Raw genomic sequence first — 554,947 nt, forward strand, 5'->3', positions numbered from 1 at the left:
AAGAGACGTAAGTAGTAGGTAGGAGCAAATTGCCCAAAGACTTGATCTTGTCCCAGTGAGAATGAAACATAGTAAAAGACCTCAGATTAATTAGAATTGATAAGATCGATTCGAATTTAACCGAAGCACAGATTTTACTTCAAAGAAAGTTGTAAAATCAACTAATAAAAAAATTCAGAGAAATTAGCGTTTAGTCAGTCTTCAACAATCGTGGTCAGCAGTGAGGAGTTGAATAAGTGATAAGTAAGAAGAAGAGAGGATGTGAGCGAAGCGGCCCATATATATATTGTTGTGTGAAAGATTATGCAGTAGTAGGAAAGATTATGCTTGAAATAGGGTTGGGTAATAAATGCAGGGACAGGAGGCAGACGCGTGCATTATGGCCCCAGGCACGTGATAACCGATCAAGGAATGGTTATGGAGGGTGTCCAAGCTGAGGAGATAGATCAATTTTTATCACTCTGGCCAGAGGATTTGACTGTATAAATTCAAATATATCGTTGGCTCGATCGCTTTACGAGGATTAGAGTTTAAGATCAGCGATGAGGGCCGATCCTGACAGCGATATCGAACATGCATGCTGCAGCGATAAAGCATATGACGACTATCAATCGGGATTCTTCGGGCGACTAAGACTCCACCACAGACCTGGCAACTTCTCTCACTCATCTCGCAGAAGTTTCGTGAGCGGTTCGAGGCATATCCTGCGAATCAGGGAGCAAGCGCTGTCTAGAGCGTTGACCAGCTGGCTGCGGGAGCCTCGGTTTGATCTGAAACTAGTATCTATCCGTTCATCCAACATGACTTGTCTGAACTAGAATCTTCAGCTAATTGATTTAAAGTGGTATGGGTCCTGGCTCATGGACACAACAGGGAGAACATATATTGAAGCTCAATTCTATGGTTTGACATGTAGAACTCTTGATCCAGGCTTTGAATAATATAGTGATATAGTGTCATTTGAAATATCTGGTTGTTGGAAGCTTATAACTTCATGAAGCGGCAACTCTTATTAGGAAGTTAGTTTTTACGTAGATATGGTTACATATGGGTTTAGGTTCTTGTCCTTGCCTTATCGCAATGCATCCTGCAGCACCCCCGCATGAACGGTACAGCTTATCAATCAGTCTAGAGACTACGATGCTCTTAAATACCGAGAGCAATGTTGCCAGGTGTGTGCGAACTTTATTCGGCAGAGGGGGGAAGTATTATGTTGTCAAGAGTCATCTATTTGGACGAGACTACCCTTCAAAATTCATTCATGTTATCAGATTGCCACTCAGATTGCCACTCAGATTGCCACTCTGTTCAGTGAGCCGGGTAACACAAATATTATTGGATCAGAAATCTTTGCTGAAATACTGAAAATAACTCTTTTATGGGAAAGCACTTATAATTAATTAGATAAGCCTATTAATAAAAGAAAAATTTAAAACAAATTAAAGCAAAAAGCGCGAGGGTGAAATTCACAATACTTTAGTTTTTTAAACTCCGGGTAACATATGAAGGGTCCCTGCTTCTGGGGATAATTTTAGCATTTCTAGACTATATCACTGGCTGGATCATCAAATAAACACTCCAGAATGAACATCCAGATCAAAATATTATTTAATTCCCGTCGTCAGTAGTCTGGTTTGTGTGATCACAGTAATGTGCCTTCACCGATTATTATCTCAGTAAAATTTATCGTTTTCTGTTATTAGCATTTCTGATATCCAATTTCTCTTTTCTAGGCATTCATTGATTCCCAGAAAATGGTCATGGGTCACACATACACATATATATCAAATTCATTACAATATCATTGGTGGAGCGTGTTTAAACTCGTCAGTTCCTAGTAATGCTTGCAGCCCGACATGCAATGTCTATATATTTTGCAATGCATTGCAATAGCGATGTTAAAAAACATAAAATTCGAGGCCGGGTAATACAAACGTGTATTTCCGTTCGGTTAAAAAATGGCTTTGAAAATATGAGTAGAACTTTTCAATGAGTTTTCCCTAGTAATATGGTATTTAAAGATGGCCGGGTTAGACACGGACAAAGTTCTCGCTCGATTCCCTTATTTACAGATTCAAAAAACATTATGGTTACCATGTTTGTAGGGCCGGGTAACTGTAGTATTTTTTGTTCCCTCTCGTGTACATTCTCTTGCTCGAATTTCCAAGTTTCAATTTAATTTTTCAGTAGAATAGTATCCTTGAAGGCCTTTCAGATTTCTTAACATCTCTAAATTCTTCTTAGAGAAAGAAAATATGTAAAATATTGAAGAAAGAACGCTCCCCGATAGTGAGAGTTAAAGGTTAAAAATAACCACTCACTCAGTCCATGCCTTTTTGAACATGGCTATAGGTCAAATTCATGTCTTCCTAACTTATTTTTAGTCCATATTATATCCCATGATATTATGACACCCAAGACGGGTTTTGAGTCATAAAATGAGCATTGCTACATGCGAACAACTGGAATGGGATGCCCATGAAATTCACTGGTCTGCTGATTTGATAGTTCTACTATCTACTATAATTGCACTAAACGATGAAATTACAGACTCTGCTTCTCAGGTTGATGCAGGTCATCTCAGCTTTCTAGTGCTTTGATATATCCTTTCATCCAACTTCTCTTCGCATGGATTCTGTAATTTCGACACTCTCTTTTCCACTCCCTTCTACATAACACTTTCCCGATTATAATTGACTGAGCTGGCAGTTTCTAACTATCTCATAATAATCTAACAATCTTGTCCTCCGCAATCACATTCTTATAATCCACTTTAAAGGGCATTGAACTACCTCCTCTCCATATATTTAATATTTGCACTGCTACCGACTCGTGAAATGAATACTCGTTCAGAATGCAGCCCTCGAAGTACTGAATCAAACTATGAAACTGCTACCACAGAGCCGCATTGGAGAAAACTCTTCAAAAAAATACTAAACGAAAGAGCTAAAGCAGTAAATTATGCAGCACAGCAAATATAAATCTGTTAGGTTACTATTCTACACAAGAAACAGCTTCCGAGTAGAGAAAGACGCCACCGCCTCTCTCACAGCCTCTTTTAGACTCGGAAATCAATTCACTAGTGACCATTAGGCTACTGTCTCGTGAATAGTCACGAGAATCAAGCTCGTGACCACCACTCACTAAAAACCGGGGATGGGGGTCTGCCTCCGGCGGCTGGGGCTCCGCCCCAGACCCTGGTTGCACCTCTCGCTGCGCTCGAGGAGTTGCGTCCACGTCCACATCGGCAGAAAACCGGTCCCGCCACGGTCCTAGCCAACTCCTGCGAAGCAGGAGCAACGGGGTCTGGGGCAACGCCCCAGCCGCCGGAGGCAAATGTTCCAATCCCATGACGCTCACACGTCATGCTCGAGAACTTTATTGCACCTTGCAGGATGGATCGTCAGGGAATTGCCCCCACACGGGGAGCCGCGGCATATGGTGCCGCGAGCCGTATATGCATACAAAATCTGCCACGGTGGCAGAAAAAGAAGTCCCAAGTAATATTCACCGAACGTTGTAGAATTCTGACATAAGAAGCCGTGCTACGCGAGGTAGCGTTTGGTGGCCAAATTTGGGGCGACAGTTAATTGTAGTTTACGTGTCTTTCAAGGTAAGGAAAGTTTATACGCATATTTACTAGGACCGACTGTGCATATCACCACTGTGTATATATAGGCAAGTATAGTCCCACTTGGTAATTCTTTTCGCTACGTCCATCGTCTTGAATTTTTTATTTGCAATTTCTGTTCGTTGTCAATACTCGGAGATTCTTTTGTCACTGATTGTAGGAAAGAATTTTTTTTTTCAGCAACAGGTAATCTTGATTATATTGGTAAATCACTAGCTCGAGGTTGAAACAGTAGTTAGACAGATTTGAATAGTTTGGTCGAGGTTCACATATCCATTAATTTTCGGATTGTGCCACAATATTAATTTTCCAAAAGAATTAATAAAAAAAATAAGAATTAGAGGTTCCAGTCCATTCTGGTACTGTTATTTAAGTGGCTATTTAATTTAGTCATATTTGGATCATAAGATCTTAACCTTTTTTTTGTTATCAGATTTTTTCAGACCCAGATCACTAAATTAATTGATTTGGTCGTTTTAATTTGTCAAGTTAACATCAAAATTCACAATGGTTAGACCCAGTGGACGATCATTAGTAGCTCCCTTGGCGGTGCTAGTATACGCTTTGGGTGTGTTTTTACTTCCTTTTACTTTAACATCGTCTGTATTTGCAGAAAACTCCAGTGATGTCGACAACTATGGTACCGTAATCGGTATTGATCTTGGTACTACTTATTCATGTGTTGGTGTTATGAAAAATGGAAAGGTTGAGATTTTGGCCAATGATCAAGGTCTTCGTATCACCCCCTCATATGTTGCATTTACTGATGAAGAGCGTTTGGTAGGAGATGCTGCTAAGAACCAGGCTTCTGCTAACACTGCTAATACTATTTTCGATATCAAGCGTTTGATTGGTCTTAAGTACTCAGATCAAACTGTTCAAAGAGATATTAAGCATTTCCCTTATAAGGTTATCAACAAGGATGGTAAGCCTGCTGTTAAAGTCACTTATGGTGGTGAGGAGAAGACCTTTTCTCCCGAAGAAGTTTCCGCCATGGTTTTGGGCAAGATGAAGGAGATTGCCGAGGATTATTTGGGTAAGAAGGTTACTCATGCTGTTGTTACTGTGCCTGCTTATTTCAATGATGCTCAACGTCAAGCTACCAAGGATGCCGGTACTATTGCTGGTTTGACTATTTTGCGTATTGTTAACGAGCCCACTGCTGCTGCCATTGCCTACGGTTTGGACCGTACTGATGGCGAGCGTCAAATCATTGTTTACGATTTGGGTGGTGGTACTTTTGATGTTTCTTTGTTGTCGATTGAGTCTGGTGTTTTCGAGGTCTTGGCCACTGCTGGTGATACCCACTTGGGTGGTGAGGATTTCGACCAAAAAGTCATTCAACACTTTACCAAGGTGTTTAACAAGAAGCATGACGTTGATATGAGCAAGAACCCCAAGGCTGTTAGTAAGCTCAAGCGTGAGGTCGAGAAGGCCAAGCGTTTGTTGTCTTCTCAAATGTCTGCTCGTATTGAGATCGAGGCTCTTCACGACGGTATTGATTTCAGCGAGACTTTGACTAGAGCCAAGTTTGAGGAACTTAACATTGACTTGTTCAGGAAGACTCTTAAGCCTGTTGAGCAGGTTCTCAAGGATGCCGGTGTTAAGAAGAGTGAGATTGACGATATTGTTCTTGTTGGTGGATCTACTCGTATCCCCAAGATTCAATCGATGCTTGAGGACTTCTTCAATGGTAAGAAGCCTTCTAAGGGTATTAATGCTGACGAGGCTGTTGCCTATGGTGCTGCTGTTCAAGCCGGTGTTTTGTCTGGTGAGGAGGGTGTTGATGACATTGTCCTGCTCGATGTTAACCCCTTGACTCTTGGTATTGAGACATCAGGTGGTGTCATGACCAAGCTCATTAACCGTAACACTCCTATCCCCACTCGTAAGTCGCAAATCTTTTCGACTGCCGTTGACAACCAACCCACTGTTCTTATTCAAGTGTTTGAGGGTGAACGTACTCTTTCTAAGGACAATAACCGTCTTGGTAAGTTCGAGCTCACTGGTATTCCTCCTGCTCCCCGTGGTGTTCCTCAAATTGAGGTCACCTTTGAGCTCGATGCCAATGGAATCCTCAAGGTTGGTGCCACCGATAAGGGTACCGGTAAGAGTGAGTCGATTGTCATCACCAATGACAAGGGTCGTCTCTCTCAAGAGGAAATCGACCGTATGGTTGAAGAGGCTGAGAAGTACGCTGAACAAGATGCTCTTCTCAGAGATAGAATCGAGGCCCGTAACGGTTTGGAAATGTACGCCCACTCTCTTAAGTCCCAAGTTCACGAGGAAGGTGAGGGCAAATTTGGTTCTTTGATCAGCGAGGACGATAAGGAGACTCTGCTTGACGCCATCAAGGACACAGTCGAGTGGCTCGAGGAGAACGGCTCGTCTGCTACTAAGGACGAGATCGACGAGCAAAAGGAGAAGCTCGAGGCTGTTGCCCACCCCATCAGCAGAAAGATCTACGAATCTGCTGGTCAATCTGGCGGCGACGACGGCTACGACTTTGACGACGATTACATCGACCACGACGACTTGTAAAAAATAGATTAAATAATAATTAAAATGTAATTGATTTGATTTTTTTGTTGTGACCATTTTGCCTCGGCGGCTGGGCTCCGCCCAGACCCGTTGTGCTCGCTTCGCGAGCGACTGGGGGTAGGGGGCAGCTTCGACCGGGCTTGTTACACCGGCTGGGTGTACTTTTCCTATGAAAGATATACGGCATCGTACTTTCATAGTTCATTGATCTTATTCGCTAGAGTACATTTAGTAATACTATACTTCAGAATTTCATTGAGCGGTGATATCGAATAATTTTTTTAATCTAAAGAATAGTTATTTACTAGCACAATCTCATTAATCTGTAGAGAAGTGATATTATACTTTCACAATCTCATTATTCTGTAAAATATATCAGTGATATTCTACTTTCACCTTTCTATTAAGCTGTAGAGAACTTTCTTTGCTGTTAAACTTCACAATCTCGTTAGAATGTATAATATAACAAGTAATATCTGTACTTCACAATTTCATTATTCTGTATAATATAATATATCAGGTGCCGTAATACTTTCACAATTTCATTTCATTACTCTTTAATTATACCCAGCAATGTTAGAGTAGAATCGAGCTATCGACTCTTGGGATTCGCAGACATAAAACGTATGACATTACGGGCAAATTCCTGAGCCGGTTGAACATTTTGTATTTACAACCTTAACTTTCTGGCTTTTTCAAAATCATCAAGCGTCACCTAAACTGTATGCAACGAGGGTATCAATTTTGTGTTTATCGGTAGAGAAACTCCGTAGCTGGACTTGTTCAGCATTCTTTATGGTCTTGGCATCACTGTCCACCCACTCCACAGGAGCTTGCACGTCCCCATCTGCGTATACCAGGACATTAAATGTACATCGACCTTCCAAAACTGGTAGAAACGTAACAGACGCAGTTATCTGACGAATAATCGCCTGGACCTCTTTCTGGATCTCTTCCTGTGGTTTCGAGTGGTCTGGTTCTTTAGCCGACTCGCTGGATCCAGACTCAGCAGCTGATACAGTCCCGCTAAGAACCTGCACATCGAACTGCCATCGCTCGACCACCTCGCCTGTATCTTTTGAAGTAATTGCAACAATCAGTTTAGAAATCTTTCCGCTCACCAGCCATTTGTGCAGTTGGCCCATGATTTTCTTGATATACGCCTTAACCTCGCTGTCAATTGTGACCAGCATATTCATGTCATATTTCCGCACCGTCTGAAAGTCCTCACTCGGATAAATGCCTCGCTGATATAAAATGCTGTTGATACTGTATTCTGGGGCTCTGTTAGACACTGGGCTTGTTGTGGCTGCCTCCGGCGGCTGGGGCTCCGCCCCAGACCCTGGTTTCTCCTGCTTCGCAGGAGATTGCTGGGAACGTGGACGTAACGACTCGAGCGAAGCGAGAGGAGCAGCGGGGTCTGGGGCGGAGCCCCAGCCGCCGGAGGCATGGGTTGCACTTACCAAAGAACTCGGACACTAGTCTTGCCGAGCCTTTCAGGGGCAGGTTGGAGCGTGTGGGAGCACCGTCGCCTCGCTTTCTCGCTGGAGCAACAGACATTGGCGTTTCGTGGCTGTTGAGAATAAATAATGGGGGTCCAGAGGGTGTTGTTTGGTGTCCAGTTCGTGAAGTTGGGCATTTGTTTACTTTTGAATCACGCACGGCTGTGCCGAAATTCAGGGGTGCCGATCCCTGATTTTTCAGCCAAGGGGGAGTCAGTCGAACTCGAGATTGTCTGATTTGCCAAGAAATTAAACTAATAAATTAATTATAATTGTTTTCGTTGTGTGACCCTAAATCTGAATGATAGTTCTGTGCAAACAGTGAGATCAAAAGTTTTTTTGGATCACTATAGTATGTGAGTTGCAACAATACTCAATTATCAGATTGGTAGACTCTGGGAGATTTTATTTTCAGTTTGAAGTGAAAATTTCAAATTCTATATCAATTGTCCTGTTCCTCGATGAAAACTGGAAACCGAATAAAACGAGCTCAAAATCTGGTAATTGTTTTCATACTAAATAGTCAGTCAATAGTCAATAGTCAATAGTCAATAGCCCATTCTGCACTCGGAGCTTTGGCTGTAGATAATAGATACTTGCATGAGATCGCCCTTGATCCATCTTCGATCTGTTTCATTCGTTCACCAATGATGTCGACCAACTTCCAAGAACTAAGTCAAGAAGTTGTGCAAGATTTGGTCAAATCTATCCAGGAAAAGGTTGTTTTAGATTCGTCAAGACTAGCAGATACATATGTTCCACGAGAATTGAAATGGGATGTGGCAGCGAATATTCTGACAACTCTGTCAGATCAGGGCATGAAGATGGTTCGTTACTACACACAAAACAAGAGCATTGAGGCTGTTTCAGTAGAAGAACTTAGTGAGATAGCCAATGAAGAGTCGGATGTCAATTACGATATATGGTACCTAATAAAAGATGAGCTGTCATGTCACAGCATTGTTCAGCTGAGTTCATGGCTGGGTGGTCTGTTGGTCCTTGAAACAGGAGAAAATAATGACTATGACGGGACGAGCCAGTGGAAACTCATTGGTCTATTTTCGATTCTACCAGGATTCTCGTTAGAAGGAGAATTCTTTAAAAGTATAAGTGAAGCGAAGACGAGGTGGCAGCATGACCAAGAGCAGCACCAGCATGACGATGAGTCTGACGACGATTACTGGGGAAAATACGACGAAGTTGACGACGACGATAAAATGCACGAAAACGAAAAACAAACTAAAGAAGACGAACCAGACCGAGACGACGAAGACGCTTATTATGCCATGTACGATAAAACCTCGGACGACGACACAGCAGACCCCGAACAACCACACAACTCCGAACAAACCATCGAACCGGTACCCGACTCGGTCCACGAAACAATCAAAACCACCCTCCACCAACTGTGGTCCTACACCCAAGCCAACCACAACATCACCAAACAGCAGTTCTCATCCACAGTCGCAAAAATCCTCCACGAACTGCCGTGAACACGCGGTCCGGGGCCCGTGCCTCCGGCGGCTGGGGCTCCGCCCCAGACCCCGCTGCTCCTCTCGCTACGCTCGAGTCGGTTCGTCTCCGGTCCCAGTCATCTCCTGCGAAGCAGGAGCAACCAGGGTCTGGGGCGGAGCCCCAGCCGCCGGAGGCACAGGGGGAACACGAAAGAGTGTAATACGTAACCATTATTAATTAAGTAGAAAACTAGTCGGACTCTTCCTCGCTCTCGGAGTCGGCCTCTTCGAGCCACTCGAGGAAGGGCTTGGCAGCCTTACGGACCTTTTTAGACACCTCTTTGTCGACGTACTTTTTGCTGGCTCGAGAACCCCATTTGGTGACGACTTCCTCGCAGACCAGGTCGTGGTCGTACAGCTTGAAGAGCACGTTGGGCACGTCCTTGATCTTGTCCGGGTACTGGAGTCCGATCAGACGCTCGATACCTCCTAAGAGAGCCTTTTCATGGTTTTTCGAGGTAATGAGCTTGCCAAGCAGACCAGCGTGCTCAGGGATCTCCTTCACAATCTCCTCAGTGAACAGAGTTTGGGCGAGAACTTGCACGGTACGGTGTTTCGTCGAGATGCCGAGATCACAGGCCTTCTTGTAAATATCGACATCGGTGGCGTCCTCAGTACACTCGATCCACTCGCCAAAGTCGGTGTATCGGACATCGTCAGCACCCTCCTCATCGTCGTCATCGATATTCAGAACGGCGAGACTCTTCTCAACCTCCTTTTGACGAGCACGAATGGCCTCTTCAGACATATCGGCAGCCCAGTTATCGTCGTCGTCAGCAGCATCGTCGAGTTCGGGCAAGGTCGAAGCCTCGGCGTTGATACGACGGGTCAACTCGTCATCAGAGTTATCACCATCTTCACCATCAGCCCCATTGGTAGCTCCAGAAACATCAGCTCCATTGGCAGCACCGTCTTCACCAGAACCTTCAGTACCAGTTCCATTGATGGTCAAAGGAGAAACACCACCACCGACATGGGCAGAAGCAGTGGCGGCCTTCTTCTTACCCTTGGCAGAAGAAGGAGGGTTCTTGAGAATGAACGAAGAAAGCTTGTGACGAGGGTCAATCAGAGTACGTTGACCACAAGCTTTACAATCTCTAGTCAAGTTGCCGTCTTTCAAGACAATGATATCAGTCTCGGGGTTCTTACAAGCAGAACACAAGACAAACTTGGCAATAAATACATCCAGGAGATCCTGGAGCTTAGGAGCATCGTGGGCTCCATTGACAATGTATCTGTCCGAGGCTTCAGAAATCGATGTTTGGGCACCCAATTCAAAACCAAAGAACTTGATCACGTATGAAGGAGGTCGCGACAATGCTCTAGCCACATCCGAAGTGTTGACCACGGCTGTACGAATACCGTTACCTCTGCCCTCGATCTTGGAAATCAGCAGAGGCATCTTGTACCGGTAAAAGGGATCCTTATTATCCCTACGAATATTAACCAAAGACATTTTTAAAAAACGGTTTTTGGTTGTTTCAAACTCTTTTTTAAAAAACTAATAGGAATCAATTTTTTCTGTTAATTTTTGTTGTCGCAAAAAAAAACCACTCTTGGAAAAAGGTGATGAGGTCCGCTGAAACAAAATAATAATGAAAAACTGATCTCACGCGATCGGAACTTTACGATATATCGATTCCGGTATCAAAACTACTTTTCAAATGACAAAGCAGTTTCGTGCAATTATTTACAAACACAAAAGGCGAATGGGAAGATTTGATCAAAGGGGACCAATGCATAAGAGTGGTCGGACGCTGTCTAACAATCTGGTTCTAGGGGTTACAATAACTAACGATTAATATGATATTAATCTGGCAAATCACAATGTAACGGCTGGCTGAAAATACCCTGGCACTATCTGATATCCTGATATTTCGCTTGCAAGCTGGTCTTCTGTTTATGCGTTTTGTGGCAATACACGTGGTGAAAAAAAATGTATATGTCGTTAGGTGAGGTTCCCTACTGTATCTTAATAATTATTTCACCAACCTTACTCTGCCTCTCTACAAATTTTTCAAAACTTATTATGTGTAGCCGCTTGTCACGTGATTGGATTTAGGGGTCCACTTGGCGGGAGGTAGGGTGGGTTTGCCTCCGGCGGCTGGGGCTCCGCCCCAGACCCCGTGGCTCCTCTCGCTGCGCTCGAGTCGGGCGAGGGGGAGGGGTGGAATGTTGGGGCGGTGTGATTTGGGGGTTTTGGAGGTTTTGGAGGTTTTGGAGGTGGTTGGTTCTGGTGGGGGTTTGGTGGTTGGTTGGTGGGTAGAAGCAGGTGGAAGGAATGGTTCTGCTGTGGTGATCGGAGATAGCTCTGTCGATGAATTAATTTGTTAGGCAGGCAGTTGCCATTGAAATAAATAGGAGATTGTCAAACGCAATTTACATTTGGAATTGGATTAAACTGAGAAATTCTCGAATGATTTGCTCATTTTATTATCTCCGACGAAAGCGGAATGGTAGCTTCTTGGATGCAGGCCCTCTCACATGGATATCCCTGGAAACCAGTCTAAATGAGCCATCTGCATGTGATCGTCGCTGGTGCATGCAACCTTAAAATCTACCCCTGAGTTGACCAAAAACACACCAGTCCGACTGCCTCACAAACCGCTTCTTCAAAAATCGTTCCCGCTAACTTTTCTGCACATTGGTCGTTCTGGCTACATTCTCTGGCTATACTCAAATTGCATATGCCCTAATTCAATACTCCGGCTAAATCTAGATCCCTTGGCGGGGTCTCATAGCCTCGACCACTGCCAACCAATACCCATCTCATCTGGTAGCAAATTCAACAAGTAAATACTACCTTATTTACTGCTAATGGCTCTTTTGTGCTGGCGGAAAACTGTATTTAGTCTCTCTACCGGGTTTTGGTAGCTTCATGAGCATGAGGCTCGATCTCTGGCGCTGACAGACTGCCTCCGGCGGCTGGGGCTCCGCCCCAGACCCCGCTGCTCCTCTCGCTACGCTCGAGTCGTTACTTCGAGCCGTCCAGAAGCCTTCTGAAAAGAGGCTGCAAGGGCGTTGGGGCCGTAATTCGTGTGCAAAACATCGTAGTTGGGTGTGAGAACTATCGCTCTGTTGGTCAAAGCTCGCTATCAGCTCTTCTTCGCAAACTCTTTCTTTTGTTGCCCTTTTTATTATTTTACTCGAATCACTTAGCTATTTCGTCTAGAAGAGTCCAAACGATACAAAAAATGAAATAAACTTTGTTTTGACAATTGCACGAGCGGAGGTATAAGAATGCTATATAGCTAGCATACACGGATCATTCCTTGGATCAAGGTCACGCAAACTGCGGTCCCACAGTTCACAAAATAGAGAAAATAAGACCATCCAGTGCTTCTGACGGATTGCTACCACCAATCTCTGCTGATACCCGACACTTTATTCTTGTTTACTTTATATCAACCCACCTCGAATGACCACAGCGGCCTGCAGTCGGCAGGAACCCGGATAACTGCTTCCGGACCCCGACAGCCCGTCAAACCCCTATCAGCCAGCGACCCCAACGCCCGACTCGAGCGAAGCGAGAGGAGCCACGGGGTCTGGGGCGGAGCCACGGGGTCTGGGGCGGAGCCCCAGCCGCCGGAGGCAGCGTGAACCCCCCTCTCAGCAACGACTTCGAAAACACAGCATCTGGCTCCAGTGAAAAGGCTGATTAAAGTGGATAAAAGTAAGCAGGAGCCAAGTGTGATGAAGAAGTCGAGTATTGGCCGAAGCAGAGGCGATAGAGGGGATTTTTTGAGTTAGGTTGGTATGTTAGAGGGCCAAACGCATCTGGTCGGGATACAGGGTATAAACGGACTCGCAGATTTCATCCTGTACGGGACCGCATATCATATCGCATCTTCAAACAACTTTATCCCAGCCAGCTGACATAATTGCCAAATTTGCACACATTCCACCTACCAACCAGGTCATTTGCACTTCGACGTCCATTGGGGACTTTTGCTAGGTTGGCTGGTTATCAGGAAACCCACTTTTATCAGTATTGCGACAGCGGCAAGTGTCACCACCAATGGATGAAGCGGCAGGAGGAGGTACCTCTCGCTCGAGACGCAAAAATGTGTCTCGAGTCAACTACGCCGAAGACAAATATGACGAATCAGGCTCATTTCTAGCGGCCGACTCCATATCCTCGACAGCATCAACGGCCAACGGCCGCTCAGCTGAGTCTACAGGCTCTTCAGCATCCAAACCAAGCAAATCTGCCAACAACAGCCCGTCCAAAAAAACCGCTCGAAACTCATTATCGAGCTCCACGCCAGCAACCACCTCACCAGGACTCGATCAGGCTGCCTACGACCGATTCCCCATGAACTGGCAGAGCCCCAATCTCGGCAAATCGTCATCTCAGCTGCTGGATCTCGCCGGGGCCCGGGTGCTCAACGGCATTTTGACCCTCAAAAACGGTACTACTCTCGGTCCGGAAGGTGGGTATTTTCGGGAAGGGGTGTGCCTCCGGCGGCTGGGGCTCCGCCCCAGACCCTGGTTGCTCCTGCTTCGCAGGAGTTTCGCAGGGATTCTCGACGCAACGACTCGAGCAAAGCGAGAGGAGCAACCAGGGTCTGGGGCGGAGCCCCAGCCGCCGGAGGCAGCACACGGTCAACCGAGTACTAACACAGGCCAGATCATATTTATATCCTGTCAGAACCGCCTGGCGAACCGTATTATATTGGCCGGATTATGGAGTTTGTGTATAAGAAGGCTGCCGAGGCCAGGAAAGATAGCATGTCGGAGCAAGAACGGACCGCTGCCGAGAACTTTATGTTGAGGATAAACTGGCTGTATAGGCCCAAGGATATATCGAAACATGCTTCTGATACTCGGTTGTTATATGCTACGATGCACAGCGATGTTTTGCCGCTACAGAGTGTTCGCGGAAAGTGTACTGTTAAATTAAGGGACCATATCGATAATATGGAGGAGTATAGGGCCACTCCAGATTGTTTCTGGTTTGATAAGCTGTATGACCGGTATATTTTAAGGTTTTACGAGGTTGTGGCTACAGAACGGATCACTAATATCCCGAAAAAAATGTACGATATTCTCACCAGCAGATTTAAGTACGCTATTGTCGAGATTGGTAGAGGGAAGGAACTGTGTGAGAGTCCCAAGAACTGCGAGAAGTGTTCTCAATGGTGCTCGCCTGATGATTCGGTTCAGTGTGCTCATTGTAAAGACTATTATCATATGCTGTGTGTAGACCCGCCATTGAGCAGAAAGCCCACTCGTGGTTTCGGCTGGTCGTGTGCTAAATGCAGTGGCGCTCTTGAACGAAAACTCGAAGAAAATAAAGGCATTGTCAGTAACCGGATCTCTTTTGATGCAGTTTTAAGTCCTGCCAGTGGGTCAGGTTCTGGTTCGGGTTCTGGTTCAGGCTCACCGGCTACGAACTCGATTCAAACTAATTCAGTTGGTGCTGTGACGACTTCAGCAGTGAATGGGGATTCTGGAGCTGGAGGTGTTAGTGCTAGAACAGAGTCAAATACTGCATCTCCAACGTCGGCTGCCTTTTCTCGGTCGCCGTCTAGCCAGCCGGTATCACGGTATGAAGAGCTTGAAGCGGCTCTGTCGTCTGATCATGTCAAGAAGAAGCTTACAAAGGAACAAGAACATCAGCTGAAACTATGGCCATTCCGGTATTTGGGAGTTCATTCGAAAATGGAGGATATTTTAGATACAGATGACCGCATTTACCCTCGAGCTGCTTCAAGACTAGGCAGTAAACATCAGGCCAATGTGGCTGACTGGCCAGGACGGCCTGTAATCTACTACGAGCCAGAAAAGATCGAGAAAAAGTCGAAAAAGGGCAAGTCAAAAACGAAAGTCGAGGCAATAGCTGTAACGGCGCCCGTCACACCGATCGAGGAAACGCCGCCTGGTGCGGTGACCCCTGTATTTATTCCCAAAAAAGACCGAGAACCATGGATGCAAGAGAAGCCTTCAGGCTATATTGAGCGTGGTGGAGATACTACTTCTACTCTTATGTGGAAAATGGACACTTCTCCAGGTGGTGAGGAAAAGCTTCAAGCCTTTTTGCAGCAGACAGTGCCGTTTGCCCAGTCTCTGTCATTAGCTCCAGATTCGCCTAACTTTATCGATGCCTGTCTCCAAGCATATTTAGACAGTAGCTATGATGGTAGCGAGGCTTTGAAAGAGGTTGCTAAATTGACAAGGAAGTCACTCAAAGAACCCACGTTCACAGCCCAAGAGAAAAAGAGGTTCGAAGATGGTGTCCGCAAATACGGTAGTGAGCTTCACCCTGTATATAAAGAAGTCAGAACCAAGTCAAGCGCTGATGTTGTTCGATACTATTATATGTGGAAAAAGACACCTTCGGGCCATGAAATCTGGGATAATTACGAAGGTAGGAAGGGCAAGAAGAAACACAGTGTACATACTACAGATGATGGTTTGACTGACGAAGTGGCCGATAGTAAAGATGATGCTGCTTATGATAACGAAAAAATCAGACGGTTTAACAGAACACTGGTGTGCAAATTTTGTGAGACTAACACGTCTCCTGCTTGGAGGAGGGCACCTGGCCATCCGGTGGCTGGTAAAGAGGATCCTATTATTGCATTGTGCATCCGATGTGCTTTACTCTGGAAGAAGTATGCGGTAGAGTGGGAGCCGCCAGAAGATGTTATGAAGAAAATCGTTCAACGGAGTGGCAATGGTGTCAAGCGCAAGGTTGAAGAGGAGCTGATTCATGATGCACAAATGATTCTTGCTGAGAGAGATAGAGAAGCTGATCGAAGCAGAAAGAGGATCAAGGTTGAGAAGGTGGACAAACTAGACAAACCTGAGAAGCAGGTCAAAGCTGAGAAGGTTGAAAAGTCTGCAAAAGAACCGGTCAAGAGTAAAGACGCCACAAAACCAAAGGACGCTGTAAAATCAAAAGACCAAGCAAAACCCAAGGAAAATGGGAAACAACGGGAGAAGAGTCTATCTCAGACTCCTACACCTACACCAACACCTGCTCCTACTGTGAAAACACCTTCTGCTGGTACTTCAACTCAGACGGCTAATACCAAAGAGAGAAAGAAATCTGCCACCGAAACTACTAGTGCTAAAGTGAGTGTCAAACTGCCAAAACCTTCCGGTGATGGTTTGGTTAGGAACAACTCAAAAGCCTCTGTGCTTGAAGAATCTGTTAACAACTCGTCTGATTACGATAGTTCTCTTGTCGAATCCAAACCCGCTGATCGTGTTTCTGAGAAGGAATTCAAATTTCTCAAGATCAAACCATCCAATGAAGCCAAGTCGGAAGTTAAATCATCGAAGTCCAAAAAGAATAAGATCTCACGACCCTGTGCAGTGTGTGGCGGAGTTGATCCATTGACGGAGCAGTTATTTTGTCAATCTTGTGCGTTAAATGTCCACGCTCGATGCTATGGAACAACCGATCGTGTTGGTTGGTTGTGTGACCCGTGCAGTAACGACCAGAAGCCATTTATCTCTACTACTTATAGCTGTCTTCTGTGCCCAGTTCGAGATGTCACCTTCTACAATAATGACAATCCTTCTGCGAAGACAACTTCTGCTCCAGACACAGTCAAGCGAACCACGGACAACAACTGGGCTCATATCAGATGTTCAGTGTTCCAACCGGAAATCAAGTTCGGCAATACCCAGACCTTACAACCAGTGGATGATATTTATAAGATCCCAGAAGAACGATTTAAACAGGTTTGTGCAATCTGTGGATCGGTATCAGGTGCTTGTGTAAGTTGTTCGCTGTGTCCGACCTCGTTCCACGTTGGCTGTGCCTATAGAAACCACTTTACATTTGGGTTTGACTTTCAGTCTGCCAAGGGTAAACGAGGGGGTCAGAAAACCGTCAAGTATGGTGATAAATCAGGTGTGATGAGTGCTGTGATTTTGTGTCCTAATCATTCCCCCAAAAAGCTTATTGGCTTGGATGATATTGATCCCAGTACTGGCAAGTCAGCTCTGCAGATTTACTGCGAAGGATACAAATCAGCAGATAATGAACTGACTGGCGCAATGAAGCGAGCTTCATTATACCCAACCACCACCAAGGTTTCTCGGTCAACAGCCCCAGCACCACCAACAGCTACTACCATGCATACAGCTCTTGCTCTGGTGCTGTCATCATTTAGGGATCTTCATGACTCTGAATATGGCCGGTTTGAACAAACATGTCACCAGTGTGGATACTCTAAAGCAGCTTTTTGGATTGAATCTCAAGAGCATAAGCTTCAATGTCCACCATGTTATTGGAAGGACAAGGATAGAGAAGCTTTTACAGAGGCATTTTCCGACGAAAGGATTGTTCTTGCTGACAACTCTACCCGCTACAAAGAAATATCGATTGAGGAATTTGGCAAAAGGGAAATTCCTAAGGCGGTGAAGATCGAGCCTGATAGCATGGAAGTTGACGAGCCAGTCGAGATTGAGCAAACAAAGGGGGAATCAGAAAGTATGGATGTAGATAGTGGCAGCAGTTTTACTACTAGTTCAGACAAGCAGGATGAAGTCAAAGAGAATCTCACTATCCGACAGCCTGTTCAACAGCCTCTTGAACAGTCACAGCAGCAAGTTCAGGCTCCTGACAGAGCTTCTAATCAATCAACTGAGCTGCCGTTGCCAATCCAGGAATCTGATCAGCCATCCGAGCTACCTTTGCCAATCCAAGTAGCTGACCAGCCACAGAATTCTGACCAGATTCCAGACGCAGTCCCTGAAGAATCGAAACTGGTCATTCAGACCACAACTGACGCCCAAGATCTAACAGAGTCAGAAGCTCCAGAACAAGTCAAAGACACTAATGGTCCTGTCGAGGTTAATGGAACTGACAAATCTCAACCGGCTGGTGTCACTCAAACAGCAACAACCGATCTTCCTTCACAGCACACTCAGGCTCCAGTTGAATCTGATATCTAGCTCACCAAGAGACGTTTATTTGTCTATGCATATAACATTATATATAATAAATCATGAAAATTAAGAACTGTACAAGTTTCGCATTAGTATTACAATAAGAGACACCTTCCTCTCATAGCACACCTGTCCGTAGTGCCTTTTCGATTCTATCAATTTCAGCCAAACTCGTTGCATTTTTGAGACTCTCTCTGAGTTTTGCCTTGTCTTCGTCTGTCAATTTCACTATAGACGCGGATGCACCACGTCCAAGATCCACTTTTGAAGTTGCTGTCTTGGTTTTCATGATCTGAGAGGCCAGTTCAGTAGGAGCAGAAACCGTGCCAAACAGTTGTGCAGCGAACTTTCTCTCTGAATCTTTAATCTTTTCGAAATCAAGCACTCGCAAACTGGGAATTCTCCAAATAATATAAGAACGATAATGGTCTCTGGCAGTAACTGGGTTATCAACCAGAGACAGATGCTCAAGTTTGGAGAACCCCGCCAGCGGATCAAGGTCAGCCAGCTGCGACAGCGAATTAGCCGTCAGTATCAGTGATTCCAGATTTGGTAGCAGTTCTGAAATATTCGCCTGGATATTTGATATCCTATTCTGAGACAATAAAAGACCCTTCAGTCTCGTCATCTTGGGGAAATTGCCGATAATCCTGATATCATTATCAGACAGATCTATCACATCATTAAGATCCTTTGTGATTCCAAGATTTTCTATCAGAGGAATACGATGGCTCCTCAACAACAACTCGCGATCCTTAATGGCATTAACATACGTCGGCGCCTGGAACAACAGGTCAGCCGTCAGCCTCATATTTATATATCTACCGACGAAATCGATGGACATGAGACTTCGTGAAGTAGCTCACCTCAGCCGTGCCCCTCAGGGGGTCTGCCTCAGGCGGCTGGGGCTCCGCCCCAGACCCTGGTTGTGCTCCGCTTCGCGGAGCGGCTTGGGCCTTTAGAACCGACTCGAGCGAAGCGAGAGGAGCAGCGGGGTCTGGGGCGGAGCCCCAGCCGCCGGAGGCATGACCTCCGGTCGCGGAACTGGACCCTGATGCGGCGCTAGGATCGTCGGTCGAGATTATATGAGGAAGTGATGACTGAGGAAGTTGTAAAGTGGTGAAGGTGGAGTAGAGAGATGTCAATTGATAAAAAAGTTGTTGATTATTCGGTGTATCTTGTGACGGACTCGTCGCTTGTGCCGGAGTCGTCGAGTTTGGTTCGCCAGGTCGAGGAGGCTATCAGAGGTGGAGCTACTATTGTCCAGTTGAGAGAGAAGGAAGCCGAGACTAGGGATTTCATAGAAATTGGTAAAAAAATTCATGAATTGACTAGAAAAGCTGGTATTCCTTTAATTATTAATGACAGATTGGATGTGGTTTTAGCTTTAGATGCTGAGGGAATTCATGTTGGTCAGGACGATATGGACATTCCGACTATTAGAAAGCATCTTGGTCCAGAAAAGATTATTGGAGTCAGTGTTAGTAATATTGAAGAAGCTCGTCAGGCTCGTGTGGATGATGTGGATTATGTTGGCATTGGCGCTGTATTCGGTACTCAAACAAAGAACTTGAAGAAAAGTCCTATGGGTACCGGCGGAGTCAGTGAAATATTGATGGTCTTGAACGATGACGAAGAAGAAGAACAAAGTGCCAGTGGTGAAACAAATGGTAATAAATTAGCACGCAGAATCCAGTCTGTTGCAATTGGCGGTATCAACCAATCTAATGCTGAGTCGGTAATCAAGGAGAGCTTTTCAGCACATGATCATCTGGACGGTGTTGCTGTAGTATCATGTATCATTGGTGCTGAAGATGCTTTTAAAGCTACTAAACAATTGAAAGAAACAGTTGTTGAAGCACTTGATATCATGAAATCCAGAACTATTAGAGAACTACTTGCTGCTACTACTTATATGGTGGCAGCAGTAGCAGAGACATCGCCATTTGTTCATCATATGACCAATACTGTTGTAACCAACTTTTCTGCCAACATGACAATCACAGTTGGTGCGTCTCCAGCTATGTCTGAATGTGTAGAGGAGTTTGACGACTTTGCCAAGATTCCTAACAGCTCGCTTCTTATCAACATGGGAACTGCTACTTTCGAAGGTCTAGCCCGGTTCCAGGCGGGAATGAAAGCCTATTATAAACAAAACCGACGAGTTGTTCTTGATCCTGTTGGTGCCGGTGCTTCTCAGCATCGTAAAAATGTGCTTCAGCAGTTGTTGGAGCTCGGCGGATTTGCAGTTATCAAAGGAAACGAGGGAGAAATCACTGCTGCTGCTGGCGTTGAAGGAGCCAAAGTCCGAGGTGTTGACAGTGTTGGCAGTGAATCTATTGAGAAACGGTTTGAAATCGTTGAGAAGCTTGCTTCGACGACTGGGTCTGTCGTGCTCATGACTGGCGAAGAAGACGTCTTAGTTCACCACGACAAAAAGAACACAAGAAAGCTTCTCTTCCGCAACGGCCACGAATATCTCAGCAAAATCACTGGTTCTGGCTGTGTACTAGGCTCACTTGTCACCGCATTCAGTGCCTGTTTCGAAGACGCCTTTCTCGCTACAGGAGCAGCCCTCCTTCTATACACAATCGCATCTGAGCGTGCTGTCGAGACCGGCAGGGTCCACGGCCCTGGCTCGTTCGTGCCTGCTCTGATCGACCAGATCTACCAGATCTCGCAAGAGTCTCAAAACCGGGACAGCAGCTGGATCTCACGGGCCAAGGTCTACCCGTACTAGATATTAATCGTGATGTGTTAGACATGCCTCCGGCGGCTGGGGCTTCGCCCCAGACCCCGCTGCTCCTCTCGCTGCGCTCGAGTCGTTAGGTCCACGATCCCAGCCATCTCCTGCGAAGCAGGAGCTACGGGGTCTGGGGCGTAGCCCCAGCCGCCGGAGGCGTCTGCAGGTGTATGCAGGGGCTTCCCTGCATATGAAATGACCCTGCAGTGTGTCGATAGGATGAGCTGCGCGCGTTCGTTTGTGTTTACCGTAGTGGATGAGTTCGATTAGTGTGAATCAGGGGATATTTACGGGAAAGTGGGGGGTCGCTGGCTTTTGAAAGAGGATATAGTCCATTACCCTCTATCCTCTTGTTCACACGGCTGAGGTTGGTGATCGGCAGACTTGATTTGAAATTTCACTTCGAGATATCGAGGGGTGAGATATTGTTTACCAAGGATATTCGGATTCGGTTGCGAATATTCTGTTTTTTGGTTTTTGGTTTTGTTTTGTTTGTCATTCAAAAGTTTTGGAGGGAAAAAAAAAGTTTTCACGGGCCTGATTGTTACGTAGTGTTCACTCTGTGCCCTTAGCTTCTCTATAAAAACACGGCAATATTCTGTCTTTACTCAGAAAATCGCTGTTACCGCCAAAAGGTTTACAGTGTGGCGGTTGTTTTAGATCGTCTTCTCTGTTGAAATTGTCTGTGGTATCTCCAGTGTGCCAGCCTCAGTTTTCAACTCTCATTATGGCTAGTCCCCCACTCCGCAGGAAGTCTTCGCGATTGTCCAATATACCCATTAAACGGAGAACCTCTGGAATAGCTGACAGCTCTCCGGAATCTTCTTCTTCTTCTGTCAATAGTGTGTCCAAAAGATTGCGGACTGATCCCGAGTCAAATGCTACTATCCAAACTATTAATGGACTCGAATCGTCTTCAGATGTTATCGTGGACGGTAACTCGTCAGCATTAGCAAATGATCCGGTTGTCAGCACGTCGTTTGACGTTTCTATGGACGATGTAAATAACGAACAATTTTCCAATAATGAAGAGTCTGAACTGGATTCTGAAGATGAAAGCAATAATGTTGTCATTCTCGACGATAAAAAATTAGTGAAAACAGAGGTTCTGCCTCCTTCTTCGACAACTGCCGCTGTGACTTCCTCGTCTACCACTACTGCTATGGAGTCTGTGGAATGGCAGAAAACTACTGAACGAGTTGTTAAAAGTGTTGTTTCTGTACAGTTTGCAAGTGTGTGCTCGTTTGATACTGAAGGTGCTTTTGTCAGCGAGGCTACTGGTTTTGTAGTGGATGCTGAGCAGGGTATTATTATGACCAACCGTCATGTGGTTGGATCCGGCCCTTTTGTGGGCTACGCTGTTTTTGATAACCATGAGGAGTGTGATGTTAAGCCTATTTATAGAGATCCAGTTCATGATTTTGGATTTCTCAAGTTCGACCCAAAAAGAATCAAGCATATGAAAGTTCAAGCCTTGGAGCTGCGTCCTGACCTTGCCAGGGTCGGTTGTGAAATTAGAGTTGTTGGTAATGATGCTGGTGAAAAGTTGAGTATTCTTGCTGGTTTTATTAGTAGACTGGATAGAAATGCTCCGGATTACGGAGACTTGACATACAATGATTTCAACACCGAGTATATCCAGGCTGCTGCATCCACTTCAGGTGGATCCAGTGGTTCACCAGTTGTAAATATCGATGGAAATGTGGTAGCTTTACAAGCTGGTGGTAGTACCAGTGCCTCGACTGATTTCTTTTTGCCATTGTATAGAGGTAAGAGGGCTCTTGAGTGCATTCGTGCTGGCCAACCTGTGACTAGAGGTACCATTCAAGCTCAGTTTCTGCTGAAACCTTTCGATGAGTGTCGAAGATTGGGGCTCACTGAAGAGGCTGAAAATCTCGCTCGTAAGAGTTTCCCAGATGCTATTGGTTTGCTGGTTGCTGAGACTATTCTGCCTGAGGGTCCTTCAGATGGTTTGATTCGCGAAGGTGATTGTCTTATTTCAATCAATGGAGAACAGATTAGTAGGTTTTCTCGAGTTGATGCTATTCTCGATGAATCCATTGGCAAAGAAATCTCAGTTACTGTTCAAAGAGGTGGTAAAAATATCACCTCGTCTATTTTAGTTGGTGATCTTCATGCTATTACTCCTGACAGGTTTGTCACAGTCAATGGATCTATTTTCCACAATATCTCATATCAAATTGCTAGATTATACTCTATTCCTGTTCGTGGAGTTTATGTTGCAGATGCTGGTGGTTCATTCGGCCCTGAACGTGGTGATGCTACAGGCTGGATTCTTGACGAACTGGACGACCAGCCAACACCCGATCTCGATGCTTTCATTGAAGTGATGAAATCTATTGCTGATGGTAAGAGAGTGTCAGCTAGATTCCGTCATGTCACCGATCTCCACACCATTCGGTACTCAATTGTATATATAGACCGACACTGGCACAAGTCCATGTCCCTTGCTGTTCGTAACGATGTCACTGGATTATGGGATTACGAAGAGCTTGGAAAGCCACTTCCCGCAGAGCCAGTTCTTCCTCAGAAGGCCAAGTTTGTGGATCTTTATTTAGAAAACGACCAAGTATCAAAATTAGTGCGAAGTTTTGTCAAGGTCGCAGCCCGTGTCGGTTCTAAGATTGAAGGTTATTACAGCAGTTCTATGACCGAGTATGGCCTCGTTATTGATGCTGAAAAGGGTTATGTTCTTGTTACGAGATACACTGTTCCTCATGATCTCCTCGATATTTACGTGACAGTTGCTGAATCTGTTATTGTCCCTGGTAAGGTGGTTTTCATGCATCCTCTTCAAAATTACGCTATTGTTCAATATGATCCTTCACTTGTTGATGCTCCTATTGAGTCAGCTAAACTCAGCAGTACCCCTCTGAAACAGGGTACTCCAGTTGTGTTTGTCGGACACAACCACAACCTTCGAGTTGTTTCCACGAAAACTCGTGTCACCGATATCAGTACGGTCGTGATTCCTCTTTCCCCAGAAGTATCTCCCAGATACCGAGGAACCAATTTAGACTCAGTGGCTGTTGACACTCCTCTCAGTGGAGACTGTGGATCAGGCGTGCTTGCTGATGAGGATGGTACTATTCGAGCTCTGTGGATGTCTTTCCTTGGCGACAGCACTGGAAACGGCCGGGACCGTCAATACCGTCTTGCCCTGGATATAACTCTTATGAGAAGTGTTATCGACCAACTTCGTGCTGGTGAACGCCCCAACCCTCGAGTTCTTGATGTCGAAGTCAATGCTATTCAAGTAGTGAATTCGCGTATTCGAGGTGTCGGTGAGGAGTGGATTCGAAAGGTTGAAGAAAGCAACAACGAGCGTCACCAACTGTTCAATGTTATCCGAGTGGCACAATCAGCTGCTGGTTCCCTTCGAGAAGGTGATATTCTTCTTGCTATCAACGGAAAGCTCGTGACCCGAGTTCTCGATCTCAATGCTGCACAGGATGCCGATGAGGTAGAAGTCACCCTCGTAAGAAACCGAAAAGAGATGACCGTCACTGTTCCCACAATCGCTACTGACGACCTCGCGACCGACCGAGTGCTTTCTTGGTGCGGTATTAATCTTCACAAACCCCATCACGCTGTTGTCCAGCAGTTGAAGAAGTCTCCATCTGACGTGTACGTTGTATACTCCGAGCCCGGATCTCCTGCCAACCAATACGGCATCTCATCAACCTACTTCATCACCGACGTCAACGGCGAGCCGACCCCGAACCTCGACAGGTTCCTGGAAGTGGTGTCTAAAATCCCCGACAACACCTACGTCAAGCTGCGCATCGTGACCTTCGACAACCTACCATGCGCCTGCTCCATTAAAACCAACTACCACTACTTCCCCACATCCGAACGTGTCCGCAACGCTGCCGGCAAATGGGAATCGTTCTCTTTCGAGGACGGTGTACGTAAATTAATTTAAGCATGTTTTTTTTCTCTACTCCGTGGGGTGGAGGGTCTGCCTCCGGCGGCTGGGGCTGCGCCCCAGACCCCGTGGCTCCTGCTTCGCAGGAGATTGCTGGGACCGTGGAGGTGACGACTCGAGCGGAGCGAGAGGAGCAGCGGGGTCTGGAGCGCAGCCCCAGCCGCCGGAGGCAGCCCCGCGAAAAGACGGTCATCAATCTATTTACATGCTATTTACAGTTGTATTTCGGCGGTTTAGTACGGTAGCAGGCTTCGCAGTTTCTTGTGGCTGCTGTTGTTTTTGGCACCGACGCTCGAGTTGAGAGGGCCCAGGACCTTGCTTCGCGACCATCCTACGTTGCCGTGGCGGCGGCCGGCTTGGCGCTGAAGCTTGTTAGTCACTGCACTTGGGAACTCTATATATAGAGAGTGAAAACAGAATCTAATTTGTTTCAAAACTTACTCTTTTGAAGGCACCGGTGCCGAGCTTCTTCCATCTTTTGATAGCTCCCTTGTGGGTCTTGAGGGACAGGTTTCTGATGATGTTCAGACTGGAGCCTACTGGCGAGGGCCTGATAAATGCAGAGGCCATAGAGCCGAGGGGTCGCATGCCAGATCTGAAAAGAGACAGATTGAACATGATAGAAATGAGTGATGAGAAGCTTCAGGATCTATCAACATGAACATTGCATAGATCAAATGTCGTGAAGTGAAATTTCAGGTGGGTTAGGGTCCTGTTGAGATTAAGCCGGAGAGTCGGTCTCGGTAAGAATTCTGTCAATTGACTTAATATTATAAATAATAATTAACTGTTTATTTGTCTTGTAGCGTTGCTTAAGCCAGCTGGTTAATATATAAGCCATTGTTTTGGGGTTTTAGTATGGTTTTAATATTCAAAGTATCAGTGCTGGATCTGTGAGATGTGTAAAAGTGATAAATGTAAGGGTTTTTCGGTGATTTTGAAGTTGTTCACTCCCAATTACCCAAATGACCCGTATCATGGCCCTTGGAATCGATTCAAGGATCCTGGCAAGTAAAAGAAAGAATAATAATAATATTTACAGGTAGTTTAGTACAGATGTCACTCAATAAATATGAAGCCCTAACGCCGTCAATCGGCTCGAAGACAACCTCTCGCTACTTCTTCGAGCTGTCGTCCGACTGGTTCAGAACTCCACCAGTCTCAAAAGGAGCATCCTTACGAGCGTCGTCCAGCATGGGCTTGATACCCTTCTTCTGCAGCGCAACCTACCACAAAGTTAGCTAATATTTTCCGGACACTGCCTCCGGCGGCTGGGGCTCCGCCCCAGACCCTGGCTGCTCCTGCTTCGCAGGAGATTGCTGGGACCGTAGACGTAACGACTCGAGCGAAGCGAGAGGAGCAGCGGGGTCTGGGGCGGAGCCCCAGCCGCCGGAGGCACATCCACACTTACGTTAATACAGTTCTGGTACTGTTCCCAGGTCTCTTCGCACTCGTTGGAGACGGATTTGCCCTTTAAAAATTCTAAGCAGAGGTTAATAAGAGTTCTGGAGATGGCCAGGACCGGTGGACCGCAAGACAGGGCCGGTGGGTGCGAAATACGTACTTTCGCTGTACCATTCGTTGAAACAGTTGTCGTAGGCTCTTTTGGCCTCAGTGCATTCGGGAGCAAAACTCGCAGACATGACGTTACCCATTACAATTTAAAACACCACAAACACTGGTCTCTTGGTGGAAATAATATATGTCGAATGTGACGATCGTTCTGTTGCAACATGAATTTTGGCAGACGATCCGACTTGCTTGCAGACGATCTGACTTTGCTTGCAGCCGTACGGACATGAGAGGGAGTCCAGTCTTGAAGAGTTTATAGCTGAAAAATATAGCTGATGGTTAAATATAAGATTCTAGTCGAACCAGTGGTGGTCTGGACAGTTAATTTGAGGGGTTATATCGGCCGGAGATAGGAGTTTGGACATTTTTCACTGCATGAGTCAACATGTCATTGCAAGTTGACATTCAACTGCCTGAGATCCAATGTCTACTCCCCTTGACTAAACCAAGTCGTAATCTATAGCGGAGGGTCAAATGTATAATTCTAATGTGAGGAGTTTTAGACTGGTCTTTAAACATGGTATAATTCGAGATTAAACAATGATTAATCGATCTCACATTTGGCGAGGACACAGTTTTGATCCTAGACAGCCAATACTTCAAATAGGTGAAACTTTCACTTCAAACAAGCAGAATAGTTATATTTTTACAAAGCGGTAATTAAACAGTGATCAGGTGACGGATAGGGATGTGGACAAGCTTGACAAAGTAGCCAATAGCACCCATAACGAGGAAACCAGCGCCAACAGCTCTGACAACCTTCATGAATTCTGCCATGGGTTAGTATTATTTTAGAGGAGTTGAACTAAAGTGGATGGTGTGATCATTCTATCGTCATGAGATTATTTGACCAGTGAATCAAGAGCTAGACCCCGTCAACTTCTATGGTGTAAACAGAAACAGATCGACTAGAATCATGCATTTTATAGTCTTTATCAGTATCAGTGCGTTGCTATCTGAAGGCGAAGGCAAACAAAACTAACCAAAAGAATAGTTTACACTAGTAACTCCATACAGCATCGATACACACGATAAACATGAACCTAACAGCAACTCTGGTCCACTGGCCTTGGACATCTCGTTCTCGATGACTCTGAACATCAGTAACAACCAATCACACCCAGCAAACGTGACAACCCCAAAGCACGACTCGAGCGAAGCGAGAGGAGCCACGGGGTCTGGGGCAGAGCCCCAGCCGCCGGAGGCATCACCGACCCCCCAGCTCCACCCCTCCACACCAATCGAAGGTTCAGTCAGTCATAATTACTCACCCTTTTGATCAGGTTTGGTGCACTTGTTGATGAAAGTGGTGCCATCCTTGACAAATTCCACAGGGATTTCGGTGATCTTCTCAAGTCCGTCTGAAGCCATTTTGTGTTATTACAATGTGTGTGAATGTTTCAACGTGTCAGGGCCGCCGATGTTGTCTATGCTGGTGATCTGACAAGTGAGATTCTCACTCACTTCTAAATGACACGAAGTTTGGCACGGCGCGAGGCTGGCACTTTCTGTAACCTTTGCACGCCGCGCCGATCCCTGCAGGGACTGGGCCCTGCAACTGTGGAAACTGCTGCTGTTCTGGGCACCGTAGCCCTTTTATTTCTGTGTGAGACGGTGCCTCCGGCGGCTGGGGCTCCGCCCCAGACCCCGCTGCTCCTCTCGCTTCGCTCGAGTCGGTGCGTCGACGGTCCCTGCAGCCCTTGAACCTCCTGCGAAACAAGAACATCCCAAATACTTCTCCCCCTCTCGACCCTTCAACTACCTCTATTACCTCCACCTGCCCTTTAATCTCCTGAACCTCCTGCGAAGCAGGAGCAACCAGGGTCTGGGGCGGAGCCCCAGCCGCCGGAGGCACACCCCACCCCCCGCGATATCACGTGATGAAGAGACGCAAGGTTAAATTAGAGGCCGCGTCGCGTTTTTGTTTTGTATCGCGAGATTACTGGTTAGTCAGGGTCCCGAGAAACAATGCCGTCTGCTATTTTGAAATACAGGCCGGAGCCTGCTGGCCGGGTGCACATTCCGGAAGTTTTGAGAACACCGTCGGGTCTGGCTCTGGTGGAGATCCAGGGAACGGTGCACATTGGATCGAATGCTCTGACTGATTCGGGGCTCAATTTGAATACTAAAGAGTCGTCTCTTTCTTTTGATGGTGATGGTGATCTGGATATGAACCAGCTGCCACGAGAGTCGGGCAATTCGTTTCGAACAGATCTTAATTTGCTGGGGAAATTCACTTTTTCCGAGGACTCGAAAGACGTGGTGCTTATCATGGGCAACTACCAGCGACTGCGAGGTAAAATCGTCGCCTTAAAGAAACCAGTGGCAGTGCTTAAAATGCTCAATCGAGAAACCTCGGCCACTCCGAGCTCGTCCAACTCAATTGATATCCCTGTAGTCGAGATCATCCGTCACAAAGTCCTGTTCGACTCTCGACCCGAGCCTGTTGTGTTCTAACTGCCGGGGCGCTGCCTCCGGCGGCTGGGGCTCTGCCCCAGACCCCGTGGCTCCTCTCGCTGCGCTCGAGTCGGTGCTTGGGGGAGCCTGACATCGTTGGGTATTGGCCAGTCAGATGAATTGCAGCTAAAGACTTGGCTCAATTGATAATTCAGCTGTTGCCACATTGTATCAGTGGCCCGTTGAAGAACTCTCTGGTCCCATAAAACGCTAATGCTGTGAACTCGCATCCTCGCTGCCCATATCAGCTCTTCAGCTGGTAGATATTCTAATCTCCTGTGATATATCTCAGACTGTAACTTAACTTGTAAATAAATAGACTTCCCTCCCTTAACAGACGGTCCTGTCTATTTCAACTGTCATAGTCGCGATGACAAAAAATGCCTCACCAGCAACTGCGATCTGAAAATACGAACCCCAAACACTAAACGTATACCGTTCCCTGACCAATCTCGAGGTTGACTCTGCCTCCGGCGGCTGGGGCTCCGCCCCAGACCCTGGTTGCTCCTGCTTCGCAGGAGATTGCGGGACCGTAGACGGACCGACTCGAGCGGAGCGAGAGGAGCAGCGGGGTCTGGGGCGGAGCCCCAGCCGCCGGAGGCAGAACCCCACCAGAAGTGAAAAGACGGCTGATGAGGCCGGGAAGCTCTGACAGGTGGAGTTGATACGCGAGATTCTCAGGGGGTGCTGAGTTACCGTAAACGGACAGATGCTTCTAACGGGGTTTACGCAGTTTTGACCTGGCACAGCCAGCGAGAGGGGTGTGTTACGGTCTTGAAAGTAGAATTAAAGCGTTCAGGGAGAGACAGAGACTTGATTTGTGTGGGTTTCACGGTTGTAGATGGACTGGAAGGCACTTTTCACTTGGGTAAATGAAATGATCTGCATTTCTATATCCGGGATGTCATGCTGATTGACAGGATCACCGGTGCAGTTACGGTTTGCAGAGCGAATTTGTATATAAAATTTTTCAGGGGCACAAACGTTTTTTTGGTATTTTTGGAGTTGAGATCGCTTAATATTGTGCACCCGAATATGAGGGTATTAAATAGGGCAGCTGGAGGGGGCGCACGTAGTGGAACGCTGATTGGCTACTGGTAATAGTTCGTAGAGTGCAGAGGAACTGAGGTGCAGAGCGTAGGGAGTTTTACAACCGTTTCGACGTCATTTCATGTTTCATATAGTGTTTTAAAGATACATACACAGCACGGACTGGGCCAGCGACAGTGACGACATCAGACTTCAGACTGGAGTGCAGTACTTCTAGCGATTTTATGTTGAAACGACACCGCAGATGGCAGTCTGCAGAGGGATCCACACACACGATACAGGCCAGGTGCGACGGTGGTAGATCTTGTAGACACGGGTGAACATCTGTAAGGGGTAATAATAAGAGCAGGTTTTCTGCCAGAGAGCTCCAGCTGGGATTATTGGACGCTAGCGGGAGAATTCAGAAAGAACAAAGAAAGTCTGTTTTTGACAGGTAATATAGCTTGGCGTCGCGATATGGTGGATATAGTTATTTAGATTAAGGTGTGTTGCATTCTATTGTTTACTTGATTTGTTGTGTTTGTTTTGAGGCTTGCTTGGCCAGTTGAACGCGGATAGGCCACTGGGTCCAAGCAGTTTCCTAATTAGGCCAGGTGTCTCCTCGATACTTTGGCGATTACTATCTAATTCGGTAATTGTTTAATTTTTTAACATGATGCATAAAAACGCATGGCTGGTCTGCAACGTCAGCACGAACCAAAGCAACTTTACTGAGTATTCTGAAGGAGATGCGTGGGCTGAATAGGAGTATCAAAACTAGCAATTGGTTAGCATGACCAGGATGGTATCCCAAGGAGGAAAAGGCAGACAAAGGGGCCAAAGACTAGAGAAAGAGATTGAGGATATTGGACAGACGAAAGGGACGAAAGAGGCCAAATAGGAGTAATATATCAGAGTAAGAGACCAAATTAACCGAGACTAGTTTGTTGGCAAGACGCTATTTCGGTTAGGTGAGCAACAGGGGTCTTATCTTTAATAAAACTACCATGAATACGGCTAGGTTAGTTTAGATTTTGGTGAGGATACTGTATAAATGTCAAAATGTCGAGCAATTACCGGTTCTAGCTAGAGGGAAAGGGTGACAGGGATGCCAGGGTCAACGTGGAAAAGCGATTTAGGCAAGTGACACACCAAATTGGGAAGTGTATGCATAGCTCTACATTCCGGTGAGGGTAGATCAGCACCAGTCGTGCATAAAATAAACATGGCTAGTTCGACGAGATACCGCGAACGATACAAGCCTCGGAGGATCACCAAACGGCTCAACAAACGGTTCAAATCCATCAGATAAAATAAGCCAACTGATCATTAGTCAAGTCTTTAGCACTTCCCTAATCAGTAAGCCGATCCCAACCACCCCATCCCGACTCGAGCGAAGCGAGAGGAGCCACGGGGTCTGGGGCGGAGCCCCAGTCGCCGAAGGCTGGTCCACCATCCCCCGAAATCCATTCGCGTCGGCGAGTTCTCCAGAAGCCGACCGATTAGGTTGCGGGGCTGCAGAGCCACCTGGGACATTGGCGAGCGAGGGGGTGAGCAAGCAGAAGATAGAGTTGGCTGATTGACTTTGGAATAGAGTTTGTCTTTTGATTGCCTAATAAATTATTTACTGAAGAATGGCAGTCTGGAGGCATCAGCAGGCATGCCGGCAATAAAAGCGTAAATTAACGAGTGTGTCTGTCCATATGACGAGAATATTAAATATTAATTAATTATTAGAAGGAGATGAACCAGTACGAGATAGAGCGGACGGAGATAACTTATGAATGGACTTCGACCGGAACAGGCAACCGTAGGAGCACGGAAACAGAACGAGGCAGAAAATAATTTCAGTGGCTTGCAATGAAAAAAGATTTTCTTCCGTGTGACGTTGGATCCGGTGATATTCAGTAATGTTTCTGTCGCTCACAGGTGGTCAAGAGTTTCACTCGTTGAAGTCCTTCGTCAGTCGCCGGTCCATCAGTCGTGCTGAGAGTAGAAGAGGGAGATGAGCAGATCGAACGTGTTCAGGAGGCCATGGCTCGCTGCAACCGGTTGAGCCAGCCTAACGAGCAGGCCAAACTCTCTTGTACGCCCGGAGTAAACTTAATGGCTGGACCCAGCCGATGTTTTGAGCCAGTCGGAAGATGAAAAAGTACTCCTATTTACTATTAACATTGCTTTTGGCTATGCATATGATATAAATATGCACGAAGATCCATACGCGCATCGTAGTTATGCATGCCAGAGATCTCGAAACCCCTTACTTAAATACGCATACATTCCTTTGAAACACAGACCACCAAGTGTTATTTTTTACAGCCACAGACCACTGTATTTTGACTTTTGGCCCCGTTGCTATCCATTCCTTTCCAACTCTTTGTCTCTCCTTTTACAAAACTCTTCGTTATTCCTCATTTTTCGTGGAATACTGTCACTCTTTATCGTTTATCTACAATCGTTGCTGGCACGGATTGTTTTTATTCATTTGTTGTCACAAGAATAAACAGGTATTATTTTTTTTATTGACCCCTGTTTTTCTATTATTATCAACATCGTTTTGCTGCAACTCGCCAACGTTCAGTTTAAATCTCGATTGATATTGAACCCCTGTCGCGTGTTTATAGGTCGACATTATAATAGAAACCCGTCAAACGTGTATCGTCTCGCTCTATACACGCAGTTTCTGTTTCAATTCCGACCCCTGACTTCGCCGCTCGTTCAATAATTTATATTCAATACCCGTTCAGGTTTCTTCTTGAACTCTGACTATAAGTTTTTTTTTTTGCTTGGTCGACTCGTCATACTATATTGCCCGTGTCTTTCATTGCTGGTCATTGAAATTCCTGGTGCAATTATAATCTAAAAAAGAACCAGTCGCCTCTAAAAAGCACTTTCGTTTCACAATGAAATTTACAACTTCTTCTGTGGCCGGTCTACTGGCAACTGCCGTGACTGCGCAAAACTGTCAAAATATCGCCGGTACCTCATACTGTAACCAGGTCCAAGAACTTGTTTACAAGGGCGTTGGATACCAAGGTTCTTACAACAAAGTCACTTCGTTCAATAATGACGGTACTTGTAGTTCTACTCCTTACTCATTCTCTGGAAGCTTGAGTCCTTTGGATGAGGAACTTACTGTTCACTTCAGAGGTCCTATCAGTATCAAACAATTCGGTGTTTACTACCCTGGTGGAAACAACAACCAAAAGAGAGACGAGGTTCAAATTCAAAAGAGAGCTGGTCACCACGTTCACAACCTTCACAAGCGTGAGCCTGCTTTTGTCACGGAATACGTTCATGTTACTAAAACCGTTTTCGGCGATGGTTATGAGGCTATTGAACAAGCTACTTCGTCTGTCGCTCAAGCTCCTTCATCAGCTGCTCCTCCTCCCCCTCCTCCTCCACCACCATCCTCGTCTGCTCCACCACCACCTCCTCCACAACCAACAACCACATCTTCATCAGTGGCCCCACCACCACCACCTCCATCTTCATCTTCATCATCTACTCCACCACCACCCCCTTCATCGACTTTTGTCACTTCTTCTTCCGCTTCTCCATCGTCATCTAGCAGCGCTGCTTCTCCTTCTGGAGGCTCTTCGGCAGGTTCTTGGACCCAAGTTGCTTACTATGACTCCTCGTCTCAAACCGCTAATGGCGTCACTTTCATGAACCACCAAGGTGGTTCCGGATCTGGTGTTTGGGATATGAACTTCGGTAACTCGATTTCTTATGCCGGTTCTGACGGTACTAGCTGTGCCAGCAGTCCTCAAGTCCTTCAAGACAAGACTCTTAACTCCAACGAGGAGGTCGTCATCTTCTCCAGCAACCAATGTAGCGGAGACGACTGTGGATACTACCGTCCCGGTATTCCAGCTTACCACGGATTCGGAGGTGCTGACAAGGTCTTCGTCTTCGAGTTCTCCATGCCCAGTGCTTCTGGTGCCTCTGGTCCTAATGGTGATATGCCTGCTGTGTGGTTCCTCAACGCCCAAATCCCCCGTACCCTCCAATACGGTGCTGCTTCCTGTTCTTGTTGGAGCACTGGATGCGGTGAGTTCGATGCCTTCGAAATTGTCAGCCCCGGTAACCAATTCCTTACCAACCATCTTCACTCCGGTCAAGGTGGTGGCGGTGCTCAAGGCGGTGGTGGCTCTGCTGACTACTTTGCCAGACCCACTTCTGGCACCCTAAAAGCCGCTATTGTCTTCAGCGGTGACGACCAATCGGTTACCATGATCCAACTTGACAGCTCTACTGAATTCCCTTCGTCGCTCTCTGATACCACTGTCAATGGATGGATTGCTCAAGGCTCAAGCTCAAATAACTTCGCCAACTTGCTTTAAATAATTAGATTTGTTTTTCGTTAATGCACTGTATATTATATCATCTCGTCTGCCTCCGGCGGCTGGGGCTCTGCCCCAGACCCCGTGGCTCCTCTCGCTTCGCTCGAGTCGTTACGTGGGCGGTCCCCACAAATTTCAACTTCGGACTTCCAAATTGCTTGTTGAATTTATATTATTCCCTTTGCAGTGTTGTTGTTCTAGAGCTTCACCCCTGATTCTACCTCTTTGGGTAACATGCCGGGAACCCTACATTTTATCAACTACATTCGGTACTTGGAGTGATACTCTCTTGACCATTTTAAGAGACTTGTCTGTTGGTAATATCCACAATAACATGTTCAAGGCCTTCAACAAAAGAGACTTCACTGCCCTCGGAAAGTACTTTAAAGCGTCGGATCACTATTTCAAGAAGGCATGCAATAACTGGATGTGAACTGACGGAATGGTTACCACTTCACCCTTAATAAATATTATCTCAAACTCTAGTACATCCAGACACTGGTGCCTCCGGCGGCCGGGCTCCGCCCGGACCCGTTGCTCCTCTCGCTTCGCTCGAGTCGACCGTCGAGGAATGCCCGACATTCGGATGTCGCAACAGAATAAGAAGCACGGGGACTAGACAGGGGTCCATCGACTACTTCTTTCTTTTGTATTATTAATTCATTCAGACACAGGTGCCTCCGGCGGCCGGGCTCTGCCCGGACCCGTTGCTCCTCTCGCTTCGCTCGAGTCGGGCGTCGAGAAGGGCCGCAATTCTGGTGCCGCTACAGAATACGAGGTTCGTGAAAACAGGAACAGCACCATGGACCGGAAACCAACCCCATTCCAGACGGTCCAGATGCTCGCGAAGCGAGCACCACGGGGTCTGGGGCGGAGCCCCAGCCGCCGGAGGCATGACCGGGCCAGCCAGGGGAAACCAGTCCGATTCCCGAGGATCCAGACGCTCGCGAAGCGAGCACCACGGGGTCTGGGGCGGAGCCCCAGCCGCCGGAGGCATGACGGGCCCCATCTGGGGTAATGTCGAGCCGAAACGGTCTTCTTATCAGTGGTATCAGGCATGCCACGAAAAGAAGCCGGAACGATAGGGGGTGTGTCGAGAGCAGCCGGACTCGGCCCCGAGGAGTGCGAGGGTAGGGCAGCTAGCGATGCTCGTTTGGTACAAGTGCCAGCTTATGAGAAACCCCCCACTATTTTAGTAAGGTTAAAGGGGGCGGGCTCGATTGGTGCGAGAATCGGCAACTGCACAGAACGAATCTCAGGCAGCGGCAGCGGCATCAGGCCTTTCTGGGATGTGGGGTGCTGCCGAGCCAGGTTTAACCGCCTAAACCAGATACACGGTGGAGCACGTTATTTAACGGGAACGATGCAGAGATTACATTCTGTTAGTGGGAGGTTGAAACGAGGGAAATATCAACCGGGATGTTCCGAGACCGCGACGGATCGCCGTCTGGCAGAGTGTATTATTCTTTTTGTACGTATTCTACCCTGTTTGTTGAGAATATACTTTATTTGTTGCTGATTCATTTCTTACATTGTGTAATTTGTGAACGACAGGGCAATGTTGCCTGTTTTGGAAGTATGCATACATGTTTAAAAAAAATATCAGCCTCGTCATTTGACTCGGTTTAATGTCCCGAAGTGGAGATGTTTAATTAGTTATTGTGTTAGAAATAGCAAGGAATGGGAATCGTGCTGGGATTGATCGTAGGCTAGAACGGTTTGAGAATGGTAGCGAGGGTGGTAGAGGGAATGGTGGAGATAATGGAAGGGTAGCGAAGCAATGGATTGCTGGGGTGCTAAGCAGTGGATAGGAATAGTCGCATTAGACTGGTAGGATTAGCAAGGTTCGGTTGATGGAATCAGGCAGGGCAGGGCATGGAAATTGTAGCAGGAGTAGAAATAGCAGTAAAGACGTTGGCGGGAGCAGCAGGAACAGGAGCAGAATCCGTAGGAGCAGGATCAGAAGCAGGATCAGAAGCAGGATCAGAAGCAGGATCAGAAGCAAGATCAAAGCAACAACAATGCGGTAATTAATCGCTGCTGTTGAGCCTGCTGTAGCCTACCGATTGCTCTGCCGCTTACTTTACCGGCGTTCTTGGTGGTTCTCTCGCGGTGCTGGCAGTGCTGGCGGTGCTGGTAGCTCTTTGGGTGGTTCTTCCGGCGCCTCGAATGACAATACTGATACAGCAGAGGATGTGGATCTAACCGCTGGCCTCTGTCGGCGGAAGTATCTACCTCGGGACATTTTCCCGCTCGTGATAGTCATAGTATGCAGGCCCTGCAGCAGCAGTGGTCCGCGCTCGCGCCAGTGTAATTTATTACAATATGATCAGTGAGACATAGTTTATAGTTTTGATCAGGTTTGTTAGTTTGACCGGAGCCTGCCAGTTATCCGCCGGTACTGTAGTTACAGAGGTGGCTGTGGAGGGCTTCGGAGACGGAGACGACGGCGGAATTAGATATCATGTCAGTTCTAGCCCGACGTTCACATTCTTAATAGCTCTTAATACTATTCATAGTGTGTGTGTGCGGTAATTTTGTAGCTTTTGGTGTCTAAGTTTGTTTTTCTCGTTCCGATCTATTTTCGCGGTAAGCGCCGCACCTTCATGGTTCTACACTTGTTTTGGTAGGACAAAAGAAACTTGAGGTATTGGTGAACCGAATCTCAGTGTTGAAAAGAAACTTGGAAAAGAAACTTGCAAAAGAAACTTGTCCGCAAATAACTCACCGCAACCGACTGGATGCCCCCCCAACCGACACCACCAAATGGTCATGTAGACGAAACAAAAAAGAACAAATTAGAAGAAACGAAAAAAAAGTTCATTTCCAAGCATTTCATTTGGGGCTCGACAGAAAAAAGAGTTCGGTCCGTTTCGGCTATATCCCCTTATCATTCAACCCGTTCCTCACTCACTTCCCGTTATCGCTTATCTCCCCTCTCAGTTACCCCATCTTTTTTCTTTCTTGGAACCAGCCTCATCTCTCTCTCTCTCTGACAGCCTTTCCTAAAAAATACCCACACCTGGATTTGGCGGGCACGCCCTTACCCTGCGAATACATTTGTAGTTACCAGGTGCTCATCCCCGTCTTGCTCCGAAGTAAAACCCATCGATCGACGCTGCCGTAACTATTTTCAGAAACCCTTCCGAAAAACCGGGGCACGCGATAACGCGATAACGACCAAGACCTTTTATGTCTAGTGAGGGGTGAAGGAGGGGGGGGGGGGTCCTTTCAGAGCCTTTTTATTGTAATAGGCCGGTAATGGATAAAAGTTAAACCTTGGCTGGTTCTGAATATAAATATGATTGACATCCCCTCGTTTGGTTCGACTTTTTTTTATTTGTTTTCTCTTTGACTAGACATTTGACATCAATCCATCCATTGATCTTTATTGATTCAAGAATTTTCAAGTTTAAACTTTTTTTAGCTTGTTATCTTTTACTATCCATTATTTATAGGATTGATTCCTGATTGATATTTTAATTATATCAGCATTTTTTTATTTATCGAACAGATCAATTAAATCTTAATTGTATCACATATTTCGACAGTCGAATAGCATTCATTCACATTTAATTCACAATGACACCTGCTGTTAACATCACTAAACTCCATCCCAAGGGTGTTGAGCCAAATCCAGATCACACTGAATTTGAAGAGGAGATCTACGAAACTGCCAATATCGACTATACTCGAGTCCATATTCAACACAATCCTTCAGTTGCTTCTCTTTATGAAGATGCTCTTGTTTATGAATCTGGTTCTGCCATCAACTCGACTGGTGCTCTTGTCGCTTCTTCTGGTAAGAAGACTGGTCGTTCTCCTAAGGACAAACGTATTGTCGACGAACCTTCATCTGTCGACAAGATCTGGTGGGGTCCTGTTAACAAGAAGTTGAGCGAGAACTCTTGGTTGATTAACCGTGAGCGTGCTATTGACTATTTGAACACCCGTTCTAGAATCTATGTTGTTGATGCTTATGCTGGTTGGGATCCTAAGTACCGTATCAAGGTCCGTGTTGTCTGTGCTCGTGCTTACCACGCTTTGTTCATGAGAAACATGCTGATTCGTCCTACTGAAAAGGAGCTTGCCAACTTTGGAAAGCCCGATTTCACTATCTACAATGCTGGTGCCTTCCCTGCTAACCGTTATACTTCTGGTATGACCAGTAATACGTCTGTTGACATCAACTTCAAGGAGATGGAGATGCTTATTCTCGGTACCGAGTATGCTGGTGAGATGAAAAAGGGTATTTTCACCGTCATGTTCTACCTCATGCCTGTTATGCATAACGTTCTCACGTTACATTCGTCTGCTAACGAGGGTCCTGAAAAGGGTGATGTCACTGTTTTCTTCGGTCTTTCTGGTACTGGTAAGACTACTTTGTCGGCTGATCCTCACCGTTTGTTGATTGGTGATGACGAACACTGTTGGTCAGATGATGGTGTGTTCAACATCGAGGGTGGTTGTTATGCCAAGTGTGTTGGTTTGTCGGCCGAGAAGGAGCCTGATATTTTCAACTCTATCAAGTTCGGTTCGGTTTTGGAGAACGTTGTTTTCAACCCCGATACTCGTGTTGTTGATTATAACGACACTACCTTGACAGAGAACACCAGATGTTCATACCCCATTGAGTACATTCCCAATGCCAAGATTCCTTGTTTGACCAATAACCACCCAACCAACATCATTCTGTTGACCTGTGATGCCCGTGGTGTGATTCCTCCTATTTCCAAGCTCACTAACGAGCAAGTCATGTACCACTTCATCTCTGGTTACACTTCGAAGATGGCCGGTACTGAAGAGGGTGTCACTGAGCCCGAAGCCACCTTCTCTGCTTGTTTCGGTCAACCTTTCTTGGTGTTACACCCCATGCAATACGCTCAAATGCTTTCTGACAAGATCACCAAGCACAAGGCTAATGCCTGGTTGCTCAATACTGGATGGATTGGTGCTTCTGTCACTTCTGGCGGTAAGAGATGTCCTCTTAAGTACACTCGTGCTATTCTTGATGCCATTCACTCTGGCGAGCTTGCCAAGGCCAACTACGAGACTTTTGATGTGTTCGGATTCCAAATCCCCACCTCTGTTCCCAATGTCCCTGCCAACATCCTCAACCCCGCCAGATCGTGGACTCTTGGTGCCGACGACTTCAAGGTCGAGGTCAACAAACTCGGTTCGCTCTTCCAAAACAACTTCGAGACCTACAAGTCCAGAGCTACTCCCGAAGTCATTGCCGCCGGTCCTAGACTCTAAATCCACAAACACCTCCACCACCGCCACCATCACCACAACCACTTCCGTATTCACATATCTCCATCCGGGCATCCTACAAACGGTATCAAAATCTTATTTAACACTGGGTTCTTATATTAATTTCTATATCTATACACAAACACGCTGCATGTTCTAACTTCTACTCCGTACTAACGTCTTATACTTTCTACACTCGGCTACACTAATCTTCAGGTTCGGGAGAAGGGACCGTGGAGGGGCCCTGTCTGCCTCCGGCGGCTGGGGCTCCGCCCCAGACCCTGGTTGTGCTCGCTTCGCGAGCCGCGTGGGGGAGACGGGCTTTCTGACCAGAGTGGGGGGTTTCAGTCAGCTAATTTGAGGTGAAATAACGGATATGCAACGGCAATTGGCTAGCCAGACCCTGCTAATCAAACGAAATTGGCTGTTCATCGGCCGACGGGCCATTGTTGTCGGACTAGCGCGATAGTAGGGCGGGTTCCACCGTTGGATGCATTTTAAGCTTGCATGCTTCCTCAGCGAAGATGCTGCCCGTCAACTTTAAATCGCTAGCTTGCTGCGAGCGAAGGTTCCGCAGAACATCCGACTAATTTGTTACCATTATCAGCCAAATTAGCAATCGCAACCAAAACTTACAACTACAGATACGACACATACAGAGTTCCAGCTATTGCACGTGCAACTACTGCTACTATTACAAGACTTGGATGAACACTGGAAACTCACTCATAGCTCCAAGAACGGGAGAAGAAATATGTTCTTTATAATATATTATATTTATTATTTTATATTTATTATTATTTATTATTTTATATTTTATAGTTGATATTTTATATTTATTATTTGTTATTTATATTTCAGAGCGGGCTCGAGAGAGACGAGAGAAAAGTAGCAGTCCTGGCTCGAGCAATTGAGAGCAAACTCACAGTCTCGCGGTCTAACTTGTTTGCCCTCTCGAGAGGCAACCAGCAACCGAGATCATACGATCTCTCCAGCCCACAGACGAGTCAGTCACCATCAGCGGGCTGACCAGAAAACGAGCAGCCGGGTCTAGCGGACCTGCACACGCCGGTACCACCGGCAGCTCCGCTGTGGTCAGCAGCCCCAAACACAGCCAAACCCGACGCAACCGACTCGAGCGAAGCGAGAGGAGCCACGGGGTCTGGGGCAGAGCCCCAGCCGCCGGAGGCAGACCCCATCCCCTCCCAATTAAAACCCCCCTGAATCGCAACCCCTGAAACAGTTTCAGGGGGTTACCCCTGGCATCGTTGGGAGAATGCATCCGGCAGGAGGGGCCCCGTCTTGGCTGGTATGTCGCTGTACAGCGATTTGGGAGCGGACAGGCCAGTGATCGTGCAGGGAAAACCTCAATAGAGCGCTCCGAGCACTGGCTCTGGCAGCAGGAGCAGCAGGAGCGGGAGAACCAGGGCTTAAGCTTAAGCGACAGAGAGTCAGCTGCAGCAGGAGTCGGAGTGGGCAGAGGCGTTTGTTTTTTTTTCCTGGTAGCAGCGACCGGCAGCAGCAGGAGCCGGAGGAGCGTCAAAATTCAACATCAGACCTCAGCCAAGCATCAGCCAAGCACCAGCACCAGCACCAGCAACAGCAGCGGCGAATATTTTCAGTTCATTTTACAAACTTTTTAGAATTGCACGGTCAAATCTTGTGAAAAGTGAGTTCTTTCTTCCCCATCCACCAGCCACCAACCACCAACCACCAGCAAACCAGGAAGCAACCGCTGGAGCAGTAGAAACTAACGATCCGATCCAGGTCTTCGAACTGGTCCACATCCGCTCGACTCGCCAATAACCACACTTTTCTCACCCGCTACCACAGCCAACCCACCCCAGCAATGTTGAAGTGGGTCCAAGGAGGGTATGTGGATCAAAATTCGGGGAGAGGGGGGCACTTGCCTCCGGCGGCTGGGGCTTCGCCCCAGACCCCGTGGCTCCTGCTTCGCAGGAGTTTTCGCGGAGCAATGACCGTCTGCTGGATCCGTCTACGGTCCTAGCAATCTCTTGCGAAGCAAGAGCCACGGGGTCTGGGGCAGAGCCCCAGCCGCCGGAGGCATACCCCCACCCCCCTGACAGAAAACACTAACAGCAATGAAGCGTTTCGGCCCTCACAGGTTCGGCCGAGCCCATTTATGGAGCAGAGGCGTTTAGATCAGTTGATAAGACCGTTGAGAACAAGAATCCGTACGGGAAGTTGACAAAGGATGATTTGTCTTGGAAGGCGCCGTACTCGTCCAATGTTGAGACGCAGACTTTTTATTTCCATTCGCAATCGGGTTATTACGGTTTTGTCCAGGTGATCCATTCGAATCCAGTCGGTATACATTTCACTGCTCAATTTACTTGTTTAGTGGTGAATGATAGCAAGCCCGATTTTAAGGTGTGGACTTCCACTCATTTGGAGAACTTTGTTGCTAAGGGCACTGAGTTCACGGCTGATGGGCTCAGTATCAGTTTGAACGAGTCCGAGGATGAGTATACAATCACGTCTGTTGTCAATGAAGAATCGTTAGTCGAACTTAAGATTAAACGGGAGAGTGATGGGTTTAAAATCGGGGCTGATGGTACTAGTGTTTATGGCGAGGATCTGAACAATCCATGGGGATCGATGAGACATGTATTCTGGCCCCGATGCTTGGCTTCTGGTAAGATTGTTGTCAATAGTAAGGGCAATAATGGCACTGATAATGTCGATGGATCGGCTGCTAGCTCGACTGACGCTCCTGCTGCTGATAGAGACCAGCTGGAAATCGCGTTCAACAACGAGTCGGCTATGTATGTCATGGCTTTACAGGGCATGAAACCTCATCATGCTGCTGCTAAGTGGAACTTTTTGAATTTCCAGGGTCCTACTATCTCGGCAGTGGTGATGCAGTTTACTACCCCTCCTTCTTATGGAGATCAGACCTCGTCTGTTGGCGGAATTGTTAAAGATGGTAAACTGATTGCTACTGCTGTGGACTGTCAAGTCGAGCATCAGGAGACTAAAGTGGACGAGGTCGGATGGCCCGCTCCTCATAAAATCGAGTTTAAACTGGCCGGGCCTAAAATCGAGACTCCTGACGCTGAGATTGGTAGTGAGCCTGCTGTGACTGCTCAAGTGTACGGAGCCCTTGACAAGTTGGTCGACCGGGTTGATGTCATGGCCGAGATCCCCTCGTTCGTCAAGCGCGTGGTGTCGGGTGTGTCAGGCGCCAAGCCATATATTTATCAGTACAAGAACAAACTCACCATCAAACTGTCCGTCGACGGCAAAGACTACGAAGAAGACGGATACGCCTTCAGCGAGGCTACCTTTATCTCATAATCATAATCTCTCTCTTTCTCTGTCTGTCTGGGTCTCTCCATGCAAAATCATAAACTAATTTAACTACAACCGCTAATACACTAATACACTACTTTTCTGTGCATTCTGCCTCCCTCGGGCTCCGCGCGGACCCGTTGTCGCTGGAAATTCGGGTGGAGGGTCTGCCTCCGGCGGCCGGGCTCCGCCCGGACCTGGTTGTGCTCGCTTCGCGAGCGATGGGATCGTGGGGAGAACACTCGCTTGTTCATAGGGGAAACGAATTGCGTTTGATGGATTCTCAGGAGTAAGTCAGCCGAGTGGTGAATTTGTGATCTCGGCTCATGATCGAGCTCAACCAGGTCTGGAAGCAGCAGATCCAATCGTTGACAGAGAGAAGGAATAGCAGATGTCGGATCATAAGCGTAATTCAGCGGATGGAGTGAATTCGCTCTTTGATAGAGAGGTGAGATCATAAATGGCAAATAACCAAACTCAACTCAGCCGATTGCGCGATCCGGCAGTGAGAGCAGGATCACTCGTCGACAAAACGTAAAAACAGATGAATGAAGAATTCTCAATAGAACTAAGCTAATGGTGAATTTGTTACTTCAATTCACGAGTCAAGTATAACCGGGTTTGGATGGAAGGAAGGAACTCGCACATAGAGAGCACTATGACAAATTCTGAGAAGTAACTCAATTAATGGAGTAGCTGTCATCTCCCTCATGAAGCAACAATAACCAGGTGTGAATGGAGCAGGCTAGCCCATCAATAGAGAGAACCGACAAGAAATTACGAAGTTCACTACTTGTGATTCCAGCTAGCAAGCTCACTCCTTGGCAAAGGGAAAGAATGACGAATAACAAATTCTCATTTGTAACTCACTCGACGTTTTATAAACTGTTTCACCGCTTCAAAGATGACTAGTTCTACCCATCTAACCATCATCTTGAGATAATTTCAAATAGTCGAAGAACGTGAAAGCTCAGTTGAACTAAATGATATAAATGTGGAGATTCTTTCAAAAATAGATTGATATCTACTGGATCCCGAAAGATGTTTTCACATCAGCTGAGCAGCTGACTCTGTGACCTACTGCCATGATCCATTCTGGTCAAGTGATATATATCGTCAAGAATTAGGAGCCTATTTTTGAGAAATTTCACATATAAAGCTTGAAAGCTTGTGGTTCTGCAGGACTACATAAACAGTGTAGTACACATTTCTTGGTGTCTCAAGTGTTAGGGTCTTTCCTCGCTCTTGAGCCGGTTTCATCTTGGCCTACTTTCTCCTACCTGACCCCAGAAAGAGCCGAATTCAGTGTAAACTGCAGTCTATAATGATTTCTCACATATATGATCTGTTTGTTTGGGTATTTCACAGATTCATAAATGGGTTCTTAGACGTTTTGGATATCTAGACAGGCAATCACAATCACAACCACACGCTCCACTGAACAGAACATGTCGGCTTTAATTCCCATATGGTTAGGTAAATGAGGGGAATTGCCATCCTTCTGCTTTGGAATATTAATAACAGTCATGATATAGCTTTGAATAATAAGTATATGACTAGTGAAAGTAATCTATGCTTTCTTGTCGTCTCTCTAATAAACTCCTCACGTACCCCTGTTAACAGAGCCGAGGATCCAAAGTATTCAGAGCGCTCGCGAGGCGAGCACAACAGGTCCGGGCAGAGCCTGGCCGCCGGAGGCAGACCCAGCTCTCTGAACCCCGAAAGCTCGCGAAGCGAGCACAACCAGGTCCGGGCGGAGCCCGGCCGCCGGAGGCAGCGAGGACAGAAGCGAACAAAAATAAATAGGCATTACAATAAATAAGAAGACCGGTCCAAGACAGGGATTAGAGGGTTGTAGACATCATAGAATAGGAGGATATGATCATGTAAACGACCTGGATCAGAGCCCAGATGACGGGCATCCATGTGGTCATACCGAACATGCCAGCTCGATAAATAGCGGCCAGCATGAGTCCGGCAATACTTCCCGAGATAAACGCCTGAACTCCACTCCATACCAGGTACGTGGCTATTATCCACACACCACCAACGACTTTCCGGTGTGAAACGGCCGCAATCACAGCCGAACACAGATGCACCCCCATACTCAGAATCAGGGTCCAGAATAGCGTGAACCGCCAGATATCGTACGTAAAATACAGAAACGACAGCTGGTACTTCTCGCTCGTAAACGGGAAGTACAGTGACGGGAACGACGGTACCGTATACCCCACGGGGATATTGCTCCCCACCACTTCCAGAATACCGCCCATAACGACTGCTCTCTTCCGGTTCCACTTCACGAACATGTGATTTTGGGGTTCACTGGTCACGTGATGAGTGGAGATGCCTCCGGCGGCTGGGGCTCTGCCCCAGACCCCGTGGCTCCTCTCGCTTCGCTCGAGTCGGTTCGTGGGGGGTCCCGGGATTCTCCTGCGAAGCAGGAGCTACGGGGTCTGGGGCAGAGCCCCAGCCGCCGGAGGCAGAACCCGTAAAAAACGAGAGATTCTCCTGCGAAGCAAGAGCCACGGGGTCTGGGGCAGAGCCCCAGCCGCCGGAGGCAGAGTCCGGGTAGCAGGATTGAGTCTATTTCGGTTTCTAGTTCGAGTCCTTGGAGTCGGCGGCGTGGTCCTTTTCTTGTTCTTTGGCACGCTCTTTTTCTTTTTCCAGCCTTTCTTTACGGGCAGGGTCTTTTTGCTCTTCGAGGTTTTTCTCGGTTCGACGCAGGAACCAGCCTTCGTAGAAATCGTGGTCGCTGCCGTCCGGGTGTTCTTCGGTTTTGGATTCGAAGAGGGCGTCGCACTTTTTGGTCTTGCGGATTTCGCGAATACGCTTGATGTTGAATCCAGAGGTGATTCGGTGCTGCTTTTCGCCGTTCTTTTCCTTCTCCCACTCGAGAATAGGCTTGCCGAGCTGGATACTGTCTCCGAGTCCGCAATCATGGGTATCGTGGTTGAATCGGTAGTCAAGACACCAGTTAGTGGCTTCGCATGCCTTTTTACACTCTTCAAAACTCTCATAAGGCAGGATCTCGCCGTCAAACGGCTTCTCTCTATCGGTGTTCTCCTTTTTCCAGCTTTGGCTCGATGCAAGATTGTCCCACATCTCGATCTTCTCGTCCACATATGGAAGGTAGAAGTCTCTGTACATGTCGTAGTAGGTCAGGTGGTCTCTGTTGGGACCGCGCAGTTTCTCGTACTCGTACAGAACCTCGATCTCATGTGCTGTCAGATGGTGGAAAGTGGTAATAGTCTCGCACCAGTTGTCAGCCTTGGCATAGAAATCGTAGAACGAATTGCCTTGGAATCGATAATGAACGTGTGGGTAATCAGGTCCACTGGAAATATACTTGTTAACCTTGTCTTTTAACATCTCGGCAACTAAAACGTCTCCACAACAGTTGTCAAACGCCTTTTTCTCGTACTCGGCAAGATACTCGGGATGGGTACCAATTGTCTCTTCAAGAGCTTTTCTGGAAAGCACAACTACACTTCCTCCATGTGCAAATGGCAGGTCGAGATACATGGCAATAGATCCCATATACAGAATCTCGTTAGGATCCAAAGTCTTTAACCACTTGGTCATAACGTCCATCATAATATACGAGTCGGCATCCATAAAGATGAACCAGTCGGATTCTGGCGATGCATTATATGCGTGATAAAGCATAGGAATGTTCTTGAACTTGTCAAGATCCCAGCCACCGTCGATTTTGACCTGAGATGCATCGTATACTCCATGCTGGTTGTGCAAATATCGCATTTTTCTGTACTTTTCGAATTGACGAGACTCATAAGTCTCCTGAGTCACATTAGCAAGAATGTCAATGACTTCATAACCGCCAATAGAACCTGGTTTATCTGCATACAGAGCGAAAAATGGCACTCTGGTCAGGGTTGTTACGAGGTGGATGGGAAGACGGTTCCACAGCACATCACCACCGGTTTTGATCATCAGGAAGATCTTTTCAGCACCATCTGCATAATCCGCTACCAAAGGCTGTTTAAGAAACTCGCCTTTGGAAGCATATTTCGACCAGTGAGGCACCTTAGGTCTTTCATAAGTACTAGGAGGAGGATATGTGGGTGCAAAAGTATCGGGACTTCTCCAGGTCTCGGCAGTCTCGTAACGATTGATACTATCAAAGTCTTTCATGTACGAGTGATGCGTCTTTGGTGCTATTTTATGAGGATCAAAGTCATCTGTAGTGAGTGCGCCAGTAAGAACAACCTCTTCGCCAGCAGACTCGGTTTCTACTTCATTTGGTAAACTGCCAGTAGAACCTGTTATTGGGTCGGGACCCTGGAAATGCGAAGACAGTTTCTCAATACTGTCGCCAAGAGAAGATCCTTCACCACCGTCTATTCCGGATAAATGCGAGAATGATAGAAGTGAGAAGGTGGCTATGAACAACAGGCCAATGGCCAGGACGTAAGTTTTTCTTCGTGGCTGGTACATTGTGACGTGAATGTGATGTGAATGTGAAGTTATGAACTGATCCAAGAGTGAATCCAGATCAAGATGAATCGAGATAGGATGAGCCAGTCAATAAATGACAAAGCGATGACAAGGGATTAATAACGGTATTAAAGAGAAAGTGAGCAACAGCAATAGCAATGGCAACACCAAACAGGAACTAATAAATAATCAGACCAGTAATAAATAACCAACACAAACAAACGAACTTGATCGATTTCAATTAACTATTAGTCGCGACGTCGAAAGTGCTGGAATTAGCGATAATAAAGTACAGTTGAAAGCCAGCAGTGAATAGGCAAGTCAACGAGTCAATGAATCAACGAATCAATGAATGAATGAACGAATACAGCCACAGTCGGTCAGCAGTCAATAGTCAGTAGTCAGTCAGTCACTACTCAAAAGTCAATCGACAGATCCCCAATTGCAACTGACACAATTCCAAGTATCGTTAAACACAGATGAAAACCCTGTGAAATACTTTAATTCCCGCTGAAATACCACGGAAATACCACTAAAATAAAAAAGTGTCTCAGTCGCTTATCCCACTACTTTCAAATCCAAACACCACCAAACCAAGATCTCGTGTCAGAGTGAAACCAAGAAAAAAAGTCGTGTCTTTCAACAGCCGAGAGATCAAATCTGAAAGATAAGACAGAAGCAACAAAGCTGGTGGTGATACCTGCTGTTGTTCGTATTCTTAATATTATCAAAAGACAAGCTTTCCCGAGTTCCGTCAAGTGATTTTCACGCAAAATCTCCAAGCTATAAAGACAAAAATAAAAATAAAAACTAAACCCACAATTAAGTTGGTTATATTAATATACTCTCGTGCGACCTCACCAGCGCATCATCTTTTCTGCCCAGCAACCTGCAGGATATATTTAACTACATATCATTTTATGCACCAGGGATTAGCAAGATCGTCTGCACGTTTTCAAGCCAATCTGTAGTGATAAACCGAGTGCATGCCCTACTGAGATGGGTGCTTTGGCCAGCATACCCAATCCGGTTATAGCTATGTTTGTTTCAACAAGGATTGAATGAACTAACGCTTCTGGAGGGGGGGGTCTGCCTCCGGCGGCTGGGGCGCTGCCCCAGACCCCGTAGCTCGCTTCGCTCGAGAGCGGGGGGTGGGGATGCTTGGCGGATGAGGGGGTGCTAGCGGGCACGGAGGGGATGGTGGGAGCTGGCGGGAGTTGGTGGGAAGGGAGGAGGGGAGACGAGGCGAGAGGTGGGGAGGAAGGAGAGGGATGGGAGGAGGAGGAGGGGCACGGGAGAGACCGGAACAAGGGGGTGGGAGCGATGGCAGGGGCTGACTGGGAGCGAGGAGCGATAGGACGGGCTGGGTGGCTATGGAATGGTGGTTGATGAGAGGAGTCGGGCTTGGCCTAATTCGCAGTGAATAATAGCCCATAGCTGCCTGGCGGTGCAGCAGCCACGTTAAAAAAGTAACGGTATCTGCCTGCTGGTCAGCCCTGGGCTTGGACTTTGAGGCTTGGGGCCTCAGGCTTCAGCCTTGATTTAGACGCACAAGCACTTCGATAAGCCAGTCACTCAGCCTGTCAGACAGCCTGTCAATCAGACAGTCAGCAGCCGGTCAGTCAGATCGTGAGCAAATTAACAACTAATTTGATACCTGGCTGATTGGCTGGCTGACTGGCTGACTGGCTGACTAATTAAATCGACTGGAAGACATGACAGATGACTGAGACGTCTGACAAAGCTGAATCAAGCCCGAGAAAACAAACTGAACTATAATCCGAGTCTGACTGTGAAATCAGGTTGAGCTCAGAATCCAGGCTTATCGGTCAATCAGTCACTCGACCAGCCAGCCCGCCGACAATACACACGCCGACTTCTCTCCTAGCCAAGCAGCAGCCCATACCTGACCCTGGCCCCACGATCCCAGCCAACTCCTGCGAAGCAGGAGCAACCAGGGTCTGGGGCGGAGCCCCAGCCGCCGGAGGCACTCTCTCCCTCCCCGCTAGCCAGCCCGCAGCCCACCATCGTCCTGGCGGCCCGGGCTGCAGCCCGTTCGAGGCTCGAGCATATGCTGCCGCTGCTGCCCACCATTGGTCCCCTTCTGCTGGTAAATGACATGCGCCGATGCAGGCTGGCAGCTGGCAGCCAGGCCGATCGCTGGTTCGAGCGGTCGCGATACGTGCTAGCGTCTGCTAGCGGCCAACTAAATACCCCCCAGCGGCCGCTGTCCCAATCGAATCCCAAAATCCCGATCTGACTCTCTCTATATCTCAGGCTGGCTTGGCATTCCGATAAACTCATGAGTCCGGGTCCAGGAGACACGGCGGCGGGACAGACATGCCTCCGGCGGCCGGGCTCCGCCCGGACCTGGTTGTGCTCGCTTCGCGAGCGTGTCGGGGGTTGGGTCCGGTCTGGTCTGCTAGTCTGTGCTGTGGTGGGGTGGAGGGGTGGTGGTGGAGGAGGAGGAGGAGGAGGAGGAGGAGGAGGAGGAGGAGGAGGAGGAGGAGGAGGAGGAGGAGGGGGTGACCGTTTTCATTGTTGCACAGAACGTGTCAAGTTGGTCACAGAAGAGGAAAGAGGCCACGAGAGAGGGGTCTGACAGCCAGCCCGAGATTACTTTTTTCAGCATGCGACAACGTCTCGACACTCCTGGATCGCCGTGCCAGCTGCAGCGCTAGCGCGACGGCCATTTTCACGTTAAAAATAATAATAACAAGCATTCCAACCCCCAGAGCACTGCCCACTCCCCCAAACACAGACCTACCTCCACGCCCGACTCGAGCGCAGCGAGAGGAGCCACCCGGTCTGGGGCGGAGCCCCAGCCGCCGGAGGCAACCCCCTCCTCCCAACTTCACCAACCGGGCTTCTTGACGTGACATTGTTGGCTGAACGTTTAACGTTTGCCAAGGCCTGTTTCAAACGGGTGCATGCACCACAATCGGGCCGATCGCAGCTAAGGCTGCATGCATGCCGCAGCTCGAGGCACTCCAGCGCTAGCGCGGTCTGTACCAGGCTGATCACGGGTTAGCTCCTCCCTCTCCCTTCCGTGGGGCCCTTGTCCCCCAGACTCTCCCCCTCCTTTTCTTGTGGCTCTTGGGTTTCTCTTCTGTGGGTTCTGTTCTGTAGCGAGGCTGATTCCCGACCCGGACCCGCCCGCAGCTCGGCCACCCGCGCCTCCGAACTTTAATCCGAGACGGATGCGGCCGTTTCAGATGTGCTCCGGGGGTTCTGCCTCCGGCGGCTGGGGCTCCGCCCCAGACCCCGCTGCTCCTCTCGCTGCGCTCGAGTCGGTGAGTGGGGTGGCCAGGCAGCAAGGGGGTTAGTGGTGGGTGGTGGTGGGGCGCCCCACTCGCCGACTCGAGCGTAGCGAGAGGAGCAGCGGGGTCTGGGGCAAAGCCCCAGCTGCCGGAGGCTGAACCCCACCCCCCGGTGGAGGAGGCACCCCACGTACCGACTCGAGCGCAGCGAGAGGAGCAGCGGGGTCTGGGGCGGAGCCCCAGCCGCCGGAGGCAGGTGCGCGACCCCGTGTGAGCGGGGGACATAGCCCCCCTGGGGTGGTGAGGGATTGCTTGCGGCGGTGGGGCTGCTGCAATCTGAGCCTCGTAATCTGCCATCTCGATTATGTACAGATATGCAAGGTTACTTTAATTTATTATCGGCTGTTAGATAACGTTAGCAAGCATTTCCAATGGTCAAAGTTGAACTCGTCGAGGATATATATTTATTTTCTGCTGCCTGTTTCTAGTTTTTTTTTGACGGGCTCGTTCGCTAATTTTTTTTTGCTCTTGATCTGGAACTTTTCAGAGTCCTCTGGCCATTGCGTGATTAGAATGGGCCGGCAGGTTTCCTCGAGACTGTTATTTCCGGTTCTGAGGTGGGTGATTATAGTGGCGTTACTGGCTGATTCAGTCGAGTCTGGTATTATAGAAAGCGGGTTTGTTGGTGGCAGTGAGTTGGGAAATGTGGCTGTTGAGCTGATAAATGTGAATGCAGTTGATTCAGTGGGATTTGGACCGGCTGGTGCTGGTGCCGGTGCTGGTCTTAGGACTCAGGCCCCTGATGATTCAGGTACCAATTTTTTTGAAGAGGATCAGGCTGGACTGAATGATGCTGGCGTCGAGATTTTGGCCGAGGAAAAGTGTGAAGACGTTCGGTTAGCGGAGAACAAGTGCCAGTTTGTCCAGGATCACTGTCGTCTCGAGAATTTCGGGCTTGTGGACTATCTTTCGCTGTACTATTGTGGCAGTAGTGGGTTGACTGATGGCGGTAGGGGTGACGAAGGTGATCTTGATCCTCCTCCTGTTAAAGATTCGTCGGTGGTGTCGAGATTGGTTTCGTTAGGTGTAATTATATTATGGCTTTGTATCCTGTTTATGACGATTGGCATTGCTGCTTATGACTTTCTGTGCCCGAACCTGTCGACAATGGCTAATTTGCTAGGACTGGCCGAGTCTGTTGTGGGAGTCACTTTTCTGGCTTTTGGTAATGGTGCTCCTGATATGTTTAGCACGTATGCTGCGGTGAGAATCGGGTCTGGTTCTTTGGCAGTAGGTGAACTGATTGGTGCTGCTACGTTTATTATTGCCGTGGTAGCTGGATCAATGGCGGTAGTCAATCCGTTTCGAGTGTCTCGCAAACCGTTTCTTCGAGACATGACTTTTTTCACTGTGTCTGTGTCGTTTTCTCTTTATTTCATGTATGATGGACTGCTACAGCCCTGGGAGTGTGCAGTTATGTTGTTGCTGTATGTTGGTTACGGTGTTACAGTAGTTTACTGGCAGATGAGACACAATGAGAAGAAACAGGAACGATTGTTGAAGGTGAAGGGCGTGCCAGAATCTGCTTCCAGTGGTCGTACTTTGGATATTGGGGTTGCTGAACAGGGAAATGTACTGGGTAGAGGAGTTAGAGAAGTTCTCAGTGAGGGTGGTGGTGGTGGTAGTGTTGCGAAAAGACAGTCTTCGTCTGATACATTTCATGACGAAATTTTGGAGGTTGAAGAAGAAGATATGGTTGATGATGCCAGTGAAATAAGCAGATTGTTGCGTGTCAACAGACGTCCTCATCATAATACTAATTATCAGGCGATATCTGAAGAGTCGGATTTACAGTCGGATTTGCAGTCGGATTTTGTAGACAGGTCGTACAGACGAGCACTGGCTTCCGAGACAGACATAGCAAAGTCATTAAGAGGAGCTGGAGCAGCTGGAGCAGCTGGAGCAGCTGGAATTCATGGAACACCTGGCACACCTGGAGATGGCTCTCATAATACATCACCTACGAGCCAGCATCTCTCTGTTCATTCGAGAACACGATCCTCGTCACGATCTCGGTCCAGTTCAAGATCCAGATCCAGATCCAGATCTCCTGGTCACATTCATTTGTACCAAACACACAATTCTCACGAGCGACCACATCTCCATTCTAAACAACACTCTTCTCACGAACTCCAATCTCATGTTGTCAGATCAAGCTCTCCTTCTCAATCGTTATCACCTTCCATGTCAGATTCACATTCACAATCACGATCTCGTTCCCGGTCACCTTCTCCTCTCCCACCCGTACGCTCTTCAGTAGTAAGTGCAGTTGATTTCCACAACATCGCATCTAGAATACCCACTCATAGACATTTAGCCTTCGATAGACCGTACAGCCCACGAACATCCAGTTTTGAACGACTCAACAGTGCCACTGGAAGACCACCCACTCGCACTCTATCCACATCCTACCTACCATTATTATCGCATCGCAAGGAGAATCCAGTCCCCCAACTATTAATAACCGAAGACAGTGGTACCTCTAACAAATCACCGACAACCACTTCATTTCCTCCATCACATCACAAAAACAGTCCGGTCAACCCTGTCATAACTAAACTATCATCAGGCAGTGCGCCTGCCAGTCCACTTAGTGCACCTCCAATCAGCAGAACTGGCGGAACCGACATAGATTTCTTCCATTCAGTCCACTCTCCAAACTCGAAACCTATATCTAGTCCGCTGAACGACCACCATGAACACAACATCGACGACGCCTTACGAGGACGGCAACGGCCTACTCTCACCATCGATACAAGCACACAGCTGTCTGAACCCACAAGTGCCGACGTAATAGAAGAACTCGAGCACCTGTACCAATACAAAGACGATCTCGACTCAGAACGACCTGAAGTTCTGCGCATTCTATTTCCATCTTTGTCAGCATTATCAGCCAAGAGCTGGTACAACGTACTCTCCAGTCTGCTGGCAGTGCCATCAATACTCATTCTCACTTGTACCGTGCCAGTCTTCGAAAGCACTCCATCAAACGAAAACGAAGAAATCATCAGTCCTGATACCGAACAAGTCAGTGCCATACCACCTGACGCTCTTCTGGCAGCAGCAGAACAATCAGAACGCGAACAATCGCCATTATGGCTTCTTGCCGTCAATTCTTTGATGTCGCCAATAGCAGTAGCATTCTGTGTAACTGGCGGATTGGGCTGGCACGAGCTATCCATCTGTCTTCTCTGTAGCGCTGGCCTGCTGTGTATGTTATATCTCATCGACCAACATCCCCATGCACTTCCAACTGTGTCATTTCTTGGGTTTGCCGTCGTCATTGCCTGGATAGCCACCATCGCATCTGAAGTAGTAGCTATTCTGAAAGCACTTGGAATTATCTTCCACCTCTCCGAAGCCATTCTTGGTCTTACTGTCTTTGCTATTGGCAACTCTCTCGGAGACCTGATCACTGATATCACCCTAGCACGACTCGGATTCCCCACTATGGCCCTTTCCGCCTGTTTTGGCAGTCCCCTTCTCAACATCCTCGTCGGCATCGGCCTTTCATGTCTAGCAGTGATGCTTGGACCCGCGTCCATGCGTCCCGACGTCGGTCGAGGCGGGTCCTACAGCATCGAAGTGTCACCAACACTCGTCATCTCGGGCGCTACGCTCCTCCTGACCTCGTTCTTCCTCCTCATATTCGTGCCCCTCAATAACTGGCGTATGTCCCGGACAATCGGACTCTGTACAATCACCTTCTGGCTGGCCTCCATCGCCATCACCCTGGCCTTGGAGTTCCTCTCTTAATCCACGCATCTTCCTCCTCCCCTCCTCTGCCTCCGGCGGCTGGGGCTCTGCCCCAGACCCCGTGGCTCCTCTCGCTTCGCTCGAGTCGGGCTTGTGGGTTCCCTGACTGCCTCCGGCGGCTGGGGCGCTGCCCCAGACCCCGTAGCTCGCTTCGCTCGTTTTTCTCGTGGAAATCCCATGAACCGTGGGACCCCCCACGCCCGACTCGAGCGAAGCGAGAGGAGCCACGGGGTCTGGGGCAGAGCCCCAGCCGCCGGAGGCAGACACGGCACTACGAAAAGGTCATCAGCTAGTGTTTGTATATACTACGGTCGAGCGACATGTACTCGGCGACGGCACTGGGTTTGGTGCTGGTCGTTAGGAGGTGGGTCATGTACATTTGCATGAGGGTTTTGGTGTCGGGTTTGCTGAGCCCGCTCGTTTGGATGTTGAGGAGCAGGGCAGACGCTGGGTCGGGCCCGGCCGTTTGAACGGTGGGTGCTTGTGTCAGTTCGAAAGTCATGTAATATCGCCAGAAGGTGGGTGAGAGTGAGTATGTGGATGAGTACATTTCAAACAACGACCTGGCTTCATCGATACGGTCGGAGTTGGTGTACAGGTCAGAGATCAGTTTGATGATTCCGACAGGATACAGCGTGTCGTCGTCTTCTGGATTGCTGGCGTTACCACTGCTGTCGAGTGATTCCAGCGTGCTCTTGAGATAGTCTATAGCTTGGTCGAGGCCGTTGGTCTTGATGATGATGCTGGTTAATAAATTAATGGCTTTAATTGATGGGAATGCTTGTAACACGGAATGTACGAGGGCCTGTGCTTCGGCATACAGATCTTGTGAGAGTAGCACGGTAGCGAAGTAGTATCGTATATCGGGTCGGCCAATTGGTAGAATCAGACATGCTCGATGGAGTGTATTGATCGCCTCGTCAGTCTTGCCAGTTCCTATTAGCCATCGCACGTATCGAAACCATAGTGATTCGTCGAGACCCAGCGGGATTAATGCTCGTTCATATAATAACATGATTCTGTCTTCATGGCCCTCGATTTCCTCGAAATCAAGGTACCGGTTCCAGTTCACACGCTGAGATTCGTCTACAAACGCGACGTGGAAATAATGTCTTGTGATTTGAGACTCGTAAGTGAATCTTTTACTCACCTCGAGCTGTGTTTCTTTATACAGTCGAAGGTGGTATTCAGACACCCTCATTCGTAGGTCTTCTTTCGGGTTTCTAAGTGGTGAACCGCCATTCACAGAAGCATTGGGTTGTGAATGGTATGTTTTGGTAGTAGGGGTATTTCCACGCTGGTTGGCTGGTCCAGTAGGAACTGACAGTCCTGGCAGCCCAGGAAGTGCAGCTAACCCGGGTAGATTGGTGGTAGTTTCGGCCTTTGGTTGATCTGAAACACCTGATTTTCTCGATCTACTAGACTTGCTCGAGTCCTTTTTGTCTTCTTCAGCGTTATCATCGCCATACAAGTTCTCATCATCGTCCATATCGTCCGTTACACCAGCACCAGCAACAGCACCACCAGAGTCACCAGAGCCACCAGAATTAGCAGTCTTTGAACCGCTATTTGTACTAGCAACAGGGTGCTCTTTTTTACTCGCTGGACCACTAGAAACTCTTGATTTATCTGCCTCACGAGCCAGTTTCTCCTCCTCGAGCTCTAACTCATACTCAGCACGAAACTGTTCAATGACATGCTCTGGGGCCGTCAGCTCGACTGAAATATTCGGCGTCAACAGTCTGTATCTCGCAAAATACCGCGAGTACTGGTGAATAGGAAGCGTCACAATGTGTGCCAGGATCTTATAAATAACTTCTTTAGGAGATTCCATGATATTCTCCTCGTAATTGAGGTACAGGTCCCACAGACTGTGGCTCAAGAAATGGCTTCCAACAAGCTCAATTGCTCGTTCAAAAACCAGTCTGACTCTACTCTCATCTCGTACAAACGTATCAATACAGAATTGACAGTATCGAACCCATAAATCAACGCTATAAGGACAAGCAGCCACTGCTCGTTCATACACCAGACCCGACCTTTCTGTATTACCAAGCTGAAATTCCTGCTCGGCGTATCTGATCCAGTATCCAAACAAAAGCGGGTACTTCTCTAGCAGCCCGTCAAAGCTAAAACGAAAAAGTTTAAAAACATCCTCATCTGACCCTCGCGAGATACCAAACTCGTCCGACTCCACATGTTCAACCAGATCCTCCCAGTACTCAAGCTCATCAGGCGTCTCCTCGATCTTACTATACAGCTTATGCCAATGGCTCGAGAATCCATTCGACATTCTTCGCCTCCCAAAAACTCCCTTCTCTTCTACTTCTTAATCCTCTAAAATACTATTTTTTTTCTCTCTTCAGACCGGTTCGATCTTCTCGCTCTACCTCTTCTTCACCAACCTGCACCTGCGTCACTTCATTCAACCCTACATCCGCCGCGCCGCGTGCGGCTCATCTCAGCGGGTTCACAGCGGGGGGGGAGGGGACTGCCTCCGGCGGCTGGGGCTCCGCCCCAGACCCCGCTGCTCCTCTCGCTCCGCTCGAGTCGGGCGTCGACGGGGCCCAGTATCTCCTGCGAAGCAGGAGCAACCAGGGTCTGGGGCGGAGCCCCAGCCGCCGGAGGCAGACCCCCGTCCACCGCCACCCGCGCCAGCGGCCCATGTCGGGAGCCCCGCCACGGCTCATGGTCCCAACTGCGGATGATTCCGTGAGAGGGATGTGGCTTGTGACAGAGGGGTTTACAATTGGGACCGGTGTTATTGGCCGCCGGTCGAGGCAGATAAATTTCATTCGATGCAGAAGCGACTAACCGAGCTTGAAGAGTTGATTTCTGTTTGATCGCTTGGTCGCTGCAACCTGGATTACTTTTGATTCGTCTGTGTTCGTTTTTGTTTTTGGGGTTTGTTGTTTATTTGCGATTTTTTGAATCTGTTTAAATACGGAGAAGCTGCTGTTTACAGGAAAAGAACGTGTATTGATTGAGTCTGGACCGTTCAGTTGCCGACATTGCATTTTTCAGGTTCATAAGCGTCGTCGTCAATCCACGCAAATCTTTGTGAACCACCCACCAACTGATAAGCAATTTCCTGGTTTTTAAATCGCGGACTTTGGTAACTGTCTTTTTGATTGAGTGGTGAAACAGAGATTGATATCGTCAGAACCTGTTCATTTGTGTGTCGAGAGTCACAACTATTGAAGAGATTACAAAAGTATTAATAACGAAGATTAACGAAAGATAACGAAGCGACGACTTCGTAAGAACTTCAAAAGGTTGAAAAGTAACTACCGAGACCGAAATAAGACCGAAAATTTGCATTAGATTTACCACTGGCCATGTCGTCTACTACAACCGTTGTCGAGGTGAAATCCCCTCAACCTCAGAGAGCTTCTTTGGCTGGCACTGCTGCCACTGCCAATGTGACTGCTGCCACTGAGACTACCAGCATTACCAACACATCGGAGGCACCGATTCCTCCTCTCACTCCAGAAATCCACGCCCCTCCACCATATGCTCCGACTCCTGCTCCAACAGAAGAGGACCTGAGAGTTGATAGATACGACACTAATGAAGGTGAACCCGGTGGACGGATTTATGTTGGAGGCAGAAAGTCGAAATTGGCGGTTGTCCAGTCTCGTTATGTTGCTAGCTGTCTCAAAAACGTCCATCCAGGTCTGAATTTCCCCGTTATTGCTCTGACGACTTTGGGTGATCGGGTCAAGGACAGACCTTTATATGCCTTTGGAGGAAAGTCTCTATGGACAAAAGAATTAGAAATCATTCTGTTAAACAAATTAGAAGGTATTGAGCAGATCGATATGATTGTTCACTCTTTGAAGGACATGCCTACTTCACTACCCGACCACTGTATTTTGGGCGCCATCACCCAGCGTGAAGACCCTCGTGATGCCCTTGTCATGCCCCTTAACTCTCCCTATAAGCATCTGAAAGATCTTCCTGATGGAAGTATAGTGGGCACCTCGTCGATTCGTCGCTCGGCCCAGCTTAAAAGAAGATACCCCAAACTCAAGTTCGAAAGTGTGCGTGGAGCTGTGCCCACTCGTCTTTCTAAACTTGACGATCCTGAAGGCATTTACAGCTGTATCATTCTGGCTGCTGCTGGTATGATTCGTCTGGGTCTTGAGAAGAGAATCACCAGTTTCTTAGAGGCTCCTGATATGTACTATGCTGTTGGCCAGGGTGCGCTTGGAGTCGAGATCAGAGCTGGTGATGACAAGATCAAGCGTCTTGTGTCACGAATTAACCATCGTCCTACTTCCATGTGTTGTCTGGCTGAAAGAAGTCTCATGAAGACACTTGAAGGTGGATGTTCGGTACCAATTGGTGTTGAGAGTAACTTCGAGTCTAAGACTTCGCTGCTGGAAATCACCGGTATCGTTGTTAGTGTTGACGGTACGGAATGTGTACAAGGAACTGTCAGTGCTATTGCCAACACTGATGAGGAGGCCGAGCAAGTGGGCCGCGACCTGGCTGCCGACCTGCTGGCCAAGGGTGCTAAAAAGATCCTCGACGCCATCCAACTCGACCACATCGAGTGATTTATTTCTCTTCTTCATGTGTATGTATATAGCTAATGACATTCTTTACTCCGGATTCGCGAGGTGCTGGGTCGGCCTCCGGCGGCTGGGGCTGCGCCCCAGACCCCCCGGCTCCTCTCGCTTCGCTCGAGTCGGGCGTCGGGGGTGCGGTCTCCTATCAATTTGGTGAGGATGAAAAAAAAAAAATTGAGCGAACTACAACACCTTCTGTTCACGCCTGGTCTCCCACGGCATTACTGATCAAGGCTCTCCGAGGCTTAAATAGGATTGATCGGACGGGAAATCTTGTTGTACTCGAGATGTGGTCGTAGCTGACAAGCGCTCTTGTGCACCCTACTTCAACCACTAACTTCGAGCTCCTCCTGTAACCTACCACTGTCAAAAATTATTCAAAAGAGAAAAAGAGATTGAGTTACAACACCTTCTGTTCACGCCTGGTCTCCCACGGCACTACTGATCAAGGCTCTCCGAGGCTTAAATATGATTGATCGGACGGGAAATCTTGTTCTACTCGAGATGTGGTCGTAACTGTCTGCCTCCGTCGTCCGTCCACTTTAATTCGACTAGACTAGTGTGTCATGAATTGAACATTCTTTAATATAAACTATAGAAATAATTTCAACAAGACCTTTCCAGACTCATTTGAGCATCTGAACTGTTCGGTGAACTGAGTTGAATGCTTAATGAACTTCTCTTCTCATTACGAAGCCAACGAAAGTAAGATCAAACTTACGCTCATGTCTGACATTCATCAAGTCTGTTCAAAATTTGCATAGGAAGGGCAAATCTTTTCATAGTGAGGTAACCTATCATCCTGCGAACCCAAAAAAATGTGAAGCTACAACACCCTCTGTTCACGCCTGGTCTCCCACGGCACTACTGGTTAAGGCTCTCCGAGGCTTAAGTATGATTGATCGGACGGGAAATCTTGCTGTACTCGAGATATGGTCGTAGCTGGAAGAATCGTCCCCCACGTGCCTCTACTGGTACACCGGGCTGACAATGATATGTATATCTGCTAAATAAGTGAAGGAGCTTATAGTATACCTAGAGGAAGCAGCTTTTCTCTATAAATTACTTCCTTGAGTTTTGGGTCTCTATCAGGAACTCTACAACTTCGCCAGAGGTTCAACAAATCGCTCGGTTCAAGAAGTTGACCCGATCCCATCGCGTGCCGACCGCTGCGTTCGCTCGCGAAGCGAGCACAACGGGGTCTGGGGCAGCGCCCCAGCCGCCGGAGGCAGACCGTCAGATAGAATTATGATTCACTACAGAAAAAAGAGCACTAATTGACCGAGAGTGGATCGATTTTCTCGAAGAATACGGGGATGTCGAGGATGCTTTTTTGGATCCAGTGGCCGTCGCCGAGTTGTGAGTATCCGAGCATGTGGTCGGTAATATCGTCGAGCATGGGATTAGTTTTGATGACAGTTAGGTCGGGACATGCGTGGGCAAGTGTGGGTATGTCGCCGAGAGAAACTCGAGAGCAGAGGAGTTCGAGTTGCTTCAGATTAGGTGCCTGGTCGCAGAGGTATTTTAATTCGAGTGTTGTCCATATTCTGTCAGAAACTAGGATGAGCTCCTCGATGGTCGTCCAGCAGAAATAAAAGTCTAGTAGAGATGATAAGCTGGAACCGTAGTTGTAGTTATTGCAGACCACGTCTAGTTTACGGAGTGCGAGTTTTGGCTGGGCGTGGACGGATGGAAGCTCGAGGTTCCACGCACGTATTGCGAGGTCCTCGAGAAGTGGACAGTGGAGCGAGGGAATGGCCACATGGTCGTGCTGGGAAAACCTCAGCGACAACCGTTTCAGAGAGACTATTCTGGATATAATATCGACAATGCTTGATTCGTGAAGACACAGTTCAAGCGATTGAATGTTGTCGAGCCTTTGTAGTAGTTCAGGAAGGAACTGGTCGCCTTCACCAGCCCATTGCTCATTTCCTAGAAGAGTGAGATTCAGTAAATTGGGAGGTGTGAATTGTGAAGGAAGTTGGCGGAATGGACCTACAAATTTGAAGTCGATGAGCCTGACGGTGGTGAGCTGGGGATAGTTCACCAGAAGATCGATAAATGCAGAGTGGTCTATTTTAGGAGTATGAACAGTGACTGAAGAAAGCGATTTGCTTGCGAATTTAGGGGGTATGTACGTCTGAATGATGTTGGTAGTCAGAATAGAAGGCTGGTTGACGAACACCCTGTTATTGACTAGATTAGTGCCTCTACAAGGCAAGATGTAATTGATGACATGATTTGAAAAGTTGAGGTCGGCCTTAAAAATGTGAAATATTTCTAGTGGACAATGAGTAGCGAGAGTTAGATATTTCATGAGAAGATCCTGGGGAGGAGTGTGGGGAAAATCACGGACATCGACTTTATCCCTCCAAATACTGTACTGGTTGGTTAACACATGACACCACAGTCTTGATACAGAACAGCATTTCAGCGTGTCTTCAAAAGAAACAAACTGTTCAAATATCAGTTTCACGACCTCGACTGGCAAAATATATACAGGATCAGTGGAGTTCAAGCCCACTGATGATATTTCTGGCATAGCAGCAGTTTGCACCTGCTGCAGCGGATTAAGATGGTACTGACATGGGACCATATTTCCTTCTATCTTCAGGATTGAGACTAAACCAGATGAATTTGATGCCTTTTATGGCCAGTAAAGTGGACAGAAGTATGCAAATCTCGATAGCGTTCCAAACGACCCACACAGCAGTCGCAGAATCCGACTCGGCCATATCCCGTCAGACCTACAAGCAGAGTACCAATATAACCAACCCAACAACTACCAATAAACTACCAAGAATAACCAGGAAGAGGATGAACTCAAATACCATAAAACTGGTCGACAAGACCGACCTACCGTGTTTATCGATAGGACTTGGATTTCCCAGTCCCGTGCGTCAATTTAAAGACGATTCTCAATCTCGTCGAGACTGACAACTACCACAAACAAGATCACTGCCGACGATATAATCAGAAATCCTACGCCAATGAGTATCAGACTCAGCTCAAAATACATTAACAGACGACACCCGACCCGTTTCACAAAGTGGCAACAACCGAACCAGCAACCAACCACTGAACTGGATAACTGTACGATCAGGAAGTATCTTTCACACAGTCCACTCCACTCAAGAGTTGAAACAAACACACACTCTTTCTTCACCAGCACTCAAAAAAACCACGACTTCAGAACAAAACAAACCGTCCACAAACAAGTCTTGCGACCAAACTAGTGCCCTACTACCGGATCCCCAGAAACAGCAACCCACATCACATGCATCCCATTCCCCCCTGACATGCACGATAACTCAACAAAACGGCTTATCTGCATGCACATCACTCACCCCTCCACCACCCCCTGACCACTCCACCCTCACACTTTCCCTGGCCCACCACTCGTTTCCGTGGCCAGACCGGGGTCCAGTGGTGGGGGAAGGGAAGGGGGTGTGCCTCCGGCGGCTGGGGCTCCGCCCCAGACCCTGGTTGCTCCTGCTTCGCAGGAGATTGCGAGGACCGTGGACGAAACGACTCGAGCGAAGCGAGAGGAGCAACCAGGGTCTGGGGCGGAGCCCCAGCCGCCGGAGGCACACCCCCCTCCCGGTAAAAAACCTGTTCGAGGGCTTTGGACGCAGGGACCGGTGATATGCGGGTCGTGGATCGCCGGTGCAGGCGATATAGCCGCCTGGAGAGATGCGGATATGAAACGTGAAAGCACCGAACTCTATTTAGACAACGACAGCTAGCTGGAGTTGTATTTTGTCGAGAGTGGTTTTGAATTTTGTGTGAAAGTTCAGTGAAGAAAGAGTGAGAAATGTCGGTAAAGTCTTTGAACGAGTTGGTTGGACAGGGTCCAGATTCGGCTTCGGTGAAGGAGAGTGTTTTGGTGATTATCGATGCTCAGAACGAGTATGCTGACGGGCTGTTGAAGACGGCCAATGTCGAGTCGACCAGAAAACAGATTGCTTCGTTGCTTGAGAAGTATCGTGCTGGAAAGAGTGATATTGTCCATGTCATTCACAAGGTTCCTGAGGGAGCTCCGATTTTCACTCCAGGAACCCCTTTGGAAGAAGAGTTCTCGGAATTGAAACCGGTTGGTAATGAGAAGGTGGTGTATAAAGAACATCCTGGTTCATTTACTGGTACTGATTTGGGCGAATTCCTTGAATCTACTGGAAAGAAGAAACTCGTGCTTACTGGTTATATGGCTCATGTGTGTGTCAGTACTACTACTAGACAGGCTGCTGAGAGAGAGTATTCAGTCCTGCTTCCAAAAGATGCAATTGGCGACCGAGATATCCCTGGCGTGTCAGCTCAGCAGCTCGTCGATGTGGCTCTAGCCGAGCTCGCTGATGCTTTCGGTACAGTTACTACCAGTGCAGATATTAACTAAGACTGACAACCCAGTCAGGTTCCTACGAAACTACAGTACAACTTTAGGTTAGCAGAGCTACTTACTACCAGGAGATATCATCAGTCATTCTAAGGAAGGCTCTCAGTTCAACTTCTGATCTTTCAAATAACATATGCTTTTTGATTCCATGGAATATTTATATATGTACATATATCATATCATAAACTTGTACGTATATAATATCATAAACTCATTACAAGGTCATTCTGCTGACTGTGTCATCGTCTGTCACTATTGATAGATAATCAATCTTTTAACAACCAACAGCCAACTGTCTATTCACTGTCTACTGACTGTCTATTGACTGACAATTGACTGATCATCGACTGTGATAATTGACTATCTTCAGTCGCTCTCGACTGTCATCTTCGTAAGTCAATGTATACCGACTGATGTCTACTGTCGACACAATTGTGCCATTGTCAGCAATAACTATCTCATCAGCACTTGCTAGACCATGTCCTGTCCTCATCAATTCACAGGAGATTAAACCCATTAGCTGGCCATAGTAGTTCTTAATCGTGATAATTGATTCTGATGGCCTGCAGTTGCACATCTTCCAAGCTGGATGCTATAAGCCGAAACCAGAGAACCAATCATTGCTCACTGTGTTCTATGCTACTGCTGATAGAAACAACAAATCACGCAACACCCATAAGATAACTTTCTAAATGGCGGTCAAACTGCTCGCATCTAACAGGCATGTCCAACTGGTAGAACGGGTTCTTCATGACATAGTCAGCAAACAGCTGGTACACGCGAGCAATAACTGCGTCCGGACTGAACTGTCTCAAATCCGTAATCACCAAAAACTTGATCCCAGAAAGCGTTTGAAAACAATGAATAGCGTTTCTGGCCGTCTCAATCACAGTTACGCCCGACGACCCACTGACTGGCGAGATCCGGGCACTCAGAGCATGAACTCCATGGAACGTGCCGGCCATCATCAGATACTCATTGGTCGACAGTTTCTTAAGCCCCGGCTTAAAATCCTTCTGATAAATCAGACCCCCTGCCTTGTTCAAAATATAAACCGACTGCACTGCCATCTCTGCTCTTCTCTCTCTCTCTCTCTGACACTCTCTGATCAGTGAACACCTGCTTCGCTGGCTGGTGAACTTCCATAGCACGGCTGCAGTTGGGCACTCAGGGGTGGGGACTGCCTCCGGCGGCTGGGGCTCCGCCCCAGACCCTGGTTGCTCCTCTCGCTGCGCTCGAGTCGGGCGTGGGGCGGTGAGTCACGAGCAATTGAGTGGTGGAATTGGGTTTTGGCTCAGGTTCTTGTCGGTTGGCTGACCCGAGAGAGACATCTCAGCTCGGCTCGAGCAGCCGCTACTGACCTCGACACCCGACTCGAGCGAAGCGAGAGGAGCAACCAGGGTCTGGGGCGGAGCCCCAGCCGCCGGAGGCATGCTCCTCCTCGAAACTCAGGGGTAACAAGTGGGGTGGCGGGGTCGTAGCGGGCCAAGTTCGGACGGCGGGGGGCCCCTCATGACCCCACCAGATTACGGCAGCCGAGAGAGAGAGAGGGCAGCGGTTTTGGGGAGCAGGGCTGTTTTCAGCGGCCGCTAGCCAATGGCATCAAAGGTCGTTTCGAGCCCCTGACGGCTCTGGCTGCCAAAGAGGACGGAGTCGGGCTGCTTGGTTCGGTTGCCAGATCCGTCGTCGTTGGGTCGCGTCCGATCAGCCCTTCAAACCTAGCCCCAACCGTGTATCGAGCGGCCTTTCCGAAGTCTAATCGGAGTGGTGTGCCTCCGGCGGCTGGGGCTCCGCCCCAGACCCTGGTTGCTCCTGCTTCGCAGGAGTTGGCGGGGGGGGATTCCCCACGTACCCGACTCGAGCGAAGCGAGAGGAGCCGTGGGGTCTGGGGCGAAGCCCCAGCCGCCGGAGGCATGCCCCTCCCCCTCGTCGAGCGCCGGCACTAATGACATTTCCTGAACGGGTATCGAGCGTGCCTCTTTCATACTCCGGGGCTAGGGCACAGACCGGTTCTGGTAAACGCATTTATCCATGCATTGGACGAGTCGCGCCGCGTGATCGGTGGTGTTGGCGGCCGAGTCTGGTGGGGTCCGACGAGGCAGCCAGGCTGCCGGCTGAACAGGCTAGCGGTGAAAGCCAATCGGCGGCCGGTTCAGGCTCTGGCTGGGGCCTGGTTGGGCGGGGCGGGGCACACTCGCCCGGCCGGATTGACTGGAATACTGGCCATGGGCTGGCAGAGAGGGGCACCTCTCGGGACGAGGGAGGGGTGGTTGACTGGTCGAGCCAGGCCGGCTCATCTCTCGACAACGCTCGACGCGAGCTGCATGGGCTGAAGCGACCAGCAATCGGGCTCGACCCGTGCGACACTCGTTGCCGCTTTAGCCCTCAGGCTCGGATTATTTTACACTTTTTTGTACGACTGCCAGTGAGCAGAATACCCTTTGGGGCTGGCTGTAATCACCTCATGTTCGGGGGTGGAGTGTGCCTCCGGCGGCTGGGGCTTCGCCCCAGACCCCGTGGCTCCTCTCGCTCCGCTCGAGTCGGTACCTGGGGAGCCCCCGTCAACTCCTGCGAAGCAGGAGCAACCAGGGTCTGGGGCGGAGCCCCAGCCGCCGGAGGCACACCCCACCCCCGAGCCAGCAGGGTAAGAGTCAAGAGGACTCACGGTAGTGGGGTGTTGTTTTCATTTCGTGCAGCAGCTGCACCGCTAACAGCAGCAGCCTGCCCTGGCCCTAGGCAGTGTGTTTAGTTCGATGCAGGCTGCGACGGGCGCAAAGGGGAGGGGAGGCTGGAGTAGGGGGCACAGAGGGGAGCGGCGAGGGGCGAGGTCGAGGGGATGGAGGGGACGGGCGATGGGCGAGGGGCAATGGAGGGGAGGGGAGGTGCGAGGGGCGAGGGGCGATGGAGGGAGGTGCGACGGAGGGGAGGTAAAAGCTGCAGAGCGAGGGGTGGAGGGGATTGGCTGAGCGGGAGATGGAGTGGTAGCTAGTGAGTGAGCCAGTAAGCGAGTGAGCGAGAGAGGGGGGGACGAGGGGGGACATGCATATACCGCTTAAAAGAAAAAAGTCCACTCGTGGCGCGCATGGCCCTTGCGCCTTTTCTTACATATATCCACCAGAGAGACAGTGTATCGTTCTCTTCCTCCCAATCTACAACATTCCATCCCTCAAATCGAACAGAACAGCTAACAGACATCACTGCAAGCTGCCCTTTTGATAACAACGTAAAGAAAGAAACTGATTTTGTTTTTAAAATAAAATTTTTTCATCAATTTCACAATCGACGTTTAGGAGTGATTAAAAATGGCTTCAGAGGTGAGTAGACATTCAATTTGAACTAGGGAGGGGTCAAGAGGGGTGTCGGATGAAGTGGGAAATGACACCAGCGAGGGGTTAGGAGGGGTCCAGTCGGGCCACGAGGGGTTCAATTGTAATTTATTGGTAATAAAGAAGAAGGAATACGCGGTTTACAATGGATTATTAGGATGTATTTTGTGATGAGATACGGTAATTCTTGTGATGTTATCGATATCAGCGGGTTTGTAAGGACAATGAGCGGATATTTTGATCACTCGAATCGAATTGGCTCATATCAAGCGAAAAGATCGGACAGCTGATAGGACTGATAGCACGCACTGCAACAGGCTATGGCTTTTGGATTTTGGATTTTGGGACATGGACGTGGATATGAATTTGGGATTCTGGATTTGGTCTCCTGGATTTGGATATCTGGAGAGCCCAGAGGAATTCCGGATACCAAACACACCAAACCTTGAGAATGCAAACAACAGAAAAAGACAGAATACAAGGATTGTGGTTCATTCAATACACAGTAAAGAACACGACAAAAACAAGACAATGGAATTGGAGCTATAATTGGTGATGAGGATGATACAGAACAAATCAGAGAGTATTCATCAGATTTGGCGGTGAAAATGATTCACAGCCGATGAAGTACGCGATTGATCGGACTGGCTGTGTGCAGTGCTACTGATATGACATGAAATACAGCAGTTTTTTTTGTTCTGTTCAGACCCAGTGAGCAATATATCGATATCGATAAGTCACTTTTCGCGATAGGATCTGATCTTTTGGATGAAATATTATCACACGAGCTGCTTCTTTTGGCTGTGATGTTTGATGAAAATTTCGAAGTGGGACTGATGCAGTCCCGATATAACCGTGAGCTCTTGAGAGAAGCGAACAGATTTTTTGGTAGAGTACGACATTAGTCACCGTGTTTTTGGCCTGTGAGCTTGGTATTTGATTGATAAGTTGTTAATCAACTATAAATTGACATTTTCGAGCAGTGTTTGTTTTTCACGGTTTTAGTCGTCGTAACTCAGTCCATTGGTTCAAGTGCCGAGTACACTTTGTTCGAGAAAGCCGAAAAATAACAATTGTCATTTCACGAGTCACAATTCTTGATTTACTGTCTCCAGTCCATGCTTGAAATTCCAGAATCCAGAATCCACAGTCCAATTCCAACCAGTTTGAGCCAATGAGTCCAAATATCTAGTTCACCAGCCCTTGCAATTTTCCAACGTTCCAAACTCCAACTCGCAGTTGTTTAACTGTGGATTGAATTCCCACTACCCCAATCCCGGAACTCCAGAAACCACTGGACTCGCCGACGCAACGACTCGAGCGAAGCTCGAGGAGCAACCAGGGTCTGGGGCGGAGCCCCAGTCGCCGGAGGCAGACCCCCACCCCCTTCAACTCCCCCCTGAAAAAGTCACAGGAGAAGCGTACTAACAGTGAGCAGAGAGAAACAAACACCTTTTTGGCCCGCCTTTGCGAGCAGGCCGAGCGATACGACGAGATGGTGACGTACATGAAAGCCGTTGCCAAGGCCGGACAGGAACTCACTGTGGACGAGCGTAACCTGCTGTCGGTTGCCTACAAGAACGTGATTGGAACGCGTCGTGCCAGCTGGAGATTGATTTTATCTATAGAACAAAAGGAAGAGGCCAAGAACGCTACCCACCATGTGGAACAGATCAAGGCATACAAGGCCAAGATCGAGAACGAGCTCGAGGATATTTGCAAGGATGTTTTGGACGTTCTTGTTGAGAACTTGTTGCCCAAGGCCGAGACCGGCGAGTCGAAGGTGTTCTACTATAAGATGAAGGGAGATTACCACCGTTACTTAGCAGAGATTGCTTCTGGTGATAAGAAGAAGGCTGCTGCTACCGATGCCCACGAGTCGTATAGAAAGGCCACTGATGTCGCTCAAACCGAGTTGTCGCCTACTCATCCTATTCGTCTTGGATTGGCCCTTAATTTCTCGGTATTCTACTACGAGATCCTCAACTCGCCTGCCCGTGCCTGTCACCTTGCTAAACAAGCGTTTGACGACGCCATTGCCGAGCTCGACTCGTTGTCCGAGGAAAGCTACCGCGACTCGACTCTGATCATGCAATTGCTCAGAGACAACTTGACTTTCTGGCAAAACGATCTCGAGAACTTACAACAGGAGGGCGCTGATGGAGAGACCGAGCCTGAACCTGCTGCCGCTGCCGCTGCTGCTCCTGCTGCTGCTTCTGAAACCACGGAAGAGGCTGCTGCTCCTGCTGCCGCTCCTGCTGCTGAAGAACCCTCGGCCTAAATATAAACACGTCCACTTCTATATAACCCCCCCTTTTCTCCAATGTTCTTTTACCGCGTGTCGTTTTCTACTCCTGTATCCTCTACTACCCATACTGCTTACTAGTATATGCCCATAGTTGTGTACACATGGTCGCCGGTCCGGGTGGGTGCTGCCTCCGGCGGCTGGGGCTCCGCCCCAGACCCCGCTGCTCCTCTCGCTGCGCTCGAGTCGTTACGTCCGCGATCCCCGGTATCTCCTGCGAAGCAGGAGCAACCAGGGTCTGGGGCGGAGCCCCAGCCGCCGGAGGCAGCACCCACCCCATAGCACCCATGAACCCGCCGGGAAACTCCTGCGGAGCAGGTGCCACGGGGTCTGGGGCAGACCCCCAGCCGTCGGAGGCGCGACCCCCACCCGGGGTTTTTCAGGGGGAGGGGGCTTCCCCTGAAATCGCCGTGCGTGGACGAGGTTCACCAGTTTTATGCATGTGGGTATGTTTATAAATACCGGATGGGGCCCTGTTCTGAGAGTGATTGATTGATTGATTCATTTGAAATTTTTTAGATTTTTGTTGGTGTGGGGATTATGTCGTATTTGAACCAGGATATCACGAAAGTCGGGTCGGATGAGTGGGACAGGGTCGGCGGTCAAGTGGCAGCTGGAGCGAGAGCGCGGTTCGCGAGAATGGGCCCCAGTGAGACAATTCAGGGCCCGATCCTGGTGCAAATTATGGCTATAGATAACATCAGCGCGTCGAAATACAGTCAGATCCAGGCGCTTACGGAAACAGCGGAGTCGGCGTCGGACCGAGTTCGCGGAGCTCGACGAAGGAGAATGGTCACTCGAGTTCAGGACGACTCGTCTTCACCGGCCGACGATGGATCCAATGGATCAATTTTCTCTGGTGGAACCGGAGAATCCACCAATTCTGGTGGTAATGGATTAACAGGACTGTTTGAAAGCCCGTCAGCGGTTCATAAACTGACACTTCAAGATACAGCTGGAACGGCCGTCTATGCCATTGAACTGGACCGAATCGACACCAAATCCATCACCGCCATCAGCCCCCTTGGAGCCAAACTGCTCCTCCTGGGATCTATCGAAACAGTCCGGAACGTGCTCATGCTTAAGAAATCCAACGTCCAAGTCCTCGGCGGAACAATCCCCGGAGCAAACTCCACACCTCCCCTGGCCAAACTCCAGGCTTCACTGCCGTCCTGAGGGGGGTGGGGACATGCCTCCGGCGGCTGGGGCTTCGCCCCAGACCCCGTGGCTCCTGCTTCGCAGGAGTTGCTTGGGGATCCCCTCGTAACCGACTCGAGCGGAGCGAGAGGAGCCACGGGGTCTGGGGCAGAGCCCCAGCCGCCGGAGGCAGCACCCGTCTCCGAAACTCCAGCCCGACTCGAGCGGAGCGAGAGGAGCAGCGGGGTCTGGGGCGGAGCCCCAGCCGCCGGAGGCAGGTCACGGATAACGGAAACGGATTTATTTGGCGAAACTGGCGGCGATGTTGGCGGCCTCTTCGACGGCCCGGGAGATGGACGAGCGGACGTGGTTGTCTTCCATGACCAGGAGCCCGCCAATGGTGGTTCCACCGGGTGTACAGACCTGGGATTTGAGGACTGCCGGGTGCTCGTTCGATTCAAGGACCATTTGGCCAGATCCGGCCACGACTTGGGCAGCGCATTCTTGGGCTATGGCGTAAGGCAGTCCCATTCGCACACCTCCTTCAATCAGAGCTTCAGTCACCACATATAAAAAGGCAGGACCACTTCCACAGAGCGCGGTAGCAGCGTCCTGGTGTTTTTCGTCGAGGAAAAGACATCGACCTGTTTGTTTAAAGATCCAGCCGACCGAAGTTTGAACGGACGAAGATGCAGGTTCAGCTGGGTCGACTGAGACAACTGTCATTCCAGCCCCGATTTTACTGGGTGTATTTGTCATTGCACGAGCTACTAATGCTTTAGAATAAGTCAATTGTTTGAGAAACGAAATAGTTTTGCCTGCTAATAAACTGACCACGATCTTCTTTTTCGTGTACGCCGACTCGGGAATCGCCGACAAGATCTTTTCTGCCATAAACGGTTTACATCCGAGCAAAATCACATCTGATTTCTCCACCAGCTCCTCATTCGATCTCAGTAACTCCACTTTCGACCCGAACTGTTTTCCCAATCGGTCATACGATTTCTCCGAATGAACGGTCGCATAAAACTTGCCAGGCAGCACCAACCCCTCCTCCTCTCCACCACCCTCACTCTCCCCAATTTCACCCACTCCACGAAGAATCGCACTCAACACCGCCGTGCCCATCGTACCACACGCCAACGCGCCAATCGTATACCCCCTCTCCAAACTCAATTCCTGACTCGCTTGCATCTTTAACCTCTTCTCCTCTATCTCCACACTTCACCGGTTTATATCACCACGCCGCACGCAGTAGGGCGCTGCCTCCGGCGGCTGGGGCTCCTCCCCAGACCCTGGTTGCTCCTGCTTCGCAGGAGATACCGGGGAACGCGGACGTAACGACTCGAGCGAAGCGAGAGGAGCCACGGGGTCTGGGGCAGAGCCCCAGCCGCCGGAGGCACGTGAGGGCCCGGTGCTGCCTCCGGCGGCCGGGGCTCCGCCCCAGACCCGGGTTGCTCCTGCTTCGCAGGAGATACCGGGGAACGCGGACGTAACGACTCGAGCGAAGCGAGAGGAGCCACGGGGTCTGGGGCAGAGCCCCAGCCGCCGGAGGCACGTGAGGGCCCGGTGCTGCCTCCGGCGGCCGGGGCTCCGCCCCAGACCCGGGTTGCTCCTGCTTCGCAGGAGATACCGGGGAACGCGGACGTAACGACTCGAGCGAAGCGAGAGGAGCCACGGGGTCTGGGGCAGAGCCCCAGCCGCCGGAGGCACGTGAGGGCCCGGTGCTGCCTCCGGCGGCCGGGGCTCCGCCCCAGACCCGGGTTGCTCCTGCTTCGTAGGAGACTGGGACCATCGCGGAACCGACTCGAGCGGAGCGAGAGGAGCAGCGGGGTCTGGGGCGGAGCCCCAGCCGCCGGAGGCAGTGCCCGCGCACCGTTGGTACCTGCAGGGGAGGTTTTTCCGGCGGGGTAGTGGAATGAGTGGTTATGCTATGGAGGGGTAGTGTGGGGGCGGGGTTAGAAGTCGAACTCGGAGCGGAACTCGTTGACGTCCATGCCGTTTTCGACTTTTTCGACGAGGTCGCGGCGTTCCATGGCGAGGAAGACGCGGCGGAGCGTTTCGTAGAGGTTGGTGCTTTGGTTGGCCAGGACGTCGTCGTCGGCGCTGTCGGTTTTGTGGAGGGACAGCGCTGATAGCAGGTGCTGGGCTGCTTCTTTGTAACAGCCAATGTTGATACATGAAACTCCCAGGTTGTATCGAGCACGGACAAATGATGGTCGTAGTTCGAGGGCTCGGTAGTATGCGTCAATGGCCTCTTCGGATCGGTTCGAGTTGGCTAATGTGGCTCCCAGTCGGTTCCACAGAAGTGGGTCGTTGGGTCGCACTGACAGGGCAGTGTTGAAACAGTCAATAGCTTTTTCATACTCTTCGTTGCCGTAGAAAAGAACTCCAAGTCCGACCTGTACATCGGCATCGATACTAGCTCCGTCAGGCGACATTTGAGCAGCCCGGATAAACAGTTCGGTGACTCGACTGTGAAGCTGGAACCTGTCTTCATTCTCGAGTTTGGGTTCTTGTTGACGGGCCTTTTGTGCGATATCGGGATATTTAGTGGCTAACCATCGTTCAAGAGTGGCATAGGCAGCATTTTCATAACCTTCATTGGTATACGACACAGATAGGTTCAAAAGAGCGTTCAAATTCGACGGATCGAGTTTGATGGCTCGTTCTAAAGCACGAATAGCAGGGTCTTCTTTTTCATTCTGGGCTTGACATGCACCTAATCTGGCCCATGCTTCAACATGGTCAGGATTCTTTTTAACAGCAGCTTCAAAACATAGAGCAGCAACTGATAATTTAGCACCATTATCCATGAGTTCTACACCCATGGCAAATGGATCGTCTTGTGCAACATAGGGGTTTCCCTCTTCAAATTCATAATCACCGAAATCAGGACGTGATGTGGTATACTCGTCGAAATCCCTGTCCCAAGCAGGTCCATCTTCAGCACTCTTCGACCAATCCTCGACATTATCAAGAACTTGAGACTTGATTCTGTCCCAGATGTTTTCAAAATGGTCGTCATTCAATTCCGATAATAAAGGATCCTCCTGTTCGGGTTCCATAGTAGACTCTTCATTCTGTTGTTGCTGTTCTTTAGTGAGCTTCTCCTTACCTTTGTCTTTTGAGTTGAGTTCGATCTGATTAAACTGTTCTTCCCATTTATCATGATCCAGCTCGACAATTTGAGCACTTTGTGTTTGATTGACCATGGCCTGATTAGCCATTTGTGGGCCCATACTGGAAAACATGGGAGTATATGGCATAGACGAGAATCTTGCACCACCACCCATAGCCATATGAGAGGCATTAGCATTACCGGCAACAGCAGCAGCAGGACCAGCAGGCGACTGACGGAACTCACCAGCCCAACGATTACCCTGAGGAGCAGCACCTGCTGTAGCAGGAGATTCTCTATGTTGTTGTTGTTGAGGAATGGGAGAAGCAGAAGTGGATCTGAAATCGTCGACCCACCCTGGAGCACCTGGTTTCTGAGGATTCTGAATGCCATTAATTTCTTGTCTCATTTGATCATAAGCAAAAGGACCAGCTGGACCAGGACCAGGACCCATCCGACCCTGCTGCGAAAACCGGTCCATCATCTGCTTATCTTCCTGAGACATGACTCTAGCATCGGATCTCATTGACATAGGACCGGCAGCACCAGGCCGCTGGTTCATCCGGTCATACTGTAACGACCTGTCTTCACCAGCATGTTTGGTGAACTGAGCCAGCGGATTTCTAGCAGTAGAGCACTCGGCTCCTGAATTCATAAACGACATTAAAAAACAACCGTGACTAACCGGAGAAACAAACTAACACTGACAGACTGTGACGTTGACAGTGGCACTAGTATCAACTGTAAACAACCACTAAAAACAAAAAAAACCGAGTTCGAGCTGCGAGTTTATAACAGCCACGAACGAAATCAGAAAACGGGAAACGAAAATTCGGATGAAAAGACCCGAAATCAACTGACGAAGTGCGATAAAACCTGTCGGAGAGATTTGTCAGATCACCGAAATCAGGATAAATTGTGGGGTTAATACCACCCACCCAACGCTGCCGCCGTTGTCGGCTCGGCTGGTCATTCCTCCCCCAGCACTTTCCCTTGCCCCTCATGCGCTTATCAGATGCAACCCACCTCCCTGCACGCCGAGGTTAACCGCTCGGAACCAAATACCCCGCCGGAAAAACCCCTGCAGGCAGGGGCGCCGACTCGAGCGGAGCGAGAGGAGCAACCAGGGTCTGGGGCGGAGCCCCAGCCGCCGGAGGCAGCGAGGGAGACCCGGGTGGTGTGCCTCCGGCGGCTGGGGCTCTGCCCCAGACCCCGTGGCTCCTGCTTCGCAGGAGATTGCGTGGGGAAGAGGATGCATTTTGGGGGGTGAAAGTGTTACATGCGGCGAACTTTGAGGATCCAGTTGATCCAGTTCTCGAGGTCGCTGAGTTCGTAGAGGCCTGTTTTGGAGACTGATCCGTCGGGCGAGACCGCCTGGACCTCGTAGAGCGGGTTATGCGACTGGAGCGGCGAGCTGGCCACGATATCGACCACGGTTCCGGAATCGAGTTCCAGTTTGTATTTCGACACCGGTGGATACAACAGCAAACCGAGGTATGAACTGGCCGACGCTTTTTCTCCCGTGTCCTGGTACGACTGGAAACTCATCTTGGCCCCTTTATAGTCCTCGAGAATCATGTCCAGCAGCCGGGTCGTCCGCCGGACTATCTTCCGGTGCTGCATGTGTGCGACCAGCGGCCGCAAAATAAATAACGGTTGCTGAACCGGCGGGCTGGGAGTTCGTTAGTAGGCGGTCTGTGAGGGGGGTGCTGCCTCCGGCGGCTGGGGCTCCGCCCCAGACCCTGGTTGCTCCTGCTTCGCAGGAGTTTTCGCTGGGACCGTCGACGCAACGACTCGAGCGAAGCGAGAGGAGCAACCAGGGTCTGGGGCGGAGCCCCAGCCGCCGGAGGCACGGCCCCAGGAGGAGGAGGAGCACACTTACGTTTTGGTGAGGGGGGCCGGCACAGCACGGCGTTTTTCGAGTCGCCGTTTGTGGGAGTAGGAGAGGAGGATATGGAGAGCGTTGCAGATGAGGTCGGCTTTGAGTTGGGGGAGACCTTCGGCCGGATGGGTGTGGGAGAGGTCGGCGTACTCGATTTCGAGGAGTTCGTCGAACAGGTTGACCGAGATGACATTGTCGGAAACAGTGATTTTGTACGACGATAGCAGTCGTGCTTCTTGCACCATCTCGAAAAACAGTTCTTCTTCAAACAGGATCATTCGTGCATTCTTAATCTCGTTCTCGACTCGGTCTTCTACTAACAGACTGGCGGGTGTGGACGTGCCAATAGGCACTTTCTCGCCAGATGTAATGTCATATAACACCACACGAACCGCTTTTCTCTGTTTTGTGCGGTCAAATCGAAACGATAGTTCACCGTCTGGTTTACGACGAACCATCGCAAGCCCTTTATCTCTGTATTCCGACCCCGAGTCGCCAAACCCGTATTTCAATCCCAATCCTCGAGCATCTCCACGACGGATTTTGAACATCACTTCACCGTCATTGACGACTGTCTTCATTACAGCGTCCCAGTATTTCTTTTCTTTAACAACTTCTCCTCGCAATCGTGAAGCGGCGTTCTTGAGTTGTTTGGATGCTTCTCCTAGAGACTGGACTTTCCAGCCTGCTCCTACTATGGGATCTTCTTCCTGAGGCTGGATCCATAGAGCATCTGCTCCTAGCGACCCTACAGCCACATGCTGTTTCAAATGAGGAGACATGGACGTGGTACCAGCTGCTGGTCGTAAACACGATAACAACAGAGACACGAAATCCAGCGATAGCGCCGACTCGTTCTGAGCCGTCCGGATCAGCTGAACCAGCTCGATCCGCGCCTGTTCAAAATCTTTACTCGACATCGGGCCTACTGCTGCTGTTTCAACAGCATCAGCATCTCCTGTTCCTTCTTCTTCTTTTGTTTCTGTTTCTGTTGATTCTTTTGCAATTGCAGTTGGATCCGCGTCCTTTGACGCATTCTGGTCCTTGGATTCTTCGTTCGGCGACTCTTGCTCCTCTTCGTCGACGTCCATTTCCATTTTCACGGCACCGACATCGTCGCGACCCGCGTCCTCGTCCAAACCCGCGATCTCAGCCTCGAGCGACTCTTTCGTGATCCCGGCAAACGACCCGCGCTCGGCGATGATCCGCGGGATTATCTGGCCCAAACTGAGTTTCCTGCTCCTGTTAGTCCGGTTTCTAGGGGCGGGGGTGTGCCTCCGGCGGCTGGGGCTCCGCCCCAGACCCTGGTTGCTCCTGCTTCGCAGGAGATTGCGGGTATCGTCGACGAAACGACTCGAGCGGAGCGAGAGGAGCAACCAGGGTCTGGGGCGGAGCCCCAGCCGCCGGAGGCATGTCAGAACCCGGTACTCACGCATTGCCACCGCCGCCGCTGGATCCCTCGGGTTCCAGGGAGAGATAGATCGGTTCGGCCGCCATAATTGCTCGGTCGGTTGGGTGTCGTATTGGATGGTTCGCCAACATCGATTGATTCGCGACGGTATCAGAGGTTCACCAGCCAATATGTGCCGGTTATTCAGCCGTGCGATGTTGATAGGAGTGAAATATCATGCTCATGTGATGGAGATGTGTAAGTTCATTCATCTGCTGATTTTGACAGTTTTTTTGGTAGAATGCCGGATCAGGACAACGATTCCGGTGTTGTGGCGGTGCCCTCTGGTGAGGGTGAGGCTGCTGTGAAAAGCACGGCTCTGGTTACCGAGAAAAATGCGAAGAAGAAGCGACGGCCAGCGAGGGTCCAGGTGGATCCCGCTACAGTCAGCGAAGAAGACAGGCCGCCTCAGACGGGAAGTATTTTCAATATCTGGTACCTGAAATGGTGAGTATTACACAGGATCTTCTTGGAATTTAGAGTTTGAGTTTTCGAAGGATCGGGCTCGAAGATCTCAAGTTCACGGGGCACGCCACGCCCGACTCGAGCGAAGCGAGAGGAGCAGCGGGGTCTGGGGCGCAGCCCCAGCCGCCGGAGGCAGCTGGTCAACGAGAGATAAGAGCTGTTACTAACAAGAAACAGGAGTGGAGGTGATAAAGACAGTTTTGGCAGCCAGCGCAAGGCAGATGGCCGGTGTAATATCAAGAGAGATTCGGGGTATACCAAAGCAGATAAAGTGCGAGGAAGCTACTTTTGTGTTTATTTTGCTAAAGGGTTGTGTGTGAAAGGCAAGAGTTGCGAGTATTTACATCGATTGCCGGCGATTACAGATATTTTTCCTCCGAATATGGACTGTTTTGGACGAGACAAGTTTTCCGACTACCGTGATGATATGGGCGGTGTGGGCTCGTTTCTACGTCAGAACAGGACTTTATATGTGGGCAGGATGCATGTTTCGAGTGAAGAGAATAAAATGGAGGAGACTGTTTCAAGACATTTCGCTGAATGGGGCGATATCGAACGTATTAGAGTGCTGAATGATCGCGGTGTAGCGTTTGTGACGTATGTCAATGAAGCCAATGCTCAATTTGCAAAAGAGGCTATGGCACATCAGTCGTTAGACCACGACGAGGTTCTTAATGTGCGCTGGGCAACTGAAGATCCTAATCCGCATGCTCAAAGAAGAGAAAAACGTCGTCTCGAAGAACAGACCGCCGAGGCTATTAAGAGACTGTTGCCAGCCAGTTACGTAGCAGAGATCGAAGGCAGGCATAAAGACGCTAAAAGATTAAAAGAACAGGAAGACAAACAGGCAAACGAAGCCAGGATGTTAGAACAATCTGCATATTCAGAACAAGCTGAAGCTGACGCTGAAGCTGAAAATGACGTGGACGATATACCCGCAATCGAAGACGCTAAACCGTCCGGGATCATTTCCGAGGATGCTCTACGGGACCTCCAGCAGACCCTGGCGCTGCCAGCCCCGGAACCGATTGCTCCTAAGAAAATATCTCTCCTGGCCAGTGCCTACGACTCCGACGACGATGATGACTAGCTATGTATATTATATTATTTATTCGCTGTACTTTGGTTGGGGTCTTGCCTCCGGCGGCTGGGGCTGCGCCCCAGACCCCACTGCTCCTCTCGCTTCGCTCGAGTCGGGCTTGGCGGTCTCAGCACTGCTGATTGTTGGACTCGGTAAGGGACCATTGGCAGATATGGCAAAATGATTCTGCAAAAAAATGATGAATTACAACACCTTCTGTTCACGCCTGGTCTCCCACGGCATTACTGATCAAGGCTCTTAGAGGCTTGAATATGATTGATCGGACGGGAAATCTTATTTTACTCTAGATGTGGTCGTAACTGCTTTTCTTTTTGCTGTTTTAGTATCTCGACTGAGAGTATGAGGGAAGACCGGTAAAGATAAATGGCGATATTTCACTCCACATCTTGAAATTTTATTCAAATTGAGATTAAAAACATCCATTATTGCAGGAATTAGGAACGCCAATGTTCAAATAGCTTGAAAGCTTGGCAACCGAACTGTTTCAGCCCAACTCTTGTATCCAGCAGCATGATCGAAATGCTCTGCTCAATGGTCACCTACCAGGTCTGCTCTACATGCCATTCTATCTAGATGGCTAAGCCATATGGTCTTCTTTCATATGGTATCCACAGACTCGGTAACCAGCTACGTTATATTATATATTTGCAATCTTTATTACTCAACTCGCAAATTAAGGTGGTTCAGAGACTTGCAGGTGTTACCAGAAGCTCTACCAAACCAGTAGAGAGAGTGGAAAATCGACAAGAAATAATCTACAATATTTCTTAAAGGCAAATTCGGCAGGTATTATCAGCTCTGGAAGCCAACAGCGAAGTTGGCTTTGTAAAATGAAGCAATTAGAAGTGTGATGACAAATAAGAACAAACAATTACGACCACATCTAGAGTAAAATAAGATTTCCCGTCCGATCAATCATATTCAAGCCTCTAAGAGCCTTGATCAGTAATGCCGTGGGAGACCAGGCGTGAACAGAAGGTGTTGTAATTCATTATTTTTTTGCCCTATCTCTTTTTGTTTTGCTACAGACAATTACTTAATCTAGCAACACCCAGTTGACTTGCTTCTGGGGAAGAAGCTGCTGGTATCACACGATTCCAAATGCTTATACAGGATGCAGAAGCATTTGGACTCGTTTTTCGATTTTGTAAAACAGATGAAAAACGTATGGAACGGATAGCAGTTATTGACAATGGTTACCACATAGTTGTTGAGATTTAATAGTCTGTTAAACGGATTTAAGGAAATGGCCATTTTGACTCGCAGAATTCTGTGATCAGGTAAAATTGAATTAGGTACAATGAAGTGTGAAGTTTCAGCTCTAGGCCCTAACCGTGGTAATTAAGCATATTTATAATATCCAGCGCATTCTTATAGAATTCAACGGTTCGGGTGCTCATATTGTACTCAACCCTGTTTTAATTGTTCTGTATACATAATTAATTCAAGTAAATAATTTCAAATCCCATTTTTCATATAACCAGCAAGGATACCCTTTAATTACATAATATCTGGTATTATTTTTAATCTTTTTTTGCTATTTCAGAGCTGTCACTGATTATATTAGAAATTAAAAACCTGTCTATTGATATAAATCCTAGTGACATGCTGACCAGTTGCTGATCCCTGCATATTTATGCGGGTACTATTGACCCCTGAATTATCCTGCGTCTCAGTAGAAGCAAATAATCTTTCGTCTGTTGTTAGGTTGATTGGTTATACGTGCTGGATTGATTAATTGAAGACGTGGTTTAAAATTCGAGTAATCTTTCTAGCAAAATGGCGAATACGACTGTGAAGTGACTATCAATAGTATCTGGCATGACAATGACAATTACGGGCAGGTTCTCAATTAGCAAAATGTTCAGAAAAACTGAAACCAACTAAAAATAAAACCAGAAATCAAGCGAGGATAAATGAGGACCCAAGAGAAAAGACCAGGTTTGCGCCCGTTTCGACTCGAGCGGAGCGAGAGGAGCTACGGGGTCTGGGGCGGAGCCCCAGCCGCCGGAGGCAAACCCCCTTCCCAGAACAGATAAAGGCCAAAGAAGTGAGCGAGCCTGTGGAGGCAAGGGCGGTCGGAGTTTTGAAGCTGAAAGAGGCAGGAACCAGAGGTTGAGTAGGTTTCTGCCGAATGCCGGCGCACGGAGGCCGATGGTTGCCAATGTAAGGTAGGATTGACATGCCTTGCTGCACACAGATAAGGTCAGCCGCTTGGGTGGTTTAACCTTAGAGAGTTAGAGGAGTACAGGGGTACCCCTCATTTTTATAATGGGACCTAATTAACCTAGGATTAATGATGAGACAACCGATCTGTGCTTTTGTTTACTATTTACACATGAACCGACGCGATAAATAAATTGGGTTGTTGCACAACAATCAGGGTGGATTGTCTCGTTATTTTTGGACATTTATTTTTGGACAGTGATTTGATTCCGCCCCGGTATTAGTGACCTGCAACGTGCGCCTGACCCTGTTTGCGATTGCTGCTTGGTGTGCAGTGCACGGGTCCCCTTTAGTAAAAATCAACCGGCAAGTACTTCCAGGACCTGAATGGGAAATCAGTATTTTTCTACTCCTTTTTTTTATCAGGTAAGGCATCAACAGGGTTGTCGTTGATTCAGAAAAAAAAACATCATTAGAAATTAAATTCGTTTTTCAGTTGAGAGGACATAAGTTCTGTATTTTTTGGGAGTTTGATCTCCGTTTTTTTTTTGTCATAATTGTCAAGTCAAAGCTTAATCACAATCTGATCTTGGATCTGACAGTTGATCCAAGCGCCTTGTGTTTATCAGAAGTGCATATTTATTTTGGTATCAAGTTAACTCAGCTGATACCATAGGGTGCTGGCTGTGGTAATTTGTTAGTGAACTGATAATCAGGAGAAGACGTAGCAGGATCTGGAGCTTGTACAACCTGTTACAACCTGTTATAGGGTCAAACTCAGCTATAAGGGTTAGTCTGAAGAGTTGAAACGTTTTTTTGGCCAGTTCTGGTAATTGGGGTTATATTTTTGTCATATTAGCTACTGTATTATTCATTTTGTTTTGGTAGACGTTGAGACGGTTTTTTTGACTTTCGCTGGTGTGGACAGGAAAGAATCAAACTCAAAATGACTGAGAAACATTTTACATTACGCAATCCATTTGCGGGGCCAAAGCAGAACTTGTATAATCTGCTTCATATTCCAAATGGATCAGAGTCCTCGTCTAATGGATCAAGTGCAACGCCGTCTAGAGCTGCTTTAAATTCAGGGTCTGATATGAGTCTGAGTCCTGGGCCGTCATCTGGTCCGGTATCAGCAGGACGACGTGGTTCAAATAGTGCTGGTTCAGCTCTTATGGCCGTGGATACCAACTCCAGAACTGATATGCCTGGTGACGTTGGTGGACAAGAAACTGATACACTTGGTCCATTACCATCTGAACAAGAGGTAAATGCTTCTATTTTGAACTCACAGCCTCCTTTAAGACCTACTACCACTGCTGATAGTTATTTATCAACCCTGTCACGCGTGGAATCAAATGGATTTGGTCCTACTAATACAAATAACCTGTACTCATACTGTTTGGGCAAACCCAGGAACCTCATTAGTTCTCATTCAGGAACAGTCACCCTGGCACTTTCAGTTCAGGAGCCAGCAGTGTTTTTGTCATGCTGTCCTCCAGGGGCTCTGTCGTATCGAGATTTGGGTATCGACACTGCTGGTAATACTGTAGATAGACATCCCAGTCCAGATATCAGTATCCCATCGCCAAGTGAACCAACCTCTGCAGCTGCCAAAGCTCGTTCAAGAGTTGGTCTTGGACCACGGAATTCGAACCAGCCTGGACAAAACGAGAGCTCAAATTCGGGCTCCACGTTCCCAAGAATTTCTACTACAACCACGTCTACAAACCCTTTAGCACCTTCATCATCAAATAATAATGGCTCTTCGTCATCTGCATCTACCAACACATCTGCCAACCATACTCACGGTCAATCGCCTCCTCCAGAACGACTGTCCGACCAATCACCATCTACACTGCGAGGATCTATTCTATTAAAACTCACAAAACCAACCAAACTCAAGCAGATCTCACTGTCATTTTATGGCATTTCTAAAACCGTATGGTCACAGACCAATAAAATGACTCCTTTAGAAGAAATGCATAATCAACCAGGAGCTGAAGTACAAGACCTGGTATTTGTCAATAGTCACGATTGGGAATTCCTCCCTGAAGGGTCCTCTACACAAGGGTCTGGTGATTCAGATCAATCACTGACCACTATTACAACCGATCTTTACGGAGCAGATGCTGTACTACTCAAATCCAACACTGGCGGTGAAGATACTGTTCGTGTTAAAGACTGCTCTAGAAGCACTATCAGTCACAATAGTGCTACTCGAACGGTAGCAGACTCTAACAACGAAATTCCATTATTTGCACCTCGACTAACACCAAAACGCAAACATCGACATCCAGCTACTGCTTCTCACAAAGAAGCAGTTTTATTCCCTGCTGGCGAATATGTATACAATTTTACACTTGCAATTGATGCCAGTACCCCCGAAACTGTGCATGTCCCACACGGATCTATTCAATATTTCCTCGTCCCCAAAGTTGTACGATCAGGGGCATTCACCCTCAATCTTCAAGAAAAACAAGAAGTCGAGCTCATCCGCAGTCCTCCCAATAATTATGACACTTCATTCAATAATCCCATTGTCATTTCCCGTATTTGGGATAGTAGACTTCACTACGAGATTGTCATTCCACAAAAATACGTGACTCTTGGCACGTCAATTCCAGTGGCTATAAAACTCACACCCCTTGAAAAAGTTATGGTTCACAGAGTACGAATCCAAGTATATGAGACAACTCAATACAAGTATTCACCTGAGCCCCATATAGAATGCACGGAAATCTCTCTCAAAGTAGCATTATATGAGAGAAAGGCTACTACTAACGGAGTTGTCGAGCTTACGGATTCTGGTACTATTCAAGTGGGCCAGAAAACACCTGATGATGGTATGCGAAAAGCCATTCCGGCACATATGATCGAAGATGACTTCTATCCTTCTAGCAGTAGATCCGCATCAGCAGCATCTAGATCGAGTGCCCCTACAGGCTCCAACTCTAATGCTGCTTCAAATGGCAATTCTCGCACTGCCAGTGCTGGATTGAGTTCTAGTTCTGAAGAAAATATAGTAGCCGGATCTCATTTGGACGACAACAATTCCCATAGAAAGCTCTCTGGAAACCTCCTCAACACGGGACGAGGATACGACACTGACTGTGAGGAGTCGACATCGACCTATTTCAATTGTACAATCCCTCTTGTTTCAAATAAAGAGACATGGCCTGCCGAAAAGCTTCCTGCACAATATGCCAATGTCCCTGGCACACCCATTCCGAACAGTAGTGTCCAGTATCTTCGACCGGATTCCATCTCCAGTCCATACATCCGGGTTCGTCACCGGCTCGTTGTCTCATTCCGGATCTCAAAACAAGACATTGACGACGAGAAACGACGACACTTCGAGGTCAAAGTCGACACACCCATCAACCTCCTATCGGCCAAATGTATTGGCGGAAACGTCGAACTCCCACGTTATGACAACTTCTCCGTTGACCAATACATCTCGCCCGACGGACCACTTGGCAATCTACCATCCTTCGACGACGCTCTCGCAGCCATCACCGATGACGAGCTCTACGTCCGGCCACCCATCACCCAAGCCCCTGCCGTCCCATCGCCACCACCCGAGTACTCGTCACTGGACTTTGAATGATCTCTTCTATTTATATGACATTTGCATACATCCCCGTGAAACCGGCCCTGCCTCCGGCGGCTGGGGCGCTGCCCCAGACCCCGTTGTGCTCGCTTCGCGAGCGACTGACTCTCTGTCCTCCATATCCTTGGATGGGTTCTGCCTCCGGCGTCTGGGGCGCTGCCCCAGACCCTGCTATGCTCGCTTCGCGAGCGATGGGTGGCATCCCTCCTCTCCTTTAAATTAAGTTCTGCGATCAGGATTAATAACACTGGGAGTTTCAACCGAGTTGTGGATGACTCAAGGAACCATCCAAAGAGGTGCAAAAGCGTTTTATTGGGCTGTGAAGACACTCGAGATTGTAAATTACATGAAAAACCCAGCCTGTTCCCTAAACATATACGGAACCCGACGCTCGAGCCCCGCCGAAGCCCGACTCGAGCGCAGCGAGAGGAGCCACGGGGTCTGGGGCAGAGCCCCAGCCGCCGGAGGCACCACCACTCGGAAAAGTACATGCTCAATAAATAAATAGTGTAGTACTGGAGTTAAAGCGAGTAGCCCTGTTTCCACATCCAGAATGCAATGACCACGAGACAGGTGGCGGCCCATTCCCAGTCCATTTCGAGGAAGAGCCAGACCCACAGGGTGCCGAGAGGAGGAGCTCGTTTCATGACAGCGTAGTAACCCTCTTCGTGGGTTGTGTAGAGAATGTAGCCGCCAATTGCAACCGCAGTGAAGAAGCTGACGATTCGGAATACTCGTGTGGATTTGTATGGGTGGAATACAGCGTGGACAATGGTCATGACGGGGATAGTGGTCAGACTCTCGGCCACAATCTCTTTAGAATCAACTTCTTGGCCGTACTGGGCTCGTACAAGCACATTTAGAACTATATTGATTGCCAGAAGAGGAATCAGGTACATTGTATAGTCCAGTGCTGTGAACATGAATTTTGCGACCCCTGACAGGTCTTCCAGGTCATCCTCAGTAATAGCTGTAGATGCTTCGTCTGGGGATCTGGTGGCTCGACTTTTGGCAGATGGTACAGTCGTTCTTTTTATATTAGGAGGTAAATCGTTTGACCGAGACCCTGTTTTCTTAGTCTTAGCGTCATATTGTCCTTGGACTCGCTGGATATGATCCACGAGGGTCTCCGCAGGAATCTCGGCCTGACCAACATAGTCCGAGAAGTCCTGTAACGAGTCGAGCTCGGTTATCTTGGCCGACGTAGGGAATTGTTTGTTCTGTTTTTGTTTTCTTGTTCGAGGAGGCATCTTAGAATCCGAAAATCCAATCTAATCAAGAAAAAAGCCAAATTTAAATGCAAATTTGGTCGGTTTATATCTGCTCGTAGGTGGCTAAGTTTCCAGCATGAACGCTTCGAGGATCATGAAAAATGCAGCCGTGCACATATAAAAAGCCGGATCAGGTTCACGAGATCTTGAAATTATATTTCACAGATCAGAAATTGATTTATTGATTCATTTAATTCAATATTGAGTTTTCAGTCACAGACTCAATTGAATTGTGACCGGCGATGAAAGGCGATATCAACCCAGCGCAGGCGCTGAGGAAAAAAGAAAAAGCCAATCAGATCAAGAAAGCCAAGGCCGAGCGAGCGTCGCAGCGAACCGAGCGACTCGGCCAGCGAAGTACTTTCTCTCTTGAAAGAAAAATCAAAGAACTGGAAGAGAAGAAAGCGGCACAGGGAAGTCTACCGTCTTTTGAAGAAAGAAAACTGGAATCATTACGAAATGACTTGGCAGACGTTGAACGAGCAAAGAAGAAGCTTGGCTCAGAAGACTCAGATCAAACGTCTTACCGAGACAATAATCGAGACCACACCAATCACAATCGAGAACGAGGGTCCCAGACCAACTATCCTGGAAGCAAAAGCATATTCTGGGACCCCCTTCTCAATCCCTCAGGCCAACCACCCAAAGGCTACAAGTACCAGCCACGACCATGGTTCAACCCCTCAGAAGACGACGATTCTCAGCAAGAACCCATCGACTCCGACCTACTGAAGATCCCCTTCCCACCAGGACCCCTCCCTCCAATTGGCGTCCGACCGAAGTCACAAACTCTCCACTCCACCACCTCAACTGCCACTCCATCAGCAGCCCCAGCTGTCCAAACAACCTACGAATCCGCACCTGTTCTCCGCGATCTCGTCAAAGAAAGCACTCTCCTAGTCCCCTCAGCGGTCCAGAAAAAACGCAAACTCGACCCCACCCCTTCTACCGCTTATAAAGTGACCCTCGAGGACGTGGAAGACGAGTGAGGGGGGCCGGGCCATGCCTCCGGCGGCTGGGGCGCTGCCCCAGACCCCGTTGCTCCTGCTTCGCAGGAGACTGCTGGGACCGTAGACGGACCGACTCGAGCGCAGCGAGAGGAGCCGGGGGGTCTGGGGCACAGCCCCAGCCGCCGGAGGCAGTCCGATATTTATTAATTTATTGCATTTGAGTTACATGTCCTCGTCGCTGTCGCTGTCGGCGTCGATGATGATGGGGATCTCGACGTCGTCGTCTGAGTCCGAGTCTGGGGCGTACGTGGGTGCGACAGTGGGTGCTGGTAGGGGTACCACGTCGTCCACCAGCTGTTGAACGGGCTGGTTTGGTGCCGGTTGCGATGCTGGGGTGGGGGGTGCGACAATGGGTTCAGACGGTCGGTTTGTGACGAGAGGAGGTGGCAGTTCTTTGCGAGCGATGGAAGCAGGAGTCGGTTCTACAGGTGCAGGGAGTTCGTCGATTTCCATGGTTTGAGAGGGGTGCGATGACAGCTGTGCTTGATATTCAGTTGTGGTGGTGGTGATGGAAGTATGTGAATGGTAGAGGTCGTCTTCGTGGGTGTTTTCTGGTTGAGATGCGATGCCATTGGTAGCTGAAGGGTCGATAGAGGCAGTTTTCGTGAGGTTTTGGGTGGATACAGCGAGGGGTGGCAGTCGTGGGTGGATTAGCGACGATGCTAGACCCAGTCCGCTGTCGAGTCTGGCGGCCATGGGTGCGACGCTGTAGCGAGCGAGGTTTCCTGGGTACAGAGCACTGGTATTCAGACCGGACTGGTTGCTCGAGAATATGAAGTAACGGTCGATTTCCGCTCTGATGTTTAATGGTAGGTCAGGCATTGTTTTGAGAACAGCAGTGAAGAACTCGCTGACGACGTTGTTGACGTATGAAGGAACAGGGTTCTGGAATGCTTTGCTGTTGGAGATAAAGTCAGACAGCTGCTGGAATCGAGGGTCAGAAGTGGTTCGGTCTGTAACTAGACTGGTTGAGATAGGATGTATTAGTCGTGAAACGGTCTGGGTGTACGACTTGGGGACCACTGAAACTTGTACAAGCAGTTTCGATACAAACTGGAGAAGAACCAACTGGACTGTCTGGTCAGCTCCATCACACAGAGCTGAAATGTGATGAAGTAGCATGTCAAAATGTTCAAGCACGCTGTTGCCAACAACAGGCAGCAGTGTTATGTTGAGAGCAGTCACTAACACATGCACTTTGTCCATTACTGACAGAAAAATGGAGTAGAGAGTTTTGTCGAGAACAGGTTGTTTTGTTGTGTAGCGGGAAATAGAATAAAGACGGTCTGTCAGGTCTTCAATGGCTCCTAAAGGCATCTTGACCGATATTTTAGTAGGTGTAGTGAAGAAAGAGGTTAATAGACAGAAGAGCACTTCAAAGTGTTTGACATATGCCAGAGGAGATACTGATTCTGGCGAGGCACTGGCACTGGTATTAAATCCAGCTGGTTGTAAATTAAGTACTGGATGACGATTATAGTTGTTATTACTGCTGGAATTGGCATTATCTTCACGAACATATTTGATAGCCAGCTGGTCCGCAGTGATATGAATCTCGTTAATAACGGCAATACAAGCGGACCGCCATTCTTCAGCTTCAGTTCCTTTGGTAGCCGACATATGAAGACACACATACGCAGTACAAATATCCTGTAACAATTCATCCGGAATACTGGCTGGACTACTGATAGACTGGTTGAGCAGGTCTACCAGACATGTATGAAATCCACCTGAGAATGGACGGAACGACGTCGACTGTTGACGAAGAACGCGAGTCAATGCCTTTACTAGTGTTGGAATTAGGACAGTAGTCTGATTAGCAGATGCATTTGACGAGCCAGAAGTGAATCCTTTGACAATGTCCTTGAGTTTATTCAGCAGCAGTTTCAAGTATGCAGGCAGTCTAGGAGTAGTAATCTCACGAGTCAGTTCTGATTTGCCCACTGTATTCGCAAAAATAGACGACAGAGCCTGTACCGCGATCTGGGTAGTGACTGGAGGCTCTGGAAGTTCCAGAATATGAATGAGAATATTGGCCCATGTAGCACCGTGTGACTTGAGAATCAGAGGTGAAGCGTCCACCGACATCTTAGCCAGATACGCACCAAACCATCTACAAACAGGTGATTTGCTTTTCAACAGACCCGAAATCTTAACATTGAACTTATGAACGAGCGTATCATCGGCCTCGAGGAAAATCTGAGGCGATTTCGACGCTATAGTCTCCAAAATAGGCAGACCCGTCTGCTGGATCACAGCATGCTCCTCGACTCCCGGCGGGAACGACGACAGCAGAATACTCAGCGACATCTCCAAAACTACCAACAGTCAAAAACCTATGTTCAAACGAAAAATGAAAACAAGAATCACAAATCACCAAACAACTCTTTATTTCACAATCACAGTCGTCAACCTCTCTGAATGCATCTCACATAAATTTCACGATCGGCACATTTTTTTTCACCCTTCACATGCACCCTCTCTGCCCTGCATATCAACCCCGTCTGACCGGGGATCAAACGGGGTTCTGGGGGGATGGGGGTCTGCCTCCGGCGGCTGGGGCTCCGCCCCAGACCCTGGTTGTGCTCGCTTCGCGAGCTTTTGCGGGGTCCCAGTCGAAATTGGGGTTGGATGGGTCTGACCCGGGTCAGTTCGAGCCCCGAAACCAGCTTCTCCCGGCTCTAAACCACCCTCTTTCGCCCCAAAAACCCCTCCAAACCAATTCAGACCGCCACCGCCACGGTCCCAGCCGCTCGCGAAGCGAGCACAACCAGGGTCTGGGGCGGAGCCCCAGCCGCCGGAGGCAGACCCACCCCCTGAGCCCGGACCCTGCACCCGGGCCTGGCATGGCACGGCGCTACAGAAACGTGACCCGGATGTAAGAGAGAGGAAGGTCCGGCACCATTCAAGACTCTGTACTGTCACGCCTCCTGATAAGAGTATTCTGGAACCAAGCTGCCAGCGCGTTTACAGATTGAGTTTGAATTTTGTGCCAGGACCCCAGCCTAATACGACCAGGAGCTGTGCTTTGTTTGCCCGCGACAAAAAAAACTTTAAAAAACAGCGGATCAACTCGGGTCTTCAAACAAGGGTTAACCGAGGTTTCCGACTGGCTTACTCACTCACGACAAAGTGAAAATTCCAGTATTGTACTTGTGTGTGCATCGAATTGGGCTATTGACTCAAACTGGAAGTTTGGCAAGAACCACGCTTTGACGTTTATTCACTGTTAGTGTGTTGTAGTACTGTACGGATTGTATTTGTATTAGTCACGTTTAGTTTTATCTCGAGGAAATTCTCGGGGCATTGCATCTGGTGGTTCGCCGTGTATCAGATCTCACATTTCAAATCATAATTCATCCGTTCGTGACCTCGATATCTATCGATATACTACAATTTCGATCTTTTAATTTCGTTTTTGTATTTTCGGTTTTGAGATTCGTGTCTATCGATTTCTGAATTTTTTTTTTATTTGGTTTTTGGTTTAGACTGGGTACAAGTCTGTCTACGGTGATATCTATTGTAATATCTACTGTGATATATTCTGTCTATTTCTAATTTAGACTAAGATTCACAGTTATTCACCCGATTTCAGATTGTCATTCAGACTGTGATCACTAGTTCATTCATCTGTGATTGATTCAGATTGTGTTGGGACATTATTCATCCTGTTCATCAGATCCTGACTCTAGACAGTACTGGTATACAAGACACTAAGTTCGTATCATTTCGAATTTTTCGTTTTCATTTCAGAACTTTCTTGATCAATTATTAGCACCATCATCATGGCACAAACACGATCCAAATCTAAATCATCGGGTGCCGACACCACTGAAGCTGTCGCTACCACTGCATCCAACGGTAGCGTTAGCGGAAGTCGTAAATCGGCAAGTGCTGGTAAGAGTGAACATGCCATTACCACGAGAACCATCTTTTTATACATTCCAAATCTGATTGGATACTCGCGAGTGATTTTCGCATTGGCCTCGCTGATATACATGCAATGGCATCCCAAATACTGTACTGTGTTGTACTGTTTGTCGTGTATTCTCGACGCTCTTGACGGAGCTGCTGCTCGAAAGTATAATCAAACGTCGCAATTTGGTGCGGTTCTCGACATGGTCACCGACAGATGTACCACTTCGTCACTCATCTGCTACCTGTGTGTAGCATACCCTCACTACGCGTTTCTGTTCCAGATCCTCGTGAGTCTGGACCTGGCCTCGCACTACATGCACATGTACGCGATGCTGACGACGGGTTCGGCTAGTCATAAGAAGGTGGGCAGTCAGAGCAAGATCCTGCAATTGTACTACACCAACAACAAAGTGCTGTTCCTGTTCTGTGCATTTAACGAGCTGTTCTTCGTGGGTTTGTACCTGTCGAGCTTCCCACTCAAAACACCCCCCAACCTCGGCTACATCTACGGAATCCCCCTATCCTACCCAACCATCATCTGCGCCATCACCTTCCCCCTCTGGCTCGGCAAGCAAATCATAAACGGCGTTCAAATGTACAGAGCCGCCATCATGCTGGCAGAACGCGACGTCGAGCTCAAGCAAAAGTCCAGTTAATAAACCTTTTACACTTCCGTATGCGTGCCAGGGTGTGCCTCCGGCGGCCGGGCTCTGCCCGGACCCGTGGCTCCTCTCGCTTCGCTCGAGTCGGGCGTCGGCGGTCTCCAGAGTTCGGGGTTTCCCGACGTCGCTCGCGAAGCGAGCACAACCAGGTCTGGGCGGAGCCCAGCCGCCGGAGGCACACCTCGCCCCATACGTATCACACACAGTTTTATTAGCTACAGACTACAGATCCCTCCAGTGAATACAAGTCAGAAGGTACTCTCGCGTTCATTGGTTAACAAGGTAATGATGCACGTTGAACGCTGTCTTCATATCTCACCCAGCCCGGTCAAGAGCGTTCTGGACAAGTCCAGGGGTGTGTACTGATACTACGCGTAGTTTTCATCATATACGTATAAAACGTGGAAGGATATCATTAGAGAAGAAAATTTCACTTGACGCTGCGTCCGCTCTTTTATATTGACTGGGGTTGGGGTACGGTGGTAGGTTACCGGGAGCCCTGCATGGTGGAAGAGGTCAGTCGTCTGAGGTTCCAGGGATCCAAGCTATTTTTTATCTTGCGTGGTTGTTTTATAATGTTACGGCAGATTTGTGATTCTGTTGGAGAAAGTGAGACGAGACCGGGGACTTTGAAGTTGGAATTTTAAATGAGTTCGAAGCACATTGGCTGATGATGTATCAGTACCTGTACAATCAGAAGCATGTGAAGTAAGGTCAGCTGGCTCAGTAGGCTTGAAATTTGATTTCGTCAAATCTACTGGGAATATACTGACTAGTATCGATGAGAATCACAGTTCGGACATCTTCAACATGCCAGCAAGGCTGCCTTACTGTTTAGGACTAATAACAGGGATGAAGGTATGTCTCACGGTATTAAGTGGTCGGGTCAAGTCAAGGCAGCGTGACATCATCACTATAACTCACTCTTCTTCTATTCAAATAGCTAACTATTGATCGTGGCTGGCGAACTAAGGATTCCTTGGTTTTATTATATTCTCTGATGGTTTACAGAAACTCATCTGAATTAGCCAAGAAAGGGCCTTCAAACCTGCTGGCTGTGCTGAAGTGATATGCAAATACTGATATATGCTAATATCTACATCTGTCCTTTAACAATCTCTTTCATGTCGCAGAGGAAACATTTGAGGGTCATCAGTATTCTGTGTCCTCTTATTCTAGTCGAATATCGTTTTCTCCGGTATGATTACTGAGCAGCTACCCAACATGCCAAGTCAGACGCCGCAAGTACGAGTTCCCACCGACAACCTAAATTGATATCAAACATATCAAACTCATTGAGAATCATCTTTGCAGTGAACTGGGCAACAAGGCTTTATCACTTTTCCTATACAATATTATTTGTTCACACTAAAGGGGTATATTTAATCTTTGAATAGCCTTCGAGTCGACCCACACTCAAGATCTAGCGTCATGACTTTTTCAAAGCTGTGCCACTGGTATCGCCAAACTCACTGCTCCACTCGTCAAATTTAATAACCTCACTGGATGTAGCAAGCCTGTCTGTCATCCTCACCATTTTCCCTCTCTCTCTACATAAATAAATCTACTAAAATAACAGGTCGACTATTTCAGCTATTTCAGGGGTAATGCGCATGGGTCACGTGCGCACCGAACCAAATTTTTCACTTCCTCCGAGCCGCACTCTCTCGCTCCAGTAGGGTCCCCTGTCTGCCTCCGGCGGCTGGGGCTCCGCCCCAGACCCTGGTTGCTCCTCTCGCTCCGCTCGAGTCGTTTCGTCCAAGCTCGCCGCAGTTCTCCTGCTTCGCAGGAGCAACCAGGGTCTGGGGCGGAGCCCCAGCCGCCGGAGGCAGACCCGGAGAAAGAGCTGCAGGCCCACCGCAGGCATGGCCGCGGCTTAAAAGTGGGTGAGAGCCTATCACCGCGATAGCAGATAAGCCGGATCGACGCTGCTGATCCACTGGAGGTATATGTTAAATACTTGGGGATCGCACTTGGTTTCATACGTACCACTTTTTCGAGGTTTTTAGATTGTTTTTAAGAAAGCCTTTGGGTTTCCGGTTGCTGGTTTGAAAGCTCATAAGAAAGTGGATTTGATTGAAGGTTGGATCAATGTCGCGAGTGATTACGTCGAAGCAGGTTCTTCTGGATGATAAGCTCGTCCCAGCACGCATTGTCATCTCGGAGAATGGCAAAATTCAGGCCGTTGAGGTGATTTCTGGGGACAAAGCTGGGAGTAATGAGTTTAGTGACCTTCCGGTTACCGATTATGGCAATTTGGCGATTTTACCAGGTCTGGTGGATACACATGTTCATTTGAATGAGCCGGGGAGAACTGACTGGGAGGGGTTTGAAACAGGCACCAAGGCAGCAGCTTCGGGAGGTGTGACCACTGTTATTGATATGCCATTGAATGCAATTCCTCCCACTACAACGGTTGCTAATTTGACGACCAAGATTAATGCGTCCAAGGGCCAGACTTGGGTCGATGTCGGGTTCTGGGGAGGAGTGATTCCTGGTAATGAAGACGACCTGGTGCCGTTGATCGAAGCTGGTGTTAAAGGATTCAAATGCTTTTTAATGGAATCCGGGGTTGACGAGTTCCCAGCAGTTGATATGGACGATGTGAAGAAAGCCATGACTAAACTCAATGGTAAGAAGACGATTCTCATGTTCCATGCTGAGATGGATAAGGACCCTCACACTGGTCATAGTCATAGCCATGACGAGCCTGATCCCACTCATTACGACACATTTCTCAAATCGCGACCAGATTCGTTTGAAACCACTGCTATTTCCGAAGTCATTAAAGCGTCGTCGACCGCGCCAGATCTCAATCTCCATATTGTCCATCTTGCATCTGCCCAAGCAGTTCCTCTTGTAGCAGAAGCACAAAAGAAAGGAATCAAATTATCAGCCGAGACATGTTTCCATTACCTGACACTTGCTGCCGAGGCAGTTCCTGATAAAGCCACTCAGTATAAATGCTGTCCTCCGATTCGAGATGGAGCTACCCAAGACGCTCTTTGGGCGGGAATCCAAGCCAATACCATTAAAACGATTGTATCCGACCATTCTCCCTGTACACCCAACCTGAAACTGCTTGAATCTGGTGATTTCATGGCAGCTTGGGGCGGTATTTCGAGTGTAGGACTGGGTCTTGTAGTTCTCTGGACCGAAGTGCAGAACCATCGTTCGTCGTCCAACATCACGCTTGCGGACATTTCACGCTGGACTTCGCTCAACACCGCTAAACAAGTCCATCTCGACGACACCAAAGGCTCTATCACCCCTGGCAAAGACGCCGATTTCTGCATTTTCGACCCCTCGGCCCAATGGACGCTCGACCAAACCAAACTTCAATTCAAAAACAAACTCACCCCCTACAACGGCCGCCAACTCACCGGCCGCGTTGTCGAAACCGTCCTCGCTGGCACCACCATCTACCGCCACGACACAGGCTTCACCTCGTCAACACCCACCGGCAAACTCCTTCTGTAGCGGACAAAACAAGACTGGGTCGAAGAATAACCGGGAATCGGGCATGCCTCCGGCGGCCGGGCTCCGCCCGGACGGGGTTGTGCTCGCTTCGCGAGCTGTTTGGGGGTTCCCTGCCTGCCTCCGGCGGCTGAGACTCTGCCCCAGACCCCTTTGCTCCTGCTTCGCAGGAGATTTAGGCTTGTGTCACCCCCGACGCCCGACTCGAGCGAAGCGAGAGGGGCCACGGGGTCTGGGGCAGAGCCCCAGCCGCCGGAGGCAGCCAGGGCACCGAGCGTGTTCAATAATATATTAACATAGTCAGATATCTATGCACAAAATGCCTACGTTAAGAGGATGGGGGGTGATGGGAGTGTTTTTAGGCCTTCTTGGCGAACAGTTGCTCGATGTCGGCAACGGCTTGGTTGAGCACCGATTGTTGGAACTTCTTGGTAGAAACCTCCTTCTCGATCTTGGCAATGACGGCCTCAGCAAGCTCCTTTTGCTCGCGTTGACGCACTTGACCCTCGTATCTGACCCAGGAGTCCAAAACGCTCTTGGCCTCGTGGGCAAACTCGACCTTTTGCTTGGCCTCAAAAGCCTTGGCCTCGAGCTCGACTGTCTCCTTGGAAAGAGCGAAAAGGTCCTTGGTAGTGGCAACAACGTCCTTGAGTTGGTTGACTGACTCGATTCTCTCCTTAACAGCAACAACGTGGCCTTCACGAGCCTTGTCAAGAGCTCCACGAATGGTGCTGATGTGTCCCTCGGCCCAGTCCTTGTAAGCAGGAGCAGCAGTCTTGGACATGACGTACAAGAAAGCTCCGAAAACAACCAACAAACAGGTCTCGGCGTTGACAACGTATAAACTGTTGGAAACAGCATAGATAGCAGCGGCTGAAGAAGTGGCAAGGATTCCGGTCTTGGAAATCAGGTTGCTGCCGGGAAGAGCATCAATAATAGCCTGAGCCTTGGTCTTGGGGTCGACTTGAGAAGCGTATCCACGCAGAGCAAGTCCCATAACAGGACGGGCGGCCAATGGGCGCATGGCTGGGGCGCGTTAGTATTGGTTTGGGGGTCGGCCTCCGGCGGCTGGGGCGCTGCCCCAGACCCCGTTGTGCTCGCTTCGCGAGCTTTCGTGGGGTAGGAGGGGGATTTGGGAGTTGGCTGTTCGTGTTAAATGAGCTGGGAGTGTGTCAAGTGAGTGGAGGAGAGATGAGAGACGGATTGGAAAGGTGTTTTGAGCAGGGGGGTCAGTACAAGTAGGTACTGCTATTCGGGAGAAGAATTGATTCAAAATTCAGCAAAAATAGACATATTCGTGTCGAAATCACCGATTGAGCTTTTAAAACCGATATCGAAATGTCACAGTACTGACATTATTGGCTTCTCTTCTCGACAATTGCCATTTATCCCAGATATTCATCAATTTTTCATGACCATAGTGTTACTTGAGTGCATGATATCAATATCTGAAAAATCGGAATGCTGGCTCTATATCGAAATCTATTGTACCATATGAATCCATTTCTGCTAGCAGCTTATTTCTATACTGTTGAATAGCATAACACTATAAAACAAAATCAGAAAGTCACAGCTCGGTTGCATTCATGTCGTTTCTGAACTAAGTTGCCAATTCGATATTTTCAGTTCCGTTCACTGTTGTTTTTGTGCTTCGTAAATGCTCTAACTTCGAGCAGACTGAATAAACTGACCAGTTGTCTTCTTCATTTTCGGATCTATAATTTTAAATGATACTTCACTCGAACCTGCTCACTATACCTTTACGCTGGACTCCAATTACCTGCCAGGTTGCCAATTCTCTCAATTTTCGATATTCTCGTACTAAACTACTTCTCTTGTAACTGCCATTCAGCCGAATTTCAAAATTCCGAGAAAACCATTCTATTTTTCACTTGTTTTCGTTTTGTCGCGACATTTCTACTCTCACCGGAATCTCCCTTTCTCGAGGCACAACTCACAACAACTCAGCTCATTTCACAAAAACCCCTGCTCTGATATTTCACTTACCCAAAGAACGAGTAGCAAGACGGAGACTCATCTTAGTTTTTGTATCTGAATTTTCGACGTCAATCTACGAAATGTCAGTTTCAGCGTCAAACTCTCCAACACTGCACTCACTCAGAACTTTCTACTGCTGGTGCATCCCTTCTCACCCAATAGCGTTCGAGAACGGGCAAAAAACTGCCAGCCCAACCCCAGCCCACACGACGCGGCGGTTGCGGCGGGCGCCGATCAGGGTCCAGGGGGACGGTGCCTCCGGCGGCTGGGGCTCCGCCCCAGACCCCGCTGCTCCTCTCGCTTCGCTCGAGTCGTTTTCTAGGGGGGTGGGTATCATTTCTGGGAAGACAGGGTCCAGGGATCGCCTGGGATCATGCTACCTACATGGTCAAGACCCTACTGACGCCCCCGAGCCCGACTCGAGCGGAGCGAGAGGAGCAGCGGGGTCTGGGGCGGAGCCCCAGCCGCCGGAGGCAAAACCCCCTCCCCGTAAAAGAATGTTTTTTTCAGGTTCGTGAGAAGTGAAAGATCGGCACGTTTATTACTGTATAAGGTATAAAGATGCAGATTAGGCTTGAGCGACGAGTTTCTCGCTGAGGGTCCAGAGACGCTCGGCAGAGTCCATGTCTTTGGCAAAGGGAAGACAGAGGTCTTCGTTGATGACACAGTCGCTCATGTAGCTTCCAGAGGACTTGACAATGGCGGGATCAAAGGCTGCAACCAGGGTGGTAGAGGCTCCTTGAGAGATGGTTTTGTACACGATCTTTTCTAGATATTCGCGTTGGAAACAGGGGTTTCCTTGGTAGTCAACCTCGTTGCTACTGAGCAAGTTTTCGAAATCGATGTGTCTGCTTAGGTTGGTCGAGATCACTCCGGGGTGCAAACTGAAAGTGACGAGGCCTTTGGAAGCGTATCTTCTGTTAAGTTCACGGGTAAAGAGAATATTGGCAGTCTTGGACTGGCCGTAGGCTTGGAAGGAGCCGTATTTTTCTCCGTTGCTGAAATTAACGTCGTCGAAACGAATGGGAGAGAATCTGTGGCCTTGACTTGAGACGTTGACGATGCGAGGATATTTCGAGGCCAGGATCTTGTTGATAATCAAGGTCGTGAACAGGAAATGGCCCAGATGGTTACTACCAAATTGATTCTCGAAACCATCCTCGGTTTTGGAGAATGGACAGGCCATTACAGCAGCATTGTTAATCAATACATCAATGTGCTTGATATCGTGATCAGAATTGATCTTATCAGCAGCAGCACGAACAGTTTTCAAGCTAGCCAAATCAAACACTAATGGAGTAACATTGGCTGAAGGCACTTCTTCCTTAATCTTGGCAATGGTTTCCTCAAGAGAACTGGCTTTTCTTCCAGCAATAATCACTCTCTCAGCACCGTGTCTGGCAATGGTCAATGCGGTATGAGCACCCAATCCACCCCAGGTAGCTCCAGTCACAATCACAGTCTTGCCCTTGATATTATCAGCAAATTCAGCACCCACTTGCTCAGAGGTAGTTTGATTGTCAAAAGTCATTTTTACTATCAATTGAGATTCCAATTCTTCTTGCAACTCAATATCAATCCAATATCAGTTCAACTCTGAAACCTCGGGCCTTTTATGTACTTTCACAACTCTGTCGGAGTTAATATCTCGAACATTGGTAATTCAGTCTCGAAGATAATCTGAAACTACCTATTTCTGGAAGTGATCTCCGCCGATCCCTTTCGAGACGGATATATATTTCACTAAAGCCGACAGCCGAGATCCTGGACTTATATCCGTTGTAACTTGCTTTTGATGGGGGAGTCGCCTCCGGCGGCCGGGCGGAGCCCGGCCGCCGGTTGTGCTCGCTTCGCGAGCGCTTGGAACCAACGATTGTGCATGTTTTAGGGGTGTTGGCGGTTGTCTGAGTGAGATGTCAGGTGTACGTAGTTCCACTCTGAAGTCCTCTACCATGCGGCTAATATTTTTGTCTTTCGGAGATAGATAAGGACGTGTGAAATAGCAATATAATGAGATTACTATATAGTTAATTGTGAGATTTTTACCCCGGCAAAGGCACGTGGTATTCGTAGTTTATATCGTGGTGTAAATATCATCTCTTAGAAGAAGCATTGAAGAAAGTAGAGTATAACTAGACTTCAAAGCTGGGTCTGCCAAACGCCAGTAGTAACTGTCTTTCATGTTTTTAGGCTGTCGGTCTTAAAACTGAGCCTCAAGAGGTACTAATTTCCTTAATTCCCAGTATAAATTCGAATTATAGCCTCGGTATCATAGCATCAGAAAGTCCACTAAATTTGCTCACGTGATTAATATATGCGATTCAGGATCCGCACGGCAGAGCTTAATTGTTCCCCCTGAGATCTCCATTTGTGGCGGTCGATGGTCAACAGGTTCGTGATTCACATAAATAAAACGAGTCCAAATGGTTCACCATGTTTCTAGCCTTTTCAACTATCGTTTTAAGTCCGATGACATTGCTATACCGGTTCCGTGTTATGGGAAACTGGAGGTTGGTCATTTGATTTTCGACCCATAATTTTGGTGGTGGTTGCACATATAATGACTGGGAACTCCCAGTTCCTTCTCTTCTTCTTCTTTTTTTCTTCTCGTCTGTTAGAACAACTCTGCCTGCTAAGTTTGCACACCAGTATTGTTTCAAGATCTTTTTTAACCAGCGTTTTTCAACAATTGTTTTTATTTCCACCTGTTTTATTGAAAAGATGGGTTCTTTGGGTCAACTTGACTCTGATTTTTGCTTCCCTCCTGAGCAGGGTGAGCTTGACCGTTATGAATCTTCTTTGAGCTCTTCTGAGTCTGGTGACAGTGACGAAGAGGAATTGGATTTGAACCTCTACTTTGAACGTTCTCCTGCCGTTATCCGTGCTTTGGAAAAGTTTGATCAGTTCATGGCTGAGAACCCCAATCACAAGTTCTCCCACCGCCCCGCCAGACTCTCTGCCTTTGATTATCACCAGGATTTTATTCCTTCTCATTGCCCCGTTGATTCTGACGTTACTGTTGAATCAATTGAGACTTTGGATATTTCTGAGGATTGCGATGATTTTAATTTGGAGAATAAACCCATTGACATTGAGGAAGATGGTGATGATACCGCCTCAATCTACTCGGATGACTTTGAGTCCGACGAAGATGAGTGTCCTCACTGGCCAGTTTACAGTGTTTCGGACTACATTGATTTGATTAATCCAGATGGAGGAAACCCATACGAGATTTCAACCGAGTTATTGGATACTTCTGAGGCAGTCATTGAGTCTTCAGATGTCGAGCCAACCACTTCTGGCGATGACACTTTGGTGGATTCCACCGACGATGAACTTCCTGCTCCTTCTTTTGAGACTACTTCATCCGGCATCTCTGTTCTTGAGAAGCTTGCCAAATTTGAGCGATCTTATCGCGATATTGTTGCGAGAATCCCTTATCCCGCAAACCAAGCCTTTGCCAGAACAGATTCTGCTGTTGACAATCTTGTTTCCAAAGTCACTTCCATTGAGAAGACCTGTCAGGCACTTGATGCTGAGGAACCCCATGCTGAGTCTCTGGTCGAGGCAGGAAAACCATTGTCATGGCCTGAGGACGACACCTCTTATTTTGTTCCTGACATCATTGAAAATTTGGACATCCCTATTATCGACGTAACTGATGACAAGGGGTCATTTTTGAAACAGAAGCTGAAATCCAAAGTCAGCTCTCTTAAAAGAAAGTTTGCAATTCATAAGCGGGCTCCTATTTCCAAGTCTGCTCTTATGTTCAAGGGAATCCAAACAGCAATTTATGCTAATCCTCGATTGATTGATCCCGAGGTCACCCTCCCCTATGTGATGATGGGACTTAAGAAATACCGCCTTGGCGACGGATCTATTATTGACGTTCATTCACCATTGGTTTACGACAACATTCGTACACTTTGTGGAATCTCACATCGAGAGCTTTTGAATTCCTTTATGGATTCTGATCTGGTCAACTCCCATTCGTATGGAGGCAGATTGGTCACTCCTGATGCCAAGTACATCATTAAGACCATTCAATGCAAAGAGCATAAACTCATGGGTAGTTACGAGTTCTTGGACGAGTATTATTATCGTGTCAAGGAGAATCCCACCACTCAGCTCCCATTCTACCTTGGTCATTACACCATTCACATTGATGGCAAGGAGACTCATTTTGTTATCATGAAGAATATGGATCATTTGAATCCCAATGGTTCTATCTCTGTGGAGAGAGACGAGCGAGATAAGTTCATGACTCAGCTCAGAAAAGATGTCGACCTGTTGAAGAAGCATGGCATTACCAATTATTCATTGATGGTTGGACTTGAGTGTGACCCTCATACTGGCGAACAACGACCTGTTACAGGTATGATTGATACCCTTTGCCCGTTTAGTCGGCGCAAGAGAGTGGAGAGTAATATCAGACGACTATTATCTGATAACTCCACTATGGAAGTTGTTCCCCCTCACCAGTATGGAATGGAGTTCCTTAATTTCATTCAATCTGCCTTGGTCTCTGGACTTGGCGGGTCAGTGGTCACACGTTGTTAAGTTCATTCCTTCATGCTGTGCGGGTCGCTGGTCGGTCAGCATTGTAGAGGCTATTATTGCCTTGTCTGTCAGTTCCCTGTTTCTTCGAGGGACCAATATTGGCAAAGACTATTAGTTCAGGGTGAGACTATCTTTTTCTTTGATAGTCGACCAACCGAATTTTCAAGGCGGTCTTCAGACACACTTGTCATGGTTTCACCTTTGGTTCTATTGGATTGGATCTCGTTTAGATTTCCCTTCGATTGGCGAGATTCAGTCGGCGGCATCCCGAGTCCTGACTGATATATACCGTCATTTCATTGGTTTCTGGTCTCAAGTCTCGCTACTCAGTCATTGTCCCTTGTTGTTCACTACATCCGTCGCCTCGCACACCGCGAGCAGCTGACCCTTTAGATCGTTCGACTACGGTAGAGCTGGCTCCTTGCCAGCCTACTCCTGGACATTCTCGACTCCGTCCAATTACGGCGCTTCCTTAGCGACATTTTGGAACTGGATTTCGAAGCTCACAATTTTCATGGACGGACAACGACTACAAGCAGACTTGAGACCTTAGGTGATCACATTTTTATTCCTAACCTGACCAATGGACCCTTAATAGTACCACCCTACTATGACTTGGACACTGATCTCCAATTTTAGGATTCAGAGGCTCGACAAATCAATCTAATGGACTAGTTGATTTTGTTCTAATGGGATTTCTTGTATTGATTGAGAGATCCTTCACTTGTTAAGGAACTGGCGGACAAGTATAGAAGAACAGAAGCTAGGCCGGCTAGTGGTACCCGCACACTTGATTGATTTGAGCTTAATAGCCTATTATTATTTCTTACCTGTTGTTGTTGTTGTTAACTTTATTGTACTCGCACAAGTTGAACTCTGTCTTTATTAATATTATTAATTTTTTTGTAATTTTCGAAAACTTTCTAATCACCGAATCCTTCGGTTCTAGTAATTGACTACAATCAAACTAATTAATTATGACACATATATATTAACAAGTCAAAATGCTTATGTAGCTTATACCATAATTCAAATGCCAATACCCACCAGGTGTTCATAACTTTAGGTGTTAATAACTTTTTTACATAGCAAATGGTGTTTGACAAAAGTTTATGGCTGTGATTAGTAGCAATAGATTTATTAGAAGAGCGGGATATATGTACTGGTAGTAGTATTTTTATTCGCTACATGCTTGATGTCTAGTACTGAATATCAACTTTTTAGAGAGGATCACGGGAGTTGATAATTGTGTAGCCATGGTCTAACTGAGATCTGTCTCGCAGAGTTCCCATAAATACACTTGGCCTGGTTAGTGGAGTATTATAGATTTTTGGCAAGGCGAATCTATTGGCATCCTCTGGAATTAAATAAAAAAAAATATATCGAGATTTATGTTGGTTATTTATTATTTTCACATCTGGTTACTGAAGTACGAGCAAGGTCCACATGCCTCAGTACCCAACATCTAAAAAATCGAATCAAAAAAAGTTGAAAAAAATCTCATCTGAGCTTAGCAGAATTGTCTCATTTATATACAGAATCCACTTTCGTCTTTAGAGCAAACGATTCTATTAAATAACGAGCCAGCCAGCATCACCCTTTACCCCTGAGGACCCAGTCAGAGTCGAACCCGCCAGCGCGCTCGCGAAGCGAGCACAACCAGGTCCGGGCGGAGCCCGGCCGCCGGAGGCATGGCCCGGGTCTCGAGAGGTGCAGCAGCACGCGGTTAAGCGCATGAGCGAGCCCGAGTGCTCCACATTTCGGATGCGTCGTAAGTGCGGGACAAAACGCGGACAGACTCATATATGAAAAACGCCAGAATCGTCAGGCTTTTTTTAAAGTTTTTACAGCAGTTTTGACAGCACTGAAGACACAAACTGGTTTTGGGTTGAAATAAAAAGTGAATTGGCGTGCTACTAAGCGGAAACGACACGGATTTCGGATTGAAACTAGAAGAACTGGTAGAAGGAGAACCGGTTGTCGCAGTTGAGTCGAGAGCCGTGGCTCGATCTGCTATTTACGTTGGAGAAAACTGGGGTTTATTATCCAGTTTTTGATTCACGCCGTTCAAATTCGAAAAGTTATTATCGAGTTGATAGTTACGAGGTATGTATGAAGTGGCAAGGATTATTTTTTTATGGAGATAATTGGTTGATTGGCGTTGGCTGATGCTGTTATGAGAGATGGGGTTTGTAGATGAGGTACTCAGAAGTTGATAGATCAGATCACTGGTTGTGGATGATTAATGGAACTTATATTAACATAAATAGATAGATTTAAAAAGCTGTTTGCTTATTATAGTTTGTTTTTTGTATCGATCCAGTAGCATCCGGCGCATGTTCAGGTCGTTATTGATTTTGACAGTTGGTGTACCGCAGCAGATTCAGTCTTGTAATAATCAACATAGATCCAGATCTCAGTGTGGTTCCGGCTAATACAAATTAGGATTTTTCGGGATTCGGGATCTGGGTTCTGCTGATTTGGTTCTGCTATTGAGTTTTGGTTTGTTTTTCCGGTGTTGATTCCACACTATAGCAAACTCTATTTCAACGTTGATCAACAACTTTCAGATTAAAATTTCAGTTTCGAAATCTTGATTTCAGTTTTGCCTAACGCCTTCCAAATTTCAGTATTATCGCTATTACTATTGTATATTGTTGGCGAAAAGTGTGAACTGTGTATAGTGGGTTCGTCAATTGTGTAGTAGGATCGTGTCATGTCTCATTATCATCCTCAGTATCCACCTCAGCCACAGGCTCAGGCTCAAGCCCTACAGTCACATGGTGGTGCTCGTCAAGGTTCTGCTAGACCGCCTAATATAAATACTGGTTATTATCCACCTCAGCCTGGATATGGCGGTCAACAGCATCCACATCCTTCTCAACCGCACCAGCATCAGCATCACCAGCCTCAACAACAGCCACAACCTGGCTACTCTGGTTCTGGAAATGGAGCATATCCTCCAATAAAAGGCAGTGGTGCGACTGGGGCTGTTGGAATGGGCGGTGGAGGTGCATATCCCACTAATCCTCCACTCAAGAGCCCGACTGAAGTCCCATTAAAAAGTCCAATTGGTGGATTTCCAGGGAGACCCAGCGGGTCTCCTCATAGCCAGGGTCATGCCAGTCAGGGCTATAGGCAACCAGCACCTGCTAATAGTCACGGCCAGACATCTAACTCACACTGGAGACCACCACAGCCTGGCTATGGGGCTTCACCTCAAGGATATCCACAGAATGGGCAATATGGTCAACAGGGTTATCCAACCTCGCAGGGGTCGAGAAATCAAATACCTCATGCTTCCAGTAGCCAGCAGCTGGAGTTTCCGCCTCCTCGAAGACCACAAATACAAAAGTCACATTCTTCGCACGGTCTTGGCACTCATGCCTCGTCTTCTCAACCACAAGGTTATCCTCAAGCTCAACAGGGTTATCAGTACCAACAAGCGCCAAAATCACAGGCTCCGACCAGTCAGCCATACCCGGGTCAACAACCTCGACAAGGGCATCAATCGCCTCAAAGACAGGGACAACCACAGGGACATTCGCAAGGTCATCCACAGAGTCATCCACAGTATGACCAACAACCTGCACCACAACAGGACTATCAGAATGGTCAATACCAGCAGACTCAGTATGAGAAGGGCTACTCTCAGCCACCACAGGGTCAATATAGTCAGTACCCACAAGGTCAATCACAACCAGCTCCAGCCCAATATAATCAGCAACCTCATGCTGCTCCTCCTCCACAAACCCAGCAGCAACGTCCTAATAGCGGATCAAGACAACCAACTTCAGCGTCTAATGGGTACCGTGGAGAGCCAAATATGATCCCTGGATCAATGGGACCGGGACCTGGTCCATATGGCCGGTCTCAGACATCCAATCCCAGTGGTGGAAGATACTCGGCATCACAACCGGAGTTATCAGATCGTCGTATGAATCCACCAGTTGCAGCCAATCCTCACTACTCACCAGACACTAGCCACAGTAGTTTGGTTTCGCCTCAAAGATCAGCTTCCCCAGCTGGTGGTTATGCCAGACCCGGTCCACAACCTAGACATAGATCAGCTGGTGGTCCTAGTGGACATCCCAATGGACCTGGAGTTGGTAGTTCAGGTGTGCATGATGGACCAGGAGGAAGGTCATACTCCACTCCAGCTGTACACAGCCCATATAACCAGGGTTATAATGACTACCCATCGGAAAGCTACCAGAACGAGGCTTATCCAGTTGAAGCTACAAACATCCAACGAAATCAGGTTGAATACTCTCAACCACCAGTGGATGAAAGATCTCTGAAAAGCCCTACCAGCCCTACTTTCTACCAGGCTCCTGGTAATAAAGCTGCTAACATCTCAACCAACAAGATCCCTCCTGCCTCAACAATAGGAATCTCACCTATCTCACCTTTGGCAGCTGAATATCGAAAAGAACTGCCAGAGTCGCCTATCCAACTCTATGATGATGGTGACATGTATTCATCTATCCACACACCACCACCTCCTAGTGATAACGACCCATCCAGTCCATTCGCTGCTAGAGCTATAGCTGATACTGATACCAGTTCACCAGCGGAAACTGCTGATGTTCTTAATATGTATCTTGAGGACGAAAATAGCTATCTGCCGGGAAATTCTCAGGATCCTGCTAGGTCTCAGGCACGAGGATACCAAGGATCGGATCAAAGTGTTCCTCCAATGGTACCTCCTCACCAAACACCAGTCACCAGGCAACCTAAACAACCACAAGGACAGTCTCAAAGAAACATGAACGGAGTAAACAGTAATGTACGACCACCACCTGTAACAGTAGCCTCCCAGCACTCTACACAACGAGCAGTAACAGATGCTGGAGCTCATCAACACCAGTACAGCAGCTCATCCCATCATTCCTCTGGTTCTTCAACTGGTCAAGCCGAGTCGTCCAAACCACCACCAGTAAGACAATATGGCACTCAGCCAGCAGTGGACCCACTGAATGAAGTTCCTCCAAACGCCAAACCCAAGGTCCTGACTGTAGAAGAGTTTGAAAGGATCCGGAAACTGGCCAAACTGCATAATAACGATCCAGCTCTTCAACTCGAATTTGCCAAGAAATTGGTAGAAGCCAGTCAAAAGCTGACTCGTGAGTATTCCGACTCCAACACTGTTGCCAAACCAAATACCCGAGTCGACTCCAAGACCGAGAGACGTAATCGTGAAAACTGGATGAACCAAGCTTACAAAATAGTCAAAAAACTCAGTGGTAATCCATATGCTGATGCTGTTTTCTACCTAGCTTCTAATTACAGTTCAGGAGGACTTGGTCTGGAAACAGATCATGAAAAGGCATATGAACTGTATATGAAAGCAGCCAAACTAGAACAAGCTGAAGCAGCCTACCGAGTGGCCGTTTGTAACGAAATCGGAGCAGGAACCAAGCGTGATCCCGTCAAGGCTGTTATGTGGTATAAGAAAGCAGCTCAAATGGGCGATGTGTCTGCTATGTATAAACTAGGAATGATCAGTCTGAATGGGCTTCTTGGTCAGTCTAAAAGTCTTATGGAAGCAGTCACCTGGCTTCAGCGAGCAGCAGATAAAGCCGATGCCGAAAACCCACATGCGGTTCATGAGCTAGGATTATTATATGAACGAGCCGATTCATACATCAACGATTCGATGAACGATCTCGGTACTTCTACAATGCTACTCAAAGATGACCACAAAGCCTTTGAGCTGTTTGTGAAAGCTGCTAAACTAGGGTACCCACCGTCACAATTCCGACTGGGCTGTTGTTACGAATACGGAACGCTAGGATGTCCTATCGATCCCAAACGAAGTATTGCCTGGTACAGTCGAGCTGCTGAGAAGGGTGAACCTGAAAGCGAGCTGGCTCTTTCCGGCTGGTACCTGACAGGATCCGAGGGCATTCTCCAACAATCGGACACCGAAGCGTACCTCTGGGCACGAAAAGCCGCAGAAAAGGGTCTTGCCAAAGCCGAGTACGCACTCGGATACTTCTCGGAAGTGGGAATCGGAGTCAAAGTCGACCGCGACGAGGCCAAGAAATGGTACTACAAAGCAGCCGCTCAAAAACACCCAAAAGCGCTCAGCAAAATCCAGGAACTTCGTTAATGAATCATACATTTTTTTGACCGGGTACATGCCTCCGGCGGCTGGGGCTCCGCCCCAGACCCCGCTGCTCCTCTCGCTTCGCTCGAGTCGTAGCGTCGGGGGCCAGGCCGACAGTAGAAGAGGGACAATTGCTCCTGGCAGGGGTCATTTCCCGTCGAAACTCAGCCCTAGAAACCGTAGGGGACTCCCCAAAACCGACTCGAGCGAAGCGAGAGGAGCAACCAGGGTCTGGGGCGGAGCCCCAGCCGCCGGAGGCTGACCCCTCAGTCACCAGAACCGAACCCCCGCTTCACCAGTCCCGTGTCGGGCGGGGGTAGTCCCTGCAGAGGAGGCGGCTCCGAATATTGCCGTTTTGGGCGGCAATTACCCGGAGCGAACGGTGCGTGTTAGGTTTTGACACGCGTGAAATTTCAGATTCGGGGTGCGGCTGAGATGTGATCGGGGATTTTAGTGAGGATCTGCTGGAGTTTGTTCATGTCTTCCTTCACGTTCTATTAGTACAGGTAAGAGCTCGATTTACAACTCGTGCTTTGGAAAACAGGAATCCCCTTGTATTTGGTATGTAAAAAAATCAGATGGGAAGAGCGCCAAAAAGTGTTTGAAGCTGTTTTTGAACCGATTGTCCTGTCCCTGCTTGGGTTTCATCGATGTTTGTCATGTCCAGCATCGGGACTTAGTCCAGTAGTTACTGTAAGGTAACTGGTTTTGTCATGACAGTGGCAATGAATTCAGCACATGAATGAGAGAATTTTGTAGTTGCTCGTTAGTTGCTACCGTTTTTTGTCATAGATTGGCAGTTAATTTTACTGTTGAACGACTTTCAACAGTCGTGAAGTGGTGTAGTTCGAGTGGCTGGGCAATTCGAACCTGCGATAATGGTTTCAATAACTCGTAGAGTCATTTGATAAAATGCAAGATCGAGAAAAATGTGACCGATTTATTTACTATGAGCCTGGTGACAAGAATGTATACAAAGTATACTGGGAATCGCAGTTCATCAACTAGACTACACTTAAGTGCTACAACACCATGTCTTCGAATCATAATCTAACCAACCAAATTTCAGTTTAGCGTATAAAAAATGTCTCACGAAGGTGAAGAAGAACTCCTCGACTATTCCGACACTGAAGAAGTCGTCAACGTCCCAGCTCCCGAGGTTGCTTCTACCGAAGCAGCTGCTGCTGGCGTCAACGTCAAGCAGGAGGACGGTGACAAGAAGGGTTCCTATGTTGGTATCCACTCTACTGGTTTCCGTGATTTCTTGCTGAAGCCTGAGTTGCTCAGAGCTATTGTCGATTCTGGTTTCGAGCATCCTTCTGAAGGTAATTACAAAATTTAAACAAGCACTGCATAGCGGATTATAGCTAGCAGCAATGGGTGGGTGTTAAAGCAATTGTAACATGAGACGTGTCTAAATGCCAACGTGTCAACTGATTGTGTTGTATCTCATGTTTGTGTTGCACAAGTTTTCTTGAAAGTATATTGTAGTCGTAATTAAGCTATTTATGAAGCTTAATCCGTGCTCAAATATCAGCGTGTCAAGGTCTTGTATCTGTGCCTTGTGAAAGCATTCTCATTATCATCATTCATAATTGTTCATGGAAAGAACCAAACGTATCAAACATTTCCAATACCAAGAATTCGAGAAAGCAGGACTATTCCCTGTTTAGTTCAACATATATACCAACTTGCCAGCAATCTCATATTTATCGCTGATATGAAATCTTCAACATGCCAACATGCTATAAAGCAAAGTATGAAAACAACGTTTTTATACGAGGTCATTTTGTGGAGGATAGGTTATTCAGTTGAAGGGAGTTGACATTAATAGTGGATAAGAACGTCATAATTGGTGGTGAATAGGGTCAATGTCAACATTTATTACACGAAACATAATAAAATGGGACAATGTGGATGAATTGCGATGCGAGATGATACGATGATATGATGATATGAGTAAGAGGAATGACATTTAGCTTAACAAAGATACGCGACACGCAAAACATGAGATACAAAGACATGAATGATACATGTTACAATTGTTTCTACAAACAACCGTTGCAGCTAGCTTGAACATTGCAAGATATAAAGCAGACGGTTTGGAACCACTGTAAAAACCATACGAACAAACAACTAACAAACTCAGTTCAACAAGTGTGTATTCCTCAATCTATTCTTGGTACTGATGTCTTGTGTCAAGCCAAGTCTGGTTTGGGTAAGACTGCCGTTTTTGTCTTGTCGACTCTTCAACAAATCGACCCTGTTGACGGCGAGGTTTCCGTTTTGGTCTTGTGTCACACTAGAGAGTTGGCTTACCAAATCAAGAACGAGTATGCTCGTTTCTCCAAGTATCTTCCTGATGTTCGTACTGCCGTTGTTTACGGAGGTACTCCCATCCAAAAGGACATTGATCTTCTCAAGAAGAAGGAAGAGGCTCCTCACATCATTGTTGCCACTCCCGGTAGAATGAATGCTCTTGTCAGAGACAAGCACATTCGTTTAGGTAATGTCAGAACTTTTGTTATTGATGAGTGTGACAAGGTTTTGGAAGCTGTTGATATGAGACGTGATGTCCAAGAAATCTTCCGTTCCACTCCCCACCAAAAGCAGGTTATGATGTTCTCGGCCACTCTTTCCCAAGAGATTCGTCCTATCTGTAAGAGATTCATGCAAAATCCTTTGGAGATTTACGTCGATGATGAGACCAAGTTGACTCTTCACGGTTTGCAACAGTACTATGTCAAGCTTGAAGAGAAGGAGAAGAACCGTAAGCTCAACGATTTGCTCGATAACCTCGAGTTCAACCAGGTTATTATCTTTGTCAAGTCGACCCACCGTGCCAACGAGCTCAACAAGTTGCTTAATGAGTGTAGTTTCCCTAGTATTGCTGTCCACAGTGGTATTCCTCAAGAAGAGCGTATCCTCCGTTATAAGTCATTCAAGGAGTTCAACAAGCGTATCTGTGTCTCTACCGATGTTTTCGGTCGTGGTATCGATATTGAGCGTATTAACTTGGCTATCAACTACGACCTTCCTCCTGAGGCTGATCAGTACCTCCACCGTGTTGGTCGTGCTGGTCGTTTCGGTACCAAGGGTCTCGCTGTTTCATTTGTTTCTTCTGAAGAGGATACTAAGGTCCTTGAGAAGATTCAAGAGCGTTTCGAGGTTAACATTGCTCCTTTCCCTGAGGAGGGTGTTGATCCTTCCACCTACATGAACACCTAAGCGACATGTAAAATTGGACAGGCTTCTACAAAAGCAAGCAATTCTGCTAAATTATATATATATTATTATTGGTTCTTAACCGTATCTCTGTATTTCTATAAAAATGAATCGATACGATGGTAATTGTACGGGTTGGATGAGTTGACCGGTGAAAGTGAACGGGTCTTGGGCTCTGCCCAAAGTCGTTATTCAATATTCGAGTTTACTGGGTGGTAGTAAAAATATCATTAATTTACAGAGTTCATGCCGTTTTTGATGCGTCTGGGCTATCAGTAGAACTAATAGTATCGACTGGTTTTGTTTCACGACGGATTTTTTCACTCAGAGCTGCACTGAGTTTGAACTCGGGATTGTTGCTCTTTGAAAGTTTCCTGAGTTGGTTCCAGTCTGATACCCGTTGCTTTTTCAATGAAGCAGATGCTTCGGCTTGTCCACATGGAACAAAGTCTACACTTTCAATCATAAAACTGACGCCATCATGAGATGCCAACCATGTTCTTGAATTGAATCCGTACCGGTATGAGCCTTGGTAGCGTTCCAGTCTGGGGAGAATTCTAATGGAAGCAATGCAATCAGTTAATGGCGAGATTGATTCATCAACCACCGTCGTGACTAATGGGTCTGGTAGCTTGAGGTGACCATTGTGATACAGAGCTGCTACAATATCCGAGTCATCTGTATAGATATCAGTTCCCCACAGCCTGCGCTCTGGAATAGCAAGATTCGTCTGGTGATTAAGGAAGCGACGAGGAATTCGAATTTGAATCACACTGTTGATTTTGTCGTCGTATCGCGGTAATAATACATGCGAACTGTTCTTGGATTGTGGCTCATATATCACCGCTCCAAGAATGTGCCGTGGGAACTTGGTAATAGCCTCTAAAACATCTGAATTGTCAACAATTATCTGACTGCGAACTGTCAGGGGAGGATATTCATCACCTGTCTCGGCTGGACGTTTCAATGAAACAGACAAACCATTGCCATCAACGAGTGGCTGTAGATGAAAGCCGTTGTTAGCAGTTGGAGTTACCGAGCTAGCATTGCCAGGAAATACAAATGGTTCTGGAGCTCCAGGACTGGCTTCATGACTGTCACCATCTTCATGGTGGTGATGGTGGTGATGATGTCTGTGATGATGGTGGTGGTGATGGTGAAGATGGTTAGCAACTGGAACACCATTATCTGGATGCTGATGGTTATGCAGTGTTGATTGTGGTGGCAACTGTGAAGGTGGTGGTGGTGGTGGAAGTTGCGATTGATGCTCACCTTCTACTGTCGTAGGAGGTATAGCATTTTGCGATGAGAACTGTCCTTGTTGTAGAGCATGTTGCTGTTGTTCTAGCTGTTCCTGTTGAGAAAGCGCTTGCTCTTGTTCAAATCCAGGTTTCTTTAATTTTGCTACTGCATCTTCCGCTCTTACTGGAGCCGATTCAGGCCCCGTAAGATTCTGTTTTCTTCTGTCTAAAGCCGGATCAAACTGGACAGGCGGTAGTTGGAAAGTAGGACTTCCACCTTTGAATTGTGTGAGGAATGAAGACGGCCTGGGTCTTTCTGGTTCACTTGTTGACAGCTGTGAACTAGGAAGATGTGATGAATAAAGAGGTTCAGATTGTGAAATTGGAGGATTGGACTCAGTACCAGCTGAACTGGGGTTTGAAATAGCACCAACTGTAGCTGTAGATGTCGAACTTGAGCCAGTTAGAACCTGGACCGACTCTTGTTGTGATACAGGAGCATTAGGTCCTGACGCCGACTCAGAAGCTGGTTCCATTGCCGGTGTAGAAAATCCAGTAGTAGTAGCAGAGCTAGTGGCTGCTGGATCAGTTTCGGGTCTAGAAATGATATCTGGAACAGTACCCGCAGCTGAAGATGCTGGTTGTGATGGAACCGAGTTATCAATCTCACTGGCTGAAGGAGCAGTAAATGGCGATGGAGCCGGAATAGAAGTTGAAGCTGATGGGAATGAATTGTTTTGACCTTCAGTACTCAATGGAGCTGAGCTCGAAGATGGACTGACTATGTTTTTAATACTACTAGAAGCATCATCTGGTTTATTCGAATCGGCAGATTGCGATTGAGAACCTGCACCACCAAGCATGGCTGAAATAGACATCGACGAACTATTCGACGGGTTGAGAGGTGGACGAGAAGATTGATTGGATTCACTTTCACCCGCTGCAGAACTATGCTGAGTAGAAGATTCTAATGAGCTGTCAGTCTTGGCGTTTTGAATTGGCACTGAGCTTTCCTCGCTTTTGACTTGTGGTTGAGACTCTGAATGAATGACTTCCTCTTCTACAGGCAACTTCTTAATGTTCTCATCAGCCGTATTCTCATGAGGCTGCTGTTCAGTCAAGCCAGATCCCGAGTCTGCTGAAGTTGTTTCAGTCTTCACGTCATCAGCAGCTCCACCATGAACTGGTACTGGTTCCATGGTTGAAACATTGGTCGAAGGGATGTCTTCCGTTGTGTTTATACTGGACGACATAGTTGCCAGGGTACCAACAGAATGCAATTGTCTATCGGCAATTATTACTTTATCAATTGGCGCGTGATACTGGCAGTTCAAAAAGCCGTGATATGTGCAGGGATGCTAATAATGTCCGATGCGAGTGGTTACCAGTGAGATGAGAGACATAGCATCGCAGACGGACGGCTGTCGACTAACTACTCTACTACTTCACGATGTTCCAAACGCTGCTACAGTTATGCCAGAATACCATTCCCTGACAATAATCAGCCGTACTGTTCCCCTGAGCTACTCAGTGGACTCCATGGTTAGTTAGAGATAAAGACAGGAATAAAATGTCAAGATCATCTACGATAGAACTGTGTTTGCTAGCCATCCTTTCTATTTTGGGGCTGCTTTCCCTCAGAGTGGCTTGGGTCCTCAAATCTGTTGGCTCAAAGGCGGTTCCACGAACTAAGAAGCAAGCTCATCTCATGGTCCTGCTGGGTTCAGGCAAGTATTTCGTGGTCAATTATCTATTAAAAGACAGTTAAGAGGATATACTAACATCAGATTTAGGCGGGCATACTGGTGAGATACTGCGATTATTGAAAGATATAGATCTAACCAAGTATCCTCTACGGACATGGGTATACAACCCGGAAGACACGATATCCATAACCAAAGCATTGAAGTTCGATGAAACCATAAGTAATGGCAAGGGCCAATGTCGCACCTTCCAGATCCCTCGAGCAAGAGCTGTCGGACAAAGCTGGTCGTCAACGTGTATCACCAGCCTGATCAGTCTACGAGCCTGTTTTGGTCTCCTTCTCACTAAACCCAATGTCGTAAGTTAGACACCTATTATCTAGGCTCATAAGTACCCACCTCTTCAATCATTGAAACTAATCATTACTAGATCGTAACTAATGGACCCGGAACCAGTGTCATGCTCTGTGGAGCTGCGTTTCTCTTAAAAGTATGTAAATTATTACAGTCAAAAGAATTGGTTTGCTCTCATACTAACATCCAAATAGATCATTGGTCTCTGCTCAACGCGAATTGTATTTATAGAGTCACTGGCCCGTGTCAACAGCCTGTCCCTGTCTGGCAAGATTCTATTTCTCCTAGCGGACCGTTTCATAGTCCAATGGCCTCAACTGGCCCAAAAATACCCGGGAGCTGAGTACTATGGTATCCTGGTTTAATCTCTGCTCTTTATTTATTCCAGGTGCCAGACCTGCCTCCGGCGGCTGGGGCTCCGCCCCAGACCCCGTGGCTCCTGCGAAGCAGGAGATTTACTCCTCGTTGCCCTGTTCAATTGAGTCTGTGCTCGCTGGTTGCTAGGATCATATCAACGGCACCTTCCCAACACACAACTTTTGTCAAATGTCGTCGCTTCGTTCAATTTTGGTTCTAATACGCCACATGCTCCGCCAGAGCTCAAAAAACTCGGTCTTTATCACGAAACCAGTATCTAACTCTTAACTCACTTGAACAGCCTTAGAAGCGAGTACTACAGAGTACTCTAAACCTGTCAAAATGTCCAGAACGAGCCCAATATCACTTCTAATAGAGAATTATTTTTCGCGGAACCGGTCCATATCACGTGAGATTGGACCCTGAAATGCGATAATGCAGCCTGTTATCTAGGGAAGTGCTGATAACGCATACGGATATATCGTCCGCCGCCTTGTCTTTTCCCCCAACAAAGGAATTATTTGACAAGTATTAAGGAATCTATAATGCCTTATTCACTTGTAGTAGACGAGCTTGGCAACTTTAGAGATGGCAAGAATAGAGTGGTCGTATTAAGAGGTATCAACCTAGATGGAAGCTCGAAATTGCCAGCCAAGCCACCATTGACGACCTATACTCCTGTTGATGAGACTAACCCGAATGACCCGTTCTGGGATGGTGACAATGTATCATTTATCGGACGTCCTTTAGACTTGGAAGAAGCTCCTGAACATTTGGAACGTATTCGGTCCTGGGGATATAATACTATACGATATCTGTATTCTTGGGAAGCTATTGAACATAGTGGTCCTGGCATCTATGACGACGATTTTATTGACTATTCTATCAAAGTGTTGAAATTGCTGAAATCATATGGCTTTTATATCATTCTTGACCCTCATCAAGACGTTTGGGGTCGTTATTCTGGCGGTTCAGGTGCTCCATTATGGACCTATTATCTGGTTGGCATGGATCCCAAGACATTTACTGTCACTAATGCCGCATTTGTTCAGAATTTGTTTCCAAAGGAAGAAGGAGGTCCTGAGAACTTTCCCAAAATGTTCTGGGCTACTAACTATTACCGTTTTGTATGTCAGGTAATGTTTACATTGTTTTTCGCAGGTCGCCACTTTGCACCAAATGCCATTGTAAACGGCAAGAACATCCAGGATTATTTACAGGATAGTTTGTTGGATGCAATGATATATTTCTACAAACAAATTGAAGAGAAAGCAGGTGAACTCTATGAGATCGATGAAGTAAATGGTGGAGGAGGAATTTTAGGCTCGGAAACACTTAATGAGCCCAACCCAGGTTTGGCTGGGTTTAAAGACATAGGAGTTGTGCCTAAAACGCAAAATTTGAAATTGGGGACTACTCCTACTGCTTTTCAATCGATGTTACTAGCTTCAGGACATGCTGTGACTGTTGAGAACTATGAATTTGGAAGTTTAGGACCCAAACGTGTGGGTACCAAATCTGTGGATCCCAAGGGTGTCAGTGTATGGTGCACAGATAACAAGTATGATTTGAAGTATGGATGGGAAAGATCCAGTACTTGGAAACTTGGTGAATGTATATGGGCACAACATGGAGTGTGGGATCCTCAATCTTTGAAGCTTCTAAAGCCAGAATACTTTGCATTTGACCATCAAGGTAAAGAAATCGATGATGACCAGTTTGTCAATATTTATTTCGTTGAGTACTGGACAAGCTTCTACAGAGCTCATAGACAGCACCTACCACCGCAGCTGTACTTGATGTGTCAACCACCAGTTCTAGCACTTCCACCCAACTTAAAGGGAACAGATCTTATTGACAACCGAGTAGTGTATGCACCACACTTTTACGACGGCATTACGTTGATGCTTAAACGATGGAGCAGAGTATGGAATGTAGATACTTTGGGATATATTCGTGGTAAGTATTCAAGTCCTATATTTGCAATCAAGCTTGGAGAATCCAACATCCGGAAGTGTCTACAGGAGCAGTTCTCAGAGATTAAAGCAGAAGGACGTGAATATATGGGTAGTATAGCCAGTTTCATGACCGAAACAGGGATTCCATTTGACATGGATAATCGCAAGGCTTATTCCGACGGTGACTACAGTTCGCAGATTGCTGCTCTTGATACCACTAGCTCAGCAGTTGAAGCGTCCAACTTCAACGTGGCATTTTGGGGATATACGACACTGAACAAACATGAACGAGGTGATTTCTGGAATGGAGAAGATTTCAGTTTCTGGAGTAGTGACTCGAATGGACCGAAACCAGAGTCTAAGAAAGTGGCCTTGAATGATGAGCATGATTCTGACAGTTCTGTTTTGACGCGAGTACGTACTGAAGTTTCCAACCAAGCCAGTGTTGAAACCCTTGGACCACGTAAGAAACGTAGCACCAGTGGTGTTCGAGCCGTCGCGGCCATTCTTCGACCGTTCCCCTTGTCGATTGTAGGAACCATACACTCGTACTCGTTTGACCTCCAGAAATCTACCTTCAGACTGACAATCAATGCGGAGCGGGCTCCACAGAAAGAAACTCCCACCGAAATATACGTACCAGAATACCACTTTTCGGCAGAAGACATGGCAGTTGAAGTAACAAGTGGCCGTTGGGTCTACGACTTGGACACACAGGTCCTCTCGTGGTGGCATGCCGAGACAGACAAACAAACAATCCAGATCCAATCTAGCGAAGACATTGCCTCGTCCAGTGGATGTTCCTGCTGTATCATGTAATCCACCGTCTCTAACCTCCTTTCGCAACAATGAGGGTCTGCATCCAGCTTCACTAGCTCTAATACAATCCATTCTGACCATCCACCTAACGGGTCTGCCTCCGGCGGCTGGGGCTCTGCCCCAGACCCCGTGGCTCCTCTCACTTCGCTCGAGTCGGTTCGTCGGGGGTCCCCTAGCAATCTCCTGCGAAGCAGGAGCTACGGGGTCTGGGGCAGAGCCCCAGCCGCCGGAGGCAGAGTCACCAACACCTGATCTAGTAACATTAAATAAGTTAAGAATCTACACAAACTAGCGGTAGAAGTCCGGGGTTCGGATATTAACACCATATTCAGACAGAGCATTGCCCAAATCTTCCATGGTGAGAACCAGTTTGCCCTGGTTTCCTGGTGGGCCCGGTGCTGTTGAGCCTGTGGACGCACCGCCAGCTTGAGCTCCCGCGGCCCCAGACATGCCTGCCATGAGAGCTCTAGCACGAGCTTGGGGATTGGACGAGTTGGATACTGAAGTTGCTGACCGGATACGCGAGTACTGGTATGCGTCCGAGGCAATATCCGACACGAACTTTTGAGTTGCAAGTGCCAGTAGTCGTTTAATCCGTCTGTCTGAAGTCTCAAAACCGGCTTTCGCGAGATAAAAGTCTGTCACCGCGTCAGGGATAATTGGCGCATACTCGTCCATGGAGTTCAGCAGCTCCTTCAGACTCTTGTCTTTTCTTTGTAATGGAATTGGATGGATGATTGGTCTCGTGGGCTCTTCTCTCTCGTTTTTCGTTTCTTCAGCTCCTTCAGCTCCTTCTTCTTCTGCTTCTTCATCTTCGTCTTCATCTGGTTTAATAATATCTTCTTCATCAATATCGACATCCTCGCCGTTACCGTTACCGTTCTCACCTGCATCTGCTGCATCCTGGCCCTGTTTATCGGTCTGTGATTCAGTTTTCTCATCGGCCCCTTCCTCGTCACCACCTGCGGACGTAGCAGAGGTCTCCTGAGGTGCTGTACTCTCACTAGCTTCTGTTGTTGCTGTGTTCTCAGCAGGCTCGCTGCTTCCGGTCTCTTGATTCTCTGCATCTGCGTTCACAGCAGGTCCACTTTCAGTTCCAATGGCTGGACCAGCTTCTCCAGCAGTTTCTGTGTCCTCCACTGCCTGCTCTTCGACCTCAACCGGGTCTTTCATTTCCACATCGTCCCCACTCATATCTATAGTAACCTTTCGTCTTCGCTAATGTTGGCGATGCTCGACGGATCATCTTTCAACTTCACGAGTTCTGCCGTCACGTGACCGCTCCACTCTTTCCGCGGAATTTCCATTTTGGGGAGCCAGGGTCCTCTTCCCGGTCTACTTGTAACGGGCTCTGCCTCCGGCGGCTGGGGCTACGCCCCAGACCCCGTGGCTCCTCTCGCTTCGCTCGAGTCGGTTCGTCGGGGGTCCCCTAGCAATCTCCTGCGAAGCAGGAGCTACGGGGTCTGGGGCGGAGCCCCAGCCGCCGGAGGCACCAGCGCCCGACCCCGTTGCTCCCGGCCGACCTGTCTTTCAGTAGCAAAATGTTTTGAGTATCGGCGGCGGATGATAGAGGCATTATCCTAATTCTGAGAGAGAACAATCTCGATACTTGCTAGATCTCTCTCTGTTGAAATAGATATATTAGTTTGGCATCAGATGGCGTCCCTGATGGCAGTTTACATCGCTATTATGGTCAGCTGTAGAATAATAATAAAATAATATATTAATACAAAGAGTTCAATACAATAATACCGATACCAAAAACAATCAAACAATCTCATCCATGGTAATCATAAGTCTAGTTGAAGTGTGGGTTGTCAAGTTCAATCAATCAAGTGTGCAGTAAACATCAGCCAGTTTAGCCACTGTTCATTGTACCTTTCTGTCAACTTCATGAGGGATGAAGGACTGTTGAACAACTCAATTAATCCCAGTAGACCAGGTCGAAATTTCATCAAATGATTCGTTGACTCAAAAACTTGAATACCTGAATTAGATGTCATGGGCAGGGTGGAACTATTAAGGTTCATTGATCAGGTATCTTGATAAAGGAAAATATACCTAGGTCCCAAGTTTGCTTGTAGTCTCGTCGTCCGTCCATGAGAATTGTGACTCTTGAATTCCAATCCAAAATGTCGCTAAGGAAGCGCCGTAAATGGATGGATTCAAGAATTTCCAGGAGTAGACTGGCAAGGAGCCAGTGCTACCGTAGTCGAACTGTCTAAATCGTCAGCTACCCGCGGTGTGCGAAGCGACAGATGAAGTGAACAACAAGGGACGATGAACCAATTGCAAACTTAGGGCCGGTAAACCAATGAATAATGGACGAATTAAGGACTCGGGATGACCTCAACTGAATCGCCCATCCGAAAGGAAATCGAGATGACTACCAATCTAATAGTGCCAGATGTGGATCCATGACAACAAGGAATCAGGAATTAAAAGCCCAGTGGAAATAAACTCTCAAACAATGAGATAGACAAACCATGGACTACCAGTCTCAACTAGTATTGGCCTTCAAGTAGAAGGAGTTGACAGACAAGGTAATAAATAACCTCGAAATCCGCCAAACTGGCCAACGACCCGCACAGCATGAAGGAATGAACTTAACAACGTGTGACCACTGACCCGCCAGGTCCAGAGACCATGGCAGATTGAATGAAATTAAGGAACTTCATTCCATACTGGTGAGGGGGAACAACTTCCATAGTGGAGTTATCAGATAATAGTCGTCTGATATTACTCTCCACTCTCTTGCGCCGACTAAACGGGCAAAGGGTATCAATCATACCCGTAACAGGTCGTTGTTCACCAGTATGAGGGTCACACTCAAGTCCAACCATCAATGAATAATTGGTAATGCCATGCTTCTTCAACAGGTCGACATCTTTTCTAAGCTGACTCATGAACTCATCTTGCTCGTCTCTCTCCACAGAGATAGAACCATTGGGATTCATATGAGCCATATTCTTCATGATAACAAAATGAGTCTCCTTGCCATCAATGTGAATGGTGTAATGACCAAGGTAGAATGGGAGCTGAGTGGTGGGATTCTCCTTGACACGATAATAATACTCGTCCAAGAACTCGTAACTACCCATGAGTTTATGCTCCTTGCATTGAATGGTCTTAATAATGTACTTGGCATCAGGAGTGACCAAGTTGCCTCCATCCGAATGGGAGTTGACCAGATCAGAATCCATAAAGGAACTCAAAAGATCTCGATGTGAGATTCCACAAAGTGTACGAATGTTGTCGTAAACCAATGGTGAATGAACTTCAATAATAGATCCGTCGCCAAGGCGGTATTTCTTAAGTCCCATCATCACATAGGGGAGGGTGACCTCGGGATCAATCAATCGAGGATTAGCATAAATTGCTGTTTGGATTCCCTTGAACATAAGAGCAGACTTGGAAATAGGAGCCCGCTTATGAATCGCAAACTTTCTTTTAAAAGAGCTGACTTTGGATTTCAGCTTCTGTTTCAAAAATGACCCCTTGTCATCAGTTACGTCGATAATAGGGATGTCCAAATTTTCAATGATGTCAGGAACAAAATAAGAGGTGTCGTCCTCAGGCCATGACAATGGTTTTCCTGCCTCGACCAGAGACTCAGCATGGGGTTCCTCAGCATCAAGTGCCTGACAGGTCTTCTCAATGGAAGTGACTTTGGAAACAAGATTGTCAACAGCAGAATCTGTTCTGGCAAAGGCTTGGTTTGCGGGATAAGGGATTCTCGCAACAATATCGCGATAAGATCGCTCAAATTTGGCAAGCTTCTCAAGAACAGAGATGCCGGATGAAGTAGTCTCAAAAGAAGGAGCAGCAAGTTCATCGTCGGTGGAATCCACCAAAGTGTCATCGCCAGAAGTGGTTGGCTCGACGACTGAAGACTCAATGACAGCCTCAGGAGTATCCAATAACTCGGTTGAGATCTCGTATGGGTTTTCTCCATCTGGATTAATCAAATCAATGTAGTCCGAAGCACTGTAAACTGGCCAGTGGGGACAATCAGCTTCGTCGGACTCGGAGTCACCGTCAGGATTAATCAAATGAATGTAATCCGAAGCACTGTAAACCGGCCAGTGAGGACACTCATCTTCGTCGGACTCAAAGTCATCCGAGTAGATTGAGGCGGTATCATCACCATCTTCCTCAAAGTCAATGGGTTTATTCTCCAAATTAAAATCATCGCAATCCTCAGAAACATCCAAAGTCTCAATTGATTCAACAGTAACGTCAGAATCAACGGGGCAATGAGAAGGAATAAAATCTTGGTGATAATCAAAGGCAGAGAGTCTGGCGGGGCGGTGGGAGAACTTGTGATTGGGGTTCTCAGCCATGAACTGATCGTACTTCTCCAAAGCACGAATAACGGCAGGAGAACGTTTAAAGTAGAGGTTCAAATCCAATTCCTCTTCGTCACTGTCACCAAACTCAGAAGAGCTCAAAGACGATTCATAACGGTCAAGCTCACCCTGCTCAGGAGGGAAGCAAAAATCAGAGTCAAGTTGACCCAAAGAACCCATCTTTTCAATAAAACAGGTGGAAATAAAAACAATTGTTGAAAAACGCTGGTTAAAAAAGATCTTGAAACAATACTGGTGTGCAAACTTAGCAGTCAGAGTTGTTCTAACAGACGAAGAAGAAAAAAGAAGAAGAACAGACGGAACTGGGAGTTCCCAGTCATTATATGTGCAACCACCACCAAAATTATGGGTCGAAAATCAAATGACCAACTCGGGTCCCCCATAACAAAACTACACTAGCACCGAGCCACCGGCCCCGAGTAACGTCCACTATTCAGATCCACAAAACCCCATCGCAATTCGCCCCATATTTTCCCTACCAGTGAACATTGCAACCCCGGATTCCTGTGCCCCACAAACAGGCTATCTCAGGGGAACACTCTAATTTCCTTATCGCGTCACGTGATAGACACACTAGTTCCCCCTGAATAATCTTAGCGGGGGTCGAGACCTTGTATCTCTAAGCAATTTGGGACTAGTTTTTTCTTTCTTTTTCTCGTAAATTCAGCCCATTTTAATTTGCTCACCGGGGTATCAACCCACTCACCCTTCCCCTATGGCAGAAACAGCCCGCAGTTTCTACTCAGTCACCTGTCAGGTCCGCGGAGTCACTTCTTCTTCGCCAAACCTGCAACCATCGTGACGGTTCAGGGGGAGGGCAATTGCCTCCGGCGGCTGGGGCTCCGCCCCAGACCCCGTAGCTCCTGCTTCGCAGGAGTTCTCTGGGGTACCCCCGACGGACCGACTCGAGCGAAGCGAGAGGAGCCACGGGGTCTGGGGCAGAGCCCCAGCCGCCGGAGGCAGGACCCACCCTCCATCCCCAAACCCGGTGCCAAGAACCATTTTTAGCGGTTTCGCAAACAAAGAGAAGCTTGCATGGAGTCAAGGGTCTAACCCCTGATCAGCACACATGCATCGGCATCGACGGTCGCTGCAATGCCCCTCATTTGTCCCTGCGTCAGTGGATCCGTGAAGTTTGCTCATAAGCCACTCACTGAGCACGGTCACCGGCGGTTGCGGTGCCTAAGGATCGCAGGAGCAATGATAAAACCTTATTTGGAACACCACCGCCCTGAGGATCATGGGGATGGGTTCTGCCTCCGGCGGCTGGGGCTCTGCCCCAGACCCCGTGGCTCCTCTCGCTTCGCTCGAGTCGGTTCCTTAGGGGTTCCCTAGCAATCTCCTGCGAAGCAGGAGCTACGGGGTCTGGGGCAGAGCCCCAGCCGCCGGAGGCACACCCCAGGACCCCCACTGGCGGCGGACCCTGCAGCAGCCGCGGCCGCACACGTGACCGATTTGTAATAGATGGGTAAAATTGTACGGAGAAACAGATGCCGAATGGGGATACGGCCGACGCAGAGTACGATAATAAAGTGAAAAACAGAGAGGGCCCTGGACTTTGTCTGTGTGCAGAATACATATATATATTAGATATATCCCGTTGTGATCTGGTCAGATTGGTTGTTCACGCTAACGTTTAACAGTTTTGCTTCTCTTTACAAAGTCAATTGTAAAGAATTAAGTGAAATAAATACGATAAAAGGCGTTTTTTTTTGGTGAACAGTTGTTATTTGGTCGGCTCGTTTATAACTGGATAGAATCTTTGTTTGGCTTGTTCTCCGCTTGTCAAAATATCTCCATTGAATTTTCTTACTAGGGCTAATACATTAGCCCGATTCAGTTCTGTTTATCGTCAATTGTCTACAATGGCTCCTTCAGTATCGAATGCTGAACACTTCAATTACTTGGTAATTGGCGGTGGTAGTGGTGGTGTTGCCTCTGCTCGTCGTGCTGCTAAGTATGGCGCCAAGGTCATGTTGATTGAAGGCAATCGTCTTGGTGGTACTTGTGTCAATGTTGGCTGTGTTCCTAAGAAAGTTATGTGGGCCGCTTCAGATCTGGCTAATAAGATTACTCATGCCAAGGGTTACGGATTCACTGCTGTTGACAAGGAATTCTCTAAGCAATTCGATTGGCATGGATTCAAGGCTAAGAGAGACGCCTATGTTGCTAGACTTAATGATATCTATGCCAACAATTTGACTAAAGAAGGTGTTAAATATGTGTTTGGATGGGCCAAATTCGCTGATGCTAAGACTGTCGAGGTCAGTCTTCGTGAAGGTGGTACTGCTTATTACACGGCGGACCATATTTTGGTTGCTGCTGGTGGTCATCCTAAGGTTCCTGATGGAATCAAGAATGCCGATTTGGGTATTACTTCTGATGGATTCTTTGAATTAGAACAGCAACCTAAAGACGTGGCTATTGTGGGTGCTGGATATATTGGAGTTGAATTGGCTGGTGTTTTCAACGGTCTTGGTACCAATACTCATTTGTTGATTAGAGGTGAGACTGTTCTTCGAGCTTTTGATCCCATGATCCAAAACGCTGTTACTGATAACTATGTCAAGCATGGCGTTCATGTTCATAAGTTGTTCAAGTTCGATCCTGACACCGCTATTGAGAAGACTGCTAATGGAAGAATCAAGTTCACTTTCACCGATAAGGACTCTCCTAATGGACAGACCATTGAAGTCGACCAGATTATCTGGACCATTGGCCGTGCTCCTCTTAGTGACACTTTGAATGTCGAGGTTCCCGGACTCAAGCTCGATAATAAGGGTAAACTCGAGTGTGACGAGTACCAGAACACCAATGTGCCCAATATCTACTCTCTTGGTGATATTGCTTCACATGCTGTTGAGTTGACTCCTGTAGCCATTGCTGCTGGCCGTCGTCTTTCGAACCGTCTTTTCGGTCCCGAGAAGTTTGCTAAGGACAAACTCGACTACACCAATATTCCCTCTGTTGTGTTTGCACACCCTGAGGCCGGTGCTATTGGACTCACCGAACCCCAGGCTCGCGAGACCTATGGTGACGAGAATGTTAAGGTCTACCAATCCAAGTTCGTGTCCATGTACTACGCACCTCTCGAAGCCGAACAAAAGGACTCCACAATCTACAAGATCGTTGTCGCCGGTCCCGAAGAAAAGGTCGTTGGTCTCCACATCATCGGCGACTCCTCGGCCGAGGTCCTCCAAGGCTTCGGTGTCGCTGTCAAGATGGGCGCTACTAAAGCCGACTTCGACAACTGTGTCGCCATCCACCCTACCTCTGCTGAGGAGCTCGTCACCATGACTTAGACTTTATACTCTTGAATATAACTACACACGTATCCTTGGGACCAGCCTCCGGCGGCTGGGGCTGCGCCCCAGACCCCCCGGCTCCTCTCGCTGCGCTCGAGTCGTTGCGTCGGGCCACTTGCAGCGTCTGGACCCGGTTGGTTTTGCGCTCCCGACTTCGAGTATCGAGCGAAGCGAGCAACGGGGTCTGGGGCAACGCCCCAGCCGCCGGAGGCAGGCCGGGGACCGGAAAAAGAGCGGTTGGACCCTAGTTCACCAGGAAAAAGAGGGAATTTGTGCACCAAAATTAAAAAGCCAGGGGTATGTCACGTGATGCGCGGCTGCAAGCATAGTATGGTGGGTATTTGATGTCGAAGATTGGCGGTGAAATTTGGAGAGGAGCAAGCTGATATCGACAGGTTGACGAGCGTGTTGAGGAGATATTTGAGGAGGAAATGGTATGTTTGGGTTGGGAAAGTAGTGGGCAGCGCGGAAGATCGGGTGCTGGCTGAGTGGGATTGTTACTAACTGTTTTGTAGGCCGACGTGTCGAAGTTACCACCAGATTTGAAGAGGTTGTTCGAGCCTCCCCCACCGGTGAAGTACCTGGAACCCCAGGATATTCCGCCAGAAAAGAGGTCTACTGTGAAGATTTCGGGGATAGCAGGATATTTGAGTCGCATGACGACAGATCACGAAAAAGATTACGTTCCAACTGATAATTGGCTGCAGATTGTCAAGAATAACCGACGGAAAAAGGCTGCTGAGAACGCAGTCAAGTTAAAAGAGGCGATTGCCAAATGGAATCCAGATGACGACCCTCAAGTTCGAGGAGATCCTTATAAAACACTGTTTCTTTCAAGATTGCATTACGACATTGTTGAAAAGGATCTGGAAGAAGTGTTCTCGCGGTACGGCATTTTAGAACGGATCCGTCTAGTACGAGATCAAGAAGGAAAATCCAGAGGGTATGCTTTCATTGTTTTTGAACGAGAAAGAGATATGAGGATAGCTCATAAAGAAAATTTAGGATTGACGTTGAAAGGACGACGTGTGGTGGTAGATGTCGAGAGAGGAAGGACTACTAAAGGATGGAAACCCAGGAAATTGGGTGGTGGAAGAGGTGGCAGAGGATACACTAAAGAAGAGCTTTTAAGGAGAAGAAGTGCACTCAGCCGGCCACTTGGAGATGCTCCTAGTAACGGCAGAGACAGGAATCGTGATTCCAGAGGAGGTCGACCTGACAGAGGGCCCGACAGAGGCCATGACCGAGGTTCGTATCATGATCGAGACGGGCCGCCACCACGAAACGGGTCCGCTTCCTGGGACAAGAGAGCTGCCGAACGAGAATACCGCGATCGCGAACGTGCTGCTGCCAGAAACGATTTCAGAGGAAACGACCGTTACCGCGACCGAGACAGGCCACGAGACCGCGACCCGGCCAGATACTACGACCGCCGCGAACCACCACCACCGCCACCGCATCGCGACCACAGACCGTACCGCGAACGGAGCCCTCCTCGCCATTATTAGTGTTTTCTCTCCTGTAGCATATGTGTATATTTAATAATCCAGTGACGTGTTTCTGGGGTGTGGTCTGCCTCCGGCGGCTGGGGCTCTGCCCCAGACCCCGTGGCTCCTCTCGCTGCGCTCGAGTCGGTAGCGTATCGGTGAGGCAGCGAGGTGGAAGGGGGGATTAGATTAGCTTTTTAAAGGATGGGAGGGGTTGTTATCGTGCAGATGATAAGATTATGCGATGCATTGCCGATCGACCTTGGACCCTGGAAGCCCGACTCGAGCGAAGCGAGAGGAGCAGCGGGGTCTGGGGTGGAGTCTCAGCCGCCGGAAGCTGTGACCCTTCTGCGGCTCCTAGTCATCTGGTGATAGTTTTCAGAACAACACCGTCCGACTTAATAGAACCCGAGCCTCGAGAACCGATGTTCAGTGCATTGTTTTAATGGATATTCTGATTAATGTGAATTTTTTTCAGGACCGAGTGTATTATAGAGCCGGGGACGACGACGCAACGACTCGAGCGCAGCGAGAGGAGCAACGGGGTCTGGGGCAGAGCCCCAGCCGCCGGAGGCAGCAGACTCGGTCGGGCGTTTTGTTACTAAAATGAAAAGTTATGAAGAAGAAAAATTCTCAATAAAGAACGAAGACTAAAGGCCATCGAGAGACTGCATTCTGAGACAGGTGTGGTACAGGCATCTGAAACAGGAACAACGGGCGGATGATACAACGAGCATGTCGGAGTCGGAACCGTTGTATTTGCCGGTTCCTCAACAGAAAGAAATGCAAATGCATACAGCGAGTGGACCGCATACCGCATGGTTTGACAACCTCGACTCGCAGCTGTCGCTAATCGCCGTTAAAGTCCGCCATGAACTGGGCTCAGGATTTCCCTGCAGACCATATGTATTGGTTCTCTTTCGTCGGTTAAATCATTTTCCACAGGACCAGCATTGCATGGCATCACCAGCCACGTTCTTTTGCTGTTGAATCGTGGGTTTTATGTAGTGAGTCTGACGAATAATGTCTTAGGTTCGCAATTGGCTATGACTATCGGTCGTGGAAGGTCTGTGGCTTGTCTGTGGCTTGATCGTGGCACGCCTGTGACATGCTTATGTCTCGTTTATGGCGCTTGATTTTGTCATCGTCCAAGTACATCAGTTTTTGTAACCTTCAGGGTACCTCTATCAAGTTCACCACAGCCGGATAAAACCCAGAAAGGAAAATAACGAGGTGTGACCCCCGCAGAAAATCAGTGAATTGGCAGCCACGTGCGTTAATTCTCGAATGGCCATTAACTATCGTCTTGCACTTGACCCCACGGCTCAATTACAGTATAGGATTAACATTCGGTTTAACAACAAAATTTTTTTCCTCATTGCTTTTTAAACGTGCCAAAACCAGGCCCTTTTAGGCAGGTATGTAGGTTCGCTGCATATGAAGAAGCTTGTGAACTGCACGACGTTCGACTATCATTTCAACGTCACCCAGTTGCTTTTTATGCACCTATATTTGATGCGGACCCGTATCCGACGTAATGGATACCCCAACCGTTTGAAGATCTTTTGGCTGGACATGATGAAGATCCACGAGTTTATTCATGAGAGATACTTTTTTTTATGATAGATTATTATCTTAATCTCCGTCCCACGTGTGATGCGATTGATACTTCATTTGATATAGCCATATGACTCCGCATCTAGACAAGATACCATATTCTGATCTCCGTGAATCAGATAAATAGATAAATATCAGCCAGAATGTCGTCAGGTTGGTTTTTTCTTTTCGGTGACAAGACTGCAAATACAGACAGACCGTTGAAAAAATAAAATGTTAGTTTCAGCTTTGGTTAGTGGCCTTGTTGGCGCTTCGGTCGTCAACGCCCAATTGGGAAGCACTTCTGCTCAAAAGCCATTTTCTCAAGAGATCCAAGATGGATACAATCCTTTAAAACACTTTGGTGGTTTGGGTCCTTACACCAACAGACAATCTTATGGTATTGAAAGAGAGACTCCTGAACAATGTGAGGTTGATCAAGTGTTCCTTCTTATGAGACACGGTGAGAGATACCCTGACAGTTTCACTGCTGCTCCTATGCTCAGCTCTCTTCAAAAGATCCAAAACTCTGTCAAGACTCCTAAGGGATCTCTTGCTTTCCTCAATGACTGGGACAACTTCCTTTCTGATCCCAATCTTTTCTCTCAAGAGAGTTTCTCCGGACCTTACGCTGGCCATCTCAATGCTTACAACAGAGGTGTTGATTACAGAGCTCGTTACGACCATCTTTGGACTGGTGAACAAGTCCCTATTTTCACTTCTGGTTATGAGCGTGTTATTGACACCGCCAGAAAGTTCGGTGAGGGTTTCTTTGGATATAATTACTCTACTGCTGCAGCCATTAACATTATTCCTGAGACCCCCGACCAAGGTGCTAACAGTTTGACTCCTACCTGTTTCACCCCCACCAACAATGTTCCCAGCTGGATCAGTGTCACTGCTGAGAACTTGGCTCCTTTCAAGATCTTTGCTGCTGAAGCTGACCGTCTTAACGAGGAGAACCCCGGCCTCAACTTGACCAACGTTGATGTCTACAACCTCCTTCAATTCGCTCCTTTCGAGTTCAATGTTAGAAAGACCTCGCCATGGCTCGACGTTTTCACCAGAGACGCCTGGGAGACCTTTGGCTACGCCAACAACTTGTTGTACTACTACTACGCCGGTCCTGGTGTTAACACCACTGCTCCTATTGGCTCAGTCTATGCCAATGCCACTCTTGCCAAGATGAATGAGGGCCCTTCCACTGGTGGAAAGCTCTTCTTCAACTTTGTCCACGACACCAACATCACCCCTGTTTTGGCTGCTCTTGGTCTTATTATCCCCGACAAGGACCTTCCTACCACCTATGTCCAACACGACACCATCTACCAATGTTCCGAGTTCGTTCCTATGGGCGGTCACCTCCTTCTCGAGAGAATGACCTGTAACGCTACCAAGCAATACGACGCCGGAGTCTACGTCCGTACCATTGTCAACGAGGCTGTTCTTCCTCATGAAGACTGTCAAGACGGACCTGGTTTCTCCTGTTCTTTGCAGAACTACACTGCCAAGTTGCAAAGCACCCTCCCCGAGTACGCCACTGCCTGTGACGTTCCCGCCGAGTACCCCCAGACCCTCTCTTTCTTCTGGGACTACAACACCACCACCACCTTCAACTACCTCAAGGGTGACATCCCCTCTCAACTCGCTGGTACCACCTGGGACGAGAAGCCCGTTGGCACCAATTAGGTCCGTAAATTATTAGATAAAAAAATATATGCAGAGTTAGACGAATCGGTTCATGCATGCAACTTAAAATCCGCCACGCTAACCCCTCCGGGACGGGCGCCTAGACTTTCTTCGAAACCCAAACAGGAAATCCACATCACCGATAATCTGGAGCTGATTAGACTTTGTGTTCTGGGGGTCTGCCTCCGGCGGCTGGGGCGCTGCCCCAGACCCCGTTGTGCTCGCTTCGCGAGCGTGCGGGGACCGTCGACGCCCGACTCGAGCGAAGCGAGAGGAGCCACGGGGTCTGGGGCAGCGCCCCAGCCGCCGGAGGCCGTCCTCCGTCAGTCAACGTGCCCCGGTCCTAGCACGCTAGCCTTCTGGGGCCAGAACACATGGGTCCTGTGCAAGAAAAAAAATTTTGAGACTGCTGCGATATCGGCCTGAGTCCCCGATAATTACCGCAAGCAGATCTAATTAGACCCGGGTTCCTGTATATGGTGGCTGACAGCTATCCGCCCCCCACCAGTTGTGGGTAAGCGGGCTGCGTTGATCGGCCGAATACGTTGACCCCCAAACGGGTTCGCTTTGTTAGATGCTGCATGGTGCAACGTTACTTTTTTGTTCCATGTTGGAGTCCGAATTGGTTCACGTAAATCAGGAACGTGTTTTTGTCTCAGAATGAGTGCAAGAACGATGGACATGCGATGCCGCACAGCAGCCGTTGACGTCGTCGTTTCTCTAGAACTTGGCTAATCGGGTTCCGCATCCGCCATCGCTGCTTCGGATTTGGCTGTCCATCTTCACACGCGGTTGCAATGCTATTGCTATTATCGGTCGTGCATCAAAGATGTTCTGGACCCGTCGGTCTCTGCAGCATGTGGTGATATTCAGTGGATTTTCATGGCTTCTACAGCTCATGGAAATAGTTTTCTATGCCACGTGGTGGAATGAGTCGCTGATAGCATCTTTGGTCGTGTGAAGTATAACCAATTTGACCTTCAATTGATGTTCAATTGAATAGGTCCTCGGGTATAATTACTGTTTCTATAGCTGGAAATGGCTCTGTACTTACAATGGCTAAAAAGTGTGCCGAGATCTCGAGCATCAATGGTCCAGTGGTCCAGTGTTATGATACGGTGAAATTTAATATAAATAGTCGGTTAAATCCAATAGTTTGTAGTTGAAAATCCAGTCTAGAATACCAAGATCAATTCTAACTGGAAAAAAAAAAGTTCATATATAGTTGCAATGGTCAAGTCTACAATTGTCGCTGCTGGTCTTTTGGCCGGTGCCTCTGTTGCCAATGCTCAACTTGGTCCCCCAAGCGCTCAAAAGCAGTTCTCTCAAGAGTTCCAAGATGGTAACAGTGTTTTGAAACACTTTGGTGGTTGGGGTCCTTACTCTGACAGAACCTCTTACGGTATTGACCGTAACACTCCTTCCAACTGTGAGGTCGATCAAGTGTTCATGCTCATGAGACATGGTGAGAGATACCCTGATGCTTACATGGGTGGCCCAATGGTCGAGACTTACCAAAAGATCAAGTCTAATGTTAAGAACTTTGTTGGTTCTTTGTCATTCTTGAACACTTGGCAGACTACTTTGGATGATCCCAACATGTGGTCTCAAGAGACCTACTCTGGTCCTTACTCTGGTCTTGCCACTGGTTACAGAGTCGGTGTTGAATACCGTGATCGTTATGGTCACCTGTGGCACGGAAACCAAGTCCCTATTTTCACTTCTGGTTATGAGCGTGTCATTAACACTGCTAGAAGATTTGGTGAGGGTTTCTTCGGTTATAACTACACCGACGCCGCTTTCCTTAATATCATTCCCGAAGATGCTACTGAGGGTGCCAACTCTTTGACCCCTACTTGTTTCGCACCTGTTAACAGTGTTCCTAACTATGAGATTGTTTCCGAGGCCGAATTGGCCCCATTCCCTGCTTTCCAGGCTGCTGCAGACCGTCTGAATGCTGAGAACCCCGGTCTTAACGTCAACCTCACTGATGTTTACAACCTCATGTTGCACGCTCCTTTCGAGTTGAACGCTCGTTCTTCCAGCCCTTGGGTTGATGTTTTCACTCTTGACGAGTGGCAAAGTTTCAAGTACATGCAATCCTTGATGTACTACTACTTGGCAGGTCCTGGTTTGAACTCCACTGTTCCCGCCGGTGCTGTTTTCGCCAACGCTACTCTTACTGCTATGAATCAAGGTCCTGATCAGGCTGGTACCATGTTCTGGAACTTTGCTCACGACGGTAACATTACTCCTGTTCTTGCTGCTTTGGGTTTGTTGGTTCCTCCTTCCGACCTTCCTACTGATAGAATTGTTCACGACACTGTCTACTCTATGTCTGACATTGTCCCCATGGGTGCTCACTTGGTCCTTGAGAGAATGACCTGTACTGCTCCTACCGGTGCTAGCAACAGCACCAACAGCACCGGCTCTTTCAACAGCACTGATTCATCTTCTGACAACGAAGATGTTTTTGTCCGTGTTCTGCTTAACGAAGCTGTTCTTCCTTTCGAGGACTGTCAAAACGGACCTGGTTACTCTTGTCCTCTTACCAACTACACTGCCAAGCTTCAATCTACTCTTGTTGATTATGCTAAGGTCTGTCAAGTCCCCAAGGAGTACCCTCAATACCTTTCTTTCTTCTGGGACTACAACCAAACCAACTCTCTCAACTATCTCCAAGGCGAGATTGCTTCCCAATTAACTGATACCACCTGGGATGACAAGCCTGCTGCTTAAAAAAATGTTATATAGATAGCTACCACCTCGGTCTTAGCTCTTAGTACTTTGCTCCTCGTTCTTCTTTTTATTATTTTGTATAGTTTTTGGTTTTAATATACGGGTTTCTCTTAACTTTTTCTACCATGGCTACCGCTTCAAAAGGAGCACGATTCATCCTTTACGACATGCATATCACCTGCATATATATATTCTTCTCTTCTCTTATCTTATCTTAACGCAGACCTAATAAAACAGAAAAACTCAAAATTCGATTTAAGCTGGATTTCGGAACCTAATTTACGAAAAGTCGGTCCATCTGTCCAACCATGAGCTGTATTTTTGATTACAGACTCAATTTTTACAACAGTACAAACTGGTTTTTTTTAGTTCAATAGTCTCGGCCAAAATGGTGATGCGGCTTTCTTAATTACGTCTCGGAGGATCTGTAAGTGAACTCCGCCACCAACAAATACTTATTATATTATTCTTCAAAATATAGCATACTCAACTATGTTTACATATTTCCAGTCAGCAGCTGGAGCATTACTGCTTCATGCTGCTACTTCGACGTTTTTATATGGAAATGGCCGGGTCATGGGATGCTCGTCTATTCTATATAACAGTGCAGCAAACCCCAGTGTGTTTAATGTTCCAGTGATAGCTGGTATAGCATTGGCTACCTATGCTGTAAAGGCGTTTGCACCTCAGTATGTTCCTGATTATAGTGTCGTTAATGAATTGGCACCTTTTGGCCAGTATACAACGCTCATTGCAGGACTTTTCACTGGTATCGGTACTAAATGGGGTTCTGGATGTACATCAGGCCATATGCTATGTGGACTATCCAGATTATCAATCAGATCTCTAGTGGCCACTGCTACCTTTTCTTCAGTGGCTGCTTTAACTTCTTGGTATTTGCAGACAGCCCCAGCTGGATGTGGACAAGCTGGAACTATTGCTTGTCATACATTGTCTCATCCTTCAACTCAAGAAGTTTACACAGTAATCCCTCTTGTTTTATTCGAGATCTTGTTATCTTGGGGTATTCGTAATCATCTCGAGGTTAATAAATACTCGCAAACTTTAGTTTCAGTATTCTCGGGAACCTTATTTGGACTTGGGTTATTAATCTCGGGATTGGCTTCACCATCTAAAACCTTGGGCTTTTTAGCTCTCGTACCACCCAAGTTCGATCCGTCCCTTACCATGGTGATATTTTTCGGAATCGTGCCAAATTTGGTGGAGAATTTGATTAGAAAATACAAACTACCCGCAGGAGCCGCTGTCTCGAAAATGAATCTGCCTACTGCCACTGCTATACCTCCTAAATTCGTGCTAGGAGCAGCCTTGTTCGGCATTGGCTGGGGTCTATCGGGTATCTGTCCTGGTCCTGGAATTATTGCGTCATTTTTAAATGGTAGCCAAGGTTTGCTTTGGCTTGCAGGCTTTTTCGTTGCCTATAGCCTTGCACCATGAAGGTGATACAAGATGCGGGAAACACTAATCAAATCAAGGTTCTATCAACCGGTTTAGATTTGATTAGTTAGTGTGCACTCAATTTCGATAAGATTGTTTAATAGTGTAAGGCCGTTTAAAAGATGTATATATTACTCTTCAGCTCAAGAGAATGCTAAGGAACCCATTGTATTTTGTAAAAATACCTCAATCTCAATCTGAATCGTTAAGAGTCTTCTAAAAAATAATGGAGAAGAGCCATGAATTTCGGGGACTTAAGAGCTTGTTTGACGAGGTGGAGAATGAGCTCTCACAAGCAGATATCGATGCAACGATAAGATCGTTTGACAGTATAGATCTGTTTGAAGAAAAAAGTACTGATAGCAACAAGTTTTCATATACCAAGGCAGAAGAAAGAAAAGTGGTCAGCAAGTACGATAGACATTTACTACCATTCATATGCTTTATCTATTTCATAGCATGTTTGCAAAAGAATAATATTGGTAATGCCAACGCTGCTGGAATGAGCCAAGACCTTGATTTGTCGGACTCTCACTACGCCGATTTGCTGACGGCCTATTATGTGGCATATATTGTCATGCAATGGTCCATCTTCCTGTGGAAGGTATTGAATCCTCGGGTGTATATACCATGTGCCATCTTGTGCTGGAGTGTTATAGCCACTTCAATGACAGCAAGTCGTACATTTTCCCAGCTGTTTGCCCAGAGGTTCCTTCTAGGAGTGTTCCAAGCTTTTTTCAATCCTGGAATCTACTACTACCTCAGCTTCTTTTATTTCCGTCAAGAACAGGCTCGCAGAAATGCTATATTCATGTCATTCTTACCGCTGGCTGCTGCTGTGTCAGGATTAATTGCGTTTCTTGTCACACAATTTCCTCCCAAGAACTTTGTGCCATGGAGATTTATCTTTCTAATCGATGGGCTTCCTGGTACTCTAGGAGGACTCATAGCATTTTATGCGATAGCAGAGAGTGCGAACCGGGCTCATTTCCTGACACCACGGGAAAAGCTGATAGCTACTGCCCGAACTATTAAACAAGTTGGTAATGCCGACAGAGGAGGCAAGCGGATCAACTTTGGCGAGATATCTCAATCGTTTATTGATCTCAAAATATGGCTACCAACGTTGATAGCGTTCTGTCACAACGTAGCATCGAGTTCTCTGCCGCTCTTTATGCCATTAATCATCCAAGGATTCGGTTACAGCGAGCAGCTGGCTCAAGCCTTCACAGTCCCTCCATACATCATTTCCATCATAAGCATGTTAACGGTGTGCTGTATATCAGACAAGATTCGCAAACGAGGTGTGTTTGTCATTGGGTTCACATATCTCGCTGCTGTTGGATACATTCTTCTCGCCACGGTCAGGACGAGCCCAGTAGTCCGATATCTTGCCGTCTTCCTCGCATCTATTGGCATTTACACCTCCAACAGTGTGAACATGACATGGACCGGCGACAACCAAGGCTCAGACTCCAAAAAGGGCTTCAGCTACATCTTCCTTCATGTCATTGGCGAAATAGGAGTCATAATTGGCACGCGAATCTTCCCCCACTCGCAGGGCCCCTACTACACCCTCGGGTCCTGGATCTGTGCCGCCCTTCTCATCGTCTCGGGCACCCTGGCACTGGTATACCACCTCTACCTCGCGCGACTCAACTACAAACTCGACTGCCAGCACGGGCCCCTCGACACCGACGACGACAGCATCCACATCGCCAGCGACACCCACCACAAGTTCCGGTACCTGTTATAGGGGTCGGATGTGCCTCCGGCGGCTGGGGCTCTGCCCCAGACCCCGTGGCTCCTCTCGCTGCGCTCGAGTCGGGCTTCGGGGGTCCCTGCTGCACTCGTAAAGCGTACGTATTTTTTGCAATTGATAAACTATCATAATAGCACTTCACGATTCCCCAGCACTCGCGAAGCGAGCAACCAGGGTCTGGGGCGGAGCCCCAGCCGCCGGAGGCAGACGGCCAGTTAGAACTTCGATATTCCCAGTACTCGCGAAGCGAGCAACCCGGGTCTGGGGCGGAGCCCCAGCCGCCGGAGGCAGGTGGACAGGTAGCAACATGTTTTGTTATTATTAATAAACTACTCAACTATCATAAACATTTTATAACTTGGGTTGGCCATTGGAAAGCAGTTCGATGGCGGCAGCAGAGATGGCAGTCGTGCCACGCTCAACGACTCTAGTCTCGAAGATGACCTTGTTGCCCTCCTTCCAGCCGACGACCTTGAGGGTCTCGCCAGGGAAGACGTGACCGGTGAATCGGACCTTGATGTTCTTGAACACACCGAACTTCTCGACAAGGAGACGCGACGAGATACCCATAGTGGCCAAACCGTGCAGGATAGGTTGGGGGAAGTTGCCGACAGCAGCAAAGTCGGGGTCGATGTGAAGTGGGTTGAAGTCGCCAGACAGTCTGTAAATAGCAGCTTGGTCGACACTCGTCTTGTACGAGGCCTCGAAGTCGGGAGCTCTGGATGGTGGTTTGTTGGCAGCAGTGATTGGACCACGGTCCTCAGCCTTGGTCTTACCACCGAAACCACCGGATCCACGAATGAACACAGACGAGACATTGTAGAAAATAGCATCGCCGGTCTCCTTATCGCGGGAAACAGTCTCGGTGGTCACAATAGCAGCCTTGCCCTTGTCAATGACGTCGAGAACGTTCAACTCGGTCAACAAGGTGGTGGCAGGAGGAATGGGCCACTTCTTGATCTCGAGGAATTGTTCACCGTGGAGCAGCATCATAGGGTTGAAGTTAGGCACCAGGTCGTTAAGAGGAGCATGGACAGTGAACGAGGGAATAACACCAAACGATGGAACGGGTCCGAAATCGTCGTCTCCTTCATAAGTGTACTTGAGATCCTTGGCACCAGCTCCAACACCCAAATTGTAAAGAATAATCTTCTTGTCGTCGTACTCGTAGACACCAATATCCTTAGGAGCAGGAGAAGGTTCGGGGTCAAGAGACTCAGCTTCAGCAGCAAGTTCAAATAAACCAGCATTACTCTCAGAGGCATTCTCTGGGTAGGTAGCACGGCCGTCGTCAAAGTTAGTGATCTTTTCCCACTTAGCAGCAACAGACTCAATGGGCAAGCCATTTGAAACGTTGAAAGCATGACCACCAGTTCTCTGCCATCTGGTACGGGCAATCCAGCCAGCACCGGTCTCAAACAAATGACCAGTAACAGGGGCCTTATCAGAAGCCAACAAACCGACCAAAGGAGCAATATATTGAGGCTTGAATTGCTCCAGCATCTCCTCAGTGAAAACACTGGACGTCATATTCGTACCGGCAGTAGGAGCAATAGTGTTGACAAGAATATTGTACTTTTGACCCTCCAAAGCCAAAGCTCTCGAGAAACCGAGAATACCCAACTTAGCAGCAGCATAGTTGGATTGACCAAAGTTACCGTAGATACCAGAGGTACTGGCAGTGTTGATAACACGACCGTACTTTTGCTTCAACAGATATGGCCAAGCAGCCTTGGTGACGCTGTAAGTACCGAAAAGATGGACGTCTTGAATAATGTTCCATTCTTGATCGCTAATGTTGGCAAACGACTTGTCTCTAATGATACCAGCATTGTTGATAACAACATGAACAGCGCCAAAGGCATCAATAGCAGTCTTGACCACGGCAGGACCATCGGTAACAGAGTGTTTATCAGCAACGGCAATACCACCAGCAGCCTTGATCTCGTCAACAACAGCTTGAGGGTTACCCAAATCATTAACAACAACCTTAGCACCAAGTTTGGCCAAAAGAAGTGAGTAGGCTCTACCAATACCAGCACCACCACCAGTGACAATAACAACCTTGTCTTTAAATTCGACAGGCTCACCTTGAGCATTGGGAGGAAGCTTAGGAGACGACTCGGCAATAGCTAACAAATCCTTGGATCCATTAGGGAATTCAGAACCAGCTGAAAAGTCGTTAATCTCGTCCCATTTCTTAAGAACAGCCGAAGGGGTAAAGCTGTCGTCGCCCTTGAAAAGAGCACCCTTGGCACGTTGCCATCTGAGTTTGGTCACGGCACCAGCACCAACCTCGTAGATACCCCAGGTATCTTTAGTGTTTTCGTGAACCAAGTATCCAACAACAGGAACAACATATTCAGGCTTGAGCTTGTCCAAGACATCTGGAGGCAAAATGGTCTCAGTCATACGACTGGCTGCTATTGGGACAATGGCATTAGCAGTAATATTGTATTTAGCACCTTCTTTGGCCAAAGTCTCGGTAAAACCGACCAAAGCCAATTTAGCAGCTGAGTAATTGGTTTGTCCAAAATTACCATATAAACCAGCAGCAGAGGCAGTATTAATGATTCTACCGAACTTTTGCTTTCTCATATGGGGCCAAGCAGCTTTGGCCACCTTGTAAGAACCGTAAACATGCACCAATTGAACTAATTTGAAATCTTGATCTTTCATGTTCTTGAAAGAAACATCCCTTAGAATACCAGCATTGTTAATAACAATATGAACAGTGCCAAAAGCCTTAATAGCAGTCTCGACAATTTTATCACCAAACTCGACAGAATCGTAATTAGCAACTGCTTTACCACCGAGTTTAATAATCTCGTCGACTACACCATCAGCAACACGCTTTCCAGTGGCATCTCCATCAGTTTCTCCTTTCAAAGAACCACCCAAATCGTTAACAACTACTGAAGCACCTCTAGCTCCAAAGAAAAGAGCATAGGCCTTACCAAGACCACCACCGGCTCCAGTGATGACTACCACTTTATCGTCGAATCGCAATTCTTTGCCCATTGTGAAGATTATGTAAATGACAAAGACTGTACAACAACAATGACAGCAAAATAAAACTATAGAAAGAAATAAATGAAAATCAAAAAAAAAAACACTAAATCAAATGGTGGGGTAATGTCTCTTTATATGCCGACCGGTACATGCTTATGCTCGCTTGATTGATCCGATCGCAATAGCACCATCTCCTCGGCCCCTGGAATAATCCTGCCGATTCTCGGCCCTAGCCCTGTCCCACAACGGGCCCTGCTGCCGGCGTCAGTGTGGAGAAACGATGTGGGGCACCGGGGCACTGGCCGGTATATGCAGCCGCCAGCTTGCCTGACAGGCACACCTGACAGCCGGAACTGTGGCCCGAGACTGTCATCAACTCCATTGACGCTCGGGTAAATATTTACGTTCGCCAGACCATTCAACGGGCTGTCCATCCACAAAATCTCAACTCTGTATGCTGAATCAACACCTCCACCACCTTCCGATATAAACCTCACTTCACACCAACCGAGCCCGACTTCGCTCCCATCATTAATTTTCGGCCTCCACAGCCGGCTCGATATCGCCAGTCAAATCCTATTTCACATGCCGACAGCCTCGACAACGCAACTCCCGGCCCTCCACTTCCATTTCGCCCCAGCACGTACTCCAAGGCGAATATTCCTCGTCGCTCCGACACCACTCCTGCTGTCCCTGCCCATCCATGCCCACTCTACCCTCGTGCCGAGGTCCACGCCCTCCCTACAGGCCGCCCGATCACCCGACTCCGAACATGCTTCGTCAGCGCGCGCGGCTACACTTTCGCCCGACCCACACCTCTGGCAAAGACAACTGCCGCCGCTACTCACGTGATCCCCACACCCGGACTCGAGTGCACAGGGACATGCCTCCGGCGGCTGGGGCTGCGCCCCAGACCCCGCGGCTCCTCTCGCTGCGCTCGAGTCGGGCGTGGGGAGAGGGCCGATGTTCGGAGGGTGGGCAGGGGCTGGGGGGTGGCCGAGAAGGTTCCGATGCACGGTGCAGGTCACGATATAAAAGAAAAGCCGGGGTACTGAGGAAGCGGGGAGAGTGTGAAAGTGAAGTTATTTATTCGTCGGTTCCTAGGTTCAATTAAACTCGCGGTTATAGTGTGTCATTTTTTGGTTGCACGACTGCTGAATCACGGAATTTCGAAGTGTTTTTGTGCTATTTTTCAGCTCGTTAGTCTGCTCTGGCGGGGGTTTTCTGTTTAGATTTGATAGAGAATCTACCGTTTGTCACTGTTTAAAGTGGTTTGTAATTATCAGCTGGATCCATAGGATTTGAAACTAGGTTCTATCGCTGTCTGGTTAGACTGTTCTCTCGGTTTCCATATCATTTGAACCTCCCTTCTATCGGTGTTTGAAGTGTTTGGTAATTGTCATCTGACTAGACTGGTATTCTATTGGTTCTATTATTCTGAATCTATTAACTACTGTTCATCTCAGTCTTGGTAGTATCTGCTGCTGTTGATACAGGATCGTTTATTTGAGTTGCGTTTCATACTCGCAACCTGCCCACTGTCTCCATAATGAGATCGTATATTGGCAGAAACTCATCGCTGACAAACCGGTCAATTGCTGGCCTTAAGTCCACTCGTGTGTCGCAAATGAGCCGCCCTTTATCCACCCTGTCCAAGTTCCCATATCCCACTCCGCAGGAAGAGACTGAGTATCTCAACTCACAGATCGAGGAGATCGAGAAATGGTGGGCTACCCCCAGATATAAGGACATCTGTCGTCCTTACGACGCTCGTAAAGTCGCTATTCACCGAGGAACTCTTCCTATTCAGTACCCTTCGTCGGTTCAGGCCGAAAAACTGTTTAATTTGTTCACGGAAAGAGCTAGAGAAGGAAAGCCTGTACATACAATTGGATCAGTAGATCCTGTTCAAATGACCCAGTCGGCTGCTAATCAGGAAGTTTTATATGTTTCGGGCTGGGCCTGTTCATCATTATTGACTACTACTCACGAGGTGTCGCCAGATTTTGGTGATTATCCTTATGACACGGTTCCTAACCAGGTGGAACGACTGTTCCGAGCTCAGCAATTACATGATAAGAAGGCCTGGCACGAGTGGATTGGTCTCAGTGCTGAACAGAAAGAGGCCCGTATTGCCGCTGGTAAGGGCCGTATAGATTACTTACGTCCTATCATTGCTGATGGTGATACAGGCCACGGTGGAACTGGGTCGGTCATGAAACTGGCTAAACTTTTTGCTGAGAGAGGAGCTGCTGCTGTTCATCTGGAGGATCAAATGCACGGTGGTAAAAAGTGTGGTCATTTGGCTGGTAAGATTATTGTACCCACCTCGACACATATTTCCAGACTGATTGCCACTAGAATGCAATGGGATATCATGGGTACTTCGAACTTGGTAATTGCTCGTACCGACTCGGAGTCGTCTACTTTATTGAGCAGTGCAGTTGATCCATCCGACCATGAATTCATTCTCGGAGTCACTGAACCTATTATTCCTCTGGCTGAAGCTATTCGTGATGCTGAACAGTCTGGAAAGACTGGTTCTGAAGTGGATGCTGTTGAGATTTCCTGGACCAAGAGCGTCAAATTAGTGACTTTTGACGAGGCAGTGACCGCCGAGCTGACTAAAGTGGGTAAATCTGATAAGATTGAGAGTTATCTCGAGCAAGCCAAGGGTAAATCCAACTTCAAAGCCCGACAAATTGCTCGTGACATTGTTGGCCACGAAGTGTTTTTCGACTGGGACGCTCCTAAGACCCGTGAAGGTTACTACGCAGTGAAGTCTGGTATGGACCCCGCTATCAAGCGATCCCTTGCATTTGCACCATACGCCGACCTTCTCTGGTTGGAGACCAAGACACCCAATCTCGAGCAAGCCAAGTCTTTTGCCGCCAAAATCCACGAAAAGTTCCCTGGAAAGTGGCTTGTGTACAACCTATCGCCCAGTTTCAACTGGAGCGCACAGGGATTCACCGACAAGGACTTGAAAGAGTTTGTATTCGAACTTGGCAAAGCCGGATTTGTTCTTCAACTGATTTCACTCGCTGGTCTGCACACCAACGCCCTAGCCACCTGGCAACTCTCACAAGCATTCAAAACCGACGGCATGAAAGCATACGTGGACCTCGTACAATCCAAAGAAAAAGAGTCTGGCTGCGACGTCCTGACCCACCAGAAATGGTCCGGCGCCGACTACGCCGAAAGCATCCAAACCTCTGTCGTCAGCGGCTCCTCCAGCACCTCCAGCACTGGCGAGGGCTCCACCGAAAGCCAGTTCTCTTAAAATATAACCGTTTTTTTCACTTCCAGGGGGGTCAATGCCTCCGGCGGCTGGGGCTCCGCCCCAGACCCCGTAGCTCCTGCTTCGCAGGAGATTCCTGGGACCGTCGACAGGCCGACTCGAGCGCAGCGAGAGGAGCCGGGGGGTCTGGGGCGCAGCCCCAGCCGCCGGAGGCAGGTTCCCATCCCCGGAACTGGACGCAGGGCCAGCGGTCCCTGCAGCGGGCATCGCACCCGGTATAGCGATCGGTCGCGATCGGCGAGCATGATCCCTGTTGCAGAGGGACCCGCCTTGAGTAGTAAGATATAAATAAACCTTGTTTCGCAATTTCCAGCTGGCTAGTTCATGTTAGGGGCGCAGCTGGTAGTTGTGTCTGCTGTTTTGTAGTAGAAGAAGAAGTTGCTTGTGGATTGATTTGGGTGTAGATATGTTTCGACGCCATCATAATAACGACAAGCCTGTTGCGAGTATGGGAGTTCATGAGGTTCCTGGACACCCTCCTGGACCACCACCTCCGATTAATAATAGCACCAGACCTCAGTCGAATCAGGATCAGAAGGTGTTTTCGGGAGGATCTGGAGATGCCGGATTGAGACCGCGATTTCTGAATATTTCAAGTGGCGAGACGGTTCATCAGCGTCTGTTTTTGACCCATGGTGGGGCAGGGCCTGCTAATACTCAGTTCGACGGTTCAATTCTTATTTATCACCATTTGAACAGCTTTCCAAGCCAAAGATTTCCAGTGTCGGATGGCATTTTTAAAGCCATTATCCATCTCGAACCTGGCTGGAATAGAGTCAGATTTGTTTATGAGGGTCCTGGGGCTACTGGCGGACAGGAAGTGTCGTCAGTTCTGGAACTGAATTATGTCCCTCTGTTACAGGACCCGCCAGTTCATTTCTGTATTGTTCTTGGTAAAGATAGTAAAGGAGAATTCGATTCTCCAAAGTACAAACGAGACAAAGAGGGTAATGGTTTAGACCTTCTGGTGAAAAAAGTCCGGTTGGCTGGGTATATGATGTCGTGTTTCACACATGAACAAATGAACCGTAATGGGTTTGGCCACAGATCGTTTAGACTTTATGAAGAGTTTTTGCCTGATACTTTATCAGTACGAGGTAAAGACTGTCGAACTACAGCCAAGATTCATATTGTCAGGTCAGAAAAGACTGTAGCTGAGATCCGTGACCCGAACCGAGCCCAGCAGAATCCCCATGGTAATGACACTGGTTCGCTGTTTGGAATTGCTCTTGATGCTTTAAAAGCACATGGAGGACCATTTGATTCGGGTCATCCTGTACACGCAGCGGTTATTTTTGCCGATACTCATTGGGATCCTCAACAGAAACTGGTGCTGGGTCATGCTGCACTGGGTGGTGGATCGGGTGACATTCGACTGGCAATTTTCGGCAGTCACGCATGTCATTCATGGCCTAGCAGTATTGAAGAGATTGTTCCTGCGTTTATGGACGATACTCGAACCGATACTACTCAAGTTGCCAACGATTCCAACCAGTCTGGTACTTCGTGGGAAGCGTGTAATATTGGCCAGGGTGCGTTTATGCACGAGATAGGCCATCTTTTAGGGTGTCCTCACCAGCCATATGGAGTCATGTTACGAGATTATATCACCTGGAATCGGTCATTTATGACGCGAGAGGCATTTTGTGCCCGAACCAACAGTCCTGGACTGCATTTGGCACTGCCTAAAGATGAATGTGGATGGCATCGATTGGATGCTCTACGATTTAGATTTCATCCTGGATTTAGAAACCCTGATGAGGAACCAGTTCGCCAGGCGTCTAAACCCAATGTGTATCCCGTTGAAATGGGTTCGTTTGCCAGATCCGACAGTGGTATTTACCTTGTCGAGATCCATGTAGACGGACAATGTCGCGGACACCTCGAGTTTCCCGACCGGCCTCAAACCGAAGTATATCTTCTAGAAAGCGAGTTGCGAAGCCATATTCCTGAAAAGTATCGATCCAGCGATAAGAAAATTAAGCTGGAGATTCTCAGTGTCGGCGAACAGCAAGTTACTATTGAAGAGTTTGGCCAAACCAGTCGTACAGTAGTGATTCCCGGACTGCAATCACCAGGATTGCTGTCGAATAAGCTCGGTGGAGGCAGTGGTGACGAAACCGTCACGCTCTTCCCACCCGGAGGACAAGCTCAAATCCGAGCCATTCGCGTGTTTGCCGGCCGAGCACTCGACGGAATCGAGCTATTCTTTTTCGACGGGTCTTCAACCCTCTTTGGCAAACAAGGCGGTAAACCGAACGACTTCCCTCTCGAAGCAGGCGAAACCCTCGTCGGACTCATGGTCCGAACCGGAGCATGGGTCGACGGAGCACAAATCATCACCTCCCATCGCCGCAGCCCTGTCTACGGCAACTCCACAGGCGGCGGAGTCCACGAGCTCATCGCACCCACTGGCTACCAACTGGCTGGCCTCTACGGTAACATCGGTGTAAGTACGGAAGGGGCACGATGCCTCCGGCGGCTGGGGCGCTGCCCCAGACCCCGTTGTGCTCGCTTCGCGAGCGGCTTGGACCGTGTTGGTCCGCCAAAAACCCGCTCTTCTGGCTCCCCGACGCCCGACTCGAGCGAAGCGAGAGGAGCAGCGGGGTCTGGGGCGGAGCCCCAGCCGCCGGAGGCACACTCCCCCCGGCAGAAACTAACAGCACCAGGCATGGACCATTTCCATCGGGATTGTGTACAATCGTATAAATTAGACTATTTACAGAAAATATACAGGCTATCGATCGAGACTGCGAGCGTGGGCCAGTTTCGAGCTGGTGCTGAATTTGGGCGCCTGGCGCTGTTTGAACAGGATGAAGAGCATGGCCGTGGTGAGTGCCGACAGCCCGTACCAGGTGACGATGTACTGGAAATGGGTGTTGCGGAACTCCACTTTAGGAGGCTTGCCAATAGGAATTCCTCGACGAACGAGAATCTCGGGGTACACTTCGCGACCGTCGTATGTCAGGTTCTCAAGTGCTTGGATATATACAGGTTGACTTCCGGTACTGGCAGCCATGTCGTCAATACTCATGAAGTAATAGTTGCCCTTCTCTGGCTCATCAGGTGGTGTGAAAAAATTCTTGGCAGGTTTTTGTCTCAACATACACTCAATAGTCTGCTCGCCCTGAACAAGTGATTCTGGTCGCGATGATTGTTCTTTAAATCTCTTGGCAATCCAGCCTCGGAATATCAGCAGTTTCGACCCATTCTTCCGTTCTAACGGAGTCAGAACATAGTATCCGTCTTCACCTTCATATAATCTAGGTGCCACGAGCATTTCCTGGTCGTGTCGGAACGTTCCAGTAACAGTGACTCTTCGGAAATCAAACTCTTTATCCGCAATACTCGGGTTCACCACTGGCGGCAGCGGCAGTGTTGGCAGAGCCAGACTGTTCTCGGCTCGTGCAATCAGATCCTGTTTCCATTTCAATCTCTTGACCTGCCATGTACCCAGACCAAACGAGATCACCGGCATCAAACACAATAACCCGAGAAAAACGTTATTTCGAGTCCCCCTGGTCTCCTGTTTCGTCTTCGACTTGATCGGCTTCCAATCCACAATTGACGTCTTCGCCCCGCGAACTGCACTCAAATGAACTCCCCTCCTACCAACAGCCAATCCAAACCTTGGCCCGGCCCCAACAACCTGCCCTCTAAAACAAAACATCCGTGCCAAACTCATTCTCTCCTCTACCTCCAACATCAGATCATCCTCGCATCTTCACCATCAAACTCTTCCGCCGCGGGCCGTGCGGCGCTGGTCTGCCTCCGGCGGCTGGGGCGCTGCCCCAGACCCCGGAGCTCCTGCTTCGCAGGAGACTCTTGGGGGTGTCCCGGGTAGCTACTCGAGTTAAGCGAGCGGAGTCGGGAGCGAGGTGGTGGATGCAGGGTCGGCCCTGCGTATGCACGGACGATCGGTGTGCCTCCGGCGGCTGGGGCTCCGCCCCAGACCCTGGTGGCTCCTGCTGCGCAGGAGTTTTTCAGGGGAGCCCCACATAACGACTTGAGAGCAGCGAAAGGAGCCACGGGGTCTGGGGCAGCGCCCCAGCTGCGGGAGGCAGCGCCCACCCTGCGTATGCACTGGAGATCGCGGTGAATCTCCTGCGAAGCAGGAGCAACCAGGGTCTGGGGCGGAGCCCCAGCCGCCGGAGGCAGGCGGGGGAGGGGGTGGATGTGGGATAATAAATATTAAATAGAATTAGGTTGTGGGATGTGTAGAGACTATCTTCTAGGGGCCGGGCCGGTGGCGGAGACTGTGGTGTTTTTGAATTTGTCGCGGAGCTGCTCGAGCTTTTTCTGGTCGTTTTCCGAGGCCGTGGCCACGACGCTGAAGGCGCGGTTTTTGAGGTGCATGGACGCGGGGATGTCGTTCTGGTCTCTGAGGTTGCCCTTGGGCATGCGGTAGAACCAGTCGGTTTCCTCGTTGTATTCGTAGAGGGCCCAGTCGACGCCGTATGGTTTCGGTTCGAGAACGTACAGAGTGTGAAGAGGCACGTCGAGGTCGCCAATGGCCTCACGGCCGAGATTCATGAAATACGCCAGCAGAACTCGCGCTACTACTCGGTGACAGATGATCACACAGTTGTCGGTCATTCGCTCCATTTCAACAATCACAGGTCGTAGACGGTTGATGACGTCAAGATACGACTCGCCTCCAATACCAGGGTACCTGTATCTGATCTTGTCGCTGACTCGTGCTCCGTATTCTTGTGGGAACTTCTCTTTGATTTCAGAGTATGTCATGCCATCACAGATACCAGCACCGAGCTCGTTGAGCATTCGGAACTCCTTGACATCGAAATGCTCTTCGTCAAAGTAGTCTGCTGTTTCTACACTTCGTCGTAGCATACTGGTCCATGTACAGAAATGAGGCTCTTCAGGCTCGTTAAGCGGCGTGGTTGGTTGAGACCCTTCTTTTTCAAGGATTCTTACGCTCTCAGCAAATCTTGCTAATTGACGACGTCGAAATTCTGTTTTCTGGAAATCCATAAATCGACTGAGTGCTTTGGCAAACTTTCTACCACGCTCAGTCAAAGGAGCATCACCGCCGATTCTGCCAAGTGCATTATCTTCAGACTCTCCATGACGAGTGATCCAGATCTGTCGTTCGGCAAGGTTGAAATTGAGTAAGAAGAACACGGCTTGGCCAGCTAAAAAGCCCTGGATATTGGCACAAACAACCTTTTGTCCGACATTAATCATCTTTACATATTGAAACTGTTCATTAGCCTCTTCTGCGGCAGAAATAGTCTCATATGCTTTTTCGTAGTTGTGCATTCGCTGGACAAAATCTTTAATAGCCACCTGTGGATCCATGTCTTTATAATCGGGACCAGACAGCTTCAAACGAATATTGGCTTCAATAATATCTGACCGGGTACAGATACTCTCGAGATATAGTACTTTGAGAAGACCACCACTGCGTTCTTTAACACGGTCAAACACCTTACGACGACGAGCTACTGTCGTGTTAGTAGCATCTAAAATGCCTACACTGCCGTTTCCTTCGAGAATGAAATCTAGCAGCTCTTCAAGTGTATCCATGGCCCACTGTTCACGAAGCTGAAACGTCTTGTCGTTATCAGGAGAAAAGAAATCAGCTGATTGGGTTTCAGGAGCACCAGCTTCTTCAGCAGCAGATGCTGCTTGGACTTCAGCTTCAGAAGCATCGTGATGTTTATAATGGTTTGGGTCGACATCGCACTTGACATCTGGTAATGGTCTGTTGGCAGGACCGACATGTTGATTGGCCTTTCGTCGGGTGTTGCCGACGTTGAAAATTTTTGTTTCATGCTGTTGCCAATTGAGATATCGGCATAATTTCTTGGTGACGTAGGATTTACCTCTGGCAGGAAGACCCACCATGACAATTACAAGCTTCGACTCGATATCTCTAGCAGCGATTTTACCATCAGGAGACACCTTGGATCTGGTCAGACCGGGCACATCAAGAGTGGTAGCCCGTCTTTGCGGTAGAGATAGGTTAGGAATCGAGGTTGTAGATACGTTCCTTGGCGAATTCTTGCCAGAATTGTCGGCAGAATGGGTTCCTCCAAGAGGTGGTTCTTTAGGAGAGTTTGTATAGGATACCACCGGGGTATCGGAAGGAGGCCGACTATTGAAAGTGGGATTTGTAGTAGAAAGCGACTGTTTCCTTCCTAAAGTCGGGATTCCAGGAGATGGATTTGACGATGGAGACGTCGAAGTTGGAGATTGAGATTGTGAAGAAGTGGATCCGGCACCTGAAATAGGAACCTCATCAATGCCACCAACTCCGGGAGCCACTACGCCAGACGATGGAACACTGGAAATGACCGACTCATCTACTGTAATGGCAGTTGCAGTTGCATTGGCAGTTGGAGTCAGAGACTCAGAAGGAGGTGGTGGTCTCTCAGGGACATCTGTAGCAGGGTTTATAACAGGAGAAGTGGGTGAGACAGACCCAGATCTGTCAGTAGCGGGAAGAGAAGAGGCCATTCCTGGAGTTGCTTTGAACATATCTCGAAGTTCTAAACAGCCAATAACAGCTTAGTGATATAACAGCTCCCTAATAGCTCAGTAACAACTCACTGATAGTTCAGTAACAGCTCACTAATAGTTCAGTAATACTACTATTAGTAGTCAAAGCCGCTATACTATCACCAATAGTAAAGCGTCAAATTACAGACAAAAACCCAACCAAATGGACAATTTAAACTAACCGGCAAGTTCTGGAAGACAGCCAGTTAGTTATCTTGCACCGGTTCTACCAAACACCGATAAGCGTTAAACTTTAATCAAGCGAAGGGAGGCAGCAGCAGCGGCCACTTACTTAATCCAAGCGAGGTGATGTACCAGAGTATCGCAGAGAATATGTTGTATCAGCTGACCAGCAACTAACTTCCAAAGAACTCAGTCAGTTGGTGGATTCACAAACTGGATGGATGTCGAATAACTAAGACGAAGCGACGTTCAAACAGTAGTTGATGTGGATGACGTAAAGCTTACAACTGGGTATATCCAGAAACAGAAGCACGAACCTCAGGTTCTAAAAAAATCTATAATCACAGTAGAAAACAAAATCGAAACGAGATAATCAGGACCAAAATATTAATAATAATCCAGGCTGAATAATGTCGATTGATGCTCGTAGATAATGATTGTTAATCAGTGATTCTGGGATTGCTCGATAGATGTCGTCGATATCGCCGGGACGATATATATTATTTTATTTATTATTCAGTCACTGACAAGCGTTGCCCGGTTAGGTCAGTCGGTAAGTCAGATCAGGCACAGTTGGCTGCTAATCAGTCACTTAACGGTCAGTCACTTGACACACCGCGCCAACAAAACAATGTCAATCAGCAATCGCACCAGCCAGCCTGCTGCTGCTGCTGCTAGTATAGTACTAAAGAGGTTGAAACGAAAAATAAACAAACCGGAACTAGTCTGAGATCCGGGTCCAATAACAACAGCAACCACAGTTCAGCAAATAGTTCAACAAACAGTTCAGCCAATCCAGTCAATAATTCAGCCAATAATTCAGCCAATAACTCAGCCAATGGAGATGTCGAGCGTGAGTGAGAATGTGTAATAGAATAAGGCCACACAACCAACCACAAGAGCGGGAAAGAAAAAAAAAATTCAGTAGGTGCACCGGGTTTGGGTAGGTTGATAAAGGAAGGTAAGTAAAATCAGGCCCGGTCGGTGCTCCTGCGACTTAAATCCGTCCGTCAGCCAATTTTTTTTAAGCCAGTCTGGTGATCGATATTAGATGCATGTGGGTTTCAACACCGCTTCCCAGAACGGCACCCGCCAACGAGCGGCTGCACGGGGGGAGGGGGGTGCTGCCTCCGGCCGCTGGGGCTCCGCCCCAGACCCTGGTTGCTCCTCTCGCTTCGCTCGAGTCGTTTCTTGGGGGGTCCCCGGCGAAATCTCCTGCGAAGCAGGAGCCACGGGGTCTGGGGCAGCGCCCCAGCCGCCGGAGGCAGCATCCGACCCCTCGGAGAACGACCCGGCCAGCCGTTAGAGCGTAGGCAGGTAAATGCATGGATGATGAGCGGGACCAGTTAGAATGACGTCGCGGACGCACGAGTATGCCGAATCCGGATAATTTAATACCTAAAGCACGTGGGAGATAAGGGTTGCGATAGGATAATAGGCCGATTGGCCTCGTTTTGAGCCCTGGAATGCGCAGCGGCCACTATCGCTGCCAAATCTGGATTATATTGCCGTTTTTGGCGTGGATTACCCCTGTATCGTCGCCAGATCACCCAGTCCTGTCACCATCAATTGAGTAGTGATAGTGCTATTGATAGAAGTAGAAGTAGTAATATCGATACTTATAATGATAAGATAAGTGATAAGAGACTTCTAGAGCTAGTGCTAGTGCTAGTGCTAGTGAGAGTGCTAGTGCTACAGTGAAAGTGCTAGTGCTATATTGAGAGTGATGGATTAACGTAACAGGTCGGTTTCTTATCAGCCAGCAGGTGTAACTGAGTCTTTGGATCAGTGACTGACCAGTGACTGGACCAGTCGTAGTCCAATTGATACTCACAATTGTTATAAGTGCGTATAGTTCATGATCTGTCTCAATTACAGCTGTGTTATTACTTCTAATTGTTGACTGTTATTACCAGTCAATATATTTTCATTTGATATGAGTTAGGATGTTGTTTCATGTTAGGCAGGCTGTCTCAAGGCTGTTCTGTAGATAGACTGCAAACTGTAAACTGTCTGTATACTGATTTTTTAGACTGGGTACAGAGACTGAATTGGCAGGCTACTAGTGACAAATGCAGTCTCGGCTCGAGCCTCGCTGGTGGGCCACTTAACTACCCCTCAGTTCCAATCTCAACCTCAGCCTCAACACTCAACAAAGTTTGGTCCAGGAGAGACACAACACCACCCAACTCGTGTTGTTGCGCCTGCTGGGACCGCACCAGTCTGTAATAAATAAATAAATTGTGCCACGCCAGCTGCCAATATTGCCCAAACAGGCCTAATGCAGAAACAACCTCCCTAAACAGCCCCTTTAACCACCCCTGTTTCAAACCCTGCTGCTGTTGCTGGTGCTGCTGCTTCTTCTCCTGCTACCTTAGCGACTGCTTGACCTGATACCCCCGCTGCTGCTGCTGCTGCTGCTGTATGCTCGTTCGTTATCTTAGCGTCCTCGTGGGTCTGCTGTACGTGCTAGATAGCCACTGTTGAGCTGCTACCGGCTGTCAATCCCCCTTATCAGGCTGCTCAACCTCCCACTTAACCTCTAATTTTAGCTCTCAGCCCCGCAGCATACCCCCCTCGGCCCCCCTTACTATCTCCCCGACTGCATCCAGCTCCACTGTCCGGATAAACCACCATGCACGACCCGGAAAAACCCCGCGACCCTTGCCCTCTAGTAAACAGACCTGCCTCCGGCGGCTGGGGCTCTGCCCCAGACCCCGTGGCTCCTCTCGCTGCGCTCGAGTCGGTTTCGTCGACGTCCCGGCCAACTCCTGCGAAGCAGGAGCAACCAGGGTCTGGGGCGGAGCCCCAGCCGCCGGAGGCAGACGACCCCCCTGACGGTCCCATAAGGTCGTTGTGTAAAATAATATATATATCACAGAAAACTAATGGGTAGCAGTAATAAACGAGAAAATTAGAGCAGTGCTGAAATAAGACCGACGACCATGGCAAGGCCGAATGGCACCTCGAGACCGTGGGCACCACTGGCAGAGCTGGTGGTGGCAGCGGCACTGGTCGAGGCAGCAGCTGTCGAGGATCCACTCATGGTTTTAGTCACTGTAGACCCGGTAGCGGTCTCGCTGGCCGAACCAGTCTTTGAAACCGAGCCAGTCTCACTGGCCGAACCGCTGGCAGCAGCAGATTTGGTCACAGTCGACTCGGTAGTGTTCGAGACCACTTTAGTGACTGTCGACCCCGAACTGGCGTCACTGGCGGCAACTGTATCCCTGTTAGAACCTGTCAACCGGGTGTGCCTCCGGCGGCTGGGGCTCCGCCCCAGACCCTGGCTGCTCCTGCTTCGCAGGAGATTTCCCGGACCGGCGACGCAACGACTCGAGCGCAGCGAGAGGAGCAACCAGGGTCTGGGGCGGAGCCCCAGCCGCCGGAGGCACACCCCCGTTCCCCTGTGTGTGTTTACTTACCACTTTTTGTGACGGTCGAAGCGGCAGCACTGCTGTCGGCAGCGGTAGCGAGAGCGACGAGGGTGGCAGCGACGAGTGTGTTTGTAAATTTCATTGTTGGTAGGACCAGATGGGATTGGAAAGTGCGAGAGAGGGGTGATGGTGTGCTTTTATAATAAGCCAGTAGGGGTGTAGACGGTGGATAGCAATAATGAGCTAGTTCCCTTATTTGATGCGACTAGGTTTGGTTTTCATAGCCTGGTCAATAAAGCTTAAAAACATGAAAGTTTCACAATCCAATTACGAGGCAGGCAGCAAGGCTGTCCGAGACACCAGGTCCCGCGACCGGCACCACTGTTTCACAGTGGTTAAGCACATTCTTTTCATTCGCTCCGCCAAATAGAATTTCATCAATTTAGCTTTGTCTCTGTCTCCTTGTCAACCACCGCAACCACACCCGTCGTCCGGCCATATAATAAAGTTTGTCCATGCCACGACAGTGGCCACAAAGTCAAACTTTAGCCTGGGAATGAGCGAAATTACGAACCACCTCACCCACTGGGCTCCGGCTAAACAAAGACTGGAATGCTGTCGCTGGGATCCGCTGCCATGGATTTACCACATACAAAAACGTGAAATCGTAAAAGATGCGTCCGCCAGCGGTACCTGCTGGGGGGGCCTGCCTCCGGCGGCTGGGGCTCCGCCCCAGACCCTGGTTGCTCCTCTCGCTTCGCTCGAGTCGTTGCGTCGACGGTCCATTTCTCCTGCGAAGCAGGAGCTACGGGGTCTGGGGCGCAGCCCCAGCCGCCGGAGGCAGTGGCCGCCCTGGAAATAGGCCCGGAGACGGGTAGGTGGTTAATTGGCCCCAGAAAGCCTGGGTAGGAGTTGGCTGGATCAGGGGCTGTGTCAGCGGTGGTGAAGTGTGGATTGACCCGGTGAAGAACCAGGGGTTCGGTCATAGAATTTGGCACTTCTTTCATAGTTTTTGTCGTGACAATTGCTCTTGTTTTTTTGCTGGAGTGCCATTTTCTCCAAAACCTGTTGAATTGTAAGAGGTGAGACTGGTTGTTTGATACAACTGTTGATTGGTTAGTGTATAGAGTCAGGATTCAGCGGGGAAAGTACAACCCGTATATCTTGCAAGTCAATTGAGCGGTATTCAAGACTGTCTAGAGACATTGATTAGTAAATATCACGATAAAGACTCTACTTACCGTAGATAGATCAGAAGTTCAAATCTGACAGACATGAGCGGGACACGGATTCTCCCCCTGAAACATCACGTGACGCGATAGACTGATAACCATAAAGTGCATGCATCCGATGAGCAGCCGTAGCAATAAAGCGGGTGAAACTGCACCCCTGAACCCTGATCGGGTGACGCCAACCCTAGCCTCCAAACAAAAGATACGACCTGTTTCCAGCCTGAAATATGATCCTCATTCCTCTCCGGTGATAGAAACTGATATTAGCCATGATTCCTATTTTTTTCACGTTTGGTGGTAAGTAACGGCATTGGGTCGAAGGTCAGATGTTCCTCGGGTTCTGGTTTCATCCGCGTGCTCCAGATGTTGTTCCCTGGCACATGAGTGGGCTGTGCAACTTGCAATTGTGAGCTCCAGGGGCTTTGACAGTGGTGAACTGGCTATGGCTTCTGATTCCACATTTGATATTTCAAAGAATAAAGTTCATTAGAAAGACTCAGTTCGATTGAACTGTGTTCCGGTTTTTCAACTGACCAGATTCTCCCTGGATTCGTGGAGATATGCCCGTTCTCTTTGGCTCTCATTCAGCTCACTAACAGCATGAACCAGCAAACGACTTTGGCGGTCCCATCAACAAATACATCCAGAACCGGTTCTACTGTCCCCACTGCCACAATGTGGCAGTGATGGCGTACAAAGAAAGAAAGTTCTTCACCATCTGTTTCGTCCCCCTGATTCCCATAGCCTGGGGATACAAGCTGCGGTGCACGATATGCCAGTGGTCACAGTCCACGAACGAGGCGGCCATAGAGAACATGAAAAACCAGCATCCTGGCGGTGGCCACTAGCATTACCACTTAATAAATGTATTGACTGTTCGGGTGACGGGACGAGCTGCCTCCGGCGGCTGGGGCTGCGCCCCAGACCCCGCTGCTCCTCTCGCTGCGCTCGAGTCGTTGCGTCGACGGTCCCGGCCATCTCCTGCGAAGTAGGAGCTCTGCCCCAGCGGCCGGAGGCAGACAGCGGTCCGTGACGGTCCCAGCCAACTCCTGCGAAGCAGGAGCCACGGGGTCTGGGGCAGAGCCGCAGCCGCCGGAGGCAGTCCGTGAAGAGGTAGAAGTACAGATTAGTTTATTAAAGAGGTGATACAAAGAGTAGTACAGTCTTAAAAGTGGGTCAGTTCACCCCAGTACCCAGTTCCTCAATCGTGTCAAGTGTGGTGAGTCTATGTTCGGAGTTTCCCAGTGGTCAAGTGTGGTTGGTTGGTGGTACCGTTTCTAGTCGAGACGCATGGCTCAGGATGCCAATGCGATGGTAAGACTTCTATTATCGGCTGGTTGAGGAGTCTGTCAGAATCAGACCTCAGCGAAGCAAGATCGCGAGATACGTCTGTCAGAGAGAAACCTGCAAGCAGCCGATAGTCGAAGTCTTTCCTATTGAGTGTCTGCCAAGGAGGTGCCAGCACAATAGGAGTACCATAAAGTGAAACGGTAGAGTCGAAGTGGTGGAGTGGCAGCCGCTGGGCGCCTGGTCCAGATGATTCGAATGAAGATGACCAACCAACCATAATTGAGTGAAGTGGGGGAACATAATTGGGAGAATCCGGATAATAGTACCCTGGTTTAGGAGTGATGACGTGAGGAAGATTCAGGAACAAGGGGTTAAAGGAGTGACCGTTGATTGAAGAAGAAATCGAAGTTCATCATTGTAGGTAAAGTATTGTCTTCTGGAGTTATTGCCAAGCATTCTTCTTCTCTCTCTCTTTCCAGTTGGGGTGGTGTCGTATCTCAACCAGTCGTAAACTTTGATAGTAAGTTCACCGTCGTATTCAGCAACACCAATTCGATAGTTGACCGATTGGATTTCAGAAAGAAACTTCAGATCTTCAGTGACTCGGTGATAGAGTCTGTTTTGAGTGGATTTGTTGTCAGTAGTGGGGATGTGCTCCATAAGTTGGGATCCAAGGCGGTTAAAGCCTGCAATCCATCTCACCATGTTGTCAATCTGAACGTGACACTTGTTCAAAAATTCAGTCTCATCCTTCTTCGTGTACTCAATGGCAAAGAACTCGCCGCCAACTCGGTAGAGTCCGACATATGCGGCCAGGTGGGTGGTGGGATAGGATTTGGTTCTCAGGTGCTTGACAAGCTTCTTTGCATAATTGTTCAGTGCGAATGCCCTGTCGGCAGTGAGAGGGTGGAGTAAGAATTGGTGATCACGAGAGATGAAGAGTCCAGTAGTGTCCATTCCGTCAGTTCGAATCCAGTTATTACATGCCTTCTTGAAATAGTGGTCCGATACGTTGAATAACTTTCTGAGGGCAGTGAAGTCTGGTTTGTTGAAGGCCTCGAAGCTGTTATTGTTGATGTTATCAATAGACAGTCTCTTGAAATGGTCAAGAGAGTATTTATTCGAAGTACCGAATGTGGACTTGAGTTTGGAACAAAAAGTCTTTTCCTTTTCAATGAGGGCACAGACGCCTTGAGTGAGGAATTTCAATTTGGCGATAAAGGAGTCGCTGAATTCTGCCTGGGATTTGTTCTTAGGAGCCAGTTCTCTAGCAATACGAGTGGGGATGTAGTTACCAGGCACCTTGGACGAGGAAGGCGAAGTAGAAGTAGTAGTGGTAGAAGTGGTCGAAGTACTAGCAGAAGAGGCACTAGACTTTTTAAAACAGTTGAAAAAACGTTTGATGCCCCTGAAGAGAGAGCCAAAAGTACTCTTGGAAGGTCCCCTGACTCCATTGTCCCCCATCGGGGAGAAAAAAGGATTGTGTTCATCAGAGAACATCAACACTTCTCCCTTTGGTTTAAGAGACTTTGGGTCATCATTAATGACCCCTTCAAGATTAGCTCTTCTACAATGGTCGAGCATTGGTTCTGATTAAGACGATGAAATGATGGATCAAGCCAAGTAATTGTTCCAAACCAATATTAATTAATGATGGTGGAGTTAGACAACACGATGCAAGCTGTGTACTAGTCTAACAGTCTGAAAAAATCTTATTAGTGACAATGGATCAGATAACACAATAGAAGTTGTGTTGGTGAGTTTAACCAAAAGATATGACCGTGAAAAAGGTCAAATAAAGCTGTCAATGAAAATAGAGCACAACGAAAGTACTCTGCTACCACGAATTAAAACAGTGGAAAAATAGAGCTAGTCAAAGAGCCAGTAAGATCCTAGAAGAGATAAAAAGAATCTAATGGCACTAGCAATCGGAAAAAAGACACTTCCAGCACAAAATCAAGCTTTCAAAACTAAAGCCAACTGAACAATAAACAGTCAATCAGCCAGAACCTCGAAATAGTAGTCAGAGCTTATAAAAAAATCCAACCGGTCAAAAAAATAGTAATACTCGCGGATCTGATGTCAACTGCAAAAAAATCTGGTGTAGGAAAGATAAAGAGGAAGAAACGATCTTTTCGAGAGGACGCACCGCCTATATATACAACCCACCCACCGGCCCATAACAGACCCCATCCCCATAACCCACCGTCTACCACGACGCCGCTTGACCCCATAACTTCACGGCATCTTGCAGCGGCAGCCGTGCGCCGGACGCTTCGGGCCCTGCTTATCTCGCATATGCAGGGGGCATGCAGGGACGATTGGCGATGAGATACCACTCCGGGCGGGGGACATGCCTCCGGCGGCTGGGGCTCCGCCCCAGACCCCGTGGCTCCTGCTTCGCAGGAGATACGCGGGATCCCAATGATATTCAGAAGAAACCGGGTTTAATATCGCTGACCCATAGGACTACTTCTAAAGCATGCCGTTTATCGGGTTTTAGTATTTAATACAAATTATCACTAATATAATTAATATTTCAAGGAGATTAATACAGAGATTGAGGCGAAAATACGAGTGGCTCGTTAGCAAGAGCTGACACTGAAAAAACAACTGATAAACAGCATCGAATCGGGCAGATTCCAGTAGAATCAGGGACCCGACGTCTCTCCTGCGAAGCAGGAGCCACGGGGCCTGAGGCGGAGCCCCAGCCGCCGGAGGCAGGTGGGGATGCGAGTTTGAGGAGAGATTAATAAATTATGCAAAGAAATATGAGATAAATAGCGAACCGTCTAAGTGATTTTGATGCCGTAGACAGGACGGTGGGTCGGTTTCGGTTGAGAGGCGGCCATGGCGGCCACAGCAGACCGCGAGGCGGCAGCAGCAGCCTCCCATTGACCGTCAGAGACCCAGCCAGCTTTGATGACTTTGAGAGCGTCAGCGAGATTAAGAGGTTGCCGCAGAGGACGTGCTTGTTGCACCAGACACTGGTATATTTTAGGGTACATCGACTGAGGCACGTTGACAAGCGCACTTTCTCGGTGAACAATCTGGTCCGATCCTTTCGTCCACTCGCGGCGAATCCGTTTCCATTCTTTATATCCGGGGTTAATGCGTTCTTCTTCTTCTTCAGCTTCGTCGTCGGTCCGGAACTCGCCATCACTGTCAGCAGCAGTCTCTATTGCTGCTGGTGCGGTTTGCGACGTCGTAAGTGGTGGTCGCGAGGAGGTTGTAACGGGGCCTCGTTTAACATCTGAGATGACAGTTCCATTGGCGGCAACTCCTGGAGCTCCACTGTTTCCGTCGACTGCTGGCCCTGTAGAGCCAGCAGCAGCAGTTTGGTTATTAGCGACAGCATTGTTGTTTGTATCGGCAGCAGAAACAGCAGTAGCAGGATTCACAGGAGGTTTAGAGGTGGACTCGGTGGTTTCCTGATCACGAGCAGCTTCTTTAGAACTGGGCATGTTTGACTCGTCTTCGTCGTCTTCTAACTCTTCCCGTACTTTGGTCTCTTTTCCTTTATGGTCATGAATTTGTTTGTCTATGGTTGATGCTGTCAGGTCTTTTGCATTAGCATTAGCATTAACATCAGCATTCTCATCAGCATCAGCAGTGGCCGTAGCAGTTGATTCGACTCCAGTGGCAGCAGTAGTGCCAGTATCAGCAGTGACAGTGGCAGCAGCAGTAGTAGTAGCAGTAGCGGATGCAGTAGTAGAAACAGCTGATGGATCGGTACCAGCAGCGGCACTGGGAACTACAGATCCATTTACAGATGCAGCATTTCCAGTAGCATTATCAGACTTGACTGGGGCAGATGGCGATACTAAAGGAGTGCCGACATTCGAGTTAGTAGCCATTTGTTGATGGTAGTCGTTCACAAAATAACCCTCACTTTCTCTTCTTTCCCCACCGCCATAAGAACTTCGAGTTCCACTTGGCGTTATAGGTGGTGAATAAATATTTTTCGAATTATTCGTCCCAGTTGGGAATAAGTAGCTGGGTTTGGACATTGAGCCGCTCGCCGCACCTGCACCCCCGCCGCCAGCCCCCGTCGACTGAACAGGGGTGATATAACGAGGCAAGAACAGCTGGTCGACAATAGAAGGAGCGTATGAATAGGCTGAGTTGGTCGATTGATAAGACACTGCAGTATCAGTTCGACGGAGTGCAGTGCCAGACATACTATTTCGTCGTTTTAGTTTCTGATTCTTCTTTGACGACGATGACCCAAACGCACTCTTGACCATCTTCTTGATAGCTTTAAACGGATTGAAACTCGATTTTTGCTGTTCCTCAACCACTGGCTCTTCAGAAGCAACCGAGTACTGAGAGTATCTCCGAGATTTTGTTGGCGCAGTAGTTGTCGCCGTCGAGAACGACGGCCTTAGATAGTCGGTCATAGTGCACGATGAGGCTGTTCAACAAGATAAGGTATAGACGACGGTATGGTTGTATGTTCTGTCTCAATTGTAGATAATATAATACAATAGAGCTTTGCCGAAAGGACTGTGACAACTTTTCGAAAACTTCTGTGTTTTTTTTAGTAGAAAATTCTCTGGCCGATTTTCGATGCTAGATTGACGCTTATGCTCGACGAGACTGGTTGACTATATCCAGCAGCGAAACGAAAGTTTCGGTGAAAAATCCTGATCTCTGTTACCCCAGAGACACACGCACAACCAGCTAATTTCCACACAAGGTCCAAGAGAGATTCTGTAATCGTAACAGCTGAATTATATCTCCCGATCAGTTCACTGGTGGTACCTCTGATCCAAACGACAGGCCTACCAAAATCACTCTTTTCTCACTACTTCCTCACAAAAATCCGGTCGTATCACCAAACTCAACAAACACCCAGCACAGACCCGTGTTACTTGTATATCTCCAACCTCTTTAACCGGCTTTTCAGCAGATAATCAGATAAATGGGAAGTAATATCGAACGCCAAGCTGCCCTCCTGCTGGATCTACCGCCATGTCCTGCCGCGCCACGATAGGCACGATAACTGCTTCTTTGTTGTTATGTCTAATATGCTCGTATACGCTCGTCAGCCCTGCAGACCCGGGCTGCTGCAGCTGCCTGGTGGGCATACTTCCGGGCTCCGCCCGGACCTTGTGTGTTCTTCCTTTGACGGGCCAACCTGCCTCCGGCGGCTGGGGCTCCGCCCCAGACCCCGTTGCTCGAGCTTCGCTCGAGTCACGTCTTGGACTCTCCCATTTTCGGCGGTCAGACGAAGTTGATGGCCTTGTCAGTGGTCTCGTGACCGGACCATTTCTGGATCAATGGTCGGTCCTGGTAAACAGACCATTGGGTCTGGTTGCCGGGACACGGCTGGTGAACAAGGCCACTGGCCAGCAAAGCCCGGAATGGTGGATTCAGGGGTAACTCCCCGGCGAATGGTGCGGAATTACCGGCGGTAAGGGCCCCACTTTTAGTGCCACATGAGCGCTGGCCCTGAAGGTGCAGGTGCATGGAAGCCTGTCTTGCATGAGCCCGCCGCCGGCGGGGGATGGGGTGTGCCTCCGGCGGCTGGGGCTCCGCCCCAGACCCTGGTTGCTCCTCTCGCTGCGCTCGAGTCGTTACGTGGGGGCGGGGTACTAACACACCCAGGAGAATCTCCTGCGAAGCAGGAGCAACCAGGGTCTGGGGCAGAGCCCCAGCCGCCGGAGGCACGTCCCCTCCCCCAAGCAAGGTGGGGTATGAGGGGTGCGGGGTCGTAGCGGGGAAAGTCAATGCAAGGGTCAGGGGAGCGGGCATATGAAATGTGTCCGGGGGGATAGTTGGACTCGGTTTAGTAAGGGGTGAATCGCCGGATCGAAGGACAGCTGAGCGTTGACCGGCTGATTGCGGTGTGGGTAGTAGGGGTCGGTGATGGACGACGTCAGCAGATTTCCCACTAAAACTGATCAGCCGGTTTTATGCAAATACCGGTAAACTCTAAATGCAGGTCGAATCTGCTACTGGAGACCCACTGATCTGACCACTGATAGACATTAGGTCTGTGGTGACGCACTGGTCCTGGTCTCGTTATGTATCCTTCTTCCTGTCTTTTTTTACAAGTGTGAGACTTCTCAAGAACAAGCTTTTTATTGGTTTAAAAGCATTAAAGCTAGAATAGTAGAATCAAATATAACATCCAGAATTTTGGTAGTGGTATCGGTAGGAGCAAGCTAATCTGGCTCGGGGCTAATCTACTACTATTAGAGCGATACCGGAGATAACAGCTATTTGGAGTTTCTGCAGTGTTATTTGTTGACAGGGCAGCAAATAAGTACTTTGGTGGTTCTTTTAATCTCGTTTATAGTTCAATTTAAATGAGAGAGGTGTGGAAGAGAGAGTGTAGAAAAGAGAGTTGAGGAGTCTGTCATAGCCAGATTAGATTGGTGGTAATAAGACGCAGTGCCGTGGTTTGGTGTGTTCTAACGGTGAGAAAGCTGATAAAGTTTGATATCTCGCCTGATTCTTAGTTTGTGGGGTCGACTTGGTTTAGAGTTCAATACCGTATCTTTCATTGGAGCTGTGAGGGCGGTTGGTATATTGTTAGCAGTTGGTTGATCTGATTTCGTTTTCCGATTTGTCTGTTCTGATTTCGTCTGCACAGGTTTTGTGTGGTTTGTCTTGCCTCTGGTAGGTTCTGTTTGATCGCCTCTGCTCAGGTTTTGTCTGGTTTGTTTTTTTTCTCTGGTCGGTCTTGTACTGGCTTGGGTGCAAAACTGTTGTATACCTGGTCTGGTCTGTTGTATCTGAACTAGTTTTTTTTATCTTATCCACTTCTATCAACCTATTCATTTGTCAATGGCGGTTGCATCTCCACACCCCTCGTACTCCTCGTCACCGTGTGAGCCAGTTAGAATTATGGAGCAGTCTTTGGAGGAGGTAATCTACACTGACGGCTGTGTTCTGGATGATGGAAAAGCAGGATATGGAGCGTATTTTGGTCCTAATGATGCGAGAAATGCTAGCTATTTCTTCACTGATGGGCCCAGAGATCTACACCGAGCTGAAGCAAAGGCTATTTCTCTTGCACTTAACAGAGTGAGAAATGTACCCGAGGTAAGAGTCTTGTCTAATTCAGATGTTATTGTTGACGCTATTTACAGCAACGAGACAGGTGATCCTGAATGGTCAAGTGAAATAGGCGATATTAGAGTGCGGATTAATGTCCTAACCAAGAATAATATTCATGCTGAAGTTTACAAAATCGACAGCGATGAGATACCTGGATTTGTGCATGCTAGAAATCTAGCTTTCCAGGCAGCCAAGGCTTCGAAAGTTAAGGAGGTGACTGAAGACTTCTAACCAATGTATTATATTTTCCCGGGATTTTCGACCTTATTGGGTCATTCGCTATGAACATGGCACTTTCTGTTTGATTGATATAAGGATCAGTCGTACCAACTGGTCATCACACTACTCATTCCTTGGCTGGTCTGAGGACTTCGACATGGTCTGCCAGTTCTTTACAACTCTCCTTGTACTAGTGACACCAACTGTAACAGAACCATTCATCTCACTATCGCCATAGAATCATTCAAGATATCGACACAACGGCATCTTATGTAGAACGTATACGCTATATACGCTGCTGGGTAGTATTATATTGCATCAGCAATTACCGAGATCAATCCAAGGTTTCTCATTTACCTGCGAGATAATCGGCCTGTAGTTACGAATTGAATAAAAACTGCGAGCTACAACCGCAATTATTAAGAACTTTGTTTCAAATGTTGAAAACTACTCGGATTTGAGCTGTGGCTGATGCAGTGATCGCCAGGTTTACTTTGGCACCTTTACGTCAGAATCTGTCCCACAAACGTAATATTCCATAATAAAAAACAATCAGTTGTAGTGTTTAGAGCTTATAGTAGGTACTTCAACAAAAATTTCACAAATTTTCAGTCGAATATCAGACTTTTTTCCACAATAGCTCTCAGCTCGCATTTTACCTAATCGCTCTGTGAAACCCGATAACTGCTTGGATAAGAAGTGCAGTTGTCGATCGCTGCGAACTACCGTCTCAGCCCCTGCTCGAATCTACATCAGCATTTCAACTCAGCTCCAAAATTACGAGCTTTATTTTACACGACCTTTCTTCAAAAAAGACAGACAGTAGATATTCTATTATCTTATTCACATCGTTCATTCCTGCTTCAACGGGAACAGAACTGACTACTAAACAATGGCAGTAACAAAATATTCACAAAGACCCGTCACTACGTGTGAGCCCTGCAGACGTCTTAAGCGCAAATGTGACTTCAGAACTATTGAAAATGGCGGACCCTGTTCGAATTGTGTGATGCGAAAGATCGAAGACCAATGCCAGCTACCCAATATAGCGACTTTGGCAAGTAGCGCCAGCCAATCGCCTGTGGAAAAAATGGTTGGCATGTCGGTATTTTCAGATTCATCAGCAGGTGGTTTATCGACTGGTTCCAGTATTCCGGCTTCTTCTCCTAATCCACATCTCAATTTTCCTACTCAATTTCTAATAGCTTGTCTTACAAGGTATATCCAAACTCCGGAACTATCGTTTTTTGTGGACGAAGAAGCTGCCATGTTCGCGCTGATAGAACTGTCTGCCGGCAGGTCCGATCTAATAGCTCTATCTTCTCTGTATGCCATGTGTGCACAAATAATACTCCGTAGAGGTGCAACTGTATCAGCAGAGTTTGGATTCGAAGGCAATCGTATCCAGTTATGTGAGACACTGTTCAATCTACATCTGCTTGTTTATGACAAAGCAGAGTACTCTATAAAGAATGGTCTTCAGTTTATCGAGGCTCTCATCCTTCGTACAAACTATTATGCTGATACCGAACGATATCAAGATGCCATGGAAACATATCAACGTGCACTGGCAATGTATACCGAGAATGCCAGTTATCTGGATACCCTACATTTATCTGTCAATCCGATGAACCAGGCTAGAATCAAACGTCAGCTAACCCTAGATAAAATGTATCTTGGCTTGTGTACTGTGGAGTCTGTGATTGCCAATGAAAAAGGTGGGATCCCTTCTCTGGCTGAGTATAGAGAGGGTACATTGAAATTTGCCGATTTCACTCTAGAAAGGCGGTGGAAAGTGCTATGTCTATCCAGAAAGGCTTCAATGCTACTCAGTAAAGCAGGTCCTAATCAAGCAGATACTGTGGCTTGCTCGGAGTTTGCTGAGTTTGAGAAAGAAGCCCTATCCAGCATTAATTATATCGATACAGTGGAAGGACAACTTCACCCTTATGGCCAGTTAGAGCTGTACACATTGCTCATAAAAATAATCACCAGACGGGTACTGTCAAAACATACCGACGAATCAGAACCTCTTCAGACTGTTCTAAACAAGGCAGCACATTTTGGAGTGGAATTTGCTATTAGAATGGAAACTTTCCTTTCTCTCGGTCGTCAAACTCCTTATGGTGTATCTTGTATGGGTTCAGCGCCGTACCTAGCGTATTCGGTGTTCCAAGGTTTGACTTGTATCTGGATGCTATCAAAGTTTTGCAAACGTTTATTTATTTTGGAGCCCAATTTTGAGAGCATCAACGAGCGACTATGGACTGCCATTGAATCAGTTCGAAACGATTCTAAAATTTGTAAATTTACAATCACTTTGTTCCACGGTCTAGATCTACTCAGCAGGAACAATAAAAATGATGGATATGGTACGAAAATTCCCAGTGAGTTGCAGTCAGGAATTCTTCCAATTGCTCTCCAGTGGAATGAAGCTACCGATGATAACTGGTTAGATTTCCAACCTACGTATAACGACCGTGCGTTATGGACACAGCTGTTCTCACAAGACTTTGATTTCGACCTCAAGTTGCCCGACTCCGAATTCGAGTATGATCCAAACGATTTAATCTTTTTGAACTAATATGCAACTAAATTTTTATTGTTTGTATATACATGCCCTATTTATATTGACCATCGCTCTGAATTAGCTTCTGTACAATGTCCATTATCTCATGCTTCGAAATGTCTAATCGCGGATCAGCAAATTTAGAGTCTAGCAACGAATTGAACAATTTTCTGAGTAGTCGAACAAGAATACCAACTCTTGGCCAGCATTTCAAACCAAGCCATCCATCCACAATAATACCCTCACCAAGTGGGTCAACGGTTATGGAATTTGAAAAGAACAACATGCCATATGTACTCACAGGAGTCAGTCCATTAATAAATAACTTTGTCGTAGACATTTTTGTAGCATAGCTAATGTACTTGCTATCGTACAGGAACTTATTGACACCAAACAAGCTGCTACTTGGGTGGATAAACACTCGTTCCATTTGATCATTGAAAAACTTGATCCCTTTCGCCTCTGCGTCCTGTTCTACTGTTCCTGAACTGACAGCTTTGAAAGTCTTTTCAGGGAATACAATCTCAGCCAGATTAGGACTCATTGCTGCACCTATTATGGCTCTTATCAAAGCTTCATTACCTTCCTGTCCATAATAGTATGCTGGAATTGACCGTTCATTGCTGGAAGAGATAAATCCTATTTCCTGCAGATTAGACAGAAACTGTTTTCTGGCAGATGAGATATCGTGTAACGTTTGAATCGATAAATAGTTGTCTTTTGCCCAGTTTCGTATACCCGAGGAACTGAGAGTATTTCGCTTTTCCAACCATTGCTCATAAGCAGTCACAGCACACAGCAAATCTCCATGGCCAGGTCCCTCAAAGCCTAGCATCGCTTTCTTAGCTTCTTCACGTTTCTCACGCGGTGATACAAACGGGCTACGCAAAGAGAGAATTGACACCAGAGTAAGACCAGTAGACAAACAGCCAAACATTGCTGATAGAATGAGAAGTTTGGCTGTACGGACGTCTGCCGGGATTGTCGAGATGTGTCTACCAAGAGATGTGAGATTATCAGAAACACTCTCTAACGCACCGGCCTTGATCAGGGAGTTTCTAGCGACGTCCAAAGCAGCTGTCTCAGGCGGGTCTAAAGCTTCAGATAGAAATTTTCTCACATCACCAACTCCCATGGACTTGACACTGAGATACAGCTGTTCTAGGGGAGCGCGGGCCATTTCTGGTGCTGGTCTCGGAAGCATCTCGTTCTGCTGGATATTCTCCGTATACAGCTTATAACAAGTACCTTTCTGAACACGACCAGCTCTACCTCTTCTCTGTGTAACAGCAGCTTGTGAAGCCCAGTTATCAACCAACTTCACAACATTGGACTGGGGATCATACACCGTCTCTTTGACTCGACCAGAGTCAATGACTGCTACAATATCAGGGATCGTGATAGATGTCTCGGCAACGTTTGTCGACACAACAATCTTTCGCTTTCCAGCTGGTGCAGCTGGAAATACTCTTCTTTGCTCAGCGGGAGTCAAAGAAGCATGAAGAGGAAGTGCGTAGTAACTGTATCCATTCGACGAGTTGTTAATAGTCGATATACATTTGTCAATCTCAGCAGCACCTGACATGAACACAAGAATACTTCCTTTATCACTGCCAAGATTGGAATGAATCTGGTTAATCAATTTAACAATCAAGTCATACTCGACCCCGCCTTTGAGAGCGACAATAATTCTACCAATGTCATTGGGCGAAATATCTTCATCGTCCTCGAGAGATCGTGGAATGTATTGAGTCTGTCTGATAACGTCGTCCAGGAAATGGTCTTCTACAGGAAAAGTTCTTCCTTCGATATGGGTATATCCGACTTTGTTGTCGAAATAGTTAATAAATAGTTTCGGGTCGACTGTTGCACTCATCAGTATAACCTTTAAATTTTTGTTTGCTTTGCAAATACGTTTGAGCAGAATAAGTAGATAATCACTGTCCAAAGATCTTTCGTGGACCTCGTCGACAACAACGTGACTTACTCCTTGAAGAGCACCTTCTGGGTCAGTCTGGATCATTCGCAGAAGTACACCAGAAGTGACAAAACGAAGTTTAGTATTATTTGACACCTTTGACTCTCCTCTAATCACATAACCCACCTGCTCGCCAATTGGTGTATCTCGTTCATCTGCTACTCTCTGTGCAACACCCATGGCAGAAATACGACGTGGTTGTGTACAGATGATATTACAAGCTGAACCTGTATTCTTGCTGATCATGTCGTCCAAAACGAATTGAACAACTTGAGTAGATTTACCAGAACCGGTCTCACCTGTGATAAGAGTGATTTGGTTCTTAGTCACTAGATCCACAATTTGCTGTTGTTTTTTCCAGGCAGGCAAGTCCTTTCGCGACTCAATCATTGATCTTAGTTGTGATGACTTGGCTAGCTTTTCGTCATACTCTTGTTTTAGCGCTTCAGAGCTGGGTCCGAACGCTGATTTGTTCGAAGTACGGTGTCTTGTGGACTTTCCTTTTGAACCAGCAGTCTTGTCCTTGAGCGACTTTTCAAAGTCTCCAGAGACAGCTCCAGAAATCTCCGACAGCTTGGACGGGCTTTTATATATCTCCATAAACATGTCATTGATCCATTCACATATAGACATGATCATGAAATCGGATCTGAAATTTTCAACAGCATATGTTCCAGCTTGTTTAATCACATCAAGCAAGATATAATTGGGAATACGCTTGGCGGACTCAATAACTTCTAAAGCTAATCCAGGAATAGAATTAGGATAATCTGAAGAGCGCCAGAACGAGATAGAAATCTTGGGCGACTTGGAGTTTGCCGATTGCAGGTTCGCCAACACTGTACATTTATCAGTCTCCTTGTCAATTTTAAACTCATTTTCAGGGTAGATTGATTGCAAACTTTCAACTTCATCGGACCACGCAGAAACAGACGCTTCTTCATTCGTGCTATCACTGGTCTCGACAGAGTTCTTATCGTCCGATCCAGAAACCAAGCGATGAGTGAGAGAAACCATGGCCAACCGTTTATCACCACGAGATCTAGCCAGAGCATCACGAATAACCTCTTCAGCAAATCCATACTTGCGAATCTCGCGTACCGCATACTCCAGTTTCAAGTCTCCTCCTTGTACATTTGCTTGCGAACCGAGATGTTTGTTTCGCGTGAACAACTCAGGAAGGTCGTCTTCTGGGACGTGAATCAACAACCACTCTAATGAACCACTCAAACTACTATTGTTCTCAAGCGCTTCTTTAGCTTGTGAGTCCTCAAACCCGAGCTTTTTCAGAGTCGTCATCAGCTGGGCATGATTCGTGCCAGCCTTGGAACCAACCTCCGAACTCTGAAGTTGAAATCCATGATATTTACGGATTGTACTCTCAGTAAGACTCCGACTGGTTTTCGACATACCTAGAACATTATTAAAACGAACTCGTCTTTCACGAGTAGGAGGGGTTGTTGGAGTTTCACCTCCAGCTGGCTGAGGAGAGCTGGACCTGCTGTGCTCTTCACTCTTTAACGTAACCTTGACACTATTTACAATGCTCTGTTTCTCTCTCTGCTCCTGTTTCAGTTTATGCTCATCAGCAGCCTGTGCTTTCTGAACCTTTTTATCCCTCTCAGCCTGGAACGGATCAGCATTATACAGAAATGGCACCTGGTTCGGCGGCGTTGCCTTTTTGACATCGTCTAACTTTGCCCATAGATCTTTATGAGGTCCTGGCAAAAGCATCCGAAGGTTCTTATGAGACGATATTCTGTGTAAAGCATAAGTGGCCGCAAAGTGTCTAGCCTCTAACGCCGTTTCCTGAGGGCTTACGAGGTCTGAAGGTGGAGTAAACACCACCTGTTCGATCTGGTTCGTCTTGGGATTCTTCTGACTCAATTTCACAGTAACCACAAATCCATTTTTGCTATTTTTCTAGCAATTGCGTTAGTTTCACTTCTTAAAAAACCACAAAAAGCATACATCTACGATCCACTTACAGCATCGAAGTTGACTTTTTCCCATTTCAGCTTCTGACAATGTTCATAAAGCAGAGTGGCTGGCAGTTTGCCCGTCCATGACGAGGACGAGGCGACAATTGCTCGGCCAGCAGCTGCTTTGGCCCGATTCGCGGCTTTGATCTCGGCTGGACTCAGCTCGGCCGGAGGCTCTGGAGTCGACGACTTGCCCTTTTTGGAGCCACTACCGCCGTTGGACGCAGAACTAGGACCAGCGGATTTCTTTTTCTTGTCTTTCATTCTATTTTATTTCCGATTCGTAGCAACTTAATCCCGATAATGCCATAGGTGGCTCACGTCTCCTGAATCAGTCTCCACTCTAATTATCACTACACTGTCCAATTGCCCGAAATTTTCATAATATGCAACTGTGGCACGGCTCAACGACAGCAGCAGATCATCTAATCTATTATCTTATCAAGATCGGCAGGGTCCGATATATGGGTGGGGGTCGTTGTGCCTCCGGCGGCTGGGGCGCTGCCCCAGACCCCGTTGTGCTCCGCTTCGCGGAGCGGCTTGGAACGTGTGGTGTGTTGGAGGTGTTGAGAGTTGGAAATTGGAGCAGGAGAGGACTTTGGAGGTGGGAGTTGGTTCGGTTGTAAGTTGGTGGACAGGTAACCAGCTCTGAAGAGTGGTGAAACGGCTCGACACTGCCCAGCAAAAATTCCATTGTTCGCTGTCATTTCAGGATTGCCCCAATGCTGCTGTGCTCTTCATTGTCTCAGTGCATCGGATGCCCATGAGTTGACTAATCGAGTTCGTGGGAGATTAGTAATAACTTTAGTAACACAGGGAGGGCAGGTGCAAAGTCCGTCGGACGAATCGGCCGGAGCCCATTGTGTTACTCTACGTATCGGCTCGGTATTAACGGTATTAGGAAGAAGTGTAAACGCTTATTTCGGCAAGATTTAAAACCGTTGAGGCGGAGGAGTCAAGATGGCCACGCCAAGACGTCAGTTTTAGAGTTGGCTACATACATCATGTACGAGACCACCCAAAAGCAAGTCAAAGCATGAAGAGCCAAAAAAATATCACACGAGCGGTGATATGAAATCAAGGACAGGTGTACGATGACACGTCATGGTTCGACCCAAGTCCAAAAGCTTAAATAAAGTAAATACTACATAGCAAGCAGTTGAAAAATCGCGCAAATTATAATCACGAGCCAGAGAGGAGTGGAAATGTGCGAGGCCGGAACAAACGCAGATTTACTTCCGGCATCAATCAAGTATCGGAACTGCGATTGCTAAGCTTCTTCGAGACAAAAGCAACCACTTATGAACATTATAGCGATTATCAGAACTATTAAAATATCGGATATACCAAGTAACAATGACCTCTACCCGAAACACACTCGACAAAAAACATCATCAACCCTCCAACAGCAAACTACCCAACCCCCCTCCTCTCGACTCGAGCGAAGCGAGAGGAGCCACGGGGTCTGGGGCAGAGCCCCAGCCGCCGGAGGCAGCAATTCCGAGTGCGAAGTCGCATAAACGTCGACGGTGCTCCGCAGCGATATGCGAAGACGGCTGACAAGAGTCTCGTGTCACTAAGAAACTTTAAAAACATCAACTGCAAAGAAGAAAAGAATATATGCGAACGGTTGAACGATTATCCTAGAGGTGTAGGTGTCGTCATCGGAAGAGTTGCTTGTCAGAAGAGCGCCCTACATGTCACGGTCGAGAGGCAGTGTTTGTTATCACGCCCATGAAAATTGCCTAATTCGAAACTATCAAGTTGTTCTTTGATGAGCCAATCTTGAATGTCAGTCAATCTGGTCAAAGGAGGACTATCATGGACAATCACGGGCAATCAAATGGACGATCGATTCCAGCGGCCAGTTACCAGGGTTTGTCGACTAACCTTAACAGGAATAGGTTGCTGCAGGTGACAACGGCCATGCGCTTGGGGAGTTTAGGGCACGAAGTTATACACTGATCGGGGAGCCGACGTGGATATGCAGGGTATTTGTGAACAAAAGAAATGGAGGCGATCCAAAAAGAAGTAAAAAAAAGAAACCCAGTTAGAAAGGAAACAGAAAATCAGGACAACGAAAAAAAGTTGGCAATGTGAAAGAAATATAAGCTTTCACAAAAGCAGATAGTTTATCAATTTGACTTTCCAATAGGGGGCAGTGGGCCAAGACTCGGATCGAGGCTAGAGGAGATCGGGTATGGGGTCCAGACCCTGATGAAAGAGCGGGCCGTGTCGATAGTGTGCTATAACAGTCTTAGCTGTCCGATATACGGAGTTGAACTAGAGTACAAAGCAGTAATGCCGTATCCGTTATGTTCGGATTTTTTTTACGATTGTGAGACATTTAGAGGGGGTAAGATTGGCTGGCGGAGAAAGGTGGCAGTGTGTGCATTTTGCATGATTCCTGGAGACTGCTGACGGTGTGTACAGATTTCTACAGCACAAGCCTGCCTGTGGCCGACAGATTGTGCTGAAGGAGGCAGCAGAACCTGCCATGCTGGCAGCCTTCTTCGGCTCTATGACATTGACTTGCAGATGCCAGCGTGAGGCCTGGCAGAGGGCAGTTTGTTATCTGCGTTTCAAGATTCGTTGTTAGCAAGCTGCGTTAAAAAAAGTGCAAGAGAACAAAAAAATAAATGACAAAACAAATGAATAAAAATAAACTCCAAAAAAAATAAAATATAAACTATAAAAAACAATTTTACAGAGAACAAACCAATAGCATAGACCCCAGAAAAATAACAAGGCTTCAAATAAGTCAAAAACCAACAACCAGCAGCGCCAACATCGGTCAACCGACCAAATCGACCGACGACGAACCAGGAACCAGCCGTATACCGCCAGTGAAATTGTAATAAATCGAAAAATTAATATAATAAATTGGAAATTGGATCACCCCTGAAGGGTACAAACTACCACCTACCCCGACGCAAACTCCTGCGAAGCAGGGGCCACGGGGTCTGGGGCGAAGCGCCAGCCGCCGGAGGCATTACCCCACGCCTAACAGGTGAACTTGACAGGCCAGGATGTAAAAAATGAAACTACGTAAAAGAACCATATGTAACAGAAGAGATGCAGTATGTAAAATATGGGGTGACGAGATCCGAGAAGATCACGAGCAGATTAAAGTTGGTGGGTAAGATGAGGGGCAGACATGGGGGAGCAATAGCATTATCGATTAATTGAGGAGAAAAAAGAAGAACCAGTTGGTTGGTCGGCATGACCATTTCTTCCCCCTGATCTACCCACGGATCGGTAGTTAGCCACGGACCGAGCTGTATGCCGGCTGTACCGACTTTGTCTCACTATGTCATAACCTGCATGTGGCCAGTGCCGCCGATCGCCATGCAGGTGAGTTACAGCGGGATTCGAAGCAGTCGACCGGCATTCGATCCAGCCGTTGATTGACTATGACGGGATGCGTAACCACCCTGACTATCAGCAGCACCTGCTGCTTCTGCTGCTGCAGTAGAAACAGGAAGCCGCCGGGTCGGATGCCGGCTATTCGCTAAGCACGGTACCCGAAGCCGGAACCACATCCGTCCAGGGAGAACGGAGAGCAAACCTGGAAGTCCGAGCTGACGGAGCGATTGAACGAGCAACGGCCAGTCGACAGTCAGTCAACCGACAGCCTTGGCGGATAATGAACTAACATCGTTCGTATATAGCGAAGAGAAGGAGAAAAAAAGTCAGTTAGTAAATGGACCGCCTTGAATGACTAAAATACAAATCCCGCGGGATGCCATACGAACAACAGAAGCACCATCAACAAACAAGTAAGAAAACACCAACAACCAACCACCAACAACCTATTACAATTTATAGCCATAGAAAAAACAAAACAACGAGAAAACAGGCCAAGGTGCACCGACCAGGGACCCAATGCAGACGGCCAGGACCGTTTGACCACTTGACACAACAAGCACCTCGACCCACGGAAAGATTGCTGGCAAGCGGGCGAAATTAAGTGCAAAGTAAACTTCATTTCCAAACGGCCAACCGTGCTCCTTTCCGAGTAAACCTCGAATCATCTGCAACATGCCTATGCCATTTTTAGCCTACTACTCTATACGCACTAACCGCTCGTCTAATCACTAATCAACATGTAATTAGCAACGCTATTACTCACCACTTACATATTGGCAGACTGGGCGCATCGGCAGTCCATCTCAGCGGCTTGCAGCACTCAGTCCAGACCATGCCATGCGATGCCATGCCATGTCATGCCATGCCATTTCTTGGGGGCCCCTCTCTGGGGGGGTGGAGCCTGCCTCCGGCGGCTGGGGCTTCGCCCCAAACCCTGGTTATGCTCCGCTTCGCGGAGCGGAACGGGGTCCCCCCTAGTAAACGACTCGAGCGAAGCGAGAGGAGCAGCGGGTCTGGGGCGGAGCCCCAGCCGCCGGAGGCACACCCCACCCCCGCCACAGTCAAGGTCTCCGAGTGGACGGCCGATGGTTTGGCTACGGATATCAGCCCGAAAAAGCTAATCTGGTAGGGTAGGACAGAGACCGGCGATGACAGTGGACTAAGCCCGGATTTCGTATGTTTGCTTTTTGCGAGCGGACCGGCTTTTACTTGTGTCCTTGAGCCGCTGCCGCATACTAAACTATGTTAAAATAAAAGCAATTCTACATGTACGTCAAGGGAACAAGAACAAAAGAACTTATAGCGCGTGTACTGTGCATCGAAACTCGTTGCTTTTTCCAAAAGTTGTCTATTAAAATGTACACTGGTAAAGCACTACTCCGATAATTATCAATCTAGCTATCTTTCAAATATATATCTACCGACCTGTTGACTTCCGGGGCATGTTTCCTGTTTGTGGTACATCTTGGTTTGTTTATTTATATGGCCATTGTTTGATCTGATCTTGCAACTATTTTTATTTCTCGTGTCCATATAATTATCTGTACAGCCATCACATATTTCATCTGTCTACTTACTAAGCGCCACCCCGTCTATCTCCATTGCCTGTGTGTGTGAGTGCTTAACTCCGAGATTTCTGTGTGAGTGTCGACTGAGAGGTAAATTTTCAACCTGTTTTGATCGTCTCGGCTGTTCCATTATTTCGCTTATCAATCTGAATCACTGGATCATATTTCAATCTTGTCTGCGGTGTTATTTCAAACGACTTTTCTTGGTAGACGCTGGTTCGATTATTGGTGATATTACTAGTTATTTCTAGTGTTTAGGACTGATCCTGTTTGATCTATGTTTTGTCGGTTTAGCTATCGGTTCCTCTATTAACTCCGACTCCGCATCTATCTCCGCTTTCAACTGCGAATCGTCAACTCCTTTTGATTTCGAAATTTCACATCATCTGATTACAGCGGTTTCAACAACCTCTTAGTTCTATTCGACATTGATCTCTTCGAATAATCCTGTGTGTTAGTAGTTCAACATAGTTCAACGTAGTTCGACTGTGAGTGTATCAAGTGCGGATCAGCGAATCAACTGAATAACCGACATCGCTATATTGACTGAAATATCGAATTCCAGCAAATCAACAATCGAATCAACACCCGATCTATTCAGTTCTGCTCTTATTACAGTATCCAAGATATCCTGGTTGTCTTGATAACCTAACTGCATACAGAAACACTCTGTCTACATAATAGGTTAGTAATAAGTGGAGGTGCTAGAGGAACAGTAACAATAGCAGTCAGTCCAAGCGTGCTATCGTGAACTCTATCTAACTGGTTATTAGGGATTTGGTTGCCACCATAAGTATCGTATCTTCGATTGACACAATTACTCCGCTGAGAAGCTGTAGAGAGCATCAATTGTGGTTACAATGTTTGATTTACACGAGGATGGTCGCAAGAAGCGAGTAGTCAAGGCATGCGACAGCTGTCGGTAAGTGTGGTGTATATATAGTCTAGTATGGTGTTGTTCTGGTGTTTTCATGGTATTCTGGTGGTTGTGGCAGTGCAGAATGTATAATTATGCTCAGGTTACTCCTGTAACGGCAGTTGATTGTCGTAATTAGCTACTGTGGTTAACTAATGTGGGATAAGTGGCTATGTCAGGGTACTCACTCAGGGTGTTCACTTGTAAACGTGTGTACTAACTATTGTAGAATGAAGAAAACCAAGTGCGACGGCAAAAAGCCATGCGGTAGATGTTCGCAAGACGACAAGATCTGTACATACTCCGAGAAGAAGAAGCACCAGGAGAAGCTATATTCCAGTGGCTATGTCGAGCTGCTAGAAACAAGAATCGATATTTTACAAGAATGTTTACAGCGTATTGTATTTAACCTAGCGAACCATGAAGATGTGTCGCATTTCATTCCAAAAACAAGAGACTTTTCCATTAATCATCTAGTAGAGCTGTTTGCCAAAGATCCCAACTCAAGGTTCTCTGGAAGCCAGTTCAACCCTACAGATGTGTCAGACGATGAAAGTACATCACCAGTCAAGTCGGTAGTCGATGTGGAGGTGGAAGAAAAGCCCAAAAAGAAGAGAGGCAGAAGACGAAAGGTCGATATTGAGCGAGAACGGGAAGAGAAACTGAAAAAAGAGAGAGAACTCGAACGAGAAGAGCTTAATGAAGAAGACGAGGATGACGAGGACCCTCTAAAGCGAGGATTAGTAGCTGATCCATTGGAAGACGAGATCGAGTCGAACGACCGCGAGTCACAACCATCTGTTCAATATACCGAAAACGACTCTGACGATGAACGGGACTTAGATGACCGCGACGACCAGCATTCTCCCACCTCTTTACATAACATGAACTTGGAACCACAAGTATCGGCACTGCCCATTCTATCACAAACTATGCCAGCATTGGACAACGATAGCCCGTTCTCTAACTCAGATCTAATCTCCACCCCATCTGGTGTTGAGCCTGGGTTCGATTACAGATTCGACTTAGGTCAGTACAGATCGGGAGGTGCTATTATGGCGGCTGCTATTACTGGAGAATTCAACCCATCTGGCTCGGATGGATCCATTTCATCTGTAGCATCCAGCCCTACAGTCGAGTCCGAGCTACTACCATGGGACACAGTATCACCAGCACAACTCAACGACACAACTCCATCGTTCGGAGGATATCAGACGTTCTCAAGATCCACCGACGACTTACTAGCCTCATCACCGTCTGCGTCTATCATGAGCAGTAGGTCTGGAAGACAGGGCAGTACAAGTTCACATCACACCAGCAATAAAGTACACAAATCAGGAGCTCATCATTACCATCATCATCACCATGCCGGAACATCGACACCACCGGGAGTATTCTACACAGGCCAGTCGAAACTACGAGAGAGATCTCGATCAAAGACTGATACAAAAGCACGCAGTAGTGGCAGCGTGGACGAAGATGTCGACCGTCGTGGTACCTTGTTCAGCGGACACGCCAGAAGCCTTACTTCTGCTGCCACCTTTCCTATTGCAAGCAGTTCTATCTACTCGCAACAAATCCCACAGATCCCTCATTTACCAATACAACCACCAGTCCTGCAACAGACTCCGATAACCCAAGACATGGACTCCGGCCTTCTCCTAGCGGACCAACAAATGGGCACCATCGACGACCTGAACCTCGGTGAGCTTCTCATCAGCAATGAAGGAGTCTTCTACGCCGACGACCAGAACGGCCTGGTCAAATAACCTGCTGCCACCGCCCTGGCACCACCCTCTCTGGGGTTGTTATTTAATAATATAGTAATGATACACGAACATAACATATAGACGCATCTATAGATAGACATATTTATTTCAAATGACTCGTAATTCGTATCCGCACTCAACATTCCCCTCGTGCCTCCGGCGGCTGGGGCGCTGCCCCAGACCCCGTGGCTCCTCTCGCTGCGCTCGAGTCGTGCTTCGGGGGGTGTGGTGGCTCGCGAAGCGAGCACAGCGGGGTCTGGGGCAGCACCCCAGCCGCCGGAGGCTGTGCCGCGGTAACGTAACCCATCATTTTCGGAAGCCATTCGGTCAACAAAAAAAGATCCGGAGCTACAACACCTTGTGTTCACGACTGGTCTCCCACGTCACTACTGATCAAGGCTCTCCGAGGTTTAAATATGATTGATCGGACGGGAAATCTTGCTGTCCTCGAGATGTGGTCGTAGCTGGAATATGCACTGCTTACTAACATCACCAGTCGATTTTTTGCAGAACCTGGAAGTTGAATTGCCGAGGTATTCTCAGAGTTTCGAATCTCTTGCAGTCTTTTATGCTCGTTTCTGGGTGGCAGTACAGTGCTTATTGGTTGGTTCAATTCTCTCCTCAGACCATACAACTAATATCACACGGTTAATGTTGGTAGTATCGAGCCTTTCATGGACTGGGTTCAAAGACTAACCAGTATGTTGTTCTACAGAAATCTCATGATGAAATACATACTCTAACAATGCCCATTTGTGGTTTGTTTATTTTTTCTGAATAGAAGCGGTGCCAAGAATTCACTCGGGCCCACCAAGCATATGGCCAGCAAATCAAATACAAGTACCGCCTCAGACCACTGGGTCCAACCATTGGTAAAACTTAGTAGCGATATCCGAGCACTGGATAGTAAATAATCTCCTAATGTCAAACAGCAGGTTATTCCCTCTCATTCACGGTACAGAACACCCTCGAATTCGTGACTTCACGACACCTTGGCACTTCGTATGATGTACGGCGAGGATATCAACGCAAGTTCCCGACTTTTGATTACAAGCCTTTGTTTTATGGATCGTTGTTGTCATAGGAGAAGTCTTGCTAATCGCCACAACAGAGTTGTCCCTAGTGCTCGACTCAGGCTATTGAATGATACTTAAGAACGAGAGACGCGATGAAACGCATTCTGTGATATAACAAGTCTTATGAATCTTCACAAGAAATGAGCTCCTAACGTTCAGCCTAGGGTATTTATTGATACCTAAGAATGGCCTGGGACACATTCTGCCACATGACCATTCTTGTGATTTTTCAGAATATTGAGGAGATACCTAAGAATGAGTGACACGATTACCTGTGATGCATTTCCGGATATAACCAGTATTAGAATTTTCACAAGAAAAGCGGCTCCTGGCTTTTAATCCACGATATTGATCGATACCTAAAAATGAGTGACACGATTACCTGTGATGCATTTCCGGATATAACCAGTATTAGAATTTTCACAAGAAAAGCGGCTCCTGGCTTTTAATCCACGATATTGATCGATACCTAAAAATGAGTGACACGATTATATGTGATGCATCTCAGATATAACCAATCTTGTGAATTTCACAACAAAAGCTGTTCTTGGCTCTTTACCCAAGATATGGATTGATACCAAAGAATGGGTGACACGTTTACCTGGGACTCAAATCTCTGATATGACCAGTCTTGTGAATCTTCACGAGCAAAACAGCTCCTAACGCTCAACCCAGTATATTGAGTGATGCGTAAGAATGAAGGTATTTTCATCGCTCAACCCAAGATATTGAATGATACCAAAGAAATAGTGTGATGATATCAGGGTCAAAGTCTTCGCCTTCTTTTATAATCGTTCATAGCGAATGGGAAACTTTATGTTGAATAAAGTTTCGAAAAGTGCTAAACCTGTGTCCATGCTTCATTAAACTTCCTGGCATCAAGGATGGTTTCAGATGGGAGTGAGTTTGTTATGTCACAGGTCAATTCATAAACAGAGCATTGGCCTTGGCTTTCTAAATGACAACCTACGTATCATGAGCACTCTAAATGGCTTCAGTTGGCTGCTTCTGTCTCACTTGTGTTATTCTCACTTTGGTGAATGAAATCAACAGCACGGGTCATCTCGAATTTATTAAAAGAATGTAACAGTAATTGCTGTTCCACATTATGTCTCGAAACAAATAGACCCAATCGCCATTGGCCCATTAGGGTCAAGAAGTACCGGGCTAATGGGGAGTCAGAGTGGGATCCTACAGACTATCTTTTGATATTTCTCAGGGAAAAGTTTTCGCTTTCTGATTCATTGCTCAAAGAATCAGAAAAAGCTTAAAACGGGAATATACTAATGGAGCATCACAAAGGATCGAGGTTCCTGACTAGAGTAGCTCGATGGTCATACCAAAGACTTCTGAACCCGAGGTTTTTTATGATTGTTTTTCATCTGGTCTCCTTGGGTGTTAGCCAATTCATTGATGGTTATATATATACGTAATTCATTGGTACATGAACCTGGCCACAAGCTACAAAAAACACCAATAGGTTTCTCGTCTAAGTACGTACAGCTAACAGAAAATAGTGAACCAATTGATCATGGCGATTTCCACCAAGCATAAGGACCATTACTAGGAGGATTCAGCAGCTCGCTAAGCGAGCACAACGGGGTCTGGGGCAGCGCCCCAGCCGCCGGAGGCAGTTGGACCCCCTGAAGGCCCCCACGTGAACCGGAGAAGTTGTCAGCGATCTCGGAAAAACTTAATGCCAAGCCCATTCGTTGTGGACCGTTGGTTGACAGCGATACCGGGATTCTAGACCCATCGGCCCATTAGTGCGATGTCGGTCGCTCATCTAGGTCCTACATCGCCAACGCTAGCGATGTCGATGCGATACCGGAGTGAGACATTGTGTGATGTGCTGCACTGTGACTGATTCACCAAGCAGTTATTCCGGTAACGCACACGGGGTGCCGAGATCGGTCGGTATGCCGCGTGTCCCTAGCCGCCATGAAAATCGAGGGAAATGAAGTCCCAGTCTCGGTTATAGATGGAGGTTTGTTAATTAGTTTATGGGTATAAAACCCCTCATTTTGTTTGACAGGGCCGTTGGCTAGTTTACAAATAAGGCTAGAGTTGTAGGGACTGATACAAAGAGGGACAAGACAAGTGAACAGGAAAGAGGGGACAAGTGCGGGGGAACTGTTTGCTGCAAGCCACCTTAACCCCGTGCATGCTTAAGTGCATGCTCAACAGACTGGAAAAATAGGGCATAGAGTGCATTAAACTACCCAGTTCAATGCATCAGGAATATACTAAATGCTACTTTAAAACCCGATAGCGGCAAAAAATGCGAGGGGCTGCTAGCGGCCGATACCAAATCAGGCACGAGACTGAATGAAGAAAAAGCAGGAAGTAAGAGCGAAAATAAACTGAAAACTGAACAATGAAAAACGATTGGTGAGATAACGAATAACGAAGCTGGTGTAGAGAGGTAAACCGCGGGCTATGCTTGCTCTTTGAATCTGCTGTCCGAACTCGCTGTTACAATCAGATATCCAACCCTACTGTGCAAAGCCCATTATTCAAGACTTTCTGCCCCGCACCGACATCGTTCCCTATTCCATTAATTTCCAATATTCTCGTTATCCCGCTGTTTTTCCCACTATGTTCCAATATTACCCACTATTTCCCACTGTTTTCCACTATTTCTAACTATTTCCCACATATAGCGCCGATACCCACTTTTGACTGTAATTACTAGGACGGTCATTACTCTTCTCATTTTTTTTACCTGTACATACTATACTGTGTTGGGTGGGCGAGCGAGCATCGACTGAGTTAAGCATAACATAGAACTTTAAGCTTACGGAGTGACAATTATTAATTGAATTTAGCAGGGGTTCTATTCTACAAGGACTCACGCTCTCACCGTGGCCAATCAGTTCCGCACAAAGCGAGCGAATATGGGGCAAAAAGGATCTTGGATCTTGGCGAATGCAATGTATAGATCAACTCCCTGTTTCAGCTAAAAAAAACAACGAGAATGAAAAAAAACCGGCGCTAAAGCCCAGTCAAGATCCTAGCAGTTATTTTCACTATTTTCCAACCCCTCATTAATTATTAGTTACTTAGTTAAAAGCAGTTTTTTGATTGCCTGACCGGTGCAGAGCCCAAGAACAGTTAGGACAATCTACCCCACTTCAAGCTCCGTTGCACCGTGATCCTATTACTTAGTTAGTTAGTTGAGCAGGTGGCTAGCAGCTGCCGGTTTGTGGGGTGTTTCCGGCAGCAAAAGCATGCATGTTAAAATCCTGAGGGGGCAGGGGCCAGCGGAGTAAGCTGATGACCGAGAGATTCTTCATGAGAACACCAGCAGCAGCAACAGCAACCAGACAGAAATTAAAAAACAAAAATATCCCATATGACTCAACATGCAGGGGGTCCTAACAGACCAGTATCCCGACGCAACGACTCGAGCGAAGCGAGAGGAGCCACGGCGTCTGGGGCGAAGCCCCAGCCGCCGGAGGCAATCTCCGCTCCTCCCTCGTTACCCCTCCGGACAAAATACGCCAAATAATAAGAGTTTAAAACGGTTCAGCATCGGCAGCCCCAAACGAGCTAGGCCAAACAGCTTCGACCCCCACTATTTGATTTTTCAGTTTGAGGCGGGGGCGCGCACCAGTCCCAGGACGGATGCGTTTCAAAAATCTGGGGAAACTCGCTACAGGGTCCGCGGCTAATCCAATATCCGGGCGAGCGAGCAGCGAGCGATGTCGGTTTGACTGGGAACTATGTAGAATTTCGCGGTTTGTTCAACATAAAATAAAATGTGGATTTTAGGTTCATTTTATTCTTGAGAATGGGCCGGAAATAGTGGCGAGAGCCGAAAAGTCCGGCTGGAGAAAGCTTGTTCAGAGAAAGCTGACACAACACAAATCCGGTGCTGGAAAATCAGCGTCTGTAGTGCATAAATCAGTCATGCAAGAGTCTGTTATCATGGTGGACCAGCACGGTTTCAATGCCAATCGGCCATGAAGATCCGTCAGGATCTGACTGTCGGTCACCCCTCACTAGCGATGACTGTCCCATTAAACTTTCTTTTCTTTTTAGGAACCCCCCGTGTATATATAGAGAAGGTTTCGGCACTCATCGAACTGTAATTTAATTTTCCATCATCATCACAAAACACATCATGAACGTCAGCCCGACCAAAGGTAGGTCGACTTGAAGTGGGGGTAGTGCCTCCGGCGGCTGGGGCTCCGCCCCAGACCCCGTGGCTCCTGCTTCGCAGGAGTTTGCTGGGACCGTCGACGTGACGACTCGAGCGTAGCGAGAGGAGCAGCGGGGTCTGGGGCGGAGCCCCAGCCGCCGGAGGCAGCGTGGGAAGTGTGAGTGCTAACAGTGGGTTTAGACGGGTCCTCCTTCACGGAGAAGCAAGAGGAGTATTATCGCATTGAGAGCGATTTTCACACCCAGCAGGAGAAGATCGAGCAGCTGGCCGACCAGTATGGCATTAATCACTCGAAGCTGATGCGAAAGCTCGATCTGAGGATCGTGCCTGCCATCTGTATTCTGTATTTATTAGCGTTTTTGGAGCGAACCAATATCAGTAATGCCAATGTGTACGGCATGGGCAAAGACCTGAAACTCAAGGGTAACCAGTATAATACTGCTCTCACGGTGTTTTTCGTGCCATATATTCTTTTCGAGGTGCCGTCGAATATCTTGCTGAAAAAGTTCACTCCTCATGTATGGCTCAGTTTCTGTATGTTTATTTTTGGAATTATTTGTATTGCTCAGGGATTTGTCAAGAGTTTTGGCGGTCTTGTAGCCACTCGATTTATTATGGGTGCTGCTGAAAGTGGTGCATTCCCCGGCTGTTTCTACTTGTTAGCCATGTTCTACCGTCGTGAAGAGGCTCAAAAGAGATATTCTTTCTTCTTCTCGTCGACCTGTTTGGCAGGTGCTTTCGGTGGTCTGATTGCTGCCGGAGTTTCTCATATTGACGGCAAGCTGGGTATTGCTGCCTGGAGTTGGCTGTTTATTATTGAGGGTGCTGTATGTGCTTTTGTGGCTATTATCATGTTCTTTTTTATTGCAGATTTCCCTGAAGACGCCAAGTTCTTGACTGATAACGAGAGAGCTTTCTTACAAGCCAAGCTTGCTTTGGACTCTGGTGACTCGTATCATGAGAGAAAGTACACGATTCGCGACGTTTTGGGCTGTTTCAAGGACTGGAAGATCTGGTTTGGCGGGTTCATGTATTTCGGACTCATTGTTCCTGCCTATGGATACGCCTACTTCGCCAATGCTATTCTTGTGTCTTTGAAATACACTCCTCTTCAAGTGCAATACCACTCTATTCCACCCTGGGTGGTGGCTTTTGCACTGGCCATGATCACTGCTACTATCTCCGACAGGATTCGTCACCGGTACCTGCTGACTCTGGCATGCTCACTGCTCAGTTCAGTTGGATTTATCATTCTGTTATCTGTTCACGGAAGTGTTCATGCCCGATATGGCGCCTGTTTCCTGGTAGCTGCCGGAACTTACAGTGCCATGCCTCTGATTGTATGCTGGACAGCCATGAACTTTGCTGGTCACTTACGAAGAGGTGTTGGAACCGGCTGGCAGGTTGGTTTTGGAAATATTGGTGGTATTATTGCCACGTTTACTTTCCTGTCGACTGACGCTCCATACTACACTAAAGGTATTGCCATTGGTCTTGGTTTCACGGTGTTCAGCATGGCCAGTTGTCTGACCTACTTCCTCGGCATCCACTACGAGAACAAACAAAAAAGATCCGGCGCCAGAGACGCTGCCTGGAACGCTCTCACCCCCGACGAGCAGGCGAAGGCCGGCGACTTCAACCCCGAGGTCATCTATCAGTACTAGTTTTGGTTATTTTTAATGTATAATTAATGATTATGAGTTGGTTTTCTTATCTCTCTCGTTTCTGCCTCCAGCGGCTGGGGCTACGCCCCAGACCCCTCTGCTCTTCTCGCTTCGCTCGAGTCGTTATGCAGGGTCCTGCAGGGCGGGATTCTGCCTCCGGCGGCTGGGGCTGCGCCCCAGACCCCCCGGCTCCTCTCGCTGCGCTCGAGTCGTTCCGTCGAGGGTCCTTGCAATCTCTTGCGAAGCAAGAGCCAGGGGGTCTGGGGCGCAGCCCCAGCCGCCGGAGGCAGTCGGGGCCCGCAGACGCAGGGTCCTGCACGTATATGCGGCGGTGAAGTTTTTCAGGGACTGCAGTGATCGGCGTTTGGTGGAGATGTGAGAGTGTGAGTTGGGGTGTTTTCGTCTGAATAAGTTCTCGGGAGAATTGGTAAAGAGATGCAAGCGGAGAAGAGAGCGGGTCCGCCGTCGCCTGAGAGCGAGTCTCAAGAGAGTAAAAAGATTAAGGTCGAGGAAGAAAAGAAGGTGCTGGGAGTCACTGAAGACCAGGTCGGAATCACCGAGTTCATCAGTTCGGATATTGCTGGTTTTAGGGGGATTTTGAAACAGAGATATACCGATTTCCTTGTCAATGAGATCGATCTTTCTGGAAATGTGGTTCATTTGACCGATGTCGGTTTGGTAGATAAAAAGGAGGCCAGACGCCAGAGGAGAGCTGACACCGCTGGTGACAATGCTGATGGTGCTGCTGCTGTTGGAACCGATTCTACTGGTTCGGATGAGAAGAAGACTGGCGAGACTGCTATTGCAACAACTGGTGGTGAGATCAAAACTGAAGTTGTTGCTGATGCTGCTACTCCTGCCTCTGCTGGATTAAATGAAAAGGCCAAAAAATTGCCCGAGATAACTGATGAACAGAGAGAGAGACTTGTTTCGCTTTTGGGTCAAGAATTCGTTGACAAAATCTTCACTCTTTTCAATACAGGGTTAAAGATTATCAGTGAAAAGACAATTGATGATAAGGAGGAGAGAACCTCGGTTCATCAGTTACTCCGTGAAGCATTCAATTCCAGACTCGAATCTCGAACAACTCCAGAAAACCAATTCATTATTACTCTTGCAAATAATAATACCCGAACTCCTAGGTCCAAGCTGGACAAATCGTCCATGGGATCACACAGTGCGTACCTTCATTTTGTGATATACAAGGAGAATAAAGAGACAATGGAGGTAGCCAATCTGATATCCAAATTCCTGCGAATCCCTCCTAAGAGCATCACATATGCTGGTACCAAAGATAGACGAGGAGTTACCGTACAGAGAGCATGTGTATCCAAGATCAGTGTTGAGCGTGTTAACGGTCTTAACAAGGCTCTGAGGGGCATCAAGCTCGGTTCTTTTAAGTATGAATCTGGACACTTGAGACTGGGTGATTTGAAAGGTAATGAGTTTTATATCACCCTCCGTGAGGTTGAAGCTCTTGGTACTGAGAGTATTGAAGATATCGTCACAAAGTCGCTGACGTCGTTACGGGATAATGGATTTATCAACTATTTTGGAATGCAAAGGTTTGGAACTTTTTCCATTTCTACCCACACTGTTGGTAAATATGTTCTCAATGCTGATTGGAAGAAAGTAGTTGACCTGATATTGTCTCCACAGGATCTGGTGTTACCCGAAAGTGTAGAAGCCAGAAAGGTATGGCAAGAAACTGGAGATGCCAAGAAGGCATTGCCCTTGATGCCTAAAAGATGTGTAGCTGAGCATGCTGTATTGCGATCGCTAGCCAAGGATCCCAAATCCTATATCAACGCAGTCTCTCAAATCCCCCGCAACCTTCGTGTTATGTACGCTCATGCTTACCAGAGTTACATATGGAACCTCGTCGCCAGTGAGCGACTGAAAAGATATGGCCTGAAAATTGTGCCTGGCGATTTAGTTGTCGACGACTCAAACAATAACGGCAACGACAAGAAAGATTCTAGCCAGGATGTTGATGAAGTATCAGAGACTGAAGAATACGTTCGTGCTCGTGTTGTCACCGAAGAAGAAATCGCTTCTGGAACCAAAACTATTTACGATGTGGTGCTTCCCACTCCTGGTTTCGACGTCGAGTACCCAGGCAACGATCTGAGAGATGTATACCGAACTGTCATGGAAAGCGATGGAATCGATTTCCTCAACATGCGACGGAACATCAAAGAGTTCTCGCTCGCCGGCAATTATAGACAGGTGGTAATCCGACCCGGTAACGTCGAATGGTGGTGTAAAAAGTACGAGGCCAGCACCGATCAGTTTGTCAAAACTGATTTGGAGCTCCTCAACGAAAGTCTCGGAGAAGATGCTCGTGTCAGCAGCGAGCCCGGAACCGGATCAAAGACAGCACTCGTCATCAAACTCCAACTCGGCCCGTCGCAATACGCTACAATGGCTCTCAGAGAAGTCATGAAAATCGACACCAGTCGTCGTGGAGACGGACTGGACGTCAAAAACGAGACGAATCCCACCGCCAACAAATAAAACTTGTAAATATGCATTTTTTTTTCCTGTGAATAAATAAATAATGATTAAATCTATCTAACTTTTAGGGTCCCTACCTGCCTCCGGCGGCTGGGGCTGTGCCCCAGCCCCCCTAGCTCCTGCTTCGCAGGAGTTTACTGGGGACCCCCTCGCACGACTCGAGCGGAGCGAGAGGAGCAGCGGGGTCTGGGGCGGAGCCCCAGCCGCCGGAGGCAACAGCCAGGTCTACTTGGTTTTGACCTTCTTCTCGGAGTACTTGAGCCACGCTTCAAAGCCGATACCAGCAAACACCAGGAACACGCCAGCCCACTGGCCGAGTTGGAGTTTGTGGTTGAACCAGATGACGCTGAGAAGCATCGAGAACATTTTACGGGTGACAGTGACCGTCACGAGGATGATGGATCCGTACTTCTCGAGCGTGTGGAAAATGAACACCTGGCCCAAGGCACCGCAGATTCCGAAGAGTAAGATGTCGTAGAGAATGCGTGGGTGGAGAGATATGAAGTCTATAGCCTCAGAAAGCTGGTTGGTGAAGGGAGATATTAGTACCAGGGCCGTGAGTGCTCCAGAGATGGCATTAAGTCCACACATCATATGAGGACCGGTGATGGATTTGTTAGTGTGAAACATGTGATCCTGTGTGGTATTGTAGAATCCGTCCAGGAACAGGTTAATACCGAGGAGCAGGAAACCGAAGAGTGATGAGGATGACGATGCAGAAGATGCTGCTGACGATGCCGATTTGGCTTTCGTCGACGAATGGAAAACTGAAAACATGCAAACACCTGCTGTGATGGCTAATACAATCATGTACTTATAAAGTGGATATCTTCTTCGATAGATGGTCAAGTGGAGTGTCATGACAGGAAGCAGCTTACAGCTCTTGGCCAACAGAAGAGTGAGATAGTCAACGTAGCTGAGACTGGCATATGCAAACGGGCTGGCCAGACTTTGACAAACTGCTACTAATAGATACTGCTGAACAGTCTTGCTATTGGGAAATATCGAAGCATTATATTTTGCATCATCACCCTTTTTCTTGAACTCTAAGTAAATGAATCCTACCACAGCAGCCAAAACAGACTGAACTGTGTTGATTACCAGCGAAGCTTTGAAAACCCGGCCATCTGCACCATAAGGAGTTGTTGAGATTCGTTCCTGGAGTACTGCCCATGTGAGAAACGAAGCGTAAATTCCCAGAACACAGATAATCATTGAAACTATGGAGTTTCCCGATGTCGCAGAATGCGCCTCAGCGCCGTTTTCACGGTCTGAAATCGGGTTTGATTTCAGATCTAACCTGTCTGATTGCTGCTCTTTTGCATTCATAGACACATTTTGAAATTTGAGCGTTCCTTCTCTTGTCACTGTCTGAGTCATGAAATTCGACAATATTTTTGTGAAAATTATTAAGGAAAGAACGTAATTAATAAATTAATTACATTAATTATAGACTCGATCGTGCATACGTGTACCTCGGGGAGGTTCATCATATTATCGGGGGTATTTCGCCGCAACTGGCTAGGTTCTATGACTATGCAGGGTGCTACCGTTGCTATTGGCACTGGCGGTTTGATCCGAGCTCCAGGTTTTCATTTTTTTTCTTTGTGGTTACCAATTTAGATTGAACTAGTTCAAGACATTCTATAGTAGTTTTATGGAATCAAGACCTCTAGGTTTAATTCTGAAAAAATTCGTGATCCAAGAAATCTACACGCTCGATATAGTATTCTTGAAGTGTGTCCCTTAATTAGGCATCACAGCTTCTACTCCAATAAAATGATTAGATGAAACTTTTATTATGAACACATGAGTCTCTTTTTAACTACTTACCCGAGTAGAAATATCTAGTGAGATATTTCGCTAGAATTTCGGTGATAAGAAGGTTATTAGTGACTATATCACGTGACTTATTACCCGGTCGACCTCACGGCGCATCTGCGACATCCAGGTTCAGCAGCTTATGAACCAGACTATCGCCACTATCAAAAAGGAACATCAAGCGAATCCTCTAAACAAACATTTCTCAGTCCCTGCTTTATTTATTATTCATTCTGACAGCTTCCACTGCCAAATATACAGTCAATTGAGCTTGCAGCTGAAATTACATCATGGATATTTTGATTGGAATCACCACCAAGGACTCGGTGCTTATTGCGACATCGAAGTCAGTTGCCAGAGGTGTCTCGGTGATCAAGACCAATGATGACAAGACCAGAGAGCTAACAGACCACTCGCTACTTGCATTTTCTGGTGAGTCCGGTGATACGACAAACTTTGCTGAATACATTCAGGCCAATATTCGACTATACGGAACGCGAAACGGGTTTGAAATGTCCAACAAGGCTATTGCCTCATTCACTAGAAACGAATTGGCCAGTGCTTTGCGATCCAGAAAACCTTATCAAGTTAACATTCTTATTGGTGGATACGATGTTAAGAAGAAGAAAGCCACTCTCAATTGGATTGACTATCTGGCAGCCAATGTTGAGCTACCATACGCTGCTCATGGCTACGCTCAATACTATGTCCTGTCACTATTAGATCGTCATCACGATCCCAACATGACTCAAGAACAGGGTCTTGAGCTATTAAAAGACTGTATAAAAGAGTTGCGTCTGAGAATGCCAATTGACTTCAAGGGTGTTCAAGTAAAGGTAGTCGACGAGGCTGGTGTGCGCAAGCTGCCGGAAGACTTCTAGACTGTTGAAACTAGCAAATAGATCCATTTCTAATGTATGATTGTATGGAGTATTCCAGGTTTACTACTTCAGTGGTGAGAATGGCCAGGGGCCGTTTTCATTTCCTGGTAGATCAGTATTGAATCCTGAGTTCAATTTTGGCGATTCATTGCCATTTCTTGAGGGTGGGTCGCAGGCTCGGCCTGGTGTTTTGCCGGTGAGTATCCTCATGCTCTGTCAGAGTGTCCCATGATACCCCCCAGCGAGTGGAGTCTACAAGGATTGTTATTGGTGAAAAATAAAGTATAGTACATTTATTTACAATTTTTTAGAGGTTTGTAACTGAACTTGCTGAAACAAGTTGCTAATACAAATTTTCTATAATACAAGAAACCAAATAATGAAGTTCGTGATTGTCAAATGCCCATCTCTTAGTATAGGGCTGGCAGTGCTGACTCAAATGATCGATTTCTGCCAGATGCCAAATGCAAGTCAGTGTCTTTTGCTGACTAGTTCATAGGTTGTGGTGCCAGCAAAAAAGTTTATGAAAATAAGACTCAATTCCTTGCTTGAATAGATTGTAGTCCTCGGTTGCTCTATTCGGGGTCTGAGACCTAGCCACTGAAGAATGGGCTAAGAAGTCTGCAAATTTAACATATAACTTTTGACTGCCCTGTTAGCACCACGTTGTAAATGTTGCTAGTGGTGCCTTGATTACTTACTTGTATTCTCCAATTACTAGCTTATATTAAAATGGGTCGAATTTTCTCAAAAACAGAAGATCTGCCAATAAAAATCTCATTTGTAGTACTCGCAGATGGGCATTTAACTTCCGGAATAGACTTCATCAGGATTGAATGATTAATTGCCCTGATCTCGCGATATTCAAGCCTATGATTCAAACGGCGGATATGGATCATGTTACCAAGGAGATTTTCATTGGATCTCAAGTACTCAATGGCATAAAAGCCGCCTCCAATTCTGTCAACATATCGTGCAATCTTGGTGTTTGGATGTCGTACTAGGTGGCGATAAAATCGATTTACGAAATTATTCAGTTCGAAAGCTTTAGCATATGTGATAGGGTGTAGGGTGATCCTATGATTCTCAGAATACAATGGGGTATAGGTGCTTTTCGTGTCATGCTCTGCCTTCTGCCAGGAATCGAAAATTTTCAAGTAGTCTGATTGGGAAATACCGAGGATGTTACGGATAGATGCGAATGTTTTATCGTGGAATGCCTGGAATGAATTGTTTGCCGAATTTTTCAGTGATAGCTGCTCGAAATGATGGTATGTGTAATTGAATTCTTGTGGAATGTGCGAGAGTAAATGCGCCATAGTATTTTTCTTCGAATACAGTTTAGTAATGCCAGCGTTCAAGTATTGGAGTCTCGAATAGTAGACGTCACACTCGATGACTTTCGAGGTATAATGTTTTTCAGTACGGGGAGGACCCTGGAACGTAATCAAATGGGCAGCAGGGTTTTCAGAAGGGACCGACGAACTGGATAGTTTGGGACTAGTACCCTCAACCAAAGGGCTATCTTCAATGATAGCCTTGTCAATAGCATGAATAATAGTTGTACCGGTTTCGGAGTTAATAGTAGTGTGTTTGTTGATCTTAAGCGGTGCGGTATTGCACAAACTAGGGCTGGTTTCCATGGAGCATAAATCATTGATAATTCCAGGTTGGTGGGAATTAAGACCAGAAGTGAAGACGTCTATCATGTTGAGCATGTCTGTGGTTTTCTGTTCAGCTCTTGTTATAAATTTAAGTCCAGGCTGATGTTGTAGTAATTTCAGAAGGTAAATGCGAAACGTTTTTCTTCTCGAAAACTGGGTGGACCAATACAGTAATACTAGGGGTTCAGAGTCGGAGAAATATAGGCTCTCAGAATTAGTGTCACCAGTATACTAGGGTGTATTTGAAAGAGTTCAAAGTACGAATGGAGCCGTTCGGCATAACATCAATATCAGTTGCTTGTTGAGATGAAGCTGGATAAGAGGTCTTGATAGAAAAAAATTGGAAGTCCAGATAAGCTTGCACACGCAGGTGTTGTAATCTCAAAAGTAATTTTAAGAGCCAGAATTACCATGCTCAAAGTAAGTTTTGACGAAAGCGTCGTCCATGCGAACAATTTTACTATCCGCGATTGAAGCAGAAAAAGAAGAAGAGCCCTCTAGATCAGAGGGGGTTTGAATGGGAGCCTCAGTTGAAGTTGAGGATTGGATTAGGACATGGGAGTCATAATTGTTTCTGACTGAAGTGGACTGGATTGCAATTTAGGAACTAGTGTTTGAAGTTCAGTGATCTTGGCTTGCAATTTGGAAATTCGGGGTTCGTATCCTGTGGAATCATCCATATTAGAAATGCTGGAAAGTAAAGCACTAGAGTCTTTTCTTTTAGAGAGACTGAAGCATGAGAACAAATCAGAGAAGCATCTCTGGCAATATTGGTGAGTTTGGTTTGCAGTTTGGGGGTCAAATCGCGAATCTTGTTAACACTAGCTTTCAATTTTGCAAGCTGTGCTTTGGCAGAAATAATCTTAAATTTATCTTCTTCTGCTCTGGAATCGTACAACCTCGTAGCGGATCTCTCTTGGGCTGATTACCACAGTCAACACAAGTATTATCGGAGCAAACACTAATGTTGTCATTAGAATCAAAGGAGGAAGGCTTTTTGCCGTGGTGATTGCCAGCCAGGGGTGCTGTATAGTAGTCGGATGGTCCAATTGAGAGATTGTGTCTACCGTTCATAAAAGTCATTGTGATAAACCAATTTAGAAGGGAGAAGCTGAATATAATTGAGACAGATAATCAAATGGAACAAGAGCTGTTAAAATAAAAGTTCAAATCAGTCACAAACAGTATGCGCAACGTATTCCTCAGAATTGTGATGTAAGCACAGAACGTAGAGGTGGTATACTATAGGTAAACAACAGATACACGAGACAACCACGATATTTACAAACACCAACTGCAAGATAACGCCGTAAATATGCAGGATTAACTGCATATCATGTAAGGATTGGCGCACATATGGTCGATCAATCATGGCTATAGTAAGTTTTACAGGAAGTGGGTTTAAACTCATATATACCACAAGCAAAACAACATAGAGACAGAGATCAAAGTTTTGTATTTGTTAGTTAGCATATATAAATCTGAGTTTAGGAACTTTCTCAATGAGGTGGGATTCCTTGGTCTCTTTCTGGAGTGCATATAGTGTAGGATACCCAGGATCTGAAGCCAAAAGCTTAACCTTATCACCATTACTATATCCTGCTATAGCATATAAAGCTGAACGCGATGCAATAATAAGACCAAACCCAATGCAGGGTATGACTGAGTACCTTTCAGTTACTGATAAGGTTCCTAGAACCAGATGTTCATTAAACTTTTAGCGGCTGTCTTGGTTACTGATAAGGTTCCTAGAACCAGATGTTCATTAAACTTTTAGCGGCTGTCTTCGTCATAGAGGACTACTTAGAGCTCTGCGTTGAGTTTAAGATGGTTCAAAAAGATAATATTAGCTTCTTTATACTACTCAATATAGTTCAAATCACAAGCCAACCACATTCTTAGCGGATTTCAAATCACGTTGTGGTACGGCAACACCAGTATCGTAAGAGCTCTCTCTGTATATATGTGTACCGCCTGTGATGAGCTCTATTAGTCCACGCCTATAACTTGTCCAACGAGATCCACCCAATCTTCTTTAACAATTTAGCAACAAACTATAGCTTGAGCCAGGCATGCGAAGAACTCTCCCTCGATCCTGTCTTGCAGTTTGTTTCGAAGATAAGCTAAAACTGATCAGCTATCGCGATGAGGCAAGTCACAATTTTATGCACATGACTACCTGCATATTTCGTGCAGCCCCTGACCTGAATGTTAGTACTGTGATATTTTAGGCATGTTTTACTTTTTCTCAAGTACCGCAAGATGCCTTGCTATATAGACCCCTTTATCGCTCAAAAACTTTGCAAAACCCGAACAGCAGAGGGCTAATAGTAGAAGTTTTCTTCAGAAGGGTAGTGAATCTTTCGCGAAATGTTCGATTGGCTTGTATAGATTGCTGACAAGCGTGTGACTTGTGACCCGTTAGACATCAGTTGTAGTCTTCGGCTTTGTTCGTTCAGTCACCTAAAACAGCCTACAATATAACTATTAAATCAGCATATTGGCAGATCAGTATTTGAAGTTAACTTTCTATATGATATAGCACTTGCGTGGTACGTATAGCTACAACTTAGAACCTAACGGCCTGAAACAGGAGGATTTGACTCACGCTTCGGCAGATAGCTCTTATTTGGACAGAATCAAAGGTCCCGGAGCATTAAAGTCCTCACTCAACTTTTGACGTACACGCTGCTTAACGAACGTTTCTCAATTGCCACAGGGCCTGAATTGTAATATAGGATGTCGGAATCTATATGGATCGTAATGATAAAATATCAGGATCCGTGCGGCATGTTCAAGCTCTCTTTGAAACTACCATGTATGCGCCCACGCCGTCGATAGACCGTCAGTCAGTTTTGCTTTTGGGGGCTGACTACCCAATAATTGGTAAATGATATCCATATTTGAAATAACATTTTGAGCTCGGGCTGCGTGACAGGCATAGTCGGAGTCCCCAGTGCGTTCTGCACCCAACGGCCGTAACTGTAGAGTCCGGCCGAGTTGTAGCCAGCCCCGGCGTAACGAGCGAAGCGAGCCACGGGGTCTGGGGCAGAGCCCCAGCCGCCGGAGGCAGCCCTGGCCACCCCCGTTCTCCCAACCATACATGCATACCCCGGTGCCGCCAGCCCGTTATCTTGCATATGGGCCCGATCGGCTTGGCGGCGATGAGATATACCCCTGGCATTTCCGTACGTAGTAAAGTTCGATCGGAAAAAAGCTTAATTGTGCTGGTGTATTTAGATACATTTCAAGATTTGTACCTCGAAAATGGCCATTGAAAGTTAATATCTCGGTTATTCCAGTGTTCAGGTGCTTGTACTGGACACGCTACTCTCAGGTGCCTGGCCGTTGTCCCAACGGGCGGCGGGCGGAGGTACCCCAGGCTGCAGGCTACAGGCTGCAGTCTGCAGGCTACAGCCTGACCGAGTCCGTGAACCAAGATTATGTGGTCGGTGCAGACATCAACATAATCTTTAGAGCCCCGTGTATATATATGAAAGGAAATCCGCAGCAATGGTCTTTTTCTCTTCTCTTCTTTTTTTTTCTCTTCAGAATAAATCTACAGCTGTTTTTACACTCAAGTTTTGTTCTGTGAATTTTTAACCAGCGCTTTCAACACTATTTTTCTACTACTGTTTTACTGTTGCCCATTTTAATTGATAAAATGGGTGCCATTTTCTTTACCAACGGTGATTATCGTCCTTCTAATGGAACCCACAAGGTCCCTCGTCGTCCTGTTTTGAGTGACGTCCATTGCGGTGTTTCTGTGCCCAAGTATGGTGCTTGTGTACAACAAGAGAACCGTCGCCCTGCCAGACGTTCTGCTTTTGCTTATCACAAGGTTTTGATCCTTGAATGTTCTCCCGATGACTCTGGCGTCTCGGTTGGATCTGATGAGACCCTCAATGAACCCACCGTTTGGAAACCCGTTGATATTGTTGCCGAACAAGCTTATTGTGACGAGTCGAGTAACACCTGCTCTGCTACCATTGATAATGATGATGACAACTCCTCTGAGTGGTCTTTTGAGGCTGGAGACGAGGCTGCCTTTGCCACCCGCCAAATTCAAGCTGCCTGGTCCGATGAGAACACTGAAGCTACCTGGTCGGCCCCTGCTGCCTCTTGGGCTCTAGCTGATTGCCCTATTGAAATTGATGAGAATGACTCTACTCCTGAGTCCAATGGCGATGTTTCATTGGTTGAGTCGTCTTTGGAAACCACTCACAGTGACTTGGCTGAATCTGAGGAAATCACTCCTGCGGAGGTGGATGATCAAAACTCTTGCGCTATGGCCGACGCACCTGCCCCTACCATCGAGGGCAATTGTTCTATTGACAGCCTTGTTGCTGAGATTATTGCCGTTGCAAACTTATTCAAGGGTTTGCCACAATTGATTGTTTCTGGCGGCCTTCAAGCCGAACCTGACTTTGAGCTTTCCACTACAGCTCCACTGGCTCCATCTAAGTCCATTGCTCAAACTCCCTCTGACGATTTGGTCATTCAGGTTGAGGAAGTCGACAAGTCCAAGACACCACTGTTGTTGACTAGAGCCAAGGCAAAGCTGACTACCCTTACTGGTCACGCTGCCCCTATCACGAAATCCACTCTTATGTTTAATGGAGTTCAATCTGCCGTCTATGCTACTCCCCTTAGTAGCCAAGAAGCCCTCACTATGGAGAACAAGAAATACAGACTTGATGGAGGTGCCGTTATTAAGGCTTATTCGCCTATTGTTTATCAAAACATCCGCACCCTTTGTGGAATTGACTATCATGAGTTTTTGAACACGTTTGTTTTGGAGTCTGACTTGACCAAGACTAAATCCCCCGGTAAATCTGGATCCGACTTTTTGTTTACACCTAATGGCAAGTACATTATTAAGACCATCAAACGCAAGGAGCATAACGTCATTGCTAATGCGGACTTTTTGGCCGACTATTACAATCATGTCAAGGCCCACCCCGGTACTCAGCTCCCTTTCTATCTTGGAAACTTCACCCTTGTTGCCAATGGAAAAAAGACTTACTTTGTGATTATGAAGAATTTGCTTCAGAAGGAGACTGATTTGATTTACGATCTTAAGGGATCGAGCCATGACCGACGTGCTGGACCTAGAAAAGACAATCGTGGTCGTGTAGTGTTCAAGGACCTTGACTGGACTGACAAACATGAGGCTATCTCCATGAGTCAAGAGGACCGAGACAAGTTAATGGTTCAAGTTTCAAAGGATGTCGATTTCTTGAAGCGACACAACATTATGGATTATTCATTATTGGTAGGACTTCAGAGTGGCACTCGTACTTGTGAAGAACAACCTGTCATTGGTATGATTGATACCCTTTGCCCCTTTAGTTGGCGCAAGAGAGCGGAGACCACTGTCAAAGGACTGATATTTGGCAGATCTGCTATCGACGTTGTTCACCCTTCGAAGTATGGAGCGAGATTTCTCAATTTCGTTCAATCTGCTGTGGTTCCTGAACCTGGCAGATCAGTGTCTACTCGTTGTTAAGTTCTTCTTTCATGATGTGCGGTTATCTGGTCGGTCTAGCATGATTCGAGGCTTTTATTTCCTTGCCTGTTGCTCCCTTTCTCTCGAGGGACCAATACTAGCTACGACTATTAGTTCATAGTCAGACTATCTTGTTGTTTGATAGTTGGCGAACAGAATTACAAAGTGATCATCAGATGCTCACTTGTCATGGTTTCAATTTGGTTCACCCTTCTGATTAGCGATTTTCAGTCGGCGGCATCCCGAGTCCCGACTGATATCTGCTATCATTCAATGGCTCACAGGTCCCAAGTCTGACAATTTGCTCATCTTCCCTTGTTGTTCACTACTTCTGTCGCCTCGCACACCGCGAGCAGACGACGATTTAGGCCGCTCGACTATGGTAGGGCTGGCTCCTCGCCAGTCTACTCCTGGACATTCTTGATCCTTCCAATGAGGCGCTTCCTTAGCGACATTTTGGAATTGGATTTCAAGGCTCACAATCTCTATGGACGGACGATGAGCATTCAAAGACTTGGCGCCTTACGTGGTTCTTCTCTAGTTACCCACCTGGCCATTCGACTTTTTGTGGTACCTCCAGTTTACTATGACATGGACTCTGCGATCCAGTTCTACGATTTAGAGCTCGACAACTCAATTCAATTGGCTAGTTGATTCTGTTCTAACGGGGTTCCTCGTATTGATGAAAAGATCCCTCGCTTCTCACGGAGTTGACAGACAGACACTATTCACGAACAGAAGCTGGCCGCCTAGTGTAACCGCACACTTGATTGATTTGAACTTAACACCTATTACTTTACTGGTTATTGTTTTTTTGTCTCTTGTACTTAATATTAATATTATTATAATAAGTTTTAAGATTTTAGCTCTCCGTAGCTTTATGGTTCATTTACACTTAAAAATATGGATAGCAAAGAGTTATAAATTTGAACATAGGCACAATATCGCCAGTCACATCTCTTCGTAGTACCACCTGTTGACAACGGGTACCTGGCTGAGACTACAGGCAAAAAGGCACAGGGTTCACAACTGCAGGTCCCAGATCGTGAGGTCAGTGATAAAAATCTAACAAAATAATAAAACAGAGAATCCATACTCTTCAAACCCACAGTAGAAACTCGGACATGAGAAGCCACGGAAATCGGTGGCCGATTCATACTCGTTGACTACTACTGATCTGGCAAACTTGGGGGGGGGGGGGGGGGGAAGGCAGCATTGCCTCCGGCGGCTGGGGCTTTGCTCCAGAACCCATTGCTCCTCTCGCTTCGCTCGAGTCGATTCTAACTACTAATCATGTTTTGATAGAATTTCGCTCGCTGTATAGGGACTGTATATGCTACGGTATGATCTGCATGATCCGAAGATATTAAATTTCAGACAGGACTCCCAGAAACACAAAAAAACAATAAGTAAACAGATAATGGAGCACGAACTAGAATATCATAATCTAAAACCTTGAATCGCAAGTCTAAATAGAGAGAAAAGGGTCAAAACATGGGCCAGCATCACCACGCTATGTTACACGGCTAAAAGTTCAGAGCATGCATGGCTACGCATGAAGATGGTGAAGCTCGAAAATATATGACTTGAACCACTGCTGATATTGGAGACTAAGTACTCAGCTTTCCTGACAAATGGATGAAATAGAAAAGCTTGAGATCCTATCACTGGTATCGAGACTGACAACCGAACTGAGTAATTATGTTGGTGTAGCAGATAAGAGCCTGGCGGAGTTCATTCTCCACCTCCATAGCGAGAGCCATAAAGAAACGCAAGCCGGACTTAAAGATTCAGAAATAGGTGAAGACGATGTTGTGAATGTGCGAATAGCGAACTTCAAGGCCAAACTGGATGAAAATGGAGCCAGCTTTCCTGATACTTTTATAGAGCATATGGATCATTTGATTGCTAGCATGCATCCCGAGTTCAGAAAGGCAGCCAAGTCAAACTCACGTAATGGAGATGCTAATGGAACTTCCAGTGGCAATAGCAGCACTAAGAATGATTACGATGGACAATCCCACAGATCAGCACAAGAAAAAGAGAAAATATTCCGAGGTCTGGCTATTCCTGACAGACCTTTAGGACCCAGTGGCGGCCAACGAGAGAGAAGTAGAAGTCGAAGCAGGAGCAGAAGCAGAAGCAGAAGTCCGAATAATACATACAATTACACCAGAGAAAGCACGTACGACCATCATCAACAACGCCACAATCGCTTCGACGACCGCTATGACCGTCGTCGGAACGACCACGACGACTATGACAGGGACTACGGCCGAGACCGCGATCGTGGACGTAAACGGTACCGATCACGATCTCGCTCGCCGTCTCGATCCCGCTCACTGCTTCGAGACCCTGTCGTAGGAGACATCTACGATGCCCGCATCGCCAACATCACCAACTACGGCGCATTTGCGACCCTCCAAGGATTCGAAACCAAACGAGACGGTAAGTCTGAACCTCGGGGGTGTGGACATGCCTCCGGCGGCTGGGGCTGCGCCCCAGACCCCGCTGCTCCTCTCGCTTCGCTCGAGTCGTTGCGTACACGGTCCCAGCCATCTCCTGCGAAGCAGGAGCTACGGGGTCTGGGGCGGAGCCCCAGCCGCCGGAGGCAGAATGCACGTGAGATTGGAACTAACAGAGCAGGTCTGATTCATATTTCGGCGATGAGAAGTGGCCCGAGAATTGAGCACCCGTCGGATGTAGTGAGACGGGGACAGCTGGTGAAGGTGAAGTTGATGAAGATCGAGAATGGAAAGCTGGATCTGTCGATGAAAGCGGTGGATCAGGAGACTGGGTTGGAGATCCTGGATGCCAGGGCGACTGGTGCTAATGGCACGGGTCTTGGTAGGGACGCTGGAGATGGTGAGGTGGCGGCGAATGTCGGTAAAAGGAGGAGGAAACGACTGACTTCGCCAGAGAGATGGGAGATACGGCAGCTGATTGCGAGTGGTGCGGTGTCAGCAGCTGATTATCCCGACCTTCAGGAGGATATTGACGATTTCACGAACACGACAGAGGATTTGGAACCGGAGATTGATGTGGATATCGAGGTGCGAGAGGAGGAACCGCCGTTTTTGGCGGGTCAGACGAGACAGAGTCTGGAACTGAGTCCTATCAGGGTAGTCAAAGCGCCAGATGGGTCGCTGAATAGAGCAGCTATGACGGGTGCTGAACTCGCAAAGGAGAGGAGAGAGGCGAGACAGCTGGAACAGCGACAGGCCGAGCTGCGACTCAAGGAGGCGAAGAAACAAAGCCATGGCGAGTCGAGCGACCCATTCGCCGCAAGAGCTGCTATGTCTGCTGCTGCTGCTGGTGATGCTGCTGCTGCTACAAATAATGAGCTGGCGTCACTGATAGCGGCACAAGAGTGGAAGAAGGCCAACAAAAATGCGACTTATGGCAAACGGGTTACCATGAGCATTGCCGAACAGCGAAGGTCTCTTCCTGTGTATGGACTTCGTCAACAGTTGGTTCAGGCGGTGGCTGACAATCAGATTCTAATTATTGTTGGTGATACAGGTTCAGGAAAAACCACCCAAATCACTCAGTACTTGTATGAGGAAGGGTTTGCCGACCATGGAAAGATCGGTTGTACACAGCCAAGACGTGTGGCTGCATTGTCAGTTGCGAAGAGAGTAGCTGAGGAAGTTGGATGTAAAGTTGGTGATGAAGTTGGTTATAACATTCGATTTGAGGATTGCACCAGCAGTAGGACGAAAATCAAATATATGACAGATGGTATGCTACAAAGAGAAGCTCTACTAGATCCAGATATGTCGCAGTACTCAGTGATTATGCTTGATGAGGCCCACGAAAGAACTATAGCTACAGATGTGTTGTTTGCCCTGCTGAAAAAGGCTGCTCGTCGCCGACCCGATTTAAAACTGATTATCACATCAGCAACTTTGGACGCAGAAAAGTTTTCCGAGTACTTTTTTGAATGTCCTATTTTATTTATTCCTGGAAGAACATTTCCAGTTGATATCATGTATACTAAAGAGCCCGAGTTCGACTATCTCGAGGCGTCGCTTATGACGGTGTTACAAATCCATTTATCAGAACCGGCGGGAGATATCCTGGTGTTTTTAACTGGTCAAGATGAAATCGACACTGCTTGTGAAACTCTTTATGAAAGAATGAAAAGTCTGGGTGATGGTATTCCCGAGCTGATTATTCTCCCAGTATATTCAGCTCTACCAAGTGAAATGCAGAGTCGTATTTTCGAGCCTGCCCCCAAAGGAGCTAGAAAAGTAGTCATTGCTACTAATATTGCCGAAACATCTATTACTATCGACGGTATTTACTATGTAGTGGATCCTGGGTTTGTCAAAGTCAATGCTTATGATCCTAAACTCGGTATGGACTCGCTGGTGATATCTCCCATCAGTCAGGCTCAAGCCAATCAACGGTCAGGTCGTGCTGGTCGTACTGGACCTGGTAAATGCTACCGTCTGTATACGGAATCAGCCTTTCAAAATGAGATGCTACCGAACACAATTCCAGAGATTCAACGACAGAACTTGTCCAATACAATTCTCATGCTCAAAGCTATGGGTATAAACGACCTGTTACATTTCGATTTTATGGACCCACCACCGTCTAATACAATGTTGACGGCCTTGGAAGAGTTGTATCAATTATCAGCACTTGATAGCGAAGGATTATTAACAAGACTAGGAAGGAAAATGGCCGACTTCCCTATGGAACCAGCCATGGCCAAGGTCCTAATTGCGTCTGTAGAAGGAGGATGTGCTGAAGAAGTGCTTACAATTGTAGCCATGTTATCAATGCAGACAATTTTCTATCGACCACGAGAGAAAAAAGAACAAGCTGACCAGAAACGAATGAAGTTTAACGATCCTACTGGCGACCACCTGACTCTTTTGAATGTATACAATTCGTGGAAACGCAACGGGCAGTCAAAAGCGTGGTGTATTGAAAATTTCATTCAAGAACGAACGATGCGACGAGCTCAAGACGTCCGTACACAGTTGTTATCGATTATGAAGAAGTACCGTCACCGGATCGAGAGTTGTGGTGACAATGTCGATAAAGTGCGACGAGTTCTCTGTAGCGGATATTTCCGCAACGCAGCACGAAAAGATCCGCAAGAAGGATACAAAACACTTGTGGAACAAACACCCGTGTCACTTCATCCGTCCTCAGCACTGTTTGGAAAACACGCCGAGTACGTTATCTACCACACACTTCTTCTCACCACCAAAGAGTACATGCAATGTGTGACAACTATCGACCCCAAATGGCTCGTCGAAGCAGCACCCACCTTCTTCAAAGTGGCCGACCCACACAATCTCAGCAAACGCAAACGCAACGAGAAAATCGAGCCCCTCTTCGACCGGTTCGCGGCAGACAAAAACGACTGGCGCATCAGCGCTCAAAAAAAGGCATATAACTAATCCCCACCCCCATTTTGCATTCTTCTCCGGGATCCACACCTGCCTCCGGCGGCTGGGGCTCCGCCCCAGACCCCGCTGCTCCTCTCGCTTCGCTCGAGTCGGGTTCATGGGGGGTTTCGTAAGTGCCTCCGGCGGCTGGGGCGCTGTCCCAGACCCCGTGGCTTCTCTCGCTGTGCTCGAGTCGGTTCCGTTGAGTTCCTGTCAGCTGCGAGAGACCCCCCAAGCTTCGACTCGAGCGAAGCAAGAGGAGCCACGGGGTCTGGGGCGGAGCCCCAGCCGCCGGAGGCAGTGTCCCATGAAAAAGTAAGAGAGTATATTTCAGAGTATATTAGGCCTTGTTGGAGTTGACGATGTCGGCGAACTCGGGCTTGAGACAGGCACCGCCAACGAGGAATCCGTCGATGTCGGCCTTGCCGGAGAGAGAGCCGGCGTTCTTGCCGTTGACAGAGCCGCCGTAGATGATACGGGTGGCATTGGCGATATCAGAACCGACCTTCTCGGCGAGGTATTTACGGATCTCCTCGTGGACAGCTTGGGCATCCTCGGGAGTGGCAGCCAAACCGGTACCAATAGCCCAAACAGGCTCGTAGGCAATGACGACCTTAGACCAGTCCTCCTTAGAGAGCTTGGCAATAACAGCGTCGAGCTGCTTTTGAACAACAGAGATGGTCTTACCAGCATTCTTCTCGTCAAAAGTCTCTCCAATACAGAGAATGACAGGAAGTCCGTTGTCAATGGCATACTTGGTCTTGGTAGCAATGAGCTCGTCGGTCTCCTTGATAATAGTACGTCTCTCGGAGTGGCCCAAAATGACCCAAGAAGCACCAACATCCTTCAATTGGGCAATAGAAACCTCTCCGGTGAAAGCACCGTTGTCTCTATCAGCAGCATTTTGGCCGGAAATAGACACATTCGAAGCCTTGAGGTGTTCCTTGACCCACAGAAGGTAGGGGAAAGGAGGAGCCACAACGACCTCGACGTTCTTATCGAGATCTGCGGCATTCAGGTTGTCAACAATCGATTTAATCGATTCCTGAGTACCGTTCATCTTGAAATTACCACCAACAAAGAATTGACGAGTCTGTTTTCTCCTGTTAGCGTTCGTTGGGTACTGGGGCCAATGCCTCCGGCGGCTGGGGCTCCGCCCCAGACCCCGTTGCTCCTGCTTCGCAGGAGATTGCTGGGACCGTCTACGGAACGACTCGAGCGAAGCGAGAGGAGCCACGGGGTCTGGGGCAGAGCCCCAGCCGCCGGAGGCAACTCTCGTCCCCCAATTGCTCTTATTTCCCCAGAATCCACCAGCCAATGAAAAGTTTATCCGTCCCCTGTGGACCCGGAACAGAGCCAGGGGGGTTCAATTGGCGGTAGAAGTTGGTTTAGAGGCCAAATACCGGTAATTGGACGGTGATACTCACCATTTTGGCTGTTTGATTGTGTGTAGGATTGTATGTTCACTGGACTGGTTGAAATTGCACTGCAAATGTCAGATGTAAGACGATAAAATCCCGGTGCGTCATCCGCCGATTTTTTCGGTCTCTCGCTACTCTTTGTGAGGTCAGAGACCTCACCTGTTCACGTCATGCCCGCGCCCGCGGCTCCTGCACGGGTATGGCACCCTGATCCGACATTGGCTGACGGGGTCAACTGGGGGTTTCCCGGGTGTAAATGGGGCCGGGAGTGTGCCTCCGGCAGCTGGGGCGCTGCCCCAGACCCCGTTGTGCTCGCTTCGCGAGCGTTCGAGGGCGGGAATTGATTTCTGGTCGGGGCTTGGTCGGGGAGGATTTTCGTGGTCACGTGATTCGCGGTCCGTTTACAAACTGCCTAATCCAGACGCGTTTCGAGATCCAACGTTTAATTAACTATATACAGGGTCAGTGGAGAGTTTTATTTTGTGTTAGAGATCTAGATACCAGGATCCAGATACCAGTGAGATAGAGAGTTAGGACTGGAGAAAACTTACAACTGAAAATATTAGAGTCAAGAAAATTAGAAGATAGTGAGATTATCTCATATTTATATTTAAACTAAATTGTGAGGTCTGGTAGTGACTGGATCAGGATCTCGGTGAATATTTCAGGGCATTCAGATCATGGATCAGGTCTCGACACCAGGCAAATTCGAGCTGGGAACCGCTTTTGTGCCATCGACTCCCCACAGGAGATCGAACTCAGCCTCTTCTTTCACATCTCACGGCCATTTTCCGCTAGAATCAAATGCATCTGGCCTGGATAAGGTGCTCCTCCAGCCAACTCATGCTGGTGGTGCCAGGAGAATAGAGGAGCTGGCTGACGGGCTGGCTACTCTGGATATCAATTTACAAAGATTAAACAAGGTTCATAACAGTCTGACTGAGTTTAATGAAAGCTTTTCTGCTTTTCTCCACTGTATAAAGATGAACGCTTGGTGTGTAGAGTTCAGCGAGGCACCCAATACTGAAGCATTTACCCAAGAACGAGATGATGACCCAGAAGAAAACCAAAATAACGAGGATCTAGAAGACGAAGCTGAACAAGATCAGGCTGACGAGTCCAATTTTGACTATAGTGATATGACGCTGATGACAGTGATCGATGACAGCGGGGAGAACCGTCATTTTGGCGGATCCAGGCCCGGTGCTGGTGGTCCTGCTGGCGTCAGAAACTATGCTGGAGGCTTCTATACTAGTAATACTGGTGGAATCCGACAAGAAACTGGTTCAACAGCTAGACCCACTGCCAGAACCACTGCTGTTGGTGGCAGACCAGGAGCCCGATTCCGACCCGAACAAACGAGCACCTCAGTCCCCAGAAACCCAAGAACTACAACCACCACTCCAGCAGCGTCGCGAGGAGGCCGAGTATCACCAGCCAGTTCAGGCAGCGGAAAATCCAGGATACCACAGCCAGCGACCCGACCGCGACCTGCAACAACCACAACCAGAACCACAGCCAAACCCACATGGAGATAACCCCTAAATCGCCAACTTTACGACACGCACTCTCCGCGAAGCGGAGAGCTACCAGGTCTGGGCGGAGCCCAGCCGCCGGAGGCACGACACCCACCACGAATCAACAATCATTACAAGTTTATAAAGAGACTTTTAGTACAGCACGGCCGACACCAGCCGAGTCCTCGAACACCACATTGTGGGTGATTTGGCGAGATTCTAAAGCAGTGACAAAGTCGGGAATGCCACCACCGACGCCAAAATAGATTTTTTTGGCGGCCACTAGAGCATGGCCCTGGTCGCTGCTGGGCAGACTGTTGAGAAGGGTGTCTGTGAACACTGGCAGCGTATCGAGTGAATAAATGGTTTCTGAAGCGAGAATGAGCTGGAATTTCTGGTCCAGCAGTTTAACAAACTGAGGGGACCATGCTCCTGATACATATTGGATCTGGATATTACGACGAGCCATATCCTGATGGAACTCGTCGATCAGCTCTGGAGTGATATCCACTTCATTGACATCTGGTACGACCTTTGACTCGTTCATTTTAAAGACAACCCATGTCAGAAACATATTAGGAGCAGTGACTAGTCGTAAAACACTGTCGTTATAATCGGCCAGAACCAGTTTGATACCAGTAGCACCACTGGTCAGAATGCGATAAAAGAGATAACTACTGGGAATAGCAGCACCACAGCCCAATTCCAAAAATGTGCGAACATCAAAACCAGAACCCAGCTCAGTTTTAAGAACCTGAACCAAATCAAAAGTACACTCCCACACTTTCAACCCCCCTTCATATGTCGTAGCTCGGACATCTTCGTTCGTGGTTCCTAGCAGGATCTCTTCTGTGGCCGATAACGAGTCCTGTTTCATCAGCTGATATTTGACATCGTACAAATCACGCCGAGGAACCGCCAAAACCTCATCCCTACCTTCGTTATTATCAGCCAGACGCACCAGCGAATAACTCATGCGAATAGGGCTCTGCGGTAGCAGCAGCTCCTCTGTAGTATACAATTTAGGCACGTAATCCAGCTCAATCGCGGGCTCTGTCTCCATAAACGCCCTATAATCCACAACCCCGCTACCGCCACTCACATCCTGTACCACCTCATCTTCCTCAATATCATCACCCGAAAACCCAAACTGAAACGACATCGCTGACCTCGTCTCACCATAAAAAGTTTCACTCTCATATCGGCCGATCATTAATCTGGGGTCACGTGACTGCCTCCGGCGGCTGGGGCTCCGCCCCAGACCCTGGTTGCTCCTGCTTCGCAGGAGTTTGCGATGGGGAGCCCCAAGTAACGACTCGAGCGAAGCGAGAGGAGCCACGGGGTCTGGGGCAGAGCCCCAGCCGCCGGAGGCATGTCTCCTCCAGACCCTGCGTGCGGCGCAGATGCAGAGGTGTAAAGCCACGAAGTTGCAGGGCGATCTTGGGTTGAGAGAGAGGTAAACAGATGTCGAAGGAGGAGAGTGGGTACGAGGTATTTTTGGACCCGGGGTTTTCGCCGGTGGCATATGCGAACTCGCTGGTGCTGGCCACGAACACGCCTACCGACCCGGATGTGGATTTGTCGGCCGCGAGCCGGCGGCTGGGTTATGAGATGGACGAGGTCGACCAGTTGATGTCGGCGATATCGACGGAGAACTACGAAGACCTGCTGGATCAGGCCAGAAACGTCAAGAAAGCCGAGGGCGCGTTAAAGTCGCTGAAAACGTCGTTGGATCATGTGAATTTTTCGTATTCAAAGCTCGAAAGAGACGTGGTTAAACCGTATGAACAGGCCCAGCAAATGCATACTGCTTTGAAACGATTACACCTGACATCGAGTATGTTACGGTCTTTGACTTGGTATTTATATCTGGCACGTCAATTGACTTCGCTTATGAGTGATAGTAGTGCGGAATCAAATTATAAAGCGGTATTGAATATCCAGGAACTAAGACGACAGCTCGAGTCGAATCCCAGTTTGAAAAGCCTTCAGATCATCCGGGCTCATGAAAACTCGCTCAATTGGATCCAGGACAATTTAAAAACCCAATGTCTACACCGAATCCGTACTTTTACGCTGTTACAAGACAAATCAGACCTCGGAGCCTCGTTTAAAGCTGTGTATCTGCTGGACCCCTCTTCATTGATTACCGCCATCAGCACATATCTCCGAGGCCAGGTGACATCCACCGTTTCCAATTTCTCAAAATCACTTTCACGGTCTGTAGCCGGCATGGAAGGAGCTTCTAGCGATGCTCGAAACCGTGCCAGAAGTCTCGTCGCCATTTCTTCAGTGCTTGAATCTGCTACCGTCACAGAACCGTCTACTGCATCATCTTCTCCTTCCAAAGATACGATACTTCTTCCGTACGTCAAAAAGCACCTGGATATCACGACACTGGTATCCAGCTACTGGCGAGACGTCGCCTCAGGTCTCGATGCCAAAGTCCGTGACTTCACGACACGCAACCCCGCCACGGCCCAAGCATGGGCCCCTCACTCATCACGTCTCCAGGACATCATTCGCTCGTCCGTCATCAATGGCGGTGGCATAGACCGGAACGGGCTCGAAGTAAAAGTCATGCTCAACGCCGTGGCCCCTCTGGGCCGTTAATAGACCCTCGTTCTACCCGTGTCCTGCTGCCTCCGGCGGCTGGGGCTGCGCCCCAGACCCCGCGGCTCCTCTCGCTTCGCTCGAGTCGTTGCTGGGGGCTCCCCTCGTAGACTCCTGCGAAGCAGGAGCAACCAGGGTCTGGGGCGGAGCCCCAGCCGCCGGAGGCATGCTGCCCCTGCAGGGTCCAGTGGACCCTGCATTCAGGGGTGTCGATCCCGGGCAGTATGAGGGGTCGATAAATAAATGAAATTACAGGAAATGAAGCTGAAAGTCTGCCACGGCGGTTCAATACCCGAGATTGGGGGTCGAGGGGGCTGGGGAGCGGGCTGGAGAGAGGGCCTGGTCGAGGGAGATTGATGCGGCTGAAATTTTTCACGAAGTGAAGAGAGGAGTGGATCAGCCGGAGGAGAGAGTAGAGACGGTGGGCCATGAAGAAACAAGCGAACCGTTTGGATGTGCCGTCGGACTCGGTTCGGGTCAGTCGCAAGGATCTGTACAGACAGAATGAAGAGGACGAGTCTATGTCGGACGGAAATGGTGAAGATGGAGCGTCGTTTGTGCCTGATCTCGAGTTCACGGCTGTAGATGTGGACCTGGAGGCCGGTTCTAATGACGAACTGGGTCAAGAAGACCAAGAAGAAGATGGCTACTTTTTTCCGTTGTTTGGAGGCGGTGTGAGCTCTGCTGCTGGTAGTAAAAAGGCAGATGCTGAAACAGCAGCCGCTGATGGAGATTCAGGTGATAAAGTGCTAGAGAAACCTGCTGAGTCGGTTACTCGAGTAATTATCAAAGAAGACGAGGATGAGGAGGCTGTTTCGAGGGAAAGACCAGACTCTTATTACATTTACAAACCCGATGAGCTGAAACGGGCTGAGTTCGAGTCCATGGCGGTATCTGGAGAGTTTGTTCTCCAGAACTCTTCAGTTCCACTGCCGGGAATGAGACTGCCAGGGAGGGTCATTGATTATACGGCTCTGGCAGAACAGGTGAAACTTGACAACCGAAAACGTCGTGCTCGTCCCGGCAAGAAAACTCGCGAGGAACGTAAACTGCATCCCCGAAAACGGCCTCCCCCTTCCGGTTCGGCTGTCTATGGTCATACCAGGACGTATGGGTCTTCCAATCTCCCTTATCACACGGAGGCCAAGAAACCGCCACGGAATTTCACTAAATCTTCCCGAGGTGGATCCGCTGGTCGTGGTCGTGGAGCGGCAAGAGGTTCTTTCAGAGGTGGTCGCGGTCGCGGTCGTGGTCGTGGAAACTGATTCTGCTGGAGGGGGGTCTGCCTCCGGCGGCTGGGGCGTTGCCCCAGACCCCGTTGTGCTCCGCTTCGCGGAGCGGGTTGGCGGTCTCACGGTGTTTGGGAGGGTGGGAACTGTCACCAGCATTTATTTATTGACTTTGTATCACGAAAACTATCGTAGAATGAGAATAGCTCGGCAAAGAAATTTGTTAATTTTTATGAATACATTCTAAATCACTAATTAAATAAATATAAATGTCACTGATGAACTCGTGTGAGCGTGTACTCAGTGCTTTAGTAGATAGCGGTGAGTTTCCAGCCTCCCCCGATAATTCGCGCAAGGACGAAGAAACAGGTTCCGCATAAATAAGTTAGAGATGCAAACAAAATCAGTCCCTGGTAACTGCCGTTCTGGGCGTTTTGAATGGCTCCGGCAATAGGAAGTCCTGTGAGAACTGCGAAACTCGCAAAGAAATAGCACGTGCCATACCTCTTGCCGTAGTCCTCGGTTTTACACACTTGTGATACACACACGGGTGTCAGACAAATGCCAGTTCCACTCCAGAATCCAAACATAACTGCAAATGCTATCATAACCGTCACACTGCTTCCTGCTGGAAGCCATAATGCTAGACACATGACTGCACAAACAACTGTCGTAATAATCATGACGTTGAATCTTCCGAATATATCTGCCAGGTAGCCAGGAAGTCCTCTTCCTAAGATAGATCCAGCATTAAGAATAGCGAGTAGCTGGTATGAAAATGTTTGGTTCACTCCCTTTGCCAGAGCGTAACTAGTCAAGTAGGTAATAGGAATGAAAATGGCCCATTCAATCATGAAAATGCCAATTGTAGTACATGCAAATCTCGGGTCTTTCAGTGATTTAATATCAATAATGGTACCTGAACTTTTAGCCAGTGGTACTCGGGTCTCGAGGGTAGCAACTGCTACCACTAAGAGGAACAAAGCAATAAATCCGACAATTCGAATTGTCCAGCCAAACCCAATCTTGGGCATCAATTTGATCATGAGCAATGGGAACATGATACCTCCACAGGCGCCTCCTGTACATGCTATACCCGTAGCACCAGCCCGTCTTCTGTAGAACCAATGTCCAACAATAGCTATCGACGGAGTGAACACCAGGGTTGCTGATGCTCCTCCTAAAATACTGAATCCTAGAATAAACTGGTAGTACTCCTTGCACACACTTAGAATAAACAATGATGCAACACTACCAATACATCCAGGAATAAATATCGGCCTCAGGCCATAATTATCGAATATGGGTCCTACAAGCACTCCGCCAAGAAAGAACAGAAACAGATATATACTAAAGATCCACGATATCTGTGACTGGGACATATGCTGAAGTTGATGCTCACTGAGCCATGCTTGAAGATAGCCGGATGTGTTGACAATACCAAAAGTACTGGTCATGGCAGCCCATGAACCAAATACTACCAACCATGCTCTAACTCCTCCTTCTGGGAAGTCCATATCTTCTTCCGGGAGATTGGGGTTCACAGTCGAGTTGTGGTCTCCGGAATGGCTATTACGACTACCTCGTCGACTGAGTTTCTCATTCTCACTTTCTTTGACTTCACAATTTGACCCTGTCTGGGCACATGTCACATCAGCGGTTTTCTCGAAAGGTCCACTAGCAATAGCTTCCAGTGACCTCTCCGCTGTGAGCTCTTGACGACTATTTTCAATATCCGCCATTTTGCTACTGTTTATATACGGTGAATCCAATACCGATACGCAATGTACTTTTTTTTCAAGATGAGATAATATCACGATATTCTCTGTTTCGAAATTGCCGCCCAGCAGGCCGTCAGTTAGTCTGTTGATGTTGGCTCTTGGCTATATACCCCGGAGATCTACTTCCGACAAGACCCTCTCACACTTCCAGAGCCGACTGTTTATAAACACCGAACACTTGACGAAGTGAAATGGATATAAAAAATTGTACTGTCCTAAAAAATTCCTTGTGACAGCTGAGACATTGGCCGTTATATGTACCCAAAACTTTATTGAGACCCTTGCCAAACGCAACTTACTCAGAGCTTTCGTTATCCGTTTAAGGTTTGGTCTACCGTTACTCGCATGCCGATCCCTTCTGCATATAAAAATTTTTGTCACATCGGACCTGCCGACGGTACGTCCCCCCGCTTACCCAAACTGGCTCCAGGGGGCACTAATACCCGCGACGGGGAAATGCCTCCGGCGGCTGGGGCTCCGCCCCAGACCCCGTGGCTCCTGCTTCGCAGGAGATGGCTGGGACCGTGAAGTCCGACTCGAGCGCAGCGAGAGGAGCAGCGGGGTCTGGGGCGGAGCCCCAGCCGCCGGAGGCATTGCTCCCGGGTAAAGAACCGAGAACCAGATCAGGATCTGGTCGGGAGACGGGTCTAGTGTGCTGGTTTAAGCACGTAAATTATCCATTTGTTGGTTCTTGAGGCAGTATTTTAGGCGCAATTCTCGATCGTGGTCGACTGGTAAAACAGATTTTAAGCTCGGTTCCATAAATTCTGATCAATTGAGTCGTGAGAGAAGTGTTTAGTGGGGATATGACTCTCACTCTCTGGTTAGTGCGATATGTAAAAATGCCGTTCGGCATGCTTCATGCAGAGATGTCATCGCTGATCTCAGTAATGCACAGCTGTGCACGATCCCGGGCCCGTGTAAACTATTCTTTGCATGTCTTTAGCTGCACGTTTCGTTTCATTTCGGAGATTGTTATTTCCTTTTCCACACCAAATTCCCTTTGGAGTTTTCGTTCACAACTTCTGTAATGTTTTGCTGAATGCTTTCAATGACATTACTAGAGTGGTGAATGTTGGTGACCAGAACTGGAAATGCTGATTTGGGTCTTTAGTGCTTTGAGTTCAAAGACCACCTCAGAAACCTCTTAGTACATAGATATTCTACAGAATGATTCGTTGTTTTGTTATCTTTAGACTCTAGACTGTTTAATGGCCTACTCGGAACTTGAAACTTAAATTTCTGTGCTTAACTTTAGCGGTCAGCCCAAGAGAGTATTATGTTTTGGTATCACTTCAAGTTGTATACAACAAAAATGATTGTTCTTCTATCGTCAATTTTTTTGATTGATCTTTGTTCAAAATAGCCGCTCGTGAGATATCTATTTACACTCGTTCCGTCTGGTAGTGAGACTAGATAAGTGCAGTTCAGGGGTCTGGTTCATCCTGGGAACGGTCAACAGAGGCAAGCATTGGACTAAACTGTTTTTCTTTTAAAATAAGGGAGCAATGTTATCGAGCGGATCTATACAGCGTATTAACATATTCCAGAGAGATATCACTTTCTATATAGTCTATTATATTGAACAATGTAGTAGAGCTTCGGCCCGGATCTGAATCCGCTCAAACTGCATGTCGGAACTAGTACTGTACTGAGGTCAGTCCTGTAGGGCATGATCGCCATCTACGTCCCATGTCATACTCTCTTATGTTTACAATCAGTCAATCTGGTGTCAAAAAATTATCGAGTGCGGTAGTCGTTGCATGCTTTTGTTCGTGGGGACCACAATTGTTGATGTAACTTTGATTGGAGAACACAAAAATCGAGATCATTAGGCATTGCACTTGAACTTGCCGCAGGACCGGTGCTGTCTGAGCTTGAAGGGGCATAATGTCAGCGCCAATTTTGAACATCCCTATAGAGATACTGGACCAGATTATCGATTTTCTACCTGGGAAAGATCTGGCGAGTTTATCAAGTACCTGTAAACAGATTAGGTATCTGATAAATGACGAAAAAGTATGGCAACTTCACTGCAAATGGGAACTAGGGGTATATGATTATAACCCTTATAGCAGCTATGAAGAGTGCTTCAAAAAGCTATATAGACACAGATGGGTATACCCGTCAATATGGTTTGGTGATAGGAATCCATTTGGTACATTGGCAGTCTCGACATATAATGAATTAACTGGATCATTTGATATTGGAGAAGTGCGTGCTTCAATAGCCCATCCTGATACTGGCATGGGAATGGGAGTTATTGAGGGTCGTGCAAGTCGTGAGGTACGTGAACGTCGTGAAAGACGAGAGAGTCTTGAAAGTCGTGAAAGTTTAGAAAGTCGAGAGAGTCGGGAAAGACGAGGGAGCCGGGAAAGCCGTGGTTCGTTCTATGGGTTTAACACCACTAGCACTTCGGCTAACGACACTAATGCTAGTGGCATAACCGGCATACCTTTTCGCCAGCGTCATAATAGTGGTAGTAGTATAGCCAGTATACCTATTGGTACACCCATTGGAACACCGTTTGGCATGAATACTATCACTCCTACGACTACTCATGATACAGACTCGTCTGCTCAATCTGTATCACATTCACATTCACATTCATATTCACAGTCGCAACAATCAACTGCACCAGTGACCCCAACTACACCCCAGTCACAAACTCATATCTCACGAGAATCTACACCGAAACTAAAAACGACAATGGCATATGCTATTTCATACGAGGAGCCATTGATCAGAATCAACCAAAAAACTGATTATAATGACCCAGCATCTTTAGTGAACTTTTCCCAAATACGAGGACTCTATCGATGTCTGATGCGAGCCAATGCTCTACTCCCGGAACGAATCCATCCCTCAATGAGCATCTGGCCACCATCTAAAATCCCCTGTCAAGACAGAACACGGAATGTCAGCTCGACTGAGTTTCGAGGACATTTATCGAAAACCAGTGCTGCTAGTACTGATCTTCTAAGAGTACGTACATGGCTCAACTACTCGTCTGGATCTATTGGTGTTACTATGGGCGAGACAGTAGAAACGTTCAGCAGACTGCCAATAGACCTTCTAACACCCACTCCCACAATGCCCTGGAAAGGACTCTGGATATATCGAGGCGATCCAATACCCGAATTCCTCTTCTTCCACCAACCCACCCCGCAACGTTTGGAAGCAATTAAACTAACTGGCAACAACAAAGTCCCACGAGGCGAAATATTATTTGTTGTCGAAGACCTGAACCACCCATTACCAGACGGATTAAAATTTGTGCCCGAATTCATCATCAGAGGCCGTCGACCTGTTCTCGACGCCCGATACCAGACCTCGGAACTCAACTTCACCAACCCCACTTTCCACAACGGCCAAGTCGTCCTCTACGAATCCGACGCCATCATCCTCTACGACGAGACCGGTTCGTACATGGGCGACTGCTGCCGCGTTGACCACCCTCAACTCATCTCGGGCAAACTCACCCACGTCGCATATCCCTAGACCCTGTATTTATTTCTGCTATTTACCTCTTCCGAGGGCTCTGCCTCCGGCGGCTGGGGCTCCGCCCCAGACCCCGTTGCTCCTGCTTCGCAGGAGATTTCGATGGGGGAGGGTTCTGCCTCCGGCGGCTGGGGCTCTGCCCCAGACCCCGTGGCTCCTGCTTCGCAGGAGATTTCGCTGGGATCCCCATCAGCAGACAGGGACTCCCGACGAAACGACTCGAGCGAAGCGAGAGGAGCAGCGGGGTCTGGGGCGGAGCCCCAGCCGCCGGAGGCACGCCCTCCCTCAGCGAGATCTTTCGGAAACGGCCCCCGCAATCGTGAGAGGAGCTCCGCTTGGTATTAGTCAGATTTGACGGGATCAACGACGGGGATCGTCAGGATCGGCGGGACTCAAGGTACCGTCTGCAGGGGGATATAGGTTATTGGAGTCCGAAGATACGGTCTGGATTGGTTTTAATTATAGCTTTTGGGGTCAGTGGTCGGTCAGTTGTCGGCTGTGAACAGATTTGGCGAGTGGGTCGAGAGAATGACAGTTTGGAGCTCGTTTAGCTGGCTTTGGGCCGGTATTAAACATCAGTGCAGGACCGCTTATCGGCTGCTTTTAGCGTCTCCGCTCTGCATATGTACTGTGTATCTAGTGACAATCGGTGAAATTTTGCCCTGTCGTTTCATATGTTTTTCAGCTCCGTTGGTGCCTTGACAAACTTGTCTTGTATTTATATAGAGCTGGTTCCTGGTTGATTATCAGATTTGTAAATGAATCGTCGATAATTTGGCTTTGTCGTGAATAGTTAGAATGATTGTTGTCGAAGATGACAGTATTAGTGAAGAGGTGGTTTCTATGAATTTAGCGCCTGTTAAAAGGCTGGATGAGAAAGATGATAGTTGTGAATTGGATGATAATGGACTGGCTGAGTCGACTGGAATTGCTCATAGAGTGTTTTCAGCAACTCATCGTGGTCAGTCGTTTTCAATGGGTGGTGGTAAACCATTACCACCTTTGCCAGCTCTGTCTAAGGAAGCATACAGAGTAGACTATGAAGGACCAGATGATCCATATCATCCTTATAACTGGCCGTCGAGAAGAAAACTCGTTACGTACATTTGTCTTGTTTATACGTCTTTATGTGTGACTATGGGCTCTGCGGTATACTCACCAGCATCAGAAGTCATTGCGAAGAAGTATAATGTAGGCTCGGTGGTGACGATTCTCGGCACGTCTGTTTATATTCTGGGATTTGCGTCGGGGCCTGTAGTATGGGGTCCTATTTCGGAAAATAAGTTCGGTCGTAAGAGTCCGAGTATTGTGTCGATATTTCTATTCACAATATTCAGTTTTGGGGCTGCTGTGTCAAAAGATTTACAAACACTTATTATCTGCCGGTTTTTTGCTGGTCTCACAGGGTCAGCGCCCTGGGCAGTTGTAGTGGCATCGTTTTCCGATTTGTATGATAATTCACATCGAGGAAAACCTATTATTGTGTTTATGTTTGTGACGTTTATGGGACCGCTGGTGGGGCCAATTGTAGGGGCATTTCTGACCAACTCCAATCTTGGATGGAGATGGACCCAGTATATTTCAGGAATTATGGGAGCAGTAGCACTTATCGTGGATATTCTGTTTGTGGAAGAGACATATCATCCATTGTTACTGGCATATAAGGCCAAAGCACTGCGAAAAGCCACTGGCAACTGGGCTATCTACGCAGCTCATGAAGAGAAAGAAATCAATCTCAACGACATTGTAACCAAGACCGTTGCTAGACCTATAGTCATGCTTTTCACCGAGCCCATCCTTCTGCTCATCAGCGTGTACACTGCATTTATCTATGGCATTTTATATCTGTTCCTTGAAGCATATCCTATTGTATTTGCAGGATACGGACTGACTGGCGGAGTAGAACAGCTGCCATACTTTGCATTAGTCATTGGACTGGGAATAGCCAGTCTGTCGATAGCATATATTCTGGACCCTCAATACCGGAAAAAACTACTTGCCAATGGCGGTAAACCGGTTCCTGAAGCGAGACTTCCTGCCATGATCTATGGCGGCATTGCGTTTCCTATTGGCATTTTCTGGTTCACCTGGACTGGAAACTATCCCCAACACATCCACTGGATCGTGCCCACTCTATCTGGCATGTTTACTGGATACAGTCTTCTAGCAATATTCCAGCCAGCCATCAGCTACCTCGTCGAAGCATACCCTACCTATGCCGCCAGTGCTCTCGCAGCCGCTACATTTGTGCGCTCCTCTTTCGGAGCCACCTTCCCACTCTTCGCCGGAGCCATGTTCCACAACCTGGGAATCAACTGGGCCGGCACCGTCATCGGCTGTCTCGGGCTAATCATGGTCCCGGTCCCGATCCTCTTCCTGCGATACGGCCAGCAAATCCGCGCCCGCTCGAAGTTCGGTGTCTGACCCCTCTTAGACTCTTTTTTATTTATTTTCTCACCAGTTTACACTCCAAAGGGTCTGCCTCCGGCGGCTGGGGCTCCGCCCCAGACCCTGGTTGCTCCTCTCGCTCCGCTCGAGTCGACGCTGGGGGGGGGTCTGCCTCCGGCGGCTGGGGCTCCGCCCCAGACCCTGGCTGCTCCTCTCGCTGCGCTCGAGTCGTTTCGCCGGCGGACCCCGCAGAAAGTCTCCTGCGAAGCAGGAGCAACCAGGGTCTGGGGCGGAGCCCCAGCCGCCGGAGGCACACCCCCGGACCCCGGCTCACCAGGACGTGGGTTAGGGCGATGTCGTGAAGCATGACAGCAGATGGCTGAGCCCGACACGATCACCAACGACACTGAACAAGAGACCCGGTTAGACTGACCTCGGAGCTGGTTTGGAAAGTTGTTTTTTTAGAAAAAAAGCCGTTTTTTTGTGTTTAGGGTCTGTGTGTGACTCAATTGAGGTTTGGTTTTGCGCAATTGGCTGGTGATTGCGGGTTATTGTCGTTGACGAGCCGGAGATACAGGAGAGAGATAATATTAGAGTCGGGTTGTGACGGTAAGAGATGCTGTTGCTGGAATATCACAATCTGCTGCTCAAGTCGATTTTGACTGAGCGTCTGATGGACGACTCGCTGCTTGGCGAGTCGCCTGAAGCAAGGGTCAAATTGCTGTCGTCTATCGACCAGGTGGTCAGTGACTTCGACAACGTCAAATTCCACATTTCAACCCCCGAGTCCAAGACAAAGCTGGTTGTTTCTTTGTATATTAAATGTTACAAGGACTTGCAGAAATACGGAGTCGAGCAGCTGCTAGACAGAGAATATGGCCAGTTCAAACTGTCGACACCTGAAGACAACTATAACTACTCGCTGTTATTGGACCTTGAACAGCTGTGGGAGTTGGATCATGATAAACGTCAAGAGATTGTAGATAACATTGCGTTGCTGAAACGGAATGCTCTTGCTGCTCCTTTTGAATTGGCATTCAGCAAATTCGACGAGCTGGCTGCTGATGCTGCTCAGCGGTCGCTGGATTTGTATGTTCCAGAAGACAGCAATACAGAGGTCATGACCATCAATTACAGAGACGAGGAGTCCATTTATATCAAACCGTCGCACGACAGAGTCACTGTGATCTTCTCAACGATTTTCAGAGACGAAACTGATCAAGTTTTCGGTAAAGTATTTTTGCAGGAGTTTGTAGACGCCCGTCGACGGGCCATTCAAAACGCTCCACAGGTTCTGTATTCTCATCGTGAACCTCCTCTGGAAATCCGAGGTGTTCCTGGAGTACGTGCTGGGTCTGAACAAGTGGGATACGTGACGTTTGTGCTGTTCCCACGCCATCTGGCCCCTGGTCGCAGAGAAAACTGTATCAGTCACATCCAAACCTTCAGAGACTACTTCCACTACCACATCAAATGCTCCAAAGCATACATGCACTCGCGAATGCGATACCGTGTCTCGGAATTCCTCAAAGTGCTCAACCGAGCCAAGCCCGAAATCGCCGACAAAGAACGCAAAACCGCTACCGGCCGCCGTTTCAAAGTCGGTGTCTAACCAAATACAATCCCATTCTATCCACTTCTTCCCGGTGCTGCCTCCGTCGGCTGGGGCTCTGCCCCAGACCCCGTGGCTCCTCTCGCTTCGCTCGAGTCGGGTTTGGGGGTTTTGGGGGTGCTGCCTCCGGCGGCTGGGGCTCCGCCCCAGACCCCGTGGCTCCTCTCGCTCCGCTCGAGTCGGTTTCGTCGACGGTCCTAGCAAACTCCTGCGAAGCAGGAGCTACGGGGTCTGGGGCGGAGCCCCAGCCGCCGGAGGCAGCACCCCATTTTCCAGGGAAAAGTTCGATGTATTTACAGGTGGAAAGGGGACTATTTAGGAGGATGCTGGAGCAGCAGGCTTTTTGGTGCCGTATTTACTGCGAGCGTTGCGGCGGTTAGGCACTCCGCTGAGATCGTAGGCTCCTCGGATGCATTTGTATTTGACTCCGGGCAAATCTTGGGTTCGGCCACCGCGAACTGCCACTACACTGTGTTCTTGGGCGTTGTGGCCCTCGCCAGGAATGAACGCGGTGATCACTTTGCCGGTGGTTAATCGGACTCTACAGATTTTTCGGTTGGATGAATTGGGTTTCTTGGGTTTCATGGTCGTCACTCGGATCACCACTCCTCGTCGTTGTGGAGCTCCTTCAAGATCTGGTGACTCGGAAAATTTGGCCTTTTGACGCTTTTTCAGCGTTTTAAAGTTACCTCGACGGCGAATCTGGTTCAATGTGGCATGTCTTTTCTGGCTTTGACTCGCGTGTGATATCAACTGGGTTCGAAGACCATGGCTTGACAGGAGTAACGATGAACTGGTCGTTAATGAACTGGTTTTTAATGATCTGGTTGCGATCTTGGTTGAAAATGATGCTACTGAACTGGGTTTTAGGGTCATTTGGCTACGAACAGCCATGTTACGAACAGATCCAGTGGTGCTGCTCGACGATGCTAAGGATGCTAGCGATCTGGTACCATGCGAACAATTGGCAGCCAGCCTGCTTCGGCTCGCAAATGTGTTTCTAAATATACTCTGCATTCTCACAAACAGCCTCTCCACACCGAGCTCTAATAAATATATCCCACTCTCGCTCTCTCTCGAAGTGCAAATACTCTCGCTGCTGCTGCTGTTGACTCCAACTTACCTCCTCTCATCTGAATTTTTCAACCAGATCTCTCTCATGCGGCTGTGCATCTCTCTTAACGCACGGCTGCTGGGCTCCTACAGGGTCTGTGAGGTTAGAGGTCTGGGAAATGGGTTGTTGGGTGGGAGGGGTCTGCCTCCGGCGGCTGGGGCTCCGCCCCAGACCCCGTAGCTCCTCTCGCTTCGCTCGAGTCGTTTATGTCGGGGAAGGGCATATTTTGTGAGTGACTGAGGTGGTTCATATTTGAGGTGCTCTGAGATAGGTAGCCGCGCTGGCGTTTAGACTTCATGCTGATGCCCACTGATAAGGTATGTCGTGAACCAGTTAGTAAACATCCTACTCTTCACTCCAAAAAACACTAATTGACATAAATATAAAGCAGCTGACAAGCTGTTGTTTTCTTCAAGTCTTGTCATCTGACTTGTGAGACTGGACTAGGGCATTTGTGTGTGTTATAGATCCAAGAAGGTCCTCCTACTGTCAGCAGCTGTTGCTCCTACACGTTAATTGAGGTGTCTCCACTCCAGACATAAGCCATATTTATTTGTGACATTGACATATTGGAAACTTTATCATTGTTTTATAGAAGTGACAGAACCTCTCGTCTACTACAGGATCTCCATATATTCAGATTTGATTCTGAACTGACAATCAATATTGACTGGCTTGCCTGATTTGATTATTAGCTATCTTCTGCCTTTGCTGACGTTTGCTCCTGGTTTGAAGGTGGTACAATACAAGACATACATACATTAGACTCAGCCATGCCGGGGCTGGTGAGCTCGCTTGACCTCGATGAGTGCATCGAGCGTCTATACAAGCGAGAGCTGCTACCAGAAGTAACTATAGAGGCACTGTGTTCCAAGATCAAGGAGTTATTAATTAAAGAGAGCAATGTGGTTCATATATCTGCACCAGTGACAGTAGTCGGCGATATTCATGGCCAGTTTTATGATTTACTGGAAATCTTTCGCATTGGTGGCTACTGTCCAGATACAAATTACCTATTCCTAGGAGATTACGTAGACCGTGGTCTGTTCAGTGTCGAGACTATAACACTCCTAGTGTGTTTAAAACTGCGGTATCCCACCAGAATATACTTGATTCGTGGAAACCACGAGTGTCGAGGTATCACTCAGTCATATGGCTTCTACACGGAATGTGTGCGGAAATACGGGTCTGCCAATGTCTGGTCATATTTCACTGACATGTTTGACTTCTTGACCCTGTCAGTAGTCATTGATAACTCTATCTTCTGTGTACATGGAGGTCTATCACCAACTATCCACTCAATAGACCAGATCAAAATCATCGATAGATTCAGGGAAATCCCTCATGAAGGGCCCATGGCCGATCTTGTCTGGTCTGACCCTGAAGAGTCTAAACCCGACTTCTCACTTTCACCACGAGGAGCTGGATATACCTTCGGACTTTCCATTGTGAAAAAGTTCATGGACCGTAACGACATCAACCACATTCTACGAGCACACCAACTATGTCAAGAGGGCTACGAAGTACTTTTCGACGACCGACTATCAACCGTATGGTCAGCACCCAACTACTGCTACCGGTGCGGCAACCTAGCATCCGTGCTCGAAGTAGGCATCAACGGCGAACGGTTTTTCAACGTATTCGACGCAGCTCCCGAAAACGAAGAACACTCACAAATGCTGGTCGAGGACCCCAACGTGGCCACCCTCGGTCTCCCACAACCCCAACCTGTTGAATACTTCCTGTGACGACCCTAATATTTATTTCTACTTTCACTACTCTGGGGGAGGGGGGTGTGCCTCCGGCGGCTGGGGCTGCGCCCCAGACCCCACGGCTCCTCTCGCTTCGCTCGAGTCGAGCGTCGACGAACCCAGCCAACTCCTGCGAAGCAGGAGCCACGGGGTCTGGGGCAGCGCCCCAGCCGCCGGAGGCCGACCCCCATCGCCGACTCCAGTAGAGCGAGAGAAGCCGCGGGGTCTGGGGCGCAGCCGCAGCCGCCGGAGGGAAGCACCGCCCTGTACGGCTGGTGGCTGGCCCGATGGGGGTTTTCAGCCGTGCAGAACCCGCCGCCGACATCGCGCCTTGTTTATTTTAGGACGATTTTCGTATGTAGCTACTTAGGTTCATAACATACTAGTTATACGAAGCTTGAGTGACGAGTAGAGATTGGCGAGACCGGTCTGAGTTATAGCGAGTTTTGAACATTTTAACACAACACAGTCCCATTCAGAATGAGTGCTAAAGATTATTACGGTGGCGGTGGTGTAAGTGGAAGAGGAGGTGGTGATGGGATACTGAGGTGCCTGAGGTTGCCGTATGATGATGGAACCATGCGATGAAGTGCGTTTGCGATGCATGCTTGCTGAAACCGCTGTGATTCGACTTCGGTCTTTTTCTAACAACAAAAGCAAGCTGGTGCCGGCCAAGAAGGTGGCGACCGTGGCTATTATGGCGGCCAACAAGGATACGGACAACAACAGGGTTACGGCCAACAGGGAGGATATGGCCAGCAAGGATACGGTCAACAAGGTGGCTATGGAGGTGGTTATCAACAACAACAACCTCACTATGGAGGCGGTTATCCCCAACAACAGCCTGTCTACGTTCAACAACAGCCTCAACAAAGCGGCGGATCGGGCTGTTGCGGTGCTTTGTAAGTTGGAAATGTGCCTCCGGCGGCTGGGGCTCTGCCCCAGACCCCGTGGCTCCTCTCGCTACGCTCGAGTCGTTACGTCGACGGCCTAGCAAACTCCTGCGAAGCAGGAGCTATGGGGTCTGGGGCAAAGCCCCAGCCGCCGGAGGCATCTGCCACTATCCCCCGTTACTAACTGGTGCCAGCTTGGGTGGTCTGTGTATGTGCTGTGCCCTCGAGGAGTGTCTCGCTTGTTGTTTGAACTAAACTGACACTGCCGCGTGACGGTTATTCTGGTTGCTTTTGTCGCTTAATTAGTGTAATTTCACAGTATTCATGCTTTCTTTGGGGTGGGGGGTGTGCCTCCGGCGGCCGGGCTCTGCCCGGACCCGTGGCTCGAGCTTCGCTCGAGAGTTCAGGGGGTTCGGGGGTTTTCTGATGACGGACGGAAATGGGTTCTTCGCATGTTTGCTGGTGTTCGATGCCGAAGGGTGCAGTGGTTCGATGCCGTTTTATGCGTCGAAGTTGGCTAGCTATCGCGTTTGTGAGTTGGGCTGTTGGTCGTTTGGCTTCTGGTCAACTGTATTGAAATTGTACGACACAAACAACGAATTTTATTGTCTCAGAGGTGGTACCACTGGTTATTGCTTCGACTTCATGGCAAAAACCGTATCAGCAACCCTTGCCGCTATCTGGCCCCTCTTGGCACGTCAACGGTGCATGATAGTATCTGCCAAGCACCTGTAACCTAGATAAGCTTTCTGCACCTCCACGACCCTAGGAACCGGCCTGGAATCTCGAATCTTCCCACAAACCGTCTCAACACAGACAACGGGTGGATCGGGAAACGGTTCTGTGGGGGCCAGACGCCTCCGGCGGCTGGGGCTCTGCCCCAGACCCCGTGGCTCCTCTCGCTACCGCTCGAGTCGAACCTCTTTCCGGGGCCCGTCCGGGTGGGGAGCATGCCTCCGGCGGCTGGGGCGGAGCCCCAGACCCCATTGCTCCTCTCGCTCCGCTCGAGTCGTTGCATCGGGTTGCCCCGCTAACCCCGCTATCTCCGGTATCTCCTGCGAAGCAGGAGCAACCAGGGTCTGGGGCGGAGCCCCAGCCGCCGGAGGCAGTGGACTAGCGAGTGTGTTTTGGCCCTAGTTGGCAGGCTTGGCGGTGCAGATAAGCACCGGCTTGGTTGGGCAATTGTGGTGCTGGTCTGCGGGGTACCGTTGCTGGCTGCAGTGGACGCGAAGCGGTTAGCGGGTTTTAATGGACGATAATATAATTCAAAATCAGTTAAGATTAGGGTGGGAGCTGATATTTAAGCTTAGCTTTTAGATCCCTTATTTCCGGTTCGGAGAGACGAGGTGTGATCTTTTGGGTGGTGGTGTTGGAGTTGTCCCTGTCAGCATGAATAATGGGTTTGAGTGGTGGTGGAATTGGTAGCGAGGGAAGAGGTGAGGGAGCAGGTGGGAAGGTATCGTGTGGTGGGAAAGAGAATAAACCCTATGACCTATAAATATATCATTGACCCCGCTGATAAGAGATGCAGTCAGGCGTGAAAGCTATTACTGGTTTTGTCTTCGTCCCGTAGCTTAGTCGGTTTTATATCACATGCCTGTGATTGCATGTACATACAGAGAGCAGCACCCATCTTTATGCAGACGCATGCAGCCCAAGCTACTTTAATTCTCAATAGCCTGTGCTGCATTTGGACTTAATTCCGTCCGATCGAAGGGAAGTCAGGTCATAACAGGACTGGAATTGAAATCCGCCTCCTGGTGTCCAAATATCGATACAAACAATGGGGCTTGGCTTTTTGTGCTATTGCCTGGGATGTATTAAAATTACTATTTCTTTTGAAATATTTTCTAGTGTATGTGGGTTCTAATTGTGCTTCACAAGCATTTATTTTGTTAAATATTGAAAGGTTAATTTTTTTTTTTCAGATTCTGAAGAAATCGATAAATAACAGTAGGGAGGAATTTTGGAGAACACGGGTGGATGCATGTGATAAGCAGAAAATCGAGTCAATCTGCCCATCTGGCCTGGTCATTCAAGCGTTTTCTGACTCAGAAAAGTATATCCAAATATAGCATACTTGTCTACAGTTGAGCACCCGTCAAGTGAGGAGTCAAGTAGAGACAAGCAGTTAAACAATCTCGGCTGAGTTTTTCTAAAGATGGTTTATTTCTCTTGCATCTTGTGCAGAATCAGTCAAGAAAACCATGGTAAAACTATGCAAGAAGACAAGCATGGTAAGATCAAAACCAGTACAGCCCAAGTCACACATGTAAGATATGCTTGACTTTAGAGCTAAGCGATCATTAAAGCTAGAACGTAGCAGATCGTTTCTGTTATTTGAAGGATTGAAATATCAAGCATGTATCCCGTTTGAGATCTAGCTGCTGCTGGCTTAGCTGGCAGTTACAGCAGTTCCAATTCCTGTCGTCCCCCCCTTGTTGAAAACTCCAAGGTAATTATTATATAAGAGCTTGAACCATCGCCAGCATTTTCTCTTTATGATATCACAATTGTTGCGATAAAGAAAAGTTCACCTCAAATATAATATAAAGAAAACAACCAGCAATGTCATATTACCAGGAAACAGTAAGTCTCCTGAGACTAGAAGCATACAGCAGGAAAGCTAACAAACCAGGAGACTCAGTATAACCAGGACCACAGCTATTACAGCGGGCCACCTGGCTATAACCAGAATCCAAGTTATAATAGTCACGGGTACCAACCACAGCCAGGTTACGGCCAGTCGTACGCCTTGCAACCACAACCTCAGCATGACTACTACGCACCCGCACCCCAAAACAACTACAATCCCTACAACCAAAATCTACAACCTCAAAGATACCCCAGCACTCCATCGGACGAGTACATCTCGCAACCTGTACAGGTGCACTCCAAAGACAGCAAAGCCGCCAACATGAACAACAACAGCACCGCCAACAACGCCAATAACAACAACAACGTGCAAAACACCATTGTCATCCAACAGCAATCAGCTCAACAACAGCAAGTACGGCAAGACGAGTAAGTAACAAACCAATCACCCACATCTGCCAATGACACACTCACTAACCCCCTCCCTCAGCTGCTCCGGTCTAGCAGCGCTCTGCGTCCTCTGTTTCATTTGCATCGAGAGCTAGTCCCCCCAAACCGCATCCCGCTCCTCAGCCCGACCACACTACTCTCGCTTCTTTAGACATAGCCCGACTCGTATTTCCACCCCCCACTCTAAATAATTAATATGACCGACGGTTGAACAGGACCCTGCGTACATGCATCCTGCACATTAAGCATAAACAATTCATCCTGAGGGTCGAGACCGTGCCTCCGGCGGCTGGGGCTCCGCCCCAGACCCCGCTGCTCCTCTCGCTCCGCTCGAGTCGTTCCGTCTACGGTCCCCGCAAACTCCTGCGAAGCAGGAGCCACGGGGTCTGGGGCGGAGCCCCAGCCGCTGGAGGCACGGTCTCGACCCCACGGTCTTCCCCGACCCCCGACTCGAGCGCAGCGAGAGGAGCAACGGGGTCTGGGGCAGAGCCCCAGCCGCCGGAGGCAGCGCCCCCTGGCAGGGCTCAGCCCGCCGATCTCATGCGCGATAAGCCTTGCACGATGCAGCGCCGTTGGATAGGCAAGAGAGCCGCGTCCGAGATTATTCATCGATGACAGGCAGACCCGCGGGTGATGCTGGGATCGGCGGATGCTAGAGCAATTGTACTTTGTTAGATCAGGAAGCCAAGGCCTGCTAGCGAGCTATTTAAGCTTGGTAGTTCGCTGAACGAGATTTCTTTGTTCTACCAGCCTGAAATCACATCCATCAGTTTAACGAACAACATAGCCATTATCACTTCATTCGAAGTATTATTCGTTTATATACACTAAGCATCCATTTCAGCAGACAGTCAATTGAGTTTACAATGGGTTACGTTCAGCCAGTAGGAGGATACACCAAGATCATTACCCCGACTATCGGGGTTCATGGAGCACCATTTTTTTTGTTCAATTTCCTTCCTTTTGCATCCACAAGTGCCGCCATCAAACTCCAATCACCAGGAAACCCTATTGTCGTAACCAACCCGACTCCCTGGGGAGACGAGACCAACAGTCTTTTACGAGAACTTAGTGGTATCACTGATCCACATATTAAACCCAATGTCAAGTACTTGATTGCTCTAGATAACAAGCATTTCTTGGCTATTAAGGGATGGACCCAGCAGTTCCCTGATGCCACTGTTATTGGTATGGACGGTCTTTTGAAGAAGACAGAGAAACCAGACGGAGGTCACACCATCAAATTCGACATTTTATTCGGATCCAAGAATCTACATCCTGATTTGCCCACTGAACTTGCCAGCGAGTTCGATACGATTTTCTTCCCCAACAGTGAGACCCAGGAATTGGCGCTTTTCCACAAACCCACGAATACTCTGTTCACGGCCGACCTATTCCCCAACTTGCCAGCCCATCGAGCTTTTGAAAAGCTGTTGAACCAGAGCGGCAATGGCTTCTTCTGGAAATTCTTCCAGAAACACATTCTGACCACCTCACTCTTCAGTGTCGACGGCCGTCTTGCGAAGAATCTTATTACCAAACTGGCTGGAAACGACAAACAGTCTGCCCAAGAACTTCTCGACCTCAACGTGGACCGAATCATTATGTGTCACGGCGACTACATCGAACAAGGAGCTTCCGAAGTCATCCACAACCTCCTCACTCCCCTTGTCAAGAAGGGCAACTAACCCACCGCTACCCCCTTACTTTCTATATATCTCAATCTAATTTAATTTTTCACTCCCAGACTTTTGGACCCTGCGTCTGCCTCCGGCGGCTGGGGCTGCGCCCCAGACCCCGCTGCTCCTCTCGCTTCGCTCGAGTCGTTTCTTCGACGGTCCCAGCAACTCCTGCGGAGCAGGAGCCACGGGGTCTGGGGCAGAGCCCCAGCCGCCGGAGGCACATGGACCCGTTCAGGGTCCAGACCCTGCGCCCAGACCCTTGGCACTAAGCTCGAGTCGTTTCCGTCGACTGTCCCAGAAACTCCTGCGAAGCAGGAGCCACGGGGTCTGGGGCGGAGACCCAGCCGCCGGAGGCAGAATCCCCTCGAGAAATGAGGCAAGGGTCCGAGTGTGGTTAGCAGGCTCGAGGCGAGTATTAATAGAACACACGCCAAGAGCAGGTGATGCTCAGGGGGTGACGCGGGCCGGTGGAATGAGGGTCGCGTCTGGTTTACTTGGTGAGGGTGATATATTTTTTTGGTGGTGGTTTGGTGGTTGGCTGGTTCGTTCGATCATTGAAGGGTCAGATGACCGGGACGAGAACGTTTTTGACTGGTGTTTCAGTGGAAGAGGTTCGAGGCTTGAATTAGCTACGGACGCTGCTTCCGAAAGACCTTCCGTTCCGACAGGCAGGCAGGCAGGCAGACAGGCCGTTTTCGAGCTTGTGGGTTATGCAGGGGGTGGAGCGAGCATGAGAGGCTAACGACAGCGACAACGGCCAGACGTGGGGCTGGCGGCAGGAAATGACGGTGGGCTGCCGCCGTTCCACGACCCTAGCGACAGGTCACTGCCCCCCAGACCAGCAGCAGCGGCAGCAGCTGTCACTTTTGGGCAGGCCCGACGCATGGCCAATCCACTCAGGCTGGCGTTTCCAGCACGACAACACGCGCGTCGACCCGTGCTGCAGCAGCCAGCAGCCACCCATCCCCTTCACTGCGGGTGACGGGTGACAGTGGATGCAGTTGGGACTTATCGGTCCAGCTAAATCCGATCCGAGCGACGACGCTGGGCCGGAAAGTGTGTGCTTCCGGCGGCCGGGCTCTGCCCGCACCAGTGGCTCCTCTCGCTTCGCTCGAGTCTGTTTCCAGGGGAATTCCGGGCAAATCCGACGGGGCCCAAAACTAATTTCCAACATTTAACCCCAACGTAAACGACTCGAGCGAAGCGAGAGGAGCCACGGGTCCGGGCAGAGCCCGGCCGCCGGAGGCAGACACCCCCCCCTCCCGGAATTTAACCCTAACTAGAACAGTCGCGTTTAGGCCGTCCGCGATAATATTAAGTAAGCCGTAGAGGCCCGCAGGTGCAGAGGGCAGTGGGACGGGACGGGGTTAAGCGTGAGCAGCGGCAGCTGCGGCAGGTTCGGGCTGCAGAGGATGAGGGTTTAGGCGTGAATTTGGGCCCGGCGGCGGTGTTCCCAGAAGGGCCAAGTCGACCACGCTGATTAGCTTAATTGATCTTGAACTGGTTAATAGCGTCAACGTCGACAATAAAGTTTGAGGACACATAATATAACTTTCTACCTCGGGGTTTTACAATTGACTTGGCAGGCCTATTATTGGCGGTCCAGCTGTGGTTTATATTGGGGTTAATTTAGATTTGATTTTATTGTCAAATTCTTTTTTTCATTTATTATTATTATTATTTTTGGTTCAATTTTTTTTTTTTTCGCTTGTTTCTTTTTCAAAAGAGGCTACACCTGTATTGGCAGTTTTTAATTTCTGATTCTTTGAAAAAAAAAAGAGATTACACAGAGCACAATATCTACCGTGTCGGCAACCTTAATTTTTTTATATCGCTCTCTTAACTAGAAAGGCCCTGATACATGGAAACACGTTGGTTTAGGCATTTATAGAGCCAGTAAAAAATTATTGTCACCGCTGCTGCTGCACATATCATAGTGGGGTATCTAGTTTGTCATCGGTGTATGGTTATCACGAATTTTTTTGTCTTATGGCAATAGAAACGAAATGTAAGTAGACACGAGGTTTAGTGAGTGGTTGTTGGGGTCAGATGAGTAGGCGGTGAAACTGGAGACGTTCGGTTGGATGGGGTGGGTATTTCATGGACATCGGTGGTCGATATTCTGGGGTGAAATTTGCCGTGGCACGTTTTGAGGTTATTTCGACGATGTCAGTTGGAATTTCAGTAACAGTGCAACAAAGTAGTAATCAGTGTGGTGTATGTGTTGGACGTGATAGGATGTGATTGAATATGGTTGAAGATTGAAGACTGGAGAAAGCTGGGGCAATTGATAAGGGTGGAGTGGTGGAGTGGTAATAGTAGTGCTGAGTATGGAGTGTAGTAGTGGTTGTTAGTAATATTGCTTTCGCCAGCTACGTGATGATGGTATGGAATTGGACAGACAGACCAGTTGTGTTAAGAAGATTCGAAGTTGAGAGTGTTTTTGGTATTGGTGTTGTTGGTGGTATTAATTCTGATACTATTGATGGATATACAATCGTGATATGAATACTGGTGATTAAAGGTATGGATAGCATGGATCCTGTTGATAGTGTTGATACATCATAATACCAGCAAGCTTCAGTCGAGCTATCGCTTGATTCAACAGTACAAGCTGTATAGATAATACCCTTGCTCTCTTTCTTCTCTGATAACTCCTTGCGCTATCCGACATACATATACCTGATTGTTTGTTAAATCTGAACCGGCCATATGATTTGTTCATCTGGGCTTCTGATTATCTTTGGTATTCATTTACGTGGTCATTCAAGCTAATTGGCACGGTACAGTCATTTGTATACTCATTTTTGTCTGAAGTACCTTTGAAACTTGCGTTACAAAGTATATCAACAACGAGCCCATGCCATAACATTGATATACTATTTTTACCACTTTCAACTACCCAAAGTTACTAGCTGGCGTCACTATTCGACAGCTCATTCAGCTTGCCCAAATTGATTCGCATTATTCGCGATACCAGTAATAATACCCTCGACTCAATCTTACACCAATCAAAAACTCTACAAGTTGAGACTAAGTTTATTGTCGACTTCTTCCCATATATTTATTTATTTATTTCTTCACATCTGGAGTATATTTGACCGCTTTCGCATGTACCGGTTTTGCCGCTCGTCTCACCTCTACCTCAACCGCTTTGAAACATCTGCTATGGGAAACCCGCCCAATATTAACCTTATTATTTATAGCCTTGTCTTGATTATTCCGGTTCCCAAACTGGTCTCCACATTCATTCATAATAATATCAAAATCAAGATTAAAAGCTAGCTGGCTAGTTAATCTTAGTGGTGGCTTTATTTTTGTTGCACTAACAAAAGTGAAAAAAGAACCCAAAAAAAAACATTTTCCTGCATTTGAAATTATTTTATATTAACCGTCAACTTTGTTATCAGTTCCGTTGCTTATGTTGGTTATTGTCACTTAAGTTTCGTTGATTTATTCTATTCCATTCTGTCTTTGTGATACTGTAAGTGTTATCAACACCGGGAGTAGCGGTTGTTCTTATTTGGGTTCCTTTGATCTTAACTGTGAGTTGCCTGATTAGTTTCAGCACTTTGGCGGTGGAAGGCTGTTGTCAAACTGGCTCGTACCGATTATTCCTATGCTCTTATCAGTATTAACAGTTGAAACTAACTATTATTTTAGATACAGCTATTTACAGTTAACTTCCTTTGAACACCTCAGGCTTGCTGGCTTGACTTCATTCACTAGTCACTGGCCTTTAGGGTTTATTGTATTGTCAACTTCAGTACGCTAATATTCTTATCCTAAATTCTTTCCTTCTGTTTTTTTTACAGTAGACATTTAGCAGACTGATTTTAGAAGCCATTAGATTGGCAGGTTTAAACATGTCACCTAGAACTCCGACACCTCCTCACGACACGTCAGAGACGTCATTTCGCTCGAACAATCCGTTTCTTTCGGATGAAGAGGGAGTTGAAATGCAGAGGGCCAGTCCATCTGCTATCCCTTCTGCTGCAGCAGTAGCCACCTCTCCAAATAACAGCATGTCAACGGTCGAGCAGGGCCGACCTTTATCGTATATAACGAGTCCCCGTTTACCTAGTACCGGCTCCCCTCAGAGACCCGGTAGAGCCATCTTACATTCATCATCTTCAGCATCAGATCGTATAAAATCACAACCACAACGACATATTTCCTTTGGTAAAAGTCCCATTGGCACCCCAAGAAGCAATAGATCATGGGACGAAAAAGATGAAGCAGAAGATGAGTTTGTAGATGTGTTACATTCTAACTTGACAAATGGTAACACAAGCACAGTAGCATTAGCATCGGCAGCGGCTATGACTGCCGGACACGCAGGAGTGTCATTTTCAACAAGAACACCACGAGGTGAACTGGCAGGAAATGACGGCGAGTTCACTGCTAAAGATGGAACTCAGTTCAACGAAATGGCAAGACAGCCTACTATGATGAAGAGAACACGATGGGGTACACAACGACATAAAAAAGGGCGACCACTAAATGCTCCAAAACGATCCAAGTCAATATTCAGTCGTAATCCATCTAGCAGCACCGCCAACGACCATTCTAATAGCCACAGTCGAAGCCATAGCCGGAGTAATAGTCACGGCCACCATGGTACCATGCATGATAACGAGTCATCAGAGTCGCTAGTCGACGAGACGCCTGAAAGCAGGAAAATATACTTCAACATGCCTCTTCCTCAAGAGTTGCTAAATGAAGAGACTGGCCTCCCATTAGTAGACTATCCTCGAAACAAGATCCGCACAACGAAATACACGCCGCTGTCGTTTGTGCCGAAGAACCTGTTTTTTCAGTTTCAAAACGTGGCTAACGTCTATTTCTTATTTATTGTCATTCTTGGTGTAAGTATTTCACAGTCTAGCATCCCGACGTCCGACTCGAGCGAAGCGAGAGGAGCCACGGGGTCTGAGGCGGAGCCCTAGCCGCCGGAGGCATGTGCCTACTATGAAAAAAAAAAAAAAACAGAAGACTAACTGAAGCAGGCATTTCCGATTTTTGGAGTAGCGTCAGCAGGAATGGCTGCTGTGCCGATTATTGTGATTGTGTGTATCACGGCGGTGAAAGACGCTATTGAGGATTACAGGCGGACGATTTTGGATTTGGATCTGAACAATACTGCTACAGAGATTCTTGCATATAACCACAACTACAATGTGACAGACGAGAGTGTGTCGGCATGGAGAAAGTTTAAGAAAGCCAATACGCGGTTGATGTTGCGGATTATTCGAGCCGTCAACCGACAAAGAGAGAAAAAGAAGCTCAAGAAAATGGGTAAACCCTATGACAGTTCTGCTAGCGGTGACCAGATTGGCCATGAGCTCACTAGAGCCACTACTATTTATTCCATGCGCAACTCTTACTCCATGTCGGATATGGGAGATAGTACAACAAAAGACTTAGGAAACGGTATGAGAAACAGCTATGACGATAGCCGGAACCCTTTTGCAGATTCTACTGCGCATGTCAAAGACACACCAGTTGCACCAATTGTTGACAACACTCATCCATCAGCTGGAAAGGCTCGATTTAGAAAAGATTTCTGGAAAAACGTGCGAGTGGGCGATTTTGTTCGGATACGAAACAACGACGAGATTCCCGCTGACATTGTAGTCCTTTCGACATCGGACGGTGATGGAGCTTGCTATATCGAGACTAAGAATTTGGATGGAGAGTCTAATTTAAAGGTTCGTCAGGCTTTGAAGTGTGGTGAGGGCATCAAACATTCCGATGACTGCGAGAAGAGCAAGTTTTGGATCGAGTCTGAGGGTCCATTACCAAATTTGTATGCATACAATGGTGTGGCCAAGTGGCTCGATAACAGTGAGAACGGTATGGGTGAGGGTATTGGAGGTAGTTATGACTACCAACATGATCCCGAGCAAGCCACTAGATCAGAACCAATATCTATTAACAACGTGCTGTTAAGAGGCTGTTCGCTTAGAAACACCGAATGGGTTATCGGCGTGGTAATTTTTACTGGTGTCGAGACCAAGATCATGCTCAATGCTGGTCAAACTCCTACAAAGAGGAGTAGAATCTCTAGAGAGTTGAATATTTCGGTAATGTTCAACTTTATTTTGCTATTTATTCTTTGTTTTGTATCTGGTGTGCTAAACGGTATAGAGTTTGGCAAGAGTAACACGTCTATCGACTTTTTCGAATATGGATCAATTGGTGGTAGTCCTCCTGTGGATGGTCTTGTTACGTTCTGGGCAGCAGTCATTCTGTATCAGTCGTTGGTTCCTATTTCACTGTACATTTCCATTGAGATTGTAAAGACAATCCAGGCGTTTTTCATTTACAGCGATTACCATATGTACTACGAGCCCATTGACTATCCTTGTACGCCAAAGTCGTGGAATATTTCCGATGATTTGGGTCAAATTGAGTACATTTTCTCTGATAAGACAGGTACTCTGACGCAGAACATCATGGAGTTCAAAAAGTGCACCATTAACGGCATGGCCTATGGTAAAGCATACACGGAGGCTATGGCTGGAATGAGAAAAAGAGAAGGCATCGATGTTGTTGAAGAAGCCCAACGCATGAAAATTGAGATTGCTGCTGACAAGAAAGAGATGATTAGGTCATTGCAACAGATTAGCGATAACAATCAGTTGATTGATGATGAGGTTACTTTTATTTCTTCTCGGTTTGTGAAAGACCTTGCTAGTGGAGAAGATCGAGAGCAACAGAGGGCCAATGGCCACTTTATGCTAGCTCTTGCTTTATGCCATTCGGTCTTGACTGAGAAGAGCAAGAAGTATCCTGGTCGCTTGGACTTTAAAGCTCAGTCACCAGACGAAGCTGCGTTGGTGGCTACTGCTCGTGATGTTGGATTCAGCTTTTTGGAGAGAACGCAAAAAGGTGTCATCTTGAACGTTCAAGGAGTAGAACAGGAGTATCAAATTTTAAACACTCTGGAGTTTAACTCTACTAGAAAGAGAATGAGCGCTATTGTCAAGTTCAAATCTGGCCAGGATGGCTGTGAGAAAGAAAAGATTCTTCTTATTTGTAAGGGTGCTGATAGTGTTATTTATTCACGTCTGAAACCTGGTGAGCAAGAAGTTCTCCGTAAAGAGACTGCGCTACATTTGGAACAGTTTGCTAACGAGGGTCTGCGTACGTTATGTATTGCCGAGCGTGAACTTACTTCTGAGGAATACCATGATTTCAACCGTCGTCATGAACTTGCTGCTGCTGCAATTGTTAACCGTGAAGAGAAGATTGAAGAAGTTGCAGATGCCTTTGAACGTAACTTGACGCTCATTGGAGGTACTGCCATTGAAGATAGATTACAAGATGGTGTTCCTGAATCCATTGCTCTTCTCAGTGATGCTGGTATCAAGCTTTGGGTTCTAACTGGTGATAAGGTCGAGACTGCTATCAACATCGGCTTTTCGTGTAATCTTCTCGATAACTCGATGGAGTTGCTTGTCATTCGTGTCGACGATAACTCAATTAGCAGTGCTACAAGAGTCATTTCTGATTATCTTTACAACTACTTTGGTATGAGAGGTGATTTGGATGACTTGGCGGAAGCTATGGAGAATCACGACCCACCATCACCTAAGTTTGCTGTTATTATCGATGGTGACAGTCTTAAACTTGCTCTTAGTGATGAATTGAAGACCAAATTCTTGCTTCTGTGTAAACAATGCAAGTCGGTTCTATGTTGCCGTGTGAGTCCCGCCCAAAAGGCTGCTGTTGTACGCTTGGTAAAGAACACCCTTGGTGTCATGACTCTCTCAGTTGGTGATGGAGCTAATGATGTTGCTATGATCCAGGAAGCTGATGTTGGTGTGGGTATTGCTGGTGAGGAGGGTCGTCAAGCAGTCATGTCGTCCGACTATGCTATTGGGCAATTCCGTTTCCTAACAAGATTGCTACTGGTTCATGGCCGATGGTCGTATAAGAGACTGGCGGAAATGATCCCCAACTTCTTTTATAAGAACGTTGTGTTTACATTTGCTCTGTTTTGGTATGGTATTGAGTCAAGTTTTGATGGCGCTTATCTGTTTGAGTATACATATGTGATGTTTTTCAATTTGGCGTTCACTTCTTTGCCAGTTATCTTCATGGGTGTTTTGGATCAAGATGTTAGTGACGTTATTTCTTTACATGTTCCTCAATTATATCGTAGAGGTATCTTACGGTTGGAATGGACTCAAGGCAAGTTTTGGCGATATATGGTGGATGGTTTTTACCAATCATTCATTTCGTACTTTTTCCCCTATTTCATTTACTGGACCGGTATGTTTGAGTCTTCCAATGGAAGACCCTTGAATCATAGATTCTGGATGGGTTTGGCTGTTTGCTCGATTGCCGTGCTTTCCTGTAATCTTTACATTTTGACCAACCAGTTCAGATGGGATTGGCTTTCGCTTTTGATCAACGTTATCAGTTCATTGCTAGTCTATTTCTGGAGTGGAGTTTACTCAAGTTCGACCTTTTCCGGTGAGTTTTATAGCGCTGCCGCCGAGATGTTGGGCTCGCTTATTTACTGGGCCGTACTTTTGGTTGGTGTTATAGCTGCTTTGGTACCTCACTTTTCGCTCAAGGCATATCAACAAATTTTCCACCCTAGAGACATTGATCTCATCAGAGAAAGATGGTATCTTGGAGATTATGATGGCTTGGAAGAAGAAGCGGAGAACGCTAACTCATTCCCCACTAATAAGGGCCCTGACATTGCTCCATATAAGGGCTCATTTATGGGCTCCTCTATGAGCGATGGATCTGGTGCTACGGCCACATCTGCTACTCCCAACTCATTAAACAAGAGATTATCCAATAGCATGCCTTGGAAGCGCAAGTCGCAGTCTCCACAAGCAACCGACTACAGTTTCGGAAGTGACCAGCCAAGAGAAATGACGTCTCCAGAATACATTCGATTTGGAAATGACCAGATAAAGTCAGAGGAGTATGATTTTGACGCTATCCACAATGATAACTCTCAGGTACCATACCGAGCAAATTCCTCTGCTAGAAGGCAAAGCTATAGAAGACAGTCGGGAATTGATTCCCAAACCAGACAATCTTTAGATGTGCTGAGACATAGCCTGCGTATGGAACAACCAATGCCACGGTCTTCAATGGACAATGGTATCAGAACTTCAATGGACACCTCTGACCTCACCACAGCTGAAGGACTAATGCATGTTATGAGTAGAGATTAACCAATAATTTATATTTATCGTATGACAATATATTTCCTGTACAATATACAAATTCTCAAGGTGTTAGAAGTAGCTCGGCAGTAGGGCGCGACCTGGGCTCCAGGCTCTTACTCTACTCGACTTACTCAGGGTCCCGAAGAACCACAGATTCAAGATAAAAAATATGCATTCATATATAAGACAAAATATCAAAAAAACAAAAACAAACCCCCGTTAAAGTATCGTCGTCATCACTATTTTTATCATCATCAATTTTTCTCGTAAGTCTTCTTCCAGGCATAGTACTCGTTAAGTCGCAGCGTGGCATAGTTTTTGTAGTCAAAATCAATGTCGCTGATACTAGACTGAATAGCAGACCAGATACCCCAGTAAAATCCGGGCATACCCCACCAGGAGACCAGCTCTTGGATGAGACTATCGATATCGGCATCGGTGACATGTGCAGATGCTGAGCTTCCTGAAAAGTGGCTCAAGGCAGAAAGGTAATGGAAAGCCCAATAGCGTAGCACTGGATTCGATTTAGATGGTTCTGGAATAAGCTCAGTCTTACATTCAAACCCTTGCCATTCCATGAAATGGTTTGCAAGATCGAATCCTCTGGGTGCAGGCATAGCATATTCGTAGTCGATAAAGGTTACAAGCTGTGAAGGACTGTATGGTGCTTTAGATGAAACTAACTCTGACACATCTGCGCTGGAAATAGTCTGATAGTCTGACTTTTCCCATTGTTCGGGGACGAGAATGTTACCGCTCAAAAGATCGCAATGAGACACAACTTCAGGGCTCACGTTACCAATAGTCTCTTTGATCCAGACCAGTTCTCGCTTGAGATCAGCTTTATCAACATTTACAACACCAGTGGGCATGGTCTCAATCCATTGGGATAAAACGTCCCAGATATCTGTCGCAAACTTTGGAGTGCGGCCTGGCTGAGAAGAGAATTTCCGCTTGGTGTCTATAATTTGGGTTTGAATGATATCTCTATCCAGTTTGACATGCCATTCTGCCAGTTTGTTGGATACACCACGAATAATTTCCGGATCAGACAGATCAGTATAATGACAGGATTTGGCAGGGATGAAACCATAAATAAGTCCATTGGCAAATCGACTGTACAAGGGAGGGGCCAAGCCTAGAGAATACAAACTCAGATGAGTCGCAAATTCTCTGTCCCTATCAATAATAGCACTGGTACCATTACCATAGGCGCGAACTAGAAACTGTCTCTCAATAGGTGATGTAACACCAGCGGTCCTATAAACACCATGAAGAAGCACATTTGTGATACCGCCCTTCAGTTCAGATATATCCAAGGTGTACTTATGCTGTGGAGGAGATGTGGTATTGCGAGAGAATACCTTCAACACTAATTCTTTTACGGTAGAATATGGATCAGATGCAGCGGCAGCTTCTGCCTGGTTGAGAGTCAAAGTGTATTCCATGGCGTAAAGAGGGTCGTAGGAGGTATCTACTGAATAGGATTGTAATGGTTGATCATGAGAAAGAGTTGATAAAGTCGGAGAGGTATCATTTTGTGAATCTTTAGCAGATGAAGTTTCATCATTGGATGTTGAAGATCCTTTTGATCTTCGAGATTCGAGGATCACTGGTTCTAATTTGTTCATGTTTATGATTGTCGATAGATCACTAAAATAACTTAGGAGAGTATTTGTTCAACTTGAACGCTTAGAAAACCCTTCGAGAAGTTTATGTTGAGTGATTTACTCTAAGACGAATCGCAGTCAAGTTGTACGGACAGATCCGAACCGAGATAAAAACAAGAAAAAAGGACCGAACTAGTTGCTAATCTCCAATACTAAACCGTGTATTCCGTATACTTCTGAACACTGTTCTGTCAATGACTCTTTTACCTGATAACTCCAAACCTGACCAATATAAGCCAAAAGTTCCAGCGTTACAGATCGTGTTGCAGCTGTCGGCACTCCGTGTTCGGGGTAATAGTAAAACTTGAGCCACGAAGAAAGTCAAGTAACGATCTTATGAAGTTTAAAACTTATATCCAAAAGCCAAAAAGCAAACTATCCGATCTTTTTCAAGGACTGGTGCAGGATTTTGACGTTCGCTCTAGCTTTTCTTCTACAGCGCGTAATCACCGAGGAAGTGCAAAGTTCCGAGTCCCCCTAATTTTACCACTACGAGTATGTACGAGACGCTAATACACGCAAGAAAAGTGCAAAGTCGTGTCTGAACCAAAAACTACAATCAAAAAAGATATCCTTAAGATTTAATATGGAAAAAAAATCAAAAAAACGTAACAACAAGTGTTGTCAGGGAAATATTAAAATTCAACAGGAAACTTGTAATCGTAGAAGTCTAATGGGCAGATATGCCCATCTTTATATAGCTATATACCGAAACGGTAAGGAAAAGCTCCTAAACGGGTTATAACCATGCTGAGCCTTGTTGGCCATGCGGCCTGCAATTTCTCCAGAGTGGTATCACTATACCGAGCAATAGAAATTAAGTTGAAGCAACTGTAATTAATATCTAGATTCTTTGAGACGGGCTGCTAGCTTTTAAAAGTCAGCAACCAATTATAAATATAGCGGGTATGGCCCAAAGATATATACTCGTGAGACGACATAATTCGGAATCCTGAGTTACTAGCACACAGCGCATCAGAACGTAAGTTTATGCCGAATGCAGGGATCTAACAAATCAAATTATATCTTTGCTACGAATTGACTGATCAGTAGTTCGTGGTTCTTATCGCAGTTGATTCTTGTCGCGTTCAGATGATAGTCGCCGAGCAACTATTGAAGAACGGAACTAATTGGTGGACTTTTTCAATTTTGGTTGAATTTCTTGTTGGATACTAAATATTTTCGTGACAGGGTAACACTAAGTTCCACTGATTCTATCTCCAGTCAGCTGGTACTTCTAACTCACACACAGCCGCTGTTCTATAGTTCAGGGGTACTGTTGGTTGTCATTCTTGTATGCATGTAACCCTCTGATAACTAGAGATTCATGTGAAAGCCACTGGATTCGGCGATTCGCATCACTCTATATAAGAGTGCGAGATCTATGAAAGTGCCCTGATTATGAAGTGCATCCCGCATTTAGGAATTTCTTGCTGCACACGTGATATCATGCCGCGAATGGCATGTAGTCGTGTGTACGGCATCATGCGGAGTGCGATTTGGAGCATGTGAAAATGCCTGTATTTTTTTACAGGAATGAGTGGAAACCACTTCAACTATCACTTTCACTACTCAAATAATTCAGTTAGATCATTAACACTGGTGTGATAAGCTTTTATTTGTCAACTGGGACTCGGTCCCCAAACAACATTCTCCTTTTGTTATATCGAGTCTGCTAGCTCCAGTTTGGTGAACCCCGAAGTGCCTCCGGCAGCTGGGGCTCCGCCCCAGACCCCGTGGTGCTCCGCTTAGCGGAGCGTCGTTGGGTGCTTGACTGATGAGTATTTTGTCTGAGAGAAGTGGGGCATCCGGTACCAGCTTTTATTTCCTATGCCAATTCTGCGAAGCTCAGATGGTTAATATCTGAGACATACCGATCGTATGTATTCAAGCAGATGAGTTACTTCATTGAAGTACAATAACAAGAAACATTTAGACTGCTGGAGGTGTGGTCAATCCTTTGCTCGCTCGTTGGCAATAATCTAGACTCTTAATGCCAATAGGTTCATCATGCTCCAATCTTCTATCCTGCATATGAATCGAGGCATGCAACTATCGTTCACTCGACAGTTCTCTAGAGCCAGAAGATGTTGCCCGCTCAAATTGCCGTCAGTTTGTATACACATGACAAAACAAGCGCAATGTAACGAATACTACTAATTCAATAAATATAGTTATATGCATTATACAAGGAAATAGATTATATCACCTAGGGGCCGATGCATGACCGCTCAATTTAACATGTTCAAAGAGCTTATTTCGACTGGGGAATACTGTTTGACAGACCGAGCACTTGTTTGCAAACTCGCTTTCAATCTGGTTCTTCTTCTGTCTCCTTTGTTTTGCTTTTCCTTTGGCAGGCTTTCCTGACGTTGGCTTTGGTGTAGACGATCTTGAGCTGCCTCTACTGTCCTCCAATTGTGCAAGTAGGTCTTCGAGTGTGGGGTCACCTTGAGTTCCCTCGTTTATACGGTCGTCTTTACCTTCGTCTTTACCTTCGTCGTTTCGACTTTTTTCAGGAGTTGGCTCTACGTCCTGGTCGCCATCATCATTGTCAGAAAGGTCCAGCGCAGCAAATCTAGATTGTACATTTGGTTTCGAGTTTCCCCCATTTCTCACCTCAGGTGGTGTTGGTGAATCTGATTCGACAGAAGTGGTATTTTCAACGATTTTTTCTTCTAAATCATTCTCAGACTCGTTCAAACTATCATTATCTTCGTCGAATCCCAACTCAACACCCTCTCTTCTCATCTCTCTTTGTAAATCTTTCAAGTTCTTAATGTGTTTTTTGCTGAGTTCATGTGCAGAGAGCTGTTTTTTGTTTTTAAATATTTTGTCACATACAACACATTCGAACACATCCACCACGTCGTCTTCTGAATCATCATTAATGTTGGCTAAAATATCATCAGGGCCGACTTTTTCCCACTCTTGCTCCTCGTACTCCTCTTGTTTCTTAGCAGTATGCCTCTTACGATCTCTTTTTGCCTGCTCCTTAGAATTCGCATCGTCAGCTTTGTTGCGATTCTTTTTATTATGAGCTTTGACTCGAGGATCTTTTTGTTTTATTAGCTTGACAAGATTTCGAACTGTGACATTAAACTCGTTTCTGGCTGCATCTTGTATTTTCTTATTCCTGATCTCCATGGCTCTACGAGATCTTCTATCAGGAGCGTCCCATGATCTATAAATGTTTTCCCATACAAATGACTTGATGGAAGAGAATGATGACCAACTATCATAAAATGGTTTAACCTCAACAGACCAGTTCGATTTAGCATTACCAAAAGCTGGGAAATGGGGCAAATTGAGATCATTGGTATTCTCGCTGCCACCTGCAGCGTCCAATGCTGCTTCATGCTCTTCTTGCGCCAGTTGTTGAAACAAGGTATCTATTAAAGAGTAGAAATCATCTGGCTGAGATGCAACATTCACATATAATGCTGGATCCAGATACCTCTCTAATTCTTCCTGCTTTGTAATTTTACCACCATATTCAGGTTCGTTAGAGCCTGGTCGACCCTCTGAACCATGCGAATCATACCAGGCACGTTCCTGTGGATCTGATAAAATATCATAAGCAGCTTGAACTTTGGCAAATTTGGTAGTAGCCTCTTCAACGCGGTCGAAATTTCTATCAGGATGGAGCAAAAGAGCCTGCTTTTTGTAGGCTTTTTTCAGCTCTGCATCAGTAGCATCAGGCTCAACCCCCAAGATTTCATATAAAGATTTCTCCATTTCTTGTTCACTTTGATCTATATTCTGTTGTGAGCTCTGTGATGTACCCATACTCTATATTTAAATGAATGTGTGGAGTCCGACCGTGTGACACAACGTCTGTCAGCTAAGCCTCTCTGGCGTTGTAGCTTAATAAACAAATGCTGATCTGCTGAAATTTATTTTCTAATCTGTAACGGTGATGCGAAATCTGTCAACGTGCGGCGCAACCGTAATAGCCCTCAACTGAGCTGAAATTATTAAATTTTAGAGATTTCCCACGTGAAAGTATAAGTGAGACTGCTGAGGTTATCGATTGAAATACCTGAAGTGAAAATGTTATATATCATTGAGTGTTGAATGATAATGGATGTTTTCCTAATAGGTCGCATGCTCCGATATAAGTTTACATAATCACTACCACTAAAATATGTTGATTGTAGTTGATTATAGTATGGAGCAAGACTTAATAGAAGGAAAAAATAATTTTTGAGCCTCTTCGTAAGTAAACTATAAAATATAAATCCCATATTTTATTGAGAGCTATAGAAGATACTTGAATCCTGGAGATATGCTCTTAGATAAGATAAGGGCAGGGAAATTTTATCTGTGAAATAAAGTGTAGATCATGATCCAGTCTGTTTCTCTCCAGGCAATTTTTAAAATGAACCCCGTAGCTAAGACGCTGATATCTGTAGTCGGCACGACTGGGGTAGGAAAGTCCCAACTCAGTATAGAAATAGCCAAAGCTCTCAATGGTGAAATAATCAATGGTGACTCGATGCAAGTCTACAAAGGCTTAGATAACATCACAAACAAGCATCCCATCATTGAACGTGATAATATACCACATCATCTTCTCGGTCACATCGCATGGAAAGAGGAATACAGTGTAAAACAGTTTGAAGAAGAAGCTATATCGATTGTAAGTACTTGAGCCGATATGTTAAATTGTGAAGTGAGATCTAGTTCTAACTGACAAGGCTGATGAAATACACTCAAGAGGTAAGCTGCCCATCTTAGTAGGCGGCACTCACTATTATATACAATCGTTGTTGTTTAAAAACAGTACAATAGCGTCATCGAAAGACATTCCTCAGCGGGAATTGACTGAAGAACAACAAAAGGTATTGGACTCATCAGATTCCATTATTTTGGGTCACCTCCGTGACGCAGATCCTCTTATTGCTGAAAAGTTCCATCCAAATGATACAAGAAGAATCAGACGTGCTCTGGAAGTATTTTATACTACTGGACGAAAACCCTCTGATATTTATGCGGATCAGAAAAAAACGGCTGATGATTTGAGTGAAGAAAGTGTTGGTTCAGGAAGCCTTAGCATGAGATATAGATCTTTGATTCTATGGGTGTGGTGCGATAAGAAGGTTCTTGATCCTAGGCTTGACACAAGAGTCGATCATATGCTTGAAAATGGACTGTACGATGAAGTTAAAGAAATGTATGAGGAATTTAAAAAGATTGAACAGAGAGATGGGCCAGGGTCTGTGGATTTAGAAAGAGGTGTTTGGCAAGTAATTGGGTTTAAGCAATTTCTGCCCTGGCTGAAAGGAGAAGTAGACTCACCGGCAGGTGGGATTGATTCAATGAAACAGGCAACTAGAAAGTATGCTACAAGGCAAACTAAATGGATCCACAAGAAACTATTACCCATGTGTCAGGCGGATTATGCCGTAGGCGATAGAGAAGCTGCACTCTTAGATGCAACCGATCTGTCTAAATGGAATCAGAATGTATTTAGTCGAGGTGTTCAGATCTGTCAGGATTTTATGAATGCCACTCCTGGTACGATTCCTAACTACTCTGTTCCGTTAGCTCCAGCAGGATTGGAAGAGTTGCTAAAAGCTCGCAGTGCTGAAAAGGCTTTCAACTCTGACAAATGGAAACATCATGTTTGTGAAATCTGTACTAGACTTGACAGCGAACCTTGTATTTCAATTGGCGAAGAAGCTTGGAAAACGCATCTTAATAGCAAGCGTCACAGGCTTGCTGGTCGTAAACTTCAGAAACAAGAAGCCTTTGAACACTGGAAAAGGAAACAATCGGAGAACCCACAGTCAAATTCCGACCTGTCTCCAAACACTCCTAAGGAGGCCAACGTGGCTGCTGACGAACAGTCAGAAAAAAAACAAAAGATCTGATATATTCAGAATCATGTTCTGTACATATCCCTTATTTATTATCATGTAAATTAGATGGTTACTTAAAATTAATGCCTCTAGAAGGATCCCATGTATTAGGCTGGTGTGGTTTGGGGGCTGGGAGAGGGCTCTGGTGAGCAGCCATGTCATTAATAGCCACTTCAGGTGTATTTGAATTAAAAACTCGTTCAAGGTCGCCTCCTTGCTGACGGCGTTCGTAGACAAATTTAAGCGATTCATTCAAAAGGTCTTTAATTTGTCCCGAGATCACGTTGTAAAATGTTAGTGCTTGTTCACAACCACTGCGCACCTCGTTAAATCGACTGTATGCCTGTTCTAAGCTTTGAACTGCGTTTTGTCGTTCTGTGTAGGTATTGTCTGTTTGCATAGTGTCCAAGAATGTTTGGTTTCTTCGCTCAATCACTTGAATCAAATAGTTCTGTTTATCAGTTTGATCCTGGATCCATACCAGGTTTTGATCAAAACGACCCAAGCTTTGCGTATACACTGACTCAAATACAGATGCTTCAATCTTCTGGTCAGGATTTTGCTGCTTGATTTCGTCATACTTTTGGATTATTTCAGGCACTGTTGGTTAGTTATTGGTTATCATGAAGCTCAAATTATCAGTGTTTTCTGATATAACTTACGAAGATCAACTTTGTTTACTTCCGCTTGAAGCACTTTGAGATACTGTGAGCGATCGAGTTCAGTTCCACGGCATTTGGAAATGGCAGCACGTAAATCCCCCATGGCCTGTTCAAGTATTGGACTGAGCTTTACAACTGTCGCATGTGGTAAGAATTGCTCTAGAGCCGGTTGGCCACGAGAAAGAACAGTCAGTAAAGATCCAACGGCGGTCAGCTTCGACGTAGATTCTTCATCGATCTTGGCGGCAATGTCGAGGTTTTCCTTGAATGCATCAAGCTGCTTCCAAATGTGAGGTGCCGCTTCTTTAGATGTTGGTCGTGACCAGCGTTTAGTACCAAATTCAGCTCTCAGAGTATTGTCTTCTGATTCCTCTACCGTCAGTGTATCAGTAGCTTCTTTAATCAGTCTTTGACATTCTCCAGATATCCTCGCTATATCCTGGAATGCTTCCTCCAATCTAGGTAAACCTCCATTGGATCTAATTTCTTCAGCATAGCTAATAAGTGTCTGTGGCACACCAAGGGGCTTTTCTACAGCATCCAATGCCCCGGGGAGATTTAGTCTCTGGAATTCAGCATGCAATTTACTATTGAGTGACTCCACTTCTGTAACAATGTGTCGTTGAACATAAGCTTCGATTTTTTCTTGGAATGCCCTAGCTGTTTGGTATAAAATATGTGGCAATAGCGATGCAAAAGGGACAGGGTCGGGCAAGTCTGCTAGTCCAGGTGGTAAAATGGGTTTTGACACAGACGAACGTCCAATAGAAGGCAAGTCCCTATCATTTACCACGTCCTGTAAATATATGAGATCATTATCCTTTTCAGCTCTCACAAGGTCTGACTTGGCCTTTGTGTGGAGTCCTTGTAAATCCGCCAACACACTAGGGGAAATGTATCTCTTTCTTTTCAGTGCAGATGCGCTGCTATTTACAGCGACCCTCAACCTGGCTACTTCTTCTCCATATTTTCCTCGATCTAAACAGTCCATTGAGGCACGATACTGTGCTGCGGCATTGAAATGATCCTTTTTAAATGCAATATGTTCTACCCATTCAGTTCGTAATATAGAACTGCGATTCGAATAAGATAGGGATGCAGCATACAGTTCAGAGACCTCACTTGCTAGTTTAGCTATAATTATATTCTTGAGCCCGTCGTTGACAGCTTTCAGCCAAAAGCATTCTTGTGCTTGTGCCAAGTTCAAATACAGTAGCGATTCAAGAGTGTTATTGTCAAGGGCTAGTGGTGGAGCATTTTCAAATTGAGGAAGGACATCGTTTATGAGATATTTAAAAGCACCCGCAGCAAATTGAAAGTACTGGTAAGCATGTTTAAGTCCATCTTGGTGCGATGTCTTGGGCACCTTACATCCCAGACGGGAGTACACAGCACCAATATTATACAGAACATTGATTCGCTCAAATTGAAGAGACCTATACGAATTGGCTGCATTTGTAGCATAGCCTAGGGTACTATACCACACGAAATCCAACCTGATGTCACTTGGAAACTTGGTCATTATTCCACTCAATAGTGTAAAGTATCTTCATTTGTTAGTAACTTGAGGTAAAGCAACAGATGTTGTCCAAATTTAAGCAGACTAAATTTGCTTAATTATAAAAACCACGTACCTTACCAAATCATCTAACGAAGACTCATCCAGCTTCTGGGAAATAGCAGTTCGAGACCGTTCCACCAGATCAAGCTCTTTTGCATATTTATCGGGATGCTGGTTGTATTCTTTCTCAATACATGCCCTCAAAGCCGAGCTTATTGATATTGGCTCCGTCCCTCGGACAGGGATCTCTAGCATATTCTCGTCACTCATGATATCCACAAGCTAAGTGCAATCCTAGAAACCGAATCGTAAACCTTTCGTAAACCTTTCGTAAACCTCTTTCTATTTGTTTGTTTAGTTGATATCTCACGCATTGCATATCACATCTCACACGGCTGCATCTCCAGAAATCAGGGGAAGCTCCACATCTCAGAAGGCTCACCAGTGAGACTAGTTTTACACACAACGGTATTATTAATGATATCTAAATATATAAAGATAGTCCTAAAGTAGAGCAGGAGGGAATTTGTTAAAGTCGACTTGTTCCTTTACCTCACCACCATTAACGGAGTAGGCGATACGGAGACGAAGTCTGACATTGGTGTTAGGTGCACCTGACACCTTCATGAGTTGTCTGGCAGTTTGACCAGGTGTCACGGTCGAAGATGACAGTGCTTGAAGTTGTAACTTCTGACTTTTAGGAACAGCGACTTGAAGAACAAGGTCACTGATAGGTGATGAACCTGTGTTCTGGAATGTGGCAGTAATGGTTACTGATCCAGGTGTTTCTTTGCGAGGTTGGAAGCTGAGACGGAGACTGTTATTGTTATATGCCTCATATGCATCAGCTGGGACGTGGTTCATTAGATCTGAGGCTGTAGTTGCTGTAGCAGGTGGAGTACCTGGTGATGGCGATGGGCCAGAACCAAAGAGATCAAGAATATTTTGATTTGCCGATTTCGCCGCTGGTGGAGTAGCACTAGTAGGACCTGAGCTACCACCAAGACCTGACAGAAGGTCTGCAGCAGAGCCTGTGTTAGCCGAACCAGTGTTTGCAGCGGCTGATGCGTTACCAGAGCTACCAAAAATGTCAGATAACAAATCAGTGGTAGCAGCGGAATTGGTAGCAGTTGTGCCATTGGAAGGACTGTCACCAGTAAGATCCAGTAATAGGTCGACATCTGAAGGAGCACTTGCAGTTGTGGATCCATGGCTGGCAGGGATTCGAGCAGTCTTTTTATGAGCCTTGGCTTTCTCGGCTTGTTTACTAAGATCCTCACGAATTTCGGGTGGAGGCATTTTTTCCAGCACACCACGACGAACAGAATCATAACCGAATAGCACATTGTATTCAGCGACTCTTTGTTGAACTTCAACGTTCAATGAGGATGCATTTGCTTGAAGGATAAGTCTGATACGCTCGATTTGAGCTGCGGACGAGAATCGCACTGTAAGCTTCATTAAAGCATTGACGACATATTCTCTGACTACCTCAGTAGCATAGAGAGAATTGATAATATTTTCAAACAGCTGGACAATATCCTCTTCGGTAACTTGTTGTACAAGCTCTTCTTCTTCATAACTACCTCCCTTTAAAAGGTTATTGGCATATTCTCCAATAAGCCACACACCCACAAGAGTTAGACCCTCTTGCGAAATATCCTTCTTTAGAGCAGAGTAAAGCTTCTGCACAGTATAAAGCTGCAGTTCCTCGCCTGAGCTGATAACAAGAGTAATGAATGATGAAAGAACATTTTCCTTGGCGTAAGCACCGGCAAGTTTAAGAGCACGGAGAATGGTATCAATGTGCCATCTGCTATTAGGGGCATATTTCTCGGCCGCAAGTGCAATTTGGGAGATGATGTTTGTCTTGAACTCGCTATCAGCTGTCTCAAGAAATGCTAGTAATTCACGAATAAGCACACGCGTGTTCTGGTCATTGATAAGAGCAAACGAAAGTTCAAGAGCTCTTCGACGAATAGAAATATCGACATCCTGTAGACATTCAATGATAGTAGCTCTGTGACGCTGAACAGCAGTTGGTTCGATATCAATAACTTTCAACAGGGTATTCAATGCAACATATCGCGTATTATTGTCTCGCGTCGACAAGAATTTACCGAGAATATTGACACCCAAGACTCTCAAACCAGAATCAGCCTCGATGCCAAAGATAGTCAGAACAGTTTCATACAATACAGCATTGCCAACATTTTTAGATGAGTCTGTGTTAGAGGCGATTTGTGCCAAAATATCACTCATTTGCTCAGAAGCCTGTGCATCACCCGCACCTAGAAGACCCAATAATCGTATAATTTTCACTTGTAAGAATGGATCACTAACACCAGCTACATCGTGCTCCGGAGCATAGCCTGATGTGGACAGAACCTTGAGGTTTTTGATAAGTTTAGGTACTAGAGGACGGAACTGAGGAACCATTGTTTCTGGGTTATTATCACACAAATCATGAATCAGTGAGATACCACACAACAAAACACCGTGGTTCTTGTCATTGACTAATAACTTGGCCTTGTCAACAAATACCTCCTCTAATTCTGGTACTCGTCGAGTGATTCTCATAGCACATAGAGCGGCCTTTTTCTTGAGATACGGGTTTGAACTTGATAGGATCTTTTCAATATCAGCAAACAAATCACGACCCATTTCAGTGGATGCAATATTTGCCAGAGTACACAATGCAAGAGCCACAACGTATTGATTAGGATGAGACAAATCATTTGACAGGGAATTTGTCACCAATGTCAATACCTCCTGATTCTCGTCTAATAATAGCATTGTACCCAGATAACCCAGTCGCTTATCGGAAAATTTAGATGTCGCTAACAATTTCAAACATTCAACTTGGCCAAAGTGAGTTCGCTCACCAAGCGTAAACAAATATAGCAGTTTGGCGACATTCTGACGACGGACTTTATTGTCAGAGTAATCCTCGCGAAACGACGTTCGGATAGCAGCCGATTCTTTTTGGATCACGGCTCTCTCATCAGCAATGGTCTTAGCTGCGCGTATCGCTTTGATAAACGATTTCAACGAAGTCATTATCCCGAGTTGGCTGCTCTATTTGTAACCGTTGCTTCGTGTAATCAACGTGCCGTTTCCCGTACTCGCAGTTTGTTATGAATCCCGTCTCTGCCCTGCTGGCTATAATCGTCATCTCGTGCCAGCCGTATCTCCACTCTGGCATGGTGAGGCTGGACAGGTCCCTGTAGATCTATGAGTCGGATCTGTATGCTGGAATGGTGCCTCGAAAACTAAGGGACTGTGAATGGGTATTTGTAATAAATGGGAAAAAAGATAGCGAAATAAAGTGCTGAGTCGAATGTTTCAAACAGTCAAAGTCAGCTGTGTGTAAAACTCATCACTGTCGACTGCGGGACTTCAGTCGCTTTCGGAGTTCATTCACCTTGGCTGGGAGAGTTAATAACTTTAGTGATGGAAAACCACCACAAATAGCTATTAATTAAATCCCGCCCCCCAATTACGAATTGCAGCTGTTCAACTTCAGACTATAACTGTAGATTCGGTTCAGTATTCAGAATGATACTTGATTCACAGACACTCTTTATGCGGATGTCAAAACACACAGGATAAGAAAATAAAATATGTATGTATATATATATGAAGCTTTTAGGAGTTGATTTTATCACGCAATCCTGAAAGGAATTGGAAATAACTTGGGCTTTGGTCGCTACGGTCTTCTATGAGGAAGGTGGTAGCCCATAGACGCAATGAAGGATCACCGTCCTCCTTCATGATGAATAGTGATGGCCATGTAATAGAATCATTCTTCTCACGGGTCTTTGCAATGATGCTTCTGATTTTAGCATTGAGAAGTGAGCCCTCAACCTCAGGAAGCTCACGCTTACCAGGCTTAACTTGAGCTGACGAATCAACACCGAAAGCATCAAGAAGCAATTGTGGAACAGCATCACGTCCTACCCACAAGAATTGTACTTGACCATCGTCAATAAGATACAGTCCATGAGAAACAATGCGCTCTCCTGTGAGGTTCAATTTAGGTGGGAAAACAAGTTCACCAGTCTCTTCATTTGGCACACCGGCCTCATCAGGCATGTCATGCAGACTGTAGAAATCAGCATGGATATACTTGATGAGGTATTTCAGTGGCAAGGTGCTTAACAATGCCAAGGCAGCAGACCTCAGATCAGAAGGAATTTGAGCAGATTTACGAAGACCAACGTGTTTGAGCAAGCCGTTAAACAGTAGAGGAAGCATTCGCAAGTTAGCACAGAACTGCAATGGTGCTGATGCTCCGACATTAGTCGTCATAAGATCCTTCTTATAAGTCTGGAGCATTTCCGTGAGCTTATTAGTTAACAAATCTTGAGCATCTTGAATGCCTGATGTAAGAGCCTTTTCAACAGCCTTGTGTGTGTAGTAAGCGGTAATAGCCAATTGGTCAGCAGATGCATAAATGTCTTGTAACAGGTTACTAGTAGGAATGGCCACGTTCAAAACACGGATACGACGTTCTCCATGACAGGTAGTGTGGAGTACAGCTGCCTGGAAACAGACGTATGGCTTGTTAATAGTCTCATCAATGGCAACCTCGATGACATAGGACTGATCTCTAGGGAAGGTAGGGAACGAGCACAAATCAGAAGAACGGTTGAAAAAGTTACCATAGAAAGCATTCATACGTAGACCAGTGGAAGCACGAACACGCAGAACAGCTTCCATAGCAAACTCTTGAGACAGATGTTCGCCAAATTCATGGGCAAACTTGACAGCATCCTCGGCACGGTTAGCAGACCAACCTGGGTAGAAATAAGTCTGACCACCAGTGTATCTTGGCAAGTTGCTCAAAGAAGCGACATCCTGGTATTGAGAAGAAAACAAAAACATGTCAACAGTGACTTGACTACGGTTACACTCAACAGCAAACGATTTGTAAAAGGCATTTGCAGTTTGCAATAGAGCACCTTCCTTGGCAGTACCAAGAACTTTGCGGTCTTCACGGATTTCAAGCTTGGCAATACCAACATTGGGTATACTAGCAGTAAGACAGATAATCTTACCACCAACATTTCCAATAAGCTGATTAGCGGCCTTAAGAGCCGAGCCAAGAGCATTGCTGGAACTGACATTACCAGCAAAAGTTTCACCCAAAGTACCAAGCAATTGCTCGATAGCAGGTCTGCACTCGTTCAAATTAACCAACAATCCGCTAGGCAGTGGCAAGAATGGGTTTTCAAGATCACTAACCACCATAATCGAAGGCTCCTTTTGTTGAGAACTTGGCAAGGGAATCGAAAAGTAGTGTAGAGCAGCATCAACTGCAATAAAAGCAACTCTAGTTCTACCGTCACTATTAGGTAGACGATCAAGACTCTCCAAAATGGTTCTGGCAGCTGTAGCCAACAGTCCATTGGCAATCGCATTAACACTGACATCTAATACAAACACATAGATAGGAGGTTGAGGAGGACGAACCAAATACTCTGGAGGAGCCACAAACTCAACAACACCATAGTTGATTTCATTACGAGCATATCTATCTTGGCGCTCATTTTTAATAGGATCCCAATCAAACTGAGTAGGAACCTCATTGGTCAATCCACACATGTTACACTTCCAACGATGGGATTGATCCATAAAAGTCACAAACGGGTTAATATAACAACGACATCTACGACATCTGCAGATAACTGTATCTGATACAATGGGCACCGGTGCAGAGGCATCCAATAATGAGGTATAGGGGCGAACCACAAGTGCAAATGGCAATTTACTCTTCTTTAATAACGATGAGTTTGTAGGAATGACATTTAAAGTGGATCGAATGAAATCTGGCGATGCATTAGCTTCGGGGTTATTGTTGACTGCCGCGCCTGCTGGCAAAATCAATGGTGGAGGAGGAAGTGCCAAATCGGTAATAGGTGGAGGTAACGATTGAATCAAATCGATATTGTAAAGTTGGTTTAAAGGAAGTCTTTGTTGTTGACCATTTGCTCCTGGTTGTTGTCCACCTTGAGGTTGTCCCACTACTGGTTGAGGTCCGCGGGCACCACTTGCTCCACCCAATCCCAATTGTCCGAATTGATTGGCTAATCCATCAGCCACAGCACCAATGCCATAACCAGATCCAGCAGCTCCAGCTCCAGTGCCATCAGTACCGGCACCGTAAGCACCAGCACCATAACCACCAACTCCAGCACCAGGACTAGTAACACCCACGCCAGGGGTAAAAACAGCTCCTGGTCCACCTGGAGCTCCTACACCAGCACCAGCGACTCCTGGGGCACCTGGAATACCTGGAGCTCCTGCTCCAGGACCAACTCCATATCCTTGAGCACCTCCATAGATATCACCATTACTAGAACCACCTATCTCAGAACCATATGGAGATGGAGCAGCTCCAGCATTGAAATCATACTGTTGCTTAGCATAAACTCTCCTCTTTGTATGACCTCCAGGAGGAGGTGCTGATTGAGGAGGACCACCTGCGACACCTTCATTGCCACTGGCCTGGTATCCTTCACCACCAGCTGGGTGTCCGTATTGCGACATGATATCTAACAATGGTTAGTGCCCTGTGCTCAGATTCGTTATGAAAAATGCACCTCCTGGACGGTGAAAAAACCGATTTCAAGAGATATTTAATAATCGATTTGGTTTGGATCGAAATCTGTAAATAAATACACACCTTTATCAATCAATTGTTATCTCAATTGATCGTGCCAATCGACGTGTTCTACTATGTCTTGATACCTAAAACGCGAAACTGATAGCACTAAGTTCGATAGTCTGAAAAGTACTCCCGCTTGTTGCTGATGTGTACACATTAAACATTCGGCCAGGTCACATATATGCGCTTATCGGACCAGTAGTTTGAACTGGACCTCGGATCATTCCTTAATTGGTTGGCTAGACGCGGTAGCCGCCAGATCAGAGCCGCCGCCTCCCTCCTCTATCCTCCACAACGATAGAAGGCTTCATAAATACTCTGTATTTTTTTATTACCCCATTAACATACTAGGCCCATTATCAGAATCTACAAAATAAATATCTCCCAGGATCTATTTTTTGACCGTTAATGTCTCTTTGGTGTCTCGAAGGTTTGCAATTAGATGGACCAGTTTGACAAGTTAAAGGTATTGATCATTTAGTCTAGTATAGGCATCTACCAGTGGCAATATTACCATTTGTGTATCATTTTCCTTGGTAATTTCGTTTGTTTGCTCTTGATTTAAACTAGTTGTCTCGATAACTCACATTGTTAGGATCTGAGTGATAAACTAATTGTGAAGGCTATATAGCTTATTAATATATGTGTCGTTTAAACAACCTCAGTAATTAACAGCTAAACTCTCATTAACTACAGTATAACGTTAATAATCGGATTAGCGACATAATTGAATCATTTATAAACGCAGAATTCTGTATTTATAAAGGGCATTAATGCAGCGTTTGCCCATGGACAGGGTTTCTATTCATCCCTGCATATGCAGGGTCTGCTCCTGGGGTAAATTCAAAATCAGGGGTGACGCCGCACGGCTGTTACATGGAGAGGCTGTGAAGTTATGGAGCTTCCGCGTGATGGGAAACAGTATGTTATGGGGGGAAGGGAAAGTTATGGGCCTGTGGGTGGGAGGTCTATATAAGGGGTGCATCCCGCTCCAAAAGATCTTTTCTTCCTCTTTATCTTTACTACACCAGATTTTTTGCCAGTTGAGATTGAATTGCGAATTTTGACCGTTTTGAATTTTTGTTTATAACCTCTGACTACTATTTCGAGGTTCTAGTTGATTGACTGTTGTTTTGTTCAATTGGCTTTTATTTTAAAGCTTGATTTTGTGCTTGAAGTGTCTCTTTTTATCAACATCACTTGTATTGTGTTGTTTAACTCCACCATCATCAATTAATACTGGTTTATCATTGTAATCAGAAACAATGTTCTTCCACTTTACCTTTATCAGAACAAAGGTAATTGAATTGGTTATTGGCATTCAAATGTCTTTTGAGTCAGAGAAAGAAATTATTATCCCTGATGACTCTCAGGAGGTCAACCATGGTTCTCGCTCTCATTTTAAGGGCTTGAGAAGTTTTTTCAATTGTTTTAAGAAGTCTAGTACTTCTTCCACTTCTTCTACTTCTTCCAGCGCTACTACAACCACTACTACTTCCTCGTCCAATGTGCCTGAGAACATCTCCACTCGTAACGCCTTGGAATTGGCTCCCAAGAACGAACCCCAGTTAGAATTTAGCGACGCCTGGATCTCCAAATTGAAATCCCTTTCAGAAGGTGTTAGAGCCACTATTGAACAACAAAAGACTTTTTATTCCAAACTCAAGTACAAGCTCCGATGGAACTCTCATCATAAATCTTTCGGTACTTCGATGACTCACTCTCTTGACTTCTTTAAGAAATTGTCTATCGATAACATCAACAACAACACTTTCGAGGCCTTCAACAAAACAGACTTCACTTTCCTTAGAAAGATGTTTGGAGTGTCAGACCAAGACTTCATGGACGCATGTAACAACTGGGTGCGAACTGACGGACTTGACACCACTGGACTCCTCATCTCTCATGATCACCAATTCCTTCTCCATCCTCTTACTGTCGACAGGGCTTTCGCACTAAACCATTATGCGAGAAAGTTTGGCAAGCATCTGAGAGACAAGTGGTGCTACCGAACCACCCACCTTGCCGCATATGTCGGACTCTACCGAGTTGGCGGCGAGTTTTTTGCCATTGAGTACACGAAGAAGGACGAGACTCAACATGAATACAAGTGTAACGTTCACATCGGCAACAACATGGTCAGATGGCTTGAAGGCTTCAACCGCCTTGGAAACCAACTTTGCGACACTTTCCCCACTACTGATGACAAAGACTTTGAAAACAGACTCTATCATGAAGTCATTGAAGATCTGAAGTTTCTGTCTGCAATCAAATCGGTTAACTATCGTATTGGTGCTGCCCTGTATCACGATAAACTTACTATCAAAGTTTATGATTGGTTGAGATACGACACCACCCCAACTAGAAAGAGAGAGAGAAGAAGAGCTCTTGGCAATAACGCCAGAAGACAATATCACACCTACAATGACGAACTTCGATTTCTTCTTTAATCAACGGTCATTCCTATCACACCTCGTTCCTGGACTCCCTCATGTCATCACTCCTACATCATGGTACTATTATCCGGATTCCTAATTATGATCCCCCCATTCTACTCAATTATGGTTGGTCACCTTCACTCGAAACCACTTGGACCTGGCGCCCGGCGGCTGCCACTCCTCCACTTCGACTCTATCGTTTCACTTTATGGTATTCCTATTGTGCTGGCACCTCCTTGGAAGACACACAGTAGGAATGGCTTCTTCGATCATTGGCTTTCTTGCGGGTTTCTTTTTGACAGACAATCTCGCGATCTTGCTTCGCTGAGTGTCTGATTCTGAAAGATTCCCGGAACTAGCCGATGCTAGAAGCCTGACCAGTGCATTGGCACCCCGAGCCATGCACACTCAACTCGAAACGGGACCACCAACAAACCACACCTGAAAACTGGAAACTATGGAAAAGGACTCACCACATGGAGAACTAGGAACAAGAACGCGTTTGACTCTACAACCTTGAAAATGAATTGTTTTGTATCTGACTCTAGTATTAATAAATATTTTTCTATACAAAATCCTAACATAAGCGAAGCCTCCAACTTTAGTAAACCCATGGGATTACTTTGTCAAGACTGAAGTCTGGAGCACGAATGATGCACTATCGAGGGATTTTATTCTTGACTGATCTGAATGATAGGCATGGCTGCATTTCATAATCAGCGAAGCAAAGTCCCCCAGTATCTGGTTCCCTGTTTGCAGGATCAAAGCAAAAGGCAAGTCAGAATATGAGAAAACTCTCCATCGGATTTTATGTCGTCTAGAAGTTGCGGTCTTGATGATATTACATACTGACGTGTTCTTGGGTCATGTATATCCTCAACACTCCGCTCCTTTGATCCAGATTCTTAATCAGGATGTCTATTAATTGCTCATTGATAACAACCTTAGTAACAGTGATCAGATCAGATAAGTTCAAAAACAATTCCAATTACTCAAAAACTGGTGCCTGGTAATTTTCTTAACAATTCATGCTGCTTCTTCATTGTGATCTTAGTTGATTATCTTCATAAAGACTAGCTGGAAGATATTTTGCAAATTGAAGTTCATTCAACAACTTCTAACATTATGAGACTTAATCCAATTAGTTCAGGTTCAGCATTCGTGATAGAATTGCTGATGATTGTCTAACATTGGCTTATCCAGCTCGATCATTCGGTAGTTTTTCCCAATCTTGTTTATCAGACTGAAAGGTTTCTACATCCCCCAACTTTGCCAAAATGTCAATCGCCCTTTATAAACAAATGGAAATAGTCTTTGACCGTATTAGTTCCAAACTTATTCTATGTCTCACAGTTGACTTGGCAAATGGCTGCTTTGTAACTGAACACTTATACTGGGGCGACCTTCCATCTCCATAATTGAATAAGACAGGTATCTAAATGAAGGTAGTCATAGTTATATGGGATTTGAGTATTATAGGACCGGCTGGTCAATTTTGTACTAAGTTATAGAATGAAATTAGGACCGAGGAGACAGACGGTCAAGGTCACAGAATAGTACAATATGGCCTAGTAGAAATAACTAGAAAGAGTACCTATGAAGTAAATATGAACAGACTGGCTAGAAGACGGGCTGGAGAAAAGGAGAAAAGGAGAAAATAATGAGAAAGAACAAAAGAAGGGTTCAGGAGAAAGTTCATACAACATACAGCCAGCCTTGCATGTATCTATGTCCTTATCTTATCAAAAATTCTAGATAAGGTCGCATGCGTGAAGATCTAAAATCGTCCCCAGACAGCCACACATCTTCAATCCTAAAACCAACTTAATAACAACAGCAGATGAATGGCCAGCAAAGAGCTTCACGAATCACTTCTCTAAATCATATTTTTTCAGTGACGAGTCAGCATCCTTCATTGTACCACTATCTATCGGTATTGACATTTTCCTGACACGGCTGAGGGTCGGTATGAGAAAAATTAGTTCTACGCATCATCTGTAAAAATTACCCCTGGATTTCATACATTCGGTTGAACTCGAGCTTCAAGCATGAGGCAACTGCTGAACAGACAGAGCTTCTTTAAGCTCTCTTTGCGAGCTACAATAAACAAACCCTGTAGTAGGGTGCATGGCTTGGGCACCTCGGCACAGCCCTTCTATCGATCTCTTACGACGGGAACTAGTAGTCATCATGAAGCGCCTTTATCTTCATTACCCATTCACAAAGCGACTACTATAGACTCTGGAATAGTGATAGAACCACTAGAGAGAGACTCACAATATATTTATCCCAATCCATCTCCAGGGGACGATATTTTTGTCGCCATGTCATCAGGGGTTGATTCATCGACCACGGCAGCCCTTCTTGCCAAGAAATACCCTGGTCAAGTACATGGAATATACATGTGCAACTGGACGGCAACAGCACGGTGTACGGAAGACGAATGGAACGATGTCAAGGAAGTTAGCAAGGTGATTGGTATCCCCTGCCACAGAGTTAATCTTGAGAAGGAGTATTGGACTAAAGTGTTTGAGCCCATGATAGATATGTATAAAAATGGACTTACACCCAATCCAGATGTCGGATGCAATCGTCACATAAAATTCGGAGCTCTGCTTCAATGGGCAAGTGACCATCAGAAAAGGCTTACTGGTAGTCCTGAGGGAACTAAGTGGTGGCTCGCTACGGGGCACTATGCTAGAGTAGGAATTCCTGCTGCGCGTGATGGTACAAACTTGGAAGCTAAGAGTAACATTCACCACTTGCTAAGACCCAAAGATCTGAGTAAAGATCAAAGTTACTACTTATCCACCGTACTTCCAGAATCCCTGAACAGGGTTTTATTTCCGCTAGCAGCATATACAAAGCCTCAGATAAGACAAATAGCGGTAGATCTCGACCTTCCAACGGCCTCTAAGCCCGATTCTCAGGGCCTGTGTTTTGTATCACAAGATCATGGACATTTCAAGGACTTTTTAGAGGAATATGTAGTTCCAACTCCTGGAGACATAGTTACTGAAGACGGTAAAGTAGTCGGTAAACATCAAGGTCTATGGCAAGCTACTATTGGACAACGGAGCGGAGTCTCGATGCCCCAAGGTGACCCTGAATGTAGGGGTGTTTGGTACGTGAGTGACAAGCGAACTGCGGAGAACCAAATTGTAATAGTACGAGGACGAGATCATCCCTCGATTTTCCGGACTACTGCCCAGTGTTCAAAGTTCCGATGGCTTGGCAGTGATATCTCTCTGGATGACCTCTCCTCTATCCGCGTACAGTTCCGTTCCTTACAGGACCAGGGATTATCTGTCTCAGATATCACTGTGAAAAACGGTATTCCTGGCTCCAGTGCTGTAACAGATATATCTGTTCAGTTTTCTGAGCCGGCGAGGGCTGTAGCACCCGGCCAATACCTGGTTCTCTACCAGCGAGACCGCGTGTTAGGCAGTGGCATGATTGATTTTACTCGTTGAGTAGGATATTTATTTATTATTGGGTAGCTCTCACGGTGAGAGTATGCCTCCGGCGGCTGGGGCTCTGCCCCAGACCCCGTTGTGCTCGCTTCGCGAGCATCGTGGGGCCAGCCAGCCATCTATGTACATACTAGAAAATAATACATTTCGGAAATACCACAAAGTATTTGAAAAATACGCTCGCTACGTCTCTTTGTCAACGGTGGCAGGAGCCACTGTACACCGCTCAATGATGCCCATTGTCTTCACGATTAGCCTATTCGAACTGCCCAGATCACAGGGCCATACATCACGCTGCTCGCGAAGCGAGCACCACGGGGTCTGGGGCAGAGCCCCAGCCGCCGGAGGCAGTCTCCGGTCAAGAATTCAGTGTATATATATACATGGCAATAAATATAGGTTCACCTGTAACGGGTGAGTGGTATAGATTCGGACGGATCAGGGATTTCGGGCTCATGATACTCGCTGGTACGAATGTCGCTTTCTATGGAACGCTGTAGTTGTTGTTTCCTGATCTCACGTCGCTGCTCGAGGTAGTCCGACTGTCGGCGGTAGTATTCGTTTGCTTCGTGGAATTGCGACTGCTCGTCAAGGGCCTCCCGTTGAGCCTTGTCCCAGAGCTCCTGGTTAATTTCAAACGAAATGCCTTCGGTTTTGTTGGCAGGTACAATTGGTAGAAGCCACTCGATGACCCTGTCGCCCATTACAGAACACCAGTTTCTATACAGTCCGAGATCAAAAATGTTTCCCAAAGATTCTGATGACGGTGCATCTCTATATCTGAATTGTGAAGATGCAAGCGCTGTTTTATATCGAACAGGCTCCATGGATTCTAACGTGGTTTTGTTGATCATGACCAAGTATACAGTGAAACAGGTGAAGAAGCCCACCGCTATGCCCATAACAGTAGACAACACAGCCAGGAAAACACCGTTCAATGCCAGGTATGCTGTGGCAATTTTAGTTTCATTATTCACGAACCGGTATATGGCGGTTACTGAGCTGATACCACATACCAGACAGAGCAAGCATACGTATAATAAAAACTGAACAAAAAATTTATGATTGTTGTGCCCAATACAAGTTGCGAACCAGGGACCTTGTACCTTGTTAGAACTACTAACAGAAGGGACTTTAATACGCGTCCTTCTTCAAATACTTACAGTGGTGATCCATCCGGAGTACACATTTCTTGCACGAACGGCAGTGATGAGTGCGATCTGGTTTCCAGCATGAACATTTATTGCAATATCGCATGTCCCCATTTTCTTTTGCTGTGACATTATTAGTGACTTCTGGAGGCGCTGGAGCCAAACCTGCCTGCTCTAGGTCACCTAAGTTTGCCCTGAACCGGGGAATCTACTGTAGTTAGTACGTGTTTACTTTCAGCGAAATCGTTTTTTGGTAGTGGACCATCGTCAACCTGGTAATAACCATTCCCTTACTTGATCTCACTGGCACGACCGAGCTCATATCTGGAGCGTTACAAGCGATGCACACGTTACCAAACACAGAAATCAACCAGATCACGAAAGAGATATACATACGTCCAAAGGTGAACCTCCACCAACAGATACTGTACGGTAGTATGCAATAGCGCTATTTATGTAAAGAATAACACCGAGATAGCTCAAAATTTGGCGACCCAGAAAGCTGTCGAACTCGACTAAACATATCACACAAACATGGACATAAGTGGCCCACGCAAGTAGAAAGTTGACACCTAGTCGAGGGATTGCGCTGGCCACAGCGCAACAGAAACGCTCGGCCAGAAAACAAAACCGGTATTTGGCAACCTTTAGGGCCATTTTACGGGCTATTGTTGCTGGTGTTTTGAATGTAATGTCGTTTCTGATGTCGGAACTCCATAGATCTGCTATGATGAGGCTGAGTTTCAGGGGTACTGCAGGTGGGCTGCCAAGTACTAATTATAGATAATATTCTTAATTATTACGGGACTTTTAAATCCTTAAAATTCCGTTTTTCTTGGATTCAAATTTGGCAGGCGCTATTAGGAATATTTATTGAGAAATCTAGTTAAAAAACTGTCAGAAAGGCCCACAGGTACAAGGTACTATAAGTACCCCACAAGCACAAGACATAGTTCAACATCACCATCGGCAACAAGACCAAATAAGACGGAAACATTTGGAGAGCTTCTGATTCAAGCCATGAGCTTATACAAACGGCAAGAACCCAAAAAAGTGAGAATTTTCCGCCGACAAGCTCATCTAGAGTGGTTGATTCAGAATCCACAGCGAAATAATTTTGTCAATAAGCGCGTTAATGGTTTAGTGGTAAAATTCATCGTTGCCATCGATGAGCCCCCGGTTCGATTCCGGGTTAACGCATATTTTTTGTTTTTCATCGGGTAATAATTATATTTTTTGTCAATCGCAGGAACGGTTAATGACCCTGCAGGTTCCCGCTATCCAAGTGAAGCGAAGGGAGCCTGGCACAGCTTTAGCCGCCGGATGTAAATGGCTAGTGTCATCGAGAAAGCGAACGTAGCGACTTCTACTGAGGAATAAGAAGCGCAATAAACTGTTGTTGCTGACATAATAATAAAAACTTTAATTTGGAGGCTCCCAGAGACGTCGGTCAAAGGCTAAATTAAGTCCGAACTGATGTCAGGGTTATTCCACAGGGCATCTGTGAAGCACACTCCCGACGTACGCGGCCATGTCGGAACGGAACTGGATGATGGTGAAATCGCCGCGCGAGGCAACAGCACGGACCGATGCACAAGCGGTGTTTCCGAAATGTGGGCAGCCTGCTTAGCTCTAAAGCTAAATGTATATATAATGACACCTATAGATAGCTAACATATCTAGAGCCATATAAATTCATCAGTTTCCCTGTAAAGACTTTGTTGTGTGGACTTCCTGTGATTAGAGCTCTTCACTGTTATAGCACGATTTTGCCTGTTGATAATCAGTCTCTATAATTATAGCCAGTGGATAAAACAGATTCATTTATCCTCAATTACATTTCCAGCGACTGTACGGAGAAAACAATCGTGCCTGCACAGCTATCAGCTTGATAACTGGCTCTTATTGGTCTACGGAAAAATTCACCACCTCTGATCTCTGGAGGGGTACATATACATTTCCTAATCAGGACCAGTTGAGAGGGGTAAATTGCCGATCAGGAATTTTTCTCTTGCCTATCCTCGCTTCATCTTTGTAAAGACCGCCCGGATAAAAATCTTTAGCCAGCTTTTAACTTACAGCGAGCGGCCGATACCGCCCAATACTGCATTGACGAGCCTGCCCACTACCGCTTTGCATTGATCTTTCAAGCCGCTCGTTCAGCTCAATCAGTCATTCTCTCTGTTGTCTACTGCGGTTAAATTAGCAACTCCAGCGGCAGTCCCTATAACCTGCCGGCCGGATTTCTATACTTACATTGGGCAGCACGCCCGACAAGCAGGACGCACCGCACACCGAGCACGTCAAAGTGACATAAAAACTTGGTACAGGTACTGATAACTGTACAGTGGAAAAAAAAAAAATTATACCCGCTTCTTCACTATCGTGAGAAAAAAACTAAGCGAGAAATTGAAGAGTAGTAACATTCTGAAATTTGCTTAATTCAGGTGGTCTTCAATTAGCCGTTAAGTTTTTTTTTGGAACTCGATTTCTACAACTTCTTAAACTTATATTTTCTTGAGAAGATATAGGATTCTTTATCTTTGAGAGTTGCATTTGCATTTTTCACTTGATAAAACATCGAAGTTTTACTATTAAACTATCAATTGGTTTTCCAATTTGTGGGTTTTAGATTTTTGGTGAATCTCTTATCCAACATTTGAACAAAGAGCCCGTAAAGTTCGTTTGCTCGGTTAGTTTGCTAGATAGGTCCACTCTACCCGGCAGCTTAACTCGGTTTTTAGGATTTGGTGCAAGTTAAACTTAGATTTCTTTTCAAGCGGTCAAACTTTTGAATTGATTTGATTTTTTTTATCAACACGTTTCCAATTCTAATTCCAATTCTAATTGTGGTTATATTCAACAATGTTGGCCAGTCGGTTAGTCGCTCCTACTAGGAGAATTGCACTTACTCCTGCTATTGCTCAAAGATCCTTTTACAATTCTGCTTTGAGATTACAAGAGAAGAAACCTGTCTCTGGTCCTTCGGCTACTCCAGTTACTCCTCCTTCTCCTGTTCTTAAGACTGAAGCTGTAACTAAAACTGCTACTACTCCTGTTGCTACTGGCTCTGCTGGTACTCCTCCTCCCCCTCCTCCCCCAAGCCCAAAGAAGAAGTGGGGTTTCTGGAAGACTACCTGGAGAATCACCTATGGATCTGTATTTGCTACTTTGATCTATGCTGGATGGTCAATCTACGAGACCAGACACCCTAGAGAGAACCAATCTCCTCCTGATCCTACTAAGAAGACCTTGGTTATCCTTGGTAGTGGCTGGGGTTCCGTTTCACTTCTTAAGACTATCAACACTTCCAACTATAATGTTGTTGTTGTTTCTCCCAGAAACTTCTTCTTGTTCACTCCTTTACTCCCTTCCTGCACCACTGGTACTATTGAACACCGTTCTATCATGGAGCCCATCCGTGGTATTATTCGTAACAAGGAATCTGATGTCACTTACTATGAGGCCGAGGCCACCAAGATTGACTATGAAAACCGTGTTGTAACCATTCGTGACCACTCTACTGAAGATAGCAAGGACGAGAGACAACTCAAGTTTGACTACCTCGTTGTTGGTGTCGGTGCCATGAACTCGACATTCGGTATCCCCGGTGTCCAAGATCACGCTTGTTTCTTGAAGGAAATCCCTGATGCTCAAAAGATTCGTAAGAAGATCATGGACTGCATTGAGTCTGCTTCTTTCAAGAACCTTGATGATGCTGACCGTAAGCGTTTACTTCACACTGTTGTTGTCGGTGGTGGTCCCACTGGTGTCGAATTTGCTGCTGAGTTGCAAGATTTCTTTGAAGAAGATCTCAAGAAGTGGATTCCCGGTATTGCCAAAGACTTCAAGGTCACTCTTGTTGAAGCTCTTCCCAATGTCCTCCCTTCGTTTTCTAAGCAATTGATTGATTATACTGAAAGACAATTCAAGGCTGAAAAGATTAGTGTTTTAACCAAGACTATGGTTAAGAAGGTTACCGAAGATACTATTATTGCTGAAGCTACCCGTCCCGATGGTTCCAAGGAGACCCTTGAGATGCCTTATGGTCTTCTCGTTTGGGCTACTGGTAACACCGTTCGTCCCGTCATCCGTGATTTGATGGCTAACCTTGAGGCTCAAAAGAACTCTCGTCGTGGTCTTCTTGTCAATGAATACCTTGTAGTTGAAGGTACTGAGGGTGTGTGGGCTCTTGGCGACTGTACTGCCACTAAGTATGCCCCCACTGCTCAAGTTGCTGCCCAACAAGGATCCTACCTTGGTGGTCTCTTCAACCAGCTTGCTAGAGCTGAGGACCTTGAGCAAGAAGTTCGCGCTTTGGAGGCTAAGGCTAGCCAAACAGCTGAAGGCTCTGCTGAGCGTAAGTCTATCTTATCGGAAATCGAGTCTCGCTCTAGACGTTTAAGACGTTCCAAGTCTCTTCTTCCCTTTGAGTATTCTCACCAAGGTTCCTTGGCCTACGTCGGTTCCGATAAGGCAGTTGCCGACCTCACTCTTTGGGCTGAAGGTAACTTTGCCTCTGGTGGTCGTCTCACTTATATGTTCTGGAGATCTGCATACCTTAGTATGTGCTTTTCCATGCGTAACAAGATCCTTGTCCTCACCGACTGGGTTAAGGTCAAGGTTTTCGGTCGTGATGTCTCTAGAGAATAGACAGCTAATGTACAAAATAATTAATGCCATTGAATTTGAAAAGATTTTGCAACTTGTAGCTTCCTTTAATATATAATTTGAGGAACTGTCCTCTCTTCATCAACATCCTATAATAGTCCACATGTTTAACTGATTAGTGAAGATAAACAGAACAAGAGCTGCCCTCTGGGTGGACAGCGTGGTTATATTTTTAGTATACGGGACGAATAAAAACAATGCTATAAATCGAACTTATAAGAATAATGATTTCAAGATTATCCAGTTAGAGTTTAAAATGAGGGTAGTGCGATTTATTCAGAAGACTACTTGTAGACTAGAGCTTCAGCTAAAGGATTCCCCCGCTAACGACATCTCTCGTTCCACTGCGGTCGTCACGACGCAGTCATGGCCTACTAGTTGGGAATAATAGCCAAGGTGGTTTAATTACTGAATGTGTACTGCATTTTGGTTAGAATTCAGTTTTCTCGTCGTTCGTTCGAAAGTAAATGCTCGAAAAGCACGTCCACAATCGGTTCAGTAGCTCAGATTATATATCTAAGAAGCTTCGAGACCTTTTTACCTCGGAAGTTCAAGAAGTTCTATTGCTTCCAAAAACTGATTTCAAGGGCAGCTTCAGATTGCCCTCGTATACTTAAACTTGTTTACATGACTTTGATATAACCTTCGCCACATGATCATACTACGATGCCTGACTTCGATCCTGTACTGTCGTTGTCAATCCCCCAGCTTGCAATTCTCCCAACTGTAAGTGGGGAACCCGGCGCAACGAGCGAAGCGAGCTACGGGGTCTGGGGCAGAGCCCCAGCCGCCGGAGGCAGCCCAGGTCACCCCCGTTCTGCATGCATACCCCGGTTCTACCAGCCCGTTATCTTGCATATGGACCCGATCGGCTTGGCGGCGATGAGATATACCCCTGGCATTTCCGTACGGAGTAAAGTTCGATCGAGAATGAAACTTAATTATGCTGGTGTATTTAAATACAAACCAAGCTATTGACCTCGAAAATGGCCACTGACGGTTAGCATCTCGGTTGTTCCAGTGTTCAGGTGCTTGTACTGGACTCGCTAATCTCAGGTGCCCAGCCGTTGTCCCAACGGGCGGCGGGCGGAGGTACCCCAGAGCTGCAGGCTGCAGGCTGCAGTCTGCAGGCTACAGCCTGACCGAGTCCGTGAACCAAGATTATGTGGTCGGTGCAGACATCAACATAATCTTTAGAGCCCCATGTATATATATGAAAGGAAATCCGCAACAATGGTCTTTTTCTCTTCTCTTCTTTTTTTTCTCTTCAGAATAAATCTACAGCTGTTTTTACACTCAAGTTTTGTTCTGTGAATTTTTAACCAGCGCTTTCAACACTATTTTTCTACTACTGTTTTACTGTTGCCTATTTTATTGATAAAATGGGTGCCGTTTTCTGTACCAACGGTGATTATCGTCCTTCTAATGGAACCCACAAGGTCCCTCGTCGTCCTGTTTTGAGTGACGTCCATTGCGGTGTTTCTGTGCCCAAGTATGGTGCTTGTGTACAACAAGAGAACCGTCGCCCTGCCAGACGTTCTGCTTTTGCTTATCACAAGGTTTTGATCCTTGAATGTTCCCCCGATGACTCTGATGTCTCGGTTGGATCTGATGAGACCCTCAATGAACCCACCGTCTGGAAACCCATTGATATTGTTTCTGAACAAGCTTATTGTGACGAGTCGAGTAACACCTGCTCTGCTACCATTGATAATGATGATGACAACTGCTCTGAGTGGTCTTTTGAGGCTGGAGATGAGGCTGCTTTTACTGCCCGTCAAATTCAAACTGCCTGGTCCGAAGAAGACACCGAGGCTACCTGGACTACCCCTGCTGCCTCTTGGGCTCTAGCTGATTGCCCTATTGAAATTGATGAGAATGACTCTACTCCTGAGTCCCATGGCGATGTTACATTGGTTGAGTCGCCTTTGGAAACCACTCACAGTGACTTGGCTGAATCTGAGGAAATCACTCCTGTCGCGGTGGATGATCAAACCCCTTGCGCTATGGCCGACGCCCCTGCCCCTACCATCGAGGGCACTTGTTCTATTGACAGCCTTGTTGTTGAGATTATTGCCGTTGCAAACTTATACAAGGGTTTACCACAATTGATTGTTTCTGGTGGCCTTCAAGCTGACCCAGAACCCGAGCTTCCCCAAACAGCTCCTTTGGCTCCATCGAAGCCTATTGCTCAAACTCCCTCTGACGATTTGGTCATTCAGGTTGAGGAAGTCGACAAGTCCAAGACACCATTGTTGTTGACAAGAGCCAAGGCAAAGCTGACTACCCTTACTGGTCACGCTGCCCCTATCACGAAATCCACTCTTATGTTTAATGGAGTTCAATCTACCGTCTATGCTACTCCCCTTAGTAGCCAAGAACCCCTCACTATGGAGAACAAGAAATACAGACTTGATGGAGGTGCCATTATTAAGACTTATTCGCCTATTGTTTATCAGGACATCCGCACCCTTTGTGGAATTGACTATCATGAGTATTTGAACTCGTTTGTTTTGCAGTCTGACCTGACTAAGACTAAATCTCCTGGTAAATCTGGATCCGATTTCTTGTTTACACCTAATGGCAAGTACATTATTAAGACCATCAAACGCAAAGAGCACAACGTCATTGCTAATGCGGACTTTTTGGCCGACTATTACAATCATATCAAGGCCCACCCCGGTACTCAGCTCCCTTTCTATCTTGGAAACTTCACCCTTATTGCCAATGGAAAGAAGACTCACTTTATCATTATGAAGAATTTGCTTCAGAAGGAGACTGATTTGATTTACGATATCAAGGGATCGAGCCATGACCGACGTGCCGGACCCAGAAAAGATAATCGTGGTCGTGTAGTGTTCAAGGACCTTGACTGGACTGACAAACACGAGGCTATCTCAATGAGTCAAGAGGACCGAGACAAGTTAATGGTTCAAGTCTCAAAGGATGTCGATTTCTTGAAGCGACACAATATCATGGATTATTCATTATTGGTAGGACTTCAGAGTGACACTCGTACTTGTGAACAACAACCTGTTATTGGTATGATTGATACCCTCTGCCCCTTTAGTTGGCGCAAGAGAGCGGAGACCACTGTCAAAGGACTGATTTTTGGCAGATCCGCTGTGGATGTTGTTCACCCTGCAAAGTATGGAGCGAGATTCCTCAATTTTGTTCAATCTGCCGTGGTCCCTGGACCCAGCAGATCAGTGTCTACTCGTTGCTAAGTTCTTCTTTCATGATGTGCGGTTATCTGGTCGGTCTAGCCCTGTCTGTTGCTCCCTTACCTCGAGGGACCAGTACTAGCTATGACTATTAGTTCATGGTCACTCTATCTTTTTATTTGATCTTCAGAGGCTCCCTTGTCATGGCTTCACATTTGGTACTATTGGACTGGTTATCAAGACGATTTCCTTTCGGATTAGCGATCTTCAGCCGGCGGCATCCCGAGCCCCGGCTGATATCTGCTATCATTCATTGGCTCACAGGTCTCAAGTCTAACAATTTGCTCATCGTCCCTTGTTGCTCACTACTTCTGTCGCCTCGCACACCGCGAGCAGACGACGATTTAGACCGTTCGACTACGGTAGAACTGGCTCCTTGCCAGTCTACTCCTGGACATTCTTGAATCCTTCCAATGAGGCGCTTCCTTAGCGACATTTTGGAATTGGATCTCAAGGCTCACAATATTCATGGACGGACGATGAGCATTCAAAGACTTGGCGCCTTAGGTGGTCATTCCCTACTTACCACCTGGCCATTGGACTTTTAATAGTACCTCCCTTACCATGACACGGACTCTGGGATCTAGTTCTACATTCAAGAACAGAAGCTCGACTGGCTAGCGGTAACTGCACATTTGATTGACTGAGTTTGACAACCTACTACTTGATGGAATGAAAGGTTTTAATTATTGCTGTTGTTTCTTTTATTGTCTCTTGTACTTAATATTAATATTATTATACTACTTCTCGATATGGGATTCCTTCCTCATCAGATTTAAGATTCATTTATGTATTTAGATAAAGCGGTTGAATTGTGAACATAGGTATTATTATTCTGTTTTTTTACTAACTTCAGACGAAGTATCTTGAAGAAGGATACTTGAAAACGACTATATTCAAATGTCACAAGTGACGAGTTTAGGGCTAGCCCTACTGAGGTTTTTTTTTTTTTTTTCAGGGAAGTTTATCAATCCATAGGTGGAAAGAAAGCTACTCGCTGCTTGCTAACATGGGCCACATTTGTGTGCTCGTGAGAACACGACACAAACAAAATGAAGCACCTCCCAAAATATAGTATCACAAGCTGTTGAAAGTTGTGTGCGTATCCTAAATACTGTTATCAGAACCTGTAATTATAAGTATGAGATTCCAAGATACAACACATTAGCCGTAAGCATAGCATGAACTCTTCTATGTCTCCATGGTCCATGGATTTGGTTTGAGTCCTCTTAGTTTAAGCTTTTGTTATCAGGTGTATCTCATCCTATAAGTTCTTCTAGTTAGTTGTATGAATATCAACTGCTTGATTGAATGCCTCTCATTTTCTAACTCCCAGAGAGTCTTGGCCAAGTCTGCATTCCCTGTTGATTGTTTTAAGCCATTCTGGGATCCTAACGATACTTCCAGTGAACATCACAATCAGCAAAAGAAGATTAAATATAGGCAACACTTAAGTTGTTTTGTCTCAACCCGAAACAAAATGTGGTAGAAACGATGTCTGTGTCTGCAAGTATCTACATGAGGTTGAGGCATCTTTTGCTGCCAGTGCCTGTGAACACATTGTACACTTACACCCTCCTTATGCCACTGTTAGAAGAGTGAAGTAATAATAAACGGATTGTCTCCTTCCCTTAATCTTAGTCCGAAGCTGGAAAAAAACATATTAGTATAGCCCTGGTAATTCCTATCAAACGGAATATCTCCATACAAACTCCTCTAGATTTCGAGCAGAAATTAATTCACCCAAGCTGAGAATCGAACAGAGGCTACTGTAGCAGGGCATGTTTGGCTAGGTGACGGGAAATTATATGGGAATAATTTTTATCCCAATTCAGTGTCAATTTTCAAGTGTAAAGAAGAAGTCACTCTCACCAGAGAATCTATATAATATAAGCTTGTCTTTCGTATTTATGGTCTGACAAAAACCCAACCACACCGCATTGCTAGCATTATTTCGCCAGGAACGGAGACAGGCTTCAGGAACTCAGAGTAAATTAGCATACATTTGCTCACTGAGAGGATGATAAACGAGTGGGGTCCGCTTTCGGTAATCCCATATCGGATAGGCTTTTGCCCCTGCTAGGCAGATTAGACATAGATAAGTTGTAGGCTAGTGAGAACTAGCTACGATCCAGCTTATTATCGACCTGGTTATTTCGCATGCAGATTTGTATAAACAGATCAGCCATCGGCCATCGTCGATCAGGTACACTGAGAGAAATTAAAAACACTGAGCCCTTCTGTAATTTTTGCTTAATTTTCAGCAATAGAAGGGAGCTGAGTCTTATTCTCGGTGTACACCACGGTCACAGGATAGGGTGTCCTTGGCGAATTGTTACCATGAGTCTACCACAAGCTAACGGGATGACTGCTGCCGACCTGCATGCTACATAGTATTGATAGTTTACGCCGGTGGAGGGGTAGCAAGCATATGCGGGCTTAATGGGATAATGCGCATGGAAGGTTATATAGGGGTGGAGGTGGTGCATATATGTAGCAAAAGTGCAGGTAAGATGCGGCAAATAACCCTTGTCTGTGGACATGGATGGGTAAATATGCAGGCTTGGTCGGCAGTTGGTCAAGGGTTAGTGGCCTGTGGGGGCAGGGAAGTTTATGGAGGTGGAGATGGTGGGGCCAACATGCGGTATTATGCAGGGAAGTTGCGATAGGGAGTTTATGGAGGTGAGGTGGTGGGGCATATATGCAGGGATTTGCAGGGAATATGTCGATAAATTGTTTATGCAGGTGGGGTAGTGGGGTGCATATGCAGGCAGTATGCGATATGAGACCAAAACAGTGGGGCTGCTCTTCGAAATTTATGCGGTGGGCGGCCAATGCACGAAGAGGGGTGCCTGCTTCGTAGGTTATGGAGGACTTGTCAGACAAATATATAAGGAGTCCGTCCACACGTTTTTTTCTATATTTTTGCTCTCTTTTCTCTCTATCTTTACCAGTCTGTCTGATTCTTTGAACAATTCTCAAGTCAATTCAAATCTTTCAAAGATCATTTACGCCTGTGACCACTACTCTATTACTGTTTTTTTTTTATTATTATTATTTGTTGTTGTTATTGACTTTGGTCGTCATGTGTGTCTCATTTCAATGTCTTTTAGATAAGATTGCTATGTTTGCCACTACAACAATGTGTCTCTTATCTCAATATGTCAAGGATAAGATTAGAATGCTCTTCACTACTCAGGTGATTTTTTTGATTGTCGTTGTTATCTTTTTGGCTCTTTACTTTGAGCTCCACCCTGAACTTGACCCCTGTTACTCCAGAAAACCAATGGTCAGAGAAGAGGTTGAAGAAGTCGTTCACTCCCAGCAACCTGAGCCTGTCTCTATGACGGTCAAGGTTGCTACCAAAGTTGTTGAAGGTATTTGTGTTGCATCTTTGGCATTTCCTCCCCCTAGTTTCGTGACTTCTAAGTTCCAACAGGCCATTAATTCAGTTAAAGATGATATCAGGATGGCCAAGGAACCCCTAGTTGTCTCAATGCCTGACTTCTCTGATGATTACACCAATATTCCAGTTATTCAAACTCAGAAACATGAATCAAAGATACACAAGAAATGGGTCAAATTTACAAAGGTTTTTGGAAAGTCTTCTACTAAACAACCATCGGCCTCTAATTTAATTCAAGAGGTATCAATCCAGATCTTGGACCCAGCCGGCATGTCGCCTTTACAGACACCGGTAACTCCTAAGAAGAAAAATCCAGTCGAGAAGTTATTCCGAAAGTTCAAACACAGAGGACATCAGGAATTTACTACCAATGGAACCAGTACACCTGCCCTCACACCAGAAAAGGAAGACAAGTCATCATGGAACCTTTTAAAGAAGTCTAAAACCTCTTCTACTGGTAAAGAAAAATCAAAGAGACTTCGACACTTGTTTCGGAAACAATCATCCGAAGTTGAACACTAGTTTAACACTACATTGAATCAAGACAAGAACCAATCATCCAATTCAGACGGCATTACAATTCTTCATTAATTTGGCATTTACCCAGGTCGCTCTAGTTCGACTGTTGGGCAACCACCACTGGCATCCTTACTGCTCAGCCCTCCTCTCTTGCGGGGCAGTGGACGAACTCAGGACACCCGACTCGCATCTTACCCCCAATACTAGGCATGGCGCGACGTGGTATCCAGTCTGCGACAGCCTAGATCTAGTATGGCATCCCGAGTCATACTCTGATGTTGGGTCCTCTTCCGTCCAGAGTTAGTCCCCATTTAGGATTACAGCGAGCTCATTTCCCACTTGGAGCTTTTTCTACCATGATTCCCTTGTATCGGCTGTACCATCTCCACCTCTGACAGGCAATCCCCGCTACTTTTAGTTCTGAGGACTGATTTCAGTAACATTAGTAGCTTGGTACTGGCCCCCGGGCCATACCTAGAAGATTTATCCAATCTTCAAGTCCTGTTCTATTTTGGATGGTACACGCGGGTCTTTTATTGGAATGGTAGTTACCCCTCACTTGAAACTAATGGTTGCCTTCAACTTGCATGGACCTTTTAAGAACTAGAGTCACACTGGACCCTTCCATCCTCTACCGTCATGACATTATTGGTTCTTGATTCTATATCTCTATTTGTAATAATCTTAACTTTTCTTGTCTTGACATTTTTCAGCTCTAATAGTTACTAAACCTACCATCTGAGATGCTCTCATGATAAATTTAGAATTTGTTTGTCAGCTGAGATAGGAAATAATCATATATCTAAAGTCAATTCTTGTAAATATATCATCTTATTATACTATAGTTACACTTCGAACAAATATTGCTACAAGGGCTTGCTCAATTCCTTTGAAGTTGTCAGGAATATTGATCGGTAGGCATTTTCGGTGTGAGGGCAGAATTCTCTCTGGTTAGTTTTATTATCAATGGAAACTGTTAATTATTTGGTAGCCTCTAGGCAACCACTCAAGTTATAACTGGAAATCACTTATTGAAGGATTTGTTAAGGCTAGTGAAATATCTCAGTGGAGCTTGAGTAGTTGTATACTGTTGTTCATGCCTTTTCTTGCTCTTTAACCGGGATATAGTTCAGTCGGCTGACGGTCGCCACGGGGTGCAGTGTTTTTATTGAAGTGTTTCAAATAAGAGTATCTTTTTAGAAGGTAAGATGGGTTTTACATGAAATTTGTAGATTCTTAAGAATACTATGATCTATGTCCTTTTCATCTGGCTGAAGGTTCTCATTGGATCCATTCATTTCCGGAATAGCGACGAATAATGCGACGATTCACTTCTCTAAATTCTTGGATGGACCGTAGAACTTTACTATGTAAATTTTTATAAAAAAACTGCTAGGACAGGGGCTTGTAGATAGATCAACTGGCCCACCACCCTCGTTTAAAGTTTAGTATTTGCTCTTGAAGTTTGTGTATTCATGAAGAATACCCACCTTAACCGTCCACATTTGGAATAAAGTGAGGGGATAGTTACTGGAGAAAATTTGAGTATATCCAGGTGATAAGATTTCCTTTAGAGATAATAATACATATCTGATTTTTTCTGGAAGTTCTTAACGATATTGAGCAGTTAGTCACTTGGGTGAAGCACACAAATTACTGGTTTACAGCATAATGTGCAGGCGATCCGTGACCGTTTCCTGAAATTGAACGGTACAGTGCGATTGTAACCCACCGGTTGAGGAAGGCTCACTGTATAGTAAGTCCATGATCATATCATATCGTAATTATATCATTGCCAAGAATTTTAAGTACCGAATGTCCATGTCGACGAAGGTTCTTGACTTTGTGTTTACATTACTATAGGAAAGTAATATCTAAAGTTTTAGTGCACTCACGTCGAAGTATAATCAGTCCAATAGTGCCTTCAATTGTATCGTACTCTGTTGGTACACATGTGAAGGAGTAATATAGATACATAAAATGCTTTGGAGGGGAAAGATACTTGCTATATTAAGGGTAGTGTGAAAGTGCAAAATCATGGACTCCTTAGTTTAATAGTACTCTTATTAATAGTACTCTTATTAACTGACAACTCGCCTAATCCTCTGATTCTTTCTTCATATAATTGGTCTTGTATTCGGTACTTAACATCGATGTTGATTTGAGCGGCGGTCTGGTGTACCTACCGTTTTATCATGATTAGCACGGGCCGCTGATGTCGCCATGTTAGGGATTCCATGCAACCTGACTTTGATTGTGAAATGGATTCTTAAGCTCCCAGTGACCCAACGGGATATCCATATTAATAGAAATAGGGTCTTAAATAAGTGGATGAATGGTCCCCCTACGGGCTGGGTCCACAATTGGCTATGAAGGTCACGTGATTATATTTATCGCGCTGTTGTGTTGCAAATGTCATGTCATGTTAACTTGAACAGAACAAACTGAACTCCGGGACGTCTTCAATAGAATATTTGTGTTCAAGTGACGCTTAGCCAGTGTCTCAAAGTTCAGTTATTAATGTGGCAATAGCTTACCAGTAACTGTATGGTAGCCTGCCGCCAGTCATTCTACTCGCAATGAAACAGCCCACCGCCAATAAGCTACTCAAAGGCGCAGCAATTGGGCAGTCTGGCCGACTGGAGATAGTTAATAACGCAACTTCTACTTTGGCAGACAAACTTGGTCTTGTTCCCGATGAGCTGTCTAGACCTCTGACTGACAAGATGACAGAGGTCTATGAAAACAGCCGACGAATTGGAATCCAAGCGAAAGAGCTTTCTACAAAAACAGCACAACTCAAGGCTTTAACCGGACAATGGAAAACTCTATCTTCAGGCGTTGAAAATAAAGTCAAAGAGTTTGGAGATGTACAAAATTGGGCAGAGATGATTGACCAAGACCTGCGCGTTCTCGAGGAAACTATTAAACAGGCAAAACGGCTGCGGTAGAAATTCGTCTCTGTTTGTGATCTAGGGTCTAGTCGACTAACTAATCTAAAACAGCTGATTCAAATTATATCTTATGCTGACCATGATGGCTTCTTAATGAAAGTCTAATTCTAATTTTGTCTAGCTATACGAATATTCACGCGACTTAATCACTTTCCAGGAATCTTTGTATCGTGGGCATAAGCTCTATCGTACTAGATGAGATTACAGATGCATCCTCTATATTTCTGTCCATTAAGGCAAAAGAAAAATTTGGACTTCGTAACTGGACATAATGGTAGGATGTGTCAGGTGAAGTTTCGAATTGACCCTTCAAAACACATTGACCACATCAGTGCTGGGTTAGTATTACGAAGTAGGGAATGTGTATAAAATCGATTTTACGACACCCTCTCTCAAGCTCATTGGGACGTAGGGTCCGTTGAGTGTACGTATGACTATATATGATGTCACCACCCCACAATGAATCTCTATATTTTCAGATACTAGTACATACCTGTTATTTATTAATGCAGTAATTACTGGCTAAACAATATATAAAGTCAATTTACAGCGAGGTGGCATTTCAGGAGAGGATATTGAGAGCTACAATAATTCTTACTGTAATTTTGCAGCTTCTATTTATGGAATGTTCAGGGGTAACTCGGTGAAATGGGAGGCGATGCGCGTGCGCGGGACGATTGTCCGGATGAACCCGTCTTGTGGAGTGGAGTTACTGCCAAGGGAACTTGCTCGCTAGTGGTGTAGATTGCTAGGTTGTCGTCCTTGCGATTATTGACTTCGTTCATTCTACTTAGTTGAGAATTTTGAAGCCGACTGAGTAATATAATTTTTTGGCGCTGTTGATGGCATATCGCTAACGTCTGGATTTTGTATAACTCAATATTCATCATGGCAGCTGTAGAACCAACAACAGAAGACGGAGGTTCGGGGTGGGGCTATTTGTTTTGGAGCTGTTTATTTATCCTTATTCTTGCTGGATTAATCTTGTATTTATTTAGATCATGGTGGTGTGAGTATATCCTGGTTACCGAAGATGCCGGACCAATTCATCTGTTTTCTTAGCGGTGAACTAACATATTTGTAACAGTGCCAGCTGCGCGATCCCTTCCTACATGGCCATCGTGGCTGCCTAGTGGCGGTCGTTATTCATTTTTAGGAGACCAGCAGGCTGGTTTCTCCTCTGAAAATTTTGACCTCTCCAGCAATATAGAGTCTGGGGATGGTCGACAGGGTTTGGATACGAATGGAAAGCGAGAAATACAGCGATTGATGAAGAGCCACCCGGGAATGTCATTCGATGATGCTCGAGCTCTGTATACGAAGAACAAGTTTGCCTCTAACGGCATTGGTCCTGATGGCCGTCCAAATGACCCCAGAGCTGTATTTTTCTCTTAAATAATTAGTGTTTGCATCCCGAGTAATAAGACTTTGTTTTTGTCATGTCGCTGGACTACTTATCCAGATGGTCACTAGCCATCACAAGTAAACTCGTATTCCTGCTCACACTTCTTTGATCCCAACAAGCCCAGCAGAGATTCCTGCGAAGCAGGAACCACGGGGTCTGGGGCAGAGCCCCAGCCGCCGGAGGCAAAAACCAAAAAAATGTACAAACAAACAAACAAACATTTATGCTATTACAAGAAAGGCAGGAAGCTAATGTATCGACCTACCGTCTACAATTTTTGGAGCTGATTCTAAACTCGATTATCAGATTCCTTGCACTAGTTGCCACCAGTCACCTTGACAATTTGTCTCTTCTGCTGTTCACGAGCCCATTTAGCTGTTTCTTTAGTTGCTGATGAAAAGTTGCGGTCGCGGGCCTTGCGAATGATTTCGGTAACCCAATCATGTCTGTACAGAGGGGCGACTTGGCCATCAGGGTATATAGATGCAACATCTCCTAACAAACCTGCTAAGGAGCGGAGAACAGATTCAGATTTGATAAGCTCGTGATCGGATAGTAGCGTCGATAGGAATGCAAACATTCCTTCAATATATGGCAACAAAGCTTGTGGTGAGTCGTGCATGCCAGCAACAATACCGACATAGGCGTCAATTATGGCCTCACGTAGACTAAACACATAATCGAGGAACTCTAAAGACGAATCTTCGTCGGCTCGTAGTTGAGCAGCATCATTGAGAACTTGCATCACCACTTGCAAATAGGGGATGAATCCACCGCCGATAGATGAAGCCACGTCTCCGATACAGGACAGAATAACAGGCTTGATTTCGCGACGAATGTCATCTTTGCGCAAGTTTTCCACAAAAGTATTCATAAATGTATCGCTGTATTTCTCAATTTGTTTTCCAACCGAGTGGCTGATATCTGCCACAAGACCAACGGCAGTGTTACAGGTCTGGTATTCTCCAGAGTTCTGGAGAGCTGCGACCAAATATGGCATAAATACATCGAGATATTGAGCAAAATGCTCATTAGTGGCACCGGCAACAGCACCAATTGCAATGAAAACATCTTCTTCAATGAGGGAGTTGGGCAACTTTGTCTCGAGCAAATGGATGAATAAGGTCATTAATTGCTCAGCTGCTGGTAGCACTTGGTCATCTGCTCTACGAATGATATTGGTCAATAAACCAAGTAGGTTGATTTGAAGCTCTTCCAAATTACTTCTGTCGTCGGTACCAACGATTTGTTGCTGTAATGCAACTGTTTCATTCAGTCTATTCAAAACCTCACCGGACAAGGACAACACAATGGGTAACACATCAGCTGGGCTGAAAATGACCAGAGTCGACAAAGCCTCATAAGCAGATGTACGAGATGAGTTCTCGTTGTCACTTCTAGAAGCAGCCGATAACAGAGCAGGAACCAAAGCTGGGTAGTATTGGGAAATAGGAGATGTAGCATCCTGGGGCCCATTTTGTGATAGTTGTTCCGTCAAGTTCATTATCGTCCAACAACAATTGGTCGATACTTTGGGATGATCTTGTAAACCAGTCAGCAGAGCTTCAATCATGGGCTCTAAATGCAGTTCAATATCTATTCCTTCGATCATCAAGTCAGCAACTCTGCCCAAACACCATGCAACAGTATCCTTAACTTGTAATGATTGGTCTTTCATGAGAGCTAGCAAGGGCATAAGAGCCTGCCCAATAAGCTGACGGAGTCTGTCAGGGTCGGGACCCTCCAGAATCGACCCAAACGCCATGACAGCAGCCTCTCGATTTACCCAGCTCTCGCTGCTAAGGTTTTTAGACACAAAGTCAACTGTAATGTCAACAACATGGTTCTGGGTGTTTTGAGCAAACAGCTGTAACGAGGCACCGGCGGCCATAGACACAGACCAGTCGTCATCACTAGTATCTTCATCTTGGCGGGTCAACAAGGTCAACAACGTAGGCAACACATGGCCAATGGCATTCTCAGCAAAATGGAAGTTTCGGCTATTAGCTACTGAAGGATCAACTCCCGCGTATATATCTTCCTGAGCAGCCAAAGCTAGATTGATCTCTTCTTCGCACACCGTACTCCAGAACTCCACAGCCATGCAAGCAACCATGTCGTCGCTACTCTGCATACCGCTAACTGTCAGACCGAATAGAGCTTTCTCCATGTATGGCTTCATGTAAACATAATATAAACTCATAATTCTACCGAGAGCACCAAAAGCAGCAGCTTGTAGTTCGGTAGATTCGGCTTGAGTGGCTTCACATACCACTTGCATGATGTAATTACGTTCACTTTCTTGGTCAAAGTTGAGACGAATGAACTCGAGCGAATTGACCAATGCGTTAAGGGCTGTTAATCTAACAACTAAGTTAGGTTCTTCTTTACGAGCTCCTTGCACAATGGCGGTTAAAATGCCATCAGCCTGTGAAACTACGCCGGAGTTGGATGGATCAGCCGTCTCACATATATAACCAATGGCCAGTAATGAAGCTCTCTTGACATGAGTAGGCTGTTCAGCAGTAGTATTTTGAACCAAAACTGCAGTCAAGGTTGGCCATTCGTCTCTTGGAAGCTCGATATCTGCAATAGCAGCAATCAACTGAGCAGCAGCATTTCCGACTCTCTCATCAGGGGAGATAAGTGCTGCTAATGAAGTAGCCTTGATTTGTTCTTTGACTGCACCATCTAAAGATACCCATCTCTCGGTCTGACTCAGTTGGATCCTTATATCTTTACTACTAATTTCGTTCTTCAAGGCAATACCAGCCAAGATTCTCACTTCAGTACGTTGTTGATCGCTTTCCAATGCTTGAGTCAACATCCCCAAATAAGGCACGAAATGCTCGCGGGCTGCTTCCTTCAGCTGAGCTTCGGCCTGGGCTCGCACCTGTTGGTCACGGCCCAAAATGGCATTCTCCAACACCTGTCCAATATCCATCTATATTTGCCGTTAGTAAACCGATTCCCTCCTAGCTGGTCAATTCCCTGTGAACTGCTCGAGTCACCAGATCATATATCAGTGAATCCGGAAGTTCAGCAAGAGTTGCCACTTTTTTTCAAATATCCACTTTCCGGAGCTCGTCAATAATTGTAGACTCATCTCATCCCACAGTTCCATCAGTTGCTCCGAAACTTCTTTAAGACCCTATTGACCAAACTACATCAAGCTCGTCACCACAAGACCCTCATCACAAAGTACATACGACTACCGCTGCTACTATTTAAAACACTATCCCTGTCCAATCTGCTGCTTCCTGTTGTCTGCAATTCTCCTGCAATCTATCAAACCGAATCACGAATCCAATTGAATACTTCACAAATTAGCTATAGTGCAAATAAGGCTGAAATTACAGCAGCTGATTTATTTTCTGCTGATGTATAAGCTGTCCCTATAGCTTGGTCAATTGGCTCACTAAGATTTACTCTCAGAGAGTTGTACCTTGACTGATTTGATTGATCTTCTGTTGCTTTTGAAAACAGAACGAAAACATCCATCGCTGCACCTATTGTTTGGAGTGTACAAGATGTTGGTGGCTAGGGTTTCAGCCGTTAATTGTGCACGGCTATCAACAGGGCGGTTGCACCAGTAACCGCATATGCTGTCTATGGAAAAGTAAACAATGAAGAAAAGCATTAGCAGAAGTGGTTCGATATTGTTCCATGTAGCATTGGTAGTTTAAGTCTTGATAAAAGCAAAAGTGTGGTAACTTTGTGATTTGAGGAGTTGTCTCAATGGGTGACTGCACAATGGAGATGGTAGCTGAAAATCCAAATTCCATATGACTCTGTTCATCAGAAGCATTTTGTTCCAAGATGTACAATTTTGTCCTGAACAACACAAGGTGCTGAGATTGGAATGGATGATTCGCTCTGGTAACAAGTTATAGGCTGAACTCTAGAATTCATCTAGTGTGGAGAGTATCTGCGTCTAGAGCCCTTTGAAGTTCGATTTTAAAAGCTATACTTACCGTTGTCCTTTTTCCTATAAACTTTTTTGTACAACGTAATAAATAGCAAGCCGATTAATACTCCTCCGTCTAATAATATAAATATCCCTTTGTTGGAAGCAGTTCCTTTTGGGTGGTATTTTGTGGTATTTTAAAACGAACTGTTACTGCTGTTGGTGTGTAATGTTTATTCTGTTTGTTTAGATCAGGGGAAACGAGACAACAGAAAAAAACAGATCTACTCTTTAATTTCTTGGACGCGGTTAGAAACCGACCTGATCTGCCTCAGGGTCCTTACCCTAGCCCAGTTTGGCTATTTACCAAACGCGTTTATGAGAACTTTCTTGCTCATTTGAATTATATTACGATATGTTTATGATAAAACAAGTAGAAGAAGGATGAGATAAATAAATAATACATGAGATAATAAATAATTAAACAAGCAACAATACCATTCAACAAATCTAAAGATGGCGCCATGAATTTAGATAATATGACATACGGGCACGGGATCTTGGGTTTGAAGTGTCAACAGTAGGAATGATCCGAGAAGTACGAATCGATGAACAAAAATACTCAAGCTCAGCAAAGCTCGAATGTTCGGAATAGGGTACACGAAATATTTGGATATTTCCAGACATTTTCCTGCACTTCTCGAGTTCTGTTAGAGTGAATTGAGGTGAGTGGGGCCCATTTTCCAAGTCCCGTTGAATTGATTCACGAGCTTCAAGATTGCTACTATCTTCCTTGGAAGATTTGGGGCCCCGGAAAGTCCAACCAGTAGGCTGGAATGCCAATAAATGAGTAAAAGTCTTTTTAAGGTACTGCCACTGTTCCTGCAGTGACTTTAGATTGAGGTCTCGCATGCTCACTATGTGTACATTAGCTTTCAGTCCATCATCAGAAAGCAGGGATGTCAGGTTCTCGTCCTGGAGAACTTGCAAAGTAGTCATCTTCCGTCGTTGAGCAAATATTTTGTAATTAAGACGTTGGGCAATATGAATGGCCAACCTCTCTTTCCCAATCGTATAGGAACCAACAAAAATAACAGGATTGATTGTCGATGATTTTGGTTTTGAATCTGAGCTTAAAACCCGTGTAAAGTAATTATAAATTGTCTTGCTCTTGGAGCAAGTTGGAATATCACCCTTGTCGACCATTTCATAGCAGTAATCACCACAGGCCGTTAAAACCGAGTTCTGGCTAGGAAATGAGTAACTAGGATTCAAGTAGGTTGTGTCCAAATATACCTCATCAATAATGGTACTGTTCTTACTCCAGTTATCATGTTTCCCACTCAAAGGACTCCGAAGTATTGGCAACCACCTGTTGACCTCGTCTATATGTTGTTTCGATGCCCTGAAATCACCAGTATGAAGAATTACCTTCCGACGACCCCTACTACGAGGCCAGCTACCAGCTATTAGCATGATTGCCGACCCAGGACAATGATTGGCATCCAAGAATACAACCTGTAGACCGTCAACAGAAGTTTGTTGGTCCATTGGAATCTCCCTTATTATAGATGGATCAACTTTCAAATACATTTGAATCAATCTACTAGTAGTTTCAGTGCAATAGACTAGGCCGTGATCCCACTTAGATCCTAGCCCCATGTAATGATCCGAGTGGAAATGACTGAGAAAATACTTATTGACACCATTGATAGGGCCAAAATTAAATGCGTCCACTGCAATCGTCTCTTGCTCAAACTCTATAATTTTATAAAATGGCATACGCACACGGGCCTGGGATTCTGACAAAGCAGTCTTGTCGCTGTTGGACTTACTAGGTACCAGATCTGTACCTGTTTCCTTTGCAGTAGTTGAAGATGGACCAACATTAATGACAATCTCAGTACCGGTCAAATCTTCAACCAATGAACTAGGAACCCCTGTTAACCCTCCGAAATTGTTCGTTCTATCACTTAATTCCGTCTTACCAGTAGGCTTTTTTTTGTGTTCAGTCACTGACTCCTCGAAGCTTACTACTGGCTCTGTCTTGTCTTCTGATGTGTAGTCTACATGCTCAATTTTTCGCTTTAACAAGTTCGTAGAAGTGTTTTCTTGCTCAGAAACTGTATCAATTCCGGACTCCAATTCTCTCCTTAATTTGTTTTCTGAGTATATCTCAACATCATCGTCAATTTCTTTATCCCACAACTCGGTCGGATCAATATTTTGACTGTCCTCAACATCATCAAATAGAATATCATTAAACGTATCTTTGTCTGTATTCACCAGTACGTCTTCTTGTATGACCTGTCGTCGGGTCTCTTCAAATTCCGACTTTACGTCTCGGTTTTGATCAGCAGACATATCTCTAACGTCTGCAGCGCCATCACCAGTGCTTGAAGAATCCACATCATTGATCAGTGATCCTTCAATACAGGCATTTACATGTAGCTCTCTTGCTTGCAAGTCATGTTTAGACAAATCCATTGAACAGATAGGACATAAAACATCAGCAGCTGCAATCTCCTGACAATAACTTGGCTGCTTCTTGGCAACAGACTGAAAAAAGCTCGTGACATTGTCCTGAGACAGAAAGCTACGGCTACTAGCATTCACAAATATAGCACCACTATTTGAACCATCAGTAGAAGTAGAAGCTGGCGATGTTGTCCTTAACGACGGGCTGTTGCTAGACTGCCTGGTGCTGGTAACAAAATGATTGCTCGTGATTCTAGTATTAGACTTTAGGATGATATCCTTTTTCTTGCTTCTATTGAGACCACTTCTTTTGGCCATTTTTATTGTGCTGAATACCGTTTCTTTCAACGTTCGCCATATCAATTACGTCATCATTTTCACACTTGCAATAGATCTAATATGATCATATAACGGTTTTCGGTCATAGTATCGCGCTTCGCGTTGAAGTGGCGTTGACAATCCTCTTCCTAACCCATATCAATTCAGGCATTAAATGTCCAGGGTACCACCACTCACTTCCTATGAGTTTCTTTTTTATTTTGATTTGTGTTATTTGTTTATAGTTGATAATTTCTAGTAAAGGGTAAGCGAAACGTATTGCTAAAGTAGTATGGATAATTTCTGTATGTATGTGTATAAATATTTTTAGTGAGACGAGAAGTAGGGCATATTGCTAAATTGAAAATTGTCAAGAAAGAATAGTATAACACCCAAATCTGATCAGTAGATCCTAACAAGGGTAATTGGTTGATATGAATAAACGTAGCTTCACATCCATGTTGGAGAAAATGAAATAATAATTTGAATGTGTCGGATTAGCATCATCCACCGGAGGAGCCCCACAGAGGTCATAGAATCTCCAGGGAGTTGCCGAAGTGATTATTACAAGAACATTTTCCCCAATGACAGAGATTCAATCTAGCAACAGGAACTTAGAATGGAAGAAAAATGATGTTAAGTTTCTCAAGTCGGAACCTCAAACCATCACGGTATCAGTCTGCGGTTAGGTTCAGACACTAAGTATCATTACGAAGAACTTAATCTTTCTTTATCAAATGTCAGTCACATTATGAGCAATGTCAAAGTATGCTTTGTTTTATTGGCGACTTAGCATGATAATTTGGCCAGCAAAAGTATGGTCAATAGATCATTACTGAATTTGCTGTATACATGATAATGTGTAAACATCCTGGATGTAGCATGCCAAGATCGAAATGAAGGATAGCTTGTTGATTCAAACCAAGAAAGGAGGTTAGAATCTCATGAAGAAGCAGCACCAGGAACCGGGAGAGTAAAATTCCGGGATCTGTTTAAGGTGTGGGAGCATGAGCTAAGGTCGAACTGAGGAAGCTGTTTACAAAACTGGTAAGATGAAACCATCCAATTGGTGTATACTGCCTTTCTACAAGCCGCTGTGTCTGAAAAAAAGTCGAGCCCATCATAGCAGCTAGTTCAGCTTCGCTAAGTGGTTAAGTGAATCGCGATTGAGCTGAGAATATGTCATGATGCTAGTAGTTAGAGTGTAGGTGTATGTGCTTCGCAGGTTCTTAAGCTCCGTGGTGCGGCCTACATGTCATCGACATCGGACTTTATCACTTCTGGTTAATGGTAGTGAGCAGACTACCTTTGCTCGGGTCTCTAAAGCATTGGATTGTAGATTGTCCATTAGGTACTATCTTATCTCGTTCTATCTTGCCTTTGACAATCGATTTAAGCGTTTTTTGACTCGGGTGGTTGTAGAATCGTGAGCTATCTCGAATGAGACTAGTCTTATCGGGTCGGTTGTTAGTAAACCAGGCTGCCGGGTATTCTAGACAAAATATACACAAACCACATATCTATTCAAAAAACAATAAAAAAGCAAAACTACTAAAACTTAGCAATACCAGATTTTAAAGGGCATATCGGAATTCAGGGTTTTGGAAATCAGTGAGATCTGCAAACTCAGCGTTCACGAAATCAGCGGGAAGTCGTTCATTCTTCTCATCCCTTATCTTGTTGGCTCTACTATTGAGATAGTATGTCAAGCCGATAATAACCAGACTTAAGCTGTAGCAGACTACGATGGCGATTTTAGCTGATGTATAGGTTGGGGCCTGGGTCGCAATAAAAGTTTGTGGTCCAATCAGGTTTCCCACACAATATCCAATCAACGTAGTAGCACTGAAAATGACCTTTTTAGTATGGCCAGCAGTGTTCGAGGAGATACAACTCAGATAGCAGATAAAACATATTGGAGATAAGCCAAAAAGGAAATATCCAACAAGTTGAGCCTTGTGGCTTTTTGGGAAAGCTAGCAAACAGCCTGTCACGATGTTTATAAGAGTTCCAAGCACTGCAATGAACATTCTGTGCTGAAATCTACTAACTAGTAGACCGACTAATATAAGTCCCACAAACTCTACAGCACCCTGAGGAGCACTCATTTTTAAAGCTCCCAAAGTGTCATATCCAAGACCAGTCAGAAGAATACCTAGAAAAATGTTAGTAAATTCCCTATTTTTATCAATCTTTCTTTTCTTCAGATTTCGTTTTCGTTTAAAATACAAGCAAAACTTACTTTGGAAATTGGTCATTCCTCCATTAGGAATTTCGATAAGAATCATTACTACGAAGTTCAAGTATAAACGCATATCTGTGAATGCCTCCTTAACTTGATCCATCTTAAAATTTCTGTTACCAAAACCTTGCTTGTTAGTTCTGATTCTCTCGACTACCAAAAGCTTTTCCTCTTTAGTTAAAAACCATGCCTTTGTAGGGACATCTGGAATGACCAAAATAAATACAATTCCGAGAGCGATAGTAATAACTCCCACAATAACAAACAGCAATCTCCATCCAGGGATTGGGAGAGTTCCGGCTTCTTGTCTCTTAGCCAGACCGTACGCAGTCAATGAACCGATAATAGAACCCAGTCCATTACAACCACTCCAGAAAGACATGCGTGTGAACTGCTCTTCTGACTTGTACCATTGAGACGTAATCAAGACGAAAGCTGGAGTAACAGCACTCTCCAGCATACCGAGAAAGATACGGGTGGTAATGAAGCCGCCGTAGTTCTTGGGCAGTGCAGTCATACACAAAACAAACCCCCAGGCGATAATAAAAGCGCCTACGGTTTTGGCAATCGGAAATCTTTGTAAAGAATAAGAGGCCGGGAACTCGAAAACCAAATAGGCAAGGTAAAAAGCGGAACCAACCCAACTATATTGTGATCCACTAATATGGAGGTCAGTTCGTAGTCCCATAATGGACGCGAAACTGTTGGTAATCTTATCTAAATATTGCACAGCATATACAATACCCATGAGACCACATACATAAAGATCAATTTTTCTAAGGATCTTTCTGTTGGTAGCTTCATCAATTTCCATACCATAGGACTGGAATGCCACTTCCATAGCCAAATCGGCATTCTTGATATTTAGGTCCTTGACCTCACCAACCTCGACCGTGGCATTTTTCTCGACGATTCCGAGGTCCTTGGGACCCGTCGTGATCTCGTTCTCTTGTATTGTCATTTCTAAACTAGAACTGAACTTTCACCTTTAAGAGCTAGAGCTGTCCGCGAAATAAAAAAAGGGGATACCAGAAATGAATAAGTGGACAAAGATTTAAGATTTATAGCGAGTAACTTGAATGCAATGATTATCAAATATATATATATGCTCAGCAGCTCTGATTCAATTGCCGGCACCGAGACACTCAGATTTTGGACGGGATCTGTCTCAGCGTATCAGCCAGCTTGAAGTTTCACATATGGCACCAAGGATCAACCAAAATAGAATGCTGGATCAGTTTATCTTGCCTGGCTGGTGAGTATCAACGTATTAAAACTATACCGATCAGCACAAAATGCTAATAAACCTCCGCCTGTAGAAGCGATAATGGCTGCAAACTTAAAATCCCCACCAGTAAACTAAGTTTGCGCGGACACTGTTGATATAAAAAGCGATAGGTTACACTTCAACTCGCATGATGCCGAGGGAGAGGGTTAATGATTTCAGTTATCTTCAACTGATGGTGCATACGCTTGACAGCATAATTTCGCATGTGTGGGAATAACCAGATAAGCATCCGGCGGAGGCCAGTTCCTAATCATGAAAATACACCCTGAGCAGCGGTTATTACTCTAGCCCTGACGTGTGATAATATAATATCGACCCCTGAATGGCTTTTAAACGACAGCGATCGGTTTTCCAAGTCCCTAATCTAGCTTGGACCAACATGATAACTTCCAAGATAGTTTTAGTACTGATAAGGGGTATGCAAGGGATGATGAATCTGAGAGGAACCCCTCTAGAAAGCAGATACAATCTGGCTACTATTAGCCGCCTTCAAGATAAAGCTACTGGTAGTTTAGATTGTCGACCCCACTCAATCAACTTTCTGAGAGTCGGGTTTTATCTCCTTAGTTGATTGAACTAATTGCACGATATCACCAGTGGGAGATATAGAGTTTAAAATAAACTTTAATTTTCAAGAGATCTCCAGCGATATGATAAGACGCTGATCCTCAGCGAGGCCATAGTTAAGCGACATACAGATCGCTCCTTGGTGGAGATAGATCTACAAATGTCCAATCACATGTTTCCAACAAGACATTTTGGTTTCAGCACTGCAAGTCTCATTTTTAAGCTTTCTATGCTCGGAAATACACAAGCATTTTCAACTCTAAACTGACGATAGTAGGTACAAATATGATGACTGTAGTGAATATAGGCATGTTCCTGGCTACCTGACGATAGACGATATGTAAAAGAAACCCGTTAGGGAAACAATCACATTCTCATTTATCTCAATCCGCAGATCCCACTACTAAGGATGCGATATAGGCTGAAAAAATCAATTTGGAGAGTGTAGTAGACCGGAAAAACTATACTTCGCCTGGATATGAATGCACTTTTAGTAAATTGGGAACATATTTTACTGCAATTCAATGCGTGGATTTCACAGATCACTGCGTGAGTGTGTCTTGTAAAACTCGATCTTCAGTAGGTCGCTTGCATATAGGATACAAGTATATGCCAGTATATGCAGGTCCCAAAGTGACAAGATACATTGTTGTAGCTCATTATGAAAGCAGATCATCTTGGGGCAGTACGAGTCTTCTTATATTCTAGCTTTTTGACAATGATGCACAAATATAAGTATCTCAGTCTACCCAATTTGTGTCAGCCTATACCCATACTATGTTATAGTTATATGGCTGACATAGATTTGTTTGGAGTAGCGATGAAAGTAAGTGAGCTACTAATAGAGAATTTATTTACTTATTAGTAACCAATTGGTTGGAATAATCAATTCCAAATGAGCTACTAAAAATCGTACGGATTGTGAAGCAAAGTCATACCTCCGGCACCGGAGTACCGGTCGGAATTAAAATTTCTTCGATCTCGATATTTATCTACTTCTACGCAACAGCAAGAAACCAAGTAATCATTCTACAATTTCAGCCTCTCATATGACCAATTCTACCTAATCATATTCTTTTATATATCAAATCAGAGTTGTCTGGGACCTGTCGTTGGCAAACTGCTGGTGGCCTGGATTCTATACTGTCCACGTGACTTCATGCATGCATTCTTATCTCATCGCGATGATAGATGATAAGGCTTGGAAATAATACAGGGGTCCGAGCTCGAAATAAGCGCCTATTAGCAGAAGTGACATAGAAGGTATAGCAGTGGATAAAGCGTTTGTAAGGTTTTAAATTGCAGTACGGGTCCCAACACGGTCCTTCAAGGAAGACAGGTGTGAATATCTCTAAATCTTCGGCGAAGGAGAATTACAGTCAGAATAACATAGATAGTCTCTATTAAAATAAATAAGTAGATTGCCCATAACCATTTGAACTTGGACATAAGCGGTCGTGCAATTTGCGAAGAATTTGACCACCCGTTTCTGACATTCCTATATTAACACCTCCTAGTAGCCAAGCTCCCAAGCGTATTATAGAAGAGATAGATCCCATATTATTACTGCTCGGTGGCATTGGAGAGTTTGTTGTTTCTGCCCAGATTTTATGAAGCCGATTCGTAGCGCTATCAATCATTTCATCATCATTTTCCGCCTTGCCGGAGTCATTGTCTGGCATACCACTATCAAAATTAGGAGTGCTAGAAGAGTCTTCTATTCTGCCAGCAAACCTATCTCCTAAGCCAATCGGGCCATCGCTAGTAGGTGCATTTTTGAACTTACTATAGAGTACTATCATCAGCACAGAATAGTAAGTAACAACACCCAAAAACAGGTTCTCAGCCCTATCTCTGTTGAGCAATCGTTGACCCGCGGCAGCCCTGACTAAATACACGCAAGCAGTGGAAACCATATCTCTTGTCTCGTCACATCTTGCCCAATATGCATATTCATTATGATGTAAGTGATCCCACACAGGCGATGGATCATGATTAATCCACTCCAAGAGATCAGTGGCAATGGATGCTACTTTCTTAACCTCCTCGTTCATGAGAATCTTGGCAGCATGATAATTCAGTAGTGTCAACAGAATAAAATCGCTAAAGATGGGAGACTTCGAGTGGAACTGGACTTGGCCGATCAAATTGATGTTGTTAAACTTGTTATCGAATACCCTAAAAGGATATTGATTCTGAGAGTTTCCAGTCGCAGCCTCGAAATATTTCGTCCACAAATCGAAACCTCGAGAAAGTCGAACTTGAACACCTTTGTCGAAAAAGTCCACTAACCATGAGCCATTGGGTCCATTACTTTTGAGCTTTTCCAATACTTTTTCGCTTGATGAATTGTTACCATTCATAGCTCGTGCAGTAGATAGCAAGCCATATATAAGCAGACATAATGTAAACAAGGATAATGGATGATTGTCGGTATAAGGGCCAGGATCTTCATCATCTTCACCCAATCTTGGAAACCTCAACATAGTCTTGATCACATACAAATAAGGAACGTTGCGAAGGAAGCGTTGCGGGCCAACAATGGCATAAAACTCTTCATAACATGTCGCTCCCCAAAGACACTCAGCCGAAGGCATGTGTGTATCTATATCGAAAATGGATAACTGGTAGCTTGAATCGCCCTTGCCAAGAGTATGTACACAGTCGCAGTACAGAGCAAAATGTGCAGATCTTTTACAAGCTTCATACTTTGCCCATTCTTGCCATTGAAGCACTGGATCCACATTCTCGAATAGCCGATATCCTTTTTTGTTCAGCTCTCCATATACAAAATGGATTGTGCGGCTTCGATCTATCGGAGAAGTTCTGTTTGGCGAGTTGATATCAAAGTTACTTGACTGAGGGTGATTGCCCAGAGCAGTGATTTTGGGAATTAAAGCCCACAAATATCTTTCTATAAGCCATTTGCCATTTGAAATCGAATGAGATTCGTCAATATTAGCACCGCCCACAATGTGGTTTTCGAATCGCATCAACATACATACCGCCTGGAGCAGGCTTATGTCCTTTCCAAATGTTGGCGTAACATCTCTTCCGCCAATGTTGGTAACAGACGGGGAAGTTCGTTCTTCAGCTAAAGCACTTTTGACACCATCGAACACTCGCATATAAAGAATTTTAGCCAGATTAACAACTTCTGGATCTTGAGACATGGACATTCCTAACACTATAAATGAAGATAACAATTGGGGAGTTTGCAGATCGCAGTAAAATGTCGGTCTATGGATGAACGTATTTATCGCTTCTACCGAAGTCCACACTATGTCGATATAGTAGGGAAATGAGTCGACTGAAAGGTTGTATTGATTAAGTGGGTCCAATAATTCTCTGGTTTGTCTGCCTATCTCTTCACCAAGGGATATCGCAGGGACTCTGGCCCTGTATCCACCTTGCGTGACATATTGTCTAGCTCGAGCTTCATAATGATTGATATAATCCTGAAAAACGCGGTCATATCTAGTGCGAGCAAAATCAGTGTCTGATCTGTCATCAAACATCCACGCAAATGATGTTGCAGGCTGAAGATTGGGCGATTCGGGGCTAGAAAGACTCTGAATAGGGGACAATTCTGCAGTAGGTGGTGGTAAGCCCTGCATGTTGCCAGCTCGCTTAAAAAAGGAGCCACTACCGTCCAAACTGGCAGATGAGCGTCTACGCTTTACCAGCGAAGGCGGAGACCGAAGAACATTTAATGACGCTTGATGCTGAGAATTAATAGCCGAAGTTAGTGTCGAACTAGAGGGGTGTGAATTATATACATGGTTATTATTGTTGTAAGATGAGTTTTCAGGGAATGATCCTGGTATTTGTGGCGGAGGAGGAGGCATTTGCATGGGATAGTTGTAACCCATTGATGGGGATATCATTGGATGAGGCGCTACTTGATGGGTAACAGGTATTGGCACTGGCATAGTGTGGGAAGGGGCCATGGGCCCTGAATTGGCCAGAGGAGAGTGGATGTTGCCGACGGAGCTATAAAGTGAACTCTCAGGAGTACTCTGAATGCGATGAGTGGGACCTGGGTTTTGACCTGGTGGTTGGGTGGCAACGTGACCATGAAGTGGGCCAGATATGTGGTTTCCCACTTGGTTGGCAAGCTGAGCTGAGAGTTGACTGGGCACTTGGTTTGAATTAGATACCGATAGAATGGATGGTTGGTTAACATCATGTGGACGCGGCAAAGGACTCTGACCTGATTGAACAGGAGATGCAGCGAAAGACGACGCAGTCGACCTTTCGGATTTGGATGGTCCAATATATGTCGGAACGGGAGCTCCGCTAGCGCGTTTGCCATGCAGTTTAGTAACCAAGTGGTTTTCATACAAATCACCTCGAGCAAAGTATCGATTACAGGCTTTACAGTAAAAAGGTTTTACTGGTAGATCTAGAATGTTGGTTAGAGAATGAATACAAGGTGGCGACAACAGTGTGTGATGGCTATAAATACTTACGGTTCGCGGCATGACGTTCAAGATAGTCCCTGCGGTTGAATGATTTGTTGCACCCTTCATAAGTGCATAAAAAGCGACGGACTTCTTGTCCTTTCTGCTTGGATTTGTCATGGTCATAGTCGGTGTCGTGTGAATTATCCCCCTCGTTACCAGACTGGGAATGCATATTATTGCTTCTTGATATCCCGTCACCAAAATCGCCATTAGCGGATACCGAGGCCGAAGCCAGGCCGGACATTATTAAAAGACAAGACCAGATGAATGAACCAGTTTATATTGTACAAGAATGTTGTGACACTAAGTTAGTTCCAGTGGATACCGAACTGTGGTAGATGAATCGGATAAGCCGCCCACACACACACACAACACTAGAAACTCGACTCAGAAGAACCAAAGACAAGAAAGACGAATGTAATTTCAGGTCCAAAGTAAGAAATATATCGGACTTGGGCTGTAATATACAGAGAAAAGAATTGAGATAACAGAATGATCAGTCTAGCCAACTAGAATCGTATATCAATATGAAAAAAAAATCAATGGCGAAAATGGTCGTAGGTACCGGATACAAATAATTCTGTTCATCTGGATGAGGTGACTTTTTCTATGTTGGAATGATTAACATATAAATTGAGTAAGAAAAGCCGCCAGTTGTTTCTTCCATTCAAAATTAGTCGGCACTTGGATACAGAAGTACGCCAAATATCGCCCGCTTCAAACACCACAAAATGACGATACCACCACAAAAATTTCGGTAACAGAGAATTGTCAACTAAAACAATAACCAGCCAAATCGCTTAATACTAATTGTTTATCGGTTTAATGAAAACAGAGTGGGACTGAGGATATTTATCTATCTGCACACACATTTACTGGGCGAAACCTGGGCAAGCAGGACTTTTTATTATAATTTATTCGTCTGGCTAGCTAATCGAACGTTTCTTTTTAGTTCCCATGTATATTAAGTTTGATGGGCAGCGAAGTCTGCGGATGTGATCTTTACAGTAAGTGGGCAATCGTTCTAGTGGGGTGGTTTCCTCGATACAAGAATTACCACCTAAGGAATGTGACCTGCAAGGAAGGAGCGGAGAAAGGTGACATGATGGGCAGGTTGATTAATAATATAATGGCACAAACAAAGATGACATCTGAGAGTCAATTGTGTTCTTCCATAGTGTTTATAATAATATATAAATATATATCTATATATATCTAATGAAATATCTACAGAATAGAATATCCCTGTAAATACATTGAAAAGCTGGATTTTGGCTACTAAGTGAGCTTCTTGATACTTGATTGGGAGCTCTACTTATAAACTGCTGAGGGTCTGTTACATTACGGGAGTGAGATCATATGCATTTGCAGCATCGATACCAGTTGGCTCAATAGAGCCGGCCGGCCAAAAGTAGATAGACACGCCCGGTTGACTGTATATATATCTGTAGATAGCGATTAATTTTATGTCTCAATTTTGTTGAGGCTGAGCCAGGATTTGGTTCGATATGTTTTGCCTTATTAGACAATTCACATAATTTGCACCATTTTTTTTTCCATTTAAACATTTTTCAAATGATTCCGGATAATAGCCGGTTGAACGACCCGATCAAGCAATTGCCCATGAAAACGTTTGGGATAATTTCAAACGGTCCAGGTCGATAAGTGTTTGACGCACACTGTTCCACAACACCAATCTAAACTATAACCGTGTATATGCAGAAAATAAATATATACTTTGGAGACTCGAGCTCAATTGCAAAGAAATACGAGACATGGGGGTTGTCTGAGGGAGTCCTCTGGGGGGGTCCTCTGAAGGGGTTGTCCGAAGGGCTTGTGAGAGGCTTGTGCGAGGCTTGTATGATTGTAGGAGAGGTATGTCCTGATGGGCTTGTCCGAGGAGTACTCGGTCCTGTAGCCGATTACGCCAACTACTGCAATTCTATGTCGACCTTTATCAATTCATTCTCAGCTCATTGTCAATTCACGTTCCGTAAATTGAAGGCGTTTGACCGTAATTGATCTATAGATATCAATAAAAATGTGATTCTAGGCCAACATTGTCTAGAACAGCCGGATAACGGACGCCATCCGACATATATCCGACGTACATCCGATCCGAACCAAACTTCGTTATAACAATAGACTAATACGATGACTGGATTCAATAAAGTTCCCCCCAGATTAGCAAGCCGATTAACACTCTGGTGGAATTTTAAACCTTAGAAAAGTATAAAATGACCCATAAATTTAGAGTGGAGAACGCTGTTCACTCCGTTTTTGATATCAGACCCCTCCGCCTTGGGAAAATTTTATTTATTGGATCCGAATTATAGTTAACAGCCGGAGTTGCGAACCTATTTAGCCTAAAAGCAGGGTGCTAGATTTCAACTAAAAGAAAGATAAACGAAAATACTAGACCTTGTCCGCGACGGCTGTTCATATCCGACATCAGAAACAGTACCTAGAGACGCTTTATTATGGCCTGATGGATAAATTAACAGCAGTGGGGTGACTAGGATCCGTATAAGCAGTAGCTTTTGCTGAGACGATCCTAGCCCGTCGTGAATGAATAGGCTGATCTAAAAGACCATTTTGGGCCATTAGCAGCATGCAGCTTGCATATGAGCCATGATAAGAACTCGGAGATATGTACAGATGGCTTCGAATGACGTCGATGTACGTCTGCGTAAACCCCGTAACTCCGACAAATGGTGGGGAACAGTCTACAGTCTAGGGGGCCACACTTGGTTGGTGCACATCGGTCGAGAATAACCCGTTCACCGATAACTTTGCGCTCGCTAAAGTGTTATGACTGATAGAGTTAAATTTTGACCTTGGCGATATTGGACCGTGTCGACTGTGTCTTTTGTCCCAAAAAAGATTCAAAGTTTGCTATTCGCTGTCCGACTGTGACAAATTTTGCATTTTCTGTTGACATTGACTTGCAAATGTTTCTGCTGTAAATTCTTGCATATTCGGCTTTTCCAGTCTCGAGTTTCAAATCGGGTTCTTGTGACACCACCGGCAGATACTTTTTGCCGGTAACTCAAGCTCACTGGAGCTGGTTCCGCCTGAGAATAAAGATTCCGCACATACTAGGACAAGCGATCCGATCAAGCACATCAAAAATACAACCAATCATCCCGTGTAAACCTGTCTCAGCCAGTCTCTCATACCATCATTGCTGGCGATATCTGGCATATTCACCACTTTCATCTCCGTGGTCCCCTGTAACATATGCATGTATGTATCTGATATGCCCTGCCGGATATGCCGATATCCTGCTGCTCTACAATGGGCTCCCGTCCGCCAAGAAGCAATCCATCAACGGTCGTCATCTGCTAGATAATCAGTTAGAACCTGGTTTGGTTAGACCCAATGCCGTGTTCTATGCTAGAATTGGTCCATTCTCAGCTCACTTTTGATCACCGAGTCATCCTCAGCTGGGCCGTTCATATGCTACCCTTGCCCTCATGCAGTCGGCCTGGGTCCGACAAATCCCCGAAGATCTCTGAAACGGTCTTCCGATGTCTTCTCAATTGGTAGGGGGTTAGTTGTTTTAGAGTAACCGGAGCTCCGCTCGATTTGCTCTTCCCATGGCTGGTTCTATCCATAGTAGGATTGAAACAGCAACCTTTCCAGCTTTGCCAAGCTCAAGATCGCTCTCCACATTCACATTCACATTAACATTCACAACAACAACAACGAATTGAGTGAACAAAGACACCAGCGGAACTGGCGCTGGATAATTATAGCAACCCCGAACCATAATAAACACAATGCCTCAAAAACTTACCCCATGAGATAGCCCATGCTCTTACTGGTGTTTCAAAGGAATGGTTACACTGGCCTGGGTGCTGACTGCCTCCGGCAGCTGGGGCTCCGCCCCAGACCCCGTGGCTCCTCTCGCTTTGCTCGAGTCGTTACGTGGGGTCCTGTGTCACTAGGGGATCTCGGTTCGAGTTTGTTGCAGTAATGTACATGGAATATGCATGTGCTGGACCCTGCAGAATTCCAGAGTAGGTTCCCCCGGCATGAATTATTTCCGTAGACAACCCAGAATTCAGAAAAAACATACTTTTGACTAATAAACCAGTATTCTTTATTTGGGAGTGAACCGACTGAATATGACAATTTTACAAGGGAAGGTATGATAAACGGCTATGCAGCACGATTACGGGATGTTCAGGGGAAGTGTCGGAGCTGCCTGCATGCGCCGACTACGTTCTAGACCCAGGATCCCCAGAACGCGGTCTGTATAGGCAGTCCGTACTGAACAGTTTCTGAAAAACGGAGTGCCTTTGGCAGGTTTGATTCAATTCCGAGCTGCTGCTTTCAAGGGCAATCTGGCTGGCAGACGATATTGAGGACTAATGGTACACGGAACTCGTGAAACATTGATTCAGCGACTTTACTTGTTAGAACATCATTAAATTAGATCGGACCCAATTTGTACTTCTTTTAGAATGTTTCAGAGAGTCTGCTATGGGATAGGAATATCTGCTTATTATACGAAGACTACATAACAGTTCGTAACTATTCCATTTATCCGCTTCATCACTTTTAACTTTTAATTCTGTTATCGATATATGATGAGAATCGCTGTTCAGCCCATTGCTCGCCCCTAATGAAACTGAACTGGGTTATTGGAGCGCTGATTATCTTAATTCACTCGCTTCTAGAATGGTTCGTATCTAAATCTCAATTGAAGGTATCGCGAAGAAGAGACTTTATCTATGTCAGTAGCATGTTGCCACACATCGCATTTCATTTCTTTGAAGGAATCTTGTCGCGGGAACCTGAAGTTCCCTGAGGCAGAGTTTCCCGACCTCCTGAATCATCTTGCAAGACTAGGGAAGTCATCTTGACGATTGAAGATTTCTCGAGTGATGCAGTTGTGTTGGCAATTCATACGAGACTCCAACTACTATAGATTGTATGGCTGCCTGACTGATAGTAACTTCTAATAGTGGTGTAGTACGGCTCTCATTCTCACCAGAATTTCATAATATCTACAGAACAACCAGAGGGTTGAGCCACTCCTGGTCAACATTTGTCTCACTACCCTTCGATTGGGACCGTGTCACTCAAAAGAGTTACGTGAACTCAAGCTGATACCTAGGTCACATTTATAGCGGAATATTGAAAGAATTACCTCTCATTCGCTTATGACGGTTTCTCGGTTATTCTGCTTGGAATATTTACATTTCCTTGACTATTTAGTTTGCTTTGCTGGAGGACAATCCACGTATTGACAGCTCCTGTTGCCTGGCTACGCTCGGTGATATACTTTACATATGCGATGGCACTCTGGCTGGTATCACGTTTCATAGCCGGCGGTGAGGAGATGAACGTGGGTCCTGTGGTTACAGTCGTCATGTCCATGATGATAGGAGTATTCCAATTGGGGCCAAATTGCAACAGCACTTCAAGCTGCCACGGTCATACTGACTCATAGAACAGACTCCGATTCATTTTCCGACAGGGTCATACAGAATCAGAGAGTTACTGCCTATCTAGGTGTTGATTGTAGTCAAAATGCGACTGTAATAATAGCACACTGAAAATGTAGGACAGAAAATGGATTCTTAGAAACGCACTTTATTATCCGACCCATGTCGTCAACTTCTGGACCCAGCAAATAGCGCCTAGGCTCGGCCACTAACCTTATTGCTCACTGGAAGGCTGTCTGACAAAGAGGGTTCCGCTTGCCACCTTAGAAAGTAGAAGATAAGTTGGTGTCCCTTACAACACATTTTGGTAGAAAAAGGTTACCAGATTGCTCGAAGGAGCCTCTCACCATGAATTCCCAAGCCGGTGCTAGAGAGCTCCTGCGAAGCAGGAGCAATGGGGTCTGGGGCAACGCCCCAGCCCCCGGAGGCATGATTCACGATTAAGAGTAGCTCCCAAGGGTAGATTACACGGAGCAACCATGACCGCTCATTTAATTCACCATTACTCGAACACTATTTAGGAAACGGTTCCCACATGCAGTACCTCGAGAGAGTCACTATTGATCTAGACTAGTGAGTTACTAGCTAATATGGGGCAACACTATCGACAAATCAACGGTAACTTAGGCGCTAGACATGGCAAATAATTTTTTGGGCAGTTTATAAGCACAAGTAACATTAGCGTTTTGCACTGAAGGCTTTTGTATTTTATTGATATTGATTTTGCTGCTACATTAGATGCCTTCTCTAGCCTCAAGGTTCTAAAATGGACCTAGTTAGCTAACTGGAGCCAGTGTTCTCCGTCGAGACTACGGTAGAGTTTGCTCAACATAATATTAGATTAGCGTTGGCAAGGCTCGCGCGCCTGGTCCTTCCTCTAACAGCAAATGTACTACCACACAACTATACACACTAAACTAGCGTCGTAGCGCTATACTATAACATGCTTCCCGCTTTCCCATGTACTTTCAATAAAAGCCGGGTGCAATATATATCTGTATGTAGTTAAACGTAAATTAAATACAACATGAATATGACGTACACAACCCAATCCCCAAACTTCCGGTCGCAACGACGCTTCGAAACAATTGCCATGGTAATTACAGACCGCCTCCTGTGGCTGGGGCTCCGCCCCAGACCCCGCTGCTCCTCTCGCTCCGCTCGAGTCGGGTCGGTCCCACTGACAACAGTCAACGCTGGGTAACCCTCGACGCAACGACTCGAGCGAAGCGAGAGGAGCAGCGGGGTCTGGGGCGGAGCCCCAGCCGCCGGAGGCAGTGCCCCCAGCCAAAACCGGCACAGCGTAATGACGACCGTGTTTTACGTGGTACATGGTATAAGGTTCATGGCGGCGGTGGGGGCTGGGAGTGCACGCAAGCGGTCGAGCGTCTGTTTCAGATGGCAAAAATATATACGATTGTCAGTAGTTGTTGCCAGGCAGGTCGCCATGAACAGGGAACTGGCCGACAACCAGTGGCAAACAGGCCGGCGGCCGCCTCGCAAGCATGCAAAATCGCCAGTAAATGGGCCAATATGAGCTCAAGACAGACGTGACATGGACTCTATGGCGTGTTGTTGCGTTTAAAGTGCGTCTTTTTTCACCCCTCTGTCTTGCCTTGGTATACGGTCTTAGGTTGAGGGAGAGAGAGGGGTGTGCCTCCGGCGGCTGGGGCTCTGCACCAGACCCCGTGGCTCCTCTCGCTTCGCTCGAGTCGTTGCGTCGAGGGTCGCGGAAACGTGGAGGTGACTGTAGTTAATGCCACCTTGGCATTCAACAGGCGAACTAGAACGTTACCAGTTGAGTAAAGTCTAGTTCTTGTTGAGTTAGTTTACACTAATTTAGTGGATTTAGCGTGGCGGTCTTAGTGTGAACCATGGACCCGCAGTAGTCACGGTTCACAGTTCACGAATGACAGTCTTTATGCGGGTCGAGGCGAATATAGCAGACATGGCATGGCATGGCATAGCAGGGCATGTCCCAGCGGCGGGCATTTAATTTAGCTATGCTTGAGTCAACCGGCAGTTGTAATGCCGGCATTAATTAGTACAGTCTAAATAATATTAGTTTGAGTGAAATTCTTTGTTTTTCGAAAACACACATTTTACTTTGTTTGTTGATATGTAATTTACCTAACAGGATCTATATTTGGTCATTTCAAATTTGAAAAATCAAACTCAAAAGTCGTAACCAGGCCCTTTTTGTTTGCAAGTGTTTCATCAACCGGCTGCCAGCTGTCGTTGTTCCTCGACACTAATGCGTGCAAGAACACAAACTCGGCGATTAATTTTTTATGATATGTTTACATTTTACGTTTATGTAAGGATTTTTTTAATTATTATTTTATTTTTATCATTTATTTTTATTTTTGTTGTATATACACATGTTCGCCATATTTGTTTTTTATTTGTTTTTTTTTGTTGTCATGATTGATTCTCGAACGGAGGAGGGCCAGGCAAATTCCAACAACGGACGAGACCGAAAAGCAGGTCCTGCGATGAGCCCATTTCGTCATGCGATGGCCGAGTGCGTCTGAAACTGGTGGGCTTGTATGTTGCTGCGGCCGGTGCCGGCACCGTGAAGAATTTTTTTCTGGGGTCACCTCATCGCGCGAAATGTGTCATAGGCATTATGTAATTGCCGACTGCAACCCGGTCCACAGATGACGAGACCGTGCCTCCGGCGGCTGGGGCTCTGCCCCAGACCCCGTAGCTCCTGCTTCGCAGGAGTTGGCTGGAACCATGTAAAAAACGACTCGAGCGTAGCGAGAGGAGCCACGGGGTCTGGGGCAGAGCCCCAGCCGCCGGAGGCACGGTCGCCCTGGCCCGGGCCCACGACCCGAGCTACCGGGGCTCGAGGTGCGATTCAGCACGTGCAGTTCTGCTACTGATCGGCCCTCTCGAGCTAACCTTAATGACAATTGACAATGACAGTATAACGCCGTGCTTGCTAGCCTTTTCGAGCCCTGTCCAGTAGCCACAAACGGATGCTGTGGACCAGCAACCAGCAACCAGGACCACTGTGGAGTAGCCGACCTACCTAAACCGGGCGCGGTCCGAGTCCGATCTGGTTTTGACAACCTGTATCAGAGTCCTGGGTACCGGGCCGGTTCTGGGCTCATCATCGACATAGTGACCGTTGCTGGTAAACCAATATTCATAACCTTGGCACCTTAATTGGCACCTTAGTAGTGTGTGAATAGCAGCCTTATGATGGCTCAGTCACAGCGATCTTTGTTCCGGGTTGCTCCGGTAACGCTCATCACACCTAGCGGGTTGTGTCGGTGACTAAAGGTGACTAACAAACCTTTGTGGTTCAAGCGCGGCCGGCCTGAAACAGGCCCCAAACGACCATGCAGTGCCCGTCCGGGTGCTGTGAAGTGAGGGCCCGGCGGGTGCGGGCATGTCTCCGGCGGCTTGGGTGCTGCTCTCGAGGAGGGCTTACACGGTCCTGGTCATCTCCTGCGAAGCAGGAGCTGCGGGGTCTGGGGCAGCGCCCCAGCCGCCGGAGGCACACCCCACCCCACTACGGGCGGAACCACGAGAACAGGCCGGCCGGAGCCACGTCTTCGTGGAGCTGGGTGGAATCATCCGTCCATTTCAGATGTCAGATGATTGTTTCTGGTGAGCTCATTTATTGCGCGAATTAAGTCATTGGCAGCGGGATTTATGGCCTCCGGCGCTGGTAAACCGAGCTTCAAGAGCGTTCAATCCTCGGCGATAGCCCCGGCCGGCTGAGGCATTAATTTCCACCACCCCAGCTGCTGCCCCAGCAGCCAGCCCGGCCTGCTGTAGAACAACAGCCGCAGCCTGGCCACTGGGTACCTACCGGCCGGTAACCACAGCAGTCCATGCTGTTTCATGCCCCACCGGCATCGAGCAATAGCAAAATCCACACACAGTAATAACTTGGTTTAACACTGGTCAACCCGGTCCCCTCGATGCCCCCACCCCTCGCCCTACTCGAGCGCAGCGAGAGGAGCAACCAGGGTCTGGGGCGGAGCCCCAGCCGCCGGAGGCACACCCACCACCCCCCGCTGCCTCCGGCGGCTGGGGCTCCGCCCCAGACCCTGGTTGTGCTCGCTTCGCGAGCGGCGGATCCAGGAGGGCAGATAGGGAGACCTGCGCAGGTGTGGGGGTGGGAGGGGACAGGCATGGGTCAAGAAGCAAGACCTGTGTGAGAGCGAGCAGCAGCAGAAGCAGCAGCAGCAGCAGCGGGGTGTGACCCCCCCTCTAGGGCCCCCCAAAACAAGACACCCAGGCCCGGGCCCGCCGGCGAACGAGCGAAGCGAGCAACCGGTCTGGGCGGAGCCCAGCCGCTGCAGGCACAACAGAACCCCTGTATATCACGTGCAAGCACACTAAACCGAGCCGGAACGACACGGACCCACGTTGGCCCACGTTATGGAGGAATGGTGAGATATTGCTCTTGGTGAGCTTAGAGCACGCACAGAGCACGCACGCACACGGGTCAGGTAGGAATGCCTGGGCGGTGGTGAGCAGCAGGACGGTGTATATCACTGAATTGCACGTGGTTTTTCTTTTGGCAATCGCACCCTTGTGGTTAGCAGGAGCGAAAGCGCGCGCCTGTTTTCCCAACACATGGTGGGCTGGAGGGGGTACAGTGGAGTGGCGAAAAAAGCAAGTTCAGCAAAATGTCGAAGATTCTCGAAAAAAGCAAATAACCCCACTTGACAAAAAAAAAAAGAACCGTGGCAAAACACCACTTTGACTATGCAGTTAACCTTGGCTTAGAGTCATAAAAAAAAGCACCAACATTGCGCGCATATATTATCTAATTGTGTCATGTCAATCACTGCCATTCACTCATGTCTATATATATATTTAGACAAGTGCCAGGAAGTGGATTTTTTTTCTGACATTTCATTCTTCATTAATTATAAAAATATATATCAACTGATTGTTGAAATATATATTCTGGTTTAATATCAATAGGTCATCAACTGCTTCATACCTTATCAGCATACTTTCAAGTAACCAGCATTCCAGGTTTAAGGTTGTATCGGTCTTTTATTCATAACCCCACTTCGCTTTAGCCGCTACTGCTTTTTTATCTACCATTAAAAATCAAGATTACAATCAGTTCATCCTCACTTCAAAAGTAATAGTTACTCTAGTAAATTACTACGAACTTGATTACTACCGGATTCACCAGTATTTTTATTTATATTGATATCACTGAATCTAGTCACTACTCTTGTTGAGAACACACAACATTTACAACACTACACAACATATCAGACTATAATAGTATCAATCACAGAACAAATGTGGGCCCAGGATTACTGCACAGTCTGCGACAAGCAATGCTCTCCAGGAGCAGTCTACTGCTCGGAAACTTGTAAACTGTTAGAGCTGAACCGATCGTCGGAGTCGTTAGACTCTGTATCTATGGTTTCTATGTCGATGTATTCGAACGGCAAGTTCCACAATCTGAGTTCTCCAGTTGTAGGAACTGGTAAGTCATCGCCAGCAGTTTCTGCTGTTGGTTCAACTACCAGTTCTTGTGGACACAATCACAGCCATGGTTCGGCCTCTGCTCCTATTTCAGTTCCTCGTACTACTACTAAGAAGTTCCTATACGACTCTCCACTACTCAAACCACAAACCAGAGAATCGTCACACCTGCCAAGTCCTCCATTATCACCACTGATTATGCCCTCTAATGCCACAACAGCCACCAATGGCTACTACACATACAGCAGCCACGGCCAGCCCGCATCGGCAGTCAGCCCAATATCGCCAACAAAGTTCGAATTAACTCATCAGACATCTGCTACATATAGAAAGTGGTTGACTGCTGTCGTCTAAAGTCGACAAACAGCCAACAAAAAGTGACCCGCTTCTCTGTGGAGGTCACACCTCAAAAAAGCATAACGACGTGAGACGAAGATAATGACGAAAACAAAAGACTTAGCATTCCATGGATTTTAACTATACATACAAACCAAAACTCCACTGGACCTCCCTATAAAAAGTATTATAATTAATTAAATTATTTATTGCTATCCTACACTTACTGGGTGGTCAGATGCCTCCGGCGGCTGGGGCTCCGCCCCAGACCCTGGTAGCTCCTCTCGCTTTGCTCGAGTCGTTCTGTCGACGGTCCCAGCCATCTCCTGCGAAGCAGGAGCTACGGGGTCTGGGGCAGAGCCCCAGCCGCCGGAGGCATTGGGTCGCCCCCCCTGAAGGTTCGTGAAAATAAATAAATAAAAAAACTTCTGGTGGTTCACCTGTGTTGGGGAGCAACGTTCGGTGCATGTGACTGTGCCACAAAAAGCAAGGTGCCGCGGGGATCAGAGCTTCAGGTGGTGGAATAGTCAAGAGATCGGCACACTACTGCAGCCAGGCATGCGCTGGAAGCTTCCATGGAACAAAAACATCGGTCAATGGAAACTGCCCACCAGCCGACCGCAGCAGCCCCTTACGGGCGTAAGAATAAGGTTTGTTCAGCACCAGAAATACACAAAGGCGCTCTCCGCCCTGAGTTCGGATGTCGGCGAACTTTAATAACCTCTTTTTAATAAAAAAAAAATACCTTCTCACGTGTTGTAGCGTATTTACCATCCGGTTCAAGGAACATCCGACTTCACCCCCCGTCCCCTCCTAGCGCAGATCTCCATCACGTGATCTCAGCACCGGGTCAACAGACTCCTCTCACCGCTAGTACGTCCCTCCAAAATCCCAGTCTCCTGCGAAGCAGGAGCAACCAGGGTCTGGGGCGGAGCCCCAGCCGCCGGAGGCACACCCGGACCCACGTTGTACCCCCCAGCAGCCCCCTGGCCCGACACGCGGTACTCGGGTCGAGGCCCAGGTCATCCAGGACCCCTCTGAGGGGAAGAGGAGGGGCTGGTATGAGGCGGGTCAGGGCGATCTTAAGGGGGAACGAGCTGTAGGCAGGAACGACGAGCATCGCCGAAGTGGGCAGGAAAACCGTTGTGAAAAATTTGCAGTTGCTGGATCCAGCAGACGTGCTATGAGGACACTGGCCCACGTGAACCACGTGAACCCAGGGGCCCCCCTGTAAACAGCGTGCACACGCGCACCCAACGTGGGCTGGATGGAAAACGGAAAAACGTGATTTCACATCCAAACACGCGCGACATCAACAGCTCGGGCCACGTCGTGTCCCGTGTTTTACTTTTTTGGTGTTTTTATTTCCTCTTTCTTTCTATGGAAACGGTTGGAACTGGACTGTGTGTAACAAGCAATGAAGTATCCGAAGAGGCAGGCACCAGTGAGCCAAAAAAAAAAATTTTGCGTAACGTGGGGTAACGAGCGATCCGGGTGCCGGGTGTTGCTATAACCGAGACAGATGAACAGAGCACTGTACAGGATAGCCAACCTAACAATCAAACAAACAGTCAGATCAGTTCGTATTCTGCCCAGTTGCGTCTATCCAGGCATGGTAAGATTGCTCCTGCGCTGTCGGTCTCCGCCGGCGTGTCCGACCTCGACGGTCACTGTTTTCAACATCAGTTGCCCGGGCAGATCGGTGGGCTACCTACAGGCCCCGTGCCAAAGGTTGCTCAGGCCACCCTGCTTCTACAGGCTTGGCTTGGCTGGGTGGTGGGGGACTGCCTCCGGCGGCTGGGGCTGCGCCCCAGACCCCGCTGCTCCTCTCGCTTCGCTCGAGTCGTTTCGTACACGGTCCCAGCCACTCCTGCGAAGCAGGAGCCACGGGGTCTGGGGCAGAGCCCCAGCCGCCGGAGGCCAGACCCAGGCCCCCCTCCCCCTCTTCTCCCTTGCACGAGACCCGGAGCCGTGTCCAACCTAGCCGTTGACCATGGCTGGCGCGGGCTAGCCAGATAGAGCTCGTATCGTCGTCAGCCACAGTCTACCCCTCTCCCTGTGACGCTCGCTCGCTGCAATGAGTGACCTCGAGCAGCAGCAGCAGAAGCAGTAGTAGGGCATCATTCAGCAGCGTCAATAATACCAGAAACAGAAAGGCTCGCATCAGCAGCATCTGCCTGGGTTGCAGGAGCAGGAGCATGGGTCACCGTAGCAAGCAACCCCACACCATCTCACCACATAAAAGAGATCTACTAAAAAGTGAGCCCACTTCAGACCAACGACCATCAGCCCCCCCCTATCCAGCAACCCGCCACCAACAGGGGCCCCTTCTCAAACACGGGGGCCACAAACGAACGACTCGAGCGAAGCGAGAGGAGCAACCAGGGTCTGGGGCGGAGCCCCAGCCGCCGGAGGCAGACATCCACCCTCAACTCACCGGCCTGCCACAGGCTGAATGTGGATACGGGTATCGCCGAATATGGAGATAGGCGATTGTTGGGAGCTCGAGAGCGCGTTCCCCGCACTTAGTAAAAAATAAAAATAAGCTATTTCTGCACAATGCAAGCACGCACACTGATTGGGAGATTTAAATAACGTTAGTCTTTATAATACCTGCCCAAAACGGGCAGCAGATCTGCCAAGTCATGTAGCTTAATATCTTAAATAGTCAGCCACAAGCGATTGTGCTGCGCTGCAAATGCACCCCGCGTTGCCTGCCCCTCTTCTGGCCAAGCGGCCGACCCGACCAGGCCAGGTCTTGACAGGTCGCCGTTGGGTCCAGCGGGTGTCAGATCGCATTGACGGGCTTGATGCCTCCGGCGGCTGGGGCTCCGCCCCTGACCCTGGTTGCTCCTGCTTCGCAGGAGACTGCTGGCACCGTGTACGCTCGACTCGAGCGCAGCGAGAGGAGCAGCGGGGTCTGGGGCGGAGCCCCAGCCGCCGGAGGCATCTGGCCACGCCCCCAGGAAGGAAGAAAAAAACGGCTAACGGCCTGCTATGAACTTAAAAGCTTAAAAAGCAGTGCCCAAGCCCGCCTTGCAGCCCCTCTCTCTGTGGACGACAGTGGAACTGAATCTTTTGAGGGCCTGAAGTACGACCCCCGCCGACCGGCAGCGATCCTGTACACAGACTGCCGCAGGCTGTCGCAGGAGTGTTTGGGCGTGTGGTAATATTTCCGCCTATTTTCCCAGTAAAAATTTTCACCTGCACCAACTGGCTACTGTCCCATGTACGACGTTACACGGACGGCCTTGCCAAGCACCGGCTTCGTAGCCAGCGTATGTCTTAGACAGGCCTCTGAGACCTAGTCCTGCACAGTGCGGGGTCGTTGCAGACCCCCCACACTTGCAGCCGGAGCTCCTCTTCGAGGCCTGGCGGACCCCGCTGGGCCGTGGGGGGCCGGGCCCGGGTGCTCCGCTGCCTCCGGCGGCTGGGGCTCCGCCCCAGACCCTGGTTGCTCCTGCTTCGCAGGAGTTGACAGGAGGCCGTAGACGCAACGACTCGAGCGCAGCGAGAGGAGCAACCAGAGTCTGGGGCGGAGCCCCAGCCGCCGGAGGCACACCCGGGTAAGATGTGAGGCTGACTCTACGCAGTGTAATACTACTTTTGGTAATGCTTTACTTATCTGAGACTAAGGTAAAATTAAGGTATATTTCAATAGTTGTAATTGAAAAATCATATATATATATATATATCGAATCGTTCCATAGGCACGGAAGTGGCCTTTTTATAGTTAATTCATCTTTAGTTTCTTTAGTACGGATAGACCTTCTTCCAATCACATAGCAAGGAAAATAAGATGATTGGCTGATAGAAGACAAAACAAAATAATTGGTTGGTAAATGGAAATTTAGGTTAGGGCGGTATCATCCGCGGTAGAGGTTGTAGAGCTCACAAAGATAAGGGCTAGGGCTCGAGATGCGGTGAGGAGCTGATGGTGGTGACTAAGTGTATGGTGGTGGACAGTTGCGAAGAGTGAAGGACATAGAAATGGAAGCGTCGAGTGGTGAGCGTCCTGTGGGTGCGGTGGTGGCTAATGCGGAGGTGCCGGCCGGCAGACCCGGTCGTATTAGTATCAGGGGAAGGACGGTCAGCCTGGTGCCGCTGGAGTCAAGACATGCTGACCAGCTGTATCCTCTGATTGCCGGGAAAGAGAATGAACAGTTGTGGGATTATATGCTTGTGGGCCCTTTTAAGTCAGTTCATGAGTTTAAGGAGTGCATTACTAGTTACGCTAATAGTACGGACGATGCGTTCTATGCTATTATCGATAATGCGACCTCCGAGGCGGTGGGGTACATCTCTTTTCTCAATATCAATCCCACTCATAAATCAATTGAACTGGGTAATATATTATATACTTCTAAATTACAGCGCACTGTCGGAGCTACTGAAGCGGTGTATCTGATGTCCAGATATGCATTAGAAGACCTCGGATACCGTCGTTATGAGTGGAAATGTAATAACCTTAATGCCCCTTCTCGGAGAGCTGCTCTACGCTACGGGTTCCAGTTTGAGGGAGTGTTCCGTAATCACTTCATTGTGAAGGGTCGCTCTAGAGACACTGCGTGGTTTTCTATTCTGGACTCAGAGTGGCCTGTGGGGAAGAAAGCATTCGAGGGTTGGTTAGATCCTAGTAATTTTGATGCAAATGGAAAACAACTGCGAAAGTTGGAGCAGTTTCGTCAGAGTTAGAATAGGTTTAGAATTTTCTAGATTTACCATTAGTTTGTTTATAGATGATGTGACGCAGTGCCTCAGTGGTAGCTGAGGTTGTGTATCAATAAATTTTGTTTGTGTGTTTATGTGATCTGTGTAGATGTGTATTGCTTTTAAAGTTATGTGTGGATTAATATGATCTGAGAGTTGAATATCAACCGTGATAATTTGAACTATGAGTTGGTTGATCCACGAGTTAATATAAGCCACTGATTGATGGTCTACTTCGTCGAGAGAGTGTCTGCCGATATGATCTCATATTTGAGATACTCTATTGACCGATAAGATCTAGAGGATACGGATATTCTATTTTTGATTGGATCTATGACTGCTATACTTCAATGGTTACTATATTATACACCGTGCACCCATGCTTGGATACACTTTTTTTTTTACACAGGTTGGTACTTATACAAAGGAAATGTGGTTGAACTTCTGTTGTAGATATCGAAGGTCACTTTCCAGGAGGAATTCAGAGATTCCCACGTCGGATTCTGGTTCATCGTCGAGCCTTTCGCTTGATGCAAGATTATCCTTGGCCATTTGATAGTTGAGAGATTGGTTGCCAGCAGTCGAGCTGATGGCGTATCTAAGATATCGAAGGAATTCTAAACACTTTGCTGCGACACTATTGGTTCTAGCCATGTCATCGATAAACGAAATGGCCTGGTCCAGATGGTTCACCAATTGATAATTCTCTATCAGAACAAGAGGAATACCCAGTTCATATTCATGGCGTAACATTATAACTGCAACCAGTACAAGTGACGACTGAAATACATAATTCAGTATCGACCACCAGGGGCCAAGCAGACAGATTTTATTACTGGCACGTCGGACTATGGTTATGATCTCAATACATGCTATCAGAGCACCCTGAATGTTTTTGCCTTCAAATTCCGAATGCGGTCTGGCTCTTGCTCCGCTATTTCTATCAGCTAATAGCATGAGCAAATTGGAGATAATGGCCCGGTGAAATAACAGTCTCACAAAGTGATAGCGCAATATGAGAATGACATGTTGTCTTTTTACCAAGGAATCACTGGTGTCATTAATAATCTCATCAAGGAGCTGGCCGAGAAAGTTTGCAGGGATGATTTGAAGAAAGTCCGGAAGTTCGCTTGCCCAAGTTGTAAGTGACCTTTCAATTCTATCAAAAACTACCTCAAGCTCGTCTGCATTTTTTATCAGATACGAAACTTCGTTCCAGTCGAGATTTCCATCATATATATCATCGACAATATCACTTAGAACGTTATACAATCGGATTGATTGAACGTAAGAAGGAAGCAGACTCGATGGCAAATGCAATTTAGTCTCGTGGGCGGCATGGATGTCTCGAATATCTTCATCGATATGTAAAGGTAATTCAACTTGGCCGCGCATACCAGAAGATAAACTTTGTGGTTTGCCTAGTGTCACCGAAATGGTCTGGTCTATTAATACACACGCATGCCACGTTCGCTTCCTTGTCTCTCTATCTAGCCTTGTCAGTCGGTTGAGGGCATGTTTAGAATGTAAACCTAATTGTATGGCCGAACGAATAGCCAAACCGATAGTATTCCAGCACTCGTGTGGTCGTCTCGTCCTTTGTAAATAGAGACATACTAGCAACAAAAATTGAACAACATCAAGAGTCACCGGTGCCATTATGTTTGCACCATTGTAATAGTGATAAAGCTGTATGGCCTTGGAATAAAATAGCTCTGCTTGCTGCCCTTGTTCTAAGTTTGTGTTGACATGACCTTCATCTAAAGTTCCAAGTGCTAGAACTATATTTAGACGGGCCAGCCAGGACCACCCACTGTGAGTGGCTGCTAATCCGGAATCTCGTGTAGACTTGAAATCGGCAATAAAAATCTGTCTATGAAATATCGGGAATACAATCCCGGTATTTTCAAAAAACTTGTTTATCAGCTGGTAACATATTGAGTCATCAGGAATAGAATAAATATCATCCTTGTCGATAAAGGTGTTAAATTTTGGCAAGGGTTGTCGACTGGACTGAGTGACTCGTTGAACAGGAGAAAATTTTCGGTCCTCGGTTGCAGCTCGACATGATGCAAGCGCGATTAGTGACAGTATACGTCTAGAAAAAATTACAGTCGAAGAAGGCCCAAAATAAATATAGTCATCGTCATTTTTGATGCTACTATTGCTGCTATTTTGTCCGAAAAAAATACTAGATTTCACGTCGCTAGAACTGCTAAAAATAGACTCAGTTTCATCACGAAACTGTCGTTGTTGTGGGTATAATACATCGGCTGAAGATCTATCTGCAGTGGCTCGGTTGTTTTGTGTCGCGGCGAAGCCTAGCTTCTTGATAATACTGTCGCCGAAATCGCTTAAAAGTCTGTTGTTACCGATTAGTATAGTTGATCTTAGGTGTAGACCACTCGAGACCATTCTCTCAAGGGTATAGATATATAGATATTGAATACATACCTTTTCATATCATCTAGAGACGGTTGTTGTTTGACAATAGTTTCAATGTTGGTAATCTGTTTCAGCGAAGCGCTAGTAGAAAACAGTCTGCCCTCGGTGCCAGAAGTGGACCCCGAGCTCGAAGCCGATGCTGTTTCCTGATACACACATTCGAATCCCAAATCTATACAGGTTGAACATTTTGGTCGCCAACCATCGCACTGAGTCTGTTAGATATCCTTAAGCCTGGCTATGGTGGTCATCTAGCCTCCTACTCAATGAACCCATTCGGAATCCAAAGGAGATATATACCAGAATTCATGGGGGGTCTCATAATCAAATCGCAAATCGTGCTTTTAATATCTGTTGATGGTGTTTTGGTGGTTTCTGGTGATAAGACCGGATGTCGATACGCTAGCTTCACCCTTATTGGCGAATCATAAGACAACGTAATCATTTTAAATGTTTGCCACGAACGTGCCAAAGCGACAACCCTACCAACCGAAAATCACCAGTAAAATCGAATCAAATCAGCTCTATTACCAAGACAATTGATCCCTAGAGATATCTAATCAATACATTCTCGAAAAATGCTGGTCATTATCCAGCCCCTTAGGAACCAAAAATCAAGATAACGCCCTGGTAACACCATAATATCACCATCCTAATAACCCAAACACCAAAAACAAATAATCCCAATACTTACCTTTGATTTTCTAAGCCGGCAAGAATTACAGGCAACTGCAACTCGCTTACGCTTGGAACCGACTATTACAGGAGGATTATCCGGGCCAGTCTGGTTCAATATCCTATCTAAACCACCTCCAACACTCATTGTTAACTCATGAGAAGACAAATGTTTAAGAAGGAAAGAAAAAAAATTTCAGAATAAAATAATATAAAAAAGTATAAATCTAAGTTGAATAATGAAAAGTTGCTAGATAGAGCGCCCCTAATGTTTCACTGTTTCAAGTTCGGCACCAATTTTGCAACAATAGCAGCCAGTTTGAGCAACGATCTTCTAAAATAAGGTCGCATCTGACATTTCCAGTGCATATTTATGCAGAGGTAAGACATGATCAACTTTATTCTAGCAACCCAGGGTCATCATTGTTTATATAGATTTAGCTCATTTATGGATGCTCGACTTTTGGCCCATGTCCCTGCTTCCCGGTCCAAAAAAATCGCGTGATTCCCGCTAAATGGGTAATGTACATCGTCACCTGCAAGACGTCGAGCAGCCAATTCTTGTCTCCATGCACTGATCCCGGTGAGCTGCGAGTTATATGCGGGTTACCGCCTCGCCCATCTCGGATATCAAACGCCCATGACGGACTTGCGGCCCATGATTCTCGAGTCATCACCCAAGATCACTTTCCCCTGCCAACCGGATTCCAATTTTCTTCACCACTGGTATCACCAGTGACGAGCTTCACAATTTTCGTGGCAAAACACACCACCCGACGGCCACCCGACGGCCATCCGACGTTTGCGCCGACTTATACATATTCGCAACGGCCGAAGGGCTAATGTGACCAGACTTGCTTGCTCTATCTGCTGGTGGCGAAGTCGTTCTGCAGCTTCACAAACAGAATGACGTAGACTGCTTTTGGCCACCAAAACCAACTTCTACAGTATTCTCGGGTATTTTTTCCGAGGGTAGATTTGCCTCCGGCGGCTGGAGCTCCGCCGCAAACTCCGTGGCTCCTGCTCCGCAGTAGTTTGCGTGGGGGTTGCGTTGTTGCTGATGTGGGGACATCACGGTGCTTGAACCTCGGAGCTTCGACTCGAGCGTAGCGAGAGGAGCAGCGGGGTCTGGGGCGGAGCCCCAGCCGCCGGAGGCATGTTTCCGCCACCACCGCCACCACCACCACCTCCACCGCCACTCAACGATTAAAATATTTATTTTCTACACGTGCTAATCTATTTTAATTTTCACCGCTCGAGTACTGGATCAAGGCGTACTTGCCGCTGTAGGCCCAGCCTAGGGGGTTCGAGTTGCCAAGGGCAGCCCATTCTTTTTCGAGTTCTTGTTCTCTGTTTTCGGCGAGTCCAGCTACCACATCGGCTTTGATGGTTCGGAGTGTTAGTACTCGCAGACCCGAACTGGCTAGGTCTTGAATGGCAGTCAGGAATGGCGTGGTTCGTGGCCACATAATATCGCCAACCAGTTTACGGTAGTTGAGATCGCCCTTGAAAATGACAAGTTTCGAGTCCTTAAGATCTTCCCATACAAGATGGCCGCCACAGGGGTCTTCTTTCTCGGTGATATCCCAGAATGGAGCATAAGTGGTCCAGAAACTGGATGTTCGGATCACCAGTTGACCCTCGCTGTGATAGTGGATCAGCTTTTCAACGAGATAGTCGATGTCAGCACGATGATCAGGGAACGCTTCAGTGTCTTGTAAAAGGTTGAAGAGCTGTAGAATATCGTGGGGAAGCACGTCAGAAACAAACCATGGCAGTGATTTGGGGTGAAGTACAATAGTATCAGCCAGTCCAGAATCGAGTAAAAAGAGAGCAAATACCAAATCGGTGTACAGTTCGAAACCAGAGTTGTCAAGCACAAAGTCGACTCGTCCGCCTTTTTCACTGCTGATAGCTTCCCAGGCAGCAGGGAGATCATTGGCGAGAATGTTTTTGGAGTTTTGTTTACGGACCTCTGCTCCTTGCAATTTCTGGATCTCTTCTAACGAAACAGTAACGAGTAATGACAAGTCTGTAGCATTGCCCCACAGAGAGATATCGGTGAACTCGGAAAACAGCACTTGAATAGCTTCAGAGTCAGCATTGGTATGATGTGCTTTCAACTGTTCGGCCAGAGCCTTGTAACGAAGAGCCAGCTCGGCCACGGCACTTGCTGATTTCTGGAAAGTCTCGATCTTTTGACGGGCGAAAATGTCATAGGACTTCCAGTGCTGTGACAATTCGAAAAATGTGTACAGTTTTCTATATAGGTAGCATTCAGAATAAAGCCAAGGAGCTGATTGCCAAGTCAATGGACCAATAGCACTCAGCTCTTCATTGTAAGATTTACAATCAGATGCTACACCAGCAGTTGGCAGGGGCTCAATAGACCGATCATGCTGGAGCTCATGCTTCAAACTGACCACTTGCTCAAGAATCTTTTTACCTTCAGCAATCTTGTCTTCTTGCTTTGAAGAATCCAACTCACCAATACTGGTGTGTAAATCATCAATTACACCTGTGACAATAGCTGGCCATCTGGTAGTAGCAGATGCCTTAGCAAATGATTTGGGATCATTGTTCGCATATGGCGGGAAAGGGGGGTTATCTTTGTAAAGTTAGCGTCACATACTAGTATAAAAATAAAACCATGCAATTTGGGTCTTGCTGGAAAACATAAACTTACGAAGAGACATTTTTTCGCAACCAATGGGTGGTGACTAGGTGAAAAAACAACTGTCAGATGTAAATAAAACAAATACTAGCTGTTGAGTCCGGGTCACAAAACACGTGAGCAGTCCTGTTTCAAGTCGAGTCAACATCTACCACTTATGCTTGATGAGCAGGTAGGTAGTAGCTTAAGCTGGAGTATTGAGACGAAAGGTATATAAATTTGTCAATTCGGGAAGTTTGAAGTTCAAATTTCCGGTAAAATAATATAGAGACGATAGAATTAATTCGGTGGACGAGACGATATCCAATATCCAGCGTCATTAGTAAACAAAAGTGCTGCAAGCCAATTGAGTCTACTAGCAACCCACTATACATATCCTCTGACCAAGAGGTACCAATTCAAAAAAAGTCACAAACTTATAATAGCTGCTATGTCAGATCAACCAGTATCTCTAAAGAGTCAATTTGACAAGGCAGTCAAGCAACAACAACAGCTTGAATCTGGCAAAATCCCATTCCGTAGCGATGACTATTCAAAGACATATAAAGAGACTCTGGCTCTGTTCAATAGCTGTCGCAAACTGGCAGACAGATTAGGTTTATTCAGTCGTAACGAGTCTGCTGAAGATATATCCACTAGCAGTATCAGGTATTTATCAATAGACTACCATCTGGCAGCACTATTAGCACGACCACCACCAGACGAGGGTCCATTAGATCCAAGTCGACGATTATCAGCCGTTAAATCAGTTATTCAGAGCCATATTGCATTTCTTACCCAGCTCGATGCCTACAAGATCTTACTAAAAAGTTATTCGTCCAAACTACAAGATGCTCTTCAAAGCAGAGAGAACGATGCAGACAGCCTGCCGGACTTCAGACTGCTTGAAGGAAAAGACGCTGTTGACAGAAGAGCTCAGAAAATCGAGATGTTTAAACTGGAAAAGTCACTAGAACAGAAAATAGCAGCATTCAACAAAGCACATCCGGCCTCCGAAAACGATACTGAAGACAGTTCATTTGACGATGAAACTTACCGACAAGTACAATTCGCACAACTGGGTATTTACGCTCTCAAGTCGTTCACTGCGCTCCAGAACTTAGCTATGGAAGTAGAGCTTCTAAGAACGATGCCACCACCGCCTGATCCTAGCACCAATCCAAGACCCCACTCGGATGACAGAGAAGCATCACGTTCAAATACAGGCTATACAACTCGTTTGGAGCAACCAGTACACCAACAACCGCTGCTAACGAAATCTGGCAAGGTCAACCGACCATTCACAATAGTCTCGACCAGAGACCAAATTGCCAAAAACGCTTTTGGCACGGGCCAGACCCTGCCAACCATGTCTGTGGAGGAGTATCTCGAAGAAGAAATGAAACGAGGTGGTATTATCGAGGGCGGTGGCGAGCAAAGTGCTAAACAAGAAAGCGAGGACGAGGACGACATGGAAGCTCAGGATCGCAAAACTCTCAAAGCCCGAGAATGGGATGAATTCACCGAGGCAAATCCAAAGGGTTCAGGCAACACTATCAATAGAGGCTAGATGCTGGAGGCAGCCCGAGCTTAAGACTCGGATCAAAAGGTTTCAAGAAACAGTATAAATAAAAGGTAGATGCCCGAGGCATTTGCACATATGTTTTTTAGCATGTATTTAAAGAAGAAAAAATCTACAACTTGGCACCTTGTTCCTGGTACATAGACAGGTCGAACAGAGGTGTAGGAGCTTCGGTAAGAGCCAGACGGGACTTGAAATGGCCGACATCGGTAATGTTTTCGCCCTCCGGGTACTTTTTATCGCCAGTAGGGTTGACACTAGCGTTGAGCTCGCTAAGGAACTTGCTAGTATCAGAATTCGATAGGCCCTTGGCAGAGAGTTTGGCCGAAATGACTGCAACAATCTCTGGCAGTTCTTTACCTTGACACGCTTCGGCCATCTCTGCCATTTCCGCTTGTGTGTACTCAATATTATACTTTGAAGCAAGGTTGATGACTGCCGTGGTTATAAGCACTTCCTGCGATTGGACTGGGGGTGATTGAGACTTCAAATGCACCACCAGCTTCGATCGGCTAGGGGAGTCGGGGTTGATATATTCGTTGTAGAGCTTAATGACATGCTCTTTCTTCAGAGTTCTGATGATTTCCACATCTGACTCGTGTTTCAAGAAGTTATAGTAACCAGACTGGATATGAGTCCAGTATCTATTAGACTCCTCACTTAAATTCTTACGCTTCTCCAGTTTACGCACTATGACAGCTTCGACATAGCTCTTGAAGTCGGCATCAGGGAGCTTTTCCAAAATGTCTCCCAATTTATACAAGAACTGGTCGATACGTTCTTCGAGATAGTCCGTGGTACGTTCACTCTGGACTAGAACACGGTACCCCATGGTAGTCCGGGTACTACGTACTCCACCAAATACAACATAGCCTAGTTGTTCCTTGGTTCTTAGTTGGTTAAAAGCCGGCTCATGTGCGATTTCAGCAAGTAGCTCGAGAGTAACACGCTTCTCAGCTTCAGTAATAAGACCAACCTGCATTGTGTAATCAATACATGAATTGACATTCTTTTCATCCTTCAAGTTGATGTTGTAGTAATTGCTAGAGCTAGGGGGGAGTAGGTACGATCTTCCAAGTACTCTCTGTGAAACAGCCAGTGGACGACTTCTCAAAATGTCCACACAAAGATCAGACACCTTCAACGCCTCCTCCTTGGTTATGTTACCAAATGCAAGAATCTCGATCTGAAACTGGCGGACAAATTCACCAATAAAAGCCTGCATGTCTTGTAACTCCAAATTATCAAGCTCAGCACTCTTTTCATCAATGTGCCAAACATGTTCGTTCAACAAGAAGTATGTGTACTGGCCAATTTGGTTATATGGAACAGTATAGCCAAAGTTTTGATTTGATCTCTGAGATTTCTCTTTCAACACCTCAAATCTACTTGGATCAACTACTTTGTACGATTTGATCTTCTCCAAAATGCGTTCAATCAATACCAGGATTTTATCGTTATATCCGTTGACGGAAATCTCTATACCGCCCTTTGCAGTAGCTACTTCATATCTTAAGCCGGCTACTTCTGCGTTATAAGCAAACTCCACCAACGCATCATTGATCAGGCTGACAAACATACCAGTCTTCACTGAGTTCGATGGTGTCATGTTAGCAAATGGGTTGGTGAGTTTGATATAGACACGTGCCTTAGGAACCCAAAAGGTGTCGTCTTTTTTGTGCCATACACTCACTTGATCAGTTCGTCTGACCAAATTAGGACGCTTCAGAGGTTCGTCGCTATTTCGCTCTTTTCTATTAACTGCGAAGTTCGTAGGGATGAACTCGTTCTTAGCAGGGAGTTGATATGGCGACGTCTTAGCATCATATTTGGTGTTCTTTAATTTGGCCAGGATTTCTGGATCAATATTTTGTTCCGAGTATTCTGTTCCATACCACTTTTCCCGCTTATCGAGACCACTGAGTGATTGACCAGTGAGAACCGCTCGGAAATTATCGGGGTTAAGGTATGTGACGAAATCACTGATCAACTCAGATCTGTAGTCCCGCATCAAGTTGTGACTTAATAAGTGTTCTCGTGGAAGACCGGGTCGTTGTAAAACAGTGGCCAGTCTTGAGGCAACATCAATAGCATCTGTCTTCTGCTTGAATTTGAAGTCTACGACTGTCATTTCTTTCAATTCGTCGAAAATCCACGACTGAGGGGGTGTGAGTTCAAGAAGCTTCAAATATTCGAAAATTCCATAAAGAACTTGTTCATAGTTATCTAAACCTTTCGTAGTAAGCTCAACATCGACAACAAAAAAGTCAGTTCCATCGATAACATGCTGAGACCCGGCAGAAAGTGAATTAGCCCACTCTCGCTGTTTGAAATAGTGTAACAATGAACCAGGACCCTCATGGCCAATAAGATGTGAGAAATAATGACTGGGCTTGACAGTATACACAGGACGCTGGTCAGGGACTGGGAAAGTCAACACCAAATGTTTTGTGTCCATGACAGGTTTGGCCCGGATTATCTTACCTAACTCTTTTGAAGTCAACGGGACAATACCATTGGAATGGTACTCAGAATGAGGTCGTGGAATATCAATATTGCGAATTGCAGAAAACTTGGATACCACCCACTCTTCCAGAGTATCTAACGATTCCCGTCCAACAATGACCAACTTCATAAGATTGGCAGAGTACAGCTGTTGATGGAACTTCAGCAATTCATCGCGAACATTGACGTTTCTGGCCAATGGCTCGTCATTCAAAGTGGTCAAGTTGCCGGTGGAGAACTTGTTATAAACATGGTGGGGATTGGAAAGTGACCTGTCTAACTGATGTAACCGCCAGCTGTCCGATTGGAGATTCTTCTTATTTTCAGAGTCTACGGCACGGATCTCACGGTCTTTACAGTCTGGAGAGAATAAAGGGCAGATGAAAAATTGGGCAAATCTATCCAATGCACCCTCTAAATAATCATGAGCCACCTCGAAAAAGTAGTTTGTCTCTTCCGACGATGTGTAAGCATTAGAGCTTCCCGAATGCTCCGACAAGTACTGCGAATACTCATTCTCCGAAGGATACTTCTCAGTTCCCATAAACAGCAGGTGTTCACAGAAATGAGCCAATCCATACAAATCATTCGGATCCGAGTATGAACCAACATTTACATCCAACGCAGCACTGGCCTTGTCTGTGTCGACATCATTAATCAGCAAAGCTTCCAGCTTATTAGGCAGAGTAATCACCCTGTATTGACGTTCGTCCAATAAAGGCTTTTCAAGATTTGAAGCGACAATAGATGCCGTTGTAGGCCGAGACGAATCAATTCCACTGCTAGTCATGGTGGTCACTAACCTTTGGTGAAGCTGCGAATCATGTTAGTCAGCTACTCCAGAGCCTGCAACAGACCTCAAAAGGTCTACTACCGCTGAAATCTACACAGGCGAGATAACAAATACCACTGAAATAAGCCCTAATTTGAGTGACCCACGATCCATAGCGACTCGCACTACCCGACTTGCCTCCGGCGGCTGGGGCTTCGCCCCAGACCCCGTAGCTCCTGCTTCGCAGGAGATGGCTGAGACCGTACACGTAACGACTCGAGCTAAGCGAGAGGAGCAACGGGGTCTGGGGCAGAGCCCCAGCCGCCGGAGGCAGTCCCACGAAACCAGCCCGGATCCACCTACCGAGGCATAGCCTCTACTTACCTTGAGCGATGAAGACACGAATGGTTTGGGCAGCCTTGAAAATAACAAACGCCCGTTCATATACCTTGCGGATTGATTGTATCTCGAAGCTGTGCCAGGTTAGCAGGTCTCGAGGGGAAAATTTTTGATGATGTGTACAGTTCCAGGAGAATGAACACTGGTGAGGCAAAGATCGAGTATGGTATTTATGCAGCGAGTGTAATCTTCGAAAAATGGCGATCGGTGGGGTTTAGTACGCATTATCGGTGATATCGATATCGCAATTGCCGATCTGCGGCATCCGCGATTGCAAGTTAAAATCCAGCCAATGTCTCAACGGTCTTACTTGCTAGCAATTGCAAGAGCAATTTATGCTTATTAGACTCATCTGCTACTTACTTTGCTAAAAAAGTTCTTGAATATTTTATGGTTCAGAATGATGCGGTCCCAGGTGTATTGTCACTGTTGAGGAGATGTCCGCTAGCACCATAGAAGGTTCAGCTGGTAACTGTGGCCAAGGATATTGGACCCGATGAGTGCCACATTTATTGGAGAGTCTTCTAACCCTGTGAATTTGCGTTTGGCGTTGATCGAGCAATGTGATTCCGAATGTGGCATTTGGCAATCGGCCGGAGCAGCCACCTTTGTGGTTATTTCTTCATAGTGAACCCCTCCAGCTTCCCCTGATTTCGATAATAAAGGATAGTGACAAGGTTCAGATATGTCAGCTTATGCCAGCATGGCTTACTGGCTGAAATTACCTTTTTATTGCAAGTGGAAGCATGAGATAGGCTCTATTGGTTTACAATTATGGATCGATTGAGACGAGTCAACTGGGACAAGCTATGATGATTTGTTAGTCATAACTTGGATAGATGTCCATGTTCTCGCTTATATTTGGACGGTCTTCTGGAGTGTGTGACTTGCCAGACTAATAAAATACCGTGTAGTATACACAGACATGCTAACTCTATGCCGGTTGAACTGCTGTTGGGCCAAGTGAGATCATGTTACTGGCTGTTTGAATCCCGAGTTGACTGCAAAAGTATAACTATACTGTGATATAGTGACATTGGATAATCAAGACAGTTATAAACTAATTTGCTTACTAGTAACACCCTAAACTATATAAGCACATCCGTGAAGTCTGACTGGTGGCGGAGTCTGGTATTTGTCAGCCAGCTAGTATCTCCAACATGAAGCGCTGGACCGAACACCCTGTTTAAAAAGTCCAGTATGAGTGATCTTAGCTCATCAATCAATAATCTTATTCCTTCCACTCCCAATATCCGTCATTTTAGTAGAATACTAAGGATGGGGGGCGATTAAAGTCAAAGTAAAAATAATATAATAATGTATTAATAAAGAAGATAGTACAACCAAAACTCTATTCACAAAAAAAACAATCAAATCAAAATTAGGGGAATACAAGCTCAATCAATCAAATGCGCGGTTACCACTAGCCAGTCTAGCTTCTGTTCTTAAACGTAGAACTGGATCCCAGAGTCCTTGTCATGGTAAGGGAGGTACTATTAAAAGTCCAATGGCCAGGTGGTAAGTAGGGAATGACCACCTAAGGCGCCAAGTCTTTGAATGCTCATCGTCCGTCCATGAATATTGTGAGCCTTGAGTTCCAATTCCAAAATGTCGCTAAGGAAGCGCCTCATTGGAAGGATTCAAGAATGTCCAGGAGTAGACTGGCAAGGAACCAGTTCTACCGTAGTCGAACGGTCTAAATCGTCGTCTGCTCGCGGTGTGCGAGGCGACAGAAGTAGTGAGCAACAAGGGACGATGAGCAAATTGTTAGACTTGAGACCTGTGAGCCAATGAATGATAGCAGATATCAGCCGGGGCTCGGGATGCCGCCGACTGAAGATCGCTAATCCGAAAGGAAATCGTCTTGATAACCAGTCCAATAGTACCAAATGTGAAGCCATGACAAGGTGGCGTCTGAAGATCAGATAAAAAGATAGAGTGACCATGAACTAATAGTCATAGCTAGTACTGTGCCTCGAGGTAAGGGAGCAACTGACAAGGCTAGACCGACCAGATAACCGCACATCGTGAAAGAAGAACTTAGCAACGAGTAGACACTGATCTGCTGGGTCCAGGGACCACGGCAGATTGAACGAAATTAAGGAATCTCGCTCCATACTTCGAAGGGTGAACAACATCCACAGCGGACCTGCCAAATATCAGTCCTTTGACAGTGGTCTCCGCTCTCTTGCGCCAACTGAAGGGGCAGAGGGTATCAATCATACCAATAACAGGTTGTTGTTCACAAGTACGAGTATCACTCTGAAGTCCTACCAATAATGAATAATCCATGATATTGTGTCGCTTCAAGAAATCGACATCCTTTGACACTTGAACCATTAACTTGTCTCGGTCCTCTTGACTCATTGAGATAGCCTCGTGTTTGTCAGTCCAGTCAAGGTCCTTGAACACTACACGACCACGATTGTCTTTTCTAGGTCCAGCACGTCGGTCATGGCTCGATCCCTTAAGATCGTAAATCAGATCAGTCTTCTTCTGAAGCAAATTCTTCATAATGACAAAGTGAGTCTTCTTTCCATCAGCAATAAGGGTGAAGTTTCCAAGATAGAAAGGGAGCTGAGTACCGGGGTGGGCCTTGATATGATTGTAATAGTCGGCCAAAAAGTCCGCATTAGCAATGACGTTGTGCTCTTTGCGTTTGATGGTCTTAATAATGTACTTGCCATTAGGTGTAAACAAGAAATCGGATCCAGATTTACCAGGAGATTTAGTCTTAGTCAAGTCAGACTGCAAAACAAACGAGTTCAAAAACTCATGATAGTCAATTCCACAAAGGGTGCGGATGTTCTGATAAACAATAGGCGAATAGGCCTTAATAATGGCACCTCCATCAAGTCTGTACTTCTTGTTCTCCATAGTGAGGGGCTCTTGGCTACTAAGGGGAGTAGCATAGACGGCAGATTGAACGCCATTAAACATAAGAGTGGATTTCGTGATAGGGGCAGCGTGACCAGTAAGGGTAGTCAGCTTTGCCTTGGCTCTTGTCAACAACAATGGTGTTTTGGACTTGTCGACTTCCTCAACCTGAATGACCAAATCGTCAGAGGGAGTTTGAGCAATAGGCTTCGATGGAGCCAAAGGAGCTGTTTGGGGAAACTCGGAGTCTGGTTCAGGTTTGAGGCCACCAGAAACAATCAATTGTGGCAAACCCTTGTATAAGTTTGCAACGGCAATAATCTCAACAACAAGACTGTCAATAGAACAAGTGCCCTCGATGGTAGGGGCAGGGGCGTCGGCCATAGCGCAAGGGGTTTGATCATCCACCTCGACAGGAGTGATTTCCTCAGATTCAGCCAAGTCACTGTGAGTGGTTTCCAAAGGCGACTCAACCAATGTAACATCGCCATGGGACTCAGTAGTAGAGTCATTCTCATCAATTTCAATAGGGCAATCAGCTAGAGCCCAAGAGGCAGCAGGGGCCGACCAGATAGATTCAGTGTTCTCATCGGACCAGGCAGCTTGAATTTGGCGGGTGGAAAAGGCAGCCTCGTCTCCAGCCTCAAAAGACCACTCAGAGGAGTTGTCATCATCATCATTATCAATGGTAGCAGAGCAGGTGTTACTCGACTCGTCACAATAAGCTTGTTCGGCAACAATATCGATGGGTTTCCAGACGGTGGGTTCATTGAGGGTCTCATCAGATCCAACCGAGACACCAGAGTCATCGGGGGAACATTCAAGGATCAAAACCTTGTGATAAGCAAAAGCAGAACGTCTGGCAGGGCGACGGTTCTCTTGTTGTACACAAGCACCATACTTGGGCACAGAAACACCGCAATGGACGTCACTCAAAACAGGACGACGAGGGACCTTGTGGGTTCCATTAGAAGGACGATAATCACCGTTGGTAAAGAAAACGGCAGCCATTTTATCAATTAAAATGGGCAACAGTAAAATAGTAGTAGAAAAATAGTGTTGAAAGCGCTGGTTAAAAATTCACAGAACAAAACTTGAGTGTAAAAACAGCTGTAGATTTATTCTGAGGAGAAAAAAGAAGAAGAGAAGAAAAAAAGACCATTGCTGCGGATTTCCTTTCATATATATACACGGGGCTCTAAAGATTATGTTGATGTCTGCACCGACCACATAATCTTGGTTCACGGACTCGGCCGGGCTGCAGGCGTCAGGCTGCAGGCTGCAGGCTGCATGCTGGGAGTATCCAAACTCGCTCGGCAACGGCTGGGCACCTGAGAGCACCCTGCGTCGAGTACAAGCTTGGGAACGTCGGAAAGAGTGAACACACAAAGCAGAAGTGGTTATTGAAAGGCTGAAAGCAGTAATTTGTGTGTAATATCGGAATCAATCTAACCCCGATCTTCCAACTTTATTCTAACTTTATTTGGTCTGGTCATGTCAGGGGTAACCTCATCGTCGCCCAGCTGTACGGCTGGGAACGTATGCAAGATAACGAGCAGGCGGAAATGAGCATGCATGCACGCTTGGGGGGCTATCGGGGGTGGCCTGGGCAGACACAGCCGCTTACTTTGGGCTGGTCGAACGTCGAAAGCAGCCTCAAATTAGACGGTTGGGAGTATTTACGCTGGCCGGCCTGGGATTAGAGCTCAGCGGTGTAACCATCGAAGGCGGAATGTCGGCGGCAAATCATCACAACCGGAATTCGAATTGCATCCCAAAAAACAATACATTATATAACGGTTATGACCCTTAATAACTGGGTATTAGACATAAAATTACTTTCACGTTTTAAAAAATTGAGAAGATGGCAAAACCAATCGCATTTACTTCTAAAACTACAAGATCCTGAATTAACAGCCGCTATCGGCTTACTTGCAACATAGACAGACCTGCTGATATAAAGTTAAAAGTGGATGCTGTGGCTATTTTCTTAAACCTCACTAGCGCCACGACAATTTAGTAAATATAAGACCCAAGTTCCAGCTACTCCTGGTTCCAGCTTACTATCCAGGCCAAACAACTGAAATAGAGTGAGTGGAGTGGGAACTTTTCACTATTGAAGAGAAAGGCAGAAATCAATATTACTTATAGAATATCTCAGTTTCTCACAAGCTGATATTATCCTCGCCGAAATTATCAGCAGGATGAATGCTTATCGACTAGCTGTGGCCTTTCGGACTAAATTCCCAGAAAAGTTCTGTCCAAGCAATTAAGGCAACAACATGTGGTTGGCATCTATTACTTGGTGTCGCGACCAAACAGAATACTAAACAGAATACATGTACCTCCATTTCCACTGCAATTTAGTAGGCACCTCACATACGCACGGTCTACTCCACATGTGTTGCTTGGCTCTTTGCCTCGGTAGATTATTGTGGATAAGCTCTTGTACCCTGTCGTATGTTGTTACAAATTCATTGTTGATGTTACACAAGAATAATTATCTCTTGTGTAGTATTGCCTGAATGTATCGTCGAGTTGCTGGTTTATGACTAGAATGTGACTTATATTGTGTATTAGCTTAGAGTCTTTATATACATAAAAAATCAAACTAATTGTAACTACTAGACTACTTAGTTGGGAAAATAACGGGGTCGGGACCGGGTCCCGTCTCCGGAGGCTGGAGGCAAAGATCGATATCAGAGGGAGTCCCGTCAAGATACTTATATACAAGGGTCAAGGCACTTGGCAATCACTCAGCAACTGCCGCCTCTTATATAACTACATCTACCTATTTATATTCTCTACATATTCAATGTTGGTGGTGTCTGCTGACTCTGCCTGTGCTAACCGTGGGCACCACTGTGGATTCCATGAAATTGAAGAACCTTGCTGCATAGTCGTCAGGTCTCATACAACTAAGAGTGGTGGGATCATGGAGCAATCCCAGTGCTGTTCTCTTCAGAGCTTGTGGTTTGTTATAGGGTCTCAAAATGTCAATGATTCCCATTACACTCTTTCTACTCTTATCGTACTTACCAACCAGCATGGAGTAGTCGAAGATGTTATTTCTCTTCAGGAATGCAACATCATTCATCATCTGGATCACGACCTTTGTTCTTTCTTCATCATTCATGTGAATAGCCTCCTTGTGTTTCATCCACTCAATGTCTTTGTACACGAACCGACCAACATTGTCTGTGTTTTCGTCAACGGCTCGATTGTACGTAGACCCCTTGAGATCATAGACTCTATCAACCTGACTGTGTCCTGAGAACAAATTCTTCATCACAACGAAATGAGTTCGCTTGCCATTATTTTCGTGGGTATAGTGACCAAGGAATACTGGCAAAAGACTATTCTTATGTCGCTCAAGGTGCTTAACATATGAGGGTAACAAGTCAATCAGCACCTTGTGTTCAGAACTGGGAATTGTCTTAATGATGTACTTACCATCTTCAGTGTAGAACAAATCGGAACCAGATCTACCAGGAGACTTGATAGCAATAGCAGCAGAATTCAAGTCAAATGCGCTTAGGTAGTCGCTGGTTCTAATTCCCTGTCGTTTACGAATGGTATTAAACAGATCTTGCGAATGTCCCTCAACTGTACCACCAGCCACAGCGTGAATTGTGGGAGAAGAGGTATGGCTCACACCAGGAGCCAAACTAGTGCGGACGCATCTGTAAACACCATCAAAGAAAATGGTGGTTCGCATTGATCTAGTCGGTGTTTTTTTCTATTACGAACGTTTGGTTGTAATTGGGATACTTACCTTTTGCTGGTGTGAGCTGGTAGGACGAGTTCCTTGTGTATCACGAGGGTTAGTAGAACTTTTGGTGGCAGAAGGCACTCGCTTTTGAGCGCGAGGTTCTCCTGCCGTTTCCCAAGTGGATAACCTCCCACTCAAGTGAGACTCTACTTCCTTGATGGATTCAGTACTGACAGTCTCACCAAGGGTAAGAACAAAGTTAAGATGCTTCTCTACTCCTCTAATGGCTCTCCATAACTCTACTTCGGAGCGGTCAATCTGACCTCTAGCAATCGCAATGGTTTCATTGAGATCTGCTATAGCAGACGTTACAGTAAACCAAGTACTGGATTGAGACAGGCGTGCTTTCCGAACAAGCTCCTGAGTCTTCTTCTCACAGAGCTTCTCACAGACATAGGTGTTGCAGTAGCCTTTACTCTCCAGGTACTTGACAGCCAATTCATTGGCAGAGTGAAACTTACTTTGTACTGAGCGGTCCCATAGGGGCTGTGGAATGTGTACCTCAGGTAAAAGGTAAGAGCATGTATAAAGGTTATCTGTGAATTTGATTAGGTTGCGAGCCATGTATCGCACCGGTCTCGCATAGTTTGCGAATGAGCGTCGAAGGGGTATATCGTAGTGATACATCTTGCAGTGTTACGTAATACGTGTGGGGAGAAAGAGATTGTAAACAAAGCGAAAACAACACCACATTTATACTCAGGGGCATTACTGCACGTGATTACGTGCATAGATTTGGGATCGGTGGCCAGGCGATGGATCTTCACATGCTGCATATGTACGGTTATGCTAGATAAGGCACGATAAGATAAGAAAAAGATCTGGCCAGCGTTCTAATCTTAGTTCCCAAAGTTTATAATTTCACTACAAACAGAGGGTGTGTTGAAACTAGGGCCATAACTGTATGTGATATGCTTTCTAAAGAAGAACCTAGCTAATCTCCAGCATAATCTGCTCTTCACGACGCAATAGACTGGCTAGAATCGGTTTAGCCCGACTTGCGTAGGCCAACTCAGTGCGGCCCAACCCTGCCCTGTCCAACAAGAGCCAGTTGAGCCTGCTGGATTGTCGAGCACAATTTTTTAAACCACAAAACATATCAATTGTTAGACACAAATAATTCTATATATATTGGTATCCTGAGCATTACTCCTCTGTGAGGTCATAACTCGCAAGATTGAGGTCCAAATCTTCACCAGTGTCATGAAGGTCGCAACATGTATGAGGTGTGCAGGGTATCCCAGTCTCAGTGGTCTAAGAATGTTTCAGCCGAGTTTCAGGCAGCAGGCGTACTAAATCCAATAACCAGCTGCAGCAAGGGCTACGCTTGGGCCTCATATATGCTGCGTTTGGGCCGCTCCATGCTGCTCGGGCCCCGAGCGTGCCCCCAGGCCCAGCCGATATGCATGCATAAGCCCAATGGCGCCTGCCCGTTATCTTGCATATGGGCCCGTTCGGCTTAACCTGCGATGAGATATCCCTAGGCATTTCCAAACTGAGTTAGGCCTCAGTTTGGACCTGCTAGACAACTCCAAACAAGCTAGTTGTAGAATCAGATTTAGCGACAACACCGACTATGTTTAAACAGGAGAAAACAAAATAAAAGCTCATTGTCTTGCTGAAGTTCACCGGTTAGTTATGTGGTTATGTGGTGCATAAGTTATGCTACCATCCCGGCAGCACCATGCATGCATGCCTGGCCCGTGGGAGGAATCTCGACATAATTTTTATGACCCAATTACATATAAGCAACTGACTTCGCTCTTTTTTGGTTTATTCTGTTTTTTCTCTTCTTCTCTTTAGAATAAGACTTCTTGGTTCTACGACTTCAAGTTTTGTTCTGTGATTTTTTAACCAGCGTTCAAACTCTCTATTATTATCGTTATTCCTCTAGTGTGTTGATTACTTAGCCACTATGAGTAGACTTGCTTCTCTTTCTGTCAAGAAAGCTGGTGCCCAGTCCTCTCCTTCTGGTAAAGACATTGGCCAGCAATCATCTTCAAACAAATCCAAATTGTTCTCTACTGGTTCAAATGCCCTGAAAGCTATCAAACGAGCTTGCCATTCCAAATCCAGCTCCCAATCTATTGGTTCTACTCAAATTTCTCAATCATCTGTTCTTGAAGTTAATTCCACCCAATCTTCCACAACTAAAGTTGACTTTGATCAGTATCCTCAATGTATTGTCCGTGGTTCCTCTTCGTCAGTTATTGACTACCTAGCCGAAACTCCTATGGTTGCTCTTGACCTTTGTCCCTATGTTGACAAGACTGGTGCCGGCCCTTCTTCTAAGAGAGCCCCTTGGTGGGATCCTCTTCCTAAGCCTGACTCCTTCACCTACAGCACCACGGTTCCCTCTTCAAGATATCACAGTTCTACTTCGGACAGCAAAGGCAAATCCAACGTTTACTATTCTACCATCCCTATTACTGAGAAGCCAAATGATGATCCCCTCACCAAGTTCGCCAATTGTTCAGAAGGCTTCATTTATCAACTGTCGGTTGGAGGCCACCGTCAGAATGCCTACGCATATCAGAACATATCCCAGTGGTCACGTATATTCAAGTGCCTTGATGATGGCACTGCTTCTCTTTCTGATACCTCATCGCCTTCTCTATTCAAGAGATTTTGGTCGAAACTCTTCAAGAAAACAAATCATGAAGTTCAATTCACTGAAGATTACTTCAAGCAGTTGGCAATTGATAACATGTCTAATTTATCATTTCAATCTTTCAATGACGAGGCATTTACCTCTATTAGAAAATCACTCGGAGTCAAGCTCCCTAATTGGACTCACTTCTTGGTTGACGGTCATGATGACATTATCTATACGTATGACGGCAAATTCGCCCTTCATACAATTGATCACACAGAGGCCTCTGCTCTGTATGGAATGGCTACCAATCTCAGCCACCACTTGAACCGATACAAAAAAACACAAATCACTAATTACATCGGCCTGTATCGTGTTGGAAATCAATATTTTGCTCTTGAGAGCTTACCTTTCATTGAGACCAATCTAGTCAACGCCTTCTTCATGCGTTATGATCCCACAGAGGCCAACATTTATCTCCCCCTCGAGAATGCCAAGTGTCCCATTCTCTCGTCCAAACACTATCGACTTCAACCAGTGACAAATCGTGCCACTAAACAGGACAAGAAAACATTATTCCGGGATCTCAAGTTCCTGAAAGACAATCTAGCCTTTGGCTACCGATTAATTGTAGGAGACATCAGGGGAGAACTCCGTTACAAATTTGGCAACGTTTTGCCGTCACTTTCCGACCCAGTCCCAAATCCACAAATCTGGACAATGTCGGAGTCACAATTCAATCTCTTCACTCGAGAGATTGATGTTGTGTTCCAGTAACAGTGAATCTAATCGGTCTTGGTCTGTGCTAGTCTTGTCAAATTCCTGTGACATTCCAGTGGTCATGCAATTTGGTCCTAGGCCCTCGATTCTGTAGGTATCTTCCCATGAGGTAAGTAGGAGCTTGGAGCTTTAAATCATTTCCAATGGCTTATGAGATCGTGAGTTGACTGTTCGGTGCTACATGATATGGACCCATTCTAATTCAGGCGCCGCCCGACCGGCGACTGTCCAGAGTGGATTCAGATCAGTTATTGTTTCCTTTCACCTCAGCCAGTTTTTTCTTCTTGTGCAGTGGTGGGCATTCCTGCCATGGCATAGGAGTTGACTGGTGGTTCTGTAGTGGCGCGTTCTGCTGCCTTTCAGATTAAGAGGCAGGAATAAAGACAGTAGTGACTGTTACTGATCCACGATAATTAGGCCATAAGTCCTGATGCAGACTCTAGGGTCCTTCAAGCCACTCAATTAGACATCTACGATTCTTGGGTACCATCTTACTTTGTAGTTGGACCGACCTGGCTGCTGAAAGGGGCTGACAAGTCAAGTATGGACCCACCGATAGATCACCACTACAACAATCCTCCTGATTCCTGTGTGATGAGTACATGGGCGCAATTCTTCTCCTACTTGAATAAAAGTTTCTTGTATTGTTTAATATCTTTTGTACATTCTCAATTTGCATTACTTCCTCTTATAACTATCTACGATATCACATTTGATAATGGGTATCAGGGCCCTGTCCTGGTCGCCTCTGGTATCCCATGAACTTGTGTTGAGTTCCTGAGCAAGAGCAAACTTCAACCTTCAACCCCCCCAGCTCTTGAATAGCCAGTGGTATAACATTTGATGATGGGTCGAACGCAACCACGTGGCCAAACGAATAACTGCAATGTGTATATCTGCTATAGAAATCCTCCTTAGCAGCACAGCATTCACGCTTTTTGAAGTCTAGATAACATAGACTCAAGGGTAGTTTCGTTTTCAACTCATACCTTGCCAAAAAGGTGTTTTTCCATGAGTCGATGGGAATAGCTGTAGAGACTCTGGGTATGTCCTTGGCTTTTTGGGCTGTGTCTGTGAGGGGCTGACATCGAAAGTAGAGAGCTTTTAGACTGAGGTTCTTGAGGGAGAGTACGTCCCTCCGGCGGCTGGGGCTGTGCCCCCAGACCCCCTCCCCTGGCTCCTTTCGCTGCGCTCGTGTCGTTGCGTCGGCGGTCCCAGACAGCTCCGAAGCATGACCCACCCCAGATATTAGTTGGTGTCGAAAAAAGCAATAATACTACTTGTACTATGTAAATTCACATTCGGTTCCTGGCTGATACTGAGTTTCTTGTTAGTGAGGGAGCAGGGCCCAGATATAGATGTTGACTCGTCCGATCGGAACGCCGATGGGTGCAATCAGAGTGGCAGTGTACTTCAATTAAGTGCGACGAATTTTCTCGTACCAACAGCGAAATGACTCATATTGCAATTAAATCTGGGGCTAACTGTTATTGTATTATGAAACTTCGGACCGTTTAAGAACAATTGTCGCTTTAACTTGTTGGCTTAGCAGCCTCCAGGGTTACCAGCTAAGAACCACCTAATGCATGTTTTGTTCTACTACACCACATATAAAGCAACAAATAGGAGAAACTCGGTTCGGTTTTCGACAGACAATGTCTGCCGAAGATATTCCTTGTTTTGCTATCCGGGACCAGCAGAGGAGGGTATCTCCGCTGTATACGAATGCAAAACAATTGATGCATGACCGTTATGCACAGTTACCAACAAAGACGATCTGACTTGGACCACATGTATCTAGTCGTCATTGCATGATTATCATATGAATATCATATGATAACGGCCCGCCACAAAATACACGTTATGACTGCTGTCAAATTACAGACTAAACTCGAAGCACACAGTGTCAAACAAGCATGCATGGACGTCACCATGCCATGTGCCAACTCGGCTCTTTGACCACTTCACCACCGTCAATTATTACTTGTTTAATGATGTTAATGTTTATAAATAGTAAATTAAAATAAATAAATGCGTTTAAACCGGATACAATCAGAGCTGGAGCGATCCATGTTTATATTACTGGACAAATAAGAGTTTCATAAACGAAACGGTCCAGTACGTCCCTCGGCTGTCTTAAAAAGAGAATGTGTCTTCATAGCACTTGCAGGAGGTGGTGCGGAAATCGTTACCTTGAGAATAGCAGAGGCTACTCTTTTCCTCTCAGCAATTTCCTGGGGCGTATTACAACTCGGCGGGGATACTGTGAAAGCTGATTAGAGTTCGTTAGGCCGGCTATTTGCGTGTAGAATATCAATTTGTCATGGATGATAACCATTCTGAAGAATGGCTATGAATTCACGGCCCCATACATACCTTTCATAATTAGATCTGAGTATATAATCCTAGTAAGTGGGTCTCAATGAAAACCCTCGATGTTCTCTAACCAATAGGACACAGGCCAGAACGTTCTTAATGAGTAGGCTCTTAGCAAGATGTTCTTTAGCGGCAGGTTCTATATTGCAGGCTCTTGATCAGTTCTCTCTGATCACAGCTCCTCACTTCGATGGAGCAGTCGCGAAAATTTAGGTGTAGCTTAATGTTCAAGAGATAACTCCATACGCAGCACTCGAAAGGCCGGCCACTCACTATCAGGAACCTGTCAGTCGAAGAAAAAAGCTTGTTCAATCCAGATTACTGGTACAAAGTGTGCCAAGATGACCAATATCTGGACCGAAGACCAATACACGAAACATGCCCCGCTATTTATAATCGTACCCCACATGGCAGTCTTGGTGGGGGATCTAATCTCTCGGCATACCTTAATGTTATCTATAGGTCTACAGGTGACGTTGGCCACCCCCGTGCATGGCCTAGCGTCATCTGATTCACATCTATGCATATGGTCTCACCACGATTTGTGGGGCAAACGCCGTTAATATCACGCTAGTCAAAAAGGATAATCGGCTTGACAATCAAAAACGCGCCATGTGTTCCACACAACCCTGTCAACTAACCGCTCGGCGAAATCCCTGCGTCACATTCAGTAAAAAATCACCATAAAACCACCTACAGAAAATCGCAATATCCGACACAAACTCAATTGGAAGTCTCCTCAATTCTCACTGGCAACAACACCCGACATCACCCGGCACTACCACCAGATTGATAGCATATCCCTGCGATGTCGCGTCATCCGGTATATGCATGTCGACGTAACAAGGCACCTTATCCTCGTTACTCCATGCTCTTTTTCTCAAACCGAGTCGAGATATTGACCACAATTAGAAGCTGCGGGCGAAATGCACCTACCGGTTGTCAATCCCCACCGTTAATCTGTCCATCGGACCCCCGCCAACCCTACCAATCCTGCAATCTGGATATCTGCACCAGTTATCGGCTCTTGCAGACGCCGATTCCCGCTCGGAATCTCTTCAAAAAAAGGTTGTTGCTGCCTCCGGCGGCTGGGGCTCCGCCCCAGACCCCGTTGCTCCTCTCGCTACGCTCGAGTCGTTACGTCGGGAACCCTGTTAGCTCTCATTATAGTACTGACCTTCGAGTTTGCAGGTCATGGACCCTATCGTTCAGCTTGTTCTTGTTATATAGTGTAGCTGTAGCCGTAGCCGTAGCTTTAGCTTAGACCTATAGCTATAGATAGACGTAGGTGTAGATGTAGGTCATCAAGAGGATCATTCTGTCAGTGCGTGATCTCTCACGTGTATATCTAAAAGCTTATGGAAATTAGCTAATCAGCTCCAATTTCTCTGCTATTGTGTTTCGTGGATCGTTTGTCAGCAAAATAACGGCTAGGGGTCTGTTGTTTCCTTCTCCAAACGCACTCCCTGTTACCACCGCAGACCCTCATTACTGATCTATTACTTATTAAACAGCCGGCTCAGGGAGGGCCGGAGGCAATGCCGTGCGGAACTGGCTGCCCGTAGAAGTAGGAAGTCAAGCCCACTTAAGGGCGCAGTCCGCAGCATCGGCCGGGTTCTCGATTTATGAATACTCCCAACTCCCCTTACTTACTAACATCAAGGGACGTATGCACGGAAAGCTGGCAACTGTAAGACCAAGTTCGATATAGTAATCTAAGAGTTGGCTGGATAACCGACCATCGAGCTGTTAGAAGCCATCTACCAGCCAGCTAACGATGAGCAAGCAGGTTCGTTCCGCTGAGAGTTGGCATGATTGCTTGCCAACTAGCTGGCTTGGAAATACTGCACGGATAACGGACCGAAGAGGCAACATCGGACTGAGAAATCAAGGCAGCTCAGGTGTTCACCTGAATTAGTTGAGCCTATTGATTCTGAATGGTAATAAGTGCCATGTTTCGTTACTAGATCATTACTAACTAAAACCTAATAAACTAATTTGGTCAGCTTGACAAAGTCGGAGAACCCTTTGGATGTGTGTTTAGTGTGCAGGTGCAGGGTCAGGGCCAGGAATGGTCTCGTACGGTTTTTGTTTTTGTCACTAAAGATCCTCATAGTCATTCACATCCTCACTCTTATACTCACCAACTCGACTTGATACTTACGTTTGTATTGGAGTCAACGAGACTGAGTTGCTAAAAACCGACTAACTACCGGTTTGTTTGTCAGTTCGGCCTTGACGAAATAGCATCTTAACGAAAGCCCTTTGAGGCCCGGATTTCGATAGTCGTTGTTTAACTGACGAGGAATACGCAGTCCAAGCCACGCCTCGTTGCTGAGTTTTCTATTATTGAGTTCTTGGAACTAAGCGTTGTGTTCTCTCTGTTAGGTAATACACACAAGCGACAAAAAGATAAAAACATCATCTTGAAGCCTGTTAATCCAGAGCAATACATTATTTATCATCCATTATTTGATTTATAGACCACACCGATCGGCTAGCGGTTTGAAAGGTTCGTGACCGACCGTGATATTGCTCAGGAGGTTCAACTGTATTCAAAGTTTTTTTTGTCATACTGTAAACGACATCGATATCAGCATCGAAATTGCATTGAATTCAAACATAAATTTGCATCACAACTGAGAAAAGGTTTAAAAGATAGCTTGTTAAAGGTAGCTCGAATATGACCACGAAACTCCGAGTGACAGGTAAGTAGTATTCGGCCATAATGGAAGGAGGCCATATCTAGTTTGAACCGTCGGCAACATTGCTGTAGCTTGGGTGGTGTAAATCGCAGGTGTGACAATTAGAAACTAGGGACTGAAGGAATAGTGGATGTATCGGAAAATAATCGTGGTCTGATAATTGGCTGTTAAGTTGAAGTGGCAGCTCAAACTACAATGGTGCCATAATAGGGACTGAAAAGCAGTGGCATTGCCAGTTCTGCTGATAATGGTTGGTCTTTGAACTTATATCATGATATGATTGAATTAAATTCGTCTCAGGAAAGGGACGAGACGAAACGACTAATTTTGGAATGGCAGCACGGAGGTACAGATATTTGACCGAACTCTTCCGTACAGCCACAACACCTCGTACTACATCACCTGCTACAATTAACGCTACAACTCATGCTAGAGTGTCTGCCCAATTCCTGCTCCCGGGAATAAAACTCTGATCGGACTCCCGACGTTGCTCGCGAAGCGAGCACAACGGGTCTGGGCGGAGCCCAGCCGCCGGAGGCAGATGCACCAAAAAGCCCTATTGAATCTTTGAAAACAGAACACTAACACAATCATAGTAATTGCAGCCGATGCGCTGTACAAGCGAGACCTGTTGCGGTTGCCAGACCCGTTTGCAGTGATTACGGTAGACGGAGGACAAACGAAGTCGACGTCTGTTATTAAGAAGACATTGAACCCGTACTGGAATGAGTCGTTTGATGTGGATGTCACGCCGAGATCTATTTTGGCCATTCAGATTTTTGACCAGAAGAAGTTTAAGAAGAAAGACCAGGGCTTCCTGGGAGTGATCAATATCTTGATTTCTGATGTCATTGATTTGAGTGTAGGTGGCGATGAGATGTTGACCCGTGATCTCAGGAAGTCTAATGACAACTTGGTGGTCAATGGAAAGTTGATTGTAAATCTGACAACCAATCTTAGCACACCAATTGGACGAAGTGGTGCTGGAGCCGGTAGTGCTTCTGCTGGAGCAAGTTCCACTCGTGGATCGATTGGCAATGGATCTGCTGGACCAAGTGCGCTATCGATTAATGGTACAGGTGGTCATTCACGATCGAATTCTGAGTTTGGATCGAATGGTGTTGGCAGCGGTTCGACGCCTATCGGTTCTCCAGTAGCTAGTTTAACTGGACCGGGAGCAGCTTCAGTTGGTGGAGGTACTGGGCCATCAGCTGCAGCTCCAGCCAGCGCAGTTGGTGCTGCAAATGGCGCAGCATCGACTGGTGGTTCGGGAGCAGCACGAACCCAATTGTCATCGTTTGAAGACCAATTTGGACGACTACCAAGCGGCTGGGAACGTAGAACTGATAATCTCGGACGAACATATTATGTGGATCACAACACCCGTACTACGACTTGGACTCGTCCATCGTCCAACTTATCAGAGACAGAGCAAGCTCAACAAAGAGTTGACCGACAAAACACAACTGATTTGGAGCGACAGCGTCATCAGAACAGAACATTGCCTGAAGATCCAAGTCGTGGTACCTCGCCGCGACCAACTGGTCCTGGTGTAGTGCCTGGCGGTGTTGCAGCAAATGTTGCGGCAGGAGCGGGTGGTGGAGATGGCCAAGCTTCTACGACGGGGGCTGCTTCCTCTGGTGCTAATGCTGTGCAAATGATGAATGCTGGTGCGACCACAGCCGGTCTTGGTGAACTTCCATCTGGTTGGGAACAGAGATTTACTCCTGAAGGACGGCCATATTTTGTGGACCACAACACACGTACTACGACGTGGGTGGATCCCAGAAGACAACAGTATATCCGCATGTATGGACCAAACGCCAACAACACAACTATTCAACAACAACCAGTATCTCAGTTGGGTCCATTACCGAGTGGATGGGAAATGAGATTAACAAACACCGCCAGAGTATATTTTGTGGATCATAATACGAAAACAACTACATGGGACGACCCAAGGTTACCATCGAGTCTGGATCAGAACGTGCCTCAATATAAGCGAGACTTCCGAAGAAAGTTAATCTATTTCCGATCACAACCAGGCTTGCGCATTCTCCCCGGTCAATGTCATGTAAAGGTTCGCCGTGACCACATCTTCGAAGATTCATACCAAGAGATTATGAGACAATCGCCACAAGACCTGAAAAAGAGACTAATGATCAAGTTTGACGGTGAAGAGGGTCTTGACTATGGTGGAGTTTCAAGAGAATTCTTCTTCTTATTATCACACGAAATGTTCAACCCATTCTACTGTCTATTCGAATATTCTGCCCACGATAACTATACATTACAAATCAACCCACATTCTGGCATCAACCCCGAGCATCTCAACTATTTCAAATTTATAGGCCGTGTGGTGGGTCTTGCTGTGTTCCATAGACGATTCCTTGATGCATTTTTTATTGGTGCCTTTTACAAGATGATTCTGCGTAAGCGGGTTGTTTTAGAGGATATGGAGGGTGTCGATGCTGAATTCTACCGTAATCTAGAGTGGATGCTTGATCACGACATTACCGATGTACTTGATCTTACGTTTTCGATCGAAGATGACCAGTTTGGAGAAATCGTCACCGTAGACTTGAAACCTAATGGTCGTAACTTGGAGGTTACAAATGACAACAAACTGGAATATGTCGAGGCTGTGACCGAATGGAAGATTTCCAAGAGAGTCGAGGAACAGTTCCAAGCATTTGTAACCGGTTTCAACGAGCTTATTCCACAGGATCTTGTTAATGTGTTTGATGAACGAGAGCTTGAGCTGTTGATCGGTGGTATTGCTGAGATCGATGTTGACGACTGGAAGAAGCACACTGATTATAGAGGATACAGTGAAAGCGATGAGGTTGTGCAATGGTTTTGGAAATGTGTCCGTTCATGGGATTCGGAACAGAAATCGAGATTGTTGCAGTTTACCACTGGTACATCACGTATTCCTGTCAACGGATTCAAGGATCTTCAAGGTTCAGATGGTCCTCGTAGATTCACCATTGAAAAAGCCGGTGAAGCAGGCCATCTTCCTAAGTCACACACCTGTTTCAATAGAGTCGACCTTCCTCCATACAAAGACTACGAATCTTTGGTTCAGAAGCTTGGTTTGGCTGTCGAGGAAACTGTAGGCTTTGGCCAGGAGTAGTAGAATTGGCCCCCAACTTTTTTTTTTTACATTGTACACTCATTGTTTCCTAATTGTATCTAAGTTCAAACCTGTAACTTGAGTCGTTTATTTTCTGTTTGCCTATTTTCCGAACGCAAATGCTACATACATACTTTACTCGGGTATCTGATTTAGTATGTGGCATTTCATTCATTTATTCAGCTCAGATCTGGGGTCCGATTCAAATTGTTCGATTGTACTCGGATCTTGAAATCGGGTCTCCTGATTCCCATTCCAAATTGCAATTTTTTCTTTTGCTTTCCTATACTATTATACTAAGTTATTATGCTATTAAATTATTTTCATAACCTCTCCTTCTTTTCAGATCATGTGCATTCGGCAGGCCGATCTTATATGCATCCTAGATATAAAAGAGAAATCGGTTCGGAGTCCTATAAAAAGATTTCATATGCACAGGTCTATGACTAGTAGATAAACGGAAGTTTGATACACCCCACAATGCTTATCGGTTTAAGTTTAACGGTGACGCAGACAAAAAGGACCCGAGTGCAGAGATCGCTTGAAATCTACTCGGGGCCTGTGTCTCGTGTAATGATTTATCCGAGGACACTGTCCATCGACACAAGACACTTCAAGCAAGCATATGTCCCGTTTATCTAGCCAACCAGGATGTTTAGATCAGATTCTGAGACAAATGCAACCTCGACTCTCTTGTAAATTTAACAGAGTGCTACCGGATTGGGAAGTGGGTGTAGATAAGCTAGTTTCTGTCCGAGGCGGCTGTTTGTCAAAGTTAATTAAAGATAACAGTAGCTGCAGGTCACGTGTGATTATTGGAGGACATTTTGACCTGGGTCTATCGGACACTCCTGATACGAAAGGGGACTGAGTCGTTTTGTTTCAGGTTATTTTTTCATGATTGTATTTCTTTCAGTTGTCGATAATTTTTCTTGTTAAGCATCTGAACTGAAAAGCTTTCGGGGAAAACACTGAAGTTATAAAATTAAAACTATGCCAGCTGAGGAGGAATCAAGCCAACTTCTTGGCAAGAAGACTGATGAGCGTGTATCCTATAATACTATCAGCGCAAGTTCCAGTAGTGCGAATTTGAGTGGTGGCGAGTCTTCTTCAAGTTCGACTGTCAATGAGAATGTAGATACTGGAAAGCCTCCAATTTCTGGACTACGATTTGTAGTGGTGTGCTTATCGCTTTACTTTGGAGTGTTTGTAGCAGCTTTAGATGGTACTGTGGTTACCTCGCTGTTGAGTCACATCGCATCCGACTTGAATGAATTGCCGAGAATTTCCTGGATTGCTACGGGATACCTTGTAGCTTGTGCTGCTTTCCAACCTCTTTATGGCAAACTGTCCGATATCTTTGGAAGAAAAGATGTTCTCATGTTCTGTAACATTGCATTTGGCGCTGGCTGCCTGATGTGTGGATACTCCAATTCTTTTGTTTCTCTTGTATTGGGCAGAATCATCTCTGGTGTAGGCGGTGGTGGTATGCTTTCGTTGTCTACAATTGCTCTCAGTGACCTTGTATCATTAAGACAGAGAGGAGTTTATCAGGGATTTGGTAATATTGCTTTTGGCATTGGAGCTGGAGTTGGCGGTATTTTTGGTGGTATCGTCACCTCCAGATATGGATGGCGGATGGCCTTCAACTCACAAGTGCCTGCCGTTCTGATTTCCTCCTTGTTGGTGGCTGTATTCACACCCCAGACAAGACCTACCACCAATGAATTGGTTCCTGTTCAAGAGGGATCGGCTATTGAAGATGCCTATGAAACTGAACATCACATATCAGCCAATACTGAATCCCACAATGTGAAGTATGTTAAAAAGAACAACCTTTCCAGAGTGGATTTTTCAGGTTCTTTTACTCTTGTGTCTAGTTTGATCTTCCTGATGCTTGCAATTTCAACCGGCGGGAGACAGTTCCCTTGGACTCATCCTTTCATTGTCGGATGTTTTGCAACCGCCTTTTTCTTTGTTGGACTATTTGTTTATATTGAATTGAAGGTTGCAAAGGAACCTGTCCTCCCCTTACAACTGTTTACCCATCGAACAATCGTGGCTTCTGCTACCACGAACATGTTTATGACCATGAGTGTATACGGAGTTCTGTTTTTCGTACCTGTATGTCTTACATCAGTATATGACATGAACCCAACTCAAGTTGGTCAGCGACTTATATCTAATTTTGTTGGTGTGGCCCTCGGTTCTTTTGGTGCTGGTCTCTATATGAAATCCACTGGTAAATATTACACTCTTGGAATATTGGCTCCCCTTCTTTATATTGTTGGAATCACAGTTATCTGTTTACCCAGTTTCCTGTCTGTTACTTTATGGCAACATGTTTCTCTATTTATTAACGGTACTGGCTATGCTGCTATGTTAACGGTAACCCTCCTAGCATTGATTGCTGCAGTGCCACATGAGTTTCAGGCCGTAACAACATCAATCCAGTATGCCTTCCGAGGCATAGGGTCTACTTTGGGTGTATCTATTGCTTCATCCATTTTCCAGAACACTCTCGCATCACAATTACGAACCAGTGTTACCGGACCTGATGCTGAACAAGTTATTCAGCGGGTCCTTGGATCGGTTGAGGAAATCCGAAAGATTCCTATTGAATATCAGCCGGCGGTCATTGCCTCTTATAACAGCGCATGCATAGCTGTCTTTGTCACGTCGCTGGTTTTAGCTGTCGTTGGCACCATCACCTCTGCTCTCATGGAAGAGCATGAATTGCATAGTAACATAAATAGAGACGAAGAACCTCAAGTTGAGGTTTAATGTACTTCAATATATTCAAAGTGTACAATATCTCTATATATTTGCTTAACAGTGGATACCTTAGGTGCCCCAGTGGGGTCTCGCTGGGATTGCTGTTGTCCACAAGTTGGCTAATACTTTTTAACGACGCAGGCTGATGCTTTCCGACAGTATCAGAAGAACAACTTAAATCACCGGAAAATGGGACCCTAAGTCTATATGCTCTCAAAGAAGAACTTTCCTTCTAACCGGATCGCAAAAAGCTTAGAATCAGGGTTCAATTAGTGGGACCGATTAAACACGCAGACTAATTTTGTAGCACCAAGTAATAGTCTTCCGGAAGACATGGTCGCATAATATATTGCCAGTAACCTCGGCGTAACTTATAATGACACATCGGGAGTATACACTATGAATGAGGTTACTAGTGATACCCTTACATATAACTTCTCTGGGGCCATTGGTTACCGTTACAGGTCCAGAACTCACTATATCAACTGGTTTATTTGGTTACAGTAACAGCAAACCATGTTCTCTCTATTTTACCCAACAGCAATTCTAATGGCTACAACATCTTGGGTGACGGCTTTTTAAGAAGTGCTTAAATCGTTTTTGATTTAGATAATCAACAAGTCTCAATTACGCAAGCTAGTTGGGATAGCGAAAGCTCAAACATTCAAGTAATTACCGATAACGTCCCAGGTGCAGTCACTGCCCCCAATATCTAGTTAATATGACAAATCGGTGTCGTTTCTCTTTCTCACCAGTTTTCAACGGCATTTCATAAGCGGCGTTTCTCAAACTTTATATATTATATGAATTAAGTTTAAATGAGGAAGAAACTGGATATATCTGCTACCTCATGGAAATCTATGATATTGCCAGTCTACTATAAGTTAAAAGCTACAACATCAGAAACTCATATTGTTATTAAAATATTAACTACTCTCGCAGAACAATAACTATGTGATTATTTGTACTTCTCGATCAAAGTATTAGCCAACTTGATATACCTAATTTGTTAGAAAACATTGTTGCACCCCAAAACATGAAAGAACATCCATCGCGACCAGACTTACTCTTCTTCAGCTTCTTCTTGAGTTTGACCCTTAAGGTCCTCCCAAGCTTGCCACTTGTATTTGCCCTTGAAGTCAAAAACGTTTGGCTTAGGAGTGTTGTTATCACCAATGGTAGCCTGTTTGTACAGACCGTAAAGCTTAACTTGTTAGTCAATTGAGCCTAATGGTACCCACATCGAGTGAAATGAATCACGAACACAACTTACTTGAAGTAACTCGTCGTCAGAAGGACGGTTGGGCAACTTTTGGATAGCGTCAGCCTGGACAAATGTTAGTGGGAAAAAATCTTAATATCCACAGCTTCAAGTGGATGCACTTACAGCGTCAAGGAAAGCGGCGGAAGGCATTGTTCGATAATTGATATAGTTCTCTTAAATGGATCAATAACTGTTACGTTTATGAAAGGGGGTGATCTAGAATATGGCGTGCTGTCGTGACTATGCGCGCACGCGGTCTGCATCTGTTGAGCTTGATCGGTGGGTTACAATGTCAACCCCTATCTGATTTTGTTTAAATATGATACCGTAAAAATATTGTGAAGTCGAGAACAATGGACAATATCATGTAAATAATTTAATATTACTACTTGATACAGAGATACGTATATCTGGCGCGTTAGTTTCGTTTCTAAGGCTTGTTTTCAACAATTGTCATAGGTTTGCCCAAGGAACTTTGTATAAATCTGCCTTCTTACTAATAATCTTGTTCTAATTATTAATGTAAATCAAAAACTTCCAATTATTTATTTATATATATTCAGGAAGCCCACTTCCTTATTTACCTGATTGCCACGCTGATGGGGATAATAATAATAATAATAATAATAATAATCAATATTAAAGTCCTAACACAATTATACAACAACATTAAAATATTACTATACTCTCATATGATAGTAGGACTACTCTACTATTGGCCCCCTACGGGCTATACCTTCGTGTTGGTTTCAACATGTGCGCTAGATAGGCCGGATTCCCCAGAACCTCCCTTTCCGAGCAGTGGAAAACCTGAACACCTTTGAGTAACCTTAGTATTTACTCCAGTGGTCAGGGGAAACCGCTGCTAGCTAATTCTCCTCAGAGAACGTGCTATCTTAGCTTAAAAGTGACGGATTCGCCTTAAGGAAGGAGGCGACCGCTTTGAGACCCTTTCGGGTATCAAGAAGAGATGGTAGATCCAGTTCGCGGGATGCGTCGCGGAGGATCGGTCGATGTTGTTCAGTAAGTGGACAGTCTCGGAGGATATGCTCCACCGTTTCTTCAACTCCACATCGGCAATCATATCTACGATTACTGATTCGAAATCTCTGAAAGAACGAGCCCATAGCACCCATACCCGTTCTTAACTGAACCAACTTGCTTAGCTCTCCTCGCGGACTTTCATAAAGAAAAGGTCGCAGTGCATTCGCGTGCTTTGTAGAGTAGAGCCGGGGAGCTGTGAAGGACCGGTAAAAAGCTCCTTTCGGCGACTGAGTGTACTCTATCTCCCATTTTTGGTTGCATTGTGATTTAATTTCCTTGCGTATAGATTTCTTCTGGCTGCTTGCCTTAGATATGGCTTCACTGTCTCTGGAAGCCCAGGGGGGTTTCCAAAGTCTGTACCTGTCCTTTTTGATGTCCGTAACTTCAACTGTCCTATACAATTCATCCAATCGGTCACCCAACATGGTTCCAGAATATAGCTTTCTAGCTCGAATACGGTGGGGGTTATACCTATGAAGGTCACGATGGAGTCGTACTAAATAATATTGTTCAGTTTCCAGCATTCTATGCTCAACAGGGGGGATTTCCGCGTCTCGGTGAAGGCTGACGATGGCCGTTGGTTTGTAGGCCCCTAAGATACTTCGGAGAGCTGCATTTTGGATCCTTTGGAAAGCATCCTTTAATCCTTTTCTGATTCGATTGTACCAAATTGGACTGGCATACTCGAGTATAGACCTAACACAGCTTTTGTAGAGGCATCTCATGGTAGCGCCAGTTACTCCTCGAGTAACTCCTCCCAAGCGACGAATGACATTTAACGCTGACTGGCCTTTGTTGATTACTGATTTAGCGTGCTCTTCGAACTTAAGTTGGCGGTCTATAATGACTCCTAATAACTTTAGGGAGCTAGTTGCTTGAATTCTCTCCCCCGTGGGGAGTATGAGCAGCCTACACCCCTTTGGAGTTACACGTTTTGCAATGTGCATGAATCCCAGCTTCTCGCCGTAGTCAATGAACGCATGTGCTGAAGTTGCCCATTCATGGCACTCTGATGGGGAAAGTTGGGGTTTACATGGTCCAATGCATTTAGAGAGCCAGTCATATGGCCCACCTATCTTTACATTTACGAACCACGTTTCATACGACTTATTTGAGAAGAACCATAGTCGGGGAAACGACTCTGAGGAGAATTTCAGCATTTTTTGCGGTCCAAGTAAAATAGTACCAGTAGGTTGCAGTAGGACCCGAAATTTAATTTTTCAGTTACGGCCATATCTAGAGTAAAATAAGATTTCCCGTCCGATCAATCATATTCAAGCCTCTAAGAGCCTTGATCAGTAATGCCGTGGGAGACCAGGCGTGAACAGAAGGTGCTGTAATTTTTTTACATCTTTTTTGAATTTGATAGCAAATGTCCCGTAGAAATTAATTGTTTACACAAATTTGAACTCAGATAAAAATTTTATATACATCACAAATGCTCGTATTGGACCGTATCCTATATTTCCTTATTCTGAGCGCCGAATGCCGACAATGGCTGATATAAAGAATGATGTAGTACTGATAGCCCGCTATCAAAAGTTATTGAAAGCCCAATCTACAAATTATTATTGTAGAAAATAAAACCTTATCTCATTAGGAGCTTATGGTTTATGGATTTCATATATTAAATTAAATCGTCTCGAGATACTATAGATCTGCCTCATAGTTCCAAATTTGGCAATGAAATCAATAAAAGTCCGCAGCATAGCCTAACCCACCTTTGAAACGCGAACACGCCCTTCACTTATTATCGTGTTAATTCGCGAATCGCATAGATTTCATAGCATCCTCCAATTTCATATAACAATGCCTTCAGTTGACTTCACTTTTGCAAATCATAAAGTTGATCCAGAGGTTCTGACACAATACTACCAACGGCTCTTTCCAGCCAGATATCTCTTTCAGTGGCTTAACCATTCACCTGTACCGTCAAGTGACTTTACAAATCGTGAGTTTGCATTCACGCTCTTTAAAGATGAGAAATACATTCGATATCTATCTTATCCAAATGCCGATGCTTTTAAGAAAGACCTCTTGAAAATGACACCCAGTCGTTTTGAAATTGGTCCCGAATATAACTCGAATCCAAGGGATCGGAGACTGGTGAATAAAAACAACTTCAAGACGCTATCAAAGGAATTGGTATTTGATATCGATTTGACAGATTATGATGGTATTCGTACATGTTGTAGCGACAAGAATATTTGCGAGCTCTGTTGGAACTTTATTACTTTTTCCATTCATGTTCTGGATGAGACCTTAAGAGAAGATTTCGGGTTTGAACATATCCTATGGGTCTATTCTGGCCGTAGAGGTGCACACGCATGGGTCTGTGATAAACGGGCTCGTGAACTGGACGACAAAGCTAGGAAAGCTATGATTGGATATTTGAATATAGCGAAAGGAACGCGTGGCAAAGTTATTGATGCTAAACGTCCTTTTCACCCATATGTTAGCCGAATGTTTGATGTGGCTACTAAAGATTTTACTCAGCATATCCTTCTAGACCAGGATCCTTGGAGAACGCCTGAAGACGCTGAAAAGCTTTTAAAAAGAATCCCGGATCTTAATTTAAAAGATGCACTCAAAAAGAAATGGGGCTTTTCTGATATTTCGAGCAGCACAAAATGGAAAGATATCGACGAAGTGGCAAAATCTGGTAATATTAAAACATTAAATGCCAATTCCCTGCTGGAAGCAAAAAAGGATATCATCCTTGAGTATATGTATCCTAGATTGGATGTCAATGTCTCAGTTCACATGAACCATTTACTGAAATCACCCTTTTGTGTGCATCCTGGAACGGGGCGTGTATGTGTGCCCATCACAGACCCTGATACATTTGATGCGTCTAGTGTTCCGACATTAAACGAACTTTTAGAAGAACTGAGTACTAGTACAAGTACTGATTCCAACGCCCATGCTTATGAATCGACTTCATTGAAACCGTACATTGACTTTTTTGGGAAATTTGTAAACAACCTCATGAAAGCTGAACAACAACATGCTAAACGGGGACGTGAGAATGACCTTTCATTTTGATCTGCGGGGGGGGGCTCTAATTTGCGTTATATTTTAGTGGAACTTAAATCCTAATGGGTCTGGTAATTCAAGTATATAGCGTTGTTGTAAAGTAAACATGGTTATTTATTTAGTGAAGACAGTATTGAACTGCGAATCACTTATCTTTTGCCGATCCATTGGTTTCGAAATATGTTCACACTGGCTCCTAACAACACCTAGAGCGTTTAACTTCCTCTTCATTATCCTCCTATTATTTAGATTAGAAGGCAACCCCTATCTATCTGAAAGCTCTTGAATCTGGGGCTTGTTCACTGACTATTTAGTTCGAGGTTGGGGTTCCTCTCTGTGTGTGTATTATCATGTACGGTGTATGTCTAGTAAATCAATCACATTGCCTCAGCTATGGAAATAGCGTAACAAGATAATATCAATGAACCGCCAAATAAATAATGGGTTTCCTGGATCACCAGATTTACAGCCGGTGTCAACTACGACTACACAGAACTATGGCGCAAGGACAAGTTCAAATCTAGGTGATATGGATAGGCTGTACCAAGAAAGCTACTTTGCTTACAATCATCCTCATTCTCTGACTGCCACAACCACTGGAGGTGGCGGTATTGGTGTCGGAGCCAGCAGTACTGGTAATGGAGCCCCTTTAGTTCCGGGATTTGAAGACAGAGAAGGTAGAAGTGGGTTAATGCGAAGTCAGTCGCCACCACGTGAACCACCGTTTAATACACATGGAGTACATCCGGCGGTAGAAGGTCAGATTCCGTCTGTAAAGCCTGTTGTGAACTCCCACGACAGATTATGGTCTGAGGTAGATGTGCTAGATGATGCAGCAGACCTGGCTAGTCGTGTCAAGGCAAATGGTAGCTTCTTTGGCCCAGCTCATTCTAAAGCATTGGATCAACTACGACACGCACAAGTTGAGCTGGCTCAAATGACTGCTGAAGCCGAAAAACAACAGGACCGAGCAAAATATCGTGTCTTGTGGGAAAAGAGTGATTTGGAATCGTTACGAACCGCTCTTTTTGACGAAGAGCATTTTCAGCAGCTAAGCTTGCATGTTGACAACACAGCCAGAAAACTGGATGAAGTAGCTGAGCTTATGAAAGCAGTAGACGAACAAAGCCGAGAGTTCTGGAGTACTCTGAATTGAAGTAGTGACTTCAGCTGTTTTTGGAAGACTGGGGAATCGATTATTTATTTTTTTATTTATTCGTCTTAATATATTTATATGTATTTTTTAACTAATAATTTGCCCAATGAAAGAATGATATAATAATAATAATATAGAGTGAAATGGAATAGAACACTAGAAGTCAATCAGAAAATGGTGGAAAACGAGTCATGCACAACGTTTCGTCTTCCAAAGGTACTATCTTCTAGCACATTTGGAGCAGTTGAGCCCGTTTTGGAATGCTTATAAGTGAATCCAATAAACGCCTGTTTCGACAATGGAACACCACGGTCAGCCATGCCCTCTACTTGAGTCTTCTTGTCCAATACTTCTTTGTATTTAGCCATATCTTCCTCGTTCGAAAAGTCATCAAAGTAGCCGGCATCCGCCTCTGAGTTCAATTGTGGAACAAATGGAGGATTAGATTTCCTCAAATTATCCCAGTCGACCTCACTAAAATAAGGATGTTGAGAAATCTCCTTGAAGTTCTTTAGTCTATCTTTAGGATAATTAATCAACGAGAGAATCAGGTTCCAAGTACGATCGCTGAATACAAACTTTCCGTCCTCATACTGGGGTCGAACCAAACATTTTTTCCATTGTTGCAAATTCGCATATGTTTCTTCAGTACTGCTTCCACTGAAGGGAGGGTATCCTGTCAGTGTTTCAAACAACATACAACCCAAAGACCAATAATCAATGGTATGATTGTAAGTAGTTCCTCTAAGGACTTCCAGAGCCATATAATCAGGCGACCCAACCACTGATTTTGCAATGTTAACGTCGCGCACCCTAAGAGAACGATATGCCTCTTGTCTCTCAGTCACAGATCTATACTTTAAGGGAGTATCCTTAGCAAGCTCAAGCTTACGTCGTAGACTGTCAATCTTGTGCGATGACACTGCTCCAGAAGCAAGTCCAAAATCGGTAAGTTTGATATGTCCAGAAGCATCGATAAGAAAGTTTTCAGGTTTCAAGTCTCTATGAATATAGCCCAATTGATGAAGGGCTTCAAGACTAGCGAACATTTCACTAATGTAAAATCGTGTGTGGCGAGGGTTTAGAGTTCCAGTATTGTTCAAGAGAGTACGATAGTCACCTCCAGGGACAAATTCCATAGCTAGATATACATTTTCATCGTCTTGGAACGAGTAAAGTAGTTGAACCAGCCAAGGAGAGCTAGCAGTTCGCAATATATCTCTCTCGGTAAGAATATGTCTAATTTCATCCAGTTTAAGTAGTAACTTTTTGTTCAGAACCTTCAAGGCACAAACTTCCTTTGTATCAGTCTTTCTTGCAAGATACACTTGGCCATAACCACCTTGTCCAACCTGAGTCAAGATTTGGAAATCCCTATACTTAAGCTTGACACGACGCTTACGCAGAAGTACCCGCTCTCTTCCTGTATATGACTTCCAAGCAAATTGGCGCTCCTCTTCATCGAGTGTATTAATGTTGGCTTTCGCTTTCTCCAATCTTTGCTTTCGCTTGTACGAGTATGTAATCATATCGAGGTAGTAGTCGAGGAAGTACATGTTGGCAACATTCACCATCCGCTTAACCTTTGGATCGTGGGCCTTGGCTAAATCAGCGGCCGAGAGGACAGTTCGTCGATATTGGCTAGGTTCAAAATGACCAGTACTACCAGGTGCATTTTCCTTGTTGCTCAACTGTAGTCCCGAGATCTTTTGAACTAAAGCATCGTCAGAAGAGTTGGGTATTCGACCCGCCCTGAGGCTCTCTTTATCCGAACCACCGCCTGTAATCCCATTGAAGAATCCAGCCAACCTGGTGGGGGACGATTCACGGGATGAATCAGTGTGAAATGCAGTCCGTGTTGGGGATAAAGGCATTCTTATTTGGTAGGCTAAGATAACTTGGAAATTTTCTTGGAAGAAACCAAGAGTTTGTGAAATGAATGGGTTGTTTCAAAGAATGTGTATTTGTTTACATCGGGTTGTGGAGTAAACAAACCGATGCACTGATCTACAGAGTTTACTTGCACGTGACAATGTGATGACCATCGATTCAGCGTGATATTTACAGGTAAGAGTAGTTGCTAGTTCAAGATTAGCTACTAATAAAAAAAAATAATGCTAATCTAAATTGTTCATGGCCCAAAATATGAGTGTCAATGGCCATTTCAAGATAATATTTGTTGGGCCATCAAAGACAACCTGCAGGAAATCTTGCCTGTGTATGTCTACAGAGGACATGGGAAACAAATCCTTGATCCATTCAGAACTATATCGATCAAATATGATTAGGCAACGGAGTAGATGCTCTCTAATATTCTTTGGAGTGATACATATAAACGAATGAATTAAACTTGGTTAGATGATATAGTTGTGCAGCAATAAACCTTCGTAGCGATAACAGCCGCACGCATTTATCTTATGCACATGAATCAATAGAAATATTGTTCTAGAATTCTATGATCTGATTGAAGAAGTTTCAAGTAACGGTCAAGGTGGCCAAAATGGATGAATTAATCCAGAGAGTAAGTTAATTTGATATGGATTAAAGTTAAGACTATTCTAACTTTTTAGGCAAGCAATCAAGCTGTCTCGTTTGCTATCAGATCTGGCCTGTCTATTGCTAGTGGATATGCATTCAAGACGTTAACCAAGTTCCTGGATAAGATACCTCCAGACCAGAAGTCAGTTTTAATTGAAACTAGGGAGCAGATGAAAACTAAAATTGAGATCATCACTCCTGCAATTGATTTAATTGAGTCTTTAACAGCCAGAGGTAATTCCCAACTAGCCAGCACTTTGGATCTTACTCGTAAACTGAGAGATGATATTATTAGTTACGAAGAAACAATTGATAAGATCAACGATCTGATAGCTACTACAGACCAAAAGAAGACAGCTCAGCAGCGCCAACTTGCTATTTCCCAGGTTCAAAGTTCTTCCAAAACATTGTTGACCAGGATTGAAGATGCGATCCCACTGATCTCGTTAGCACTCACCACCTCAGGGGCGAACCTTTCGAGCGCACTTCCGGATACAGTATCACCATCAAGGCTACTTCAAGCTGCTAAGATTCTCTATCTTGCTGATAGTCAATTTGAGATTGGAAAAAATGAAAGACAGCAAGTTGGCCCAGATTTCAAAGTCAAGCTATATACCATTTTTACCAGTGCTATCCGAGATATGAAATTCAAGAATCACGAAATCACCTGGAAAGAAGAATTTACGAAATGTTCGGTCAGTTTATGGAGGATCAAGAGAGGAAGGGCATCTAATACGTTGGAAAATGGCCTAGATGCGAAATATTTTTACGAGCTTCTTATAGAGGAAGACAGGGATGATGGAAGATATCATAGTGAGGATGAGGGTCCGATAAAGAGGAGGACGGTTGACGTTTCAATTGTAACGAGACTGTTCTTCTCTTTCTCAGGACAGATTCTGGAACTTGAGGAGTCGGAGTCACCCGTATTGTTGCTCAAGTTGAATAGAGCATTTATGCCTGATGGGCCTGTTAGTAAACTAAACGTAATCGACAGTCTTGAGCAGGGTGATGTTAGACCATCAAGTTCTGTTGAGTGGATAGCATTTGAAGCAGTCACCGAGAGTGTGGATACAACTGAGGAAGACGATGAAGAGGAAATTGAAGAAGTCGAATCATTCAGTGATGATGATAAGAGCGGTGGCGAAGAGACAAACAATGAGACTGGCAATAGTGATGGTGAAGAGAAAGACGAATCTGATGGTAGCTCTGATTCTAAGGATCCCTTGATGGCAAATCTCATATCAGCCACCTCTAATTTGAGCATTTCTTCCAAGGAAGCAAGATCTCCACCGTCTCTATCCCTGCTAGAGTATTTGATTCGGTTAGCAGCATTACAAACTAATGATCAGGTCTCAATGTATGACTCTCCTGACGAACGAATTGCTCTTTATTTGAGAGAGGAAAAGGGTCGTCGATCTGAACCCAATGATGCGGCCAATGCGTCATTCAACTCTAATCTGGATTCTCCTAGAAGTGTTTTGTCGATTTCTCCCATCATATCGCCAAGCACTAGGACCCGTGCTATGACCAGATCACCCAGTGCGAATCGTCCACTTTATGCATCTCCTTTGGCCCACTCCACTAGTGGCCGTCCCAAGTCGCGAGTCCAACATCTCAGTAGTGCCTTAGCACAGTCTCCATTAATTCAAGGCACTCCAAAGTCATCGAGAGCTTCAAGATCTAACTCAGGGTCTCCCAACAACCTAACTCCGTGGGAAAAGGACCGACTTGTAAACCGGTCAGCTCACGTTAGACGGGTTGTGAACAACTCTTCCGCCATCTTTGCCAGTCCTTTCCGCAACAAGCCAAGATTGCAACGGTCGGAGCAGAACCTAGAAAGTCCTGTTCGTCGCCGACCAAACTAAAAGAAAAACAAAACAAACTAGGCGTCTAGTTGATCTATTTATTTCATCAATACCAGCTCAATTATAGTGAGAATATTCCCTGCTACACTTTCAGAAAGTAATCTATACCTTGCCGGAGGCATGGGTTTAACATTTTATTATGAGAGAATTTATTACTATTTGTCATCACACGACTTACTCAGCGAAATAATTCCACATATCAGGTAGTGACCGACCAGTAATGGATTCGGTAGCAGTAGCTTTCTGGTGTGATTGTGCCGTCACTTCAGTAGAAGGGGGGCGCTCAACATTATCGACATAACCACCATCTTCATAATTGCGAGGAAGGAACGAGTTGTACAGATATGCATTTGTTTGGGGTGTTGCATCATCGAAGGTAGATGATAGACCACTCTCAGAGGGAAGAGCTACCGATCGAACAGAAGCCTCGCTAACAGCAGGCCAGTCGAAACCTTCGTCAGGTTCAGTTGTTCCCAGTATATCTAGCCATAATTGAGTGTTGGTCTTTTTAACTGCCGCATCGTTAACATCCACTGCCGCGTTTTTTCCCATTGAGCTTTCATTGATTCCGACGGTGTCTGATCCGCTGTATATAACACCGCTAGTTCGTTCTAAATAGCCAGCTATCGATTTGTCAAGCTCTACTTTTTGTTGTGAGGGTTCAACGCTGTCCAAAATAGTCTGGCTCATAGGGAACCTCGAGGAGACATCACCAGAGGGAATTTCATTAGCCATGTTATGGCTGACATTTCCATTAACACTGCCTGCAACACTGCTATTGGCACTTCCAGTATGCTGAGGAGACATTGAGAGTGAGCCAGAAGATGGCTGTGAATAATTGTTAGCAGTTATGGTAGCAGTCGCGGTCAGAGCCAACCAGGGCTCGTCATCAGCATAAGCGTCGCTATCGCTCTGTGGGATATGAGAAGCGATAGCCCTTTCAAAGAAATTCTCAGTACTATCGACTTGACTTGAGGCATAGTCGTTGACGAGACCACCAACAGGACTACTCTCGCTGCGGTTTCCACCCTTCGGTAGACTGTTGCTTCGATTTCTTGATCCGTCGCCCGTACTCGTCAAAGATGCTAGATTTAAAGGATGTGCCAATGATATAAAACTTGCCGTGTTCGAGTTAATGGGAGATGGTGATGCATATGAAGATGATTGGCTATAATAAGGGCTGTTATCATAATTTGTAGTCAGTTGCGGCAGGTTATGGCCCGCACTACGAGCTAAAGAAGAAGCAGACAGTTGGGAGTCTGTTATAGGAACAAACAATGGAGGCGCCGAAGTAGATGAACCCATGGATGAGATAGATGCAAGTGAAACATGAGAATCATTGTGTCGGATACCTATCGCAACAGCTGCTGCCGTGGTGCTATTATCATTTATAGGCGGCGTCGTTCCTTTTGAGCTGCGTCTCGATGAAGTAGATACTGACCTTGCTCTTTTGTTTTTTAAACATGTGCATTGAGAAGGGTCAATGTTACAAGGACATGTAGGAGCATGAGCGTGGGACTTTCCTGCTCCGCTACCTGCACCGCATAAACATTTCGTATGCAGGGCCCTTGCTTTTCGAGCTTCCCTGCAGTGTGAACATTGACTTGTTGGACGACCTTTCGGTTTAATAGGTATCAGTTGCACATCCGTGTGGTTACAAGTAGATACACGGTGTCCACGAATACACCTTTCACAAGCATACTTAACACCGTCAATCAAAACCATTTTGAGCGTCTTGACTATATTGGAACTACCTGACCGAGGACCACCGTACAAGCGCGAGGTAGACGTCTAATTAATAGCCAGTAATGGGCGGCAGTCAGTGGGCTGTAAAATTTAAATAGTTTTTGAAGCGAGCCTTCAATAAGACTGACTGAATTACCAAATAGAGATATCAAATACGCTTCAAGAATTTTAAACCGTCTAGAGAGTCCTGTAAAAAATTATCCTTGAGACGATAACACCAATAGAAGGAAAAACAAAGATTGACCAGAATATATTTCCAGTTTATCAAACCCTAGAAGTGTCTTGATAAATTAGATAATCCAATGCAGAAAACGAGCACCCTTGGAAATGAGAGAAGAGCCAGCCTATGTACAACAAAAAATGACAAGAAAAAATACAACCAACCACCAGAAATCAATATGGATATATGACGAATAAACCTGGGGCACTTAAAACTACAGTACACGTGCAAAAGTGCACTATAATGGCCCGTACAGGCAAGCCTTTCTACGCTTTACAGCGTGTGACGACCTTCGCTTAGGTGCGAATACTACCTAACGAATAGATCTAAGTAATAAAACTTCCCAATAAATGGTACGCAGGGAAAGAAAAAAAAAAAAAAAAAAGAAGGGAAGGCATGGGAATCATTGTGCTTTTATTTGGTACATATATTGCGAGACGCTAATTTACAAGAAGGTTTGTGTGGTACTAAAAAGTATGTAGTAAGATACGTAATATTGCCGTGGGTATGATATGATACACTTGCTAGGTTGGGAGATTAGATGTGGGTTTGGATAGACTGCCAACACGAGGGGTAGGACTCCTGATTGGGAGTTTATTTTTATTCTGATGTTTCCCAAAAACTCCCAAAATTGATGTAGTGAGCGGTGTGGCTAGAGAGCGGCATCGATAGTCCAGCAGTGTTGTGGGCCGAGTTTTACGCTGCCTTAATTCAAATCTGGTACCTGTGCACTGGACCGCGGACTTTGCTTGGGACCAATGGAGTTGCAGCGGCAGTCCTTCATGGGCTCACCCAGGCGGAACCATCCCAATATAGCCTCTGGTCAGCATTACATTGCCAATTTGGTTGCAGCGGCAGACTATTGTTTCACCTGTAAACACGCCGTAATCAGGATAACGGCATCCTGCTGTAGGAAATGATGGGCAGCGGCAGCAATGCTGAAAAAGACTACCTCACATGAAGCAGCACGAGAAAAGCAGATGGGACACCACCACTAGCTACGGGAAGAACCTATCGCAGTATTGGGATCAAGAGCAGCATAAAAAGCAGGGGCAGCAATAGCACCATGTGAGGCAGGGACAGTAGACGCAGAGACAGTAGATGCAGCTAGGGAATCATTTGGTTGGGATTGTGGTGGGCAAATGCAGACTTTTCTGTCAAATTTGGGAAGGTGCTTTTGGGCACAAATCTAAATAATAATCCACTTCGCATTCGGGAAACTGTCGATTGGACGAAAAATATGCCAAAAAGTGGATGAGCCTTGAACGATAACAAAAAAAAATTACATAGTAAATCTCGCTTGAAATTAACCGGCAGTCGATCGAGTTTAGCTTATAGCCCGGATATTGCAGTGGAATCTCGATTACCGTTAAATATGACGTTTTATTATTTTATATGTATCGAATTCAATTGCTTAGTGTACTAACGATGTATAAAATCCCCATTATAGTATGGCTTGGTACATTGGTAGGGTAAGTCTTTTTTTTTTTTTGGCTGCAGCTGGAACAACAAATCCTTCGTTCTGGCATGCTGGAGGGAGGGTAAACATCGTGTGACATCTTAATCTATTGAGAACTACCACATACCAACCACATATTTGTTCCCAAAAAAGATTGACCAAGGAACTCTATATACAACAAAGCCAAGGGCAACTACCAATAATGAAGTGAGCCTGTTTGTACTTGATATCTATCTACGTATTTAGTTACCTCGGTTTGTGTCTGTTTTTGACCGTCCATTTCATTGAAATATCTGCCTTCCCCACCTTTCCACAACTATTCAGATTGATAACCGCAAAATGTCCCCCATACCCCGGATGCTTCGACAATTTTACATTTTCTTACTTCGTATTCTGTCGACTAACATTTAATAACATTTGCTGTCTCGGGCTGTTCCCAATAGAGCACGGCACTGACTGACACCTCTTTACAGAATCCCACTTATGCATGCAGTTGTAGGGCTTTTAGTTTCATGTCCTTGCCATTCTGGGCCGATTTCCAGGGCCTCCAAAAAAATCTTAATCTAGTATTTCTGCAATGTCGGCGTGTTGAATGCAGGATTTGACAGTCCCTCACTTGAGATCTGATGTCATTATACGTTTGAGGGGTTTTTGCACAGAATGCTAGCAGTCTTGGCAACGGTTAGCAGGGGTGGGTCCCTCTTAGCGGGTGAATTGGCAATAGGGCTTACGGTCTTGGCAAGACACACTGGAATATGGAGAAATATTTCCGATATCCTAGTAGCTCTCGCTTAACTCATCTTATAAGCATACGATACTACTGGAATATCTACCACAGTTAATTCTATAGCCGCAGTTTCATAATATTAAGTTGCTAGTGCAACAGACAGAGTAAACATAACAAATAATCTACTGTAGAAAAGGCAATAAAAGGAGTTGGCTAAATAAATAGATTTCCAAGTCAATTACGATTCGGTGGAGGTTATGTGTTATGTGGAGAGTGACACCCGATAAAGAGCAATGTTTAGCAACTGTTTTAACAAACGATGTTGATACTGAACACTGCAATGATCGTGGTACATGCACTTTATGCCGGCCACTCACATTTTTTTACCCGTTGTGATGACCAGTTAGCCGTCGGCTATTTACCAGGTTGCCATTTTATCGGTGTCTGGTTTAAGTTGATAATTTCGATCGTGTCGATGACATGCTAAAAATCCCTCATTTCGATGTGCCGCCAAATTACCCATAGTCTGTATATAAACTTTTTTTCTATTGATTATATAGGCGCGGTCCAATAAAATAAATTAATTTTCATTAAAACCATTTGAATCATTCGTTGAACAAAAGTCTTTGTAAAAAATCTTTTTTTACACACATGAAAAGGGGTCTTCTTCGATTTTTTTTTTACAAAAGTTTGTTCCCGTCAGCAAAGTTGACTTGTCTAATCTGATTCATCGTTGTTATACCGCTTTAGGGATGTATTGAGCACCATGGGATAATTTATGGCCAATTCCACACTTTGAATACATTTTTATATTCGTTAGACGATGTCTCAAATGTTATCTCTAGCACCATAGCAAATTCCATACATTGAACGACTTTTCTATATTCAATCAACCATCTTCAAAAATCTATCAGCAGCATTTCGGATACCCAAAAAAGCTCTTGGTTTTCTTGATAAGAAGTTCCTTCCTATCAGAATCTAGGACTACATTTCTTTCGTTACCACTTGCCAATATTCTAAGATATGTTTAATCCAAAGCGGACTGTTCAATCATGAAGACGGCCCATAGCTTCATATTATTGTATACCCCCCTGTTAACATCATTTGCAATTCTCCTTTTTACCATGGATATCCATTTCCATTTGTCAGAAATGAAACAAGTTCGGAAACTTCTGAGAATTCTTCTTCCGTATTCATTTGCATCAACTCCAAGGCCTGGAAACGACTTTGTTCTATGAGTTTAGTGAATGGAACTTTGTTTTATGAGTCCAGTGAATGGAAATATATTCATAATAGTGGATTATTTTTACTATCTATTAACTCACCCTACACTAGCAACTTGGTTTATTGAATCATTTCTCTGGGAAATTTGGGCTGCACTACAAGTCGAGCCTCAACTCCAAATATTTATGGAGAAAGTGTCGTTTATTTTATTGAGTGAAGACATGTATAAATTAAAATTCAACTATATCCCTCCGTAAAATGAATTTCTTACACTTCACTTTATCTTCAAGAAAACGTCCGTATTTGTGACTTGGGTCCCCGCATCTTGTCTTACTATTATCAATTAATCTACATAGGATGAACACACACTTAGATATCACATACTCTTATCATATCAGACATTAATACATTATTAACTCATGATGTTAGAAACTACTTTCTTTTCAAGTCCCTCTTCAATAGAGCAACCAAAGGCTTTATTGAAAAGACAATGCATTCTAAGTCCAGAGTTTCAAGTCCCTTATCCGCAGACATCTCCAAAAGATCATCCAATTTCAGATCCAAAGTAAATATTGGCTCAGCTCTCCCTTTTAATACTAAAGATATGACAAAAGTTCCTGGAACTGGTGATGCGATATAAAGGGTCATATTAGCTGTTCTGGAGTCTGGTAGTCTCCAGTCTAACACTACATTCTCCTTGATTAGTTGTGGTGGTGTGTATTTTTTGACTGGAATCTTGCTTTTGGTTGTTGGTTTTCCTCCGCCATTGGTAACGGCCCCAAGCGGTCCTCCAGTTTGCATTCGAACATTTGCAAGATATGACTTATATGTATCAATCTGGGAGCGAAGATACTCGTTATGATCGCGAATAATACGATAAACATCGTCCAGTGATTTGGCTTCATTTTCTACTGACTCTTGTAACGATCCAAGCTGCTTTAGTTCTGAGTCCACTTCTGCTTGGAGAAGTTCCGCATCGTCACTATCTGCTTGTTCTATTTCAACCAATAAGTCAAGAGCTTTGATTCCACGCTTTACGAGTGCCTCTTCATTGGTAGTGGCAGCAAAATCAGCAATTTTATGCAAATCAAGTGGTCTCTGAAGGACATTGTGTCCTGGAGGGAAGGCTCGTATAATGTTGATCATTAAAGACTTTGCTTCCATAAAAATGACATCAGCACGAAGAAAATCCAATGGCCCGCCATCCACATCACCCACTTCCGTCTCCCATCTATTAAACAGCTGCAGCTCCATATTGGCATTCGCACTACGTGGAACAAGTCCAGGCGATTCTCCTATATCTGCAAGCAATAATCCCAGGTGGGAGCTTTCATTTTGAATGACTTTCTCATGATACTTATCTAAGAGAGAATGCATGCCATAAACTTCATTTAATGTGATATTCAAGAACAAATCTTTCTTTGATAAAGCCACATATTGATCCATCTCTAGCGATTCATTAAAGTCAGGTACATCACACAGCTCTTGAAGGAAGTTATTAATTCGTGCCTTGTTAGCATCAACAAAAGGTGCCAGATTTTGCATATATGGCTCCTTCGAATAAGTGGGCTTATTAACCAAGTTTTGCAGCATTTTTGCCAACAGAGTCAATACCCTCCTTGAATTATCAGAAGGTAATCTATCTACCAACATATATGCTTGTGGTGTTACAATTGCTGGGTTGATAAAACGGAGAAAGAAGAATGCGCCAATTAGAGAGCAAACAGCAGCATCCGTAGCAGTGGGGTACTTTCTTTTCGTTAGTAAACGGATTTGCTTACAAATCCACCTAATTCCATATGGAACCATATCTAGAGAAGATAAAATAGTGTCTAATAGTTCAGAAGATAATTGCTTTAGCTTGACATGGCGAGGTCGAATCATTTCCAGAACCATTGGATGACGTGAAGCTTCTTCGGCAGTGATTGTTGGCTGCTCCTCATTACTGTTCCTTGAAGAACCACCATCCATGTCCACTAGTTCTTCGTATACTTTGAGAGGATTGATTTCAAGATTAAGATTCTTTTCATCAATAATAGAGCTGAGTTTAGCTGAAAGTGCTGACCTGAGGTATGATTGACCAGGACCTCTTCTGGTGTAGGTTGTCATCATTCTAGAAACAGGGGTATTTGCTCGTAAAAGAGAGCTGAATTCTTGAGCATTATCAAATTGGTAGGCCAGGACTGCTTGAAACATAGTCAAAAGAAGATGCTCTTCTCTTTGCTCATACTGATTTCCATATATAGTAAACATAACTGTTTGTAGCAAAGAGTCAATCTCTGCCATCGAAACAACACGACAAAGTAGGGCAATGTGCTTGGGTTCCGATTGAAGTAAGAAGAATAGGTTACCATATAATTCAGTTTTCTTTCTATCTGGAAAATACTCATCAGCCACTTGTTCAGGAGCTTCTTCCAATCGAGAGGCAATATCCTTCTGTTCTTCCGCATTCATTTTGTTCTGAATAAGTAGGGCGATTCTGCCGTCCAAGTAACGAACATCTTTTTCCAGCAAGAAGTTTCTCTTAGACTGTTCAGAAATGTCGCTTTTTAGCTGTCGCAGATATTTTTGTGCCTTAGCAAGTTCATCATCGATATCATCATCTCTATCCACACCTCCCATGGACATATATAGAGCAGCTACTGAGTATCGTTTTGATTGACGATTAGCCGTCGCGCCACTAGTGTTTCTTTTAAACGGTACTGTGTCTTCCATGATAAGTTTGATTTCTTACTAATTGATTTGATTGTCCTGGCCCGCCTTGGTATGTGTTTGTAGTAATAAATTTAGCTGTATCTGGGAAACAGGTTAAGCTTCCTCCTCAAATGCTGAGTTTGAATGGAGTGATTTAGGAGCCAAAGGGATAGGTATCTAGATATCAGGAGCTATGATATCAACTAAAGAACCCAAGATTGGACAGTTGTTTTGAACTTAATTCGCTTTCGATCTTGTCAATAAACAGATCTGACCTGTTTCCTAAGATTGACAAACTTTTGGGTCCACCTGTTCATGCAACTTTATCGGCTCATGTACGCGGGGGTCTAACCCTGATCAGGCTACATTAGTTACCCCTGACTATGCAAGCAGGACAACAGACCCCTGGTGTGTTGATTTATGGAAGTGTCATATATAGATTTTGGACTATACAGGCGACAGTATCTAATAACGGTTAATTTACTTAGGTTCGTTTGGTGATAGAATTACTCTGGACAGAGCTGATACGGTTCAAAACCAGTTGCAGAGAGATAAGCCACTTAGGCCTAATCAGGAAATTTTACCAATTTCGGCGACGCGTGGAAGAAATAACTGAGATTTCCGTGGACAGAACGCGCGTTCTGAATGAACTTCAATGAACATACGCCGCTAGTGTTAATTGCTGCTTTATTTAGTTAATTAAAATTATCATTCGATATATCGCTTTAAAAGGTTCGCCCAAAGTACTATCATTATCACAAGACCCAGTCGCTTGTACTTGATGTACTTTAGTCACTGCGGAACAATCAGACCCGTTGCCTCTTCGTTGTTATGAAACTCTGTATTATCGTTGATTTGTTGAAATTCCACAACCTTTATATTGTAGATTATTACAACTGTGGCTATTGAGTACTTTAGCTAGTTTTGAACTTTTGGTTTGTGCTCCTGCTGCACTGTGCCAGGGCTTTTATACAGTCTCCATTTTATATGCATACTAGATGATTACGGTATTTGACTCTCAAGAAGATTAAAGGCTATTAGGGGTTTTCAATGGGAAAGCCTATAAAAAAGCTAGTCTTTTGAATATAGGACTCTCTCGACCCTACTGAATTGTCTAAGAAATTTAACAACCACTTCCCATAATCACGTGACACGTCCTATTACCCGGATCTGGATAGGCTCAATTAGAGTTCTCTGCAATGCTGGTGAACCTACGAGGTCCATGGGACTAAATCAGAACTGGAACTTTTTTGATCACAATTCATTCGTGGTCATTTTAAACCGATTAGCTTTGCTGCACAGGCAAAGTTAATAATATCCAAATTTGGGGGATCCAATTATTCTCTTGTGCTGTTGGCTCAGACTAGTGTATGGCCGCTCGGCCGGCCATCTTTGGTAAGTCAGGCTTAAAGACATAGTGGGATAATAAGAAGTATTATGACTAACTGTGTAGAAATGTCTAGCTCTTCTTCTGGTCTGGAGAGCGTTCTAAAGACGCTGAGTAAAACATTTCGGGGCACCGGTGGATCTTCTCCAGCAGCGATCAAAGCTCGTATACAGCCCGCGGTGGTAGAAGGTGCCGCTGATCTTGATCAATTGTTGGATAAATTGAATGCTCCAGCAAACGTCGTTAGCATTAGTGATAAGATCAAGGCAGCAGAACTTATTCGAGCGTCTATTGAAGAGAATGCAGTCTCAAGCATACCCGAAATTTGGTATAATGCGCGCTACCTCATTTCCAGTAACCACCAGACCGAAGCTCGCAGAGCAGGTTTGCGATTAATGCACTCGTGTATTGCCCATGATGAAAGAAGTATTGGCGTGAGGATTTCCTACTATAAGGCTATTATTAAGCATAGTAATTTGGAAGATTTCGATTTGCAACTCGATTGTTTGCAAACTTTGACAAACAATGGTAGAGATTTGCTTGATTTAAATCAATCTGGCTATACATTACCTAGGGTGTTGTGGAGCTGGTTGAAACGGCTTGCCAGCGAAGCACAGGAAATTCGTATAGGGCGAAAAAAGGACATCACTTTGCCATGGGGAACGTCAATGGAGCAAAATTTTCATGACATGATGAAATACATTATTAACACCTTGAGGTTTAGCATTGCTGCATATGACGAAGGTGATTTGGAAATTATATTGAAGGAAGCTACATTGATTGCGCGGAAGACTTCTGATGTTGATGATATCAGCCTCATCTGTGAACTTATTAATACTGTGATGGTGTATGGCCTCATACCTATGAATAGCTTGAGAAATATTCTTGAGATTCTTTGTGGTATTAGCATTACGGTTGAATCGCTGACAGACAAGGTATGGGAGTGCGTTTTGAATTTAGCCCATAGCCATCTTGGAAATAGTACAATATCGCATCTCTGTCAGATCCTTGAAAATACGCATCGAAAAGAAGTTAATTCGAACACTATGCGGGGAGCAGCTAGATTTCTTCAAAAACTACTCAGTAAGCAAGAAAATTCCACTGAGGATGACAGTGGCAGTGTGACAAAGCTAAAACAGCCCAGTCTAATTCCTCATATCGGACCACATATTATCCCAATGACTAAAGTTTTGCATGCCTATCGGAAGTCATTGGACGTCGAAAGTCTCCGCCATAGTCTTGAAATTTGTCGATGTATTTACGATTTGCTGAAGGATGAACACACTGCTGACTGCATCGGGTATGAACTATGGGAGTCTAAGTCCCATTCGCCCCTGGAGATTATTTACCAGATAAGCAGGACGACATCTGTAGAGCAGAAATCTAGAAGAAGCTCTGCTGTCAGCGCAGGAGGTGGTTCGATGAACAATAATACGGATACAGTGTCCCAAATTCTTGATTCCTTTGTGTCTGTATTTCACCTTCTGTCAGATTTACTCAAGTCAAAGAGATTGAAGGGTCCGTACGAAGTCGTTATCGACTTTTTCATAGATATGTGCCCCTATTTGGACCAAGACACTGCACTAGTGGTCATAGATCACTTTGCTAGTATGCATTATTGTAATCCAATGTCGACATCATGGGTGGAAAATACCGAAACTCTACTCATTAACTTCTTCTTTGATCCACACTGGTCTTCGGTTATTAGAGTAAGGATTCTCGATATCATCAAAATGATTTACATCTTAGGCAATATAGATGATCGAAGGTCACTGGTTAACGATGTCATAGAAAGGGTATTTTCAATAATGGACGAAGAGTACGTTGACAACGACACTATAAAGGCTCTTATTGAACTTTATCTTTACATCTGCCAAGATTGTAACTATTCAATGTTTGTGCAAATATCAGAAATATTGATGCGACAGTTCAACGCTACTAAACACATGCCAAAGATGGCTATAAACGTGCACCACAGGACAGCTACCCATCATCACCATCAATGGCCAAATGCTACAGCAAGATCTTCCAAGCGGCAGATTATTGCAAGGGCCATTGCGCAGCTGTTTGTTCAAGTTTTCCGAACTCTCCCACGACGATCACGGTATCTATATTTTAATTTGGTTGCCATTTGTCAGAAGTCTATCACTGAACCACTTGCATTTATAGAGGCAGCTAGGGTTCTGATTCGAATTCGAAGTACAGGGTCAAATCATATCTATCTTACAGACCCAGCTAATAGCCAGATAGCAGCTGGCCGGGTAGCGAAAGCACGCTCAAAGTCAGGTTCCCTTAGTGGTCCCAGTTTGAATAATGATGATGTTTCTTCAATTTCCTCGAGCACTACAGCTGCTGCAATTGCTACTCCCTCGGACAGCTCAGTTAATTCCTCCATGGTTTCCTCACAAGAACCTGTCTGGTTATATCCTGACCACGTAGAGTATCTCGATGGGAAGCTCAATAGTCCTTCACCGATTCTAAAGAGATTGTTACCGGGCCAGGAGATTGATTTTCAAAGTAGTGGTAAGCTCACTAGCAGAGAGTACGAGATTGACACCACTGTGCTCCTGGACCTTGTTGCAAATGTTTTGGAGTTTGGTGCTCACTGGGAAATCTACTCCTTTATTTGGACTCATTTCCCCCCTCAGCTTGCGAACACACAACTGTTCAGTGGCTGCAATGGTGAAGTATTGCGTTTGAGAAAATTTCTTTGTGACCAAATCTCTAACTCAAAGCTTCCTCCAAGTGTGATACTGCCTTCAGATGTTACTAAGCACGATATTATGGTTTTGCAAATCTTGACTTTATCCCTGTTGCTTCCATTTAATGATGTGTTTGGTAAGACTGACTATGATTATATAGTCCAGGCTCTTGTTCTTGGTCTGTCCTCATGGGAACGGACAGCAGTGCCTTGTATTCATGTTCTGGTGGTCTGCTGTTATGAATGTCCTCTATCCGTAAAGAAATTTCTGGGTCAGATTTTTGCGAAGTTTCAAACCAAAATTACAACTACGTTATCTAGTCCTCATATATTGGAGTTTTTGATTTCTCTATCTCGACTACCTTGGATTACAGATAATTTCACACAGGATGAATACAAGAGAGTATTTGCCATGGCTTTTACTTATATCAAGCATGCCAATGATTTGACGCAAAAGAGCCAGGCCGAGGAGTCCGATCGAATCATGTCTCAGTACCTGTTGGCCCTTGCTTATAGTGCTATCTCGAGTTGGTTTTTAACCATTAAACTAGCTAATCGTAGACATATGGCCACGTTCATTACAAGAAATTTAATTTTGGCGGACGGTCGTACAGATGACATTGATGAACAGAGCCTCGCTACTCTAGATCTGATATCTCGTTTTTCTTACTCTGATATTGATCTCATTTTACAATCTTCATTCACTAGTAATGCAAGTGACCAAGAAACAACAACGAAGAGCTGGATATACGGAAAAAGCATTATATCTATCGAGACAAATATATATACGGGAGCTAGTAAGGCTATTGTTCGTCGGCCAACTGGAACATCGCTGTTGAATATGAGACCAGATGACAAAATGGTGCCGAAATGGGTTAGAGATAGTATAACTTTGAAAGAGGCATCATCGTCGAGCGAGCAGAACTTATCTGTAATGTACTCACCCAGCTATTATCTTCTTCAGTTATTGGTTCCGAATGACATACATACCGATCACAATCCAATACCTTTAAACGATGATGCTCAGATAATCCGTGCAATTGGTGCTATAGACAGAGCCCCAGTAGTTGACTTTCATAAAGTGGGTATTCTATATATTGCACCCGATCAGAGAACTGAGCAAGAAATCCTTGCTAACTCTACCGGATCGAAAAGCTACAGATTGTTTCTCAGTAAGATGGGCAAACTAGTCAGACTGAAAGGTAATCGTAGTATTTATACCGGTGGACTGGATACAGAGATGGATATTGATGGTGAATATGCCTATTCTTGGAGTGATAAAATAACACAGATGATATTCCATACGACAACGATGATGCCCTCACCAGCAAACCCTCAAGATACCAGCATCTCAAGTAAAAAGAGGCATATTGGCAACAACTATATTTCTATCTTTTATGACGAATCAGGACTACCATTTCGATTTGATACCATCAAGAGCCAGTTTAATTTCATCAATATAGTAGTGACTCCGCAGTCCAATGGCCTTGATTCGATTCTTAACTCTTCAGAAAAAAGGCCAGATTTTGCAGCTAAAAACTTTTACCAAGTGAGAGTTTACAAAAGAGATGGACTGCCTGATCTGTTTGCTGCCTGTAATATTAAAGTCGTGTCGGAACCATGCCTGGCAGTTTTTGTCCGTAATCTCGCGATTGTAGCCTCCAAATTCGCCACAGTCTATCATTCTGGCGGACAGTATGTCTCAAATTGGCGCTATAGACTTCAACAGATCAACCAGTTACGTGAAAGAGTTGCTACTCAACAACGTGAGGAGTTTGAACAGAAGCAGAAGCAACAGCCTCAACAAAATGATGATCTAGCTACTGATAGCAGGGACACGGGTCATACCACTGGCAGTGTGTCAACCGCAGGTGATGTAGCTCTGTCATTCCTTGATCAACTCCAACTGGGGTCTGGAACTCCTGCGCTCGAGGCTGTCTCGGATACCAACTCATCGACCCCGGCAACTTCATTTGTACCGGATAATGATAGAGGCACTGATCTGCCATTGCTCAGATCTCTAGACTTCTCTGGTTATACATAGTCGTATATATTAATATTTATTAGTGCATTTTTATATGTTTGCGCATAGAATCCAGCACATTGCGATCAATGAAAGCTCACTATCCTACATGAACTACTTTTGAAATATACTTGTAACGCTCTCAGTGATCAATCTTCAAGGAGAAATCAACAACGCCAGTACCTTGATGAACCGACGATGTACTATAAATATCGATGTCATCACAAAAATAACCGCTAATATTTTCTTCACGGAGGCCGCCACTACACTCAAGAAGGAACCCAGTAATACCTTTTGCAGCCCATCTGGTCTTAATCGAAGAGGCAGCCACCCTTAAACCTTCCCCTGTAAAATTATCCAACATAATAACGTCAGCACCTGCAGCTATAGCTTCATCTGCCTCAGTTTCTGACTGGCACTCGACCTCAATTTTCATTGCAAATCCTGCAACAGCTCTTGCACTCTTGACAGCATTCGTTATGGACCCTGTACTCCAAATATGATTGTCTTTCAGCATCACCATAGACGATAAGTCATAGCGATGTGGATCAATTCCACCAACGACCATAGAATACTTTTCTAGAAGACGAAGTCCGGGAGTAGTCTTGCGAGTACCAGCAATGGTGCCCTTGTAGCCACTTTTACGAGCGAGGTCAAGAAGTCTTCGGCTCTTAGTTGCGACACCAGATGCTCTAGCAAGTAAATTTAAAGCTGTTCTCTCACTCAGAAGAAGATTTCTGGCTGGACCCTTCAGTTTCGCTACTGCAGTTTTCTCACCCTCTGCTACTTCAATTAAAACACCTTCTTTGAAGAGCCATTCAACGTCAACTTCACATTGACGAAATACTTCGGAAGCGAAAGGGACACCTGAGAGAACACCAGTCTGCTTGCACCACACAGTAGCAGTTTTTTCTTCATCACCAACTACAAAGCCACCAACATCAAAAGAAGGAACATCCTCACTGAGCCATGCTGTGACTTGGGCCTTCCATTCTCCTGAAACAGGTAAAGCGTGTGCAAAAGTGGTCATTTCTATTATTTGGCTGGGATAATTAGACTTGCAGACCGAGTTACTCCACAATTCAAATAAGCTCAGGGGTGGATATGCGGCTATAGTTGGTTCGCTGTTGCATCAATAGGTTTAACCTACCAGCTGAATAACAAATATGAAATTAAAAAAAACAAGTTTACACTTCTATATATATACACAGTTCGTTATTAAGTGAAGATAATGAAAAGAAAAGAATGTACAAAATTATAATAATAGATTGAACCAGCTCCCAGCTCTAGTTCTATCGTCTAGTTGGAAGCGAGGCCGCATTGGTCTTCTTCTGGCTGTTTATTGATGAAGAAATTGTCGGTCCAGAATTGTCTTCTGGAAAAAGCAACCTCTCAATCGACACAAGGTGTTTGCCATATGTATACTTCTTAAGTGATTGAAGTTGTGGCTTGATGGCATTTACTAGCCTATCATAGTCATCGCCTTTGCTAACCTCAAGAAGTTTTTGAATAACATAATTTGCAAATTGATCTTTCATCATGATAGCCACAGAGGAAGTATTATCAGACCGTGCTTTCAGAATTTCATCAATCAGATCCCTACGCTCAGATTCAGATCCAAATAAAACACACTTTTCAACAACGTTCGATGCAAATTTGTGTCTCGAGAAGGTCACCAGTGAATCCCTCACAACTGCTATGGCTTTCGCGCGATCCTCGGGCTGACCATGTTCGATCACATGTTGAACCACATAATTGCCATATTGATCTTCGACAAGGTATGTTGTGTATGTGTGCAGCTCATCCAGAAGAACACGTCTAGCTGGCTCGTCACAATGCTCCAACATACGTTGAATAACTCGACAACCATACGGATGAGTAGCCAGTTGGTAAACCTGATCATGGAAAGAATCAAAAATAAACTTGATATTTCCAGCGGGGATTCGCTCTATCGCTTTCTGGATAACATGATTGCCGTTTTGGTCCTTGACACATTTCAATACATGTCCATCAAGTTCAGTAATAAGCTTTATTTGTTGATCAAGAAGAACATGCTCAATAGCCTTTTGAACGACTCTACAGCCATACATCTGGAGTGATAAATCTAGAATATGCGACTCCATATGCTTAGCAAGCACTGTTTTCTGTAGTTGATTGCCCAGCTCAAAAAATTTCTGAATAACATAATTACCAAACACATCCGTCATTAGCTGCAGGCAGTTCGGCCTTACCTCATTGAAAATTATATCCTTCTCTTCAGGAGAAGCTGTTTCAAGCCTCTGTTGAATGAATCTCGATCCGTGTTGATCTCCAGAAAACTCGACAACGTGGCCATACAGGTCTTTCAAGTCAAACTTTTTGCTTTTGTTGTTACGGAAATCTTCGAGAAGAGGAGATCGGACAGATGATGGCATATGGTCGTTATTACGCTTGGAGGAACGAGGCTGGTGATGAAAAGTAGGGGACTGCTGTGACTGTGCAGGTGTTGGGGATTGTAATCGTAATTGTGGGTTCTGTGATTGTTGCGTATGGGGCGATTGGTTTTGTTGAGCCTGGTTCTTGCCATTTGACTGAGAACCGCCCACCATGAAAGAGGGTTCAAAAATAGCCGAACTATCGGCTGCAACAGTAGTTCCATTTGGTTCAAATGGCCTGAAAAAGCCGGATGCAGACGAAAAAGAAGAGCCGCTCCCTCGGGATGTTGACGGGAATTTAGCTCCAGAAATAAACTGTTGTTGGAACTGTTGCCTCAGTGCTCCTCCTTGATCCGACCCTTGAGAGTCAGACCTCACAGGTGGTGTTCCAGCACCTGAGGTCAAAGCTGAAGAGCCTTTAGACCATGCAGAAGCGGGATAATCAACAAACTCAGCAGCAATTTCACTATTAGGGTCAAACGGGGGATACATTTGAGATTGTTGATGGAGATTCTGTTGCTGTTGTTGAGGATAAAAGAAAAATGGAGGCTTGACTGGTTGCGAGTTTTGTGATGCAATGTTATGCTCAGGCTCCTCAGTACTAATGTTATTGTGCCATACAGAACTGAAAGAGCTTGATCTCGACTGTTTGTCAGAGTAATTAGGAGCAGCATTTGGTGGAACTGAATATACTGGAGTAGCAGTATCAAGGCTCCCACTCGTACTGCCATTCGTAGCAGTACTAACTGATGCACTGCCTCCAATGTTCTCAAATACACTCCCACCAACTCCTGGTGAAGAAAATGGAGGAAGGTTGGTAGTACTGTTATTAATTGACGCTATTCCAGAAGTCGAAGAAGGAGAGCTAAATGTTGACACCGAATTCTGCTGAGAAAACACAGCTTGACCTTGCTGTTGCTGTTGCTGCTGCTGCTGGTGCTGCTGTTGTCGATCTGCCAATAACTCAGCTTCCCGCGTGGCCTCAGCAATTTGGGCCAATCGATCTCTTAGACTCAAAGGTGAACTTTGGTTGAGAGTTTGGACCTGACTCTGAGCCTGGTTTTGAATAAAGTAGGGAGGAGATTTAGGTTGGTTTCTGAATGAAGTTGGTAACTCCATGTCTCCGATACTGCTACTTCCAGCTACCGTTTTTCTGGACTCGTATGCAAAGTACTGATCTTCAACTCTTGGTGATGAAGATGATGCAAGATTGATATTACCTCTCGAAGGAGAAAGCGTTAAATTGGAAAGGCCAGGAGAAAGCCCGTAAACTGAACTAGCGCTCACCAAACCTGCTGGTTCAGTGACGGCACTCGTTCTTCTATTTGATGAAGCCACACCTGGGTTGATTCCTTCAACAATCCTTCCATCCCAAGATAGACCCCTGTTCCTATTACTTGTTTGACCCCCTTCAGCATTAACACTGCCGTTAGTACTTCCTCCTTGTGACCACCTTTCCCACGCAGTAGAAATTCCCGCTAACTTGGCCGACCCAACTGACGAAGTCGGACTCTGGATAAGGGATATATATGACTGAGTTAGTGGTCCACTCCCATTACCACTGTTGATATTACTCGTCCCTGCAGAACTAGGCACCGTTCCATTCAGCACTTGAGTTCCACTTCGGGGAGAGAGAACTAATCCAGCATCAGACATTCCAATACCATCGGAAAATCCACCCACTGCACTTCCTATTATACCTCCAGCAACCACGCCATTACTACCAGTACTGTTCTTGCGGTTGCCAAGGTTCAAATCAGAAAATCCACTCATCACTCTCTACGGTTCTACTTGCGGTTAGTTTCTTGATCCTGGTTTTTCCAGTGGTTCTTTCTAAGTAACCATCCCTATCAAACATAGCTAGCTCGCGGCTATACGAATGTTTCCATTGAGACGTACTATCTTTGACGGAGCTCACACTCCCGTGTAATATATTAGTGGCGGTCTCACTAATCTAAATTATGTGCCCACACCCCGGGCCTTTTGCGTGTTCCAATTGATGCCGATATAAAACTAAATAAAACTGTTGACAAAATTTCGTAATTCAAATATATCTTCGCCCACCACCTTGCCTATAGTTGGTATTAAAATGGTCAATATGTGGTATGTCTATGTGAGTAGGTTCCCGCAGGCTAGGCTTAACACAATATTATCAATAGTCAAATCTCATTCCCGCATATATGGCGGACGGCTGCTCCCACATTAGCTCGTTCTTTGCACGGCTAATCGAAGGGCTTGCTGAGGAACAGGACGTGTCTTATGCATGCAATCAATCAAAACGTTAAACGTTAATGTTATCGCATAAAACCGACCCGACGCGCGCCTTGTGTTTTTTGTGGGGGTTGTGGGTTTTAACGGGCGTTGGTGATTCCGAGTTACTATTACGCATGATAAGCTATTATTGTACGATACTCACTCAAGAAATGTCAATACTTCTTAAGCGTTCTTAGGCTTCAGCTAGAATATTGAATTAAAGATTCATTCATCTATAAGTAACTAGAAGATAGATATAGACAAATATATTATTCATATTATTATACACCCACATTTCCGGGTTCAAGCTCATCGTCGTCTTCACCGTCGTCATCATCATCGTCTTCATCTTCTTCATCTTCTTCATCTTCATCATCATCATCTTCCATAAGACTATATCCATCATATTCGTTATCAGCACCTTGTTGTACATAACCAAAGAGATCTTTGAGTCTTTCTGAGCCACCTTCAACTTGTCCGCCTAGCCTGCTTAGGACTTCTGACTCTGTTATCATTATTGACCTCTCTGCTTCTCCACTACCATCTCCCTGTCCGTTGGATTCCTCTTCATGGCCAGTCTCAGCCCGCCTGTCTCTATCGCCGCCAGTCACTATCTTTCGCTGTTCATTTATAATCCCAGCAAATGCCTCATCACTAATTGTTTCTTTGTTTTTGCATGCAACTAATTTGATTCTTAAAACTCTCCTGAGAACGCTAATATCCTCACTATTATACCAGCCAAACTCTCGATCGCAGTCTTCTTTGAGTCGAGCCGAAGCAATAAGACCAGTGAGTTGAGGATCTGTTACGTCTACCAGTTGGATCATCATCGATAATGGTAACTGCTTTCCATCAAAAGTGTATATTTTGTGGCTAGAATTGCTAGTCTGGCCATTGACGTCCAATTCCGCACTTCTATCTGGGACATCTCCCGGTCGTACCTCGATCCCGTTTTTAATTTGTTTTGCCTCATCGTTAATCTCATTTTGATGATTTTTCTGACCCCCTGAAGATTCAGGCTCTTGGATTCTGGATTTTTCCCACTCTTCACGCATGGATCGAACTTCTGCTTTCGTCAACACTCTATAGTGCTCAACTTGATATTTTGCAAAGTCAACTGACGATTTTGGATCAATGCCATATTTGATATACGCTCCCCTCCAAGGTCCACTCTTAATAGCATAGGAAACATATGGCAAAGCTTTACGAATCAATCTTCTGTTCTCTTCGTTTAACAGAGAATCGAGAGCTGCCCTTGTCCAGCAAGGTCTTGACTCAAATAACGTATTAAGCGCCTCCACACATTCTTTAAGAGGTCCCATGGGAGTCTCCAGGTTGCTACTAGGTTCAGTTGGAACTTTATCATTCCATCCTGCTAAAACCGATTCGAGCTTTTGAGCAGCAGTTGTGTTTACAAGCTTGGAGCCACCAGTGCCATCATCAATTACAGCAATAGCCGGATTCTGACGATAAGCATAGTTATATGGATATACCACTTGAGAAAACACTGGAGGAGGCATTGCATCGATGTCGTCTGAAAGAATTTCCCTTGCGCTTTCCACGTCAAACTGCTTGATTTTTTCGTAATCCCCTCGTAATATAGATGACCTAGCCTTTTGCGCAAATGATGAGTTTATCGTAGTATATTGAAAATCGCTCATTTCTCTAAATCTAAAGTTGGCAGTAGAAATGAAGACTGGCGACATTTTATATGAATTTTGACTCAACTCAAGCGCTTTTCGTATATCTCCACCAGCCTCTTCAAGATACTTTTTGGAGATAGTGACTCTGAGTATTATATTTTCATATTTTGCCGTCCTAGATGTAATTGAATGCTCGAAAGGATCTCCTTTTCTGAATCGCAATTCCAGCGCCCCTTTGGTAGAAATGGCCTTGGAATGTTAGTATATCCACGAAGCACATCGCCTGTTGAACTCGACTCACCTTTTCTATTTGATTAGAACCTCCCAGCATGTCTAGAGCCCTGGATGGGTTCTGGATATTCCCAGGAAACTCTACACTGGCAACCCTGGGTAGGTCCAGCTTATAAATATCGGCTAATTTTGCCATCTACGGTGTTCTTGAATGAGGTTAATGTTTACATTCAAATAAATAAAGATCGGCGGCACACAATATATCAATACTGATGCAAGCCGTGCGTATCGAATAACAAGAGTTCACGATTGTATTCGTATAATAGTTTATGTTGGCCATTTATATATATTTTAAATTAATGAGCTTCTATACCCACTTTTGTATGACAACAGCACCAACAGCCCCTGCCTCTTTAAGTGAGATTTCCCTATCCAGCAGTTCTTTATTTGGGAAAGTGGTCTGCAGGACGAAGTTTCGAGCCTCTGTAGAAGATTGGGCACTCTGGACATAATCATAAAGCTGTTGAACAGACCCAGTCGATTCAAAGCGTGCCCGTAAAGCACGCCCATCGCCTAATCTAATTTGAACAGGTGCATCGCCGGAAGCTCCTAAACCAGATGCTGGTGCAGTTCCAGATGCTGTGCCCAATGCCGATACTGAAGAGGAAGAAGACAAATTCGCAGTAGAACTGGATGCGCTATTACTTAATGAAATATCACCTGGAACTGGTGATCCGAGTCTATTACCCTGACCATGAAATCCACCAAGTTTTTTGGGAGGGGCATAATTTTCATCCATCTTGCGGACAATGCGAACATCAACTCCTTGGCCATTTTCGACATTTAATAGCGAAAGTGGTGCCTTACCCGAGTTAATGGCTTCTAAATGAGCAACATTCTGGGGGTCGTCATAACGATACAAAGGGCCATCTTCTACACTGAAACCATTTTTCCAAAATGTAAGCTGTCGAACTACCCTCTGTGGTCTTGAGTTTTTCAGAAGACTACTTGGATCCTCGACAGTTCTAGAAGGTACCTCATCGCTGCCTAAAGTGAATCCAGTTCCTGTGAATTTATTTGATTTTTTCCCACTCTTACGACCACGATTGAAACCACTGAAGCTTCCGCCACCCGGAATATCATCATAATCCTCTTCAAACTCATCATCTTCGTCGCTATAATCGTCGCCAGCTTTAGGAGCTCCTCCAGCTTGGTTTCTCTGAGCTTGTCGGAATATGTTACTGATTAGCCTTCCACTTGAAGAGCCTGCTCCATCAGGATTCTGAACGGCAAGCCCCGATTTCTCGCCGCCAGTGAACAAATTCTCCGTTTCGTCATCGTCTGAACCAGAATGAGCAGGTGTGGATTCTTTAGATCCATTTCTGGATAGGTCTGCGAATGTAGCAAACTTCTTTGTTTCTTGACTTCTGAGCGATGTTAGTCTCCAACTGTGCATGTTGCTCTTTAATCCTATATATATAGATAACCACCGATTTACTCAATCATCTCTCAGAACATGTCACATAACCACTTACTTCTGTTTTGAAAACGAGGACCCCGGGGTCGGAAAGCTGCCCTGGTCTTGGCCAGTCCCTGAAGAGGTTCCTTGGGAAAGTCCAGGGTTCGATGCAATTGAATTAATGTTATCGGCACTTTCACCCTCTTTATAGAATTCCATAAGAGCAAGCTACTTCAATGTTAGAGATGGGGTTCTCGAGACAGCCTCGCTCACCTCACTTACCTCAAGATTCCAATGAGAAAGCTCTAGCAACTCTTGTGCCTCATCAGGGGAACATTGTGTCACGTTTACAAACTCCGCTACCAATTGGTTTTGATCAGGTTCTTGCACAGGCTCGCTCATATTGTGAATACTAGGAACTATGAGGAGGCTTAAAAATATAGTCAATTATTGAGAAGATATAATCCAAGTGTAATGTTAGTGGCACTAGTATTTTGTCAGCAGCCTGCAGCCAGGTTCACATTTATAGCGCCGTATGATCTAGTATTATCTAGGGACAGCTTCGCCGTTTTTTTTAATAAACATGATAAATTACTTTAGATAAACTATTTGAAAACTCCTTTGATCATATATAAAAGTTTGGGATTGATTAAACTTCATCGTGTGGAAGCTTCTCGTCGATTCCCTGTAGTCCAATTCTGAGGAAAGGTGTCATTAGTAGACCCACGGCAGACATTCCTACAGCTAACCAGGCACCAGCATGATAGCCCTTGAGCAATAATTCGGGAGAAGCAGAATCTTGGTTTTGAACGATAGTAGAGACGACAGCTGAAGAGGCAGCCAACCCTACAGTTATCGATAACTGCAGATTTGTATTAAACATTCCAGCTGCTGAAGATTGTAGCTTGGAACTAACTGATCGAAGTATGTGGATATTTCCAACATTATAGGCTAAGTCTGAACCAATAACGCCAAGAAACATGGACGGAAATGGTAGAGCCCAGTAATTTGAACCAAGGGGGATCAAAGCCCATATCAGAGAAGTTCCAAGGTAGCCTAAGTTACCAGCAATTAATAGATATCTTCCGGGAATTCTATGTAGCGTGAAAGCCGCAAAGATGTTTACTGATATCCCAAATATGGAGTAAGGCGTGAGATATGCTGTAGCCAGAATGGGACTAACTCGGACTACCTTTAAGAAATAAAGTGGGCAGTAATAAGTGGTGATTCCGTTAAATGCCATCCAACCACAGCTACTGATCAACATGCACAACGCTACGCCAGGATATTTCCAGATTGACATAGGCATCAGAGGGTTTTTAGGAATGTAGGTCTCATAAAAGCAGAATGCTGTGATAAAGGCTACTCCGAGAACAAGTAATGATATGATAGTCGGTGATCGCCATCCGTTAGTCAACGAGTTGGCCTGTGTTATAGCAAATGTGAAGATAGTCAAGCCACCAGTGGCGAGGATGATTCCGCCGTAATCAAATCCACTGAGTTTTTCTCTCAAACTCCTTGGTGGTGCTCCATTTTCCTCTGGATCCATGGGATAAGGAACCAATTTCCAAACACCAATTGCGCCAATACCATACATGATAGTCAAAAAATAGAGTATGGCTTTCCAAGAAAAGTATTGAACGAATATACCTCCTATAAGGATTCCAACTGTGTACCCCAACGGGGCGCCCCCAGCAAATGTGGCCATCACTTTGTTTTTTCTGACACTTGGCTTGGAATATAGATTGCTGAGGATTCCAACAGCTGCTGGGGGTGCCGCTGCAGCCGCTACCCCCTGGATACTTCTGAGAACGCAAAAGCTAACAAATGACTTTGTGAATGCTCCTCCTAGAGAAGCGATAGCGTAGATAGAATAACTAGCGAGTAGGGTTTGTTTTCTGCCAAAAGTGTCAGCTACACCTCCCATAAAGAGAAGAAAAGATCCACAGGCCAAACTAAAAGAAGCCAGGGTCCAGGTTAGAGACCCATCAAAAACTTGGAATGTGTTTGCGAGTTGAGGAATTGCAAGCTGGAATGCGCCTGTGCTAGTATTGCCAACCATTGGCGCCATAGTTAGTAGCCCGATACAAATGACCTCGTGGAAGAGAGATCTGAATTGCCCCGGTCTATCATTTTCTGATATGTTTTGATTACTATTATAATCAACGCTGCGGGTAGATGTGATACTATGTGCATTTGTAGTTATCGGCCCAAGATGAATGTCAACTGATTCCCCAGCCGTTGAAATGATGCTGGTGGCTCTTGTATTGACACGATTCAGCTTGGAATCTTCATAATAACTTATATCCACTCGGGTATTTGGGGCTTTCGAGGTGCCTTCGGACATTGTGAAGATCTTCAATGATTTTCACTCAGAATGCAGGCTCTCTGGACGAATTTTTCTGATGGAGAGGTAGGCGTTTTTATCTTCTTTTTTTTGTTAGTTCATATATTCAAAGCAACAGGCTAACTCTATGATTATTAATACTATTATCGAACTAGCCGAACTCTAACTGCTGTCACGAATAATTTTTATCGGCTTCGATCTGTAGATCATGTTGGGCGCTGCTAGATATCCTAAAATGGTATCTTATCCTCAAGGGCTCATGCTGATCACGAAGTTGATAAGGAGAGATTGCCCCCACGCACCGTTATGCAGCTTATCTGAATTAAGCTAGAATTGGAAGTTCGGGTATATACATGTAATCTACCCGATATTGCATAAACCATGTCTAAAATATATAGCATTGATTATATAAACCTCTTCGTCACTTAATAAACTTCAGAAGAATTCTGATTACAATCTAGACGATTTCACTTGTTCAGGTACCAGATCTACTACTTTGCCAGTTTTAAAGGCTGATCTCAGATTCCTGATTACGGTCAATTCCATTTCTTTCCTGGGTTCTACAGCATGAGTACCAACATGAGGCAACAAGAGTATGTTTTCATTAGAAAGTAGACCAGGATCTATTTCGGGCTCCTTCTCAAAAACATCAAGACCCGCTGATGAAACTTTACCCGAATCAAGGGCCCTTACAAGCGCCTTCTCATCAATAATTGCACCTCTAGATGTGTTAACAATAACAACGCCATCTTTACATTTGGATAAAGCACCAGCATCAATAATATGTCTTGTGTTAGGATTTAACGGCAAGCTCAAAGACAGTACATCAGACTGAGCTAAAAGTTCGTCAAAGGTCACATATTCGGCCAACCCCTCCTCATTTTTGGGCAACTGACGGCGATTATGATAAATGATTCTATCAAAACCCAATGTTGCTGCCTTGTCACGAATAAGACTACCGATTCCTCCCAACCCCAATATTCCTAGGACTTTGCCAGTAGGCTCATGGGCCTCGGGAGTAGTACGGCACCAATTACCTCTTCGTAGCTCATTAGCTAAGCGGTTAAAATTTCTCAATGCTCCCAAAATCAAATAAATCGCAGTATTAGCAGTGGCATTGGCAACTGCTTGGGGGGTGTTCGATAGTTGAATTTCCCTACCAGTCAAACTTTTAACGTCAACAGAGTCATACCCAGCACCATTATGACAAACAAATTTAAGGCTCTCGGGGAAATGACTAACTATCTCCTGGTCAATTCCGTGAACAATATGATCTGAGTGGTGTGTATTATAAATGGCTGTGATATCACTGTATTTGCCGTGAAGATCAGAAATGAACTCCTCACGGGTCTTCGAAGTAAACTCTACCAGTTCAGCAAGTTCAGAAAGCTGTTGATACTCTGCCTTAGCATGGATAACTTTTCCCAGCAACAGTAATTTGTTAGTTTGTGTCATTTTTATAGATTCAAGATTAGAACGATATTGTAAAAGCGAGAAAGATGGGAAAATATTTGTACTTATAGCGGAGTTACCCCCACACATGCTGGCTACCCCCACAACACCCACAATAGTGCCCATTGCAGATCAATTTGGGGGTTGTGTGTGGGGTAAAGCTAAATTAGCCTATGTATGCCCCCAATGTAGTCAGTAATTAATTTTAAGCCTTCCATCTAGCTAAGAGTATATGATTATTTGTGTCAAATTCAATATAAATATAATAAATAAATAGTCTCAGTATCCTACGGCGGCTGTTGCAGCTTGCTCGTCATCGTCACTTCGTTCGATATAATCAACTCTTCCAAGACTCCTTTCTACGCAATCATCTAAAATATCGCACATCTCTTGGAGCGCGAACCATTTACTACCCCTCAAGGACAGTATGACCCATTTAAGCAATCCAACGGTTCTATTCTTGTAAGGTATCTGTTGCAATTGCGCAGGCGTTTTCGCCACGTTCATCCGTTCGAGAAAAGAGCGGCCACTTTCAGCTGCCATTGCCCATTCATGGTCTTTAATCTGCCTTAATTGCGACGGTTCCGGCATATCATTGACTCCTGTCATATGTCCAGACTCAGGACCCTCCAAAATATATGAATAAGCCCAGAACACCATTGTACAATGAACGATCATAACAGGACGATGTAAAAACACATCACTAGTAACATTGTAACCTGAGGTATGAGCGCTTGATTCAGACCCTCCGATATCAACCCTTTCGCTTTCTCTATCGCCTGTTATGAATACACGATAGAGAGCTTTAAGAGCATGAAAGGCTGCCTCGTGTCCTGCCGGCGTTTTAGCCCAATTTTGAATATATTTCTTTGCAGCCTGGAAGTCATTTCTATGAGAAGCTCGGCCCATGATTCGGCGATCTCCACAAAAAACACGTAAATCATATCTTGCAACGCGTAAGTAAAGATGGAGCATATGGTAAGTAGTTTCAGTTACAGAATGGTCGTTGGCATAAATATATGCCGCCTGATCATATCTTCTTCCAGATGTACTTCTATCGTCATTGTCTGCAAAACTTTTGCCACTGCTGCTTACAGTACTCTTGCTATCAATTGCATTAACTTCTTTTTGCCGACGTATAGAATCTTCACTTTCTTGCTGGGCCAGAGCACTCTTATAATCCTGAAGCTCAAAATCAAATGACCGAACTATAATGGACTTCCAGCTATCTCTGAATGAACCCCAACCTATTGAGGAAATATGTTGTGACTGCTGTGACATCTGGATTGCGATCGATAGGATTCCGGCGCGGAGGGCTTGGCTGCCAAACCCCGTGATTTTAACAGAGCGCAAATTCAATATCTTCCTTAAAGCATCAAGGAAGAGAATTGGGGGACTCGCGCCCAGCTTGGTACGCTCGTCATCAGGCGAATTCCAAATCTTGTCATCGCAGGGTAATGGAAGTTTCATCTCATGTGCACCCATCAATAGTCCGTGCCCAAATAAGACGGAGTGAAGAACATCCATAATAAATGCTAAAAAGACTGCTCGCTTTATAGATTCTGTTTCTACCCATTTTCTCCAAGTTCGAACTTCTCCACTTAGAGCAGATGATGCATATGCTGGATTGAGTAAAGTAGAACCCCTACGAATTAACTGTAACGTAGCTCCATGGTGTATATGAGCTCTCTCGTGTAACTTTCGTGTACTCATTGTTTTCTCGTAGACTTCTAGTAATAATAAGCTCTGTAATATAGGAAGTTTTGTCGGTGGATGGAACCCAGGAGAACTAAAAATAATCCAACGGAACGGTTCGGCAATAGCCATTGCAAGCTCCCTTGCATCATCATAAGCAGCCCCAATTAATATCATACTCAATAGTAGATGCGTTGAAGCAGTTTCAGCTTCGAAAGAAATTTTATGTAAGATTGGAAACTGAATATGAAAATATTTCCAATAAAAGTCCAAATATCTATTGATATTCTCAAGCGTGAAATCAACCTGTGTACTTAGAGCCGGAATCAAGTTCAGAAGTTGGTTCCTCTTGTTCTCAGATATGAGTTGGGCCTGGGAAAATTCTGGTGGTGTGGAAAATTGAGAAAAATCAATCAATGGTAAATCATAGGACGGAGCATTGGAGGGGGCAAAAAAGTCTCTACTTCCCAGGAACATGGAATCAGAGAAATACCAGTCAATGAGTTCCGCAGAAGTTGGTGAAAGTCCCGAGCCTGATATGCCACCCCGGTACACTTCAGGAGCAGGAGGTACCGAAGGGCCATAGTTACTATAGATAGAGGTCGCAGAGGCAGAAACAGAAGACGATCTTGGGGAATTAGGTTGATATAATGCAGCATTGACTGGTGAATAGACAGTTGCATTCAGGTAGGACGAATTTGACGGACCAGGTACTCCACCAACAGCTCTAGGTACTGCCGTAGACTGCACACCAGTTGTACTATTGGGCGTCAGAAGTGAATTAATCTCCATCCCACCTGGACTGTTAAGGCTAGTTGTCGGAGTGCCCATGTTATCTCCCTGTTGGAATCCTTGCCATCGGTCCGGTCCCACTAATTGCTGGAAACCTGGCAATGACGGTCGAGGGCTCCTGGAACTTTGCCTAAAAGAAGGCTCCAGTAAAGACGGCGATGACGCTTTTTCAGATGTTTGATTTTGCTGTGAACCGATAGACATACGTTGAAATGCTTCGCTATTGACTTTTTGATTTGGTATGGAGGCACCAATCTGCTGGGGTTGTCCAATATACGCGTTATATTGAGTGGGGTTCGGTGCTTGCAATTCTGACCTCAGAGGATCAGTAGAAATGTAGGAATTCTCAAGCTGATTTTCGTTACGTGGTCCACCTGATCCCCAATGATTTGACTGGGATTGGATCGAACTATTGTTGTTGCTACTAGAAGGGATACCGCCCTTCATCTCATTATTAGAGCCTAATCTCTTCTGGGTGAGCTTTTCGTCATTCATTTGAACCTGGATTATAGGCTTGATGTTAGTTTCCGCCTCCTGTCGTTTTATGTGCCTCTCCACATGCCTTGTCCGCAAATCTTCCCGAACAAAAGTTTTATCACAACCTGGCCAGTTACAACTAAATGTGATTTTACGGGAATGGTTTAATTTATGCCTGGATAAATGTTCGGATCTTGTAAACCTTTTATCACATCCTTCTTCCTCACAAGCAAAAACTTTTTCTAAGCCCTTTCGAGACTTAGCTTTCCTTTTACGTTTAACATGCTCAGTCTGACCTGTATGGCTATTTAGTCCAGGTTCATAATATAAAGCTGGTGTGGGATTTGGATGAATGAATCTTTGATCTGCCCCGCTTGTAGCTCCAGTTAAGGACATCTTAGCATAACAAAAATTTAATGGAAATAATAGATCCAAGGAGTAGTCGCTACTTGTATTAAAGGGTGAATGAAAAAAATCAGACCAAAAACATAGTCCAAAGAATAGCTAAACCTGGATATATACCATAAAAATGCTAATCATAAACTGAAGGCAGTCATTCATTCCAAACGAGATTAGTGTCCAGAGCTGACTTAAGTTCACAAAAAGAATGTCTAAAATTTGAGTGAAGTTCCTAACCGGTCCCGGCCAACACGTTACTCAAAAGGTTGTTCCTTCTAGCCACTCCCTAGGAAGGTTTCCTATAACCGTTCTCTGAGAAAACTTGTATAAAACAAGCTGTTAAATCAAATGGACTGAGTAGACTCACACAAGGTATCATGCATTACCCACCTATAGTAGAGATGGGCACAAGCCCGATTTTCGCAGATTCCCCACAACCCTTTGTCGATCGGTCACCTTACCTTTCGGACATATTACAGCTTTAAGTTCCTTAGTTAGGATGTCCGATGGTTTTATTACTTTAATTTTAATTGGGCTTTTTTTAAGAATTTACTGACTTATTTCCATTATGTAAATATATTGGAATATAAAATCGGCTTATTCGACTAACTCATGTACTTCGGGTAGTCATCACGCAAGCGAGGACGTCACCTTTTATATTTTTTATGTTTCATAAGAAATCAAATGTGACGTTATCACAGCAATCACGTGATAGGCATTTCACGCTTTGCCCTCATCCCAATTTAAAAATCATCGTGCGAGAGAACGATTTTTATATTACTATCCTGAGCAGTTTTACTATTGTTCATCATGTTAATTGCCGTTGTCCCAAGCAATAACTTTAAATCAACCTGTGAGCAACGTCATCATCTCATGCAGGTTTAAAACTGGGCAAGGAATTCTTAGCCACATATATCCAGCCACGGTACTTTTACTAGATTGCTAGAAGCTAGGGGGCGTTTGTTACCATAGACTTTGGCTTTGCTATTTGAAGTTTCTGTAACAACTATTTTCAATTGAACTAATCTTTTGAATTCTGAAATCCTTATTGTGTGCGGTTAAACAATGACTCTCTATTATACTTTGGTAAGTGCCAGATGGTGATAAGCAAGCAATGTATATTGTGAAGTATTAGCAAGAACTTAGAGATTTCTTGTTGTTCAATTTTATTATCAGTATCTTTGAAAACTAACGGATCCCAGGTGTTTATCCTCCTCGTTGCGGAGATGGGAGCATTCCTATTCTTGGTTACACCGTTACCTCGAGCTTATCGTAAGAAGGTATTGACTGCTTTATCCGGTCTGCCTTTTGCTCACCACTTAGCGATAACCTTGAGATTTACTTTTATATTCATACTGATCCTATTTATTGATTCGGTCAATCGAGTGTACAGAGTTCAAGTCGAAGTTGCCGAAGCTCACAGTTCCATTCGCGCTGCGGGGAACATGATCTCTGTAGAAAGATCTGAGATTCAGGCTCGCAAGTTCTATTCCCAAAGAAACATGTATTTGTGTGGCTTCACCCTGTTTCTATCATTGATTTTAAACAGAACTCATGCTCTTGTTCTTGATTTAATGGAAGCTCAAGACAAAATTTCTGCTCTCAAGGGAAGCTCTAATGATTCCGTCAAAGCTGAAACTCTTGCCACTGAACAAAAGTCAGAGATTGCTCGTCTTGAAAAAGAGTTGGCTCGTAAAGACCAGGATTTGCAAACTCTGAAGAAGCAGTCTGAGGCGCTGTCCAAAGAATATCATAGCGTCAGTGATCAATTGAATGCTAAGAGTGGTTCAGTACCTTCTGATAAGAAACTAGATTAGGTCAACAATTTAATGTTGTAGCTATTAAAAAGGGTATTACACCAAAAGTATTTTTTGTTGTGTAGCCGTCTATGACCATAACTTTAGCAATTTAATAAACAGCTGCTTATATATTTTCAAGTTTTCATAAAAATTATTTCTAATCGACATATTTCTCATTTAACCTACAAATAGTACCTGGCAGTTACAGTAACACTAGGATTCATACGCATTACTTTTATGTTTCGGTGCAAACTCAAATCCCTCGTTAGCAGGTCCTAAAAACATCTCGGAAATCTTTATCCAGTCTTTATAGTCTGTACTGGCCAACAGGGTTTCAAGTTCATTCCGTCCTTTCCATAATGGTGGGCGATCGTTTATACGAGGGGGGAGATATTCAAGAATACCAACCGGAATATACCTATGAGTGAAGGAGAGAAATTCGCAAAGGAATCTCCTAGTCTGGTTAACTCCATATGTGTCAGATCCCCAATGTTCTAAGCCATAATTGGCATAAGTCTTAACTATCTCCAACCTCTCCGTTGCTGATTTATCAAGGTATTGACGAGCATCAACTTCTTCAAATATCCATGGCTTGATCAATGCGCCACGCGCAACCATGGAGCTATCAACCGAGAATTTCTCGATAGCATCATACCAATCCTTCCAAGAGAAAATATCACCATTTCCAATGATCCAAGGTTTTACGATACGACCATCACCTTCTTCGCCTTCTAATAATTTTCCCTCTCTCTTCTCCTTGACAAAATCTGCAATATCCTTTATGTAATCCCAATCAGCTAGTCTAGTATATCTTTGAGCACGAGACCTACCGTGAAGAGTGATAGATGCGACTTGACCATTCTCCAGAAGCCTAGATACTATGTTTCTTGCAGTTGGGTGTCCGTCCCTGGTTCCCGTTCGTAATTTCACGGTGACAGGGATATCACCACTGACAGCATTCATGCCAACAACCATTCTCATTAACCTACCTTGATTATCAAGTAGAGCAGATCCTGCACCCTGCTTATATAAAAGATCGATTGGGCAGCCACAGTTAAGATTTATTTCGGAGGTATGGGGTGCAAACTTGGCAATAGCTTCTGCAGCTTTTATGGCCTGCCAATGCTTTGAGGTCGCTATCTGGACGCCAAATCCACCTACTTCTGATGAATGGGCACGTGGTAACGCCCACTCCGATTTTTGGCCCTGTAGTAATGGGAGTGCCAGTGCCATCTCACTATAAGTGACATCTGCTCCAAGCTTTTTCATTAATCGACGATATGGTAGATTGCCAACCGTTGTTAGCGGGGACAAAATCTTAGCGCCTTTTAAATAAAGCTTTTTCTTTTCCGTAGCAAGCAGCGGAGATTCTATAAAGCTGGCAGCCAGATCTTTCTTTTCCGTGATATCTGAATTGTCAGCATTTTCGGTGTTTTCAGATGCTTGACCCTTCTCGTTGCGCACGATTCTATCATCAAGGTACTTAATGACGCCTTCAGACTTGGGAAAATCAAATTTCTTACGGTTCAACAACATCTGGTCTTTAATGTCAATCCTATTAACCTCGTAATTTTCCAAGAGCGCCTTTGATTTCAATTCTTCATTCACGTCTAACTTGTTATTAGAGAAGTGCGAGGTCAACCACCTACACCTCAATCCAATAGGACAATATCCTATAGCTGCAAAAACTGGGCAGACTCCAGGAATGTCAGTAGGTTTTGAAGCAATATACTTGGCGACATCATGCTCGTATTTGCAGCTCTCGCCAAATTTACATTCCGCAGCTCCACCTTTGATCTGCTCGCATAGTTTTATAGTCTCATTGGCTTGGACAAGGTTACGTTTTTTATTTTGGCCCCTATTTTTCTTCTTGTTCTTCACTCCATTCTCCCCTCCGTTACCTCTTTCGGTGAGACCCTGGCCTTCCGCTTCGTCATCATGTTCTACCTCGTTCTGAGCTACTTGTTTTTCAAGAATATATTCTGCCTTGATTGGAGCGATCCCTTTAATTCTATTTGAGTCTGAATCTTGGGACCCTATCTCTTCAGCAGTATCTAACTTAATTCTTTTGGAATCCGGTTCCAATGATCCTTCAGCTGTGTCGTGAGACATTTCTATAATGTTTACGATAGGACTTGGATTGAAATGAAGGAAATCAGTCCTCCTTAAATTTTTAATGCATGAAGAGATCAATTATGTCTCAAACAGGCTTACAACAGTGCATATCCTTTTCCGTTCGATGAAGTGTCAGTAGCTCTCTATCTAGCAATTATTAAATTCATGCTTTTTTAAATAAACAATATATATACAATGAAACTAGTTCTCCTATAGCTATAGGAGTTTACGTAGCCCCTTCATAGCCTCATGACCCAGCGATTCATCTAAAATGTCTAGCAGGGGGATCAATCGTTAGACTGTCAACAGATTTGTGAACAGTTGAAAGCAATCCTGCTGCCCTACAGCGGCGAATTGCCTTCGCTAGTCTTTTCTGAGTCTTGCCCTTTGTGCCAATAAGGTAGTTAGGCAGGATGCGTCCATTTGTGGATATGAAACTGGATAATGCCGAAGCATCCTAATAAGTTAGAACCACAGTCAGGCTAAACTAAAACATCTAGATACTTACAGTCCATAATGCTAAAGGATTCAACTTTACTTTCTTAAATCTATCTTTCTTCAGAATTGCTTGTTGATTGATTTTGTCGAGTCTCAATCTGGCTAAAGAAAAGTCGAAAGGATCATACGTTGATCCCGGCTGGAACTTTTTGACAAAGGAATTATCGATTGCATTCTTTTCAGCTTCTCTCTTAGATGCCTCCTGATTCCTTTGCATGCTATTTATACTGGCTTGAATAGCACTTCCGACAGGTTGGTGGGGGCGTGACTTCTTAACTGAAGCTGCCCATCTTTGGTTTTGTGTTTGCTTGTCAGGTGCTTCGGCTGCACACAAGTTTGAGCTACTGAATAGCCTGGAAGAGGACAGAACACCCTCTCCTAATCTAAAGGATTTGGTCAACTGTCGCTTGAACATTATCGGTCGTTATACTTGGATTAGTATATCTGCTAGCCAGGGTATTGATATCGAAACTTTTCAAGCAAGAGCCAAGGCTGTAGTAGGGTAACTCTGATCAGTTGTTTGCACGTGAGGACGAACATGTCATTCAATTATTAGAATTACGGCTGAAAAGGTTAGGGTACCGAGCGATAAGGAGAAGAACTGTAGAATGCGTGAAAAATATTAGATCTTGATTTACAAATAATCCGTAACATGGGTTCCAAGTCAGGACTAAACCTGAATACTCCACCATCGAAAACGAAACGGCTCCCGGCTAATGGGTTGCAAGATAAGGTCAAAACCCCCGCTAATTCGTCACCAAGTAAAATATCGAAGAATGAGTCGATAAATGAAGGGCTATCATTTATAGTGCGCCCGAGCTCATCAACGGGCTGGGCAACTGTTTTTAAAGTATACCTCAACCTTGACGTAATTCGACAGCTCGGTTTTACTGCTGGAGACTTGGTAGTTGTTTCGAAACCTGGAGAAAAGGGTGTTGTAGGCTTGATAAGTCCAAGTGGGGTAAAGTTATCGAACCAGATCGTAGAACTAAATTCCAGTTTTAGAAAGATTTTGGGAATTGTTTCTGGAGAGAGAATATCTTTAAAAAAATTTAAAGGAAGACCAACCAATGCTATATCAGTACAGATTGGCTGCTTGGACTACGAAAAACTCACGACAGATGAGAGCAAGGATCTAGCGATTAACTCTATCAAGGCAATTCTTAAGGACATAAACTTAATATCTCCCGGGTTGAGATTTGAGCTCAACTCTCAAGCTGATACTAAAAGTGAAGCAGTTGTAACAAATATCAGTGGTTTACCAGATATTGAAAATCTAAATCTGGAAAGTCGTTCTCAGGGCCATGGTGATGAAGACCTCCTTTCTCCTGTGTTTTATTTCGATGCCGTCAACACGGAGGTGCTTCTCTCATCTTCTTGTAACATTCAGAATGATATTCCAGCTATGATTGGGTATTCCTCTGTAGGCGGATTAGGAAAACAAATAGCATTGCTGCGCTCTAAAATTGAATTACCCCTGCATAAACCTGAGCTTTTCAAACGATTCAATATGGCCCCGGACAGAGGATTTTTGTTATATGGTCCTCCTGGTACGGGTAAAACAATGTTACTGAGAGCTGTGGCGCATGAAACTGACGCACATATACTTACGATTAATGGACCATCTATAGTCTCGAAATACCTTGGTGAAACCGAATCATCGCTTCGATCAATTTTTCAAGAGGCTCGGGAATATGAACCCTCTATAATTGTTATTGATGAAATTGATGCTCTGGTCCCAAAGCGTGATAGTGATGATTCTGGGGAAGCAGAAAGTAGAGTAGTCTCCACTTTGCTAACATTAATGGATGGTGTAGGGTCAACTGGGAAGGTGGTCGTTATAGGGGCTACTAACCGGCCTAATTCGATTGATCCTGCTCTTCGAAGACCAGGTAGGTTCGGGCAGGAAATTGAGATTGGTATCCCAGATGCTATTGGGCGGCTTGAAATTCTAGATATTCATTTCAGATCAATGCCACACAAATTGAGTCATGGTTTCATAGCTGACATCGCAAGCAAGACGCATGGCTATGTTGGAGCAGATTTGTATGCGCTCTGTAGAGATTCAGTTATGAAGGCTATTCAAAGAGGAATAGATAATGATGAAAGCATTGAACAGATGGCTGTTGTCGAGGATGATATAATCAAGGCAATGTTAGATATTAGACCCAGTGCAATGAGAGAGATCTTCTTGGAGACGCCTAAAGTCTTGTGGAGTGATATCGGTGGGCAAGAACATGTGAAACAGAAACTCAAAGAAACAGTAGAGTGGCCATTGTCACATTCAGAAACATTTAATAAGCTGGGCATTACTCCACCTAGAGGTGTTCTGTTATATGGGCCACCAGGTTGCTCTAAAACCCTTATAGCCAAAGCACTGGCAACGGAAACAGGTTTGAACTTTTTGGCAGTGAAGGGCCCCGAACTTTTTAACAAGTTCGTTGGCGAGTCGGAAAGAGCTGTCAGAGAGACTTTTAGAAAAGCCCGTGCTGCTGCTCCAAGTATCATTTTCTTCGACGAGATTGATGCTCTAAGTGCTGCTAGGGGTCATGGAGAAGCAGGAGGTGATCGAGTGCTTACTTCACTTTTAAATGAAATGGACGGAATTGAAGCACTGAAAGATGTTATTATCATAGCTGCCACTAATGTGCCAGATATTATTGATACAGCGCTCATGCGACCGGGACGCTTGGACCGCCTCATATACGTCGGTCCCCCAGACTTGGATGCTAGATTAAAAATTCTGGCAATTCGTTTCAACAAAATGAAGATAGCCACAGACGTGGACATAGAAAAGATAGCGAAATCCACAGATGGATGTTCAGGTGCAGAGGTTGTTGCCTTATGCCAGGAAGCTGGAATCCAGGCGATGAACGAAGATCTTGATATAGATTGTGTCAGTATGCGCCATTTTGATGCCGCTTTGAAAGGTATTCGGAAGGGCATAACAAAGGATATCATAGATTATTTTGAAGAATTTGCCCGCTCATCTGGCAACTGCCAGTAAGCTTGCATACTTTGCATTCTATTTACTATTTATTTATATGTATATATTTATCTATTATGGTTACAACAAAGAAAGTAGGGTTCAACTCCACTGAACGTTCCTGCCCATGTCCTTGAGGATGCAGGCAGCAGCAATACGCTCGAATTTCAATTTATGCTATTATTGTACTGTCGAGGTCGATTCATCTCTTCGTTCAGGTTAACATTTGGTAGAAGCGACGATACTGCCTCGGTGTATCGTACCAGAAAGCGTCAAATTCCGCTGTCAATTTATTATGGCCAAACATAATATATCAACGAAAACTTTACTATGTTGTTAGGCCATGAATCTATAGCAAGCGCACCGAACATACACAATAGCAGTGATGTGTGAAAATAATAAACAGACCTTGCTTTGCTGTATTCGATTCAACGAAGATTTTAAGCTGGGCGATGTGAATTTATTACTATGCGAGTTTGGTGTTCTGGCAAGTCCTATGAAACAAAAATAAATTAACTAGTGAATAAAAAATACTAACATATGAAAACAGACACCTAAATTTCTATTATCGTAGTTTCATACTGGATTGAAATAATATCAAGATATCGATGAAGTTGCCAAAAAAAAAAAACCATGAGAATTTATTTATTATTAGGATAAATTGGAAAGCTAGAATAGAAATAAGAAAAAATATCGCCTGTCCTGCGCTCGAGATTGAAGTCGTTGACTAATAAAGATTCTTAAGAATATATAGCAGAAACAAATAATAGTAAATTAAAAACAAAAAAGCATTCAGAAACCGAGCAATACGAAGTTCCCAGAGAACTCCCTATAGAATTCACTGCTTTGTTGTTCTATTACATTTGAGTTATCACTATTTGAAGAAATAATTATCTTCCTGTATTTATGTATTCTTGGTAGTAGCGGATTTCAGTTCAGATACAGAACAAAAATATATATTCTGTACAAAGCAATTAATTATAATAATAATCAACAAAAAAAGCTATGACCTTTCGAGGTCAACAATAGATTAGATCATCAAGAAATCAGCTTAAAATTATTACGATTATTACGAAATATTAATGTCTGCTCAAAGAAAATAGGTTAAAATAAATGGCTAGCCCGAAAGTGTACTTGTTTATTTTGTCTTAATTATAATATATAAACATCAGAAAATATTGAATGAGAACAGATCGCTCTCAATCAATTTTTTGACAAAAATCTGAGTCTCGTTTGGCAACTAAATTTAACTATACTATTATATTGATTCGTTTGTCGTTGCGAAACTACTACTACACAGTTAAAACCTAAATATCCGGAGAGTATGTAATTAGATTTTTTTAATTATATTTAATTTTTATAAATTAATAACTGAATTTTACGAATTTGTGCATGATTAGTGAATAGCTTTTTTCACAAAGAAATGAAAGCGAAACTTTCTCCTGCAGCCTTACTTTTAATAGTAATAATATTTATTTTAGTATACTGTATGTATCTGAATGTTAATGTTTATTATTACTATTTTCTGGTTACATGCATTTCAGCACAGCAATACTCCGGCGGTATCTGAGATTTATTGACGGACAAGATTATATCATTTATCAGTTATTAAAATTATTTACATCTATATCAACTATATTTAGAGACAGTAACATTGAATTATTCTTACTATGGTAAATAATCGATGAAATGCTACCTTATTTTTTTTAAGGCCGAGATTTTGGTTCTCAGTGGTGAGAAGTTATACCAGTTTAATAAAGATATCGATATATTTGAGAATCCAATGATTTCAAACATATGCTACAATAAGATTTAATTAAATCCAGTTTCTTGGTACTATTATTCGTATATAAAATTAATTAAAGACGTAACCGATTTGTCTGCCTATACAAATTATTTCACAAATATAGGCAAAGACGAGCATAAGAAGTTTTATTATAATTGTTAAATATAATATATTATCTATTGATGTTTCATTACTGTCTTGCAAGAAGAATATATATATCTATTAACGGGGTATTTTTGCTGCCTGCTTGACGCTATATAAATATGGATTTTAGTTATGGGGTTATCTCATTTGTCTAGCGCTGTTTTAAATAACTCACCCAGCATAAAAAATTGCATATAAGCCAGCTGATGCTTCATGAAGTGATTTTTTAAGTATCTACAATATGCTTTAGGCTAACTACTAGATGTACGGTGGTAGTGTTCTATTGAACCCATTTTGCAAGCTTATAAAAGATCCACAAGTATATTTAATATTTTACGAATAGAAGAACATTATAAGTTACCTATCAACAAAAATTTGTAACCAACCTGAAAAGGAGTCACCAAGAGTCAAGGCTATAGCTTGTTAATGTGTAAAAAAATGGTTGATATAACTCCTCCTTCCCATCAGAATTAAATAAGTATTACAGAGCTATACAACGCGATATCCAATTTCTCGGCATCTATTATACTACCTCAGGGCTGAAAATTACGACTTAGTTGTAATTGCCAAATAAATAAATTATTGAAGACCCCTAATCAGGTGAAGTATATATACATATATACAACAGTTTTCCTCTGGTGAGATATATATATAATATGAGTTTAATATTGTTTATAAGTAATTATTATATAAAAATATGGTGTAATAAAAGATCTATTGATGTCAAAAAAAAAGTGACAAAAGGAAAGAATATGAGGATATTTGTGAGTAAAAATTATTTACACTCATAATTGTAGTGATTATATTTATTCAAAATGATCGCTAATTTCGTAAAAATAGATAAAAAAATGTAGCATTTTGTATTCCGCTCATTATATGGCTGGGTTTGAATTGAACTCTATTACCGGTTTTACTAAGAAAAGAAATAAATAAAGGTAGAAAAACAGAAATGAAAACAATAAAAATACGGAATACATACTAAGTAATTTAAGAGCTGTTTTATTATATCTATGCAGAACTAAAGTGAATTTAACTTAACAGCCTGGTATTAAAAATAGTGGTTTGTGCTCTTTTACGAGCTTTTTAATTCCGAGTCTTACTAAACGAGCCCAAAGATAAAAAAGTCACATACACAAAAACGAAAAGCTGTGTCGGACAAAACTTTTTGAGTAATTCTTGATAAGTAAATTACAATTACACTTATATTGAAAATAGATCATGAAACCTTTTATCATCATTCACATTCGAAGGGTAGATTAAAAGGGTGGCCAGTTCTGGTGCCATACATAGTTGGTAATGAGTCCCAAATTTTCTGGTCACGCGAGGAGCTACTGTGTACCGAAAGTCTGCTTTATTTAATTTAAAATATTATTCAGTTGGGAAAGAAAAAATATTATTATTAGTCCTGCCTGAAGCAAAATTCATATATCTGTTCGACACAGTCACTTGCTGATTGGAGCTGTTGTCAATCTTGGTGTCTATATATGATTCAGATCAATTAATTAATAGGATTCAAAACGAATAGTATGTCCCGTCCGTCTCAGCTACTATTATTATATATCCGTAGAAGTCAGTATATTATAATTTATAATTGCTAGTGAGGTCGCGCGCTACGGGATTAATTTCTGAAATATTGTTTCGTGTAGAAACAAACAAGCCTTTATTTTTTTTTTATATATTTTTACTGACTGGATACGTTACCTTTTAGATAGCAATTTTTTTTACATTAATGGCTGGCCGCTTGAAGGTCACTGCACTGTGTGCGTGCCAGATACTCCTAGAATCCGATCCGTATAGCGAGCGATAGCAGTCCTCTTATTGGCTATATTCCAATCAGGGTTTCGTGAGAACCAGGCAAGTTGTGAAGCGGTGTCTAAATAATAATTGTACTGACTGCTGCCCCTAGCGAGGTCAAAAGGGAATCAGGCTTCTGTCTGTACTTTAATGTGTCGTCGTTGTAATTGCTGGTATATAAAGGATATCACTTTATATGAAGATCTAGCGAGGGGCCGATTAATTAAAGCTTATCACAGCGACTTTCATATATATATATAATTCTTAAATCTGGCAGCAGCCATCAAGAATCCTATGTACTCATTTACCTGGGCTAGTTATGCTTTTGACTAGGCTATTTTAAAACTGAAGTGCTAGTGATGCTTGCCCGGACAGCCTTCGATACAGTTCGGACGCCAAGCAGAACTAGTGGCAGTTGGCAAGGGACTGAATGGATTATTGGTAAGTGATTCTGCAGCTCCCTTGGATTATGCAGTCTCTTCTGAGTGATGTTTAAGCAAGACCTCGTCCACGGCTTTTGGGGCGAGTTTGTGCTCACCTGGGGTTTGAGGGGCTGCAGCGCCACCACCCACAACAGCCTGACCAGCAGGCACTGGGATCTTCTTGATTCTCACTGTGTTCGCAGCCCACTCTTGCATTTTCTCTATCAACACATTTTGTTCATGGAAAGCAGCAAAGTCATCACCCCCACCCCTTGAGATACCTTTAACGTGGACATTCGGTACCGTCTTCCGGCCCGTAATCTCGCCGATGTAAGCTTGCAACTCAGCTCCGTGAGGATGTTGATCAATTTCAACAATGATTGGATCCGGAGTTATTTGATATTTAGATAATACATCTTTCGCCTTCTTAGAAAATGGACTAAAAATTGTTAGTATTAATTCCCCAAGTGGACAACAGCTGCAACTAACCAGTAACTTTTTGAAAATACCACAATCGGGCCCTCGGAAAGAATGGCTCTATATTCCTTTTCTGGATTGAAAGCTGCTCCTTTTTCGGTTGTTAAGTCTTGATCCTTGTCTACTACTAGAAAAAAATGTTAGAGAAAATACCAAGATTATTTATCAACTTCTCCAAGAACACCTACCTTTTGGGGGAGTATTGGCAACAGATCCCAGTCTGGTTGTTTCTTCAATATTTTCCAAGAATGCTTTGGCAGCTTTCCCCTGGTGATAACTCTGGTAGGCAAAAAACAACCCAAGAATGAATAATGACCATAGGGCCAGTAACAAGTTTCGTGATCTTCTAGATTTAATCATTTTGGCAGTCTAACAAAAAGTCAGGAAACAAATGATAGCTTATCTGACTATGCTGTACAGTAAATGATAGCCGTGGAGTGAGGCGTGACGCGTTACAATATGCAAAGCACTGGCGTCTCCTGGAAACGATATTCGCATGCTCACAGATATTAGCAAGATATAGAATTTCATATATAAGTAAATCAGAGAAATCATTTCAATACTAAGTAAGTAAACTTTTGTTTTACGCATGTGACCATTTAATAACATAATATATTTAGTCAGCATAATCACGTGCCTGTAGGTTAGGACAGCATCTTGCTCTCTATTTATCTATTTATCTATTTATCTATACTAGAGGAGTCAATCTATCAGTTCCCCGAGATTTACCTTCTCCTATGTCCATCTTGGCAGTTTTGGCGCCGAACTGTATTGCACGTTTCTTTTCCTTTGACACACTTAGAAGTGAATGCGACTTAGCTAATAGTCGCAGAATGTACTTAGTCTGCATCATGACCTCGTCATAGATCTCGACATCATTCACAAAAGGCGGGTGATAGACTTTAAGCCGTAAAGGACAGTCCATAGCCCATTCTACCACTTTTTCATCCAAGAATGGATAGCGAAGTTCCTTTCCCCAATTTCCACAAACGCGATCGTCTCTCCCTAGATTTCTTTCATGTAATCGAGAAAAATCGAGTTGCAACTCTAGTGAGAGGGACTGATATCCTTGTTGGCGAAGTCTAGTTGTGTGGCGTGTATAGCCGCCAAAGAGTTCGTCTGCACCGAGACCAGAGAGTAGAACCGGAGCTTTGCTCGTATACTCTTCATGTTTCAAAACTGGTTCCCCAGAGCCCTGGACCATCTGAAAGCATGACCCCTGGCCCCGACTAGCAAAATAAAATGCGATAGCGATAGAGAGATCCATTACTGTGTCCTTGGGCCACATAAGCGATTGAACTTTGGGACGATGTTGAATCATCTCATCAAAAGAAACATTGATTTCAACAAAACGGAACCTGAAGGGTTCCGATTTATTGTCACGACTTTCATAAAGCTCAGCCCAAGATCTTCGTCCCAAAACCCGGTCTGGTGTATCATAGCCCTTCCCTGTTCTTTTGTTTTCAAAAGAAACATTTAGCAGATCTACTTCACACTTGCTGGGTAGAAGTTTGTCTACCAAAAGTGCCAAGAGAGTACAATCCAACCCTCCAGAAAACAAAATTGCTATATGAGGCAAGCTCTCCAGGTTAACATTCTTCGGCTCCGGAATATTTTTCACACGTCTACTAACCGAATCCGAAAGGACTTTCAAGAGGGCGTTTTCTGCCAGTATTTCGAAATCTGGTCCTTTTCCATCAACTTTTGTGCTAACCATGCTATAAGGGTAATATAGTGCTGGGGTTTCCTTCATGTTTAAATATGCCCACGGCATTTCAATAATACGTCTCACTTTCAAATCCAAGCAAAAAAGAATCCCAGCTGGCACCTCTTTCAAAGATAGAAGTAACGGATAAAATACATTTGTACCTCTGTCGTTATTAAGAATTCTTTGATCAGGGGGAACGCTTGTGACTATTAAACCCAAATCCTGATCATAGCTATAAAGAAGGCTCCGTCTACCTATGCAATCCCTACCAAACCAGATCTTATGATCTAATTCATCATAATACGTAAAAGCGTATTCTCCACGTACCTTCTGTATAGCGTCAACTATCCTATTCTTTTTTCCACTTGTCAATAGATTGTACATATATTGAGCGTCATTACCACTCTCCCCTTCCCCAAACAGCTCATCGTTATATAGCTCTCCATTGAATTGGAAAATATGATGCCCATCCGGACCCGTTATAGGTTGAGCGGTATATGGCGAACGAAGCGCAAGTACTGATGAAAAAAATTTGACATCAAAATTGCTACTAGAACATTTTAAATCATTATTACTGCTTGGTCCCCTGTCCGTCACTTCTTCTATAAGAGATTTCCAGGCATCACTTTCATATGATAAGTCGAGGCTTTGCTGATCCACAGTATCCAAAATTGCAGATAACAGAATCCCGCACATATGTTGTCGCTAGAGATTTCTAAAATTCAGCGACTTCGTATATCTATGTGCTAGCTCTATCTAGGCAAGTCGTCACTGACCACTCCTAGGTGCCTTTTCAATTTGAGTCTCAAATGCTGTATGGAAGCTGTTCATCTTGAACTAAAGTTATTCTGTTCCCCATATGTTTAGGCAGAGTCAAAATTGAACGCTTATTTCATCGCTGCATGCACAATACACTCGACAGCTCTAGATATCCATGAGATGAATACAAACTTCAGGTCAGTTAACATTCGAAACTATATAATAATTGAGCAAGTTCCATTTAGTATAGTATATCCCTACTCGACAAGAAACAGTATTATCTTTAACAACCAGCTCTAGTCGCTGCTTATCACGAATGAGTGGAGAGCCTTCAGACAAGACGTCGTCGTCTACGGGAGGCTGGGATGCTCCGGAACCAGAGAACTCTGAGAGAATTGGTCCTAATGACACGTCTACATCCGTATCTCCAGTAATACGTACTACTTATATCCATCCTGGGGAACCACGATCTGCATTGAGTCCAACTTATGACACAGCCCCCGGTTCGATATCATTTTCACACTCTTCAACTCCATCGCAAGACTTACAGGATATTTTAGAGCATTTTGACCCTTTAACTACCATTAGTAGCAACAAAACACATATAACAGAGGAAAGAGAGAGCGGGGGTAATATTGAAGCTCAGGAGGGGTCGGGACAAAGAGCAGTAACTCCTGGGACTGAATTGGATAGTGCTCAAGATGACCGATGTTATTCCCCAGAGCAAGCCCCTCAAAGTGAAAAGAAATTGGAAGAAAAACACGCATCACATAATTATCTGGAGCAAAATGCAGCAAGTTCAGAAGAGTCTGATAGTTTGATTCCTGAGGATGAGCAGATCACTAATAAGTCGTCAGTTGGTTCCTCCTCGTTACATAATTCGAGTCAGTCAAAGCAAAATCCTAAGAGTGTGATTCAGCCCGGGACCCAATATGAAAACAGTAGACAGCCATCAATTTCCATCTCTGAAAAAAATGGCTCAAATACTCCGGCGTTGGACCATTCTATAAAGGACGAGGATGTTAAGCCATTTGATTTCCAACGGTTTCTCGATCAACTTCGACATAAGAGTGCGGATCCTATAGCTCGTTACGTCAAGAGTTTTCTTTCTGAATTTAATAAGAGAACTTGGACAACATCTGAACAGGAAAAGATTATCAGCGATTTTAAAGCATTTATTGCTGCTAAGATGGATCTTTGCCCGCCGTTCTCAACTCTTTCAAATAGTGAAATGACGAATGCAATTGAAGGTATGGAAAAGTTGATTATGAACCGATTGTATACTAAGACTTTTTCGCCCGAAATTCCTGTTAATCAAAGGGACGATATCCATGAAGAAGATGTGTTGCGGGATAGAGTGCTGCAAGAGAAAATGAGAATATGGCATTGGATTGAGGGGCGTCATCTTGATTTGGCTGATAGGTTTTTAAGGAATGGCGAGGCCTTCGTTAAATTGGCAAGTGACGAGTTAACCAAAATTAACCACTATAGAGCTCCTCGAGATAAGGTGATCTGTATCTTGAACTGCTGTAAGGTAATTTTTGGTCTGCTGAGGCAAACAAATTCAGAGCAATCGGCCGATGGCTTTTTGCCAATTTTAATTTATGTTGTTATCAAAGCTCAACCAAAAGACCTTATTTCAAATTTGAATTATATTCAGAGGTTTAGAAACCAAGACATGCTCAATGGCGAAGCGGGCTATTATATTTCCTCTTTAAGTGGAGCGATAAGCTTTATTGAATCCCTCGATAGATCTGGACTGAGCATTACTGACGAAGAATTTGAAATGAATGTTGAACAGTCAGTAAAATCTATAGCGGAACCAGCTGCCTCTGTGTCAACGAACTCGCCACCCAGAACGCCCTCTCGTCAGCCGTCGCCCTCCCATGTTGCGGCTAAAATTTCCAAATCGACGGAAACAAATGTCGAAGTTCCAGGGGAAGGCTTATCGCAGTCACCAAACAGACCAGCTACTCCCAGCAATCTAAATGCATCTACTGTGCTTTATCAATCAGCTGGCCTTTTGGTTGCGCCCTTCAAATCTTTGTCGAAAATGTTTGACGATGGCGAGGTGGGCTCTACTTCTGAGTCTGAATCAAATTCTAAAGGTAGTAGGGAACTATCCTCATCGCCATCTCCTGAAGAATCCGCTGCCAGGCAAGTCTCTGCGGAAGAAGATGAAGCACAACGAATCCATCAAGTCGAGTTTGAAAACGTTTCTAAAACTCTCAGTCAGATGTTTCCCACGCTTGATCAGGAAGTCATTCAGGATGTCCTTCGTGAAACAGAGGGTAGAGTTGGTGCTGCTGTCGACATTTGCCTAGCTCTGTTAGAGTCTTAGAATTCTAATCTTTCATCTAACCCATATTTATAGACTAATAAATTAAAAAATAATAAATACCTAATAATATCAAACAAAACGGCCGTGGCCGATGCTTGTTTTCGGCCGTAATGCCGAAAACGCCGAACCTGGTCTTGTACGTAGTGACTTTGAATCTGGCGCTGCTTCATTCAAACCTTTCCGTGGACTTGGGCTCCTCCTGTTGGAAGAGTTATCTGGATGACAATCGTATGCGTTCACAACTTGACTCTTTGCAGATGCCCTGATTCGATTTGTAGTATGCAGACCACTGTTCGACCAATCTATTGACACTCCGGAAGTTTTGATCCTGTTTCGATGATGACCGCCTGGATAAAGTTTCTCGGGAGATCCCCTTGCGATGCTTGAACTGTCGTGTGATGTTTCGTTAGCAGTACTCTTCTCAATTGGTGAGCCTGTGATAGTGCTCAGCACAGAGCCTAGCCGAGCAGAAGGAGAATGATAGTACAAAGTTTTAGGAGTAGCTGATATAGCTTCCTCATTTTCAAAATCCTTACTAGACATTTCCGAAGCTAAAAGTGCTTTCTTGTCTTCAGTCAAGGATGGAACTTGCATGGGCCTAAATGTGTCTTTCTCTCTGGATACTATCGAGCTACTTGCATTAGAGCTGGGTAAGTACTGATTCGTCGATTTTGTTCGCTTAGACATGAAAACATCAGATGGTGACCTTGTCGGTGACGACCAAACCGGAATACTTGTCGCTGGGGAAGTATGCAGAGATCCCGTACTAGGAGAGGAGCTGCGTTCTTTCGCACTGATTTCACTTTGAGGTAAACCATTAGTAGGGGTAGATGATCGAGGTAAAGATGACTTGAAGGTAGCAACTCTAGACTCCAGACTGCGCATTTGGTCTAACATACCATGGATCTTACGTAGACTCTTAGATGAACTCAGTTGCGCTTGTGTAGGTGGAACATATACCGCCGAAGTCATCGTCGATGATGAAGAGGATGAAGCTCTTTGCCTGTTCTGAATGAACCCCACTCCATTATTTGATAATGCTGAAGGAGACAGCCCGGATTTGCTGGTCGCACCTGTGTGAGTACTAGAAGACAACCCGTTTTGATTGCTTGTCTGGGATTTCTTTCTCCAGTTTTCTCTTTCTTGCTCGTATAATTTTATCATCTCCTCCTGTTGTGTTATCTTTGCATTTTTCATAGCAATCTCCTCCTTAGCATCTCGTAGCTCATCTTTTGTTCGCTGTAAGTCAATCTTCAGATCCTCTTTTCCCGACAAATCGGCTTCCAGCAAGGCAATCTCCTCTAAGGCACTATGGTATTTCTGCTCTAGCTCATTGAGCGATGACTTTGTAATTCTTGTAAGTTAGTAATATTCCAAAATATGTAGTTCTCATTGACATACCTTTCATGCCTTTCCATATCATCATTTTCCATCTCCATCTCCCTTATCTTGTTATTTGCGGCCTTATGGGCCTCTTGTAAAGAAGCTATCTGCTTTTGCCAAGACATTTGGCTGGCAGCATGAGTTTTCTGAGCATCTAGATGTTTAGACTATATTAGTTAGTATCTAGTGAAAGATTTCTCAACTGTTTCGTACTAACTTTCCACTCTAAAACCTCTTTTCGAAGCCGTTCAACTGTATTGGAAAGCTCTTTATGTTTTCGCTCCGACTCCTCCAGCTCGAGCTCCAATTCAGCCTCAAGCTCGCGAGATGACTCTTTAAACTCAGCTATCTCCGCTTCCAATTGAGCAATCTGATCTTTAGCCCGGCGGTAGCCTTCATCGCGTGATACAGCCATTACTTTGGGTCCAAATCTCTCCAGCACTTCTATAATTGGCAAATCCAGGGGCTGGAGGCAATTTGTTTGTTTTGTTGACGCGGCTCAATTTGACGCAGGGTCGAACTATGTGCATAAATAGCCCAATCTTCGAGAGCACTTTATCTTCTATGCAAATATTATAAAAATTTAATTTATAATACTTTGTTGAAGATATTTAATGACCATATTCCATACTGGATAATATTTTTAATCAACGAGTGAAGGAATCGACTAAGACTAGTTTTGGTACCTCATATACGGTGGTGCTACCAAATACAAGCCGCAGTCAAATATATGCGGCTCAAAACCACAGCGTGTTCAACTCTTGCAGGAACTCCCCATCATGAACACCTCTGCGTGCCAATACTCATACGAGAGTATATAATTGCTGTCAATTGGAAGTTTATACGCGTTTGTGAAGCTCTTATCTATTAACAATGGTAAGTTCATGGGATACTGACTATATAGTCTTTTGAAGGACCATGTGGATCTCAATCTTAAGCATCATCTAACAATACAACAGGTAGTCTTGGCAGCTTCGATTTGCACCAGAGGAGGCAAGACTATTTTGTCTCGACAATTCCGAGACTTACACAAGGATCGCGTAACTGCGTTGCTGGCGAACTTTCCAAAGTTGACACAATCGGGTACCCAGCATACAACGGTCGAAGATGATAATGTTCGTTACGTGTATCAACCAGTTGAGGAATTGTACGTTGTATTAATTACCAACCGACAATCAAACATACTGCAAGATATTGGTACCCTGAGACTTTTGGCACAGATTGTGACATCTACTGTTAGAAGCAGTGACGAAAGGGAAATCTTGGATCATGCCTTTGATTTGCTGAGTGCATTCGATGAGGTAGTTACTCTGGGCTACCGGGAAAACTTAACTTTACCTCAAATTAGAACATTCTTAGAAATGGAGAGTCATGAAGAGAAAATTCAGGAAATTATTGAGAGAAACAAGGAACTGGAAGCAGCTGAGGAGAGGAAGAAAAAAGCCAAGCAATTGGAGATGCAAAGACGTGAAGTTTCGAAACGAGGCGGTGTTGGCGGCATTGGCAATAGCGCCTCAGTCGGAGCAGGTTATGGTGGTAATATCGGCTCTGGCTTTGGCAACAGTTCATTGGCTTCAAATAGTTATGCATCGAACAATGGAAGCAACTCGTCCATTTATAACAACTCCGATTATGACAGTGGTGCATCCAAAAAACCGTTATCAGCTTTCAAAGGAAGAGGGTTGCAATTAGGATCTAAGAAAGGTTCCTCTAGTTTCCACTCTGAAGCAAGTCCACTTATGGGAGAAGAAGAAGATCCTTTGGAATATAAGGAAAAAGCCCCGTCATCGCTCACTACTGCCGATCATTCTGCTCGCTCAAGAACGACATTGGCTTCTGCTCATCAGCACAAATCCAGCAGCGACAACCAGGGTATTGAGGTTTCAATTGTGGAAACCATTAGTGCTACTCTTGGAAGAGACGGTTCAGTTGTAAACTCGGAAATAAAAGGACACCTCGATCTCAGGATTGCAGATCCCAATCTTGCGAAGGTAAAACTCTTGACATCTGCCAATGGCCAAGATGTTGGATCACAATACAAAACACACCCCAATGTTGATAAGGCTAAGTTCTCACAACAAAATATCATTACCGTGCGTGATCCATCTCGACCCTTTCCTTCTAACAACCAAGAACTATCTGTCTTGCGTTGGAAAGTCAATGGTAAGCCAGATGATAACCACTTGGCACCAGTTACATTCAATTGTTGGTTTTCACGTTCAGATCCCGGTTTCTTCGATGTTACTATAGAATATGAGTTGAATCCACTCTTTTCTGAGACTCTCGACAACCTGGTGGTGACTATCCCTCTAGTTTCGTCAAATGCGCATGTTTCAGATGCTTCCCTTGTATGGGATCAGTTCGATGATCACCTCGAATGGATTGTTCCTGTTATCCAGCCAGGTTCTGATAACACATCTGGTAGCTTCGAGTTCACAGCTGAAGCTGATTCGGAGGAAGACTTCTTCCCTATGAACGTATCGTTTAAGGTCAAAGATTCTCTTACGACTTTTGGTAAGGTTGACGTTCGGGATGTTGTTTCTGCGTCGGACGAGAGTATTTCGGTTCCATTCCAGAAGCGTACGGATGTTTCATCTGACACGTATATTATTAGCTAGTATTAGAAGTTATTTAGTCTTTGAGCAATAACATTTATTCCATTACTCAAATGTCAAGTACTGGACATGATAATATACATCAGTGATATAGCAAATCAAGTCAATTCGAGGGGGGGGGGGGGGGGTTATTTTGAAAATCAAGATGAGAAATAAATAGAATAAATATAGACAGAAAATGCAAAAAATTTCTAGAAATACATATGGGCACCGGCATAGGCAAACTCAAATGTACATTTCAGTTTGTTGCTCTCAGCTAGCATGGTCAATTCTCTCAATATCTCATCATATGGTGCTTCACAAATAGTCACATCTAGCTTAACATGGGTTATTATTATCTTCAGTGTATCAAGACTAGGATTTGATCTTGTACATGAAGCAAGGTAGCTCAACTCCTCAATCAGGTATTTGGGGTTCAGGTGTCCATATAGTATATTATCTGGGCGAGAATTCGAGTAAGAACACTCGATAAAAATCGCTTTCAGTAATCTTTTTTCTAAAATCAGTGCAGCATCATCCCAAACAGCTTTGTTACGTGGATTCATTGAGATGGAATCAGCCTCCACGTCTCCAAATATGAGAATAACGGTTGAGTTCTGTTCATTTTGTACGAAGTACACAGAGCTATCATATGACAATGTCCTTGATTCAGTATTCATGGTTTCGGAATATGTTGTTGTAGTTGTTGAAAAGGATTCAAGAGATGAGGGTGATGTGGATATGAATGAAGACGGTGACAATAAAGGGGAGTTCCCCGTTGGTAACGAGCTTTGCAGTGGTGAATTAGATATATTTGACACCGAGGCTGGAGGTGGTTTCTCTGGTCCAATACATCCTGGGTGCTTGCCATGAGAAATGGGATATGCAGCGACTGACAGGCCCTTCGCAACATTTGAATAAATCTTGGTCGGAACCAATCTCTGAAGATAGATTGAATAACCCTCTGATATTGCTACCCTATTGCCATACGTGTCTGTTGACTCGTTTGTCAAGTTAGGCCATATAGATCCATTGAAGATGTTTTGGACTAGGCTGTCAATGCAATTTGGTAATGCTGCTACCAGTTTAGGAGACTCTGGGCTAAAACAAACACTGTTCAATATTAATCCAGCAATGTGATCCATGTGTTGGTGTGTCAAGCATACACCAGCAAGTAGTTCGGTTAATATATAATGGGCATTAGCACTTAGTTTCGAATACGGTAGCTCATTCAGTGAGAATATCTGCTTAGAATCAGGGCTCTTACTTGAGTCATTCTCCAGTATGTCCATGATGCCGGCTAACAAGCATCCTGCATCAATTGCAAGCAATGAGCCTTTGTCTGATAGTCTTGTGCTAGTTGATTTAACAAGATACGAGGAGTTATGCTTATCTGCTGGTCCCCCAGAAGATCCCAAAACAATCACCTCTATACTTTTAGAGTCGAAATCAAGAGGTTGAGTCACGTTTCTATCCGAAGTGGAAACTTTAGATGACGACGCCAGGGATACTGAAGTTCCCATACTGGAAAAAGTGTATAATTAAAAAGGAGAAAGATTGGGCTATAGAAGCGTTGCTCAAAATCTGACTTGTTCTCTGTCCGATTGCTGCCGACTTTACCCCTTTTCGTCTTCACCAACAATAGTAAAATCTAAAATGTGCTCAACGTCCAAATTCTCTTTTTATGAACTTGCCAGACCCAATGAGTGTTCCTCGCTGGCATTAAAAAGCACAATATTAGCAATATAAGTCCACCAAATTTACCGTTCCAACAAGTATATATATATGATACGTCTATCGATATTCCCCACCCCAATGTGTCTCTCTTATCGTCTTATGCAGCGATGAGGGTCTTCAAAGCGCATCGCGGTAAGGGAAATTATTTCCTAATGCCGAAGAAGAACATTCGACGCCTTCAATCGAATAATATCCCTTTGCAGCCCGATGCACAAACCTACATTTTCGTCAACAACAAGCTAACCCTTTCGAGAAGAACCCCCTATATATAGCTTGGTTAACTGTAAATAATATATGCTGACCAGAGTTGAGGTTTGAAATACCTGCGGACGGGCGTGGAGATGTTGCTCAACAGGCCATGTAATGAGCCAATTCCATTATCAGAATAGCACCTAGTCTTCCGTCTGCAGTTTAACGCCTTGAAGACTTGAAAACAGTGTCAGCCTTAACTCTTAGTATAATACATTTGGCACGAAAACTTTGTCTGAATGACCTACTGCTCATATGCATAGAAGCTTTTATACTAGGATTCAAGGCGTTCTATGCCGGAATATGGCATGTAGATCTAAATAAAAGTTTGGTGCAACACCCCCTCTCATGCACTTCTCAATTATTGGTTTTGCATGGGTACTTCTATTTAAGTTAACTGTGCAAGATTTAGCATCAGGTACGGTTTGGACTCTTATCTCGATTTAATGCGGAGCTCAACAATACTCGTGATATACTGGGAGTGATCTAGGTTTTAACGGGAACCTATAAGTCTGGATTCATGCGACTAGTTTAAGGTACGCAATATCTATAGGGAAAGGCATGATATGAGCCACTGAATTTCCCAATAGGTTATTTAATAAATAGCTCCAGAATTGTTAGCTGATGAAGACTACTTGCAGAAAGACTTCATGTTCGAATACAGTTGAAGGATAAAAGACATAAAAATATCCAACAGCCAACCGTCAACTTCACGACAACCTGACTTTACCTATATATAGAAAAGCATTCAAAAACATGTATTAAGCTATTTAGAGAAGAATATTCACTCCCGTTGAGTGCCGTAGCCACGAATATCTTTGGCAAATTTCCAACTCATGTCTTCACAGCGCAGATCCTTCTCGATTCTTACCCCAGACTCCTTTGTGATAGTGGCCACGGAGTACTTATCTATACTGCGTGCGTCTCTATAGAACAATACTTTCATACATTCATCAATGGCGGCACGAGCTTGTTGTTCATTCACTAGTTTCTCGTCACCTTCCTTGTCGACCAATTTACGTAGAAGAGGAATTGCTAGGTACGAACCGAATCCAGTTGCCAAAGTAGGAGCAGAATAGGTGACACCTAATAAATCCACATATGAAAGAAATGGTTCACCATTATCGAACCCAGCAACTAAAACAGAGTTCCATAGAGGATCCATCTTGTTCCTACGGTTATAGAATGTTCTTGACAGATAAGAGTAGATATGTTTAGCGGTCAAAGATTGCCCATCATTATCATAGTTCTCATCGATTTCAAGATCTTCAAGGTACTTTTCCAGATATTGCAAATCTGAAATATCTCCTCCAATGCCTACTACAGTCTCTTTGCCAACGGGAAACAATCGCTCTTGGTTGGTAAATCTGGCAAGGGAACCGTAAGAAGCTTAAGCCTTATGTTAGTTATGTCCATTACATGCCCATAGCTTGATTACCCGATCTATAATACGAGCCGGCGATTTATTTCTTCCTTTCAATTCTAGTACATGCCATTGGCGAGTCCAGAGAGTCCAAAGCATCCAGTTGTTCGAGGCTTGATGCCAGTCAAAAAACATTGTGCTAGAGAATTCAACTTACCTAAATTATCCGCAGCAATGATAACACCTTTATCGAATTTGATTCCAATTACACTAGTACCGGTGACAATTGGTTGCTGAGTATGTACTGTTGGCATAGAGGCAGTGGCGTTATGAATACTTCTATCATATGCCCCGTAGATGTCATCACGAGGACGACCCCAATTAACTTGATGATGCTCCATGTCGCTTTGAGAAGTCTTAGGAATGCAATTGAAGCGTTAATATCCTTTTGTAGTTCCAGCCGAAGAGAAAAAGTTTTGTGGGTCTGTTAGTAAGGAAACGATCTATACAGGCATGGAGTGAATTGGTTGTATGTGGTACATGATACTATGTGGGTCAAGGGTTTTAGCCGCATATCCGCAATAACGCGAATATCAGTACTCTGTAGATATTCGGGGTCTATCTTTCCAATTTCTAAGGTTGGAGTATTTAAAACTTAAAAAAAAAATCGAATTTAATCTTCAGTATATAATTTTATACCTACTGTTTTAGTATTACTAGGCTGTTTGTATATGAAAGATGCTTGTCCATATAGCCAGACATAGATCCCTTCTTATTTTGACAAGAAGTCGAAAAATAACTAGATTATGAGTTCAGAAGGTAAGGCGGTAGAAAGGATTATTAATACTAGCTCTGTCGAAGCTGAGCTTGACCTCGCATTTCAGAAGCAGTGGTCAAACATTTATCAACAAGCCATCGAAGATGGGAGCGATAATATTCTTACAGACTCTATTGATCAATTGACAAAAAAATACTTGCAGTTTTCAGAGAATTATCCTAATCAAAACTTCGTTGACTTGTCACTAGGCAAGTTGCACGTTCTCGACTTCGTCGGGGCACTCAATTTGACATATCCAGCCAGTCATTTACGGTACGAAAACGGCTGGACCCTAGCGGAGACATTTGATAGGAACCTAAGAGGGTTTTATGTGGACGAAAAACTGGCTAGAGAGATTCTGAGAGCGGCAAATCACTCTAATTGGTCTCATAAAGAAATCTGGATAGCTGTATATAAATTTGTAGGTGTGGCCCACTACAGAGAGATGGTAGAAAGAGGAGAAAAAGATTACACAATAAGATTGTCTGAGATTCCTTCGTGGGATAATACTTCACCGTCGCAAAAGAGTCCATCAGCCATAACTAGTGGATTGGATGAACTTACTCCTGTTGATGTTTTCTTCCATGAGAAGGATATAGAGAAAGAGCTGAGTACAGCACGATTGTCCAACGATAGCTCTATTCAAACTGCAGTCTCACCGAAAATACACAAACAGTCCCAATTTGGGGAAGAAACGGAATATAAATTCAACAGACTTCTGTACAGGGAAACTGGAATATGCTCCAGAGGAGAAACACTCTGGGAAATCACCGGTCCTGCAAACAAAAGCTACCTATTGCGAGATTTATGGCAGGACGAAGAAGAAGTACACAAGGAGTTAGAGCTTTCCGTGAAGGCAAAGACTTCCAGAGTGCTGAGCCTGGCTGGTGTTCTCTATAGTGAGACAGTAGTATCACTAGAGAAAAACAGGGTTGATTCCACTTGGTTCAATATAAGAGACGAGCTTTCAATCCCACTGACACAGAGAAAGTTAGTAAATATCGACAACGAAGATGGCATGGTCGTCCACCAAGTCAAAAAACCGTCAATATCGCTAGAAAATGTATGCGAATATCACATGCCTAGAAATCCTATTCACTTCAGGCAATTGTTCGAATTTATGAAACCTTTGAGTCAAGCGACTGCCATTGAAGGTATTTATTACGGGTTCAGGGATGCCATAAAGGGGCATCAGGGCCTCTGTCAAAAAGCAAGCATATTGCACCGGAATATAACTCCGAGAAACATCATGTTATCGCAAGATGAAAAGACCGGATACTTATTTGGATTGAATGGCGCACTTGAATTTCAGGCGTTCAACGGAGCAAGCAAGAATTGGGAATGGGGCTATATTTGCCAAAGAGCTTTTGTTGCTATGGAATTACTACACACCAAGGTCTTTGTAGAGCACAATTTTTATCACGACCTGGAGTCCTTTTTTTGGTGCTTCCTATGGGAATCATTCCATAATGACGGACCTCAAAGACCCCGACGAGAGTGTATTGAGTTAGACTGTTGGAACACTATGAATTGTAAAGATTTACGGCGTGAAAAACTGGCGATTGCCAGCAATGAAGAGTTTTTTGAAGAGTTAACAGCTAGTAAAGTTACTAGCTTTTTCGTTCCTGCCCTCCCTTATCTTCGGAAACTGCGCAGAGTGGTCTTTATAGAGTCACCAAGTTACTATGACCCAATGCTTTACAACTGGATGATCCAGGTGTTTGATGATGCTATAAAAAGTTCCTCCAGTACTGGAACGCAGCATGTAGATCACCAGTACAGCTAGTTTGAACTAATTCAGAGTCCAATCCAATAAAAGCTTGCATGGTATTCTAAAATTCTGATGGTGCATCTATTAAATGGATGCGAATAGTTGTTTTTCCAGAAATTTGCAGTTTGTTATGTAAACAATCCAAGTCCATTTTATAAGTTCTTATCGGTCATGCATTAAGCAGGGACCTGCATGCAATATGATATTGAGAAGGGTAAGGAAGTGGAATGACGATCAAGAGCATGGGGTTGCACGACCGCTAAGCTGGTTCGGCATTTTCGAAAGCAATCTAAACTACAGTGGCGAATATCGAATTTTAAGCAATTGGGTTTCTTGTTAGTTATCAAGTGATATCAGTGCAAGAATTAACTCTGATATCGTTTTAGTCATTGTCAAAGGCTAAAAAAAAATGGTGGCTTGCCATGTCTACAAGACGGTGGTAAACAGCTTAGCAGACGAGGGTGATGAAGAAGCTGCGTTAGTTGAATTATTACGCTCACCTGTTGATGCATTGGCAGTGGAGGTACATTCAACATTGGTTGAATTTGACGAAGTTTCATTTGTGGCTAGTCCTGATATAACAGCTGCCAATGAAGGAAGGGTTGATAGTTCTGAGAGTAACAAGCTTCCTAGCAACTGGAACAAGGGGTCCCCTAATTTTTTTGGATTCAGGTATCGAGTCGAGATTGGAAATGGAGCTGATGACTTGATTGATTTGACCATTACAAAATTGGGTAATTCTGTGCTTTTAGTCAGTGCATTAAGCGAAAATAGCGGTAGACAAGTGTCAGTTAAGCTGGATATAAAATCATATGTCAATCTAGCAGTGTTTAGCCGTCCTGACGGATCGGAAGTAATCCAAGACATATATATTTCTGAGACGAAAACGGATCTTCTAGGTGAGAAACTGTTGAAAGAAGTGATTGGACCATTGATTGGTACTGTAGGTATTGAAGAAAAGAGGGCCTCCGTCGGTAGTATAGGAAGCAATGACTCGAGATCCAATATTCGTGGCACGAGTATAAGTGGAACAAACTCGGGCATAGGTACGACAAGCAGAGGAACGAATCCAGAAAATCAAAACCAATCTCAAAAGCGTTTATCGACCAGTAGCACCACTAGTATCAGCGCAAATGACCCCACCGATGTTGTGAATAAGCTTCGTCAATCATTAATTGAAGAGGAAATCAAAGAAGAGTCACAATCTGCTGCAGAATCCACTCCTTCAACGCCACCTCCGTTTGATCCAATTCGTGCCGGAGCTGCTGAGTACGAGTCGGGTCCTACGGCTCAGGGTTTTGACACCCCCAACACTGGGTCAGACACCGCTCAACCACCTTTAATTCCTACAGCAAATGATCCTACAGGTACCTCAGGCCCAGGTTTTGGAGGCACCCCTATTGCTTCGCGGGCAGATGAACCACCGATTCAAGTTGATGCTCCACCTGGATTTGAAGACGAGTATGAAATCAAACAGTCCATGAAACGAAGAACATCTCGCCACGACATTGCTCAACCCGGATATCCGACCCCTTATATTCCCATTGGAGGTGATGATATCTTCCCACCAGGTGGCCGAAACCCTCCTTTGGCTCCGTTTGTTGGTCCTGGTATGAACTCCCCATCTATCGGAAGTGGAGATCTTCATACGCCCAGTCTTCCTGGCTTCCCAGGTGGTAGCAATCATCAGGGAATGCATCCAACATTTGACCATCCTATTTTTCAGGGGAGACGTGGCAGTCGTCAGCCAGGAACGGATGACGATATACCTGATAGCTTAACTCGCCCCCCTGGAGCTAGATGGGATCCTACTGGCCCTCCTGGTCAAGGCGGTGGCTTCGGATTTGGCCCTAATCGGTTCATTTGATCCTGTCACTTAAAAATAGCGCTTCCCAGTTGCTTTCTTTTAGTAAATAAAAAATAAATTCTGAAGTTTATTAATCGTATTATTTCGCAATAGTGTGGGAGTTATTTAGGCGTTGTAAAATGTCAAATAGAAAATATACACAGATTTATAAAGCTATTTATTTGGCATAAGAATATTCTTTTAGAGTCAACTAAGGATTATTCTCTTAGACTTTGACTCATCTTAATGGGTAGTTGACACGAAGTTCGGTGTCAGTTAGTATACATTTTTTTTGGGGTGTCTATATCCTGGCCGTGCACACCTGCATTTAAACCAGGGTTGCCGACGATTTGAATGCTGCAATGTCTGACTTCACCTCAGTATTCTCAAAAACACAGTATGGAGCGCACGAGCGCCAAGTTATCGGAATTTGGAGGAATTCTGACTTGAATGTGACTGGCCGATGGGTGGTGTTCATACATGGCGGGGCCTGGAGGGACCCACGTAATACTTACGAGGATGGCGAACACTTGGCCAATGGATTGCTGGATGGCCAGATTTCAAGGAGCATGGATGGTGTCGCTTCAATAGACTACAGATTATCACCGGACGTAAAGCATCCTTCTCACATAGAGGACATTCTTTTGGCTCTAAAGTTTATAACAGCTTCTTTCGAGGTATCGGAATATATTCTTGTTGGACATTCCGCAGGGGCATTTTTATCATTTCAAGTTCTAACTCAATGGCCAGCCTTGAATAATACAGCTAAAATCTCTGTGACTATTGGTGTTGAAGGTATTTATAATCTGCCCTACATGATTGAAGAGCATTCCTCCTATGAAGGATTTGTATCTGAAGCATTTGGAAACGACCCTGACGACTGGGAAAAAGCTAGCCCGATTGGTACCAGCTTTCGATGGCAGAGGTCAAAACAAGATCTTGTAGAGACTGCTGAAGTCTCATTGGTAACTTATGACGGAACAATCGTTCTTGTGCATTCCCCTGAGGATGAACTACTGGGAATCGATTTTCAGCCAAAGTTTGCCAAAAAACATCTCCAACTTGTTACAGGGAACGAAGTCACCGTATGTGAAGAACTTGCACGTGGCTCACATGACGCCGTTTATGTTAGTGACTTATTAGTCACAATTGTGAAAAAATATATAGGATTGCAACTACACAACTCATGTAAAACTTAAGAAGTTTTTTTTTAAAAAGTTTTTCTTGTCAGGAGATCTTTGTTTCTAAGATCCAGGAGCATAAAGTATCGTCGCAGACTATATATGCAGGATTAAAGATAGACTGCAGATATAAACGCGTAATGTTCACGCGCGTCAGCTCTTAGATAATAGATTCAATCTTGATAATGAGTATAGGTGAGGATATAGAAGAGATAATAAGCTCATCAGCAAACGATTCTCGTGAGATATTGGACTACGTGGTCAAGGGAATAGGTTATGTGGAAACCTACAATAACAGACTGAATGACCGTAAGTAAATTGGGGTGCCAAAAGGCTTGTTCTAGGCTAACAGGGGACTAGAGTTAAAAAGTTTTGGAAATAAATTGTCGGAGACATACTTGGAGAATGAGAGATTACAGTTTGAAAACGAAAAATTAGGACTGCGATACGAGCGGGTTCTTTCGCAGAACGGGAAATTGAAGCAAGCGTTCAAGAAGCTGCAGAAGCAGACATCCTCAATTGAGAAGGACAACTTAGACTTACAGCAACTGAACAAAGAGTTGTTTGAATCTTTCAAACGACTATACGGCCAGCTAATGGATGAAGATAGTCCGGCTGTTAAGAAATGGATCGAGGGCGAATACATCACGAAACTTGAAAAGCGAAATGCTAGGTTAGAGCATAGATTGAGTAGTACGAAGTCTTCCCAATTGTCGGAGCAGAACTCAAGGAATACATCCAGCCCTTCTGACATTCATATGCCTCTGGCAAGTTCACCTCACCGAGATGCTTTAACAGTACCTCCACTAATACCTTCAAGCCAGGCCACAACGGTTGGCCCATCAGACGACACACAAGCAGAAAGAATTAATGACAAAAGTTCTTCTCCACTCAGATCAATACCACTAGTAAAAACCGAGCCCGACAACTATTTTATCAAAAGAGAACCAGATGAGAATTTTGTCAGGAGCCAACTAAGTCCCGAACTGGCACCTGAAAGTATTAATCTTGATCTTTCCCAATATCAAATGACAGATGTTGCCGACCACCAACAACATAAATCCCAAGATCCGGGGCAGTCACCAAGAAATTCAGATGATTATTCCCAGGAAATCTCATCAGATCCTCCAAACATCACTTCTATAGCAATGAACACACCTAAAGAAACTCCTTGTAATAGATCTATGATGAAAATCAAGCGTAGAAAGGCATGTTTCGAGGAAATTGATGAAGACCTAAGTACCAGTCGCAAAGCCATCATGTTTCAAAAGGAGCAAGGTGTTAATCATCAGAGATCGGTCTTGACCCCTATTTCCAATAAACCACAGAAGCGAACGTTGGATAATTGGCTGATACCAAAGGATCTACAGAACGAACATAAGACTCCTTCAAGGCAGCCATTGAAGGCAATATCAAACAATTATGAGGAAAATGAGGAAAACAACACTGATGAAGATCAGGAGTTTTTGAATGGGTAAGTAAATAAAAAACCTCCTATGTTCTCAACTACTATGTCTAACTTAATAGCCTTGCAGAACGAAAGTGGCATCAAAATGATTTTGCCGTGAATGAGAATCAGAATGAGGGTCATAAATATGTATACACAGAGACTGTTCGTGGCAGAAAACGGCAATGTGAACATGGAAGGGATTGTTTTGAATGTGAAGAGGTGAGTCGAGTTCTATCAGGGATCATGTTTTTGGGATGACTAACCGGAATTTAGTTTCACAAAATAGCTGGAAGGGGCTTGGAAATGACTGGCAACGGTGCATATAAGACTTTGACTGTGGATGAGATGGTAGATAGGGGATCCAGACACCGTGATCGGTTTTCCAGTCAGGAAACACCTGCGGGCTACTACCGTGCAGATATGCAAGACAGTCTTGAGGAACAGGAGTATAAAGCTCAGCAGGAACAAGCTCGAGAACTGGAAGCCAAGAAAAGGTTCAATGAGGCCATTCGCTGTGGCAAGTGGAAATTCCGGGATAAAAAGCTTCGAGACCGGGTTCTTAAAATCTACCAAAAGCGAAATTAATCTATTTATTCCAGATGTTAATTTATTTCAAAGTCATTTTAAGGCAGTCTTTGTATCGAGCTGCACAAGTGCGTAAACAGTTATTTACTAATAAATAATAAGTTAAATATCGTTGAGACAAGAAGCGCCCTGGGAACAAGGTTAATCGTCGCCGCTTCCAACTTCCACATCTTCTAGGTTATCAATCCCTACACCTACGTCGGAGATCTGGTTACTTGCTACTGGACTGTGTAACATTTTAACTGCTTTCAATCGAGAGTCGATTTGCGTTGAAATCTTAGGGTTGAAGGTCTCGCCGAGAATCTTAGAACAAATTTCTTTGAACCCCTGGTTATCTCCGAACTCCACTTTGGCTCGGGGGCCCAGGCTGTAATATTGCCGTCGCTTCTGAATGGCCCTTCCTGGATCATTGTTACTCTGTTGTACAACATAAGAATGGCTTGTCAGTTTCGAAATGAGCGTATCAAACATAGGGAGATCAATACCCAGAGGTATGAGGTAACGAGATAGATCACTTCTTTCCATATAGCCTTTCGGATGGAGCAATATAATAGAACAAATAATAAAAGCTTGACCATAAAACTCCTGCTCATCGACAGACCTATTCTCTGCAACTACCTGGCGGTACTCTAAGGGTAGAGTATTCCTCAACATGTAAACATCGCCAACGTCATCCTCGTCTTGTCCCTCCCCTGATTCTGTTTTTTGCCTTTTGGGCCTTTTGCTTCGATTGGAGCGCGTCGTAGCCAAATGAGTTGTATTTATCGACAAGTCTTCTGGAAATTCCTTAGGAGGGAGCGGTATTAGTTCCATGCCAAAAATTGATCTAAGTTTCTTCTGAGCCATGACAAACACATTTCTATAAGTTTTCAGTTTCATATTAGCAGCGATAGAATCGCTTATAATTGTTTTGTATATGTTTGCCTTTTTGATGGTCGTTCGTGTTAATTCGCCAAAGAGAGCCATCCGAACTAGCTGGTTAGCCATACGATCAAGCTCTGCTGCGTCTATCCCTGAATCCGTATCGCTTGGCTTCATAGGCTCAGGACTTGGGGATACTGTAGTCGTATGGTTATAATCCCTATCTCTATCATCATTACTATCATCCTCCCGTCTCTTCGATTTCGGCATCGTTTATTTCCTATGGTTGCGTGTTGAGTGTGAGACGCAATGGTTTCACAGTACATATAAACAATAGATCATGTTTTCCAGTCACGTTAATGCCTGCATCCCCTCTAACAGCATGACACTTGCATCATACCCTCTCTTCCTTTCTTAACTATTATCAATTTATCAGGAGGTACAATCTGATAACGAAATCCGATTAATAATCAAATAATTTAGAATGTCCTTACAATATCCGGCAAACTGTGGTTGCCCCTAATTTGAATGGTATTATTAGAGATCTACAAATCCGGAGGGTATGTTTGATCTGGTGTGTATAACTCATAAAAAAATATTGTTTTTTTAGTCCTAGGCTATAAATGATATATAAAATCCACAGGTTCTGGGTCCCATCCTGTTCACATCACCAGAAACTTTTTTTCCTGATTACCACAGTTTACTTTGGCTATTTTAGCTTAGGCGCGCTGTTTCACTCCTTTCCATACGTAGAGAATCTAGTATAAGACTTTTTAATGATAATCAAACTTAGCTTAATAGATTTTAGGGAAATACAGTATCTATATACACATATTTTCCCTAAATTTAGGCTATGAGCAGATAACTAAGACGACATGGGCTGAGATCTAAAAGGAAATAAACTCTTCGCTTTTCATGTAAGGACTCTCAGCATCCTTGGATGGGAATCAAGACATTACCGAGGTAATCTAATTCAACGAAGTCACATGACTAGATCCCCATATATATATCTGCTCATGCAGCACTCCTGTTTCTGGTCCTTCAGCTTGGATATTATTCTTCAACTATCCTAGAGCCTAACAGGACCAGACTCTGGTAGCATTGATGACTGTACAATTAAGGAACTATTATTATAATAGAAGATCCTCCCATCATTTGTGTTCTTAACTGACAACTAATGATGTTGATACTTAGTGTGTTAACATTATTCTGTTTTATTAGATCTTCAATCAGTATTGGCTTTAATTACACCGCATTGAATAATGCTCTAGATTGTATAAGGAGGATAGATCATAGATTCTATTATTTCGTCCCTGCAGAATACAGTATGTTCACTGTTGCTAATGTTTCCGGTTATTACTTCGATGACAGACAATATAGACAATTATTCCCATGTCTTCTAGAGTTTAGCAAGCTCGCACACACCGGTGTTTCCTTTGACGGTTATGAAATGGGTAATGACTTACTCATGTCTGGAATCATTGACGATGGTCTGAATGCTGAATACTTGGTGTCCGGCGGTCTTGATATCCGACAACCAGTGCCAAACAGCAATGTAAGTGGCACAACCCAAAACACAATTCCAGCTACGTCCATCACTCAGCCTAATTATCGGCCGATGGTGACGCAGTTACGATTAGTACCTTGTATAAGTATAAAGTACTAACTAAACAACACTATACCGTAGTAAGTCTCACCGCAAACTTCTGTATAATTCTTATGTGTTGAGTCAGTCATCAACAACGGTCCGACGTGTACATTTCGATACACATTAAGCCACCGTTGACCGCTGACATAACTGCGAAGGCTAACTAGTAACGTCATTTTAAATTCTTAGTACTGTATTTATATAAGTTAGCAATTGGCGTCTTTACAAGCTGCTGACCATGAGTAGAGATCTTATCATAATAATAATAATAATAATAATAATAATAATAATAATAATAATAATAATAATTAATCATTAGAGATCTTATCAGTCAATAGCAGGTAACCTAACCCTGGGATCCGAGATATATAAATACTCGTAGTTTCCCTTAGAACTTGGAAGACTAAGCTTGGTTATCATTAAGTCTTCTTATACTAACTTCTAAGGTGAGTTTTCAATATTAATACATTAAGTCTTCTTATACTAACTTCTAAGACGGGTAAGGCCTCAACCCGGATACAACATATCCTTCGACCTTACAGTTCCAATAACATCCGATATGGTGTAATGGCTAGCACAGGACGCTCTCACCGTCCAGATCAGGGTTCGATTCCCTGTATCGGAGTTCTTTTTTGACCTTTTCTTTTATTGCGGATTCAATCCTTGTTACTTTATTTTTAGGATTTATTTATATGTAAGCTCAGAATCATATTATGTCTCACTAAAAGGAATAGGGCCCATGGACGTTGTCCGATTGTTCTCATCATCCCTCTCATTGACGATTATAAGCGGCTTAGAATTGCAGATGTAGATCAATCACCAACATTAACAATATAGTAGACCGGAGCAGAGCATTTAACATCACGCGCCATCTTGATGATATCGGCATTTTCGGCTCTGCCGATAGTGTCCTTGCCGTTAACAGATAGGTCAAGGATAACCAGCATTTTTGCGATAGGTGGAAGGTTATTGATCGGATATTCAACCGGCGTATTACAGGTTTATAACATATTGGAGCCATTCTCACCATCTTTACAGGCTTCTTTAAGTGCAACTTATAAGAACATATCAACCCAAGCTATTGAAAAGATTGGGGCCATCCAAGATGCTGGTTTTTTGGTAATCTTAGCCAACTCTATGGTCAGTGTGTATGATTTTGAAACTTATTCGCTGGATGAGCATCTTTCAAAAACCAAAGGAGCAACAACCTTTGCTACAATTCAAGGACTAAAGGAGTTGGATTCCGACCAACCAGGGGTACCAATAACACTTTCCCGTTTGGTAGTAGCATGTAAAAGAAAATTGGTTTGTTATGAGTGGAGGGATACAGAATTTATCGAATATAAAGAGATACAACTTCAAGAGACTATCAAGAGTCTGTGCTTTGCTGATATCGATAATATTATATGTGGGTTATCGTCTGAATTTAGTGTGGTTAACTTAGTAGCAAATAGCATTGCCACTGTGGTTCCAGATGGCGGTGACAATGCACCGTCTGCGGTGTCGGTTGGGATGAGTTATATTGGAATTGGATCACGAATGGCTCCCCCACTGTGCGTGGCCCTCGACAATAGGTTAGCCAGCACATTTGGTTCAGACAATAAGTTTGGTATGAAAGAGATTCAAGAGAGGAAGGGTTCTTCGGCATATCTACCCGATTATGTAGGTTCACCACTGATTACTCGGAAAAGTCTATTAGTTCGCGACACACGGTCGACCTGTATCGATAGCGCAGGTAAGGTGGTCTCAGATTATCCTAACATTCAATGGCCATCGGCTCCAAGAGTACTTGCATTCAGCTATCCCTACTTGCTGGATGTATTGCAAAATGCGGTGGAAGTGAGGAATCCAGCCACCACTACAGTCCTCCAGTCCATACCCATCGAGAATATAGACTTGATGACGGAGGGAAAGTTGTTATACATGGCGTCAGCTAGACGGGTATATAGACTTCTGGCTGGTGACTACAATCTTCAGATTCAGAAGCTGACTGATAATGGAGATTTGGTTGAGGCGATTTCTTTACTTAGTCAGATAGAAACTGTTCTTGTTAAAGATAAAGAAAACAAACTTCGCCACCTTCAAATCCTTCGTGCTCAAGAGCTATTCAAGGATAACAAATTTGAAGAGGCTTTGCTCATGTTCTCTGATATTTCTGCGCCCCCCAATATTGTTATTAATTTATACCCCGACAATTTTGTTGCAGAAGATGAGAATTCGACAATCAAGAGTACGACAACTGATTCTACTAAACAGCACAATATATCATCAGCAAGTAATACTTCAGATGGAGAACCTTCTAATCTATCGACTCAATTTAAGTGGACCCAAAGAAACCTTACCAAAGCTGTTCGCAGTTTATTGCCGTATTTGGCAGACACAAGAAGAAAAATATCCAAGCTTGAAACGTCTCAGGAAAGAGTTAAATATCATGGTTTTGAGCTTTCTGAAGAGATCTATGGTGATTTGACTGTTGCTGCTGGACTGGTTGACACAACTTTGTTCAAGTGTTACATGCTTATAAGCCCTTCCTTAGTGGGCCCATTAGTACGGGTCGCCAATCACTGCGATCCCGTTGTGGTAGAACAAAAGTTGTCTGAAGTCGGAAAATGGAAAGATTTGATTGATTTTTATTTTGGGAAGAAGATGCATAGGGAAGCGCTCAAGCTTCTAGCAAAACTTTCCGGAGACGATAATACTGATTCTAATTTATTGTCTGGACCAGAACCAACTGTACAATATCTTCAAAGATTGAACAATGAATATCTTGATGTCATATTTGAATTCGCTTCTTGGCCCATTTCAGTCGACAAGCAATTTGGACGGGATATATTTTTGGAGGACTCGTCGGAATCTCTTTCTCTTTCACGGCCCAAAGTATTCAAATATCTACTAGCATTACCGTCTCATGATCTCTGTATTGAGTATTTGGAATACTTGGTTAGTGAATTGGGTGAGACTCTACCTCTGTTTCATAACAACCTAGCCACTCTTTATATTAGACGTATAGAGGGTGGTCGGGAAGATGATATTCCCAAACTGATGACATTTTTGTCAACATCTTCCTATTACAAGGTTGACAGAATACTGAACGAGATTGATGAGAATAATTCAAAGTTTCATGAAGCTCGTGCAATACTATATGGCAAGCTGGGGCAACACTTAGAGGCCCTTCAATTATATGCACTCGAAATTAATGACCAGATAAAAGCCAGGAAATATTGCGCGGATGTCTATGAAGCAGACAAAAACCAGGGCCAGAATTGTTCGCATATGTTATTTGAACTGTATTTAAAAGATACGAGTCAGAATAGGCAGAACATACTAGATTTGTTATCATCTCAAGGACCGCGAATGTCCCCTATCAAGGTTTTATCCCGGCTCCCTGCCGACTTCAGCTTGAGTGAATTAGACCATTTCTTGCAATCCCAGTTGAGAACACTGACGAGTGAAGCGACATCTGAAAGAGTTGATGCTTCTTTATCAAGGGTACACTTGATCCGAACTCAAGAACAATTATTGGAGTTGACCCAAAAAAGTACTACTATCACCAATCATCGAACTTGTAAATTGTGTAAGAAACGTCTGGGACACAGCGTTATATCGATATTCCCGAACGGCGTAGTTGTTCATTTTGGTTGTCAAAAAGCATATCAGGACATGCTACGACAAGAGAGTGAAAAATCCGCCCCACTAAGTCTTAGTGCTTATAAAAAGTCTACTAAATAGACACGAGCATATATAATTCCTGTATTTATTTTATTAATTACCTACTTCTATAATGTTAGGCTATGCAGTTCTTAGATAGTTTAAGACTCCCGAGCAGTATTTAGTAAGCTTGTCAAGTCTTACAGATTCGGAGTCTTGTTCCGTCTCAAAAGACGACAGAGATGCAATAAGGTCACTGTCCTTCTGATTGGCCAAAATAATGTCCCCGTGGATTCTAAGTAGCATTGTCATCCATGCCTGAACTAGTTCATAATCTCTCTTCTGCTGAAGCTGGTAGGTTAACGCATCAATGAAAGATATAAACTCATTCAGTGGAGGGAATGTGTTGAGGGAGCGAATCTCCAGATCAGTGGCAGAGGGAGAGAGGCCCTTGAGGTGGGTCAAAAACCCTTCTACATCGCCACTCCTTAGAAGACGGGTGAATGTGGACTCAGATGAAATAGTGTTCTTCATTTTTGGTTGATTGAAAGGTCCCTCACTGGTTTCTTGTCTTTCTGACTCTACACCTGGAACACCCAGAAAAAATGGCGATTTTTCAGGTACCTTTGGAGCCTCTTTAGGCTTATTTCTGAGTTTTATAAGATCTAAATGTACCAAGGTATTCAGTTTAGTTTTTGGTAATAAGCTCAACGTCTGTAGCTTGTCGCTCAAAGTATTTGGAGAGTTCCAATCAGATTGATCCATATCCGTCTCATCCTGGGCAAGTTCAAATGCGCCTTCTATAATATTAGATCCACCTTCACCAGTAGAGTTTGGCATGACTATGTCATTAACCTCATCTTCAGAAATCGTACGGGTTGAAATTTTCTGAAACTGGGACTTCATGGTCCAGAGTTGAACACCAGCACCTTGAACATGGGAAGTGGCCAGCCATTCGCCATTGGGGCTTACTTTCAAGCATGTTACTATATTGTTCACCTTAACAGCGTCTATGCAGCCACCCGACGGAATATCCCAAGTCCTTATTGAGCTATCCAACGAAGCCGAAATAATCCAACGTCCATCAGGAGTGAAGTCGAAAGAAGTAATAGCATTGGTATGACCCCATAGTTCACGGATAACACGTCGTGTTTGGATATCAATAACAACAACAGAAAGGTTATCAAGAGCGACGGCCAACAGGTTGGATCTGGAATGAAATCTCATTTGAAGAGCAGATGACTCAAGGTTTATTTTGCCAATTCGCGAGGCATTATGGAAATCATGAAACATTACAAAACCTTCTAATGAGCAACTGATAATCACCTTGTTGAAGCTATCCGATGCTATACCCGTCACAGCCTTTTTGTGACTAGTTGTCACTATTTTGCGTCTCAGAGTACCACTCTGAAGGTTGTAAACAGCAATACTACCCTGGGATGAGCCTATCAACCCAAAGTTGCCGCATTGTGAGATTCCTACACTCTTTACTATGCCTCCATCTAGAGTATGGAGATTGTACTTTCCAACTATACCCCTACTACCGCTCCAAGTTCTAGCATAATCCAAGTTTTTATGGGCAGTAATGATATTATCCCACCTATTTTGTTTATTTGCCTGGTAGGCCAGATCAGTGATTTCAGAAAACTTCTCCCGCAGTCCGCTACCAGCGAGGCCAGCATTTCGCTTACCATTGGTAGTGGCAGATGTTCTCTGGGAGAATTCGTGGCTTTGACTGTCTTTACGTAGAGAAAAGCTCCACAAAGATTTATCTTGAGATGCCGAGAGAATAAAATGGGCTTCTTCATCAGTAAAAGAAATACTTGTGGGTGGTCTCGCATGGCCACCTCGAGATCTCAGAACACGTGGTGGCGAGGTTATACTTCGTTCACTTCCTACCGAAGATGTTATTGAAGGATCGAAAACAAGCTCTTGGATAATATTGTCTGCACCATTGGTAATAACAATCGATTGTCCATTAAGATATTGTACCTTAGAGACACCACCAGAAGCCTCACTGTGGGCACCTCTAACTGAATGTATACGTCGTTTCCCATTCAAATCATAAAAGAACAAATGACCAGAAGCGGTACCTACAGCAAGATGTGGTGTGCCATCAGTACGGAAAGAAATAGATGAAACATGCTCACCTATGTCTAGTGAAAAAACAATTTTGCCTCTGCGAATGTTATACAGATGAATATCACCAGCAGCAGTAGAAATACCAACGATATCTAAAACTGGAGAAGGTTCAACAGCGGTAATAGACGAACCAAAATCTTCAGAAGTATAGAGGAGTTTTCCAGATCTGACGTTGAACACCAAGACTGAAGACTTTGCTGCAATAACTACTTTGTTGAGATAAGTAGGAGGGTGTGAGAGGTGCTTAATTTGGCCAAGAACTTTAGGAACCCTGAAAGAGGTGTAGAACTCGACATTTGCAGGTGACTTTACATCACTTTTGTAAACATACAGGGTCTCACTAGTCGAAACACACAAGTACCCACCAAATAGAAGAATGCTATTAATTTCGCTAGCATCGTGGTCATCTGGTAGGACGATAGTAGATTGGAGATTACCTCTTTTGTAGATACCAACACTTCGTTCCCAAGATGCATAAACATAGTGGAAATGCGAGTGGATACAAGTTATCTTACTTGGTGTTCTTGGTTGAGACACGAACAGGAGGTGGAGGTTCGAAGCATCATAAATTTGAAAGGAATTATCGACTACAGTTGTTACTAGGAATGATTGTCCAAGAGATGTTATCGCAAGCGGTGTTCCATCTGTGACAAGACCGATAGTACGGAACGGAGAAAAGACCCTTGATGAAATGGCCTTGACAGGAGTCGAGGAAGAAATCTTTCTTCTCTTAGCGTCGGTAGATTCAACCGCTACAGAAGGCATCCTATCAGGCACAATTTCAGTTCCTTCGTCACTAGTTTTGATAGCTTCTTTGATCCAGTGAAAAAAAATAAAAGATCTATTCGTGCATATATGCAATAAATTTTCCAGCCGTTCCATCAACTCCAGAACACGGCTCCCGATTTATAGAATATTTCCTTACAAATTCTCTAAGTGGGATTGGAACACGTGCGTAGAGATTTGATAGCCTGATTGGCAGCATCATAGATATCAGCTGCTAATAAAAATCGTGTGTGAATGATCTATTTAACTGTGAAACCACCCGATCCGTTTCGGCTCAAATTAAGAAGGCACTTCCATATCATTTGTGTGGAAGCTTCCAATAAGAATAGTAAGTTCAGAACCAAGCGATAGAACGCTTATGCATACCGAGGAATAGCGTTCTATGTTCTATGCAGGATTTCTTGGAGCATCTGCCGATCATATTCTGTTTAATCAAGAACTTAATTTTACCTTGATAATTCATACTAGAAAGTTGACAAACACTCTTGAAACTCGAACATATCCAGTCGAAGTATAGGTGAGTTGAAAAAAATGTCTTTACAAAGTTAATAATTAATAGTAGAGAAAAGTGTTTTCCAGAATCTAACGAATCATATTAGTTCTAGCTGATAATGGATTTGAATGATCCTCGTAAGCAGCACCAGCCCACTGGTTTAGGCATCGATAACAGTTCGGTTCCTACTCCTGTAGCTATTAATGATGATCCAGCTATCAGTGTTGACAATAGTACGAAAGGTATTGCTATTCCAACTCAGCCACCCCTTCGACACAACGATTCATTTTTGAATGCGACAACGTACTCACCTGACAACAATCCCGACTCAATCGAATTAGATCTTGAGCGAGTTACTAGAATTGGTAGCAGAGATACAAATAATTCAGATAGCACTTCGGGTACCAATAGTGCTACTAGAACTCCTACTCCTCTGACCTCCGCTTTAGGCTTGGCTATGAGAAGAACCGTTAGTCACAGTCGCACCTTTTCTGGTTCTTCGGCCCGTATTCCAGATCTGTCCAATGCGACTCCACCAATTGGAAAAATTGGTGTTTGTGCCATGGAGAGTAAGGCCCGTTCAAAGCCTTGCCGTCAGATCTTAAACAAACTTATTGAAAATGGTGAATTTGAAACCGTCATCTTTGGCGATAAGGTAATTCTTGACGAATCTATTGAGAATTGGCCAACTTGTGATTTCTTAATCTGCTTTTTTTCCACTGGATTCCCTTTGCAAAAGGCGATCGAATATGTAGAACTCCGAAAGCCGTTTCTTGTCAATGATCTCGAGCTGCAAAAAGTTCTTTGGGATAGAAGACTAGTATTGAAGCTACTGGATGCCAACAATGTCCCCACTCCTCAGAGACTTGTTATATCCCGAGATGGCGGTCCAAAGGTTGATGAGAAGGTGCGAGCCAAACTGGCCAGTCATGGTGTTAATCTAGAGTACGAACCTGAATTGCAGTTTGAAATGATTGATGACGGTGACACATTGCGTCTCAGCGACGGCAGCACCCTACAAAAGCCGTTCGTTGAAAAGCCAGTCGATGGTGAAGACCATAATGTATATGTTTATTATCCGAAGAAATCCGGCGGTGGTGGTAGAAGGTTGTTTCGGAAGGTTGGTAACAAGTCGTCCGAATATGACCCCGAATTATCTAGCCCTCGTACTAAAGGGTCTTTTATCTATGAACGGTTTATGGATACTGATAATTTTGAAGATGTTAAGGCATATACAGTCGGTCCGGATTTCTGTCACGCTGAAACTCGAAAATCCCCTGTCGTAGATGGAATTGTCAGACGTAATACTTACGGAAAGGAGCTGAGATTTGTTACTAAGCTGTCAGATGAAGAAGTTCAAATGGCCAAAAATATCAGCAGAAGTTTTGAGCAGTCGATCTGTGGTTTCGATTTGCTTCGTGTTCATGGAAAGAGCTATGTCATTGATGTAAATGGGTTTTCCTTTGTTAAGGACAACAAAGACTACTATGACAATTGTGCCAGAATTCTGCGTGAGTTATTCATCGCAACCAAGAAGGATCGCGAGAGACTTAATGGAGATTCTGCCATTACTGTTGAGGAGAAACAACAGAAATGGGTTCTCAAGGGTTCAGTGGCGATTATTAGGCACGCCGATAGAACTCCTAAACAGAAATTTAAGTTTTCTTTCAAATCACAATATTTTGTGAGCCTTCTCCAGGGTCACAAAACTGAGGTTATTATTAGAGACAAGGATCATCTCAGACATGTTCTATCTGTTACTGACAAAGTGATCGAGGTAGGTGCAGAAGATCCTGTGAAGCTTAACCAACTTAAGCGGGCCTTAGAGAAAAAGCTTGATTTACCTGGAACTAAGGTCCAACTTAAACCGGTTCTTAGCTCCAAAGAAGAAGTTGAGAAAGTTCAATTAATCATTAAGTGGGGTGGTGAACCCACCCATTCAGCAAGATATCAGGCGTTGGATTTGGGTGAGCAAATGCGTAAAGATATGATGCTACTGAATAAGAACTGTCTTGATGACGTATATTTTTTCACGAGCTCTGAAAGAAGAGTAATTGCGTCTGCCAAATTATTTGCAAACTCATTCCTAGAACTAGAAGAACTACCAGATGGATTTTTGAACATTCGGAAGGATTTGTTAGATGACTCAAACGCTGCCAAAGACTTGATGGATCAAGTCAAGAAGAAGTTGAAGCCGTTGTTACGTAAGGGCATTGAGCCTCCTCCTCAATTTACATGGCCTGCTAAGATTCCTGAACCATTTGTTGTTCTGACTAGGGTAGTAGAGTTGATGAAGTATCACAAGAAGATTCTTGATTACAACTACAGTAACAAGGATGTGAATTCTTTCCAACAGAGATGGTGCTGTAATGAAGAGCCATTTCTTTTCAAAGAAAGATGGGATAAATTGTTCAGCGAGTTTGTTTCTGTCGATAAAGTAGATCCGTCAAAAATTTCAGAGTTGTATGATACAATGAAATACGACGGACTTCATAATCGTCAATTTCTGGAAAAGATATTTGAACCAGATACAAATATCGAAGAGCTTGAACCTCCTACCCATGAAATTCCAAGTTTGAAAGTCAATTTGGGTCCATTTTCATCTGGTGTAAGCTCGCCTGCAACTACCCCAGGGGGTACCATGTCACCCGCTCTTGGCATGAATACTAAGAATGGACCATTTGATAGAACGGAGTTTGCACATCTCCGTGAACTGTACAGGTTGGCAAAGATCCTATTTGATTTTATTTGCCCGCAAGAATATGGCATTGAGGACCATGAGAAATTGGATATTGGCTTACTCACCAGTATGCCTCTTGTGAAGCAAATTCTCAATGATATTGAGTCCATTAAGAAGTCAGATACTGGGGCTTGTATGATTTACTTCACCAAGGAATCACACATTTACACTCTGTTGAACGTCATATATGAGTCTCAGATTCCCACTAAGTTGAGCCGTAATGCTTTGCCGGAGCTTGATTACTTGACTCAAATTTGTTTCGAGCTTTACGAGTCCGAGGATCCTACAACTTGTGAGAAGAAGTATTCAATTCGTATCGCGCTTTCGCCAGGATGCAATAGTCAGTCGCCTTTAGATGTGCAACTGGACTCTAAACACTGCATTTCCTGCATTCCAAGAATCTCTTTCACTCGCTATCTTGATGCTGATATTGCAATTGCCAAGCTTCGCAGCAAGTTTAATCGAGTTTCCATGCCTAAGAAGTTCATTCCAGTGAATATCAGCAATGAGGAGGAACAAGACGTTAAAAGCGATGCGTAGCCAATAGGCTGATTGTTTATACTTTATATTTAGAAATATTATGTTGTTTATTGTTTGTTTGAGAACACAATCAGGAAAAAAAAGAACACATTTATGCAAAAAAATAATTTAATTGTACTATATCAGGAAGGACCAACAATCCGGTTATAGACTAACTAGTTGTTCAAACAAGGCCGATATACTTTCACCATGGTGATTACGTCTGATGCACTCGGCAAAAATAGAAGAAATATCAATTACAGTGAGTTTAGAGCACTTCTCACGGACGTCCTCAGGAATTGGATAGGTATTGGTAACAACGATATTGTCAATGTAGGGGCAGGCATCTAGAGCTTGCAAAGATCCATCACTGAATACGCCATGAGTAGCAACGACAAAAACAGCACGGGCTCCACAGTTCAACCTACAATGTTCAGCAGCAGCAATAAAGCTTCCAGGACGGTCGATCATATCATCCAATAGAACAGCGGTTTTGCCATTAACATCACCAACGAGAGCAATTAGTCTTTCCTCATGATAGTGATCTTCTTCGTCATCATCAGAAAGAGATGCATCCACAGTACCACCAAGAGCATGAGACGAAGTGTCGGTTAGGTGAATAGAGTCCATCATATGGTCAGTACCTCTATCGTCATCAGAATGAATTGTACTATCAACAGAAGGAGATGGGTAGTCATCATCAACGACATGACCTTGAATAACTCGAGCAACATGGATCTCATGGGATTTGACTACCTCTTCCTCCTCTCCGTCAACATCATAATAATCAAGTCTTTGACCATATTGACTAACAATGTCATTATGGGCTTTACCAGCCAGTGGTGAACCTTTCTGAGTAGAAGTCAAAGACTCAGTAAAAGGATCGTCTTCGACTAAATCTGGTTTAGAGGCCGAAGACTCGATTCTTAATTTTGATCCCAAAGCAGGAACATTTCTAGGTTGTGACAAACTTCTTGGACCATTTGAAACTGGGCTAACACTTGACTCTTTTTCTTTAGGCAAGTTTTGACTAGAATAAATCTTGGGAAGGGGTCTGTTGTCATTGTGTCTTCTTCTATCTGTGTGAATCATGGCAAAGTTTACCTTGAGAGCATCTGCTAGAGCAGTAACTCGTTTGGTACCACCTGGGTTCTTAGATACAATGACAACTTGGTTTCTATAATCGGGGACATTTTGACGAATCCATCGAGCCAGAGTGGGGCCTGCGTAAAGATTATCAACTGGTTTGGAGAAAAAGCCCTGCATTTGACTTGCGTGAAGATCCATAGTAATTACATGGTCAGCACCGGCCATAATGATAAGATTAGCCAACATACGAGCAGTGATGGCCCCTCTGTGCTTTTTCATCTTGCTCTGCTTAGAATAAGGGAACAAAGGGAGGACAGCTGTGATCTTGTGTGCCGAACCGCCTTTGCAACCAGATATGAAAGTAAGAAGCTCCATTATATGGTCATTAATAGTGTGACTCCCTGATTGAACAATGTAAACATCTTCATCACGGACAGAGACACCAATTTCGATACTGGTTTCACCATTAGAGAATTTTCGGAGAGTGCAAGGACCTGGCTCGACACCCAGTCTATCACAGATAAGTTTACCCAATTCTGGGTGGGACGAGCCAACAAAAACATGTGACTTTCGCATTGTGATTGTTCACTATTTGTAAATCAACTGACGACTAAATTTTGTGAAAACAAACCGATAATTTGCAATTGACGACTTGCCTGAATGACTCCTCTTGATAGCGGAGCTATAAGGAAATATAAGCTGTAGCACGGTAAACGAGAAACTCCAGAATATGTAAAGTTTATACCAACCTTGTTAATGGTCCTCCTTCGAAAATATAGAGAATATAATAACGCAACAGAAAAAAATACCAGTTGAGAGCAGCTGCTGTAAGATAAGGAAGTTACTCCACTAACTGCCGAAAAAAAAAACTTGATTCGTTAAATCAGCCTTCCCTCAATTATCTAGGATGCATCTACTTTTTTTGTGCGACATGTTGCATAATTACTTAAGCGGGGTTAGCTTGGGAGCTGATTATGTATTATGGCTGTTCTAATTGGAGGTCGATAATTTAGCATCATGACTGACGAGAACGCCAGAAATAATGTGAAATTACTGACCAAATTCCGAAATACTGTAAAAGATGAGACAAAATAAGAATAAGAAAATAAAGAGGTTTGGTCTTTTGTTGGTACTATTTCTTTTTCAAAAGCACTACTTCGGGTGGCCTTAGCTTTGAACCAGACTTTGGTAACCCTTGCCACTATCATCAGAAAAAGAGCATAAAGGTATGATAAACTGAACTCTTTCACTAAATTAGACCTGAGAAACTTAATCAAGTAAAGTAGTGTGTTGCATATAGAATCACATTGGTTAATTAACTTATTCTTAATTCATTCGAGATGGTCTTATGGAGCCTAACCTGTAACGCGATAAGAGGCTTATCTCCCTGGTATGCTCTGTGCGGCTGAGAACTTGAATGATCGGCCATCTATCTGCGCGCATGTCAGAAGTAAACAAAACAATCGCGACTTCCAGCTTAATTTTTTTGGATCTATTATTCTTCTCAGCTGCCAAAATGGCCACATATCGTCGACAGTCGGTTGCACCTCCATCAGTTCGTCGATGTAAGTGAAGATAATTTCTTAGCCCATATACTATGTTTGTCAGTCAACTAACAGTTAAATTTTAGACGGTCATAGACAGGTGGAAGCATACCCAATATTGGACTTGAAAGATATCGCAGCATCTTTGCAAGATATATCGAGATTTCCTATCAACGAAGACTTGCTATCTCGTCCTACCCAGCCATATGTTACTAGTTTATACGGTGATATAATCGAATGTTTTGTAGGAATTTCCGACCAGCATCTAAGGACCGCTTTGGAAACGGCAGCCGAAAAAGTTGAAAATGGTGAGACGGAGACACAGTCTGGTGCAAGACTGCTACTGGGCCTTCATCGACATGTCTACAAGTTTATGAAAGATTGCGGTGTGGATGATTTTAATATCGTTGATATTGTAAAGCCAGAACCAGGTAGATTGAGGCGTAATTTGTCGGCTGTCATAGCGTTTGCACAGTTTCGGGAAGACAGAATGCACGACTATGCCGACCTTGTAAACCAGTGTAAACAGGCTACAAGCCAATTTCGGCTACTGGAAGATGAGCATGAGGAACTGATTACTCAGATTGCAGAACTAGAGGAGGCATTAAAAGACAGCTCGGAACAAGCCAAGCAAACGCAGGAACACAATGCCGAGGTAGAGTCCGAGCTTCGTAAATTGAAGAAGGTTCAAGAACAGCTTACTACTGAACATTCAAATTATAAGCAAGAGAAACAGCGGCTCATCACGAATTTGGAGAATCAAAGTTTGTTGGTTGTGGAGGCTCGTAAGGAAAATGATCGCATGAAACCATACATAGTGGACTCTCCAGAAATTTTGCAAAAACTTAATTCAGATCTAGCCAGTTCATTACAGCTGACAAAAAATAATGTGGAAAATATGGATCGCCGATTCCGTGCATTGCAAATATCTGCAGAAACTTTCAAACAAATCCACCAGGATCTTCAAGCCTGTATTAAGGTAATCGAGGAGTGTGGGGTTGAGCTTCAACGTGAGCAAGAAGCCAGCCATAAGCTCGGACGATTCCAGGAGATTTATGACCAATTAAGACAAGATGATAAGGATTTGGATATTCGAATAAGCCAATTACAACGACAGATCGCCAACTCGCAGGATCGTATCGAGCGAGCTCGGAAACAAGCTGAGATAAAACGTGCCAGTGCCGAGAAAAAGATGTCGGAGCTCCGTGAGATGCACGGAACTCTGGCTGCAGAGCGCAGCCTTCAAATGAAAGAAATGGACGAAAAGCGAGATTACATCAAGAGTACAGAGCTCCAAATCAGCACTATGAAGGAACACATTGAGTCGGAGATGAGGGCCATTGCTGCAGAGTCTGAAAAGCTTCGGGATCATCTACATCTGTACTTGAATAGTATGGAGCAGCGAATGATGGTCAGGTGAGTTACTTTTCCTTTCATAGGTGTCTATTATTTATTTTATGTAATGAAGTCATGATCTGTATTTTTTTTCTCTCAATTGTTGTCTTTTCTTGTCTTTCCTCTGGTAGTTGCGGCTCTGCCCTAGTCCCTCTTAGCTCGAGTCTATACATCGACAATTTGTCGAGTCTGGTTATTTTTTCCTATGGTGGACTAATTTGTGAATACCTTAGTGCGCCGAGCTTAAATTGATGACAATTTTCAACTTTACATATTATGCTCATATTGAGAATTCTGTTGTAATGACTTATCTATCTGCTGTGGTATATTTCGTAGATCACATTGACCATAATACATATCTTAAGAAGAAGAGATAGGTAACTTTGAAGTGGGATCACATAGCAAAGTCACCCAAGTCACCACCACGCCGTGGCGTGGTTGTGACCGATAATAAATATGTATACAAAGTTGGTCCTTTGATATCAGTCGCCAGACATGTGTTTGATACACCTTATAATGGTTAGTTTGCCGACGTACATGCCAACCGTCAATGTCTTAGAATCGAAGAGTTCAAAATCTGCTATATAGATTTCAGGGGCTGCGAGCGTTGTTGACTGCAGATCGCATGTAAACAGATCGACATGTCATTCCCACATAATAGGGTGGTTGGCTGCATTTAATAACGGGGCTGGCATGCGCGTAAAAAGAGCTGCCATCATCACCAGGCCTAACAAAAATGTTAGTTGGTCTGCGGTCTCCTCGTTACTGCACTCTGCTGATACCAACCATTGTTATTTTTTGTTGTTGTGTTCCGTAAACTCAATCTTACGACACACAAAGTTCATTCAAACCTAGTTAATGGGGAGTGCTAACGCCTTAATTATATGTGCACGAAACGAAGTGAACAGTTGCAGGCTGTACTTGATCATCCAGCAAATGGCAGATAAAAACGTAAGTACCTTGGGTGGTGGCTGGCTGATGAAAAGTTTTGGGCGTGTCAATGGCAGCCACCCTCTTTTTTGGCCGACAATCTGTAACTCAACTCATGTCGAAAAGATTTCCTGGTCGAGAGATCAATCTCTTATTTATCAGTTATTGGCAGATTGGTATTAACAGAATGATTGGATTCAAAGTTCGTCAAGGTTCAGAGTTAACTATAAGATATACTATTGTAATAGCAGTTTAGTTTCTTCATTATACTGGAATGATTGCACCGCTTTAGCAGATTTATCACACAGATATGTCCTATTGCATATATATGTAGCTTATACTGGCGATCAACACTAGCCTAAAAAGTTAAAAATATCATGATCCACACTACGGATTAAAGGTCCCCCATTAACGAAGCTATTGACATATATGATAATTATTATGATTATGATTAATCCTGTAGGTAATATCCCAGAATAATAATAGGAAATTGTAATAATATGTAGACAAATCTTGACAGCGTAGTAATAATTCTGTTCAAGTAACACAGGTGCAGTTAACTGCCAATGTGAAGTGGCTGGCACCACTGTCGCATGAGGACCCACTCACCAGCAACAAACTAAGTTTCAGATGCAATTTATGATTAGATTCTAGGCGCGCATAGAGAAATACGCTTCTGTTCTTAGAGAGGTTTCCGGAAAGAGAACATGCTATGGTACTTCACTCTGATGGATTCTGCTACTATCACCACCCACCCGATTCGTTACCCTCTAGACAGATATATTCCTGTTGATAAACAATCCAAAAAAAATTCTTTCAGCTGTCTATTTGTTAGTTCCCGATGTTATAGAACAATTACCTAAGTAGTTCAATTTAGAAAAGTCCCTATACAAAATATTTTGATAGTAAGCCAGTGAGCTATAATCAGTTTGTGGTATCGAAGTTGATAATAATAAGCCTCCTCAGCCAGCCAGAAGATCTATTGCAGGAATAGTTCTGCCCACTGCCGAAAAAGTAACTGTTGCAGGATCGACTGTAGATGCACCATTCTGCAGATGAATATTAGTATGAGAGTGGGCCCCTCCACAAACTTTGTGCCGAGCCTGGTTACTTCCCTATTCGCGATTCCGCTTCTTCCTTCGAAAATAATTGATTACTCTTTTTTTTTCCTTCACTCTTTTTGACTTCGCTTTTGTATTATTCACTAAAGTCTCTTCATTCATGAAATAATTAGGACCGATTAGTACACTTGATAAGATTGACATTGTCCCCTGTGTGGTAGTCAACTCTAACATGGAAACCCAGCTGGGCGCTGATACTACAGAAGGCACTATTCGTGCTAGTCTGTTTAGCAGTGCTCATGACGGACAGAATCAACCGAATCAACAAGTTCCACAGCGAAGTATGTCTGTTGCCAATGAATCTACTGACACTAAACGACAAACAGATGTAGAAGTGTCGCCATCGGGAAGTACTGACAGTGTTGGTTCTGCTGGAAGCTCAGGCTCGTTGAATCGAGCCTCATCAGTACCTTTCTCTAGGAGAAATCCAACCAAAATTTCAAGTCCTATCACAACATCATCATTTTTTCACAATCGGGATCGGCCGAGTCCAGAAATCAGTGGTGGTTCCCAACTGTCTCCTCCACATAGAGGACACACGAAAACTCCGTCCACTGGTGGACTATCGGCAATGACAGACACAACACCTAACCAAGTTCGACTATCTCTGTATTCGGAAGTATCAGGATATTCGCCGGTAATTGAGCATGCCACTAAAGTCTCACTTGGTCAGTCGTCTGCACATGAAGAGGATGGTACAAACACTGGTTTAACCAGACAATCTACTAATGATAGTGACGTCAGCAACCTGAGTACCGCATCAGAAGCTCCTCGCAAGAATAGCGATGAGCAGATTGACAAGGCACGAGAGAGCAGACATGGTTTACAATCGATTCTTTCTCAGATGCAGGAGATTCGAAGGTCCACCAGTGGGGGCCGAGTGTTTCCAATATCAACAAGCTCTGAACCTCGACCACTGACTGCATTATTATCCGATCAATCAATAAGCTTTAAAGAAAATACTAATAACGACCTTCAACAATCACCAATTCCCTCCAGCATTCCCGATCTTCGGCACCGGGTACCTCTTAGACCAAATAATGGCCATGGCCGATCTTTCAGTGCAGCCACTGACAGCAGCTCAAACTATGCATCATCTTCTTATTCATCTGCTTCACAATATCCTACTCTTCTTTCCGGCGCCCCAAAGATCGGTAAGTCGCCCATGCCTGTGACGTCAAGTACTTTTGACTCAGCATCCAACCGATGGGACGGCTACAATGTGCCTGCTCCAACCTATTCATCATCTGACGGGGTTGAGAGCCTTCTTGCATCGCTAGAGAAGTTCCGGCCAAGGCTGGAAGAACTTCAATCAGCAAAAAGATCTAGCATGGTTGCCCGTATCCCGTCATCTTCGACAAACGCATCCAACGACACTCATAGCTCATCTTCTTCAGGATTTTCTTACACATCCACGCCTGTTAGATACGATGCTCCATCCATTATCAAGGATAAATCATCCAGTTCGTATTCTTGGCATAAACGCCCAAATAAACTTACAGATGAACAATTGCGTGATGATGATATGATGCTTGGATTGTCTCCTCCTCGACCATCACATTTCTTTGATGATAAACGAAGAAACAGTCAAGATTCGTCCAACGAATCGTTCCAAACTGCCTTGTCACATAACCAAGATAGTGATAGTGTTGTGGATCACATTCAAAAACTGCAAGAGCAAACTCCTGCTATCACTGCTACATCGTCATCCATTCACTTACATGGAGCATCTGAATTATCGCATTCATCGTCTGGAAACACCGTCGTCCCTCCTGGAAGTCGTCGACAAATGGAACCAAGCATCGCCCAACCATCTCTTAGTTCTTTTGATTCTAATACGTCTCCCTTGCGTGTTAATATACATTCACGCGAAAACACGGCTACCTTGAAAAATGCTGCCTCACTACCCTTATTAGTCCCTGTTGAGGAGTCTGAACCAATTCGCCGGAGCATTCGTGCATCAATGATGTCTTATCCTCGTAGTGGCAGTGATCACTCGCATGATGAAACGCGCCAAAGTCCCATAGAAAATGTTAACATGCATATGACCACGGCAGCTGTTGATACCACTTACCCCGAGCTAAACGTAAGCAAACGAGAACATAGACACAAGAGTCGTGACAAAGGAAAGGAGAAGGCCAGAGACAAAGACAGGGAGGGGTCGTCGAAAGATAAAACAAATAGATTGTCCAAATCTCTTGGAGAACAGGAACATAAATCGCGTCATTCCCGAACCAGTGGTAATTCCAGGAAACGGGAACACCACCGCAATGCAAGTGCAGGCGTGGCCACCACAACAACAGGTGAAGATTTATTCAGCAACAGGTCTACTGGCTTATCTTCCACTTCTAGAGTTCCCCGGAAAGCTGTTTTCTCACAACCAAACATCCAACGATTGTTACAGCTGGCTGATGATGCATTTGACCTGGATCAAATCGACCTGCCCCCAGATGAACGTCATCTTCTAGAAAAGTTTATTGACGCTCTCTCAAAGTTAAGTGTGGAGATAAACCTTGATGACGGCAAGCGTGTCGAAGGAAAAAGAAGACTTCACAATGCTTTGCGGGCGATTGAAGGGTGGATATAACGTGTAATTTAATTTTTGTTTTATATTTATAATATTATTTTTTAATTCTACCCCTAGCGTATCGTGCATTTCTGGTATAGATACCAGAAATATTTTCAGAAAGTTAAAAATTTTACAGCGTCAAAGCTCTGTTTATCAACTATACGAAAAATAAATAGGTCTGCATAAATTATCTATCAGTATCAGCATCGTGGGTGGTCCCTTCTTGTGGTCTGACCGCAGATTCTGTAGAGGTTATTAACTCACCACTGACAATCTTCGATTCAGTTTTCTTTTCATCGCTCTCAAAGCGATATACAGCTTCAGTGTCCTCAAAGATAATCCTTCCATCTGGATATACAAGGTCATCCGATCCCTCAATTTGCTTAGCATCCAAGGTATGTCTGCGGGTCATCTCATGATCCAGACTCCATCCCATTTTCTCTACTATCAACTCAACAGCGTCGTCGCAGTTTCCAAGAAATGTTATATCAAACTCATTATGATGTACTGCCGTTTTGCTGATGTATATTTGTGGGATGTCTGGGGGCAGAATACGAACTATCTCACTGACAGGGGCTACCTTGAGGGACGTACCAATACAGATGAGTAGGTCGCAATCATGTGCGTCACCTCCAAGAAGTAGCTCTTCAAATTTAGTTGGGAGTGCTTCACCAAAAAATGTTATGTCCGGTTTCAATACTCCTTCTGATTTAGGCACATCCTCTTCATCCTCATCTGAATCGTTAATTTTTGCTTTTGCTGGTTTATTCTTCTCCTTCTCACGAACTTGACATTGAGGACATTTAGGAACGTTGCCATTGCGAATATCAGGAAATATTTCTTCACCCTCGGTTTTAAAACCACATGTTACGCAAGTTGCGGTAGCAAAAGAACCATGACATTGCACGAGCTTCTCTGCATCGATACCAGCATAAGATTCTAGATTGTCAATGTTTTGAGTGTAGTTTCTCAACAAAATACCCTTGTCTTGTAATAATTTTATAAAAGCATGAGTCGGAGAAAATTTGCTTGTCTCTGGTAAAATGTCTTTGGCAACTGAGTAAAAGATGCTGGGATCCTCTCTGAATAGGGCTATATCAAACACCTCCTGAGGATCATTAAGTCCCAAGAATGCCAGTTTGTTATATAAACCCGACTCGGAACGAAAGTCTGGGATACCCAAGCTAGTCGAAATACCGGCCCCGGTCAAAACAATTACCTTTTTGGCATTTTTCAGCACTTGACATAAATCATCGAGCGTGTGTGGATAGGCAAGTCTTTGTCTCGATGAAAGTGTATAACGAATGGCAAGTCTAATAAACGGTGTCAACTGAGGCTTAGAATATTTACTGGCTACCTTGATCGGTAGTCTGAATCCAAGAGCGGCTAAGACTTGTTCGGGAGGATATTCAGATCCTGGTCCAGAAAATTTATCCATGAACTTTATTGGCCCATTTTTCCATAACTCGGTCCGAATCATAGATGACACATCTTTAGGTAACGTTATTAGAGGTTCACCATCCAGAGATGTCTCTGCAGTTAGTGGATACTCTACAGACTTCTCCATCTCGTCGATAATAGCCTCTTGCCACGGTTCTAGCGAATCCTCCTCATCATCGCTTTCGTCATCACTAACATCATCACCATCATCATCCTCATAGTCTCCTGCTCTTCCATCACCTTTACCACCATTTTGAAGCGTGCTCGGCCTCTCTCCTTGTTCACTTTCAACCTGATTGTGACCATCAGCACCCTCCCCTAAAAGCTCATGATTTTGAAGATCGTCATCATCTTCACTGTCATCGGAAAAATTATATATTTGCTCTAACTTATCAATACCAATTAGCCCAGGAGGTGAGTATGATTTGGATTCTTGGTCGTCATCTTTCGGCTGGTCTGGACCCGCGTCTACATCAGCATCAGGCTTTTCCGAACTCGCTTCCGTATCCGCATGGATGCCGCTGACCGCCTCATCTTTCTTGAATTTCTTGACAGACTGTTCATCTTTTCCGATCACTGTAACCACAACTTCATGCTGGCCTATCTCCTCGCCTTTTACTTCTTCCACAAAAGTCCGCTTCAAAGGTTCTGAGCCCATTCTCCCACGTTCCTTGTCCCTCTAGCTCCCTCAGCAGCGGAACGCGATCTGTCGGTCGGGGTGCTGGCAAGGCATCTGAAATCACGTGATTGTTGAGGTTGGGGTTGATATGCAAATTTCGATTTTTGATTCTTGAATCTTGTCAACATAGTGAAGTTGATAGCGAGTCAATTCAACTACACCACCACAAATTAATTCACAATGAGTAAGCCAGCGCCTAAGCTACCGAACCTGAAGACCCTCCGTGTAAAGTCCTCAGTCATAGGAGAACGAGGTGGTCCTTGTATGGTTGTCATGAGTAATTTGCTGAACTGCTGGGCCAGTAACGCAGAAGGGGCTGCTGTTTGTGCATCTCTTGAAGCTGATTTGAAGAACTGTATGAGCTCAAGAGTAAGTATTTTATCACTGGATTCTTATTTCTTTTCGCTGTTTCATTGATACTAACAATTTAGAAACACATTGTCCGAAGAAAGTCGACTGTCAACTACCATGCTGCTAGACTGCTGAACAAAGTCAACCCCAGACCCCATGACTAGATTGATTATACCTTGTTATATGTGACGGTTCACCTAACTTATTGTAAATAGAAGAAAAATTGTGCATTGAATTCGGTTTCGCTGTTTTCCGTCTCTGCCTCCGGCGGCTGAGGCTCTGCCCCAGACCCCGTGGCTCCTCTAGCTTCGCTCGAGTAGTTTTTTGGGTATGAGGATAGAAATGGCTAGAATGGTCATTATGTGAATTTGTCTTGTGAATATCCTGAATAGAAAATAGTCAACTTTTTTGCCTTGCTTCAAGTTATTTATATGCTCATTATATATGGAACTCATGTCGAGATCATGTGATCATGTCACTTCGAGACTATGTGAAGAATACCTGAAACTTTGTTACGCTAATCTCCTTGAAAACTATTCAGAGTAGCCACAAAGATCGTTCTAGAAAATTTTTTTTTGTCAACTCGACTGGTTCTATCCATCGTCGAGTCATACTGTGTAGTTACAGCTATGCAGGAACCTACTTTACAGACCCTGCGTCTGCATATCCTGATCCAGAATGCAACCTGTATTCATTCGGTCTCAGCTGCTAGATCGCTGCACTAGACCTCGTGCTGTTTGCTGCAAGCCTCCGGTACATAAATCAACCGGGATTGAATCAAACGGGGAAACATGAGCCTTGAGTCTGAGCCCTGAATCTTTGGAAGTATACACCCCGACTGGGAAGGTTAGCTTGATTCGTCTTAATTATATAGGTAGAGCTCTTCTGTATCAATATCTAATTGACCATCTTTTTATCTCATATTTTATTTGATTAGAATAAAACGTTCTATTGGTAAAAATTTAATTACCTTTTCACATTGACTCAGATGGCCCATTATTCATTCCACCAGATTGGTGAAAGTCACCTAATAAGCTTGACTAAGCAGCAAACCTTACTCAGAGCAAGACAAAAAATGGGGGTAACAGTTTGCCATAATCCTACGGGTGAGCGTCGGCCGGTTTGGTCTGGTAGTAATTCTCATTACATCAGCGAGTAAACTGGTATATCATATCATACGGCAACTCCAGATTCCCCCTGGCTCACGCCGCCTGTCGGTTCCATATCAGGGTGCAGGCGCGTATCGTACATATGTAAACAGCTAAAATACCCCGGCAACGGTCTTTTCGTTAGAAGCCGTGCAGCCCCTTGCCAGCTGCTTAAACGCGGGCAGTGACGGGCCTGAACAAGCCGCTAGCACCGTCTAACCGCAGCCCGATGTACGAGTCCCAGTCACTGTTTGTGTGTCAACAGACCACATACACACAGACACAGCTGATAAACATTACCCACACAAACACATAGTTTTCTTAAATTTACATCGGACCAAGCCTATCTTGCTCCTGACGTGATTTCAAAAAAAATTTACAGTCAGGTGGCATAGTAAGCTCGAAAATTTCAATCAATCTGCTATATAACAGCTGAAAATTTTATCTGTTCTGTGTTTGGTATTGAGAAGAAAATTTCCTACTCGCTTCTGAGAACTATATCGATACGTTTGATTTGTCAACTGGTAAGTATTTTCTGCACCTGATTGGTCCTTTGGATTCTTTACTTCAGATCATTAGGCCTCTGCGACTTGATATATATCCCCGGACATTGGTTTATTGTAAAGAGTTGCTATTATCGTTTGGAACCGACTTATTACTTTTGACTAGAGGGGAATCAGTCGCTAATATAGTTCCATGACTGACACGTGATAGATCATAGGAGATAGATTGAAAGATTGATTAGGTCATTTGACATCTATCAAGATAAAGTAGTGGTGATTCGATAGGAAAATTGCCGAACTGATTTTGCAAGAGAAGGTCAGAGGTCATTAGTAATAGTTGACAGTCGTGGAGTGACTTGATTTCGGTCGTTTACAGCATAGACTTTTCTATTGCATCGTAGATATCTTATTTTTTTCTATCATTATTACTGATTGGCGAATCTGTTATTGACGTTGCAAGTGACTGGTGAATTTTACAAAATTGCATTTTTTCATTTCAGTAGTCACTGTGTAACATTAGTCTTAGTCGTTACGTCATTTACCACCCGGTTGTCTCATCACCATATTCGCATCTGGGTTGGTCTTTGGTCTGTGCTCCCCAGCTAAACCGACTTTTACTAGTATCAGACATTCCATAATATTGCTGGGATCGCTGAACTGACTACAGACAAAGCGTGCTGAGGGGGGAGGAACTAAGCACAACTACCCTTCAACAATTTGTGTGTATATTAACATTTGGTGGAGAAGAGAAGTTGCATTTTTTTTTTTTTGACAAAAACTTGTTCCATTATAATTGATTTGTGGAGTTAGACCTAGCTTCAAAATGAGTCAAGAAGTCATCAATGATGTGTATAAAAAGATAGCCCGTGAAAAGGCCATTATCCAAGGCGCCAAAGATGTTCGGGCTTCATCTTCTAATGTCAGCGTTCAGCAAAAATGTGATTCAAACATTCGAGAGGCACAGAACAACATCACATACTTAGAAGGCAAACTACGGCAATTGCGTGCCCGACAACAGCAATCGGGCTCCGCTACTGGTAATGGCTCGGGACTTGGTATCTCTGGTGGCCCAGGAATCAACTCAATAGCTAATCGCCATCAACATAATGCTTCTAACACTAGCACGCTCTCCAACACATCGGCAAAATCGTCTTCGGATTCATCCTCGGATCACACGCGTGGGGCTTTGTCTGAAGGAACCGACTATGATGAGAAGAACGATCTAGCACCACCCCGTGCACTTACTGGTAAAGGTGAGTTACTTATTTGACATAGACTGGAACCTTGTTTCCAGCTCTGTTATTAATGGTTCAATTCGAGACTATTTGACCTATTTGTATAATATAACAGCATGGGTCAGTGCCCCGGCCATCAGAAATGGACGGGACCCACCGAACCGATTTGACTAACAAACCAGATACAGGCAAGCCGCGTAGTAACTTTACAAGATTGGACCTCATCAAGTATGACACTCCTTATCTGGGCCCTAGAATTCAATTTATGTTGCAGCAACTAGAATTCAAGTTGAGTGTGGAACAGAGGTATAAAGAAGGTATTGAAAAGATGCAGAAACTGTATGAGATGGACAGGGACCGGAAAAGTAGCCAAGAAGCAGAGGCTAAACGCATCGAGTCGAATCATAGAATCCAATTGCTAAAAAAATCGCTCAAGAGATACTCTGACATGCATATTGATATTGAGGAAGAGGAGGCTGTTGACGATAGTGAAAGCGTTGCTGCATCAAACCTTCGTCGACCATTGACTGGTAATCTTCACATTGCAATCAAGGCTATCAAGGACGTTGATCACGTTGCTACGAATCGTCTTTCTAGATCACCTGAGAGTATGATTTCTGTTAAAGTTGAGGACCAGACTAGGGCCCGAACCAAGTTCACTCGAAACGAACGTTGGCCAGAAGAGTTTGATATTTCTGTTGATAAGGCTAACGAAATTGAAATCACTGTCTATGATCGATCCGGTGATAACAATATTCCCGTAGGTGTTATGTGGCTTCGCATTGCTGATATTGCTGAGGCTCTACGTAGGAAAAAAGTTGAGCATGAATTGAACAATGCCGGTTGGGTAAGTGCCGCCAATGTACAGGGAGCATCGGATCAAGATCCACGTGGTTATAACCGTATTGGAGAGGACTTATCGCTGAATTCTTTAAACATCAATAATGGCGGTGCTGCCACCGGCTCTCCTGGTTTCAGTCCTGCTGGGGGTGCACCATTACCATTGCCAACCTCTGCTACTCTTATCGATGCCTGGTTCGTGTTAGAGCCAGTTGGTCAGATACACATTGTGGTTGGATTTGAGAAGTCAAATCGTGGTATCAAGCGTGCTTATGATGGCATTGGAGGGTTGGGTCGTCAAGGTGCTATCCGTCAAAAGAAGGAAGAAGTACATGAGGTTCATGGCCATAAATTTGTTCAACAACAATTTTATAACATCATGAGATGTGCATTGTGTGGAGACTTGATGAAGTACTCTGTTGGTTATCAATGTCAAGATTGTAGGTACACATGTCACAAAAAGTGTTATCCCAAGGTCGTTACCAAGTGTATTTCAAAGGCAAGTACCGAAGCTGATCCTGATGAGGAGAAATTAAACCATCGCATTCCCCATAGATTTGAACCAACCACGAACATGGGTGCTAATTGGTGTTGTCACTGTGGTTATATTCTACCCTTGGGTAAGAAGAACGTTCGAAAGTGTACTGAATGCGGTTTGACATGTCATCCTCAGTGTGCTCATTTGGTGCCTGACTTTTGTGGTATGTCTATGGAAATGGCCAACCAAATATTGAGTGAAATCAAACATACCAAGAAACTCAAGGAAGAATATGCAAGCGTTCATAAACCATCTTACTCTTCCACGGCTACTTCTACAGTAAATAAGGCCCCACAACAGTCTCAGCCACAAGCTCAACAGTTTAATCAACAGCCCTATGGTCAATCTATTTCACCCACAACCACGTTTGGTAGCGGAGGAAGCTTACCTCCAACACCCACAGGACCGCCTAAAAAGGAGAACAGGCCAGTTAAGCGCAAGGAAGTTGGCCGTGGTCACAATACAAGTCCATCCATGAGTGGTATTCAAAGCCGACCGGAAGATTTGCTACCGGATAAGAATAATGTTGGAGCTGCTGCCACTGCCACAGCTGCGGCAGCAGCTGCAGCAGTAGCTGGAGGTTATCTGTCGCGTCCCGATAATGTTGGCCCGGCCGACGTGCAATACAGAACTCAAGGGAACGGTGCGTCGAATGCTGCAGCCGCTGCATATCAACAACACCAGTACCCTCAAGCCAAATCACAAGTTGATTTACAGCACCAACAGCAACAGCGGCAACAACAACAACAGCAGCAGCGATTGGAATATCAGCAGCAACAACAGCAACTCCAGTTGCAACAACAACAGCAGCAGCAGCGAGAGCAAGAACAGCAGTTACAATTGCAGCAGCAGCAAGAACAGCAGCAGCAACTACAACAGCAACAGCAGGAATCCGAGTCACAAATGCAAGTGCAGCCTCAACTCACAGTCCAAACTAAGCCTGCAGAACAGACGAGACGCAAAGTTAAGCGAAAGGTGGGTCTTGACGATTTCAATTTCCTATCAGTATTGGGTAAAGGAAATTTTGGTAAAGTCATGTTGGCGGAATCTAAGAATACACATCAATTATACGCTATTAAAGTATTAAAGAAGGATTTTATTATTGAACACGACGAAGTTGAGAGCACAAGGTCTGAAAAGAGAGTTTTCCTTATTGCCAACCGTGAGCGTCATCCCTTTTTGATCAACCTTAATTCATGTTTCCAAACTGAAAATAGAGTGTATTTCGTTATGGAATATGTAAGCGGTGGCGATTTGATGTGGCATATTCAAAAGGAGATGTTTACTCCTAGAAGAGCCCAGTTCTACGCAGCAGAAGTGTTATTGGCATTGAAATATTTCCATGATAATGGTGTTATCTATCGAGATTTAAAATTGGACAATATCTTACTCTCCTTGGAAGGACATATCAAAATTGCTGATTATGGATTATGTAAAGAAGATATGTGGTATGGTAAGACTACTGGAACATTCTGTGGTACTCCTGAGTTTATGGCACCAGAAATTTTGTTAGAACAAAGATATGGAAGGGCAGTTGATTGGTGGGCATTTGGTGTTCTTCTGTACCAGATGCTTCTTGCCAAGTCTCCATTTAGAGGTGATGACGATGAAGAAGTGTTTGATGCCATTTTATCAGATGAGCCTCTATACCCTATTCATATGCCAAGAGACTCAGTGTCGATCTTGCAAATGCTTCTAACTCGAGAGCCAAGCAAACGTCTTGGATCTGGTCCAAAGGATGCTGAAGAAGTAATGGCCCACCCCTACTTTAGAAACATCAATTTTGATGACATCTATCACTGTCGGGTTGCCCCACCATTTGTTCCTAAGATTGATTCTCCTACAGATGTGCGTAATTTCGACAAGGAATTCACGTCTGAGCCGCCTGCATTGACTCCAGTAACCACGACTCTAAGCCCTCAAATGCAAGAACAGTTCCGGGGATTTTCTTATCTTAGCGGTGAAATGATATAATCTCTATGAGTTTTTGAGGGGTTTATTTTATTTCTTTGAGTTGCATATTTCTTGTCCTTTTGAGTCAACCCACCAGTGTTTTAGTTATTTAAGGCATTTATTTAGATGATGGTATTTCAAAAATCTATAAGTAATAAATAATATAGCTTAATACGTGATTGGATATAAAGATTTTTGTTGCTACTGGATGGTATCAGGTGTTGGAAAAGGGTGGATGGTGTGACAGATTATTCATGTGCCTAAATCTTTGTTTGTAACGGGAGACGGAAATAAACACCTATTTTGGTATGCCTTTGGGCGTAAACCAGGTGCTAAGTAGCTCACGAGGCAGAAAGGACTTGGCCACGCCCGAAGTTGTTACCAGACATGATCAAACATGTGGCTTGTAGGATTTGAGGGCAATTAAGTTTAATGTCTGGTTGTTTGGTGTTTCAATGGCTGTGCCTCAAGTAATATAACGGAGAAGCGTAAATACATAGAAAACACGCTCCTCACACACAGGGATACCGCGCGATAGCGAAAATTAAGTTTGAAACCATTCCTTTCCATGTAAGTCACTTACAATATATGCAATACCAAATCAAGAGGACTCGGTCAATATATTAATATTACATAATGGGACAACCGGTCCCTATTTATATATCCACGGCAAGCCCCTTCATAGGAGTTCTACACTTCCTAAGACACAGGTATGAAGTTCTCGATATCTCTGGCAGCGCTTCTCGCATCAGGAGCTTGGGCAGTGGCACTATCAGCAAGAGCTGGGGAAGACCAAATTCCCAATGGAGTGATTGCTGTAGATATTCAGCACAAACGCGAGGTTGGCCGTCTAGGTAAAAGAGACGCGTCAAATGATATTTATGGAAGCTATGTTATCGTGTTCGGTGTAGGAACTCCTACTCAGCAACAGAGTGCTATAGTGGATACAGGATCCAGTGATCTTTGGATAAATGGACCATGGAGTGGCCAGACTCCTTTTTATAATCCAGCAAAATCAACATCTTATCAATACGATAGTGATGGATTCTACATTGCCTATGGTTCGGGTGACGCGTCAGGTTACTGGATATCAGAGGATGTAAACATTGCCGGGTCTACACTAAAAAACCAACAAATGGGGCTAGTCAACAACCCAAGCGCGGGCCAGGCGGTCTTCGGAATTGGAATGATGACCAACGAAGTGGCCAACACACAATACAACAACGTGCCACAAAATCTCTACGTACAAAATCTAATCAAGGCCAATGCATATTCAATCTACTTAGACAATCTTGAAACATCGACAGGCCGTATACTTTTTGGAGGCATTGATTCAAGCAAGTATAATGGAACTTTGTATTCAGTTCCTATAACCGATAACGTATCATTTTATGTGGATGTCAATGAGATTACAGTTGGCGGAAAAACCGTTACCAACAACGGTAAGTTCTCCGGGCTGATGGATTCAGGAACTACCTTTTGTTACTTGCCTAGTAGTATAGCAAAAAATGTGGCCCAAGAGTTCAATGCGCAATTTGATCCATCCACAGGATTATATTTTGCTCAAACAAACACTTCTAGCAAAGAATTTGTATTCAACTTTTCCGGTGCGACTATTAAGGTGCCAGCCAGTGAGATGCTAGTAGATGCCAGCTACATTATGCAGGGAAGTTCACCAGGACCATATGTTCTTGGAGTGGTTCCAAGTGATGAAGCACCATACATTATCGGCGATACTTTCCTTCGGTCAGCTTATGTCGTTTTTGATGTGAGCACGATGCATATCGCAATTGGCCAAGCAAGTTACGATGCTAATGCCAATATCAGCGCCATTACCAAAGGAGGAATTCAAGGAGCAGTTCCTGCACCGGGGTACAATGCTAACCAGGCAGTCCGAACTATTCTCACAGTAGCAATACCAGGATCAACTGGCCTTGGAGCCAACGATGTCGAGGCAAACAAAGCATCGTCACCATCGGTGGCAGCAGCATCAACCGCATCCACTTCACCTTCAACCTTCCAATGGCCATGGTGGTGGCCCTTTAAGACAGCAAACTAAGTTCAATACCTACTCCCTACAAATTAAAGTTTCAAACTTAAGTCGTTAAGCACAAAACCATAAGCTGAAGCAAATAGTCAATTAGTAAGACTATAAACTATATAAATTCAATCGCAAACAAGATATATCCAACCCTAATCATGGCGATCAAAGGGACGTTCACAGACAATCCCAAGAACGTTTCAGAGCCTGACATTAGCAAACAGAGTCGTTGAGTCTTAACCTTTTCATTAGAGGAGTAGAAGTGGACGAAAACTCCGAGGAAAACAAAATATAATTGTTACAAGAAAGTCTAAACCTGTCTAAAATCGACTGAATGATAACATATATTAAAGCTTCTGCATTGAGCAAAGATCGTCAGGGGGTTTCTGAAAATTATCGTGTAGTTATCTAATCAGAACCGCAGCAGGTCGGATAAATGACGGGACGGTGAGGCTGTAGCACCCGATAACGGGTGTTATACGCTGTGAGCACCGTGAGTGCTGTGGGTGTTGTGGATTCTATGTGCACGGCCCATGCGAGTACTATACTGTATTGAATCTCCTTAGCAAATAGCCGATATGGTCTGCCTGCTATGGGTGATTACTCGCTGGCAAGCCATTCATCGCCATTCATCCAACAGACACTCGGGAAAGGCGCGGAAAGGCGCGCTGATCAGCGATGGACGTTGAAGACGGTTGAGAAGCGTCGGATCCGACGCACCCTGCGTCGCATATCCAACGAGAGCTCGAGCTGCAGCATCAATGGCATGAGCAGCATCGAACTATGGGCCCCAACGAAACAGCGGGCGAACGGAGAAACACAACCACAAGTCCTAGCGCATCCAAGTGACCAGTCCTCACCGTCCTCCAGCAGTCGACCACGCATTTTCGACCCAACCAACGGACACCGACAGTAAACAGACAGTGAGGTCACGGCCGGCGGCCAAAAAAAAAAAACCTAAAAACCACCTCAGTTTCAGCTGACCAGTCTCCAGCCCGCTGCGCTAACCCACAACCCACTTCTCCACTCTTCTCCGCTTTCTGCGTATGAGTCGTCAGTCATCAGTCGTCAGCTGTCAGTAGACGGCGGTCCTCGCAGTCTTCGCAGGAGCAAAGGGGGTCTGGGGCGGAGCCCCAGCCGCTGGAGGCAAAGTTGAGTTTGGGGGAACTTTGATTCCAAGTCCGCGGACGTGCTGAGTCGACTCCGATCCGCCGAATGCTTGTGAGCCGTTAAGACCTCATCGTCCGTGAACCGGACTAATTAACTGCCCTACTGAAAATACTGGTTACTTGGCTACCGCTGTAATAGTAGTAGTAGTAGTGAGTACGGATGTAGTACTGCCCCCTGCAACTCAACAAATTGCACATTGCTTTTTTGCATCTTTCCAGCTGTAGCAGCTTCTTATTGAAGTCGTGTTGGGAGGAGACAATTGCCAGCTGGTGCATTAGTCTCGTTACTTTAAAAAAACACCCATCCGGCCCTTGCCCATATAATAAGCGGACATCCCAACAAACTGCATGCTACTAATGAGGGCCGGAGGGAATAGAAGCATAATAAATCGAAACATCCCAACCGGCTGGTATCGTAATAACCGGTTGTAGGCGATTCTAGGGGCAACTGATGCACCTACAAGTGAAAAATTGTTGACCCGTAAAGCCACACCAGTCAGTAGTAATTAGAAAAATTGTTGGTCTCGATAAACATGACGGATGAGATAGATACATGCATATTCACAAGCTGACCTGCATCAACAGACTACAGTTACAGTTACACATACCCAATATTACTACATTGGCAGGCAGCACCCGCCGGAGCCCCTGGGTGCCTATCCTAGTGTATGGCTAACTAGCACGCGGGTGCCGCAGTCAACAACCCCAATCAATCAGTAATAACTTACATTAGACAGGACGTACATACATACATACAGAGGTCCTCTAGCGCCATTACCAGGCTGCATATAATTTTTAAGGTGTATTAGGATTAGCGTGTATCCAACAGATGTTGATTCTTTTTAATTGTATGCATATCCACCAACATTGAATTTTTCTTTTCTTCCATATCCCAACTTTCTTCCTTACAATCTTCAAGACATTTATTTTGATCTCCCAGTCATAAATAATTTGTTATTTGATTGAGTTTTGCCACAACAAGTTGAAGGGTTCAATTTGTTTGTTTGTTTGTTTATTTGATTGATTGAGTTATTGGTTTTGGTTGGATTCAACCATTGTAAGATTATTGTTCGAGGTCATCATTTATAATCAGGAAGTCTAGCTGAGTGATTGATTTATTCTGATTATTGATAGAGTAACATTCAGAATACTTTCGACTAGATCTTGATAGAGATTCTGTGACTTGGATAGTCGGTTACGTTTGATAATTTGTTCGAGTAAGTACGGGTGATAACCGACAGTGGTAGCTGTGGTTGTGGATAGTAGAAGTATTAGATGTGGTAGTAGAAGTACTAGATGTGGTAGTAGAAGTATTAGCTGTGGTAGTAGAAGGACTGATTGTGGTGCAAATGGAGATGATGTCCTTGTTTGTTAGGGATGTTGTTACTGGTTTATTATAATCAACCATTTGAAGCTGGATTTGTTCTTTCTATGGAAGATGTTTTTTGTGGAAGTACTGTGAGCTAGCTACTCTACTAAATCTCAAATGTGGTTAGAATACTATTAATTAGAGGGTTGAAAGGCACTTGGTATATTGATTAGATTACTAACATTATAGACGAACCGCATTAACTAAGATTTTATTATTTTTTTTTGCATTTTTATTTGATCCATCTGGCTAATTTATTGTAAGTATTAGGTGCTTCCGCCTTTTTGTCAGGCAGTTCCATTTAGTCCGAGTCCCACGCATGATGTTTTTGCCGGAAGAGCCACTGTGGTTGTTGGGATCGCCCGACAATTGTGCAGTGAAATATTCAGGTCAAGCCGCGTATTAATTTTTTTTGTCACGACCCCTGAATTTGCCCAGCAAGGGCATGCCGAGCGATGATTTTCTCAGAAGTGCTTGTTCGCAGGAGCATCACCAGCACCCCCCTGAATGAAACAAAGTCGGCGAAATTTGTGTGAGACCTGGACGAGAACTGGACATCAGACAGAGGTAACAATCAAAAAATTATCAGCTGGTCAATGATATCTAACTTTTGCTCCTAGACAATGTATGCTACTGGTGTGTCTACTCCACAGAGTGCTGCATCATTGCGACCTTTGATGCTCTCGCACGGCGACATTGAGCACACTCTGTTGGTTCCAACTTCTTTGTATTTGAACTGTTCACAATTAAGAGACCAGTATTTGGCCACTCTGCCACCTCCTACTGAGGGAAACGCCGGTGATGATGAACCTGCTTCGTCAACTGAGCTTTTGGCCGACTTTTTGGGATTCACTTCTACTTTGGTCGACGAAGAGCCTGGTCCTTATGATGACGTTTTAGCACTTGTTTTGACCGAGTTCGAGTCACGTTATTTGCAAGGAAACGATGTACACGCTGTTGCTGCTGCTCTTCAAACCGCTGGCAGCGAAGGTGAGGCTTCTGGCACCACTGTTGAGAAGATCAAGAAGGTTGTCAAGTCGTACTACTCTGCTCGTTTGGCTGCCAACAGACCCATTAAGTCTCACGACTCTGCTCTTTTGCGCGCTGCCGGCGATGACAGGGCTACTTTGCACGCCATTTTCGGTGGCCAAGGCAACACTGAAGACTACTTTGAAGAGCTTCGTGATATTTATAATGTTTACAACGGAACTATCAGCGACTTTATTGAATTGGTTGCTGACAAGTTATTGCAATTGTCTAGAGAGCACTCTGATGCTAACAAGATTTACACCAAGGGCTTGGATATCTTGAGATGGTTGAATCACCCCGAGACTACTCCCGATAACGACTATTTAATTTCTGCTCCCATCTCTGTTCCTGTTATCGGAGTTATCCAGCTTGCTCATTATGCCATTACCTGTAGAGTTCTTGGCAAGACCCCTGGTGAGTTCCGTGAGTACCTTTCTGGTGCTACCGGTCATTCTCAAGGTCTCGTTACTGCTGTCACTATTGCCTCATCTGACTCTTGGGAGTCTTTCTTTGATTCCGCTTTAAAGGCTATGACTATTTTCTTCTACATTGGTTTAAGATGTCAACAGCAATACCCTCACACTTCTTTGCCTCCTTCTGTTTTGGAGGACTCTGTTGCTGAGGGTGAAGGAAAGCCTTCCCCTATGCTTTCCGTTCGTGATTTGTCTCAAGAACAATTGCAAAAGTTTGTTGATATTACCAACCAACATTTGCCCAAGGAGAAGCACATTGTCATCTCTCTTATCAACGGTGCCAGAAACATGGTTGTTACTGGTCCTCCTCAATCCTTGTACGGTCTTAACCTCACTCTTCGTAAGGCCAAGGCTCCCACTGGCTTGAACCAAGGCCGTGTTCCTCACAGTCAAAGAAAGCTTCGTTTCTCTAACAGATTCTTGCCTATTACTTCGCCATTCCACTCTCCTTTGTTGACTGATGCCACTGACATCATTGTTTCTGACTTGAAGTCTGCTGGTGTTGAGTTCACTGCCTCTGGTTTGGCCATTCCTGTATACGACACATACGATGGATCTGACTTCAGATCTTCGCAATCCTCGATTGTTGCTCGTGTTATTGAACTCATTACTCACTTGCCAGTTAACTGGGAGATTGCCACCAAGTTTTCTTCTACACACATTCTTGATTTCGGTCCTGGTGGTCTTTCTGGTTTGGGTCTCCTTACTCACCGTAACAAGGACGGTACCGGTGTTCGTGTTATCCTTGCCGGTGTTTTGGATGGTTCTGCCTCTCAAGAAGAATTCGGTTACAAGCAAGAGCTGTTTGACAGAGAAGAGGGTGCTGTCCGTGTTGCCCTTGACTGGGTCAAGGAATTCTCCCCCAAGCTTATCAAGACCAAGAGCGGTGTTACATATGTTGATACTAAGTTCTCGAGACTGCTTGGAAGACCTCCTCTCATGGTTCCTGGTATGACACCTACCACTGTTCGTCCCGAGTTTGTTGCTGCCACTCTCAACGCTGGTTATCACATTGAGTTGGGTGGTGGTGGTTACTTCATGCCCAGCATGCTTACTGCTGCTCTTGAGAAAATTAAGAATGCTACTAAGCCTGGTGTTGGTATCACTCTTAACGTTCTGTACGTTAACCCAGTCATGCTTCAGTGGTGTATTCCTCTTATTGAGAACCTCCGTAAGGATGGTTTCCCTATTGAAGGTTTGACTATTGGTGCTGGTGTTCCATCTCTGGATGTTGCCAACGAGTACATTCGCAACTTGGGCTTGAAGCACATCTCATTCAAGCCTGGTACTGTGGAGTCCATTGCTACTGCTGTCAGCATTGCTGCTGCCAACCCTAGCTTCCCAGTTATTATTCAATGGACTGGTGGTCGTGGTGGTGGACACCACTCGTTTGAGGACTTCCACGCTCCCGTTCTTCAAATGTACTCTAAGATCAGACGCCAACCTAATATCATCCTTGTTGGTGGTTCTGGTTTCGGTAGTGCTGAGGATACTTACCCATACTTGACTGGTGAGTGGTCTACTAAGTTCAACTATCCTCCCATGCCATTTGACGGTTTCTTGTTGGGTTCCAGAGTCATGGTTGCTAAGGAGACTTTCACTTCCCCTGATGCTAAGAAGGCTATTGTCAATGCCCCTGGTGTCGCTGATAAGGACTGGGAGAAGACTTACAAGGGTGCCACTGGTGGTATCATCACTGTTAACTCTGAGATGGGTGAACCCATCCATAAGTTGGCTACTCGTGGTGTTTTGTTCTGGCACGAGCTTGATAACATGATCTTCAGCCTGCCTAAGAATAAGAGAGTTGAGGTTCTTGCTTCTAAGCGTGATTATATTATCAAGCGTCTTAATGACGATTTCCAAAAGACCTGGTTCGGTCGTGACTTTAGCGGCAAGGTCGTTGATTTGGAAGATATGACTTACGGTGAAGTCGTTTCTCGTTGTATCGATTTGCTCTTTGTCAAGAAGGAGAAGAGATGGATTGATACCACTCTCCGTAACTTTACTGGTGATTTCATTAGACGTTTGGAAGAGCGTTTCACCACTGAGAGCGGTAAGCTTTCTGTCTTGCAATCATACAGCCAACTTGACGAGCCTTTTGGTACTTTGGACAGAGTTCTCGAAGCTTACCCCGAAGCCAAGACTCAAATCATCAATGCTCAAGACAAGGACTACTTCTTGCTGCTTTGTCGTAGACCCACTCAAAAGCCTGTTCCTTTCATCCCTGCTCTTGATGACAACTTCGAATTTTACTTCAAGAAGGATTCTCTTTGGCAATCTGAGGATTTGGCTGCTGTCGTTGGTGAAGATGTCGGCCGTACCTGTATTCTTCACGGTCCTGTTGCTGCCAAATTCTCCGCCAAGATTGATGAGCCCATTCAAGATATCTTGGACGGAATCCACAATGGTCACATTGAGAAACTTCTTAGCGACTTCTATGGTGGTGATGCCTCCAAGGTTCCTGTCATTGAATCGTTCGGTGGCCAACCTCCTAAGGGCGAGTCTGACATTGAGTTCACCTATTCAGGTGTGACTGTTCTTCACGAGGGTGACAATGTTGTTTACAAGATTGATGCCAATGCTAGTGACTCTGCATTCCCATCTCTTGAAGAGTGGATTAATCTTGTTGCTGGTGAAACTTATTCTTGGAGATACTCTTTGTTGTCTGCCAACATTGTTGTCCAAGGAACTAAGCATCAACCTAACCCTCTTAAGCAAGTCTTGGCTCCTGTTAGAGGTCTCAAGGTCGAGATTACTGATGTTAGCAAGCCTGATTCTACTGCCATCAAGGTCTACGAGCCTATCAATGGCAAATTGACCAAGGTTGTCGAGATCTCCAAATCTAGCAAGGATGTCATCAAGGTTCACTTGATTGAACACAGAACCTACGAGAAGAAACCTGTCGCCATGGAGCTTCTTTATACCTACCAACCTGAGCTCGGTTACGCTCCTATTCAAGAAGTCATGGAAGGCAGAAACCAAAGAGTTAAGGATTTCTACTGGAAGGTCTGGTTCGGTTCTAACGAAAAGACTCCTATTGACCTTGATGTCACTAAGCCTTGGGATGGTGATTCTGTCACTGTTGAAGGTAAAGCTATTGCAGACTTTGTTCACGCTGTTGGAAACAATGGTGAGGCCTTCGTTGAGAGACCTAACAAGGTCACTTATGCCCCCATGGACTTCGCCATTGTCACTGGTTGGAAGGCCATTATCAAGGCCATCTTCCCCAATGTCATTGACGGTGATATCTTGAAGCTTGTCCACCTTTCCAATGGTTTCAAGATGTTCACTGGTGCTGAGCCATTGAAGAAGGGAGATGTTGTTTCTACAACTGCCAGCCTTAAGTCTGTCACCATCCAACCTTCTGGTAAGGTTGTTGAGGTTTCAGGAATTCTTACTAGAGAGGGCAAGCCTATTATGGAAGTCACTTCTCAATTCTTGTACAGAGGTTCTTTTGACGACTACAAGAACTGCTTCCAACGCAAGGATGAGACTCCTGTTGAAATTCATCTCAAGTCTCCTAAGGATGTTGCTGTGTTGTGCTCCAAGGAATGGTTTGAGCTTGACGACTCTTCTATTGATCTTTTGGGCAAGTCTTTGACTTTCAGAACCCAATCTTTCGTTAGATTTAAGAACGCTACTGTGTTTAGCACTGTCGAGACCACTGGTCAAGTTCTTCTCGAGTTGCCTACCAAGGAGGTCATTCAAATTGGTACCGTGAACTACGAGGCTGGCGAGTCTTATGGTAACCCAGTCATTGACTACTTGCAAAGAAATGGTCAAGTTGTTGAGCAACCTGTTCAATTTGAGAACGCCATCCCTCTTAATGCTGGAACTGTTTTGGCTTCCAGAGCTCCATCTTCCAATGAGCCTTATGCCAACGTTTCTGGTGACTACAACCCTATTCACGTCTCCAGAGTTTTTGCTCAGTACGTCAACTTGCCTGGTACCATCACCCACGGCATGTACTCTTCTGCTGCTGTTAGATCTTTGGTCGAAACTTGGGCCGCTGCTAACAATGTTAGCCGTGTTCGTGCCTTCAACTGTTCGTTTGTTGGTATGGTCCTTCCTAATGACGATATTGAGACCAAGTTGGAGCACATTGGTATGATTAACGGTAGAAAGATTATCAAGGTCGAAAGTTTCAAGAGAGAGACCAACGAGCCCGTATTGGTGGGTGAAGCTGAGGTTGAGCAACCTATCTCTTCTTATGTCTTCACTGGTCAAGGTTCTCAAGAACAAGGTATGGGTATGGATCTTTACGAGTCCAGCGAAGTTGCACGCAAGGTCTGGGATAGAGCCGATATTCACTTCTTGAACAATTATGGTTTCTCTATCATCAACATTGTCAAGAACAATCCCAAGGAGTTGACTGTCCACTTCGGAGGATCTCGTGGTAAGGCTATTCGTGAGAATTATATTTCCATGATGTTCGAAACTGTCGATGAAAACGGACAGATTAAGAGCGAGAAGATCTTCAAGTCAATCACTGAAGATACTGATTTCTACACTTTCAAGTCACCAACTGGTTTGCTTTCAGCTACCCAATTCACACAACCTGCTCTTACCTTGATGGAGAAGGCCAGTTTTGAAGACATGAAGTCCAAGGGTTTGATTGACTCCAGTAGTTCTTTCGCTGGTCACTCCCTTGGTGAGTATTCTGCTCTTGCGTCTCTTGGTGATGTTATGCCAATTGAGAGTTTGGTTGATGTTGTTTTCTATAGAGGTATGACCATGCAAGTGGCTGTTCCTCGTGACTCTGCTGGCAGATCGAATTACGGTATGGTTGCTGTTAACCCATCAAGAGTTTCTCCTACTTTCAACGATGCTGCATTGAGATTTGTTGTTGACCACATTTCTCAACAGACCAAGTGGTTATTGGAGATTGTTAACTACAACGTTGAAAACCAGCAATACGTCGCTGCTGGTGATTTGCGTGCTCTTGACACCCTTACCAATGTTCTCAACTTCTTGAAGATTCACAAGATTAACATTGACAAACTCCTTGAGACCATCCCTGTTGAAGAAGTCAAGCAGCATTTGACTGAAATTGTTGACGAGGTTGCCAAGAAGAGTACTGCTAAGCCTCAGCCCATTGATTTGGAGAGAGGTTTTGCTGTCATCCCACTTAAGGGCATCAGTGTTCCATTCCACAGTTCATACTTGAGAAGCGGTGTCAAGCCTTTCAAGAACTTCCTTATCAAGAAGGTTCCTCAATCAGCTGTCAAGCCTGCAAGTCTGATCAACAAGTATATTCCTAACTTGACTGCCAAGCCATTCAAGATTACCAAGGAATACTTCCAAGAGGTTTATGACTTGACTGGAAGTGAAAAGATTAAGAATGTATTGGACAACTGGGAGAGCTATGAGAGTTCATAAAATATTTTGTTTTGTGTTTGATTTAATTAATATTTGTAATTTGTTATATTTTTGAAGTTTATTATTAAATAAATAGAGTTAATAAATACCATGCTATATGCTATATGCTTTAGCTTACAAGGACTATAGTAACAGCCAACATTTTAACGGGTATGCTTTATATGTACAGACATGTCGTAAAATGCCGTCATCCAGTTCGCATTTTTAAGCGGGAAATTTGGGATTTGCTCAATTGCCCAGTTACTGTCTTTATCTCCTTCAACCAATTGTTTTGAAATGCTTCTTACAAATGCAATATCTTTTGTTGATTCTTCACCTTCGTCGATTACTCTAGTATCAAAGGTGAGCAGATCGTTTCCAAGGATAACTCCTCGTGGAAGGGAATCAACGGCTTTTAAGACCCTTTCCGTTAATATATGTGGGGCATGAGGCATATAGTATAACCACTCTGTCATGTCAGGAATGCCATCACCAGGGGTGACCTCCTCCACCACGTCAAACCCATAAAGTTTGAGGAGATCAAGATCCTTTGATTCAAAAACTGGATCCCATGCTGTGACATCTTTGGCTGCAAGCTTAAAATGATCTAATAAAATAATTAATAACGCAAGCTGGTATTGGCAATGTATACCAGTAGTGCTTGTGGGCGAACCCAAAGCCAAACATCGAATATATTTAACCGAATCACCGGGTATTGCTCCGAGAGCTTTCAACAATGCTGCATAATAAGGTGAATTTTTGATCACTGTTTGCAAGTTATCGATAATATTCTTATAATCTTCGGCTGACTTTTCTTTCCATAGATTCTTGCTATTTCGATTCTTTCTTCGAGATATAGGTCTCTCTATGAGTTTGAATCCAGGTTCACTGCTCATAATTGAAAGATTTCTATATAACTGATCTCAGAATCTTTGCAGCTGATTTTTCACTTCGCAGCTTTGTGAAAGGCACGGCTTGACGTGACGCGACTTTCAATTTAAAGATGCATATCTTATCTTTAAGCCGTGATTTTCCTCATAGTGAACTTTTGAGGGTCATCTGTACTTTTTTTTTCCTTTTACAAATTTTACAGTACTATACACTTAGGCTGGTAGTATAGGACAATAATTATGGCCAGACCTAGTACGGTCACCGTTGGTAACAAGAGAGCCCGTAAAAGCATTGGACCTCAATCGTACCCAGTAACAGCTGGCGACCCGATTCCTGTTGGAAGGAAAAAGAGGTACCGACCAGGAACCAAGGCGTTGAGAGAGATACGGAAATACCAAAAGACAACAGACTTACTTATAAGAAAACTGCCATTTGCAAGATTGGTGAGAGAAATAGTTGGTGACTATTTAGGGTTTGACAATCAGTTACGATGGCAGTCAGTTGCTATCCTGGCATTACAAGAGGCTACTGAAGCATTTTTAGTCCATTTATTCGAGGATACAAACCTTTGTGCTATACATGCAAAGCGAGTCACTATAATGCAAAAAGACATTCAATTGGCAAGGAGAATCCGTGGTGCTTGGGGTGGGCTCGGCTAGACGATATCCTTAACAACAAAACCTATTTATTGACAATCCATTTTGTTACTTCATTTGTATTTTATTTAATTAATTTAATTTATTTGCTTTCATAAGAAATCTCTATGTAAGTGTTCAGAGATGTATACGAGACCATTGCGTTGGCTTGGCAAGCACTCTCATACTATAAAAGACAATTTCATAATTTCATTAACTATATGTTGAACTCAGCATCCTGGATCCTTCAAGGCAGAGGTTCAGATGAGCTACTGAGTCTATTCAAATGCAGGTAAACATCGGTTCCGTAACCCTCCATAGAGATAAGTTTGAGGTCACCTCCAAAATAGCGCGAATAGAGTCTCGAAATTGGTAAACCATATCCAAAGCCAGCCAAAGGTGCTTTAAAATCGGATTTGGACAGATCAAGATCAAGATGCGGGGTATTCTTCGCAGTTGTGTACATGTATGTCCAAACATATGGCACTTCACTCCGAGGGATACCACCACCCTCATCGGAAATCTTGATTGTAATGTCTTGTTGTCCTTGAGCAACAATGACTTTAACGGGAGGATAACTATCAGAATCAACACCATATAGTTCAACAACAGCACGAAGAGAGTTCTTGACTACCTCAAAAATCATATGACTAAGATGGCCAGGTACGTACATGAAGCTGATATCAGGGTTACAGACGATATCAACTTGTGGTGCTTCATACAGACCATACCAATCTTCACAAATGAATCGTGCATTGTCAACTGCACTTTGAGCAATATCGCGGATATTTGTATCAGTACAAATTATACCCACATAATCTGGTCTAATACCTCGATCCAGATTCAATGCAATATGTTGACCAATAAGCATACGAATTCCAATACGTGACATATAGAATCTATCAAGGAAAGTCTGTAGAGAATAGTCCACATCAATGTTTGGTCGTGATTCCTTCCACTCTAGAACACCCTGGGCCACAGTGGATACAACACCATCGTGACGAGTCTTAATTTTTTGCAGAGCTTTTGTAACTTGTTCGTTATAATTTTCAATTTCAATTGGCCATTGCACAATGTTAGGGTCTACACTAGCAAAGTACCTTCTGTGACCATGAGATGTTTTGATATCTTCCTGGAATCCTTCTGCTTTCCAGTCTTCAAGCGATGGGTTGATCTGACCCTGTTGACCGGGTTCCGATTTTAATGCCATAACACTCTTTCCTTTTGATTTTCCATTGCCATTACCATTTCCATGTCCGTTACTTTCACCATTATTGCTCAGAGGTAAAACCATCTTAATATTTTCTTTACCCTGATGATGATATAAAGCATCTTTTATTTCCTTACTCAGTTTTGGAATGGGTATGGCAGTCAGTTCCTCAAACGACTGTGAGTACCAATCTCTTACTCTCTGAATAGATGGCATTTCACTAAGCCCATTTGGTAATGCTTCTAAATCCTTCACACGATGAGCAAGCCGGATCGGTAGCTCTTCAACAATAAATTGTGAGGCACGAAACAGATTACCAGCTGATGGGTTATCTCCAAACTGTACCATTTGCCTCAGACTAACTCCAGTTGCAGGAAATTGGGCATAATGTGAGATTTTTTTCACCATCTCAGGCGTGAGTCGCCAACCAGATGTCGAACCGGCTTTGTAAAACCGTAACAATTGAGATGGCTTCATTTAGATCTTTTCAACGTAACAAGTCTAGGTTTCTTTCAAGTTCTGGTATGATAAAAGACCTTTTCAATCCCTGGAAATTCAATGCGATATTTTCAATCAAGTATGGTCGCTAACGTAGCCGAAATCAGATTGGTTACAAATAAAACTTAGTTGATATTCACTCTGTAGATTTAGACGAAGAAATACAATAATTGGGAAACAGCTTTCTAATCAATCTATCCTGAATAAAAACACTAAAAAAACCAGTCTATTACGATCAAACCAAGTTTAATAGTTTTTCTAAAATATTTAGCAATGAAGATAAACAGAATTAAGCTGTCAATCCAAATGACTCTTCTCAGTTAGAAAGTGTGATGATGCTTTGATGCGTTAGATGTGTGGGGTGATAAGATAGGCCACTAATCTCCCGAACAAGTGAATTATCTCGGCACTCGGTCAAATATTCCAGAATCGAGGGTACACCTTAGAACACACAATACAACAAGTATAGGAACCAAAGAAGAAGAAGAAGGAATGATGGTGGAATGACAAATTCAGTTTTTATATATAGTTGTACCACGAAAAAGAGTAAGGTTTCTCAGTGAAGAAATGATCTGATTTGTGGGGTAGGAAAGAGTGATGGGCCTCGAAAATACATCGGGCAGAAGGCTCAATCAGTTATCCTCGTGACTCATATAACGAGGTAAAACTCGGTGGCCCATCGCCAATTTGACTACTATGCATATCAGACATTTAGTTGCCGACTACGGCTGATTCTCGGTCCTTCTCCCAACTGCACCACGGCCTTATTGACCGAGGTGCGGAAAAACTCTGCTAGTTACAGGCCTTTTCGGGCATTCGGCCATGTGACAGAGAGTATCGTTTAGTGATATGCAGGGATGGACCCTGTAACATATCGTGGACCCTGACAGCACGGCCACTTGGTTCGCGTAGCTATAACTGAGATATGCACACTAACATCCAGGGTTCAACGACATATCAACACTCTAGGTGAGATTGCTCCTTCGTTAAGTTCAAGTCGTGATATTGGGATGGGGGAGTGAAACATTGGCGCTCTAGAGACTAATGGAACAACTTCTAGACGTGAATTCTTTAGTATTTATGGGTGCATTTAAAACATCTCCTCTAATATAACTGAACCATTTATATATAAATCTAACACACTGGCTGGCTCCAGAAAGATCCAGTATTAAAATATAATAAAATGCATAGATTTATACAAACTCTTTATATATTTACATTAAAGTGGCTCTGCCGCCGATATCAGTACTAGGTGTTCCACTGGGCATCTCTCCACTACGACCAGACACGAATTGGTGGTAGATTGCCCCGAGTTTGTTGCGTTCCTTGAGTGAAATAGATGGGCTAGTTTCGGCAAGAGATTTGGCTATATGCCTAGGGAGAATGACAACATTATTTGAGGCCTTGGAAGAGGCCCCAGAAGCAGCAATGTCTTTCGTCTGAGAAGCGTTGACCTCAGTCGAACCCATGATGACCTCGAGCTTTTTAGACATCTCTGCCCGTTTGCTAGCATCATGACGACTCGTAACAGCATTACCGTTTGTAGCAGGAGAGGTAGGGTCAATTTCGAAAAAGTCAATCGTCTTAGCCAATGTGTTTGAATCAGCAGAGCCATTGGCAGTCGCACTATTATCGTCCAAGTTAAGGTCTACATCGACGACTTCATGAATAGCCTCCATGTAAGCATTATACAAGAGAGCCTGAAGATCTGCTCCAGAGTATCCGCTAGTCTGCTCAGCTACCGATTGTAGGTCCACATCTTCAGACAGCTTCATATCACCTTGAACAGCACGAAGAATGTCCAACCGATCCTCCAAATCAGGCATATCACAAATCAGTGACTTATCAAGACGTCCAGGACGGAGCAACGCAGAATCAATCAAATCTGGCCGACTGGTAGCTGCCAATACATAAACACCATCAAGACCCTCGGCACCATCCATCTGAGTAAGCATTTGATTGACTACTCGGTCAGTAACACCTGTACTATCATGACCTCTTTTTGGTGCGATTGAGTCAAACTCGTCAAAAAATAAAATACATGGCTTTGCTGCCTGAGCACGATCGAACAAATCTCGAACAGACTGTTCACTGGCACCAATATACTTATTCAATATCTCAGGTCCTTTGATAGAAATAAAATTAAGTCCACATTGGGCTGCGACTGCAGAGGCAAGGAGTGTTTTTCCACAACCTGGATATCCATACAGCAACAGACCAGATCTCAAACGGAGCGGACAGTTCGCAAAGATAGGAGCATATCTGGTCGGCCATTCCAAAGTCTCGAGAATAACTTTTTTGGTCTCTCGGAGTCCACCGATTTCTGACCAGGAAACACTGGATTTTTGTAACTTGACTCCTCTAAGTGATGACGGTACAAAGTCCTTCATGGCATCATCAAAATGCGACTGGTTAATAGTCGAGCCTGGGGCATCACTGCCATTAGCAGACCCATTTTCTGCTACAGTGCCATAATGTCCTGCCTCGATCCTTTCAAATAGGGTCTCGTGATTAGCTCTTTCGACCAAAGTCCAAAGGTCACCAGGTTGGTATCCTTCAGTGCTACCTGCAACCTCCAGAATATCAAAACTGGGGTCTTTCACTAAACCCAAGCTAGCAACTGCCTGGTTTAAAATAGTTTCTCGGACATACTTGTCAGGCGATTTCAAATGCAAAATTTCTTCAAAAATGTGATTGGTAATCAAAGAAGAGTGCAGACTCTCTTTGGTGACTGAGGAAGCGAGAATACTGACATTGCGGACAGATACAGTAGACTCTGTCAATAACTTGAACACTTCAGCAAGCTGTCTAGTTTTGGTAGCATCCGCATGTTCAATCTCTGCTGGAATAAGTTTATCCAAATCATCGAGAATAATGACGCTTGGCGAGTACCAAGCAGCTTCAAGGAATAGTTTGCGTAAAGTTTCCTTGAGTGAATGAACTTGCTTTTCTGCGTGTACGGCACACGGGAACCAGATTGTATGAACAAAATCTTCCTTGAGACGTGATTGGACTTCCCGAAGGACAGATGTCTTACCAGACACCCGTGTGCCGTAAACAAGGGTTCCCTTGTTTCCACTTCTCACTGCCGTATTGGCATCTGACAGAAACTGGTCTACTCCAACAATGGGCCTAGAAACAGAACGAGGCTCCAACAATGTTTGTAAACGTGGAGCTATAGACGACTCAGGGCGAACCACCTCTGATTCTAATGCAATTGTTGGCAATTTTGAAGATGACTTTGTACTGACATTAAACCAGATAGGAGATGTGCTTGTAGAATGCGATGTCTCGGTATCAAATTCAACAAGACACCCCAAAGGCAATTCATCTCCAATTGGTGGTAATTGCATGAAGTTGGTAATAGGGCTACCACTGTTTGTTAAAAGTGACACTTGGTCCAGTAGTTTTTTGACTTGATCTAGTTTCTTGTCACCAGCACTGGACTCGTCCTGCGACGAAGCTGACTTGAGTTTAAGAGAGTTTGGGGCGCTGACGGTCACAATAGGACGTATAGATAGTTTTGAGGGAGCTTTGGACAGCGGTTTTTGAGCCGGTTCAAGGCGAATTACATTTCCAACAGAATCAGAAATACCAAGTGCCACACTTAGAGCATACGAGAGCCCAACATGTCCGTGAGGTCCATTTCTATAACTAACCAGTTTAGCAACTACTGAGGTTGCAGATGGAATATCATTTGTATCTTCACCCAGAGCTGCAGTGGTAGCAGAATTAGCACCAGTAACATTACTACCCGTACCATTGTTGGCTGTGTTGGCTGCAGTACTATTGACTCCGGGTACCGTATTTTGGTTAGCATTACCACTTTGTACGCCAGTAGGTGTAATGACACTAACACTAACATATTCCGCACCACGCAAGGGATAAAGAACAGAATCAGGGTCAGCATAGACCTCCATGGTATACTTTTGAGAAGCAGCATTGAGGTCGCTATAAGATGGGTGAGGAAGGCTGACACCTCTTAAAAGAACGTTTGGAGCAGCTCTACCAGATTGTTTACCTCCAGAATGCGTTCCAGATGCAGCTGAGTTGTTTCCACCAATAAGTTTTGATTGCTCTTTTTCCTTTTTGGCAACCTTTGGTGCAATTATCACCTCGGAGTTAGGTGATAGCTGAGCAAAGGCAAATCCACCTGCTGGTTCAGGTTCTATTTTCACGACAGCCAAGGTAGCTACACTTGTAGGTGAAGGGTAAACAGTGATAGTGTGTAATTTGCTGACAGCACGTACTTGATTAATCATCCATGACTCCAAAAACTCGGCATGAGTTTCTACGATCTCCCAATCTGAGTTGGTCACTGGATCCAAGTGTACCGTATGAGCTTGAGGCGGATCAGCATGGATCACAATTGTTACTTTTTGCTTCTGATCTAGTCCGAGTCCACTGGCAAAAGTGGGATCAATCTCTAAGATATCACTAGAAGAGGAACCGGGTCTAGCATCGCTGGCAGAGGTCATACCTGTCCAGCCAACAAAAACATGTTCTTCCTTGATTCTTATACCCCTTTTCTGGAATTTCAATTCAAAAACAACATTCTGAGCTGGCTAGATTTATTTTTTGTTAGTTCAACCCTTGGGGTATAATCAGAGGCTGGAAGAAAAGTCATACGTACAATGTTCGCATTAAACAACACGCCAGTCACCGAAGCAGGCAAGTTCACTAACGACGACCGTAATGGCACAAAAGCCACTGTAGCTGAATATGACATTGCCAAGAAGTAAGATGCTTCTGAACTATAAACTTCTGAACTATAACTGTCTACCTCTCTTTTGCTAGCTTCTAGGCAGTTGGTTTGCGTCTATATAACCGAAGCGAACTCCGGGGATTCATATGCAGTAGAAATGTGGAGTAAGTGGAAGTGTATACGGTAAAACACCGAGGCAGTTAGTTAACGGCTGATGAGTGCATAGTAGCCGCCAGACTGAATTTCAAACGCATTAAACACCTAACACTACTTCCAGCACAATTTGAAACTGATAATAATGGAGAATAATTGTAATTATATACTGATAGATGTATGTTTCTGGCTGTTGGTGTCAAAACGGATCGACCCTTGCCGAAATCTCGATACAGTACTGTTTGTTAGTATGACTGAGGACAAGATATAAAATGAAGTTTTCTACTATACTCAATGAGATACAAAACACTATCAAATCGGATCTTTTATATAATCCAACAGGACTTCTCTCTTATTTATATGAATAATTTGCTACTTGTTTCGACAATCTAACGTTGCTAGACCGAGTAAAACGCGACTATGACGTTCTATATGAGACAAAAGTGGACAGTAGCATACCTTGACTAATGCAAGGTGAATATCGATAGCGGCATGAGTTGAATTCGGTAACTGAAACGGATAGTCTGCTCCCAGATTGACATACTTATCCAGGACAATTTCGTTCGTTTTCACACTATCAAGCTTTGGGCGAGTTCAAAATATTGTAAGAGATGCGACAGCTGACGAGCCAACCTCGTCCAGCCAGCCGTCGGAAGAGACGAGGGATGGTCACCCACCGGGTTTCGCAGAACAGTGTGTATAAACATCTTCACGCGACGGGTGGCTTGATTTTGAAAAAGTAACAAAAGTCTTGTGAATAAAATTAGTAATTAAATCAGAATCCAGTCAAGATCCTCTCTCGACCTCCGTATTCATAGTATCCCTAGCTGTACCTTTACTTCGATCCTGATTTTTACAATTGGTAGCGAGCGACACCAAAACACTGGCAACTGAGTCAATGAAATACTCAGCCTAATATGCTTCTAGCTCTGATGCTGATACCGACAGTTTTTTTCAAGACGTTGACAACACCATGGAAGACGAACCTAGCGTGCAGAACCTCCAAGCCCTTATAGACGAAGTCAAGGCACTTCGCGCAATAGTGAACAGCCGAACCCAACATCAGAACGTGGCCACCCCCCAGAACAACAAGGCCCCGTTAACCTGGGAAGAAGTCCAACAAGGTATTAAGGCTCGGTTCTATGCCTATGAGCAGGAAACTGTTCTTAACACCTACACGACAATCCGTCAAACGTCTACCGTAGAGGAGTATGGACGTGCATTTGGACGCGTTGTCTCGCAACTACGCGTAGAAGACGTACCGTCGGATACTGCCCTGAGGGTTAGATTTATTAGCGGACTCCGCGCTGAATGTGGCCCCATGGTCCGCCTCATGAACCCAACGACCTGGGAAGAGGCCTTTGACATCGCTTATCGTTTCAGCTTGGAAGGGTCAGAATCGTCTTCTCTCCAAGGAACAACTCACTACCAGGCAGGCCCTTCCGCACCGTTTAACTACCCAGGCGGAATGGACCACAATGGAGACCTTATCATGGGCAACGCTAACCGTCTCCGACCACTGACCGAAGCCGAACGCGAAGCCCTCCGCAAGAGTGATTGTTGTTTCCGCTGTCGTCGCCAGGGCCATATCGCCCGAGACTGCCCTAAGGGGAAAAGGGCCGCGTCATTAACTCGGCTCAAAAATGACGCAATAACAGACTCAGTAAAGCCCCTGACTAGATCCCTTAGTACCACCGTTCTCCCGCCTCAGCCACCTCAAGAATCAGAATCCCTATTCACGGTGCCCTTCAAAGCTTCAGAGCGAGTGGAAGTCAAAGCCCTACTGCACACTGGTTGTGAGACGAATCTCGTCCACCCGGATGTTATCAGCCAATTAGCGAGAGGAACGGAAGTTAAAGTCTCTTCAGTAAAACCCCGATCCATAGTACCATCAATAAATTCGGCTACCATTAACTTCAATATCACCACTTTCGCTTCGCTAAGAATTCGTCGACCAGGATTTGAGGAGACCATTCACGCCTACATCGTCCCGGATTTAGCCCACGAGCTCGTACTAGGACTCCCGTTTATTGCGTCCCACGAGCGGGACATCCAATGGGCCCAACGCACCTTCTGTGGCCACTACGTGCCCCAAGACCCGCTCCCCAGGAACTGTCCCTTAGTCTCTCAGTCTGCAACGCTCCTAACCAAACCTCCAGTCACCCCAGTCACCCAGTTGCCCTAGTTGCCCCAGTCACCCCAGTCACCCAGCTGCCCTAGTGCCCAGGCACTCTAGTCACTCCAGTCACTCCAGTCACTTCACTCACCTCAGTCACCTCAGTCACTCTAGTCACCCCGGTCACGCAGTTGCCCTAGTTGCCCCAGTTGCCCCAGTTGCCCCAGTTGCCTCGCCTCAATCACCCCAGTCACCCCAGTCACCCCAGTTACCCCGATCGAATTCAACTATATCGACTTCGACACCGGAAAAAGAGTCAAGCACGCGCCACGAATACGCTCTCTACTACCTGTGGGCGTCAGTGTTCCCGGGTACCCCGCTTTAGGTCCACCTCACAGAACTTGCCTCCGCTGGGCAGCCTACAATTTCATCCTTTGTGACCGAAGAGTTTGCCGATGTGGTTACTAACGAGGCCCTACCACGCTCCCCGATTGCGCCCGGAATGTTTTTTTTTTTTTTTTTTGAGATTAACTTCCGCAACCACGAGAGAATCCCCGCGAAACGGCCTTATCGTATGTCCTACCAAGAGAAACTAGAGCTAGAGAAACAACTAGAAGCTCTCCTTGCCAACCAGTTTATCCTGCCTTTCTCGTCTCCGTTCGCGGCCAGGCACCACCGGGACAAGACTTGCCAGGTCGGAGAGGACATTTTGCTACATGCACAGGCGTATGGCAAGCCTGAACCAATTCTTGAAGGCCCACCCTGTGTACGCAGGTCCATATACCATTGTTAAGGAGATGGGGGACAATTCGTTCGAAGTAGATATTCAAGAAACATCCAAGAAGCACCGCACCATCAACAAAAATGGTTCCGCAAGTTCCACCGCTCAGAGTTTTACCCAACCTCCCTACCAAGCCATTCGGAAAGAGTCGTGTTGAGTCGTATCAACGAAGTGACGAGCATTTGTGCGATCAACAACAAGAAGATGACGACGTTCGTCAACTGGCAAGACTGCGACCCCCTCCACACTACCGAGATCAGTCAAGAGCCACTCAGGAAAATGGAGCCGCAACTGTTTAGGCTACTAGTCAGTAGCTGGAATCAAGCGGCACGCGAAGGGGCTACTGAGAAGGTACCAGACTGCCCGCTCATCGTGGTATCTGACGATACTGTGCCTAGAATCGAGGCTGATTCTAATAGGACCGGGGCGAATGTAAGAAATGCGACAGCTGGAGAGCCAACCTCGTCCAACCAGCCGTCGGAAGTGCCGCGGGATGGTCACCCACTGGGTTTCGCAGGACAGCGTCTATAAACATCTTCACGTGACGTGTGGCGTGATTTTGAAGAAGTAACAAGTAGTCTTATGAATAAAATTACTAATTAAATCAGAATCCAGTCAAGAGCCTCCTTCGACTCCCGTATCCCTAGTATCCCCGTAGTCGGACCTTTACAGAATCCTAATTCTGAAGATATCAATAAGGTTCGATGGTCTAGTTGGTTATGGCATCTGCTTAACACGCAGAACGTCCCCAGTTCGATCCTGGGTCGAATCAATTTTTGGCTAAGCCTAGTATTTTTTTTATATATAATACGCCTCTGTCATATTTTAGAACCAAATATTGGTCGTTTGTCAATAAACAAGTCGGCAAACCTCAAATACGCCCAGAAGGAACTTCCTCTTCTTTACATTTAAGTTCTTGTGAGTCTTTCTAAACCAAATGTCTCGAGAATAAGCGGCATGAGCCCTTGAAGATGCGAAAAGCCGTAAGAGGTTTAAAAATGTTCTTTTTAGTGTTTTAACCCATCAGTGTACACGTCGAGAGGATTATTCTAGACATCTTCCATGGTATGTGCTCTTTTAGTACTGAAAGACATCCAGTTTATTTGGGCACTTGTTCTCATGTGGTATCGGAGATAAGATGGGTGACGGTATCGGGGACTAATACCGGGTTTCGAAGTAAGCACGACCGGTACACAGCTTTCTGCTTGGATTAATTTCGGGTATACTCCATGAATCCATGAATATTGAAGCAGCCACACGATAGTGGCATTGGAACCCTATGATTAACAGCCTCAACCTGAAAATCCCCCATATCTAGCTTCGATATCGAAAAATAGCGGGAGTCTTATTTTGCGTTCACCTAATAATCCTTTCAAATGAATTAATTTCAGCAGGCATCTCTGGAGCTTGTTTTACGTCGGAATTATGCTGAAATATTGGGTCATCATCTGTTATGTTACAGCACAGACGAACTATGGTCTCAGATTATAGAGAAAAACTAGATTAATAATAATGTATTAATATATAAATAATCGAATCATTCCAGATCGCTCAGGAACGTTACTCGATCCCAGCTGGTGTACAAGGGTTACGCCTAGCAAGTTATGGAATAACTTAACATAGCTAAAACTAATATCTCAAAGGTTATAACATGGTCTGTTGGCAAACAACTGAGAGACTCAGTGTTTATAACAATGGCTAAAAAGTGAGAAAATCATAACATTAATAAAAGAGACATGAGAAACTAGTGCTACTAGAGCAGATCAACAACAAGAAAGAAAGAAAAGTGAATAATAGTTCAATAGGTAAGTTCGTAACAGTCAAGGTCGCAGTAATCCAGCCCATTCAGCTCTCAATTGGACCCATCCCATGTATTTACGTTCAGCTCATTTCAACCACTTGATCAGGTTGATAATAACTGTGGAAACTGAACCTCAAGTTAATATGTCATGAAAGAGTGGTATTACTACGGTTCATTGGCCAGGTGTCTTAAGGTGACCATAGATGTCACCAGGGATGGGAACACCTTGCCTCAAATCTGCTTGAATCCTCATCATCCGTCCATGAAAAATAGTGGAACTGGATCCCAATCCAAAATGTCGCAAAGCAAGATTGCGCCGTAAATGAATGGGGTCAAGTATATTCAGGAGTAGAACAGCAAGGAGCCGAAACTACCGTAGTCGAACAAACTAAACGGTCAGCAGCTCGCGGTGTGCGAGGCGACGGGTCTAGTGAACAACAAGGGACGATGAGAAAATGCAGATATGAGGTCAGTAAACCAATGAATGATAGACGAAGTCGGTCGGGACTCGGGGTGTCCTCGACTGAAATCGCCAATCCAACAGGAAATCGTAATGACTACTATTCCAATAGTACCAAATTTGGAACCATAACTCTGGTAATTCTTAAGGTATTTGAGTTTCTTCAGTTAAAGTTCAGATGAGACGAAAACTATCACCGTGATTCAACAGTTAAGAAACGAAACGAACAAAATGAATTGTGGCCAGGAAACTGCCAGATGGGCTGGTAACCACATACCATGAATGAATGAACTTATTAATAAAGCATCGGTCCCCCGCACTCAAGTACGACGGTAGATCCGATGAAATTTAGGAACCTCTTTCCGTAATCCCTTGGATTGATAGTATTCAGAGAGGAAGGGCGATGCACGATTCTACTAAAATTTGATTTTAGTGCCTTGGACAAACCATATGGAGAAAGTGAATCAATCATACCCATGGAATGTCTAACTTTACCTGATTGAGGGTCGCTATGGATACCAACCAAGAGTGAATAGTCCATTATGTTATATTTTTCAAGGAGTGCAACATCTGAGGCTAATTGGATTAGAAATTTGTCTCGCTTGCCTTTTCCCATAAGAATTACTTCTTGGTTTTCCAGCCAATCACCGTCTTTATTGATATCGAGGTCATTAATGACACTACTAACTCCCGATCGGTTTCTGTGCTTAATTCCTTTAAGATCATAGACCATATTGACATCTGTGTCAAGCAAATTCTTCATGACAACAAAATGAGTGTCTTTGCCAAGCGTTCTAAGAGTGAAATGACCAAGATAGGTAGGGATTAACGTATCTGGGTTCTCTTGGATATGAGAGTAATAGTCCCTCATGAAAGACTCTCCCATTAAAGTATTGTGCTCCTTGCGTTGAATAGTTTTGATAATGTATTTCCGATCGGCTGTGAAATAAAAGTCAGCATCGGTCTTTCCGGGAGATTTTTCGTGCAGAGCATCATGATCAAAAAGGAACGAATTCAAATAGTAGGGAAAATAAGACCCACAAAGTGTGCGAATATTCTCGTAAACAGAGGGGAAATGGCACTGAACCACGGCATCGGGAGAAACCTTGAACGTTTTGTGTCCTGGCTGAAAGAACTGGACTCTAACCTCGGGATGAACAATGGGAGGATTCTCAACAAGGGAGGAGTAAATACCCAAAAAAATAAGATATTTCTTAGGAGCAATGGGGCTGGACTTTAACCCAAGCTTTCTTTTAAAAGAGTCAATCTTGGCTTCAGCTCTTTTCATGAGCATAGTTTTCTTATCTTCGTCAAACTTCACAAATTTAGGATTTAAAGCGGCATCGACTGATCCGAAACGTGGAGGGTACTCACAAGTAGCGTCCTGCAAGATATTGCCTGAGATGGCTGTAGGCAGGTCGTAGGTGTCTGAAACAATTGACTGGCTTGAGTTGCAAACCGAGGAACTAACTGAGCCTTCACGCTCATTTGCTATCATCTCATCAATTTCGGGTTGCAACAAAAATGGGCAAACCCTGGGTCTAACAGGTTTAACCGGAAGTGATATTTGTTTATCGGTAGTAAGATTCTCTTCAATCAATACCGTTTGAGTTGTTGAGATGTCTGACGGCTCCTCGCGAATTGCCATATTAGAAGACTCTTTACAAGACGAGTCATCAGAATGGTAGTTTGAGGCTATAGGTGCAACCTCACAAAGTATGTTGCCGCCATGGTTCACCACGATGTCTAGAGAGACTTGAGTGGGAGTGCTCCAAATTCGATGAAGATTGTCTGCTTCAGCAGAGACTATAGAATCCATTTCAACCTCTGAGTTAGGCACTATAATGTTTTTAGTTCCACGGCCAGAGCTTATTTCCTTGGCAATGTATTCCTCATAATCGGTCTGTTCAAGTCCAAAATTATCCGTAGTAAGTGTTTCTTTGGAGTCAATTGATCCAGTTCGTGAGTAGGGAGCTTTACCAGAGTCATAACCCATACTATTATCAATATTAAGGCGAATGGTTGAGTCTACCTGGGAGATTTTACCGTGAGCACCATGTTTAGAATAGTAGGCCAACTTTTCACAGTTAGGGTAGGCATATCTAGGGTTTTCAATAATTCCAATATGAGATCGATCTTTGTGAGCTTGGTGTTTGCTACCATACTTGGTCAAAAAGGCTTGGCAGTTGGGATAAGACGAACGAATGTCCTCAACTGAACAGGTTTGACGAATTCTCAAATTATCAGTTGGCATTGGCTTTGACTCAACTCCACCATCATTAACAGAGTGGTAGTTGGCAACCACCGACTCATCCCTCTTAAGGTGATGACGGCACTTGCGATACAATCGACGAATACCCATTGTTAACTAGAATGGGTGATAAACAAAAAATCAATAATAGAACGTTGGTAAAAATAATCTTGGAACAATACCGGTGTGTAAACTTAGCAGGCAGAATTGTTTTAACAAATAGTGGAAAAAGAAGGAAGAAGCGGAAGTTTTCCCTCCTTGTATATGGAGAAGAGCCCAGAAATTATGGGACGAAAATTATGGACTGCTTGCAACCCCCCCCCCCCCCCCCCCCCTCCCTCGGGGGATCATTGTAACCATTTTGTGCAGCTTTAAAAGAGGATTAAAAAACTGAAAAACATGGAAAATTTAAACAAATTTCACTTCACAATTGTAAGTCATTTAGTTAGCTATAACCGCGCCTCAAAAGGTGATCTCAGGGGGTATTCGGACGTTCGGTCACGTGATGTGGTTTACTTAACCAGTGTGATGGCGCTACTTTTTACAAACTGGGTTGGCTCCTAAGGTGTCTATATGGTTTAAAGCTCAGCGTATAAAAGACCGTTGAAATACGATGACAAATCTAGATCTGATTAAAGAAAGCTGATGGCATTCGACTCGACCGAGTCTGATTTATTTTTGAATGCCTGAAGGTTTGTAGCAAACTATATAAGCATATTGACCATGACACTGAGAAAGATTGAATGCATCTTTTAAGAGAACAATTAGCTAAATTCAATAGCATCCATACAAGTATTTCAGAAGATTTCAACTATCAATCTATCTCCCGAGGATGATCTGCGAGGACAGATGCTGGTAGATTCGCTGGATGCCGCTTTAATAAAATCCCAGGAAAGTTCTGTCCAAGGGGAAAGCTAAGAGACACATCAAACATTGGAGACAATCTAGAGCCCTATTTCAATTCCTGGAAACTGAATACAGTTGCTTTTATTGACTTTGCCATTCGGTGCCATATATGCATGCATGTATATGCAGGGTCCAATGTTGACATGTACTTGTGCCACGAGCTCGTGCTTTGTGACTGATTCTTGAAAAAATCTTAAGACCGGTCGAATTTACTATCATATACGTTGTCACCTGATGATACACAAGTATAAATATTGCCCTCTACTATAATACTTAGTTGCTATACGTATCTATATTACAGCTATATAACCAGAATAGCTGCAACCCATGTGTATGAGTTTGAGTCTTTATGGATAAAAGTTAAACTAATTCAACTAGTGAATTATATAGCCAAGGTATTTGTTGGATAGGACCGTAAGAAAAAAAACGAAAAGCGGGGCTCGGCCCCGTCTCCGGCAGCCGGAGGCACGGATCGAAATCAGACCGAGTCTGATCCCAATATTTACATACAGGCCAAGGCAATTGGCAATCACTCTGCAATTGCCGCCTCTTACATACCTACATCTACATGCATTATATACTTTACATCTTTAATATCTGTGGTGTTTGTTGGCTCTGCCAGTGCTAACCGTGGGCACCACTGTGGATTCCATGAAATTGAAGAACCTTGCTGCATAGTCGCCAGGTCTCATACAACTAAGAGTGGTGGGATCATGGAGCAATCCCAATGCTGTTCTCTTCAGAGCTTGTGGTTTGTTATAGGGTGTCAAAATGTCAATGATTCCCATTACACTCTTTCTACTCTCATCGTACTTACCAACCAGCATGGAGTAGTCGAAGATGTTATTTCTCTTCAGGAATGCAACATCGTTCATCATCTGGATCACGACCTTTGTTCTTTCTTCATCATTCATGTGAATAGCCTCCTTGTGTTTCATCCACTCAATGTCTTTGTACACCAACCGACCAACATTGTCTGTATTTTCGTCAACGGCTCGATTGTACGTAGACCCCTTAAGATCATAGACTCTGTCAACCTGGCTGTGTCCTGAGAACAAATTCTTCATCACAACGAAATGAGTTCGCTTGCCATTATTTTCGTGGGTATAGTGACCAAGGAATACTGGCAAAAGACTATTCTTATGTCGCTCAAGGTGCTTAACATATGAGGGTAACAAGTCAATCAGCACTTTGTGTTCGGAACTGGGAATTGTCTTAATGATGTACTTACCGTCTTCAGTGTAGAGCAAATCGGAACCAGATCTACCAGGAGACTTGATAACAATAGCAGCAGAATTCAAGTCAAATGCGCTCAGGTAGTCGCTGGTTCTAATTCCCTGTCGTCTACGAATGGTATTAAATAGATCTTGCGAATGTCCCTCAATTGTACCACCAGCCACAGCGTGAATCGTGGGAGAAGAGGTATGGCTCACACCAGGAGCCAAACTAGTGCGCACGCATCTGTAAACACCATCAAAGAAAATGGTAGTTCGTAATGATCGAGTAGGTGTTTTTTTCTCATAGGAGTGTTTGGTTGTAGTTGGAATACTTACCTTTTGCTGGTGTGAGCTGCTAGGACGAGTTCCTTGTGTATCACGAGGATTAGTAGAAATTTTGGTGGCAGAAGGCACTCGCTTTTTAAGACGAGGTGCTCTTGCCGCTTCCCAAGTGGATAACCGCCCACTCAAGTGAGACTCTACTTCCTTGATGGATTCAGTACTGACAGTCTCACCAAGGGTAAGAACAAATTTAAGATGCTTCTCTACTCCTCTAATGGCCCTCCATAACTCTACTTCAGAGCGGTCAATCTGACCTCTAGCAATCTCGATGGTTTCATTGAGATCTTCTATAGCAGACGTTACAGTAGACCAAGCACTGGATTGAGACAGGCGTGCTTTTCGAACAAGCTCCTGAGTCTTCTTCTCACAGAGCTTCTCACAGACATAGGTGTTGCAGTAGCTTTTAATCTCCAGGTACTTGACAGCCAATTCATTGGCGGAGTGGAACTTACTTTGTACCGAGCGGTCCCATAGGGGCTGTGGAATGTGTACCTCAGGTAAAAGGTAAGAGCATGTGTAAAGGTTATCTGTAAATTTGATTAGGTTGCGAGCCATGTATCGCACCGGTCTCGCATAGTTTGCGAATGAGCGTCGAAGGGGTATATCGTAGTGATACATCTTGCAGTGTTACGTAATACGTGAGGGGGGGAAAGAGACTGTAAACAAAACGAAAACAACACCACATTTATAATTAGGGGCATTACTGCACGTGATTACGTGCATAGAGTTGGGATCGGTGGCTAGGCGATGGATCTTCACATGCTGCACATGTACGGCTATGCTAGATAAGGTACGATAAGATAAGGTAAGATAAGATAAGAGAAGATTTGGCCAGCGTTTTAAGCTTATTTACCAAAGTTTATAATTTCACTAAAAACAGAGGGTATGTTGAAACTAGGGCCACAACTGTATGTGATATGCTTTCTAAAGAAGAATCTTCCACGTTCGACGAGACCCAAGAGCCAATAATTTATGAAGAAATATCAAGTAGCTAGCTCTACAATCAAAATGTAGTGTCAATAAAATAGCCCATTAATACTTGGACGATGTTGTTGTCAACGCTTGAAAATCTTTCAAAAAGGGAATTCAATTGTAAACAAGAGCAGAGTATTCAAAAATGAGGTGAAGTTAGGAGTATTCAAGAGAGCAGGGGGAAAGAGTGGAATGAATTACGGTCCACAAGCTTCATGGGGATATTCTAAAGTACGATAGGCTTGGCATGGCCCTCGCTGTGTGATATTCTCGGGGTAGCGCAGGCAGCAGCTGTCGGTTGGAAGCTCAGGGGGGCTTGGCGATCAATAGTTCGGAAGTAAAGCTGCTGCTGGTGGGCGCAGGCGATCGGGAGATTAACCGTGCAGGTGGCTGCAACCCCTGGGATTACTCAAATCGGCAGGCATCTAATGCTGCCTGAGTTGATCATTGATATAAAATTCAAAGCGTTAAAACTAAGTTTCATAAATCTATTAGAGTAGAGTAGACGACAGTAAAAAGGGAGTGTCATTATGACGAACGAGATATATCTGGTCAGCGCGACGAGGGTAAGTATGCTGGTGCAGCCGGCACTCTCCTCCCAAATGCACCCCAGTCGAGGCCTGCATATGAGCTTTCTGCTATTGGGAGATAAACATTGGACCGGGCTCCTAGCTAATCTCCAGCATAATCTACTCTTCACGACGCAATAGACTGGGTAGAACGGGCTTAGTCCGACTCGCATAGGCCAACCCAGTCCTGCCCAATCCCGTCGGGCCCAACAACAGCCAAATTGAGCCTGCTGGATTGTCGAGCATAATTTTATAAACCACAGCACATATCAGTTGTTAGACACAAATAATTTTATATATATTGGTATTCTGAGCATTATTCTCTGTAAAATCATAAGTCGCAAAATCGAGATCCAAATCTTCATGGGTGTCATGAAGGTCGCAACATTATGAAGGTGCAAGGTGTCCCAGTCTCAGTGGTCAAGGAAGGTATCAGCCGAGTTTCAGGCAGTGGGGCGTAGTAAATCCAATGACCAGCTGCAGAAGAGACTACGCTTGGGCCCTTATTTGGGTCTCATTTGGGCTGCACTTGGGCCGCTCCAGTCTGCTCGGGCCCCGAGCGTGCCCCAATGCCCAGCCGATATGCATGCATAAGCCCGATGGCCGCCTGCCCGTTATCTTGCATATAGGCCCGTTCGGCTTAACCTGCGATGAGATATCCCTTGGCATTTCCGTACTAAGTTAGGACCCCCGCGAGACAACTCAAAACGAGCTAGTGGTAGAATCAGATTTAGCGACAACACAAATGTTTAAACAGGAGAAAACAAATAAAAGCTCATTTTCTTGCTGAAGTTCACCGGTTAGTTATGTGGTTATGTGGTCCATAAGTTATGCTACCATCTTGGCAGCACTATGCATGCATGCCTGGTCTGTGGGAGGAATCTCGACATAATTTTTATGACCCAATTACATATAAGCAACTGAATTCGCTCTTTTTTGGTTTATTCTGTTTCTTCTCTTCTTCTCTTTAGAATAACACTTCTTGCTCTTCTACGACTTCAAGTTTTGTTCTGTGATTTTTTTAACCAGCGTTCAAACTCTCTATTATTATCGTTATTACTCTAGTGTGTTGATTTACTTAGCCACTATGAGTAGACTTGCTTCTCTTTCTGTCAAGAAAGCTGGTGCCCAGTCCTCTTCTTCTGTTAAAAACATTGGCCACCAATCAGCTTCAAACAAATCCAAATTGTTCTCTACTGGTTCAAAGGCCCTGAAGGCTATCAAACGAGCTTGCCATTCCAAATCCAGCTCCCAATCTATTGGTTCTACTCAAACTTCTCAATCATCTGTTCTTGAAGTTAATTCCACCCAATCGTCAACAACTAAAGTTGACTTTGATCAGTATCCTCAATGTATTGTCCGTGGTTCGTCCTCCTCAGTTATCGACTACCTAGCCGAAACTCCTATGGCTGCTCTTGACCTTTGTCCCTATGTTGACAAGACTGGTGCCGGCCCTTCTTCTAAGAGAGCCCCTTGGTGGGATCCTCTTCCTAAGCCCGACTCCTTCACCTACAGCACCACAGTCCCCTCTTCAAGATATCACAGCTCTACTTCGGAGAGCAAAGGCAAATCCAATGTTTATTATTCTACTGTCCCCATTACTGAGAAGCCAATTGATGATCCCCTCACCAAGTTCGCCAATTGTTCAGAAGGCTTCATTTATCAACTGTCGGTTGGAGACCACCGTCAGAATGCCTACGCATATCAGAACATATCCCAGTGGTCACGTATATTCAAGTGCCTTGATGATGGCACTGCTTCTCTTTCTGGTGCCTCATCGCCTTCTCTATTCAAGAGATTTTGGTCGAAGCTCTTCAAGAAAACAAAGGATGAAGTTCAATTCACTGAAGATTACTTCAAGCAGTTGGCAATTGATAACATGTCTAATTTATCATTTCAATCTTTCAATGACGAGGCATTTACCTCCATTAGAAAATCACTCGGAGTCAAGCTCCCTAATTGGACTCACTTCTTGGTTGACGGTCATGATGACATTATTTATACGTATGACGGCAAATTCGCCCTTCATACAATTGATCACACAGAGGCCTCTGCTTTGTATGGAATGGCTACCAATCTCAGCCACCACTTGAACCGATACAAAAAAACACAAATCACTAATTACATCGGCCTGTATCGTGTTGGAAATCAATATTTTGCTCTTGAGAGCTTACCTTTCATTGAGACCAATCTAGTCAACGCCTTCTTCATGCGTTATGATCCCACAGAGGCCAACATTTATCTCCCCCTCGAGAATGCCAAGTGTCCCATTCTCTCGTCCAAACACTATCGACTTCAACCAGTGACAAATCGTGCCACTAAACAGGACAAGAAAACATTATTCCGGGATCTCAAGTTCCTGAAGGACAATCTAGCCTTTGGCTACAGATTAATTGTAGGAGACATCAGGGGAGAACTCCGTTACAAATTTGGCAACGTTTTGCCGTCACATTCCGACCCAGTCCCAAATCCACAAATCTTGACAATGTCGGAGTCACAATTCAATCTCTTCACTCGAGAGATTGATATTGTGTTTCAGTAACAGTGGATCTAATCGGTCTTGGTCTGCACTAGTCTTGTCAATTCCTGTGACATTCCAATGGTCATGCAACTTGTTCCTAGGCCCTCGACGGTGTAGGTGTCTTCCCATGTGGTAAGTAGAGCTTGGAGTTCTAAATCATCTCCAGTGGCTTATGACATCGTGAGTTGACTGTTCGGTGCTACATGATATGGACCCATTCCGATTCAGGCGCCGCCCGACCGGCGACTGTCCAGAGTGGATTCAGATCAGTTGTTGTTTCCTTTCACCTCAGCCAGTACTTGCTCCTTGTGCAGTGGTGGGCATTCCTGCCATGGCATAGGAGTTGACTGGTGGCTCTGTAGTGGCGCGTTCTGCTGCCTTTCAGGTTAGGTGAAGAGAATTGAGACAGTAGTGGCTGTTCTGATCCACGAAAATTAGGCCATGGGTTCTGATGCAGACTCTAGGTTTCTTCAGTCACTCAAGTAGACATCTGCGATTCTTGGGTACCATCTTACCTTGTAGTTGGAACGACCTGACTCCTGATAAGGAACTGACTAGCTGGTACAGACCCACCGATGGATCACCACAATTCATTACACTAATTATTGGCCTCCGGGTTCTTTTTGACGACCGATACGACAACTCACACACTTCATTATTATTATTATTATCATTTTGTCTCTTGTTTATATCTTAATAACAATACATCCTATGAAACTCACATTCTTTTAACTCTATAACTGGAACTAGACCCTAGCCGATGCAGATATTGTTTTGAAAAATGCCTCTGCTGGATATATTACATTTGTATTATCTTAACAGCAGGAGAAGTCTAATTAATAAGTCGGGACATGAATCCATCATATCTAAACATATTACATATTTCTTGTGATTGTTTGGGAACAGTAGTTTTACTCCTGTCGGCTGGGGTCGGATATCAGCATACTAGTTTTGGTTTATGGGGCGATATATACAAGTAGAAATAAAGAGAATATAGCACATGCCTTACCAAATGATAGTTGCGAAAATGATATGGAATACCTGTGATAATGCAGATTCTGGACCTGCAGAGCACCCAAAAATCGGCACCAGTCATTCTTCAGACACCTGGGGTGCAAGCTACTAGGTTAAATTTGTAGATCTAGTTAAAACCTGGTCTGTCTCAGGTCTCAGTTGTCATTAGACCTTTCACAAGCATGTTTCGGACTGTCGTGGTAGCTGCTCAGAGCGTCTGATATTCAGGGAGCGGCTATTAAAGTGGTCTCCAAAGTCCTGAGCACACAGATACAACTCTCAGCTCCAGCTGTTTCTACATAGGAAAGAAGAATAAATTTGAATATAGACTTATTTTGAATAGTTGAAAATCAGCACAGCTCAAGCATCCTCAAGCATTCTAGGGAGAACCCGCGTCGTGAGAGCCTGCATCTATTGTGGTTATCTTTTGATAAGGGCAAGGAAACTGGTGATGCATGGTCAACCACCATTTTTCGCCAGGTGAACCAAAAAAAATAGAGGGAGTGTGAACGCTTATTAAATATTTATTTCTGCATTTCTGTAACGACCAAACGCTTGCAAGTGAAAATTAATTAGTAGACAATCGAGCGGCGTAGCCTGTGAAGATTTAAGCTTCTAGTGTCATTTGAGCCCAGTAAGCGAAGGGTTTCGGCAGCGCTTAGAACTTTTCAACCAAAATGAAAGAGTTTTTAGTTGACGATCCCCCGAGATATATCTCGGGGATCGAATTCGGTGTTCTTAGTCCACAGGAAATCATAAAGCAAGCTGAAGTGGAGATTGCGACTCGTGACTTGTACGACCTAGAAAAGGGTCGTACGCCGAAAGAACATGGTGCTATTGACATGCGAATGGTAAGTTGTCCATATGATGAAGCTTCTCCTTTTTTTCGGCGCGAGTGGAACCTGTATGCCTCTCTTTTCTATGTTGTACCAAGGTTTTTCGTGACCATTCTTTGAATAGATTCTGAGCATGAAGTGTCAACTTGGAGGTCTCGTATGAGCTGAGGGGTGAGGAAGTTAGCTGATATGAGTAGCCGTAACTAACCAGAACAGGGTGTATCTAATGGATTCTCTGAGTGCAAAACCTGTCATGGAAAGCTGGCTACCTGTCAGGGACACTTTGGACATATCAAGCTGGCGCTTCCAGTATTCCATGTAGGATATTTCAAGGCCGTGATTACAATTCTACAGAACATTTGTAAGGTGAGTAAAGCAAGAAGAGAGATAGTGGAGGGGATGGTGTATACAACGACTCGAGCGTAGCGAGAGGAGCAGTGGGGTCTGGGGCGCAGCCCCAGCCGCCAGAGGCATTCAGTCAAAGTTATGAAACTAACTAGTGGAACAGGAATGCTCACGTATTCTTTTGGACGAGGACATGAAAAGAAAATTTCTGTCGGAGCTTCGACGACCGGGTATTGACAATTTGCGAAGAATGCAGATTTTAAAGAAAATCAATGATCAATGTAAGAAGCAGCGGAGTTGTCTGCACTGTGGTGCAATTAATGGTGTGGTGAAGAAGGCAGGTGCTTTGAAAGTAATTCACGACAAGTTCAGATGGATTGGTAAAAAGGTTCCTGATGAAAAGGCCGAGTTTGACAAATCGTTCGATGAAGCCAAGAACGCCAATCCCGAAATCGAAAAGTTTTTGAAAAAGGCCATGGACGATCTTAATCCTCTGAAAGTGCTGAACCTGTTTAGAGAGATTTTACCGCATGAGTGCGAACTGCTAGGCATGGACCCCACAAAGGGACGCCCGGAAATGTACATTTGGAGAGATGTTCCTGCTCCTCCAGTTTGTATTCGTCCTTCAGTCATGCAGGACACAGCCAGTAATGAAGATGATTTGACTGTTAAGCTCACAGAGATTGTCTGGACCAGTTCGTTAATTAGAGCTGGCCTTGAAAAGGGTATGTCAATAGCGAACCTCATGGAACAATGGGATTATCTTCAACTCTCACTGGCGTTATATATCAATGCTGACACGCCGTCTGGTCCTGGTATGCCTGCAGCCAAGCCTATCCGTGCACTATGTCAAAGATTAAAGGGAAAGCAGGGTAGATTCAGAGGAAACTTATCAGGTAAACGTGTGGATTTCTCAGGAAGAACTGTCATTTCACCTGATCCTAATTTACGGGTAGATGAGGTTGCTGTACCAGACAGAGTAGCAAAAATTCTCACCTATCCTGAAAAGGTCAACAGATACAACAAGGCGAAACTACAGAAACTGGTATCTAACGGTGCACTCCAGTACCCAGGAGCCAACTACGTTCTGAAAAAAGATGGCATTGGAAGATTAAATCTGCGGTTCGCTCGTAAAGACAATATAGCCGCTGAGCTACAAATCGGTGATATCGTAGAAAGACATTTAGAAGATGGAGATATTGTGCTGTTTAACCGTCAACCTTCGTTGCATAGATTGTCTATTCTATCACATTTTGCCAAAATTAGACCATGGAGAACATTTCGGCTGAATGAGTGTGTTTGTACACCGTATAATGCAGATTTTGATGGTGACGAGATGAATCTACACGTTCCCCAGACAGAGGAGGCTAGAGCCGAGGCAATGGCCTTAATGGGTGTCAAGAACAATCTTGTTACTCCTCGAAGTGGTGAACCCATCATTGCTGCAACCCAAGATTTCATCACAGGTTCATTCTTGATTTCGAAGAAGGACCAGTTCTTCGATCGTGCTTCATTCTGTGAAATTTTGTCGATGATGTCAGACGGAAATCTACAATTCGACCTACCTCCACCAGCTATCTTCAAGCCTGAACGTCTTTGGACAGGTAAACAAGTGTTCAGTTTGCTCATCAAACCGAATAGACAGTCCAAGGTCATTATCAATCTGGATGCCAAGAACAAAACTTTCCATGCACCACCTAAGGGAGTACCTAATGAAATGTCACCCAACGATGGTTATGTTTTGATTAGAGGAAGTCAAGTTTTGTGTGGTAGTATGGATAAAAACACTCTTGGTGATGGTAAGAAGAATTCAGTGTTCTACGCAATTCTACGTGATCATGGTCCCGTTGAAGCCGCAAATGCTATGAACAGAATGGCCAAGATGTGTGCTAGATGGCTTGGCAACAGAGGTTTCTCCATCGGTATTAACGATGTTACACCTGGAAAAGCACTCAATGCTCATAAGGACAGACTTGTCGAGTTGGCTTACAGTCGTTGTGATGATTTGATTGAACAGCTTGCTCAGGGCAAGCTGGAGACTCAACCGGGTTGTAACGAAGAGCAAACATTGGAAGCCAAAATTGGTGGTTTGTTGTCGAAAGTCAGAGAAGAAGTAGGTGACGTGTGTATTAAAGAGTTGGAGAAGTCCAATGCTCCTCTTATCATGGCAACCTGTGGTTCTAAAGGTTCTACTCTTAACGTATCACAAATGGTGGCTGTTGTAGGACAACAGATTATTAGTGGAAGTCGTGTTCCAGATGGTTTCCAAAACCGTTCATTGCCTCATTTTCCCAAGTTCTCCAAGACTCCTCCTTCCAAGGGTTTCGTGCGAAACTCTTTCTACAGTGGCTTGACGCCTCCGGAGTTTTTGTTCCACGCTATTTCTGGACGTGAAGGTTTGGTTGATACAGCCGTCAAGACTGCTGAAACTGGTTACATGTCACGTAGATTGATGAAGTCCTTAGAAGACTTGTCCAGTCAGTATGACAACACAGTGCGTACATCAAGCAATAGCATTGTTCAGTTTGTATACGGAGGAGATGGCCTGGATCCCTTTGATATGGAGGGTGATGCCAAACCCGTAGATTTCTCACGTACTTGGGCTCACTGCCAGAATATTACCTTCTCCAATGAAGAGAAAAACCTGTTACCATATGAGATTGTACAAGTATGCAACTCCATCATTGACCCCCTAATCAACAGGCTAGAGCGAAGGGATAATCTTGGCGAGCTGGTTAAACAGGAAGACAGTCAGTTGGAAGTCTATGTTGACGAGCACGACCCACAGCGTGACTTTTACCAGTCAGTACGAGAATTTGTGTACAGTAAAGCAGAGGATTTGGCCAATGTACGTCTTCGTAAGAACATGGCCGATCTGTTAGAACCTCCAGAGGGCGAGTATGCCAATGTCGATTTCGACGAGCTTGTATCTGTTGAGAAGAAAATAGCTGTTGACCAGGTATACAAGATTTCTAGAAAGCTAGTGGAGACATTCTTACAAATCTGTTTGTTCAAGTACGAGCGAGCTAAGGTCGAGCCCGGTACTGCGGTAGGTGCTATTGGTGCACAATCTATTGGTGAACCAGGAACACAGATGACACTTAAGACATTCCACTTTGCTGGTGTCGCGTCTATGAACGTCACACTTGGTGTGCCTCGTATCAAGGAAATTATTAATGCATCCAAGACAATCAGTACTCCAATCATTGCTGCTTGTTTGGCCAACGATGATGATGAACGAACAGCTCGTATCGTCAAGGGAAGAGTTGAAAAGACTATGCTCAAGGACGTTGCTGCATACATTGAAGATGTGTACTCTGAACACAGTGCATACGTATCAATTGGTATTGACATGAAGACTATTGATAGGTTACAGCTAGGGTTGACTCTGGACGACATTCGCAAGGCTATTCGATTTGCTCCTAAGCTGAAGTTGACCGACCAGGATGTGAATGTTATCGACCGTTACAACGTTATCCAGGTCTCAGTACGACCTGTCACGTCGACCAGCAAAGCTGTCGAGACAGTTACCGCGTCTGGTCTGACATACATGGATTCCGAATTGTTCCAACGAGCTCAACACCTGAGACGGGTGTTACCAGATGTCGTCGTTAAGGGATTCCCCGATATTGCTCGTGCAGTGATCAATATCCGTGAAGACAACGGCAAGAAAGAGTTACTAGTAGAAGGATACGGACTACAGAACGTCATGATCACAGATGGTGTTGTTGGACACAAAACCACAACTAATCACATTCTGGAAATGAGACAAGTGCTCGGTATTGAAGCGGCAAGGTCCAGTATTATCAACGAAATCCACTATACTATGACCAAACACGGCATGTCGGTAGATCCTCGACACATTCAGCTTCTCGGAGACGTCATGACGTTCAAGGGAGAAGTGTTAGGTATCACACGTTTCGGTCTGGCCAAGATGAGAGACAGTGTGCTACAACTAGCCTCGTTCGAAAAGACAACCGACCACCTGTTCGATGCCTCGTTCTACATGAAGACAGACAAAATCGAGGGTGTTAGTGAATGTATCATCCTCGGCCAGAGCATGAGCATCGGTACTGGCGCTTTCAAAGTGGTGCGACCGCTGGAAGACGTCGACCAGGCCGCTTCCTACCTCAGCAAACCCACTATTTTCGAGGACCTCTGCGAGACTTATGCCTAAAACTCACGATTCCCTTTTTATTACGACCATTTATGTTATAGTTTATATATTTATCATCATGACGACTCCCTACCGACAGGTGCTGCCTCCGGCGGCTGGGGCTCCGCCCCAGACCCCGTGGCTCCTCTCGCTGCGCTCGAGTCGGAGCGTCGACTTCAGTAGAAACTCCTGCGAAGCAGGAGCAACGGGGTCTGGGGCAGCGCCCCAGCTGCCGGAGGCAGAAGGACCCCCAGGAAACGCAGTTGGATTATTAACTATTAGTTTTTATACATTCGTATATCAGTGAGGGTCGTTAAAAAGAAGCAGAAAGGTCATTAACTCTGCCGATCTATCAGATGCAAGGTCGTAACTATGGGTTGGTGGTGGTGGAGAAGAGGGTGGCTAGTTGAGCATGAGGATGGACATGACAAACGGGAACAGCAGCAGGATCAACATGAGGCTTGGCGATACGGTGGCAGCCGCAGAGTGTGACTTTGTAGCGGAGGGACTGGGAAGTGCCTTGGCAGAAGCATTAATAAAGTTTGCCGAACAGTTTGATCTGTGGGCAATGCGTCCTGCCGCTGAATTGTATGTGTATGAGATCTGGTTTTGAACAACACCCGTAAACTCCCAGAATATGTCCATGACTCGCTTGGTGCACCGGGAGCATGAAGGTGCTGTCATGTTGGGATAGGGGATTCCGAGTGGTAAAAGGTACAGATAGGCATCGCCAGTGCTGCTATCAGCGTCAAAGAGTCCGTGTGAGTAGCAGTATTTAGTGTCTCTGTCCAGCTGGGTGGCATTGGAATGGTTGAGGCCCCGCCTTAGACACATGACATCATGAATTACGTCGTAGGCCACAAAATCGTTATAAGCTTGGGTTACCAGGGGGTTTTCGAGGTTGTAGTCGTTTAAACAATTGTCAGCTTGAATGAGTTGGTTGCTGTAATTTGACATTAATGAAGAACACTGTTGGTAGTCGACTGAACAGGATGCATTGAGAACGGTTTCCACTGAGCTGATACCCTGTCTAACGATGGTTACGTATGATTTTGAGTTTAGAAGGAAGAATGACATTGGGTAGCAGTTGATGAAGTCCTCGTTATAAAGGAAGCTCTTGAAAAACTCGGGACATGACGAGTTGGTAAAATTTGTCCCTAGCGAAGTGTCGAAAGTTGTCGGATATACGAACTGGCTGGGAGTTGCAGATGCGAGAGGTAATGTTGTGGATGATGGAAATGATGAACCTACAGTGACAACTGCGGTGGTGGATGCAGTTGTGAACACTTCGGACATTAGCAGCTGTGTTTATTGTGAGTTGTTGTCTATCGTTATTTTACCAGAATAGCTTTGTGGCTTTGGTGAAGAGTATTTGGTTAAAGAAAGTTGTGTGAGCTGGTATGCGAACTGTCGGAGAAAGTAGTCAGTCGGGAATGAAAAAATAACAGCCCAAAATATTGACCAGTAGAATTATTTGTCGAGATAAACAAGTTTGCGTAAGAGTCCAAGTCAATTGCCAATATCTTTCAATATTTTTGATTGGTCTGTAGTCAATGGGCACACCCTTTGTTTCTTTTTGGCGTAAATAAACCAGTCTAAGTAGCCCAACTATCGAACAGACAGCAAAACAAAAACTGGAATATACAGGCAATTAGCACAATTTATAAGGTCTCCTTATTCGAACGAAAATGGATGATGCCAAGTATAAAAGCAGCGGACAAACATAAATAGAGTGTGGTAGTGAATAATAGGGGAGGGGACAAATAATAATAACACAAAAGTAACAAAAAGCGTTTATTGAATTCCAATATTCGACTAAATGCGGACTATCACAGCTAAAGACAGTTTAAACTGCCTTTGAACAACGGTACTAGACTGATTAGTGTTCTTTTTTTTTTCGTGAAATTTAAGCTTCTCGGTAGATCTAGCGATCTGCGTGTGAGTCGTTTATATTAGAGTTATGCCGGGTGGAAATTGAATTCCTGCTCCGTTTCGAATGTCAAGTTAAAAGACAATGGCAACGATTCTCAAGTTGATTGTAGTCAGTGAAAACGCCAATCAATAACAAAACCCCGTTTACTTTGTCAAGTTACAGTTGAAATTTTTGTTGTACCACAAATATTTATACCGATATGATTATATACACACGCATATATATATATATATATAGAAACCAGTATGTACATGAAAATCTATATATATCCATCTGACAAACTAACTACAGATAGATATAAATGCCGGGCATGACAATCGACAAAAATTAAAGCTGCACACGGTCCTAAAAAAGGCTTAACGCACATCACTACTTGACTTGGATGCATGAGAAAAAGCAAGCAGGCTCAAAAGCTCGGCCAAGGCAGCATCCAGGCAGCAGCAGGCTAAGAGCAGGAGTCCAGGAGCAGTAGCCCAAGAGCAGTTCCACTGCAGCGCCAGCACCCAACCCAGACAAGTGGGTTGGCAGCAGCATGTACGTATTGACTGGGACTAGGCCCTGTCAGCTTGCCTGCTTTGACGTGAGGGGGGGTGGCAGTCGAGCTACCAGTACAGAGGGGGGATTACAGGAGATAGCGGGCGAGCTAGAGGGGTAGGTCGGAAGAACGATAGAGGGGAAGGTAGAGGAGAAGGTAGAGGGAAAAGTTAGATACAAAAGCTCAGACCATCATCTTCTCCGACCATCTACCCCACTATTTACTAATTCGCTATTTGCATCGTGGCAGAAGGAACATCAGTCTCTTAGCTCCACAAACAGAATGAAAGCAGATGAAAAAAGGGGGAAAGATGGGTGGGCGTGGGTCGGAGAAGAGTGGAAAATACAGGAGAAACGGTGGTGGTGGTGGGGTGAGATGAGGAGACAGAGACAGAGACAGAGACAGGAGAGTGGGGACATGGCGGGCAGGTTGCTTGGCTTGCTTGACGCGCTCGAACATGCGTTGACAAGCGAATTTCGAGCACACGTTGTGCAGGATATATCGGAGTTAAGCCGAGTCACACCCCTACGGAATTAGAATAAATTAAAAATACAAATAATATCACTAAATAATAATATTCTCGTAAACAGAAATAGTCGAAAAGTATTAATATCAATTAAGAATACACGAAAAATCGGAGCATGCTACTACAACAGAGATATAGGATCAAATCTATCTCGCTACTTCACACTTGAAAGCTAGGAGCTAACATCTAACAGCTAATTGCGGAACCCTCAAAACCCCCCTTTCTACCTTGTTCCCATATCGGTTCAATTGTGAATAAGGGAAAACATCTGGTCCTGGAAAAAAGGGGTAAAATACAGGCAGACCAGGAAGCGGCCCGAATTGCTAAGGTCGACATCAGACAACCAAACGAGAACAATACATGATCGTACCAGTACTGATTTTGACAGAAGGGACATTTAGTGGGCCTTTGGGCCTAGTTTTTTGCCAGATGCGGATAGGAGCCACTGCCGCCTATACAGATTATGAATACAGATCCAGAAGCCGGCAGAATCAACTGATACAGATAGATACAGCAAGATACAGAAAGATACATAGACATACATGGACAGGAGTCAATGACTACAGAATAGATTCAGCACATGGCCCAGACGAGACTGGAGTCTGGTAATTAGAGCTATAGATAGTATACATGGATAAGGAGATAGCCACGGAGATAGCATGGCAGACGGCGAGGCAGGGATGAATGATAGTGAGCCAGCTGCTATACCCGGCACCAGAAAGCTGCGAGATAAAGAGTTAGCTAGCAAGCTAGACATGGGATGAGACTAAGGGGTCAAACTCTGACCCTCCACGTCCCTGCCGAAGCATGCGGACCGGAACTGAACCTGGCAGTTGCCATTCCACATACAAAGCTACCATTGACCGCTGCTATACGGTAGTCAGTCGGTTCTGGCAGTCAATGGTACGCTCGAAAGTAGCCAGCCAGCAGGAATAAGCGCACCGGCCCGTACACTCACTAATAATTTTATATAATTTTTTTTTGTTTTTTTGTTTTTCTTGTTCCCAGCTCGGCAATGACATTGCCCGGTCCCCCCCCCCCCCCCCCCCTCCGCACGCTGCCTCCGGCGGCTGGGGCTCTGCCCCAGACCCCGTGGCTCCTGCTTCGCAGGAGTTTTTCGCAGGAGTTTTTCTCTGGGACCCCCAACGCAACGACTCGAGCGCAGCGAGAGGAGCAGCGGGGTCTGGGGCGGAGCCCCAGCCGCCGGAGGCAGAATGGGGGACCCCCAGCGGTGACCGAGTCCCGTTGGTGATTTCGCCGGCCGGGATAAGAAGGAAATCAAGCCCAAGCAGGCAGATCGCTGGAAAGAAACTAGCACCGATACATGCATCGTCCGCCCATCGACGCATCTGTCAGCCCAGATCCCAACCCGTTGTATGAGTCCAATGCAACACTAGAGCGAGCCCACAGCTCAGACGCTGTCTCTCGTTTACAAGTTGGGACAGCCAGCTGCACCAAACGGTGCAGACACTTCGTTATTTCCGCAAAAGTAAACAACAAACACCTTTGGCCCGTGCAGCGCCAGCGCCAGTAGCAAATCACCGCTGAAATACGCGATAGCGGCCCAAAGTACAGCTGAGTGAGAATGCGAATGCCGTTGCTAGCTGGGATGCGAGTGCGATAGCAAATCGAAATCGAGCTGGTGGTGGTCCTGTCTCGTAAACTGAGTCTGTTGAAGAAAACCGGAAAATAAAAATGCAAAAAATAAAAATTTAAAAATATAAAAAACGACCATCAACCGACGCTCTCTAACCCCCTCCCGCCCCTCACCCCTCTGGAACCAGCTAAGAGCGACCGGCAGCTGCCAATGGCTCAAGAGGATAAAAAGTCTCCTTGAACAGCCCTCAACAGAGTCTCAACATCGCCCGTGGTCTTTAGCAGCAAACGTCCCAGACACTCAAGCGCCTCTCCTGAAAAATTATTTAGCGGGGCCTATTGAAAAACTGCCTAACTGGGCTGCATACAATAACAGAGTCCCGCTGCAAGCCTGTTTGCCCAGATGCGTTAGCAGCGAGTCAAGGGGCTCGCCAAGCGGGGGCCGTCTTTGGGGGTAGGGAGCGAGCCTCCAGAGGCTGGGGCTCTCTGCCCCAAACCCCGCTCGAGTCGTTGTTGCGTCGCGGGGTGCCAGTAGTCTCCTGCGAAGCAGGAGCAACCAGGGTCTGGGGCGGAGCCCCAGCCGCCGGAGGCAGCACACGTCATAACTGGTTCCGGTTGTGAAACCAATTTAATGAATGAACCTTGTGAGTGCCAGTGGTAGCGCACCGGCTGAGACAGATGTTGTTTGAGACATGTCAGAGCTTAATAATCACACAGAAACAGTCCTTACTGCCCGCCGACGCAACGACTCGAGCGTAGCGAGAGGAGCAGCGGGGTCTGGGGCGGAGCCCCAGCTGCCGGAGGCAGCATCCCACCACCCGTCACTAACAGGCTCAAGTGGGGTCGGACCCAAGAGGTTAGTGCACGATCATTAGTCTCAGATTGATTAAACACGCAGGTGCTCGTTGTGGAAGAGATTCTAAATGCTATTTGGGCTATAATGTACAATTCACGTTGTCAGTGGTAGATCGCGAGGATCCTGCTGTTTACGAGGCAATGTTGATGGAAAATCCGCCATCGATCTTCGGTGTACAACCATAAGAGTGAGACAAAAATGGAAAAAAGTGGAAAAAATGTAAATAAATCAATCAATGAGGAAAAAATCTTGTAATGGGTCTTGCGCTCTAGCTATATATGACATGCTGCCGATTAGTAGCAGACAGTAGTTGTAATAATACTAGCCAAAATAGCGGTAAACACGAGTCATCATACGGTGACGACAACAATCAGGCAATTGCCCTAGTGAGCGAGCAACACGGCAAGGCTTGGCTTGGCTGGCAGTCTGGCGGGTTGGGTGTGCTTATTCAGGCCTGACAAACTCTTTTTTGCGTCTACTGACTCCAGCAATCCACGCGAAGATAGCAGCAGAAACAACAGCAGCAGCATCAGCACAGCTCATCGAGCCACACATAAAAATATTTAACATAAAAATAATAACCGACCAGCAACAACAATTAGCATCGGCGGGTCCCCCCATCCCCTCCTGCGAAGCAGGAGCCACGGGATCTGGGGCTTCGCCCCAGCCGCCGGAGGCAGACCCCTCCCCCGCGATACACGTTGAAAGAGGACAATGGGCTAACGAAGAGGAGGGGGGGATTGAAAAACAAATTCCGGCCGCTTTCAGTCATGGTGATCTGAGTTGCTACATGTGGCGTGCTAAACTATATCGAACTTAAGGGTGCCAGTCCGCCCCGGATCCAGTAGCGGCCTCAGCCATCATTTCACCACTTGCGGGCCACCACCGGCTGATTGGACTAAACTAGATCGGCCCTTGGATATGCACGGCGCTGCCCGTGTTCGTAAATTCGTGGGCATCTCTGCTTCCAGGGGGTGGGGTCCGAGGTTCCTGGGGTGCTGTGCTGCCTCCGGCGGCTGGGGCTCTGCCCCAGACCCCGTGGCTCCTGCTTCGCAGGAGTTGGCTTGGACCGTGGTCCCGGCGAAACGACTCGAGCGGAGCGAGAGGAGCAACCAGGGTCTGGGGCGGAGCCCCAGCCGCCGGAGGCACGACCCCTTCCCCGCGAGAGTGGGGTGAAAATAGTATATTACATGGACAGTTTTAGTCGGTGGTGAGAGTGAGTCCGAGCGCTCGTGCGTAGGGCAGGAGGACGTGCTGGACTTCTCTGATTTTACCGGCCGCGAAGATGACTTCTTTGAGGAGGTCTTTTTTCTGGATGTCGCAGAGAGTCGGTTTCCAGACCGGTACGGGACCGCTGGTGCGGTCGTTGCTGGATATCGACAGTTGGCCGTCAGTGGCAGCAGCGACAGAGCCATCGGTATCGGCAGAGGCTATATCACCTTCTGGTCCAAGGAGGTCTTTACAGAGCTCCTCAAGTCGGTCTTTCATGCCTTCTTCACCCACACGTCGGGCATAGGTGATGAGGAACTTGCGAAGCTCGTCGCCAGAGTCGAGTACAATGGCTGCTGATATTCTTGTTTCCAGGTGTGCCAGCGACACAGCGGCTTCAAACCCTTCATAACCTTCTTGTAGCATGCGGTTCTTGGCCAGTCGCTGCAGGTATCTACCTCGACTGCCACTTTTAACCACTACTTCTTCATTGGTTCTTCTCTCGGCAAGAGCAATCAGTCCACCACTGTACCCTCTTCTATTGGCTCGAGACCCGGCAACTGAAACACTGCCGTCATCTCTTTTACTCGACACGCCAAATACATCGACTCCTGGCATTCCATTCGAATCCCAGTATTGTGACCCAAACGCATACCACGAATCACTGATTCGCTGCCATGATCCCATTGGCTCGTTATATGTGTATCCCTGTCCATTGGATAACGTAATAATAGCGTGACCTTTATTTGTTACTCCACACTGAGTCACGTTCGGTGCTCGTGAAAGCCCGTTTTCAACATATTTCAAACTTGTATCAAGAATGGGTGCTAGTGATACTGCTGGTTTCAGCACCGCTACCTGTCTCTTCATGTCCCAGATATGAACCATGCCAATACTTGTAATCGCTAATAAATAAGGTCCTTGGCTCTCCAAGAACGAGATCGAGGAGCCAAGAACAATGCTCGGCAGTAATCGCCGGCCTGCCGCTGTGTATACATGAATGACTCCGTCTTCAGTGGCCACTGCCCAAAACACAGATCCATCACCAGCAGCCAAATGGCCGTATCGAGGCAGGAAATCTACAAAAACAATCTGTCCTCGTTTAGAAACGCTGACTTTTGTTGGTTCTTGTTCGTTTCCAGTTCCATTGCGAATTTCCAGAACTGACCGTCCGCCATTAACAGCTGATGCTCCTTTACCATGGCTGAAGAACGTCTGTACTTTGGGCACTGCCAGTCGTACTTGTGAGACAGTTGTCGCTGGCGATACTACTGCCGGACGAATAAATTCAGGAATCTCTTCTGGCTTTTGTTTCTTTTGTTGTGTGCTACTACCATTCACTGTACCTGAACCGACAGCCTCATCGCCATTGACCCCATCGGTGTCTTCTTGTTTTCGTTTAGTACCAATAACCAGTGATTGTACACCTCCCTTGGGCAGGTTATATGATGGTTTAGACATTTCCATAGCTTGTAAATGTGGTTCAGATGACAGGTTTGTTCCTGCTGCTGCACCCGCTGCGTTTACTAGTGGAGCCTGCGGCATTCGAGGCTCGATGGAAGACGTGGTTAGAAGTTGTGGTGCCACTCGTTTCTTACCATCTTTTGTAATAGTAATTCTCTGTGTTATTTTTTTCGGGGTCGACGGGGTACCACTGCTTGCAGCAGCACCTATTGTACTTGTTGAAGTTGTAGCTGCACTGTTAGCAGAACCAGTTGTCGTCGTTGTTGGTGTACTTGAAGTAGTGGTATTAGCAGCTGTCGTTGTAGCAGTTGTAGCAGTTTCGTTTGCTGGTGCTGTTGCAGCCGTAGCAGCAGTGGTCTGAGAAGCAGAATTAGACAGTTCGACACTAGCATTACCAGGAGTACTTGCTCCATTTGCAGTGACTGCTGAGTCGACATCCATCTTGTCCATTTTGCCATTCTCAGTTCCATTAACAACACCAATGGCATCACCAGTATCAACACCCGTACCACCCATCAACTCATCCATTCGCTTGACATTATTAATCTTCTCTTGATCATTTATTTTCTCTTCAAGTACCAGCTGTTCCACACTCTCAGGAATCTGCATTTCGTCTTTATTACCTCCATATCGAGTAAGTTGTTTTTGGGCTTCTTCCAAATCCAGAGGCCATCCAAGCTCACCATCTTCAAACGATGCAATCAGAATGGTACCGTCCAACGAACTGGCATACATTTTTGTTCCATCGGGTGACCACACAATATCAGTAATGGCTTTCTCGGCCACATTTCGAGCCACTAAAAGCGGTCTTGGATTCGACGTATTCCAAATGGCCAGCGTCTTATCCTGACCAGCAGTAGCTACTACTGTAACTGGATTTGCACTTTCAAGATTGTCACCAGGAGCAGGTTTTTGCATCAGAAACACTCGTGGACAAAACGATGCCACTTCAACCGGTGCTTCGTGGCCAATTAGACTGATATCACTATCCCAGGTGCCTCGATTAATAATAGCGATTGTTGGAACTGGACCATTAGTGGCATTGGATGCCGCAATATGATTTCCATCTGGCGACCACGACAGTCGTCGAAAGTATGTAGATATAGGAGACCCGATAAATGGTGCTGAGATAGTCGATTCGATTGAAAACGTGATTTCGTTAGGTGATGGTTTATGGTACCGGATAATTCTGACTGTTCGATCATCCGACGAAGTCGCAAAATACTTGCGAGCCGGATCAAATGTAATACCTTTAACATGAGACTCATGGGCATCGAACCGCTTAAGTCTTTCAAAAGTCGATCCACTCCAGATAATAATACTACTATCAAGACCGACTGTCACTAGCAGACTCGAGTCTGGTGCCCATGCCAGATCTTGTACATCATTATCGTGACCCACGAGTCGTTTTCTAGCCACCCACACCTCGGAATCGGCTTCTCCTTGAGACCCAAACTCCTGACGAGGCACCCGCATCTCATCACGCTCCCAAATCAACACCACCCTATCATCAGATCCCGACGCCAAATACCTGCCATTCGGCGAGAATCGCACCACAGTCACTGCACCCGTATGCGTCGACATCGAGCACAGCTGTCTGGGACCACTCACCGCAGCCATGGCCTCAACACCGCCCTTCTTCTCGGCCTCGGCTGTCGCCAGAATCGTGTCTGTACTCCATATTCGCACTTTACCATCTCTTTTGTGTTAGTTCGCGAACTTTGGTGGTTTCGGACGGACATGCCTCCGGCGGCCGGGCTCTGCCCGGACCCGTTGTGCTCGCTTCGCGAGCAACTGTGCCCCCCCCCCCCCCATGAGATCTGATAGACGGTTCAAGAGCTCGCGAAGCGAGCACAACGGGGTCTGGGGCAGCGCCCCAGCCGCCGGAGGCGCAATTCCCTGCCAATTCACGTACCTAGGCCTCCCGAGGCCAGTCGTTTGCCGTCTGGAGAGATGGCTACCGAGTAGATTTCGAACTTCCTGTGCTCGTCTGGTCGCAGTAGTTAGTATTTGTCATATCACCGACTCTGAATGGTCCGTAATTAGGTCTCGCGACCAGGATCCTGACAGTCCACATCCATTACTGCACAGAGCTCATTGCAGATGTTGAAATATGGGGACATCAGACGGGTTTTCGGAACACATACCCTTGTGAGCCAGCCACGACGGCTTGAGAAGATACATTTGAGCGGTCGACACGTCCAGAAAGGGGGTGGCCACTTGGTTTTTGTTATGGAATTGCCAGAATTGCTGTTATTTGGACTCTGTTTGGCGGGTTCGCTGCTCTTGGAGGTGCTTTTTGTACACTTTTCGGACCCGAATTCTGAATGATGAAAACTGTATGTAGGGACTGTAAGCTGCACTTGCAATCAACACGAGAAGTTGCCAGCCGTTAGCAATTTGTTTTCAATGGCGCTTTTGACGCCGATATGCGACCAGTTTTTTCCCTCTGATTTTCCGCATTTCTCCCGCTCCATAGCTTGTCCATGTATCAGCCTCAGTCGGACCCGCTAGCACCATATGCAGCCCCGCTACTGCGCTATCGCCGACACGGTTGCTTGATCGTGAACTGCCTCCGGCGGCTGGGGCTCCGCCCCAGACCCTGGTTGCTCCTCTCGCTTCGCTCGAGTCGTGGCGTCGACGGTCCCAGAAGGCTCCTGCGAGGCAGAGCAATGGGGTCTCGCAGGAGCAATAGGGTCTGGGGCAGAGGCCCTTGCCGTCGGAGGCTGGTCGCTTCGAAATGTCACCAAATGAAAACATAGAATTATTCGTATATTATTAGATAAATACATCTACCGAGAGAGCGACGGTCAATTGAACGTGTCCACATTGCGGAGGAAGTTATAGTAGAAAGCAACTGCCTTGAGATGACCGTCCACGCTTGTGTGCTCGTCAACCGTGTGGATGTTATAGTCAAAGGGGTTCGCGATTGGTGTGAAGCGGTAGATGTTCTTAGTCAAGTTCCAGTAATGGCGGGTGTCGGTGTTAGCTGTCATGATACTAGGAGTAATGGCGATTGGCGAGTCAACAATGCCGCCATTGACATCTTCAAAGACTTGTCTAACAGTGCCTCCAAGTAGATCCCAGGTGGGATTGTTGCTAATGGGAGTTACCGGAGCTGGGGAAAGCTCAGACAAAGAAGTCACCTCAAATAACCCCTTGGAATTTGCATTGTCAAGGATATTCTCGCCAAATGCTTTAACATTGAACTCAAATCTTTTGGCAAGAGCGGTGATCTTTGACACAATGTTCTCCTTGACAAAATCAACAGATGATTCAATGGCAATACGATGGTTCAAGTCTACTGAGACTTGTTCTGGCAAAGCATTGATCTTAATACCCCCATTGATGACATCGGCAGCTTGACTAGTTCTAATGACATATTTAGTCAGGAAATCCTGCTCAACTATGTCAATAACTCGTTTTTTAGCAGCTGGGCATTTTTCAATGTTTTGAATGTCTGCCTTGAATTGCGCATCAATCTCAGGGGCCTTCTCTGCAAAACATTGCAAGTTGTAATAGAATGGGTTGGCACGCGTGATATCTGGTTCATAAGGATTATCTTCGAGTTCTGTGATGAATCTTGAAATGATACCAATAGATGTATGGTCAGGAGGAATAGAGCTATGGCCACCACTTGTAGTAATAGCCACCCGGACATCTAGATAACCCTTTTCACCCGTACCGAGCAAACCAAACCATCCACCATGGACATTCTGAACTCCACCACCACCTTCATCGATAATCATGTAAATAGAATCTTTTCCGAGCTTGTTTTCAAGATGACTGGCAATGTTCTTAGCACCCCTCCAGCCACTGACCTCTTCATCAAAGCCAAAAGATAAGATAACTCCTCTATCAGGAGCATATCCCTGTTTGAGAAGAGCTTCAATACCTTCAAGAATTCCAATAAGACTATTCTTGTCGTCACTACTACCTCTTCCCCATACGAACTCTCCGTCAAAATGACCACTGAAAGGAGGATAAGTCCAGTCCGCCAAGGTTCCGTCTGGTACTGGGACAACATCTTGATGAGCCATGAGAAGAACTGGCTTTAAGCTAGTGTCCTTTCCATGAAGTGTAAGCAGTAAACCATAAGTGTTGACATGTTCGACTTCAAGCTTACTGAATGTCAAGGGAAATGTTTCCTTGAGAAATTGTTGCAAATCGCCAAATGGAAGCCATCGATCATCTTCTCCAATATCTTTCAAGTCATCATAACCTACAGTAGGATATTTAATGGCACCAGCCCAAGCATGAATAGAGAAGTTCTTGTAGTCATCTGTGAAGAACTGTTCGGGTGAAGCAAACTGATCTGATGGTATAATTTTCTCAACATCAGGACATTCAGTAGCACGAGACACGCTCACACTAGGGCCTGACGCCAGCAGCGGAGTGCCACTCTTAAAGCAATAGAAACCGATGTAACAAACAATAGCAAAGATGGTAATCACTGCTTTAGCAATCCGTCCATTAGCTTTACGACGAGTATCTAGGCTATTAGATGATTGATTGTTGACTATGGTTTGTTCATCTGTGGGCAGAAGTGCCCCTTGAAGATTGGACTTTTCGTTCGTCATCTTTCAAGAAACAAATACTTATCGTCAGCTTCCAGTTTCACGAACTGGCACCGAGTTATATATAAGATATACACGAAGACCCGATTTCATTTCTCTCATGGTGAGTGAGACATTGATCCTCGACGGCGGTTATCGACAGCCTCCTCTTGACTATTCTTGTGCCCCCTGTAAAAAGAGATAACGGCTAAAACTTTACCCACGTCACTGTACATGCATCGGATCCAGCAAGATACCGGTGTTCCGTCCGACGCCAACCCCACTAAGATAAGCACTGCAATGCATAACTCGTTAATCTCGCTGCAGAGTTTACTCGGGACGCTTAATCGCAATGTGCGAATAGACCAGTTAGTTAACTAGGACCCGTCCGGTAGCGATGATAAGATGCCAACGATTCTTGCTTTGTCTCAGACTGGTGCAATCGTTATCTTACCGGTTTATTGGTCGGTGATATGCTGCTATCTTCGTACCGGTAATGGAACTTACACAAATAATGATAAGTAGGCAGATTATCGGAACCTATAGCAAAACTAATATATCCGATATTGAACGTGATAAAAAGAGGGCTTATTATATCAATTGAGAACATAAAACAGAGCTGGAAACACTAACATCAACATCTATGCTTGCTTTTGTTTGTTCCGACTTTGGGCTGTCATATTCCCCTGAAGATGAACAAGAACGACTATTGGAAAGAAGTCTTTTGGATAAGCACTGATCACCTGGCAAGGTGAGCTATTTGCTTCTTTAACGGCAGTGGTCTTGCAAAATGACTCTTCCACAGACCAGTTGGTCATTTCTAATCAATGTATAAGGGAATGAAGAGTGAACTCACAGCAGTTATAAACTCAATCAACCAGCAAGTCAGACATACAGCGGGTTTAGAAAGGGTTTTTATGTTTTGTTGTTTGGACTTCCAGTACACGGTGAGCTGCACAACCGGTCGATGCAGGTACCCCGGACACTACTCAATTTAGAAGACGCCCCAACTATAGATAGATGTATATCAAACCTAAATTCGATATCGAGCTAGCTTAACTCCACGAGTACTGGTGGGGCCATTGTTTTATTTCATTAGCTTTTGTTCCGCCTAAAAAAAGTGGTTTGTTTTCCACATGACTGTTTACTCAGGATCACCCATCACTATTGTTCCCGTCAACTTTTCATTGTTTGTTATACAACCGATGAAACTTAAATTCGAAGCTTAGAATTGATTCTAAGAATGTCAGATTTATACTGAATACAACCTCAGAATAAAGTTCATCAAATGTTGAACCCACATACGAGATTTACAACAGCAAGTTATATTACATATAACCTTCCTAGCACACGGAGAAACGTTTTCGGCTTTCCTTCCTTCAAATATTTGCGTAAATTTCTTTAATAAACATCATATCCGTCAGATCGTTTTTCATTGCCTTGTTATGTATTTGAAGATTCTTCACTTTGAGACTCTGTTATTTTCTTCTGGTGTTATAAAATTTCCTTATATGACACCATGCCTTTGCTGAGTATCGTACCGAATATACTTTGTACGTCCTACATCAACACCTAAGACAGTTTAAGCTATGATTAGTATTATCTTGAACTAAGCTTTAGACAATGTATCTCTAGTCGAGTAAGGTGCGAGTATTTTCAGCTGATCAAAACATTGCACAGTTAAGTTAAAATGTAATTTGTGGGAGTTGGTATTTACTAAATCTTATTAGTTTACCAACTCACAAAGAGCGAGTTCTCAGGATAACTCCTTAACTCAAGAGAAACCACATGATAGTACTGACGAAAATGATAAATAGAAGTGTAACATGCTCATTGATGTATGCGCATATTAAGACATAGATGAATATCAATTAATCCGTACTATAATTACGATTCCTATTTATGACAACAGTAATTCAGTCCTATGTTTATATTTTATTCTACCACTGAAGAGGTATAATACAGCCCAAGTATAAGGACTCGCCTTTTCTGACCGTATTGGCCTTATTGAATAATCTTGGCGACTAATATTTCGCAAGATATAACAGAAGCTATGGGCTGCCTCATCTCGCACGTAAACATCTTTAATTGGCACAAGCCCAGAATCGAACGCAGACTGCAATGATTGCACGTGACGCATCAGGTGATCTTATAAATTATATGGCATTAAAATATTTTTATCCCAACTTTCATGATCGACCCTATTTCTTATCAAAATTAGTGTCAAAAGATAGAGCAGGCGCCCCTGATCGTCCTGAGCTTAAAACTAACCTAAAACGTTAAAAATTGATCGAGAAAATCGCCAAACAAATTCCGACTTTCTACCATAAAACCCCCTAGAAAACTAAATTTACAACTGTTAGGCCATTTGGCCTAGTGGTTATCGCTTCGTCCCCAAGGAACCTCGGTGAGCCGCATGATAGTGACTATAACGGCAATAACTGTGGGGACGCGGTCCGTCTGCGGCTGGCGGTGGGCTGGCGCTCCCTGGATACACAGCTGCCTATAGGGGGAAGAGCGTGGAAAGCGGCTGGGGCAATAATGGGGCTGATACCAGCGGGCCAGCTAAGCACCTGCTGGGACAGCGAACCAAAGCTCCAGCCGTGAGAACATGGGTGTAGGGCGGTCCTAACAGCTAAGCTGGTGGGGCCACTTGCAGCGCAGACGGGAAATGGATCCTGTGCGTAAGAGCGGATAGCTCTGGCAAGCACAGGTGAAGTTTTTGTAATAATTTAAAATATAATACAGGCTTGATATCTAGGCAGAAAGATGTTTCGGATGTTCTAATCTGGGGTGCATGGTTCTCTTCTATCTTGTGATGTTTCAACATTCTAAGATGGAAGAATGGACTTCCAGAGCCAGCTGGAAGGCAGCTGTTGAAGCCCAGACTCCTGAAAAATATCAGAGAACTCCAGGCATAGCTGATTTGTCATGAAGTTGCAAAACACTTGCTGAAACTATTGAAAAAGCCATATACGTTTATTTTAATATTCTTCGAGTACCAGTTTATACAGATACATCATGCCTGTATGTTTCACCTGTAAGTTTCACATAAAAGCCATGTTGAGTGAGATGAGAATTAGCACTTAAGCGCTTGGTTCCCCCAAAAGCTGTTACTTCATGATTCAACATAAGTTACTAGAGTAGTGGAGAGGTTCCTAATGGTATATAAACAAGAAGTCCGTGATACTATGGATAATGAAGAGGAGGTTCCATCCGTAGAACTCGAGATTTTTTTGTTTTGGATAATAACAAGATAGAGAACCATATTTGGTGACGTATTGTTTAAACGCTTAGAAGTCAGAGTTGCGCCTACCCTTATTTGGCCACCAGAATTACTATGGAAATTATTTTGGTGTAACTTTTATTTTGTCACTCATACACTGTTTGTATTGTTGTTCGAATCTAACTCTAGAACTTATTATCAGCTCTTAATACTTCACCTTAGCTGGTATGCGAATTGCCAGGGGTAAGATTCTTATCACATCTCACGCAGAAACGACATCCTGCAAGATAATGGATGAGCGTCACCATCCTTCATGATGATCGGAGGCCCCTGTCCCGCAACAACACCGTTCATATCAAACTGGATTCTCTTCCAGATGCGACTGATTGCAATTTGCAAAAACAGCGGTCCTTTGAGTACTAAACTGTACCGGCTTAGGATACCCTTGTAAGAGCCTTGATATGTGTCGACTATCCAAAACAGCCTTGTTTACGAATAACTACGTTAACCAATAAGCCCCAAAATAACTTTACTGTGGTAAACCGTGGCTTTCTGGATCTGTCTGTAGCTCAGAATTGGGATAAGGCAGCCAAAAATATCCTGGTTCAGGTGAAATGGGGCAAGAAAAGCTCGAGTGGTAGCGGTAGAAGCCCAAGATATGACACTGACTTGCAGCAACAAGGCTCGTCCACTTTCAGTGAGTCCTATATCGTTTTTCTAGTTAATTGGGTCGAACCTTTTATCTTCCTATTGAACAGTTTTCAAGCCTGGAAATGATTTGTTAATTGTAGTATGCTATGGATTTGGCGTAGCACTGACTGGTATTACTATTCGACCAATTGCTCAATCCTATCACTTTTAATCAACTAAAAATCTTTACTGGTTGAGCCAATAAATCCTGTGGCAGAAAGTTGAGCACCCGTGCTTTACTTGGTGAGATTGTACCGTCTATGCTCTCGGCTTTATTTTTCCCAGCTGCAATACTCCCAACCGTTGTAACAACGAACTCCTTCCGGGCGTAGCGAGCGAAGCGAGCCACGGGGTCTGGGGCAGATCCCCAGCCGCCGGAGGCAGCCCAGGCTCCGAAGCCAGCCCTGCTCTCCCAAACATGCATGCATACCCCGGTGATGTCCGCTCGTTATCTCGCATATGGGCCCAGCCGTTTGACTGAGCAGCGATGAGATCACCGCTGACATTTCCATACGGGATAAAGTTAGAATAAAGTTAGAATAAACTTAGAATAAAGATGCAAGATCGGGGTCAAATTGATTCGTCGTAATATACACACTGGTATACCTAGACCAAAAACAGTGGCTCCTGCTCTTTATAATGCTCAGATGCACTGAACACTGGCTTGTTCCCAGCGAGTACCCCAGCCGGTGTCCCAGCGGGCGCACACCAGGCTGCAGCCTGCATGCCGCAGGTTGCAGCTCACCGAGCCCGTGAACCAAGATTATGTGGTCGGTGCAGACATCAACATAATCTTTAGAGCCCCGTGTATATATATGATGGGACATCCGCAGCAATGCTCTTTTTTTCTTCTCTTCTTCTTTTTTCCTCAGAATAAACCTACAGCTGTTTTTACACTCGAGTTTTGTTCTGTGAATTTTTAACCAGCGCTTTCAACACTATTTTTCTACTACTCTCTTACTGTCACCTGTTTTAATTGATAAAATGGGTGACTTTTTCTTTACCAACGGTGATTATCGTCCTTCTAATGGAACCCACAAGGTCCCTCGTCGTCCTGTTTTGAGTGACGTCCATTGCGGTGTCTCTGTGCCCAAGTATGGTGCTTGTGCACAACTAGAGAACCGTCGTCCTGCCAGACGTTCTGCTTTTGCTTATCACAAGGTTTTGATCCTTGAATGTTCCCCCGATGACTCTGGTGTCTCGGTTGGATCTGATGAGACCCTCAACGAACCCACCGTTTGGAAACCCATTGATATTGTTGCCGAACAAGCTTATCGTGAAAACTCTGCTCCCATTGATAATGATGATGACAACTCCTCTGAGTGGTCTTTTGAGGCTGGAGACGAGGCTGCCTTTACCACCCGCCAAATTCAAACTACTTGGTCCGAAGAGAACACTGAAGCTACCTGGACTACCCCTGCTGCCTCTTGGGCTCTATCTGATTGCCCTATTGAAATTGATGAGAATGACTCTACTCCTGAGTCCCATGGCGATGTTACATTGGTTGAGTCGCCTTTGGAAACCACTCACAGTGACTTGGCTGAATCTGAGGAAATCACTCCTGTCGAGGTGGATGATCAAACCCCTTGCGCAATGACCATCGAGGGCAGTTGTTCTATTGACAGCCTTGTTGTTGCGATTATTGCCGTTGCAAACTTATACAAGGGTTTGCCACAATTGATTGTTTCTGGTGGCCTTCAAGCTGACCCAGAATCCGAGCTTCCCCAAACAGCTCCTTTGGCTCCATCGAAGCCTATTGCTCAAACTCCCTCTGACGATTTGGTCATTCAGGTTGAGGAAGTCGACAAGTCCAAGACACCATTGTTGTTGACAAGAGCCAAGGCAAAGCTGACTACTCTTACTGGTCTCGCTGCCCCTATCACGAAATCCACTCTTATGTTTAATGGAGTTCAATCTGCCGTCTATGCTACTCCCCTTAGTAGCCAAGAAGTCCTCACTATGGAGAACAAGAAATACAGACTTGATGGAGGTGCCATTATTAAGGCCTATTCGCCTATTGTTTATCAGGACATCCGCACCCTTTGTGGAATTGACTATCATGAGTTTTTGAACTCGTTTGTTTTGCAGTCTGACTTGACTAAGACTAAATCTCCTGGTAAATCTGGATCCGATTTCTTGTTTACACCTAATGGCAAGTACATTATTAAGACCATCAAACGCAAAGAGCACAACGTCATTGCTAATGCGGACTTTTTGGCCGACTATTACAATCATATCAAGGCCCACCCCGGTACCCAGCTCCCTTTCTATCTTGGAAACTTCACCCTTATTGCTGATGGAAAGAAGACTCACTTTGTCATTATGAAGAATTTGCTTCAGAAGAAGACTGATCTGATTTACGATCTTAAGGGATCGAGCCATGACCGACGTGCTGGACCTAGAAAAGACAATCGTGGTCGTGTAGTGTTCAAGGACCTTGACTGGACTGACAAACACGAGGCTATCTGCATGAGTCAAGAGGACCGAGACAAATTAATGGTTCAAGTCTCAAAGGATGTCGATTTCTTGAAGCGACACAATATCATGGATTATTCATTGTTGGTAGGACTTCAGAGTGACACTCGTACTTGTGAACAACAACCTGTTATTGGTATGATTGATACCCTCTGCCCCTTTAGTTGGCGCAAGAGAGCGGAGACCACTGTCAAAGGACTGATATTTGGCAGATCCGCTGTAGATGTTGTTCACCCTGCAAAGTATGGAGCCAGATTCCTTAATTTCGTTCAATCTGCCGTGGTCCCTGGACCTGGCGGGTCAGTGTCTACTCGTTGTTAAGTTCTTCTTTCATTATGTGCGGTTATCTGGTCAGTCTAGCATGATTCGGGGCTTTCTATTGCCTTGTGCGTTGCTCCCTTCCTCTCGAGGGACCAATACTAGCTAAGACTATTAGTTCATGGTCAGACTATCTTGTTATTTGATAATTGACGAACAGAATTACAAAGTAATCTTCAAAGGCTCCTTTGTCATGGTTTCAATTTGGTACTCACTTCTGATTAGCGATCTTCAGTCGGCGGCATCCCGAGTCCCGGCTGTTATTTGCTATCATTCATTGGCTCACAGGTCCCAAGTCTGACAATTTGCTCATCGTCCCTTGTTGTTCACTTCATCTGTCGCCTCGCACACCGCGAGCAGACGACGATTTAGACCGTTCGACTACAGTAGAGCTGGCTCCTCGCCAGTCTACTCCTGGACATTCTTGAATCCTTCCAATTGCGGCGCTTCCTTAGCGACATTTTGGACTTGGATCTCAAGGCTCACAATCTCTATGGACGGACGATGAGCACTCAGACTTGACCTTAGGTGGACATCCCCTACTTATCCACCTGGCCACTGGACTTTTAATAGTACCTCCCCTTACCATGTCATGGACTCTGGGATCCAGATCTACGATTCAGATCTCGACAAATCAATTCAATGGGCTAGCTGATTCTGTTCTAATGGGATTCCTGGTATTGACGGAAACATCCCTCGCCTCTCACAGAGGTGGCAGACACTTATTCACGAACAGAAGCTAAGACTAGCTAGTGGTAACCGCACACTTGATCGATTGAACTTAACCCTATTACTTTACTGATTATTGTTTCGATGAATTGTCTCCTGTACTTAATATTAATTCTATTATTTTTGTTTATATGGAATGCTTTCTTCACCAGCTTTCCGGTTCATTTATATATTTGACAGAAAAGGACTCGAATGTAACCCAAGGAGCGGTATCGCTATTGACTCGATAAGTTGTACCACCTGATAACTGAAGGTACTTGACTTATGCCATAATTAAACAGACACACAAAAGCTAAGGCTAACCATGTAAGTGGTTCCAGGGGGATTTAGCCAGAGCGGAAAACTATTCTTCTAACTGGTAATAGTCATATTCTTATTAGCATACGACACAAGCAGAACGATACAGTTTAAAAGTCATTCCCGAATACTTGCAGTTGAATATCTTTGACTGTTATAGAGACTTCGTCTATAATAGTCTTAGTATCACAAGTTCTAACATTAGTATGGGATATCATGTCATACTAGATGACAGCATAGCAAAGGCTCTTTTAATCTCATTCTCTATGTATTTGGTTTCCAGCTCTCTTCACTGTCGGTTCTGTTAGGTACTACTTCTCATTTCAAATGTTCCTCTAGTATAGGCTATGATTGTAGAGGAATATGGTAAAGGAGTTATTAGGCATGTTATGTAATTTAGTTTTATGGCATGATCTACAAAAACTCGGCTCCCTCTAGCAGTTTTCGAACTGTTATAGTTTGAGAATTCTGATCATATTAACGCTTAAGACCTGAGATGTCTAGAAAGAGCGACGCCATAAAATATATCTCCATTTTCCTTCAACATATGGCCCAGACCTCGTACCATATGGTATCTCTATCCCATCCAATGTCTTCGAGCAAATATTGTCCCCTAGTATCATAAGACGGTCATTCGTCCACAGTTGGTCCGAACTATTCTCCGTCACAGCGCCTTGTCTTGCTACTCTGAATTGCGATCATTTAGATATGCGATTTCCATCCCAACATTAATTCGCCCGAGTCTCCTTTCTATTCATTTAACTGCTTAACTTAACTAAAAATGAATCTAAATTACATTTATCTCTCTGGGCACAAATTCTTTATATACAGGGGCCATATATATATGAGAATATTATTGTTATTGCTACTATATTGCGTTATCCAGGTGCAATCATCTTGAGATCATTGCCACATAAGGAAAATTAGCATTCTCAACCACTTTCTAAATCTATCACTCTTAACACTGAACAAGTTCCCTTGTTTTTAATGTGATAATTCGAAAACACCTTGAATAAACTCAGTGTTGAAGTAGTCGTTGGCGAACCTAGACAGTTGACGCGGCTCACTGGATAAGCTGGTATTATGCAAAATGTATGTTGTAGATTGTTGCAGAATCAGATATCTCAGTGGTTACTGGAAATACAGGTATATGAATTGGATTTCGATTGATTAGGACGGTTATTGCAATTGGGAGCCGGAAATTGTAACTCTAGAGTAGTAATATGGAAGACAGGGGCAATGAAGAACTTACTGAGGATGAGGTGATTCAGCAAAGAGCAGCCAAGAGACAGAAGCTAATGCAAGATCTCAAGTTAAAGGGAATTGTTGGTATAAATAACAGTGTCCAGTCGGAAAATAACAATGATCCAGAAAGTAATATACAAGAACATTCTACAGATAACAATGTGTTAGCACAAACTGATAATAATGTGTTGAGTGGGCCCCAACAAGATATGCAGGCATCTGACTCGGACTCGGACTCTGATGATATGTTTGATAATGAAGAAGCCGATGTAGAGGTCAAAAACTCCAACCCCAACTCTGGTAAGCATTTACAACTCCATGAAAGTATGCTGGACAACTGGGATGATGTGGAAGGCTACTATAGAATAATTCCAGGAGAACTTATTGACGATCGATATCAAGTAATGTCAACTTTGGGAAGAGGTGTGTTCGCAGCTGTAGTGAGAGCAATCGACCTTAGTAATAATGGTTCGGGGGAAACCCAGGTTGGAGACAATGGGGGTGCTACTACAGCATCCGCGGGGGGCAGAAAAGATAGAAGTACTGCTACTGCTAAAAACGGGTCCACTGGTAAAAATAAAGTCGAAACCAATCTTGTTGCAATCAAAATAATTCGTAATAATGAAACAATGACCAAAGCAGGATTGAAAGAGGTAGAGATGCTTGAAAAGTTGAATGCCAGGGACCCCAAGCACGTTCGAAATGTGGTTCGCCTACTCAGGTCATTTGAACATAAAAACCATTTATGCCTTGTATTTGAAAACTTGAACTCCAACCTTAGAGAAATCCTTAAAAAGTTTGGCCGTGATATTGGTTTGAACATACAAGCAATTAGACAATATTCAAAGCAAATGATCCAAGGGCTAGATTTATTGCGGGAATGCGAGATTATACATGCTGATATCAAACCTGACAACATTCTAGTCGACGATTCCAAGACAGTAGTGAAGATAGCCGATTTAGGGTCTGCACTGGAATACAATACAGATATGGAAGTCACGTCGTATCTTGTATCACGATTTTATCGTGCCCCTGAGCTACTGCTAGGACTAGACTACGATTTTGCCATTGATATGTGGTCGCTTGGTTGTTCATTATATGAATTATATACAGGAAAAATATTGTTCCCAGGTCAGACCAACAATCAAATGCTCAAACTCATGATGGAGTTAAAAGGCAAAGTGAACCATAGGATGATACGAAAAGGGAAATTCTCACTCAGTAAGGACTATTTTAATGGCGACATGGACTTTATCAGCCATGAAACTGACAAAGTGACTGGAGAACCCGTTGGTAAGGTGATCAAAGACGTTGGCCCAAAAGAGTCACTGAAATTGAAACTGCGTGGGATGGAAACCCCTGGAACAGAAGAGTATGTTCTGCTTGAGCAGTTTGTCGACCTTCTCGATCGCATGTTGGCACTTGACCCCAGCAAACGTATTAAGCCACAGGAAGCGCTGACACATCCTTTCCTGGATGGTTTCTGAATGCGCATCCATGCTCATCGTAATCTTGGCTGTGTTTTCACCACATTCCAGTAGGGCACTGATTTATGTGGGAACAACAGTCTAGATTGTGATTCAAACTAAAACCGGGTTGAAGGGTGAAACAATGGCCTAAACGCCAGGATGACTAGCAATAAACAATTGAGCTGGTTAAATATTATATTATGTACAAATGTAAGATATGAATGCTAATGACTTTAAACTTTGTATCTGAACTCCTGGCCAACATGGAAAGGAGACCAGATGCCACGAACAGATGGGTTTTTGCTCTCCACTGACCGCGTGTAGTTTTGTAATTTCTTGCCACTACTGTTGGCTAGCACACTGATCTTTTCAGCAATTTTGCTAGGTTCGTAGTTACGAACACAGATGACCTTTTCCTTGCCATTCACGTACTCTCCCTTGATAACTGGGTGGCCGGTCTCTTTGACAATCTCAAATTCAATCTTGGGGTTCTCCTTAGCAATGCGCTTTATATCTTCTACTAAGAAGTTTCTAACCTGGTTAGCATATATTCGAGACTTTGACAGTTTGGACTCCAGTCCCAGCCCCATATCTCGTCTCTCGTCATTCCTAGCAAACTGCTTAAAAAAAAGAGGAACAGAACTTGGGTCCAAATTATAGCTGTTGGCCAAAAATGACCAAATATAAACTCACCTCATTCCACGAGAGCTACCTCCCCAGTTGCAATACCGCAGAGTGATTTTACGGCATTGAAGAATGAACGATCCAACACCATTCACAGAGCGCGGAAGGACGTGTCTCGCTACCTGCGCGGGCATTTTTAACTTTGTGAAAATAATAAATAATAAGCAGAATCGTTTGTGTCGGGATTGTTGTTCTTATCCTTCAATTCGATTCAATTTTGATTATCACAGTTCCATGCGTCGTCAAATCATGAAAAATTGGAGACGGGTTAGGGTATATATTTGATATTGTGATAAGTACATATATATATATATATATATATTGGAAGAAAAAAAAGATGTCGCTCAGTTTTGAACCCTAGCCAGTCCGACTTGATTCAGTGGAGACGTCGAGCATCATCAATCTGAGTCCCAAGGATAAATGGTAATCTTGGCTGGGGATTTACTTCACATCAAATACACGCAAGGGTCTAGAATGAATGTAGTATGAAAACTTGACCGGCTCTTTTCTTTCTCTTTAACTTTTTTTTCACTGTTTTTCAGCCTGCCTGCTAATTCTATTCTTAATACTATTTCATAGTAGTTTCTAGAACTACATAATTTATTACTCGGTACTTTTATTAACCCTCTTTAAAGTCTGTCCAAACTGTAATAGAGATAAGGTGAGATTCCATTAAGGAGGCAGATCATATCAGTAGCCCAATCACGTGATAATTTTTTCTGGAATACCTACTCTGTGAATATGATTCCAGTCAGCAAACTTCACTAACGGACCAGGATCACGATGTTCAAGCCGGCCAGGCAGCTTTATATTCTGCCCTCCAATGGAGTCCGTTTGTTGAGTTTCCGGAACTTTAATGTACGGACGATTAGACAGCTTAGTGAGATTCGCTACTATTCGTCCTCACCTGGAATAGGCCAACGGCGAAAGCCACTTACCAAAGCCCAGCCAGAAAACTCGGACGGACCAGTGCCAAGAGCTATGTTATCAGCAGAAGAATCACAAAGAATTCCTCAAGGAAACTTATCAGATTATAATCTTTACAGCGAGCTGGAACCACCTGCCAACAATGTCGATTCTGTTACTGACAATGGGTTTCTTCTTAGTACAGGAGGTAAAATCGAGTCCACAGATCCAAATCATCCTACTGGGCTAATTCTGTTGGGCACAGAAGCTTTCCAGGTAGACATGAGTGGTGCATTTACGGGTCTGGACACTGGGATTGTTGAAATCAGCAAACAAATCATTGGAATCTTCGAGGTTGCCCATCCTAAACCAGAGATTCTTGTGGTAGGGCTGGGTGGAAAGTCTCGTATTCTCGGACCGAAAACCAGCGAATATTTTCGTTCCTTGGGAATGCGACTTCAAATATCAAATACTGTAAGTTCGATCTGTGAAGGAGTCAATGTCGGATCCATCCTTGGTGCATACTAACACAGCTTAGGAACATGGCGCAAGCTATTTTGATCTCCTCGCTACTGAGCGCAGGCTTCAAGTTGGAGCTCTTCTCCTGCCTCCTAATCTATAATTTATCTGTAAATATTATTTCCTAATTCTTAGAACATGATGAAGTTCACGGTGTAATATCATAGCATGCATTTGGTCACTCCTTGTGCTTACGCTAACGTGTTAAATTGGGTGAGCTCTACCCCTCCCCCCACCCCTCTCCCAGCTGGTTGATTCTTTGACTCTGCCCTACAATATAAATTCCAAAAAAAAATCCTAACGGCTTTAAAAGCGAGAAAATGGGGTCCAAGATAAAGCTCCAGTGCCCAGAGCATAAGCGTACCATATGTGTGATGTTTATGCAGTTGGTGATTCGCATGTCGTATCATCACGGTGGTGAACCTAGCGAGAAGTACTAATCAACGGCATGGAACGATTAATCCTAGCAGCCCAGCTGGCTTCCTTGGGCAAACTGGACAGTCTTAGGACTTTATTTGCATCTGAAAGAGAATATTTTATACTTGGAGACCCGTTTAGTCCTCACAGTGCCTGGTCAATTCTTCTTTTATTGGTTCCTGAAACAACAGATCCAGCTGATTATCTGCCTCTTGTCAGCGACATTCGCGCCAATGGCTTAGAACCAGATGCCAGTATCATTCCAGAGACTGGTATTACGAATGAACTGGTTGTAAATCTTCCTGAAAGCCAGATTCAGTTAAGAGTGTCGAGACTATTAAGCGAGCTAAGAGCGCAGTCTAGTGAATTTGGTTGGCAAACCAGTAATTCACATTCCTTCAATGGCAATAATGGTATTAAGAATAGCAATGGACACACTGAAATCAACGGAGATGGCGTAGATGTTAATGCTAAGGATGATGGATCACAATTAGAACAGAGGTTTATCTCAGACAATGTATATACACAATGGCTTAAGTGCCGTCTTCGGGCTATTGATAGATGCTGTGGACAGCTCGATTGGTTTGTTCCATTACTGGCTAATGCACCAGAAGCAGTTCAGGATTGGTACTATGGTACTGCCAACGTAGTAAACCAATATCGTGCTTTATATGCTAGTTCTCCTGACCAATTCAGTCTTCAAAGTTTTGAGCAAACACCACCAGAAGAGAATATATGCCATTTACTTTCATCAACATCGGCAACACGCGTTGCACGAGATTTTGAGAAGCTGGTTGTTCCATACATTTCATACCTTAATGCCTGGGAGCACAGTTTGAACAAGTGGATTGCAAAACAAGCTGAATCCAACCTCTTTGAAATACTTGTGCCCCTTTCTGAAGTAAACCAGTCCTCGGTTTTAGAAACACCTTTACTAGCTGCATGTTATTTGCACCCAGGTCATGGTATCAAAGATTTCGAGACGATACGAAACATATATCAGGGTATATTTACTAGTCAGAGAACGAGTGTATCGGGAGATGAGAGTAAGAAACTCCAAGATGTTGAAATCTTAACTTCTCCTATTGATTCATATGATTTTGAGAGCCTACTTTTGTCACCGAGAACAAAGCCAGATCAACAATCTTTACGGGTTCTCCTACAAACAGTAAATAGTTGCGAAGTTCTATCATCTATCGGGCTCCCGGCAAACATTAAATATGTGGTAAAGATGCAAACCAGTAGTACTGTTGAGGAAAAAAAAGAGCTCGCCCTTAAATATCTCGACAAAGCAAAGAGAGCAAAATCTTGGGTTAACATTAAAAATGATCTGAAAACATTGGCTGCTAGCCACTTGCTTGATGGAGTCGAAGACAATTGGATTGAATCAAAACTTATCTCAGAAGCTTTGAAGTCAAACGACTTTGATTTTGTTGGCCAGAACTTCTCTAACCACGGCATGTTTGTGGATATTGTGCTGGAGCACCTGTATTCCTTTTACGATAATAACCAGATGAAAAATGCGTCGCATTGTTTGCATTTGCTCCAATCGACTACAAGTTCTAAACCATCAGAGTCTAAAGATGTTGAACGCGCCAGTGCATTAATATTGGCAACACGCGAAATTTCTAAGTACGAGGGGATAACATTGAGCCCACATGAAATCAAGTCCAATGCACCGTTAGAAACAATCGATCACATTCTTTCGAACAATCAAATCAGCTATCGCGAGCTTCAACAACTTTCCAAAATTGCCGATGACTTGGCATATGCTAACCAGTACGATGAAGTTATGGTGGACTCAGTATCAAGACAAATACGAGCTATGTGTGTTACCTATGCGCTTGTGAACGATAATTTCAAGGTGGCATATGACTACTGTGTACCAGAATTCACTAGCTACAACGATGAGAATAAGACGAGTCTCATTGCCTGGACCTCGTGCTATCAAGTAGGAAAATACGTTTCGCCATTCTGGGATTTCCCACCTGCTTCTGTACTCGATCAACAACTCAATATTCTTTCACAGACACTTCGTATTTGCCCTAAAGAAAATATCTCGTCTATCTTGCTAACCTGGAAGAAGAACAATAATCTGCGTCAGGAAATTACCCAAGACTCCAAGGCTCACAAAACTAATCACCAGGGATCCTCTCACACTGCAAGCTCGCTTAATACAGATCCGTCTCACTCAGCATACTCATCCCTCTCGGCTTCACGTATTGCCAAAGCGATCTCGTCATCTGCTGCTGAATTTACATCTCCATCAAACCCAGCCGACTCGTCTTCAGGAAGACGGACACAGATCTCGAACATGCTCGTCAGCGGTCTCGGCTGGGCCATTGGTGCCAACCAACAGTAGCACCTTTCCAGTACATATCATAAAATATTTATTTCTCTCTAAGATAATTCTGCAGCTCCTTCCTGCGTGTGAAGGGATATTTCCAGTGGAACACACTGTGCCCTCTACCTCACTGTTCCTGTGACTAATTCGAGAGCCTCTTATTATCTCCTGCGAAGCAGGAGCAGTGGGGTCTGGGGCGACGCCCCAGCCGCCAGAGGCATCCGCACCCACTCTCAAGCATCAACGCTATTAGTTATAGCCCTCCCTAGCACCTGAGGTATGATAAAATAAGTTGTGAAATATAATACATAAAAAGTTATAAATCGTCCCAACCGAAAACCAGTTCTTGGGCACGTTTTGTCGTCCAGTTCAGCCAGCTCTCTTTTGGCTTCGAAATGGTTTTATTTGCACCATCCGAGGAAGTGGTATCATCAGCTGGTTTGTTTTGAGTAAATGACGACAGCAATGCCATGCGTGTAGACCGTGGCTTGGGGTTGAAAATGCTACGATTAGACAAGACCTCGAGTCGTTTAGAAGGGGTACCTGTTGCTGACGTATCACCTACAAGTGCAGGCATGGAGATTGTACGTGGAAGGCCCTGGTTGGATGACACAGCAGGTGGTGGTGTATCGCCCACATCAGTCTCGTTGCTCTTTTGTACGTTATGAGGGAAACGTCTGAATGAAGACTCGCCCCTTCTAGAGGGCACCTGTCTGGTGCGATTTTGTACATGCTGAGGAGTAGGAGGATCGAAATCCACATCCATAAGATTGTTCGACTCGTCATTGATATCTTCTAACATGGTAGCTTCACCAGCCTCGGCAAATTGGTCCCCATTGTACTGGTCGATATATACACAACCAATGGCATAACCACCCCCAAAGATGACGCCGTTTTCCTGTACAGCACGGGCAGCACCTTGAGGCTCGGCATATGTCAATCGCATCCAGTTCTTACCAGCTTGAAATGGAGGAGCTTTTGGTAATTTTGAATGATGGCGTAAAGGAGATCTAGATTGGTAGCTCACATTTTCAAGAATTGTCCCAAATCTAGAGAAGTGCTCGACAATGGCTGATGAAAGAGATGATGGGAATCCGAAAACCACAACAGAATTAGGCTTTTGTTGGCGAGCTCGTCTCTCGGCAGCTGCTGATGTCGACGATGCAGATAATGCAGATGAGCTAGACGACTGTCTATTATTTTCTTGCTCGTCTTCTGGAATCGCCTTGTTGAGTGAAGACCCAGTATTACTGATGGAAATATTAGAAGACTCGCGATCTCGTGAATTCATCGATCTCCTTCTATTCAGTGGAGCGTCACCAGCCGCCGAGCCCATGCCGGGTCCAACTATGGGGACATCTGACGACGAATTGTGTCGCACTTGAAATGAAGACAAAGCAGAATCATAAATACTCTCTACTGGTGGAATATCATCGGCATCACTTAAAATGTTCTCCTTCTTAGAATAAACAGGCTTAGGAGTTCCGAACGAAGTGCCAAACCGAGGTCCCTCATGGTCTTCAAAATAGCTACCACCAGCACCAGAACTGCTACTTCCAAGACCTGCACTTCCGCTGCCAGTTCCTTGAGAGATCGAAGTGCGTCTTCCTCGTCCGGTGTTATCAGAACCAGGTCCGAATGAGCTTCGCGAAGTTGATCTTCGAAGTCCTGGAGTACTAGGGCCAGCACTGGATCCACCACTATTGGAAGCACCTCCTCGTGATCTTTGCCGGTTCAATCCGTCATCTTCACCACCATCTCTATCATGTGGATTTCTTCTAAATACAGTCAAGTGAGATGGAATGATTCTTCGCTCTGGCTTAGCCCAATGAGGTGTAGATGCTCCTCCAGCAGCGCCAGAATACACTGGGCTGTTGACGCTTGCAGTTGAGTTATACTGGGGATAAAAATTATATGGCTGTTGTTGTTGCTGTTGCTGCTGTTGCTGCTGCTGCTGGAGATGATATTGCTGTTGCTGATTTTGTGTTGAGAAGCCAATAACTGGAGGTGTCGTTTGTTGATGTTGTTGTGCCGTGCCATTAGACATCTGTTGCTGTGGAATTTGACCAGATGGTGCCAGACCCGTGCCAACTGAACCATTTAGACTTCCGTTAAGACCACCAGGCTGTCCACGGAAATCCATCATCGACTGTGAGTGAGCCAACTTGCGAGGAGGCTCTCCGCCAGCAGGTGCCGGTCCGCTAAGACCGCCAAAACCACTGGTCTTCAGGTTACTACTACTAAACATGATGCCACCAGTCTTAATATATTTGTCTAGACTAAAACCAACCGATAATTAGCCTTTCAATTGACAATGGATAAGACAATAGGGTCACTGGTAGGCTCGAGAATATGTTTGTTTTGATGCGCATTTTCACGTTTCTGCATTGAAATATTTGTGATGAGCGTATACTGTGTAACCCCGACACCCACGATATTACACAAATCGAGGATCTTTCTAATATCGGACAGACTTTACACTGACTTTTCGTCATTGATACTGATAATTACAGGACAACTGACTTGAATGTTACGAAACTCTTTCAATTATTCATTCAATATCCAAAAGATTGCAAAGTTTTTGGAGCAATTGGTAGAATTCATAATATATTGAAACCCCGAATACATCGAAACCTGTCGAGACAGTGGATTCATTGCATAACCGTCGGTTTTTGTCGCGAATTATATCCGCCACATTGAGCCTAAGTTTAACGCATCGACATTATTCATCTACCTAACCAACATTGAAAACACTAGTGGTATCACCAAACAATAACTTGTGCCGTCGAGATTTGCTAGTAGGAATATACAATGTCATCATCTAGTACACAGCCATCACAAAAGTCAGCACCCAAACATACAGAAAAGGAAAATCTCCAGATTCTACACAATGCTGAGAACCAGTCGGGAGCAAGCGCCCCATCAGCTCCTGAAGTAGAGGCAGCACTTTATGAATTGGGCCGACTGTATGCTTCAGAATCGCGTGCTGATGAATTGGCCCAATTAGTAGCAAAAGCAAGAACTATTGTTGGCGGTTCATCAGCAGCTGCCAGCAAGTCCAAAGCTGCTAAGATCATTCGTAATCTGATTGATTTATTTGATGAGATTGCTGGTGTCAATCCAGGAGCTGCTAGTGCCAGTGGTACATCATTGACAAGTTCTCCACAAGCAGAAAAAGTACTTCAAACTCAAATTGATACAACTTTAGCATGCGTTGACTGGGCTGTCCAGGAAAGCCGTAACTTTCTTAGACAAAGTCTTCAAACCAGACTTGTTGCGTTGTATCTAAGGCAGAAGTCATACCCATTGGCCATCCAATTGACCGATAAATTAATGAAAGAGCTTAAGCGCTTGGACGATAAGATGATGCTTGTTGAAGTTCAATTGCTGGAAGCAAAGGTATATCATGCTCTTCGTAATATCCCCAAGAGCAAAGCTTGTCTTACCAGTGCTCGTACCACTGCCAATGGCATTTATTGTCCACCAGCTACTCAAGCTTCTTTGGATAACATGAGTGGAGTACTACAAGCTGAGGACAAAGATTACAAAACAGCATTTTCTTATTTCTACGAGGCATTTGAGGGATATGCAGGACAGGATGATGACGAGAACGCAGTGATTGTTCTTAAATATCTTCTTTTGTGTAAAATCATGCTTAATCTCACTGATGATATGGATAATCTACTGGCCACAAGCAAGTCTGTTCACAAGTACGCTAACAAAGGTGGTCGTGAAATCGACGCTATGAAAGCCATTGCTAGAGCTCATTCTAACCGTTCGTTAAAAGAATTCGAGCTAGTGTTGGAATCTTACGGCCCCGAGCTGTCTAAAGACCCATTTGTTCGTTCTCACTTTTCTGCTTTGTATGATACACTTTTGGAACAGAATCTGGTCAAGGTCATTGAGCCATTTTCATGCGTTGAGATATCACACATTGCCGAGCTTATTGGTTTAGATACCCGTCAAATTGAGGGCAAGCTGAGTCAAATGATCCTTGACAAGATTTTCTATGGTGTCCTTGACCAAGGTAACGGCTGGTTGTTCGTTTACGACGAGCCCCAGTCCGATAAGACTTACGACTTGGCCATTGACACCATCAAACACATGTCGACTGTTGTCGATCTTTTATATGATAGAGCCGCTGCTTTAAATTAAGTTAATATATAAATAGAATTAACAAAAAATTTTTGAACATCTGCCTCTGGCAGATGAACTTGGTTTCAAATGCCTCTAAGTAGCACTTTTCACGTTTAAGCCCTATTCCTAATCAGGATCAACCAGGAGCGATTTATGTAGGGACTAGAGGCCCTCAAACTCAGGAAACAGTGGTTTTTTTTTTATTTAGAGCTACTGCTGCTGAAGATAACAACGGGCCATGCGTTTGCCAATGCATGGCATCCAACAGTGGAGATGTGATCTCACATGCATATACGCCATTGCATCACATTATAAAATTGAAACGAGGTTCGACCGTAAATCCGGCATCCCCACGCTTATATCCGGTGTGGAGAAAACAGGTCCTCAAATAACTTGACATGGCAACCGTGGAAAGAAAGCCCATAAAAAGAGAGCGGGAGACTACCTCTTGTACAATATGTCGGATAAAGAAGAGAAGAGTATGTATATAAATTGTATCTGGTGGATTTCAAACAATACTAACTACCTTCGTAGTGTGACCATTCTCTTCCCTGTGATCAGTGTTTAAAGAGAGGGATAGGGACGGAATGCCAGTACGATGAAAAGAGTCGTTGGAAAAAGAGGTTGTTAGAAGTTTCAGGTGATCCTGTAGCGACAAGTCCTAAAAGATCGCCTGACGACCAGCCAGTGTCACTAAGAGCGAGTGATACGCTGAAGAGTACTGATATGGGTGCTATTTTCCAGCGGCTGGACCGCCTGGAGCGTCAAGTATTATTAGGTACTAGTGGTTCTGTATGTCCAAGTCCTAGCTATGAGCTTCAGTCGATGTTATCGCCGTCAAGCTCTTCGGAAGGCGGTGGCCAATACTGCTGGAACTGGCCCCCAGGTATTGATAAAACTCCTGGTATGAAGGAGCTTGTGAATCTTGTGGAGACGGTCCGAGATACTAATAACCTTCCGCCATGCGAGTGGCCCAATCTCAAGCGAAAGTTTCAAATATTTACCGAGAGCAGCAATACCGATTATACATCGTTTCTTCCGCCAAAACACATTCACGATATGCTTTTGGCAAGATACAAAGAAGTGGTACATCCAATAATGCCAATAATAGATTTAGTTGAAATCACTGAACGGTCTGAGGGATTTTGGTCTGATGATAAGAGTATGCTGCTCAACGACGCTCATTTTATGGCTATTTATTTCTTGATCCTGTCATATTCCAGTCGGTCATCAGGCTACGATGTCCAAAATCACAATGTAACATCCTCACTGCACCGACTTTTTATTAATGCAGCAGAGCATTTCATGTCATTTTTCGTCTATGTAGGATCGCCTGATATCAAATCCTTTGAGGCTATATTGCTCTATTCTATGTTTATGTTTGCAGGTGAGACTGTTCAGTCTGGCCGTGCTATTACATCACTTGTTAACAATATGGCACAAATCATTGGTCTTTATAAAAAGGAACCCAGAGACAGAAGACAAGCTGATTTGTTCAAGATTTTTTACTCTTTTGAAAAGTCTTCAGCGTTGGATATCGACCAACCCTCATTTATTAATGATCGGTATTGTTATTTTAATAGCTACCGATCCATTGACTTGACTAATTGTACAGGCTTTGTGTCAGCTCAATTCCAACTCTCTCGGCTTCTAAGCAAGGTTGTGGATGAAGTGTATGGAAGATCATCCTGTCCATCACAGGAGACGATCCGGTCCTTAGACAGCGAAATATCACAAGCGATTGAGTCAATTCCTAGCAATTTGAAAGTGTCACAGATAGTACAAGTCTCACCGGGTCTATTGATGCAGCAATATATTATCGATACGCTTGCTCACAAGATATTGTTCATGCTCCACAAGTCCTTCATATCTCGGCGAAACTCTGCGGGCCAGTTGTATGCTGAATACGAATTTTCAAGAAGACGAGGCTTGGAAGCTTGTGTTAGATTAATGAAAAATCAGATGGATGTGTTTTCGAACCAAGAGCTTCAAGAGTTTGTATGGTGTCATTGGCACTGCATTTATTACCAAGCATTTTTTGCAGCCCTTCTCACCGGTTTAGATTACAAGCAGTGTAAGGAGCTTTCAGACGAAATAAATGCACCTGGGAAAGACATAATGGAGCTAGTGGAAACCATGCGGAACCAATACTTTGACATGAGAATAGCTACGATGTGTGCCTCTGCGAGATCTCATTTGGTACTTTCTGCTGTATTACAAGTCAAATCAGAGTTTGACATTCCACACCTTTTTGGACCCTTTTCGCGAGCATCTTCTACATCTGGCGATGCCCGAGAATCTCCGTTATCTGAAGCTAACCAACCAACACCAACCGCCGATGGTAAGCAGCTATTTCCACATGGTGATAAGCGACTATTCCCAGAAGTGGACTCTATGCGAGCAAGTCCCATTTCTGACGATATATCTATCGATACCATTTTTGATGACAAGTTTTTTGAAAATATTTGTTTCACAAATGCGTCAGCAATTTACAGCACATCAATGTAGATAGGCTATACTACTACCGTAATACCGTATACGAATGTTATGATCACCAATTAGATATTCGAAAGTAGAACTTGAAAGTGGACAGGCTTTAGATTCCTTCGGACAAATATGAGGGAGTTAACTGTGTTGCGATCTTGTTCAACAAAGCCCAATGAATGGAATATCAGACCCTGCATGGATCGACAGGCCCTTCTGTGAGCACAGAGGAACTTAAAATGTTTTATCACCTAGGTAATGGTCCAAATATAAAAGTCCTGACATTTTGTCCTCGATCAACTTTTACTAAGTCCATTGACTTGTCGTTATTGACATCAGAATTAAAAATAAAACCGTTTAACGCCATCGCTTCCTGATTCATTCCTGTTCTTAAGACACCGTGCTCCTAATTGGAGTGCCCCTTTTTTCACTACTGCTCGTGTTGTTATCGTTGTCGAAGCCGCCAAAGTCTGAACTGCTGGAAATGGAACCATTCTTCTCTAGTGTATGGCTGTATGGCCATAACCTCCATTAAATTAGAATCTGATCAGAGGTTGTTGGTGGATCCTGGGTTGCATTTAACTGGATTTCACTCATGGGTCACTGTCTGTAGTATCGCACTTGGTCATCTTAAGGCCTGCTATGAATTTTAGTCTAGAGCTTATCGAATTTTAGTGGTAAACGGAAGACTCAGTCATGACATGTATAGGATCTTTGTTAACAAGTTCCCCCAATTAAATGTTTTTTCCTGTTCCTACAGGGGCAAACCTTGGAGAAAGCTTATCCTATTGATAATATTATGAAAGTTCGAACTTAGACCCCACTCGTTGTTGGAGAAATCCTAATGACAACACGATTGATATCATTTCTTCTGGAGCTTGACGATAATAAGTAAAGTGAGTATTAATGCATGGAGGTATTATTGAATTATTTAAAATATAAATAAAATGCTTTTGTAGATGATTTCACCATCTCCCTTCGATGAGCTGAGATGTGATGAAAATGAGTAGAATGTACAGAGCGGAGTCAGTTTTATGTACTTCAGTTATTGTGGGCCAAGATTGGACCTGCTGGGTATAAATCGACTCCTACTAGCTAATGGAGAACTCAATCTATCAGTAGAAGTGGAACGACTGGACGGTAGAGGAGAACTTAGTCTCGACGCATTGGGAGACCATGGTTTTGGAGCAGCTGAGGGTCTTGATCGAGGCGACCGACTCACTCGAGCTGAACCAACTGGGGAACCCCAAGTAGGAGGTGCTAGAACTGGTCGGTCACGTACACTATGCATCGTAAGCTTTGTTGGTCGTGCTGGCGTAAACACTTCTACTTCATCGGAATCAGTGCCAACGCAAACATCACGACGAGGTACAGCGATGATCGGTTGTACTACTTTTTTACCATATTCTCCTAGCACCTCACTATGAACAACAGATTTGTCCTTCACAAGTATAAAGAACATATGCACAAGTATGTATAAATGGCCGGATACTGCTATGAGTAAGACCAATTGAAGTGTGCTTATAGGAGCGTACCACACGATGAGATAATGCAAAGGCGAATATGTCGTGAAGAAAAACATGTTGAATTTAGGTGGATCCCAAATATCCAGAGACCATAAATCTCCTTCATTTTCATCAGTATCATTTTCATTGGGCGTACCAGCAGATTGCAATTGATCATCCTGGATACTGTCATACCTAACTCTTCTCGCAGAGGGCGTATCAGGTGGATTATCGGAGCTTCTAGCCATCAGTGTATAATGCTTAGTCGATGTATAGCAATAAACAGCATTCATAAGACAAGCCGCAAGTAAAATCAGACTAATAAGCGACACAAAGTAGGCAATAAAGCTGGAAGTAGCTTTAAAAATGCCACTGGCAAAACCGCTGTGGTCAGGGGTAAAGTCAACCAGAATGTCATCAGTGTGTGAATTTCGAAACCAGTTCTTCCATGAGTTTGCTGAAGTTACAGTCTTCCTTCTAAAACCAGATACATAGAGTCGACAGAACCATAATATAATTGTAGCTCCAAGTCCGCTGGGAAGGCCGACAGGCTGGGCATATGCATCCCAGTCTACTAGCTGTATATCTTCCGATACGGAAAGCCATAGATCAAACGGATAGGCTGATACCTTAGACCATAATGACTGCTGTCTCACCAACCTCTGTTTAGGAGGAACTGTTAACCGCGGCATGAAAATGGACTTCTGGAGTATATATACTTTTCGTTTTACGCTTGGATCAAATAACTGACCTGGATGCAAACAAATAAAATTTCAGCCGTGCAACGTCACTCTAATGGACCAAGCTGTTTTGGCCTGGCAAACAGCTCTTAGAGCCAATAGTCTATAGCTCTGCTATTATAAATACTTTCTTGACCTCGTAGGAGGCATCTTATATAAAATAAGGTCGCTTTAAAAGAAATTACTACGATACTTGTCTTGTTGTGGTAGTCCTTGTTCACTTCTCTCAGCCGGTGCATTATCGAAATGTTTCTAATATTCCGCTTGTTATGTCTCATCTAGGACTGATCTAATATGGCCCTTTTTAGAGCAAGGTTTATCAGAGCAAAAAGATACACTGATGTTGGCTGTTTGTGCCCTAACTACCTTACCAAAATATAAATATGTGTTCTTAGGCTCTGGCTAGTTGGTTGAGATACACAGAGCCAAACGCCTCATACTCCGACCAGTGTTTTTCGTGACTAAAGAGAAAAAATTAAGCGAATCACTACCATTTTGACGAAATTATGCTATATAGAAGACAATTAAGATAGCGTGATTTTTGACTTCGAGACTCTGACGGAGTCATGATTGAGAAGTGTAGAGCCAATACAATGTTTATTATAAGAAATACAAGGAGAGAGTTTCAATTGAGAAGCATCGGTAAATCTACGTTATTTCTGTGTTTGTAGGCGATCCCTCCATGAGTTGTTTAAACTCTCTGGAACTAGCCTTAGAAAAGCGTACAATACTATATAGAACTAGAAGATTCCTTACTCACTGTAATCTAGTTGGAATGGGCTATACCATACTTTTCTACTGGTTCTGATAATAATAGTCAGAAATTTGTAGCATGAATCAGCCAGCAGGTGGAGATATCTAGGTTCAGAGAACTGGTACTGGATCTGGAACCGGCTGACCACTTGTCAAAGGGCTGTCCACTTTGACTGTCAAGAGCAAACCTTATAATGGCTCGTTCGTTAAAACTCAGACCGTGCCTCAGGATGTCATGCTAGACGGAATAATACCTACCTACATTTAGAGCTCAAAAGCTTTCCTATCTAATATATAATTGAACCAGAAAGCTGGTGAAGAAAGGATTCCATATAAACAAACAATAATAGAATTAATATTAAGTACAGGAGACAATTCATCGAAACAATAATCAGTAAAGTAATAGGGTTAAGCTCAATCGATCAAGTGTGCGGTTACCACTAGCAGGTCTAGCTTCTGTTCGTGAATAAGTGTCTGCCAGCTCCGTGAGAGGCGAGGGATGTTTCCGTCAATACCAGGAATCCCATTAGAACAGAATCAGCTAGCCCATTGAATTGATTTGTCGAGCTCTGAATCGTAGATCTGGATCCCAGAGTCCATGCCATGGTAAGGGGAGGTACTATTAAAAGTCCAGAGGCCAGGTGGATAAGTAGGGGATGTCCACCTAGGTCAAGTCTGAGTGCTCATCGTCCGTCCATAGAGATTGTGAGCCCTGAATCAAAGTCCAAAATGTCGCTAAGGAAGCGCCGCAATTGGAAGGATTCAAGAATGTCCAGGAGTAGACTGGCGAGGAGCCAGCTCTACCGTAGTCGAACGGTCTAAATCGTCGTCTGCTCGCGGTGTGCGAGGCGACAGATGAAGTGAACAACAAGGGACGATGAGCAAATTGTCAGACTTGGGACCTGTGAGCCAATGAATGATAGCAAATAACAGACGGGACTCGGGATGCCGCCGACTGAAGATCGCTAATCAGAAGTGAGTACCAAATTGAAACCATGACAAAGGAGTCTCTGAAGATCACGTTGTAATTCTGTTCGTCAACTATCAAATAACAAGATAGTCTGACTATGAACTAATAGTCTTAGCTAGTATTGGTCCCTCGAGAGGAAGGGAGCAACGCACAAGGCAATAGAAAGCCCCGAATCATGCTAGACTGACCAGATAACCGCACATAATGAAAGAAGAACTTAACAACGAGTAGACACTGACCCGCCAGGTCCAGGAACCACGGCAGATTGAACGAAATTAAGGAATCTCGCTCCATACTTCGCAGGGTGAACAACATCTACAGCAGATCTGCCAAACATCAGTCCTTTGACAGTGGTCTCCGCTCTCTTGCGCCAACTAAAGGGGCAAAGGGTATCAATCATACCAATAACAGGTTGTTGTTCACAAGTACGAGTGTCACTCTGAAGTCCTACCAACAATGAATAATCCATGATATTGTGTCGCTTCAAGAAATCGACATCCTTTGAGACTTGAACCATTAATTTGTCTCGGTCCTCTTGACTCATGGAGAGAGCCTCGTGTTTGTCAGTCCAGTCAAGGTCCTTGAACACTACACGACCACGATTGTCTTTTCTAGGTCCAGCACGTCGGTCATGGCTCGATCCCTTAAGATCGTAAATCAGATCCGTCCCCTTCTGAAGCAAATTCTTCATAATGACAAAGTGAGTCTTCTTTCCACCAGCAATAAGGGTGTAGTTTCCAAGATAGAAAGGGAGTTGGGTACTAGGGTGGGCCTTGACATGGTTGTAGTAGTCGGCCAAAAAGTCCGCATTAGCAATGACGTTGTGCTCTTTGCGTTTGATGGTCTTAATAATGTACTTGCCATCAGGTGTAAACAAGAAATCGGATCCAGATTTGCCAGGAGATTTAGTCTTGGTCAAGTCAGACTGCAAAACAAACGAGTTCAAAAACTCATGATAGTCAATTCCACAAAGGGTGCGGATGTCCTGATAAACAATAGGCGAATAGGCCTTAATAATGGCACCTCCATCAAGTCTGTATTTCTTGTTCTCCATAGTGAGGACTTCTTGGCTACTAAGGGGAGTAGCATAGACGGCAGATTGAACTCCATTAAACATAAGAGTGGATTTCGTGATAGGGGCAGCGTGACCAGTAAGGGTAGTCAGCTTTGCCTTGGCTCTTGTCAACAACAATGGTGTCTTGGACTTGTCGACTTCCTCAACCTGAATGACCAAATCGTCAGAGGGAGTTTGAGCAATGGGTTTAGATGGAGCCAATGGAGCTGTCTTGGGAAGCTCGGAGTCTGGTTCAGCTAGAAGGCCACCAGAAACAATCAATTGTGGCAAACCCTTGTATAAGTTTGCAACGGCAATAATCTCAACAACAAGGCTGTCAATGGAAGAACTTCCCCCGAGGGCAGAGGCAGGGGCGTCGGCAATAGTGCAAGGGGTTTCATCATCCACCTTGGCAGGAGTGATTTCCTCAGATTCAGCCAAATCGCTGGTGGGAGTTTCCAAAGTTGACTCAACCAATGTAACATCGCCATGGGAGTCAGGAGTAGAGTCATCCTCATCAATTTCAATAGGGCAATCAGAAAGAGCCCAAGAGGCAGCAGGGGTAGTCCAGGTAGCTTCAGTGTTCTCTTCGGACCAAATGGTTTGAATTTGGCGGGTGGTAAAGGCAGCCTCGTCTCCAACCTCAAAAGACCACTCAGAGCAGTTGTCATCATCATTATCAATGGGAGCAGAGTAGGTGTTGCTCGACTCTTCACAATAAGGTTGTTCGGCAACAATATCAATGGGTTTCCAAACGGTGGGTTCATTGAGGGTCTCATCAGATCCAACCGAGACACCAGAGTCATCGGGAGAACATTCAAGGATCAAAACCTTGTGATAAGCAAAAGCAGAACGTCTGGCAGGACGACGGTTCTCTAGTTGTGCACAAGCACCATACTTGGGCACAGAGACACCGCAATGGACGTCACTCAAAACAGGACGACGAGGGACCTTGTGGGTTCCATTAGAAGGAAGATAATCACCGTCGGTAAAGAAAAAGTCACCCATTTTATCAATTAAAACAGGTGACAGTAAGAGAGTAGTAGAAAAATAGTGTTGAAAGTGCTGGTTAAAAATTCACAGACCAAAACTTGAGTGTAAAAACAGCTGTAGGTTTATTCTGAGGAGAAAAAAGAAGAAGAGAAGAAAAAAAGAGCATTGCTGCGGATGTCCCATCATATATATACACGGGGCTCTAAAGATTATGTTGATGTCTGCACCGACCACATAATCTTGGTTCACGGACTGGGCCGAGCTGCAACCTGCCGCATGCAGGCTGCAGCCAGGCGCCCGCTGGGGCACCGGCTGGGGTACTCGCTGGGAACAACCAGTGTTCAGTGCATCTGAGCATTATAAAGAGCGGGAGCTACTGATTTTGGTCTGGGTATACCAGTGTGTATATCACGACGAATCAATTTAACCCCGATCGTGCAACTTTATTCTAAGTTTATTCTAAGTTTATTCTAAGTTTATTCTAACTTTATCCCGAATGGAAATGTCAGCGGTGATCTCATCGCTGCTCAGTCAAACGGCTGGGCCCATATGCGAGATAACGAGCGGACATCACCGGGGTATGCATGCATGTTTGGGAGCGCAGGGCTGGCTTTGGAGCCTGGGCTGCCTCCGGCGGCCGGGGCTCTGCCCCAGACCCCGTGGCTCGCTTCGCTCGTTACGCCCGGCAGGAGTTGCTTGTTACAACGGTTGGGAGTATTTGCAAAATCAGAGTTATCGTCAACGTCATCATGCTACTGTTTCAAGAAGAGATTCGCGTATTTGCAGCTGGGAAAAATAAAGCCGAGAGCATAGACGGTACAGTCTCACCAAGTAAAGCACGGGTGCTCACCTTTTGGCCACAGAGTTTATTAATTCAACCAGTAAAGATTTTTAATTGATTAACACAGTGATGGAAGTAAGCAATTGATCGAATAGTAATACCAGTCGGTGACACGCCAAAATCATAGCATACTTAATAAGCTGTTTCAATGCTTGCCAAGAAACCAACCAGCCAATAATCTATGACTTGGAGTAAAAATAATAAATTAACTGATTCTACAATCACAATATAGTGTCAGCAGTTTCGTCCACTAATTACTAGGACTGGTTTGTTGTCAACTGTTGAAAAACTTGGAAAAAGGAAATTCGATTGTAATCAAGCGCAAAGTATTCAAAAATGTGGTGAAGTTAGGAGTATTCAAGAGAGCGGACAAAAAAAAGTGGAAGTAATTACCGTCCATAAGCGTTATGGGGACATTCTGCACTGTACTACTGTGGGCTTGGTCTGTCCCCCGCTGTGTGATATGCCAGGGGTAGCGCAGGGTACAGCTGCCGGGTTGTACTCAGGGGGTTTGGCAATCAGGAGTTCGGGCCCGAAAGCTGCTGCTGGTGGGCGGCGGGCGATAAGCAGCCTCGGGGCCAGCGATCGGGAGTTTAAGCGTGCAGGTGGCTGCAACCCCTGGAATTACTCAAATCGGTAGGCATCTAATGCTGCCTCAAGCTGATCATTGATTTAAACTTCAAAACGTTAAAACTAAGTTTCATAAATCTATTAGAGTAGACGACAGTAAAAAGTAAGTGGCATTAGGACGACCGGGATATATCTGGTCAGCGCGACGGGGTAGGTATGCTGGTGCAGCCGGTACTCTCCTCCCAAATGTACCCCGGTTGAGGCCTGCATATAATCTTCCTGATATCGAGAGGTAAACATTGGGCCTGGCCCCTAGTTAATCTCCAGCATAATCTGCCCTTCACGACGCAATAGACTGGCTAGAACGGGCTCAGCCCGGCCCGCGTAAGCCAACCCAGTGCGGGGGCCCAATCCTGCCCGGTCCAACAACAGCCAATTGAGCCCGCTGGATTGTCGAGCATAATTTTATAAACCACAGCTCATATCAGTTCTTAGACACAAATAATTCTATATATATTGGTATTCTGAGCATTATTCTCTGTGAGATCATAAGTCGCAGAATCGAGGTCCAAATCTTCACGGGCGTCATGGAAGGTCGCAACATTTATGAGGTGCAGGGTGTCCCAGTCTCAGTGGTCAAAGAATGTTTCAGCCGAGTTTCAGGCAGCGGGCGTAGTAAATTCAATGACCAGCTGCAGCAGTGGCTACACTTGGGCCCTCATCTGGGCTGCGTTTGGGCCGCTCCAGGCTGCTCGGGCCCCGAGCGTGCCCCCATGCCCAGCCGATATGCATGCATAAGCCCGATGGCCGCCTGCCCGTTATCTTGCATATAGGCCCGTTCGGCTTAACCTGCGATGAGATATCCCTTGGCATTTCCGTACTAAGTTAGGACCCCCGCGAGACAACCCCAAACGAGCTAGTGGTAGAATCAGATTTAGCGACAACACAAATGTTTAAACAGGAGAAAACAAATAAAAGCTCATTTTCTTGCTGAAGTTCACCGGTTAGTTATGTGGTTATGTGGTCCATAAGTTATGCTACCATCTTGGCAGCACCATGCATGCATGCCTGGTCTGTGGGAGGAATCTCGACATAATTTTTATGACCCAATTACATATAAGCAACCGAATTCGCTCTTTTTTAATTCATTCTGTTTTTTCTCTTCTTCTCTTTAGAATAACACTTCTTGCTCTTCTACGACTTCAAGTTTTGTTCTGTGATTTTTTTAACCAGCGTTCAAACTCTCTATTATTATCGTTATTACTCTAGTGTGTTGATTACTTAGCCACTATGAGTAGACTTGCTTCTCTTTCTGTCAAGAAAGCTGGTGCCCAATCCTCTCCTTCTGGTAAAGGCATTGGCCACCAATCATCTTCAAACAAATCCAAATTGTTCTCTACTGGTTCAAAGGCCCTGAAAGCTATCAAACGAGCTTGCCATTCCAAATCCAGCTCCCAATCTATTGGTTCTAGTCAAACTTCTCAATCATCTGTTCTTGAAGTTAATTCCACCCAATCGTCAACAACTAAAGTTGACTTTGACCAGTATCCTCAATGTATTGTCCGTGGTTCCTCTTCATCAGTTATTGACTACCTAGCCGAAACTCCTATGGCTGCTCTTGACCTTTGTCCCTATGTTGACAAGACTGGTGCCGGCCCTTCTTCTAAGAGGGCCCCTTGGTGGGATCCTCTTCCTAAGCCTGACTCCTTCACCTACAGCACCACAGTCCCCTCTTCAAGATATCACAGCTCTACTTCGGACAGCAAAGGCAAATCCAATGTTTATTATTCCTCTGTCCCCATTACTGAGAAGCCAATTGATGATCCCCTCACCAAGTTCGCCAATTGTTCAGAAGGCTTCATTTATCAACTGTCGGTTGGAGACCACCGTCAGAATGCCTACGCATATCAGAACATATCCCAGTGGTCACGTATATTCAAGTGCCTTGATGATGGTACTGCTTCTCTTTCTGATGCCTCATCGCCTTCTCTATTCAAGAGATTTTGGTCGAAGCTCTTCAAGAAAACAAATCACGAAGTTCAATTCACTGAAGATTACTTCAAGCAGTTGGCAATTGATAACATGTCTAATTTATCATTTCAATCTTTCAATGACGAGGCATTTACCTCTATTAGAAAATCACTCGGAGTCAAGCTCCCTAATTGGACTCACTTCTTGGTTGACGGTCATGATGACATTATTTATACCTATGACGGCAAATTCGCCCTTCATACAATTGATCACACAGAGGCCTCTGCTCTGTATGGAATGGCTACCAATCTCAGCCACCACTTGAACCGATACAAAAAAACACAAATCACTAATTACATTGGCCTGTATCGTGTTGGGAATCAATATTTTGCTCTTGAGAGCTTACCTTTCATTGAGACCAATCTAGTCAATGCCTTCTTCCTGCGTTATGATCCCACAGAGGCCAACATTTATCTCCCCCTCGAGAATGCCAAGTATCCCATTCTCTCGTCTAAAAATTATAGACTTCAACCATTGACAAATCGTGCCACTAAACAGGACAAGAAAACATTATTCCGGGATCTCAAGTTCCTGAAGGACAATCTAGCCTTTGGCTACAGATTAATTGTAGGAGACATCAGGGGAGAACTCCGTTACAAATTTGGCAACGTTTTGCCGTCATTTTCCGACCCAGTCCCAAATCCACAAATCTGGACAATGTCGGAGTCACAATTCAATCTCTTCACTCGAGAGATTGATGTTGTGTTTCAGTAACAGTGAATCTAATCGGTATTGGTCTGTGCTAGTCTTGTCAATTCCTGTGACATTCCAGTGGTCATGCAACTTGCTCCTAGGCCCTCGATGGTGTAGGTGTCTTCCCATGTGGTAAGTAGAGCTTGGAGTTCTAAATCATTCCCAATGGCTTATGAGATCGTGAGTTGACTATTCGGTGCTACATGATATGGACCCATTCTGATTCAGGCGCCGCCCGACCGGCGACTGTTCGGAGTGGATCCAAATCAGTTGTTGTTTCCTTTTACCTCAGCCGGTTCAGTTCCTTGTGTAGTGGTGGGTATTCCTGCCATGGTATAGGAGTTGACTGGTGGCTCTGTAGTGGCGCGTTCTGCTGCCTTTCAGGTTAGGTGATGGGGATAGAGACAGTAGTGGCTGTTCTGATCCACGACAATTAGGCCATGGGTTCTGATGCAGACTCTAGGTTTCTTCAAGCCACTCAAGTAGACATCTGCGATTCTTGGGTACCCATCTTACCTTGTAGTTGGAACGACCTGACTTCTGATAAGGAACCACAAGCCTGGTGCAGACCCACCGATGGATCACCACATTTCATCATCCTCATTATTTTTACGGGTCTCTCCTCTATTATTAATCTTTACATGACCTCTGTTGTACTTTAATACATTATTTATTATTTCCTCCCTCTGTTACAACATGCCTAAGTTGCTTTATTCTAAAATATAGTCTCACTACATTGAAGATACCAGAGTGAGTCTTAGTATCTAGTGGCATCTGTTTATTATATAATATAGATATACTACCCTCTTTATATTTCTGGGGAATACAGTCGATGGGGTACAAGCTTGATTGAAAGACATATTTCTGGTTCGTGGATATAAGTCGCTTTTTTTTGATTTCTAACAGTAGGTGTCAGCACCAGGCTCTTATGGACATGCAATCCTCTGCTATGAGCTACTCAGTAATTGGATGCGTTGAGGGGTTTGTGGGTGCTTTCTACATGTTTGTGCGGTAATAATAATAATAAATCTTGTTTAAAGTCCTATACTATACATAATTAATAAAATTCAAATAATTTCAAATCCCATCATTTACACATTACCAGGAGGACTGATTTGTGCGGTAAGTTCTCAGTTGGAAAACACAGAACAAATAAGCACCAGGTGTAGGTATCAATCCAAATGCCTGTTCAATAGAGGTGCAGCAGCAACAGCCACAATCTTTTTCAATTATCAAACTGCTGTACCCAAGGACTTGGTTTGGATGAGGTATGCCTCTGGCGGCTGGGAAAGTGCCGCACACCCCGCTGCTCCGCTCACTTAGCTCCAGTCGTCACTTCGAATGTCCTGATAAAAATCCATCAAAACATTCATGGCCTGTAGTGGAGCCGCATTGGTGGGCGGAGGTAGACCATCGAATGAATAAATGTTGTTTCAGGTTCTATACTATATATCCCTGTCGTGATGCAGGAAATGAATGAATAAATCTTTTTTAAAGTCCTATACGATACATAATTAATACAATTCAATAATTTCAAATCCCATCATTTACACATTACCAGGAGGACTGCTCGCACTTTTACCTGATTACAAGCTGTTTACTGTGCTATTTTGTCATGATGCAGGGATGCGTAAGCACCCAGGCTACTACGTTCCATATACATTGTTTCTCTGGGCATGTTTAACAAATAGAATGACAGAATCATTTTTTTTGATTCGAATATCAAGGTTCGAAGTTCTTTCCTTGGATTTAGTCATTGAAATACTGTAAGGTCGGAGATTCCATGTCATATGCGTGCTGTTTCTGGCTGTCATACTAAAATATTCGCCTAAACTCATTTTTTTCGGTAAATACATATAAAACTTTCATCTAGAGTAGCTCAATCATCGTCCCAATAAACTGTACTTAAATTTACGGGCTCCAGGACCCGCTTATTATGGCTCTACTGCCCTATGAGAATGATCTAGGTTTCGCTTCAGGAGAAAGTAAAACCTTAATTACTCAATATCAAGGCTTGTGTCGTACTGGTAATTAGCTGGTGATGACTTTCCTTTCTGGGAGTGTGGCCGAGTGGTCTAAGGCGCTAGCTTCAGGTTGACCAGTTCGAATCCTCATGGTTTCGAATTGATAAAATTTGTATGTTAGTCTACATTTGTGGGCAGGAGTTCGAACCTCCTCACTCTCAATATTTTTTTTTATTTCCTAAGATTATTTTTATTTCATACTCAGGAGATACCATATCAACTTTACATAGCTCTCAAATGCTTAATTTTGTGAAACGGGATCAAGCTGTATCTGGGCTGTGCCCAAAAACTACAAAAGGACCAATTGACAGGAGAAGATTCTCGTTTACTGTTATTTATTGCAGAGACTATAACTTATTTTAGAAATTGAGAGACTTTTTGATGGCGTGGAAAGTTCGAGTCACATCAGGTAGTTGAAACGACTCGAAAGAGAGTGCAACATGGGTGTCCCAGCCAGTTACTCGTTGGATAGGAGATTCAAGTCGGAGGAAGCAGTTTTCTTGGATTTCAGCTGCCAGTTCAGCACCCACACCGTTAGATCTAGCCGCCTCGTGGCAGATTACTACTCGACCAGTTTTGTTTACACTGTCAAACACTGTTTGTCTATCCCATGGCACAATGGTACGGAGATCTATAATTTCACACGAGACACCACCAAGCTTCTCTTTAGCAAGGTCAGCAGCGGCCTGCATGTGGTACAATTGAGTACCGTATCCAATCAACGTGACGTCAGATCCTGGCCTTATAATCTCGGCCTTCCCTAAAGGTAGTTCATAGTCTTCCAAAGGCACATGCTCAACACTAGCACGGTATAAAATCTTTGGTTCCATAAAAATAACGGGGTTTGGATCTCTAATACTCGCTAATAACAGACCCTTTGCTTGTAATGGAGATCTAGGAATCACTACCTTAAGACCAGGACAATGTGAAAAAAAGGCCTCTCCACTCTGAGAGTGATACATAGCTCCATGGCCAACACCACCACATGGCATGCGAATAGTTAATCCACCACAGTTGAAGGTATTAGATCTATAACGGTACTTTGCGGCTTCATTAACTATCTGATCAAATGCAGGAAACACATAATCAGCAAACTGGATTTCAGCAATAGCAGTCTGGTTCATGGCGGCATATCCGATGGCAAATCCCACTAAACCTTGCTCTGATAATGGTGTATTAAAGACTCGCTGAGAGCCAAATTGTTCTTGAAGTCCCATAGAACACCTGAAAACACCACCAAATGCAACATCCTCACCAAGGAGAACAGCGGTATCATCTGTTTCTAATGCAATTCTCAGTGCATCATTCACTGACTGATACAAGTTCATCGATTTAGACGCGCCATTTTTAGCCAAATCTGACAGTTCGGTGTTCGATAACGCAGTTCTTGACGACCTGGCCAAAAATGATGCTTCTGAAAGGTTTATATGATTGGGAGATGACTCGGGAATTGCTGAAAACCTTCTTAATCCGATATATCGACTTGGAAGTATAGCCCGAGATGACAAACGAGGTGCTGTCCGACGTAATACTGCATTCATCTCCAGCCTTTATTGAAAATATTAATAAGAGATTGAAGCAGAAAACAAGGACGAATAAAGCAGTAAAGGTTTTCCGGTATCTATTGAAAAGTGTAGATATTTAACAGTGAGTCTTGTCGGGTCTACTCGGGGTACTTTTCGACGTATACTTATTTATATTTATACGATTTATGCTCATGCCGTCTCGGTTAACAGCGGGATTTTCATACCCCACTTTCTGCCCCACACATAGTCCACTGTAATACTGCAGTCCCCATCGGCATCTGTCCAGGTAAAAATCACGTGATATAAAATCTAACAGGACTATCAGACCGGCCATATCTCGGCTGCCATATAGTGGTTGATAGTTGACCAGGTCCAGGGGAAGAAAGAAGTTCCAAAATCTAACCAGATACATGGTCAAGTACATTTAACCACAGTGATAGATATCACAGTCGAGATAATTGGTGAGATAATGCAAGAAGTATAGTGTACTACAGGGTACTATTATAATACATAAATAGTCAACGAATCTACCACAGAAAGTAGTCATTGAATGCAAAAATTAGATATAGCTAATATTACTGGGTCAGACGAGTATGAAGACGATATAGTCCAGATCTACCGTCAATAAGCTTATTCTGAATGAAATTTTGTGTTTTGGTTGGGCCATACTGGAAATAAACAGCTCCAATTAGTATAAGCAGACTGTCAACTGTCGCATTGAGTGTTTCCTCTCGAGACAAATAGCCCGAGTTATTACTGCGATCAAAAACCAATGCATTATCAAGACCAAATGTCTCTACAAAAGCTTGTAAAGTCTCTGAAGAGTTCATGGTTCCTTGGTCGGGATGTTCATTCGCGTCAGAACGAACAACATTAGGGATGAAATTTAGTCCATCAATGATATTTTCCTGCTGTGAAGAGCTTCTCAGCATGCGAAATATCCGGCATTGGATGTCTAATAACGAGCTTCCTGTGACGAATAAGTTGTGGAAGTAGGCGCCTCGAGTCGGCATGCCGCGAAGCTTGGGTGACATAATTTCCAATTGAAGGTCTTTGGGCAACACATATTCCCGTCCAAGAAGAAGGTCTACAATCGCATCACTCGTCTGTCGACCCTTTTCCATTTTCCGGAATATTTTGTTATAATTGTGGAGACTTTCGGATTTCGGCACTGCAAATAATGCCATATTTCGCCCCTGGAAAAGATACCTGTTTAACAACAAGCTCGACCCCTGCCTCTCGAATATAGGCAAAGCCAGTGCACCGCACAGACTTCTCCGTATGGTACATTTTGACATTTCATTTCACACCACTGGACATTCAAATAAACCGTGAAGTGCAAGATCACAATCTCCAAATAAATTTAGATGCGGCGCATGCGGCGTACTATACTGACCACCGGCGGCAGGGGCTCTGCCCCAGACCTCGTTGCTCCCCTCGCTGTGCTCGAGTCGACCATGGGGGGTTTGATAGAAAATAGATCACTTGTACTGAAGATTTAGATGATTATGGTGTGTGTATATAAAACAGTTCAGCGGCGGACCGGAGCTCGACTCGAGCGCAGCGAGAGGAGCAGCGGGGTCTGGGGCGGAGCCCCAGCCGCCGGAGGCAGGAACCACCCAATTTATTGTGTCACACTGACGGGAACCTCTGAATGGAACTGAAGGTTGAACTTGCCATTACCGCACTCCATTCTCTCCACCGTCACCAGATAGACCCGGTCGCCCTCAAAATTTGTAGTGAGAACCAGGGGCCTTGGTTGATTCTCAAAGTCGCCAGTGTCTGCCAGAGGGATTCCGGCGTATTGATCGTATACGCCGAGTCGAATGTGCGGGCGGTACGACGACGGAGAAGCGGATTTGTCGGGAGTAACTGAGGATGGTGTGCATTCAGAATCAGCGTCAAGCGAAAGTTCTATGAGCACTTTTGACTTTCTTGGAACTGAAACAAGTGTCTGTGTTTGACTGGATCCATTCCATTTCACTGAGATGCTCCGAGTAAATAGTCCTGCCTTTTCAGGTATGAGTTTGCGGAGCGATACTACTGAGTTCCCTGTAGCGTGTAGGACAAAATTTGCCAATGTCCCTTGTTCGTAAGTAGACAAAATTACTGTGTATTCGCCTTGATCCAGATCTGTCATTTCTACACCACAAACGCCAGTTCGATATTTGCCGCTTGATTTAATGACATCCTTTTCACTGACTATCTGCATGTATTTACCTCTTCCCCATAGAACGGTGGCATTGATAGGCTGCGAAGTATCAGATTCGAGGTATAATTTTGTTGTCTGTGGCCCAGTCCCTTTCTTTGGCCCAATGGTCAGCTTAAACTGGGGATTGTCACAGTACGATTTCAGTGCCCAATTACCACCCGACTGTAACTTTGTCCATTGTCCGCTTGCCTCTGATTTGTAGGGATACTCGTCAGGCGCTTTTCTTAACACTATTGGAATGTTACCACTGGTGTATGCTTTCAAAGTCATTTTCTCGCCATGAGTTGAACTTCTGCCTGTGTCGTAGCGTACAATCGCTACATATGTAGACCTTGGAGGCACGGTAAATTGTAAGCTGCAGTATGAAGTGTTCCTAGCAGGGCACTTGACAATGAGTTTAGACTCGTCTGCTATAGCCATCCGATGATTAGACTTACAGACGGCCATTGACAGAAAACATGGTTCTTGCCCTTCAGCAGCAAGGCTAGGGCCCAAATGACGGGCCAAGTGTAGTACAACGGTAAGAGGTTCAGCGCTGTTATTAGTTAAACTGTATTGTGGATTATACAGCAATGAGTTTACTGGTGGCTCATTAAGAACCTCTTTGAATGCTTGAGTGTTGTAGATAAAATGTTCTGGTGTTGACTGGCTGTATGAGCTCATATTCCAGTTCAGATATAGACTCTCAAACCTACTGCAAATAGTACGAAATGACATCCAGAATTGTGTACCCAATACTGTAGTCTCAGCGGTTGTCGTATGGCTGTTAGTTTCATCAGAAACTACCACAGAGCCAACTTCCCAGGGATTCCTCACTAAAAGCTGTTTCTCTCCAGTCTCACTCTCTCGAATGTCCAAAACTGCGTAATCATGTAGACTCACGATACCTAGCGATCGTGATTCTTGCGGGCTCAGTTTTCCACTTCCAACACAAATTAATAAATCCTGTGCGTTCCAGCCTTTATATAGCCGATCCCATAAATCATCCAGAGATGTATGTGCATCTTGGAAGTAGTCCCGTAATAAGATATATTCTGGCACCCAGCCAGTAAAGGCAAAGGTATCCGATGCTGAATGTGAACCCTGAAAATCGTAACCTCCCATGACCTTCATATATGCCTTTTCAATAAGAGCGGGCCATTGTGGTGTCGCCATTTTTGACCCAGTGACCCGACTGTGAACAAAAAGAGCTTCGCCATCTGCTGATACTGGCAAATAATCATCTATGATAACCCTTCGAGGAGTTCCATTGAAATACAGCTTCACAATATATTTCCCATATGCACTGTATTTCGGGTGAATATTGTTTGATAGAATGGCATTTCCTGTTCTCTCTTCATATGATATAATTGATAGGAGAGAAGCCACTACTGAACAATCGGCCAAGGCACTTTGACTCAGGGTCATAAGCCCATCATTTAAAATATTCTTTTCAGAGTTGGAATCTTGGAGGGCGCTGTATCTTTTCCATATAACTCCTTGGTTCTTTTGAATATTAGACAGATCAAGTTTCCCATCTAAATCATCATATGCCAGAACATGAGGGATTTCTGCATCAAAACCAACTCCAAAAATAGGCTCAATCCACGGATAAAACACTTTGCCTCTCACCTGGCTACCTAAATGGGCCAATACAGTGGATTTATTGAGAATCTCCTTACCACCTTTCAGACCATCGTATACTGCAAGTGCCAACTTGAGACAATTTTGAACTTGAACTAATACCTGAGACTTGTCGCTTTTAATATATTTGTTCTCCACATAATCAAGAGCTGTATTATACTCTTCACAAGCTTTCAGAGCAGCCTGCTTAGCTCGAACTGGCTGACCTAGCGAATATAAATACAAAGCATTCGCGAACGACCTGTTAGTTAGAATTGATTTGTAATGTCATGTCTTACACGGCTTTTTAGACAAATCTTGCGTTGATGCCTTATAATGATCTTGACTTACGTATGATCCATTCCCTAACACTTTCTACAAAATTTTCTGTTAATTCTACTGGAAGTGTTATTAGTTACTTCACGATACTGAATCTAATATGCACCATGGGACGTGATCACAGACTGGAGATCAGGTCATCATCTTGCATATTAGACGGGCCAAAAAGTCGTGAAGTTCAAAACAGCTCTACAGCACAAAATTGATGTTGTTCTTTGTTGGTTTGTCAAAAAATGACTTGAATGACACTCAATTACTTGGGTCACCAACTATTTAAATATATATATATATATCGTACTCTTAAATACACTAATTACAGTCATACTTAAACCAACCAGCTTATCTATAAAAGATAAGGCATAGGGTAAAATACTTTATACAGGACTATAATATAAAGATAAAGACTGTTTAGAAGAGCCCCAAACCAAGAATCGGAATATAAGTAGGGAGACCATTCTTATCAGATGGGATGAAAAGATATAAAGTACGGTTTCCCAAGAACAAGAAAGCGTCCCCTATTGACTATAATTCTCAGAGTTCTAAACAAGAAAACATGGCATCAAAACTTAAAGCTGTTTTTGAATCTCCAACATTGATTGCCCAGTTAGAGACTGAGCGTGCTTGCCGACCTTTGCTCCCCGATAATGATGGCAGCGATAGTGATCCTGAACTACAAGACTTAGGGTCATTATTGAACACTGAAAAACACATTAAGTTTCTAAGGACTATATTAAAGGGCCCATTGCCAGCAGGCTTTAGAGCTCTAGACGCATCCAAACCCTGGTTGATATACTGGTGTTGTAACGCTTTGGCAATACTTGGTAATGGAATTGATGATTTGAAACCTGCCATAGTAGAAACTATTTTAAGTGCTCAATGCAAGAGTGGAGGTTTTGGAGGTGGAAACCAGCAATTGGCACATTTGGCACCCAGTTATGCAGCAATAAACGCCCTAGCATTATCAGGAGATGAGGAAGCTTGGGACAAAATAGACCGTCAGGCTTGTTATAATTGGATAATGTCACTGAAACAAAAGGATGGCTCTTTTATCATGTGTAAAGGTGGAGAGTCTGATCCTCGTGCGACATATTGTGCATTTTCTATCGCATCTATGCTGAACATTATAACAGAGGAATTGGTTGCCAATAGCGCAGAATATATCAGTTCTTGTCAAACATATGAAGGAGGCTTTGCCAATGTTCCCCTAAGTGAAGCACATGGTGGTTACGCTTTCTGTGCCTTAGCTAGTCTTTGTTTCCTAGGTCCTCCTCATGTGGTGCTTCCAAAGTATATCAATGTTGAAAACGCTATCAAATGGCTCAGTTCTCGACAGATGACTGTTGAAGGAGGTTTTTCTGGTCGTATTAACAAACTTGTCGATGGCTGCTATAATCTATGGGTTGGCGGATGTTGGGGACTGCTAGAAGCTGCCATTGTCAATGAAAGAAACACAGAGATCCCCTCTTTGTGGAATAGAACTGCACTGAAAAATTATACAATCTACTGCTGTCAGGATCCACGAGGAGGACTGAGGGATAAGCCTGGAAAGAGCCCCGATTCATATCATACCAATTATGTCTTGTGTGGATTAGCTGCTTCAGAAAGCGTGTATTTATATGAACAAGAGCCGGGAGCTCCTCTAACTGGCTTGGGTGAATATGCTTATATGTGGAAGACATTGGCATATAATCCAAGTGCTCCACAATTGATTAACCCCATACATCCATTACATGTATTACCAGTTGGTGTTGCTGAGAAGATGAAGGCACATTTTCGAAAAGTACCAATTTGAGTTGTGCATTTTCTAGCATTAGAAAATATGTTTTTTTAAGGAATCCTGGTTAGCTGAACTCAGCTAAACCGAAGAAATTAGTTTACATCTCTCTTCAATTTCATCTGTGAGAGTGTCGTAGTGACAAGCTGAACTCATTAATCTGTCGAGAGCCGCCCTTAATTATTTTGTGTGCTACTTATTTGCACAGATGCCATCTACAAAGAACACATAGCATATTCATTGATAAATTCTAGGAATATATTAATTGACAAATGATTTTTATGGCTATATTTGAGAAAATAGTTGAGAATTATATCATCATCTCAGATCGCATCCAAGATAGATACTCAGTTTTAAGACGTTAAAGAAATAATAGTACAATCAATATAATTAAATTAAACCAAAATTCCAACACTTATAAAAATTTATCTCAATTATATGAACAAAATCAAAAATGGGCTCGGAATTTGAGTTTAGTCACGTGATGCAATCCAATTAGTGTACTCAGGTATATATTTCCACTGTAGAATGAATTCACATATGGTACTGAAGCCAGAACTAAATTATTATCACGTAAATATATTCGCAATTTCGCAATTACAATATCTACAATTCGTTTGGCTGAAACAAACGCAAATAGCAGCTCTAAAACTCATATTTGGACCCTGAGTACTTAACCCTAAACCAAGAAGAGTCCGGGTAAACTAAGTTCGAGTTGATATGAAGAGGGCTCGCAGCTTGCCACGATCAGAGAGCAGCACATTCACAGGCAAGTGAACATAAGACAACGGCTTAGAGGTATATTAATAGAGAAAAGAGAACAAGATTCACGATTCTAGTCAACAAATATCTTTAAAAAGGTTATAAATATGTCAGACACAACAAGCAATTCTAAGCCTAAGGAAGATTCCAAGACGACAGAGCCCCAAGTTAGTAAGCACTTGGTGTCGTTAGAGGAAGATGATGAGTTTGAAGATTTTCCAGTTGAGGGTAAGTCACCAATGTCAGATACAAACTGATAAAACCAGTACCAATTGGCACGGGAGCAATTGCTAACATTATAGATTGGCAAGAAGCTGACACAGAGGTTCCTATCAAAGGCGGTAAAGAGCACTTGTGGGAAGAACAATGGGATGACGATGATGCTGAGGATGACTTTGCCGCACAATTAAAGTAAGTTTTTCGAGGGTTGAGTGGATTTCTAAATGGTCAAGTTATATTTATAAAGAGGTGATTCAGGCATAGCTAAGACACAGATTTTCAACTGGCTACGCTGGACTGCTAGTCGAGTGTTTCAATATCAAGAAGTGTAAAGGAGATTGAAATTTTGGAGCTTTAACTTTTGATTTCTAATTTCTGAACGGAAACTGATCTCATCAAAAAGGAATAGTTGACTAACTGGGTTCAGAGAGGAATTAAAGAAGGCCAAGACCACAAACGAGGCTATGGCCGAGTAGACTAGACAGCCGACCGAATTTGCTGCAATGTAGATAGTGCCTAATGATGACTTTAATGATAAAAAGTGATAAATACGTTTTTAAATGCTCCAGAAAGGCAGAAACCCGGGATCAATGTTGAGTTTTTCAAGCATAGATCAAGCATCCATGTCACACAACAGGTTTGATTTGAAATATGAGAAACCCTGAAGCAGGGGACGTCCCCATTCCGACTCGAGCGAAGCGAGAGGAGCAGCGGGGTCTGGGGCGGAGCCCCAGCCGCCGGAGGCTGTATCACTCCTCGATGGTGCCTGGACCCTGCATATGCACACCAAGTCACGTGTATTTTACAAGCTCGATAGTTTTGACGGGAGAAGTGGAATAAAAACGGATACGAAAAACGGATTAACAGAGTTATAGTGAAAGCAAAGAAGGGAATCCTGTATCACCGAGAACGAGAGATATGTTTCACGCGAGATAGAACGTGGAATGAGAGGAAAGAGGCAGAGAGAGAGAGGACGAGTCGTGCGGCGGAACGGAGATGCCCGTACCCTGGATCACCACCTTCGGTGGAGAGTGAAGAGGACTTTTTCAAAATGTGATATGTTCATGTGAGAAGCAGCCACAAAGTAACGAAGGGAGTTGTCGTTTTGACTAGGTTTGTTTTTTTGTCGAAAATTTTTGTTGTTTCGTTTTTGAAATTTTTGCATTGGTATTAGCATTTTTCGGGATTTTGTATTTTTTCCAAAAATATTTTTAAAAGTATAGCCGAGCGAACGACTCATTTTCAAGGTTGGAAAAGTGAAATTTAAATTTAACCACGACTGATCCGTTCACTGACGAACTGCATTCATTTATTACTTGACTCATTTGGAATTCATAGTCGACTATTGCTTTTGTAAAAGTTTTGTAAAACCAAGAGGAAAAAAATCGACGAATCGATAAAAAACGAGCGATTCAACAAAGACTCGAACTAAAATTGAAAATTAATAAAAATAATCATAATAAGCATCAGAAAAGCGTAAACAATGAATCAACCACCACCAGGATTCTCTCAAACAGTGCCTCCTCACCATCCTCACGCACCACCGCCACCACCACCTCCACCTCACGGACTCCCTCATCCCGGTCATGCCCATGCTCAAGGCCATGGCCATCCAGGACATCCCGGTCATCCAGTTCCTCTCCATCTTCCTCCTCCCATTCCACCTATGCCTCAAAATGGGTTTATTAATGGAACAGCGGCAGGAAATGGTTCTGCTAATAATGGCACGGGAATTGTTCCAGGTCCAGTTCCTGTTTCAGTGATCCCCAATGGCTCACAATCGAATTCTAAGGGTCGTTACAGTCCAGCCCCCAATGCTACTGCTGGCGGTTCCTCCCGTAGCAGCGGAGTTACCTCTCCAGTCCCAGCTCCCATTTCAGCACCGGCTCTAGTTCCTACTCCTCCTATTCCAGCACCAGTTCCAGCAGCAGCTCCAGGTCCAGCACCATCGGCAGCTCCTGTTCTAACAGGAACAAATGCAACCAACTCTGGTACTGTTTCTGCTGCCAAGGGTAGTACTAACAACGAGTTCGATCTTGCTTCGTACGTATACAATGCCGGGTTTGTTCACGCTGCATGGGCTGATACTTTCCTTAATATCACACCTCACCCACCTTTGCGATTACATGCCCTTTTCGCATCTCGTTCTCCTCTTCTTTACAGTATCCTGGCCAACTATGCTAGTGGCAGTCCTCCATATCATATCAACCTTGCCAGTGATGACAAATACCTCACCAGTGGAGCTCTTTCTCTAGCAGCTGCTACTCTGTATGGCCATGCTTTGGACAGTCAATCGTGCGATTTAGAGCTTGCCAAGGGCTTATTAAGTGCAGGAAATTTGTTAGCTCTCGATGATATTTCGTCGGGTGGCTACCAGGCAATTCTGAACTTACTGTCAATTGACACTGTTGAAGAGATTCTGGAATTTGCTCTATCTTCAGCCGGTTCTAGATCCAACGACGAGCAATCTTCCGCTGGAACACAAACTGGCTCTGCTCGTGGTTCTCCGGATTTGTCGTCTTCTTCAGCATCTAACAACGGAAACCCCCGCAGCGGCTCTACCTCTGCATCTACAGATACCACCAACAACTCAGCAAGTTCAGGTTCAGGTTCTGCCGGTTCCACCACCAGCAACACGAGCAACGGAACTTCTCTCTCCGGCTCATCATCAAACCGATCCACACCTGCTTATGAGGATCTCCAGATCACATATCCTGGTCCTTATCCACGATTCACCAGCAACCTCGTTGCGACGGTTGTCGACTTCCTGCTCAACAACTTCAAAAACGCAGAATTCCAGACCAAGCTGCGGACTATCCTACTCACCCTTCCATTCCACATCTACAAGCACATCATCGAAAGCGATCGATTGGCTGTCAAAAGCCACATGGAGCGCCACAGCTTCGCCCGCGAGATGACCAATGCCCGCGAGCAGCACCGACGAAAGAACAGCGCTTCCCGACCCGTTGTCTACGAAGAAAACGTGGTCCTGGCATTCGGCGGCGGCAAAGGCGGCGTCGAAGTCATCCGCAAACCCCTCGGCAAAAAGAAGACCCTCTGGAAGGCGTCTCAATAGCCCCTCATCAAAAGCTACCCATGTAAAAATACACATCTTGAAACTTCTGATGCAACGCTGCCTCCGGCGGCTGGGGCTCCGCCCCAGACCCCGCTGCTCCTCTCGCTCCGCTCGAGTCGGATCCGGTTCCCAGAGGTGTTGCTGGGATTGTGAGACACAAGTTCATGAAAAAAACACATCTCAATGAACTCGACCCACTATCGGCGATAGCATCGCATAAATTTATGTGACATGAACTGAGGTACTTCAAAGTCCTGTAAAGCTGCACTGCTAGGAATGAAGAAACTTCAATTATATGTTGCCAAGGGGTGGAGAATTTAGTGTTTGTGCCAGATGATTCTTGAAGGATAAATATTGCTATCTTGTTCAAATCTCAGAGCATATCCAGACTTGTGAGACCTCTGGAACCGCAATTCGAGGCGTGTTCGCCATGCTCGCGAAATTTATAATTTGGAGGCCAGTTATGAACTGCTATGAGACCAGAAGAAGATACTCGAAAAAGACGATTGTGACAGCCAGGAATGATGCTCTCACAGAATTTTTCATCTCAGCCACCCTCGACGCCCGACTCGAGCGAAGCGAGAGGAGCAGCGGGGTTTGGGGCGGAGCCCCAGCCGCCGGAGGCACAGTCGACCCGGGCTGAACGATATCAAAAACAGTTAATATAATAAATAAAATAAATAGATTACAGAGAAGAGGTTCAGGTGCGACGAGCGAGCAGTTGCTTGAGGTTTTTGGCTGGTTTGGCCACACCGCCAGTGTTCTTGCCGCAGATGAAACAGGCTCCCTTTTTGCGCGATTCCTTCAGAAAGCAGGGTTCACAGAAGTAATGCTCACACTGAGTAACGACAGGGTCCTTATAGTCGTTTTTGCATATAACACACTTGAACGGGATCTCGGCTGCCGACGAGGTCGACCGAGTGGTCTCAGAGCCTGACGACGAGACAGTAGAGCTAGATTTGATTTTGGTTTTGGTCTCATTTTGTACTTCCTCCCACTCTTTATCCAGTTTCCATCCAGCTTTATAGTCCTCTCGACTGTGTAAAAATTTACAGGTATCTCCGTACCCGCAGAATCCTGTCTGCTTGTAGTCCTTACAAACGTCTGGCTGGTAATCTATCATGGTAGTACTTCTGATATTACCTGCTGCTTTCATGGGTCCGAATCGTGCCTTGGATGAGACACCTTCTCGTTTGGTGAGATAAGACGAGTAGTTCACTTTACCATGGTACACACCGTCAATAGCCGACCCGGTATGATCAGGCCCTAGTTCTTCAGATAATCTACCGTTACTAGTGGTGCCATTATCAGCTGCTGATTCGTCTGAATAGAGTGCACTCTGTTTGGTGGCCTCATCAGCAGCAGAATTAGAAGCATTCGCATCGTGGCTATGATCATGTTTGACTTGACCGATATCTGTCTTATCACTATTGGTGCTAGTAGAAGACGAGGTGAATCCAATCTTGGCTCTTTTCCTGCTCTGTCCCGATACTATTTTCGTTGGCTCGTTTGTCTGAGACTGTTCTGATTCATCAGATCCGTCTTGAGGATCCAGCAGTGAGTCTGACTTCTGTTCTGCAGCAACAGATGATGCTGAGTCTGATTTATGTCCATCATCGTCATCTTGATCTATTGTCTTTCTTTTAGTTGCTAGGGACGTAGACTTGGAAATCTTCCTCGCCTTGAATAATGACGGCATGATTAGTTTTGTGGATATCTAACTTTTTATTCGGGCTTTGGTACTTGTCTATGCTGATATATTGCTAGAAACTACCATTCAGCTCATGTCCGTCCTTCTGAAAATCCAAACTTTGTAATCTCTACCAAACAAACTCTCTGAATTTGAGCAAGTCAGTGGGAATTTAAAGACCCAGTGAGGATATAAGAATACAAGAATGACCCTATATCAAAAGGATAAACCAATTGCAATATTTGTTAACACCAGAGAAGAAGAAATATATCTGCAGAATATTGATGGACCCTGCTTACTGATTTAAAGCCGCACGAAATTTAACAGCTTACTAAATAAGCGTCTCTATATCGAGTATCCACTTACCCTGCCTTCACCACGCCACTAACGAGAGCATTCAATATACATGCAGCTGGATTATACTGAGTTGTAGTGATTATTCAATCAAGCAAGGTAGCAGACCGCCATCAAACAAACAGGAATTATTGCAGTACAAACGCAACAATGGCAACTTTAGAAGACTTGGATGCACTGGAGAATACCAATCAAGCTACAAATGATGCTACTATGAAAGACGCGCCTCCAGCTGAGGACGATTTGGACGATGAAATCCTTAAAGCATCGACTCAGGAAATCATCAATCGTCGAAAGCTGCTGGAAAATGATATCCGAGTGATGCGATCCGAGTTCCAAAGATTGACACATGAAAAGAATGCCATGACTGATAAGATCAAAGACAACCAGGAAAAAATAGAAAACAACCGACAATTGCCGTACTTGGTGGGTAATATCGTCGAACTATTGGACATGGAAGGCGAGGCCACTGAAGAGGGAGCCAACGTTGATCTGGATGCTGCTCGAGTGGGTAAATCAGCCGTTGTTAAGACATCAACTAGACAAACAGTATTTTTACCATTGATCGGATTAGTCGATCCAGCGACGTTGAAACCGGGTGATCTGATTGGTGTTAACAAGGATTCATACTTAGTATTAGACACGTTACCAGCTGAGTACGATAGTCGAGTTAAAGCCATGGAAGTCGATGAAAAGCCTACTGAGACATATTCCGATATTGGAGGTTTGGATAAACAGATTGAAGAGTTGGATGAGGCAGTTGTATCGCCTATGAAGCAGGCTGATAAGTTTAAAGCGATGGGTATCAAAGCACCAAAGGGAGCTCTTATGTATGGACCTCCTGGTACTGGTAAAACGTTATTAGCAAGAGCATGTGCTGCACAAACCAATGCCACATTCCTCAAACTGGCAGCTCCTCAACTGGTGCAAATGTTCATTGGAGACGGAGCCAAGCTTGTCAGAGATGCATTTGCACTTGCCAAAGAAAAGGCACCGACCATCATTTTCATCGACGAATTGGATGCCATTGGAACCAAGAGATTCGACTCGGACAAATCTGGAGATCGTGAAGTACAAAGAACCATGTTGGAACTGCTTAACCAGCTCGACGGTTTCGGCAGTGACGACCGAGTCAAGGTGCTTGCTGCCACCAACCGAGTCGATGTCCTTGACCCGGCTCTTCTTCGTAGTGGTCGTCTCGACAGGAAAATCGAGTTCCCACTGCCCAATGAAGAATCTCGTGTTGGCATTCTACAGATCCACTCGCGTCAAATGACAGTCGACGACTCGATCAACTGGCAAGAACTGGCCCGTAGTACCGACGAGTTTAACGGAGCACAACTAAAAGCCGTGACCGTCGAGGCCGGTATGACAGCCCTCCGAGCCGGCAAGTCCCGCATCACCCACGAAGACTTCGTCGAGGCCATCAGCGAGGTCCAGGCCCGCAAGTCTAAATCGGTCTCCTTCTACGCTTAGATCCTAATACATTCACAATACATACTTGCCACGCTGCCTCCGGCGGCTGGGGCGCTGCCCCAGACCCCGTAGCTCCTGCTTCGCAGGAGTTTGCGACGACCGTGGACGTGACGACTCGAGCGGAGCGAGAGGAGCCGGGGGGTCTGGGGCGCAGCCCCAGCCGCCGGAGGCATGTCCCGAACAGCAAAATAATAAATAGATACAGTATAAAAGAGACCCGGTGAGCTAGTCCCAGTAATGGATGGGCGAGTCGAGGCCGGCAGTGGCCACTTTGCTCGTTTCCTGGGGATGGGCCGAGATGCATGTCACGAGCGAGTTGTGGACTTTGAGTTTGCGACGGACGGCCGTGGTTTTCCAGTCCCAGAAGAATGCGAAACCTTCGCTGTCGCCGCTCATGAGATATCGGCCGTCGGGCGAGAAACTGACCTCGGTCGCGAACCCGGGGTTGTTGTATCCAGTGAACTCTTTTTTACGGTTGGCTTTGAACCGGTCAGTGGCGCCAAACACGAGAATGCGGTTGTCCATGCTTTGAGCAGCAACATGTTTTCCACTTGGATGCAACTTCACAGACGGCATCGAGTGTTGGAGAGGGTCGGAGATGAATTTGATGGGCACATTGACTCCCCAGTCCCATACTCGGATCGACTTGTCGTCAGACGTGGTCATGAACCGGTGGTTATCGTCGACAAATGTAATTGTGTTGACTGCTTCTAAATGATGGTCGTACTCTTGTACAATTTCTTGTGTTCGAATGTCAAACTGGAGAATCTTTTTATTGGCCATGGCAGCCACAAACTCGTGGCTGTGTTCAGGTCTTGGGTTGAATCGTATACTATTGGCTACACTGTTGCCACGGCCAAACCTGGATATACATGTACCAGTCTCAGTGTCCCATAATTTAATCGTTCTGTCGTATGAGCAACTTAAGAATTGCGTTCCATCTGGACTGAAATCAATGTCCTTTACTGCCTTTGCATGTCCGCTGTATGATCTTAGAAGCTCTCGGTCATGATAAACGTCCCAAAGACGAATTTTACTGTCGTTTCCTGCTGATAATAGGAGGTGTCCACTTTGTGGAAAGAACCGTAGTCCAGTGACTCCTCCAGCATGTCCTCTCCATGTGTGTATTTTCTTCTTGGGAATGAACCATTCCTCTTGTCCTGGTTCTTTTCGAAGATTGATATCAAGATCCTGAGGCACAAACATATATGTTCTACCGAGATAATCTCTCTCAGTCGATCCGTGGAACTGTGTCGTCTCTCCTGTTTCACTTGTACTTGTACTTGTAGCAGTTGTAGGTTCTGAGGGTGATACAGTATCTTTAGCTTCTGCTGTTTCGCTATCTTCAACAGCCTTATCATTTGTTTTAGTAGCAGCAGCAGCATCTTCTTCTTCGTCTTCTTCGTCGACTTCATCTTCATACTCATCTGACGAGGTACTCTCTTCTTTGAACTTGGCCCATGGTCCCTTGTACGAGTCATCACCATCGAGAACACTTGGGTCTCCCTTGGATCTTTTGCTTCGTACTTGTTTCTGTTGAGCTTTATCTGGTCGAAACATCGAAGCATCTCTGCCTAAATTCACACGGGCTTTCTCCAGATCTCCTATCAGCGAGGCTCCAGAAACACCATTATCGTCGATACTAGGGTCATAAGCATAACCGAGGTTTTGAAAAGTTCGATGTTGAACTTTGAACGTGGCTTCATTAAATGCTTGTTCTTCAGCATGGCCAGTGAGAATATTCCGTCGTTTCTTGGTCGGTCTGCTCGACTGTTCTACGTCGTACCGCTGATTTGGCTGATACAAGACATTTTTCTCGTTCCTCAGCTGTTCAAGCTGGTGATTCGTCGTATGCAGCGTCAGACTCGTATTATCAACGCTGGGTTTTATAACTGAGGACAACTCCGTACTGGATTTATGAACAGCTGGAGCAGCATTCATGGATTTTGGTACCAGAGACGATGGCTGATTGGGTCCATTGTGAACGGCGTTTTCGTCGTCGTCACTCGAGTCTCCACCATATGCGACAAGAGCCATTTCTGTACAGATCTGTTTCCAGTGCTTTTCGAATAACACGCACTTTGTTCTCACAGTTTGAACCTGACGATGGCAATAGTCGTGGAGTAAGTCGAGAAGCGATGGGCTGGTGGAACAGGTTTTAAGCGGCTGACCCCTGAGTTCTCATTCACCTATTATCGCTTTATCGGGGTACACAAACTTTTAAGCTGTCATAGGCATCCCAAAACGTGAGCTTTGTTTTCCTTCTCTCGCTAAATTCATTTTCAGCTGGAAAATATAATCGATGAGACGCTTTCTTCAGCGATAGGAGGTCCGTAAGACAAAATTTGATGGGGTAAATGATTCGATCGACATGCTACTAACGAGCTTACCAAACTGATGTCCCTGCAGAAGATAACAGCGAACGGCTGAAAAATATTTCAAAAGATAACGAAGCTGGAGCTGATGTTGAGAGAGAGATCTCATTGAACCCCTTCAACAACTGAACGAACATGTCTGGAGCTGGTATTAAAAGAAAGCAAGACGGTCTGTCTGCGGAAGTGGCAGATAAAAATGACCAATCAAATAGTTCCATTGGCACACCCGAGAAGAAACCAGACAACAATGTCAAGAATGACCAAGAAGATGAGGACGAAGATGACGACGAGGAAGAGGAAATCGTCAACGTCGATTTCGACTATTTCGATATTAAAGAGATCGATTTCCATGCCACGAAGAACCTACTTCGTCAACTGCTGGATGCTGACGCCGTAGAGTTCGATCTGTCGGCCCTGGCAGACCTCATCATCACCCAGAGCTCTCTGGGATCCACAATCAAAACCGACGGTGTCGACAGCGATCCATTCGCGATCCTGACAGTCCTAAACCTCAACCAACACAAAGACAAGCCCGTAATCAAAGCACTCGCCGACTATTTCATCCAGAAAACGGCCAACTCGGCCGAGTTCAACCGCAAACTGCGCCAACTCTTCTCGACCTCATCAACATCCTCCGTGGGTCTCATCATCCAAGAAAGACTCATCAACATGCCCACCGAGGTCGTGCCACCCATGTACAAAATGCTCGCAGACGAGCTCGAAGAAGCCGTCAAACAGGTACGTCAACCGCACATGCCTCCGGCGGCTGGGGCTGCGCCCCAGACCCCGCTGCTCCTCTCGCTGCGCTCGAGTCGTTGCGTCTACGGTCCCAGCAATCTCCTGCGAAGCAGGAGCAACGGGGTCTGGGGCGGAGCCCCAGCCGCCGGAGGCAATGACCCCCTTCAGAACTAACATCGCCTCAGAAAGAGCCATTCGAGTTTGATTATTTCCTGATTCTGTCGAAATCTTTTACTGAAGAGGAGTCGAAACTGGACCAGGAAGACAGCCGTCCCAGTAAGAAACGGTTCCAGAACAAGAAACAGGTGTACTATTTCCACCCGGAAGACGAGACTATTCACAAGCATGCAGTTCACAAGATCAGTTATCCGTTCTCCAGACAGTCACAGGAATCCGACTCCAAACGGGCATTCCAGGACTACGGGATCCATCCGCAGGGCCACCTGATCCTTCTCAAGAAAGAAGAACTGCTACCAGTCATTCACGACCTCGAACAGGCGTTTCCTCCTTTTTAATTCAGCTGCATTTTTGTTTAAAATTCGGTGGGGTCTGGCTGCCTCCGGCGGCTGGGGCTGCGCCCCAGACCCCGCGGCTCCTCTTGCTCCGCTCGAGTCGTTTAACGTCGGGATCCCAGCAATAACTGCTGCGAAGCAGGAGCCACGGGGTCTGGGGCAGAGCCCCAGCCGCCGGAGGCAGTCAGGGGTAATCAAGTCGATCGGCAAGGGTCGCGGCGATGCGGGGTGTTGTCAAGCCGTATGGTGGGGTGGTTGTCGGCTCGGTTAAATCTGCAGCAGCTGCTGCTGCCCGTGATTTTCAGATGCTCGTCTTCTGCTCTACAGATTTTGTCACCTCTCTCTGGCTCAAGAGATAGAACGCTATTAAAACACTATTTATTCGCCAGGCTCTTGTTTTGGTTTTGTTTGGTACGTTTACAGGTCTGAAAGAACAAATTATTTTGTATTCGAGACTGGCATAAACTGCCGGATATTTCCATAGCAATTGCAGTGGATTATATTATTTTGCATTTGATTCGACATCCGGTTCCCAGTTCACGGGTCGTTGATTCTCGGTGAATTGCTTGTGATACGGTTGAGAACAGTTTCTTGTATTTTAGGTGACATTTAGGAATTCCATTTGTTGCTCGCTGATTAGTTTCTTTATCGGAATTGATTTGGTTGTTGTTATTTATTTAGGACTATCGGTTGAAGTATAGCTTGGGTTTCTGTTGTTACACCATATGGCTGCAATTGAATCAAATTTCGTCATGTCGTCATCTTCTACGACAGCTGATTCGACTACACCAAGCTCGAATACCGAGGCTTCAAGCTCGGGTTTGGCATCATCTTCTCAAAAAAATGCTTCTGGTACAGGTGCGGCCGTTCCAACTTACGCCACCTTCACTCCTCCTCGCTCCAGTCTGCCACAACACACATCTCCTCTATTATCTTCTACACCTCCATCAGTAACTAAAGCGCTAAGTCAGGCATACCCGTTAATATTGGCGGTGGACCGGTTTTTGTCGTTGCTCACTTGGACTGGCGACGATGCATATCAATCGTTTTTATTAGTAGCAGCATGGAGTGGACTAGTTTTGTATTTCGAGTTCATTGTTCGCTATTTAGGACATATGATATTAGTGGGTTTGATAGCTACCTACACGTGGGTGAATAAGGAGGTTGAGAAACAACAGGCCGAGCATCCTACACTAGATTCCATCATTCATAGTCTGAACACTGCAGTGACTCGTCTGGACTTGTTTCTTTTACCAGTTACATCTCTTCGCTTGTCACCTCATGATGTGAGTAGACTTGTGTTTACTACTCTTTTTATGACACCTATTTATGTGACTCTCACTCTGTTTATCGTCACTCCAAGAACAGTGTTACTGCTATTGGGGATTTTTGTACTCACATATCATTCAGTGTGGGCCAGAGTCACCCGTTCTATTTTGTGGAGATGGAGATTGGTACATGTCCTTTCATTTTATGTGACTGGTATAGATTTTAACGGGGTTTCCAAACCTTATGGATCAGAAGCTCAATTTGCAATGGCCAGTGACAAAGCCAAATCGGCTTCTTCTACTGCTCCAAACAAACCCGTTCGGTTTACTTATGTTCTTTATGAGAATCAACGTAGATGGCTTGGAATTGGCTGGACTTCTAACCTCCTTGGCTATGAGCGAGCTGCCTGGTCTGATGAGTTTCTTAATGAATCGCCTCCTCCCAGTTCTTTCAAGCTTCCTGAAGCTGATGGTTCGGGCATGACCTGGCGCTGGGTAGATAAGACTTGGCGTTTGGACCTCACCAATGACGGTGCTCTTGTCGTAAATGGAGGAAAGACGTCTAAAGTTGACCCTGGTCCAAACGAAGGGTATATTTACTACGACAATGTCTGGAAGAAGCCAACTGCTGAAGACTCGTACTCTAAATACACGAGACGTCGTAGATGGATCCGTACTGCAGAGCTTATTGCTCCTGGAAATACTATCCACACTGATGATAGTTTAGGAACCAGTCCTGGTGATGCCAGTACGGAGGATAGCTCAACGACCACAGACTCAACTGATGAGCCTTCGTCGACCGTCAAGCAACGAAAAAGTATTCGCTTCGAGGATAACTAATATAATTTAATATAAAACAGTTTCCAAATTTTATTTCTATACGTTTGATTAGTTGACATCGAGCGAATGACCCGACAAAAACTATATTATATCTAACTGACATAGCAGATGCTTATCATAAGACTTGAGCCGAGGGCAAAGTAAGGGTACATTGAGTGGTTTCATTGCCTGATATCGGGATTTGGATAAGAACGTTTCGTCTGCAAATGATATAAACCAAGCTAGCATGCCAGGATACGTCTAGCAGATAGCAGTCAGTTGAATATCATATAGTTGTGTAGTGTGTTCAATGACATATGTACTTTCATGGTGTATAGCGGTCTATGATATAAGCATATTCTAGTTGTGAAAGGCGGACGAATCATATCAACGTGATGAATAACGGAATGCACAGATGCCCAGTCAAGACTCGCAAAACAGAGTGCGAATGATATTATATAGGATCCCGTGATTGTTTCTGAGTGATAGGATTACCCGAGACCCAGATATCTAGATATTAAGTGTACTGTCTTGGAGAAAATAACAGCCTCAATCACCCATGAGAGCCAGAACTCTGTAGTTCATGGACGTAGTACAGAGACCAGAATACACAGGAGCATCTAACTGACGGCTCTAAGCAGCTAAAGCTGTTTCGAAAGTCATGTAGGGCTTCAATGAGTACTAGCTTCTATGAGATCAATAATGTGTGGTTGTAATAGAAGGGCTTCAATTGAGCATTACCTGAATAATCAACACCAACGGTACACTACCTGCTGATAAATCATGGGCCATAAGTTTGCATTAGGTTGTCATTCAATCAATGGTGCTATTCCAACGACACAGGCTTGTGACAATCATATCTCAGACTAACTGGCCCTGAGGGCGTATCATCTTGAGCCATATATTCCTACTATCAGATCAGACAAATGAACTCGCAAAGATTGGATCAGCTTTTCTTAGAGGAACATGGATCAAGACATATCATTTCCAATTAGAGAACATAAGGAATATTTGACCATGCCATCTCTGCAATTCCCTGGATAATGTATTATATTAAATTAAGAATTTCATAACACTATGGCCAATTTTTCTCAAACTCCGCGACTGAGGGACCATCCTAGTCAAGGAGCTGAAATGCCCAGCTATAATGTAGATCAAATGACTTGCTGATGAACTCCTCAAAAATCATCGCCGTCTTGACTGTGCAAAAACAATCCAACGCAGGAACAAATAATCCAATAATTCCCCTAGAGCGATGGCTATATCAGTCAGCAGTCAGTAGAAAGACCATCAAACCTAGGAGCCAAACAGCTCACAAATGTTTTGTGTGAAATAAATACTCTAGGCTCTTCAAAGCAGTAGGACCGTCAGGCCGACGCCCGACTCGAGCGAAGCGAGAGGAGCCGGGGGGTCTGGGGCGCAGCCCCAGCCGCCGGAGGCAACGACACCTCGTCCAAGGCAGTGCACATCAGATAGGAGATATATCCCGTACAGATACGAAAGCATCGGAGTTGGTTACTTCCGGGACGACCACGATATCACGGCATTTCCGAACGATCGCTCAGGGGTAGTTCGGAAAAATGTGAGCCGACAAGGCGGGCGGACTAGGCAGGGTTTCCGAGAGCCAAGTGTTCGGCACCACTCAACGACGTAGGTATTCAAGCAGCATACCCCAACAAGACTTGAGCACAAGGATTTTAGGTTAAGCTCTCGCGGATAATATCAACATGCCGATGCAGGTCAGACAGGGCACGTCATGGATGAGGTGCGATATTAATCAGATTGTCAAGGCAAGCCATTTTGTTTTATTTTTTGAGGTAGCAATCCTTTGTTAATGGGTAAAATATTCATCCAGGAATACTACCGGAGCAGGTCGCGAGCGACATGTGAAAAGTTTCCAGTTTCAAGCGATATCATGCATTGATCCCGCGCGTGCTTGAAGCTACAACGGTCTCTGCACCAATCTTGGTCAGGCCACTAGCATATAAGTGGGGTGGACACAAAGAGAATTGTGTGCATGATCTACCGAGGAAACGGGCTTGAAAGTTGTCATGAATCTAACCTCATTAGGGTTTGACATGTATGCATGAGTTTAATTTGAGCATGGACCACCGTCTGCAGTGCACTTTAATGGGCGCTTGCTGTACGGTGTTGGGGTAGAGAGGATTGAATCTTTAAATAGAGTTTCACATCTGTCGAGCGTTCTGCTAGAGGGGTAAAAATATAACCGTTTGACGGGGGATTTGGTGGTGTGGTGGTGTTAAGGTTATCATCACAAGTATTGCACATGTGCAGTGTTTAGAAACCAAACCGTCAAAGTTGCAAAGGTGGAGTTTGGAAGATCAGAAGTGAAGATCGAAGGTTTCTTTTCTCGACTTGTTAAACTGCTTATGGCTAGTTCAAGGGGTTATGGGTTCCTAGGTTCCTAGGTTACTAAACTAGCGTGTTGCTAGAGAACAATCCCCTACAGCATGAGTAGGAGTGTCTTATACCGCTGCGAGTTATACGTTCTTAGTGGACGTTACAAGACGAAGCTTAAGTAGGCTTAGCTCTGGATGTGATTTCAAGAGGTTGTTAGTCTAGATCCAGGATCCATTGGGTGTATTGTGTGTACGGGTTGCTTCTGATTTCAGTTTCGAGTCGGACTCCGGTTGGCTGGAACGACCGTGACCGAAAGACAACCTTGTCCAGACAACCGTGACCAGACGACTGTGGCCAGCCGACTGTGTATGGCCGAAATATCCAGACGAGCATGACCTGATGATCATGTCGAGAGCTTATTAAGGTCAGAGTGGAGCGCCGGTCGGATCGAAATTCGGCTCAAGAGTAACTTCTATGAACCTTTACAAAGCACATGAGTCGGCACAGTTCCCAGCTATGTCACATTCAAACATGCGGATCGAACAATCCCTAGACTGATTTGGAAGTGCAAGAGTAGATTTTTTGTTTTCAGTTTTCAGCCTGCGCCTCTATCCTGATGCGTCGTCTACTTTGGTAGCAATATAGGTTATTGCACGCCAAAAACTAAATGATCGCATTTAGTAAAGTTTCTGCCCAGGAAACCATTTTTCAAGTCGGTTCATTTTGTTTCAGATTTTGCAACGGCACCTGCCACCTGCTACCCCAGTAACGTCCGACATTTTCGATCGATGATGCCGATTGATAGCGTCTACGATGGCTGGCAGGTCCAGAGGGCTTATGAAGGTCGACGATGGTCAATGATAATCAGATAATCTCCGACCGATAGCCCAAGACAGAGAGCGATAGCCGCAGATAGAGAGAGCATGATGGCAGGGTCTCCGATAGTTAGAGTTAGCAAGGTCTCCGATAGTCAGAGTTAGCGAGGTCTCCGCTAGTCAAGTAACACAACAGTCTCCGATATTCAGTAACACAGTCTACGATATTCTACGATAGTCCAGTATGGTCAAGGGTCTAACCATACGATATATGCAATGTGCTAGGAAAGGTGTAGTAGACCCGAATTGTCTTTATGATTGAAGTCTACTGATATCAATCTCTGTAACTAGTAGACGACCAACCGACCAACCGAGCTAACAAGAACAGGCGACTTATTCTGTTTGTTTCAGAATCAGTCGAATCACTCGAGCAATATACCGAACAAGACAAACTGGGGCGGAACTCGCCTACATTTAATGCGGAAGTCAGCATACACCCATTTGGCCGCCTGTTACCGCCAAAATTCTATATAAGCTATATAGTATTAAGCTCAGAACGGTAACCAACGAACTTAGAACCTACCTAGAACCTAGATGATACGGCGCACTCACGATAATCAGCAAGAGTGGGATTAGGGATACAAACGTGGCAATGTCAATGTCTAATCGAGAAGGTGCTTGATGCTTTCAATCGAAATTTCACTTGCACCTGCTTGCACCTGCGATCGGGATGTAACTGCAAAACATGCAATTGCTAACTAATTTATTTACATTTACAAATGTGAGATTTTTTATTATCATTATAATCATGATAATAATTATTTATATAGTTTTATGTTTTTTATTTTTGCTCCAGAGTTTATCTGATTAATCGTCATACATCACACTATTATTGCTGATTATATATATACGTTGAACCAAACTCTGTCCAAAACACTTGACTGATCGGCTAACCATCACAGATCGCCGGAGATCCTTCTGAAACATGCACCTCTATATTGAAATGAGCCGCATGGACTGATGAGATCAATCTGAAAAACTGCATGGAAGGTTGTATAACTTTAACTTGTACAGAAGCTTTCTCAACTTAGAACTGGTTCTGTAAAGAAACGTTTTTTTCTTTTTCATTGCCGTTTGTTTTCTGTTTCCCCCGCTCCTAATTCTATTTATATATTTATTTTTTTATCGCACTTTTGTGGTAACCTAGATCACGGCTTTCTTTTTTCTTCACGTCGGTTGCCGAAACTTCACGGTCGCAAGGCATTGCAACATCACAACACAAAAATCACAAAACATTACAAGACATTACACAAAATCCACAAGGATCAGAAGTTTTCTATCAGGTTGATCTAATATTTCAGCCGCCAAAACAAAAGCAAAAACAAATTTCCTGAAAAGTTAACTGATTCTGAAACCTCTGAAACGTCTTCATCATGTCTCAGGATCATCAAAACCCTATTACTGTATCCTTAAAGGACCTCAGGGATAATAACGTATCAGATAGTTTACTGGTGGATGCGTTTGGTCGTGAGTCTCTAGGCATTATCATCGTCACAGACTTACCCGATCACTACAAGCAACTGCGAGCCAGGGTCCTGCAGAATGCTGCTAAACTAGCACATCTAGCCCCTGAAAAACTTGCCAAAATCGAGGTACCAGAGGCTTTCTGGTTAGTCGGATGGTCTTGCGGGAAAGAAAAACTTGCAAATGGCTTACCAGATAATTACAAAGGATCGTACTATGTCAATTGCGACTTTTATGCCGAGAAGTCTGGCCAGAAACCCGAATTTACTGCCCAGGACCTAGCCAATTGTAAGGAGTACACATCCAACAACGTATTTCCCGACGACTCAGACATTCCTCGATTCGAACAGGATTTGAAAGATCTTCTCACTCTTATGATCGATACTGCCAAACAAGTGGCCAAGAACTGTGATCGCTATCTCACCAATAACAAACAAGCCACTGGTCAAGCTGCTGCTGTAAATAGCAACAACTACCTTGAAAACATTGTCAAGACCTCCAACACCACCAAGGCCCGTCTATTGCATTATTACGCCCCACCGGCCGACGCTGCCCCTGAGTCCGATGACAGTTGGTGTGGAGAGCATGTGGACCACTCATGTATCACCGCACTCACAAGTGAGTACCTGATCCAGAACGGTAACACTTCTAACGAAGTGACACTTCCTGCTTCTGAACAACACAAATACGGATTATTCATTCGCGACCGCCAGGGATCTCCTTTGCGAGTCGAGATTCCTAAAGACGCCCTTGCTTTCCAGACTGGCAGTGCTCTTGAAGCCATCAGTGGCGGGGTGTTCAGAGCCATCCCACACTATGTCAAGGCCCCTTCATCTCCCGAAATCGCCCGCAGCACCCTCGCTGTCTTCTGCCAACCCAGCTTGCATGACAAAGTCTCTGTCGACAAGGACTTTGTCACCTTCTCCCGCGAGATCCTGTCCAAGAACCACTAAACGGCTCTGTTACTAGACTCTTACACCACAACCAGTCGGTCAACTGGTAGCTTAGAAGTTTCTTCTTCATGTACATTACAAAAACTACTTAGCACTGTATCTTTTTTTTTTTCGTCCTCACACCACGGTTTTGGAGGGGGGCCACGGTGCCTCCGGCGGCTGGGGCGCTGCCCCAGACCCCGTAGCTCGCTTCGCTCGAATGCGCCGGGTGGTCTGCTCTGTCCGGGATCTTGGCGACTGCTGCAAGCCAGCTGCTGTGTCTGGTCGTGAAACGAATTGATCCAGATATGGCCTCCCAGTCAGGCCATAGCCAACTCTTCGTGAATGAAGATTGAGTTATGGCCTGAATTGGGGCTCTCGGTAAACTGTCGCCAAAAAAGCGAGCTCATTGCATACAGTGCCTGTATGACGTAAACTGTCAAACGCCTCTCTCTCTCACCACCAAACTATAATTCTCGGACTGGCACTGCTGGCTATCGACGGCCCTATCTCCACCCTCGCTCACTCAGTAAACAAAGCAGAAACCAAAAAATTAACTCATCACCCGACCACTATCACTCAACTCCTCTGGGGGTCCTGCCTCCGCCGACTGAGGCAGATGTCACAGAGGTGTGAAAGATCGGCAGGTCAACCAGTTGAGAGGTGTGCATGGAAAAAGCAATGTGGGTTAAAAGGGCAAATCTAACTGGATTTAATTTAGATCGTTTATGCACAGAACCACAGGGGGATCGACGGAGTCTGTGAGGGTAGGTGCAGATGGCTGCATGGTTGTTAGGCGGGGGCCAGGGCAACAGGAACCGCTAGCAGGAAGCAGCGAGTTCCAGCAACCATGGTTGTGGATCAGTGGTGGGAGACGGTCAGACGGGCTCGCCAGGACCACGAGGGGAATGAGGGGTATGAAGGCGGAGCGGAGATATGCCATGCCATATTCAGTATTGGATTACAAAGTGCTGTGCAACAAAAGTTCCAGAAGAATTACCGTCTCGCAGAGGAAGCACTAGAAGCAGCAGCAGCAGAAGCAGAAGCAAAAGCACAGACCTAAAGACCGGTGCCGCAAGGCGGGGTTAGCAATTACATATGACTTGGCCATTGATAAGTATGTAGCTCGAGAGAGCCAAGTCGGACTATGTACATGGCAAGGCGGCCTGAATGTTAGATACTGACAGGACAAGGAGGGGCACAACACATGATAAAGCCCACACTAAAGCACTCGATTTGACGAGCACGGACTCTCAATTGACCGACCAGCAGATGAGCGACCAGCCACGACCACTCACAATCGTCCGACCAGCAATCGCTTCATCTCCTCACCCACCCACCACCTACCTACCCACTACAAAAAGAACTTGCGATAAGGTTTACTAACAAGTTAGTTAGTTAGTGTTCGATTGGCAATAGAGGTACATAGACCGATATACTCACATACCCGACAGAGGGTGGGGTCGATAAGCAGCCGAGAGCCAGGTTAGCTGGTTGGCGATCCAACCCACTAGTTCCTCTAGTTCCTCTAGTTCCTCTAGTCCCGCAGGCCCCGCTCTCTGTCCCACACTAGCCAAGACCCACCTACCCATGGTCTATCGTCTACCGTCGTCTATCACCCACTAGCAGGAGAGATCGTCTGAAGTGCCGTGCCATCACGCATCACGCATCACGCATATTCGTGCTATCAGTGCAATATTGTCTGTCACTGTACAGGAACATCATGTTACATGAGCTAGGTAGATACCGCTGTTCCTTCAGACTGCCCAGCTATCTTTCTAGCCAGCTACCCAGTCAAAGAACCCCGTTAGTCAATTACACAGTACAGTTTCATAGAAACTCAATTGTATAGTGCAGTTTCACAGTCACACAACAGATGTGTTACAAGATAAAATAGCCGGCCACCTGGGTCACTTTAAGCTCAGCATGAATCTCGCTGGTCCTCTCATATCTCACAGGCTTGAAAAAGGGCCGGCCGATTGACCACGATCTGGAACGACGTCTGAGCTGATTCTGGACGCTACAACCGCCCGATGCACACGGGCCCTCGTTTGTATCTCCGGCCAGCAGCAGCAGCAACAGCAGCAGCCAGAACCTGCTCGCATCTGGCCTTGCCTCATGCAACCAGCAACAAGCAACAAGCGTCCTGGACGTACCTCGCACCACCACCATCCAACCCACTAGCAGATCGGCTTGACCCCAGCTGCTGCCCACAGACACTCCCACGGGCCCCGCTCACTCCGCCTGCCCGCCCGCCCGCCAGTCCACTCAGCAATCGGCCGACTCCCACTGCACGCACAAGCAAGCGAGCCCGCTGCACACCAGAAACACCGACCTATGGCGGGTGGGCCCACTCGCATCGGCGCATGTACGCTTATCAGGCACCGTAGCGGCCCACGGGCCGGGGCATGCCTCCGGCGGCTGGGGCTGCGCCCCAGACCCCCCGGCTCCTCTCGCTGCGCTCGAGTCGAGCGTCGACGGTGCCCCCAAACGTCTCCTGCGAAGCAGGAGCCACGGGGTCTGGGGCAGAGCCCCAGCCGCCGGAGGCAGACTCCCCCAGACCCGTGCAAGCGGATCGAGATAAGACACCAGCTAAGACATTGCCAGCAGGAGACCATCTCATCATCTGACGGGAAATATTATTTTATTATTTGCGATTTAATACACTATTGTTTTATATACAGACAATAATTATTTCGTTCGTATAGCGGCCCATCTCCGGCCTGCCAGAGACAGGTCTCAGGTGCCTCCGGCGGCTGGGGCGCTGCCCCAGACCCCGTGGCTCCTGCTTCGCAGGAGACGTTTGGGGGCACCGTGGACGCTCGACTCGAGCGCAGCGAGAGGAGCCGGGGGGTCTGGGGCGCAGCCCCAGCCGCCGGAGGCACGCCCCCCTGGTAGCAGCAAGCTAGCGGTGTTAGCCCACCGATCGGAGATCGATTTGCCTGGGCAGTCGAGAAAGTTGCTTGTTGATCGGTGAGTCAAGGCGATTGCGACGCGGTTACCCCTGGAAACAGTGTGCGTGCGCGTGCATAGCGGTGGTGGGGACTGAGTCGGTGTGACGGGGAAGGGGAGGGGGGTGTGCCTCCGG

General features: G+C 45.2%; 173 protein-coding genes and 5 non-coding genes across 178 annotated transcripts; 95 read left to right on the top strand and 83 right to left on the bottom strand.

Annotated features, from left to right (window-relative positions):
* Window positions 1–4,138: 4,138 nt before the first annotated feature.
* KAR2 (Hsp70 family ATPase KAR2) lies at window positions 4,139–6,172 on the top strand (the record flags this gene model as incomplete). The annotated part of the gene is made up of 1 exon (XM_018882675.1): window positions 4,139–6,172. One exon carries the CDS (start codon window positions 4,139–4,141, stop codon window positions 6,170–6,172), a length of 2,034 nt encoding a protein of 677 aa, XP_018734940.1.
* Window positions 6,173–6,876: 704 nt separating this feature from the next.
* MAD2 (spindle checkpoint protein MAD2) lies at window positions 6,877–7,371 on the bottom strand (the record flags this gene model as incomplete). The annotated part of the gene is made up of 1 exon (XM_018882676.1): window positions 6,877–7,371. The coding sequence occupies one exon, from the start codon at window positions 7,369–7,371 to the stop codon at window positions 6,877–6,879; it is 495 nt and encodes a 164-aa protein (XP_018734941.1).
* Window positions 7,372–9,378: 2,007 nt separating this feature from the next.
* On the bottom strand, window positions 9,379–10,590 carry TIF5 (translation initiation factor eIF5; the record flags this gene model as incomplete). Its single annotated transcript, XM_018882678.1, has 1 exon — window positions 9,379–10,590. The coding sequence occupies one exon, from the start codon at window positions 10,588–10,590 to the stop codon at window positions 9,379–9,381; it is 1,212 nt and encodes a 403-aa protein (XP_018734942.1).
* On the top strand, window positions 10,313–10,603 carry AWJ20_721 (uncharacterized protein; the record flags this gene model as incomplete). Its single annotated transcript, XM_018882679.1, has 1 exon — window positions 10,313–10,603. The coding sequence occupies one exon, from the start codon at window positions 10,313–10,315 to the stop codon at window positions 10,601–10,603; it is 291 nt and encodes a 96-aa protein (XP_018734943.1).
* Window positions 10,604–13,919: 3,316 nt separating this feature from the next.
* On the top strand, window positions 13,920–18,101 carry SNT2 (DNA-binding E3 ubiquitin-protein ligase SNT2; the record flags this gene model as incomplete). The annotated part of the gene is made up of 1 exon (XM_018882680.1): window positions 13,920–18,101. The coding sequence occupies one exon, from the start codon at window positions 13,920–13,922 to the stop codon at window positions 18,099–18,101; it is 4,182 nt and encodes a 1,393-aa protein (XP_018734944.1).
* A 112-nt stretch (window positions 18,102–18,213) lies between these two features.
* On the bottom strand, window positions 18,214–18,906 carry LEA1 (Lea1p; the record flags this gene model as incomplete). Its single annotated transcript, XM_018882681.1, has 1 exon — window positions 18,214–18,906. The coding sequence occupies one exon, from the start codon at window positions 18,904–18,906 to the stop codon at window positions 18,214–18,216; it is 693 nt and encodes a 230-aa protein (XP_018734945.1).
* A 327-nt stretch (window positions 18,907–19,233) lies between these two features.
* Window positions 19,234–20,835, top strand: THI6 (bifunctional hydroxyethylthiazole kinase/thiamine-phosphate diphosphorylase; the record flags this gene model as incomplete). Its single annotated transcript, XM_018882682.1, has 1 exon — window positions 19,234–20,835. One exon carries the CDS (start codon window positions 19,234–19,236, stop codon window positions 20,833–20,835), a length of 1,602 nt encoding a protein of 533 aa, XP_018734946.1.
* A 730-nt stretch (window positions 20,836–21,565) lies between these two features.
* Window positions 21,566–24,784, top strand: NMA111 (Nma111p; the record flags this gene model as incomplete). Its single annotated transcript, XM_018882683.1, has 1 exon — window positions 21,566–24,784. The coding sequence occupies one exon, from the start codon at window positions 21,566–21,568 to the stop codon at window positions 24,782–24,784; it is 3,219 nt and encodes a 1,072-aa protein (XP_018734947.1).
* A 3,543-nt stretch (window positions 24,785–28,327) lies between these two features.
* CTF8 (Chromosome transmission fidelity protein 8) lies at window positions 28,328–28,816 on the top strand (the record flags this gene model as incomplete). Its single annotated transcript, XM_018882684.1, has 1 exon — window positions 28,328–28,816. One exon carries the CDS (start codon window positions 28,328–28,330, stop codon window positions 28,814–28,816), a length of 489 nt encoding a protein of 162 aa, XP_018734948.1.
* Window positions 28,817–32,748: 3,932 nt separating this feature from the next.
* Window positions 32,749–34,191, top strand: TOS1 (Tos1p; the record flags this gene model as incomplete). The annotated part of the gene is made up of 1 exon (XM_018882685.1): window positions 32,749–34,191. One exon carries the CDS (start codon window positions 32,749–32,751, stop codon window positions 34,189–34,191), a length of 1,443 nt encoding a protein of 480 aa, XP_018734949.1.
* On the bottom strand, window positions 33,409–33,954 carry AWJ20_728 (uncharacterized protein; the record flags this gene model as incomplete). The annotated part of the gene is made up of 1 exon (XM_018882686.1): window positions 33,409–33,954. The coding sequence occupies one exon, from the start codon at window positions 33,952–33,954 to the stop codon at window positions 33,409–33,411; it is 546 nt and encodes a 181-aa protein (XP_018734950.1).
* A 3,582-nt stretch (window positions 34,192–37,773) lies between the features above and the next one.
* Window positions 37,774–39,447, top strand: PCK1 (phosphoenolpyruvate carboxykinase PCK1; the record flags this gene model as incomplete). The annotated part of the gene is made up of 1 exon (XM_018882687.1): window positions 37,774–39,447. The coding sequence occupies one exon, from the start codon at window positions 37,774–37,776 to the stop codon at window positions 39,445–39,447; it is 1,674 nt and encodes a 557-aa protein (XP_018734951.1).
* A 1,846-nt stretch (window positions 39,448–41,293) lies between these two features.
* SVF1 (Svf1p) lies at window positions 41,294–42,762 on the top strand (the record flags this gene model as incomplete). Its single annotated transcript, XM_018882689.1, has 2 exons — window positions 41,294–41,316; window positions 41,607–42,762. The coding sequence occupies 2 exons, from the start codon at window positions 41,294–41,296 to the stop codon at window positions 42,760–42,762; spliced, it is 1,179 nt and encodes a 392-aa protein (XP_018734952.1).
* Window positions 42,763–45,354: 2,592 nt separating this feature from the next.
* Window positions 45,355–47,214, bottom strand: AWJ20_731 (uncharacterized protein; the record flags this gene model as incomplete). The annotated part of the gene is made up of 1 exon (XM_018882690.1): window positions 45,355–47,214. One exon carries the CDS (start codon window positions 47,212–47,214, stop codon window positions 45,355–45,357), a length of 1,860 nt encoding a protein of 619 aa, XP_018734953.1.
* A 3,833-nt stretch (window positions 47,215–51,047) lies between these two features.
* Window positions 51,048–54,290, top strand: AWJ20_732 (uncharacterized protein; the record flags this gene model as incomplete). Its single annotated transcript, XM_018882691.1, has 1 exon — window positions 51,048–54,290. One exon carries the CDS (start codon window positions 51,048–51,050, stop codon window positions 54,288–54,290), a length of 3,243 nt encoding a protein of 1,080 aa, XP_018734954.1.
* Window positions 51,611–51,871, bottom strand: AWJ20_733 (uncharacterized protein; the record flags this gene model as incomplete). The annotated part of the gene is made up of 1 exon (XM_018882692.1): window positions 51,611–51,871. One exon carries the CDS (start codon window positions 51,869–51,871, stop codon window positions 51,611–51,613), a length of 261 nt encoding a protein of 86 aa, XP_018734955.1.
* A 289-nt stretch (window positions 54,291–54,579) lies between the features above and the next one.
* Window positions 54,580–56,583, bottom strand: PRP42 (Prp42p; the record flags this gene model as incomplete). The annotated part of the gene is made up of 1 exon (XM_018882693.1): window positions 54,580–56,583. One exon carries the CDS (start codon window positions 56,581–56,583, stop codon window positions 54,580–54,582), a length of 2,004 nt encoding a protein of 667 aa, XP_018734956.1.
* A 1,045-nt stretch (window positions 56,584–57,628) lies between these two features.
* Window positions 57,629–58,852, top strand: HEM3 (hydroxymethylbilane synthase; the record flags this gene model as incomplete). The annotated part of the gene is made up of 1 exon (XM_018882694.1): window positions 57,629–58,852. One exon carries the CDS (start codon window positions 57,629–57,631, stop codon window positions 58,850–58,852), a length of 1,224 nt encoding a protein of 407 aa, XP_018734957.1.
* An 835-nt stretch (window positions 58,853–59,687) lies between these two features.
* On the bottom strand, window positions 59,688–59,804 carry AWJ20_736 (the record flags this gene model as incomplete). Its single annotated transcript, XR_001989278.1, has 1 exon — window positions 59,688–59,804. It is a non-coding gene; the product is annotated as an 8S ribosomal RNA (ribosomal RNA).
* Window positions 59,805–62,678: 2,874 nt separating this feature from the next.
* On the top strand, window positions 62,679–63,257 carry AWJ20_737 (putative isochorismatase family protein yrdC; the record flags this gene model as incomplete). Its single annotated transcript, XM_018882695.1, has 1 exon — window positions 62,679–63,257. One exon carries the CDS (start codon window positions 62,679–62,681, stop codon window positions 63,255–63,257), a length of 579 nt encoding a protein of 192 aa, XP_018734958.1.
* Window positions 63,258–68,078: 4,821 nt separating this feature from the next.
* Window positions 68,079–68,864, top strand: BMH2 (14-3-3 family protein BMH2; the record flags this gene model as incomplete). Its single annotated transcript, XM_018882696.1, has 1 exon — window positions 68,079–68,864. One exon carries the CDS (start codon window positions 68,079–68,081, stop codon window positions 68,862–68,864), a length of 786 nt encoding a protein of 261 aa, XP_018734959.1.
* A 708-nt stretch (window positions 68,865–69,572) lies between these two features.
* AWJ20_739 (uncharacterized protein) lies at window positions 69,573–70,064 on the top strand (the record flags this gene model as incomplete). Its single annotated transcript, XM_018882697.1, has 1 exon — window positions 69,573–70,064. One exon carries the CDS (start codon window positions 69,573–69,575, stop codon window positions 70,062–70,064), a length of 492 nt encoding a protein of 163 aa, XP_018734960.1.
* Window positions 70,065–70,325: 261 nt separating this feature from the next.
* Window positions 70,326–71,219, bottom strand: PRO3 (pyrroline-5-carboxylate reductase; the record flags this gene model as incomplete). The annotated part of the gene is made up of 1 exon (XM_018882699.1): window positions 70,326–71,219. One exon carries the CDS (start codon window positions 71,217–71,219, stop codon window positions 70,326–70,328), a length of 894 nt encoding a protein of 297 aa, XP_018734961.1.
* Window positions 71,220–71,983: 764 nt separating this feature from the next.
* PEX5 (Pex5p) lies at window positions 71,984–73,801 on the bottom strand (the record flags this gene model as incomplete). Its single annotated transcript, XM_018882700.1, has 1 exon — window positions 71,984–73,801. The coding sequence occupies one exon, from the start codon at window positions 73,799–73,801 to the stop codon at window positions 71,984–71,986; it is 1,818 nt and encodes a 605-aa protein (XP_018734962.1).
* Window positions 73,802–75,024: 1,223 nt separating this feature from the next.
* Window positions 75,025–76,125, bottom strand: SRB4 (Srb4p; the record flags this gene model as incomplete). The annotated part of the gene is made up of 1 exon (XM_018882701.1): window positions 75,025–76,125. The coding sequence occupies one exon, from the start codon at window positions 76,123–76,125 to the stop codon at window positions 75,025–75,027; it is 1,101 nt and encodes a 366-aa protein (XP_018734963.1).
* Window positions 76,126–77,325: 1,200 nt separating this feature from the next.
* On the top strand, window positions 77,326–78,033 carry CWC2 (Cwc2p; the record flags this gene model as incomplete). Its single annotated transcript, XM_018882702.1, has 1 exon — window positions 77,326–78,033. One exon carries the CDS (start codon window positions 77,326–77,328, stop codon window positions 78,031–78,033), a length of 708 nt encoding a protein of 235 aa, XP_018734964.1.
* A 3,124-nt stretch (window positions 78,034–81,157) lies between these two features.
* Window positions 81,158–83,821, top strand: ALY2 (Aly2p; the record flags this gene model as incomplete). The annotated part of the gene is made up of 1 exon (XM_018882703.1): window positions 81,158–83,821. One exon carries the CDS (start codon window positions 81,158–81,160, stop codon window positions 83,819–83,821), a length of 2,664 nt encoding a protein of 887 aa, XP_018734965.1.
* Window positions 83,822–84,345: 524 nt separating this feature from the next.
* AWJ20_745 (uncharacterized protein) lies at window positions 84,346–85,074 on the bottom strand (the record flags this gene model as incomplete). Its single annotated transcript, XM_018882704.1, has 1 exon — window positions 84,346–85,074. One exon carries the CDS (start codon window positions 85,072–85,074, stop codon window positions 84,346–84,348), a length of 729 nt encoding a protein of 242 aa, XP_018734966.1.
* Window positions 85,075–85,337: 263 nt separating this feature from the next.
* saf1 (splicing associated factor) lies at window positions 85,338–86,084 on the top strand (the record flags this gene model as incomplete). The annotated part of the gene is made up of 1 exon (XM_018882705.1): window positions 85,338–86,084. One exon carries the CDS (start codon window positions 85,338–85,340, stop codon window positions 86,082–86,084), a length of 747 nt encoding a protein of 248 aa, XP_018734967.1.
* A 183-nt stretch (window positions 86,085–86,267) lies between these two features.
* AWJ20_747 (ribosome biogenesis protein Rix1 (predicted)) lies at window positions 86,268–88,415 on the bottom strand (the record flags this gene model as incomplete). Its single annotated transcript, XM_018882706.1, has 1 exon — window positions 86,268–88,415. One exon carries the CDS (start codon window positions 88,413–88,415, stop codon window positions 86,268–86,270), a length of 2,148 nt encoding a protein of 715 aa, XP_018734968.1.
* Window positions 88,416–92,776: 4,361 nt separating this feature from the next.
* DAL1 (allantoinase) lies at window positions 92,777–94,165 on the top strand (the record flags this gene model as incomplete). The annotated part of the gene is made up of 1 exon (XM_018882707.1): window positions 92,777–94,165. One exon carries the CDS (start codon window positions 92,777–92,779, stop codon window positions 94,163–94,165), a length of 1,389 nt encoding a protein of 462 aa, XP_018734969.1.
* Window positions 92,977–93,303, bottom strand: AWJ20_749 (uncharacterized protein; the record flags this gene model as incomplete). Its single annotated transcript, XM_018882708.1, has 1 exon — window positions 92,977–93,303. The coding sequence occupies one exon, from the start codon at window positions 93,301–93,303 to the stop codon at window positions 92,977–92,979; it is 327 nt and encodes a 108-aa protein (XP_018734970.1).
* A 355-nt stretch (window positions 94,166–94,520) lies between the features above and the next one.
* Window positions 94,521–95,186, bottom strand: ATP4 (F1F0 ATP synthase subunit 4; the record flags this gene model as incomplete). Its single annotated transcript, XM_018882710.1, has 1 exon — window positions 94,521–95,186. One exon carries the CDS (start codon window positions 95,184–95,186, stop codon window positions 94,521–94,523), a length of 666 nt encoding a protein of 221 aa, XP_018734971.1.
* A 1,542-nt stretch (window positions 95,187–96,728) lies between these two features.
* On the bottom strand, window positions 96,729–97,691 carry ENV9 (Env9p; the record flags this gene model as incomplete). Its single annotated transcript, XM_018882711.1, has 1 exon — window positions 96,729–97,691. The coding sequence occupies one exon, from the start codon at window positions 97,689–97,691 to the stop codon at window positions 96,729–96,731; it is 963 nt and encodes a 320-aa protein (XP_018734972.1).
* A 1,190-nt stretch (window positions 97,692–98,881) lies between these two features.
* AWJ20_752 (phosphatidylinositol-4-phosphate 5-kinase its3) lies at window positions 98,882–103,155 on the top strand (the record flags this gene model as incomplete). Its single annotated transcript, XM_018882712.1, has 3 exons — window positions 98,882–100,535; window positions 102,674–102,717; window positions 103,099–103,155. 3 exons carry the CDS (start codon window positions 98,882–98,884, stop codon window positions 103,153–103,155), a joined length of 1,755 nt encoding a protein of 584 aa, XP_018734973.1.
* Window positions 103,156–103,436: 281 nt separating this feature from the next.
* On the top strand, window positions 103,437–106,835 carry ACK1 (Ack1p; the record flags this gene model as incomplete). The annotated part of the gene is made up of 1 exon (XM_018882713.1): window positions 103,437–106,835. The coding sequence occupies one exon, from the start codon at window positions 103,437–103,439 to the stop codon at window positions 106,833–106,835; it is 3,399 nt and encodes a 1,132-aa protein (XP_018734974.1).
* A 1,081-nt stretch (window positions 106,836–107,916) lies between these two features.
* SUB2 (ATP-dependent RNA helicase SUB2) lies at window positions 107,917–108,174 on the top strand (the record flags this gene model as incomplete). Its single annotated transcript, XM_018882714.1, has 1 exon — window positions 107,917–108,174. One exon carries the CDS (start codon window positions 107,917–107,919, stop codon window positions 108,172–108,174), a length of 258 nt encoding a protein of 85 aa, XP_018734975.1.
* Window positions 108,175–109,301: 1,127 nt separating this feature from the next.
* On the top strand, window positions 109,302–110,060 carry SUB2 (ATP-dependent RNA helicase SUB2; the record flags this gene model as incomplete). The annotated part of the gene is made up of 1 exon (XM_018882715.1): window positions 109,302–110,060. The coding sequence occupies one exon, from the start codon at window positions 109,302–109,304 to the stop codon at window positions 110,058–110,060; it is 759 nt and encodes a 252-aa protein (XP_018734976.1).
* A 241-nt stretch (window positions 110,061–110,301) lies between these two features.
* On the bottom strand, window positions 110,302–112,497 carry AWJ20_756 (Transcriptional regulatory protein RXT3; the record flags this gene model as incomplete). Its single annotated transcript, XM_018882716.1, has 1 exon — window positions 110,302–112,497. One exon carries the CDS (start codon window positions 112,495–112,497, stop codon window positions 110,302–110,304), a length of 2,196 nt encoding a protein of 731 aa, XP_018734977.1.
* A 1,760-nt stretch (window positions 112,498–114,257) lies between these two features.
* On the top strand, window positions 114,258–116,489 carry AWJ20_757 (hydrolase; the record flags this gene model as incomplete). Its single annotated transcript, XM_018882717.1, has 1 exon — window positions 114,258–116,489. One exon carries the CDS (start codon window positions 114,258–114,260, stop codon window positions 116,487–116,489), a length of 2,232 nt encoding a protein of 743 aa, XP_018734978.1.
* Window positions 116,490–116,777: 288 nt separating this feature from the next.
* TAF10 (Taf10p) lies at window positions 116,778–117,683 on the bottom strand (the record flags this gene model as incomplete). The annotated part of the gene is made up of 1 exon (XM_018882718.1): window positions 116,778–117,683. One exon carries the CDS (start codon window positions 117,681–117,683, stop codon window positions 116,778–116,780), a length of 906 nt encoding a protein of 301 aa, XP_018734979.1.
* A 1,412-nt stretch (window positions 117,684–119,095) lies between these two features.
* AWJ20_759 (uncharacterized protein) lies at window positions 119,096–121,018 on the bottom strand (the record flags this gene model as incomplete). The annotated part of the gene is made up of 1 exon (XM_018882719.1): window positions 119,096–121,018. One exon carries the CDS (start codon window positions 121,016–121,018, stop codon window positions 119,096–119,098), a length of 1,923 nt encoding a protein of 640 aa, XP_018734980.1.
* Window positions 121,019–122,724: 1,706 nt separating this feature from the next.
* On the top strand, window positions 122,725–124,161 carry GLR1 (glutathione-disulfide reductase GLR1; the record flags this gene model as incomplete). The annotated part of the gene is made up of 1 exon (XM_018882721.1): window positions 122,725–124,161. The coding sequence occupies one exon, from the start codon at window positions 122,725–122,727 to the stop codon at window positions 124,159–124,161; it is 1,437 nt and encodes a 478-aa protein (XP_018734981.1).
* A 659-nt stretch (window positions 124,162–124,820) lies between these two features.
* SNP1 (Snp1p) lies at window positions 124,821–125,672 on the top strand (the record flags this gene model as incomplete). The annotated part of the gene is made up of 1 exon (XM_018882722.1): window positions 124,821–125,672. One exon carries the CDS (start codon window positions 124,821–124,823, stop codon window positions 125,670–125,672), a length of 852 nt encoding a protein of 283 aa, XP_018734982.1.
* Window positions 125,673–127,481: 1,809 nt separating this feature from the next.
* Window positions 127,482–128,936, top strand: PHO12 (acid phosphatase PHO12; the record flags this gene model as incomplete). Its single annotated transcript, XM_018882723.1, has 1 exon — window positions 127,482–128,936. One exon carries the CDS (start codon window positions 127,482–127,484, stop codon window positions 128,934–128,936), a length of 1,455 nt encoding a protein of 484 aa, XP_018734983.1.
* A 1,230-nt stretch (window positions 128,937–130,166) lies between these two features.
* PHO3 (acid phosphatase PHO3) lies at window positions 130,167–131,675 on the top strand (the record flags this gene model as incomplete). Its single annotated transcript, XM_018882724.1, has 1 exon — window positions 130,167–131,675. One exon carries the CDS (start codon window positions 130,167–130,169, stop codon window positions 131,673–131,675), a length of 1,509 nt encoding a protein of 502 aa, XP_018734984.1.
* Window positions 131,676–132,167: 492 nt separating this feature from the next.
* On the top strand, window positions 132,168–133,133 carry AWJ20_764 (UPF0394 membrane protein; the record flags this gene model as incomplete). Its single annotated transcript, XM_018882725.1, has 1 exon — window positions 132,168–133,133. The coding sequence occupies one exon, from the start codon at window positions 132,168–132,170 to the stop codon at window positions 133,131–133,133; it is 966 nt and encodes a 321-aa protein (XP_018734985.1).
* A 2,113-nt stretch (window positions 133,134–135,246) lies between these two features.
* FOX2 (bifunctional hydroxyacyl-CoA dehydrogenase/enoyl-CoA hydratase FOX2) lies at window positions 135,247–137,916 on the bottom strand (the record flags this gene model as incomplete). Its single annotated transcript, XM_018882726.1, has 1 exon — window positions 135,247–137,916. The coding sequence occupies one exon, from the start codon at window positions 137,914–137,916 to the stop codon at window positions 135,247–135,249; it is 2,670 nt and encodes an 889-aa protein (XP_018734986.1).
* Window positions 137,917–139,534: 1,618 nt separating this feature from the next.
* On the top strand, window positions 139,535–141,190 carry ICL2 (methylisocitrate lyase ICL2; the record flags this gene model as incomplete). The annotated part of the gene is made up of 1 exon (XM_018882727.1): window positions 139,535–141,190. The coding sequence occupies one exon, from the start codon at window positions 139,535–139,537 to the stop codon at window positions 141,188–141,190; it is 1,656 nt and encodes a 551-aa protein (XP_018734987.1).
* A 424-nt stretch (window positions 141,191–141,614) lies between these two features.
* On the top strand, window positions 141,615–144,347 carry AWJ20_767 (putative metalloendopeptidase; the record flags this gene model as incomplete). The annotated part of the gene is made up of 1 exon (XM_018882728.1): window positions 141,615–144,347. One exon carries the CDS (start codon window positions 141,615–141,617, stop codon window positions 144,345–144,347), a length of 2,733 nt encoding a protein of 910 aa, XP_018734988.1.
* SHY1 (Shy1p) lies at window positions 143,946–144,686 on the bottom strand (the record flags this gene model as incomplete). Its single annotated transcript, XM_018882729.1, has 1 exon — window positions 143,946–144,686. The coding sequence occupies one exon, from the start codon at window positions 144,684–144,686 to the stop codon at window positions 143,946–143,948; it is 741 nt and encodes a 246-aa protein (XP_018734989.1).
* Window positions 144,687–145,432: 746 nt separating this feature from the next.
* On the bottom strand, window positions 145,433–147,709 carry PFK26 (Pfk26p; the record flags this gene model as incomplete). The annotated part of the gene is made up of 1 exon (XM_018882730.1): window positions 145,433–147,709. One exon carries the CDS (start codon window positions 147,707–147,709, stop codon window positions 145,433–145,435), a length of 2,277 nt encoding a protein of 758 aa, XP_018734990.1.
* Window positions 147,710–156,601: 8,892 nt separating this feature from the next.
* Window positions 156,602–158,209, bottom strand: AWJ20_770 (uncharacterized protein; the record flags this gene model as incomplete). Its single annotated transcript, XM_018882732.1, has 1 exon — window positions 156,602–158,209. One exon carries the CDS (start codon window positions 158,207–158,209, stop codon window positions 156,602–156,604), a length of 1,608 nt encoding a protein of 535 aa, XP_018734991.1.
* A 2,395-nt stretch (window positions 158,210–160,604) lies between these two features.
* Window positions 160,605–161,108, top strand: AWJ20_771 (uncharacterized protein; the record flags this gene model as incomplete). Its single annotated transcript, XM_018882733.1, has 1 exon — window positions 160,605–161,108. One exon carries the CDS (start codon window positions 160,605–160,607, stop codon window positions 161,106–161,108), a length of 504 nt encoding a protein of 167 aa, XP_018734992.1.
* Window positions 161,109–163,717: 2,609 nt separating this feature from the next.
* On the bottom strand, window positions 163,718–167,377 carry AWJ20_772 (putative helicase; the record flags this gene model as incomplete). Its single annotated transcript, XM_018882734.1, has 1 exon — window positions 163,718–167,377. The coding sequence occupies one exon, from the start codon at window positions 167,375–167,377 to the stop codon at window positions 163,718–163,720; it is 3,660 nt and encodes a 1,219-aa protein (XP_018734993.1).
* Window positions 167,378–167,616: 239 nt separating this feature from the next.
* On the bottom strand, window positions 167,617–167,889 carry AWJ20_773 (putative helicase; the record flags this gene model as incomplete). Its single annotated transcript, XM_018882735.1, has 1 exon — window positions 167,617–167,889. The coding sequence occupies one exon, from the start codon at window positions 167,887–167,889 to the stop codon at window positions 167,617–167,619; it is 273 nt and encodes a 90-aa protein (XP_018734994.1).
* Window positions 167,890–173,708: 5,819 nt separating this feature from the next.
* AWJ20_774 (uncharacterized protein) lies at window positions 173,709–175,247 on the top strand (the record flags this gene model as incomplete). Its single annotated transcript, XM_018882736.1, has 1 exon — window positions 173,709–175,247. The coding sequence occupies one exon, from the start codon at window positions 173,709–173,711 to the stop codon at window positions 175,245–175,247; it is 1,539 nt and encodes a 512-aa protein (XP_018734995.1).
* Window positions 175,248–180,787: 5,540 nt separating this feature from the next.
* On the top strand, window positions 180,788–182,152 carry TNA1 (Tna1p; the record flags this gene model as incomplete). Its single annotated transcript, XM_018882737.1, has 1 exon — window positions 180,788–182,152. One exon carries the CDS (start codon window positions 180,788–180,790, stop codon window positions 182,150–182,152), a length of 1,365 nt encoding a protein of 454 aa, XP_018734996.1.
* Window positions 182,153–182,587: 435 nt separating this feature from the next.
* PUS7 (pseudouridine synthase PUS7) lies at window positions 182,588–184,669 on the top strand (the record flags this gene model as incomplete). The annotated part of the gene is made up of 1 exon (XM_018882738.1): window positions 182,588–184,669. The coding sequence occupies one exon, from the start codon at window positions 182,588–182,590 to the stop codon at window positions 184,667–184,669; it is 2,082 nt and encodes a 693-aa protein (XP_018734997.1).
* A 225-nt stretch (window positions 184,670–184,894) lies between these two features.
* HUT1 (Hut1p) lies at window positions 184,895–186,049 on the bottom strand (the record flags this gene model as incomplete). Its single annotated transcript, XM_018882739.1, has 1 exon — window positions 184,895–186,049. The coding sequence occupies one exon, from the start codon at window positions 186,047–186,049 to the stop codon at window positions 184,895–184,897; it is 1,155 nt and encodes a 384-aa protein (XP_018734998.1).
* A 731-nt stretch (window positions 186,050–186,780) lies between these two features.
* Window positions 186,781–187,371, top strand: PRE1 (proteasome core particle subunit beta 4; the record flags this gene model as incomplete). The annotated part of the gene is made up of 1 exon (XM_018882740.1): window positions 186,781–187,371. One exon carries the CDS (start codon window positions 186,781–186,783, stop codon window positions 187,369–187,371), a length of 591 nt encoding a protein of 196 aa, XP_018734999.1.
* Window positions 187,372–192,699: 5,328 nt separating this feature from the next.
* Window positions 192,700–194,544, top strand: MSS4 (1-phosphatidylinositol-4-phosphate 5-kinase; the record flags this gene model as incomplete). The annotated part of the gene is made up of 1 exon (XM_018882741.1): window positions 192,700–194,544. The coding sequence occupies one exon, from the start codon at window positions 192,700–192,702 to the stop codon at window positions 194,542–194,544; it is 1,845 nt and encodes a 614-aa protein (XP_018735000.1).
* Window positions 194,545–196,178: 1,634 nt separating this feature from the next.
* PRP22 (DEAH-box ATP-dependent RNA helicase PRP22) lies at window positions 196,179–199,964 on the top strand (the record flags this gene model as incomplete). Its single annotated transcript, XM_018882743.1, has 1 exon — window positions 196,179–199,964. One exon carries the CDS (start codon window positions 196,179–196,181, stop codon window positions 199,962–199,964), a length of 3,786 nt encoding a protein of 1,261 aa, XP_018735001.1.
* Window positions 199,965–200,292: 328 nt separating this feature from the next.
* Window positions 200,293–201,012, bottom strand: TPI1 (triose-phosphate isomerase TPI1; the record flags this gene model as incomplete). Its single annotated transcript, XM_018882744.1, has 1 exon — window positions 200,293–201,012. The coding sequence occupies one exon, from the start codon at window positions 201,010–201,012 to the stop codon at window positions 200,293–200,295; it is 720 nt and encodes a 239-aa protein (XP_018735002.1).
* Window positions 201,013–202,053: 1,041 nt separating this feature from the next.
* DAM1 (Dam1p) lies at window positions 202,054–202,911 on the top strand (the record flags this gene model as incomplete). Its single annotated transcript, XM_018882745.1, has 1 exon — window positions 202,054–202,911. The coding sequence occupies one exon, from the start codon at window positions 202,054–202,056 to the stop codon at window positions 202,909–202,911; it is 858 nt and encodes a 285-aa protein (XP_018735003.1).
* A 118-nt stretch (window positions 202,912–203,029) lies between these two features.
* HPM1 (Hpm1p) lies at window positions 203,030–204,103 on the bottom strand (the record flags this gene model as incomplete). Its single annotated transcript, XM_018882746.1, has 1 exon — window positions 203,030–204,103. The coding sequence occupies one exon, from the start codon at window positions 204,101–204,103 to the stop codon at window positions 203,030–203,032; it is 1,074 nt and encodes a 357-aa protein (XP_018735004.1).
* Window positions 204,104–204,354: 251 nt separating this feature from the next.
* On the top strand, window positions 204,355–205,503 carry COG5 (Cog5p; the record flags this gene model as incomplete). Its single annotated transcript, XM_018882747.1, has 1 exon — window positions 204,355–205,503. The coding sequence occupies one exon, from the start codon at window positions 204,355–204,357 to the stop codon at window positions 205,501–205,503; it is 1,149 nt and encodes a 382-aa protein (XP_018735005.1).
* A 428-nt stretch (window positions 205,504–205,931) lies between these two features.
* On the top strand, window positions 205,932–206,768 carry AWJ20_785 (Uncharacterized protein YNL050C; the record flags this gene model as incomplete). The annotated part of the gene is made up of 1 exon (XM_018882748.1): window positions 205,932–206,768. One exon carries the CDS (start codon window positions 205,932–205,934, stop codon window positions 206,766–206,768), a length of 837 nt encoding a protein of 278 aa, XP_018735006.1.
* Window positions 206,769–207,040: 272 nt separating this feature from the next.
* MCH4 (Mch4p) lies at window positions 207,041–208,474 on the bottom strand (the record flags this gene model as incomplete). Its single annotated transcript, XM_018882749.1, has 1 exon — window positions 207,041–208,474. The coding sequence occupies one exon, from the start codon at window positions 208,472–208,474 to the stop codon at window positions 207,041–207,043; it is 1,434 nt and encodes a 477-aa protein (XP_018735007.1).
* A 1,929-nt stretch (window positions 208,475–210,403) lies between these two features.
* On the top strand, window positions 210,404–212,014 carry AWJ20_787 (uncharacterized protein; the record flags this gene model as incomplete). The annotated part of the gene is made up of 1 exon (XM_018882750.1): window positions 210,404–212,014. One exon carries the CDS (start codon window positions 210,404–210,406, stop codon window positions 212,012–212,014), a length of 1,611 nt encoding a protein of 536 aa, XP_018735008.1.
* Window positions 212,015–212,812: 798 nt separating this feature from the next.
* Window positions 212,813–214,438, top strand: TPO1 (Tpo1p; the record flags this gene model as incomplete). Its single annotated transcript, XM_018882751.1, has 1 exon — window positions 212,813–214,438. The coding sequence occupies one exon, from the start codon at window positions 212,813–212,815 to the stop codon at window positions 214,436–214,438; it is 1,626 nt and encodes a 541-aa protein (XP_018735009.1).
* A 637-nt stretch (window positions 214,439–215,075) lies between these two features.
* Window positions 215,076–216,014, top strand: ARC35 (Arc35p; the record flags this gene model as incomplete). The annotated part of the gene is made up of 1 exon (XM_018882752.1): window positions 215,076–216,014. The coding sequence occupies one exon, from the start codon at window positions 215,076–215,078 to the stop codon at window positions 216,012–216,014; it is 939 nt and encodes a 312-aa protein (XP_018735010.1).
* A 315-nt stretch (window positions 216,015–216,329) lies between these two features.
* MRPS12 (putative mitochondrial 37S ribosomal protein MRPS12) lies at window positions 216,330–217,031 on the bottom strand (the record flags this gene model as incomplete). Its single annotated transcript, XM_018882754.1, has 1 exon — window positions 216,330–217,031. The coding sequence occupies one exon, from the start codon at window positions 217,029–217,031 to the stop codon at window positions 216,330–216,332; it is 702 nt and encodes a 233-aa protein (XP_018735011.1).
* Window positions 217,032–217,901: 870 nt separating this feature from the next.
* Window positions 217,902–218,876, top strand: PPG1 (putative serine/threonine-protein kinase PPG1; the record flags this gene model as incomplete). Its single annotated transcript, XM_018882755.1, has 1 exon — window positions 217,902–218,876. One exon carries the CDS (start codon window positions 217,902–217,904, stop codon window positions 218,874–218,876), a length of 975 nt encoding a protein of 324 aa, XP_018735012.1.
* A 4,807-nt stretch (window positions 218,877–223,683) lies between these two features.
* Window positions 223,684–224,505, top strand: HWH4 (conserved fungal hypothetical protein; the record flags this gene model as incomplete). Its single annotated transcript, XM_018882756.1, has 1 exon — window positions 223,684–224,505. The coding sequence occupies one exon, from the start codon at window positions 223,684–223,686 to the stop codon at window positions 224,503–224,505; it is 822 nt and encodes a 273-aa protein (XP_018735013.1).
* Window positions 224,506–228,365: 3,860 nt separating this feature from the next.
* DNF2 (aminophospholipid-translocating P4-type ATPase DNF2) lies at window positions 228,366–229,448 on the top strand (the record flags this gene model as incomplete). Its single annotated transcript, XM_018882757.1, has 1 exon — window positions 228,366–229,448. The coding sequence occupies one exon, from the start codon at window positions 228,366–228,368 to the stop codon at window positions 229,446–229,448; it is 1,083 nt and encodes a 360-aa protein (XP_018735014.1).
* A 93-nt stretch (window positions 229,449–229,541) lies between these two features.
* On the top strand, window positions 229,542–233,705 carry DNF1 (aminophospholipid-translocating P4-type ATPase DNF1; the record flags this gene model as incomplete). The annotated part of the gene is made up of 1 exon (XM_018882758.1): window positions 229,542–233,705. One exon carries the CDS (start codon window positions 229,542–229,544, stop codon window positions 233,703–233,705), a length of 4,164 nt encoding a protein of 1,387 aa, XP_018735015.1.
* On the bottom strand, window positions 231,710–232,009 carry AWJ20_795 (uncharacterized protein; the record flags this gene model as incomplete). Its single annotated transcript, XM_018882759.1, has 1 exon — window positions 231,710–232,009. One exon carries the CDS (start codon window positions 232,007–232,009, stop codon window positions 231,710–231,712), a length of 300 nt encoding a protein of 99 aa, XP_018735016.1.
* Window positions 233,706–233,953: 248 nt separating the features above from the next.
* EKI1 (bifunctional choline kinase/ethanolamine kinase EKI1) lies at window positions 233,954–235,330 on the bottom strand (the record flags this gene model as incomplete). Its single annotated transcript, XM_018882760.1, has 1 exon — window positions 233,954–235,330. One exon carries the CDS (start codon window positions 235,328–235,330, stop codon window positions 233,954–233,956), a length of 1,377 nt encoding a protein of 458 aa, XP_018735017.1.
* A 2,244-nt stretch (window positions 235,331–237,574) lies between these two features.
* Window positions 237,575–239,158, bottom strand: JJJ1 (Jjj1p; the record flags this gene model as incomplete). Its single annotated transcript, XM_018882761.1, has 1 exon — window positions 237,575–239,158. One exon carries the CDS (start codon window positions 239,156–239,158, stop codon window positions 237,575–237,577), a length of 1,584 nt encoding a protein of 527 aa, XP_018735018.1.
* Window positions 239,159–240,507: 1,349 nt separating this feature from the next.
* On the top strand, window positions 240,508–241,245 carry MOD5 (Mod5p; the record flags this gene model as incomplete). The annotated part of the gene is made up of 1 exon (XM_018882762.1): window positions 240,508–241,245. The coding sequence occupies one exon, from the start codon at window positions 240,508–240,510 to the stop codon at window positions 241,243–241,245; it is 738 nt and encodes a 245-aa protein (XP_018735019.1).
* A 58-nt stretch (window positions 241,246–241,303) lies between these two features.
* On the bottom strand, window positions 241,304–241,633 carry AWJ20_799 (uncharacterized protein; the record flags this gene model as incomplete). The annotated part of the gene is made up of 1 exon (XM_018882763.1): window positions 241,304–241,633. The coding sequence occupies one exon, from the start codon at window positions 241,631–241,633 to the stop codon at window positions 241,304–241,306; it is 330 nt and encodes a 109-aa protein (XP_018735020.1).
* A 230-nt stretch (window positions 241,634–241,863) lies between these two features.
* Window positions 241,864–243,417, bottom strand: RIM20 (Rim20p; the record flags this gene model as incomplete). The annotated part of the gene is made up of 1 exon (XM_018882766.1): window positions 241,864–243,417. One exon carries the CDS (start codon window positions 243,415–243,417, stop codon window positions 241,864–241,866), a length of 1,554 nt encoding a protein of 517 aa, XP_018735021.1.
* A 543-nt stretch (window positions 243,418–243,960) lies between these two features.
* On the bottom strand, window positions 243,961–246,516 carry APL4 (Apl4p; the record flags this gene model as incomplete). The annotated part of the gene is made up of 1 exon (XM_018882767.1): window positions 243,961–246,516. The coding sequence occupies one exon, from the start codon at window positions 246,514–246,516 to the stop codon at window positions 243,961–243,963; it is 2,556 nt and encodes an 851-aa protein (XP_018735022.1).
* Window positions 246,517–247,104: 588 nt separating this feature from the next.
* Window positions 247,105–250,008, bottom strand: SEC24 (COPII subunit SEC24; the record flags this gene model as incomplete). The annotated part of the gene is made up of 1 exon (XM_018882768.1): window positions 247,105–250,008. The coding sequence occupies one exon, from the start codon at window positions 250,006–250,008 to the stop codon at window positions 247,105–247,107; it is 2,904 nt and encodes a 967-aa protein (XP_018735023.1).
* Window positions 250,009–254,888: 4,880 nt separating this feature from the next.
* SLM3 (Slm3p) lies at window positions 254,889–256,037 on the top strand (the record flags this gene model as incomplete). Its single annotated transcript, XM_018882769.1, has 1 exon — window positions 254,889–256,037. One exon carries the CDS (start codon window positions 254,889–254,891, stop codon window positions 256,035–256,037), a length of 1,149 nt encoding a protein of 382 aa, XP_018735024.1.
* A 401-nt stretch (window positions 256,038–256,438) lies between these two features.
* On the bottom strand, window positions 256,439–256,891 carry AWJ20_804 (putative palmitoyltransferase ZDHHC20; the record flags this gene model as incomplete). Its single annotated transcript, XM_018882770.1, has 1 exon — window positions 256,439–256,891. One exon carries the CDS (start codon window positions 256,889–256,891, stop codon window positions 256,439–256,441), a length of 453 nt encoding a protein of 150 aa, XP_018735025.1.
* A 1,426-nt stretch (window positions 256,892–258,317) lies between these two features.
* On the top strand, window positions 258,318–258,388 carry AWJ20_805 (the record flags this gene model as incomplete). The annotated part of the gene is made up of 1 exon: window positions 258,318–258,388. It is a non-coding gene; the product is annotated as a tRNA-Gly (tRNA).
* Window positions 258,389–260,053: 1,665 nt separating this feature from the next.
* Window positions 260,054–261,841, top strand: NDE1 (NADH-ubiquinone reductase (H(+)-translocating) NDE1; the record flags this gene model as incomplete). Its single annotated transcript, XM_018882771.1, has 1 exon — window positions 260,054–261,841. One exon carries the CDS (start codon window positions 260,054–260,056, stop codon window positions 261,839–261,841), a length of 1,788 nt encoding a protein of 595 aa, XP_018735026.1.
* A 1,400-nt stretch (window positions 261,842–263,241) lies between these two features.
* MSS4 (1-phosphatidylinositol-4-phosphate 5-kinase) lies at window positions 263,242–265,086 on the top strand (the record flags this gene model as incomplete). Its single annotated transcript, XM_018882772.1, has 1 exon — window positions 263,242–265,086. One exon carries the CDS (start codon window positions 263,242–263,244, stop codon window positions 265,084–265,086), a length of 1,845 nt encoding a protein of 614 aa, XP_018735027.1.
* A 6,501-nt stretch (window positions 265,087–271,587) lies between these two features.
* On the top strand, window positions 271,588–271,959 carry AWJ20_808 (uncharacterized protein; the record flags this gene model as incomplete). Its single annotated transcript, XM_018882773.1, has 1 exon — window positions 271,588–271,959. The coding sequence occupies one exon, from the start codon at window positions 271,588–271,590 to the stop codon at window positions 271,957–271,959; it is 372 nt and encodes a 123-aa protein (XP_018735028.1).
* A 1,724-nt stretch (window positions 271,960–273,683) lies between these two features.
* On the bottom strand, window positions 273,684–276,311 carry KAP95 (Kap95p; the record flags this gene model as incomplete). Its single annotated transcript, XM_018882774.1, has 1 exon — window positions 273,684–276,311. The coding sequence occupies one exon, from the start codon at window positions 276,309–276,311 to the stop codon at window positions 273,684–273,686; it is 2,628 nt and encodes an 875-aa protein (XP_018735029.1).
* A 1,473-nt stretch (window positions 276,312–277,784) lies between these two features.
* On the bottom strand, window positions 277,785–280,070 carry PSO2 (Pso2p; the record flags this gene model as incomplete). Its single annotated transcript, XM_018882776.1, has 1 exon — window positions 277,785–280,070. One exon carries the CDS (start codon window positions 280,068–280,070, stop codon window positions 277,785–277,787), a length of 2,286 nt encoding a protein of 761 aa, XP_018735030.1.
* A 1,574-nt stretch (window positions 280,071–281,644) lies between these two features.
* DAL5 (allantoate permease) lies at window positions 281,645–283,273 on the bottom strand (the record flags this gene model as incomplete). Its single annotated transcript, XM_018882777.1, has 1 exon — window positions 281,645–283,273. The coding sequence occupies one exon, from the start codon at window positions 283,271–283,273 to the stop codon at window positions 281,645–281,647; it is 1,629 nt and encodes a 542-aa protein (XP_018735031.1).
* Window positions 283,274–303,890: 20,617 nt separating this feature from the next.
* Window positions 303,891–304,595, top strand: AWJ20_812 (uncharacterized protein; the record flags this gene model as incomplete). Its single annotated transcript, XM_018882778.1, has 1 exon — window positions 303,891–304,595. The coding sequence occupies one exon, from the start codon at window positions 303,891–303,893 to the stop codon at window positions 304,593–304,595; it is 705 nt and encodes a 234-aa protein (XP_018735032.1).
* A 432-nt stretch (window positions 304,596–305,027) lies between these two features.
* On the bottom strand, window positions 305,028–307,025 carry ASG1 (Asg1p; the record flags this gene model as incomplete). The annotated part of the gene is made up of 1 exon (XM_018882779.1): window positions 305,028–307,025. One exon carries the CDS (start codon window positions 307,023–307,025, stop codon window positions 305,028–305,030), a length of 1,998 nt encoding a protein of 665 aa, XP_018735033.1.
* A 1,946-nt stretch (window positions 307,026–308,971) lies between these two features.
* Window positions 308,972–310,552, bottom strand: AWJ20_814 (uncharacterized protein; the record flags this gene model as incomplete). The annotated part of the gene is made up of 2 exons (XM_018882780.1): window positions 308,972–310,285; window positions 310,514–310,552. 2 exons carry the CDS (start codon window positions 310,550–310,552, stop codon window positions 308,972–308,974), a joined length of 1,353 nt encoding a protein of 450 aa, XP_018735034.1.
* A 282-nt stretch (window positions 310,553–310,834) lies between these two features.
* TAP42 (Tap42p) lies at window positions 310,835–311,953 on the top strand (the record flags this gene model as incomplete). Its single annotated transcript, XM_018882781.1, has 1 exon — window positions 310,835–311,953. The coding sequence occupies one exon, from the start codon at window positions 310,835–310,837 to the stop codon at window positions 311,951–311,953; it is 1,119 nt and encodes a 372-aa protein (XP_018735035.1).
* Window positions 311,954–312,077: 124 nt separating this feature from the next.
* STE23 (Ste23p) lies at window positions 312,078–315,260 on the bottom strand (the record flags this gene model as incomplete). Its single annotated transcript, XM_018882782.1, has 1 exon — window positions 312,078–315,260. One exon carries the CDS (start codon window positions 315,258–315,260, stop codon window positions 312,078–312,080), a length of 3,183 nt encoding a protein of 1,060 aa, XP_018735036.1.
* Window positions 315,261–317,681: 2,421 nt separating this feature from the next.
* MSS4 (1-phosphatidylinositol-4-phosphate 5-kinase) lies at window positions 317,682–319,529 on the bottom strand (the record flags this gene model as incomplete). The annotated part of the gene is made up of 1 exon (XM_018882783.1): window positions 317,682–319,529. One exon carries the CDS (start codon window positions 319,527–319,529, stop codon window positions 317,682–317,684), a length of 1,848 nt encoding a protein of 615 aa, XP_018735037.1.
* A 1,801-nt stretch (window positions 319,530–321,330) lies between these two features.
* On the bottom strand, window positions 321,331–322,236 carry MSS4 (1-phosphatidylinositol-4-phosphate 5-kinase; the record flags this gene model as incomplete). The annotated part of the gene is made up of 1 exon (XM_018882784.1): window positions 321,331–322,236. One exon carries the CDS (start codon window positions 322,234–322,236, stop codon window positions 321,331–321,333), a length of 906 nt encoding a protein of 301 aa, XP_018735038.1.
* Window positions 322,237–331,621: 9,385 nt separating this feature from the next.
* Window positions 331,622–333,880, top strand: RSP5 (NEDD4 family E3 ubiquitin-protein ligase; the record flags this gene model as incomplete). Its single annotated transcript, XM_018882785.1, has 1 exon — window positions 331,622–333,880. The coding sequence occupies one exon, from the start codon at window positions 331,622–331,624 to the stop codon at window positions 333,878–333,880; it is 2,259 nt and encodes a 752-aa protein (XP_018735039.1).
* Window positions 333,881–334,873: 993 nt separating this feature from the next.
* VBA1 (Vba1p) lies at window positions 334,874–336,664 on the top strand (the record flags this gene model as incomplete). The annotated part of the gene is made up of 1 exon (XM_018882787.1): window positions 334,874–336,664. One exon carries the CDS (start codon window positions 334,874–334,876, stop codon window positions 336,662–336,664), a length of 1,791 nt encoding a protein of 596 aa, XP_018735040.1.
* A 4,108-nt stretch (window positions 336,665–340,772) lies between these two features.
* On the top strand, window positions 340,773–342,008 carry PRI1 (DNA primase subunit PRI1; the record flags this gene model as incomplete). The annotated part of the gene is made up of 1 exon (XM_018882788.1): window positions 340,773–342,008. The coding sequence occupies one exon, from the start codon at window positions 340,773–340,775 to the stop codon at window positions 342,006–342,008; it is 1,236 nt and encodes a 411-aa protein (XP_018735041.1).
* A 412-nt stretch (window positions 342,009–342,420) lies between these two features.
* AWJ20_822 (uncharacterized protein) lies at window positions 342,421–343,155 on the top strand (the record flags this gene model as incomplete). The annotated part of the gene is made up of 1 exon (XM_018882789.1): window positions 342,421–343,155. The coding sequence occupies one exon, from the start codon at window positions 342,421–342,423 to the stop codon at window positions 343,153–343,155; it is 735 nt and encodes a 244-aa protein (XP_018735042.1).
* A 167-nt stretch (window positions 343,156–343,322) lies between these two features.
* DBF20 (serine/threonine-protein kinase DBF20) lies at window positions 343,323–345,029 on the bottom strand (the record flags this gene model as incomplete). Its single annotated transcript, XM_018882790.1, has 1 exon — window positions 343,323–345,029. The coding sequence occupies one exon, from the start codon at window positions 345,027–345,029 to the stop codon at window positions 343,323–343,325; it is 1,707 nt and encodes a 568-aa protein (XP_018735043.1).
* Window positions 345,030–345,863: 834 nt separating this feature from the next.
* On the top strand, window positions 345,864–347,558 carry YRB30 (Yrb30p; the record flags this gene model as incomplete). The annotated part of the gene is made up of 1 exon (XM_018882791.1): window positions 345,864–347,558. One exon carries the CDS (start codon window positions 345,864–345,866, stop codon window positions 347,556–347,558), a length of 1,695 nt encoding a protein of 564 aa, XP_018735044.1.
* Window positions 347,559–347,732: 174 nt separating this feature from the next.
* On the bottom strand, window positions 347,733–349,283 carry HAA1 (Haa1p; the record flags this gene model as incomplete). Its single annotated transcript, XM_018882792.1, has 1 exon — window positions 347,733–349,283. One exon carries the CDS (start codon window positions 349,281–349,283, stop codon window positions 347,733–347,735), a length of 1,551 nt encoding a protein of 516 aa, XP_018735045.1.
* A 4,083-nt stretch (window positions 349,284–353,366) lies between these two features.
* IRA1 (Ira1p) lies at window positions 353,367–355,649 on the bottom strand (the record flags this gene model as incomplete). Its single annotated transcript, XM_018882793.1, has 1 exon — window positions 353,367–355,649. One exon carries the CDS (start codon window positions 355,647–355,649, stop codon window positions 353,367–353,369), a length of 2,283 nt encoding a protein of 760 aa, XP_018735046.1.
* A 1,416-nt stretch (window positions 355,650–357,065) lies between these two features.
* Window positions 357,066–361,760, top strand: AWJ20_827 (uncharacterized protein; the record flags this gene model as incomplete). The annotated part of the gene is made up of 1 exon (XM_018882794.1): window positions 357,066–361,760. The coding sequence occupies one exon, from the start codon at window positions 357,066–357,068 to the stop codon at window positions 361,758–361,760; it is 4,695 nt and encodes a 1,564-aa protein (XP_018735047.1).
* A 121-nt stretch (window positions 361,761–361,881) lies between these two features.
* Window positions 361,882–362,769, bottom strand: BNA6 (nicotinate-nucleotide diphosphorylase (carboxylating); the record flags this gene model as incomplete). The annotated part of the gene is made up of 1 exon (XM_018882795.1): window positions 361,882–362,769. One exon carries the CDS (start codon window positions 362,767–362,769, stop codon window positions 361,882–361,884), a length of 888 nt encoding a protein of 295 aa, XP_018735048.1.
* Window positions 362,770–363,031: 262 nt separating this feature from the next.
* On the bottom strand, window positions 363,032–365,926 carry PUF3 (mRNA-binding protein PUF3; the record flags this gene model as incomplete). Its single annotated transcript, XM_018882796.1, has 1 exon — window positions 363,032–365,926. The coding sequence occupies one exon, from the start codon at window positions 365,924–365,926 to the stop codon at window positions 363,032–363,034; it is 2,895 nt and encodes a 964-aa protein (XP_018735049.1).
* Window positions 365,927–366,687: 761 nt separating this feature from the next.
* On the bottom strand, window positions 366,688–368,112 carry TFC1 (transcription factor TFIIIC subunit TFC1; the record flags this gene model as incomplete). The annotated part of the gene is made up of 1 exon (XM_018882798.1): window positions 366,688–368,112. The coding sequence occupies one exon, from the start codon at window positions 368,110–368,112 to the stop codon at window positions 366,688–366,690; it is 1,425 nt and encodes a 474-aa protein (XP_018735050.1).
* Window positions 368,113–368,647: 535 nt separating this feature from the next.
* SHP1 (protein phosphatase regulator SHP1) lies at window positions 368,648–370,141 on the bottom strand (the record flags this gene model as incomplete). Its single annotated transcript, XM_018882799.1, has 3 exons — window positions 368,648–369,593; window positions 369,928–369,932; window positions 370,022–370,141. 3 exons carry the CDS (start codon window positions 370,139–370,141, stop codon window positions 368,648–368,650), a joined length of 1,071 nt encoding a protein of 356 aa, XP_018735051.1.
* A 247-nt stretch (window positions 370,142–370,388) lies between these two features.
* AWJ20_832 (uncharacterized protein) lies at window positions 370,389–371,336 on the bottom strand (the record flags this gene model as incomplete). Its single annotated transcript, XM_018882800.1, has 1 exon — window positions 370,389–371,336. The coding sequence occupies one exon, from the start codon at window positions 371,334–371,336 to the stop codon at window positions 370,389–370,391; it is 948 nt and encodes a 315-aa protein (XP_018735052.1).
* A 1,200-nt stretch (window positions 371,337–372,536) lies between these two features.
* Window positions 372,537–373,541, bottom strand: GOR1 (Gor1p; the record flags this gene model as incomplete). Its single annotated transcript, XM_018882801.1, has 1 exon — window positions 372,537–373,541. The coding sequence occupies one exon, from the start codon at window positions 373,539–373,541 to the stop codon at window positions 372,537–372,539; it is 1,005 nt and encodes a 334-aa protein (XP_018735053.1).
* Window positions 373,542–373,817: 276 nt separating this feature from the next.
* Window positions 373,818–376,898, bottom strand: AWJ20_834 (uncharacterized protein; the record flags this gene model as incomplete). Its single annotated transcript, XM_018882802.1, has 1 exon — window positions 373,818–376,898. One exon carries the CDS (start codon window positions 376,896–376,898, stop codon window positions 373,818–373,820), a length of 3,081 nt encoding a protein of 1,026 aa, XP_018735054.1.
* A 1,229-nt stretch (window positions 376,899–378,127) lies between these two features.
* YET3 (Yet3p) lies at window positions 378,128–378,718 on the top strand (the record flags this gene model as incomplete). The annotated part of the gene is made up of 1 exon (XM_018882803.1): window positions 378,128–378,718. The coding sequence occupies one exon, from the start codon at window positions 378,128–378,130 to the stop codon at window positions 378,716–378,718; it is 591 nt and encodes a 196-aa protein (XP_018735055.1).
* A 195-nt stretch (window positions 378,719–378,913) lies between these two features.
* Window positions 378,914–380,812, bottom strand: DUS3 (Dus3p; the record flags this gene model as incomplete). Its single annotated transcript, XM_018882804.1, has 1 exon — window positions 378,914–380,812. One exon carries the CDS (start codon window positions 380,810–380,812, stop codon window positions 378,914–378,916), a length of 1,899 nt encoding a protein of 632 aa, XP_018735056.1.
* A 499-nt stretch (window positions 380,813–381,311) lies between these two features.
* On the bottom strand, window positions 381,312–381,728 carry RSM18 (mitochondrial 37S ribosomal protein RSM18; the record flags this gene model as incomplete). The annotated part of the gene is made up of 1 exon (XM_018882805.1): window positions 381,312–381,728. One exon carries the CDS (start codon window positions 381,726–381,728, stop codon window positions 381,312–381,314), a length of 417 nt encoding a protein of 138 aa, XP_018735057.1.
* A 237-nt stretch (window positions 381,729–381,965) lies between these two features.
* Window positions 381,966–384,320, top strand: AFG2 (AAA family ATPase AFG2; the record flags this gene model as incomplete). Its single annotated transcript, XM_018882806.1, has 1 exon — window positions 381,966–384,320. The coding sequence occupies one exon, from the start codon at window positions 381,966–381,968 to the stop codon at window positions 384,318–384,320; it is 2,355 nt and encodes a 784-aa protein (XP_018735058.1).
* A 5,290-nt stretch (window positions 384,321–389,610) lies between these two features.
* Window positions 389,611–391,326, bottom strand: AWJ20_839 (putative asparagine synthase; the record flags this gene model as incomplete). The annotated part of the gene is made up of 1 exon (XM_018882807.1): window positions 389,611–391,326. The coding sequence occupies one exon, from the start codon at window positions 391,324–391,326 to the stop codon at window positions 389,611–389,613; it is 1,716 nt and encodes a 571-aa protein (XP_018735059.1).
* A 379-nt stretch (window positions 391,327–391,705) lies between these two features.
* Window positions 391,706–393,730, top strand: VPS9 (guanine nucleotide exchange factor VPS9; the record flags this gene model as incomplete). The annotated part of the gene is made up of 1 exon (XM_018882809.1): window positions 391,706–393,730. One exon carries the CDS (start codon window positions 391,706–391,708, stop codon window positions 393,728–393,730), a length of 2,025 nt encoding a protein of 674 aa, XP_018735060.1.
* Window positions 393,731–396,474: 2,744 nt separating this feature from the next.
* Window positions 396,475–397,731, top strand: RET2 (Ret2p; the record flags this gene model as incomplete). Its single annotated transcript, XM_018882810.1, has 1 exon — window positions 396,475–397,731. One exon carries the CDS (start codon window positions 396,475–396,477, stop codon window positions 397,729–397,731), a length of 1,257 nt encoding a protein of 418 aa, XP_018735061.1.
* A 188-nt stretch (window positions 397,732–397,919) lies between these two features.
* On the bottom strand, window positions 397,920–399,230 carry PDE1 (3',5'-cyclic-nucleotide phosphodiesterase PDE1; the record flags this gene model as incomplete). Its single annotated transcript, XM_018882811.1, has 1 exon — window positions 397,920–399,230. One exon carries the CDS (start codon window positions 399,228–399,230, stop codon window positions 397,920–397,922), a length of 1,311 nt encoding a protein of 436 aa, XP_018735062.1.
* A 1,247-nt stretch (window positions 399,231–400,477) lies between these two features.
* On the bottom strand, window positions 400,478–400,858 carry PRE4 (proteasome core particle subunit beta 7; the record flags this gene model as incomplete). Its single annotated transcript, XM_018882812.1, has 1 exon — window positions 400,478–400,858. The coding sequence occupies one exon, from the start codon at window positions 400,856–400,858 to the stop codon at window positions 400,478–400,480; it is 381 nt and encodes a 126-aa protein (XP_018735063.1).
* Window positions 400,859–401,175: 317 nt separating this feature from the next.
* On the bottom strand, window positions 401,176–401,457 carry PRE4 (proteasome core particle subunit beta 7; the record flags this gene model as incomplete). The annotated part of the gene is made up of 1 exon (XM_018882813.1): window positions 401,176–401,457. One exon carries the CDS (start codon window positions 401,455–401,457, stop codon window positions 401,176–401,178), a length of 282 nt encoding a protein of 93 aa, XP_018735064.1.
* Window positions 401,458–401,862: 405 nt separating this feature from the next.
* AWJ20_845 (uncharacterized protein) lies at window positions 401,863–403,659 on the top strand (the record flags this gene model as incomplete). Its single annotated transcript, XM_018882814.1, has 1 exon — window positions 401,863–403,659. One exon carries the CDS (start codon window positions 401,863–401,865, stop codon window positions 403,657–403,659), a length of 1,797 nt encoding a protein of 598 aa, XP_018735065.1.
* Window positions 403,660–404,053: 394 nt separating this feature from the next.
* AWJ20_846 (uncharacterized protein) lies at window positions 404,054–405,511 on the top strand (the record flags this gene model as incomplete). Its single annotated transcript, XM_018882815.1, has 1 exon — window positions 404,054–405,511. The coding sequence occupies one exon, from the start codon at window positions 404,054–404,056 to the stop codon at window positions 405,509–405,511; it is 1,458 nt and encodes a 485-aa protein (XP_018735066.1).
* A 341-nt stretch (window positions 405,512–405,852) lies between these two features.
* On the top strand, window positions 405,853–406,689 carry BNA7 (arylformamidase; the record flags this gene model as incomplete). Its single annotated transcript, XM_018882816.1, has 1 exon — window positions 405,853–406,689. The coding sequence occupies one exon, from the start codon at window positions 405,853–405,855 to the stop codon at window positions 406,687–406,689; it is 837 nt and encodes a 278-aa protein (XP_018735067.1).
* Window positions 406,690–408,424: 1,735 nt separating this feature from the next.
* AWJ20_848 (uncharacterized protein) lies at window positions 408,425–408,706 on the top strand (the record flags this gene model as incomplete). Its single annotated transcript, XM_018882817.1, has 1 exon — window positions 408,425–408,706. The coding sequence occupies one exon, from the start codon at window positions 408,425–408,427 to the stop codon at window positions 408,704–408,706; it is 282 nt and encodes a 93-aa protein (XP_018735068.1).
* Window positions 408,707–408,847: 141 nt separating this feature from the next.
* Window positions 408,848–409,837, bottom strand: AWJ20_849 (uncharacterized protein; the record flags this gene model as incomplete). The annotated part of the gene is made up of 1 exon (XM_018882818.1): window positions 408,848–409,837. The coding sequence occupies one exon, from the start codon at window positions 409,835–409,837 to the stop codon at window positions 408,848–408,850; it is 990 nt and encodes a 329-aa protein (XP_018735069.1).
* Window positions 409,838–411,768: 1,931 nt separating this feature from the next.
* On the top strand, window positions 411,769–411,840 carry AWJ20_850 (the record flags this gene model as incomplete). The annotated part of the gene is made up of 1 exon: window positions 411,769–411,840. It is a non-coding gene; the product is annotated as a tRNA-Glu (tRNA).
* A 251-nt stretch (window positions 411,841–412,091) lies between these two features.
* VAM6 (Vam6p) lies at window positions 412,092–414,944 on the top strand (the record flags this gene model as incomplete). The annotated part of the gene is made up of 1 exon (XM_018882820.1): window positions 412,092–414,944. One exon carries the CDS (start codon window positions 412,092–412,094, stop codon window positions 414,942–414,944), a length of 2,853 nt encoding a protein of 950 aa, XP_018735070.1.
* Window positions 414,945–415,004: 60 nt separating this feature from the next.
* Window positions 415,005–417,770, bottom strand: UTP21 (Utp21p; the record flags this gene model as incomplete). Its single annotated transcript, XM_018882821.1, has 1 exon — window positions 415,005–417,770. One exon carries the CDS (start codon window positions 417,768–417,770, stop codon window positions 415,005–415,007), a length of 2,766 nt encoding a protein of 921 aa, XP_018735071.1.
* Window positions 417,771–418,402: 632 nt separating this feature from the next.
* VIP1 (inositol polyphosphate kinase VIP1) lies at window positions 418,403–421,564 on the top strand (the record flags this gene model as incomplete). The annotated part of the gene is made up of 1 exon (XM_018882822.1): window positions 418,403–421,564. The coding sequence occupies one exon, from the start codon at window positions 418,403–418,405 to the stop codon at window positions 421,562–421,564; it is 3,162 nt and encodes a 1,053-aa protein (XP_018735072.1).
* A 144-nt stretch (window positions 421,565–421,708) lies between these two features.
* Window positions 421,709–423,208, bottom strand: PRS1 (ribose phosphate diphosphokinase subunit PRS1; the record flags this gene model as incomplete). Its single annotated transcript, XM_018882823.1, has 1 exon — window positions 421,709–423,208. One exon carries the CDS (start codon window positions 423,206–423,208, stop codon window positions 421,709–421,711), a length of 1,500 nt encoding a protein of 499 aa, XP_018735073.1.
* Window positions 423,209–424,549: 1,341 nt separating this feature from the next.
* On the top strand, window positions 424,550–425,596 carry NUF2 (Nuf2p; the record flags this gene model as incomplete). Its single annotated transcript, XM_018882824.1, has 1 exon — window positions 424,550–425,596. The coding sequence occupies one exon, from the start codon at window positions 424,550–424,552 to the stop codon at window positions 425,594–425,596; it is 1,047 nt and encodes a 348-aa protein (XP_018735074.1).
* Window positions 425,597–427,794: 2,198 nt separating this feature from the next.
* On the top strand, window positions 427,795–430,209 carry AWJ20_856 (uncharacterized protein; the record flags this gene model as incomplete). The annotated part of the gene is made up of 1 exon (XM_018882825.1): window positions 427,795–430,209. One exon carries the CDS (start codon window positions 427,795–427,797, stop codon window positions 430,207–430,209), a length of 2,415 nt encoding a protein of 804 aa, XP_018735075.1.
* A 169-nt stretch (window positions 430,210–430,378) lies between these two features.
* On the bottom strand, window positions 430,379–432,289 carry HST1 (histone deacetylase HST1; the record flags this gene model as incomplete). The annotated part of the gene is made up of 1 exon (XM_018882826.1): window positions 430,379–432,289. One exon carries the CDS (start codon window positions 432,287–432,289, stop codon window positions 430,379–430,381), a length of 1,911 nt encoding a protein of 636 aa, XP_018735076.1.
* Window positions 432,290–435,135: 2,846 nt separating this feature from the next.
* PKC1 (protein kinase C) lies at window positions 435,136–435,582 on the top strand (the record flags this gene model as incomplete). The annotated part of the gene is made up of 1 exon (XM_018882827.1): window positions 435,136–435,582. One exon carries the CDS (start codon window positions 435,136–435,138, stop codon window positions 435,580–435,582), a length of 447 nt encoding a protein of 148 aa, XP_018735077.1.
* Window positions 435,583–435,689: 107 nt separating this feature from the next.
* PKC1 (protein kinase C) lies at window positions 435,690–438,899 on the top strand (the record flags this gene model as incomplete). The annotated part of the gene is made up of 1 exon (XM_018882828.1): window positions 435,690–438,899. One exon carries the CDS (start codon window positions 435,690–435,692, stop codon window positions 438,897–438,899), a length of 3,210 nt encoding a protein of 1,069 aa, XP_018735078.1.
* A 691-nt stretch (window positions 438,900–439,590) lies between these two features.
* On the top strand, window positions 439,591–440,937 carry YPS3 (Yps3p; the record flags this gene model as incomplete). The annotated part of the gene is made up of 1 exon (XM_018882830.1): window positions 439,591–440,937. The coding sequence occupies one exon, from the start codon at window positions 439,591–439,593 to the stop codon at window positions 440,935–440,937; it is 1,347 nt and encodes a 448-aa protein (XP_018735079.1).
* A 3,143-nt stretch (window positions 440,938–444,080) lies between these two features.
* FAS1 (tetrafunctional fatty acid synthase subunit FAS1) lies at window positions 444,081–450,338 on the top strand (the record flags this gene model as incomplete). Its single annotated transcript, XM_018882831.1, has 1 exon — window positions 444,081–450,338. One exon carries the CDS (start codon window positions 444,081–444,083, stop codon window positions 450,336–450,338), a length of 6,258 nt encoding a protein of 2,085 aa, XP_018735080.1.
* Window positions 450,339–450,481: 143 nt separating this feature from the next.
* On the bottom strand, window positions 450,482–451,213 carry BER1 (Ber1p; the record flags this gene model as incomplete). Its single annotated transcript, XM_018882832.1, has 1 exon — window positions 450,482–451,213. The coding sequence occupies one exon, from the start codon at window positions 451,211–451,213 to the stop codon at window positions 450,482–450,484; it is 732 nt and encodes a 243-aa protein (XP_018735081.1).
* A 234-nt stretch (window positions 451,214–451,447) lies between these two features.
* Window positions 451,448–451,867, top strand: HHT2 (histone H3; the record flags this gene model as incomplete). The annotated part of the gene is made up of 1 exon (XM_018882833.1): window positions 451,448–451,867. The coding sequence occupies one exon, from the start codon at window positions 451,448–451,450 to the stop codon at window positions 451,865–451,867; it is 420 nt and encodes a 139-aa protein (XP_018735082.1).
* Window positions 451,868–452,090: 223 nt separating this feature from the next.
* PKP1 (protein kinase PKP1) lies at window positions 452,091–453,530 on the bottom strand (the record flags this gene model as incomplete). The annotated part of the gene is made up of 1 exon (XM_018882834.1): window positions 452,091–453,530. The coding sequence occupies one exon, from the start codon at window positions 453,528–453,530 to the stop codon at window positions 452,091–452,093; it is 1,440 nt and encodes a 479-aa protein (XP_018735083.1).
* A 1,235-nt stretch (window positions 453,531–454,765) lies between these two features.
* PEX1 (AAA family ATPase peroxin 1) lies at window positions 454,766–458,029 on the bottom strand (the record flags this gene model as incomplete). The annotated part of the gene is made up of 1 exon (XM_018882835.1): window positions 454,766–458,029. One exon carries the CDS (start codon window positions 458,027–458,029, stop codon window positions 454,766–454,768), a length of 3,264 nt encoding a protein of 1,087 aa, XP_018735084.1.
* A 1,353-nt stretch (window positions 458,030–459,382) lies between these two features.
* Window positions 459,383–460,594, top strand: AWJ20_866 (gag-pol fusion protein; the record flags this gene model as incomplete). The annotated part of the gene is made up of 1 exon (XM_018882836.1): window positions 459,383–460,594. One exon carries the CDS (start codon window positions 459,383–459,385, stop codon window positions 460,592–460,594), a length of 1,212 nt encoding a protein of 403 aa, XP_018735085.1.
* Window positions 460,595–462,004: 1,410 nt separating this feature from the next.
* Window positions 462,005–462,078, top strand: AWJ20_867 (the record flags this gene model as incomplete). The annotated part of the gene is made up of 1 exon: window positions 462,005–462,078. It is a non-coding gene; the product is annotated as a tRNA-Val (tRNA).
* Window positions 462,079–463,862: 1,784 nt separating this feature from the next.
* On the bottom strand, window positions 463,863–465,929 carry MSS4 (1-phosphatidylinositol-4-phosphate 5-kinase; the record flags this gene model as incomplete). Its single annotated transcript, XM_018882837.1, has 1 exon — window positions 463,863–465,929. One exon carries the CDS (start codon window positions 465,927–465,929, stop codon window positions 463,863–463,865), a length of 2,067 nt encoding a protein of 688 aa, XP_018735086.1.
* A 1,385-nt stretch (window positions 465,930–467,314) lies between these two features.
* Window positions 467,315–468,901, bottom strand: MSS4 (1-phosphatidylinositol-4-phosphate 5-kinase; the record flags this gene model as incomplete). Its single annotated transcript, XM_018882838.1, has 1 exon — window positions 467,315–468,901. One exon carries the CDS (start codon window positions 468,899–468,901, stop codon window positions 467,315–467,317), a length of 1,587 nt encoding a protein of 528 aa, XP_018735087.1.
* Window positions 468,902–474,733: 5,832 nt separating this feature from the next.
* Window positions 474,734–478,717, top strand: RPO31 (DNA-directed RNA polymerase III core subunit RPO31; the record flags this gene model as incomplete). Its single annotated transcript, XM_018882839.1, has 1 exon — window positions 474,734–478,717. The coding sequence occupies one exon, from the start codon at window positions 474,734–474,736 to the stop codon at window positions 478,715–478,717; it is 3,984 nt and encodes a 1,327-aa protein (XP_018735088.1).
* A 381-nt stretch (window positions 478,718–479,098) lies between these two features.
* AWJ20_871 (uncharacterized protein) lies at window positions 479,099–479,992 on the bottom strand (the record flags this gene model as incomplete). Its single annotated transcript, XM_018882840.1, has 1 exon — window positions 479,099–479,992. One exon carries the CDS (start codon window positions 479,990–479,992, stop codon window positions 479,099–479,101), a length of 894 nt encoding a protein of 297 aa, XP_018735089.1.
* A 5,350-nt stretch (window positions 479,993–485,342) lies between these two features.
* On the bottom strand, window positions 485,343–488,399 carry HIR1 (Hir1p; the record flags this gene model as incomplete). The annotated part of the gene is made up of 1 exon (XM_018882841.1): window positions 485,343–488,399. One exon carries the CDS (start codon window positions 488,397–488,399, stop codon window positions 485,343–485,345), a length of 3,057 nt encoding a protein of 1,018 aa, XP_018735090.1.
* A 1,226-nt stretch (window positions 488,400–489,625) lies between these two features.
* On the bottom strand, window positions 489,626–491,395 carry CPS1 (Cps1p; the record flags this gene model as incomplete). Its single annotated transcript, XM_018882842.1, has 1 exon — window positions 489,626–491,395. The coding sequence occupies one exon, from the start codon at window positions 491,393–491,395 to the stop codon at window positions 489,626–489,628; it is 1,770 nt and encodes a 589-aa protein (XP_018735091.1).
* A 4,876-nt stretch (window positions 491,396–496,271) lies between these two features.
* MSS4 (1-phosphatidylinositol-4-phosphate 5-kinase) lies at window positions 496,272–498,083 on the top strand (the record flags this gene model as incomplete). The annotated part of the gene is made up of 1 exon (XM_018882843.1): window positions 496,272–498,083. One exon carries the CDS (start codon window positions 496,272–496,274, stop codon window positions 498,081–498,083), a length of 1,812 nt encoding a protein of 603 aa, XP_018735092.1.
* Window positions 498,084–500,329: 2,246 nt separating this feature from the next.
* YAK1 (serine/threonine protein kinase YAK1) lies at window positions 500,330–501,838 on the top strand (the record flags this gene model as incomplete). The annotated part of the gene is made up of 1 exon (XM_018882844.1): window positions 500,330–501,838. One exon carries the CDS (start codon window positions 500,330–500,332, stop codon window positions 501,836–501,838), a length of 1,509 nt encoding a protein of 502 aa, XP_018735093.1.
* A 215-nt stretch (window positions 501,839–502,053) lies between these two features.
* On the bottom strand, window positions 502,054–502,410 carry MRPL51 (mitochondrial 54S ribosomal protein MRPL51; the record flags this gene model as incomplete). Its single annotated transcript, XM_018882845.1, has 1 exon — window positions 502,054–502,410. The coding sequence occupies one exon, from the start codon at window positions 502,408–502,410 to the stop codon at window positions 502,054–502,056; it is 357 nt and encodes a 118-aa protein (XP_018735094.1).
* An 877-nt stretch (window positions 502,411–503,287) lies between these two features.
* On the top strand, window positions 503,288–503,938 carry AWJ20_877 (Uncharacterized protein C3orf60-like protein; the record flags this gene model as incomplete). The annotated part of the gene is made up of 1 exon (XM_018882846.1): window positions 503,288–503,938. The coding sequence occupies one exon, from the start codon at window positions 503,288–503,290 to the stop codon at window positions 503,936–503,938; it is 651 nt and encodes a 216-aa protein (XP_018735095.1).
* Window positions 503,939–504,377: 439 nt separating this feature from the next.
* AWJ20_878 (uncharacterized protein) lies at window positions 504,378–506,708 on the top strand (the record flags this gene model as incomplete). The annotated part of the gene is made up of 1 exon (XM_018882847.1): window positions 504,378–506,708. One exon carries the CDS (start codon window positions 504,378–504,380, stop codon window positions 506,706–506,708), a length of 2,331 nt encoding a protein of 776 aa, XP_018735096.1.
* A 298-nt stretch (window positions 506,709–507,006) lies between these two features.
* On the bottom strand, window positions 507,007–508,938 carry ASM4 (FG-nucleoporin ASM4; the record flags this gene model as incomplete). Its single annotated transcript, XM_018882848.1, has 1 exon — window positions 507,007–508,938. The coding sequence occupies one exon, from the start codon at window positions 508,936–508,938 to the stop codon at window positions 507,007–507,009; it is 1,932 nt and encodes a 643-aa protein (XP_018735097.1).
* Window positions 508,939–509,501: 563 nt separating this feature from the next.
* RPN6 (proteasome regulatory particle lid subunit RPN6) lies at window positions 509,502–510,845 on the top strand (the record flags this gene model as incomplete). The annotated part of the gene is made up of 1 exon (XM_018882850.1): window positions 509,502–510,845. The coding sequence occupies one exon, from the start codon at window positions 509,502–509,504 to the stop codon at window positions 510,843–510,845; it is 1,344 nt and encodes a 447-aa protein (XP_018735098.1).
* A 708-nt stretch (window positions 510,846–511,553) lies between these two features.
* On the top strand, window positions 511,554–513,335 carry AWJ20_881 (transcription factor, zf-fungal binuclear cluster type (predicted); the record flags this gene model as incomplete). Its single annotated transcript, XM_018882851.1, has 1 exon — window positions 511,554–513,335. The coding sequence occupies one exon, from the start codon at window positions 511,554–511,556 to the stop codon at window positions 513,333–513,335; it is 1,782 nt and encodes a 593-aa protein (XP_018735099.1).
* Window positions 513,336–514,356: 1,021 nt separating this feature from the next.
* Window positions 514,357–515,508, bottom strand: tam14 (uncharacterized protein; the record flags this gene model as incomplete). Its single annotated transcript, XM_018882852.1, has 1 exon — window positions 514,357–515,508. The coding sequence occupies one exon, from the start codon at window positions 515,506–515,508 to the stop codon at window positions 514,357–514,359; it is 1,152 nt and encodes a 383-aa protein (XP_018735100.1).
* Window positions 515,509–517,496: 1,988 nt separating this feature from the next.
* On the bottom strand, window positions 517,497–519,341 carry MSS4 (1-phosphatidylinositol-4-phosphate 5-kinase; the record flags this gene model as incomplete). Its single annotated transcript, XM_018882853.1, has 1 exon — window positions 517,497–519,341. One exon carries the CDS (start codon window positions 519,339–519,341, stop codon window positions 517,497–517,499), a length of 1,845 nt encoding a protein of 614 aa, XP_018735101.1.
* A 6,176-nt stretch (window positions 519,342–525,517) lies between these two features.
* Window positions 525,518–525,646, top strand: AWJ20_884 (the record flags this gene model as incomplete). The annotated part of the gene is made up of 1 exon: window positions 525,518–525,646. It is a non-coding gene; the product is annotated as a tRNA-Leu (tRNA).
* A 198-nt stretch (window positions 525,647–525,844) lies between these two features.
* On the bottom strand, window positions 525,845–527,026 carry PDB1 (pyruvate dehydrogenase (acetyl-transferring) subunit E1 beta; the record flags this gene model as incomplete). The annotated part of the gene is made up of 1 exon (XM_018882854.1): window positions 525,845–527,026. One exon carries the CDS (start codon window positions 527,024–527,026, stop codon window positions 525,845–525,847), a length of 1,182 nt encoding a protein of 393 aa, XP_018735102.1.
* Window positions 527,027–528,635: 1,609 nt separating this feature from the next.
* On the bottom strand, window positions 528,636–530,630 carry RIM13 (Rim13p; the record flags this gene model as incomplete). The annotated part of the gene is made up of 1 exon (XM_018882855.1): window positions 528,636–530,630. One exon carries the CDS (start codon window positions 530,628–530,630, stop codon window positions 528,636–528,638), a length of 1,995 nt encoding a protein of 664 aa, XP_018735103.1.
* Window positions 530,631–531,717: 1,087 nt separating this feature from the next.
* RAM1 (protein farnesyltransferase) lies at window positions 531,718–532,956 on the top strand (the record flags this gene model as incomplete). Its single annotated transcript, XM_018882856.1, has 1 exon — window positions 531,718–532,956. One exon carries the CDS (start codon window positions 531,718–531,720, stop codon window positions 532,954–532,956), a length of 1,239 nt encoding a protein of 412 aa, XP_018735104.1.
* A 2,446-nt stretch (window positions 532,957–535,402) lies between these two features.
* Window positions 535,403–536,995, top strand: btb2 (BTB/POZ domain protein Btb2; the record flags this gene model as incomplete). Its single annotated transcript, XM_018882857.1, has 1 exon — window positions 535,403–536,995. The coding sequence occupies one exon, from the start codon at window positions 535,403–535,405 to the stop codon at window positions 536,993–536,995; it is 1,593 nt and encodes a 530-aa protein (XP_018735105.1).
* A 700-nt stretch (window positions 536,996–537,695) lies between these two features.
* On the bottom strand, window positions 537,696–538,694 carry CWC24 (Cwc24p; the record flags this gene model as incomplete). The annotated part of the gene is made up of 1 exon (XM_018882858.1): window positions 537,696–538,694. The coding sequence occupies one exon, from the start codon at window positions 538,692–538,694 to the stop codon at window positions 537,696–537,698; it is 999 nt and encodes a 332-aa protein (XP_018735106.1).
* Window positions 538,695–539,189: 495 nt separating this feature from the next.
* Window positions 539,190–540,515, top strand: RPT5 (proteasome regulatory particle base subunit RPT5; the record flags this gene model as incomplete). The annotated part of the gene is made up of 1 exon (XM_018882860.1): window positions 539,190–540,515. One exon carries the CDS (start codon window positions 539,190–539,192, stop codon window positions 540,513–540,515), a length of 1,326 nt encoding a protein of 441 aa, XP_018735107.1.
* Window positions 539,957–540,289, bottom strand: AWJ20_891 (uncharacterized protein; the record flags this gene model as incomplete). The annotated part of the gene is made up of 1 exon (XM_018882861.1): window positions 539,957–540,289. One exon carries the CDS (start codon window positions 540,287–540,289, stop codon window positions 539,957–539,959), a length of 333 nt encoding a protein of 110 aa, XP_018735108.1.
* Window positions 540,516–540,740: 225 nt separating the features above from the next.
* CDC40 (Cdc40p) lies at window positions 540,741–542,552 on the bottom strand (the record flags this gene model as incomplete). Its single annotated transcript, XM_018882862.1, has 1 exon — window positions 540,741–542,552. One exon carries the CDS (start codon window positions 542,550–542,552, stop codon window positions 540,741–540,743), a length of 1,812 nt encoding a protein of 603 aa, XP_018735109.1.
* Window positions 542,553–543,025: 473 nt separating this feature from the next.
* Window positions 543,026–543,802, top strand: BCP1 (Bcp1p; the record flags this gene model as incomplete). The annotated part of the gene is made up of 1 exon (XM_018882863.1): window positions 543,026–543,802. One exon carries the CDS (start codon window positions 543,026–543,028, stop codon window positions 543,800–543,802), a length of 777 nt encoding a protein of 258 aa, XP_018735110.1.
* Window positions 543,803–544,865: 1,063 nt separating this feature from the next.
* Window positions 544,866–546,248, top strand: PEX30 (Pex30p; the record flags this gene model as incomplete). Its single annotated transcript, XM_018882864.1, has 1 exon — window positions 544,866–546,248. The coding sequence occupies one exon, from the start codon at window positions 544,866–544,868 to the stop codon at window positions 546,246–546,248; it is 1,383 nt and encodes a 460-aa protein (XP_018735111.1).
* Window positions 546,249–550,836: 4,588 nt separating this feature from the next.
* AWJ20_895 (uncharacterized protein) lies at window positions 550,837–551,880 on the top strand (the record flags this gene model as incomplete). Its single annotated transcript, XM_018882865.1, has 1 exon — window positions 550,837–551,880. The coding sequence occupies one exon, from the start codon at window positions 550,837–550,839 to the stop codon at window positions 551,878–551,880; it is 1,044 nt and encodes a 347-aa protein (XP_018735112.1).
* Window positions 551,881–554,947: the final 3,067 nt, after the last annotated feature.

The sequence above is a fragment of the Sugiyamaella lignohabitans genome, chromosome A (assembly GCF_001640025.1).
Source record: "Sugiyamaella lignohabitans strain CBS 10342 chromosome A, complete sequence".
Taxonomy (NCBI): Eukaryota; Fungi; Ascomycota; class Dipodascomycetes; order Dipodascales; family Trichomonascaceae; genus Sugiyamaella; species Sugiyamaella lignohabitans.